Source organism: Lemur catta, chromosome 16 (genome assembly GCF_020740605.2).
Source record: "Lemur catta isolate mLemCat1 chromosome 16, mLemCat1.pri, whole genome shotgun sequence".
Taxonomy (NCBI): Eukaryota; Metazoa; Chordata; class Mammalia; order Primates; family Lemuridae; genus Lemur; species Lemur catta.
The window spans coordinates 35,899,262-36,439,734 of NC_059143.1; the positions used below are offsets into that span (position 1 = coordinate 35,899,262).

At 42.7% G+C, this 540,473-nt stretch overlaps 7 protein-coding genes, 2 long non-coding RNA genes and 5 other non-coding genes across 22 annotated transcripts; 4 read left to right on the plus strand and 10 right to left on the minus strand.

Annotated features, from left to right (window-relative positions):
- Positions 1-444: 444 nt before the first annotated feature.
- SMAD7 (SMAD family member 7) lies at positions 445-29,731 on the minus strand. Of its 3 annotated transcripts, none has more exons than XM_045527490.1 (4): positions 27,557-29,731; positions 26,202-26,255; positions 20,649-20,720; positions 445-2,522 (listed from the first exon to the last, which is right to left on the minus strand). In XM_045527490.1, exons 1-4 carry the CDS (start codon positions 28,164-28,166, stop codon positions 1,984-1,986), a joined length of 1,275 nt encoding a protein of 424 aa, XP_045383446.1. In that variant the 5' UTR covers positions 28,167-29,731; the 3' UTR covers positions 445-1,983. The 3 variants fall into 3 exon arrangements, with proteins under 3 accessions (XP_045383446.1, XP_045383445.1, XP_045383447.1); XM_045527489.1 differs by having other exon boundaries at positions 20,649-20,723; XM_045527491.1 differs by lacking the exon at positions 20,649-20,720 and having other exon boundaries at positions 27,557-28,361.
- A 10,372-nt stretch (positions 29,732-40,103) lies between these two features.
- Positions 40,104-50,254, minus strand: LOC123621785. Of its 2 annotated transcripts, XR_006729245.1 has the most exons (4): positions 49,203-50,254; positions 44,921-45,059; positions 42,155-42,248; positions 40,104-41,016 (listed from the first exon to the last, which is right to left on the minus strand). It is a non-coding gene; the product is annotated as an uncharacterized LOC123621785 (long non-coding RNA). The 2 variants fall into 2 exon arrangements; XR_006729244.1 differs by lacking the exon at positions 42,155-42,248.
- Positions 50,255-98,923: 48,669 nt separating this feature from the next.
- DYM (dymeclin) lies at positions 98,924-372,377 on the minus strand. Of its 2 annotated transcripts, none has more exons than XM_045528017.1 (17): positions 372,059-372,377; positions 349,249-349,440; positions 329,338-329,390; positions 320,967-321,060; positions 319,884-320,017; positions 307,428-307,500; positions 293,243-293,368; positions 291,537-291,679; positions 276,681-276,863; positions 273,652-273,830; positions 269,557-269,682; positions 264,114-264,227; positions 263,030-263,124; positions 192,952-193,054; positions 160,990-161,172; positions 146,421-146,534; positions 98,924-99,314 (listed from the first exon to the last, which is right to left on the minus strand). In XM_045528017.1, the coding sequence occupies exons 2-17, from the start codon at positions 349,386-349,388 to the stop codon at positions 99,165-99,167; spliced, it is 2,010 nt and encodes a 669-aa protein (XP_045383973.1). In that variant the 5' UTR covers positions 349,389-349,440; positions 372,059-372,377; the 3' UTR covers positions 98,924-99,164. The 2 variants fall into 2 exon arrangements, with proteins under 2 accessions (XP_045383973.1, XP_045383974.1); XM_045528018.1 differs by lacking the exon at positions 372,059-372,377 and adding an exon at positions 371,930-371,948.
- Positions 323,585-324,091, plus strand: LOC123621936 (60S ribosomal protein L32-like). The gene has a single exon (XM_045528019.1). It carries the CDS (start codon positions 323,634-323,636, stop codon positions 324,039-324,041), a length of 408 nt encoding a protein of 135 aa, XP_045383975.1. The 5' UTR covers positions 323,585-323,633; the 3' UTR covers positions 324,042-324,091.
- Positions 372,378-383,448: 11,071 nt separating the features above from the next.
- Positions 383,449-387,618, minus strand: C16H18orf32 (chromosome 16 C18orf32 homolog). 4 transcript variants are annotated; one of them, XM_045528023.1, is made up of 3 exons: positions 387,535-387,618; positions 384,732-384,919; positions 383,449-384,175 (listed from the first exon to the last, which is right to left on the minus strand). In XM_045528023.1, the coding sequence occupies exons 2-3, from the start codon at positions 384,894-384,896 to the stop codon at positions 384,110-384,112; spliced, it is 231 nt and encodes a 76-aa protein (XP_045383979.1). In that variant the 5' UTR covers positions 384,897-384,919; positions 387,535-387,618; the 3' UTR covers positions 383,449-384,109. The 4 variants fall into 4 exon arrangements, with proteins under 4 accessions (XP_045383979.1, XP_045383981.1, XP_045383980.1 ...); XM_045528025.1 differs by having other exon boundaries at positions 384,732-384,914; positions 387,535-387,558; XM_045528024.1 differs by lacking the exon at positions 387,535-387,618 and adding an exon at positions 387,384-387,528 and having other exon boundaries at positions 384,732-384,914.
- A 993-nt stretch (positions 387,619-388,611) lies between these two features.
- On the minus strand, positions 388,612-392,321 carry LOC123621937 (60S ribosomal protein L17). 2 transcript variants are annotated; one of them, XM_045528020.1, is made up of 7 exons: positions 392,248-392,321; positions 391,309-391,361; positions 391,185-391,225; positions 390,425-390,559; positions 390,097-390,195; positions 389,035-389,226; positions 388,612-388,693 (listed from the first exon to the last, which is right to left on the minus strand). In XM_045528020.1, the coding sequence occupies exons 2-7, from the start codon at positions 391,346-391,348 to the stop codon at positions 388,646-388,648; spliced, it is 555 nt and encodes a 184-aa protein (XP_045383976.1). In that variant the 5' UTR covers positions 391,349-391,361; positions 392,248-392,321; the 3' UTR covers positions 388,612-388,645. The 2 variants fall into 2 exon arrangements, with proteins under 2 accessions (XP_045383976.1, XP_045383977.1); XM_045528021.1 differs by lacking the exon at positions 392,248-392,321 and adding an exon at positions 391,935-391,951.
- LOC123621977 lies at positions 388,917-388,980 on the minus strand. Its single transcript, XR_006729355.1, has one exon. It is a non-coding gene; the product is annotated as a small nucleolar RNA SNORD58 (small nucleolar RNA).
- Positions 390,260-390,325, minus strand: LOC123621979. Its single transcript, XR_006729357.1, has one exon. It is a non-coding gene; the product is annotated as a small nucleolar RNA SNORD58 (small nucleolar RNA).
- On the minus strand, positions 391,049-391,113 carry LOC123621976. The gene has a single exon (XR_006729354.1). It is a non-coding gene; the product is annotated as a small nucleolar RNA SNORD58 (small nucleolar RNA).
- Positions 391,448-391,513, minus strand: LOC123621978. Its single transcript, XR_006729356.1, has one exon. It is a non-coding gene; the product is annotated as a small nucleolar RNA SNORD58 (small nucleolar RNA).
- A 16,080-nt stretch (positions 392,322-408,401) lies between the features above and the next one.
- On the minus strand, positions 408,402-408,464 carry LOC123621974. Its single transcript, XR_006729352.1, has one exon. It is a non-coding gene; the product is annotated as a U7 small nuclear RNA (small nuclear RNA).
- A 2,348-nt stretch (positions 408,465-410,812) lies between these two features.
- Positions 410,813-433,750, plus strand: LIPG (lipase G, endothelial type). Its single transcript, XM_045528027.1, has 10 exons — positions 410,813-411,182; positions 414,060-414,241; positions 415,901-416,080; positions 417,254-417,365; positions 422,999-423,220; positions 425,469-425,711; positions 426,415-426,535; positions 427,521-427,739; positions 430,396-430,500; positions 432,538-433,750. Exons 1-10 carry the CDS (start codon positions 411,086-411,088, stop codon positions 432,557-432,559), a joined length of 1,503 nt encoding a protein of 500 aa, XP_045383983.1. The 5' UTR covers positions 410,813-411,085; the 3' UTR covers positions 432,560-433,750.
- Positions 433,751-461,252: 27,502 nt separating this feature from the next.
- LOC123621941 lies at positions 461,253-463,398 on the plus strand. Its single transcript, XR_006729333.1, has 3 exons — positions 461,253-461,266; positions 462,456-462,590; positions 463,221-463,398. It is a non-coding gene; the product is annotated as an uncharacterized LOC123621941 (long non-coding RNA).
- A 4,502-nt stretch (positions 463,399-467,900) lies between these two features.
- Positions 467,901-534,035, plus strand: LOC123621720. The gene is made up of 7 exons (XM_045527623.1): positions 467,901-468,088; positions 516,517-516,633; positions 523,698-523,844; positions 524,077-524,123; positions 526,457-526,459; positions 532,811-532,952; positions 533,917-534,035. The coding sequence occupies exons 1-7, from the start codon at positions 467,908-467,910 to the stop codon at positions 534,033-534,035; spliced, it is 756 nt and encodes a 251-aa protein (XP_045383579.1). The 5' UTR covers positions 467,901-467,907.
- The last annotated feature ends 6,438 nt before the right edge of the window (positions 534,036-540,473 follow it).

Consider the following 540,473-nt stretch of genomic DNA (forward strand, 5'->3'; position numbering starts at 1 on the left):
GAGTTAGCAAGAACCAGATGGACCCAGGTTCTTAGGGCTATACTTTCCCATCTGTCCCCGAATCCAACTTCCTTCCTGATCACAATCACCCTAGATGAAATTCCCTTTCCTCAATTCTACAAGCTTTGAAGCATCACACTCAGGGCTCCTGTAGGTTGCTCCCCACTGCAAACGCAGGGCACCCGGCCAGCTACCCTAGGGTAACAGCCTAACAAGAGGCGGATGTCTGGGTGGCTACGGGTCTTTCCAAGACTCACAAAGAGCAGCTGCCTGAAGACCAGGGCTGTACTGTGTGTCTCCCTTTGGTGGCCCGCGTCCCCCTCGTCCCCAACCAAGCACTGGGCTGGGAAGACCCCAGCTCGACCGAATTCAGACGGACACTCCTCCCACGCCCCTCCAAGCCACAGAATGAAAAGGAGCTGGAGGACAACATGGAATCAAGTATACATTTTAAAAATCGTTTAATGGAACATAAACTCCTTTAGAAAAACATTCAGCTAGGTGATAACACCCATAGAAAAAAACACCAATCTTGTGTTTATCTTTTTTAATTTGGCATTTTGTTATTTGCATTTATATTAAAGCAAAGTGCATCTTTTCTTTACTTTTCTTGTTTATACACATTGCACAATACATAAATAATGATGCTTATAAAACGTCTTTATATTTACAAGTAATAATATATTTATATATAACATAAAATACATTTTTTTCTTTAATAAATCTCAGGTTTTTTTTTTTCAGGAGTCCTTTCTCTCTCAAAGTACTACAATGCTAAATTTCCAATGAGAATGCTTCTCTTGTTCATTTAAACCTTTGTAGTTAGAAAAATAGCTTATGTTAAAGTCTAAACATGCTCATTGAGCTAAGAACAGTGTCTAAGTATCATACGAGTGTATGAGTTGTAGAAGAAATGAAAGAAGAGTTAGGTGTCAGCCTAGGATGGTACCTTGGGTTATGACAGACCAAATCCTTCTTGGAGGGGAGGGGACTGCGAAGCATGTCCTTCCCAGAGGTGCCCCCGCTGCTGGTCTGACGGCAGAGCTCAACACGCAGGCTGGGGGTGCGGAAAGTGCTGAGCTGGTTTTCTAAGTACGGGAAAAACCTGATGTAACCGGGGCGGGGGAGAGGCTGAGGACCTGCAAGGATGCTGGGTGAGCAATACTGTGCCCGGGCTGCCCCGGCAGCCCTCGGGAAGCCCATCTCAGAGAGATCCAGGAGCAGATGGCCAAAAAAGAAAGATGCTACGATGGCAGGGGGTGGCAGGAGGGGAGTAAGACAAGGATGAGAACAATTGGTTCTGGTTCAGCTGCTAGCAGGCTTGCTTCTCAGAAGCCTGTGGATAGGCCCGTGTCCTCGGAGGGGGAGCGGCGGGGCGGGGGGGCTTCCCCAGGCTGGGGGCAGAGCCGTGTTTCTGGCAGCTGCTGGGACCCCTGTCGCCAGCTTGCCCAGGTACTGCCTCTGCCCCACTGAGCATGTCCAAAGGGCAAGTGAGACACAGCGTGGGACCACAAACCTCCCAGCCGGGGACATCCGTAAGAAACACAAAGAGTTCATCGTTTGTCCCATCTGTTGTTCATGCACACGCGTGCGGACACACACAGCCGTGCACACTCACTCACACACACACTCCTGACAAGTGAAATGATGACCCAAAAGTTCAGCGACTGCTCCCATTCACACATTGTGTTTGGTGCTGCTCTGATTTTTTTTGTTTCTCCTTTTCCTATGGGGTGTCCTCCCAACCATGCCTACCCGTCCCCCCCCCAAAAAAAAATCCCAACAATTCATTTCATAAGCTATTTCTCAAAGAACAAAACAAAATGGAACACAAACAAGAACGACGAGAAAAAAAAACAAAACAACAACAAAAAACGACCAAAGAGTTTGCATGAAAAGCAAGCACTCAGGAGGAAAATATTAGCAGCAAAGTAGTTTGAACGGTGGCCTGCTCGGCTCACGCTCTGTCCTCTCCCCACGTGGCTACCGGCTGTTGAAGATGACCTCCAGCCAGCACGGGCAGCTGCTGATGAACTGGCGGGTGTAGCACTGGCCCCAGCCCTTCACGAAGCTGATCTGCACGGTGAAGCCAGTCCACGGCTGCTGCATGAACTCGTGGTCGTTGGGCCGCTGCAGGCTGTACGCCTTCTCGTAGTCGAAAGCCTTGATGGAGAAACCGGGGAACACCTTGTGTACCAACAGCGTCCTGGAGTCCGGGTTGTCCAGTGTGGCGGACTTGATGAAGATGGGGTAACTGCTGCGGTTGTACACCCACACCCCGTCCACCTCCCGCGTCAGCTGGATGCCACAGCCAATCTTGCTCCGCACTTTCTGCACCAGCTGACTCTTGTTGTCCGAATTGAGCTGTCCAAGGCAAAAGCCATTCCCCTGAGGTAGATCATAGAAGATATCCAGGGAGGGCTCCTGGACACAGTAGAGCCTCCCCACTCTCGTCTTCTCCTCCCAGTATGCCACCACGCACCAGTGTGACCGATCCCCAGGCTCCAGAAGAAGTTGGGAATCTGGAAAACAAAACGGCGGACATGGTTGGAGGCGATGGAAGGGGGATGCCTGGAATCCAAATATACACCCCCAGGGACCTCGTGGCGCAACGGTAGCACATCTGACTCCAAAACACACACCCATAACCAGGCTCATCTCTCAGTGCAAGACAGGGGTGACGGTTCCTGGACTTGCTGCAGGCTGCACAGTCCTTCTACAGGGGCCTGGAAATCTTGACCCAGTGAGAGGAGAGCCCTGCCTTTCTTGAAGCATGGGACTCACCGGGGACGCACCCTCCATGCTGTCGGGAATCCACTACACCCACACCTGTGCCCACCTGGCCAAAGAAGCCCCACCCCTGCAGAGCACCAGGGGATCCTTAGTAACTTGGCTGGTCTCGGTTTTAGGGCTAGAAAAGGCCTCTGCGGTGGCCTAGATCTTTCCACTGCATGGAACCACCCCTTCCAGCTCCCTGACATCCTGATGAGAAAACCAGGACCCAGAAAGCTTGTTGTTCAGGTACCGGGTAAGGACACACCCGGTGTGCGGACTCCAGGACCACCTACTCAACAACAGTCCCTGGGTACTTGTCATCCAGCTCTCAAATTAGTGCCTTGGTCATAAGGGACCTCTATGTGGTAAAAATCAAAAGGAGGGTGGTTTGGGACAAAAACATCTATCTTCCTAATAGAAAAACAACTCTGTGTGTCAGCAGCAGCTCTGTACACAAAGGGTGAATTCATGTCCAAATGCCAAATCCCAACACGCTGATCGGTATTAGCCCAGACTACCTTAACAAAGCTCCCAGCAGCCCAGACAGAAGATTATGTGTCTCGAATGAACATGACCATCCTAGACACTTCGTTCCCCTTCTCCACCGGCACCCCCAACCCCAGGAGTGGCCCCTCTCTCCCCTCCTTCCGCAGAAGCATCTGGAGCCTGCACAGCACCCTGCCCTCCCCCGTCCCCTGCACACCCCACCCCACTTTCCTGCACTGTGGCTCTTCCTGCAGGCAGCCTGGGACATCATCGGGGTGACTCTGGTAAGGTGATTTTCCTAAACAGGGGGATCCCATGGAGGAGAGGGGAGCCCTGGCGGCTGGCATTCCGACTCCTCCTTAAGCTGGAGCCAGTGGGCAGGCCTCAGACAGGGACCATAAATCTCCCCAGCCCAGCCAGACTGCAGGAACGCTGTGGTTTGTGGCGGCAGGGTGGAGACCGGAAGTCTTATATTTGTTAACAAAAACGGGGAAAGGCGAGGGCAAGAAGAAGGGGGGAAGAGCCCCAGATCAGCCAGAGGCCTCCCCCTCCCTCTCTGCGGCCCCAGCTTCTCCCTCTGGGGGTGCTGGGGGCATGAAGGTGGGGTGAGTGTGAGAAGTATGTCGGTTTGGCCTTTGTGGTTTTGGAGCAACTGGGCTCCGAGAGTCGATAAGGATGGGCTGCACCGTCCAGGGGGCGGGGGGCTCGGGGGGCCCCGGTGTCCTGCTGTCCCCAGTGGGGTAACGGGTGCAGCCCAGCACACCAACTCATTCCACCTTCCACAGGCGTGTCAGGGCCTGGGAAGCAGTCAGCGCGCTCACTTTTTTTTCTAAGCAGCAGCCCGCCTTGGATGGAGGTGCCCGTGAATAAGTCCGTACAAATGTGCACACCTTGACCTGCCGAGGCAGCCATGAACACACCCCCTGAGCGCTGTTCCCTGCAGACAGCCCGACTGGCCTTCCCAAATGCCTGCCCAGACATCTACACAAGTTGGGGAAGCTCAGGGCTCATTCCTGTCCTTCACTGAAAGTCAACACCAGAAAACCACCCGCCCCATCTGTAAAGTCCAGCGTGTGTCGTGCGAGTGTGTGTTTGTGCGCACACGCTGGAACATATGGAAAACAAGAGAGGGACGAGGGCTCCAAGCAGAAGGTGACTCATCAGGCATTAACTTGTTTCTGCAAAGTATCCATCAACTGCTAATAAACTCGTGAGCACCGGCAATCTTTGAACTTTCCTGCGGCGGAGTTCAGCTCTGAAGGCTACGCACCAAAGACATGCGCGGGAGGAAGGACGCTCTCGCGGGCAAGTTTGCGGGGAAGGAGAAAGCCCTCTTCCGGAGGCACAAGGCATCTGCCCTTTTGGGGGCCAGGAGGGTGTTTTGAAATACAAGAAGCTCTCAACTCAGGACAGCAACCCGGCCTGGAAAGGGAGACTGGCTGGGAGGGCGGGAGGGGGGCTCGGGAGACCCTCGGCGGAGCCTCACAATGCTTTGTTTCATGCAGCCTGGCCCCTCTGAAACCTGGCACCCGCGTGCAGGGAAGAGAGGGTGCGGGTGGGGTCGGGGACTGGGATCGAGTTGCCCCCACCTCCGTGCCAGGCCTGGCAAGGGGTGGGGGCCTTGCCTGCCAGGAAGGCCCCTGGGGACAGAGGAAGCTGGGTGGGGGCCGGGCCTGAGTGGGGGGGAGCGCCAGGCAGGTTTCCCTTTCATCTGTGCAGCCCACAGGTCTCCCGGCAATTTGCTGCCAGACACCCCCTGGAAAAAGCCGCGGTGTGTGGGTGTCCCTGTGTGTGAACAGGGCCCCTGAAAGTCCACCTAGGAAGACCCCTGCCTGCTCGTCTGGCCCCTGCCGCGCCAGCACCCCTACAGGGCAGCTCCACTCCCCTCGCTCCTGCCTGGACTATTTCCGAGCACAAACACGTGCTCTCCAGAAAACCCGTGCAGCAGCGGTGAAGGCCCCTGTCACACACACCCTAGTGTTTACGTCACACCTGCAGGGGACCCAGCGTAACGTCCCACATTGCCAGTACAGAGATTCCCCGCTTTGACCTCAATTCCCCGCCATTTGGGCTCATTTCTGGGAAACATTCAGCATCATCTTCGGAGAAACACAGTTCTGTGAACTGGGCCCGCAGCCCACAAGTCTCCCCACAAAGGTCTGTGTGGATGCTTTGCTCCTAGGGGCTTCCCGGGCACGTGGTGAGGGGCCGAGAAGCTTCGGTCACTGCGAGGACTAAGGAGGCCTCTGGGGAGCCCGACTGTGGCCACGCTGGCTTATCACTACCGTGGACACTTGACCTCCAAAGGCAAAGCTCTCGGTCCCCTGTTAATTCCCCTCAAGGCTTCATAACCTTTTCCAGTACTTTCGACTTCTCCCCCACCCCAGAAAACTGTACAGGGGCTTGTTTTAAAACTGTATGTGTTCATTTTAAAGCATCCAAAAGAAAAGCTGTGTTGTAAAAAGCTCACTAATCAGATGCCTGCTCACAATTTTTTCTTTTTATTACAGTGTAGGGAATTTTTGGAGCAATACCAGAAAAATGCTGAATCTGCCTAAAATTCCTTTAAGGTGTTTTCCCCCCTCCCCTTCCCCATTTCCCTTAAAGCATAAAATCGTCCCTTTAAAGGGAAAGGGGGAGGGAGTTGAGAAGGGAGAGGATTTCTGCCTGTGTTTGCACTTGCACTGGGGAAGACCACTTAGCAAGGAGCTCCCTGCCTCCTACAAAGAGTTATTTAATTACCCTGGGCATGAATGAACAGACCCTTCTAGGAGACCAGAGGCTCATGAATGAATCTCACACCCCGGGTCTCAATGGCACAGGGTGACCAGACCTCAAGGCCACATTTTAGGTTAGCAAGGAATTTTCCTCATTTTAAGTTTTTAATTTGAAGGTGGAAGGGGGTGAGGAAGAAGAAAAATGGGTGGAGGGAGGAAAGGGCAAGTTCGGTGCCTCAGTAGTACCATTTCCCATCTCCAGCTTGTGAGGCTGAAACAGCCATTGGATGCTGAGAACATGGGCACGCACACGTGTCCACACACACAGAGGACATGCTGGTGGGGAGAGGGTCCCCAAGACTAGAACCTTGCAGGACAGGGACAAGCTTGGGAAACGAAGCCAGTATAGACAGAGCCACAGCAGCTGCGTCCATGGAATGTGCCCGACTGTCAGGGCACCAGGGGGCTGGAGTGAAAGACGGGAGAGGAGGGTCTCAGCCCACTCTCATCCCTGGCAGGCACTCGGATTAGAAAGGGACATGTCTCTGGCAAAGGCCAATGGTGCCACCGGCCTGTGAGTCCCCTGCCCAGTGGTCCGGCAGAGCAGAAGGCTGAGGATGGAGAAGGCGGGAGGAAGGGAGCCTTCCTCCCGCAGGCTCTCCATGCTAGTCAGGGCCAAACGCAGGGCGGAGATGTGCACACAGAAGGCCTGCACCCAGCAACCCCGGCACGCAAACATCACCACACCGCGCCCGCCCTTGGCAGGTCCAGGGTCCTCCCTCCTCAGGACCCAGGCGCGACCAATGGTTGCTTCATCCCGTCCTTCCCTCTGCATCAGACATCTCAAAGGTTAACAGCACCCGGCCCCTGCTCCCCACCCTGTTCTGAGTTCGATCGGCCACTTCAGGGACAAGGACTGAGATAAGGGGGCCCAGTGCCAATTCGTCCCCTCTGCTTTCACCCAAACCATGACAATCAGTGAGGACCCTCATTGGTCTCTTGCTGTCAAGAGGCAAATACCAAAAAAAATAAAGCCAACATATAAACCTTGCTGCACTGTTTTGAGTCACTTTGGGTTCTGGGGTTGGCTCTAGTCTGCCTTGCTTATAACCTCACCCAGAACCTGGAAATAGGACCCCAGGGTGCCCCTGGTTCGCAAGGAAGTACAGACAGCTCTGGGGTTTACAGGGGCCCATGCCCCACCAGCCCATGCTCCTTCCCCCAACTGATCAGAAAATGAATTCTGGTCGAACTGAGAAAGTTGGATGTTTTTTCCAAGCTTTGCAACATCTCCATTGCGGTGAGGTGGCTGGCCAGGGGTGGGGGGTGGGGTGCAGGGGGTGCCCCAGGGTCTTTTCAAAGGCCAGGGTGCTCTCTCAGGTCCCCAGGCCCAGCCTCTCAAGGGGTTCCAGCCATGCCCAGCCCAGAGGTGAGCTGACCAGCTATGGAGCCAGACACCCATTCCCATGTCACTTTAGCAGGTGACGTCAGCTCATCCCCAAATCAGGGTCTCCCAATGCCAGCCTCTTAAGGTTGCTGTGCCGATTTGATGCTGAAGTAACCGAGGCTGGGGGCCGGCTCAGGGAGAGTGCTGCACGCATGTTAGTCTCATCTCTTAGGGTCTACGCCTGGCTTCTCCAACTGCTCAGAAAACGCCCACCAATCTTCCCCTTGGCCTCCACCCCCATCCCCACAGGAGAACAGTTTGGGGTCAATGTCTACACTTAATAAGCATTTATTATAGACAGGCCCTGTTCTAAGTGGCTCATGCCAACCCCGAGGTTGCGTACTATTAGGCTCTATCTTAAAGAGGAACAAGTCACTTGCCCAAGAACAGAGCTGTGATTCAAGCCCAGAATACTGCCCGGTGTGAGTTAGAGCCATCCCCGGCCTCTAAAGCCACCAGTCCCCAGTGGCCCTCTATAAAGCCTCGAGGGGAAACCCAGTGGCCTTCTGAACACACTTTGGAGATGCTGTGCCGGCTTTCAGAGCTGAGGACAGGGCCTTGCTCCCTCGCAGCAAGAAGTGAGCAGCGAAACGGCGTCTTCGCCAGCAAGTTGTTCTGTGATCTTGGCCAAATGGCTCCCCCTCTCCAAGTCTCAGTTTGACCTGTCCATAAATAACGAGAGGGGGAGCAGGGAAAACGGCCCCACGGGCCCCCTTCCGGGCGGGCTGGTCTCTGTGATTCGCAGACGTGCCCGGTCAGTATGAAACAACACCGGTTCCATTTATTTTTACTACCTTCCAGAGAGTAAGAAAACCACTTTGAGGATCAGGGCACATTTTTGCATTTAATTTGCAACAATAAAACAAAACAAAACCAAATCAAAAGGGAAAGGAGGTTTGAGTCAGGTTTTGCTGTGTCCACCCCCAAACCAACTTATTCTTTTTTTTTTAACTTCAAAGAGTTACAGACTTTCTGTCTTATTATTCATCACCATCAGGAAGAGGTTGAGTCCCTAAGAGAGGGTCTCATCACCACCTTACTTTAACGTGCACTCAAGTTTCTCCCCACCACCCGCCCCCCAAGCTTACATAGCTGCAGATCCTGCTGGTCTAGAACACTGCCTAGTGCCTGTGTCCTTACAGACAAATTATGAGGACTGGTCAATTGCTAGAGCTAAAATGTACTCCCCTGCTCCCCAAACTGGTCCACCCCCACCTCCTAAAGCCCCCTAAATGTCCGAGTCTGAAGCCCCCAGCCCGGGGGTCCCTCTAAGAGCAGTATTTTGCCATCAGAGAGTGTAACTGAGGGTAGCACAGGGCGGCGGGGGCCGTGGGGGGGAAGCTACACAAATCAAAAGCTCCTGTCTGTCTCGCCAGCCGGCCTGACGCGGCTTCCTGTGCCCCAGCGCTCAGCCATGCAAATTATAGCATGTACCCGGCTGCCTGCAGGCACTGCCCTCTGAGGAGGCCAGCTCTGCCCAGAGGAAGGGCGGGGACTCCCAAGCCAGCCAACTCCATTCATAATATTTACAGTAAATGGGCCTCTCTGCCTGTTGTTTAGTGTGCATCCAGCCTAATTATTTCTCAGGTTTAATTTCCAGGCTCTTCCCCTCCACGATGCACCAACCAAGTTCCCAACGTCTTACCCTCCAAACAACTCAGCAGCTCTATTCTGAAAGGGGGTTCACAGACTTGCACACACGGAGCACCCAGACCTGCACGTATTATCTGCTCACCCGCCTTCTCTCTAGGAATGACCGTGGCCACCCCCTAGGGAGACCCCGCAAGAGGTGGGACAACCGTGCAACAGAAAACCCATCTGTGTCCAAGAGGGACATCTGAGTCACCCACCTACCGGCCTGCTGACTTGAAAGGCTGGAGATCCCCAAATTCCATATCTGGATTCCCAACTGGGGAGCCAGCACCGAACACTGACTCTCTCTCCCTCTCTCCCTCTCTCTCTCTCTCTCTCTCTCTCACTCACACACACACACACACACACACACACACACACACTCTCTCCAACAAAAGAACCTTCTCATAAACTACCAAAAGGTCCCTCTTTTTCTTCTTTTTATTGACCATTTGTAAGTATGTTGGCTACATATTAAAGCTTGATAAAAATCTTAATACAAACAGATGCATCATAAGCCAATTTTCCAAAAGGACAAAAACCCCAGAAGTACTTTTCCAGGTCTGGGGGCTTTATGTGTGCAAGAAATCGAGCTGTGGGCCTCGTTTCAATAAAGCCCCAGGCTACACGGACCCTCAATCCCTGAAAGGTATCACAAGACCCAAGGCAGGCCCGGCCCGGCCCCACCCCGTCCCCTGCAGGTCCAACTCAACTCCAGTTTTTCTAGAGGGTAGGAAAACTGTCCGAAGACGTGGAAAAATCCAGTGAGAAACAAAAGTCCTTTTCATGCCTCCCCTCCCCCAGCTCCCCTTGTTCCATGACAATTATGAAAACTGTTGGATGGGATGGCATTTTGAACATTTACTGCATTCTGGCCAATAAATTCCAACGCGGGATCTGATGGAAAAGCCTCCCTCCTCTGCAGCGAGCTCCCTCCCTGGCTCCCCTCCCTGTGCACTCTGGGCCCTCATTCCATCTCTCGCTTTACAACCCAATACCAGGGCCTGGCCAGGCCAGGGCAGCACTTTACTCACAGGGAAAAACAACAGTGCGCCAGCCTGGAGACAGTGTGCAGACTGGAAAAGTTAATCATTACTTCTGTCTGCCTCCGTAATCTAATCTCTCCCGCTTGGACACACACTCACTGTTCAGCCATCCCAGCCCTTTCACCCCCAAAGCACCCAGGACCTCCTAGACCTGAGCCCGCCCTCCCTCTGCTGCTCCCCCCTCCCCTCCCCAGGGCTGTGGTCACAAGGCCCTGGAGTCCAACACATACGGCCGACAGTTCCGCACTATGTGCCCCACATTTCAGAGTACTGCAGGCCTTGCATAGACCTGGGCTCCAATCTGCCTGGCATTACCGCAGCACCCCCGTGCTACCCCCCACGGCACAGGGACAGGACAGACTCTGTCCCCTCCCACTCTTCTCTCACTCCCCCTACCCTGGAACTCACTCAAGCCCACTCCAAGTGGGTAGGGCTCCCCTGCCCATGTGATCAGTCTGTGCAGACACACAAGCCCAGAAGGCCCTGCTGTTGGCAGTGCCTCAGAAAATTAAACACAGAATTACCATATGACCCAGCAATTCCACTTCTGGGTATATGCCCTGAAGAACGGAAAGCAAAGACTCCAAGAGAGAATTTGTACACCCATGTTCACAGCAGCATAAATCACAACAGCCAAAAAGGCAGCAGCAACCCAAATGTGCGTGGAGTGATGAATGAATTGACAAAATGTGACACAGCCATACAATGGAATATTATTCAGCCTTAAAAAGGAAGGAAATTCTGACGCCTGCTACAACATGGATGAACCTTGGGGACATTCTGCTAAGTGAAATAAGCCAGTCACAAAAGGGCAAATACTGTAGGAGTCCACTTGCATGAAGTACCTGGAGTAGCCAAATTTATAGGCAGAAAGTAGAACAGTGGTGGCCAGCGGAGCAGGAGGGGAGAAGTTAGTATTTAAAGGGGCAGAATCTCAGTTTGGGAAGATGAAGTTCTGGAGAGGAATGGTGGTAATAACAGCACAATGATATGAATGTGCTTAATAATCTCACAGAACTGTACACTTAAAAATTAGTAATATGGTGAACTTTATGTTATGCTTATTTTACCACAATAAAAATGAAAAGAAAAAAGAAAACAGAACAGAGAAAAGAAAAGAAAAAGAAGGCTCCAGTCTCTTAATTGCTCTGCTGCCTGCCCCCATAAACCTGCCCCCCTCAGTACAGGGTTTCTGAACTGGGGATTCCACGGGTGAGGTGGGCTTCAGCGAGGCTACAGGCCCCTGGAAATGTACACAAACTGCGGTAGATATATATTTATAGGCATTTTTTGGGGGAAAGAGTCCTCGGCTTTCACTGATTCTTGGAGGCGTCTGCAAGGCATGCAACATGAAGAACTATAAACGTTTTACTTTAGAACGGAAGAGGCCATTGGCTACCCCATACCCCCATCACCTCGCAATAGGAACCTCATTCCCATACCCCCTTCAAATCCAAGAATCAAAGATCAAGATCACAGAAGGGACTTGGCGGCCAAGTCCAAGCCCTTACTTTACAGATGAGAAAACTGAGGCCCAGAATTCAAAAATGGTGGCTCCTGCAAGGCCATGAGCTGGTGGCTGAGACCCCACCCTCAGCCGAGGGACAGGCCAGCTCCAGGGACAGAAGCCTGAAGGACGCTCGTCTTCCCAGTGTAATGTGGCATTTTGCAAACCCTGGGGTGGGGAGGTGTTCAATCTTTGCAGGCCCCACATTCCAGGGCTCTTCCCCAGGAAATACCCCCCAGTGGGCGTTCATCTTGCCCCACTGAGCTGGAGACAGGCCCATCTATATTTTTAGGAGCTGTATTGCGCACCCAGACCACAGTGAGAGCTCAAACTTTTGCTTTTCCCTCTTGGTTACTGATCAGCGAGGGAGGGGCGCGGTGCTGGCTGAGCGCGGTGACCCTCCCTTGGCCTGGGCGACTGGAAGCAGGGGACTCAAGAGATGTCAGGAAAGGACCCGGGGACCACCACTTAGTCCCCGTGAGCCACTGGGCGAGTCTGCCAGAAATTAGCAAGCACAAGAGCCACCATCAGTCCTGGTTATCTGTGTTGTCTCCTGGCTGAGAGGCAGAAACTCCCAACTTCGCAGGATGAAATTGGAGTTGAGACCAGTTCTTCCCTCCGGGCCCCAGGGATCAAACCCCAAGCAAAACCAGCTCTCCTGGCCCTTTCTTCCTGGTGGGGCTCCTCAGAGGAGCAAGAAAGTAATTAAATTAGTGAACTCCATGGGGCTGGGAGCCATCAGTTAGCCCCGGGGGAACAGACAGGGCAGGATGAGCATGAAAATGAAACACCCTGGTAATTGCATCTTAGAACCCCAGGCGGGCCAGGGGGGCTCAGAAATGGGCTTGACCTTCAGATTTAAAATTAAAATGCGAGAGTTTCATTCCCCCAGACAGTCTTCATGAGAACCAAGCCCACAGCAGTTACAAAGGGAAAGTCAAACTCCTGGGCTTTAAAAAAACACCCCACCTCCCCCTCTGGCTGTCAAGACACTAGATACTGTCATTCCAGATGTTTCCCCACCCCCTTGCTGTGGAGCCTGGCCTGGGTGGGTCACCTCTACTCAGCATTACGCCCCCAGGTACTACCAGGGTCTGCAGGGTGGATTATAACCACAGATCTGTTCTTATTGCTGTTATCTTTCCATCAACACGGAGAGGGGGGGCAGGGGGCTGGAACCAGAACCTGGGAGACTGACCTCTGTTTATCCACAAGCGTTCCTTTATCTCAACTCCCAACAGACCACACAACCAAAGCAGAAGCAAAAGCACCTCCTCCAGGTCACCTAACACCTCCGCATGCAGGGACCTGGGTCCTTCCGTCCTGTAGAAGCTTCCCCTGCCTGCCTCCAGATGGGGGCAACTGCTGTTCAAACCCACCCCCTCCGCTCCATCTGCGGACCTTCATTCCATAAAGGCCCAGGAACTACTCCTCCATGCAGCACAAAGCCTGGCACACAGTAGGTGCTTAATACTTGTATGCACTAAATGAACGAGCTGCAGGGACACACTGGCTTCTTCCAAAGCAGCTGGCCCACCCAGCTTCACAGCCGAGAGGGGAGCCTGCCTTCCAAGCCCTCTTCTGCACTCCCTACGGAGGTGGGACGGGAGAAGCCCCCGGCCCGGGCTAGGTGCCTGGGCTGGATGCCACCGAGAGGTGTTTCCAAGGCAGGCGCCGGCCCGCCAACCTCTGTGGGCACACCACCTGCCCACAGCATTCTGCTCTGGCGTCCTGCTCTGTTTGGACAAGTTACCCTCACCGAGTGTTCAACAATGCTTTTACACACCCCAGGGCCCTTGTTGTGTTATGAAAACAAAACAAAGCACGCTAAGGGAAAAAGCTGGGGGGGGGGTGGAGAGCACGCCAGCCACACACAGGTCTCTTTCTTTCTGGTCTTCACCCTGAAGATGGCTCCTTGGCAGCACGGGTCAGGGCACCGTCCCGTGTCCTGTATCATTAGAACAGTGACATCGCCAAAGAGGGGACTTGGAAGCCCAGAGATGAGTGAAGGGAAGTGGACCTTCTCCTCCACCCCACTGAGGGGCTGTGGCAAGCCCCCTTTCTGGGAGATGCTGCTGGGTAAGGGTGGGCCACGCTACCCCTTCCTCTGAGGCAAGGCACGGTCACCGGACACGGCTGGGCCAGGGGAGCTCTGCGGCCCGATTCCTCTCCACTCCTCACCAGCACCCAGAAATGGTCTCAGGGAAATTAAGGAACTCCTGGTGGGGTCTCAGGGAAATTAAGGAGACAGAGTGGCTTGAAAACAAAGGCAGCCGTGAGTTTCAAGCTGCCAAATGCCAGGCACCTGTGTTGGGGAGGGCAGCAACAGGGGTGAAAAGGCCAGGGGCATGAGTAATTCCTGCCTACCCCCTACCAAAAAAAACACAATCTTTTTTTTTTTTTTTTTTTTTTTGCAAGTTAAAACTGAGCTAATGACACTGGGTGGGGCGCAGTGTTAAGGACTACGCAGCCAAACCAAAATTAGCTTCCAGCCAAGAGCTGCTTGGCCCCACCATTTGGGGAAGGAAGCTGAAAAAGTCATGAAAGATTCTTTAGTAAACTGGGAAATAAGGCTGCAGTTAACATTTCAACTGAAGGTGACCCTGCTGGTAAAATATTTTTTTAAACAATAAAAATAACATAAAGTTCACAAACAGCCTCTTTCTTAAAGAAAAGGGCCTAAAAGTTCTCGTGGGAGTGGAAATGAAGAAAAGGGAAAAAAAAAAAGGAAAAAGAGAAAAAACAGGCTAGCTGTTTCTCAGCCACTACCTTTCATGCACAACTTTTTTCTGGAGTTCTTCTCAAAAAAGGGATGATGCAATTTCCTGTCTTGTCCCAATATTTCCTGTTAACGTACAAGGTGAAAGTTATCACCCTGTTTTAAATAACTGTCCCAAACTGCATCGAAAGTTCCTTTTCCCAGCCAGTGCCCGTCCCTGCCACAAAACAGCCCCATCTTAGAATATAAATACTGTCATTTTCTACACCTTTAAGAGCTGGCTTCAGAAAGAGCCTGATTCTCCCTATAGCAGACATTGGGAATCTACAAGGGCAGCTTCTGCAGGCACTGAGCGAGTGGCCCAGATCCCCAAGGTGACCCCCCGGGGAGACGCAGAGGGGCAGAGGGCAGCCCAGTCCCCCAGAGGAGCCAACGTGTTCGGGCAGAGTGGCCGCGATCAAGTGAATGTTGCTTTCTTGGTGTGTTAACCACTAAATTGAGAACTGTGCCTCAGCAGTTAATAATATCTTCCCGCTGAAAATAGCCCGAGAGGAAGCCTCTGTGTGACAGTAGGCAGGCGGCCAGCCCCAGAGCTGGCCATTCAATACCGGGCGAGAGAGATGGTAGGGCCAGTGGTGACCTCCCAGTGGCTGTGCTTACAGTATCCTTTCACAAAGGGGGGTGCCCGGGCCAGTCACTCGCTGTCTCTGCAGCCCTAGAACCTCAGCGCGGACGTCGCACGGACCAGGGACTCCAGCGGCCCAGGAAAGATCTGGAATCGCCCGGCTTTGGGGGCCAGCCCTTGTCCCTCCCTGGCTCACAGCCACTGGACTGGGCAGGCCAGGAGGACACAGCAGAGTGGGAACAAGCACACCCACCTCCCCCAGCAGAAGGGTGCACCTTGGAAAATGACCTGCCTCTCCCTTCTGCAACCCAGGTGGAAAAGGGAAGGTCGAAAGATCAACAAGGAGATGTGCCTGCCTGTTCAGGTAACACATGTCAGAGAGACAGGCTCCCACCCCGCTCCTGGGCCATCCATGTGCCCCCCAAGCCCCAGCAGACCTCAGGGCAGCTAGGGAAACAAGTGTCTAGCATCAGCAGGTCCCAGCACCTAACAGAAGTCTCTCCGATTCTATCCTCCACAATCCTTGTTCTTGATTAGTTACCCCCACATACCATGCATTTAATATCTACCACGAGCCACTTTTTAAAAAACCGTGATAAAATACACCCAGCATAAAACGTGTCACCAGTGACACTGAGTACATTCACAAAACTGTGCGACTGTCACCACTATCTAGTTCCAGAACATTTTCATCACCCCAAAAGGAAACTCGGTCCCACGGGTCACTTTTATAATGCCACTCACGACAGCAAAGCAAAACAGAGGAAGTGCCTAGAGAAAAAGTTTTCCCTCAAATATTTCTACGATTAAGCAAAAATCTCATTTGAAAAGAGGCAAAATCCCAAGGGATTCTAATATACAAGCAAGTCTAGGAACCAGCATCCTACATCTTTTTGTTCTTCTGCCAGGTGAAGGCACCTGCTTTGAAGGTGCTGCTCCAGGTTCAAGGCCTCGTCTGCAGGGAACAAAGACCAGTCTGGCCATCGTAACTCTGCAAGGAACGATATTATGGAACAGTAACAGCAATAGTAAAGAAGCAAAGGAAGCCAAACTTGATCATGAATCCTTTGGCATTTCCTCCCTTCTCGCTGCCCCACTGGCTCTGCACCTGCTGTGGACGTCCCACAGGTCTAGAAGTCTATCCGGCTACAGCAAGGCTCTGCTAAGAGAAGGCTCAAGTCGGGGTGGGGGGATCAACAGGCTAGACTGTAGCCAAAGGTTCTACCACCCAGACCCTGGTCTGCCCAGCTCTGCCTGGGGACAGGATGCATGAGGCACAGCCCATCTAGTCTGGCCGGCAGAGCAGCCCAAATTCGCTCCAGAGACTTTAAATGCTGTCACCCTGTATTTAACCCCTGCCTAACTGCCTCATTCTTTTTAAGACAAAAGGGGTTTTAACAGTAAGCCCTTCTCCAGGGGTGAGTGTGTGACCTCAAGCACTGTCGAAGAGGCCGGTCCGGGACTGGTCTTCACCAGGGTGTGGATGTGCACCAGGTGAGCCCGCCCTAGCCCTGAGTCATTCTCCTGGCTGGTGTTTAAGGAGATGTAGAGGTGTCCCTTGAGTTCCAGACTGTCATTTCTCACAGTGGCCTGGAGGAAGGTGCACACTCACGGTCAGGTGTGCCTGTCCATCTGACTCCCCCCAGAGCCCATGCTCACAGCAGCTTGGATGAAAGGCCAGGGAGGCTGTGAGCTCAATCCTCTCTACCCACCACCCCACGAAGGCATCAGAGACCTCAGTGAACCCCATAAGCTGCTTGTTCCCAGGCAAGGGGAGGAGACATGAGAAGCACAGCAACAGGCACCCGGGCCCAGGTTCCCAGTTCGCTATCACAATTCCAAGCCACACAATAAATAATTGTTCACATGCAGCTGAATAACTTTCCTTAAAACAGTATGGAGCAATCTTTCCTAAGCTACTTGGTTTGAGCCCCAGTTGATTGTGGAATGAGCCAGGGCCACATTTTCAGATTATATAGGTATTTTTGAAGGCTCTCCTCTGAGGCTAAGACAGATGCCAGCAGGGATAAAAGAGGAGAGAGAAACATTCTTGGAGTGGATGCTGACTCAAGGATGCTCCCATTCCCTGGACTCAAGTGAATCTTAAGACCTTAGCAAAGGAGGTGGGCACCCTTGAGGGTTGGAGGGATGGTGTCGTGTCTCTCCAATAAAGCATGACTTTGCACAGCCAAGAGATGGAGTTTCCCAGGACACGTGAACACTTCTGTCTCCACTACCTCCCACCTCCCTCCTTGAAATCCCTGGGAGCACCTCTTTTGAAGTTTAAATAACTGCGAGTGGTTGCTGGCTTCCAAGCCCTGCCCTAAACTGGGGAGGTCCGCATGGCTGAGGCCCAGCCAGCGCCAGACATGAATATATAAAGGAGGAGGCTAGAGGATGCGTCTGCAGCTGAACAGCATAGAACTCACAAGGGAGGTGCTCCTCCTTCAACCCACCCAAAGCAGGACAGCAGAAAGGTGAATTGAAAGCCCCCAAAAACTCCAGATGGAGGCTGCAAAGATGACAGCTCCTAACACATGCTTTGCATTACCAGTGATACAGGGAAAGTCCCTGGGAGAAAATCCTTTCCATTTCCACCACAGAGCTGAGCCTATAGGCTCTCCAGCCATGTCGGACCTCTCCAAGGTGGATCCTTCTGAGCCGTGACACATTCGTGTCCAAGCAGCAGCAAGGGCCTGTCCCGGAGTAGCACGCCTTTCAAAAGACACGCATACCCCAAGAGCCGAACTTAGACTGCCAAATCACAATTCAGAACCAATCCACCACTCCACCCTGCAAGTCCACAGTGTCTTGGAGAGGCTACCCTGATGTCAACCAGCCCCTGTGAGAGGGACCCCAGCCCATCCCAGAGCCCACCTGTGGGCATCCGCGTGCTCTCAGGTGTCTGCGCACGGGATTGTCTATCTGTACGTCTGCAGCAACACCCCCGCGCACACACACGCACAAGCCTGCACCCAGCAATCCATCTGTCTGGGAGAGCCAGCTGTCAGAAATGAAAGTACACTCTCCTGGAACAAAGTCACTGCCTTCTAAAAATGTCCCGTTTTCCCAGACCGAGGAAACTTGCAGGGGTGGGGTGTGTTTCACTGCAAGTCCCAAAGGACCCCCCCAACAAAGCTGCAATGCTGGAATTCCAACTTGCAGCACCTTCCTCTGTGCAGGAAAGGGAAGGGCCAGCCTTGGAGTCACCCCTGCATTTCAGGAGGGGGCGGGCCTTTGAGCACACCCCCACCCCCACCTCCAAGCCACCACATTTTCACATTTGGCTGTTTTTTCTTTCCCTTCTTCCCTTGCCAAGAGAATCAAGCCCTGGCTCCCGCTGCCGACCTTCCTCCCACCCTAAACTGAGCCCCATTCATTAAGCCCGCTCTCAGCCAGGGCAGGACAGGAAGGAAAACAGCACACAGGGCCTGTGAAAGAGACTCAGAGAGGTGATTTCAAGGGGGAGGAGGGAGAAATCCCTTGTGGGCGTTTTCACTGCTCCCCACCTTGATGCCCGGCTCCCCCCACCCCACAAAACAGGCATGCCTCCACCAGCATCCTATGCCAACCCCTCCCCCCAAGGGACTCTGCCCTCCCCCTGCACCCCCACTGGCCTCATCCTCTAGCAAGGCAGACACACCCAGGCCACCCCCCACAGCACCATCAACTTCTCAAGAAGAAGGAGGTTTGCGCTTTCTCCATTTACAAAACCCTCTGCCCTGGATTGGGGCCAATAAAATCACCTTTGGGAAGGACTCTCACTACAAAAGAGTACGACCCTAAGTTTTCTCTTCCCTCCAGACACCCCAAACCCGTGACATCAACCCAAAAGGCAGTTTCTAGAACATCTCCGCACGGTACATTATTAATACACTGCTCCAACTCCAGACGGAAAGAAGAAAGAGCTCAAACTTTGAAGCCTTGGGAATTAGTAAATCAAGAGCTAAAATTCAAAACAAATGCTCTTTCATGTGGAGGCCCCCTCGTCTTTCTTTTTGCAGTTTTGTTAGACCACGCCGTCCCTCTGGCGACATTGCAGCCTCCTCGGTAAGCTGCTGCAATTACCTGGGGGGAGGTCGTTAATGATTGTTTTACTCCTAGTTTCTTTCTAGGACTGGAGGAGCTCTGGGGAGAAAACCCACCCGTCTCAGGAGGGCTGCACTGTCACACCGCAGGGCCGGGTGCTCAGGCTGGCATCTCAGCTGGTGTCGTCATTTCCTCCAGCAGAGGAGACAGACAAGATGTTATCAATAAGACAAACCTTCTGAAAAGCCCCTTTGAAACGCTACCACTTCCCTTGCTTATTTCATGTGGTTCAGAGGGGCCAAGGGCTCCTCCCTGCACATGCAGGGTTTAAAAAATAAAACCATCTAACAACATCCTGAGTGTGTTATTTTGCTTAGACCCCTGCCTCTCCGCAGCCTTCTTTCTCCCAGCCTTAGAAAGCAGAAAGATGCAGCTCATACATTGCTGCCTTTTCTCCCTCCACGCCCACCCTCCTGCCCGAAGCCCCCTCCTCTCTCTGGGTCCTCTTTTTCCTGCTCAATTCTCATCAGAACCTTTGAGTAAACAGTACCCTCTGTCTCAGATAACAGCCAGAGTATATACTGCTCTGAAATAAAAACAAACGAAGGTCTCCCTAAAGACATTCTCAGCAAGCTCCATTCCTGGAGAGGCCAGCCTAAAGAGGAACCATCCAGAATGAACCGCACCTGAGCAGCACTTGACCAATTTGTCCAAGAGGTCACCCCACAAAGAGGGTGCACGACAAGTGTGACAGCTCCCACTAGAGCTGCTACACTGTGATCCTATGCCAATGTTCCAAAGGCAAGAAATGCCAAAAGCCCAAAACTCTGTGGGAATTTCTCCTTTTTTTCCCAGGTTGCTTTCCCTCTTGCTTCAGCCAGTTCTTCAAAAATCCAGTGATGACATGGTGGGTGGGAAAAACAGGTAGAAATGGGATGTCTTCAGAAAAAAAATGAAATGTGTCCCATGTACATTGCCAAGGAGTTTCTCTAAGTGTCACCCTCTTCTCATGTCCTCAGGGACAATGATGCTCTGGCTACCCGATGCACCTCTGCCAGTCCTGCGATCCTCCAGCACTGGGATTCCAGGCCCTCAGGCCTGCCCACTAGGAAAACCTGCCCCGCTGGGGAACAGGCACAGCACCTGCTGTCTGCAATGGTCCCGTCCCCAGACACTTGCTGCAGAATCCTGCGCTAAGCCGGACTGGGAAGCTTCTAGACCCACTCTGCAATCACATCCTATGCTTTGGGATCTGTCTCCAGCAAGTTCCCTAAAGATACAGCCATTCCTTTCAAGGTACTCCATGCACAAAGGACAAGAGCAAAATAGATTCTAAATGTACAAGTTAACGACACCAATGTCACCAAGCTGAGCCTGGAGCTGCTTGAAAATAACTCTTCACGCACAAAACCAGTCCCCAGCTGGCTCCCATTTCCCACCCATGGGACAGACCCAGTGTCATGAGGGTGTCAGGACTGCAGGATGACGGGATGAGGAGCTGACAGGCACCACAGTGTCACCATGGATGTACCCAGGTTAAGGCACATAAAAATGAGAATGAAGTCCAGAGCAGCTGCGGTGGCAGGAGGCCACCCCCATTCCTCCAGTCCCCAGTCATTTCAAGAAATCTTGGGACTGTTGGGAAAGTAAGAGAAGGCATCTTACCTGAAAGCCCCCCAGGGGCCAGATAATTTGTTCCCCCTGTTTCAGCGGAGGAAGGCACAGCATCTGGACAGTCTGCTGTGGATTCGAAAAGGGGAGGAGAAAGAAATAAATACACAAATAAAAACACCGAGATTCATCTTTAAGCACATCCTCAACAGCATGAAAGACTAACCACACATTCCAAAAGGCTGACTCGCGGCCGCGATGCTGATTATTAATGGTCTGCTCAGGCTTCAGTGCCCATCATAAGACAGACCACAGCACCTTGTCACCCGTCTGGGCTCCGGGTGGCCAGTTAATCATTAGGCAAGTCAGGCTCAATCAGACCGGCTGGAATTTCTCTCGTATTACAAGTCTTCCATTGAGGAAACCTGGTAGTTGCCAAGGTCAAAGAAGGTTCAGGTTGGACTTTCTCAACCTTGGTGGCTCTGTCTTCCCCCACCAACGGCGAAAGCCCCTTGCTTGGGTCCTGTGTCCTCTCTGCCCCATGCCCACAGGCGGGGTCTTGCTCTCATCTTTTTTAAGACAGATTCTCCCTAGTTCTTGAGAACTTTCTCAAGACTGGTGTTGGGCTGAAGGGTTCTTTTTTTCTTTCTAATTGAGGAATGACTTAAGGATAGCAAAGTATACAAGATCTCCAGTAGACTCAATGAATTTTACTCATGTACACACCTGTGTAACCATCACCAGATCAAGACAGAGAACATTCTCAGCAAGGCTCTGAGCCGGAGGGGAAATGTTCCACCTCTCCCAGGCTAGTCCAAACCCCCCATCTCTGGAAACCTTCCCGGGCAACCCCAGACCTGCAAGGCTCCCTGGCCTCAGTTCCTATAAACTCTTTCTGGCACCCAATACTTGGAGTTTCCTTTTGCTGTCTTTGCTGATCTTTTACCTTCAGATTCCATCTGCCTTAAGTAGACTGTAAGTTTCTCTTCAATGTCTCTGTCACCCTAGGTGCTCAGCACAGTGACCTCAATGTTAATGAGGATAATGACAATCCCAGCTGAGAAATAGACTCTACAACCACCCTCCAAGCAATTAAAACAAAAAATAATGTCCATGAACCACAACTAATTAGTCCCATGAAACACAAGTAAACAAGACCCTGTAAGCTTCTCATGCACCATTGCCAACGCCAAACTTCCTGAGGTCCTTGTAGAAAGCCTGGCTCAGAAAAGTCCTTCCCAGCTCTGCAGCCAACACACCAGCTTGGATCACGCAGGCGCCAGTCCTCCCGTCCCTGGCCACTAGGACCATGTCCCCAGGGTGTGCACTACCAGCTTCCAACAGGAACCACTTGGCCATGCTGGCGAAGAGGAATCCAAACCAAAGAGCAGTCCAGAGGCGAGTGGCCCATGAGAGTTCTTTAGGGGCCTACACTAACCAGAGCCCCAAATCATCTCTGGGTTGCTGCCATCAGCCCCCTTTGTCAGCCCCCTTTAATGCTGAGCTTCTCTAGTCCAGGGTCCCCCTCTCTCCCATTCTCCAGGCTAGAAGAATAACTACTCAAGATCTCTTGTAAACACGGGGGCAAGAGGGGGAGGAGTGGCGGCGACAGGCAGGGAAGAGAGAGAAGGCTGTGTGTGTAATCTCACTTTATCAGGGTAAAGTATAATTCCGAACAGGAATATACAGTTTTACAGGATACACTTAATCAAATGGAAAACAATAGGGGGAGGCAGGAAATGGAGTTACTTGTTAAATGGTGTATACCCTGCACTTTCTAAACTACTTTGATGGCCTTCACCATTTTCTAGAGACAGCCTCCCCAACCCTCTCCTCCACCCACCCCCCAACGGAAGACACCCCCCCCCCACATTAAACGTGATGACTTATCCACGGCCACTCCCCCCAGCTTTGGCTGGCAGAATCCCAGAGGCAAGGTGTGTTTCAAAGGAAAAGCCTGGCATCTCAGAGCAGAGCTGGGACCACATTCAGGGTGTCAGCCTGTCTCAGATCAAAGGTAAGTCAGCTAACACACTGGCAACCACAAGCGTTTTTATGAAATGGTGCTCTGCCCTTCTGCAGTGCCTTTGATCTCAGGAGGGATTTACAAACATTAATTAGGCCTCCCTACCACCTCTGTGAAGTAGCAAAGTATACCTGTTTGACATGCACCCAGGTAAACTGAGGCGTCATTGACTAGCTCAAGGGGCCACCCAGTGAGCTGGGCTATACCCGAGTCCCGCACCTATCCCGTGGCTCTTGCTCCCCAAGGCAGGCCGTGGAGTCCCACCTCTCCTCCCTGGCAGTGCCCAGGCTGAGACAGGCTGGCCAGGCATCCAGACTGGCCTCCAGCTACTGCCTGGCTTGCAGGCCAAAGGGGCCATCCCTCACCCACAGAAAAGCTGGGCAAAGGCAGATTTCTAAAGTCACGGGCTCACCTCTGCCTGCGTCTCCTGCTCCCCAAAGCTCAGGCTGACTGACAGTCAGAAGCTCTAGGCCATTCCTGGCTCTCATCCAGCACTAAATATTACCAAGCACTCAGTAAGTGCTAAGTTCTGTGGGAGAAAAAGACTCACTCCTTTCTCCCAGCAGCTCCAACAGAGTCTGTGAAAAATCCAAGCCTGGGGTGTCCCCCCACCCCACACCTACCACCACTAATATACCCCAAGTGTCCCAACTCTGCCTCACATAGTTCACCTGACCCAGAACTCAAAGGGACCCTGCTTACAGAAGAACACTGCACTGCCTTGGAATCCTCCAATTTTTAGGCAAGCACATCATCATGCCCATAGAATGAATGAATGAACCAATGAATGAATGAATGCATGAATGATCTAATCTAACTCTTTCATCACCTGGACTTAAAAAGAGGCCTGGAAAAGTTAAGAGGGACCAGAGTTAAAAGGCAATGGCAGGGCTAGGTCTCACGTCAAGATGCCAGACTTCCTATCTAGGCTGTGGAGGTGGGATCTGCCAGTGGGCACTGGGCCCCAGGGGTTCCCCAGTCCAAGCATGAAGAGCTCACCCAGCAACGCCCCTACCCCAGCCCAGCCATTCTTCAAACCTTTCAAACCGTCAGACAGAGAGGACACGGGAAGCAGAGCCCACCCAGCTACCCCACCAGCGTCCCCACTCCACAAACTGAGATCTAGTTTCAAACAGCAAATTCTTACTCCTTGTGGGAGGGGGAGGAGGGTGTCTTCTCACTTCTGAAAGCCACAAGTCACAACCACCTTGCCCCGAGGTTCAGTCAAGTGAACATTCCTCTTCAGATGACTCTGCTGGTTCAGGACCACACGGTTCCCAGGTGTACAAAGTCCAGGCCCTCCCAGAGGCTGCCATGGGGTGGCTTAAACCACGGCCAAATGGAGCTCCCAGCTTTTAGCCCTCAAGTTCCTCCAAAGGCTGCAGGGGTACCAGGCCCCAGCTCCATCCCATACCTTTTCCCAAGCTGGAGACTTCACAGGAGGGATTCCCTGAGTCGTGCAACTGCTTAAGATTTTAACAATTGCCAACCGTAAAACCTTATGCCTGTTCTACCTAGTAACCCAAGACCACAAATTCAACCTACAGCTTAGAAACATAATAATGTAAGCAGCAGATCTAAATTCCCAGGCCAAACATTCTCCCCTGCACAAGGTGGGGAGACCCAGGGCAGCATCCTGTCTGTATGTCTGACCTCAACACCTCTGGCCACAACCAGCCCCAGACCTGTCCCGGGCCCCTCCAGCCCAGACCTAGCTGCCCTCCCATGTGTCAGGACAATCCCCCTCACGGGGGCTTCTTCGGCTGCTACAGCTCTCATGTTCTTACACAACGGCGCCTTTATTCGTTCCTTTTTGTGTTCTGTTTTAAACAAAACGTTTTGGGTGAGTAACCAGCTGTTTGAGTTTCCGATTGGCAGGTTAATCACTTCCTATTGGCTGATCTGGAGAACGTTTCTCCCCCTTGGAAATGGCACATTCCTGTCTTTGTGGCTTCTCTGTTTACACACATTTTGCTACCTAATGTCAACACTTGCTAATGAACAAATATATCACTCCACTCACTGAAAATGAGGTCCCACCGGCAGAATGACTGCTTAAGAGATTTATCCCAGTATCTTTGCAGGAAACCCAAGGGAACACGGCCCTTCTTTTCTATGGTTTTGGAGGTTTCCAGGAATATTTATCCCTGACAGTCTTTACCCCTGGGGCCAAGGTCACCGTTCTCTCTTTAAAGGGAAACCTCCAAATTTGAAGAATACGAAAGACCAAACAAAACAGGGCAGAGGTGGCCCCTTAGAGAACTAACCTCATGAAAGACTTCTCGATTCTTTAAGTCACAAACCCAGTCAAGTTACATTCTTTGGGAAAACAGAGCTTGGTGATTCCAGTTAACATTTGTTACAAATACAGAGAGCTGGTTATCTCTCCATTAATGACCATTTATCTGGTGTTTTGTAAATCGAAAGCAAAATATCACATGCTTTGCAGGCCACTTATTAGCCGGGCACCAGACAAGCAGGAACGCCTTCCCACCTTGAGGGAGCTGGTGGAGTCCCAGGAGGGCTGGCTGCAGAGTATGGGCTTCGGTTACACGTTCATTAAAGTATTTAATTTATGACAACGCCCCAGCAAAACTTTTAATTAGCGGGGGGAAAGGCCCAACAGCCAAAACTCATGCGGCGGAAGGACCTGGATAATTCCAGGAGCTAAATGGTGCCCAACTCTTCACTTTTTCTTCTCCCAGAGCTTTGGCAAAATACAACTGTCACAAGTGTGACGTTTTTTTCAGGCACCAGTATACAGGCACAAAAACCAATGTAAGAGTTTGTGCTTTTAGCAAATAGATCTCCCACTCTAGGAAGGACTTGTCCCTTTGGCATCCCCAGGTTTGTTTTGCTGACCCTGTCCCCTGGCACTGTTGGGTCCAGATGGGCCCCTGTGCTACCGGCCAGAAGCTGAATGCAGACAACTGCAACAAGGCTGGTGCCAGTCACCAATGGGCTTCTGCCCTGGCCCCACGCCAGCCAGTGACAAAGAAACAGGCAGGCAGAGCTATGCTCAAAACTTTGATGGCTCCTACCAAGAATTCTGAGAAAACCCCAAGAGACATTTGACTTGTAGGTGACTGGGGCAGGGAGAACCCACTCTCCTTTTACTTGTTGTCTATACTTCTTGAATGTTCTAGTGTCTACTCCAAACCAACGTCTCTGCACCTTTTTAAACTGCCTTCCCGGCTGTCTGATCATCCTTTCCATTCTTCCCACCGATTCTTCTGGCACTTACAAAGTCTCCGAATTTTCCCATCAACCTGTCCTATTTGGCTCCCAAGACTAAAGCTTCCACGTGTCACAGCTGAGCCAACTTCGGTCCCGGAGTGCAAACACATGAAAAAGGAACGAAATGTAAAGCCTATCTAGGAAACGTCTTAGAAAAAAAAAAAAAAAAAGATTCAGCCACAACAACAGAAAAATTCACCAAACTTCCAGTAGAGGAAACCTACAACCAACTTGAAGCAAGCCTAGCACCTCCCCAGGCCGCTGCCTAGACATAAAAACCCGGTTTCTAAAGGCTCCGTTTCTAACTCAAGATAAGAAGGATATTTTTAAAATCATCTACTCACCAGTTGGTTTGAGAAAATCCATCGGGTATCTGGAGTAAGGAGGGGGGGGAGACTCTGGAATTAAAAAAGTAAAAGAAAATAAAGGCCCAGCCATGAGAAAGAGAGATAGAAACTTATGATAACAGAGGCATTCTTTTAGCCCAACTGTTTGTCTTAGCTGTGGGGGCTGGAGGCAGGGCCGCGAGGCGGTGATTGCCTTGATATTTAGCTGTCAGATAAACAAAAGAGGCCGCCTGGCGCCAGCCTCGGCGCTCAGCTCCTCCACGTCTGCGGCCGCTGCCGCCTCGCTCGGCGGGCCGCGCTGGAAACCACCGGCTCGGCCGGGGCCGCGCACTGCACAGTTCACGGGGCGGGGGTCCCCTTCCAGTCCCCGAGCTCCGGACCCCGCTCCCACCACCCCACCTCCTCTCCCGCGCCCGCCCCGCAGGGGTGCAATTCGCTCCCGCCCCCGCCGCGCGGGGGACACCGGGCGCCCCCTTCCAAGGCCACCCGGGAGACGCGCCCCAAGAGTGCCGGTGAACTCGGGGGACGCGCCTGGAGTGCACCCCCCCACCCCGTGCACGTAGAAGTAGAGAAAAGGGAAAGAATGTAGGAAGCTTGAGAGGATAAAAAGGAAGGAGGCTCGGGGTCCCAGCCGAGAAGCCCAGGCCCCAGTGCAGTAAGGGACAACGGCTGGGGCCCAGAGATTCTATTATAGACAGGTCTGTGCTTCTCTGTGCGGAAGAAAGAGAAAAAATACGGGGCACCCAGCTTCTCCTGGTGGTTTGTTCCTTTTCACCCTGGGGCTGGCAGAGCTGAGAGCAGATACCCAGTTCGGCCTCCCACCCTGACCCTCTCTGCCCCAAGACTCCAAAGCCGCGAGGCCAGGGCAGCATCCGAGCCACTTGTGTTCGACGTGACTCCCTTATTTACTAAAGGAGCGGAGACTTTCCAGTCTTTATAGCTCCATTCTCCCAGCCTCCCTTGGCGGGCTTGGACCGAATCCAACTCGGCCACACACCTCAACGCCTTTCCGGGTGCGGGGGAGGCGTGACCCCCACCTCTCTGCACCCCCGTACAGATCCGGAAGTAAGGGCGTCTAATATTTAACCGCACGTCTGCACGGTGTGTGCAGGAGCAGTGCCCATAGACCCCCTCGGGCAGCAGAGCAGGAAAAGCCTGGAAGGGAACCCCCAGGGAATGCCCTTAGAATCTCCCCTTGTCCCTTCTCTACTTTCGTCCCCCAGATCTCCTCCCAGGAGGGGATGTGCACTCCCCTGGAGAGGAGGCAGCACACAGCCACAGCCCGAGGGGGCTTTTCTTCCAGTGCTTGCGCGCCGTCGGGGAGGGGGGATGAGCACAGAGCAACTTCATACCTAGTTCGCAGAGTCGGCTAAGGTGATGGGGGTTGCAGCACACCAGCTCCGGGTTGATCTTCCCGTAAGATTCACAGCAACACAGCCTCTTGACTTCCGAGGAATGCCTGAGATCCGGCCACCTGAACACTTTGCACAGCAGGAGGGGGAGCGAGTAGGACGAGGGCGGCTGCGCGGGCTGCGCGCTGGCGGGCGCCCCCGGGCCCAGCCTGCAGTCCAGGCGGCCGGGCAGCAGGAGGCATGCGGTGCGCGTACCGCCGCGGGACTCCACGGCCTGGAGCAGCAGCTCCAGCTGCCGCTCCTTCAGTTTCTTGAGCACCGAGTGCGTGAGCGCCTTCAGATCCGCCTCGGCGCCCCCGGCCGCGCCGGCGCCCGCGGCTGGGGGATGGGGATGGTGGTGACCTTTGGCACCTCGGACCGCCTTGCCCAGGCAGCAGCCAGCCCTGCCCGCGCCGCCGCCACCGGCCCCATGCGCCCGGCCGTCCGTCGCCCCCTCACCCCGCAGCTCGCCTCCTCCGCCTCCCCCCGCGCCCTCCTCCTCGTCCTCGCCGCCGGGCGCACGGCTCCTCCAGAGACGCCGGACGAGCGCAGATCGTTTGGTCCTGAACATGCGGGGCGAGGAGGCGAGGAGAAAAGTCGTTTGCCGGCTAAGGAGCGAACATGACCTCCGCACACCATGAAGAAGTCGGGCGCCGAGTTGGGGCAGCAGGCGCAGGCGACAGCAGCAGCAGCAGGAGCCCGGGCAGAAGCGGCGGCGGCCCGAGGGGCGCTCCGTGGCATGCGCCAGTCTCCCGGAGGCCGGGGCGCGCGCGGGGGCCCGGGGGCGCCCGCCGGGGCTCGGGGGCCTGCGCTCCGGCTGCCCCACCCCGCGCGGCCCGCGCCCTGCGCGGCTCTCGGGCCCCGGCGCGCCCCGGAGGAACGCGGCCGCCGCTTCCCTGGGGACGGGCGAGCCGGCCCCCGTCGGCGCCTCCCCAAAAAGAAGCCCCCCCGCAGTGGCTCCCGAATGTCGGGCTCGCCAGCCTCGGCTTCCTACATGGAAGATCCGCGGGGGCAAAAAATGAAAGGCGTTCGGCTGGGCTGCTGGAGGGAGGAAAAAGCCTCTTTCCCCCTTGCTAAGCAACTTAATTTGGGGGTGGGGAAAAAGCAGGCAATTAAAAAAAAAAGCAGGCACGCGATTTATTTTTTTCCTCTATATCCTTAGTAACCGGATCTCCTCGAATTCCGTGCACACGAAGACTCGGGGGAGGGGGCTGAGTGGACTTCACCCCGCATGAGATGTCTGGCGAAATAAGGAGGCTGTCTCAAAACCTAAGAACCAAATATGCAAAGCCCCAAATGAAAAACACCTCCTCAAACCTTGGAGGTCTGGGGGCGTCCGGCTGGAGCTGGGATTTAAAAAAAGAAAATGTTTACAAAGTAAAACAAGATGTTTGAGGGGTGGAAAAACATATCCACGAGTTACATCCCCTTTTTTTCCTTGCAGAGCCCCGCTGGTCTTTCTCTCCTTTGCTTCTGCCCCCCCCAAAAAATCGTATATTTTTTTAATCCACAGAAAGCTTTGGCTAGACTGCTTCAATCCTGCGCGTCTGGGTGGTTTAGGGGAGTCTCTGGTCTTCCCTCCTCTGCTCCCGGGGGCCCAGGTCCTCGGCGGGGACTTCCTCGGGGCTGGCGGGGGCGCAGGGGCAGAAGATGCTGCGGCGACGGCTGCGCCCAGCGGGGCTGACAGCGCGGGGGAGGGCGGCGCGGCGGCGGCGGCGGCGGGCCCCTGGCGGGTCGCGCGTTCTCGCCCCCCTGGGCACAAGCTGCTGGCTAGTGTGGGGGCCGCGGGGGCCCTTTCCCCTGGCCGCGGCTGGCCGCCGGGGCTCCCCGCATGGGCTGCTCGCCCTGACCCTGCTGCGGCGGCAGAAGGCCCCGGTGTCCTCTCGCCGCCTCCTCCTCCGAGACTCTCCTCGTCGCGCCTGGGAGCCTCCTTGTCCCCCGTCCGCCCTCTCCTGGCGCTCCGGTCCTTCTGCCGCCGCCAGGGGCTAGCCGCGCCGCACTCAAGGGCTCCGGGGCCGGGCGCTCGGCGTCTCGGCGCCGGCAGGCTGGCTCTGTCTCGGGCAGCTCTCTCCCGCGCGGCGAGCGGACCGAGCACGGCGCCCGGCTGGCTCGGCTGGCGCGGCTCGGGGACAGGCTCCTCCGTGCGCCGAGCAGCAAGCGAGTGTGCCCTGGGCTCGCCGCCTCCCGCAAGGCCTCCCGCTCCCGCCCCCTTCCCTCCCCCTTCCTCCCCCTTCCCTCCCCCGCCCCCAGCCGCCGCCGCCGCCGCCGCCTCCTCCCCGCCCCGCCACCCCCCGATCCCGGCCCTCTGCTCGGCTGGTTCCACTGCGCAGTGGCGCGCCCGGCTCCGGCCTCGTCACGTGGCCGTCTAGACACCCTGTCGCTTTAAAAAAAAAAAAAGCGATTGTGTTTCGCAAACAACAGATCGGGTTTCTAAAAGCTATTTCTCCGCCCCCCCACAGCCACCGCCACCCCCTCCCAAGTCTGCAGAGGGGGTACCATTGTGGGGGAGAAAGGTGGGGAGCGGAGAAGCTCCCCGAGTCGAGTGAGACCCGGCTGGAGCAGTGGAGAAATGGGGAGAGCCGGGAGCACCGAGCCGAGCGGGCTTGGCCGCCGAGTTTGGGAGCTGAGCGAGCGGGTCAGTGGCCCGATTTAGACCCGGCGGCGCTCCGCGGCAGTGGCCATCCCGCGCGCGCTCGCCCCAGCGCTTCATTCATTCGTTTTGTTTTAAAGGCCCTGGCGGCAGATCCCTTGGCTGCGCCCGAGGGAAAGGGGAGGAGAGCGCTGTCTCCGCTTTAAAAGACATTTACACCGGACTGGACCGAGGCCCTGGGAAGTGTGCGCTGGAGGGAACAGCCGGGCCGCCGAGGGCGGGGAGGCGGCGCGAATATGACCTCAGCGGCGGCCGCGCGCTCCCTCCCGCCCTCTCCGCTCCGGGCTCCGGTTTCTAGGACTGCCTGGAGAAGTGTGTCTTGTGCATAGCTCTGGAATGCATTTGGCCGGCTGACGAGCTGCGAGGGGCAGCATCCTGGCGGGAGAAGCGGGGGAGTGAGGGTGGGGGCTCGCCTGCACGCCGCCCGCAGGTTTCCTTCCCGGCCCGGAAGACCTCTGCCACCCGCCACCCTGCCTCGCGGCGCGGGAAGGTTACCCAGCGAGCAGACCTGCCTGGGGCATTTATTTGCATGCGGGGCCTATTTCTGCGCTCTTCTGGGCCTTGTAGCTTTTCAAGGTGCTTAGGGTCAGAGAGTTTATCCCTTTACCCCAGGTGCCGGAGAACCATACCCACGTGGCAGGTTACCGCATGGAAATGAGCAAGGCATTGGTCGGGCAGGAGACCTGAACGCGGTTACAGTGTGAAAACCCATGGTACTGCGAAACGTAATGATTTAAATGTATACACAGCAATATTGACTAGGCCACTAGTTGGCATGGTGATCTCACCACCTAATATTCAGTGAAATACGATTTTTTTTAAGAAGTCATTTAGAATTGTAAGATCAGGACAGCAATGAAACTCATTGAGGATTTTAAAGAATCGTTAGAAAAGGTGAAATGCACTGTTTTCATCCCCCTAACTAAATCATATGTTCTTAAAAGGAAAAGACAAGCATGTGTCTTAGCTGCCTTTAGAGCTCAAGCTGTCTCCCCTCCAACCATTTAAAAGGTTTTTAACATACAATGGTGGATGCTTACTAAATATTTAGTACTCAACACTTAGAATTCGGTAGAACTTGGAGGGGCATTTGATCCACTGTCCCACCCCACCAAGAGTACCTTTGGTGATATCACTGGGAGAGGAGATCAGCAACACTGGTTACATGAGCACCTGTCCTGGGGGTCCTGAGGACAGTGGGATGCCAAGCTATGCAGAACCCTGTAGAACAGGGGGGAAGCTGGCATTCTGAACAGTAAGGCCACACAGGCTGCAATTGTACAAACATGAGTTTGTTATAAATTAAAACATTGCTTATCGAAAAGGGCACCAAAACCGTGTGTGTGTGTGTGTGTGTGTGTGTGTGTGTGTGTGTGTGTCAAACGTCTGAAAGAAGCAATCTGCAAAGACAACAGCCAAGAAAGCCCAGGAGGGAATGGAAAAGAGGTGATCCCATCCCCACAGGCAGGGAAAGACAGAAGAGGCAAATGAGATTTTGAGGGGTCTGGGGAATGTATAATATACTCAGAAAGAGTCCCAGACTAGAGGTCAGAAAACCTGATCCCAGGCTGGGGCTTTGCCACTCCCTGGTTAAACAACTTGTGCTAATTAATAGTGATCCTCCTGTTAAGGGAGCCCTCGGCAGGGTTTATAAGGCTTTCTGGACAAGCTTCCTGCCCTCTGGGTCCCATTCCCTCTCTCTGTTCTGAGTCTTGCTAGAAGATCTTCACTTTTTGAGAGTGGCCAGGCCAGACTACATGGTGACAGGAAGGACTTAAATACACAGAGAAAGCAAATATCATCATTCTAATTACGCATCTTGGCTAAATGGAGAATCTGAAGAATCTTTTAGAAATCTGTCCAATTGTGCTAACACTGTAATGAGAGGCCAGAGCACACTTGGGGCAGGTAGGCTTAGTGTGTGTTTCAGGAGTTGATTCTGATGTCACAGCTTCCCTGGGTGGAACATGCATATACTTGCAGAGATATGTTCCCATATCGTGTAATTGTAGGTGTTTTCATTCAGGCGTCACCCCATCTTGCCCTCCCTACAGGGCTCCCCTCCTCCATTTTGCTCCCCTAGGCAGAAGGTGGGGGGATGCTGAGGAGTAGCTCCAGTGATGGGTGCTGCTTTATAGCTCTCTGGCATCCCCTGAATCAGTTAACATCCCAACCTTCCTGACAGTCAGCCGCGCCCATCACATTCTTACTCCTTTCCTTTCCAAGAAAGAAGCCCAGCCAGAAGGCCGGTGGTGGAGGAACTCCTGGCTGGCTGGTATGCCTACAAAGGGAGTTCCTTTCTTTTCCTTCCGCGGGCCCAAGCGAGACCGACAAGCACACCGTTTCAGACTCTTCTGACCCTTAAAAAAAAAAAAAAAAGGTTTAGGAGTTCACCAAACTATTGTGAATGAGTTTGATTCTAATCATTTGCTGGCAAGGGAATATGGAATAAAATATCTCATTTGCAGTTGTTTATTTCCTGTTGTGGCTTCTATTTTCATCTTTTAGTCGCTTTGGTGATAGTAATCAAACCCTAATCATGGTGCAGCCACCAGTCACAAAGACCAAAATAACTCGCAGCAGAGTTATGACAAACAAGGATGGAGTCAGCTAAAGACATGGGTCCTTAATCACTGGCCCTTGACGCCCAGAGGACTGTGGGGGCTTGACTGACTGCCGGGGCGGGAGGAAGCCGAGGCCTGTGGTCTCTGAGCTGCTGGGGAAGCCCAGAACGAAGGAGGAAGGCGAGCAGCACAGCACAGGAAGTGGTGGGAGAAGCCAGGTGAATCCTCCTCCGTACCTGCCAAGGTGAGAGGCGGCTGTCAGAAGGGCCTGACTTGACAGACAGAAGGGCAGAACAGGGAACATCTGCAAAACTCTCAGCACCTCAAAACTCCCGTCTAGGGAAGACAGGATCCTGCCTTTCAGTTCTTTGCTCATGTTCAGTGCTTTCTGGAAGAGAAGGGCAGAGAGAGGCCCCAAAGCATACATGGGTGTGTTGGTAGGGGTGACGGCAGGGGTGAGGCAGGGATGAAGGCTTTTTTCTTGCACAAGCCAAAAGGAGAAACAATTGAAGAGGCCAGAACATTATTGGAAAATGTCAACATTTCTTGCACAATCATCTCCTGAAAAATGTGTGAGTGAGCCCTAAACCATGCTTCTCGGGCGACGGTACAAGTGGAAGCGATGGTTTATGAAAGGAAGATAGCACAAGTAAGGCCCGTGGGACAATGAGTACTTTTCTTGGCTTATCTTGGAATAACAAGAACATAAGTGAATGAAAATGCATCTAATTCACTCTCAAATAAAGATGCTATAAGCCCTGACTCATCAAATAGTCTCGTATTATAGACATGCTGTGAGCTGACCCGTAGCATTTGCGAGGTGCCTATTCAGAGCCCTCAACTAGGCACTCGGAGTTGAGGTGGGGGCAGGATGACATGAATGTTGTTTGGAGGAGACAAGAGAAACACCTAGAAAAATAAAGAGCGAGGACCACAGAGACATTCCAATATAGAGTCACATATAGATGCAGTTTCCTCCAAGGACGGGGCAGTGGATAGCTGAAGAACAGAGCTGGGAGGGGAATTTCACCGTATATAACTTTTTGTACCTTTTGAATTCTGAACCATGTGACTGTGTTACTTATTCTAAAACAAACAGATTTAAAATTTGCTTTTCTCATTTCCTGCAATTCACTGTTCTGATGTCCGTGTAGAAAAGGGCAAGTTGGTGGGGTCCCACATGGAAGTATGCTGTAGACAGCTTCTCTCTCTGTGGGGCAGTTACTACAGGAAGGCCGGTGACAACAGAGGCCGATGTCTCATCCCAGACGACTAGGGTGGAGGCTGTCTCATCATGACCCTGGCAGGAGTCAGCGAGGAAACACGCCAGTCCTAATCAAAAGTCATTCCAGATATCAGTCAGGTGCAAGTCCTAACCCAGGACAGACAGCCTAGTAAATACTGATGTCGCGGCCACAGAGGCACAGGAAGGAGCCTGCCCAATCTGAGAAAATGAGAGCTTTGCTTTTTGGAACAGAAATGTATTCACATGATCCTCAGTTCATTTAGCCAGCACTGATTCAGAGCTGATGGGGTGCCAGGCACCAGGAGAGACATCTGAGGGATATTAATGTGAATATTAAACAGCCTCTGCCTTCAAGAAGTGCACAGTCTAGGAGAGGGCTGGAAATAGGAAAACAACAAACTCTCACAAAATGTGATCAGTGCTACCCTAGCAGCAAGAACAGAGGCGCCAGCTCAGGAAAACAGAAAGTCAAGATACATATTCTGTCTGGAAGGGGCTTCAAAAGGTTTCCCAAAGGAAGAAATAATTTAGACTAGATTGGCTCAGTGGACTAGCCAGGCAGAGGTGCTTCTGGTACTAATGGTCCTATTAAAAAGGAAAAACATAAAAGAAAGGAAAGAAGTTTCATTTGCTTTGAGCTAACTCTTCAAAACCCAAGCCATGTTTACCACTTAAGAATATAACTTTATCTCTAAATGCTCCTAAGCTGCAGGAAGTCAGTGATGGAAGTGAGGTCCCTGCAATGGGTGGTCTGGGAGAATATCTCCCAGTAGGAAGTTTTCTTTGTAGAAAGAAATTGTAGGAGCAACACTAGATCATCTACAGTTACAGGGAAGTTTGTCCTCAAATAACTGGGAAAATCTCTGCAATCTCCCCAAATCAACAGCAGGCCTCACTTGTGTCAAACTGGTTCATGTCAGGAAATGATGCCAGTTTCAATACAAGTGGAAGGGAATTGCCTTCAGTGAAGTTGGCCTGTGATGTCTCAGTAATAGGGGTACTTAGATAATGCTCTCAAATGCCGACAACAAAAAAATATTATTTGCCATACAGTTTGGCCGATTCCTATAGGCACTAAAAAATTAATTTTAAAGACAGCAAAGCAAGCAAATAAGTTGTGAGCGTAACCCAGATGCAGCCCGATGAGCCCTGGTGTTAGGTCTCACTGTCCATGCTGCAGGCAGGTGCTTCATTCCAACCTCAAGCCACACTCAAATGGACTCCAAGTTCCTGGTCATATTGGGCTACCAAATTAACCTTTTCTGTTTTCTGATTTTTTTTTCCCTTCTATTTTTATCTTTCCCATTCCCCTGCCAAAAGTCATTAAAGGGTGACTTTGGTGCTGAGTTCTGCCTAGTAAGTGCTGGTTAGGATGAGACATGAGACATTCTGGTAAGGGTGAATCAGAACTGGCAGGCTGCAGAGGGGTGAAGGATGTTTTGTCTGTAGCAGGGAATTATTACAAGAGCAAACGGGTCATAGATGACCGCACATGCTGCCCCTGGCACATCCTGGGACCCACCAGAGGAGCCCAGCCCCATGAGTGATGGCCAAGGCGTTTCTTCTGGTGAGGACCTAGGAGAGCAGAAAAGACCCTCAGCCCAGTTTGGGGGTTCAGACTTTTCTGCCATTGCTAGCCTCAAGGCCTAAGGAAAGACCATTTCCTGAGTCTGTCTACCTTCCTCATTGCTAACACAGAATTAGCAATGTCTTGTGTATGCCAGACTGAAAGTGAGGCTCAAAGAACAAAGTCCTCACCATGGGGTTGCAGGGAGGGGGCCTTCACACCCTGAGAACCCAAGTACTATGTAAACCAAGTGGTATACAGATGCTAATTAGCATTATTATCATGGATTCTGAGGTCTGAGCTGCCCAAGGAGCTAATTTTGCCTAATCTTCCATGCCTAGGAAATGAACTTTTAGAGGAGGTAATTGTCCAAGTGATAGGGTAATGAAGAAGGAAGCCACTTTTTCTAGCGGCCAGGATTTTTTTTTGTTCGTGTGGGTTTTACAAGGACTGGTGAGAACTCTGTCAAAGAGATAAACCCAGCATCCGAGTGTAAAAGCCAACAAACTTGGGAAAATCTTTTTCCCTGTCAGAATAAAAGAGGGAAAGTGAGAAAATGAGAAAAGTGTTCACAGTATTACTATGAGTCATAAATATTTTCCTGTTTCCTAGAAATATCTCCCCTGGTAATTATGACAAGCAAAAGGGTGGGAAGAGGGTTCATCCTTATGGAGAAGGAGGTACCCAGTGGGCAGGATTCTGCACTGCCCAGCTTAGTCTGGGTCCCTTCTCCACCCCACAGACATTTACTTTGCACGCTTTCAAAGTGGTGGAATATGATGTTCTTCAGCATTGCCAGAGTGTGGTAGACCAATAAGAGAAAGATTGGGAGAAATGCAGGCAAGTAAGCTCGGACTAGCAGGGATTGTAAAGGTTACGTAGCCTGGAGATTCCCCATCTCCACTCCAGACACCAGAACCTGTCGTCCATGGTCAAGTTTGTACCCGGTAGTGTATTTTCACAAAAGCTAGACTATTTGGTGTTTTTAGTTTGCTTTTCATATGCTATTGATTTTTGAATAGGTAATACTTGCATAATGGTACACAATTCAAAGAATACAGGCCGGGCTTCGTAGCTCAGCCTACAATCCCAGCACTTTGGGAGGCTGAGGTGGCAGGATCACTTGAGGCCAGGAGTTCAAGACCACCCTGGGCAACATAGTGAAACCTCATCTTTACTGAATTAAAAAAAAAAATTAGTGAGGCATGGTGGTGTGCACCTACTACACTGTCCTAACTATTGGGGTGGCTGGGCATAGGAGTTTGAGGCTGCAGTGAGCTATGATCATGCCACTACACCCCAGCCTGGGTGACAGAGTGAGACCCTGTCTCTAAAAAAACAAACAAAAAGACCCAAAGAAACAGAAGGGTAGGAAGAAAGAGCTTCCTTTTGCCTGGGCTGCCAACCACCCATTCCTCTCTGAGGCAGCCACCATTCCAGCCAAAGACATGGAAAGTGACTCAAGTTAAAAAGCAGGCCTCCGCCTAGAACTCCAGTCCCCACATCCCCCTGCCTGGCTGACATCTCAAAGGCACCCTAGGCCCATCATGTCCCAAACAGGCCATCTTCCTCCCAGCCTGGCTTCTCCTGCAGAGCTCCATCCTGCAGAAAGCTCACCCCCCTCCAGCTAGTGGTCAGAGCCAGCAACCCAGGACAGCAAACCTCTCCCTCACTCCTTATGCAAATCAGTCCCCCAATCCTGTCAATGTTACCTTCAAAGTGCCTCTCAACCCATCTGCATTTATCCAGGCCCACTCACCACGGCCACCCAGGGTGTCAGCCCCCTGCATCTCTCTCTGGGACGGAGCCACACTTTGGCCTCCTTGTCTTCCTCACTTCCATTCTTGCCTCACTCCAATCCATGCAGTGCCCCTCTGCTGCCAGGCGTTGGTCTCTCTCCCTCCCTCCCTGGTCAGCTCAGTATTCTTCCTTCCGTCCCGTCCCGGGGTCCCAGCCTGAAATGCTCCTCTCTCCTCTCCTAAGCCTCCTCCAGGCTCCCAAGATTAGGTCACACCCCCCATGATTATGCACCCCCAGAGTGCCAGCTGCATCTGCTTTTTGTAGCATTTACAGCCCTTGAAATCTTATGTCTAATTTGGATTGATTCCTTGATTAACATCTGTCCCTCCCCCATCCTTCAACTGTAAACTCCCAGAGGGCAGGGACCAGTACCTCAAGCTCTGTGACTAGCTTAGAGTGGCACTCAACCGGTGTTTGCCAAGTAAATGACGGATAATGAAGGAATAAGTCATTTATTCAGAGATGATGTCCTTCCTAGTTTTAGGAATTAACGTGTCCTATCTTTTATGAAATGATGGTGGTAAGCAGTGGTGTTTATTTATGGATCTACTTAGCAAAATTAAATGTTAGCTATTGAATGGAGGGATCCTTCAATTCAAAGCTATTTAAAGCCCAAGATAGAATTTCAGAGTCGAGAGAGACCCCGGAGGACTCCAAATATGCCAATGAGGCATAAGATGCCCCAAAAGTCGAGAGGACTTGATTAAAACTCTCCCACTGGGTTCCCTCCTTTCCTCTCTCCCCTCTTCCTTTCCTGTCTGAGGGTCTCAGGAGCATTCTCTCATCTGCGGTTCTATGAAGATGGGGCGACAAATGAGACCCTGAGAGACTGAGAATTCTGCAAGCTGGTTAGTGGCACCTTCCAGTCCAGAACTCACCTAGCCCTCTGCCTACCTATTGCTACACCTGTCTACATAATGCACAGTTGGCCCACAGATCTAAAAGATAACCCAGCAAATATAGAGCTAAAAAGAAACAGAAGAAACAGTCCTGCTCCCTCTGGCAGGCCTGACATTTTCACAGAGTAGGTGCTCTGTGAATGAATGAAGGGCTGGGTGGGGAACCTGCAGCCTCAAGGCCACATGTGGCCCTCCAGACCCCCCAAGTGTGGCCCCTCAACCGAATTCAAATTTTACAGAACAAATCCTTTTAATAAAAGCCCACTCTCAAAGTACAAGGCTGAAGAGCTTTGGAAAACATTCACTAGCGTGAGGGGCTGGGGTTGGTGTGGGGTGCGGGGATGATCTGTGATCAGGAAAGGGTGGCCATGCACATTACATTTCTCACACGCACGCACGCCAGGAATCACACTGGCCCTTAACCCCAGGCAGCTGTCCCCCAGTGTCCTGCACTGGCCTGGGAGATGTAGAAGCAGAGAAGCAGTGGAGTAAATCCCACCCCAGCTAGAAAAATCCAGGTCCATGAAAATACTCAACAAACGTGTGTTCCCTTCCTTCTTTCCTGGTGACAGTGACAGATAGGGGCCCCCTGGGGGGAGTGTATTTTCATCTTCCAAGAGAATGTGATCCATTATTCCAGGACTCTTCTATCCTTTCTGCCTCCACACAGCCTTTCAACCCAACACTCAATCTCTCATGGAATATTCTTGACACTTTAAAGGATCTGGCCGGCATGTAAGCCAACGTGGCTGCATTTTTTAATTAATATTTATTGAGTGTCCCTATTAGGTGTCTGGCAGGCGCAGCGTGTTGTATGTGGCTAAAATATCTATTCCCCTTCCTCTCCAAGAATGCACATTCCTGGACAATCCAGAAACATTGACACTCCGAGTAAAGGAGCAACACACTCCAGCAGCAGCGAGAGTTGGGAGTTTGCTGGAGGACAGAGGCCCTACTCAGGGCCCAGGGATAGGAGCTCGAGTCCTGGGTCACAGACTCAAGCTCCAGCAGGTAAGGTCACTTCTCTGAGCCTGTGTCTATACAAATGTGATTGACAGTATCACTATTCCTGCCTCCTGGGGCTGGGAATGTTGTAGAAACCAAGTGAGATCATGTAAGTGATGCCCTTTGAAAAGTTTAATAAGAATGCCAGATGTTTCCTACCCAATAAAATCTTTGTTGTCTTTCTTGGTAGGCACAAAAATGGAATCAGGTTTAAAACAATGGGATCCTGGAAAGTCAAAATCTGAAAACTGCTAGTTGTGGCATGAGTGTAGATTCTGAAGTTCTGACCCAAACCGCAGACAAGCTCCTGTACCCTTTGCTACATATTAAATATGCTCATCTTCAATTATATGTGTGTATATGTGTGTTATATACACACACACACACACGTGCACACACACATTAGGAGGGAGAGGAGTCCTTTTGGGCGGGGCCCCTTTGCAATAACTTGGTGCTGCATATCTGCAAATGCAGAAACTCTATGCATGTGCAACATGAATACATTAGACTAGGAATTACCACGAGGACAGAGTTAAGGTGCACAAACTTCAGAATTTTAATTTCATACATTATTGGTGGACATGTATATTGATGTGATCTTTCTGGACGGCAGTAGACAATTTGTATCGAGAGCCGTAATAATGTCCCTGTGGATAAACAAAATGTGGCATATACATACAAGGGAATATTATTCCACCTTAAAAAAGAAAGAAATTCTGACACCTACTACAACATGGATGAACCTGGGAGACACTATGCTAAGTGTAATAAGCCAGTCACAAAAGGACAAATACTGTATTATTCCACTTATATGAGGTAGTCAAATTCATAGAACAAAAAGTAGAATAGAGGTTCCTGGGGGCTGGCCAGAAAGGGGACTGGGGAGTTATTGTTTAATGGATATAGAGTTTCAATTTTGGAAGGTGAAAGAGTTTTAGAGATAGAAAGTGGTGATGGTTGCTCCACAATATGAATGAACTTAATGCTGCTAAACTATACATTTTAAAATGGCTAAAATGGTAAATTTTATGTTATATACATTTTACCACAATTTAAATAAATGTTCCTAATCTCCAACCCAGTAATCTACTCAAAGGACTTAATCAAAGGATTATGAAGCGGACAAATATGTTTGTCTAAGGGTGTCAATTTAAGTCTTCTTTTGGAAAAACTGTGAACAACCAACCCAGGGCAAAATAATAGTGGAATGAGTAAATAGATGATAGAATATCTGTGTTAGGTTCTCAACATGGATGAAACAGAGGGGGGAAAGATATCTGTGTTAGGAAACACCATGCAACCATTAAAAAGCTTGCTTTTGAAGACTATATAACATGGCAAAATACTCGTGATAAGCAAAATTCAAAACCACCTGTCCAGAGCAATCTCGATTTTGGATACATACATACTGGTATATCTGCAAGAAATAATGATCAGAAGAAAACAAACCAGTGGTTATTTCTGGATTGTAGGGACTGTAATGCATTTTTATGTTCTTTTTCATCTGTATCCTAATGTTCTATGATGAGCATGTATTAATTACCTTTATACCGGAAAAAAATGGTAAATCAATTTTAAAAAGGCTGTCAAGCTTGCGAAAGTGTCTCCTGATCCCAGCTGGATCTGACTGTGTTCAGGAAGTGGTTAGCACCCAGGCAGGCTCCACGGCACATGCTTCCAATCAGCTCTCCTGCGGATGAATCAGATCTATGATGTACACTGGCTGTCTGTGAAGCACCCGGGGCACAACGTGAACGCTCCTGATAAATATTTATGATTAGGTGACTGTGGCCTAAACTACTTTATACTGCTTTGGGGCCTCTGCAGCAGTTTTGTTGAAACTTTCGGATATATACAGCAGTTGCATAAAGATTACATGTCAGAAGTACTAAAGAAACATAAGGTCTGATGTGTATTTCACATTTAAAGAGGATGTGGTTGACAAGTATGATTCATATGGGTTTAGTCAAAATGTCCAACACACAATCTTCATTACATGTTAAACAGAGGCATTAGAAGTTGACCAACTGGCAGGGCACGCTGGCTCACACCAAGGCGGGGGGATCGTTTGAGCTCAGGAGTTCCAGACCAGCCTGAGCAAGAGCGAGACCCCGTCTCTACTAAAAATAGAAAGAAATTAGCTGGACAACTAAAAATATATAGAAAAAATTAGCCGGGCATGGTGGCGCATGCCTGTAGTCCCAGCTACTCGGGAGGCTGAGGCAGGAGGATTGCTTGAGCCCAGGAGTTTGAGGTTGCTGTGAGCTAGGCTGACGCCAAGCCATGGCACTCTAGCCTGGGTGACAGAGTGAGACTCTGTCTCAAAAAAAAAAAAAAAAAAGAAGCTGACCAACTGATAACTCTAATTGAAGAAAAGTTCCCATTTTCAATGGCAACCAAAAAGAGAAAATACTTAGGGAAAACATTCCAAAAATGTGCATGATCTACATGAAGAAAACGTCCAGATTTTTAAAGAAGAGTCAAATACTATGTTCTTGGATAGGAAGAATCAATGTTATAAATATGTTAACCCTTCTCAAATTAATGTATAATTTAACTTGATCCCAATAGAAATGCTCATAGAATTTAAGCAAGGGATTGGTAGGGCTGAAAGATTAAGCCTCAAGTTTAAATGAAAGGTAAATGCTAGGTAAAATTTGGAAAATAGAAGTTATGAACAGAGACTAGGCCAACCGAATATTCAAAGACCCTACAAAGGAACTAAAATAGTCTCTAATTGACACATGCATAAAGAGATCCATGCAGCAGAATGGAGAGGCTAGACATTGGTTTAAACATGCATGGCTTTTTTCAAAGAACAGACTTACTGCTTTGATAATTTTCGGTGTCTATTTCCTATTTTATTCATTTCTGTTCCTTTCTTTCTTCTTTCTTTGGGCTTAATATGCTTCATTTTCCTAACTAATCAAAAACATTTATGTCATTGATTTTCAGCATTTCTTCTTTTATAATATATACATAAAATCATACATTTCTCTTTCAGTATAACTTTAGTTGTAGCCCCTAAACTTTGGTATTTTATATTTTCATTATCATTCAATTCAAAACATTCTGTTTGGCCCATGAGTTGTCTAGTGTGTTGCTTAGCTTCCAGACATCTGGGAGATTTTTCTAGCTATCTTTTTGTGTCTGAATTTCACAGTGGTCAGAGAACATACTCTGAATGGCTTCAAATATATATGGACATTAGTTTTATATAAAGATAGTGTTTCAAATCAGTTGGAAGAAAATGGATATGCAATGAGTGGCCCTGGTTGGGACCTGGGAGAAAAGAAAAGTGGTTATCCACTTCATCCATATCACAAAGGAAGTTCCAGATAGATCTAGATTTAAATGTAAAAACTAAAGCCATAAAAATATTAGAACACAGAGGAAATTCTTTTAAAATGTCAGAGTAGGGAAACTTCTCTCAACCCAGAAACCTTAAAAAATGAATAAATTTAGCCTACACAAAGTACCCAAAGCTTTGCATGGTCTAAACCCCCATGGATTTGCTCGTAGAGGTTAGATGAGAGGGCAAGTCCAGGGACGAGTGCGTGCAGAAACTACACACTGTCAGAGTTTAGGAGGGCAGATCTCAGGACACGTCATGGCCAAGAACTGGGTCCTGAATGATCCATACGACTTGTATAGATAGAGAAGAAGTAGGAAAATGTTTCACATCCTGGGAAATGGACGGAGCCAAATGTCTTGCCTGTCAGAAAGGCCTTTGGATTATCATAGCTCTGTCCTCAACTTGCTGGAAGATCTGGGATATGTGATCTGGTCCTCATGGCTTAGTCATCTCATTTAATGTGATATTTTCCAGGACCCTTATTGGATGTGTGGGTCACAAGTGATAAAAGTCTTACCCACCGACCACATTGGAGTAGCCAGGAGACTAGGTTCCATCCAGACCAAGTACCACCATTCAACTAGCCCTGTGACCTTGGATACATCACTAAACCCCACTGGGTACCATCAAAAGGGGTGTCAAGAGAGGCAGTGGTTGGAAGCACAAACCTCGGAGCCAGACTACCTAGATTCACATCTTGGCCCTGCCCCTTACTAGTGCTGTGCCTCAATATTCACATCTATAAAATAGGGGAATAAAGCACCTTCATTGTAGGATTGTTCAGAGAATTAATTAATAATTTTATCAAAATATATAAAGCACTTAGAAAAGTACCTAACACATAGTAGTGCTCTATCAGTGTTAGCTGTAAAAACAATCATTAATATTATTGTAATTAATGAAATTGACCTGTACATGGAAAAGACCCACTCTTATGCTAGGATGTAGAGGACTTCATTTAGAGTTAAAGATGGAATTTTAGATCCTGAAATAAGAGATGCTGAAAAGTCTCTTTACTCAGGAATTGTGGACACAGTTGGGAAGAACATTAGAAATAATCAATAAGAGAGGTCATTCAGCCTGTTTGAAGACTTTTCCAGGGACTGTGAATTCTCTGCTTTCAAGGAAACCTATTCTTCCCCTGCTGGACTTTCTAGTTAAAAGGCTGACTCCAAATGGAGCTGAAATTTGCCTGTGGATAACTTCCACCTCTTGATGCAGCTCCTGCATTCAGCAGCTACGTAACATGTAGTCTACCTCCACCTGCCAGCCCTTCTTGAAAACTCTTCCTACATCCTCCTTCACCTTCTCTCCTACAAACTAGACATGTCCTGTTCTAGCAGGTGATTGTCCCAGGACAGGATTCCCAGATCCCCTGCCATCATGGTCACCCTTAATGTTGAACCCTTAATTGGTCAACGTTTCTGTTAAAAGCTGGCACCCAGATTGTCATATTTGGATCTGGAATGTTCTAGCCATGAGTGAGGAAAGGGAGGGAAAGAAGTAGGAAGGAAAGAAGGAAAGAGGAAGGAAGGAAGGAAGGGAGGGAGGGAGAAATGGAAGGATGGAAAGAGTCCAGTTGACACCATAATATACAAGAACCATCATCTCCTTTGTGCTTTTCTTAATACAGTCTCAGATAATATTAACTTTTCCAAGAGGAGCTTCCAGAGCTCACTGGCTTGGGGACGCAGGGAGACCTCCTCAGATCTCCTCCCTTCCCGGGGAGATAAGGCTGTAGGACCTGCTGACTGATGCCCATCTGCCCTGCGAGCCTGCCAAAAAGAAGGTCGTACGACAGAAAAGCTGAAATCAGAAACAAGTACTCTAATCACACAAAGGAAGAAGCTTGCCAGTGACTGATGCCAAAGGTCCTATCTCTCCTGACAGAGGGAGAGCTATTGGGGTGTTCATTAGTGATGCTCAACTAATATTCTGGTTCCATTCCCAGGTGATTGGTAGAAATGCACGTTGCCACCCGCTTGGAGTCAGGGTAGCCTTGTGACTTGCTTTGGCCAATGAAATGTGAGTGGCAGAGCCAGCCCACCACCACCTTGCTCCTTTCGCCTGCCTTTGATGGTCAGGCCCACGCAGAGATGGGGCCTCCCTCAGCGGGGACGGCCAGAGCAGAGCCCTCCAGCCAACCCACGATGGACACAGAGCACAGGTGGAAAATGAACCTTTGTTGCTGCACCACTGGGGAAAAAAGGAGGTGGATACATCCACCTGTAAAACTGACCTCATCGCAGACGTCTTGGGGAACAGAAATGAAACACCATGTAGATGAAGCCACGGGAGGCCAGAGAGAGGTCCAGGCTCTGCCAGATGTGACCCTGGGAAAGTCACTTGGCCACCACAGGCCTTCAGCTTTCACATCCCTATAAGAAGAGGATTTGGTTAGATGACCTTAATGCAAGATGATATTGGGGAACCTGGGGTCCCCAGGATCTCTCTGCAGTGTTTCTCACAACTGCATGTGAATTTACAATGCTCTAAAAAATAATAATAAAAAGCTTTAAACAATAAGTTAAAATAAAAAAAGACACCCTTAAAGTTGAACCCAGTTCTCAGAGCACTGGTTTGTGAGTTTCATGGCATCATTCCTCAGGAGAGAAACTCCCCCAAAAATCTCCACGGGGTTTTCTGGGTGTGGGGCAAGTTGGCCGTATCCCTCATTCCTCTTCCCTCAGCCAGACTCAACCCCACCCATCCCCAGACCTCTGGAGAAGACACTGGCAATCTAATCTACCCCCAGCAATGGCAAACCAAGAGTTCCCATGTTACTTAAATCAGCTACAAAAATTAAATATTAAAATTATTTTTAAAATATGTCCTGATAAGTGTTCTTTCACTTTCATTTGCATTTTTGGTGCTAGAAATACAAACTCTGGTTGTTGTGTTTTAATTAAAAGAAATTGTGGGGAATAAGGAAACAAAACTCATGGTCCCCAGTGGCAGCTTGTCTGGTTTGGACTATTAGAGGACAAAACTGCAGGCAGCCCATTATCTGGAGGACGCTGGGAAACTTGCTTTGTCCCTCTGGGTCGTAGGGTCCTCTTGGCTGGACCAGACATCCCTCTGAATCTCTGAATGGCCCTTGGAGGTCGGAGTACGAGACAGAGCCACCTTCCGGCTTTGGTTCAGCCTCTCTTCCCTTGTCACCGTTACAGAACTCGTCACTAGCATTTCCCCATGTCCCCACTCTCCATGCACAAAACTCCACAGTGGAATCTGAGGAACCAGACAGACCAAGACAAGTCTAACTTAATGACAGGGCAACATTTCTGGCTGACCTACTGACATAGTACAGTAATTGGAGATCGTCTGTAACAGCAGGTAAACTGAGGCACAGACGAATAAAAGTTTGGTTGAATGTCACTAGATTGGTGCTGGTACTGCCCTTCCTTGCTGTTCCCTCCCCAAAGAAGTGCCTGTGCCCAGACCTGTAGGCTGGTTAAGGGGGTTTTACTGTTCCACAGAGTGCTCCAGTGGGAAAGCCCTAGTTGGGCAGAGAGGGGACTCTAGGGCTCTTGGTGGTCTGCCCCACCTGCTTCGTGCACTTAGGCAAACTATTTGAACTCTCTAAATTTCATTGCCTCCAAGGAGAGGAGAGAGGGGTGTTGGTTTCTCCCAGCTCTAAAGTTTAACGCTTGAAATCAACTTATTTTATACGATTTATAAACTTTTATTGACATACAAACTTATAGAAAAGTGCATGGATCATAATACAGCTTGCTAAATTTGCACAAACTGAATACACCCAGGTAACCAGCTCCCAGGTCAAAAAGCTGGACAGCACCAGCACCTAGAATCTCTCTCCCTCTGTCCTCCCAGTCACTCCCCAACAAGGGTGACCACGATTCTAACTCCTCACACCTGAGATTACTTGTGCCTGCTTTTGAGTTTTATATTAATGGGATCTCCACATTTTTTAATGCACTTTCTTTTTAAGGAACTAAGAATTTAAATTTACACAGAGAGGAATTTCAGTATGGAGCTGTTTTTGGTTTGGGAAACTGTGAGCTGCTTTAAAGTCATACTAAAGTGGACCACGAAGTGATTTAAGAACCAAATGATTTTCCTCTCCCTGATCAACTTGCCAACTCAATCTCAGCAGTTTCTCTCTCAGGGCCCCTGGAGCACCATTGCTAAACCTTCCTCTTCTTAGAACACCTAAAGTCTGTGATTCTAAGACCCAAGCAAGACCAGATTTTTTTTTAAACTTTTTCTTTTAGACTAGTTTTAGAAAGTTGCAAAACAGTTCCTATATTATTCTATATTCAATTTCCCTGGTAATGTTTGTCACAACCCAGAAACTAACATTGGAATACCACTATTAACTAAATTCCATATATTATTCCAGTTCAACTCATTTTTCCCTAACACCCTTTTTCTCTTTCAGAACCCATTTGGGATTCCACATTGCACTTAATCCTCTCGTCTGCTTAGGCTCCTCTGGGCTGTGACAGTTGCTCAGATTTTCCTTGTTTTCAATGACCTTGGCAGTTTGAGAAGTACTGGTTAGGTATTTTGTAGAATGTCCCTCAGCTGGGTTTGTCTGACCTTCTCCTTGTGGTTAGACTGGGGTTATGGGTTTGGGGAAGGAAGTCCACAGACGTGAAGACCCACTCCCATCCCATCATGTCGGAGCTGCATGCTATCAATTTATCCACTGTGACAGCACCGATGATGTTGACCTTGAGTGCTGGCTGAGGTGGTGTTTGCCAGGTTTCTCCACTGAAAAGTCACTCTCTCTCACCACCCCTTTCCAGGTCACAAGCTTCAGAAGCAAGTCACTAGGTGCAGCCCACCCACAAGGGAGGGGGAAGTAAACTGCACTTCCTTCAGGGCAGAATATTTACATAAATTCTTTGGAATCATCTGTATGGGAGATTGTGCTCCTCCATTGATTTATTTATTCAATCATTTCTTTGTATCAGCATGGATTCATTCATGGGTATTTTATACATTGGATTTAAATCCAATACGACGTTATTTATTTTTGTTCGAATTGTTCCAGCTTTGGCTCCCAGGAGCTCTTTCAGGTTGCTTCCTGTGTCCCTTTGACATACTCACATCCGTTTGATCTTTGAGCACTTCCTGGCCCGACAAGATGCTCGGTGCTCATCTGAGTGTTTCCTGCCCCAGCCCTAGAATCAGCCATTTGTTCAAAGAGTAGACTGGCCGGTTTTGACCCATCTTTTCCCATTGAGATGCAAGCAGTCCCCGTGGGGGGCGGAATAGCTCAGCCTTACTATCTGGCGCAAGCCAGTCATTTGCTAACAACTTTCAATCTAGTTCGGTGTTTTGTGGGGGTTCCCCCTGAAATGAGATTTTGGGTTGTTTCCATGGTTAACACAGCTGGGTCCTTCCCTTCATGCCTGTGGTCCCTTCTCCCAAGGGGTTTTCAGTTTGCTTGAAGCCACTTTCCTCCCTAACTTCACTTAGACTGCTATGTAGACCCGCCCCAAGTGAGTCAGTCCGAGGAGCTGGGGAATAATTCAGAGAGGCCCTGGTCCTGCAAGTCCTTTGACCTGCCAGCCTGGAAAACTGCTATATAAAGATAGGTAAGTAGCCAGCTAGGTACACACACACGCGCACACACACACACACACGCACAGCCATGTACCAAAAGCGAAAAGGCTCCAGAAAGAGGGCAATGGAGACATTCACTCTGAGTGTTACTGTTCAAAGGGGAAAAACAGGGAGGCACTTGGGCAATCCAGAAATGCAGGTCTGAGCTGGCCTGGGGTTTTAGCAAAGGAGGAGTGAGTTCTTCAGAACAGGACCAATTAAAACCTTTTAAAGTAATTGTTCCCCTGCCCTCTTTCAAAGTTGAGCACTAATTGCCTTCTTTCATTCTTCCCACCATTCCATCATCTTAAATTAAACCCCTTCCTTCTCTCCCCCACAGCTGCCTCTCGCCCATCACAGAAATGCTAATACATCTTGCTGCTGGGGGCAGGGGAAGAGGACCCTGACGTTTGTTTTTTGAAACAGAATCACTGTGGGCTCCATCCCACTCACCTCCGGCCCCCCGCAGAGCAGAGGGGGAAAGGAGCCAGACAGGTACCAGAGCACAGGACCAGGCAGTTAGGTCTCAAGGCTGCACTGCCCCGGGGTGTGCACATTACTCAGCCCCTGGGAGCCTTGGTGGTGTGGCCAGCAGGGCCTCCCTGGGACACGACCATAAACCGCGCATGGCTCCCCAAAATGTGACTCATCAAGTTTGACATCACCTGTTCACCTTCATTCTTCTCTCCCTCTACCAAAAGTCCCCTCTCAGTCCCTTTGGGGTAGGGTCTTACAAAGGCCTGAAGGTTCCCAAGTGAGGTGGCAAATCAAGTTCTCAGGGGAGGTCTCCTCACGGTGATAGCACACTCTGTAATTAATGAAACTGGCCAGACCGTGAAGGTTGCCTTGACCTTGTCTGAGGGATAAATATAACTGGAGTTAGGCAGAAAGCACACCATCCACAGATGAAAGAAAACTGCTTTCATCTTCCTTATTTTTAATCTCACCTCCATTTTGCGTCTCTATAGCATCAGAGCTTTTGAAGAAGGGGAAACCCAGCCAGTCTCTTAATCCGAGGACAGCTCGTCCAGTCGCTCCTCTCGGGGTGGGGGAGGCCTCCCGATCCTGGCGGGGAGGGCAGCGCTGAGCCCCAGTCGCTCAGCCAGTTGGTGGCAGGGCTGCGACGGCAACCTAGGCCTCCAGACGCCTCTGTGCGTCTAGGCGCTTCCCATAATGGAAGGCTTCGCTCCATTAAAAGTTATTTTAGGGATTCCACAAGCCCACCACCATCCCCCCCCAATGTGGAAAATTTATGTAAACGAATCAAAATAAAGCAACAGCTTCTTAATAAGTATGTTTGGAGTTACACTCAGGGCTGAGCCGAGCCCGAATCAAGCGAGGGAACGGGGAACTTAAAGGTTCCAGTGTTCTTCTCCATACAGCGACATTATTTTTAAGGACGTATTCCAGGCCAGCGGTCCACACCCCCATACACCCCCGCAGGCTGGTCAGGGCGCGGGCTCCGCCCGGGTGACCCCACCGTCCTCGCGGCCCCCACCCGCCGGGCACAGGGTGGCGGGCACGGCGCGGCCTCCTCGCCGCCACCCCCAGACTCTCCCCTCCCCCACCCTACGTCCCGCTCGGGGGCAGCGGGGGAGGGGCCCAGGGATGGGGACACGGGATCCCGCCATTGCCCGGGGCTGGCGGGGGGCCGCCTAGGAGACTGGGCGGCCGGGAGAGGAGGGAGGGGGTGGAAAGGAAGGGAAACGTTATCCACAGGGGGTTCAGAGGAGGCGAAGCCACCCAGGCTGCGGAGGGGGTTCTCCCCGAGAACTTCGGGGCTGGGGGTGGGAATCCGACCTACGGGGGGCGGGGAATGCTCGCAGTTCCTCTGTCATAGCTGCAAGGGACTTCCCGGGCGGGGGGGGGAAGTAGGGCTTCCGCCCCTTTCCGGGCCGCGGGGGTCCAGGCCCGAGCTGCCCGTGCGGAGTCAGACGCCGGGTGTGCGCGGTCCGTGACTCAGCCGGGTGGTGGCGGCGGCCGTGGCGACGCGAGGCCGAGGGAGGGGGCGGGCTCGCGCGGCGCGCGCCCGGGACCTGAGGGCGGGGGCGCGCGCGGCCGCCGGGGAGGGGGCGGGACGGCGGGAGCGCGCGCGCAGCGGCGGCGCCGGGTGGAGACGTGGGCCCGGCCGTGCGCAGTCTGCCCGGCGCCGCGCTCCGAGCGCCCGCGCCGCCTCCCGGGGCGCCGCGCGGGTGGTGCAGGTAGAGGCCGGGCGGGGGCAGGGGCGGGGGCCACCCCAGGGCTCAGGTTCCAGCCGCCCGGCTTGGCCCGAAGCTCCGCGCTGCCGGCGGGCGGGCGGGCCCCGGGGAGCTGGCGGAGGAGGGGCGCGGGGCGGGGCCGCGGCCGTGTCGAGCCCCCTCCCCAGAGCCCCCGCGGCGGCCGAGCTCCGGCGGCTGCGCTCTGGGCGCAGCTTAGGGGAGAGGGGGCGCCCCCGCCAGGCGCCGAGGCGTGGTGGCCCGAGCGGGGCGCGGGGACTCGGGCCGGGCGGGGCGCAGGCCGCACAGCCGCGGTGGCGGCGACGGACCTGTAAACCTTAATGACAGCAGTCTTGCCTGTCTGCGCCGCTGACTCACGCGGTGACCCGGCCTCCAGTCACCCGGCGGCCTCCCTCCCGCCCTCTGGCCTCAGTTTCCCCGGCCGCCGAACAGTGAGGCCACTGTGTCGTTATTCATTCCTGAGAGCCCATTCACACGCGGAGCACCGCCGCCTCCCCAGGGAAGGGACCGAGGCATCCAGCTTTTAATTATCCCTGGTGGGGGCGGGGAAGGCCGAGCTATGCTGGATAATTGAACACAGGGACTATTCCCAAGTCGGTTTAAGCTCTTTATTTTAAACCCTCCTTTCCACTTCATCATATTTAAATTTCACCCCTTCGTCTCCACTCTGCTGGAGCTGCTTGAAAAGCAATGAAATGACTCACCACCTCCGTTTGGCAATTTGTGTTTTCACAAATAGTGCCTGTTTAATCAATTTGCTTGCAACAAACTTGAGCACTTACTGTGGGTCGAGCCTGTGCCGTTAGCACGGAGATGCAGCTGAGCAGAAGACGGGGCCGGTTCCTGGGGGGCCCCAGCTGTTGAAGGAGACACGTTGAAGCCATCGCTCAGGGGTTCTGTCCTCATGCAGGAGTAAAAGGATCAAACTGCTGACACACAAAATGGTGGGTAGATCTCACATGCATTATGCTGAGCAAAAAGCCAGACACAAAAGAATACGTAGGGTGTGACCCCATTTATGTAAAACCCTAGAAAAGGGGAATCTAATCCTTAGTCCACCAGAAGCATTGGTGGGGTGGGGACGGTGACTGGCATGGGGTCAAGGGAATTTTGGGGGGTTGATGGAAATGTCCCATATCTTGATGGAAGTGGTATGCGGATGTGTGTGTACACTTGTCAAAACTCATCAAACACTAAACTTAAAATGGTGCATTTTATTGTTTGGAGATTATACCTCAATAAAGTTGACTGGGCCATTAGGGTGTCAGAAGTCAGGAGACTTGGAGGAGGTCTCTGAATACAAGTCTGAGTTCTCCCCTATGTAAGATGAAGAGGGTACCAGCGGATGAGGGTGCTTGGTGCTGGGAGGCAGAAGGGGATCCTGTAACCCCAACTGGAGGAGCAGTCAGGAGAGCTTCCTGGAAGAGGTGGCACTAAGTGAAGGCCCACGCCTGCCCCTCTAAGGGCTGTGACTCACCGCATGCCGAGTTCTTCCCCTCTCACCCTAAAGAGAGGCCTTGGTGTTAACCAGAGACTGGGCTTGAGTCCCAGCCTTGGGAAAGGGTGTCAGACTCAGCTGTAGTGTCCTTGTCTGTGAAATGAGAATTTCAACATAGTCTTCACAAGAGCACAGTTGAGGTGACATGGTGAGGTGGGTGCTGGAGCCAGACAGACTGCCTTCAAATCTCAGCCTCATCTCTGAACTGTTCGACCTTGGGGAAGCTGGGACTACGTATACAGACTACGGACATGCTGAGCAGTCCCTGGGACGTAGTGGGGGCTCACCAGATGGGCCAGGATGAATATGACCTTGGATATGTCTCTTGGTCCCTCCAGACCTTGAAATCTTTAACTGTCTCTGAGATGCCAGACTGGGGCGGAGATGTGTTTGCTGAGCTCCACGGAGACTCACAGCCAACCTGGGCCTTGGTTTGTGGAGGGGTGGGGCGGTGACAGGGAGCTGTCTTCAGTCAATAGATGGGTGGCCAGAGGTGCTGGCCCCGTGCCCGTCTCCTCCCAGTTGGCACTGTCCCTGGGAAGATGTAATGATCTGATTGCTGTCCTAACCTCTCCCTTCCCTGAACACAGCCTCCCTTTGGCTTCAATCAGATTTTCATTATTATTGCTATCTTCTCATTCATTTCCGTTTCCTCAAAGTAAATATATAAATACAAAACAGTCTGGCCATTCCTTGCAGAGTTAAACAGTTACCCCATGACCCAGTGCTTCCACTCCTAGGTTTATACCTAGGAGAAATGAAAACACATCCTCATCTATAACATGGGAGTCATAACAGTAATAACTTATACAAAAACTTGTACACAAATGTTCACAGCAGCATTATTCATAATAGCCAATAGGTGGTAACCACCCAAATGCCCATCCACAGATGAATGGATAAACAGAATGTGGTATATCCACACAGTGAAATATTACTCAGCTGTAAAAAGGAGTGACATGCGGATGCTTGCTACAACCTGGATGGACCCCAACATGGATGAAAAAATGCTAAGTGAAAGAAACCAGATGCAAAAAGCTACATACTGTAAGATTCCATTTCTATAACATCTAGAATAGGGAAATCTACACAGGTAGAAAGTAGATTAGTGATTGCTCAGGGCAGGGGAGAGGAAGATAGCTAAAGGGTATGGGATTTCTTGAGGTGATGAAAATGTTCTAAAATTGACTGTGGTCATGGTGGCACACGTCTGTGAATATACTAAAAAACCATTCAGTTATACAATTGAATGATATGTGAATTACATTTCAATAAAGCAATTAAACAAATACACGAGTGAATACAAATGTGGTTCTTTCCGCCTGGAGATTTATCCTACTTATGTGGCACCCACACTGTACCTGGTCCTCTCTCCGGGATGGGGACAGAGTGGTGAGTGCAGAGGCTGAGCTGTGGAGTCCTCCTGGTCTCCACCCAGCACCTGTCCAAGCCGTGGGCCACCCACAGGCCAGACTGTCCCCTTCCCGTCTGTGCCTGTGTGTGTGTGTCACAGCTTACCTGATGCCCAACACCTGCCTGGGAACCCCCATCCTTCCCTGCTCAGTACAGAGCTCACACATCAGCTCTCCATTTTGTCTCTTGGCCAGCCTCACCCAGAACACCTTGCTTCCTCTTGAGGTTTTCTGGGTTTGGCTTGTTTAGTGTTACAGGAATTATGGTGGTTTAGTTGTCTCCCTCCCCAGCTGAGCAGAGTATTCTGTCTCACACCTGGTTTATTCTTGGAGCAAACTAGGTGCTAAGTAAATGCTTGTTGGGTTGATTTGAACAACAGGTACGTGAACTAAACCAAGGTATCAAAACTTTCCATCTGAAATGTTCAACCCTGAACTCAGATGTTGTTATTATGTTTTACCAATGCCTTACTTAAGTCCCCTTTTTTAACCCAAGAAGTACCCAGTGAACCAGTTTGAATTGGAACCAAATCTACACATTTTCTAAGTGTGTTCCAGTTGAACTGGAATAAAATTAGAACGATGTTTTTCAAGCTGAAAGTTTCCCAAAGTGAAGACTTGAAAGGCCTAAATGCCCTTTGTTTTGGGGGCTCCCCTTCCTCCCCCCTTCTTGCAGGTCAGAGTCCCTCCTGGCCCTGAGGACCCTGAGAACCTCGGAGTTCTCAGCTCCCTGAACCTCGTCCTGATCGCTCTGTGAGTTACTCACAATGAGCTGCTGTGGCAGGGAAGCCAGGGAGATTAGCTCCCTTTGACAGATAGGGAACAGCCCGGTCAAGGTCGCGCAGGCGGGACTTGAGGCCAGATCTGTCCCTGCAGCCCTGGTTCTTAACCACTCTGCTGTGGCAGGAAAAACATCTGCCGAAGGAATTCCCTAAAGATGTCACCATAGAAAGGCTAATGGTTTTAGTTCTCTCTGGGATATGTGCAGAGAGTTCTTGGGGAACAGCTGCTCATGAAAAGCTATTTACTGGCCTTTTCTTTTTAATTGCACCTTCTAAATTATAAGCTTTTGGTAGAAAAGCACCTGCCACTGGTTCTGTATTCCTTGTGGCAGCCTCTGATGCTGGGCCCACATCCTGGGCCCCCTCATGGGTGGGGACAGGGGTTCTGCATTTCTAACAAGTGTCTGAAGTGATTCTGATGCTCACCGGAGTTTGAGGACCGTTGCCACACAGCACTGAGCACTCAGGAGGTAACCAGGATTTGCTGATGAAAGGAAGGAAAATCAAGGAAGGGACTGAGAGCTCCCCAGAGTATTTCACAAGATAATCTTCTGCCTGGGACACAGTAGGTGCTTAATAACTGTTGCATGTACAGTGAATGCCTATGGTAGTCTAGGCCAACAGGGCAGTGAGCAGCTTCTCTGTGCAGCCTGAGAGGACCCCATAGAGCCCTTCCAGAGTCGCTGTGCTGTCTGGAAGCCGTAGTCACTAGCCACATGTGGCTACTTAAATTAAAATGAATGAAAATTAAAGATCAAGTTCCTCAGTTGCCCTAGCTGCATTTCAAGTGCTCAGTGGCCACATGTGGCTCGTTGCCACTGTGTTGGTCAGCACAGACATAGAACATTTCCATCACTGCAGACAGATCTATTGGACGACAGCAGGTGGGTGGGTGCGGGTAGAAGGGAGAGGAGGACTGGAAAGGAGTAGAGAGAAGATGGGAAGGGACAATATAGAGAAAACAAGGGCCCAGGGACTGAGGTAGGAGAGTGAAGGGGCAATGATGGGTCACTGGTCTGTGCAGGTCACTGAGGCAGGCTCACCCAACAGGGCCCGGTTCTCTTCTCACCTCCAACAGTGGTTCAGGAGACCTGAAGAACCTGCTGGATGCAGAGCTGTGTGCAGTAAAATCTCCACCCCCAGCTCAGCAGCAAGAGAAACCTGGTACTCCAATAAAGCAGTGTTTGTCCCTTTAAGAGTCAGAGTTACATTCAGTTTTGAATATAACTCTTTCTTGAATCTATTACATGTTCCCCTGAGCAGAGGTGAATGCTTCCTTGGTGACTTGGGGCCCCGATGTGAATCCTGTTATTTCCTCGGGCTTTGACACCCCATGACTTCAGAGCACCATGAAGGTGAGTCCCTTCCACCCCATCCCTGTACCAAATACTCCCACACAGACAGTTACAACTGTGCGTAAAGCATGAGTTCAAAGGCTTACACTAAAGGCTCAACCAATAAAGAGCTTGTGTTTGAGAGCAGGGGTTTTTGACATCTATTTTGGCTGCTCAGAAGTCTTTTCTATTTGAATCCTGGTCCTGTGGGGGTATTTTAGATACCTGGATTTTTGACTAGTTGACGTGTCACTGCTCATTGTAAATACAGTTACTGAAGAGGTTAAGTCCTTACCCCCAGACACTTATTTTAAATCACCCATGACTACCCTGTTTTGGAAAGTGGGGACCAGACCCAAGACTGCCTGCAGCAGCTTCTACTCCTCCTTTTCTTCTTTTCTTTCTCCCCCAAAACACGGGCTTTGTGATTCTCCTTCTATACAAGGAGCCACCAATCCTGACTCGGAGGCCACTGGGGAGAGCTTTGGGGAACAGCTGGCTCTCCCAGAAAGGTGAACAGCTAACCCCGCCCCCCTGAGAGTTGGGCCAGGAGGATGCTCCCATCCTCCAATTCCCTGAGGAGGCCAGTCAGTTAGACACATTCTAGAATCAGCCCTCTCAAGACTATCTGCATCTTAAAATAAGAACTCGGGGTGGGGTGGGGTGGGGGGGGGACAGTGTTGAACTTAATAGAGTGACTCTCTGAGGGTGGAACATCATGCCCAGGGACTCAGAGAGCACTGTGCAAAGTGAGTTTGTAGACTGAATCAGTGGCCACTCCAGGCAGAACACAGCCCAGAGCCCGCAGCCTGGTGCTTGGCTCTTCCCTCGGAAGACAAGAACCCACCACTGTTTTCTTCCTGGACAAGTGGTGGGAGAGGGGAAGAAACACGACCCCCCACACACACACATATACACACCTGCTAGAGTGTAGCAGCCCCCTCTAGAGAGAGGGAGTGTCTGGACAATGAGTAAGAAGGGAAACAGGTCACATTCTTGAGGCCCACCTTGGGGTTAGGACTGTTCACACCCCAAGATGGCTGTCCAAACACTTTGACCTGTAACCCTGTAAAAAGTTGGGGATTTTCAGTTCCTAGGCCCCAGTGGGGGTTTCTGTGCTCTCCTGCCAGCCTCCCGTTTCTGTTGGACCACCCACCCACTCCTCGGGTGCTGCCTTACCCTTTCTTTCCTCCTGGGTTTCTGGAAAAGCCCATGGCACCAAATCCTGTACCTTCCCCTCCCGCCCCCAGATTCCCTGTCGGTGAAAGTCGGCTCTGCTTTGGCTGGGGGGGCTCAGCTCAGCTCCCCACTGCTTGTTGCTGGCCCTGAGCGTTTCTCTAGTGGTTTCCCAGCCGTCCCCCAGCAGCTTCGGCTCCTTAACACCTGGAAGACCCAGCCCCCAGCGCCCCCAACTCCAGGAGGACGCGGCTTTCCTGCCGCAGAGCCGGCAATTGGGTGAAGAAGATGTGAGGTGAAGTGTGAGAGCTCAGGGAAGGTCCTGACCCCAAATGTTATGTTTCACAAACAAGACAATCCAACAGCTTCTGGCTCTGATTGAAAATAAATCGGCCTTTCTGCAGTCCTTTTTTTCTTCCTTCAACCAAATATGCTCTCTTCTGTTTTTCCCCCTCCACACCGGAAACTCTACTTATGATTTTTAAATGGTCCTAACTAGGGAGAGGAAGTTGATTGGCCGGGGAGAGAATTCCACCCTTGGTCCATATCCCACTGGGCCCACAGTCAATAGAACGGCCCTCGGGCTCCAGGCGGCAGGAGACCGGACAAGCCACGAAGTATTTATTTTCTGTGGCTTTGCTCAGGCCTCAGCAGACAGAGTTTTTATTGAATCTGGCCCCAAAACTGCTGGGATTAGGACTTGCTTGGCTACTCAGAGAGAAATAAGTGTTCTCAGGGAAAAAAAAGTTGCCCTCTCCTGCCCTCCTCTTCTTTCCCCCCTTTCCACCCTCCCCACGTGGTTTCCTTGTTTAAAAGTTTTCCAAAATTTGCTCGTACTGAGGAAGAGAGTCATGTTTTTCTGAAAAGCCCAACACGCCCATCCCGGCCCCTCTGGACCTGTGGCTGGCGGCGGTCTCGGGAGCGCCCTGCCACCCCAAGCTGGCTTTATACCTGCTGCACCCCCAGAAGGCCTGGCCTCCCCGCAGCCTGCCAGGCCTCGAGGCCCCGAGGGCGGGCAGCAGGGTCATTGCCAGGCCCAAGGCTCGGGACCTCGGCCCAGTGAATGCAGCCTCCCTCCCGGAGCTGAGAGCGGAGAGGGGTGCTGAGAGCCTTCCCCTGGTCACAGGCCTTGTCAGGCAGGGCTGAGGTCAGGGTCCGAGACCGGGCTCCCGTGATGGGGCGCTGGGTGCTCCCGTGGGGCCCTGGGATGTAGGCTGCCGAGTGCCTCAGGGCTACTGAGCTGACCCTGAAAACGGGTTGCACCCCGAGGCTGTGGCCCGGCCCGGCCCAGGTCACAGTATCCTGAGGGGGCTTCTCATAGCCCCTCTGGGACTCCTCAGGTACTGTGCGTGGTGATGGATCCAGCCCAGGAACACCTTCTGAGGGGCATTGTATCCACTGCCACCCTGCAGCCCACAAAGGATGCCAGGCCCCCATCCAACGCACGGAGGTGCCATGGCTGGTGATACCCCAGCCCATTTGCTCTGTGATCCCCTCATTCACTTATTCACTCAACAAACAATGCAAATAAATAAAATAGCTCCAAGAAGATCAGTGTTTTGGGGTCCCAGAGGGGAGTACCTGGCTCTTACTCTCCTGGGCTCTTGCAAACTGGAGACAGGAGGCACCAGGGGCAAGCATGAGACCACCACCCAAATGCGTGTCCCTGCCCCTGCGTGGGGTGGGACTCAGACTGCGGGGGCACCAGGGGAACATTATTGGAACTGGCTGGCAGGACTGGGTTAGCTTTCAGCTGGCAGGGAGAGGGACAGCCTCTCTGGGGAGAGGGACAGCTTAGGCAGACCCACAAATGGGAGACCTCTTGGGACACAGGCTGCGGCATCCATCCAAAGACGGGTTCCATGGACAAAACCCAGCCGTGCTGGGTCTGGCAGTTTGTTCATCTGTCTCCTTGTCCTGAACTCGAAGGACTGTCTGTGTCGTGGGAGGAGGAGCTGCCTTATCACCAGGGTTTATTGTGGGGCTATTAATAATGAGCGCGCCCCCTGCGCCAGGGTGGGGGAGATAGGCTGGGGCCACCAGCCCAGTTCCTGGAGCCCCCTCCTCCTGGCCCTGCCAAATTCCTCAGAGCCCAGTGGATAAGATTAGAGGTTTCTACTTCCCAAAGGTCCTGGCCTCAAATTCTTACCCAGCGCCAGCCTCCTTTAACCAGGATGAGGGCGGAGCTGGCCTCCAAGGGCTGGGAGCTTAAGACCCCAGTGGGCGCCAGGACAGGGCCGGGGAGAAGACCCCATTCAGAGGTGACTTGATTCCTGAATCCCTGGCACCGCTCCACAGAGCCTCCTGCCTCCTTCCTACTTCCCGGCTCCACAATCCGGCTCCATCCAACCCACATCTCAACAGCCAGACCCTCCCTCTGGCCCGGTGGGGCTCAGCCTGGTGACGGGCCACCTCCCTGCCTGTCCATACCGGTTGCCTCCACTAACCCCCACACACCCTCTGCCTGTCTCGCTGCCCACCCAAGTCCGACCTGCGCCCTCACCAAGTCCAGTCTGAGCCACGAGGCTCGGCAGAGACCTGCTGCCTCGAGGCACGTGGCTTTTCGGGTGTGTGCAAGAGGGGTCTCCACGAGCCCGCTGCTGGCTCCCAGGTGGCAAAGGGCCGCGCCCGCACGCACGTCCCTCCCCGCAAGGAGCTTCCAAGAGGGAGGGCAGGGCACACAGTCCACGGTCAGTGTTTGTGGACTGGTAAATGATTCATTGTGGTGCAATTCAAATTCCATAGGAGCCCTGGATTCTACAACCGACCTGACCACCCGGCACCCTATGACCTTGTGAAAGTCACCTCCCCTCTTGGTCTGCATAATTCTGTTTTTTTTTTTTTTTTGAGACAGAGTCTCGCCCAGTCTCCCCGGGTAAAGTGCAGTGGCGTCACCATAGCTCACAGCAGCTTCAAACTCCTGGGCTCAAGTGATCCTCCTGCCTCAGCCTCCCGAGTAGCCGGGACTACAGGCACGTGCCACCATGTCTGGCTATTTTTTTCTATTTTTAGTAGAGACGGGGTCTTGCTCTTGCTCAGGGCTCAGGCTGGTCTTGAACTTCTGAGCTCAAGAGATCCTTCCTCCTCAGCCTCCCAGAGCGCTAGGATTACAGGCGTGAGCCGTGGCCCTGCCTGCATCATTCTCATTTCCTACTCCACGAGGAGATCAGGGTAGCCTATCTCTGCAGAACCTGTTATGAACGAGGCCAGGGAGAGCTCAGCAGGTCACACCAGGGTCGAGTCATCTCGGGGAGGGGTGCTGGGGCCACCCTGCCCTGAGGCTGGACAGGATTCTGATCCAGTCTGCAGACAGGACCGCTGCATTCCTCATTCCCAGCAGGAGAGCGTCCGTCTGGCCTCCCCAAGGAAGGCTGACTCGGACCCTCCGCCACCTTCTCCAGAGACCCAATCCTGCCAAGCCAAGACCTCCCACTCAGAGCAAAAGTCCAGGCTCTGAACTCAGTGACGCCAGTGGGCTGTCCTCTCTCTGAGCTCTGATCTAACCCAAGGACAGATTTAGGCCGAGGGGCCTTGGATGGTCCTCCACCTCTGTGACACTGGAGAGGGACTTTGGGTTGCAGACCACGTGCTGTGACCTTTGCCAGCACAGAGCACCTGGGCACAGCCACTCAGGAGCCCGACCCGGGCGGTTGCCTAGAGGCCTCTGGGGTGGCAGGGAGGGAGGAGCCCCAGTGGGCTAAGACGCTGGCCTGGGGCTGGGGTCGGGACAGCCCTTCCTGGAGGAGAGCAACACCCAGGGCCTTGAGGGCAGGAGGGAGAAGGAGAGAAACCCCTCGGGAAGGGTGGCCTTGTCGCACAGCCGCCTCTGCCCCTCTGGTCCCCCCTCTATTGGGGTTCTGTTGTTTCAATACCGCTGCTGTGCTCGGACCTAAAACACTCACAGAGCCCCACACCTGGGTTCTCCTCTCCATAGACCGAAGTTTTCAGCCCAGAGGGGCTGAATCTCCTGGGGAGCTTTGACAAGCACGGGTTGGGGCCCAGGACCCAGAGCAGAGGCTCAGATTTAATGGGTCTGGGGTGCAGCCCGGTTGAGACCTCTGCCTTACGGCCTAACCTGTCTCTGGGTCAAGGGCACCTTCTCCAACTCACCTCCCTCTGGCTGCCAGTACCTGAGGGCTCCTCCTCCCCCCCGGCTCATCCAGGAAGACGTTCCTGGTCTCTCGGGCAGGTGAGGGGCAGCCACCTTACCTGGCAGGCCCATAGGAAAGTGGCAGCTTCTGCTCAGGTGGGAGCGGAGGCTCACCACACCCCTGCCCCGCAGCCCCCCGCCCCCCGCTCAGGTCAGACGTGGAGGGGAGTCATAGGCCCGGTCCCCACGCCCCCCTGTCCAGCACTGGCTGGACGGTGTCCCCTACCTGGCACTATCCAGCCAACCACGTTCCTGGCAGCTGCTGGAAAGGGCCAGTTCTGTGAGCCAGGCCAGCCTGGGTGTCCCCTTCTCTCCTAAACGGCCTCACTGTGGCCTCCAGCCTCGCCTTACTGCCACCAGTGGCCACATTTCAGGCCCTCCCTGGGCGATGTCCATGCCATGGACCGTCCCCTCCTCTGGCTCCTGCCTTGGCTTCTAGAACAACCCACTCACTCCCCCGATTCTCCTCTCCATGAGCTCCTCAGTCTCCCCTGCCACTTGCCCCAAATGTAGGTCCCCTGGGAGCTGCCCTCAGCCCTGTCCTCACTCCACATTCTCCCAGCAGTGCCTTTATCCAAACCACAGCGTCACATGCTACCTGTGCCCAAGGCTCTGTCTCGTATCCCCAGTCGGGACTTCCCTTCTGAATTCCAGACCCCTGCACCCGGCTGCTTCCCGGACCTCTCCCTGGGGTGGGCAGAAGGATGTCCCGCAGACACACCTGACAGTCTGTCCACACCCCACTGGTTTTCCCCATCACAGAAGTGACAGATTCACCCAACCTTGTCCTTGGTTCCTTCCTGCCCCCTCCCTCTACTAAGCTCCCCAGTTGATCCCAGCACCCACGTCTCCACCCTCTCTCCTTTCCACCTCCCTCTGCCAGCCTAGGGCCACATCACCTGTCACCCAGACCACTGCAATCATCTCTTAACAGAATATCCCGTTCCCCCTCTCGTGCCCTTCACACCTTTCTCCTCCTGGCAACTGTTGGGAATTTTGAAACATGGCAGCCTGGATATGCTGCCTCTCTGCCTAACACCTCCCATGGCTCCTCACTGCTCTTAGGACAAAGTCCTTTTTAGGGAGGTTGACCCTTCATCCTCACCCCTTCTGCCCTCATCTCTTCCTTCCACCCCTCCATACACATTCCAGCTTTTTTGTCTCCTTAGAGTTTCCCAACATACTGGGGTTGACACCTCTGAGATGTCACACCTGCTCTAGAATGACTGTCCCCCTTTCTCCAGCGAACTCCTATCCATTCCTCAAAACCTCCCCTGGGAAGCCTTCCAGGAACCTCTCAGTCTGCGTGTGGCAGTGACTTGGAGCACGTCTTGGTGTTTGACAGCGTGGAGCACAACTTCTGCTTTGGCTTTCAAGGTGACAACTCTTGCTATTGCCAGGACCACAGGGAATTCACAGCCCTGCAGGGGACCACAGAATGCACAGTTGAGGGGAGAGAGACCGTCACACAGCCCTTGCATGAATGGAGTGTGGTGGGCAGCCTGTGCTGGTGGGAATTATCGGTGGGGACTTGTCAGACTTTTGTGGGGGCCCTGTGCCGCCTGCCAGCGCAACAATCATCTTCCACTTGTCCACCAACCATGGGCCTTTCTGCTCACCCAGCACCAACCCACACCACGCACTACCAGTGGCTTCTTGTGGTGCGTGCAGCTGACGCCCAAGGTCTACCTGCTGTCCACACCCCCCCTTCCCCCAGAGCTCGCACAGTGGCCACCAGGGCAGACCCCCGGTGACCCCCGGCGAGCTGGCTGACAGAAAGGGCCGGGGTTTCAGCCCAGGCCCAGAACAGGAGCCAGTTTTATGAATGAAGTGCCTGAAATTGAAAGCTGCCAGGATGAGGACAGAGCGGCGCCGCACACTGCTCCCTGGCCCTCCAGGGGAGAAGGTGACGGTGACAGCAGCGTCCCTGCTCTGGTTCTCCCTGGTTCTCCCAGCTTCCGCCACCCCCTGCCTGACTTGGAAGGGGTCGCCCACGTCCCCACGCCCCCATCTCTTCCCGAGCTGCCTTCTGTAAAGTGAGCTTTCTATATTTACTTAAACTTCTATTTAAAGAGGAATTCCTCATAATTACTCAGCCGCAGAGAGCTGACACTGTTTGGTTCTGTTTATTTAGTTTCTCCTAGTGATTGGCAAAATGTCCTCAGTGGCTTTCAAGAGCAGATATAGACGAATGACCTGTTGGTCATAAAATAAAGTATGATGCTCTTTTCTGTCCTCATGGGAGATGGCATGTGGAGGGGACGTGCCATCCCATCCCATCCCATAAAAATGCTGACCCCAGTCATGGCGGAGGTTGGGTTTGTGAGGCGGTTTCATAGTTTGTGAAGGGCCCTGCGTCGTTCAGACATGGATGTGTCCGTGTGTCCAGCACGTGTCCAGCTCACGCAGACATTCGCACCCACGTGCAACCTCGCGAACGGCACCGGCAGACACGCCAACAGAGGGGGGAAGCGGGAACTAATGACATCTATTTTTTCCTTCAAAAAACGTTTAATTGATACTTGGCATTTAGTCCAGCAGTGAATCTAAAATAGCAAGTTATTTATGTAGAAATCATTCCCAGGGCACTTCTCTCCCTTCTCCCTAACCCTTCACTGTCCCCCTACCCCCGTAATGACTCTGTAGAACACTCAGGGACAGCCCTGCTGTGACAAACCCAGAGGGAACAGTTATGCTGATGTTATTTGTAAAATGTGGCCAGTAGCTGGACTTAGGGATGGTGGGTGATTTGGGGATCTTCAGGGGAGACCTATTGTGCTTCGAGCTCTCCCGTTAATCCCAGGGAGTGTGAAAGCAGGCATGCTTTCAGACCACTGTGGGAGTGCGCGTGTCCTCTGCAGTCAGATTCTGACCCTTTTAGGGGTACAGGTCCTGTGCCGTGAGCCTCTGCAGTGTCCCCATATTCCCTATAGACAGGGTGGGGACCCACATGGAGCAGGTGGTGACAGCGCACGCATGTAGCTCCACTCTCTGGTCTGCCTTAACCCGGCACAGCTCAGGAAGCCAAAAGCTGCCTGTGGTTGTTGACCGAGGGTCCTCCCTGAACACCCCCTTGCTGCCGGGCCCAGAACGAGGGTGGCAGGAGAAGCCATCAGGCCTCACAGGCACGGCCTCCCTTTCGGAATCCACCACCATTTCTCAGAGCTGGTGAGCAGGCCAAAGACATCGGGGCAGACGGCTGTCCCAGCAAACCCCCCAACCAGAGAAACTGCCCCCCCATGGTGTTTGCAGCCCCTCCACCACCCACTTCCCTGGAAGGCCTGACACAGTGAATGTGTTCATAGAGAGACCCACTAACCTATCGCTAGCTGTTCAAACTCCAGCACAAATTAATAGCATCATTCAGCAACGTGTATTAAGCAGCTACTCTCTTCCAGGAGCTCGGCTCAACCGGCAGAGACAAAGCGGGTGGATCCCTGCTTTCACAGAGCTTAAGGTCTACCATAAAGGTGCCCAAACTTCAGGTGCATCGGAATCACCTGGGAGCATGTTAGCAATGCTGGGCCCCAGCCCCAGCCCCAGCGTTCAGATGTAGTAGGTGTCTGAGGTGGGACCCGAGAATCTGCTTGTCTAAAAAGTTCTCTGGGGAGGCTGATGCTGCTGGTCTAGGGGACACATTTTAAAAACCACTGGTCCAGCCAATCCCTGCAGGAACAGGACCCAGGACAGTGGCTTTTAAAAAGAAAAGACTGGGGTGCAGAAAAACAGCAGGGAGCCCGAGCGCTCAGCAGCACGTGGCCCGACAGTTGAAAAGCCTCTGGACTAGACGACTCTCCCACCCTTTCTAGGTCTCATTTCCCAGAGGACGGGTGCGTTGGTAGAAGGGAGGGGTGGCATTTCAGGAAGTGGACTTGTGGGCAAAGGCAGGGAGGCTGGCAGAGGATTCTGGAAGCCACTGGGGCAGGGGCAGGGCTGGAGAACAGGAGGCTCTGAGGCTTGTCTTAGCTGCAGCCTGCTCCTCCTGGGCACCACCCCGCCCCCTCCCCCGCAGACACTGCCGCGGCCCGGCTGGCCCGAGAAGGGCAGGCCGGGGCCAGCGAGACCTGGGAGCCTTTGCTGCCCACGACACCTACAGTTTTAGAATCTGGAGAGCAGATGCCTCTCCTTGCTAAGCAACTCATGAAACAAACAGTTTGCTTCAGGGCTTTCCTTTTTGAAGCTGACTTTGTTGTTGGGGTGGGGAGATGTGTGTATAGATAAGCTTTTCAAAGTGATGACATCACAAGAATAATAAAAATGACACTTTGTACTCTGCGTCTTTCACCTCTGAGGCACATTTTCAAAAATAATCATAGGTCAATTCTCCTTCTTACCAGCTCCAGGGGCTGGGGTGGGAGCAGGGAAGGCGCCTGCGGACAGACAGGAGGCTCTGCTGATCACCTGGGGGGGCCACAGGCGCCTCCCCTTCCAGAACCTACTTTCCCCATCTTAGAAACGGGCCGAGCTGGGTGGGCTTTAAGGAACTGATTTTAACTGGGTGTCTGACTAAAGCTTTGGTCCACTTTGCAGTGGCGTTTATTGTCTGTGAATTTGACCTGTAGAACTTTTTCTTTTGGTATGGGAAGGTGTCAAAAGCTGCTCCAGGTTTTGAGGGGCCCTGAAGCTTATCCAATTTGCCAGGGAGTCTCCTTAAGAAGAAGAATACAGAACTACTGATCAAAATTAGGTGCAAAGTCCTGGCAGGGGCCCAGGCTATGACGTGTCCCGATGCGTGGGGCTCTTAGCTGTACGCTCGATCCTCTTCCGTGTGTGGCAAAGGCCCACAGGCGTCCTGGGCAAATATCAGCTCCTGGAGTATCGGAGACTCTTGAGACTGTCACAGGCTTGTGTTGGCACTTTGCAAACCTGAGTGTCTCCCGCACCCATCCTGCCCTGGCCCATGTTTTGGCCTTGACACTGTGTTGCCAGGCAACCATCTATCCTATAGGAATTCACACTCCTTCTTCCAGGCAGACACATTTAATTTCAGGCCCAGAGTGCTTGGTGACGCGGGGTGTCAGCAGCCTGCGCCCTCACAGAAATAGCCCGAAGCACTGAGTCAAAAGTAGCTGGGGGAACTGATCCCCACATTTGATCTTAATCCACTAAAATAGCTTGGTCCTCTTCATGGGGCTGCTCCGAGAGGGTAGGTGGGAGCCTGGCTGTGCCGCGGCCTCCTCCCTCCTGCTGGGTGCCTGCCTTCCTGCGGCCATCACTGGAGACATCCGTGGTGACTCAGGGCCCTGAACATGATGTAACAGCCCTGGCTCCCGGGCGGCGGGGGGAGGGGACATGTGACAGCCTTGGAATTCCAGGCGGGACCCTTGGTGCAGGCCTGCCAGTTCTCGACCGAGGTCAGGTGCGGCTGAGAGCTGGGCTCGCCAGCCCCAGGAGTGGAGGCTGGGAGGGCGTCCTGGCCCCTCCTCGGCCCCCTAGGGACGGCACATCTGTCTCTAGAACAGCGGTTCTCAATCTCGGCTCCGTGCTCCAATCACCTGGGGTGCTTTAAAAAACACGGATTCTGATGTAACCGTGAGATTCTAATGTGCAGCCAGGGTTGGGAGCCAAGGGACTTCTGCCCAGCGTCCCCTCCCCGACCAGCTGCTGAGCTTTTCCCTTTTGGCAAGCGTCTCTGGGGCCCCAGCACCCTCTGGGTTCCGACATTCCTTTCCTGATTGAGCAGAGCTGCCTGTCCTGCCAGGAGCCAACCCTCCTCCGGCATTGGGTCTCAGCCGTGGGCCTACTGTGTGCCTTGCCCAGGGCCAGGCACGCCTGGACAGGGCCCCTCTAGGGGCGGGGGTGGGGGGGGGGAAGAGGTTAAGATGCCTCCAGAGGCCGTGGGAGGCTGGCCTGGGGCTGGGGCGGGATGAGAATAGAGGTGAGCTGGTGCTGGGCTTTGGAAGTACAATAAAGGCAGTGTGTGTATTGGTAAAAACAGAGCACTAAGCTCACAAACACTGGCTAGCCACTAAAATAAGATTTTATAATTTGTTCATTGGTCAGTTATTTTTTATTTTTAATTGTGGTAAAAAAGCACATAAAATAAAATTTACCCTCATAACCATTTTTGAGTGTGCAGTTCGGTAGGGTTAACGATATTCATGCTGTTGTGTAACATCATCTTGCAGAACAGAGCTCTGTGTCTACTAAACAACACGCCCCTTTCTCCCCTCCCCAGGCCCTGGCAGCCTCCATGCTCCTTTCTGTTTCCGTGACTTGGGCTTCTCTGGACACCTCATACAAGCAGCAGCATTCAGTATTTGTCCTGTGACTGACTTATTTCACTCCATGTCATGTCCTCAGGGTTCATCCCTGTTACAGGATTTCCTTCTTTTTAAAGGCTAAATAATATTCCAAATATTCCATTGTATGTATATACCAGACATTCTTTTTTTTGAGACAGAGTCTTGCTCTGTTGCCCGGGCTAGAGTGCTGTGACGTCGGCCTAGCTCACAGCAACCTCAAACTCCTGGGCTCAAGTGATCCTCCTGCCTCAGCCTCACGAGTAGCTGGGACTACAGGTGTGCACCACCACACCTGGCTAATTTTTCTATTTTTAGTAGAGACAGGGTCTTGCCCTTGCTCAGGCTGGTCTCAAACTCTTGACCTCAAGTGATCCTCCTGCCTGGGCCCCCCAGAGTGCTAGGATTACAGGCGTGAGCCACTGAGCCTGGCCCCATTGGTCAGTTTTTAAGAACAATATGGAGCTGGCCAATAAATGAGAGAAAAGAATCAATTCATTGCACTGCCTGAAGTGAAATTCAGACCTCAAAATTGAGATAAAACTCAAACCAGCATCACATCTAGCAATTAATTCTAACAAGTCTAAAATTATAAATTGTAGTAAATTTTTTTAAAGAGGTGTTGGCTGTTAGGGTCCTACTCCCAGGGTGTTCCCAGGACTCGCATGGAGCCACACCAGCCCCCACCATGCAGAGGAGCAAGCCCCAAGGTGAAGGGCTATGGGGAGGGATGGGGCGGGGGCAAGCTCTAGATCTTGGGTCCTAGAGGAGAGTGCTGGGGGCTTCTCGGCTGCATCTGGCCCCTTGCAATCCCCTGGGAGCCTGGCCCACCACTCAAGACTGGGGTGGGGAGGGGAGGGTGTTCAGGGCAGCCCCTCAGGCACACAGGGCTTCTTGGGCAGGGCTGGGTGACACAGCTGCCAGACACCTGTGGCCCTGCCACAGGCCTCTGCCCACTGGGAACCTTCTTCACCCTGTGCCACCGCCACCCCAGTTCCTCAGCCTGCCTAAAGTCCCACTGGCAGAACTGAACCTACCTTAGGTCCCACCCAAGCCCTCCTGCTGTCCTTTCTTCTTTGTAGGTTCACCTTCCTGAGGCCATTTGGGCCCTGCCAACTGGGCCAGCTTCAGTCGCAGTGATTTCGGGAAGTGCGAAGGTACAGGCTCCAGACAGAGTCCGAGACCTCGGCAGGTCACTTCAGCTCCCTGGGCCTCAGCTTCCACGTCTGTGGAGTGGGTGACTCCCCTGCCCTGTCTGGCTCCAGAGGCCCAGCTGCCACAGCCCTGAGCCAGCTGCCACAGGTGATCTGGGGGACCCAGGCCCTGGGTGGGGACCCAGTCCACACCTGGTAACTGTTCATGCAATAGTCAAACTCAAGGTGGGGACGAGGGTGTGGCCAGAGCCCCAGGCCTGTTCCTGAGCTGCGGTCTGCAAAGGGGCGCAGAGTCCTGGGCCCAGCCTTCCCTGTTCGCTAACTCGCTCAGCTGCCCTGGGCCTCAGCTTCCCCATCTACAAAACAGGAAAAATGACCCTTCTTTCATCTAACTCACCACTTCAAGACAGAAATTTCTTTGGCCCATTTTTAAATGTTGACTATAAAACAATCAGCCACAGTGAGTCCGCAGCCGGGCTGCCCTTCCTCGCACTTGCAGAAATCTCTGTACCCACGTCCCTGTTCACAGGTATCTGTTTTGCTGACATTTCTTTAGCTTTGTTCTGTGATTTCCTTTCCTCCCTTAATACCGTACCTTGACAGGCTTCCCACGCAGCGCAAGGGTCCCCGCTCTTTTCCACGGCGAAATGGCATGCCGGAGTTTGCAAGTGCCACGACCTAGTCACTAGTCTTTGATGGAAAAGGACCCTGGAAAAACGAAGCTCTTGAGAAACAAGAGAGGTCCTGGGATGAGGGACAAGGGAAGGTGGAGATGGCGGGGAGAGGAGACAGTGCCTTCGTCCTTTCCCTGTAATCCGGAAGACTGTGTCACGTGTGATTATCCAAATTGGCCCAGTGAATGGGCTGTGGGCTGGGTCGGGGGCAGCTGGGCATGATGGCTGGGTTGTCCAGTCCTCAGAGCCAGCCTGGAGTTTCTCCCTTGCACCCTCGGACTCTGACCTCTCTAATAAGGCCAGCCTGGGTCAGTCCCTTTGCCATGACCTGAGGTTCCTGGACTGTCTGGGCCCTGCCTGGGCAGAGCACTGGGCCTTCAGGGAGAGAGTGAGAGAACGTCCTCGGGCCAAGCTTTCACAGGTGGCATATGGGAAGCATGGGACACAATTTCATCATAGGGACTAGCTAATACACTATGTTGGCGTGAGTGAGATTGAGGTGCTTAATCTGGCTGGCTTCAGTGTCCTCACCTGTGAAGTGGGGATGACCATTCCTGCCACAGGGCCTGGTGTGAGGACTGAATGAGTTCACACCCGAGAAGGAGGAGGAGCAGTGCCTGGGACCTAGCAAGTGCTTGCATGAGTGCTGTCCTGCAGGGAGCCCACTAGATGAGAGACAAGGGGTGGGGGGCTATTTGCAAAGGTGTGGGCAGGTTAGGAGGGGCCAGGCACCACCTGCCGGGCAGGAAGGAGCAAGAGAAGGACAGCTACTGAGGCAGAGGTGAGAGCAGGGACACGGCTGCTCTGCAGGAGGGCGTGCGGGCTGAGGGGCACACAGCTCTGGCCAGGCCTGGGCGAGGGAGGGGAGAGGGGGCAGGAGCTGCGCCTCCTCCTTTGCCCTCTGATCTCCCGCTGCCTCTCCACGGCCAAAGCCAACAGGCAGTAGGAGGGCTGGAAGCCTCCCTGGCACTGCCAGGTAGACGGTAGATCAGAGGGGCAGGTGGACCATTGCAGACGCCGGTCACCATTCTTGTCATTGTCACCATCATGACACCATGCCATGAGATTCCGTCACGACAGATTTTTGGTTCTGACAAGAAAGGACCTTCAGGACATATTGAGAATAAGAAGCAAACTATAGACCCACACCCACAGTAAGACCCTTTTGTATAACAGATGACACGGCAACGCCATGTACGTTTCTACACGTCAACAGGAGGGCGCTTGGCAAGCCTTTGACACGAGTGACTCCGGGAGGAGGAGGTCCTCTCTGATGCTATATGTTTCTGCATCATCTAAATCATTGACAATTTAAATGTATTCCTAATTGCTTATTTAATGAAAAAAATATAAAACCAAAGAAAAACAAAGAAGCAGACTGCTCACTCATCTTTCAACTACCCAGAGACTTTCTTCCAAGCAGCCTCAACACGTGGGAGGGTCGGAAAACTAGATTCTGATCAACCCCCACCCCCAGCCCCTTCAGAGCCGCTCCGGGCTACAGGGCCCCCAGCTAGCTATATTTTCTCTTCCTCCAGCGTGCCCTTGGGAAGAAGGAGAATGAAGAATTTCTGCAGAAACATCTTGCAGTGGCGGAAGTGCATTCCACACACCAAGGTACCCCCGAACCTGCCTCGAGGGCAGGAAGAGGGCGGCTGGGACAGAGCCTGGCCCAGAGCTGGGGCTCCACAGATGCCTGAAGGTATGCAGGACGGGATCAGGTAGGAACCCGGAGGAATGACAGGAACCCAAATGACCCCCATGCTACTGAACCTCATGGTCGCCTCTCAGTCCTCACCTTGGTCTACCAGCAGCCGTCACTGGGGATCAGCCCCTCCTCCTCCACTCACTGGGCTCGTTTCCGGGCACAACACTCCTGGCTTTTCTGGGTGCTAACCTCAACCTCCCCCTCTTCCTGCTCCCCTCCCCGTCCTCCCCCCTCTCCCTGCCTGCTTGAGTTAGATGACCCGAGCTCAGTCCCAGGCTCCACTCTCTCCCCAGCTCCCTCACTCTCTTGGTCTCATCCAGTCCCACCTGTCTGCTGGCAATGCCCACATTCATCCCAGCCCAGACCTCTCTCCTGAACTCCAGGCTCACACTTCCAGCGGCTTCCCTGGCGTCTCCATGTGCACCTCCTCCAACGACCTTATCACGTTCAAGGTCGTAATAAGCTTCTGCCCAAACTGCTGAGCTTCTCCCCAAACTGCTGTCCCCAAAGGGTCCCCCAGCTGGGTTCATGGCAACTCTGTCCTTCTATTACTGAGGCCAAGAACCTTGCAGCCATCCTTGAGCTGTCTCTTTCTCTCATACCGCACGTCCAATTCACCAGGAAATCGCATTGCCTCTGCCTTCAAAATACGGCCAGAGTCTACCACCTCCATGACCACGGTAATCTCATCTGAAAATTTCGATTATTCACTCATGTTCCTGTGTGCACCCTTGCTCCCCTGCAGTCAACGGAGCAGCCAGGGTGTCCTTGTAAAATGCAAACCACTGAGCCTCTGCTCCAAACCCTCCACCCCTGAGGGCTCCCACCCATCTCACCCAGAGTAAAACCAAAGATCTGATAATGGTCTTTACAGCAGTTCTCAAAGGACAGTCCCCAGACCACCGGCATCTGCACCTGGGAACTTGTTAGCAATGCGCATTCTCCAGCACCACTGAATAGGAGACTCTGCGTGGGGGTGGGGGAGCAGCACCCTGTGCTTGCGGAGCCCTCCTGGCGATTCTGACCATATTTGCTCAAGTTCAAGAACTATTGATCTGTGAGGACCTACTTGGTCTGGCACCCCCACCCTCACCCCATCCATCTATTCATTGCAGCCAAACAGGCCTCTTTGCTGATGGCAAACACTGCAGAGATGTCCTCACCCTGGCCTTTGTCCCAGCCTGCCGTCCTCCTCGTCCAGTGTCTGACCACGTGCTCCTTGTCCTCCTTCAAGTCTTGGCTCACATGTCACCTCCTCAACAGGGCCTTCCTTTCCCACCGCATTTAAACTTTCCACTGTACCTTTCACTACGGCATTTCTTACCTTCTAGCATTTCATACAATCTACTTATTTATGACGTTTATTGCTGAAAGGCTAACTTCTCCCACTAGAACATCAGCTCCAGGTGGGCAGGGATCTTACCACTGTGCTCACTGATGCGTCCTGAGTGCCTGTAACGGGGCCTGGCTCAGGGAAGGCCCGCAGTAACTGTTTGTTGAATGAATGAAAGAAAGTCCACATAACCCCGAAGAGCAATAACTACCATTTCTTGAGCACATTTTATTCTGACCTTTTTTCAAACCTTAGCTCTAATTCTTTCAAAAATCTCTGCAAGGTTGCAGCACCATCTCCATTCTTATTCTTTAAAAAAAATAACTCTTACTGCTTTTGAGGACTGAACTCTGATTTTTTCCTTTTGCTCAAATTCCTTCCTAAGGAGGCCAGATGAGTCAGGCTCACAAATGGTAAAATCCCACTAAGCAGGTTTTTGTTAACCAAATATAGTGTGGTTTACTTCCCGGCCTGATTCCGGTATGGCATTAGCATCACCTAAAAGACAGAAAGCCCCCATCTTAACTCAAGCATCCCAGCAGATCCTTATCTTAACTTGAGATATTCTCCTGTCTGGACCTCCTAGAGTGCTTGCACCTTTATCTTAAATTAAGCATTTCCTTTCTGGTCTTTTAGAGAAAGCCCAACTCTCTCAGCCAATTGTCAGCCACAGAATATTCAAACCCACCTAAAGCTGTAAGCCCTCCCGCCCACCCCCACCCACGCTTTGAGATGTCGCATCTTTTTGGGCCAAACCAATGTGTAATTCCCACATATTGATTTATGACTTTACCTGTAACCCCTGTCTCCCTGAAAGGTATAAAACCAAACTGTAACCCAGCCACAGCGAGTCCACTTGCTCAACGCCTCTTGGGCGTGGCTCCGGGTCATGGTCCTCAAATTTGGCTCAGAACAAACTTCTTTCAAATATTTCAGAGTTTGGATTTTTCCGTCCACACTTTTTATCTTTTTAATTCACAGTTTTTACTGTTACACCACTAAATTTTATTCTAGCATAAGTTTATCTTTGGATCTTTTGCAATTTTATTAATATGTAATAATTATATTTATGGGTACATGTGAAATCTTGATACATGCATACAATGTAATGATCGAATCAGGGTACTTGGGGTATCCATCACCTCAAATATTTATCCTTTCTTTGTGTTGAGAACATTTCAAATCTCTTCTAGCTACTTCGAAATATACTATACATTATTGTTAACCATAGTCGCCCCGCTGTGCTATGGAACACTAGAACTCATTCCTTCTACCCAACTGTATGTTTGTGCCCATTAACCAACCTCTCTCCACGACCCTCCCCACCCTTCCCAGCCTCTGGTCACCACCGTTCGCCTCTCTACTCCCATGAACATGTCCATTTTATTGGACAGAGAACTGGACTCAGAGAGGTTAAGCATTTTGCCAAAAATTGCCTAGCAAGAGAGGTTGGTGTTTAGAGTCTTTCTGATGTTGACGCCTCTGCTCTTTCCCTGATACCAGCCAGTCACTCCCAAATCTCCTCCACCATCCCCCCCCCCAACAAAAGGCCACTGGAGCCCCCAGCAGGAGGCAACACACAGCCTTAAGCTGCAGCGTGGATAAACCCACTTCGGGGAAAAATGTACAGAAAAGGCAACCCAGGCCCCAGAGTGCTGGGCCCAGTCCATCCTGGATAACAGCATAAAGAAAGCTCCAGAATTTCTCGTTACCAGTTACTGGAGTGCTGGGCAGGGAACGCTTGGCTCCTCGGAGTCTGCTGGTGGTGAGGAGGGGGCTGGGGAGCGGGGTGGGCCGATGTGGCGGTCGGCCACCATCCAGCTTCCCCCGTCCTCACGCACATTTAGAGAATGTGCCCCTCACCCAGTCTCTCAGCAACCGCCTTCTGCAGCGGGCAGGAAACGATCCATTAATGACACGTTAGGAAACCCTCGCTGAAAATAATTACACCCTCCACGGAGCAGACGTGTCAAAACTCGCTGGGAAGATTCGTCAGTTCAGGCAGAGCCCAGAGGCCTGCCCCCTCCTCCCGCCCACTCCTCACTCAAGCTGGCATTTCTGCCACGCACAGACCTTTCCTCTCCCCTTAATGACATGGCAGAGTGGGGGCACCCACAAAATCCACATGCCATCTTTTCCCTAAACCACCCTACTCGGTGATCACAGGCTCAGGGGATGGACGCCACGTTTTCAGAACAAAGCTGGGAGGAGGTCTGAGATCAGGGCTGCCCTGGGACAGCCAGCGTAGCTATCTTTGGATCTACAGGACCTGATGTGGTGGCAGAGTTTGCAGAACCATCTGGACTTAGAGGTCAGGCAGTGACCTGGGCTCCAACCCTGCGTGACCTTGAGCCAGTCTTTTTAGTTCTCTATGTCTCAGTTTCCTCATATGTAAAACAGCAGTAACAACTTTGTAGGGTTGTGACATTTCATCGATGGGCCTTACATTGATCGTAGCACAGAATGTGGCACATCGTAGGTGCTTCACACAGGTGCTTACCACTCTCACAGGACAAACGCGACTTAATAAAGTAAAATGAGCACAACTTAGGAAGTGGTGAAGACAGGCCAGGTGTGGTGGCTCACACCCGTAATCTCAGCATTTTGGGAGGACAAGGCGGGAAGATTGCTTGAGACCAGGAGTTCAAGACCAGCCTGGGCAATATAGCAAGACCCCATCTCTACCAAAAATAAAAATATTAGCCTGGTATGCTAGTGCACACCTGTAGTCTTAGCTACTTGGGAGGCTGAGGCAGGAGGATCACTTGAGCCCAGGAGTTTGAAGCTGCAGTGAGCTATGATCATACCACTACAGTCCAGCCTGGGTGACAGAGTGAGACCATGTGTCTTAAAGAAAAAAAAAGGGAAAAAAAGCAGTGAAAAAGTTTGGAAGAGGAGAGAGGTCCTGGTGGACTGGGAGGCTGGGGCAGTTAGGAAGAGCTGGGTCTTATGGGATGGGGAGGATTTGAGAAGTTGGGGGACAGCCAGAGTCTTCCAGGGATGACTCAAGGGAGAAACAAACATTTACTGACATCCCAGAGTATCTCAGTTTGCTTGGTGTGTCCCTCATCAGAACGCAGGCTCCAGGAGTACTAGAGTCTATCCGCCTGGTTCTCTACCGAGGATGCTTGGTGGATGTTTGTTGAATGAGCACATGAGTAAACTGAGATGTGCCTGGCACGACCGATCGTACAGGGTCCCAACCCTCAAGCTGAGGAGCTGACTTTGGAGGAGTAGGAAGTGGAAGCATTTTGTTGCAGTGTGCATGTGCATAAAACACGCTTTGCTATACAGGGGAGCCTGGGAAGAGTCACTCTAAACTGTTAAGAGGAGCGATCTCTGGAGAGGTGGAGAAGGGAATGAGGATTTTTCAGCTTTTACTGTATATCCAGCCCTGTTGTTTGAATCTTTATTTTTATTTATTTATTTAAAAAATTTTTTTAGAGATGGGGGTCTCACTGTGCTGCCCAGGCTGGCCTACAACTCCTGGCATGAAGTGATCTTCCCACCTTATCCTCCCAAAGTGCTAGGATTACAGTCATGAGCCTCCAAGCCTTCCCCAGGGCTGCAGACGCACTCCCCGGCCCACCAGCGGGCCCAGGCACCCCCAGGAAGGGAAGTGAGCAGGAGCACTGAGCAGAGATTTGCTCCGTGCTTCTCCCTAGAAGCCATTCTGCTGGGAGAGGAAAGGGCAGGGCAGACCCCCACCCCAGCCCAGCGGGGCCTGTCTTTGCAACAAGGGCTCCCAGGAGCCCAGATAGGGCAGATATGCTAATAGCCTGTTCTGAAGGTGTGGGGCTGGGGCTCCAGCAGGCAGATCGACTAACTAACCGCAGCACAAGCCCAGTGGAGATGCCGGCCTCCTCTCCCGGCCTCTGGGGGGGCGCCTCCAGAAAATGGGTCAGTGGAGGGGCAGCCTCCCCAGGTCCAGGTCAGCCCTGCTCCGTAGCCACGACCGCAGCTGCCCTTCCTCTGTTAAACAATCAGATTGTTCCCCATTATAAAAGTACTAAATATTACATGCAAAAATCGCAGCCGTCACAGTGGTGAGCCACGTGAAAGTGCCACCCCGGCCTGAGGTCCGTAGGAGCTGATCAGACCCCTCCTCCCTGGTCTGGAGTCTCTTCCTCCAGCAGTTCCAAAAAACGCATCCTCATCACTCTGATGTTCAGCTGTTTTGGTGTAGCAACATAGAAGATATTTTCTAACAATGTAAAAGTCGGGCTTTTATCTGTGGCTGTGCTCCCTTTCCTGGTCCTATTGTTGTGGGGGTTTGGTTTTCTCTTTTTAAAAAGTTTTCTTATCATGAAATAGGCACACAGTGCACTAAAGACAAACGCACAGCGGAATACATGATGATAAAGGAAACGCCTGAGGCCACATTTCCAGCACCCCAGAAGCCACCCCTCGTCCCCAGGGCCCCCTCCCCCTTGAAGCAGCCGCCACCTTGACGCTGCAGTCCTCCCCGTCCTGCGTCCTGCTCACCCTCACAGTTCCCTCACTGTGCTTTGGCTTTGGCTGGTGGTCCCTTTCTGCTGTGGGTCAGTCGTCCAGTGTTTGCAAGGTTGGACTTTGGGGTCCCTGCTCCAGGGGCCCCCACCCTGTGCTGCAACGCCCTCCCTGCCCCAGGGCCCACACTTCACCCTAGGGCAGGCAGGCTGGGGGGCAACCGCAGGCGGGAATCCTTCTCGCCCTCCCCAGGCTGCTCGATGCCTCGGGCGTCAGTGTCTCCTCTGGGAAGTGCCCGCCTTCTCGCACCTTCCCACCTCCCTGCTTTCGCTGCTCCTAGTCCCGGCACCGGGTGTGCCCTTCCCTTCCCCGTGCACGGGAATCTCCAATGCCCCCATCCCGGCCAGTCCGAATGCCTGGGCGTCTGTGACTCCCTCCGTCCCATGGCGGGCTCCTCCAGAAGTTTCTCACGCTGCATTCCTACATTCTAAGAGGCTAATAAAAACCTCCGGCATTTATTGGGCCAACCATTCATGCAGGCTCTCTGTACACGTTATCAGCAACTCTTGCACCAGCCCAGAGAAGGAGATTATAGCTCTGTTTTATAGATGAGCAAATTGAGGCTCACAGAGCTGAGGTGACTTTGCCCAAGGTCACACAGAGTTGCTGAGTGACAAAGCTGGGAATCAAATCCGGGAGGGCCTTTTCCTCCAGGTGCACACAGGCCCCGAGGTGGGGGCGATGTCATGGAGGTGGGACATGGCCCCCCGCTTGCCCCCTGGTGTACTTTTAAAAGGCACAGACATTAGGGACCCACAGAAGTCACAGATGTCCCAGGCCCCGGAGCTGGTCTGGTCATGCTTGGGGAGAAGGGGTGGGCCCCGTGAGATGTATGCTCAGAAGCCCCAGAACCTTCTATGAGCCTTTTATGCCTTCTGAGCCCTCGCACAAGCCAGGCCCACGTGGGTCTCAGTATCCAGTTCTCGGCCGCTGTGGCTGTTTTCAGGGCGGCTGCCTCACCCTCCTGACCTCGAGGAACTATAAGGAAGTGGCAACCGGCTCTGGAGCCAGACAGCCCGGACTAAAGGACTGGCTCAGTCACTGTGCCCGCACCAGCCGGGGCGAGCTCCTTCTCTATGCCTCAGTTTCCTCCTCGGCAAAGATGCGATTAAAGACAGTGCTTACCACTGCTGTAAAACTGTGAGTGAAGACACTGCTGACCTCACGGGCGTCATGAGGACGAAATGAGTTTCTACATGCCCAGGGCAGCCCTTGGTACACACTGAGCCTCAATCAACGTTACCTATTCCGATTATTCCTCGCTCGGGGCTCCCGGAGGCCCCTCCCTCTCCGGGGGTGAACGCATGAAGCCCCAGGCACAGGTCCAGCCACGCTGGTGAGGGCCCTCCGCAAACCTCCCAGAAGCCAGGGCTGTGTGTCCTCCACCCACCCACAAACCACCGCTTCATGGAGCCTTGAAGTTGGGGGTTGGGGGAGGACCTTGACTTTAAATCAATGACCAAGCATCCCAAGGGCCCTGGGAGGTCCCGGTGGGTCCCAGCTCTGCCGCAGGAGGTCAGGCCATTGGGCAACGTCCAAGAGGGCAATCACCTGGGTCCCAACCCTCCCCTAGGCCTGGGCCTATCCTGAGGTTGATGCCCCCATCTGACCCAGGAGCACTGGGGGTGGTGGGGGTGAGAGGAGACTTGTGCAGGAAACTAACCTCAGCTGGGCACCCTGTGTATGCAGGACCATATGGGAGGTGCTTCACAAATATGACTTGTTTTTCACCACCCTGTGAGACAGGGGATATCAACCTCCATCTTATAGTTGTGAAAAAGCAGCTCAGAGAGCTTAAGTAACACACCCAAGGTCACAGCACTGGGATTCATACCAGTCCCGTCTGGCTCCAGAATCTGGGTTTTTCTTCTAGAACTAACTTACTGCTCTAAAGGGGGCAGTCCTGTGGATAGTCCTGAAGGATGACCAAGGTGAGACCCCCAACTCTCCCAAATAGAGGGACCGTCCCAGCTTCGCAGAAATAGACATTTCAGAGCCTTCAGAGATGGGGATTATGTTGAATCTCTAGATCAATTTGGGGAGTATTTCCATTTTAACAATAAGTCTAATGTCTTCTGATTCACAAACATGGATGTCTTTCCATTTATTTGAACCTTTTAAAATTTCCCTCAACCATGTTTTGTAGTTTTTAGAATACAAGACCTACATTTCTTTTGGTACATTTATTCCTTTTGTTATTTCACCTTTTTATGCTATTGTAAATGGAATTTTCTTAATTTCATTTCAGATGGCTTATTCCTAGTGTAGGAAGACAAAGTTGATTTTTGCATATTCATCCTGTGAACTTGCTGAACTTGATTAGTTCTAATAGTTTTTTTTTTGATGGATTCATTAGGATTCTCTCTATATAAGATCTTGCCATCTGCAAACAGAGATAGTTTTATTTCTCCCTTTCTAATCTGGATGCTGTTTATGTCTTTTCTTGCCCCATCACCCTGGCTAGAGCCTCCAGCACAACGTTCAACAGCAGCGGAGATGGCAGACATCCACCTGCTGCCTGATCTTAGGGAGGTCACATCCTTGCCCTGGAAAGTGACAAAGCAGGGATACGAACAGTCTCCCCAAAGCTGCACCTCAGCCTGTGTGTGCTGTGTCCAAGGACCTGCCAGCACCTCCCCCTGGGTCCCTTGTGCCCTGCCACCATCCAGTTCAGCTTCTCACTGCCCAGGCCACGGCAGGGGTGGGGGGCCAAGCGGGAGAGACTCCTACCCACCCAGGCATTGGTGCTCAGGGTGCAAGTTGGGGAAGCCACCCCCTGGGGTGGGGTCCTTGGGCAGGGCCCCCCCAGAGCACATAGTAACACCCCTGGCATTGAGCAGGCACCTGTGGAGGGCCCAGCCTGGCCTGGGCTCTGTGGGGGGACACTGGAGTCCCCCAGGCCTGTTGGCACCATCCCGAAAGGGAGCAGGGGCTGGTGACAGCCGGGAAGTGAGCCAGGAGTCCTGGGGCATCGGGGGAGGGGGAATCTAGCTCAGGCCCTGACAGCCTGGCTGACCTTGGACGAGCCCTTGCCCTCTGCAGACTCTGTAGTCATAGGCCACAGCTGTGAAGTGCAACCTTCACTTGAGGACGCCCAGCCAGGGACAGACCCCAACCGCTGCCCCTGCCCCCTGGCAGTCCCCTGGTCCCATGACATGAGCCCACACCTTGGCTGCAGGTGCGCGTGTGCATGTGTGAGTGTGAGTGTGAGTGAGAACATGTGTGTGCCTGCAGCAGGCCTGCGAGCCGGGGACCGAGTGAAGACAGTTGCTCTAAATATCCCCCCAGACAACCACTGCACTGCGCCCCAGCCAGCCGGGCCCCTCCAGTAATTGCTGAGTGCAAAGAGCTGGTCCCCGGGCAGAACCGGGGTGACGACCATGACTGTGCCCACATGAGGGGACATCAGGCAGGAGGGGGCCCGGCCCACCACCCTCACTGCCTGCCAGGCTACATGTGCTCACCCCCAGCCCCTCCCTGCCCCACAGACCCCCAGCAGCTCCTGGGAGGGAGTAAGTGTGCGTGACCCTGGGGTGGAGGCCTGGGGAGGAGGATGCAAGGTCCCCTCTCCTGCCTCTGCACCCCACACCCATGTCCTTCTGCCCTCACCCAGCGCTGTAGGTCACCCCAGCCCCAAAGCTGGGGTCCCCGGCGCTGGCTCGCTGAGGCTTGGTGTGGCAGTCCGACGGCTCACATAGCCCTCCCTGAGGCCCGTCCTGGGCACCTGCTCTGCGAACGCCCCGACTTCTGGGGCTCAGCTGCTCGGGGGTTGTCCTTCTTCCTTTGGGGAGCTGACAGGGGAAGCCCCAGCCCTAACTCTCCCCCACCACAAACTCAGCATGTCTGAAGCTGTCCCTTCACCCCTCCATGCCCCCATGGCCTCCTTCTTCCCATCTGGTCACCCGGAGCCAAATCCTCCCCACTTCACAGAGGTGGCCACGTGGCTCTGGAGGGGGCTGGGTGTGTGTCAGGGTTGAGCCCCTGCAGCTCCCCTGTGACCGGAGCCCAGAATGACCACTTGAGGCCACAGTTTCCCCTCTGTCAACCGTGGCTGGCCCATCTCTGGGTTGGGGTGGAGGGCAGCACAGACGAATGATACAAGATGGGTGCGGCACGTGGCACAGCGGCTGGGGCTCGGCTGGCCTGGGCTCCAGACCCCGCCGTGAGCCCTTGTGGCTCATGAGGGCCCCTCCCACCCGGGAGCGTGACCCCTCCGTACAGTAAATCAGCTACACGGCGACTTTCGCCAAGCCACACCCCAGCTCAGAACCCCCCAAGGCTGGCACCGGCACCTGTTCTGCAGCCAAGCAGCCCGCAGTGCCCTGGCTCACTCCCTCCGCCCCCCACGGGCCCCAGACGCCTGGCTTCTCTACGCAGAATAGGGGCGGGAAGGGCGGACGGGGACTGACACCCAAGAAGGAGATGCAGCGACAACAAGGAAGCTCCCACCTGCTCAATGTTCAGCTCTCCAGCTCAAGGCGCTTGCTGGGGAAACATGAGCTCAGCCGCCACGCCCCAGGGAGGGGACACGCCCTTCCCTGCCTGATGGCAGGGCCAGGGGTGGACTCGACCCATGACCTCACCGCTCCTGGCTCCAGGCAGCAGCCCTGCCCGCCCCTGGAGAATTCCATGACTCAGGTAAGAGGGGCGGGGCCCTGCCAACGTCTCAGAGCCAAGGTCATGCCACCCTGCACCCCAGCGTCTACAGAAGGTACACTCCAGGACCCCAGGGCACTGCCTGCCGCACTTGGCCCAGGCAGCAGCCTCACCAAAGGGACAAAGATGAAGCCACTAGGAGGCTAGAGGAGAGCCGTGGTGGTCCAGGAGGCTGGGGAGTTGGAAGCCTTGAGCCCCTACCTGGTTCTGCCCCTGCCTGAAGCTCAGGCAGACAGGGGCTGGGGGCTGGGAGGTGGGTTTGGGCCTGGCCTGAGGGAGTTTACCTGGCCGATGAGAGGCCAGGCGTGTGCAGAGTCCACAATCTATGCTCAGGGCAGCCAAGTATGGCTGCATGGGTTGTGCACTGCTTAACTCCAGGGGGCGCCCCACACACAGACTTAAAGTGCTGGCTGGCCACGGGCAATGTGATGGCCCCGATCATCTCTCTCACTCACACACACACACACACACACACACACACACACACACACACGCATGCACACGTGCTTGGTTCACACAGCCTCTTGAGAGTGATTTCACATCTATGTCCCGACATAGTGTTCACATTTCCTCGGCCCTGCTTAGCGACGGTGACAGCAGAATAAAGGGGTGATTGAGGCAGGGGGAATGGGCGTAGAATGGAAGAGGTGACCTGAAACTCCTTTCCTGGGCCTGCCCCATGTTCTCAAAACTCAGAATGCTCATCACAGCCCTAACTAGGACCCTCGCCTGGCCCTGGGCTCAACCGAGAGGAGCCGCCTCTTGAGTTTGCTCCGGCCAAGCTCCCTGAACCTCCCCCATCTGGACTTTGAGGCGCAGCTGAAATGTGACCTTGCACGTGGAGGTTTTGTGCCAGCCACCCGCTCCTGAGGCTGCAGTCTCTCCCTTCCCCTCCTACGGAAAACAAGCCCGAGTCTCTCTCATCTTAAAAACCCCTCTGGGTAACACGTACATCAACAAATACCCACACAGCAGGGGCTGTGAATGCATCGGGCACTGCTCTAAGTGAGTCCCCTTATAGCACAGGCGTAATCGTCACCGCAGCTTTGTATGAAGGTCAATGATTATGTCCATTTTACAGATAAGGAAACTGAGGCCCTGCGAGGGCCCACAGCCAGTATGTGCCAGAGCCGGGATTTGAACCCGGGCAGTCTATCTCCAGGGTCCATGTTCTTAATGCCCCTCTGTTATACTGACTTTGCTCTTTTGAAGTTTCCAGAACTAATTGTGGATGTAGCTTCTGCTTTGTTTGCTGGGACATTGCTTGGAGCCCTGGGCCACCATGTCCAAGTCTAACCACCCTGGGGCGGCCATGCCGTGAGGAAGCCCAGGCTGTAGGAGCGGTTCTAGCCAACGGCCCCCGCTGAGGGCCCAGACGACAGCCAGCGCGGAGGGAAGACAGCTCCGGGTCATTTTGGCCACGGCTTTGGAGTCTCGCCAGACATCATGGACAGGGACGAGCTGTCCCCTGTGCCCTGCCTGACCTCTGGCACACAGAATCCGGGAGCGTAATGAAATGGTCATTTTAAGCTGCTAAGTTTTGGGGTTGCTGTGCAGTCGGAACAACTGCCACCTGCGCTCGCCCCACCCCTGCACGGAAATAGGGGGCTCATTCCTGCCTGGACTTTCTTCACCTCCCAGCCACCACTGGGGCCTTCTTAGTAACACCCTGGCCCTTGGCTTCCACGACACCTCCCTCCCTCCTGGTCCGGCCCTCTCCCTTGCTGCCTGTGCCTCAGTTTCCCTCATGGGGTCCCCTTCTGCCCACGACCCTGGAATGTGGGTGTGCTCTAGGATCTCCCACATGAAGGGCCCTAAATCCATGTCCCCAGGGCAGACCACATCCTTAGTGCAGTGTCTTCTCCCCTCTGGCCCTGTCTCTCCTGCCGGACTTGCTGCAGCCCCCACCCTGTCCCTGTCCCTGTCCCTGTCCCCTGCTGTTCCCCAGGCGCAGCCTGAGCACCGCGGTGGACAGGCACCGAGCTGGCCCTGGGAGTGCCATGGAGGTGATGTGCCATGTGCTGATGGGGACAGCGAAGGGAGAGCCACAGTTTCGGATCCTCCTGTCCTGGCGTGCCTCTACCGTGGGAGTGTGGCTGTGTGTGCTGGGCCCAGTGGGGACCCCTGACGGCAGAGAGAAGCAAGGAGACGTAGTTAAAAGTGAAGGTGTTGAAGGTCAGACCAAAGCAGGGCAAGCTCATGGATGGCGTCCGGCATTGTGGCCTGAATCGCGTCCCCCCAAACTCCTACATTGAAGCCCTAACCCCCTGGATCTCAGAATGGGCTGTATTTGGAGATGGGGGCTTTAAAGCGGTAACGACATTAAAATGAGGTCATTACGGTGGGCCCTAATCCAATACGAGTGGTGTGCTTAAAAGAAGAGGAGACTGGGACACAGGCAAGACAGACGGAGAGGCAACCACGTGAGGACGCAGCGAGGAGGCGGAGTCTGCAAGCCCAGGAGAGAGGCCTCAGAAGGAGCCAGCGCTGCCCACACCTAGATCGGGGACCTCCACCTGCAGAACCGTGGGAGAATTAAGTGTCTGTTGTCCCAGCCGCCCAGGCTGCAGGACTCTGTCCCGGCTGCCCCAGCACACGAATACACCTGCTCCAAGGTGAGCCGGGAGAAGGGGCCCCGAGTGCCGAGGAGGAGGGTGACTTCAGAGCAGGCCTCCCACCCGCGGCCCAGATGGGAGGCTCAGGGCTGCCCACACCCCTTGCCGACTGGCTCCTGGCACAGCCACCTCCCCGTTCCTGAGGGTCCTCTACACATGTGGTGAAGCTGGGAGTGGACCTGGATGTCCTTTAAGAAACAATCCCCACCCCGCTCGCCTCCCAAGATGCTGCAGCAGCAACAGCCACCAAAGGTGCCCAGACACACGTCCATGTGCAGGCACTCACACTCACACACACGCACTCACACGCACACACACGAATATGTCATCCATTAAAATTCCAGTTTTACAAACTTGTTCTAAAATTGCCCAAAGGACATGGAAAATCGCCCTGCTTTGAAGCTGTGTGCGTTTTGGAATGGCCGCCTTGGCCGACATCTGGTTTCCTGGTCTCTAGACTGAGGGGGGAGGTTGGGTCTGGGGCCTCCTGCTCTCTGGCGGGGGTGGCGGGTTGGGGGTGTTGGCCCACCCTGGACACCCCCTGCTCTGCCAGCGCCGTTCTGGGGTGGGGCTTGACTGGGCGAGGGTCCCGTGATGGCCGAGGTGCCAGTGCAGCCAGGGGCTGGGTGGAACCGTCCCTGCGCTGCCTCCCCACACAGCCTGGCTGCCGGCCTCTGACATCCCTGCCCGACAGCCCCCTGCCAAGTGGCAGCCTCCTCCAGGCCTCAGGGTGGGCAAACCTCCCCTCCGGCCTCCGTGGCCTGCCTGAGGTCTGCAGGGTGGAACAGTGTCCCCATTTTCCAGACAGGAGACTGAGGCACAGAGAAGAGCCAGACCCTCATTGCTGACTCTGGTTCCGTGTCTTCCCTGCCCTTGGCCAGGAAGGTAGGACTCTGGGGCTGGTCCAGGATGGCTTCCTGGAGGAGACTACATTTAAACTGGGTCGACGGGGTGAGTCTTCCTCAGAGGTGGCCTGGACACCTGCTCTGCCCTGTCCCCAGGCAGCGTTTCTGCTGCTCTCTCTCCCCGCACCCAAGAGGCCTTGCAGGCCCAGGCTCTGGGTGGCGCTCGTGGGGCTAGGAGCTCCCTTCCCCTCCCTCGTCCCTGCATCTCTTCCACACATAGTCCCTCTGCAAGGCTGTCATTCAGGTGAATGATCCATGTTCCTGGCAGCCTGTGGTGACGGCTGCCACCATGAAGCCCCCTCCTGTCTCTCCAGCCCCCGCTGCCCTGGCACTTCACATCTTTTTTCTCGCGTTCCTGCAGCCCTGCGCCCAGCTACAGACGGGGCAACTGAGGCTCAGAGAGGCCCGGCGACTGGCCTGGGCACGCAGGTGCCCACTAGGTAGCCAGGTGGCTGCTCTGAGGCCACCTCCTCTCCAGGGGGGCTGGGGCAGCACCCTGCTCTCTGCCCAGCAGCAGTGGCCCTGAGGGAGCTGAGGGTGTGGGTCTCAGCTTCTGTCCTTTGGAACCCACAGTGGCCCCAGTCCTGGGCTGTGCCTCCTTGGTCCTGGGTGTGTTTGGTCACTTCTCCTGCCCCAGATGTTCCCCGGGGACCTTGCAGATGCCACCATGGTGACAGGGCTCGTCTCTGAAGCACATGGCGTGGTGCTGCCCTAGGAGTCATGGTCTAGTGGAGTTGGGCGGGGCCTGACAGGGACGCCCTGGGCCTGGGGCAAGGGCACCTACTCGGCCTGGCCTCAGGGCACTGGGGTGGGGGAGGGGAAGGGTGATGGGGCAGACCGTGTGAGCAGAGGAGTGACATGTGTGGGGGTCTTGGGGGCTGAAGATAGGCCCAGCCCTGGCCCCAGTGGGGTGAGTGAATAAACAGGACCCAGTGCTCCCTTGGGACCGCCAGCCCTAAATGCACCCACCATAAGGCTGGGAGCCCATGAGGGTGTGGGGCCCAGAGCTGGGAGCCTGGAGACCCCTCCCAGGCTAGGGGCTCCACTGTGTCATCTCTGGAAGGTTCTTGAGTCCCCAGGGCCAGGCCGGGTGGGCTCCTCAGGAGCCAGGCCGGGCTGGCTGGGTTGGGAGGTCGTGCCTTGGCAAGGACAGATGTTTCCAGTTTGAGGGCTCGGGTTGCCATAAATTGTTTGTTCCACCAAACGCTGTTTCCTATTAAGCGGACTCTGGGAGACAGAGAGGCCGCCTTTCGCCGTGCAGCTCGGGTGCATGTTTCGGGGGGCTGGGGAGGGCCCTGAAGGGCTGTGGATGTCGTGGACGCATCCATCCTCCTCGCCTCCTGGCCTCTCACAGGCTCACCTCGCCCTTGTCCTGGGGACTGTCCCTTGGCTCCTGCGTCCAACTGTAGGGTCCTAGAGCTGGGACTCAGGAGAGCTCAGGATGGGGGTGCCCACTGGCAACCCAGCTCCGGCCTTCCCCTCCGCCCCCGATCAAACTGACACGGGGGCCCCTGCCCACGCCGCCTTCCCTGTCCTTCTCCCCGAAAGCTGGTTTATACTCGGCCATTCACTCTCCTCCCCACAGCTGGGCCAACGGTTCCACATCCTGATGAGTTTGTATGACAGCGGACCCTGTCCTTGCCGTGATGGCTTAGGAACGGGCGTGGGGAACAGGCGGGGCATGGGAATGTGAGGGCCGCTGGGGAGGAGCCCCACTCCCAAGCCGTGCTTTGGACGAGATCATGCCCTGACGCAACGCCAGGAACTGTGGCAGCCCTCCTGTGACCGCAAGGGGCCCGGCCAGAGGGAGTTGAACTGCAGATGGCAGAGCCTGGGCCTTAGCCCTCGCTGGGGCTTCCGATCATGTGAGATAATACTCGCTATGACTTCACAAGGGCTTGCCATTTCTAGAAACTGTGCCAACTGCTGGCATTCTTCAACCAATCTCTCTGGAGGTCAGGCACTGTTATAGGTGTGGGATGCAGATGTGCAGAAATCAGACATAAGTCCCTGCTCTCTGAGCATTTAGTCTCCTTGCTTTAAATGTCATCTCGATTAAGATTCAAACAACAGCCTAAGGTAAGTGACAGATGCCAGTGTTCGGCTGGCCAAGCACACTTCCCCCCAGGTACTGGGCGTTCCTGACACTACAGGCTGAGTTCTAGGCTCTTCTGAAGCTGAGGTTCTGCCTGGAACCCAGCTTTCTCCAAGCAGAGCCACCTGGCTGAGTCTTGGAAGGCGGTAGTGAGCACGGGGGTGTGGGGACAGCAGGTGCACAGGCTTTAGAGCAAAGTGGTGGCACTTAGTTCCTCTCGGGCCATTGTGGACAGAGTGTAGTGACCGTCTAGCTGCGTGGATGGGTGCTGGGTGCTGGGTGGGGCAGCTGCCAAGCTGCCTGTCAGTCCTGGAGCAATGAGGCATTTCCCCCGGCTCACCTCGGAATGGGGTAGCTACCTAACGTCCAGAAATAAATCCTTTCCTACCTAAGTTAGCTGGAGTAGATTACATGCTTACTGCAAATACCATCACCTAACATGCACCACTGGCTTAGGGGAGGTGGTGGGGTGGTAGATGGTGAGATCCTCCCGCTATGGCTGTTTCTTTTTATGCAGTGGGAAAATACTCAGTCGGACTGTTGCTTCCTGTACTTAGGAAGAGCGGTCACTACCAGACATGCGGCTGGGTGCACGACAGGATGGGACTTTCTCTGGGCCTATGTTCTTTGGGGAGGGTGTGTGATGCTCTCTGTGGGGGAACAAGGCTGCATGGATGTGGGAGAGACAAAGGGAGGGGCCACCAAGCAAAATCCTCGTCCCCACATTTCCTCTCGCCCCCTCCAGCTCACCTGAGCCCACGCAGTCACCGTCTTACTAGGTTCAGCGCGGCTGGAAGTGGAGGGAAAAGTCCTAGAGAGGAAGGAGCCCCCAACTTTGCTAGTCATTTCTCTAAAGTCACTGGCTAAGCTGAGCCTGTGTGGAGCAAGGCTCCAACCCGGATTTCCATAAGCAGTGAAAACACCTCCAAAAATGAAGGCAAAATAAATGTGCATTTAGAGACACCAAAGCTGGATTTGTCACGGGCATGGTAACCGCCCTTGCCCTGGGTGCCCCTAAATCTAGTAATGAGTATAAATGACATCATTTTTTTGGCGGCCACTACACACAACTAGAACCCCTAAATATTGTCCTGTGTGAAGCTACTGAGATTCATTTTCCTAAACCCAAACTTCTGGACCCAGAGGGGTTGGATTGAACATCACAATTATTCCTGCTACTTTTTTTTGTTTGCTTGTTTTTGAGACAGGGTCTTGCTCTGTCACCCAGGCTGGAGTGCTGTGGCATCATCATAGCTCACTGCAACCTCATACTCCTGGGCTCAAGTGATCCTCCTGCCTCAGTTTCCCGAGGAGCTGGGACTACACGTGTGTGCCATGACACCTGGCTAATTTTCCTATTTTCAGTAGAGACAGGGTCTCATTCTTGCTCAGGTTGGTCTTGAACTCCTGACCTCAAGCGATCCTCCCACTTCGGCCTCCCAGAGCACTAGGATTACAGGTGTGAGCCACTGTGCCTGGCCCCTGCTACCTCTCATCTCATGAAATGCAGCTTGTGCCTCTTCGGGGCCTCTCTACTGTCTGATGTATCCAGCAGCCCTGTCAACTTCATGCCACTCATAGATATGAGGAATGTTCTTTCTATATCATCATCCAAAGCTCGATAAAAAGGTTGAGCAGGGCAAGCCTGAGACCAGAGACCAGAACCATCCCTCCAGCAACTGTCCCTCAGATCATCAGTTCTCAGCGTTTCCAGGACTGGCAAACATTTGCACTCTTAAAAATTACCGAGGATCCCTAAAAGCTTTTGTTTATGTCAATATTTATTTAAAAATTAAATCAAAACATTTAATAATATTTATTAACTCATTAAAAACAATAATAAACCCACGGCATGTTAACATAAATAACACTTTTATGAAACAACTATCTTTCAAAATAAAAAAATATTTATGAGAAGAGCGGCATAGTTTTGTATTTTTGCAAATCTCTAGTGTTCGCCTTAATAGAAGACAGCTGGATTCTCATATAGGTTTCCACTCTCAAGCTGTTGCAATATCACACACCATGCAGCTTCTGGAAAATTCCACCACTCATGAAAGAATGAAAGTGAAAAGGCAAATGACTGATGATGATGAAAGAGACTTAGAGACCCCCAGGGCCTCTGGACCCCACTTTGAGAACTGCTGCTTAGGTCGACATCCCTCCATTGTTTGAGTGCCCTAACCCCAACCCTAACCCTAACCCTAGCCCTGCCCGAAGAAGCAAACAGTCTGTTTTTAGTGACTCTGACCTGGTTCCACCCCACCTTGGTACAGGAAGATGTACAAACTGAGGCCCAGGACATTGTGGTAGCTGAGCTCTAACTGCTGGCAGGTGGGACCAGAACGTAGGCTCTGAAGTCACAGAGGATGGCCATGGACGCACATCCACCCCTGAAATGCCTTCATCAGTTTCTTTGGCAGAATGACGCCCACGGCTCACACGCTAATCTCCTTCATCTTCCCCAAGGAGTCAAGGATCCTTGAGGGCAGAGCAGGGGCTCGGCTCTGCCTGGGCTCTCCCTTCAGGGACAGGAGGCCCACTCTGTCCCCTGTGATAGCAATGTTTTCCAGCAAGCAATCCATGTTCCCAGCATCCACACAGAGCTGGGTTCTCCAATGTTCCGTGAAAACGAAGCCTGTGAGGATAGCGGTGTGGGATGGGAGTGTGACGAACTCTGGGGTTCGAGGTCGGCCTCTCGTACCTGCGGAGTGGCCCCCTCAGCCCCTTTGTCCTGTATCACATAATGCCCTCTGTCCTGTGTCACAGGCCGGGGTGGGGCCCAGAGGAGCACATGCTTGTGAGAAAACTGAAAAATGTGAACTGTGATGTCATGACGATGTCACAGCCATTACACAGTGTCTCACAGAAGAGTCCTGTTTCACAATGAAGACACTGAAGGGGGGGTAATTTGCCCAAGGCCACGTGGCCAGTTACGCCAGAGTAGGGTGAAGGAGGCACTGCCACCCTGAGTCCTGAAGGGAGGAGCTGGTCCCTCCAAGCCCAGGGTGTCTGTGACGGTTTTAGGTTTAAGTGTCCATCCTGGCACTTCTCATGACACGCAGTATCCCCGGGCCAGGTCCAGGGTGGTCCCCCTGGTCATGCTAGGTGCCAGCCCTGACATCACTGGGTTGGGAGTAGAGACTTGGTTCTTTACGGCTTGCCGATGTCTCGTGGCCTTTCTGTGGGCAGGGGCAGTTTGGCCCTTCATTTCGAAGAGACGCCACTGGGTCCCATGCATCCGTCAGTAGACGTTTCATGAAACAATGACAAATATCCAAGGGGAAAGCTTGATAATTTAGGAGAAACAACCAACACAACCTCCCAAAGGCAAAATCTTCTGTTTTATTCAGCGTTTCAGGACTATTTATGGTACTGTTCCTCCAGCAAGACCAATCTAGAATTTAGTGGGTGAGGAAACATTCAAGAGAAATTATCAACTTGTTCTGAGGTTCGCTTCTTCAAATCTATTTAAAATTTAAATTATTTATAGATTAGTGTTAACAGTTGTAATTGTAAAATCCAATAAACATACAGACATACACAAGATGAAAATGAACAGTGCCCTGGTCCATTCCCAAGCAAACACCGATGTGAACATCGATTGTGAAGAAGTGGAACTTGGCCTGTATCCGGAGCCCCTCTGTTTCCCCCAAATTAACACAGTCCTGGCTTTTGTATTCGGCATGTCCTTGGCCTTCATGGTTTTACTACCTAAGTACACATTCTGAAGCTGCAGATTTTCTCAGCCTTGTTTTCTCCATGTAAGTGAGCTCACACAGTATTATTCTTCGGCACAGTCTTGTGTTTGCAAGATTCACCTTTGTAACCGGATGCAGCTGGTTACTCATTTTTTCATTGCTGTATAGTATTACATTGTATACATATGTTGCCATTTATTTATACACTGCTGTTGATAATCATTGGGGCGTTTCCAGTTTTGAGGTATTATGAATAATTCTACTACCAACAGTCCTGAACCACATATCCGTGCATTTCCTTTGGGTGTACTCCCAGCACTGGTCTTAGGGTAGGAGTATCTGCCACTTTGGTAGATATTGCTGAACAGTTTTGCAAAGTGCTATCAATTTACATTCCTACACGTAGTACAGGAGACTTCCTGTTGCTCCACACCTCACTGACACTTGATGTTGCTGGCCTTTTTAATTTAGCCATTTTGGTGAGTGTGCAATGGTATCTCATTGTGGGTTAATTTGCATTTTCCTTGATTCGAGCACTTTTTTATGGGCTATTGGCTAACTGGAAATTTGAGAAATGCCTATGTCTTTTACCAATTTTCTTATTTTTTATCTTATTGAGTTCTTAGTTATTATATGTTTGAGCCCTTTGTGGTTCTGTGTATTACAAATGCCTCCTTTCCCCCGTGGCGTGCCTTCTCACTATCCTACGACGTCTTCTGTTCAACCGGAGTCCCTAATGTGATTGTGATCTATCAGATCTTTTCTTTACAGTAATTACCCAAAGGACAGGAAGTCTCCTATGTTTTCTCCTGGAATACTTCCGTTTAACTTTTCACATTTAGCTTTACAGTCCCCCGGGAACTGATTTTGCATATGGAGTAAAGCAGGAGTCGAGATTCATTCCCTGCACGGTGCCAGCACCATTTATTGGAAAAAAAATCCTTTCCCCACCGCTCAGCAGTGTCGCTTTTGTCAAAAACTGTCTCTATATATGTGGACATTTTAATTCTACTCCACTGATATATTTTGTCTACCCTTGTATCAGTACTAAACTGTCTTAATTAGAGTAGATCTATAGGTCCTAGACATCTAGTGATGTACGAGTTTTGTTCTTTTTCAAGATTTTCTGGGCCATTTTTGTCTTTTTCCATTTCCACGTAAAATTTGTCAAGTTTTCCCACTCTCCCCCAAAAACCTAGATTTGGACTGAGATTGCATTGGATCTATAGATCAATTCTGAGGGCACCTATAATACTAAGCCTTCCAATCCATGAATCTAATGGCCCCAGAAGGGTCCCTTATTTAAATCTTTACTTTCGCTCACTTTTATTTTTAGCTTGATCTCTGGGTATTTAATGTTTTGTAAAAATGCTATTATAAATGGTTCACTTTTAGAATTTTACTTTCTATTGTTTATGGCCAGCATAAAAAATACAAGTTTTTTTGGTCTATTACTTTGCATCAAGAAACCTTGCTAATTTTACTAGTTTATTGGCTGATTCTTCTAGATTATCTACATCATGTCCTTTGCAAATAATTACAGTTTATCTTCTTCCTACCCAATCTATTTTTTTTAAACCTTGGTCATACTAGATTAAGACCTCAGGTGCTATTTTCCCGACATACAGAAAAATTGAAAAAATTTTACAGTGTACTCTTGTATACCCCCCATCTAGCTCCTACCATGCTAGAGTTTACCAAGTTTACTATATTTGGTTTCTCATATCTATCCATTTATCAATCCATCCTCTTTGTGGTGTATTTCAAAGTAATTTTAGGTACCAGTGCACTCCCCTCCAAATACTTTGGCATGCATAGCATTACCTAGTAACATTTTGAATAGAAATAGTGATAACAGACATCCTTTTCTTGCTACTGATCTCAGAATGAAAGCTTTTGATATTTTAAGTATGATGTGTTTGCTGTAGGTTTTAAAATAATCTTTATAAGATTAAGACAGTTTCCTTTTGTTCTAGTTTGCTAAACATTTATGTCACCCAAGACTGTTGAATCAAATGTTCTTTCTGCATTTATTGAGATCACTTACTTTTCCTTTATTTTGTCAATATGAATAACCTTGATTGATTTGGGAATGATAAATCCAATTTGATCATGATGTATTTTTACACATTGTTTTTTATATATTGCTGGTTTCTATTTGCTTACATTTTGTTTAGACCGTTTGCATCTATATTCATAAAGACTGGTCTACAATTTTAATTTCTTATACTATTCTTGGCAGCTTTTTAGTATCTAAGGATGTGTTTGTTTCATAAAACAAATTTGGAGAAGTTATTCTCTGGGAGAGTTTGTATGAGATTGGTATTATCTCTGAAATATTCGTGTGTATTCACTGGTGATGCCATCTGGGCCTGTAAGTTTCCTTGTGGGGAGATTTTAAATTACGGATTCAATTTGTGCGCTAGAGGTAGAATGATTCCAATGTTCAAGATCTTTTGATGTCAGTTTTGGAGAGTTTTTTCCCCTCCAGAGGAATTTGTTCATTTTATCCAAAATCTGAAAACAGCTTTATTGAGGCATACTCGATATGTAAAAACTGCACATATGTAAACTGTACAATCTGATTAGTTTTGACATATGTATGTCAAAACATCACTGCAATTAGGATCATTTACATCTAGATTTAAGGTTTATTAGTATTCATGATGTTCTCCCAAATATTTTTAAAGTCTGCGTGATCTGGAGTGATTCACCCGTGTTCCCTTCTGATATTGACTACTCCTCGCTCCCTCCCACCTTTCTCCTTCCTCCCTTGGTCAGTCCTGTTACGAGGCTATCAATCCTCTCCGTTCCTCTAAAGAACCAGCTTTTGACTTTCTTGATTCCCTTTATCATATATTTGTGTTCTATATCAGTAATTTTGGCTTTTATTTACATTTTGGGTTTAATTTGCTGTTCTTCAAATTTTAAGGTGGTTGCTTGAATAATTGATTTTCAACCTTTCTTCTTTCCTAACATATTTATTTAAAGATATACATTTTTATACATAGATATAGTTGCATCCCACAGGTTTTTTTCCTTCATTAGCTTCAATACATAGTATTTTCATTATTACTTAGTTCAAAACATTTCAGATTTCCTTTGTGATTTCTTTTTTGACAGATGGGTTATTTAGAAATCTATTTGATTTCCAAATGTATGAAGATGATAAATTATCTTTTTGTAATTTATTTTTAGCTTAATTGCATTGTAGTCAGAGAATATATTTCATTTGAATTCTTTTGAGGTTTGATGAGACTTTTTTTATAGCCCAGCATTTTGGGGTATGTGCCATTTGTGTTTGAAAATTATGCTATTCAGAGTAGTGTTCTACATATATCCATTTGGCCAAGTTTGCTAATTGCACTACTTAAATCTTCTACAACTTGATTTTTGTATACTAGGGTTTTTTAAAAAATCAATTACCTAAATAGGGAGCATGTTAAAATCATACTCTGATTACATATTTGCCTACTTTTCCTAGTTCTATCAAAGTTTGTTTTATATATTTTCAGATTATACCATGAAGTACATATAAATTTAGAATTATTACCTCTAATTAAATTGACCCTCTTATTTCTAAAAATGTTTTATGCCCTAAAGTTTATTTTAATATTAATATATCTATACCAGTTCCCTCATGGTTACTATTTACTGGGTATATATTTCTCCACCTTTTTGTTTCAAAATTTCTAAATTCATGTTTTAAAAAGTCTCTCCTGTAAACAGCACATGGTGGTTGTTTTAAAATTAAGCCTGATAATCTTTGTCAACATTTGAGCATTAGTCCATTTACATTTAATGTAATAATGGATTTAGATCACAAGTATCTTGCTTTCTATTTGTTCCACCTGTTCTGTTTTTTCTTTTGTTTTTTCTTATCCTCTTTTGTAACTCTTAAACCTGTTCATTGAATGGACTAGTACAATCCCCCTAAGGTTGAAAGTTACTGATATCCCAATTATCAAAACATACTTAACTTATCAAAGTCTAATACTAAATGGGGTTTTTACCCTCTTCTTGGATGATATAAGGGTCTTAGGGCACTTAAAACTCCACTTAAGCCCCTCCCACTTAAATATCTTTACTTTCATGTACTTTATTTTTATATATTATTTAAAACTCCACAAGACATAATTGTTTTATGTAGTCAATATTTATGTTGATCTGCATATTTCTCATTTTAATGGCTCTTCAATCTTTCCTGAAACTTTGCCCTTATGTTTGGGGATCATTTTCCTTCTGGCTTTAAAACATCCTTTTAATTTTCCTTTAGAATAGGTGTGCTGAGTAATTCTTCTAGCTGTTTCTCTAAAAATGTCTTTATTTCTTCGTTCTTGCTATTTTCCCTGATTAGAAATTTCAGATTGGCTGTCATTTTCTTTCAGTACCATAAAAGGCAATATTTCGTTGTCTTCCATTGCTTCTGGGCAGAAGTTAGCTGCCAGTCTAATCACTGCTCCTTTGATGCCTATATCCCTGCCCTCCCCACCCGCCTCTTTCCCCAGGAAGGATTAAAATTTTTGTTGTTTTTCAACAGTTTTACTATGATATGTCTAGGTGTGGACTGTCTGTTTTTATTTATCCTGCTTGGGGTTTGTGGGAGGGCTTCTTGAATTTATGGCTTGTTAACATCGTTCATGAGTTTTGGAAACGTTCTCAGCCATTTATTCAAGTATCCCTTTCTTCTACTCTGGAGATTCCAACTATACTTAGGTCGGACATCCTCCCTGTTTCCTTCACACATTGTACCCTGTATTTCCTATTTTCTTTTTGACTTTGGCTCTGCTTCCTGCCCCTGCCTCCGATTTATGTATTGTCTTCACAATTATGTCCAATCTGCTCTTAAAGCTACCCACTGAATTATTCTTAATTCTTGTTATAGTATTTTTCAGTTCTAGAATTTCCATTTTGTCCTTTCTTTATAGTTTCTAATTCTTTGCTATGATTGTTGATTATAGATTTTATTTTTTTGAACACAGTAAGCATAGCTGTTTCAAATTCTGTGACTGATATCTGGAGCCCTTTTGGGTACTTCTATTTATTTTTTTAATCCCTTAATGCTTTTGATTCAAGAAACTGATATTGTCTGGTCTTCTCCCATACCTGGATATTTCTGATTGTAACACTGTAGAAATAACTGGAGGCCCTGGGTTACATGTGCATCCTTCGGAGAGAATTTACATTTGCTTCAGCTAGGCACCTGGGGGCACTAGTCACCGAGCTGCACCTTAATCCACGTTCAGGTACTGAGGTGACTTAGAAGTTGAGCAGTACCCAAGCAGGACAGTCAATTGACAGTAACGGAGGGCCAACCTCTGCAGCTAAGGACAACTTGGAAATCAGTCCAAAATATTTTAAAAATTTGCCTGAAGGTATCCCAGAGCCAACAGGATGGTGAAGAATTACCTGTCCAGCTGTACGGGGCAGCTTTTCCTCTGGGGGCTTTTGCTAATCCCAGAGGCTGTGTCTGAGAGCTGGCATTTCAACAGCCTTGTGAAGTCAGATTAGGGGTTGGAATACGGCCTGACCAAGGGGGTGGGGTCTGCTGGTGAATCTCCCTTGTTTTAAGTGGGGACTCTGAATAGCTACACCCTAACGAGATTTAATTTTACGCTTTAACAGAATTCTTAAAAAAGAAACATGCAGTATTTGCTGTTCATATTCATAGAAAGCATGGCTCTTCATCAGGGCACAGAAACCCTGACCTCCTTGGCCGCAGGAAGTGATGCAGGACACCGGAGTAGCCCTGAATTTGGAGTCAGGGCCCAAGGATCAGCCCCTAACATCGAATGGCAACTACTGAAACTGCAGCCTGGTGCCTAGGAGAGAACTAAGGGACGCAATAGGCTGACCCTGCAAAGTCAGCCTGTAAAGGGTCAGAAGGCACCGAAACTCTTGTTTACGGCTCACAGAGCAGGTGACTCGGGTATGCAGACGGCTGTCACACCTCATGCAAAACCCCGGCTTCCCAGAATCTGAAGGGTGATATATGCTGCCTAAAGAATGATATGTTAAGAAATTTAGTGCCTGAAAGTATCCTCTCTCTAAACATTCCTCTCGGATGCACCTTAACGAGCCCTTGAGGAAGTGGCTGAGTGTTCCAACGTGGGTCCCGTGTTCTTTCCTTTCCATCTTCTGCTTTTCTAGCGCCTGCGATCTCCCTCCAGAGAGAACTGTGTGTGCAGTGGACTTTCTGTGCTTCACCTTCGGGGACCTTCTCCTCTCTCTTTCTCTGTCTTTGTCCTTGAGCTGTGCCGTCTGCGCTGCTAAATGGTGGCAGCCCCACCAGCCCCGTTGCAAGGTTGTTGTTCACAGATCCTGTGACACCAGCCCCAGGGGTGGCTGTGGGAACCAGAGTGAGAATTCTGAAGCTTTTTTGCTAAATGCCTTGAACTCTTGATAGGGAAGGTGCTATTCAAACGACCCATTCTTTTAAAAATAGATATTGTGGCAGAACTCCTTGCGGATGAAAGGACACACTGCAATAACAGCTTCATATTGTGGGTAAAATCCGATGTTAATTTCCATCCCAACACATGATGCTTCTGCGTTGTATCATTCTACACATTTTTACTTTGTGTAAAATAGAAAAACTTCTAAGCAAAGTAATACTCAAAATCAACAGAAGCATAATTCAGGTTTAACATTTGAGTTTATTGCCATGTAATACATCTTTCACAAAAATAAGGAAGAGACTTGTGGTTGCTTTGCAGGGCTGGGGCCATGAAGCACGTGAGGAACCGGGTGGTGGGAGCCCCACGTCCAGGCCTCCTCGAGGCTGCTGCCCACTGAGCTTTCGGGCCCGTGAGCACGTCTCCTGCTGATGGTTGAGAAGCAAGGAGAGGGCAGGGGGCACCTCAGTGACACAGGAGCCTGGGGGAGAGGTTATATGAGCCCCTTCACCAAGGCTGCCTTGGAAGTCTGCCCTCTATCAAGATGACGAGGCTCTGAGAGACTGTCACAAGAGCTGACAGTCCTGCAGCCCAGTGACTGTCCCACGGCACTCAGAGGACAAGTCCATGGTCCTACCAGAAGCTCAGCTGCTTCACATAACCCTTAAATAAATTTTTTTTTTAAAGGAAAAGGAAGCAAATAAAAATGCTTTGGAAACAAATTAAAGCTGCTAATCATTTCCCCACATAGGAAATAAGTATTATATAACTGCATCCCCCTCTGGCGGAGAGGACCGCGCCTCCCCCAGCAGGACTAAGCAGATGTCATTGCCGAGCCTCACCTCTAGCCTGAAGGCCTGCGCACGCGATCTCAAGTAAACCCCAGGAGTCAGGGTCCCCAGCCACTCACCGGGACAGCAGAGACCCAGTAGAACAGGCACTGAGGGGGCAGCGGGCAAGCCGCACCTGCCTCCTGGACACAGACAGGCCCGCCATGAGTCACTCGGCCTCAGGGAACTTGTGTCTCACCCCCTGCCTAGATGAGGAGGAGCCCCGCGCACCTCAACAGCCGGCTGAAGGCGGCTCGGCCTGGCTTTCCCCGTGGGGGAACCGCACAGGGGTGCACCGAGATGTTGGCACTTTTACAGAGCTTGGGGTGACTGAGGGGGGCTCCTCCCGGGATCTCAGAAGATGGTGATGGACAAAATGGCTTGGACCTCCAGCCCAGGGACACGGGGACAGGAGGCATTGGTCCTGACACAGATGAGATGACAGCAGGTTGAAACAGGGTGCCCAGGCTCATCTGGGATTATGTGCTAAATTGAAAAGCAAATGCTTTGTTTCTTTGAAAATCAAAGTGGGCTCCTCATCTAGACGGTGAAGGGGTGACACGTCCTCAAAGGTCTGTCCCACCCAGCCCTCAGCACCCACTGCTCCGCTCAGCGCAGCCCGGGTGGCGGGTCCCCTCAGAGCAGCCCCTTCCTCCAGCTCAGGGACCAAACACACGGATCACACAGGCCCAAAGAGTTTTTAAAAAACCAAAGGGAAAAAACATGTTTTTCATCTCATGTGGACTATGGTATTAACAAATTGGTCCCCCCTTTCTCCTGCTAGTCTGATGGAAGGAAAAAGATTGCTTTCAAAATTAAGCTTTTCCTTGCCCAGTGATTACTACCGAGTAGAGTGGGTTAACTTAATTTGCACTAGACTCCAATTTAATTTCAGCTACAGCTCAGAGGCCAAATCCACAGAAAAGTTAATCTGGGCTTCATGAGAAGGGGCCATTTGTTCTTTGAGGGAGGGTGCGGCGGCTCTAAAGGTCACCGTCACACGGCCCAGGCGTAGCGCTCGTGAAACCAGGGGCCCTCCCGCAACCACATGCATGACTTCGTTTCCTCATCAATTCCTGTCTCATCACCTGTTCTCACTGATATTCCCGAATGTTCAAGGAATAGCTCTCTCTCTCACACACACTAGCCCGAAACAAAAATCTAGAACATGCCAAAAAAAAAAAAAAAAAAAAAGAAGTGTGCACTGTTGAAGTGTTACACGCCTAAGGCATCAGGATCCTGGGAAAGCTCTAGATTTTTGGTTTAAGAAATAACATTGCATATTGAATAGCAGGTTTTTACGTTTATTGTTGTGTATTTCCCCCCATTTTTGCGCTACAATCTAAGCCGAGTGATCTATTGCCAACTGGCACCGATTCTCCACAGCGTGTGAGGGAAACACGCTAGTGCAATCCCCTTTAGTAGAAGACACACCAGGCAATCGTCTGTCTACTTCTGATGCCCAGAAATACAGTGGCCGGAGGGGCCGCGTGGCCGGAGGGGCCGGGGGAGGGCGCACCGCCCTCAGTCAGCGTCCATCGTGAACAGCTGGATGTCCTGCGGGTTCCAGTACAGGCCCACTGCCGAGTTGTAGACGAGGGACCAGACGTAGGGGATAAAAAACTCCTCAGGCTGCTCCTCTTCCACGTATTTGAATTTCAATTCTGGAAATTTCTGCAATGAAAACGAGATGATCTTATAACCTCACAGTTCCACGCACAAGCAAAGCAGCAGCAGTCTGCTAGCGGTGTGGTGGTGTGCAGGATGCCACCTCCCCTCTCTGCTCACAGGGCCTGAGACTTTAGCTATCCCGCGGCTCCTAAGAAAATGTCAATTACTGTGGGAAGAGCAAATAACACCATGGGTCCCGGTCGGCTAATGACAGCCTGGCTGAGCGTGTGCCGAGGAGGGATCCAGGCAGGGGTAGAGGTGGGAGGAGGAATATCACAACTGGGGTGGCAGACAAGGCCCAGGCCAGTGTCACCCAGTGTGTGGTGCTCAGGGCTGGTTCTGCGTGAGAGACGTCGTCTTCAGGGTCAGTGTTCTGGAGATGAGGACTCTCCCCTCACAGTTCCTGAGCTTTGAACTGAAGAGGCAGCATGTGCCCCCGGGGAGTGTGGGTCTGGGGGGCGGGTGGCCTGCTCCACCATAGCTTGGCCCAGTCTCTCCCTCCTTGAGGGCAGGAGCGATGGCTTTGGCTTTGTAGCAGGGAGGTGGGGGAAAGCCTCGGGCCTGGCTCTGCGAACACGTGCAGGTGCCCTGGGCCTGCGAGCTCCCGTCCTTGGGTATGTGAGAAGGCGTGCGGTTTAGCAGCCTGAGGTGGCACTTGCGTTTTAGCACATTGCCAGGATTGGGGCTTCTGATTTTCTAATTTTACCCCTGACCTATTTATTCCAGCCAGGGCAGAGGAAGCGACTCTGCTTTCAGCACCCCGAGGAGCAGCTAGAGTCCGCCCAAGACCCCGGGGCCTCTTCCCTTGCCAAGGTGACTCTGGCAAGAGTGGCTGCAGCTTGGTGACCACTGTCCCAGGTAGGGTGGGGCACTCAGGGTCCTAAGAGGAGGGTCTGTGGAAAGTTAAGAGAGGGCTGAACAAGAGAAAGAAAGGAAGCGACACGTATCCAGACGTGTACCCACAGCCACATTTGTCACCTTTCACTCGAAGGCATGGCCCAAGAGGGCAGGGAGATTTTCATCCACACGTGTATGGATTTTTATCTGCTTTGTTAGCTGCTGTATGCCCACAGATACTGGCCAGGCACTTAACAAATGAACGAATCGATGGAACAATCAATGGAACGATCAACCATACGTTGAGGGCCAGCCGTGTCAAAGATGCACCATAGATGCTTCATGTACATCATCTTATTTAATCCTCCTGCTGCCAATCCGTTCATTCGTTCGCTGGTTCATACGTTCTATCGACTGTCTCCGCTTGGTGCCAGGCAGGCTCCGTGTGGGCAGGGCCTAGGCACAGAGGGGCGCAGCCGCCACACAGCTCCTGCTCTCACAGAGCATCAGTTCTCATGGAAGAGAGAGACAAACAGCAGCAGCAAAACCCCCCAACAAAACAGCTATGACAGGGCAGTAAGAGGGGGAAGGACAAGCTGCTCTAGAGGCCTCAAGGTGGCGGCGGCCGCAGCGGATGCAGAGGGAAGTGTGTTCCGCTGGCGGGGACGGCACGGTGCGCCCGTGTGTGCGAGGCATGAGGACCTCGTGCTGCGGGCGCAGGGGAAGGACAGGCACTGGCGAGCAGGGGCCAGACCCGTGAGCCACGTGACGGGTATGGACCCCACACTGAGGTCTGGAAGGCGGCCGCGGCATGACGAGGACGGCACTGTGCCGTGGCCACTCTCATCAGTGTGTGGAACTGGAGGGCACGTGGTGGTGGGCGGGGGAAATGGGACTGAACCAGGATGACACTAGTCGGGTGGGTTTACAAGATACAGAGGTTAGGGGAGGGGCTACACACAGAGGTACAGGAATTTTAAAGTAGCTTTCATGGTGATTAAGATTAAAAACATCTAAGTGCTGGATCCTCAGAGTTCCAGAGGATCAGTTCAGAGGAGCAGAGGTGACTGAAGAGTCTTTGCAGCAAGATGAGGTTTGAGTCACATCTTGAAAAAGTATGTAAGAAGTCCTAAAAAGGAGGGGACCCCGGTCATGGTGTAACATCAGCATCACAGACGGCGCAGCCCCCAGCCGCTGTGGCTTCAGGGGACACCAACTCCCCACTGGCCGTCTCCCAGAGAGGTGTGTACATAGTTTTGAAAAGTGACATCGGAGTTCTAGCCCCCCAATGCTTTTTCTTTAAATTCCATTCTCTTAGGCTCCATGACACTCTTCAGGGTTAGCGTGCCCTTCCTCCGCACGGCACAGAACCCGGCACACTGCTGCTCCTTTAAAAAGCACCGCAGTGATGTTGATAATCAAGAGAGGGTGGGGGACGCCGTTTGGAGAACTTTTCTCCATAATGACAGAGATGGAAGTCCTAGTCATTGGGATGGCCTCAGACTTAGACAACCTCTCACACTGACTCAGACGTGAGGGGCCGGGGTGGGGGCGCAGAGGCTGTGGTTCGAAAAGGCCAGAGTCCCCACACTGCCTCTTTGGTTGGAATAGTAACATCCCACATTGTGGTAATGTCGCCATGAAAATGCACTTCTTGTTAGAAATAAAATGACTCAAGGACGTGAAACCTTTTCTCCGTCCGGTGACACAGCTGGGGGTTTCCCATGAAGGCCTGAGGAATGGGTGACACTTACATGAGCCTGCTTTCTGGACCGAAGGAGGGTGCCATGGGAAATGAAACGAGCACATTGTACACTGCTCTCGTAAGAATTCCTTCCAACTGAATTACAGAAACTTAGGCAAGAGCTGGTAATACGTTTACAGGTTGGCACTAAGTTTACCTGTCCTCATGGCTTTGGGGAATTCTGATGACTAGTCAGAAGGAGCCATGAGTCAAAGGCTGCCCTTAAAGTTTGCAAAGGTGGATCTGGGAAAGGCACTGGGCACCCCCATGCCTATTATCCTTCCCACCACCTGGTAGAAACAGAGGTGCAAACGCCTCAAGTTTATGTCAAAACAATGATCCATCTCACCCTCTGTGAAGGCGCAGGTTATCTCTGAACACTATGGAGAACTTCCCTTTAATCTGAAAGCAAACCATCTGACCAGTAATAACCACGGCTTTCAAATGTTGGAAACACAATTTCAATGTAAGGCTATGCCCAAAGTAGCAGGAACATCCAGTTATAGTATATATAACAATCCAGTACACAAAATAGTGTAAACTTTGTCAACGGCGGACATGTACAAATTCTACCATGAAGTTCTTCTTCAAGCTGATCAATGATTGTTTCTATTGAATTTCTCCATAAAAACTTTATAATCAATTCTGAGATTACAGCTAACATTTATTTACAGCTAACATAATTGATTATCACGTAGCAAGCATAATCAAACACTTGACATATAGTGTCATTAATCTCACTCATTTAATCTTTGAAACAACTAAAAAGCACTCCAAAGGCAAACAGATAATTTGAGATTCAGCCCCATTCCCTCCCCATTCATTCAGTAAATATTTACTGAGGGCCTAAGCACTGAACTAAAAATACAGCTGTGCCTAGGACATACACGGTCCCAGCATTCAAGAGCCAAAAGTCTAGTCCCTTCAGACTCAGGCTCTTAAGAGACAAAGTTTACTATACACTGAGATTTTGAATTTAACCATCCTGCCTCCTTCACAGGGTTGTAGTGGTAAGACAGTGACAGGAGGTAAGCCACGTGAGGGGCTTGTAGAGTGCCTAACACAGAGCAAGCTCTCGATGAATGTTGGCTATTATTACCGACATTAAGATGGTAAGGAGACATAAGGTATGCTCTTATTTTATAATGTTCAGTCATCAAATCTAAAGACTAGAAATACTAGGACTGGCCTGGTCCCAAGCCCATTTCTCTCATGCATCCAAATGGACACTTCTCACTTGGCAAGTGACTCCCAATAATAGAAACATGAAAGACCTGAGCCTCCCTGCATGAAAACCAGGAATAAGTGCTGACAAATGGCTTAAAAGCAACAGGCTCATTTTCACAACCATTTTTAAAGAACAAAGCTATTTCACTAAAAGAAAGCAGGTTCTGAAGAATTGCCTTCTTTCTCTCTCTCAGAGTCAGGCTCAACTGGGAGGGAGGGAACTGGCTGGGGAGTGGTTTTTGGCTATAGTAAGGATGACAGAAGGATCACTTTTCTAATGTATTTGACATTAGGAACGTGACCTAGGAGTTTGCAACCTTCCTGTAAGATCATGCGGCACGTTCCACAACATCCAAGGTGGACCTGGGGCACGGCAGCTCCCCCCGAGCTGCACGGGGCTGGGGGGCTGTCCAGCAGCGAGGACGCTGACCTTTCTGCTTGGAGCTCACAGAGACACCCCAGTAGGGAGCTCAGGGGAAGTGACCCTGACTGGAGCTGCCCACGTACCCGGCACTTCCTGCTTGACCAGTGAACACCCCATAACAAACAACAGCAGCAACCCTCAGCTTATTGGTGTACTCCCTTCACAACACTCAGTGCGACTGGTGCTTACCCTGTTTATTAATTTGTTTACTTGTGTGCCATCTGTCTGCCCCACTGGAATACAGGCTCTAAGAAGGCATCTGGCATAGCACTGACACTTAGGAAATGACTCCACATCTCCACAAGGGTCCTGTGACATGGGTATTAACTCTATGATAGAGACAAGAAAAACAGGGCTCAAAGAATAAGAAATATGCCGAAGAGGCCCCCGCCGGTAAGTGCTGGAGCCAGAAGCTGAATGAAGCTCAGACCTTTCCGCTGGGGCCTTCCCAGAGCTGACAGGGACCCGAGTAGGCAGGTCCTTTTTAAAATGACTAAGGCTGATGTGGAAACTAGGTTTCCATTTCTTTTAAGTAATGATAATGAGCTTCAAACATTTTTTAAAATGTACCAATAAGTCATATAACTCCTGTGCCCGTGTTTCCTCACTGTGAGGTGATGTCATTGATCTGTAGGTGGCCCCAGGCTCCTGGCATGCTGGGCAATTTGGGACAAGTCATAGCATTTCTCAGGAATCAGTTTTCTCACTTGTGTAAATGAAGGACCTCTGGGCTCCTTCCAGCTCTGACCGGGTGTGGTTTTATGAGCTGACCCCAATACGGTCTACACATGTGCACTCACTGCCATGCCTCTAGGCTGTGCCGGGCTGACCTGGAGCAAGGGCTGAACCAGCTGGGCCTGGGTTCAGCTGCAACTCTGAGGTCAAGTATTTATCGATTTCTACTTGGCCGAGGCGTCGCAGTGGAGAGCGTATCTGATGCTTCCTGAGCTTTTCTGGGGGTTGACAATAGATGGTTTCAAAGGCTAAGGTTCCTAACTGCTTCAAATTAAGACAAACACAAAGCTTCTATTGAGCTGTCCTGGCCTGAGAGCTCTCAGCTAAGTGGGTTGAGGTTCCTGGCTTGGCCCTGCCTCTACTGCCTGCTTAAGGCCTGATCCCTCCCACAGACGGGGCTCTTAAGTTGCTGTGTCCCGAGTGTGCACCACTGCTCGCTGGGGAACTGAAAGAGCAAACAGAGACAGCAGCATGAACGCACTGCCATTAGTGGAGAACCACTTGAACGTGTAGACGGCACCGTGCACGCCCCAAAGCCATGGCACTGGCTCCCTCTCTCCTAGAGCCACAAGGGAATTGAGAGATTATTTCTCGGGTTGTTTGCTTGGAACTTTCCCCCAGTACTTAAGAGGTTCAGAAAGGGAGTAATGCTCTTCTTTTTCTTGCTGTTTGTGTACGTTCTCCAGGATTGGCCACACAAAGCTAACGCTTGCCAGCACAAGGTAAAGGGCTTCCTTTTTCCTGGGGTGAGCTGTTTGTAAGACCAGTGTACTGGGACACTTTAAAAGGGTGAATAGGCATAAACCACAAAAGAGGTTTGAAGATACTATTCAGTTGAACTGGGTGCACGTGACTGTAGCCTCTGCACCATTAGCTGGGCCTGGGCGCGTTTAATTTGACCTCACTCCCAAATCTACCTGTCCATCTACCTAGCTATGGGGAGAACTGACATGCTGTGAGACTTAAATAGACCTTCTTAAAACTATGTCCTCCTCTACGTTGTGTTAGAAGTCTGAAGTGCTAAGGAAAGAAAGACAAAAGGTTTAATTAAGCACTAAGGACACTGGAGACACTTTTTGTCAGGACTCAGTCCAAGAAATGTCATGGTCCGAATGTTAAATCAACAACCTAGAAAAGTCACTCTTTCCCTTGTGTTTCTTGTCGAGCCTGTGGAGAGCAATGATGCCATCCTGCGAGGCTAAGGGAAGTCCAGCTTCCTCACTTGAGAGTGTTCTCATCTCTGATGTGGCCAAAAAACCCTACTTGGGGGCCCAGGCCGTAGGCCGCTTGGGCGTTCTCCGGCCTTCCCAGCTCTGGCATTGTCAGCTCTTTTCTACTCACATCTCCCTGGGACTCCTCAGGCCCCTTTTAGGCTCCGGCCAGTGACTCTCAGGTGGATGGGCCCGGAGGATGGGGGCACTGATATGGTAGGGCAGGAATTCGTCTAGAACCGGCTGGCACAGGGCAGGGTGCTGGTCACCTCAGGCCCCAGCTGCCTGGCAGGGAGCCCCCCGCCTCTCACTCCTCTCCTTCCCAGTGACTCAGCTCAACCCGGAGAGAAAACCCATCTCTCCAGCTTGCTGCTTGCTCTCAACCCAAAGCCACTCACAACAATCCTGTTGTTTTGATTTTTGGAGCCAGAGGTAATGCTAGACTCCCAAGTGTGGCCAGAATGTTTTTATCAGCTCCAGTGAATCAACCTACCACAGTGGGACATCCGGACACTCGGCTCGGAGACAAAGCAAAGGTCTGATTTGGTGGTTGAGAGTTGGGTATAACAAGCAGACCAAACGCCTTAAAGCCTGTCTCTGCTGTCAGTCATGTGATCTGGTGAAAACCCACAGGAAGTGCAGTGAACAGATGTAGGGCAAGACGGCAATAATTTCGTTACCATAAAAGTTCAATGGAGTTTTCCCTCTCCCACCTGAAGATTATACAGATAGCGTCAGAAACTCTAGCAAGTACCTGGCATGGCTCCAGCAAGTTTAATACAATTTAAAATCAAATAGCCACATAGCACATTAAAAAAAATTTTAAGACCATATTAAGCCTCTGAACAGACAAATAGATGGGTGATCGCTGGCCATGAGGCAGCCCGGTAAGGTCAGGATTGATTAGGTTAGTTACCATAAACAGCACGTGTAGGGCTTGGGTGGGAGTCCTGCTCGGATGAAAAGAAACCCGGTTTCAAGATCCTGTCATAAGATAGCCAAAGAACCATTTACGTCCTTTTTTAAAATCCGGGGCTGGATTACAGAATTGGAGGATTATGCGCCTCCCTATCTTTCCTGCTCATGACCTATCACCGTGGAACTTTGGTCCTTCCATGACGAGTCCTTAAGCCCAGTGTAGCATCGGCTACTTTTGAGGCACTGTGCTTGCGGCTGGAGAGGAGAGAGGGGAATAACTGTTGCTCCTCGAGCAAGGTGCGTAATTAGTGGGGGGAAGAAGAGCAAGCAGGGAGTGGGACACAAGATGGAAAGGGGGCAGTGCCCCACGAGGGGCTCTCTCCCAGGCAGTTCTGGCTAATACTGGGGACAGAAGATTTTAGGTGGGCGTGAACAGCATTCTCTGGGAGAAATACAGAAACAAGAAATCTGGAAACATCTACATCATCAATTCAGCTAAATTGTTGCCTGAGCAAGACTGACGTGCAGGCTCCTCCCTGTGTAACGGAACGAGTTACAAATGTATCGAACATCATAACCAACAGAAGATCAGCGCTGGCCTAGGAATAACAACAGCGCCGAATGTGGGGTAGTCCTATTTGATGTGAATTAATTTTAAAATTAATGAAGAACTAAAGTCAAAATATAGGAAATTATAAAGTGCCACTTATCAGAAGTTACAAATTAAGAAATACAAAGCTAAAATTAAGAAGCCCTTGATGAGGGTGGCTCGGCAGACAGTCACAATACACTGCGCTTCCAGGAACACCACGGCGGGCTGTGCACAGGGACCCCCAGGGGGCTCTGGGAAGTAAGAAAGGGGGTAGTAACTACGTTAGCAGACACGGATCCTGAAAGTGCGGGCCACCTTGAGCTCAGGAAATTGTTTCACTACTTCTGAGTGTTTACAAGTGACACTAACAGCTTCTGTAACTGAGGGCAAACAAACTCTTAGAAAAACATGAAGGCTACAGTATAAAGTTGACACCATGCTGTGACGAGCTCTCTACTAAGTTACCATCATAACCTCAGCCCGAGTTTGAAGCCTACAGAGTCTGAATCTTGAGCCAATGTCACCGTTAGGCCCTTCTCGCACAGATCCAGGCTGGGGGGTTCCCAGAAAGGAGAGAAACCTTTGTCCAATTTTCAATTTCCCTCTCTTTTCTGGGGGCTGGAGGAGGAGGAAGGACAGGCCCTCCCGCTGCAGGAGGAGTGTCAGAGGGGCCTCGACAGGCGGGCAGGGTTCCGCCCTGTGGAGACAGGGCCCAGGGCAGGGAGAGAGCTGGCCCTGCACGTGGAGGGACCCTGCGAGCACAAGCTGACCGCGCTGTTCTGGGACTGGCTGGCACACGGGGCGCAGAGAGGCTGGCAGCTGGGGACGAGATTGGAAAGGTGGGCCTCGAGGAACGGCACAAGAAGTCTGTTCATCTGCAGAGCATGGAGTTGAGAGAACAGGTTGAGGACGGAGATTTATAATCTAGAAGTCATTAGCTTTGAGGTGGCCCTTGAAGTCGCCAGATGTGTCAGTTGCTCAAAAAGACTGAAGTGCATTATTGAGTCAAACTGCCTGTTCTGAGGCAACTCGATTCCCATTCAGGAGGCTAGGAGGAAGAGACTATTTTGATTCCAAGGTGGGAGATGAGGGCAAATGTAGAAACTTTACTGGCAGAACAACTTTTGCTGAAAGCTGGGCCAGAGGGGGAGTCAGGAATAATCAGAACTGCTGCCTTTCTGCAGTGGGGCTCTTCACTGGGGGCCAGACCCACATATCTGGCTGAGAGAGAGAGCCCAGAAAATAAACGCATTACTGAGATAAAATTCTAACTAGAATATAGACTCCATGAGGGCAGGAATTCCACTCCCCCTCAATGTGTGCTAGAATATTGCCAGAGACTTGATATTAATATTTGCTGAATGAATGAATAAATGACAAACAAATGAAGGGGTAAAAGTTGTTTGTGGACAAACTCAGAGTTAAAAAAAAAAAGTTTGGAATATTGGATCCTGCACAACAGGTGAGTTAGTGGAATAACTGCCCACAGTTATCTGGGACCACATGAGCCACATTCGGCCCATGGTACTTTGAGAAGTAAATGAGCTGTCTTATTGGAATTCTGGGGGCAATACTTGAATCTTCAACAGTTTAATTTACTTCTCAAACTGTCAGCTATCCTACGACTATCCTATTCTTACTTACCTAGGAAAATCCAGCTCACAGATAATGGATAACGTTGATACAGATGGTCACTGCCATATTTTATATTTTACACATATCTAATTACGGAAAATTAAGTGAACTTCTTCACATGCGCATGAGTTATAGATGGCTATGGACTGGATTGATGCATAATATGTAAACTGAGACAAGTTCCATTTTTAATAAGTCCTTTATATTTTACTCTGGTCAAGATTGCACTATGGTTAAGGCCTAACTACTAGTATCTGTGATAATCTTTCTTTACACCAATTTTTTTTCAAGACTAATTTGTGAACTATGGGAGTAGGAGACAAGGAGTTAGAGGAAGATTCTGACGCATGCTTAGACAAATTCTGGCAAAATAAGGATCTCTGCCATATCCGAGATGTTAATGTGGAAGTTTTGTGTGGAATGACAGGCAGAGACTGTGGGGACGAGGGCAGACAGAGGTGTCCCTGGCACCCGGCCAGACTGGTGTGCCCCTGAGTGAAGAAGAGTTCAGGAGATTCTATCAGGTGAGAACACAGCCTTTGCTGCAGTATGTCAAAGAGATATCTGGAAAGAGAATTCCAACTAAGACAGATATGCAGATAAGAAGTTGTCTTAAATTTCTTAAGAGTTACCTTCTTTGAACATTCTTAGGATTTAAGTTGTAAGCAAACATGATAGTTTTTCAAGGCTTCAAGGGGCATTACCCATTACTAGAAAAGTCATGCCTTGATTATTCCTTAGCAAGAAGTAAAAACTAGGCCCCGGTAATCAACATTCCCATTACATAGGAGGACTTTTTTCTCTCTGCTTATGGAAGAACAATCTACTCTAAGTGTTATGTGAAAAGTTTTGTAGTTGCTAAGCCCATAATGTTTTCTTCAATCTACTTGCAGAAAATCCTACTTAAATCCCACAATTCTGACAAGTTTTTTATAATCTACAGGAGTAAGCTCAGTCTCAGTACTCTCTAAGGCTGTATTTCCCAGTGACCCAAGCGTGGTCCAAGAGTGGCTGGGCCAGACCTGTGTCTTTCCTGCCAAGTGCGACAGTCCTGGCCTCCTGATTATTTCAACATGAGCCATCAATGAATTAAAAGCCCATAATGAGATTGTTTTCCTCTTCCCAGTTGTTAGGACTAACCAAGACAATCAGGAAATCTAGAGGGAAGGGAACGGAAGCAGACTGCTCTAAAAGATTCCTAATAATACCATTTGCTGGAAAGTAGAATTCAGTAATAAGTGAATCTACCTTAGATTCCACTCAAGAACAGTCATGTCAGGGAAGTTCCAAAATCCCGTAAATGCGAGCTATCTAGAGGACGAGATCTCCCAGCTTGAACACAGCGAGTCTAGGTCAGTAAGAAAAATCCATATTACTTTCCTGAGCCTTAATTCTAAGGAATCAGGGAATCATGGAATATTAGTACTAGAAGGGACTGAACACCCCATCCCAACAGATTCACCCGTACCCTTTAAAAAACAAGATACAAATGGGCAAATAAAAGCACAAAATCCCTAACAGTCATAAGGTACGCCAAGTTAACTAGAATTTATATTAGTGTATAAATTTACATAATATGATAAAACTTATATATAGTAAGTTTAATTCATATCATGTATAAGCTTACTTTTTCAAGAAATTGCTCTAAGTGAACAAATCTATTACTTTAGCCCCAAATTCCTTCAAACTCAGGCTTATTCTCTTTGAGAAAGCAGTTGACGCTTTCTAAACATTAAAAAAAAAAAAAAGAAAAGCTACTGATAAATAACTTGTGCTTCTATCCTCTTGAAGTCAATAAATACATTATTAGATGGATTAAAAAACTTGACTTGGGGTTATGTATCACACTGCATGATATTAGTGTGCTCTTCCGATTTGCAAAATGGCTACCAATAGTGAAACGTTCAACTGGTTGAAAGGCTTAAGACGGGAGATGGGCAATGAATGCATCAGAAAGAACTAATTCTTAGGAAGAACTAAATTTACCAAATTTTTCTCAGGGTAAATTACGAGTAAGAAGCAGCAAAGACAGAGCAACAGGAGTGGGTGGGTAGTCACTGAGATGGAGACTGAGAAAAACTTCAGCATGGTAGAGATGTGGGATTTGAGAAATAGTGCCAAGAAAGAAAACAAGAAACGGAAACCTACCCTACTATATGTTAAAATAAACCATAAAGGTAAAATAATTAAATGCTATAATAGCATAATATTCCTCTCTCTAATTTGGACCATCACAGATACATACAATTTACAATTTATATGTGCTATGTTATAATCACAGGGGAACGAACCAAAAAGATCTGTATAAAATATTTCATCTAAAGAAAACAGGACACATATTATAGTTTTAAAAAAGTGGTTGAGCCAGGCGCCATGGCTCACGCCTGTAATCCAAGCACTCTGGGAGGCTGAGGTGGGAGGATCGCTGGAGCTCAGGAGTTCGTGAGACCAGCCCGAGCGAGAGCCAGGCCTCATTTCTACTAAAAATAGAAAAAATTAGCCAGGCATGGTGGTGCACCCCTGTAGTCCCAGCTACTCAGGAGGCTGAGGCAGGAGGATCGCCTGCTCCAGGAGTTTGAGGTTGCAATGAGCTATGATAATGTCACTGCACTCTAGCCTGGGAGAGAGAATGAGACTCTGTCTCAAAAAAAAAAAAAAAGTGGTTGAGATCCAACCATTTAAAAGTTTTAACTTTGAAAATTTAAGATTGAAAAGCTTCAAAATACACCCTACTAGCTCAAAGACTGAAAGCTCATCTCTCCCTCTGTACAATACTGCACGGGGAGTATCATGGCCCCGCATTCACCGGACTTCCTCCTCCTCTCGTCGTGCTCCATCTTATGTGAGTGAACTAACCAACATACCATGTGGGAAAGATTGTGGGGTGTGGCAAGTACAAAGCAAAGTTCCTGTCCTGAGGGAGCTGAAAAATCCAGTCAGGAGACAAAGTATAAATGCACAAATTAAACTTTTAAATAGCAATCTCACTGCTAAATACCAAGAACAGTGATAAAGAGGACGAGCCACTGCAGTTTCCAGCAGGAAGAGGTCAGTACATCTATCACTGCCGGGGCAGTGGCACCAGCCCAGGAGAAGGGGTGAGCAGGTCACGCTAGGCGGGGGCAGCAAGGTGGGGAGGAACGGGGGTTCTGGGGCCGGGGGCAGAGGGTAGGCAAGGGGGGCTCCTGGTAGGTAGTGGGTGCTGGGGCAGTGAAGGAACACGGGGTCAGAGTCTGAACTGGACTTGGTTTTTCCTGGATTCTTCAGGTGTTGTGGGAGGGAGAGCAACGAAGGAGGTAAGAGAGGTAGTGCCTTTTTTTAAAGTGACTGGGGCATGGAGGTGGTGGTGATGGCAGTGATGAGCTTGTGGGGGCATCACAGCTCTCTGAACAAGCCACCCCCCCCTCGCCACACCGAAGGCACGTCAGAGAAGTGAGACCACAGACCAGTAGCGTCAGCACTGCCTGGGTAGCACTTATGAGAATGCAAAGTCTTGGGACTGAAATATTCTGTGATTCAGGGAGGCAGAAGAGAAATAATGACCAGAGATGAACAGAATGTGGATTTTGGAGGAGCCCTTACATGTGGGAGAACCACACGGTCCTTAGGAATCGGAGGACTGAGACCAGAGACTGGCAAAGGCATCCCCGCGTGCCGGAGCAGGGAAGATTTACACAGCAGCTGGCCCTGCAGGCCCCGGACCCCAGGCTGCAGCAAGCAAGGCTTCATCTGTATTTGCTGCACACCCCATGGCCCGCATCACCGCCTGAGCTCCACCTCCTGTCAGATCAGTGGCAGCATTAGATTCTGCATTATGGTGAGTCGTATAATTATTTCATCATATATTACAATGTAATAATAATAGAAATGAAGTACACAATAAACGTAATGCTACTGAATCATCCCAAGACCGCTCTCCCTAGCTGGGTCCATGGAAAAATTGTTTTCCATGAAGACAATTTTGCTCCCTGGGACCAAAAAGGTTGGGGACCGCTGATCTAGCCAACTTTCTCATGTGGCATATGGGGAAACTGAGGCCTACAGTAACAATGGTTTATTTCAGGCCCCTTGGCTAAAATGTGGCGGAGATCAAACAAGAAGTCAGTATTTTGGGCCCCTGGTGAGGCTGGCCCCACGGCACAGACAGAAAGGCTCAAGCAGTCTGCATGGGGCCTGGGAACCAAGTGAAGGTGGTCAGCAAGAAAGAATACGGAAAAAGGTGCTCCAAGATGATCTAGTAGGGCCACATTTTGCTAGGAGTTTCCTAGATCCACTAGCATGCAAACCATTTCACAAACAATTATTTTTGTTACTGCTATCTTCAAAGATTATGGTAATGGGAGACAGATTTTGAATAAAAGGTGCCAAGAGTTCTTCCTAATCCACAGTAGTGACATTCTCTTTGAAGTTCCCAACAGACTGCGTGGGGTGATCACGGCTTGTCTCAGCAGCTCCACGCCAGGCTGCAGAGCTTCCCAGAGCACAGCAGCCAAGCAGGCAGGACGCTAACACGAGAGCGCAGAGCACTTTGGGCAAATGACTTGGATTCCCTCTCTTGGACCAATCTCCCTGCCGTGAGAACGGGAAGGCCAAGACTGTGATGAGCTCAAGACCGGAAAGGCTCACACCGAGTGCTGAGCAAGCAGCCAGCGGCTGACTGTGCCGGTAACCACGGCTTCCCAGGGCCAGCCAGCGAGGGTGCTGGGGCTGGCGCTGCCATGGGGCGGAGGTGACTCCCAGCCCGGCAGCAACAGGAGCCTGGCTTGGGGAACTGAGTAACACGAGAGAGGCAGAAGGTTGAAGGAAACTTCGGGGTTTCTCAAGTCATTTCTGTCTTTCCACTTGCCACTCTCTGTGCCCGCTTCACTGAAATACAGGCTGGACCATTCGGACAACTCAGGGAGACTCAAGAGTCACCAAATGGACTCAGGGTCCTTCTTTATTTTAAGACCGTCACAGAGCAACCACATAGCCCATTAAAGAGAGGGCATATTTTTTTTGTCATTAGTGTCAGAAAAGAAAAATAATACTTCAAATTCTCTGTTTTCCACAACCAACGTGGAGAGAGCAATAAACAGGGACAGGTGACTTAATCACTGATCAAGGATGATCCAGCTCTCAGACCGATGTCACCAAAGACAGTACTCCCCGAAAGCTGACGAATGTGAAAATATTAATATTTACAAGCTGAAACAAAGACTGACTCTTCCATTTACAAAAGCCTGTTCTTTGCCATTCCTGGTTCCTGCTCTTGCCCTTCCCTGCCACCACAGGGCACAGGTTTTATGAATCTGTTTTCTTCCTCAGTGTGCCAATTTAAAACTTGGCCCACCTTATCCAAAATGGAGTCCTGAACTGGCCTCAGGGCAGCTTAGACATTTAACTGCACTGGTATAAATCCATGTAATTTGAATCTTTTCTATAATTTTCTTATGAAGAAAACATTTTCACAATTTATAACTTTATGGACAAGTAATAACACTGCAGGCAGGTTAGAAGGAAAGTATGTTCAGAGGTGGCAAAGCAGTGACACTAACCATCAAGACCAGGATGCCACCGAGAAGAAGGAATCCACCCCCTCCGAAGAGGGCTGCCCCTCGAGCCCAGGGCTGTCACCGACACCGCTCGGGTGCCGGCTCAGGCGAGGCCACAGACACGCGGGCACGGTCTCTCGCGGGCAGACCTGGGGACAATGGTCAGAAGAAGCCAGCAGGGAGCCGGGAGCCACGCTCGTTCCTGCTTTCTCCCCGCCGTGGCTCTGCATGCCGCAGCTAGGGCGCAGAGGTGGCATCATCTCAAATACTAACCGAGGGACCTGGTGGTGCCCTCGGAGCCACCATGCCCTACATCACTCCTAGTGTAAAAGCTGAAGCTGTGCCAGCACTCCATCCTGACTTCTGTCCCTTTCCTGTCCCCAGCTTGGACAGGCTGGAGGGCGTAAGAGGCAGGAAGCTGGTGCTTCATGCTGTCCATGGCAGCTGTCACACCGACCACTTATTTGAAATTTGAATAAATGTCATGATAAGGAAGCACAAACTTTTAAGACTACTATGTACCTCTCCCATCTAGGTTATAAATGCTATAACAGAGGGAAAATTCAGGATGTCTGAATTTTTAGAGCTGACTCTGACACTAATAAGGTCAGACGAGTAACGTCACCTCCTTGACACTCAGTCACCTCGTGTGTAAGCCATCACAGCTGAGGAGGCCTGCCGGGACTGGTCGCGCGCTGAAGTGATCACGCAGGGCTGGGAGCCCAGCAAGGGCTGGGCCCTAAAAGAGCCCATCTCCTGCCTTGGAAAGGTCACAGCCAAGGCAGACAGAGGGACTCTTCCCTTTCTCTATTTTGGTCTCTACCATTACTTTTTTCAAATTATCACCCTAGAAGGCAAAACATCTGTAGGCGAATCATTTGAAGACCTACAGTCATTTCCAAAACATGACAGTGGTTTAAGAGCAAGGAGTCTTTATAACACAGGCTCCAATGATCCCAAATTTACATATTTTGATAGAGAAAGATACACTGCTTATCTCTTAATTTACTTTCAGGGACAAACCATAGATAATTCGATCTGTTATACACTACAAGCATGAAAATTAAACAAAACTGGAATTTACCTTGAAAATGTTCATAAAACATTTTAAAGGATCTCTCCAAAGGAAATTCTAAATTTAAATAATCAACATACTAAACTTTAGGATTCGGATATAGGAAACAAATAATAAAACACTTTTAGAGCAAGAATATGCAGAATATACATTTTATTTTTTTAAACTAAAATGTGGTATAAATAAGAAACAAAGGGAATGTGATACACTTCCCCTAAGGAGAACTAATGTATACGCACCATGAAGGGGACGACAACATCTGAGTTCTAGAGCTTTTTAAATACTGTCTTACCTTCAAAAGCAGCAGATGAAGGAAGATAGAATGTGCTTACTTGAAGAGTAATTTACACTATACATACATCTATGGTTTCTCCATCCTAGTGAACATACAGAACACTTTCTGATGAAGAAAGCTGTTTTAAGGTAAAACTTCTGATTAAATCCCTTTTGCAAGGATCAGTGCCCTTATAGAAGAGACCACAGAGAGCTAGCTAGGCCCTTCCACCAGGTAAGGAGCAGCTAGAGGGTGCTGTCTACGAACCAGAAAGTGAGCCCTCACCAGGCACCAAATCTGCTGGTGCCTTGATTTTGGATTTTCAGCCTCCAGAACAGTGAGAAATAAATTTCTGTTGTTTATAAGCCACCTGGTCTATGGTATTTTGTTATAGCAGCTCCAATGGACTAAGACAAAAGGGGACCTGCTCACCCATGCATCCTTCCTTCCTTTTTATTAATATTTACATAAGTATGACCACTGATGCTTTAACTATACAATGCTGGATACAAAATAATGGTCTTCTTTGCCATCTGGCTGAGGGGTCTACGTCATTTAGTTGTGACTGTAACAGGACCCAACCCAATGGCGGATTCTTAGCTGTTTTCCTGGCTGTTCTGGTGCTCGGGGCCGTAGCGACGGGCCCAGCTGGCAGTGTCGTGAGAGACACAGGTGGCTGCTACACGCGGTCGAGGTGTGAGGGAGGGGCGTGTGCTGGAAGCCCCGCAAGCTGAAGTCCCACTGGAGTACTCAGTACCATCAACGCCCAACATGTCATTGTGAACATTCGCAGAAGCGGAGAGGATGGTACAGTGAACACTGAGTGCCCATCAACCAGCTACAAGTCATTAACTCATGGACACTCTTGTTCAATCTACCTCAGCCTCCCTCCTCTGAATTACCCTGGTGCCAATCCCAGACATTACATAATTCCACAGAGTCCCTCTCCCCTAAATTATGTAATGTCTGGGATTGGCACTATATTGGGATTTCCCTACTATATATTATCTAGTAGGTAAGAACTTTTTGTTCTGCTTTAAGATAACCCAATATGAGAATAAATTAAATTATAGGGTGACCCTTTGTACCACAAAAGCATTTAATAAAAATATGAAATATAGTTCCTGCCCTTAAGGATCTTAACATTTACTTGGACAGAGCTAAGACAGATGCAAATGGAAAAAAAGCCCACTAAAAAGCAATTCTCTAACGGAACCTAATGTTAGAAAGCGCAAGGCAATAATAGGCAGTTTTGATTTGAATGGATTCTAGGAGCTCCACAAACCGGCCGCACGCGACCTCTGAGCTTCACCGGCCTCCTCTCCTTCACTCCGACCATCGGCCTCTGCCAAAGGGAACTCCCCCAGGTTCTCTGTGCATTGCAGGCACACGCCCACCTCCAGGCCTTTTCTGAGACTGCTCTTTCCAGCTCAGACGTCCTTCACACCACATGCCATTTCCTACAGACCCAGCGCTGGAGCTCCTCCTCCTCCAGACCCTTGCCACTGTCCTTCCCAGGGCGCAGTCCTGCCTGCCCGTGGCACTGAGCTGTACATTTCCTGCGAGATGCCTGGCTGGGTGTGGGTCTGCAGATGGTTTCCACTTGCTACTGGGCATAAGTGACTTGAAGGCAGGCTGTGTGTGTGCCACCCACAGCTCCAGGTCAGGCGCTGCTGACTGAAGCATGGTACTGCCGGGGCTATGGTGGCTTAGGGGAGAGAGACTCTGCGGACAAGAGCAGTCAGGGCAGGCTGGCAGGCTAGTGAGTCTAGAGTGGTCCCGAAGGAGAGGGGACAGATGGGAAGGCACTCTAGACGGAGGGACTTACTCAGAAGCCTGGCCAACCAAGAAGAAGGTCTGAACCCTCTCGTACGATGACCTCTCAGAGTTGTTCCTGGTTAGTTAGGGGAGCATGAGTGAAAACGTCCATAATACAATCTGATCATTTTACTCTGAGCTTAAAAGAATCCTTGATGGCTTCCCAAGGAAACCACTGCCATAGAAGATACCAAAAAGAACAGGCAGAGCTTCTGTACCAAGGTGTTTATAATCCAATCATGGAGATAACAGATGGACAAAAATAATTATCAGCCAAGGTAGGAGGTGATAAGTATCATGTGAAATATATAAGTAAGTGTAATTTACAGAAGTCCAGGGAAGGCAGAAATTAAACTGGGGGCATCAGGAAAGGCTTCAAGGAGGAGGTGGCCGTTGGGTGGTCTGTAAACAGGCGTAGGATACAGGCATGTGGAGGAGGAGAGAGGGTGTTCCAGGCAGAGGACCTGGCAACAGAGAAGCACACAGGGCCCACGGAGCAGCCGCTGTTCGGCTGTCTGGAGAATAGTGGGTGAGGAGGGAGGCGGAAAAGCTTGCAAGGCAGGATTATGGAGACCCACTGAGTCCGAGCCCACTGTTATTCCGGGTGCAAAGGGGAGCCACTCCCTGCATGTGAGCAGAGCTGCACCCAGGACCCAAGTGTGGTTCTGAAAGACTTGGGAAGCGATGTGATCCGTCTGGAGTAGAGGCGCAGCACCCCCTAGAGGGGAGTAACTGGGGCCTGGTGCGGAGGGCACAGGTGGCCAGGGTTGAGGGCATGGATCCAAGAGATGACTGTGGGAACAGACGAGGGCTGGCCAGGGCACTGGGGTGCAGAGGCAGGGAGACTTGGCAGCTCTTCACAGCTGCCTCTCCCCAGAAAGGGAAGGAAATCAGGGCTGGGAAGCAACAGATCCAGAAATCAATCCAACAGCCTCCTCTGTCTATGGTCAAATTTCATGTTTTGAGTCCAGTGACCTTTGATACCTTTTTTTCCCCCTAGAAACAAAGGAGCAGACAAATAAAATTCTGTTTCCACCCTCCATCTGGCTCCTTTCTAATGAGTCCTTATCTTGCTGATAGGTTTGCCTCTGGGAAAGGGTCTCAGCGCTGCTGACTTCCGGGTGCCAGCAGCCCAGGCTAGATTAGGCAAGCTGCCGCGGAGGCTCCTCAGAATTATAATTCAGCCTCTATCTTCAAAAGTTAGAAAAAAGGAAAAGAGTCTGGGAGAGGTTCCGGTACACATTTCTGAAAGAAGATGTTTTACTTAATTCTGTACATTTTAATCTTTGATCATCAGCCCTGTAAATACAGAGAACAATAAGAATGGCTCAGGAACAAGGACAGACTCACTGTCACCAACGATCTACTCTCCCATCCCAGTCTAGCAAGCACACTCTGATCTAGCCCAAGCTCAGCACCTGCTGACTATGGAGCTAGTCAGTCCCCAGGCCCTGACTCTGGGATCTCCAAGCCTCACCTGCAGCTACTGATGGACTCAGTCCTCCTGTCGTAAATGTGAAGCCAGGAAACTGCCTCCCAGAGGCTTCTGGAAAAACAGCAAGCCCTTAAGATTCCAGAGACAAGACTTCAAATGGACTTCAGGTGCTTCGTGCTAATGGCACAGTTCCCAGCCCTGTCTCCCATGCACAGAACACACAGAGAATGTCATGCTATTTGTTCTCCCTCTACCCCACCCAAGATATCTGGAAAGGAACTAGGAGTCCTTGGGACACACTAGGGTTAAGGATCCCAGCTTAGAAAAACTGCCTCCAGTGAGGAGTTCAAGCTCTATACAAAGTTTTTTTAAACTCACTCCCCTTCAAAAATTTGCATTCACATTTAATTCCAGGGATGTGTCCCCACCTTCTTTCCTTTTCACCTTAAGAAATGAGGGACGGGAACGGAGGTGGGTGATAGAAAGGAGACTGTAATAGACTTGGAAAGCCACACAGGCAAACTGCCGTAATCTGAGGGTAGAAGGCAACAAAATCCCTAAGTAGGAGCTTTCTGTACCTGGAATATTCTGCCATTACCACTTTTTATTCACCTCTCATCACCCCCTTTCCTCATGTGGCAAAATCTAGATTAACTGAAATCCTACTACTAGAACTTTCACTAAAGCACACCTATTTTTAGGAAAGAAACAAATAGGAGAACACATAATCAGCAAGTTAAAAACAAGCAGACAAACAACTTCCACCCAACTCTGCACTGAGATTACTATATACTCTGCCCAATTTCCCACACCTTACACAGGCCTGGACAGGGAGAATTCACATGAGAAGGATAAGTGAAACACAGCAAGATTCTGAATTATCCACAAAAGATGAAAAAACATGTCTCTTATCCATGGCTAAAGAATTTCCCTCTTAGAAAAAGCTTGGGAAATAACTTTTATTTTATAAATAAATAAATATGCAGACAGAACTAAAGAAATATGTAAATGAAAGACACCATGTCACAGGGCTAAGAAGCTGAATGTGGTTTAGGACAGTCCCTGTCCGAGAGGAACTTCTTTAAAGGGACAGCCATAGCTGTACAGCACATGGATAATTCAAAATGTGAAGCGCTCTAATAGCTGGGCTGCCAGGTGGTGCAGAAAGGCTTTGCTGAGGAGGTGACAATTTCTAAACCTGGAGAGAAAGGGGTGAGTTTGGGCAGGGAGGGAGCACTTTAGACATAGGAAGAAAACACATTCAGAGTCATTTATGCAAAACCGATGATAACAACCATCTTTAGAAGGGAGACAGTAAAACTGGTCACTCCCCAAAGGACTAGGATTTTTATTTTTTACTTTTTATAAACTGACAGTTTATAATTTAAAAGCTTATATAGAATCTTACCATAAAACTTACGATCTAACGATACACATTATACAAAATTTAATCAGAACAACTGCCATACCTAGAAAAGTAGCATTTTTAGTCAGATTCCAGCTTGAAAATTTAAATTTTCTGATTTTAAAATGAGATGTTTCATAAACCTATTCAATAGTCAATAAAAATTAACTTCTGAGATTTCAATTATTTTAAACTACCCTTTTTATTCTATCTTCCCCAAAAGTCATTTATCACTTATAAAGAAAATGCCTTTGAAATAAATACGCAAAAATTTCTGTCAAACATGATTCTGAAAATAGATTTATTTTTGTGAAGCTCTCCAGAGCAAGCTCTAGGATTTCACATTCCCTAAAGAAATTGTTAACAGTAAGAAATTTCACATTCACTTATGGAGGGCCACTCTGAATTTTCAGCTATGATCTATTTGATTAAACCCTACTTGAAAGTTAAAAATAACACAAAACTAGCTAGACTGATGCGAGGGAATTTTTAGCCTTTGCACTTATATGTGGAGAGGCTAATACGAATTTGAAATCTCTAGCAAGGGTGTATTAAGCTCTATTAATAAATCATCTGGGACATTGTGTTCCATATATATGTGTGTGTGTGTGTGTGTACACACACACACACATATATATCATTTTTTTTTCCTTTTTAGGCTTCTAAATCTGCAATTGAAATAAATCTTGATTTAATTTTTCCCATGTATAAAATTGTAGTTTCCTTTTTACTTTCAAATACTATTTTGCAATTCAACCTCTTCGTTGCTTATTATATATCTAGTATTAATTTTTAGTCATCTCATGACTAAATGGTACCTCTTAAAAACACAGATGCTCTATCCCCAAGCTTGCTAGGCTATCAAGAAAGTCTTTTCTCAAACTTTATACTTACTTGTATTATTTAAATTAGCTATGCTCTTATTTCTGAAAGTACTAACTGTTTAAGGTATACTTAAAAGTTACTTGTTTAGCTAATTCATAGCTAGATCAGAAGGAATAACTAAAAAATATAAATTGTCTGAAAGTATTCACAGACAAGTCACAAGTCTTGGCTTGGGGTTCTTTGCACTGCACATCACTAAAATACTCAGAAGGCGTGGGCCTTTATTTTAGAGAAAGCAGGGATATAATCTATTTTCCCATTCCCACTCGCTTTAAAACTAATAACTCCACTAACTTCAAGTCTATGCATTCATTGTAAAATCCAATACACTATTCACTAAAGAAGAAATTAAAAACAGGGATTAAAAATTATCATTAGTTCTAGAATCTCAATATAACAACTATAAAACACTTTGATATATCTCTTTCTAGTTTTTTTTATGGGAGGGGACAGAGATCACATTTTAGGAGAGCAAAAATGGGTAAATCAGTCGATTTTTATATGCAAATGGAAACAGGGAAGATAATTTTACATATTTTTACCTTCATTGGAATCCCCTTAACATCTCTGTCACCTACCACTTTGTTCATTTCTTAAATAAAGAAGTCTTCATGAACTCCCCCACCCTCATTTTTAAAAACCTTTTCTATTGTGAAATATAATACACATACAGAAAAGTTCTCAAACATAAAAGTATAACAACTAATTGGTAGAAGGCAAGTACTCATGGAACCACTGCTCGGGGCTGGCCACAGAACACTTCACAGCATCCCTCGTTACCAACATCCTGCCTTTGAGCGGGATCATTCCCTTGCTCTTCCCTATCCTTCTGCCATATCTGCATTCCCTAACAGCACAGGTAAGTTTAGCTAATCTCTGAACTCTACATTAATCAAATTATACAGTATATACCCTTCTGTGTCTGGATTCCTTCATTTACCATTATGCTTGTGAGATTTAAACATGTTGGGGTTAGTTGTGACTCATTCATTTCCATTGCTATAGAATAGTCTGTTGTCTGAATATACTACGATTTGTTAATTAATTCGACTACTGAGGGACACTGGGTTGCTTCCAGGGGTTGGATGTTACGAACAATAGTGGTATGGACATTCTTATACATGTCTCCTTGTATGCCTGGGAGTGGAACAGAGTATGCATCTGTTCAACTTCAGTAGATAAGCCAAACTGTTTTCCAAAGTATCTGTACAATTTGGACTCCTTTTCACTGTTTTAAAGTTTTCAGTGACCACATCATACCTACCTTCTCTATTGCTTGTCTTATCCTGATCCTGCTCTATATCAAACCCCCACTGGATAACGTTCCAGCCTACAAGGTGGCCATCATACTTGCACACTTTGGCCCACGTGGCTTCCTGTACTTTGGTCAGATTCACACCTCCCCATCCCATCACAATGAAGAAACACGCAATGTGTGCCTATTATATGCAGGCTGGGTGCTGGGGATATAAAAAGTCAGATGACAGGTCCTTGACAAAAGGTGTTACAATTGAGTTGGAAAAAAGGACATATAGATAAGACTTATCTTACCAGAGGCAGTATACACTAAGCTGCAAATAACTGGTGCAGGTAACGAGTGCTGCGGAAATACAGCAGAGGAAGGAGTGGGGTGATGTGTGAAAATCTTGGGGAGAAGATCCGGCCCTCGCTGGCTCTCGTGGGGAAACACATGGCTGAGGTAAGCACAGGTCAAGGCTGGGGACGTGCATGCCACGTTTAGAGAGCAGGGAAGGGTGAGCATTATCCTAAAACACCTGTCCACGTCACATGCAGCAGCAGAATGGCAGAATCTGCCTCTCAAGTGGCCAAAGAGTAACTTGTAGTTAAATTATATAACATAATAAAAAAATTAAGTTTGCCAGTTAATAATATTACATTTAACCACAAATGTGCATGCACACACAATTCTGAAATACAGTTCTAAAATATATATGGAATGGAACTAGAACACTGAGCCCTTGACACCTAGTCTGAGAACATGGTCCTTTCCAAGGTCTAGATAGATCTGGAATATTGCTGTCACAGGGCACCCAGCCCTTCAAAACTGGCCCTCTTGCAAAGACATTTCATTAGTTACAAAGAAGATAGATCAGTGAGAGAGAATTTGAAGTAACACAAATATGTGGTGAACATCAAGTCAAAATTCATGGCATCATCTTTCTATACAAAGAACAGCACAGGGCCAATGACTAGTCATGGTTGGACTTTCAAGCTTTTTTGAGACTGCTTTGAAAGAGGCAGTCATAGTGCTTCTCTGCTTTGAAAGCAGAGAAGAGTCATGGGATCTTACCAACCAGAGTCAGGAAACCTGGCATTAGGGCCTGGCTCTGCCCCTACCAGCCTGTGACCCTCAGATGAGTCGATTTTCCTCATTTTCCCTATTCATAAAATAAAGGGGTTAAATAGAGTTTCTAAAATAACCAACTCTTCTCTCTCCATTCTAACAATTGACGTTGAGAGAAGGGATATTTCTCAGTCCAATTCCTTAAGAACGGAAGCAGCTCATGCCTGTCTCCTCTGTATCCTCCTTTACGCAATGTTTCCCACGGATCCCCAGGCTTACCAACGGAGAAAGGGCATGGACTGACTGACGCTGCCCCTTAGAAATGAAGGGAATGCCAGAGAATATGTTTGTTTGTTTTTTTTTTTTTTGAGACAGAGTCTCATTCTGCTGCCCAGGCTAGAGTGCCATGGCATCAGCCTAGCTCACAGCAACCTCAAACTCCTGGGCTCAAGCGATCCTCCTGCCTCAGCCTCCCGAGTAGCTGGGACTACAGGTATGTGCCACCATGCCCGGCTAATTTTTTCTATATATTTTTAGTTGTCCAGCTAATTTCTTTCTATTTTTTTAGTAGAGATGGGGTCTTGCTCTTGCTCAGGCTGGTCTCGAACTCCTGAGCTTAAACAATCCACCCGCCTCAGCCTCCCAGAGTGTTAGGGTTACAGGCATGAGCTACCACGCCTGGCTGAGAATTTGGTTTTAAAATCATTTTAACATTGTTTTTGTTGGGCTGGATGCTGCAGGTGAGAAATATAAGACAATCCAGAACAACCCCCAAAATGAACCGAGCACTCCAATACCTGGCTGCTTATTGTTAAAACTTAAAAAAAATCATGTGCAGCTCTCATATGCTGAGTGGAAATTTAAAGCAAGGAATTGCCTTCTATTTCCTCTCCAGGAGTGATTATATTCCATCTTTTTTATTCTACTGGAAAGTGGACCATTTGTGAGGTTGAGAATCATGGTCAATTCTAAACAGTTCACATGAATACACCTGCCTGGGGTTGATATGTCTTTTCATAAACACACACAGTAAAGCATCTTTTAAAAAACACAGGAATCAGGGAAAAATCTATAATACCAAGTTTTCAGTTTTTGTAAATTGAGAATAGAATGCATGCTGAGGAAACATTGGCAAAACAAAAGAAGTGTAACAGGTTGGTTGTGGAAGGAAGAGATATTCAGAGTTAGCCTGGCTCAGCCTAACTTTACAAAATACTAGTAAAATACTTACCTACCACCTAAACGAGGTGATGTGTGGGTTAAATTAGATAACTTAGTCTTGGCAAAGCTATTAAAGTGCTCATGAAAAATGGTGAATAAACTGTAAATTATTATAAATCAAATCGCATTTTAAAGTCAGCAGTTAAAAGACCTTGCTACGATTCCTTCCAAAGTAAAATAACAAGCAAACTAACCAGCTAAAGAAAAATCATTCAGCAATTTATCTGTTCTGAAAGTCCAGACTAGTGACTTGGGCCTTCTTTCGACTTAGGTCATCCACTTACTGTTCTGAAAGATGGGCTTTAATTTTCTCAAGGGTAGAGATGATATCAGCTCTATGTCCTGGGATTGCCCCAACTTTTCATCAGAGTCATGACCTCTACGGACTTGCGCCTTTTGTAGATGTCTTTTCATGAGTAGTATATGAAAGTTCTTATAAGACACTGAAAAGCAGGATTCATGTGTGTTGTTTTCTGTCCCTTCTCTTGCTAATCAGGACAAGTGGCCCTTGATTTTCACTACTGTTAATGGACTAACTTTTAGCAGTTCTTTTAAGTTGTGGCTTCTACTCTTCAGTTATGCACTTGGGAACCAGATGCTAAGCCTATTAAAATTGTGTATCAAGCACGGAGTATCAGGCTGTGAGCAAAGAGCTCAGAGCCCTCTCCCATTAATAAAGGGCATGAATAGGACTCTGAGCCATCATCCAACATGTGACTGTTCAGAATCTGCAGCCTTACTTCTTGGCTTTGTTCTAAAAAGGTAAGCTTGATAGATACATGAGAAACTAACATTGTCTAACAACTACTAAGAGCTTGCTTTCCGCTGGGGACTTGACGCGCGCACTGTTTCTTTTGATTTCCCCAACTGCTCCAGGGCATAGGCAAGGTGATGAGATAGGCCTGTCTCTGAGGTGAGAAACTGATGTACAGTGAGGGTTAAATAACTTGCCCCGGACTATACAACTAGGGTAGCCACGAATCACTCCTAAGCCCTCCAGCATCCTGCCTTCTGTGCTTTGGGCACTGCTTTCAGGGTCCATATTCTGCCCACAGCCACTCCTCATTTCATACTTGAGGAAATCAAGGTAGCTCAGAACCCTCAGACTTCGAGCAGTCTCCTTCCTTTGCCTCCCAAGCTCCCTTGCCCATTTGCATTCTTTAGTTTGCTTAGGATTCCTCACATCTGAAAAGGAACAGAGTACAGAAGCTGTTTCTTTGAATGCTGCTTTAGAAACTGTGCCCTCCTCAACAGTAAGGCTCTTTAGCTGCTAGCAGAGAACTGTGCAGGCGGGAGCTGCTCAATCAATACTAGTTGAACAAATAAATGAAAGACAAGAAAATCCCTACTGCAAATAGTAGCTTTGTAACAAGAGGAATGTTAGCCACTGGATGCTGGAGGTATTTATTCGAGGACTCAGAGGTCCAAGGACTATGGGAACACCATAAATAAATATAATAATCAAGAGCCCCCATGGTTGCTTATACCCCATTTGTCCTGATTTGAAAAACCCTCAATATTGGATTTGGTGTTTTCTCTTCAATAGAGACTGTTAACAATGAGAGGCCATATGGTGGAATGTGCAGAACATGTACAAAGGACTAAAATACTCACTGGTTTTTCATTTTCAGATCCTGTAGTTTAAGGCTGGCATACAGACTGCCACAGATGAAGGCAAATCTTTTATAGTGCCTACCTGCTATTATTTTTCAAGCCTGCAACAACAGGAAAGATGTTGAATGCACGAATTTGATAAGACTGATATTTATCTAATGGAAGAGGCTGTTAGAAACAAGAAAAAGAACTAAGTGCATTATCTGAATACTTTCATTAGTCAAATTACTCTAATGCACATTCTTAACAAAAGACCATGTATTCATTTTCAAAAATATGATCTTTTGCTATAAACATATTAAAACTGAATGGGGAAAAATAAGATCACCCTTGACAAAAAGTAACCACCCACTTCAGTCTGTGTAACATTCTGGGATACAATTGAAACCATGGACACGATGCTCTAAATGCAATTCAAGTTCATAAGAGTTTATCTTCAGTGATGAATAGAGGGAATGATTCATTCATTTACCCTTTATGGAACCCGTGTGTCTCCTTGAGGTTCAGATTGTGACAAAGACACCAGCCAGCATAGGCTAGGAGATGGCTTTGTGACCACAAGTGCTTTTTAAGCAACTAGAAGCCTTGACAGTCAAGGGTAACAGAGCTAACTGACAGTAATTCTCTAATTTACTTGGGGGCCTAAATTAATCTGGGCTAAAAGTTAAATGTAAAGAATCTCCAAAGGGGGAAAAGCATCTAAGGAATTCGGTCCTAAATATTATCAAGCGTATATGTTAACTATCATATATGTAATGGCAGGGAGAGAAAGGACAATAATGGGAAGACTACAAAGGGTCCCATTTACAGCGTCTTGTCATAGGGACTACTGAGAATTAAACACGGCTGTTTCTAGCTGCTACTGCTATCAATTAGCCAGCAACCACTTCCACAGCCATAATAACTGCCACATGCACGCTGTGTATTACCTCTGGGCCTGCTAATTCCAAACATAGGAGGCTGTAGCTATAGCCGGCACTGAGCAGACTGGCCTACAACAGAATGCCCTGCTAGTCAGATTTTGTTTTACAAAATGAAATGATTCAGTACGTCAGAATATTTTAGATAATTTAGCCTAGTTCCGTTCCTTAAGCATATGAACTAGATTATATACTTTGTAATAATTTAACCTTCACTTACCCAAACATTTTCTGTGCCATGCACCATGCTTCTCTTTATTTTTGTTCCTTCTGGTTTCACAAAGTTTAAACAATGATCTCTGGCCTAAGCTGCAAGGCTATGCTGCCAATAAGGTGATTCATGTCATGTTTAAAAGGCTTTCATTTTTTGAAATGGAAAAAATTAGGGCTGTGAAACTGACACTTCAGAGTTTAAAGGATGAAGACGTCAACATGAAATAAAGGTCCCATTCCAAAGAGGTCATCTTTTGCTATCCATCAAAGTAGCCCCCAAACCCGCTCTATGGTCTGCTCCCCACTCCACCCCCTTCTCCGTGGAGTTCCTTAAACTCACGTACTGATGGGGGTTCCCACAGACAAAGACAAGAGGTGCTGAACAACCAGAAAGAGTTAATGCTTCCTCCTGAACTCTGGAAGAAACCAGATTTCGTCAGTGAGGCTTGGCAATGTGAGAAACCCTGTAACCAATTTCATTTCCTGACAAATGAATGGTCCACAGGGGAAAGTCGGCCAGTGAGTTTCGGAACTGTTGAGAGCTCAGACTTTACTGAAAGGCTCCTTCAAGGAGCCAGGCTGTCTTTGCTTATCACGGCGGAGCCAGACAGCCCCATGCAAGCAGGAGTGCTGCCAGACGCCGTTTAGGGCCCTTGCTGTCCACAGCTGATAGGGCCTCATAAGCATGTGGTGTCCCTTTAAAAAATGACATTGCTATCCTGGGTCCCTTCCATTAGACAGGGCTTTTTACCCTGTAGGGCTGGACATAGATGCCTATCAAAATTATTTCAGAAGAGCAGGCTTAATGGTCTTCCTCATTTAAAGGTAACCCCCCTCATCCAACCAAAACCAAAATAGCCTCAGCATTCAGTTTACAGTTGGGGAAACACAATGTATAAAAACAAATACTCAGATAAATAAAAGTAAAACACAGGGAAATTATGATCAATAGGAAGTGCCTCAAAGTATTGAAACAAGTTTATCTGAAATGTAAATAGCTTCATTAATCGCAAGATCATTTACATTTTAAGCTTGAGATGAGTATCTTTATGTTTAAATAAACTAAAAGGCCATTCTCATAAATATACACCCATATATGCTGTATTTATGTTTAAAATTAAAAAAAAAATAAAGAACACTTTCATAGTAAATTCAGAATTGATCAAAGCATATACTTAAAAAATATGTTTACTGAATTCAAGTAAATTTTTGTAAAAGGTTAACTTGACATATTTAAAATATCTGATTTAGGCATGTTTAGAAAATACACAACAATTACATCCCCCTCTCAATAAAACAGTCAAATGAACACTTCAAGGCAGGAGAAGGGGAAAGTCTTAAATAATGGCTTAAGGCCCTCAATTATTTAAAAAATCCAAAAAACAAAAACCAAATCTGAAAGTAGTGAGCGTTCATGAGCTGGCATGCTCGGGCTGGCAGTAAGGGAGTCTGGAACTGATTAGCCTCACCCTTGCAAGTGCACGTCACTGCAGCTACGAGCAAACGCTGGAGGTCTGCAGGGAGGGAGAGGCTAATTTCACCCACCACTAACAACAACGCGTATAACAAGGGAAGAGGGAATGCCAATGAGCCCTTGAGCTTCCTCTTCTCTTCTCCCATGGTTTTGGAACCACCAGATGCATTCTTTCACTTCAATTTTAGATTTGTGGTGACACTGAGTGGGGTTGTCTCCAGGCCCAGGTTAGGGAGAGAAGTCTGTGCATTCACTTGTAGGGAGGCAGTACTGTACTAACATTGCTTTATTAAGGTCAAATAATTTGATAACAAAAAGGAAAGACACAAGGGAAAGGGGTTTTCTAGGTTATTTTAAACCTGTCTGAGTTGTGATTCTGATCAGTCATGTGAATTGAAAATGATAACCACTTTGACACGAAGGCTCTTTTGGTCTCCACAGCTTATGAATAAAGAGCAAAAATAAATTTCTAAATACAGTTTACTCTTTGCTTCTGCGGGTTCTGTATCCTTGGCTTCAATCAACAGTGGATTAAAAATATTTGGGGAAAAAAATGGAGGGCTGCATCGTGCTGAACATGTACATACTTTTTTTCTTGTCATTATTCCCTAAACAATACAGTATGACAACTATTTACATAGCATTTACACTGTATTAGGTATTATAAGTAACCTAGAGATGATTTAAAATATATGGAAGGATGAGTATAGGTTATATGCAAATAATACATCATTTTATATCAGGGACTTGAGCATCCATGGATTTTGGTGTCTGTGGGGGGTCCTGGAACCAAATCCCCCACAGATACAGAGGGACAATTGTACTGTGCTTACGAACCATTTCAAATTGTAATTATCTTTATATATCATAATTGTGCATGGTACTTTTAAATTCAGAAAATAAGCAAAACTGGAAATATTAAAAGGTTTAATTTAAAAACAGAGCTCTTTACCTGTGGTAGGAGAATTAGTTTGTTTCATAACATGAAAATTGAGTTATTCAAAGGATAATTGTCAGTGCTTTGTAGAACAGAGCTACAAATGACTACTGAGTTTAATGGCCAAAAGCAAATCTGAGACCTCCAATTAATCTCAAGAACCTTTTCTTGTAAATATTCTGCAAAGCGCAGGAGTTTCTTGTACAATAAATTCCAAGAGAACTAAAATGTCTTTCTGTTCTTCTGCATGTGGCTGCTTTCAGATCGTCTCAAATTCAGAAGCTAGAGAGGGGTGTTGGGAAGAGAGGAGGGCAAGGTTTTAAGAGTGACAACGTCGAGACTGCTAAGGAGAAGGCTGGACGTCAATGACTCACGGGGCTCTGATAAAAGGGGCTGCTGATAAGCCATGGGGGAGGCAGACAGGACAGGGGTCTCCTTGATGCTCATCAACCAAAAACCCAGGAGGTCAGGGACCAAGCTTCAACCTCTGCCTCCTTGCTGGATGAAGACACACAGCATGGTTTCCACAGCCACACAGTGAATGAGGACCCATGACCCTAGGGTCTGAACACTTGATCACAAGGATCTGAGGTTCCTATTATGAGGATGAGCCAGAGACATCCTTTCTTTCACTATGCTTTTCCTTTCTTCGAGGTTCTTGCCGATCAACACGAGTCCCAATACGGCCCCATCTGAGGGCCAAGTGTGCATCTCCTGGGGAGGCTGGTCAGGGGCAGACCAAACCTGAATGCTGGAGGCTTGTTTCCTGTACACCAGCGTGGGTACTCCCACTCCCACCCCATCCTTCTGCACATCTCTGTCCAGATTCTCATCCAGGGATCAGGGTCACTCAGAAACGCTTGCTTAATTAAAGTGAGCAAATATGTCCATGATGAAGCTAAGGAAATGCAGGTACAGAGGAATTCAGTGATGGAAAAACAGCGAGTCAGAGGCAGGGTGAAGAGAAAATACACATTTCTGGATCCTCACTTGGGAAAATGGCCCTGGGTGTGAGCACAACTAGAGATACAAGGTTCCATCCCCATTTTGATGGTGGGGGTCGTGGGTAATGCTATAAAATGTCAGAATTTTTCCAAAAGGAAGAATTCAAAATATTTACTACTGTGAGCCTTGGAAACAAAGAAGGGCAGTTTAAGTTTTGAGGTGGGGAGGAGGAAGGGATCAAAAGCCTGTTTACAGAGAAAAGAGTTTTATGAAGTGCTCTTTCCAGTGGAAGACATAATTATTATTTTCTGCTGGGAAACATTCGGGCTAGTTTACAGTAAAGATCTGGTATAACATGAGAAGTATTTAAATGCCATACACTTAGAAGTTTGCTAACACATACTTTCCTACTCTGAGGCTGTGGCAATGTTTATGCCCCACTTTGGAAGGGCGATGTCAGAAACGAGCTGGCAGGGGCACCCTGTTACTGTAGAAGCGGTGTGACAGTAAATTTCAAAACAGCAAAGCAAAACAGACAAACAAACAACCCAACTCACCCTTCGTCGTATTACTCAAAGTAAGTAAATATTTTCATTTTGGGGAATAATCTTTCTGTCTGTGTGTGTGTATACAGATACATAAATATAAATACGAACACAGTTGTAATCACACAAAAAATATTACGATGTTTTTAACTTTGAGTCTGGACGACACATTAAGAAAAACTGCCATGCTTTTCTACTTCTAGATGACACTATAAATTATTTCCTATTTTTGATTTATTCTCCATGCTACAGAGATTGTGCCAAAAGTAAACTACTGAAATATGTTTTGCTGAAACATAGTACTCTAATTGTTCAAGTAGTTCACGCCAATGTAACAGCGAGCACTGTGTTGTTTAGGTTTCGAGACTATGGGCCACATAAAATAATTTTTCTGGAGCCATTTTACTTTTATATAAAGAGTTATCATATAAAAATGTAATAACAGTATAAGGTGCAAAATGTTCATATCCTGAAGACACCTGGGAAGAGGTGAATTGTACATTCTGCTTTAAAACAACCCTTGAAGGTACTGCAAAAATATGGTGTCGGTTACTACCAGAATTCTCCCTGGGAGCGCCACAGAGAGGCTACGGATGCCACGGAACACACCACTGCTGTCAGCCCTGATCACTTTTTGACAGATAATATGCTCAGACAGAAGATCTTTTTCTTATTGCATGTAAAGCAGCTTGGTTTTCAGGGTCAGTATTACATAGCTTTTCTTCTCGGTTACAAGAACTAGTTCCAGGCTGTAGGAGAAGGAATGTAGAGAAAAAATGCTCTTGAGTCCCCTCAGAAGCTCAGCTTGTATTAAGTTCCTTTTTCTAAAAGCTGAACTCTTTAAACGCTCTACCCATAAATGAGCTCTTTTCTGCAGTGCCGAATGGCATATATGGTACCCTGCACAACATGGGAGCTTCACGAAAGTACTTTGCTCCTTTTTCCTCTTGGCAATGTTTTTCTGGCTTCCAATTACATTTTTGAATTGAACTCTGGCATGTGTTGAGTGAAAATTACCAAAATGTTTTCCTATTTTTTGCTTATTGAGATTATCATACAATAAAATTTACTAATTTTAAATGTTCAATTGGATAAATCTTGTTATTTGTATACAATTGTGTGACCACCACCACAATCACGACACAAATTAGGTCCCTCACTCTAGAAAGCCCCCTCTTGCTCCTCTGCACTCAATTCCCTGAGCTGTCCTCCTTGGCCCAAGGCAGCCATGGACCTGCTGTCACAGTTTTGCCTCTTTTAACATTTTATTGCTTTCTAATCCTCTCATTTAACTTTGATGATTCTAATGCTTTTAAATTTATTGAGATTTGATCTATAGCTCCAAATATGGTCTATCTTGATAAATGTGCCATGTACATTCGGAAAGATGTGAATTCTGTCTTTGCCAGGTAAAATGTTCTGTGAATATCAGTCAAGTCAAGGTAGTGCATAGTATTTTTCACATCTCCTATGAGATATAAATCTTCTCTAAAAATATAAATATGGGCATTTTGCATTTACTTAGATATTTACCATTTATGGGAAATATTCTTCATTCTTCTCTGAAATCTGAGTTTCTATTAATATCTGGTATCATTTCTGTTCAGCCTAAAGAACTCCCTTTAGCATTTTTTTTATAGTGCAAGTCTGTTGGCAACAAATTCTCTTATTTTTTTTATCTGATTATATCTTTATTTTGCTTTCACTCTTAGAATGATCTTTTCACTGGATGTAACTCTGGGTTGACGACTGTTTTCCTTTCAGTGCTTTAAATATTTTGTTTCATACTCTTTGAGACTCTGACTTCTGATGAGAAGAGATGTTAACTGGATTGTTGTTCCCCTTATACAAGGAAGCCACATACTATGTTGTACTATGATATCTTCTCTTGGTCTCTGTCATTGCCTGTCAACAATTTTGATGCTAATGTGCTTTGATATGACATTCCTTGTGCTTATTTTCCTTGGTGTTAGCATCTTGTATCTGCAAATTTCTGTCTTTTTTCCATTTGGCTCTTTTTTATTGTTTCTATTTCTTAGCCAAGACATCTCCTTTCTGCTGAAATTTTCATGCATTGAAAACCTGTATCATGCAATGAGAAAACGGAGGAAAGTCATAGTAGTCATGTCAAAATCCTTGTCTGTTAGTGCTAACATCTGGTTCATCTTGGGGTTGAACTCAATAGATTTTCTTTTATGTAGAAATGTGTTCCACTTTCTTGATTCCTTGGATGTTGGGAAATTTTGCATCATATCCTGAATAATATTAATTAAGTTGCAGAGATTCTTTTCCGAGATTGAACTGCAAACTCTGTATTTTGAGCAGCAGCTCTGGTCTCTGTTTAGATCTTTTGTCTTTAGTCAGGCTGCTTAAAGTTTGTTTTGCACATGTGTGGTTCAGGTTCAGCCAGCGATGTGGGTAAGCAGAGGTTAAGGATTCCCTTCTCTGACTCCTTCTCTTTGGGGATTTCTCCACTATTTTTGGAGTTCATGGATTCTCAGGTTCTCTTTTCTGGTTCTCTAGGCCAGAAAGGCTCTGCAGCTTATCCACACGTGCCCACCTCTGCTGCACACGCAGTGATGCTGTGACTGCAGTCAGCCCGAGGCCAAACGGATCAGAGATGGGAAGTGAGCTTGCTATTTTCCATCCTCTAACTGAACAGTGCACACTGTCCACCAGAGTCTTTCTGCATTGGTTCACTCTTCTGTATCTTCAGAGCTAGTCTCAGTTCAGAGTTCTGGTCTCTGGCTGAGCTGCTTTGAGTCTGTTTTAGTCACAGATGTGGATAGGCACAGTTTGTGGATTCCCCCTCTGCTCCTTCCCTGCTGGGATTCCTCCATGCCTTTCCAGCTTCTCTTCTGTGGTTTCCCAGGCCAGAAATACTAAGAGTTTCCCCCATGTGATCCCCTCGCCACCATGCTATGAACTACATGGACTGTACTTAGCCCCAGGTTAAAAGCCATGGAAATGGAAACTTACTTATACAGCTTCCTATCTCCTGTCCTCTCAAGGAGCATGAACTTCCTGCAGTCTGTTTGCTTCCATTCACTTGCCAGCACCTTCTGGTAGTTATGTTTTATATTATTTGTCCAGACTTTATACTTGTTTTCTGCAGGGGGGTATTGTTTAGCATAGAATCTTAGACTATGATACCTAGAAGCAGAAATTTAACTCCCAAGCTGATTTTCAACCATGCTGCATTAATTCATTCAATATTTAAAGAGTAGCTTCGGTGCAAGGCATTATTATGTTAAGACGGTATGGGGGGATGTAAACAGAGAAAACACAGCAACAAACAAAGTGAAATGAAAAGATTTAAAAAAGTATGTATGTATTCATAAACAAGGTAGCACAGGATAAAAACTACAAAATGGTAAAAAAGAACTTGGAGACATAAGAGAGGGTTTTGGCGGTACCTTTTGAAACGTGGGTAGAATTTCAAAGGAAGACAGGAAGTAGCATATCCAAAGGCACAGAGGTACAAAAAAAAAAAGGCAATGCTTTGGCAAGAGTGCATGGCTCAGTGCAGGTAAGAGTAGAGCACTTAGATGAGACTGGCATGGCCAAGAGTGTGAACAATATAAAGGTAAGGTACACCTGTATTTAGGGGGTGAAGACAGAGGAGGAATCCCCAATGTCTGTCTAGGGGCAGGTGAGGAACCCCAGAACAACTTCATGTTTCAGATGGTATTTCCAGAAGCAAGAGGTATTCAGGGTTATTCTAGGAAGCAGAAAAGGATAAAGAATGTATAGGACCACAAGGAAATACTTAAACACATCTAACAGATTAATAAAAGATAAAAAGGATGATATCCTTTTTTGAGTATGTAGAAAAACAAGAACTCTTGAACATTGTTGATGAAAGTATAAATTGGTGCAACGATTTTGGGTAGTAGTTTAACATTGAAATTGAATCTATGAATATACTACAACCCACCTTTGAGTGTACCGTTGTTCATATAGCATTGTTTTTAGTATAAAGAAACAATAGATTTTTGTACATCGATCCTTTATCCAGCAACCTTTAAATTCACTTATTGGTTCTATTAGTTGTGTTGTAGATTCCTGAAAATTTTTTACAAACAGTAATTTCATCTGCAAACACAGACAGCTTCTTCATCTTGTAATCTATATACACTTGATTTCTTTATCTTGTCTTAACACCCTGCTAGGACCCCTAGCACAATGCTGAATAGATGGGCTGAGAACAGACATCCTTGCCTTGCTCCTGACTAGAGGAAAAGGCATTCAGTCTTTTACTATTATGTATGATGTCAGCTGTAGGTTTTTTCCAGGTACCCATTATCGGGGGGGGAGTTCCCTCAAATTCCTAGTTTTATGGGAGTTTTAATCATGAATAGATGTTAGGTGTTGTCTGTGTCTACTGTGGGGGTCAGCAAACATTTTCTGTAAAGGGCCAGGTAATAAATACTTTAGGCTTTGTGAGCCATACGATCGCTGTCCACAACTACTCAACTTTGCTATTGTAGTGTGAAAGCAAACACAGACAATACATAAAAGAGTGGGTGTAGCTGTGTTCCAGTAAAACTTTATTTACAAAAACAGGTGGCACGCAGGACTTGGCCTGTGGTCTACTGAAATGATGATATGGCTTTTGTCTTCTATTCTATTAATATGGTATGTTACATTATTTGATTTTTGGATATTAAACTAATTTTAGATTTCTGAGATAAAGCTCACTTGGTCACAGTGTACAATCCTTTCTATATGTTACTGTTGTCAGTTTGTTAATATTTTGTAAAGGATTTTTGTGTGTCTGGTCACAAGAGGTACTGGTCTTTATATTTCCTGTGATGTCTTTGTGTGGTTTTGATATCAAGGTAACACTGGCCTTACTGAATGAGTTAGGAAGCACTCCTTCTTCTGGTTTCTGAAAGAGTTTGTGTAGGATTCATATTATTTCTTTTCAAAAACTATTTACCAGTGGAGACAAATGAGACTGCATTCTTCTTTATGGGAAGATTTTAATTACTAATCCATTTTTTTTTACTAGTGATTCAGATTTTGTTCTTCTTAAATCAAATTTGATAATTTTTATCTAAAAACTATCCATTTAATCTATAATGTTTAATTTGCTGGTTAAAAGCTGCTTATAATATTATGTTCTTTTATATTTCTTTTAATTTTTGCAGGGTCAATAATAATGTCTTTTCTATCATTCTTCATTGTGGTAATCTGTGTCTCCTTTTTTTTTCTTGCGCATCCTAGGTAAATGTTTATTCATTTTATTGATCTTTTCAAAGAACCAGCTTTTGGCTTTCCCAATATTATCTATTGTTTTTCTGTTTTCTATTTCATTGGTTTGTGCTCTGATCTTTATGATTTCTGCCCTTTTGCTTGTCTTGGGTTTAATTTGCTTTTCTTTTTCTAGTTTCTTAAGGTGGAAGCTTAGATTATTTATTTGATATATTTCTTTTTTTCTAATATAAGATTTAAAGCTATACATTTTCCTTTAAGCACTGCTTGAGCTGCAACTCATAAATTTTGATATGTTGTGTTTTCATTTTCATTCACTTCAAAATGTTTAATTTCTCTTGTGCCCATTAACAGTGTGTTGTTAAATTTCCAAATATTTGGGGATTTCCCAAATATATTTCTAGTGTTGATTTCTAACTTAATTCTGCTGTGGTCAGTAAATAAACATATTGGTATGATTTCATATCTTTTACATTTGAGACTTGTTTTGTGACCTAGCAAGCAGTCTATCCTAGAGAGTGTTCCATGTGCACTTCAAATGAATACAGATTCTGCCGCTACTGGGTAGAGTGCTCTACAGATGCCAGTTAGATAAGTTGGTTGATATTGTTCAAGTCTATATTCTTGCTGTCTTTCTAGCTAGCTATTCTATTATTGGGGTATTAAAATCTCCACCTATTATTTTTGAATTATCTTTTACTTCTTTTCAATTCTGTCAAGTTTTGCATCACTTATTCTGGGGAACTACTTTTTCTTTTTTTTCTTTTTTTTTTTTTTTTGTGAGACAGAGTCTCACTCTGTTGCCCCGGCTAGAGTGAGTGCCGTGGCGTCAGCCTAGCTCACAGCAACCTCAAACTCCTGGGCTTAAGCGATCCTCCTGCCTCAGCCTCCCGAGTAGCTGGGACTACAGACATGCGCCACCATGCCCGGCTAATTTTTTGCATATATATTTTTAGTTGGCCAGATAATTTATTTCTATTTTTAGTGGAGACGGGGTCTCGCTCTTGCTCAGGCTGGTCTCGAACTCCTGACCTTGAGCGATCCACCCGCCTCGGCCTCCCAGAGTGCTAGGATTACAGGCGTGAGCCACCGCGCCCAGCCTACTTTTTCTTTTTTTTTGAGACAGAGTGTCACCTTGTTGCCCTGGCTAGAGTGAGTGCCATGGTGTCAGCCTACCTCACAGCAACCTCAAACTCCTGGGCTTAAGCAATCCTACTGCCTCAGCCTCCCGAGTAGCTGGGACTACAGGCATGCGCCACCATGCCCGGCTAATTTTTTCTATATATATTTTAGTTGGCCAGATAATTTCTTTCTATTTTTAGCAGAGACGGGATCTCACTCTTGCTCAGGCTGGTCTAGAACTCCTGACCTCAAGCGATCCACCCGCCTTGGCCTCCCAGAATACTAGGATTACAGGTGTGAGCCATCGCGCCAGGCCGGGAACTACTTTTTTAGTAGCCAGAATTGGAAATAATCTGGATGTCTACCAATAATAGAATGGACAAATTGTGAACTGTTTACACAATGTAATGCTAATACATCAGTGTAAAGGAACAACCTTTGTCTAACAACACAAATGTCTCTCATAAAACGTTGAGTGAAAGAAGAAAGTTGCAAAGGAAAACAGTGCATGATTCCATTTATGAAAAGTTCAGAATTGGAAATCATATTATTTGGGAATATGCACACAGATGGTAAAATTATGAAGAAGAATAAGACTATTATCCCCAAAGTCAGGTCAGTGTTTATTCCTAGGGGTAGAGGGTATATTGGGACTTTTGGGCTGTTGTTGGCAATGTTCCATTTCTCCATCTGAAGAGTTATTACATGGATATTTACTTTGTAATTATTCTTTTAAAGTGTATCTCTATAGTTTATGTAGTCATTTGTATATATGGTCTCTCAATTTAAATAGTTTAAAAAAGAAGGGGGGGTGGCTTTATTAGTAGATGAAACCTTAACTATGTTCCAGATATGAAACATCATCAGAAACAGATTATTCCTGTGACTCAATAAACTTCTAAAATTGGGTATAAAACATGCTCTTTCCAGTATCACTGTAAGACTAGTGAGCAACAATATAATTTAACACCAAACATATCTCAAGTTTAACTTATGCCAATGATTTAATGATTCACTTCAAATGCTTTTTAAAAACTGTTTTGTATTTTAAATTTAACAGGGTAATTTCTATTTGAAAGAGTATGCAAAAAATCCATTTGATGAGCAAAGATCACTTATGGACACAACAGTCTATAATTTATCATTTTTAATGTTGGGATATTAGTATAGTGGGTATTCTTGAAGTGGGGCAAGTTGAACATGCTGGGAGTGATTTTCACAATCCAGTAACTGACACTATATTAGTCAGAGATTAGGAAATCCCCTGAAATGTTTGTCCAAATTCATATTTTAAGCTGGGCTTGGGTTAAAGATCTTATCATTCTTTTAAAGTTTTCAAAACAGATCAGGCTCCTATCAATCAGAATATGTAGTGTCTAAATACTTCCCACTGTCCTCAGAGCTCCCAGACAAGAATCTTGTAAAGAACCTGTATGTAGTCAATTATCAGGAAAACAAAAAATAGTTACATTGGCAAATTATCTCAAACTATCCCTCACTTTTAGGCACCAACAGTATTCACATTCTTCGTACAACTAGGTGAGGTTTCACAGCCTCAAGTCCTCTAAAACCAACAAATGCAGTACCTGGAAATTGTAAGTGACACAGCCAGATGCTTGCCAGCATCCTTGGTGTGATCATTTATGTGCCAGTCACCGCCCTCCTCCAACTTGTCCCAGAAATGAAAGCTATCGTAACGAAAGCAGTCTTGTTCCCCCAAATGACCAATTTTGCTGTGTGTACGACATTACATTAGTAGTTAAGATACTGGACTTTGGTTTCTTTTCAAAGTCTTAAATCCCCTTCAAAGTTTTCAGAAGCTTTTGGGCTGTGTGTTCAGGAAAGAATATCCCTTCAAAAATCATATGCACCAAAAGCAATTATTTAGTTTTCTTACTCTTTTACTTAAAAAATTCCAGTGTCTAGAACTTTGAAAAATAAAGTTCTGTTGTTTATAAGCCATCCAGTTTATGGTATTTTGTTATAGCAGACTGAAAAAACTAAGACACTGAACAATAACTATATTTCTATAAAAAATGATCACTAATTATCAAAAATTGTACTACTCTTCAATTAAATGTTTTATTTTTTCTTGACTACATTCAAGATGCAATGATAATAAAGGCTACATTTTTCTATTCTAGTATTACAAAGTAAAAACTATGCTTAATCTACTTATCCATTGCAAAGAAGACAAAAGTTGCCTATAAACTGCTTACAAATCTACCTAGCATGTGTTTAAACAGATTCATTGTAAGACATTACAATGAATATCATGGACTGTTTATCAAGAATGGCTGCCCTGAAAGTAAATATGACATTAAACCACTGCATGTTTAGTGCAACTTCAACATTATGCATGAGAAAGGGCTAACAGTCTGTTGATACTCCCTAAAACAGTAATGAATACAACTTTCGTACATTTCAAAGATTACTCAACAACTCGGAGCACAGGTATTGTCAAACCCACAGACTTATCTTGGTGTATCATGGGCGCTTTTGGTTACACAAAGTGGTATAGGCAAATGGGTTATGTGAGTTAAGAGGAAGCAAAAATTTAAGATTTGAAAGAAGGAATAGCTGAAATTTATGGCTCAAACATAAAAGGGACTAAAATCATCTTGAAGAAGCCATTTAACTTCTCTTTAGCCTCAGTTTCCTCACTTGCAAAATGGAAATCATCCTTATATCTCATAGAATTGCTAGGAAGACTAAATGAGAACACCAGCATACAAATACCTAGCAGAGCACCTGGTATAGAGCTCAATAAATGTTAACTGGATGGTAAAGCACCAGTTGCTGGGTCCCAGCCCCACAGCTTCTAACTCAGTAGGTTGGGTGGGGCCTGAGAATCTGCATTTCTAACAAGTTCCCAGGGGATGCTGATGCTGCTGGTCGGAAGATCACACTTTGAAAACTACTGATTTCATGCATTATTTTTAAAACTCTTGAGTTGCTAAATAATAGAGGATCATTAAATCAATTTAATAGGTCTGACCAGCAATAAAAAGAATAGTCAAGAATAGAATAGGAAATAGAGCCCATCACATTTAATGGGGTAAGTACTGTTTTAGTTGTATATAAATGTGTGTACTGCACCATGGGGTAAAATGTATTTTTTACTGTGGGTGGTGGTCAAAAAAGTCATTAGACCACTGGTCTAATGACTTTACTGTATCATTAATAACAAAGGCCACATTAATTCGGCAGAGGGCAGTAAGGGAGTCCGATTGTTCCCATTGGACACTAAGCTGAACTTGCCGTGGGCCTTCTCTTCCACTCATATAGGATTTCCTCTGCCTGGATTTCCCTTCCATCTCAGCCTATGCAAACCTCACCATCCCTTCAAGACAGAGAAGGTCAAGTCCAAGTTTCTCCTAAACCTTCCCCGACTAGTCTTTCTCAGTGGTGTCTCTGCTTCTTGCTCCAGAATTTAACTTCTATAGCATTTGTTTGACACATGGTACAAACCACCCTGCTTTGTCATCTTTGCAAGGGTGTGCCTTTTCTCTCCTGAAAGGTCACACATTTTTTTGAGGGCAGGGTTGACGTCTTATAAAACTTTGTGTCCCCAACAACTTCCTAGCAATGCTGTGGTCAAAGTGGGAATAAAATAGCTAGATGTAGATGGAATAAACAGTCAAACCACACTTGTAAATGCTAATGTATTACTTGTATGTTACAGGTAATACATGTGAGGATGCAAATTAGTGTCCAGGGACAGGTGAATACATGCATTATGGGAAGCAAATGTGGGGACAGCAGGAGAAGGGTGGCAGAAACTAAGGGAAGCCAATTGGCTGAGAAAGCTTAGCGGTCAGAGATCTTTCTGCCCTCCACCCAAGAACCTGGGCTGAGGTTCCTGGGATAGCATGACATGGAGAAAATCCTCACTCTTCACTGGGTAGGAGTAAGTCATTTTGATGTTTAGCACTAATGCTGTGCAGTGGACAAGAAAGGTTGAAAGGCCAGAGGGAAAATCAGTATACTGGCTGAGAGGAAAGAGAGACACAGGAATCCAGAGGCAGAGTGAAGAAATTAATTTACCCCAATACGTATTAAATGAGTTCAGTCCCTGAGCTAGGTGTGCTGGGGTACATTTTTGCGATAATGGAGGGACACACGAGATACCATGGGAATGTGGAGGAAGAACCACCCACGTGCGCCTGGGTGAAGCAGAGTGGACCTCACATACGGAGGGAGCCTGTGTTGGGACTTGAAGCATGATCCGCTCCTCTGACAGACAAGACACGAAGCTTGAAGAAAGGAGGAAGGAGGCAGGACAGCACGCACAAAGGCCAGACATGCAAGAATACTGTCCATTTGGAGATCTGCCAGCAGTCTGACATGATTGGAGCACGGGCTCCATAGGGGGAAAAGAATAAAACCAAAGCCAGGAGTTAGACCACAGAGTGCCTTGTGTGTTGGATCAGAGCAGGGTGTGCACTGAAGATACCTCTGGCAACAGGGCTAAGGATGTCCAGGGAGGAAGAATGCCGAAGTGGGGACCCCAATTAGGATAGGCTGCAAAACAAATGTGGAAAAGCAACATGGGAGAGTGGCAATGTGGAGGGAAAGGAATGACTTAAGAAGTAAGTAAAATTCATGGAACTTAGGGTCTAACAGTACTTTTGAGGTAGAGGGAGGGTGCTGGCTAGAAATACACGAGGAGCACGGGTATGGAGGGAGGCAGAACAGGAGAACTGCAGACATTCTGAGGTTGTCCCCATGGGACTCCACGGTGGGGCCCACCACGAGCAGGGGGGCAACCACTATGGCACTCAGGATCTGCTCTGGGGATAGAGAACTGAACAGAAAAATGAGAAACACTTGGGGTGGGAAAGGGGGAGAGCTGGGGAAAGTTTTTAAGCAAGTCAGTATTAAGAAGCTATGGAAAAATCTCTTCAAATTTCAGTTAGTATAATTTTCTATGTTTCTCTTTATGCAACTTAAGACAACCACGAAAGTATTCTAAATTGTGGATATAAAATGAAAGTTTTAAAAATCATTTAGTGTGACCCTGGTTCTCACTTTTAATTCCTATGATTTATCAAGTGTCTTATTTACACTGTAAGCGAAGTCATCTTCTGGTTAATTCACTTTGAAAAGCATGATCTAATTTTCAAACATTAGATATGGTAAAATTATTTGTCCTTGAAAGGCACAGATAATTCACTAAACCAAAGAAAAGTGGGAACTTTGGAAGTTTACGTAATAAAATGTGCAGTGGTGTGGCAGTGGCACAAGACACACTCGGACGGGATGGATTCTGACCCATCACCACGACAGACAAATTGCTCCATAGTAAGCGAAATGGGAGCCAGGAACAGACCCTGTTGTGGACACAGACAGTGAGAGCTTTGAGCTGTGGCTTCTAACTAGCTCCCGGAGGACATACTAACTTTATTTATTTCCTTCCAAACCCTAAAGGAGAAATAAGCAACTTAGGATTTCAGTGCCTGTTCTTTAAGCCTCTGTTTAAGCAGGAGGGTCCGGAAAAAATAATTACCTGGTATTGCTTTTCCCAGACTTCACGGAATACCAGTAAGAAGAGAATGTTTAGAATGATATTAATACTATTTACTCTGAACAGCCAAGTTGTTTAACTGTATAGACAGATTTATCCAAAGAGTATATATTCCCACACAGGATATTACACAAATATTTTAGAAGGCTATGTCAAATAATATTTGATTGAAAAATATTTTATTTGGTTGAAAGTCAATTACTATGCCATGGGCTTCCATATCTTAATGTTTATTTGCCCAAAATTGGAAGAATAATTCCTTTACAAATTTGGCTTCAGTTCTACAATGCCAGGGAAACTTCAGAAACTTCTGGCTCATCTACTTTAGCTGACATTAGCTAGCTAATTTCTCATGAGTAAGGGACACTGTGATCCTCTTAACCCACAGATAGTTGGAAAGGATTTTGAATATTTTAATGCTTAATTTATATATTTTAAAAAGAACAAATCAATAAGTATACACTATTCCATGCTTTCTTAGAGAGCTAACTAAAATAGCATTTCCAATTTGAAACCAACTCTTTTAAATCAATCTCATGCACAAAGCTATTATTACATAACCGACAATTATTTTATCAGTATGTATTAGTAAACCACCCCAAAAGACTATAATGTGCTGTCATGTGGTATAATAAAAATATTATTCAACACATAGTTTGCATTTTCAATCAACTTTAGATACCACAGTATTCTGTGAATTAAACTCTAGAGGTTTTAAGTGATTCGTTTTATTATAAACACTCAATCCAAAAAGATGATTAAAATAATTGAGGATAAGGCTTGATTATAAGGAGAAACAGCCTTTTTTTCTAGTAACATCTGTGGTAATAATATGCTGTCATTTAAACTAACTGAGGATGACTCACCATCTGTGAGTAAATGTAATTTTAGTTTCTTTTCTAGTACTGGGGGTAGTTCTTTTTTTTTTTTAACTGAATCATCCATCTTCCATCCTTTTGCAACCCAACCATAGAGTGAGATGGAAAGCTGAGGTCAGGAGTATACTTTCTTGCTATGTTTCAGAACAAAATTAACTGTCGCACTTAGGAAATTTACTCATGAACTTGGCCTCAATAGGATCTTGCTATAAATAATAGTTAACTTGCATGGGATCTCCCAAAGATCAGTTAATTTCTCTATTTAGGCATAATTCTGAAAAACAAAATTATATTTTCATTTATATGTCACTGTCTCAAATATAAAGGGCATTTTATTTTATAACAAATTAACAACATGTTAACATCCAAACACTTAGCCTGGACACTGTAATTCATTTTGCTTTCAGGTAAGTATTATAGAGAACTACAAGAATAATTTTCAATATCTGCTGTAGCCATGGAGGGTCTCTCTGGACAAGAATATTCACTAAAGGAATCAGAAAATAAAATCTGAGATTGGAATAAGTAGGAAAAAATGGGCTAAAGACACAATTAGTGAGAGATAAGCCAAAAGAAAGGAGCTAAAATTCATCACCAGGAAAGGACACAAAAGGAGAAAGTACCTGAGTATGGCAGCAGAGTGAAGCAGCATTAGCTGTCCATGGAAGAGACGAGAGGGGGAAAGAAAGGTACATAAGGTTCTCAGAAGGTGGTAGTCTCATGCCCACGGCGATTTTCATTCACTTTCATACCATTTCAGTCCCCCATTCTCATGGCAAAATCCAGACCATGTTATCACCAAGATCTGCTCCACTTCTGAAATCTTAAACCTAACACACTGCTCTCTCACCACCATCTCCATTGCTTCTACTGAGCTGGTTCTTTATTCTTGCCAAAATCGCCTTCCCCAACTCCTTTGTGGTCTCCTTTCCAGACAGCCTCCTGACAGTCTACTTTTTTCTTGACTCAGCTTAGACACCAAGATCTACCGCTTCTTAGGATCCACTCTAATCTTCGAGGATTTTTGTACTGGTTCACATGGTATAGTTTAAGTAAATTTTAAATAGTGCAAAAAAACTCCCCACAAAACCCAAAAACAAACCAACAGGCCAATGTCTTACTTTATGTAAACATGCAAATAATATGAATTCCCTACATTTAAAAAATTGTCAGGTATAGAATAACGTCAAAGCGAAAAGGCCCAATGAACTGTAATTTGTTTTTACGCTATTACCACATGGTGGTGCCACTTTGGCTAATACACAGAAACCCCTGCCACCTTTGCTTAGTACCGTGTGAATCTCACTGCTGTTTATGTACAGAGGAACTTCGGTAAGTCACTGTGATGACTAATGTGCTGTTATTTTACAGACTCTGTTATTATAACTGAAAATATTTTTATATCCGACAACAATATCTCTCAAGCATTCATTAAGCGGTGGTTCTACTGATAATGCTGAAAAACACAGCCCCCAAAACAGTAACATTGGAACAGAAGTTAGTTGTGATAAAACACCATGAAGAAGGCCAAATATCCACAAATATCCTGTGTTGTTAATTTAGGAGAAAGCACTGTAAAAAAATTAGAGCTAATGAAGCAAAAAAATTAAAAAGTCACAGTAAAGTAAAATTATGCCACAATGTTATACATTCATGCATCCCCCAAATACCCCCTTTATATCTTCTATGAGATAATTAGTCTTAAAGTATGAGTTTTATATCATGAGATTACTTCAGGAATATATCTATCATAAATGTAAATGCCTTCTTAAAATATAGTATTTCCCCTATCGTTTCCATGAAGTGCTTCTCTTTCCATTACTATATCCTAAGTGTACAGTAAATAGTGTGGCAATTATGAGCATGGACTTTGGAGCCAGACTTCCTGTGTATGAATCCCCCAGGCTCCATCACTTTCTAATAGCATGGCTTTGGGTAAGCTTCTTACCCTCTCTATACGTCAGTTTCTCATCTGAAAAATTAGGATAACACTAGCTACACCAAAAGGCTGTTGTGAAGACTGATGAGTTGATACACGTAAGACATTTAGAACCCACGTGGCACTAACACTATGTATTAGTTACTACAGTCATCATCATCATCACCACCTTCCCATTGACCCTTGATGTTACTTACAAGACTGAATATATTTCACTGGGCCAAAAAAATGACCTGTTCCTTTATTAATAGTATATAAATTACTTATAGTATATGCAGTGGTGATGTATAGGATATGCAGTGGCATGAAGATATTAGTTCTTCTTTTGATATTTTCTTTTGAAATATTGTCAGAAACCTTTCTCATTACAGTTCTGGGGAGCCTTTCTAGTGTAAGAACTGGGTAAGCATTATGATTCTGAATAGAGTCTGCTCAGACACTAACATTTACATCAAGTGACACAGCAGTTAAATGTCAACTGAATGTTTCTTTAGCCGTCTTACCTTTAGTCTGTCTTTGGGCAGCGCGACAACACCTTGCTTAATGATTTCCAGGACTCGTTCCACTGACAGCTCAGCTCCAGCTTGTAGCAACCTTGAGCTAAAGAAGGTGATCACCTGAAAAGTAAAGTGTTATTTTTTAAACAAGTAGATGTATAAAATGTATTTTCAGTAGATGCCTTTCTCACATGGTACTCAAACGATCATAATTCCGATTCTAGAGTGACCTGGCTTTGAATTCACCAGCCCCCGCAAACACACTCTTCTCTTTTGGGTTTGATGGCCGAATCAGAGCCAACTCCTGAATATTCAGGGCTGATTAATTCATTCTGTGAATTAAGTAGCCTCCTGAATTCTGCTCTTTCTTGTACTGACTTGGCATTTATATTTCCTCTAGAAAGCAGTACCCATCAGAAAGTGGGAAGAGAAAGCTAAGCCTTAAAGCCTGTCAATTTTGAGGCTTAATAGTAATAGTAGAATTCACTCTCCACCCCCCAAAAAAGGTGGAGAGGGGCTTAATAGGAAAAGAATTTGAAGTTAATGGCTAAAATGATGTTTTGGGGATTATCTATGAATTTAATTTATCCACATCACCCTTATCCCTGATCACCAGGGATAATCAACAGCAACCTCAAATTATTTTTGTTTCATGTTACAGCAAATCTAAACTAGGTAGTCAAGATATCAATACAGTAGCATTCTAGAAATAACACTGTCCCTAAATATTTGTCACTAAAAACTAACAGAATGTCATCATTTTTTAGCAAATCATGTTTAAAACCACAGTGTTAATAAATCAAGAAGACTGTAGACCCCTTTTTAATGCAAAAGAATAACATTTAGGTGTTTATAATCAGACATGCAAAAATATAAAAATTTATTGCATTTTTTAAAGTTGAACATTTCCTTTTATATGTTTTCTATATTCTAGGTAAAGTATATGAAGTTACAAACAATTCTTCGCAAACATTTTTATGCATTTCCTTTCAGAATTACTCTCCTAAATATTGTTTAAGAGTATAATAACTTTTAACCATTCTAGTGGAAAGTACACTGTGTTACATAAATGCCACTGAAATGCATTTGTTCTGCAAAGCAAAGAGACTTAGCCGGAACCAGGACCATTAACAAGCACGTGCCTCACAATTCTATGGCAATGAGGGAAAACAAAGGCAGCTGATAGCTGGTGATTCTGCTTTTGATTCCACATAAATCATAATTTATCTCCAGGTAAATTACTTCTTTATTTGCTGCCACCACCAGCTCCTTTGCAAGTTGCTTATTTTGTCCACAACCAGGTTGGTCTTTCAATATGTGCCTATGGATCTAGTTTTTCCCAAGTCAGATTTTAAGCTGCTTTGGGGATTCTGGGATTAAAATTTTGTTCACAGAGTTTAGACCCAGCAGGTATGCAAATTGATTTTTATAATGTAGGGAATAAATCTTTGAAGAAAGACACAACACAGATAAGAAAACATACGGCAATACATTAAAATCTTATTTTCAAATATGCAACAACAAAGATGCAAAATAAAAACTTTCCTTTTGTGCAAGTATTTTTGCAGGTTTTAAACTTAAACATGGTTTTTCTGAGGAAAAAATTGGTTAACCATATGAATTGCCATTTTTGTTGGTAAAAAAAATAGTTGAATATTAGCAATTTCATATGGGTCAACCTAATATCTATGCATAAAATTCTCTTTGATCAAAAAAAAATAATAAATTAAAGAATAGAAGCATATCTGTTAAAAACTCATTTTAAGAAAAAATATCAACTAAAAAGTAGGAAGATAGATCTTATAGACACCTGAGGCTTATGGAATGATTTTTTCTAGTATTTACTAAAAGCTGACATTTCATTATTGGATGATTTCTGGCTTATGGCAGTACATAATGTAGCAAGGAGTAGTTCTCAAATACGGCAGACCATCCAAAATAGCTGGGAAGCCTTGTGAGATACTGATCCCAGGAACTTGCTCCACTGGGCTCTCCTCTCCAGGTGAGTTTGACGTCAGCCAGATTCTAGACCAGAGGTCTCCAAACTTTTCTGATTGTAACTTACAAGTAAAAAAAAGTGAGGATGTAGTTGCAATGTATGTTCTATTTCTCTATAAATTATGCAATATACCATAGTCTTAATGTTTTACATATAAAATGTATAGAAAAAGAAATTTAAAAGAATGAGATAAAAACAAAATAAACTAGATTTTAAAAATACTTAAGTGATGATACAAAATACTTTCTTGATACTCATTAAAATACTATTGAAAATAATCTGGGCAGTTAGCTATTGTATGTCTTGCTAATCACAAAGGCTTCATGTTATCATCGGCAAGCCCGATATTCACTCATGGTAAGATATACTGTTCACGATGGTGGATCTAAGTCCATAATATAAACAGTCTTCCTGATACATTTTATGGATCGTGAGATCAGATTGGTTCATCATTGTTTTCACCTCGTAATGTGGCACTTGTTTTGTTCTAGGAGGAGGAGGATGTCAGCTCTGCCATTATCTTTTGTCATGTGTGTTTATATTGTTTTACTACCATCAATCTGTGGGGTAATATTTTATGAGGGTTTAATGAAATCTAGATACTATAACCAGGAACACATACACTACAATAAAGTGAATGAAAAGGTGAATGCACATCTGAAAACCCTGCAAGTGTTGAGGAACCCCACCTATCTCTTTCCTCACGATACCTGGACTACTGGAGCTGACATATAGATCCTGGAAGGTTGTAAACACCGATACTATTAGTAAAACTAAATCTATTTTATTCATTCATTCATTCTTTAGAGACAAGGTCTTGCTTGCCCAGGCTGTAGGGCAGTGGCCCGATCATAGCTCACTGCGACCTCAAACTCCTGGGCCCAAGTGATCCCTCTGTCTCAACCTCCTGAGTAACTAGGACTACAGGAGCACACCACCACATTCAGCTAATTTTTATATATTTTTTATTTGTAGAGAAAGAGTCGTGCTATGCTGCCTAGGCTGGTCTCAAACTCCTGGCTTCAAGCAACTCTCCCACCTTCGCCTCCTAAAGTGCTGGGATTACATTACAGGCATGAGCCACTGAGCCCAGCCTACTTTATTTTTGGATGAATAAATAAAGCTGTAATATTTTCTTCCTACAGACTGATGGTTGGTGCAACCTCTGGGGTATGTGTATCCATCTACTGTGGAGATCACTAATTGAGATAACAAAATGCATATATGAAAGCTAAATGGAACTCACAGTATTCATATAGGACTCAAAGACATTACAAACCAACCAAAGAGAGTACTTATATGTCACATCACCTAAGAACAGAGTAATGCAATGACAGTCCTGTTTTGTTCACTCCGTGCCTCCAGTAGCTTGCCTCTAAGCCACAAGGAATTTCCATTCTCACCAGGAGAGCTGCAGAGTAGGCATGAGGCTCGGTTTCAAAGTAAATTCTTTTTTCTCCAACTGTCTCTCATTTGTATGTTTTAAAGCTGATGTTCTAATGTTTTTGCATTCAAACTCACACTATTTTAGAGAATGATAAAACCTCCACTTCTAGAAGAGAAGTATAATTTATATATCAAAAAGGAAGGAAATGATCTTCTACTGAATGTTTATTATGGACCTGTGCTCTGCATATACTATTTATTTAATTCTCACAACAATCCTACAAGGTGATAAAAATCTCTGTCCTACAGAAGAGTTAACACAATCAGAGAGACAAGAAGCCGGACCCGGGTTCCCTGGGCAAGTGCCGGGAGCGGGACTACAACTGAGGTGGTTCCTGCTTACTTCATGTTTCCCGCAATTCTGATGTAGCAAAATGGAGCACGGGCTTAGTTTGTTAATAGGAAATATCTAAGGTAAAAGGTATAAGTTGTTTCACCAAAGATTTCCAATGGAGCCCGACTGTAACACTAGCAAAGAATGTGAAACAATTCATTTAAAGATATGAACTTCTATTTCCTGCTGCCAGGTTGGAATATGGCACACAATAGTGACTTCTGTGATGATGACTATAACTGATACGTGGCTTTTGTCAACTTGCACAGCAACCAGTAAAACTGTTAGAACAGATGAACTTTTTTCCCTCTGAAAATGTCTGCACAGGACGCAGCCAATAACAGAAAACATTTAAAGTAAAACCTTTAGCTAAAGCGAGAATGAATACTTCGTTAGTGAAACTCAAAAGCAACCTTTCAAAGGAAGGTACTTCTCCACAGTTCATGTTTTACAACTTTCTTCCATCCACCAGATTTGGCTGCAACTCATGAAATCCAAGCACAGCACATTGGCTTCCATTATGCTATTAGCTTTGAACAGCAATTGCCCAATGAATGCCATGTTCTGATTAATCAGTTGTACCCTTTGAGTAATATCAAAATCACATTTAACCACCTGTCATGAAACCAGTGAACGATCATTAGATCAGATTTATAGAGATGAGAAGCTTTTCTGGGGTAGAGGAGAGTAAAAAAGGAGCCAGTATGTGCTAGCCAGGCAAACATTCTCGTTTGCTAAGTGGCCACTCTCCCAAGAGGTAAAAGTAGAGCACTAAATTTTTTTTTTTAAGACAATGATAAACATATTTTAGAAAGTAAAATACATATGTATTTCCTCACTGATGTTTTTGGGTTTTCCTTCAAGGTTTAGTGTTGTAACCAATACATGTATGGACAACCTATTTACTAGAGGAGCTCTCCAGAGGACTTACGAGGATAATAGATGATACTATTTTCTGTCTTCATGAAAGGTGCAATGTATTAATAATTGGGGAGATAAGATACAGATCAAACATGTATAATTAAATAGATTAGACATCATGGTAGAGTAGACTATGAACTACTCAAAATCAGAAGGCATAGATTTGTATCCTGCTTCTGATACTTATTAGCAATGTGACTTACCAGACACTCAACTTCTTTTACATGTAGCATCAAGCAGTGGTTGAGAACTTAACCTGGTGTCAACTGCTTGGGTTTAAATCCCAGCTCTCCTTATAATATCTGTAAAGTAACAAAGTTGCTACATCTACTTCATAGGAACCAATAATGATAATGTGGCAACTTTGTCATTTTGCAAATGAGGGGACTAATATAAATCCAACAATAATGACAGTAGCTGACATTTTGTCAGCATTTACCACGTGCAAGGCTGCTTTGGGAAAAAACACTCCTCCAAACCGTGCTTTCCTCTCAACTCCACAACAATCAACACAGAAGAGGACTCTGTAACCAAATGTGGAGTTTCCCCCACACACCAAGCAGCAGACACCAGCTGGGTGTCCTGTAATTCATTTCCAACACTATCTACTGGAGATCGTGTCAGATCCCACAGGGTGAGGCCTCAGTCCCCAAGACATCTCCCATCCTGCCACCAGTGTCAAGATTGGGCCTGTGGAGCTTTGACTGACCCCCTTCCTCTTTGGGTTCGACTGATTTGCTGAGCAGCTCACAGAACCCAGGGAAACACTTACTTACATTTACTGATTTATTATAATGGATATTACAAAGGATTCAGATGAAAAGATGCATAGGGCAAGGCATGGGGGAAGGAGTGCTGGGCTTCCATGCTCTCCCTGGGTGCACCACCCTCCAGGAACCTCCAGAGGCTATCCAGAAGCTCACTGAACCCAGTCCTCTTGGGGTTTTATGGAGGCTTCGTTACATGGGCATGATTGACAATCTGTAGAAATGTGACTGCACAAAAGGCACATGATCCTAAACCCAGCAAGGCCTCTCTGTTCAGATTCTTCTTGGCCTGTCTGTGCAGCATCCTTCCTCCAGTGCATGGGGCAGGACTCTCTCTGGAATTGAGGGTCTTCAGACCCACAATCACATTGGCAGGTGAAAGGAGGGCCAGAGAAGGTCAGAGAGAGAGAGAGAGGATCTGTCTCCTGAGGCCTAAAGCGCCCCAACATTATAATAAGGACTATGGGAGTTATGAGCCAAGCACTGTGTACAAAAACCAATATATTTAATATATATCAAAGCACCACAAATGCACTTTGCAGATATTAACTTATTAATACTTAATGCTGTAAATTTCCCTCTGAGCTTTCACTGTGTCCCACAAATTTTGATATATTGCATTTTCATTTATGCTCACTTTAAATTTATTCTATTTCCCTTGTAACCTACTCTTTGACCCATGGGTGTACTGTTTAATTTCCAAATATTTGCAGATTTTCCAGATATCTTTCTTATTAATTTCTAATTTAATTTCATTGTGGTCAAAGAACATACTCTATATGATTTTAAGTGTTTTAAATTTGTTGGTTTGCTTTATGTCCTCAAATATGGTCTATCTCCATGAATGTTTCTTGCGTACCGATGGTGTTGGGTGGAATGTTCCATATATGTCAACTATTAATAAATCAAGGTAGTTGGTATTGTTTGGGTCTTCCACATCATTCTATTAATATATCATTACTAATTTTCTGTTTATTTGTTGCACCAATTACTGGGAAAGAAGTGTTGACTTCTCCAATTACAATTATGGATCTATTTCTTCTTGCAATTCCATTAGCTTTTGTTTCAGGTGTTTTGAAGCTGTGTTGTTATGTGTATACACACTTAGGATGGTTATGTCTTCTCGGTGAATTGATCTCTTCATCATTACATGGTGTCCCTCTTTAAGGTAATATTCCTTGTGCTGAAGTCTACTTTGTCTGCTATTAATATAGTCACCCCAACTTTCTTTCGATTAGTGCTTGCATGGTAAAACTTCTTTCATCCTTTTACTTTTAACCTATCTATGTCTTTAAAGTAGGTTTCTTATAAACAGCACATAGTTAGGCCTTGCTTTTTATCCAATCTGAAAATTTCTGTCTCTTGAGGCATTAGGATAGTTTACACTTAATTTAATTTCTGGCAAGGCTGGATTTAAATATTGCTTGTTGTTTTTTATTTGTTCCACTAATGATTTATTCTGTTTTTCCTGCCTGTCTTTGGACTGAGGATAATTTATGATTCTATTTTATCTCCATCTTTGGCTTACTACTTATATCTCTATTTCTATTTTTTTTTTTTTTAGTGGTTACCCTGGAGTTTATAGTATACATCTTCAGTTTATCACAGTTTACCTTCAAATAACATCATACTACCTCACATTGCCAAGAACTGTGAAGAGCCTGCAACTGACCTACTTGTGAGTTAACAAGTTAGGCAGTCCATAGCCTCACAGGATCCTGGAACAAGACAGAGATCTATGGGTCAGAGACACAGGACTGTTTATTAGTCATGGCAATAGCAGTGATTAGAGCATGTGCATTATTGTACTGGGTCCCCAAGCCCCAATTTTCTCAGGGTGATGTGACAAGGGCCAGATAATACCTGAACATGCAGTGGATTCTATTACAGGAACAGAACCCTAAACTTAGAGACCCCAGATCTCTCATAATGGTCAGTAAGCATGCCTGTCTTTTGCTCCAGCGCGAGCCACAAACTTCCTTTAAAAGATTATCTACAGCAAAGGGCAGTCAGTGCCTTTGCTCACAAAACGTCAGAAACATGAGACCTCTGGAACTGTCTCCCGACACACATATGTGCCAAACTCCAATTCTTCCTGCCCATCCTTTGTGCCACTGTTGACACACATCTTACTTTTACACATGTAACACCCCGCCCCCAATACATTGTTACTACTTCTGTTTTAGACAAGGAGTTGAGAACCTACAGCCTGTGGGCTAAGGCTGGCCTGTGGTCTATTTTTGTAAGTACAATTTTATTGGGACACAGCCATGCCCATGTGTTTACATATTGTGCATGGCTGCTACTGAACTACAGCAGCAGAGTTGAGTAGTTGTGACAGACTTTATTGCCCGTAAAGCCTAAAATACTTACTATCTTGCCATTTACAGTAAAAGTTTGCTGACCCCTTCTTGAGACAATTATTTTACAAAGTGAATCAACATAAGAAAAAGCCTTTTATGTTTACATTAATTTTTACCATTTCTGGAGTTCTTACTTTTTGTAGATCCAAGTTTCTGTCAGGTATGACAGTTCTTCTGCTTAACTAACTTCCTTTAACATTTCTTATGGTACACACCAGTAATAAATTCTCTCAGTTTTTGCCTAAAAATGTCTTTATTCTGTTTTCAGTTTTTAAAGACATTTTTGTGGAGTATAAACTCTGGGCTGACAAGAACTTTTTTCATTTTAGCATTATAAAGATGTCACTTCATTACCTGAGTTGCACAGGTTCTGACAAGAAGACTGTTGTTATTACCTTTGTTCCTCTGTATATAATATTTCTTTTTTCTCTGGCTACATTCAGGATTGTATTTTTTCTTTTATCTTTGTTTTTCATATGTTTAAATACAATGTGTCTTTTTAAAAAATGGGTTTATCCTGATCGAGGTTCTCTGAGCTTCCTGGATCTGTGGTTTGATGTCATTATTTTTGGAAAATTCTCAGCCATTATCTCTTTAAATATTTCTTCTGATCTGTCCTCTCTCTCTCCTCCTTCTGGGACTCCAATTATAAGTATATTGGATCATCTGACATCCTACGGCTCTTCGATGGATGCTCTGTTCTCATGTTTCACATTTTTTCTCATTGTGTTTGTTCGCATAATTTCTACTAACCTATCTTCAAGATCACAGATTTTTTTCCTTATCTATCCCCAAGCCCACTAATAACCCAGTCATGGCAATTCTTTATCTGTCATATCATGTTTATTACTTCTTGCATTCCCACTTGATTTTTCCTTACAGTTCCTATCTCCCTCTAGATTTCTCCATCTGTTTATACATGTGGTCACCTTTTCCCCTAGGTCAGAAAAACTTTTCTATAAAGGGCTAGGTAGTAAATCTTTTAAGCTCTGTGGATCACAATATAGTCTGTGACATATTGCTCTTCTTTTTTTAAGCAACCCTTTAAAAATGCAAAAAAATTTAGTTCATAGACTGTACAAGGATAAGTCGTGGGCTGGACTTGGCCTATGAGTCATACTTTGTTGACCTTCACACTAGATCTTTTAAACCTATTAATCCTAATTAAAGTCCTTGGCTGATAGTTCCAACATCTGAGTCATCACCGAGTCTGGTTATGTTGTTTCTTCACAATATGATTTTTTCCTTGCTTTTTTATCTCTCATAATGCTAGGTTAAATACTGCACATCATGTGTAGAAGCACAGAGACTGAAGTGAATTATTATTTATGCTGAAATTGGGAACACCTCTTCTTAGGTCAGGCTTAGGGTTGAACTAATTCACTCAGAAGGTGAGCTGAATTTGAGGGTTTTTTTTTGTTGTTGCTATGGCTACCCTCAGTGTACCACATCCTCTAGTGATACCTTCTGCTTAGTTAGGACCTGAAGTATCATAGATTTTTCAATGTTCATGCTTCATTTTCTGCTTTACATTATTTCTGTGTGCCTAGGTCACAAAGCAAGGTCTATATCCATGCTGTTGATCCATTCCCAGTGATAGACTGCTGTTGCCCGTTATTCTGTATTTGCTAGGCTGGTGGCAGGAAGTAGAGGGTTCTATGTTGTCCCAGACCTGCTGTCCTAAGACCTCCGACTTAAGTGGTGCTCTGAATACCTAAGTCTAGGGTATGAGGCTTTCTCAGCTTTTTCTTCCCTTTCTTCCCACGGCAGCTAAAAACTTTGTTATGTATCTGTGGTGAGTCTTGTGGTAGGACACCTCTAATGGGACTCTCTTGGAATTCTGGGGCTGGGACAGTTTCCCTTTCCCACAATATTATATAACTTCATACAATAAAATGAATGCACCCATTTTAATTGCACTGTTCAATGACCTTTGAGACATATGTATACCCTGTAACCCTCTCCCCTCATCATCTCAAAATATTTACTCCTTCTCCCTCCCGGCCAATTCCCCATCACTCCATCCTCTTCTCTCTGCCTAGAATGCTCTGCCACCAGATAGCTGCAAGGCTCACTCTCTACCTCCTTCAAGTCTTGGCCCCAAGGTACCTTCTGAGAGAGGCCTTTCCTGACCATTCTCTTTAAATTTGCACTCTCCCAGCCCCATTCCAAATAGCTCTCCTTATTCTCCTTTCTGGTTCTTGTTTTTTGGCTTAAGCACCTGGGTAGGTATTGATGCCATCTACTGAGATAAGAAATATTATGGAAGAAAAAGTTTTGTGTTTGTTTTTTGGAGAAAATCAAGAATTATGATTTAACCTTATTCAATATTTGTGGGACTGTCAAATTGGCACCTGAATGCACAAGTTTAGAGCTCAATAAGGATGGTCAGGTCTGAACTTTTAACATGAATTTTACGTTGTCCAGAGATAAAAAAGGTTCTTGCCTTTGCCATACTATTTAACTATTATAGTTCACTGCATCTGTTCTCTACTTATATTCAGTCATTTCTTGCCTTAGGCTAGTAGGAAATTTCTTTCATGTTCTCTCTTGCTTAGTGTGGTAATTCTACTTTGTCTTGCTCCTTAATTCAGCCAGATCATATCATCTTATGCTTTAGATGGGAAGGGGTATGTTCCAGCGCCAGCGCGTAATAAAAATTTGGGCACTTGAAAAACATATGTCTAACTCCTCCAGCAGAAGTTAAAAGTGCTCCAAGGTTAGTCACTTCTGTCTCAGATACTGAGTACTGCTGAATGTCTTAATGAAAAATATCAACCCTCAACTCCCTGTCAGCTAAAAATAACAGTAGATTCCTAGTCTCCTCTACCAACACTTTTCAAGGTTAACTCCATGAAAGACGAAAATAGCAAAAGCTAGCTTAAGCCAAAATTTCAGGAGTATTTAGAGGAGAGAAGGTGGTAAAGTTCTGAAAAAGGCAAAAAGTAGAGATGTTATTTATATCTTTATCACAGCATTCTTTTCAAAATATGTAAAAGGAGTTTAAAATATTTTTTAATGAATTTCCAGTGTGCCTACCACTATTTTAGATGGTAGTATTCAAGAAAAAGTTGTTGGAAAACCTGCTCATTTTGAATCTTTCTTAGGTTTGCCCAAGTGAGTGTTGAAAACATGGGATGTAGAATGAGAAGACCTGGAGTCAAGACTTGGCTGAGTAACTTATTAGCCAAGTGACCTCCAGCCAGCCATTCCCCCCTCTAGCCCTGCTCTGCCTCCCTCCCAGGGATGGTGGAAGGATCAAAGAGATAGTGTATATACAAATAATCCCCAATGATAAAGCCCTACAGAAATATATGTGATCATTATCCAAGACAAAGATTCTTAGGAAGGCATTTGTATTAATGGCACCTGAGTGACCTCTTAGCAGCTTGGTTTTCTTATTTGTAAAGTGGGATAATAATCCCAGTTTACATGGCTTAAGTACAGTTAAAGAGATAATAGACATGAGGCACTTAGCCTCATTCCCAGCAATTAGTAGGTGTGCCTAAAACTGTTCAGGCATTTCCTTATCTAGTTTTAAAAACTACATAACAGCATATAGCCAAATGTTTAGCCCGAAAATGCAGTTTTCACTGAATACAGTTGAAGTATCAATAAGTAGCCCACTCTTCTGACAATGACAGAAAAGTGAGCACTGGATATAAACCCAGTTTAACACCCTGCTTTTATTTCCACATGGTTCTATAGAGTGTGCTATGCAGTGAGGTCCTTCCTACTACAGCACCTTCACCGTGCTTTTCACTTCCACTGAGTGTCAACTGGATGTACTTTAATCCCTTTGCATGGTTCTTGCATATCCTTACAAAAAAATATGGTCTCTCAGAGACATTTTTAAGGATGTCAATAGCCTGGTTACTAAGAATGTTACTCATTTTCACCATTGATGGAATAAAGACCAGGTTGACACTGTTAGAAGTGATCTTGAAGGAGAAAGTAAACAAGAAAGCTCCAGGTTTGTGGATATGACCAGTGTTTTCAGGTAGTGAACAGGCAAACCAATGAGAACCTGCAGGAACATTTAGTGAGTGGGTATAGTTGTCAGGCACGACGATTACAGACCTGGACCTTACTTATCGTCAAACTGCCTGGGTTTGAGCCCTGGCTCTGTCTACTTTCTGAATATGTAACTGTGCAAGCTAATTAATCTTTCTAAACTGGTTTCTTTACCTGTAAGTTGAGGATTAAAATAAAATACACCTCACAGGTTTATTTTTTAATGAGGATTAAGTAAGATAATGCATATAATAAATGCTTAGTAAGCATGCAATAAAAGCTAGAGATAATGATGGTGATGAACAGAAAAGGAGTAAATAGCTTTTCATGTGGTTTAAATAATTTTTTAAAGCTAAATAGTCCACATGATATATAATAACATGATGCTCTATCACCTATTACAGCTATAACCACAGGAAAAAACCTCTGGGTTAAATCTTTTCTCAAAAACAAAATACTGGCGATCATAATGAAAGGCAGTGGACATTAATATAGTGGAACATTTATATTATAAATCTTATATAGAGCATTTTAATATTATTAAAATATTATAGAGCATTTCCCCCCACTATATTGCTCGTGTGTATTACATAGTTTAAGAAAAAGAAAAAAGAAAGGAAGGAAGAAAAAAAGAAATTGGAATCAGCTCCAGAGAATGGCAAAAGTGTGATATGGATGGGACAGAGGACTGCCACAAGGGCAGGCTAAAATGAATGGGAAAATACTATTTTAACATTACAATGCCCGCTTTTGGGTGATATTCTCAGGCTCACTTAAACATCAAGAGTTTCAAAACTATAATAGGCCACACTTGGCATCCAATTAACTTAAAACGATGAAAGGACAGGAAAATAGCCAACAGCATAGCCACAGCTTTTGTTTTCCTTGGGAATCCTTACAGTAGTGTGGGGGCTAGTCTTTGGTCCCTCAAATGACCACTCAGATGCAAAAGAATGAGACTAGTGGGGGTGGACGCAACAGACACTCTAGCTTAGAAACCAATACCCTTGTGACAGTCTCAGCTCCTAGGTCCCTGTAAAGGACATGCCTGGTTGTAAGAGTTCTCTCACTCAGAGAAGCCCAAAGCTATGGCTTCCCACTAAGTATTTATAGTTCATTCATAGTTCTCCCAGTCCAGACTCGGCTTACCAATCAAATGTCATTTTATCATATCATTTTATCATAGCAGTGTTGCTTGGTAACTCAGCTGACGTTGCACTTTCATCAGATTTCCAGGGAACAGAGCTAGAAGCAGCTTAACCTGCGGTCAATTTCTCATGTAAAAGTCTGTAGCCATCTTGGCAATACATAAATAAAAAAGGCCTAGAATCTAGAACATAACAGAATAATAAAATATTAATAAGAAAAAGATAAAATAACTCAATAAAAAAACTGGCAAAAGACTTGAATAGGCACTTCCCAAAAAAGGAAATCAAAATGGCCAAAAAATATATGAAACATGCTTGTCCTCATAAGCAATCAGGGAATTACAAATTAAAATTATGGTGAGATGCCATTACAAAACTGACAAAACTATCAAAACTAAGTGTTTATGAAGACATAAAGCAATAGGAATTCTCATACACCACTGGCTGGAGTGTAAAAGGGTAGCATCCTATGGAAAATGGTTTGGCATGACAAATGCCGGCCAGCAATTCCACTATTGGGTAAACACCCCAGAGAAAGGTACATACATGTGCTTACTTATTATTAAAATTACATATTTATGTTTGTGTGATCATTTAATTATTGAATGTCTTTGTACATGTAAGTAACACAAGGACAGGATGTTGACTCCTCAGTTTATTCATGAGCCTAGCACTGTGAATCATATAGCTCTTCCGGAAATGTTTATGGAACCAAACTGAATCAGAAAACACTGAGACAGTGATAGGAATTTAGCAAAACACATTTTTAAAAAGGACAGGAAGTAAAAGTTCACAGACCTGTGAAAAATGTTCAGCCACACTAGTAATTAAAGAAATTAAAATAAAATAATGATGAAATATCATCTTTGCTATAAAAAGACAAATATTAAAATAATTATAAAGCTCACAGCTGCAAAAGTGTAGTGAGATAGATCCTCTCATATGTTACTTGTGGAAGTGTAAGATGATATACAGATGTATAAATTGTGCATTGTTTCTGGAAAGCAATTTGGCGGTCTGTGTTCAATCTTGAAAATAAAGGTGAAAGAAAAGAAAAGAAAGAAGAAAAAGAAAGGTATTCCCAACATTAAAAACTAGTAAAATTCCAGTTTAAAAACCATACCAAAAATCCAATTTAAAAATGTGAGATGAGATTTCTAAACTGTTCATTAATTATGAATTGATATAAAACACTGGAAATAGGTGAGCAATAATGGGATAATGGTTAAATATATTTTAGGACCTCTATAATACAAGCTAGATAGAAATTAAAATGTGAGATTTTTGAAGAATTGATGATACTACAGAAAATATTGAAGATCTATGTTAAGTAAAAATGGCAGACTACAGAACTGTGTAAAATAAAGCATGACCTCGATTCTATCAAATATGTATGTGTGTGTATATATAATGGATACATACACACAGAATACAGCTGTTAAAGCAAAACAGACTACAAATACAGTTAATGTTGAAAGAAGGGACTCTTACCACTGTAGTTCTCACCAAGGTTTGTTAAGTATAACTTTCTCTGCTTTAATACTTAAAAAAGAATCATACTAAATATCTCCATTTACACTTACCAGATCAATATTTTGCATTATATCCTGAAACGAAGGATGAGTTCGAAATTGTTCAAAGAGATCTCGTTTGTAAAGCAGTGCGTACACCAAGTTCGGGTTGTGGTGAAGGGAATTTGTCAGGCAGGAATTGATGATCTCTAACATCATTCGAATCACTTCTTCGATGACATTTAGGTCTTGTGCCTTATAAAGAAAGAAAACCCCAACAGAGTCAGTGTTTTTCTCCCTTGCAACAGAATTAATCAAAATAAGAGTAATCGCTTTAAAATTATGACAATATTGGAAAGATCATGTAGAAAAGCTCTTCAAGACTATTGCTATCAAGAACCTTTATGATTAGGTTTATTAGTTACTAAAGGATTTGGGTTAAAATCTTTAGTATGGTGATAATTAGGAATTTCACATAATAAATTATAGATTCACCAATCTAGAGGGAAATTTGGAGCTTATACAGCCCCTCATTAAATAGATCCTAATTTGTATTCTCATCATCATATCCCCCTAAAGTGTTAGAATTGCACAATGTAAGTAGTGTAGGGTCATATTGACTCCAAGAAAAGTGCCTGATTCAGAAAATGACCTCACTTCTCTACACTATCATTTCAATCTTTATATTTAATGATAAATAGACTAGGGTTTTGTCACTGTTTCCTCAGAGTTAACAGTCTTTGGGAATCTGAACATAAAATACTTGTAAGACAGCAAAGCTCAAAGTAAGCAATCAGCAAACCACTTGGAAGCAAGAGCAATGGAAAGAACAAAAACAATAGGCTTTCCTTCTCTTGCTATGTTGCCCAGGCTGGTCTTGAATCCTGGCTTCAAGTGATCCTCCCACCTTGGCCTCCCCAAGTACTAGAATTACAGGCGTGAGCCACTGCACCCAAACATGATTAGTCCTTGAGAAATAAAATGAGGTTTCCTTGAAGTAGGGTATCTACATTAATTGGTTTTGCTATGTTCTAAAAACCGTAATAAGAATTTCTACATACATTATTTTATTAGTTTAATTCCGAGCAATTCAGTTATTATCTATCTAGTTAGGAAGCTTAGAATTTGATCAAAGAATCATAAAATAATATAACACACTCAGAAGTTACAGCAGACACTAAAGCCACTCCCCTTAATGCTAGAATCTCTTCTACACCATGCATACCAAATGGCCAACTAGCCTATCCAGGAACGTAGAACACTTTTGAGAGGCTCTTGGTTCTTTGCAGTTACAGAAAACTGCTATAGCTTAGCAGAAGACCATCACCTTACTCCTACTTATGGGTCTTTGGTCTACTGTCACAACCATCACCTTCTTAAATTCTCCAGCAACCACAACAGTCTCTCGGTATAACCTGGTTTAAAGCCTTCTCATCACCTTCCTCACGTTCTGCTAAATGTTGAACTAGCAGATGTTGGACTGTTTTGATCATAGATGTAATTCTGTATACATTTGTAATCCTTGCAACTAATTCATTTCTATTTTAAAGAGACAACAGTTCTCTGCTTACCACTAGTTTACCATTTAGAGAACAGTCAGAATTCCTATTGTGTATGTGGTTTCGTAGAAACCACGCTCTGTGTATTCTCCCATTCCTGTTGGAAGATGGATTGTGGCTTCAATGCATCAAGTAGATCATGGAATAATTATGTGCTAGAGGGGTAAATATGTACCAGGAGATTGAGATTTACTAAAAACAAAGTATCAAACTTTTGGTTAATTCTAATTTCCAAGGAAAACTATCCCAATAATTATAATTTCCAAGTTATCTAAATCTTCAACTTGCTACCAAGGCTAGATTCTGGTGCGGGTACCTACTATACATGGCAATAAACAAATGTAATCCTTTATGTTTCATTTTTACAAAGCATTATTAATAATGACTGCTTTGAAAAAGCAGCATAAACTTGACCAGAGGGTTTCTTGAAAACTACAAAATCATCCAAATCTCAGTATTTAAATAGACCTAAAAGGTTATCTAATCTACTCAGTATTTCAGTGTCAGAATTTCAAATGGTATTAATATTTTTTTTCACAAAGCTTAAATGAGATAACGTTTGCAAAGCCCTTAAAACAGTGTGTAATTTTTAAAAATTAATTTATAAAGCTGGTCCTTTAGGGGACAGTGTATAGAAAAACTGCCTTGCGTTTATGGAATAAAATATGATTTTATAAAAAGACATACTTTTGAAAATTAATCATGTTTCCTCTGTACTGTGTCAAAATTAGCTTTGTCAGAGATATAATCTGATGACTCAGTGACAACAGCAAAATATGTAGAGAGTACTCTGCCTTTTTCATTCATGGTATTTTCTTTCTAGTACATACAGCTTCTATAACAGGAATGAATCCCAGATCAAACACGCTTTCTCCTCAAAAAAATGGGCATACTTATTTTACTGCAGACAATTTCAATGTAAAAACAAGAAAATGATCCCATTTCCAGATGTTGCTGATAGTTTGTACATGTTGGGAATGAAAGCCCAAGAAATTCTATGTTAAGGTAGTAACTTAGTATCAAATAGACAAGTTGGCAGTTGTGGGAATATTTTACCTTGTTAACAGCACTCAGAGTTGCCTTTCATTCTATAAACTTCCTTTTCCTTTTAAGAGGGAATTTATACAGTTAAATAGTTTCAAATCATTTATTTTTAGATTCCTTAAGAGAAGCATATGTATCTTGTTTGTATTAGTTTTGGGGGGATTCCAAGAGAGTTGTCTAAATTTCCTGCATTTTCAGCAGAAAATAAAACCTTCAACAAAATTAATGGGATTTTGCCAACGGGGGGAGCAAGGGGAGGAAATGCACAGGCAAGGCCCTCTTTAAAGTTAATGCGCCAATGGCCTTCAAAGGCGATCATTTCGTGATAGACTCTTGTTATCTTTATGCAGTTAACTCACTGGCGCACACACTGAAAAACTTTGTGACCGTGTTATTTCTAGCCGGAACTGGATTTGTCCCAAAACATTGAGCTCCTGATAGAAACAAGTGGCTTTATATTACACACAAATCACAGCTGAAGAATAAATCCTGTGACCAAATGAGACAATGGGTAACATTAATGAAGTGGTGGGAGGGGGCGTTGGTGAGGAGAGAGCAGAGTTATGGCAGCACCGGTCTCGCGTGGGAATGCAAAACTGTGTGGTCTTCTGCTGCATTCCTTGGACATGGTTTGAAAGTGGCTTACAGCCTCAACTAGAAACCTGGGAAGTTGTTCTTTAAAACACTGATTCCAAGGCACTGGAGGTAGGGGCGAGGCAACGGTGGCTACCGGGGGACATGGCTAACTGCATGTGTTTTTTCGTATCTGGAAAACAGTCAGAGAACTTACAAAAAAGGAATGTTCTGACTGAAATCCAACTAAGTTGCAGCCCCCAACAATCAGAGTACCGTAGCAGGCCATTCGCACTGCACAGAACTTGGGGTGCAGAGCAGAGCTTCTCACCTTTCCCCAGGCCTCCCTGCTGGCAGAAGAGACTAAGCATATGCTGGAGGTTGGCCTTTCTGTTCTTTAAAATTTAATGTTTTACCTTAAGCATTAGTGTTCATTTTCATTCTTCTTAGGATATATTGGTGTTTTATTATAAAAAGAAGTACCTTTCCACATCCTACAAAAAGTAAAATCTGAGTAAGATAATGCTCTAGAAGATGTATCTTTTTAGTGGCTTTGAGTTTCTACTGAGTGCCTCCTCTCACCCCAATTTGAGGTCCTAGAGCCCCAGGTCAGTCCCAGCTCTGCCAATAACTAGGTGTGTGACCTCTGCTAAGTCACTTGAGTCATGGTTTTTATTAATATTTGCAAAAACAAGTGTTTGTATGAATTTTAAAAATCTCTTCCTACCCTCAAAGTCTCAGCTTCATGAAGTATTTAGAAAATACTGAATTTAGAAAGCAAATTATATGAGAGTAACCAAAAATGTAATTAACATATAAAAGTACTTAGGGTAACTTCAAATGTCAGGAAAATTCAGAATTTACTTTAGATTACCCCACCACCTTGAATAGAGTCATTGTTAGTTTTCAGAAGGGGAAAAAAATCCAAAAACCTTTGAAAGTGAAAATGTACAAGGCTAAGTTCCAAAATAATCATTTTCTAAACCAAGGAACCTACTGATTCTTCTATTTTCAATGTATGTTATTTATCTTTGATATTGTTAACACACAGAAGGGAAATAATCTCTAAACTTGTATGCCATGGATTTCACGTTGATGTCAGAGACCTATGACGTTTGATGCCCTTTTTTCATTCTTTTTTTGGGGAGAAGAGTCAGTGATACCAAGAAAGGCAGCTAAGGATCAAAAGCAGTGGTGCTATAGCCCTGAAGTAAAATAAAAAAAGGAAAAACAGAGTGGCTGTACATCAGTAGAGAGAAATTCTTGACTGAGTTCTAGTCTCCTTGATGCGGGGGAAGCATTATTAACATAAGGGACCTTGACTTCAGCTTCTGCTTAGGATGTGGAAAGTGGCAAAGAATGACTTTCTTACCCTAATGGCAAGAAAAAGCCAGATAATCTAATAAAGCATAAGTCTTCTTAAGCCCATCAGAATGTGATTTTGCAAGGCAAGTTCCTCTTCTGTGGAGAGAAGGAACACAAACACTCACCTCTGGCTGACCAGGGGAGGAAGAGGTGGTCTCCACAGAAGAGGGTAAGAAGAAAGCAGCTAAAATGTTGAGAAATTCTTAAAGGCTAAGTGTGGCCCAATCCGTCAAGTCTGGGAAGCTGAAGCCCCAGAGGCAGCAGAGTTTATACTCACTTAATAGCTGTTTTTCACGGGCCTTGACCAGGTGCTCATGAGGAAGGCTGGGTGTGGGGCAAGAGACCAAAGACGGCTCCTCCACGTGGCTCAAGCTTGCAGGAGGTGATCACCTGCTGCTGGGGGCTGGTGCCAAGACTCACCTGCTCCTCCGACCTTTCTCTCATACTGTGCAAAAGCCTTAAGCTGTGGGGGTAGCAAACCCTCTTGGCTTAGAGCACACACAAATTTCCATGGCTTTTAGGGGAGAAGTAGCAAGAACCCATCTGTCTGCCCCTGAAGAAGAGGTAGGGAATTCTCTCACCTCCAGGACACAGGCAAAGATCCCTTCCTGCTGATGGAGGGATAAAAGCAAAGAATCTCCTAGCACTGGGATCTGAGGCAGGAAGCCAGGTGGGTTCAGGATCCCATACCTGTACCAATACGATGCAGAGATCTGCTAACACTGGAGAAGGAACAGGAATGCAGAGAAAACCCCACTGCTAAGACCCAGGCACACACGGGGACTCCCCAAGATTGAGGCTGGACCAGGACGACAGAGAGACCGCTTCTCTCCAACCCCACTGCAGGGGCTGCTTAAAGCAGAGGGTAGTAAAGAAACACTGAAACAAAACAAAACGAAAAACAAAAAAACCCTCTGACACCACAGATCCCACTCTTTAAGCTTAAAGTAACAATTGTGTAATTTGAAGCCAGTGGTACACTGAAGATACAAAACCCAAATTCTGCTCAAGTCTTGACTAGAATGACTCAACTCCATATTAACAGTTTAGCAATACTTTTTATCTCGGTTTCTACTGTCCTATCACAATGTCCAACATTCAACAGGAAATATGAGACACATAAATCATATAGTCCATGAGTACAAGGGATGACTTGGTAGGCACTATGGCAGGCGCTGGGAGGGACTGATGACCCCGATGCATTTGTGCCCTCACACATGTTACCATTTAGGGGAGAGGCGCCCTGTGAAGAGTACAGGGTGCTATGGGAGTACCTGCAGTAGGGTGGAGTTGGGGGGCAGGAAGAACAGAGTAGCAGAGCCAAAGGTATAGTTCAAAACGCACAGCTTTATAGTCATTCATAATTAAACAGGTCAAATTTTAGACAGTAAACAAAATATTCCCAAAGGATGGGAGAAATAACAAAAATAAAACACTAAATGAATAAATTAGAAAATAAGATAAAACCACAACAGAATAAGTGACTAAATACATTTGTTTTTATTAAAAGCAAACAATAGACAAAATGCTAATCAGAAAAAAGAGGAAAAACAGAGACATAACTTCAGAGATAAGAAAGAGAATACAACTACAGATATGGAGGACATCTCAGTCTTCCTGCCTTGCAGGTGCTGGCTGCTCCGTGTCCTCGCACGGCCTTTCCCCTGTGAGCAGCATGCAAGTGAGCAAGCAAGCTCCGGTGTCTCTGCCTCTTATAAGGGCACCAGCCCGACTGGATCAGGGCCCCACCCTCGTTACCTCATTTCGCCTTAATTAACTCATTAAGGGCTCTATTTCGAAACACAGTCACATTGGGGGTTAGGGCTTCAACATACGAATTTGGGGGAAACACAGTTCAGTCCATAACAGCTTCACTAAGAGGAGCCTCTCATACCCTCTGATATGAAGCAAACAGTACCGCCTGTGAAGTATTCTTGACAAGAAAGAAGAATGAGAATCTATCCAAGTCTTTAGAGCTAACTTCCACTTATAGTAAGTATCAAGGACGGAGAATGAGTTAAACACCACAAGAGGAAACCAATGGACACACCAGAATGTGGAAGACACCATGGGACAAATGGTTCCATTTCTTCAATGTGATACTGGACAGAAGATAAGGATGGGGGTTGTTCTAGATCAAGAGACTCTGGAGATTAAAAAGCAAATGTGTTAGTTTTATTTGAATTCTGATTTTAACACATTGCCAATAGCCATTTTTGAGACTTCTGGAGAAATCTGAGTATGCTGTGCATTAGATTATACCTAGAAAATACTGCTACTTTCCTTAGATGTGATAATGATATGTGATTATAAAAGAAAATATTATTTTTAGAGATGCATACTGAAATATGAAAGAATAAAATTCCAGGATTTATTTTAAAATACTTCAGTAAAGGAAAAATTTAAAAAGTTCAAGGAAAGACTATATGACCAAATCTAATTGTAGAATCTAGGTAATGGGCATATGGGGGTTCATCAAACTACTTCTGTATATGTTCGAACTTTTTTCATAATAAAATATTTTTTAAATTGACAATTTAAATGAAAGGGAAAATTGACTAGGAACTATTATTTCCTCATCTTAACCTATGATCAAATAAAAAATGTAAAGAGAATAACCATGAAAAAAGGGAAAAGTCTGTCTGAGACATGCCGTAAAAAATGGGGATTGTGTTCATATGGTTTTATGAGTAAATGTCTTCAGAGAATATATAATTACTCTGCCATTTAAGCTTTTAAATCAGAAAAAAAGATAGTTTCTCATTTTGTTCTTTCTTAAACAGGGGTAACATACTATAATTTTAAAATCTGGTAAAGTTAGTTCAAAAATAAAAATAAAAACCAATGTCACTAAAATACGCAATAAAGCATATGCATGTCAAATTCAGTATTGTACTAAAAAATGCTACAATCCAAGTAGTTTCAAGAATTCTGGAAGACTGCAATATTAGCAATTCTACTGATGTACTCACAGTAAACATTCAAGGGAGAAAAAGAAGTTACGATCATCTTAATAGATTTTAAAAATGAAATAGAGAAAAGTCAACAGGCACTTCTCATTTAAAAAATTGTTTGGCAAAGTAGGAGAAAGGGGCTTCCTAACAAACAATAGAAAAATGCACAATGGATACAAATGCATAATCCACAAAAGATAAAAACATTTACACCATTTTTTTGCCATACCATTTTTTAATGAAAATAGCAAATAATTGTAATTTCCAGTGTTGTAAAGAAGACAGTAAATGGGCATTCTCAACAGAATACTGACGAAAATATCATCTGCAACTACCTTTTCAGGGATCAATTTATAAAATATACTAAGAGTCTTAAAAAAAAAAAAACTGTGAAGATTTTTTTCCCCTGTGATTCTAATGTTAGAAATTTATCCTAAAAAATAATTAAGACTGTGGCCAAGGATTTACCCTTGTGGAGGTTTACTGTATAACAAAGCATTTTTGATCATCCCTGAATTAGGTTTCTATAATGGCCATAACAAACAACCATAAATTTAGTGGCTTACGACAACACAAAATTTACAATCTCATAGTTCTACAGACATTCAGGTAGCTTTTGTTCCTTTGAGTTTCATGAGGCCAAAAGCAAGGTGTCAGCTGGGCAGGGCTCTTTTCTGGAAGTTCTGAGAGAGAATCTGTTTCCAAGTTCATTGAGGTTGTTGGCAGCATTCAGTTCCTGTGGCTGCAGAGCTGAGGTTCCTTCTCTTTTTCTGACATGATGGTCTCTCAAAAAACACTTAACTCCTAAGTTCAAGCAACCCTCTAGCTTCAGCCTCCAGAGTAGCTGAGATTACAGGCGTGTGGCACCATGCCAGGCTCCCTATATTTTTGTTGGTTATCACCAGGAGTCTCTGTGCCTGCATTCCTTATCACATTGCCCTTGCATCTTCAAACCAGTAACAGCGTGTCAGCTACCACTCAGCTTTGAATCTCCCTGAGGTCGCCTTCTGGCATTGCTCTTCTGCTTCACCTGGAGAAAGTTCTCCACTTTTAAGGGCCCATAAATTTAGATTGGGCCCACCTGGATTAACCAAGCTACTCCCTGTTTTAAAGTCCATAACCTTAGTTATATCTGCAAAGTCCCTTTTGCTGTGTCACTTACCATATTCACAGGTTCTGGGAATAGGATGTGGATACTTTTCAGAGGCCATTATTCTGCCTGGGGCAATCCCAAATGTCCAACAATACATGACTGATTAGATAAATTACAATACATCTGGACAAAGGAATACCATGAAGCTATTAAAAAGATGTATCATGCAACTAAACTTTAAAATGTATAAAAATAGGATGGATTGATGGAAGAACAGCAAGATGGATAAATTAGTGATAATGCAGGTTCAGCAAAATGTTAACTGGAGAGTCTGGGCGATAGGCATTCACTGTAACATTTTCAAACTTCTTTGTATGTTTAAAAATTTCATAATAAAATGTAGGGGAAAAAACCAATTAGCCCAATGATTTTCCAAGCTCTGCTACCTTCAGGGTTTCAGTGGTGTTCAAACTTACTGGGTGGAAATCTAGGTATCTGTGAGGATATTTCTAGGAAAGCAGTAGGAAGTAAGCTTTTGCATAAGGTTTATAAGGATACTATGTCTCAAAGAGCATTAAATGTCACTTCATTTTATTGTTCAAATAATTAGCAAATTAAAATAGATAAGCAATAGCATAGTATGCACTTTGTGAATTGTTAATGAAAAACCAAATAATTTATTATGCTTGAGGCATTTTTATTTTGAAACAAGAAGTTCCCTCTAGAATAACACATAAAACTAATGCTGTCTTGATTTAATTATTTCTAGATGGGAATAGACAAATCTACCTCACAGTTGAACAGAATTTGACAAAACAGATCCTCAGTTGATTGAAATAGACAAACAGTGAAATGAATATAAAATAACCACAGAAGGCAATGATTTCACAGACATTAACTGAGGGTCAACATCATGACATGCAGCAATGTCCTAAGCACTGAGAACAGATACCAACAATATAAAATAAGATGAAGTCCTTGTCCTTTATTTCACCTTGGAGTTATAAAATCCTGCCTAGGTTTGTAAGGCAGAAATATCTCAAAAACATTTCTTTCAAGATATGTGAAGAACTTAACTTTAAAAAAAGAAAGAAAAATCAGTTATTTTCACTTGGAAATAATATTGTAAATATATCTGAGGGTGTCACCGAAGACACCAAAACCGCTTGTCATAGATCTAATCAGGAGCAATTGCTGCGTATATTAAAGACTCCCCCATTTTATGGAAACTTGGCCAGGGTATAGAAGAGCAAATACTGTGGCACAGTAGTTTACAGCTCAGGTTCTGTGGTCAACCCGACTTGTCTCTGAATCCCTCTTCTGCTAGTTACTGCTTATGGAACCTTGGGCAAGAGTCTAAACCTTGATTTGTTTATCAGTAAATCTACTACAGAAGAGTGGAAATGAGATAATGAATATGTAAAACACTACTCCAATGCTTAACACAGGGTAGCAGCTCAAGGAATTGTTGCTCTTACTAGTAAAAACAATAGTCATAATGAATGAAAGTTCCTTATTAGATACAGATGTACTTGGAAGGTACATTAAGGCTATGAAGCACTAGGAGAAACTAACATTTTCTGACTTGGACTTTAATGTCTACTTACAGAGACGTGTTTCTCTACTATGCTGAAATCTGAATTTTAGAACATTTAAGTGCATTACAATGAAATGCTCTAAACTGTGAATGTAAGATCTTTAAGAACCTATCTGCTATTGTTATACTAAATGGTTAATCTCCTTAGGAAATATTATGTTAAAAAGTATTCCAAGTCTAATGCTGAAATACAGGCGACCCCTGATTGAAGACAGCCTGATTTGAAACTCATTGCTTTATAACCATATTCCACAATAATGACCAAAAGGCTTATTTAATGGATGGGACCAATACCTACATTTTGTCCAAATAACTGCTAATGCTCATGATTCAGTCAAGGTCAATGGCAGTGAGGGTGGCTTGTTCTGCTGCTACAATTAGAGCAAGGCATCACTGATGTTGCCATGGAAACTGCCTATTGCCCAGCAATTTACCATTCAAAAACTTTGGGAGGTAATCCTGTATTAAACTTGCAATTTATTTCCTGTGGCAGAAACTAATTTTAAAAACAGTTTGAAGGTCCTCAGAGTAATGAAGAACGCTTACTATAGCAAGAGTTACTACAACAAGATGTCTTCAGTACAAATGTCATTGGACATGTATTTCCAAAGCCTCAAAAGCATATGTGTTATACACAACCCAATTTTTAGCTGCTGTTGTTTGTGATTATATGGTTATAATATACAAGTTTTTCATTCGCATTATCAATTTTTGTGTTTTTATGATATCAAATTAGTTTGGGGATGTAACTTAATATGTGTAATATTTATAAGGGTCTGACTTAACGTAGCTCAACTCAGGATCATATTTTAGCAAGCAGTAAGTCATGAGCTGGGGGCTGCCTGACATTTTGTTAATATAGTGCCAATTTCTTTGGGAGAGACAGATAGATACCTAATTTTATTTCCCTGGGAAGAAGTTTTTAAAAACAACTATTAATATGGAAAAGATAAAATCAAAATGGAGGGAAAAAGCAAACTCTTAACACAGTATGAGGAAATCCTCCTTTTTGAGGCAAAGAAAAAGTTGTTATTAACGTAGAAATGCAGAAAAAGGTCATTGAAGGAATGTCCTCAGTCAAAATTTACTTGACAAGAAGGAATGGGATCCCCCAACACTCTTTCTTTTATTGCACTTCTTTAGTCTACTTGCATCAATTTGGGGGTAAGGAGAAGATTTTCTGAGGAAGATAACCAAACGCAAGTAAAAGCCATTTTATGGTAATGAATACACTGTAACAAGAAAACTTTCAGTACTCATGCTAGCATCAATGGCAACAAAGCTAAAGTTCACTTGGTAGCATTTCTCAAAGCACAGTGACAGTATAGGAAGTCATATAATGAAGAGGCAGCTTTTTCTACAATGCGTGAACTGTTAACTAATATTTGTGTGCAACATTCCTATTACCAGAACACTGAACCATCACAGCAGGGCCTCTGCCACGACCGAAACGACCAGAAAACTTCTCCTTCCCGTACCAACCTCATGGTGGTGCCATGAGGATTGAATGAGTTAAATAAAGCACTCAGAACAGGGCCTGGCACTTGGTAATGAGTAACAGAATGCTTTCACAGTCCTGTCCTGGTGAGACGGAAAGAACACTGGGCCAGGAGTCAGGAGACCTCAGTTCTAGACCTGACTGTCCTAAATAGTTCCTTCTGAGCTTGATCAACTCATTTAACCTCTCTGGGAATTATCTTTCTTGTTAAGTAGAAATATAATGCTTGCCTACCTTGTAAAGTTATGAGGATTGACTAATTTGAAAATGCCTTGTTATCCATAAATGCTACAGAAATGTGTAATTAACCATGTGAATTAAAACTGAAGTTTTGCCTTCGACTCTAGAAACCCTGCCGTTCTCTAGTGGTGTTTGAATATTAAGAAAGAGCAATACGGTTAGATAATTTAGCATCAGATAAAGGAAGTGGCCATAACTCTCTTTGGTCAGCTGTACGGTAAGTTTGTAAATAAGAAACAGGCAGTTTCAGTTTTTCTTTAGTTAAAGGCAAAGCATGCTTTCCCTAAGATACAAGGTGAGAGACAATGTCAGGCACCAGGTCAAGCAGGGCAGATTGTACCGGCTGCATCACTTACACATCAGTCACGGAAAGAGGGTGCAACAGAAAGTCTTTGTCATGGACATCATTCATTTAACTTTGGCAAGAACCTAAATGTGCGCAGAAGCAATCAGAGAAAAGTCTCTACCACATTTCATCCATAAAGCCAGTTATCAGCTAAAACTTTCCTGAAGCCCCCTTGGCTTTAGCAAGAAATTGCACTGTTAGGTGACAAGAACACTCATGTATCCAGAAAAAAAGGAAAATGGTAATATAAAACCAATTTTAGTAATTTAATTGCCTTCTTAAAAATACCTCACTAAGCAAAAATTTTTAGGAAGCAGTTTTTCTCCTCCTAGGTAAATGATTTATATATAAGAAACATGTTGTGACATCATTTGAACTAATTTACTGGTTATTATCCAATAGTCACTCCTAACTCTAACCCTTTGGTATGTCAAAAAGCCAAATAAAAGAATGATTATAACTTTCCTAATGGCTTCAACTTTATGTCAATTAATTTTGAGCAAACTGGATGAAGAATCAGACATGTTGAGCAAAAAGAATAAGAAAACTGAAATGCAGACAAAGACACAGAGGGGGAACTAAAAATGCATTAACTGCACAAACAAATCACAAAAAGAATAAGAAGACTGAAAGACAAAGACACAGAGGGGGGAATTTAAAATGCATTAACTGCACAAACAAAAAATCACAGTTGCAAACTCCCTTTCACAAAAGATCCCCAAACAGTTGCTGTCTGAATATTCCTTGCACCGCCTAAGAGCTTTGATAACATAGATACTGGACACCTGCCTAGCATTCTGTGCTTCACTGTAATTTACTGGCCCTGATAGGTTTGGTTCAATATAATCTAGGCAGGTGGGGAAGTTCTATTAACTCCTTCAGGTTACCAGGCTAATTGATGAAATTTAATCAATTCTCCCAATAGCTACCAATTAGCCACCACAATATTCCCAGATGAAATGTGCCATTCATGTAACAAATGCTGAATGACTGATTTTATTAAAAAGCGCCGCAGTAGGTGGAGTTTAGAGTCAAGTGGGGGAGGACTGTAAATTGTGGGAAATGCTATGAAGGGAGAGAAAAGGGAGGATAAATAAAAACAATTTAGACTGAGACTTGAATAAAGCAGCACAGGAAGTATCCCATTTAAGACTTCATATTATAATAATTTCAGGAGTTTCAGTCAAGTGTCATTAGAGATTTCCAATTAAACATGGAAGAATACCAGAAATAGGAGAAAATGCCTAATTGTGGAATGCATAATTTATTAGCAGTTTTAGCCAGTCTCTCCTGAATTACCAAAAATCAGACTATGCTTTATAGAGTGAAGGTGCTGATGAGCCCATTACTTTACAGACTAAGACCTGGAGAATAATATATTAAGCTCAGTTTTGAAGATGATTTCAAATATTATATTTATTGGACATGAAGAATGGCTTTCCTGTTCTCATTTTTGTTTTCCCTAAACTTTTGTTTTAATTTTAATCAAATGAGTATAAAGTTCAAAGCTACTGCTAGACTTACAAAAGAACAGTCCTGACTCATCCTTTCCTTTCTCCCAATATCCACTGACTCCAAGCAAATACTTTGAACCATTGTAGCTATTTCCTCCATTTGCTTTCTTATTCTGAAATGTGTGCTGTTATTCATTTTTAATTTTATAATTTTTAATTATCGATTTACTTTTAAAAATGAGGCATTCCCTCTTCTAAATTAATTTTCAAATGAGCTTGTTAAGTTTCACAGATTTACTAAACTGTGAGAATATCCACTTTTTAAACCACCATATGATGGACACAACTAAAATAAAATGGATATTCTTCTAAGCCTGTGATCCCCAATCCCTGGACTGGTACCGGTCTGTGGCCTGTTAGGAACTAGGCCGCACAGCAGAAGGTGAGCAGTGGACGAGCAGGTGAAGCTTCGTCTGTATTTACAGCTGCTCCTCATCACTCGCATCACCTCCTGAGCTCCACCTCCTGTCAGATCAGCATGGGCATTAGAGTCTCAGGAGCTCGAACCCTACTATAAACTGTGCATGCTAGGGATCTAGGTTGGCTGCTCTTTATGAAAATCTAATGCCTGATGATCTGAGGTGGAGCTGGGGCGGTGATGCTAGTGCTGGCGAGCAGCTGCAAATACAGATTATCAGAAGACAGGTTTGACTGCACAGAGACCATAATAATCAATTGCTTGCAGACTCATATCAACACCCTATCAGTGAGTGGCAAGTGACAATTAAGCTGCCATCTGGTGGCAGGCTTTACAGTGGCAAATGAGCATCTTACTTCAATTCAATTGTACAGCTGCATCTGGTGGCAGGCTTTAAGTCAGAATCTGACACTTATTTTAGTCTGTGCGTGGCCAGCCCATTATTTTATTTACCACTTCCATCCGCGCCTCTTTCCCACACTGGTTACTTGTCTCAGTCACAGTTTTGGTAACCCACAAGCTAACTGTAGCAAAAATGAATTAAAAATATGTCGCTGGAGAGCTTCTTTGAAAAGGGGGGAAGACCCAATGGATGAGACAGCAGAACATAAGACTGCCAACAAAATGAAAGCTGCATTTAAAAGAAAATACCAAGAGTTCTACCTAAATTACGAGTTCATTGCAACAGGTGATTCACATTCTCCAAGCCTGCTTTGCATAATATGCAGTGACCGGCTATCCAACAAAGCCACGAAACCTTCAAAACTGCTTTGCCACATGGAGACCAAGCAACCTCCATTAAGACAAGCCTTTGGAGTTTTTCAAAAGAAACACATGTGAACATGAAGAACAGAAGCAATTATTGAAGGCCACCACTTCATCAAATGTGTCTGCACTGAGAGCATGATTCCTAGTGGCCAACCACATGGCTAAAGCTAAGGAGTCCTTTACTATTGGTGAAGAGTTGGTCCTGCCTGCTGCTAAGGACACTTGCCGTGAGCTTTTGCGGAGGCTGCAGTTCAAAAGGTGGCACATGTTCCTCTTTTGGCTAGCACCATAACTACATGAACTGATGAAATAGCAGAGGATACTGAGGCACAGTTACTAGAGAGGATTAATGAGTCACCGTGGTACGCAATCCAGGTTGATGAGACTACTGATGTTGACAACAAAGCTAACAATGCTAGGTTTTGTGTGATATATTTTTCAGGAGGACATGTTATGTGCACTTTTATTGCCAACCAACACCACAACTGCAGAACTATCCAAGTCTTTGAATGATTACATATCAGGAAAACTGAATTGGTCATTTTGTGTCAGCATATGAACAGATGGAGTGGCTGCCATGACTGGATGGCTTTCTGGTTTCACTACTAGGGTCACGGAGGTCACTTTTGAATGTGAGTCTATGCACTGTGTCATCCACAGAGAAATGCTGGCTAGCCAAAAAATGTCACCTGAACAAAACAACATTTTGCAGGATGTGATTAAAATTATCAGCCACATTAAAGTACTTGCCCTTAACTCACGTCTGTTCGCGCAGCTCTGAGTGTTGATGGATACAGAGTACACGTCTTCTCTTATACACAGACGTGAGATGGCTTTCTAAAGGTAGATCACTGGCCTGAGTTTATGAGTTACAAGAGCCGCTCCAGAGATTTCTTTTAGAAAAACAGTCACCGCTGGCAGCACATTTCAGTGACACAGAATGGGCTGAAAAACTTGGTTACTTGTGTGACATATTCAACTGCTCAAAGAACTCAATCTGTCACTTTAGGGGAGAATGACAGCTGTGTTCAAGTCGGCAGGTAAAGTAGCTGCATTCAAAGCCAAACTGGAATTATGGGGGTGATGAGTGAACACTGGGATTTTTGACATGTTTCAGACATTAGCAGAGATTTTGAAAGAGACTGAGTCAAGGCCTTCTTTCTCCCAGCTGTTGCTTGATCACCTGTCTCAGCTTTCAAAAGAGTTTCAGCATTACTTCCCAACCACAAAAGACCTCTAAACTGGGAAGGAATGGATCCATGACCCATTTGTGAATAAGCCAGGTGAACTGACTTTGTCCGTGTTACAGGGGGATCAATTGCTTGAGACTGCAAATGACAGTGGCCTTAAAAGTATGTTTGAGACTTCAAATCTCCATATGGTCTGGATTCAAGTCAAAGTGGAATATCCTGAGATTGCCACAAAAGCACTGAAAAGCCTGCTTCCATTTCCAAGATCCTATCTTTGTGAAGCAGGGTTTTCTGCAGTGACAGCAACCAAAATGAGATTACAGAGTGGACTCGACATAAGCAACACACTTCGGGTGTCACTGTCTCCCATCACCCCCAGCTTGGGACCATCTAGTTGCAGGAAAACAAGCTCAGGGCTCCCACTGATTCTGCATTATGGCAAGTTGTATAATTATTTCATTATCTATTACAATGTAATAATAACAGAAATAAAGTGCACAATAAATGTAATGTGCTTGAATCATCCTGAAACCATACCTCCCACCACCCCCCAAGGAAAACTATCTTCCATGAAACCGGTCCCTGGTGCCAAAAAGGTTGGGGACCACAGCTCTAAGCTAAATTGTTAAAAGAAATGAAACCAAGATTTAACTGGAAATCTGAGAATAAAATCGTGCTTCAAATTTTATGATACTGCTTTGAGACAATGACAGTTAACCAAATTCCCATATATGAATGTCTGTGTGTAAAATGGAGGGAGAACAATGGTTTCCCATGCTTAGTTACTAGAGGAAAATCTGAGTCTGTGAGAGCTGGGGCGTTTTCCAGAGTGCCCTCTAAATTCAATTAGGCCTCCCCTAACTGCACCTCATGGTCATTCCCTTTGACTGACAAATTTATTTTGTAACTTGCAGAATATAACGAATCCTAGGTTGTTGGTTTTTTCCTTTTCTTATTCTCTTTTGTTTTCTCTTCTTTTCTTTCTATTTAAGAGTGTGGCATTCCCAATAGGCACAGCGGCAATCCTGCTGGCTTTCTCTCTTACTCCTGTGCTATTACGTTTAATTTGTGTGCTTTTATAACTTTGTACTTACGCCCACAGGCTTTTGAACAATGGGCACCCATTCAATAAATCCAAGAAATAAATAACTTGATGACTGCAAGTGCTTTGAACTCCACGGACAGAAGGCTCTACATAAGTAGTATAATAGTAAGGACACTAGGATAAAAGATTAAAAAGAAAAAAACAGTCAAAAGCTTGTTCAGAAGACACACACACACAGAGGTTGTCATCCTTTGTTATGCAGCATTCATTTTCCTCATTTGTACTCAGTTCTCAGAACCTCTTCCTCTGTACTTTTTGATAAGAAAATGACAAACATTTGTAAAGCAAAAACACATTTGTATGTAATTTCAAGGAGTATTTCCTTTGAACCATGGATGGGCTGATCACTGAAAGGCTTATTATATAATGAAAGAGATACTTAAATACATCCTGCAATCTCATGGAAATAATTCCAGTGCTTTGAGGAGGCCACTGGAGCTTCCTATAACCTGAGATATGGGAACACATTTTAGCTTTAGTATTTCTCACTTGGTTTATTAAGCATAAAGTATGATATAAGTTTAAAAAAATTAATCAGGATATTTAGCTACTATGAGGTTTATCATCATAGGTTGTTATTAAAGCACTGATATAAAACATGTATTTCAAACAAGCCTTATCTTGTAATATGAACTTCATATTACCAGAACTTCATAAAGTTGGGCACGCTAAAAAACAGGAACAGAGGTATGGACAGATTCTAAGGTAAGAAAGCTAAATAGGAGATTGAAAATATTAATAATTACTTTCATACCTTTTCTTTCTTAGACTTCAACTCAAAAATTATTCCCTAAAAGAATCTTCTCAGGATTAATCTAGTTTCTTGACTAAACAGAGCTCTGTTCTGCCTCAAGGTCTTTGCACATACTGATTGTAACATTCTATCTTCATTATCTTGCTAACTCTTATTCATCTGTCAGGTCTCAGCTAAATATCACTTTCTCAGAGAGCAAATCCCTGATCCCCTAAGACCCCAAATCTAAATTAGGATTCTCATGAGTCTCTTGCATTAGTCCTTGTTATTTTCCATAGCTCTATTTATAATAATTGCTAAATGTTTTCTTCCCCCTCCACTAGCTCCCTGAGGCAGGGTCCAAGTCTGTCATTTATCACCATATATACTCAACGCCTGGGGCAAAACATGACATGAATGAAATCAATAAATATGTTTTAAACATATTTATGGATGGTGCCTTCCCTGAATTTATTCTGTATTTACTATCAATGTATTTTACCCTCCTTAAAATTTAATGAATTATAGCTACCTAATTACTATTAGTAATTAGAACTGTTGTGCTTATTTTCAGATGTAGAAATTGAAATTTAAAAAGATTAAGTAATTCCCTTACTATCACATAGCCATTAAGAGACAGAACTAGGACTCAAACCTAGATATTTCCAACTCCAGAGTCTTTGTTCTTGGATGGGGAAACTGAAGATCAGGTATGTAAAGTGACTTATCAATGACTTAAGTAATAAGAATTTGAATGGTTTGCTTTTATTCTGAGAAAGAGGATGCATATTATTACTTAATGCATTGAGAATACAGATTGTCTACAATCATTTTTATCTCTGTAGTTCCCCTTTGTAATATTACTGACTTACAGGTTCCTTAAAAACAATGGCCATGTGTCCTCATAAGTTCCATAAACCTTTATATAGTGCCAAATAACGTTATGTAATAATAATGATGGTAAAAGAGAGAAATGTCATGCAGAATTACTCTACGAGGAGAAATAAAGCAATCAGTATGATGAAAAATGGAGGAAAAAAAGACACATGGACTATAGAGTTAGAAGAGATCTGACTAGCCACCACCCTGTATTTCTAGAATCAGTTTTAGAGTATTTTTGTTAGATGCAGACTTCATCTCTATTGTACTTGAACCTCTAGGGGAAAAGGCAGAGTACTTTATCTGTTTGCACCTGGTATATAAGAAGTCCTTTTTGGTGTAGGATTTTTAGGTTACTAACAAAAGAGTAGGTTAACCTGAATATCACTATTCTAGTTATTTTTAATTTACTACAATCGCCAACACAGTGCACCTTATTGTCCTCCTAAATAGGAAGATAAGGCTCTATTAATAAAATCGCAGTGAAATAAAGACATATGCTAAAATTTTAAAAGTTGAGAAAAATAGATATCATTTAATAATATAGTGTAAAAGCCCATAATCAAGTCAGAAATAGACTGTTCTCATGTTCAGATAAATTTTGTCCAGGAAGGATATATGGAAAAGACTTTGTCTTATCTTCCATCCTTGAACAATGATAATCATATTTGACTATGACTGAACTATGATCGTATCTATCATTTACTGAAAATCTACTATGATCAAGGCATTATGCCAAGAACATTACATAGATAATCACTAATATTTAATCCAATTTTGCAAAGTAGATATTAGTGTCTTCACTTTATATTAATGCATGAGAGTACAGTAACGTCTCAAAGGTCATTAATGAAATATTTACTAACCAAGATAGCATAGCTATTGAATGCTAAAACTGAGAGTTAAGTCTGTCTGACTTGCAGGATAAGCTTAGTCTATTATGCCACAGTGCTTTGGAAAGAGAATTTCTAATAGCCTTCTCAGTAACAAGCTTCGGTTTTCAACGAGAGGAGAATAAAGGACTTATCTCCCTGCCTTTCAGGTGGTGGTAGTAATGGCCACTAATATTTACACAGCACTTGTTTTATGCCAAATATTTTGCTGAATATTAATACTTTTTATGCATTATTTCACTGAATTCTCACAATTCCATGAGCTTTTTCATTGCTTCTGCTTAACAGATGAGAAAACTAAAGATTGGATGGAGGGGTTAAGGTCCAGGTCACATGAAGGTTAAATCTAGTTTTCAGATTCTAACTTTTAAAAAAGTTGTGGCAAAATACACACGAAATTTACCATCTTAACCATTTTTAAGTACACAATTCAGTAATGTTAAGTATATTCACACTGTTGTATAACCTCTAACTTTTCACTGGAAAATTTCAAATATTAAAAAAAAAGGGATAGTATAAGGAACCTCCAAGTATATATCACTCACCTTCAACAATTATCAACTCATGGCTAATCTTATTCTTTTAAACTCATCCATTTCCTCCCTCAAGTGTTATTTTGAAGCAAAATCCAGACATATCTTTCAGCTATGAATATACTGGGTAAGTATCTCCAAAAGATAAGGATTCTTCTTTTAAAAATATAAACATAATACCATTCTCACACATAAAAAAATTAATAGTAATCCCTGAAAATTATCAAATATCCAGTCAGTGCTCAATTTTCTAATTAGGTTAAAAAAATTTTAAAACCATTTGTTAGAATGAGGATCCAAATAAAGCCTTTACTGGTCTTTATTAAACTGTTTCTCTCTGTCTCTCTGGCACATTCTCTCTCTCCCCCTTTTCACTGCAATTTGTTAGTTAAATAAAGTAGGTTATTTGCCTTACGTAGTTTCCTGCAATCTGGATCTTGGTGGTGGTTAATGTTTCTCTGTTCTGGATATTTCCTGAAAATTGGTAGCTCAATCTAGAGGTTTGATCAGATTAGTGTTGTGGGTTTCCTTAAAGCAAGACTACTTCACCGATGGTGGTATGCTCTACTTCAGGAGGAACATGACGTACGGTTGTCTCTTTTTGTAAGTTTCCAGGCACTAATGCTCAATGCTTGAATTTACTCATTTATTAGGGTTTGCGAAATGGTGATACTCTAATCCTATCATTTCTTTATCAGTTATTACCTGTAACACTTCTCTAAAGAGAAACTTCCCCTTATCTACTATTTTTTTAATCTATTGTTACCATCTTATATGAAAGGCAGGATAAATTCCTGGTTCCTTTTAGTGGTAACCTGGTTGCTAGGAATGCTCAAAGCTATGTCACTGGGTTGGTCACTGTTTCCATGAGTTCAAAGGACAAAGGTAGAATGACTAGACACAGCTATAGATGTTACAAAAAACAAAAACATACAGATACTTCCTATTCAAATTCAAGATCAAAGGGTTTTTATTCAATCTTTTCTATTTTACATCCACATATGACATTCTCATGCCAAGAATCAGGTTCCCAGGGACAATGGGGAAAACAAAATTGGAATATTTCATAATTACTCATTTGCTTTATTAAACTCACATTACACACCCATGTGTCTTGAAGTAACAATACCAAGGTTTCTACACAAATATCCTTAGTAAAAACAGTTTGATTCTTCTTTGTCATTTATGTCTTTAAGGTATAGCCTACTAGGAATAAAGAGCCACTTAGATGTTCAGTTACGCCGCCAGCTAGATACGTATTTAGGTTTACTGATTTCAATTTATTTAAATTTTACAGATTACTCTTTTAAATTTTGTTTTATAATCACGTAAAATATCTATGTAGTTCTTAAGTTACATTAAAAAAGAAGAAATATTCAAAGAAGTCTAGTGTCATTCCTCCCACTTTTACCCGATTTCCTCACTATCTTTACAGGTAATTGCTTAAAAAAATTATTTTTATACTTTGTCCTTCCATTGTTTTTCAAATATAAATAGATACAAATGAATATCACTAACTTATCCTGAGGATGACTAAGTGGTGGCATATACATTTCCATATAGAGGTATTTTTTATTCATTTTCATAGCTGCATAGTGCTCTGTTGTGTGAGCATACTAAAGTTTACTCAAGCAGTTCTTAACTGATGGAGTTTTAGGTTGAAGATTAATCTGTTTGGTTTTAATACTTTCATATATATTTATATGTATCCAAATCTTTTATATAAGAAGTCTTTCCATATGTTGTATGTTTTATTTGCTTTCTTTTTATATTTTATTTTTTACTATATGTTCTGGTATTTAGGAAAGTTTCTATTTTTGTTTTAATGGTTACCTTTGTATGAATAACTTCATATAATTCTCCTAGTCCCCTTTTTGATCGTCATTTTCTACTGGCTCCCTATTATAGGTAACACTGAAATTAGGTAGTTAGCTCCTTCTCTTCCTCCCACTTCCCTCCCAGCACCTGATTTGAAGCGATATGCTAAATCGCTTTCTATATATCGAGGGTATCCTCATAGAGATGATGGAACCATAGAATGCTAAAGCCAAAGAAACCACACACAAAAATCTACTTTCAGATACATTCTAAAGGCAAGAAAATCAAGGGTCAGAATGGCAAAATAAGTTACCCAAGCTCATAGTAAATTAAAGGTAGCTCGAAAATAGAACTCAGGTCTTCTAAATCTTAGGCTGCCATTCTATCCAAAACTTTTCTGGGTCACTCCTCATTAGCATTTGTTCAAGGTGATTATAAACATGATTCAGACAGTCTCCTTTTTAGCCTCAATCCCTTGTTGGAGCTAAAATCATATGTTGAAGCCCTAACCCCCAATATGATGGTGTTTGGGAACTACTTAGGTAATGAGGGCAGAGGCCTGGTCTGATGGATTAGTGCCTGTATCAGAGACACCAGGCCACATGAGCACACACTGAGAAAGTGGTCATCTTTCTCAATGTGGGTAAGCCAGGAAGAGGGTCCTCACCAGAACTCAACTATGCTGGCACTCCCATCTTGGACTTCTGGCCTCAAGAATGATAAGGAAATAAACTTCTGCTGTTTGAGCCAGCCAGTCTATGATATTTTGTTACAGCATCGTGCGCCGACTAGTATAGGCTTGAAATATAACCCTATAGAGGATGAATCATTAATTCAATTGCTCAGCTAGCACTGTACGTTAAAGGAAAAAAGACAGGTTTCTGAGCAACACTCTTCATGACATCATGAAAATACAAATTTGAGATGATCGAAGACACTAGGAGAGAGATTACAGGTGACTCAGATGTGTGACATGCCTGCCCTACTGATTATTAAACAAACATGCTACATAATTCCATTTCTGTGATTTCAAGTACATTTAAGGATTTAAAGTTCTTAAACGTCAAATATTCAAAAATAACTGTTTTGTTATATTAACAAATAAATCAAGAAAATGGCCTCTAACAACCACCAAGGCACAAATAACTGGACTTTTTACTTCCCAAAGTATATCACTTTCCATTATCAAGATCTCCAAATTTATATCACAGAAACTCAAATAATTTATGAATATATTAAGAAACAATTTAGGGTTTAACTTTAGTGTTCACTGAATTTTCTAATAATACTTTAACTCTAGATAAAGTATGATGTTTTTCAAGTTCATTCGCTGCATTTATAAGGTGATCCTCAAATATTCCTGTAAAGATTCTTAAGAATTTTTCAGAAATCCACAAAATTTCCAGAAAAATAGGCAGAGGTAAATTCTCAAATACAATTTGTTTTCAGAAATTAAATCAACCAAGTAAAGGGTTGAATTTCCACTCACACAATGAATAAGATTACTGGTTTTGGGGGTCTTATTTGGAGAAACTAAAATAAAGTGCCATTTATAAAACATTTGCAGCTTTGACTATAATCAACTGTAATAATAAGATACCAGCTCAAAAAAATTCTTTTCATTTAAACCTCTTTTGTAATACTGCTTTTTAATAACCCTCGTAATAGCTGAATTAAAGGACCCCAACAGAAATCATTCATCCCACATAAAACAAACATTGCCTTTTCTTCTTAGCTTTGTTTTACAAGCTACATTATTTCCAGATGACGCTTGAGGGGACTATGGTTTCAAGAATTAGATGCTTAAATAGACAGCTGCTTTCTATTTGCCATGTAAATCAAGGATAAATCAAAGAAAATTCCAAATAGTGGACTTCTTTTCTTCCTATTAGGAACTACAAACTCAGGCAGAAAGGGAGAAAGAGAAGGAAAAACAATCAAGATGTGAGCAAACAGAAAATTAAAATAAGAATTTCTCAAATAATTAAAAGGAAATTTGGAAACATTTCAGGAAATGGTGTTTTTATAGTAGCTCTATACAGCAGTAGGTAAGAATTTTTTTCACTAGAATGGAAAGAGGGGAAAAAGAAACCATGATCGCTGGTTTTTATAAATCTATCACACATTACTACTGAATTTAATATGCATGGGTTATTTTTTCTGTATTCTTTAAACTTTGCTTAGAAAGTTAATCATTGCCAGACTTCAGTGCAAACACATCCTATTTCTTTTTATAAGCCAGAGAGAGGAAGGAACATAAAAGTTATTTAAGTATTTTTAATGATAATTTTTTAAAAGTCCTTAAAAAGAATATTCTACCATACTCCATAAGAAGGGACAGGACAACTTACCTCTTCAGAAATAAAGAAAAGGCAATATTCTTTCCCTCAATTGAGGTGTGCTTTTAAGAATGGAATTTTTTGGTTTTTTTAAAACAAGAGGAGAGCCCTCCAACTAAAAATTGCCCTTAGAATCATTCTCAGAACATTTTTGGAACTCTCATTACTGGCCAAGTTATAACGCAACCATGAAAATTAGTCTTATTACGGTTAAGTCAGGCCTGGTTTTTAATTAGGAAAAAAGTGGTTGGGTGGGGAGCTTATTTACTTGCTAGAGACTTTATTTGAATTTGAAAATCAGTTGTATTGGTACAGCCATTATGAAAAATAATACAAAAAATTAAAAATAGAATGACCAAATGATCCAGCAATCCCACTTCCAAATATATCCCAAAGACATGAAAGCAGTATGTTCATTTCAGCATTATTCACAATAGCCAAGATATGGAGACAACCTAAGTGCCCACTGACAAATAAATGTTTAAACAAAATATGGAATATACACAATGGAATATTATTCAGCCATAAAAAGGAGATCTTACCATTTGCAACAACATAGATGAACCTGGAGGACATTACACTAAGTGAATAACACAGACACAGAAAGGTAAATACTGTATGATCTCACTTATATGTGGAATCTAAAAAACTCAAAATCATAGAAGCAGAGTAGAATAGTGGTTGCCAGGGACTAGGGGGTGGGGGAGGGGGGGAGATGTCAGTCAAAGGATCCACACTTTCAGTTACAAGAAGAACAAGTTCTGTGGATCTAATGTACTGCATGGTGAGTTTAGTTAATAATACTGTACTATATACTTGAAATCTGCTAACAATGGATCTTAAGTGTTCTCATCACACAAAAAAAGGTAACTGTGTGAGACGATGGCTGTGTTAATTTGCTTGATTGTGGTAATCATTTCATAATGTATACGTATATCAAATTATCACGTCATACATCTGAAATATACACAATTTTTATTTGTCAATTAGACCTCAATAAACCTGGGGAAAAAAATCAATCACACTGAAGAAACTTACTGCAACCTAGTCAATGTTTGGATCTATGTAAGTTCAAAGCAGTTGTGCTAGGGATGTTCACCAACCTCATTCATAAGATTGGGCTCTAATGTGGTTTTCTACACAGTTTTTTCATTACGAAAGTAACTATAAGGATCTTGATCCAGATTTTATGATCTTCCTTGGAGAACTGGTTGATTCCAGGGCCGGAGCAGAGAAAATACTCAACTAACTGGAGCATCTTGAGGGCCTCAAAAAAACCCCGAAAAAGGTGGGAGCAAACTGAAAGGGCAGAGGACACGACACGGAAGAGCTCCCAATGGCCAAAGCTGGAACAACTTGAGCAACAGAATAATGACAGTATTGGATTATGACACGAAGAATAAAATAAGTATCCATGTGTCCACACTGGCATAAATAAATATCTGAATAAAGAAATACATTGGGAAGAAGTGACAACTATTCGTTGCAGAATGAGAAAAATAGAAAATCACTAGTAAATCAGTGACACAAGTTGTAGTCACAATCCACCGGTAGGTTCTAAAATTTGTGGGAAAATGTGTAAGCATCAGCAGGATATTGCCATAGTCTCAAAGTCTTCCCCAAATGTACACAAGAGGAAAAATAACAAGTTTACAGCAAAAAATCTTAGCATGCATCACCTTAGCAAAATGATCAAGGTAAATATCACCAGTAACATATATCAACATTGTGCATTCCCTGACATGATGAAGTGAGAAGAGCACATAACCTCTTCCTGATCCTTCCCAACAACGCATAACATCAATTTCATCATGAGAAACTACCAACTAAACCAAAATTAAGGGATATTCTACAAAATGACTAGTAGTCTTGAGAGTGTCAAGGTCACGAAAGACAAGAAAGACTAAGGAGACAGGACAATGAAATTTAATGTGAGATCCCAGGCTGGATACCAGAAAAGAACGAGGGCATTAATATTAAAATTGGTAAAATCTGAATGAGATTTGTATTACAGTTAACAGTACAGCACCAATGTTAATTTCTTAGTTTTGATAAATGCTATATGCTATGTAAGATATTAACAAATGGGAAAACTAGGTGAAGTATATATGGAAATTCTTTAAAACAACTCTGTAAGTCTAAAATTATCTTACTAAAAGAAGGAAGGGCCCGGACACAATGGCTCATGCCTGTAAACCTAGCACTCTGGGAGGCTGAGGCAGGAGGATCTCTTAAGCTCAAGAGATAGAGACCGGCCAGACGCGGTGGCTCACGCCTGTAATCCTAGCACTCTGGGAGGCCGAGGCGGGTGGATAGCTCAAGGTCAGGAGTTTGAGACCAGCCTGAGCAAGAGCGAGACCCCGTCTGTACTAAAAAAATAGAAAGAAATTATCTGGCCAACTAAAATATATATAGCAAAAATTAGCCAGGCATGGTGGTGCATGCCTGTAGTCTCAGCTACTTGGGAGGCTGAGGCAGAAGGATTGCTTAAGCCCAGGAGTTTGAGGTTGCTGTGAGCTAGGCTGACGCTACGGCACTCTAGCCTGGGCAAGAGAGCGAGACTCTGTCTCAAAAAAAAAAAAAGTAACATCTAAAAGAAGCTGTTTTCAGAGCGACAAATTTCATAGCTATTGCCCGCTGATTTTTCTAATTCTGGCTCCTTACTCTTTTTGGCCAGGGTCTTTTTGGCTTGCGCTTTTGTAGTAATATTAATAGTTACTGTTTGGAGTTAGATGGTACAGTTAGTCCTACAGAAAGATTCAAAAGCTCTTTGATAACCAGAGGGCAATATAATTTGGTTCATTATGGTTCCACCTAGAATAAACGTTAGATTCTTCTCATCTCAAATAGTTGTTATGATGATTGTTAGAAATATAATAGGAAAACAAAGCTTATATGATACTGTGATAATATTCATGACTTAAAAATCGTGGTTATGGTTTAAAATACAACCATAACTCATTTGTTATCTTTGTTTCATTTTCTATATTCAGATTCTGTTGTGTATGATCAAAGTTGTCTGAAAGGTTCATTTTTATTTTAAAAAATTGTTGAAAGATTCTCCTTTAACAATTTTCTCCTGTCCCTTTAGTCATTAAATTAAATTTTATGAAACCCTGATATAGACACAAAAGCACAGCCAGGTCAGCTAAACTTTACTTGCTTTCCTGAACACCTTTACTGGCCTCGTAGAGGCACTCTCTGTAGTGGGCATTCTCTCTCCCCACAGAGGACTTGAGAACAATTTTTGTTTTATTTCCCCTTAAGCAGCCAGGGCAGTTTCCTCATTATCTAGAACTTGGTTGAAGGTTTCAGGTTTCCCCTCAGATGTTCAGACAAACATTGTTGTACTAAAGTACTAATACTAATGTTTTTGTAACTTGCAATTTGCTTTCTATGCTGTTACTCAACTGACTTGTGAATTATACAGTATAATGAGGATAAACATTTTCTTAATAAACTCAGAAACCTCTAGGTAGACTGAAAGTACTCTATGTATTACAGGAGGAAGAAAAACGTATCTTTATTCTAAAGCACTTATTCAAAGTCTTCGCTAATACAGTTCATTCAACTTTGGTGTAGAAAGTGTACGTCAGGGAATGCACAGCTGCATTAAGACTCTGTCATTTTCCTTTTCCGTCTTTTACAAACAAGTGGTTTAAAGTATTAGTCCAGGACACAGAATTTTATGTAGCTGTTGGCAAGGACACTTAACAAGTAAAAATTCTGTGGAAGAAAGGGAGGAACATATTCATTTTCCCAGTTAATGACTAATTTAAAAGAGAATGTGGTTTCAAATGTGTAAATCACTTACACACAGTGTTTTGAGAAACGGGAATGATCAATAAAGTGTCGAGTTATCATGAAAGAAGAACATACTATACTTATTGTTAAGGTTACTCCTGTTTTCTTCAATCACCTTTCTGATCTGTGTCAGAAGGAGTGATTCGGAGTCATCACTACTACAGAATCAGTGCTAACCATCCTCTTCAATTAACTCTGACAAAAGGCACCAAAATTCGGGTTCATAAACCCATTTGAAAAATTTTGTGATTTGCAAAGTCTCATACACACAAAGGTTAAAACAAGAACTGTTAGTGACAGATTCCAAATGGAATTTTCCAAGTATTTCTAGGAAGCAGATGCTTTAAGAAATCCATTTTTACTTAGTGAAAAGTCCATGCAAGAAGAAAATAGTCAATCAGTGACTCTAAAAACTGTAAAGTTCAAAAGTAGAATTCACATGGCTGTTACAAATTCAAACTACTCTATCATTGCATAATTGTCTCTATGACTAGCAAATATATGACCTATTTCCTCAAAGAAACATCAATTTTATGGATCTCCGATTAAAGGGGAATGCCGCTAGGGCAACTTTAGGACTATACAGATTCAACACATTTTTGTGGAATAAATGGCACAGGAATAGTATATAAATCATAATTGTACAAAAATAATAAAACATTTGTAGATGAACAAAATTCAAATTCTTACTAAACATAAATCCCCATTGCTACCCTGGCCCCAGCTGAGTTTTCAAAAAACAGCTATTAGAAAGAAATATTTTTCATATCACAGTCATAGCAAGTATAGAACTAAGTGAGCTGTTATGCTAGTTTTTAAAAAAGTTTTGAATATCCAACTTAGCAGGAAAATCTTAAAAGATACTTTTTAGAATTATAAACTCAACACCTTAATGGGATAACAGATCATAACATAACACACACACACACATACAGTAAATAAAACCGAAGATAAATAGCACCAGTCACGTTGTGGCTGCATAGAGCTATCTTTGTTTATCAGAGACTGGTATCGGGGGTGGGTGCTGTTCCCACAGTCTCATATCAGCACAACCAGTTAGAAATGAAACAAACCCCAGGAAACAAGCAAAACAACTCTCCCACTGTCTGGTGTGCATCACCACTTCAAACTCAGAATTTAAAAATTCTCTAATAAAGTTTCTCAAGGCCAACCCACTGTGTTGTTGTCTGGCAATTTAGGAAGGTGCTTATTAGAACTTGATGAACTTCTCCTCTGGTTTATGGCAAAATAATTTTTAGCATCTTCATCTAAGCCACCTTCTAAAACATAAGAAATGTCACACAGATAGTGGCACTGCCCTAAAAAAATTCACAATGCATGCTCCTTCCCAGTGTTATATAATGCTCACCCCTGTGCTGCTACTATTCTATGCCATCAGCATCTTCTAGGGCCAGATGCTGTCTTAGTCCACTTTCTGCTGCTTAGAAGAGAGTATCTGAAACTGGTTAATTTATAAAGAAAAGGGATTTATTTCTTATACTTAGGGAGGCTGGGAAGTCCCAGGTAAATGAGATGCATCTGGTGAGAGCCATCCTGTTAGTGGAGACTCTGCAGTGTCCCAAGGTGGTACAGGGCATCACATGGCAACGTCCTGAGTGTGCTAACGTGCTAACTCAGGTCTCTCTGCCTCTTCTTATAAAGCCTCCAGTTTCCCTCCCATGGTAACCCATTAATCCATTAACCTACTAATCCATTATGAATGTATGAATCCACTCACAAGGGTAGAACCCTTATGATCCAATCCCTCCTTAAAGGCCCCACCTCTCAATACTGCCACAGTGGGGATTAAGTATGGATTTCTGATTCTTACTCTTGAAATGTCAAGGTGATAAAATTCCATAATTAGGGTTAAAGCAATAGTGCATGAGTTTAACAGACTGTTTTTCTTTCAAGTCAGTTAATAAATTTTTTTCTTCCATATTGAAGCATGTTGGCTCTATGGGTGAACTGAAATGTATTTCTAACATGCAAAGTTAAATTTTTATGTAGTTTTTAAATAGTTTTGTGATTAATGGGAAATTGAAAATGGTTTTTGTTAATTATTGGGATATTCCTACTGGCCCTGTGTGGCAGGTTCCAGATTATTTCTTACCCTATATATATATTCCATTTTTATTTCTGATGTGAAAAACTGATTTTTCTTTGGCACAGAGAAGTTTATTTTACTGTGCTTGCCAATAAATAGCTGGCATCAATTTATAAGTATGTAAAGTTTATCATACAGAGTTGGAGCTGGATCTCTGGGTGGCGTCATGCCAATGTTGGTAATGTTGGGAACTAGATTTCCCAGAGTCCATTCCCTTTATAGTTGTTTGTTAGAATTCACCAATTGCCTAACTTTCATGAGATTTTGAAGGCAGAAAGTGAAGGAGGCAGTAGTTGCACTTTGGAGACAGCTAGATGCACACACGTTATGCTGATAGCTGCTTCCAACTAATTTTCCTGATTCACTGGCTTGCTAACCAAGAGTATGCTCAAAACCACCACCAACTACTTGACTTTCATTTTCTCAACAGTGTAGTTTTCTACAGATGTCTCTCCAGAAACTCTACATCAAAGATCCACCTGCAGTTTGTATTTTCCTTGCAAGCCCTAACGTGTGTATCAGACAACTTATTTAGACTGTTATGGTCTGGAATATTGTCTGATGCTCTGACTGCCCTAATCTATAGATTAAACTGCTATAAGGTCTAATTTATAAACATTTATGTTCGTATATTCTTGATCCGGCATAACAGCTATGGTGAAGCCATTAAAGACAACTAAATGGGAGCTTGTTCCTCTGCCATGTTGTACAGTGACTGGCCTCATCCAGTACTTTCATGTGATTATAAGCACCCTCCTTTTATCAGGAACAATGTGAGTGTTTCCTGTAACAGATGAATGAACTGTCTTAGTTCTTTTCAATTATGTTTATGATTAAAAACAACATGTTTTTTTTTCACCAAGAAAAAAAGAAAAAAAAAAAAAAACATCAGTTCTGGAGGGGACACTCAAACCATAGCAGGTTGTAAGAAGCTCTTCATCTTTAAAGTGGATAGAACAAAGGCAACATGTTACTGCGGTTTTCTTCTGACCATGGCTGATAAGACTAGAATCGCATACTGATGACAGCACAGCAATGATATTTCTCTTTCCCAGCAACTGAGAATTAGAATTTCAAGACTCTGGTTAGCTAAGGCACTACACTCACAAGAACATGTTATAAATAGGTTGGTGGGAAGAAGGGGAAGAGCTGAGGGTTGCCATTTTAGGTCCACGTAAGCAAATAGAGAAAACTGACCAGTAGAAAGCAACAGGAGAACAAAGCAGAAGGAAAATGGAGCAGAGATCAGAAGTTAAATTGCCCCTGAAACAAGATATTCCTGAACCCAATGGCTTTTCAATGTCAGGTTCTAGTTCTCTGTGAAATCCAGGTATACTTCTTTCCCTTAAGTTCAATGAGAAATCTCTGCATCCTTCCTATAAATCCCTCCTTTTATATTTTTTTGTCATTAGTCTGAATGGGTTTCTTGACTCAGATATTAAGATTCCTAATGATTAACAATCATTGGTTTACAGTTGATTTTCTTCAAGCACTTGTTAACAATCATCTATAATTTTTTCCCTCGATTTGAGATATCACTCCTTTATTTGCATATTAGAAGTTTCTCAGGCACCAAGAGCACAGGTTTTGAAAAGAGAGGGGTATTGTTACTTATAAATTTAACAATTAAAAATTTTAATTGATGAAATAAGGTAACTACTTACATAATCTGGTAGAGGAACATCATTAGAACTCAGCGAACCTCTCAAGGACTGTGTGGCTTGTTCCAGAACTTTGTTGTGTTTTTTAGACAGCAAAGAAAACAAACTGAAAAAATAAACAAAAATCCAATTATATTAAAAGAACTAAGTGTCTCCTTTTCTAGGTCTTATATGGAATTATATAGTTCCACAGCATGTCAATTATTCTAAAATATACTTGTAAATGATTCTTTTTTCATGCCCATGTTAACAGCAGGATTAACAATACCATTTATATAACAAAAAAATGGAGTGAAGAGGATGTTTAAATTATAGGGGTTCTAAAAAATAAAAAAAAAACACGACAGTTTAAAATGCTTGAAATGTAGGAGAAATTTTCAAAAGATTACTATAGTGGAAAGAACAGTGGTGAACACCTGGGATACTCACTAACTTTATCACTAACTCACAGTGCAATCTAGTGCAAATCACTTGAGGTTATGTACCTTCTCATCTTTCAAAAAAGTGTGCTGGATTAGATTATTTCTCCAGTGTAATGAGGAGTCTATTATTCTGTATTACAGCTTTATATTCTAATGTGTCAAAAAGAATTAGTTTAAATATATGTATTATAAGATTCTGCTTCTGGCCATGATGGACTAACTGGTACTGGACTAATTCTCCTGCTGTAACCAACTAAAAACTGAAAAAAATATATGAAACAATTGTTGTATAACATCTGAAGTGCAGGATTATGATCCTTAAAAAAGGGATATATACATGAACCCATAATGGTGAGCTTCTGCCTAGTGGAACATTCTAGACTCCGGTCCAGAAAGGTTGGGCCCAAACAGTACAGAGCAGTACTGTACTAGGCTGAGAAGACAGAGGCACAAATTTAAGGCTGCTGTGGCAGCTGGAATCTACAGGGCAGAATACTAGAGAGGAGAGAAGTACAAGAAAGGAGGTCCAGAAATGCAGTGTCTTCTTGAGCATATGGGTAAATACTAAGCTGTACTGTGCAGAGCAAGACCTCACAAAGTGTGGTAGTGAACACCCATCCAGGAACTGTAAACTGAACAGAGATTTTGGAGGCCATACCTGACTGAGGGATACTAGAATTCCAACCAGCCAGTGGATAGACTGCTTAAACATGAGCACTCAGTTGAATTCTCAGAAAGGCCATGATTTAAGAATAGGGCTATTCTAATCTAGAACAGATTACTTCATTCTAGGAGGCACCCTAATAAAGTAAAACAAACAATCTTCAAAAAATAAAGCTGATTTACATTAAATGTAAATGGACTATAAACTCTCCAGTTAAATGTCAGAGATTTTCAGATTGTGTAAAAAAGCAAGACCTAACCAACTACATACTGTTTAAAAGAGACACACTTGCAAATTTAAAGACACATAAAGTCACAGTAAAAGGATACAAAAAAGACATATCATGCAAACACTAACCATAAGGAAGCTGGGATATTAATTTAAGGTAAAGTAAGCTTTAAAACATTATTACTAGAGATAAACAGGGAGATTTTATAACAATGAAAGCCAACTCACCAAGAGGATATAGTAACCCTAAATATGGCCTAATAATAGAGCTTCAAATATACATATTATAATTTATGATCCTAATATTAAATCTATTATATTTCATAAATAAAGAATTCTTCTCTGGGTTAGATGGCAACTTAAAAATAAAGGTAATTCTGGTTCCATGTACTTTCCATATAAATTTGAGGAATGACCTGTAGTATTTTTTTAATGTCAAAAACAATGCTCTAGTATTTCTTAGAGATGCTCTTCTAAATAAACTATTGATTTGACTATCAATTGAGAAAATTTCTATTATTTCAGATGGTTTAAACAGGATATTTACTGAAAACAGGGCTACTAAATATTCTTTCTAGATTAATTTTTAACTAACGTCATCAAGGGAAAAAAATTCCTTAAACACTAACTGGTAACACTAGATGTTGTACAAAGCAAATAAAACAGAAGTGATGAATATTCTCTAAATCTATACTTATAGCAGAAAGAAAAAGTAACTACATAAAGTATTTACTGAATAAGTGTGAAATTATATGATACTGGTTACATGCTAAGCATGTGTCTAAAAGAAAGATTCTTTAAAATGGAATAGTCCAGTGAAGTTTCATGAAGTGGTTAGGCCCTATATAGAGTCTTGAAAAGGAACAAAGATTTATTTGTGCAAGAGAGGACAGACAGCATTTCCAAATAGAAAGCAAAGCACAAAAGCAAAAGTAAAACAGAGAGAAAATTGAAGCAGAAGTACTACAGAAAGAAGCAGGAACAGGATTCAATCTATAAGGGTGTTTTTTTTTTTTTCAATTATTTTATTTTTAAGGGTCTTCTCTATTCAGGGTTTAGTTTTGCTTTGTTTTGTTTTTCCTTTTTAATGTTAAAAGTAAGCATACTTTCCACTAATCGTTATTCCCATGACCCATTGGTAACTAATATTAGCAGTTTATTGTTTATATAATTCCAGAAATGTTATATGCATCAAGGCACGTACATAAACACATATTGCATATATACCTCCATTTTTATTCCATGAAATAAGTTCTGTCTGTACTTTGTACTTTTTCCATGTAACAATATATTTAAAACCAAATAGGAACAAAAAAAACCTCCAATAATTCATTCATTCAACAAATACTTCAGTGCCTATTACTTGATACCTAAGCATATGGATATGTCATAATTCATTTAGTCCATTATTAATGTCATTGCAATTGTTTCTAGTTTTTTATACTATAAACAGCACCACAAATGAATATCCTTGTACACAATTTTTAGCATGCCTGAGTGAGACTATCTATAGCATAAATTCCTTTAAGTAAAACTGCCAAGTAAAAGACTAACTGAATATAATACTGAATTGCATTAGGGGTACATATTTTTAAATATGCGAATTATTTTTCAAGAGATGCAAAGAAAAAGGTAAAAAATATAATAGGATTGTGTATAAAGCATGTTTACATGGAAATGCATAAAGAAAGAAATTAGTAAGATTCTTCTAATTGGTTGCAGTATACTTTCTGGAATAAATGCAATTTCATACATTTTTTGAGAATAAAACAACTTTGGTAATTGACTCTAGCAGAGGGTATGGCAAGACTCACAGGTATAAACTGGATATACAAACAAAAGAGAAAAGTAATAAATATGCCAGAAAGAAATGAGCTTCTTGGTGTAAGAGAATGGGACAAGTGAAGCTAAATAGCATAATTTTGTTGAGTTTACACAAAATAAGAACTCAGGAGCTGCTTTATGGGTTCAGCAAACTTGGGATACTCATTCTCATATTCATTCGTTTTTATTCCGTGTGTGTGTGTGTGGGTGTGTGTCCTATTAGTGCACTTTCAGAGCACAACAGAGGCAATGCACAGTAACTTTCTTCAGCAATTTCACTAAGTTACTAAACAAGTCCTAGGAATCAGAGGAAAAAACACTTGAAATTGTTTCGTTAGGAGAAGAAAGGCTAGTTTATTTATTTTAAAAGAGAACACTAACAATCTGTTTTCTTTGCTAGTAGGAGATTAAACAAGGAAGTAAGCTTCAATTCAAACATAAGGTATTTCAGTTCAGCATAATGGAAAATTTGACTACTAAGGGCATAAAATGTTGAAATGGTATACCCCAAGAAGCTGGAGATACAGAAAATTTCTTAAAGATAGCTGGGAGAAGTAAGAACAGATAATTCAAAGTCACATTCAGTTCTCTATCATGAATGAAAAACAGAGAATTCACACTTATTCTAAGTTATTATCATACAATTTAATACGTTTTTTGCTCAGATCTTGTAAGTAGAGCTTTTACATTTTTTCAATCCTAATTTTGGCTTTCATTTAGCATTTTTAAGACAAAGTGACCAAAATTTTTATCATACATGACTTGTAAATTGCTAAGTGGAAAAAGTAAATTTGCATGCAAATTACTTAGCTTAATGCTAGTTAGAGTAAGTAATAAACACATGATGTCTGTATATAAATGGGGAAATCTGACTTTAAAAATAAGTGAAATTGATCTTCAAGTTTGCTTAATATTCACTTAGTCAGGATATATTTGCTTGGATACTTTTTTAAATTAGAAAGAGATTAGTTGTTTGTTTTTTTTATACAAGAATATTCATTAGAAATTGACTTAAGAATGAAAAACTGAAAACAACCAAAATACTAATCAAGAACAGAATGGATAAACTGTGAGATATTTATATATGAAATATTATATAGCAATTTAAAATTATCTAAAGCTATATGGTTTTTTTTGCTACATGTTTCAATATGAATAAAACTCAAAAATGATGTTGAATAAAAAATAAGCATGGATTCTTATAGAATGTGAACAAAATGATATTATTTATATATTTTAAAGCTAGAAAACAATATTACATTTTATAGATAAAACATTAATATAAAGGAACATAAAATACATATGGAAATGATAAACCCTACATTTAGGATAGCCATCATCTTCTGAGGAAGGAGAGAAGAAAATGGCACCAGGGAGGAAGAAATAGGGGATTTAGCTTTCATGTAAGTGTATGTGTGCTCACGCTCTCTGTCTCTCTCTCTCTATGTATACACATACACATACAATATGCATAAAATGTTCTTCTGGTAACACTGAATACAAACACAGGGGACTGCTATATTATAATTTTTTGTGTATGCCTGAAATATTATATACACTTTAAAAATCTGATAAAAAGAACATGCTTCCCTGAAGAAAACAGAGCCCCTGCCAACAGACAGCATTTCACAAAAGAAAGAAGCATGTAAATAGAGTAACTGTGGTCAGTCCAAACTGGAACATGCTGAGAAAATCACAAGCTGGTGAAAATGGCTGCAGTGTAGGGAGCACAGATGGTGGCAGGAGATGAGACCAGGATGAAGACAGTTTGAAGCCAGGCTGTGCAGGGCTGCTTACAGCACACATCAAAAGCCCTGGCCTTTATTCTGTACAGAGTGAGAAGCTAATGGAACATCAGTCTTACAAAGTGATGAAAGCCACATGGTTCCCTGCCCCCAAGGAACTCAAGTCTAATGGGATAAGGAAAAAAGTGTCTACAATACTGAAATCAGAGAATGCCATGGTCTGAAGAGAGTGTGGTGGGAGCACACAGGAAGGTCAGGTGCATTCCACAGAGGAAATCTATCTTGACTGTGGCCTGGAAAGTTAGGGGGTTTGCTAGTTGGAAAAGTAAAAGGGGAGGAAGAACAATTCAGAAAGGGAGAATAGTTTATAAAAAGGCATAGAGAGACTCCAGGGAAATACCCACAGCATACAAGACAAGAATGGGGAAAGCCCATGGGGGTGGGTGTGAGAGGTGGCAAGAGATGAAGCTGGCAAAACAGGTAGAGGCCAGGTTAAAAAAGGTCTTAATACCCTGCTAAAAGCTCTGCATTTCATCTTGTTAAGTCATTGAGATAGATATTAAGCCAGGCGCTGTGAGATCTGCCTGGGATGGGATGTGGAGCAAAAGCAATACCGTTTTTGGTCTGCCCTCCCAGGAGGGTACAGTCAAATCAAGAAGGATGCACCTAAATAGGCTGAAGGTGAACATGGAATGTTATGGGGACACAGGTGAGGGCTTCCCAACTGTACCTGAAGGTAGAAACAGAAATCGTTTCTGGAGATGATGCCTGAGCTGCATCTTAAGGAATAATTAGGAGTTAGCTAAGCAAATCAAGCAATGGTAAAGGTAATTTGGGCGGAGCAAAGAGCAGGAGCTAAGGCAGAGAAATAGGTACCCTGTGGGTGCAGGGATCAGCATTGCCTGCAGGTACATCAAATGTTGAGTACACAGCAGAGCAAAGTGATAAGACTGGTCAGTAGTAAGGATAGTTCATACAGCACCTCTTAGGTCTTACTTAGACTTTGGACTGCATCCTGCAAACCAGAGGTGTTCTATGACAGCAGGACTGCAATCTGAGAAAGTGACAAAGCAAAGCTGCTGTGTTTGGCATTCAGGTACGAGGTGGGAAGCAGGGGTCAATAGGAAGGATGGCTGATTACTCCTTAGCCTCTTCCCTATGCTCTCCCATCTATGGTGGCCATAGAGTTCCTGCCACAAAACTCCAGGGCTCCTAGAACCAAAGTTTGAAAACCACTGACCTAACCATAAAAATCAAATTTGTCTTAGAAAGATTCCTCTGCCCCTGGAGGGAAAGATGGACAGAGGATGGCAACAGAACCAGAGGAGAAACAGAACCTTTGACGAGGAGGCTTTATTTTATTTTATTTTATTTTGAGACAGAGTCTCACTTTGTTGCCCGGGCTAGAGTGAGTGCCATGGCGTCAGCCTAGCTCACAGCAACCTCAAACTCCTGGGCTTAAGCGATCCTACTGCCTCAGCCTCCCGGGTAGCTGGGACTACAGGCATGCGCCACCATGCCCAGCTAATTTTTTTTCTATATATATTTTTAGTTGTCCAGATAATTTATTTCTATTTTTAGTAGAGACGGGGTCTCCCTCAGGCTGGTCTCGAACTCCTGCCCTCAAGCGATCCACCCGCCTCGGCCTCCCAGAGGGCTAGGATTACAGGCATGAGCCACCGTGCCCGGCCAAGGAGGAGGCTTTACATTAAAGCAAGTGTGAGCTATTTGGAAGACAAGAGAGACAACATAGAGAGTGAAAGAAGAAAATCACGGATAACTGAGGTTTCTAACTTGGGAAACTTAGTGCCTGAACGTGCTAGGAATATAGAAGAGTTGAAGGGGAAGGAGGAAAACCCGTAGGAAGACAAAGAAATTAATAGCAGCAGTAGCAGCAGCCATGACTTGTATAGTGCTTCCTGTATACCAGGCACTGTCCATCAAAGAATCATGTAAGGTAGATACGGAAACCTAGAGGAGTTCAAGAACAACAGGTGGAGATGGTGAGAAATAATCAGAAGGGCAGTTTGGAAATACTAATCTGGTTCTCAACAGAGAGGCGAGAAGAAATTTTAGGGTTATCTCCATCAGTTGTGATCATAAAAGTGGAGGTGATCACTAAAGGATAAGAAAAGAACAGACCCAGGAAACATATCAGAGGGTTACTCTCAGGAGAAACTGAAAAGCATTAAGACAAAATGACCCACAGATACCAACGCTTGGGAATTTCCCCCAAAAACAGCCCTGTTGGAGCACCCTAAAATGAAGCAACCAGTCAACAAAGCCCAACCCAATTAAACAGAACTTCCTTCTGATCAGCTCTTCAGTGTCTCACTTTTAAATATAAATGCTTTGCCAAATATCATTAGAGAGAGCCACCAAAATGATAAACAAGCAAAAAAAAAAAAAAAAAAAAAAAGGAAAAAGGGAGCAGGGATGAGAAGGAAACTTCTAAAGTATTACAATTACACTAAGCTAATGCAGAAAGGTAAATATGTTTCAGCTATGAAACAAGAAGGAGGCCATATAAAAAGGAATATTGGAGAATAAAAAAGAATTCAGGAAACGAAAATACTAATATGGTAGCAGAAATGAAATATCCAATTGAAAGTTTGGAAAATAAATTTGAAGAACTTTCCCAGAAAGTGGAGCAAAAAAGACTAAGAGATGGAAAAACAGTAGAAAAATAACAATTAGAGAATTGGTCCACAAAGTCTAACACAGGATTTTTTAAAAGGACAAAAGGAAATAGAAGGGGAAAAGACAGGCATTAAAGAATTATTTCAAGGAAAGTTCTCAAAACTGAAAAACATGGATTTCCAGAAAGATCCCCTCCCAAGTATCCAGAAAACAAAGAAAAACTGCACATCATAGCACATGACTGGAATTTCAAAACACTGGAGACAAAAGAAGGTCCTAAAAACTCAAAGAGAAAAAAAGGGAGGGAGGCCATATTCAAACTGTCAAGAATTACTGTGGCATTAGCTACCTCAACGGCTACAAACGAGCAATGTCTTCCAAATGCAGAGAGGAATTACTCCAAACACAGAACTGCCAAATTGTTATCCTAGAATAAAGATTAAAATACAGATTTTTTTTCGACAATGGTTTAAGAAAAAGCCTGTACATAACCGACCTGACCTAACATTACTACGTAACTGCACTGGGAGAATGGGGAAGGTGCAGCTGAGTGTGGGCACGAGGGTGTGCACAGCTGCGGGGAGTTTGAGATGATGACGTCTACTTCTGAAACACTGGTCAGTTCATACAGAATGCTTTTCTACCTCACTCCACTTTTTTGGCTTCTCATGAAAAATTCTTCTATTTATCTATTCAGAGAAAGTTGAGCAGACCAGTGATTGCCAAGGACAGGATGCAGGTAGCCTTTTTCAAAGACAATTAGACCAATTCAGAAGTGAGGGACAAAGGCAGAGGGAGAAAGGGAAGGTTAACAATGGCTCTAACAAATGTAGACAAGATGTGAGGATTAAAACACCATTAGTATATAAAAAAATCAGTCTATGAAGATAGAACAAATTCATTTTATGCAACTTGTCTCTGTACTTGTAGAATATAATAAAAACAGTAACTTTTCCTCTCTTTCAAAATATGTAATCTTAATTGTTTGCTTTAATATGCTGTTTCACAGTTGTTCTTAAATTGCTATATACATGTATAATATATACATGTATTGTAAACATGTTTTGTTTTGTTTTTTCCCAATGCCAAGTTCATTTAAGGCCTTAATTGTACATGTTTGGACAGTGTTCTGCACACAACATAGTCTAAAATATGTTTGCTGCTAATAATTTGTTGTCTTCTTTTTCTCCTCTACCTTTCTTACTCCAATAAAAGAAGCTGTGAAGATGCCAGTATTCCTGGCTTACAAAATTGGAAACAAGAGGTCTTAGTTAATTTTAGTAAAAAAATCTTATTTTAAGGACCTAAAGTTAAAATAAAGGGGAGGCTAACTACATCATTATCTTTGTTAAGAACACTGACATTTATACAAAGAAGCAAGGCTAAGACAGAGTAAACTGTCCATTCACTCACATTTAATTGCCTTAATAACCATAAATATTATTTTAGATACATAATAACTAGCTTCAAATTCATTTCCATACAGGACAAGTGCTAAAATGGTGTTGATTGTACGGCATAGAAGAAACCTCAGCACCACCAGCTTGCTGAATGTTAAGTAAGGCTTATTAAAATGCAAATGTCTTATGGACAGCAGTTCAGAGCACAATGCATGGACAACAGATGTGTTCATCAGTACACTGAATACCACATGATCCATTAGAATCTGTGGCTCTATATTTCAAGACCATAAGGAAACTCAAAAATTCATCTCCTTTACAAATTCTGAAGTAAAAGCAAAAGATATAAAGAAATGTATGTATAATATCTAGTAAGCAACGATCCCATCAAAAGGGCACACCGTAAATTGCAATTGGGGAATCCAATCCTAGTGTTATAAAAATATGCAAGGTATCCTAGCAAGAACTTAAGATTATAGTTACAAAGTTCAGTATGATCTTCATGGTATTATTGCATAACCCCCAAATAACATGTAAAACCAAAAATAATTGGTCATACAACATGGTACAGTATTCAACTAAATGATGTTTCTTTAAAAAAAAAATGCTGAAACTCAGGAATTGAATTTCCTTTGGTTAAGGTAATTAAAATCCAAATAAGGAGGATGTAGAAGAAAAACTGAAAGATGACTAACAACTTTAAAAATAATGTTACACAAATTGTTACTCATAAAAATATGTTGAGAATAATGGATAATATACATGATTTGTCAATACATGATCTGGTAACTAAATTATTAATACCAAAATTACAAATGAGTGAAATAAGAGAACCTAACATTAGCTTAAAGACAATTACTTTTATTTTCCACAAAGGCATTCATGCAAATTTGTGTTTTTAACTTTAAAGTAATTCAGTGAAAAATATTTAAAAAGTAGACATAATGCAAAAAGGTTGTTTTCTTAAGCAGATTTTTTCTCAGTTTTAACTAAATTTGGTCAGAAATGCTATTTAGCAAGAATGACAAAATTAAAAATTGGTAATTTATCTCAAAAGAACTTTACTTTTAATGTCAACTTTTATACCTATTTCATGGATAATATATTTTAAAAATGTATATCCTTATATAAATTCGACTATAATGAAAGATCTTAAGTAATTTTTTACAATTAGTATGCAATCCTAAATATATCAACCTTTCTAGAGTTTTATGATATCTTCTCTGTTAAAAAAATATATTCTGTAAAGAACAGAAACAGATCTTGTAACTTGAAAGAACTTAGGTTGTCTTTTTCTGTCACCCCTTCTTAGTCCCCTGAGAAAACTGCATGCCAAGAAGATAGGAAGCCTATCCAATTAATAAAAAAAATCCTGTAGCACAATGTACCAACTTATGGCGATAACTGGGATCAAAATAACATTTAATGAGAAAATTCATTTGGAAAGTGGGATTATTTCACAGTGAGCACAGGAGAAGCCAGGATAGCAGGTTAGAAGTTATTATTATCACAGGTCATAAGGCACTTGGTAAGTGTAAGGAAATTTCTTCTCAGGGAAACCTACCAAATAAAGTATGTTTGCTATATGTCGGATTTTACAAAGACAGTCACAGGAAACATGATATTGATTATTATTTGGAAAATGCTGCAGAATACTTACACCTACATTATTTATAAGGATGATATTTTCCAGGTGTTGGACCCTTAATTTGGGGATCCCAACTGGAACTCTGGGATTTTTTTTTTTTTTTTTGCTTAGCCCTTAATCTTAACTTAGCAAATATAATTAGTTTTGGGGAAGGCCATAGGAACAGGAAGTCTTATTTGGAATTGTAAGTCTTTACTAGTAAATGCCTTTTTCAACATCTGCTAGTCTCAATACTATTAAAAAATCTTAAAAATGTAAAAACCTTATCCATTTATTTCAACTTTCTTTCTACTGTTGTATACTTATTAATTTATACTTGCTCTATACATTTTAACATATATCTTCCTTTATCTTTTGCTTGTATATTTATCCCAACTCTTTTGTAAACACAAGTTCAAGAGCATAGATGTCCATTCCTCTTTTCTTCTTCTTTCAACTCTTCTGTATACCTCCCACATATGCCAATGGTTCCAGTTTCCTTAAAAAAAAAAATCTACTGACTGATTATTGGTAGATAAAATATCCTTTGAGTTAAAGTTCAGAGATACTTTTTATAGAAACCATAAAACCAAACATATATTTACAGTAAACTTAATCAGAAGCCCACCTCGACTGTGACTCATCCTGAAATACAGAAGCAGCCCCCTTTCCACAGTCTAATACATAAACCCAAGCCACAATGACAGATTTCCATGAATGAAACAGTTATCAACACCCAAAGGAAAGCTATGGATTTAACTCCTTTGGCCTTAAGTCAAAGTCTTATTAATTTAACATAGTCTCAACAACCTCAGTTACTAGCTTCCTCTGATAAAACTTACAAATAATAAAAGCAACGAAGAAGAAGAGGGGAAAACCAGGATGTGAATAAGTGGAGATGGGGAATATTTAAGAGTAGTGTGACCAAACAGGGAGAAAGGAGTCTCAGTGTCAAAGTAGGAGCAAACCCAGAATTCCATTACAACAGCACAATGAAATCAACAACCTTGCAATACCAAGAGAAAGACTCAAATGTGTATATGGTTTCATAATTAACAAGTCACCGAGACCAGCCTGAGCAAGAGTGAGACCCCGTCTCTACTAAAAAAATAGAAAGAAATTATCTGGCCAACTAAAATATATATAGAAAAAAAATTAGCCGGGCATGGTGGCACATGCCTGTAGTCCCAGCTACCTGGGGGGCTGAGGCAGCAGGATCGCTTAAGCCCAGGAGTTTGAGGCTGCTGTGAGCTAGGCTGACGCCATGGCACTCACTCTAGCCCGGGCAACAAAGTGAGACTCTGTCCCAAAAAAAAAAAAAAAAAAAAAAGTCACTAAAGTCTACAATAGTAAGATCTCTATCCAAAATACTTTCAAAACATTTTTAAGGTAGTCTCTTGGAAAACATACTTTTGTTATCTGGAAAATATGTAGAACTCCAAAATTCCCAAGGATGCTAGATAAATGAGGTATTGCTTAAAAACGATTTTAAAGACTTGTGAGTTTAAATAGCAGGGTTTTTATAATATTAACATTATAGAGGTAGAATTCTATCAGTAGTTGTAAAAATGCCACCATTTTGAGACAAAATTATAGCTCAAATCGAGTTGAGCATAACCTGATAGGAAATGATCTCCCGATTTAAGAACTGTGGTTAATGTTTAACCACATAAACCCCCCAAATTTTCCTAAGACCCATGACACAAATTCATGCTTTGTGCTCCCTCTGCTGGCTCTATAGCCACAGTTAAGCCCACGCTTGGGAGCTTTGTTGTACAAGCCACTCCCATTACAACATACTGAAAGGCACTGATACATTACATTTGGGATCTTAAAGATATAATCCACCTCTCTCCTTTGAGAGAAAAACAAGAGAGGTGACATAAACTGACCAAGGTCACAAGGTGTTCTGAGAGATACAACAATTCTGATCTTTTGGCTCCTGATCTAGTCCTCCTTCCGTCCCATAATGATCTCAATGTCTTCATGTACAAGGATTATTACTGAACTTTACTTTGGTACAAGTTACTTAAAATCTGAAGCTTGATATCTTTGGGTCACACATAGATTTTTCACTGTACTGTAATTAGAAATCATAAGGAGATTTCACCAATACTCAGTGCAGACATGTTAGGTTCAAAGAGTATTCCTGTTTCTAATTTTCTTGGACGGTGCCCAATTCCAAAAACCTATTGTAAATTTCCTAACACAAGTAGTACTTAAAAATTCTCCTAATGCGCTTCTACCGTTTGCTTACAGATCATGTCACAATTTTTGGCTTGGAATATGTGGTCACCATACAATATAGCTTCAGGTCAGTAAAATATACAGTCATTTTGTTGATGATGATGATGAGGGTGATAGTTACTATCTATAGAATGTCTATTACACAGCAAGGATAGAATTGGTCTTTAGAGAAACCATTGTCAATAGTAATCCATAAGGCGGATGCTACTATCCCTATTTTATAGAGGAGTTAGCTGAGGGAAAGCAAATTTCCCAAGGTCTGTTTGTCATCAAAGTCTCCACTACTTCCTCTGCACTTAACTGTCTTGGTATTTTGTTCATTCTTAATCAACAGAGATAGTAACAGAGAAAGCTGCTGTCTTACTACCGGCATCATCACCCCCTCCTACTGCAAAAAAAAAAAAGCTTTAGGCAAAAGACACTTTATTCAAAGTAGAAATCTGTTTAATTTCTTTTAAAGTTTATACTGACGTGGAGAGGGGTAATGTTTTCTTACAGTAAACTACATGACCTACACCATAAATGTTAGTATTTAATTCCAATTTACTTTCGTACAATACACATATTTAATTATTTATCAAATGGTCTGCTGTGTGGAAAACCTAGCTCTAGTCTGATAACAATGCTATTTAGATAGACACAAACAGTCTGGGATTAAAGAATCTAATCTGTTCAGACAAAAAGTAAATATTTATAAAACCAGAATATACAAGTCTGTCTTTGTGGGGAAGAGACATTTGTTTCTCGATGAAAGATATAAATTGTTATCTAAATCATGGACAATTTTTATTCAAAATGAAGTTTAAATTCCTTTTGAAACCAAAAAACTATAGATACCAGTGCCTATCCTTATTCTCTGGTAGTGATTAGCCGTTATTTTCATGGAAAGGAATCATGTTACCTAAAGTATTTAAATAGGAAAATAATGTTAAAATGAACATCTTTCTCAATTATTTACCAGCAACCTATTTGGACAGTACAGATAACAAATGTTGACATTCTAGAAATGAGAAAGTAGCCTACAGTAAACCTAGCCTCATGGAATTTAGGGGTAATTGACAAATGAACGTAAGTTTTAACCTTACACATTTAAACAATGTGATAAACTTTATACTTGGGGCTCTATAGCTAGCATTATCTAATACTTATGGATATTAATGATTTTTCAACTGAAATGAAAGATAAAAATAACCTCTTTTTTGATGTTATGAAGAAAGGAATTTAGGATCATTCAGACACACTCATGTTCAAAGACCAGCTCTTCCATTTACCAGCCACGTGAATTTGGACACAAGTTTTCTGAGACTCGTTTCTTTACATGTGGTGCTGATGGTGGTGGCAGCTACTGGATAAGAGTGCTATGATGAATTGGCACCAACTGATCAACACTAAGGTGCTCACATGGTAGTAATATTCACTGGGTGTTGAAGGGCTGGGGGTGGGTAAACTCACAACTAATGGATGGGGTGAACATTGTATGCGGAAGGGCACACCTCTAATCCTGGCTTGGGTGAAGCAAAGTCATAACATGTAACCAAAATGTTTGTACCCCCATAATATCCTGAAATAAAAAAAGAGTGCTATGATTAAATTGAGAGAATTAATGTTAAAACCCTTACTAGAGAGCCTACGGAAAAAGCTACCAGTCAGTTTTAATTGATTACTGGCATTGAGGAATGTGGGCTTTGGGTTACCAGCTATTCCAACTTGTACTTGTTACATGTTAGCAAAAAATTCTAACTTTTTAAAAACACTGTGCAAACCAAACACAGCACCTCTCTGGGCTGAGTCCAGACCTCAGGCTGTTAGTACGCAGTTTCTGTTTTGGAGAATCACTGGAAATGCCACACGTCATGAAACTGAGGAAAACATCTGGAGTCAAGGCTATGTTGGAGTTAGATGGATGTTCAAAACGAAAGAGATGTGCTCTGGCAGGAAAAGTCAAGGGTGGAGGTTAAGATGATTTTATGAGAAATTCAAAGCAAAAGCATGTTTCCTTGGCATGCCATGATTGAGATAGCTCAGAACTATGTTATATGCCAATTAAAAAATCTTTGATTTTTATATAACTGTATTTCATTTTAATCCCTGATTTTCCAGTAAAGAGAATATGTTATTCCTTGTTCTATGAGACACAAACCAGTTGGTTTGTAATAGAATCCTGACACTCTGAAATACAGTTTGAGCACCCCTAATCCAAAATGCTTGGGACCAGAAGTGTTACAAATTTTGGACTTTTTTGAATTTTGGAATACCTGCATGATATCTTTGGGCTGAACATCCCAAATCCAAAAATCCAAAATCCTAAATGCTCCAATGAACATTTCCTTTGAGCATCATGTCAGCACTCAAAAAGTTCTGTTTGATTTCAGAGCATTTCAGATTTTGGATTAGTGACACCCTGTATAACATTCCTGTGTCCATGACACAGTCCAATTTATTCCACATACAGTCTTGGCTAGAAGTTTATCAATGTTATTGACCTTCTCAAGGAATGAGCTTTTGGTTTTGATTTTCTCTACTGCTTTTATGTTTTCTATATCATTGTCTTCTGCTCTTTGTCTTTCTTCTCCTTATTTTGGGCTTAATTTGTTCTTCTTTTTCTAGTTTCTTAAGGTGGAAGCTGAAGCCATAGATCTGAGACCTTTCTTCCTTTCCAATATAGGGCATTTCAGGTTATATTTCCCTCAAAACAGTCCTTTAGTGGCATCCCACAAATTTTGATACGTTTTATTTTCATTTAGTTTAAAATTCCCTTTAGATTTCTTCTTTGATCCAGAGTTATTCAGAAGTATGTTATTTAATTTCCAAATATTTGGGGATTTTCTAGAACATGATCCATTATTGATTTGTTATAATTCCATTGTGATCAGAGAACATGTTTTCGATGACATGAATCTTATGACTTGAATCTTACTGAGGACTTAACAACATAGAATGTGGTCTTTCTCAGTAAACATTTCCATGTGCAAATGTTTTGGTTGGAGCTGTTATTGGTTGGAGTGTTCTATAAATGTCAATTACATCAAGTTGGTCAACAGCATTAAGTCTTCTATATTCTTGAGCATTTCCTATCTACTTGTTCTCTGATTAAGAAAGAGATAACGAAATCTCCAACTATAATGGTAGACTGATTTGTCTATTTCTCCTTGCAATGTTATTAGTTTTTGCTTCATGTATTTTGAAGCTGTTATTCAGTGCATACACTTTTATTCTGGTAATATTTGTGCTCTGAAATCACTTTGTTATTAATACAGTCACTCCTGCTTTCTTGTGACCAGTGTCAGTGATATGGTTATGCTTAAGTCTATTGTTTTGCTCTTAATTTTCTATTTGTCTCATCTATTCTTTTTTCCTTCTTTTGAGTATTTTTATGATTCTACTTATTAAGTATAATTCTGAACAGTGGCCTGGAAAGTCTCTCAAAATAGAAAGCTACAATGCTCACAGGGCTCCCCTTAATTGTTTACCATCTCTTGGGGATTAGTTTCATTTGTTGGCTAATGCCCAGTGCCCTGAAAGCTATTGTTTAATACATTATGTTTGTTTTTGCTGTTGTTTCAGGTTGAAGGGTAAATCCAGTCTCTGTTACTCCATCTTGATTGGAAATGAATAGTAATTTTTGAACATTTATGTAAAAAAAAAAAAAAACAACCACAGAGTTTTAGAAATTTTACATAGAAACTTAAGGAATGTTGGAGAAAACCAAAGATTTTTAATCTAATATTTTTCTTTACTGGAAATGGTGACTGTACACTTTTTTCCCATCTCTGATAACCACAGTATTTTAAATTTCACCACTGATTTTTCTTTTTTTAGGTTTTTCAAATATAACACTAAATATATATTTCCTTTAATTTATATGGAAATATTATTCTTTTAATCCCACTAATTATGTGTTTTATACCATTGTATTTTATTTGCACAATTAGTCTCTTGTTGTAGATTGTAAATGCGAGTCATTGCTAGTCTTTTAAAACATATTACTCTTCATTGTGGAAATCAACATATTAGGTACTCTCTACGTTTTCAGGAAAATGTTGTGGTACCAGCAGGAAAGACAAACACCACAAAGGAGTTTTACATTTCTAGGCTCATGTCCAATGCTCCCTACTTCCTTCCACATGCTACCCACAGTGGTCTGCTTGTCGCTTCCTGAGCATTCCATTCTGCTGCTCATGTCAACCTCTCGGCCTATACTTCCTTTCCCTATACAAATCTGCCCGGAAAATTTCAACTCACCCTTCAAAATCTAGCTTAGAAAAACATTTACCACAATCTCTTGTTAACTGTATCCATGTTTTATTCCCTCACTAAAATATTAAGTTCTTGAGCACTGGGTAATTCATTTCTGCCTCCTTGATGCCTAGCACAGTGCCTGTACATTTAACAGGTTCTCAAAAAATGTTTAATTGAACTAAACTCAGAAATAATTTGGGATGCACCATGTTATGGATTGTATATATGTAACCTCCTGAAATTCATTTGTTGAAACTCTAACCCAAGTGTTGCTATAATTGGAGAAAGCAAATAATTAAGGTTAAATGAGGTCATGAGGGTGGGGCCCTGATCTGATAGGATTAGTGTCCTTATAAGAAGAGACAACAGAGAGCTCGCTCTTCATTCACACACGAAGAGGAGACCACATGAGCACACAGTGAGAAGGTGACCATCTGCAACCCAAGGGGAGGGCCCTCTCCAGAAATCAACCCTGCTGGCATGTTGATTTCGGACTTGCAGTCTCCAGAACTGTGAGAAAATAAATTTCTACTGTTTAAGCCACCCAGTCTGTGGTATTCTGTTATGGTTGCCAGACTGACTAATACAGATAGGGATGTGGTTAAGATGAGGTAATTCCTCTCTTCCCACTAAAAGGCAACTTAGGGTTCTTGAGTTTCTAGGACCAATAGTGGAAAAGCTTCTGTTGGGGGAAAAAAAAATTTGGCAGGGGGAGGGGAGGTTCCTTTTCTCCAGAGGGCTATACTTGAAATAGTGTTGTCATTTCATCCTTAGCTACAGCCACCACACGTTGGTCCAAACTAAGAAGATCAGACATTCCATAAGCCTTCTTACAAGCAAACTAATTCTAAAAGAAAGCTCAATTTCCTAAGGACTGTGTTAATGAGGTAGTAGAGAAGTGTAAATCTTTATTCCATCATAATGTTAGAGTTTAGAGTTACTCCAGTAATACAGTAGTCTTCCTTATCGACAAGCAAGACATCCTAAGACCTCTAGCAGATGCTTGAAATCACAGACACTGGCAAACCCTATATATGCTAAGTTTTTTCCACCTGATAACCAAGGCAGGTACTGAGTGACTAATGAGCAGACAGCATATACATCATGGACACACTGGACAAAGGGATGATTCACATCCCAGAGTAGATGGCACAAGATTCCATTACACTGCACAGAATGGCACCCAATTTAAAACTTATGAATTGTTTATTTCTGGAATTTTCCATTTAATATTTTTGGACTGCGGCTAACTGCAGGTAACTGAAACCACAAAAAGCAAAACTGAGGATATGGAGGGACTATTGTATATATCTCAGCACAGAAGTGTGGAGATCTATGACAGTGATTCTAAAATAATCATCACTTAGGAAATTATAAAAATAAAGCTAAAGAAGGAATAAAGAGTGCTAGAAAGAGGCTCTGGTTTTGGACGGGTGGTCAAGGAAGGCTTCGCTGAGGAGGTGACAATTAAGCAAAGATCTGAAGATGCCGGGGGTATGAGCTGTGCAGATATCTGGGGAAAGAGTGTTTAAGGAAAAAGGAACAATAAATGCAAGTGGCTCAAAACAGGGCATGTTCAGGTTGAATTATTGGTAATCTCATGAATCTCTTTAAATGATTATTAAAAGCTTAAAATACCTAAATCACATAATTATTTTTATCTGCTAAGAACCACCCCCCTCATCCCCAACAAAAGTAAGTTTCATCTTTCTTAGAACAGAAAGTTAAATGATATTCCTCAGCCATCGTTTGCAGGGACGACAGAGTCTGCTGCGTAACAGCAATTGGATTGGAAAAACACAATGCTGCTAAAAACATCTTTAAGACTTGAATGCAAATGAGAATTACTGTATTTGATAATTCAGTTATATGACTGTGAAAACCTATCTACTCGTAAGTGAGAAAGGCCTAGATAGGTAGAAGGTGTGATGTGAGCTATATTATATTCAAGCTAAAATGAAAAATAGGTTTGCAAACTTATTTAATGATGGACTTGTTGCTAGAAATAAAAGGCAGAAGGCTAGCAGCAACATCAGAAAGCTTGAAGCATTTATCTTTAAATTGAAAATAGGCTAAGCGCTAATATATAATAATATATAGTAATAATATATAATAATATATAATAATTATAATAATATAATAGCGGTCATTGCAGTAACAGAAGAAAAAACAATAGGCCCATTTGAGTGCTTAGCATGTGATAGGCATCGTGCTAAGTGTTTGTACACATTATCTCATTTAAACCTGACCTCAACCCAAAGAGGCAGGTCTCCCTACTATCCCCATCTTCCTTGCTGAAGATTACCAGCGGGTCAGTGGCAGAACTAGAACTGAAGGTTAGGCAACCTGACCCAACACCTAAGTGCTATGCACACTGCCATGAAAACATCAACATCTGTCAGTCAGCCCCAGAAATTGTTCTTCCTAGTCCTCACTGGAATCTGACACTTTCCCATTTACAGGTTTGTTTTTTTTTTTAAAAAGGAATATTATGATATTATTACTTTCAAAACTCAGTATTTAGATTTTTCCTGTCTTTGTGATCTATTAATAAATTCCAAGTTAATTATTTAATAATAATGGGATAGCCACATGTCCTCATTTGGTCAGGACAGTTCCAGTTTGTATATTTTGTCTCAGCATAAGTATTAAATAATGTCCCCATTTACTCTCTTAAAATGACCTGGTTTGGATAAATTATGGGATTGCCCACTTAATAATCACTTCATTCTTTGCTCTGCCCATTCACCGTCTTTCTTATTAAACAATGAAACTTACTGAACTGTCAGCATTCTTTCTTTTGGGGGTATAAGTTCATCACACCTCTTCTTCTAATCACAATGTTGGTTCTCAACATTTAAAGCACAACTTTTTTCTTGTCTTCAAATGGCTCCATGACTCCTTTCCAACTCTTCTGTCAGATCTCTCTCCTCCCACATCCTGTCCCATTCCCCATTCCTTTCTCCTCAACGAGTCCTTTGTCTCCCTCGCCTACTCTTGCCTATATCTTCTTTCAAGCCACCCCCCTACGCTTGGAACAAACCTTCTAATCCACCAAATATCTGTCCTCCAATCACTTCTTTAAAAGTCACTTTAGTCAGTGAAACCCACCTAAGATTACCCATCCACCCACCTGTCCTATTTATGGACTGAATCCATCAGAACCATCTTTTTGAGGCTCAAATTTGAAATGTTTTTATTGTAATTACACTACTATAAGATTCACCATATTCACTCACATCAAAAAAAATGTGAATCCTGACAAACTTTACAATTTAAAAGTAGAGCTTTCAGATATATCTATACCTATTAACCAAAAGGAATGCATCATCCACAGGGATCTTGCTAAAAATCATAAACCCAACCACTGCTTTCAGAGGACACAGAGACAAACACTCAGATGTGGATATTTGATTGTCCAAAGGGAGACCATAGTCACTGGTAGCACACAATGTAAAAAGAGTCAGCCTCAGTCTCATGGGGAAAGTAAGTGAGGTGAAGATCTGGTCTTGCCCTGCTGCCATCACCTACAACTTGCCCAATTCTGAACACCAACTCTGTGCCAGTCTGTTCACAGGGACATTAAGGGCAGTAATATGTGCTACAGAGAAAAGTTAGAAAAACAAAATGGCACATGGAAAGCCGTATCTTTTAGGCCAAAGATTATACACTCAGTGAACTAGTATGATGAGCTAATGCATCAGAAATCCCATTAGTATATTATGTTTTTCAGTGGACTTGTACATTAAACAAGACAGTTCTGGATACCACTAATTTTTAATCATGGCTAGTTTAAAACAAAAAACAATGAATTAAAATTCAAAGCTGAATAGGACATTATCATAAAGATATTTTTAAATGAGATGATATATCTAAAAATAACAGAATGAAAACTAAACTCTCCTCAAATACTTGAATAACAAATATTAATAGGCTTAGGAAATAATTTTTGTATTTATACAAACATAGGCCATCAGAAGAAATGTCATTTGATTATGTAAGAGGGAAAACCCAGCTTTTCTAAAAGCACATATCAGAGAATGCCACCTACAGAATCATAGTAAGAACCATAACATGATAATACACATAGCTTTTTATGCTAAAAAAAAAAAAAGCCCCGCATGTATTGGGAAAATGAGTTCTATGGTTTTGGTTATGGGGAGATATATCAAACGTGTTGTAAATCAATAAGGCCACTTTAGCCTCCAAAAAGACTGATCCTTTTTCATTCTTGAAGTTAAAGAGCACTACTCAAATAAGTATGTACAGTCCCCAACACATAAAAAGCAGTGATTTAAATCATGCGTCAACAAATTCTAATCCAGGAATACAAATACACCGGAGCTGAGCTAACTATAAGGCAATCATTTTAAGAGTTCATTTGGTTGTTTGGGGGTAGCATTCTCACTATAGCAGAGCAAAACCACCACCATTTTTGAGTATAAAAGGCATTTCAAATCAAAGCCAAACTTACTTGGTCTTATTTAAAGAAAAGCTGTGTATGAGGCAGGAGGTGGAGGTACTCTATACAGGGAGAGTCCTGGTTCAGACAATTTTGTTTCCTCAGGCCCACCAAAGCTAGATGGTGTAGCACGGAAAGTGTGTATTCTTAATACATCTTGCCAGTGGGTAGCGTGTGGCACACAGACGGGCAATGGAACAGGTAAACGAACCTTTAAGCTCTATCTGTTAAGTTAGAAGCTCCCCTCAAGAATATGAGCACAATGGCTGCTTCTTTTCCAGGGCAAAAGAACTTTGCTTTCACAGTTTTGATCAAAACCATTAGATAAGGTACTGTTATCACATTTTGTCCCCAAAGCAGTTTAAAGACCCATCTATATTTACTCTCTGCCGAACAATGAGCTTAGCCCAGAAATGACAAATAACAAGCATGTGGCAAACAGAGCAAAAGAGGAATAAACCCAAACAATCCAAAAGTCACAGGCTTAAGTGAGCTACACTTACAACTTTGTAACCAATGCCTCTCAGTTTATACCATGATTCTACCAGTGGATCACCTTTCAATAGAACCAAAGGTTGTTACTATATGTATACAATGTATATGTATCAATGTATACACAGATTATTATTAGTACTACATTCACAAGAGGAAGGGAGAGACTAGAAATCTAGACAGTGAGGGTGAAATAAAATTTCTCTAAATAACCATGATAACAGGAAATACCACAAGCTCCTGCAATAGTCACACCAACTGTTACGTAAAATTGGTAGCCTGGATACCTTGTGCATTTGCTGCTTAGTACCAGGCACAAAAATTAAATGACAGTGATTCTTCACTGAAGAAGGGATATTTAAAAACTAATGAAAACCGAAGCTCTTTTCCTTCCTTTAAACTACAGAATCACAACACATCATTTGGGTGCCTGCTACAGTAATACAGTGTTATGTAAGGTAAGAAAATAACAAGAATAAAATAACCACGGAGCAGATGATTGCCCTTTGTGTTTTACTTAATCCGCAAAGACGCTCTCTGACTTGGCCATTTAAGGACAGTAAGAATTCAGAGGCTATTGTACAATCAGCCAAACTATGAAAAGTATTCCCCAAACACAGTTTTCTTACTGAACACATAGAAATAAATTATCCTGCAGCTTTTTTTTTTCACCGATTTTAGATAAATTTGTTAACTTTTTTCTTTTACTTTCTAACATTTTACAGAAAAAAACACTAAATCATTGTAATTGCTCTACTTCTATTTTTTAAAGTGATTTTGGAGGTTTTGGGCTGAAGGATATTACATGAAACTTGATGGAACCACCTTATCCCAACGTAAATTGCTCTCTCTGCCCAGATCCCCAATGCCACAACCACAGCATGCTAGGATGCTAAGATTCCTACTGTCTCAAATAACGGGATGGGAACTTCCTATTGGTGTATAGTATGTGCTACTTGAAAATAAATGCACATAGGAAAATAAATTAATAGTATCAACGTGAGGTATAAGAATGAACTTAAAAGTAAACATTTAAGTCTATATAAATTACCTGTATAAAAACGTACATACAGTTGACCCTTGAACAATATGGGTTTGAACTGCGCAAGTTCACTTATATGCAGATTTTCTTCTGCCTCTGCAACCCCCTGAAACAGCAAGACCAACCCCTCCTCTTCTTCCTCAGTCTATTCAATGTGAAGACAAGGATGAAGACCTTTATGATGATCCATTTCCACTTAGTGAACAGTAAATATATTTTCTTTTATGATTTTCTTTTCTCTACCTTATTGTAAGAATACTGTATATAATATATATAATATATACAAAATATGTCAATTGACTGTTTATGTTATTCGGTAAGACTTCCCATCAACAGTTGCCAATTAGCAGGTTAAGTTTTGGGGAAGTCAAAAGTTGTCTGCAGATTTTTTTTGGGGGGGGAGTCTCCCTCTGTCTCCAGGGCTAGAGTGCAGTGGTATCATCATCATAGCTCACTGCAACCTCAAACTCCTGAGGTCAAGTGATCATCCTGCCTCAGCCTCCCTAGGAGCTGAGACTGTAGGCATGCACCATCACGCACGGCTAGTTTTTCTGTTTTTTGTAGAAATGGGGTCTTGCTCTTGCTCAGGCTGCTCTAGGACTCCTGGCCTCAAGCAATCCTCCCGCCTTGGTCTCCCAACGTGCTTAGCACTACAGGCATGACACTCTGCTCCCGGCCGTATGTGGATTTTTGACTTGGAGGTGGGGGGTTGGCATCCCTAATCTCATGTTGTTCAAGGGTCACCTGTATTTGGACGGTAACTATACTTCTAAAACTCCAGGAAAGCTTCTGCTTATTTGTTTACTTAAAGTTAGAAGAATGATGCAATTGTTAGTCACTAAGAGAAATGACAAGGAAGCTATGAGACCATTTGTCACCATTATAAATTATGTTCAGTTACTAATTGCTCTTATTTTTTCTCTTCCCAGTAGTAAGTAAAATGCAAAACTTACCCTTTGGATTACTCTGAAAATCTGCCTTAAATGCCTACTTTATGAAATCTGGTTAAAAACTACTTGAGAATACCCTGTATCTATTATTTGAGAAGAAAAATAAATTAAACCTATAACAAAAATTAAAACTAAACTTAGATATTTTAGATATGACCCTATGAAATTTTTATAAGGATCAGTAGCTTTGGAAAACAGGAGACAATGTATGTTTAGACAGCAGAAATCAGACTAAATGGTACATAAAGAATTTAGAGGACTAAGAAAGATGGTTTTGCATTTCTTCTGTGTTACTACAGTCTCTATTTCAATTTTAAATTTTAGCCAGTTTTATAAATTATTTCCAAGTAAAAATGTGAGTGGGCAGAGAATAGAAGTTGTTTAAGAATTCAGTCATAAATATCTTTTAAAGTATATAATCATCAAATAATATCAAATCTGTAGTGAGCTCCAAGATGGGTCAAAATCATTTCAAGGGCAAAGTTACTTAACGCATCGACTGCCACACTAGAAAAGAATTTTTTTCCCTTGGGGCCACTGTGTTTTATTATGAAAATAAAATAAAAACTTTGAAAACAAAACGATCCTTTCTAATTTAATGACAGATTTGTTATCTTTTTAATTCTTTTCTGTGTGTGAGTTATATGTAACTTGGAAAATAGTTCATGTGGCCCCCAAGGTGAAGAGACGTGTGAGTTACATATGCTTCACAAGCTCCTGGGCTCAAAACCAGCATGAGTGAACTACAACTCACAAGGCAGTTAACGTGTTTAATGAAGTCATACTATAAAAGGATTCTTGGAAGGCAGTATAAGGTCAAAAGTATGGCTTTTGGAGCCAGATAGTTTCAATAGTGTCTTTACCAGCTTCTCACAAGTTATTTAATCACTCTGCGCATTAGTTAGCTTACCCATAAAATAGGAATAACAAGATAATATCTTATAGAGTTGCTTTGAGGATTAAAATAAAAAATAGTTAATAACTACAAAAAAATCATTGCCCAGACACAGTGTCATGCAGTTTTTTCTCTATGTTTTCTTCTAGTAGTTTTACAGTTTCAGATCTTATGTTTAAGTCTTTAATCCATTTTGAATTGATTTTTCTATGTGGTGTGAGACACAGTCCCAATTTTATTCTTTTGCATGTGGTTATCCAGTTTTCCCAACACCATTCATTGAAAACTGTCCTTTTTCCATTGTATATTCTTGACATCTGTGTCAAAGCTCAATTGACCACAGATGCATGAGTTCTCTTCTGGGCTCTCTATTCTGTTCCACTGGCTGATGTGTCTACTTTTACACCAGTACCATGCTGTTTTAATCACTATCACTTTGCAGTATACAGCAGTTTGAAATCTGGTAGTGTGATGCCTCTAGCTTTGTTCTTTTTTTCTCATGACTGCCTTGGCTATTTGGGATTTTTTGTGGTTCCATATGAATTTTAGGATTGTTTTCCTATATCTATGACAGATGACACTGGAATATGGATAAGGACTTCATCGAAAAACAGCTGAACTCACAGAAGCAAAGAGGAGAATGGTGATTACTAGATGCTGTGGGGTGGTGGGAATAAGGAGATGATAGTCAAAGGGTATGAAGACTAACTTAGACAGGAGGATTAAGTTTGTTCTTTTTTTAAGATGCTGCACAACATGGTGAACACAGCTAATAACTGAGTTCTGTACATTTCAATAGTGTGAGAGTAACTCTCTAACGTTCTTATCACAAAAAATATTTGAGGTGATGGATATGTTAACTAATGTGATCTTTCCACGCTGTATTCAAAAATCATAGCACGACTTTTTACCCCATAAATACATACAACTATAATTTGTCAATATACAATAAAAATAAATTTTTTTAAATTAAAATTAAAAAATAGTCAATAATTGGAATAGCATCTGTTACAGAGTAAGAGCTCAATAAAGATTAGCCATTATCACCACTACTGGACAAAGAAAATATTTTGTATGTATGCTCTCTCTAATATGTAGTCTTTAAAAAAATCTATACAGTACATCTAAAGTTCATTTAAAAATTAATTTTTAATGAACTGCCTCTTATAGAGAGCTAGTTTATACAATTGTTGTGCAGAACAAGTGACCTCTTAGAACATATTTGATAAGATCAATATAAGAATGCACATGGAAAAATGCCAAAGTAACTCTTCAATTCCTGTTGCAGTTCAAATCTATAGGAAAGAGATTTTAAAATACAACAGAATCAAAATGAAAATTTAAAATCTCAAAACATGACATGTTTTAAAAATAGAAGAAGCTATCTACTGAGAATAATTCACTACGCACATGTGTGGTGAGATACATTTCACTTTATAATGCTGTGACATTCAATAAGATGAAACTTTGATCAGAGCAAGGACTCCAGAGAGACTTGGATTCTACTTCCATCTTGTGTGATCTTTGCCAAACCATTTAATTTCGTTGTATTCTCTTCTGCTTCCTCGTCTTTTATAACATAGAAATAGATCATTTGGTTGCCAATATAACTTAGACAGGATTAGAATAAATACCATTTCCATTCTGTAGCCAAACTGAAAAGGATTTACCTTCCTCATCATGAGCAAGATGATTTAGTTACTTAATGCCAGTAGGTGAAACATTAACTTCTGATTTACATCACTGTCTATTTAAATTCTGAAAGTCAAATAAATGTAAGGGCTGGCATCATGACGTGCCAAGGCATGGAGAGTGGGTGGAATCACTTTTCTCCATATATGGGAAACCCTGTATGTTTAAGTCTGTTAGACATTTAGTAACCAAGAATATTTCTATAATAAGCAGTTGTGCAAGTATGCATGTCTGAATATGTACATGAAATTCCCTGCAAATGGCAGCCCTGAGGGAAGAGCATCCAACTTGGGGAATTTTGTACCCACTCCAAATCCTCCATAAGTATAATTTAAATTGCATGAGAAATTCTAATTTGTGATTTAGAGTGTTCATATTCAGGAACTCTGGTCACACCTATATACTCAAGGGTACATCAACTGAGACCCAAGTGCCTCCTTCACCAATGATGTCTATACCTAGGAGCATTTGATGGAAAAAAAGATCTACTAACATTTTTTGGATCAAATATAAATCTCATAATTTCCTGAGAGTCTATCATTTCTTTCTTTGTTTTTATATGCCAAAATTCTCATGACATCCTTCTCACAGATTAAAAATTTTACTTAGTTAATAAGTATCTTTTGTTATATTTTAGTTATTGATTTAATCTCAAGTTCTTCCATTTTTGAATGATAAATTATACAATACAATCTGGTGATATTTTAGTGCAGATTACCATGGCAGGATAGTACAACATTTATTTTGGGTGCGGTTTTAATGTTACTGTTGGGTTTCAATAAATCTTACCAATACTCTTATAAGTAACACACTGAAAATATTTTTCTAAACATTTCCAATGAGGTATAAGTTTGGTTGTTTTTCTATGAAGTAACTTTGAATTAAAAAGGGAATAAAATAGAATTTTTAATACATACAATGATATGTTTTCTTATGTCTTACCTATATTTCTGAAACTTCACTCTGTTACTACCATTATAGCTATTAGCCTCCATAATTTATTTATGCTAAAGGAAACTTTTGTGGGGTAGAGATGGTGGTAGTAGTAAAGCTTGTTAGGATTACTCTTTTCAAATTGTTTTCCAGTGTTGTTTCTTAAAATTCAAGAAGTAAAATTTTATGTAAAATAATTTTCCTTTTCCCTCTATAAGCTTAGCTAGACCTGTAAGAGTAAATGTTATTTAGTGATTTTTTTTTCATGCTTTGATTTCTTTAATTAATGGTCATATATATTTTCCAACACTTTATTTGTATCTATATAACAAGATGTAATAAAGAGCTCAGTTCACTGTCTTCCCAAAGTCTTGTGTTACTTAAAAATTCGGTTTCTTTTTTTCCCTTTTATTTTTAGTTGACAGGTAATAATTGTACTGCTCCTGGCTAAGATAATCTCTGAAGTGGTTATTAGTAGTCTGGCCAAGTCCGCAAAAAGGTAATTTCAGTAAACCAAAACTATTCATTCTCAGCAAATATGAAGCATCTATTGTATGCCCAAGTATCATATTAAGTGCTAGGGGTCAGTGGTTAAAAAGTCTACACATGCACACATTTTCTGTCCTTGAGGAACTTACAATCTACTCAGAAAGAGAGAGAGAGAGGGAGAGAGGGGCAGGGAGAGGGATAGAGGGAGGAAGAGAGAACGTGTGTGAGAGAGGAAATATAATATTAAGTATAACAATGGATTGGGGGGTTGGGGCATAGGCAAAACCTGTCTGAAGAAGTGACAAATGTAAGAAATACAGAGTAGGAAAAAGACATGAAAGGGCATGTGAAAAGTCCTAAGATGAAAAAGAGGTGAGTAAATCCCAGAAAAGACAATTGATGTGGCTAGACAGTGTACCATCCTAAGAGCAAAGAGAAGCCACTGAAGGGTTTGAGCAAGAGACACAATCCAATTTAGAATATATGAAGAGGCTTGTTAAATCAGGAATTAGAGGTGGGGGTAGGAGAGATGGAACTGAAGGAGGAGAACCAGGTAGGAGTCTAGGTGTGAGATAAGGAGTGTCTGGGCTAGGGGTGGCTGGCAGTGGGGAAAGAGAAAAGAGGACAGAGTCAATGTATGTTTCAGATGTAGAACTGAAATGGGTACAATGAGGATAAGTGTAGGGAGTGAGGTGAAAAATGTAGATGATTCTCATGTAACAGCCATGAGCAACTTGATTGACGTAGCCACCATTTACAGAGACGGAGGAGATAAAAAGGTTTATGGAGAAAGCTCAAGAGATCACTTGGGAGAGGGGGCACGCGTGAGGTGTGAGTGGCGGTGTTAACAATAAGGCAGTTGACAGTGCAGGACCAGAGCTCAGAGTTTCAGCTGGAGTTATTGATTTAGAAAGTCTTGGCAGATGGATGGCATGTTAAGTCACAGAAATTGATGAAAATACCTAAGGTTAGAGTTCAAGTGAAAAGACAGGAGGGCCTTAGGGGCAAGCTTTAAGAAATTCTAATATTTAAAACAAAAGAGCTTAAAAAGAAATGGCAAAAGGGTGGGAAGAAGGCCAAAAGTATGTTGTCACAGAAGCTGGGAGAAGAGGGTGGGGCCAAGCTGTCCACATCAGCTGGGAGATCAAGCACAGAGGTTCTGTGCTTCTCAAGCTTTGCCCTCTCCTCTCCCCAAGAATGCACACCAACGATTCATTCCTACAGTTCTTAAGAAGAAGAAAGAAAACCCCAAACCAGCAAACATACTAAGTGAGGAAAGCGATTTTTTAAAAATCTAACTGTCTATTGTATTTTCTTACCAACCTTTCTGATCTGAATTTACTTGTCCTGTTTTGACTTAGACTGCGGTGAGCACTACAGCCGTAAATCTCGGACTGAACACCACATTACAGAAAATGGAAGCAGCTTGATGACAGGATCAAGTAGTGAATATGTAATTCAAAAGGAAACCATAATGGTTTAAGTGGGATAATACATTTCATTTCATGCCACAGAAGTGGGACAGAAATCAATAAAGCACACAGCCACAACAGAATTATTAAGACAGTATCATATGCACGAAAAATTATTACTGTGGCTTCAAATACTTATTCATTACAGATTTAGTGAGTAGCATACTACAACCAGACCATTCCAGCAATTTTTAAAAACTCTTTTGAGGAAACTCATTAGAACTTTGTCTAAGATTTAGACTGAAGATGCAGTCTTTTGAAAGCAATAAAATGGCACCAGATGTGATTTTTGTTTTTTAACCACAGTATAAAAGACATGACAAATGGGTAAAAATACTTCTAAATTTCAGAGTGCTTACAGTTTAGATATAGAAATGATTTAATGTTGTACTTAGAATTATAAACCCATTTGGTTAAAAAGAAAAGTCAAAAAAATGTAAATCTATAAAAATTCTAAAATAAACCCTGAGAGAAATTCTTGATGATCAGATTGGGGAACCCCTAAATCTACTCCCGTAAACCACTGTAGTTCTTTGCCAACTAATAAAATGATAATACATTATGTTGGCAGGGGGGAAAAAAAGAAAAGAAAAGCCAAAGACATACATGTAACTTGGGGCAATGAGAAGGAGGGCAGAGAAAAGGGAGAGGATAAGCTTATCATTTAAATTGGTACAATTTTTAAAAATCCTAAAAGAAATTTAAAATTATTTTAAAAAGACACATCATGTATAATTCACCAATGTTCTACTACTTTTATATATTATCTAGTTTTTGTATACACACATAAATTTTTATATAGTTGTTCTAGTAGTGGTATATAATTTATTATTCTTTTTTTATTTAACATTATATCAAATCTTTTCCATGTTTCTACTTATTTTTCTTTGTAATATTTTAATGCCTACATGATATTCCATTGATTTGATAGGATATAGTTTATTTGACCAAACTTTTAATTTATTCCTAAATATAACTCTTCGCTCAGGTTATATTCTTTCTTGAGGATAAATTTCAAGATATTAACATTTTAATGAATTTTGGTAGATATTTCTAGCATATTTCTTTATAGAAGCCACTATTTTTCACCATTTTTTCAAAAGTTTTTTAATTGACAAAAATTGTGTATATTTATGGTGTGCAACATGATTTGTTATATGTATACATTATGAAAATGACTAAGTCAACTGAATTAACAATCATTACCTCGCATACTTTTTTTCTGGTGAACACATTTAAAATCTACTCTTAGCAATTTTCATGTATACGATACACTGTTAACAATGGTGACCATTTTGCATGACAGATCTCTTGAATCACCATTCTTTATATTATACATATAACTTACAACTGGACAATAATCCAGGATTGGGTAGTATACCGTGTCTTTAGTATACTGAAACAAATCCCAAAATGATTGGGCAGTTTAAAAAGTCTTTACTCTTAAAAAAAAATCAACCTTTTACCAAACTGATTACACAAAACTTTTGAGTACTGGTAATAAGAATATCTCTAGCACACTGTTAAGATATAAAATATAACCACACAAATGATACATACTAAATACTTGCAATGTTGATAAGAACTAATTACATGCACAAAAGTAACAACAGAGTTCCTACTTATATGTCATACTATACCATTTCAATGTTTAAGTATTTTCTCTTGATATGGTTCTTTGATTCACCTCGACTGAAGCCTTCTTTTTGCATCTCTACTGCCACAGTGAGGTAGTCTCTGTGTTAGTCTATTATCTAAATTCAGATTCTTTCCTCTTAAATTCTTTTAAATGCATGACAAACATCAGAAGAAGCATGCTTTGACTATATCACATTCATGCTCAAAAACACTAAGTAAAATTCAAGCGTCTCCAGAAATCCATACACAGACAAAAAAATGCTAAAAAAACAAACATGAAATGGTCTGCTCTAGTGTTCAAGGCTCTTAAGAGTCTGGCCCTAGACAATATAACTAGTTACAATACTGATTAATCCCACAGATAAATCTGCTTTTGCCAAATGACCCTATTTATTGCCCCAGAATACATCACATGCTCTCCCATACGTGAACTTCTGCACTTGAGTTTTTCATATCTGCTCTGCCAATCAAACATTATCTAGCCTTCGTTCCTACTCAAATCCTACTTGTTTGAGGATGCTTCAGATCCCTGTCAGAAGAGATCTCTTTTTATATATTACTAATTTATACATTACTAATTTTATATTTAACAGTACAAGGCAATGATTTTTCCCAATGGTTTTGTCTTATCTTCCTGAGTTCACCATAAAACCCTCTTGCTGCCTGGCACAGGACTAACCACACAGTAGCCACTGTGTAAGCATTTGTTAATTTTATTACCCAGGAAAGGAACTCTCAACGGTGTGGCAGAGACTGGTAGTTGTCCCCATACCTGTCTCTTCTTCTTACCTAATACAAGAATTTTAGCAGACCACATGGGCACTCTGCTAAAAACTATTTCCAGCTTCCCAAGCAGGTATGACTAACTTTTGGCCAAAGGGATGTGTGATGCCTTTAAAATGGAAATTTACATCCTATTCTAGTCCCTTCCCACCCTCCTGCTGTTGAGAATGCAGAACTTGTGGTGTGCCATTCCAGACTTTTTGGAAGAGAGCAAGACACTGGAGGTCGTGGAGCACAAGAGAGGAGGACTCTGGGTCTTAAAAATTCTATGGGGCGGAGCTGCCACACCAGCTCAGACTTTTATTTGAGAAATAAACTTCTATCTTCTTCTTCAAGCCACTGTTATTTGGTGTGGGGTAGGGGGAGAGGTTTTTACAGCAGCTATATCTAACACTCTAGCTAAGTCAAGTTTGTCTTAACTTCAAATTTAGAGGCAAAAATTTCAATTTCTGTTCTCTTGGAGAAAGGGTTCATAATTTACACCCAAAAGGTCAGGAACCAAAGTATTAACTAGCCACGGCCTTCAGTGTTAACATGCTTAATTTTATAAGAAGAGAACATAATGTTTTGAACTGAATATGTGCTAGAAAATAATTTTTAAAGATTGATGATGCTCTTAGCCTTCTAGTGTCAGGTAGCAACAATCTGAAGCCCTGAGTTATGACAACTTAAAATAAATTGTGTTACTACAACAGAATTATCTTGATGCTGAACTTTCCCTGTTTCTCCTTGCCTTGGGTTCAAATTATAATAGAAGCTATATTTTTGACAGCAGCAAAATATACAATATACAGTCAATTAAAAGAAAATAGGTATTTTCTTACTTCATGGATTTCTCATCAAACTTATTCACACTGCACCCTGAAACCTAAGTAGAACTTAAAATTGGACATAAAAATGTAAGCAAAGCATTTGACTTCATGTAGTTACCAGCAATTAATTAAAAAATTCTCAAGTGCTCTTTCAAAATTTGTAAATTTGATTTCTAGAGAAGTCAAATCTAAGGTTGATAACTCAGAGTTGACCTCAATGCTTCTGTGGGTGAAATGGAGGAAGTACCAGATCTGACAGGCTTATAGCTTTGTGAAGTCTAAGAGAGAGGGGGAAAAAAATTAATATATAATTAAATGTACAACAAGTCTAGGGAGATTTGTGTTTTTAGGGAAAAGATCTGGGAATTCTAGATGACTCAAGGTGTGCCAGTTTTCAAAAATCAGTGCAGTGTTAGGACAAATTAAGAGTATAACTACAATTTAATTTATAATATTTTAAATTATAAAGTATAACTGAAATATTACATTCAATTCTGGATTCCAAATTTTATGATGGGTGCTGTCAAATATAGATCATCCAGGAAGATAAGAAGAAGATGGAATAAAAAAATCATCTGTTGTCAGGAATGGTTGAAGTAACCAAAGTATTTAGCCGAAGAGAAAAAAAATTAAAGAGAATCAATGACAAGTATTTTCAAAAAACCTGAATGGATCTCATCAGCAGCACAGTTTATACATTTATCTACTTCTCCCAAGCACAGAGCTGTATCCAATATATGAAAATTATTGATAGGCAGATTTAACAAACATCTTTCTAAAAATAAAACAGCAAGAACTTTACTGCCTCCTGAGATTAAGAAGCACCCAGAAGCTATCTTTCCGGTAGGTTATACAAAGAATTCTTACATTGGGAAGACGTTTGCAGGAGAATAACTGAGATTTCTATCTATAGCAGCAATTCACGTTAGACTAAGGTAAGGTTCTTTCTTAAGGAATAAGCTTGTATTTGTCTCTAGGAAACGATTTACATTTTAAACATTTTGCATAACCAAATGCTATGTGATTTTGTAAAGTGAGTCTGTGATTGTTCCATTCAAATATTTGACTTGGTTTTTCTTTCTATACAATGTAGTTGTATTGAAAGAAAATCTCCCAACTGCAGGGACTAGACTATACTTGACCATAGGTCACTGTGTATGCACGATGTTAGTCACTTGCAAATGAACACAACATGAGATACTTCCTTCTATGCAAATCACACCCCCATTCTGAGGTCTGTCCTAAATGGAACTGTGCCCAGTGTACAGTCCCAGATCCCAAGTGGTAGGGCTAGGAGTGAAAGCCAGTGGGGGTTTGAGGGGAGGGGCCTTAACTCCAGAGCCTGTGTCCCTAACCACCGCATTGTAGTAACACTGTATTTCTTTTCTGTTGTTCAGGAAAAACAGGCAGGCCTGGCAGTCTTGGAGGCCCAGAGACAGCATACCTGATACAGCAGCCCTGGAATGAAGGGAGAAAAGCTGGAAGACTGTTGGAGAACAGTCAAAATGCATTACAAAAGCTATAAAGTTTCCTCACTCACGAGGTATCCTCAACTACCTACCTAGGCTGTCCAGGACCTGACATTTCATTACAGATGCATCCTAAAAGCTGTTCAGTCTTCAGGAGGGCGTTGTATTGAAAAAAATACCCTTTAGACGCTTAAGACCTTAAAACCCTAGCTGACGGCACTCAGGAGGGAAAGGAACCCAAGTGCGTAAGGGATGTGAGGGTTCCAGGAAAGGTGCTGAAAGAGGCAACAGAAAATATGAAGGGAATTCTAAACCGACTTAGAAATTGAGTGCAGATTTAACTCTGCAGTAATCAGGTGAAAGGGGCCTCAGGAATCGCAGTGTCTTCATCTTCTTTCCCCTCTCAGTGTTTTACTTTTGTTCCTCCCTACTTTGTTTTCCCTCTCCCTCTCCTTTCATTTCCTTTTGTCTTCCCTGTTGATGTGTATTTCTCTCTCTTATGTGCTCCTGCCAGGTGAGAGGTGTGACTCCAGAGGAAACGAGACAGTGGCCTCTATCACAAATGGCAAATAGTAAAACCTGCTGCCAGCAGCATCACCGAGGGTTAACATCATGTCAGGCATGAGAGGCTGCAGGATGTGTAACAATAAATAAGAATATGGCGTTTACCCCCAGGAGGCTTACAGTGTCCACAAAACCACCGGACAGATAATATACACACACAAAGAAAATGTACAGAACAGATAAGATACACATAAAGAATAAAGAGGAACAGCATAGTGTAATGGTTATCTTTATGTGTAAACTTGACTGGGCTATATGGTGCCCAGTTGTCTGGTCAAACACTAGTCTAGTTGTTGCTGTGAAGGTATTTGCAGATGTGATTAACATTTATGGTCAGCTGCCTTTAAGGGGAGCAGTTTACCCTGTATAATGTAAGTGGGACTCATCCAATCAGTTGAAGGTCTTACAAAACTGAGGTTTCCTGGGGAAGAAGGATTCTGTCTCAAGACCACAACATAAGAATCCTGCCTGAGTTTCTATCCTGATGACCTGCCCTGTGGATTTAGGATTGCAGCATCAATGCTTACCTAAGCTCCAGCCTGCTGACCTGCCTTACAGACAACCCCTACAATCACCAGTCAATTCCCTAAAACATCTGTCTCTGTCTCTCTACATATAAATAAACTCTCCTATTGGTTTTGTGGGGCATCTTGACTGATACACTAGTAAATAAGGGTAAGTTCAATTATGCTGTCCATTTAAGAGGGTCAATGATCAGTAGCACCTCTCCCCATTCCTTGCAACCAGATAAGCTTTGTCTCCAATTACTAAGAGCATCATTCACTTACCTGATATTCACTCACTTTACATAAGTCAGTGGAAAGTCATTGGCTTTAGTTTGATAACTTTGATAAATCCTTCTATATTATATACTTAAGAGTTAATTCTATTAAAATAATTTTCACTTGCTTTTCTATCCCTGGTTTGATTTCTCAAAAGTACCTATATTGACTCAATGAAATCTCGATCAACATCCTCATGAGAGTCTATAAAATCTTTCTGCTACCAAGAAAATCTGTCAATGTATATGCCACATCATCTCCCTTTCGTAACAATCAAAGTGTTTTCACTTAGATATAATGTGTAGTCTAAAGCTTTTGTATGTTTCTTCATCTGGAAAGGTCTATTTTAATTCTAAATGTTTTCTATTTTCTTGTTAAGGTTGTCATGGAGTTTTTTCCTTCTTCATCTAAATCATCTGGCAGTGAAGATATTGCCTTAAATGATCATATCTAGCTAACAGTATAGTGCTTGTATAAGTCATCTCTTATTAAAAAAAATGTGTGTTAAAAATGTCAACTGCAAAGTACAAAGCAGTAATGTCACACTGCCCCTCCATTTTGGTGCATGATACACACTAAACAGCAGGTGCTGATGTTCTGATATTTGAGATTGATAGCTTGTCTCTTTCATACTACTCCCACCATCATTATGTTTAATCTACATTCACCCATGACACATCGAAACTTGCTGACTTTATAACTACTCTGTATGTAAATAAAATGAGTAAGAAACACAAAACTCAACAGGATAATAATTTCTGCCTTCCTATAAAATCAAACCTGCTCAACTGAATGTGCCTCTATCAGAACACGGCTGAAATCCTACAGCTAGCTCTCAGGTGTGCTCACAAGGCGTGAAAGAGAACTCAATGTTCATCTGTACTTCTTAGTAATTGTATAGGTTATTTTAAATACAAGTGAGACAGAGCACTCCAACTACCATAAATTAAGTCAAAAGGTTTCCAAATGGAACAAGGTATAGGAAAGTTCTGGCAAGTTTACAAAACTGTGTGATTGAAAGTTTTCCTCTTTCCCATGAAACATAATATAAAGCACTTAAGAGGACATTTGAAAGGAAACAAATCCCAGCTATTATTTTAAAGAATTATTTAGTATCATTTCAAATATAAATTTTCTCTTTAATCATTTAATTGACATGTGTCCCATTAAAACATGCAATTATCAATCATATACAACATGCAGCATGCAGTAAATGGACAGCAGAGGTTAATAACCTGGAAGCATAGGATCTGAGAATGTGAGAGCAAGTTAAAGACAAGAGTTCCTCTCCATTGTCACTGAGGGTCGAGAAGCAATGCTGAAGCGTAGAACAGTGAGAGTGGGGGAAACACAGTTTGTCCAACACATAAACATATCTCCGCAAGTGGCGGCAGGTATAACTGAAAGACAAAGGTAAAAGGAGAGAAACAGAAAGAGAGGAGTTTTCCTTTGAAAAAATAAATCATTCTTTATGTCCTCAAACCTTTCTCTGTATCTTCGCTAGATGGTGCCAAAGAAAAAAGAACTGTTAAAAGAGAATATAAAAGATAAAAAAGAAAATGAACAACCTGAACAAAAAAGACCTGAACTTCACCAAAAAAGATATAGATATCAAATAAGCACCTAAAGAGATGCTCAACAACATACTTCATTAGGGAAATACAGAAATCAAACTCTACTGACCCATTAGAATGGCCAAAATCCAGAACGTTGATAAAACCAAGTGCTGACGAGGATAGGCAGCAGCGGGAGCTCTCATCCATTGCTAGTGGGAATGCAAAATAGCACAGCCACTTTGGAAGACAGTTTGGCAGTTTCTTACAAAACTAAACATACTCTTACCACACAATCCAGCAATTGTGCTCCTTAGAATTTACCCAAAGGAGGTGAAAACTTATGTCCACATAAAAACCTGCACGCAGATGCTTATAGCAGCTTTAACTCATAATTTCCCAAACTTAGAAGCAACCAAGATGTCCTTCAATAGGTGAACAGATAAACTGTGGTATATCCAGACAATGGAATATTATTAAATGCTAAAAAGAAATGTGCTATCAAGGCACAGAGTGGCTGGGTACAGTGGCTCACGCCTGTAATCCGAGCACTTTGGGAGGCCAAGGCAGGAGGATCACTGGAGGCCAGGAGTTCAAGACCAGTCTGAGCAAGAGTGAGACACCGTCTCTACTAAAAATAGAAAAAATTAGCCAGACGTGGTGTTGTGTGCCTGTAGTCCCAGCTACTTGGGAGGCTGAAGCAGGAGGATTGCTTGAGCCCAAGAGTTTGAGGTTGCAGTGAGCTATGATGGTGCCACTGTACTCTAGCCAGGGTGAAAGAGTGAGACCCTGTCCCTGCAAAAATGAAAAATAAAAATAAAGAAAAGACACGACATGGAAGAACCTAAACGCATATTTCTAAGTGAAAAAATCCTATCTTCAATAGGCTATATACTCTGTGATGCAACCATATGACATTCTAGCAAAGGCAAAAGTACAATACAATAAAAAGATTAGTGATTTCCATGGGGTAGAGAGGAGCGAGGGATGAAAAGACAAAGCCCAGAGGGTCTTAGGGCTGTGAAACTACCCTGTGTGATACTATAATGGTGGATTCATACGTTTGTCAAAACTCATAAAATGCACTATACCAAGAGTGAACCCTAATGTAAACTATGGACTTTGGGTGATAATGACTTATCAGTGTAGGTTCATCAATGGTATAACAAATGCACCACTCTGGTACAGGATGTTAATAGTGAGGGAGGTTGGGTGGGCAGGGGGTATATGGGAACTCTTTGTACTTTCTGCTCAATCTTGCTGTGAACCTAAAACTGCTTTAAAAAAGAAGTCTTTAAAAGGATAAAAGATAGATTCACAGGGAGAAGAGTCTCAAAATATGAGATGAACCACATAAAATCTGCCTTGATAGAACAAAGTGATGCAGTCTTACGATGCATTCCTAGTGGACAGGCAATAAGACTACAATAATATGGAAGATGCTATGGTAGAGGCGAATACTGAAGTAGGAGTTAGAAAACCCAGCTCACCCTTTGGCATCTTTTTAACAGTGGGTATGTGATCTCTCTAAGCCTCTACGCCACAAACAGCAACAAAGAAATAAAAACTTTAAATTACTCCAAAATTTTGAAGTGATTATTACAAAAAAGTAAAAGAATAAGAGGTATGAAAAAAATTATCATAGTCAGAACAATTTCGCTGATGTCACATTTCAGGCCATTTAAAAATAACAAGTTTGAAAGAAGAAAATGCAAAATCAATCTGACAAGATGAATCAATAAAACGGTGAACATATATGAAGTGATATGCCTCGACTACTAGTCTTTGAAAACCATGTCTAGAGAACCACACCAAAAGCACATCAAATTACCAAGAGAGTGACAGGTGATTTTTAAAGTATGTTGAACTCAAAACTAAAATATTAGAAAATCTGAAATGGCAAATTTCCGTTGCCATTGAACAATCCACTCATCCATTCAACCACTAAACCAACCACAACCAATCAGCCAAGTAGTATCTACTATCTGCTGCATTGTAGGAACTGTGCTGCATGAAGATAGGACGAGGGACAAAATGCACACAACCACTCCCCTTACGGAGTTTGTACAACCTAGAGGGAAAGACAGCTATGAGAGAATAACATTACTAACAAAATAGGATAAAGTTTAAAAATCTTTTAAAGTAAGCATATACTTACGCAGATATTTCTACTGAGTCTTGGAAAGGACTAGAGGACTAAATCCACCAAGGGAAGGCAAAAACTTAAGAGAACATTAAAATTGTATTCTTTAAAAATGTGAACCACCACCACTTTAAGGAAGTGATCACAGTTAATATTGTCATCAGTAATGGAACAAGTAAATATCATGTCTCCTTATATGATCACAGCATAGCCAAAGTCTAATCCTGGAAAATCAAACCAAAATTGAGGGGCATTCTCAAAACAAACAAACAAACAAACATGTTCTGCATTCTTAAAATTTTGAAGGCCATGAAAGACAAAGACAAACCAAGGAACCGTTCCAGATTAAAGATTATGAAAGAGGACAATTAAATGTAACATATGATTCTGGTATTAGATCCCCAATTACGAAGGAGAAAATGACATTTTTTTCCTAGAAAGAAAATTAACAGGAAAAATGGCAAAATTTAAATGCCTATAGATTAGACAATAGTATTTTCATCATTAATATCCTGATTTTGATAAATGTCCTTGTTTTTAAGAAATACACACTGAAGTATCTTGTATAGTAAAGGCATATATCATGCCAATAAACTTATTCTCAAACATTTCAAAAAACGAGAGACAAACACAATGATAAAGCAAATGTGGTAAAATCTGAACATTTGGGGAATGTGAGTGATTCTTTGTATAATTATTGCAATTTTTGGTAGGTCTGTAACTTCAAGATAAAAAGGTTTTAAAAGTAAGTATTAAAACATTAAAAAACTATGTTTTAAAAATCTAAAAACAACGAAAATTGAAGTGGACTTTTTGATAAACTCAAAAATATCCATTTTAAGATTATGGGATTCAAATCTAGAGCCCTAAAATGTCATTCTGACCTCTACACTTAAAGCTTAGGACATCAGAAAAACTAGAGCGTGGGAAGTAAGCAAATGTGGTCTGGAGCTATCCCATAAAAAACAGTCACTGTAACTTAAGAGTTGCACTTTCATAAAAAATAAAATTTCCTTAGTGCTTTCTTATATGAAAACGTCCAAGATTATGCAACGTAAAGTCCCTAAATGTTACTCGATATGGTTATGCTCCACCAAAATAAAGTATAAAAATGTTCTGTCCTAGAACAACAGTCAAGTCTCTCAAAGATGGCAAAAACCACAAACAAAAGAGTGATGCTTAAAAAGGACCCCAGAGTCAAGTTATTCAATAATGTATTTCACAGTATTTTGACAAAATCATAACACATTTTCATAGTAACTGTTTACTAACTTATTTTCTTAGTTATTTATACGTTTAAAGAACCTACCATAAATGGGCGAAGGACAGAACAGAAACTTTTCAAAAGAAGACAGAATAATGGCCAGCAAACATATTTAAAAATGTGCAACATCTTTAATCATTAGGGAAATGCAAACCAAACCACAATGAGATATCACCTAACTACAGTAAGATTGGCCTTTATCAAAAAATCCCAAAGCAACAAACGCTGGTGAGGATGTGGAGAGATAGGAACACTCTTACATTGCTGGTGGGACTGCAAATTAGTGCAACCTCTGTGGAAAAGAATCTGGAGATACCTCAAAGACCTACAAGTAGAACTACCATTTGATCCAGTAATAGCACTATTAGGCATCTACCCAAAGAAACAAAAGTCATTCTATAAAAAAGACATCTGCACTCGAATGTTTATGGCAGTACAATTGACTATAGCAAGGATGTGGAAACAACCCAAGTGCCCGTCAATCCACGAGTGGATTAATAAAATATGGTATATGTATATAATGGAATACTACTCAATTATAAAAAACGATGGTGATCTAGCACCTCTTATATTTTCCTGGATAGAGCTTGAGCCCATCCTCCGAAGTGAGGTATCATAAGAATGGAAGAATAGGCACCACATGTACTCACCATCAAACTGGCACTGATTGATCAACACTAAGGTGCTCACACAGTAGTAATATTCTTTGGGGGTAGGGGGGTTGGGGGTGGGTAAACTCACAATTAATAGACGCAGTGAGCACTGTAGGGGGGAAAGGGCACGTCTCAAATCATGGTTGGGATGTGGCAAAGTTATAACATATAACCAAAATGTTTGTACCCCCATAATTTCATGAAATAAAAACAAATTTTTTAATGCATAAAAAAAAAGAACTTACAAAGAAAAATAAGATTACCAGGGGCAGGTTAAACTTCATCCAGACTATTCAGAATATTCTGTAAATCCTTTTCTAATCCCCATTTTCCTTCCTTCTCTTCTTTCCCTGCTCCCTTCCTTCCTTCCCTCCCTCCTTTCTTCCTTCCTTTCTTTGAGAAAGCTTGTTAGCAGATCTATTCATAGATTTAAAAATACCAAAAAATTAAATTAATAATAAATGTTTAGGGCCTATATAAATAAAATTACAAAAATTTAACTACTGGGCATAAAAGAAATCTTGACTAAGTGAAAAGACAGCAGCATGTTTCTGTACAGGAAGACAAAACATCATAAAGAATGCCATTATCCTTCAGATTCCAAATTTCAATAGTAATATTTGATGTTGACAACATAATTCTAACGGTGGTTCCTGAATTTTTTTAAGTGACCATTTTAAAAGTTAATAAAAGATATGGATCCCCTTAGAGAAAAATGTACCAAGTCATATACACACAAATTTTATATAAAATTTCAATATCTTCACGGAGCCACTAAAGCCCATTTATATTATCCTCATGCCTCAGATTCATGAAATGCAAGTACTAGACTCCTGTACAGAAGAAATAGGTAAAATGAGTCAAGGAGACTTTGACAAAGAAGCGTAATAAGGAAGGATTTAACTGTATGTTATTCAAATACATATATCTGACAATATGTATAACAATTAAAGTGAATGGTACAGGAAAAAGAACAGACACATGAATCAATATAATAGCATAGAAAACCCCAAACAGAATCTAGTACATAATAAAGACTACGTTTAAACTTTGGAAGGGGCTCTACATAACTGAATAAAAACATTTCACATGTCCACTGAAAGAGATGATATTAATAAACCTGTAAAGGGGCTTAGATGTGAATAAGATGATTTATTTTAGTGGACAGAACTATGAGGAGTCTTGAAAATGGGCACTGTGATCTCAGAATCACAGGGCTGGGAGGGCACAGGAGGTCATCTTGTCCAATCTTCCACCCACAGAAAAATGTCCTCCTAACTACCCCTGTGAGATGTTCACACTGCTCTTACTATACATGTTTAAGCAAAAAGGAACTCTCTAATTTGACAAACAGCCCATTCCCCAGAGAAGTAAATATAACAATTAGAAAATTTTTCTTAAAAAATTCCTAACAGCTAAACCCTGTTGTCCTAACTTCTACCCAGTAATGAAACCTGGAATTAGATACACAAAGTCTAATTTATGATTCCCTACATGGCAGCCTTTAAATACATGAAGAAACTGTGAATCTCTTAATCTTTTCTTATCTGATTGACATTAAACATCTGTTCTTTCATCTCTCAGCAGCTATGGTTTCTAGATTCTTCATCAATCTTGTTACTCTCCTTTGGATACTCTCATTGATTAATAAGCTTCTCAGCACATACCAAGGGCAGGGAAGAGTATTATCTCACTGATAGTATTTATAATTGCTGGTGCATGGTGATGACAAAAAAAAAAAAAAAACAGACCAACTTTTTGTTGGTTTTATTATAGTCTTGAAATTCTTTACACACTGAGACAATAAATCCCCTTATTGCTTGCCCAGATCCAGGGTAAACCACTCATATCATCCCACCCTTGGTACAACACTGCTCATTCTTAAAATATGGCAAAAAGAACTAAATATATTATTCTAGATCTGCCATGTTTGGGGCAGTGCTGAGAAGATTATACTCTATTAATGCTATTACATATATTCAAAAAATAAAGTTAAACCATAAAGAAAAAATTCCCTCAAATTGAAAATTAAAACAAATGAATTTAACTGTGTATCAAGCAGTGATAAACTACACAAAGAATTACTTTGAATAACTTTAAAATGTAGAATTGACTGTATATACTCAGTGGGATAGATTCTAAGAACAAATACAGACACAAAAAAATCCTAAACTTCATTTATTGACTTAGTAATATTAATATTATTGTGAAATAATTATTATACACACAGTAAAACAAAGAGAAATATTACATTAATATTCAAAGAATCAAATCAAAATTTTTGTTAAATAATAATCTTAAATTTGAGTCAGAACTAGAAGCATGAATGATCTTTTTCCTTTTCCAGAATTTATATTTTCCTAGCTTTGAACATTGAAGAGACCTAAAAGAAATTACAAACTCCTTAACAATGAACACCTACCCGATCACCTACCAACCAAACTGCAGCTTCTAAATATCATGTTCACTAAAAGAAAACAGAGCTTCTTGGAAGAATGGCTGTTTCTAGGACTGAGACAGAAAATGTACAAATGAGCCTCAGACATCCTCTTAGCCTAAAAGCAAGGAAGCAAGGAAACTATCAAAGACAAATGGGGTTTTATCAAAAGGACATTAAGAGACAACGTAAGGGCTTCCCAATGGCCACAGATGAAACACTCAGAAATCAAAAACAATAACCACTCGGCAAGTGACTGAAACACAATACAAATATAAAAATCCAGAAGTTCGCAACAAAATAAAACTAACAAATGAAAAAACAACAACCAAAACTGCATTGGTTACTACTAGAGGTAACAAAGGCATCCATCTCTAGACCTGAAAATTAAATACTGAAAAAAAAAAAATTAAGCATTACTTGTCTTTCTAACTAATCACAGTTGATCAGGAAAAATTCTTTTTTATAGAAGAATTATACCTAACAAATATGCACCTAATATTATAATTAGAAAATTGTCATTTGGTAGCCTGTTATAACTAATTCAGTTAAAGATCATTAATAGAGGAGATCATTACATGAAAGAACAATGGTGAAATCTGGAATGAAAGGATTAAGCTACCACCATCTGAACCCTCTGATCAACCTTAGTGGGTATCCTATTATCTCCAGGATAATTAGATATTATATATCTCCTGCCATGATGCAATAGAAAATATACAGCAACACTTATTAAGTATTTTTGCCAAAAAAAACTGAATCTAAATGATCTATCCTCTAAAGTTAATTTTCAGTTTACAGGAGAAATCAATGAGAGAGCACAAATTAAAGGACATGGGAAGGAGTAAACAAACAAATCCAGAATGTGGGATATTCTGTAAGACAACTAACCTCTTGATCAACTAGTCAAATATGTGAACTAAAGAGTAAAAAAAGAAAGGAAAGCAAAGGGTACTGCTCTAAATTACAGATCAGCAACTTTTTTCTTAAAGGGACAGACAGTAAATATTTACAGTCCATACTGTCTTACCTACCACTACTTAACTCTGCAATTGCTGTGAGAAAGCAGCCGTAGAATACACATAATGAATGGCCCTGGCTGTGTTCTAATAAAACTTTATTTATAAAAACCTAAGACACATGACTAATCAAATGTGGTGTGAGGATCTTGTATGGATCCTGATTTGAACTACCTGAAATAAACAGATTTTTAAAAAGATAACCAGGTACAATGTGAATGTGGGTTTGGTATCAGATGATATTAAGGAACTGTTGCTAATATTCTTGGGTGGACAAACTAATTAAATAATCAAACTGATGTCAATGGGTAACAAAGTGCTACAAGTGAAACTTAAAATAGGGGAGACTTGACCCGATCAGATAGGTAGGAGAAGGTTTTTTTATAAAAGTAATGATTTGGCCAAAATTTAAAGGATGACTAAAGGTAAGTAGGAAAATTACAAGCAGAAGGAACACAAAGGACCTGGGCTGGAAGGAAACATGTCCCCATGTGCAAGCAAAGGACAGTGTGTCAGAGGAGCAGACCTTGGGGGAAGAGAGAGAAAGGTGGACTCACAGAGGATTTGTCCTTATCCTAGGAACAACGGGAAGCCCCTGAAGTATATTAAGCAAAGGAGTTACAGGATGAGATCTGCATTTTGAAATGATCAGTCTTAGCTGCAGACCAATGAAGCAAGAGTTGATATCAGACCTGATAAAAGTCACTGCAGTACAATAGAGACTAAGGTGGTGACAAAGGAGAATGGATGGATTTAAGAGGTAGTTATTGACAAGACTTGGTAATGAAATGGATACGGCAGGTGAGAGAAAGGGAGTGTCAAAAGTGACTCCCGGGTTTCTGGTTTGCATAAAAGATTGTGTCACTCAGGCAGAAACACAGAAAGAGATCAAGGAAGGCTGGGAAAAAGCAAGACTTCCACTTTGGACATGCTGAGTTTGAGATGACTGCTAAATCCAAAAGATGACAGTAAGTATCTGACTGGACATCCAGGTCTGAGGATAGAGGATACAGCTAGCCAGATACACGTTTGTGAGTCATCTGTATACAGGGGGGAGTGGCTGTGACCATCCAGGAAAAGGGGAGACAGAGAAAAGAGAAAAGGGTTGCTATGGTCCCAATGTCTGTGTTCCCTCAAAATTCATACGTTGAAATCCTAACTCCAAACGTAGTGGCATTAAGAAGTGGGGTCTTTGGGAGGTAACTAGGATTAGACAAGGTCATGAGAGTAGAACCCTCATGTATACAATTAGAGTCTGCTTCCTCTCTCCACCATGTGAAGGAACAGAAAAAACTGCCATTTATGAACCAGGAATCACGGCCTCACTAGACACCAGATCTGCTGGTGCCCTGATTTTGAACTTCCCAGACTCCAGAACTGTGGGAAGTAAATGTCTGTTGTTTATAAGCTAGCCAGTTTATGGTATTTTGTTACAGCAGCCCAAACTAAGACATGGTGACCCTGAGAAATGCCAACATTTAATAGTGTCATAGATCACTTTATATCTAGATAGACGAAGATAAACTTTTACAGAATTTTAGAGTGGACAAAAAAAAAAAAACCATAAAGAAGATAAGGAAACCAAAAAGAGATTGTTTTGAGGAAAGAGTGGTTAACAGTGTCAAACATAACTAAGAGGAGCAAATAAGACAGAAAATGTCCACTGGATTTGGCAAAATGGAAGTCACTAGTGACCAACAGTCCTTCTTGTTCATGACATTAAAAATACCATTCATTAAAACACAACCCGAATGTAGGACTTCTGAGATATCTTTAATCCCACTGATTGGCTTATTTACATACATTAAATATGCATTAAGTTTCCAGGGGAGATTTTTACAAACCAAAAAATTCATAAAATAGCACACACATACAATTTTACACAGGATAAAACTTACATACCCAAGAAACTAAGCAGAGGAAAATCTGGGAAGAGCGTTAGGAAACTACACAACAGTGGTGGAGGCACAGCCCTTGAAGCATTTAACTCCTGGCAGCAGAAGCCATTTTTCCTGGAGCTGAATCTACTGCCAGCAACGAACACCCTGGGAATCTCTAGTATGAAGGATTAACAGACTGGCTCTAGCACTGGAAAATACATTGAAAGGAACAATCCAGTACTAGTTCAAAAGGGATGCAATGACCTAATATGTCACTGCCAGATCTAGAAAGCAATGGAAATCATAAGAATAATAATAAAGGAGCTCTTTTACAATATAACATAATATAAAAACATCTTTTCTGTCAGTTGTTTTATCTCAGTTGCTGAAGAAATTCAGACTAAGAAATCCCTAAATTTGTAGCATAAAACAATTTTTAATCGATTAAAATTTATACTGTATTTGATACTTGAAATTTAATCACATTCTCTGCCGATTTAAAAATCTTCTGATATAAATGTATCAAGAAAGATCTAAAACTTAAACATTTATAGAAACTTAAAAAATAGCCAAATATTTTAGATAACAATTTCATAATGTCTTTGTCAAATTACCTGCTTCCTGATTTTAAAGTATTTGTTAGATTCAGATATAAATTTGATAGTAACTATGGGAATAATTGAGGGACAAACTTTATTTCCAAGAATATTTTTGAGAACTTCAATTTGTCTTTGAAGACCTGATCACGGTTTATAGAATCACATTGTCCTCTTCACAGAAAACAAAGTAGTTAAAGGCATTGATTTTCATACACTACCAAAGCAAAGGGGTCAAGGCACTTGAATAATTTTTAAGTTTTGTAAATAGTAAGGGTCATATGTGCCAGGTATATAACAAAAAATAGACTAAGCAGATGGAAACTTACACGGTACTCATTAAGTATATCACTGTCCCTTGTTTTACAGATGTAATAATCTATATTTACAGGTGTGAATAAACAGATCAATTTATTACCGACATTCCTTTCTACACGGCATGTGTATAAAAAATGTCCTTTGACTCTGGACAAAGCAATTATTTAAAAAGAATGTTGTCATAGCTCTCCATGACAGACATTTGCTCTGCACATGCCCAATATGGCCATGCAGCAATGTGAAGCTGGCTTGGTTCCCAGCAATGCAGTTTGCTATATGGCTTGAAGTTGTATTTCAATGTGTTAATAGCATGTTGCTGTCTACTCTACTTGTGGCCTAATAAGCAAGGTCTACAACTCCACAAATGCAGACATTCATTCCAAATTCCCTTCTAACACTTTTTTTTTTCATGAACATAGAGTTAGGATGAAGGAAGCACTAATGGAAATTTCACGAGGAAAGTACAAAATTTACTTGAAAATAATTTCTTGATCAGATTTGTTCACAACATATATTTTGAAAGCAGCATTTCAATGTCATTATGTTCCTCCTTGTACCAGGGGAAGTGGTGGACTGACAGAGCACACATTAAAATGATTACTCCCACAGACACCAAATTGGTTCCAGTGGGAGTGGAGCTGAAGGAAAAAAAGACATAAAGCACATGCTCATTACAGAAAGAGCTATCAAAGACATACAACTTGGCCTGAGATTTCTTAAATTTACCTTTTCACATCATCTGGAGAAATTAAGATACCTGTTTTTAAAAACAGTCTTTGGGGGACATTAATGATGACTACACACTAAATTCCAAAGTATTCCTCAGTCCACACACATCTGTCTACACTGAATAATCTGGGGTATAAACACTAAGAATGTAATGGAAAGACTGAGTTCACAAACATATTCAGCACATTTTATGATCATCAAAAAGCTTGCTGACTTTTAAAGTCATTATATTTTATAAACTCCTTCTTGACAAAATGATTTATGACCATTGTAAAATTCTTCTAAAAAACCTGAGTTCTAAGTTTTCATTCTTCAACATCTATGCCACAAATATTAGATAAGTTAGATAATATGGAGCCATAAAATAATGCCAATTCTGCTGAGACCGATCAAATATTTATGTCACATCCTTTCTGTAGCAGAGCTGGAAAAATACACACAACATAAAATGCTATATAATCATAAGAGTTGGAAAGCTATTGGGTCATTAAAATATGAAGAAATAGTCATATATAGATAGAAATTATGCTAATAAGTCATCATGAGAGGACCATCTCAGAGTCATTTTTCAGTTGCACTCATATATATACACTGAAACATCCACATTCCCTTGCCCTTTTACCCACATGGGTGTGGTGGCACACACTAAACCCACATCTGTGAGCTGGCGGGCAAGGATTACCGGCGCTGTCTGTTACAGCAATGTGGTCATCAGAAATTGCAGCTCACTGGTATGGGCGGGTGGAGATGAAAAGCCTGATCCTGGTCTCACCAGCTCAACGCTCTAACCAGCCTAACCAAAGTACGAGCCTGACTGCCATAGTCACTGAGGGCCATACCAGAGCACCTTCTCCTGGGGGAGAAAGGCAGGCCACACAATCCCTTGCCTCTGGGTCTTTGCACCTGCTGCCAACTATCTGGAGATGCTCCTTGTCCTGGCATAGTCCTACTCCTCCATTCTTTAAGTGTAGCTCTTCCGACCCCCCATTGGTACAGGCACATTTTGGTGCTTTCCCTTCTGGGTTCCCACTGTGCCTCATGCTCACTACCAATATATAACTTGATAGAATGCATTTGTAATTGTCTTTATTGTCTATCTCCCACCCAATCACAAGCTCTTTGAGGGCAGATGCTGATCCTAGTACCTAGCAGAGTGCTTGGCATAAGAAAGCACAATATTTACTAAATGGAGAAAATTTACAAAAATTAATGTTTCATAGTCAGTGCTCCCCAAGTTGTCTTATTTATAGGAGTTTCTGTTCAGCACAATTACCTTTGTATTATACTGACAGTCGCAGTTTAGGCTGGGTTGAGATTCAGAGTCATAACCATAAACATAAAATTACTTCCCTCCTTAGGAATGAGCAAAGGCCTATATATCATTGGCAACAGGAACTTATGCAATAATTTCCCTTTATAGCCTTCACTGCTAATTTTTTTAAATCTTAAAAAAAAAACATGATTTTTCCACTTTGCAGAAATGCAAAAAATTCAATTATAATTATCCCTTTATTCATTCTACGGATTATTTTGGATCAAAATTAGCAATACTTGACCACCCTCTAGAACTAGGGTGCCTTATGAAAGGCTACATACCCTTTTTAAGGTGCAAGTTATAACTGCTGGATGTAGGGAATGGGCAGGATGGGTTGAAAGGGATCATGAAGCGGGGGGACAAGTTTATTGTGGATAGAAAGACACACTGAAGTACTTTTTTTGGTGACCATTTTACAGAATGAGAAAATTTGGTACAAGGAAGACCTATATTATGATGGAAGGGACATAGGTTCTAACTGATCGTACATCTAAATAAATAGTTATTAGTCCTTTACTCTCCCTTCTCATCTCTATTTTGTATGTCATCTACAAGAAAATTAACCAATAGTTATTCATCAGCTTATAATCTACTTGAAGATTCAAAATATAAACATACTAAAAGTTAAATGACAAGAAAACATAAGACATAAAAACAATTCCATACATTTATCACTTGACAAAACAGTAAGTCTATGACAATAAGAGCTTAAGAATAGGGACAGAAAAGACTACTATGGACTATAAAGAATTAAATATTGGGAGAAGAATATTACGTGGTATTATGAGGGTTGAAATGTTTGAAATATACTGTTAAGAGAAAAGATAAGCCATAGACTGGTAGAAATAAATATATTTGCAAAACCCATAGCTGTAAACGGCTTATATCCAAAATATAAAAAGAACACTCAAAACCCCAAAATAAAAAATCCAGTTCAACATAAAATGGACAAAAGATCTGAACAGACATTTCACCAAAGAAGATATACGGATGGGAAAAAGGAACATGAAAATATGCTCAACATTATTAGTCACAGGAAAATGCAAATCAAAACCCTGAGATAGCACTACATAACTATTAGAATGGCTTTTACAAAAAGACAACGCTAATTGCTGGTTGGGATGTGCAGTAACTGGAACTCTCCCTATATCACTGGCAGGAATGCAAAATGGTACAGGCACTTTGGAAAAGACTTCGGCAGTTTCTTATAAAGTTAAACATGCACCTACTATATGACCAAGAAACACTACTCCCCTAGGTATTTACCCAAGAGAAATGAAAACTGACATTCCCACAAAATCCTTTATACAAATATTTATGGCAGCTTCATAAATAATTGCCCCAAAATGAAAACACCCCACATGTCCTTCAACTGGTGAATGGATTAACTGTGGGATCCATATAACGGAATATTGCTTAGTAATAAAAAGGAATGATACACACATGGACACATCTCCAGACCCAAAAAAACTACATAGTATATGATTTCATTTTTGACAATCTGGAAAAGAAAAAACTGTACCACAAAAAGGGGTTTGGGTAGTTAGAGTTGACTACAAAGTAGCACAAGATAATCTTTAGGGAGATGAAACTTTATCTTGATTGTGCTGGTAAATACATGACTATATGTGTTTGTCAACTTAACAAACTATATACTAAAAAAGGGAAATAATATATAACAAAACAAAATTTTTAGCTATCTAAAAAATTAAAAACAATCACTACACATTAGCCTTTGCTATTCAAATATACCAACTCTATTCAATGGAAGAAGAAAATTGCGTTATAGATTTTAAGCTCAGTTCTAATATGCCCTGTTCAAGCCCAGGACATTTGCCTTTGTAAAAATCTTTAATATTAAGGCCTTTATAATCTCTGTATACTTTTTACATTTCTTTTCCAGAGAAGTATCAAAATTTCTTACTAGTCTGAAAACAGGACTACTATCAGACATCTGGGAACAAAATCAAGTGTTTCCTGCAATGACAGAAACTTGTTAACATCCTACCCAAAATGAACTACACTGAAATTAGATAAGTTATTGAGAAAAGCTTACCACACCCTAAATACCACAGTGATGGCTCATTCCACATCAACCCGTGTACTGGTCCCTAACAAACGAAAGGCTCATTAGAGAAGAATTATTTCTCGAGGTCTTAATGGAAGTCAGAGGAAATAGTCAATGAAGCACTAAATATTTAATTCAAAACACTCAGTATACTTGGTTGGTAGCCTGAGACATATGCCTTATAATTAATGAAACAAATTTTCTCCAGAAGAATCCACATTCTGTCTGCTATCAGATAAAATTCTATAGAAGACAGAGAACAAGAGAGAATAACAGAACCATGTAGAAATACTAAATAACCTATGTGTAGAAATAAAAGACAAAAAAGAATGTTTCCACATCATAAATATATTAAAAATGCAAAGTTTAAATAATCAAATGGAGCTATTATTTTAAAAATCCAATGACTTCATGAGTGACACAAAGAATGCTATTTTTCTTGCGTACAGTATCCATCCTTTAGATAGATGTAATAATTCAGAATAATACACTGCCTTTTGAGAACTTCAAGGAACCTTGAGATCAACCTCATTACTCCATTTAAAGAAGTAGTTTCTAATTTTCACCTTATTTATTCATGTATGTATGCAGATATGTATGCATGTATTTAAAGCAATAGAATCCGTTCTTCCAATGAAATCTGATCTGAAAGAAGAACATGTAAAACAGATAAAAGCAGAACACAGCTGCCCTGGGAGGAGTAAGGTGTGACTAAGGTGGGCAACACGAGAGCCCTGGCTGCTCACGTTGCCACCAGCAAAGAGGACAGGAGATCTACGGGAGAACAAAACACAATACTAAACCTGAAAACCACTGTTTTAAAGTAAAGGTTTCAAAATCACAGAATCTTGGATTGGGAGGGACCTTACTTTACTTAACTTTCCATCTATCTCTCTTAACGGTACCGCCGAAAGTATGAAGCCATTATTGGACAGCTTAAGTGCTCTTAGCTCTTTCTCAGGGTAAACACAAATGCAGGTCACAGTTGCACTTTTCTATGTGAAAGACACTGAAATATATGAACTAGCTACCACATCCCTTTTACAGTGACTAACATCATGTTCCCTTTGCAAAATGAAACAGGACAGAGCGGATCTATTTGTATCAACTCCACTGAGTTGGTGGCAGTCTAGCCCCAATTCTAATGAAATAAACAGCCGTTAAAATGCTTCATACTGTACAAGCACATCTGGAGCTGAAAAATTACCAAAATAATCTTAGTCAAACTCTAAATACAAACTGTAAGCACTAGTTAGTTTTGAAGAAGGCCACAGCAACATGATTCCTAAAATTGTATCTATATCTGATTTTACTTCGGCTAGCAGGAAAAGCAACAGAGGTTAGAAACAAGAATATTTCAGAAGTAAACATTCATTGATATAAAAATTAAAAAAAACAAGTAATTCCTTCAAATAGTCAGTTGTATACTTTCCAAAATTCTTTTTTCTTGCCAGCCTGTTGATGCTTTTTAGTTACACATGTGATTTTCCTATTCTCCTACTTTTACCTATTGAAATATTATTCATCTTTTAAGATCTTGTCTAAATGACATGTACTTTGTAAAGTCTTGTTTTATCCTAGATTAGAATTACTCACTCTCCCCACCTTCCATATTCCTATAGCACTGTGCACCACTTACCACTTTCTGTATTAATATATGAGCTGACCATACAGAAGTTCTACTGGATAGAGACTGAATTTCTTAAAGTGTTCTTTCAAATTTTCTTTGAGTAAATAAGATATTTAGGTGTTAAAGGAATTAAAGGTCCACATAATGCAACAGTGCACAGATTGATTATAAACTGTGGGGGTGTCTAGCTGAGACTCAATACAATATCTAAAAATGTACCTTTCACAGAACAGTTGGATGAAAAAAGCATTCACTGTAGCTTTATGATAGCTCATCTCATTCAAAATGCCATATGAGGAGTAACATTTTGATTCATTCAAAAATAATTACTAAGACTGACTCTGTAAAAGCAGTGTGCCATGTATACAAGAATAGAAAAATAAATCAAGACTAGATGCTCTTTCAGGTACCTAAAAGGACACTACACTCAAATGTCAAGTTACAGTGCAGATTTCTCTTCCATCTGATACTAAGGACCTTTCATTTGCCCATGAAGGTGCTGCTGGCCCCATTTCCACAATGTGGTGGTTGTGCTATTGTATTTCCCTCTAATTTCTTGGTTTCCAATGATTAGAAAAATGCATTTGGTGGGGCAGAGGCTGTTGACTGCTCCCCAGTGATCCATTTCTCCTTTCCTTCTACACTAACAGAATTTTTTAGCTGGGCTCATGGCTGCAGTGAATAAAGACTAAAATTCTTAGCTTCCACTGCTGCTAAGTATGGGCCCATGATTAAATTCTGACCTACCAGATCTAAGCTCCCCAGGCAGCTTCTTGGAACCTTCCCCAAGAGTCCCCCAGGGCCTCGTCTCATCTTTTATTTTTCTGTCTCCTCCTTTATGATATGGCTTGAACTCAGAAGCTGACTGGGACCATAAGAAGGAAGATCAGACTCTAGGGATAGTGGAGATAAGCTAAAAGGAGTTTGAGTCTCTGAGGACTTTGTGATAGGCAGAATTCCCCCCACCCAAAGATGTCCATACCCTGATGCCTAGAACTTGTGAATATGTGTAATTAAGATTGTAGACCTTAAAACAGAGAGATTATCCTAGATTATCCGGATAATGCACAATCTAATCACATCAGTCCTTATAAGTAGAGAACTTTATCTGGCTGGAGTCCAAGACATGCAACAGAAGGAGTCGTCAGAGGAATTCTAAGCATGCGAAGAAGCATTTGATATGCCATTGGGCTCTGAGATGTATGGACCCACATGGAAGGACCAGACAGAGGTTTCCAGAACCTAAAAGCAGCCCCTAGCTGAGTGCCAGTAAGGCAAGAAGGACCTACAGTCCTACAATCGCAAAGAACTGGATTCTGCCAAGAACTTAAATGAGCCTGGAGGCAGGTTCTTCCCAGAGCCCCTGCCCCAATAAGAGCCCAGCAGGCCTACAACATGGTTTCAATCTTGTGAAACCTAGAGCAGAAAAACCAGCTGAGCCAAGCCAGATTTCTGATCTACAGAACTGGGAGATATAGCCTGGGCAAGAGAGTGAGACTCTGTCTCAAAAAAAAAAAAAAAAGAACTGAGAGATAATAAATGTGTTGATTAAGCAGTTTAGTTCGTAGTAACTTGTTACAGCAGCAAATGGAAACTCATACAGACTTCCTGAAGTCTTCCTCCTCATCAGCCTTAGAAGGACTACGTTGGACTTTTAATTGTAGAGAAATAAAATTCTTTCTTCTATAAGCTACTCACGTTTTAGGTTTTTCTGCTATTCACAGTTGAAACTAAATCTGACTGATACATTTGATGAAATCCTTTCAACACATAACAGTATCATTATCAATAGCTAAAGAATAACAGGCTAAAGTGAAATACTATTTGAAGTTGTGAAGTTTTTAAAATAGATGTAGCAGTAATAGATTTTAATAAGGTCTATTTTCACTTTTTCAGTAGCAACAAAGACACTGTGTGATATTTCAGACTTAATAACATTTATTCTATGGACCAGTTTTAAGAAAATCTTTTTTAAAATGGCATAAGATTATACTGCAACCAGTGTCTGGACCAGTCAGGGTTGGTCATTATTTATGGGATACAGTAAGGACACAATCAACACACATCACCAAAACAGGTACAAATGGTATAGTAGGAAAGGAAAGTATAATTTCAAACACTATGTCACTGTAAAAGAAAAAAAAAACTTATTGCTTGAAAAAAATGCCTAAAATTTTTCAATTATCACACAATATTCACTCCAGTTCATGAGTATAAAAACATAATACTATAAAATCTTCACACTATCCATTTCTCTTCATAAGGAATCAAAGACTTCTGCAAACAAAATTTTTTTAACTAATTCAATCTTCATTTTAACATGAGACATTTAATTTCTAGATATATACGGAAAATAAAATTTGTATAAAACACCATGATTCATTTAGTTATAACTTTTTTTTTTATTCTGGAATGTTTTATTCACATTCTAGGTGTCACTTTGGACAACCTAAACATAAAACCTTCTTTTAAAACCAAGTAGAAAAGACTTCCAGTTCTCCCTTTATGTGAGGATGGTCTGTGAAATGCCTGTTAATATATAAATGAAAAAAATATATAAATAGCCATTCTTAGTAATGTTACTGATATTTCAGAACTATTTCAATTTGATCAAATATATCCTGCTTTAAGAAAACCCAATCTGTAGAAAGCAGAAATTGTTTTTGTAATTGGCAAAACTCAGGAAGAGAAATAGGCAGGGATGAATTCTAAGAGCTGATGAACATAACAATGAGAAATGAAAATAAAGACTTTAAAAAATAATAACACAAATGGGAAAACATGAACTGATTGCCCCAAAAGGCAACTCCATAGGAGCTAGGCATGCGGAACTCCCTGACTCTGAGACAGAAGATAAACACAACATGCACACTAAGTACAGTCAGATTAGTCCAAATAGTTCCCCTCTTTGTTAATGTAACTCAGCAAGGTGAACTGAGGAAGCAGATCTTGAACTTGCTCTCCCCAGAAAGACTCTGAATATGTTTCCCTGCTGCTTAATGAAACTCAAGACACACTTCAGGTTTGGGAGCAGTGCAACTAGCTCCACCTCCTCTGAAAGGAGGAACTCCCCTGCAGCCGCTCATCCAGGCATCCTCATGCTAAATTTTAGCAAGGAAATTATCCATAAGGTCTCCTGTTTGTGACCCCAGGGATCACTGTAGGGGACAGTACCAAAAAGACAAGATACAAACAAATGCTTGTGAAGGGTTTGGGGCTCATGAATGATGAATAGTAATAATCACAGTCAAGTCTGCCTTTTGTTTTTCCCTTGCTCCACATTTGGGGTGAAGGGTTGGCTAACACTTAAACGTACTAAACATCGTTCTGAATGGTTTTCCTATTTTTACTGAATTAATCCTCACAATAACCCCATAAAGCAGAGCCTTTTATTATTCACATTTTATAGATGAGGGACTGTACATATGGAAAGGTTACTTAATTTCCCAAGATCACACAGTTAGCAAGAGGTGGAGGTAGGTCTCACTCCAGTGTTCACACTGCTAACCACAATCACACACTGTCTGGTACGTACGCATAAAGATTTTCTTTCCAGATCTGTATATGTATACACATGCATATAAACAAACAAGCTAAATGCCCAAATATATGGCATTATTAATTTTAACTGGATAAATTCAATGATATTTTGAGGCCATGTTACAGAAATACATCTTTCAACAAAGATGTATTTCTATATATACTATAGAAAATGCCAGTAAAACTCCATATGTGGTATACCCTATTTTTATAAAAATATATTGCACACATATGAATAGAAAATTACCTAGAGTGTTACACACCAAGGCATTAAAGATTACCTGGAAGTGGATATTATAGTTGTCTTCAAGTTCATCTATACTTTTTGTAATAAGCCTAGGTTGCTTGTTTTTTGAGTTGTTTCTGAATAATAACTTACTCTAAAAATACTATTTATATGCCACATATTGTTATAGGTATTTGGGGTACATTAGTGAATAAAACAAAGATCACTGTCCCCTTTGGTGCTTACATGGTAAGGGACAAGAAGAGAAATATCTACAGTGAAAGTCTTGCTTTCCTCCCAACCCAGAACCACTTTTATCAGTTTCTTATGTGTCCTTCCAGAGTTTCTGCACGTAAACAAAGACAAATGCAAACATATATTGTTTTCCCTCCACACTAATCACACACTACACATTTGGTTCCATGTCTTGCTTTTTTCACACAGTAAATCTTGATGAGCCTTCCATCAGTACCTTACTCTCTTACACCTGCACACTGTCTACTGTATCAATGTACAATATTTATTTAAATAGGTCTCTATTAATGGATACTTGAGTTATAAAAAAATTCCCAAAATAAACTTGTACCTTTGTCACTTTGCACAAACGTAGGCATGACTGTTGGGTCAAAGGCTAATGTATTTGGATAAATTATCGCCACACTGTTCTTCACAGGAATTGTACCAATTTACACTCTCTGCCAATAAATTTGGAGGTGGTCTCTTTCTACGTATTCTGGCAATCAGATTTTTCTAATCTGATAGGTGAAAAATGGCATGTCAGTGAAGATTTAATTGCATTTTTCTTATTAGATTGAAAGCACACATTTTAAACTCAATGTAAGGGCTATTTCATACCCTTTTAAGTAACATTTAAAATTGTGAACTTTATGAACGCATCATCTTTAGGCAAACTGGTTACTGCTTCCAGAGTGTCTACAGGCAGCTATGAATCTGGCTTGAATTCAATTAACTATGTACTATTTCTTCACTCTTCAGAAAATGTCCAGAAAGTTAAAGCCAGGATTAGACGATGAGGACAATAACTGTGTTGCATTAGTTCCCACAAGCCTAGCACAGGGCCTGGTGCACCTTAGTGTCCAATAAAATGTTTGATGAAAAAAAATCAGCACCAAAGAGATGTTTTCCTTAGAAGTTATAGTGCAACAGCACCACCAAGGGGAGCTTTAGTTAAAGCATCCCCCTATCAAATTTCCTCCAGCCAGATAGATCCCCAAGCCACTATGAATACAAGGCAGTGTGAATGGTGTATCAATGGCACTTCCAAACAATCTTCAACAAGCTCCAGCCTCCAAATTTAATGTTGCCCCTCAGCCTCTCTTGTATATAACTTCTAGAGCTGCCATTGACACGGAGGTAACATCCAGCTAGTTATACTGCCAAAGGATAACACAGACCTACATTTTCTCAAACCAAAGATAATATCTGGTCAATCACCACCACTCGGTGGCCCGTAAGTGCAGCTGCATGAGCATGCAGAGTACAGGAACTCTGTGCACCTGCTCCTCTCCCATTCTGGCTATAAGTAAAAACACCTCTTCTAGAAAGTGGGCATTTGCTGCTCAACAAAAGAAACTGAATGCAGGCAAGAGGAGAGAACATTTATGTGAAATGTGAATTAAGCAAAGAAAAGAAAAATGCAAAGAATAGCATTTGAATGGATTCACCTTAATTTTCTATTTTGAACAGAAATTTAGATGTTTATCTTAAGCCCAGGGTTTAAGAATGAAAGTCGTCATTCATTTTCCCAGCGACACTGGTTTGTGATTTATATTGTTAACACATAATTCAATGGCCTTATGGCGGTCTTGTGGCAGCTAGTATCCAAAGATGGCCACAAAGGAACCACGCTTCCCAGCATTTATGCCTTTCCCTGGTCCTCTCCTCTTAAATCTGGACAGGTTCTGTGACCTGCTTTTGACCAATAAAATGTGGGAGAAGTGATGTTCTGGGATAGCTGAGCTAGGTCATGAATCTTACAGTTTCTGCCACTCTTGGGATGTTCTCTCTTGGAAAGCTGACTGCATTGCTGTGAGAAGGCCACGCTTCGTGGCAAGGTCACAAGAAGAACTGAGGTGTTCCAGTCAATGCCTCCACAGGCCTCCCAGCTGACAGCTAGCATCCATTGCCAGCCAGGAGATGGGGTCACACTGGACATCCAACACATTGGCTATCTGACTGCAAACACGTATAAGGCCTCAAGTGAGTAACACTCAATTGAACAATCAACCCACAGCATTGTGAGAGATCATTACAAATTGTTGTCTTAAGCCACTACATTCTGGGATGGTTTGTTACACACCCATTGATAACTGGAACAAATTTATTTTATAGCCACACCCAGGTAAGATGAGCAATGAACTAAAAAAAAATTTAGTACAGTAACATTGCCATCTTATGGCTTTTTAAGATAGAGACCCTGAGCTCTTACAGAGAACAAACATGATTTATATATTCTGTATACCCCCTTCTCTCCCAACCCCTGATGACTATATTCTCAATATTAAACGGAAGCATGAATAATACAAACATACCCAAATATTGATTATTTTGATGGAAGGAAGGAGTATAATTAATTCAGAAATAGTAGATATTTAAAAATATATACAGTGAACTTTGTAATACAGACATGCTCATATTCACCCTACCAACCTCATCCTCTGAAAGAGAGTTAGAGTGGTCGTTCTTATCCTTTATCTCAGGGCCCCTGTAGACTCTTAAAAATTTATTGAGGACCCCAAAGAACTTTTTAATATGTGGGTTATACTGACAGACATTAAAACTAAGAAAAATCTAAAATATGTATTAATTCATTTCAATTTAATAATAAATATATTACATGTTAGCATAAATAATATAGTTAATGAAAACTCTTCAGTCATTTGAAAAACATTGGTTCACTGAGTTATGCAGATCTTTCAAATGTGGATACATTTCATCATACCACCTTTTAAAAATCCACATTTATTAACATCATTGATCTTATAACACTGGTCTTTAAATTACTGGGAAGCTGTCAAACTCGTGATGTCAGGTACAAGTTTTTCAAAACTCTAATTTTTGCTTGAAAGCTCTAATTTTATTATTGGCAACCGACACTGGCAGTTGTTTTCTTTGAAGTAACAGGCTCACTTTATTCCTTTTCAAGAAAATGTCTGCCAAGATTGTCACGTGTTCTTTCATGTAAAAATGGTATTCCATCACTAAAGTGGCTAGTTCAGCTCACAACTCAATCCCACACATACTTTTCCTCAAGATAATCATTGTAGTTCAGTATGGAGTAAAAGTGCTTTACATTAACTTCTAGTTTTATCACACAAAATATTTAAAAGATGTATTCAGGGGTCATGATTCATTATAACTAATCATTTTTACTGTTTCATCAAGGGTATTTAAAAGTGAAAATGTTTTTTTTTTCCCATTGCAAACATGTGGTTGTGGAAAGCCTTAGATCACCTTTAAAGGTCCTTCAAAATCTACAACTTTATGATTTGTTTTTAAACCAAAAATATTCTGGTTTTGTCAAAGCCACTCAGAAACAAGGCTTTAAGGGTTGTGTTAATGATGCTGACATCTGAACTGGAGGGAGGTTCATTATGACACATGTACAAAGCAGAAACTAATGAAGTCATTTAGTTCTTTACTCCTTCTGAGACATATAAATACAATGCATTAGCAATTGAGATAAAACCTAGAGCCCTATCAACTAGCTACCTTAATGAAACAGCGACAGATTTTTTGCAATTGGCCATAGAAATGAATAACTAGGTAGAGACTGTTGGGAGACAATTCTCCACGGGTCTCTCATGTTTCTGCACTCTTAAAAGCAGAGGCATTAATAGGCTTGTGCTCTGGAATACCCTTTCATGGATGCTTGTAGAGTGAAGAGACAGGCCGGGCAGAGTGGCTTACGGCTGTAACCCTAGCCCTCTGGGAGGCCGAGGCGGGTGGATCGCTCAAGGTCAGGAGTTCGAGACCAGCCTGAGCGAGACCCCATCTCTACTAAAAATAGAAATAAAAATTAGCTGGACAACTAAAAATATATATAGAAAAAATTAGCCAGGCATGGTGGCGCATGCCTGTAGTCCCAGCTACTCAGGAGGCTGAGGCAAGAGGATTGCTTAAGCCCAGGAGTTTGAGGTTGCTGTGAGCTAGGCTGACGCCACGGCACTCACTCCAGCCCGGGCAACAAAGTGAGACTTTGCCTCAAAAAAAAAAAAAAAAAAAAGAGTGAAGAGCCTTGGAAGATACAGTGTCTCCCTCTACAGCAGAGGCAGTTATTAAATATATTAAAGATGCCTCCCTCCAAAGCAAAGGTTGGCAGGTTTGCTTGAAGCCTATTAAGTAAAATTCCCAAGCTTAGGGTTCCTCTCCTATAATGCAACCCGCTGCATTTGCAGGTGTCACCTGCCCCTTGTCACATTGCCCTGTGGGCATGGGAAATCACAGATGAAAATGATTCTGCTTCTACTACTGCTGTAATAATTTATAATAAAATAAAAGGACAATAACAAACTGTCCTATGTCTCTCTGACCCAGAAATCTTAAGTCACCTACCAGGATTCACAAAACTGTGACGGGCTAATTTGTTAGCTTGAAAGTAAGGTAAAAAATCTCAGATCCCTCACAGTAGTAGACAGGAATGGAGGTTTAATAATTCACAACTAAGAGGACAAAGTACAAACCAAACCTGTCACCCCCCATACTCAGCTACCTCTACAATTTGATGGTGATATTCCAACAAGCTCCGTGCAAATTATTTTATTTTTTATTTCAGAATATTACGGGGGTACAAATGTTTTGGTTACATGATTTGCTTTTGCGCAGTGAGTCAAAGTTATATGTGTGCCCATCACCAAGATAGTGCATTACACTATTAAGTGTGAATTTACCCGTCCCCTCCCTCCCCCCTCCCACCTGCCTGGTTTCCGCTGAGTTTTACTACTATATGTGCACATGGGTATTGATCAATTAGTTCCAATTTAATAGTGAGTACATGTAGTATTTGTTTTTCCATTCTTGCAATACTTCACTTAGAATGGTCCTCAGTTCCATCCAGGTTGTTACAAAAGGTATTAGTTCACCATTTTTCATGGCTGAGTAGTACTCCATGGTATACATATAACACATTTTATTAATCTACTCATGTGTTGATGGGCACTTGGGTTCATTCCACATCTTTGTGATTGTGAATTGTGTTGCAATAAATATTCGAGTGCATGTGTCTTTTTGATAAAATGATTTTTTTTTTCCTTTGGATAAATACCCAACAGTGTGACTACTAGATCAAATGGTAGGTCTACTTGTAGTTCTTTGGGGTATCTCCATGCTATTTTCCATAGAGGTTGTACTAGTCATGTAAGTTATTTTACCATTTAATTTACCATGTGGCAATTTTGTCCACAAAGGTCTTTACTTATAAGAAACAAAAAATGTGATAAATGTATGAAGTGCTGCTTTAAAGCTGACATTTTGAATGTGCCAGCAGTCTAAACTGAAATTAAACCAATTATGAAGTTTTCACATGTCCCATCAGGTCTGCCAACATACCCTGTTGTACATTACTCGCAAATCCTCTGAATACTTAGAAATTTTCAATTGGAAACTTATAAATTTTCAACTGGGAGCTGTCTAAATGTTCTCAGTGTAACTTCTTAAGAAGGGACTACTGAAAAAGCAAACCATGCCAGATTTCCCTGAAAAATTTAGCTGCCTTCAAAGTACCACTGGCTGTAGGAAGTACAGGAAGCCAGATTTTTAAGGCAAACATTCCTCCTTCCTTTCTTGGCTACTGCTACACCAAGATCAAACAAGGATCAGCACAGACCAAAGGGATGGAGAAACTGGAAACTATTTCCTAGGCATTGGGCAAGAGCAAGTTAATTCTATCTTTTAAAAAATGAAATCATATTCATTTAAGAGATTTGTATTGCAAGCCATTGCTCAGATCTACCAATCTAAAATAAAACACATCATTATAAACTTCTATCTACATAGAGATCTTCATTTTCTTTCTTTAGAAAAATATTTGGGAAATACACACAATTTGATGATCCACTGGGCAGAGAATCAGAATCTAGGAATATTAACAGAGAACAAGAAATTCTTTCTTAGAGATATTATCCAGATTTATTTTTAGATTGAAACTATTTCAAAAATGTTATAATACTATAATAGAGAAAACAGAGATGCAAAAGACTTCATGAACCATTGTTAACTCTTACAACACTCACATGAAGTAGGTATCATATCACCTTTTACAAATGGAAAACAGGTTAAATAACTTACCAAGATTTTGGGAACAGAACTGAACTATTTGTTATAACTTTTAGTATCAGATAATTCCTTCCCTAAAGAAACAATTTCCTGACTACAACGATATCAGATAATGATGTGAGGTTGAAACTGAATTAGAGTTTTAAAAAATAAAACAAACTCTTGATTAACACTTAATTTCTAGATACAACATAAGGCATTAGCCTAAAATAAAAATTTAAGAAATTTCAAATTAAACAGGACTTTGGCAGTGGTAGGCACACAGTAGAAACTCAATAAGTAGTTACTGAATTAAAAATAAAAGTTTCTTACATCTACTATCAAGGATTAGAAGAAAAATATCACCTCTTTTGCATGTTTATTTCCCAGGATTTCCATATACCATGTATTGTAAGACCTGAACACATCCATACCTAACTCAAATAGTCAGTTTAAAAACAACTAAAAAGACCTGATTGTCTTTGCTACTATAACTTTAGGTACTCTATTGCAAAGTAGTTGGGATGTGGGCTGGGGAACAGCAAATGGAATGATAACAAGGGCTTGGCTACTTTAGATTGCAGAGAACCATCTGTTTCAGATAACCCATAGGAGTTTGCGTCCACGGTCCCACGGCAGGTGAATCACTCTTAGAAGGAATATTCTGCCACTCTTGGAGTGAGCATGGGCTTTTGATCTGGACAAACCTGGGACAGCCACTTACCAGCTATGTAGAGCTAACACCCTCAACTATCCAAGCCTCCAGACTTTTACTAGCTTCATATGTAACAAAGGAAAGACAAGTGGTGAGACAGTGATATGAAAGGCATGAATTTATTATTAAATGGACCTTATTTTAAAAATAAGACAGAATTCCTAAAATATCGTAACCACAAAAAAGCCAGATATCATGTTACCATAATATTTATCTGAATATGTGTGTGTGTAATATAAATTCATCCCAACAACAAATAAGCCAATTTGCTTATTAATATTCTTCTAGGTTTTTAGTTCAATGTATTATTTGGTTCAGAAAACAATTAATCCATGAAAACTTAATTCCATGGGAATAGAAGTGAGGAAGCCCAAAGGGACAAGTTAATACTAGAATATTATTAAAAACAAATCGTCTACCTTTCTTTGACTCCACAGGCCTGAAAAGGTCTATATTTACCCAAAATAGAGGAGCTAACCGCAGAGAGTTAAATAACCAACTTGTGTTTTTTAGTCTTCAAAAAATGCTGAGTGACTCAAATATGCATCATCACATGTGCAGAGCAGGAAAAGGTGGCTCACATAAAATGCCATCTTGAGACTACATGAAAGCTGCACAGCCATAAACTTAATTAAAATCTGAAGTGTCTGAGTTCACTGCTGATAGATAACTGTGAGAAAAGGTGAAAGTATAAACCACAGATTTGAGAATTTTCAAACTCTTAAATAATTAGATTTTGCCAAAAATAACTGTATAACTCTTACAAAATAAATTGTTTCAACTAAAAACTTAATCTATGTTTTCTATTAATTTATTCTCAAAAGGTTTGAAAAACCACCTTTTATCTCCAGTGATTATTACTCTGCTTAAGCGACATGACTTGCAACGTCAGGCCAGGCCACTGTTTCATAAGTGCCTACTTGGGAGAAGTCAAGACTCTGAAGTTCAATCTATCCCACCTGCACTTCTGAGAGAAGCCAAGTAATCACAGCCAGATTTCCCAACTTTTTCCTTTTCCGGGCCTTTCTTCTCTGCTCCTGCCCCAGTAACTAGCGCCTGGACCAGAAAACGACAGCGACCTAGCTACGATGAGATGAATAGAGCCAACTGAGTTCTTCCTCTTTATAACCTGAAGAAGCAGGAAATATGCAGTAACTGTGCTGGCAGCAGCTGGGTCCAAAGTCAAAAGGTCTAGGAGCCGAGATGGGGAACCTTGTAATGAGCTAAAGAAACCACGGTAGGTTCGAGATAAAATGAACAGAATAGAGAGGTGGGAAGCTGGTTAAAAAAGAAAGACCTACAGAAAGAAGAGATGATACCAGGAACTGCCTCAACGCTTTTCTAGTTCCAGACCACACGTATCCAGATTCAGGAATGTAGCTGTGAAAAAAGCAGGCAACTGTAATGATTCAGGAAGGCTGGAGCAGCAGGTATATGTCAAATAGCAGGACAGGGCCCAGACTATGTGCTCTAAGATGAGGTTCCTCAGCCTTGACGCTGTTGACATTTTGGGGTAGATAATTCTTTGCTGTGGGTGCTGCCCTGTGCGTTGTAGGATGTTTAGCAACATCTCTGGTCTACCCACTAGATGTCAAAAGCAACCTCCTCCCCAGTGTGGCAACCAAAAGACAAACAAACAAAAAACTCCAGATATTGTTAAAATTCAGGGGCTAGTGGGGGAGGCACAAAATCACCCTAGTAGGGAGCGCAGGTTGGATTTTTAACCTGCTGGCAATGGGAAGCCATTATTGATTGTAAGCAAAGGAGGCAGTAAGATCAGATTTGTTTTTCAAATGGATGCAGCGGTGTGGAGGGGTGAAAAGGGAGGCAAAAAGACCATGCAGACTACTGACACAGTTGGGATGAAGATGATGAACAAGTGAACCAAGACAGCAAGGACAGAGACAGAAAAGACGGCATGAATGCAAGTTACAGTGGCAGAGTTATGCACAACTTCAGGGCCCAATAAGACAGAATTAGAGGGGGCGGGAGAAACGTTACAGAACTGGTTGGCAATTTAGGTGACAGTGGTGAGGCCCATTACCTAGGATACGGAACTTAAAAGAAAAAGCAAGTTTGAAAATGAGTTCATTTTAAACATAATCAAATTTGCAGTAAGGGTGGGATATTCAGGTAGTGAACCTAGTAGAGCTGGTGCTCAGCTAACTAACATATGTACAGTACAATGTGCCAAGCCCAATACAAATATTAACTCACTTAATCTTCACCTTAATCCTCTGAGAAAGCAACTACTGCCACGTCCACCTTACAGATGGGGAAACTGCTGATGGAGAAATTAAATGAGGTCTCCAAGATTCCACAGCTAGTGGTTTCGTAGTTGAGATCCCAAACCCTGGCAGTCTCGCTCCAGAATCTGTGCCCTGACCCTCAACACTGTACTGCCTGTCAGTCCAGTGAGAGAGAAAGAGAAAGATCTAGATTATGAATTTAGATTTTGGTGGTTTTCAGTATACAAATGACAGTAGGTGAAGTCATAGGCATACATGTGATCTCCCAGGGAAAACGTGTAAAGACAAAAGAAAAAAACGAGACAGAATGAGATACTAAAGAAAACTATCTGTTAAGCTAAGGGGGAAGGAGAACCAGAGGAAAGAGCCAGCAGAGGGATGCAAAAGGCTGTGAGAGAAAATCTTAAGGTCAAGAAATAAATAATAGCTTCGTAACCCACAGCAATCCCTTGCATATAATCTGCTATTTATAAGTGTTTTTAAATTGAATTAATAACCTCATAATCCCAAATAATGAACATATCAAATATCCATGCTTATAGTACATTCAAAAGACTTTATAACGTTGAGCAAAACTCAAATCATATCTGTGATTTTTCTGAGACACTAAGAGTTTGTAGGAGATACACTGTCATTAAATGTGAAAGTAGCCTAGGTACCGTAAGAAACCAATCCTTACATTTATGTTCAGCTAAGAAGGTTTTTAAAAGTTTTACTCAAATCCCATCACAGCAATGTAACATGTGACTCTGTTTTGCATTTTGTTGAAAATCACATGAAATATTGGCTCTTCTGAGTTCTGCAACAGACAGATATAAAATTGTGTAGTGTCTTCCTAAAAGAGGATTTAGGAAACATGTATGTGAAAACTGATTACTTCTCACTCGAAGGAGTTACTAGAGCATCTGGCGAATCCCGAGCTGTACTACTATAATAACCCTTCCGGGTGTCTAAACAGTTTTTGTTATGCATTCCTTATCATACTTTACAATTCTACACTCTCAATACAAACATTTAGTAGAAAATGAGTTCCCTCAAAATACAAAAAGGCTAGCCCCATTTCTAATTCAAGACAGTGTTTTCGCAGGAAATAAATCGTGATTTCCAGGCCAAAACTGAAAGCATTTTCTAAACTTTAACGTGCATACAAATCATTTGGGAATCTTGTTAAAAAGGAGGCTCTGATCCAGTGGATTTGAAGTTGGGCCTACATTCTGTATTTTTAACAAGCTCCCTCCTGGATGACATGATGTTCTTTCTGGTCCATGCTGGCTACTCAAATGTGGTCTTAGGCAAGAAGCATTAGCAGCACTTGGGAACCTGTTAGAACTGTACTTCCCTCAGTATGACAAACTGAACAGAGTAATATCATCTGCTGCCCTTAGAAATTTACCTTAAATTCTTTTCTTTAAAATCCACTTATGCTCAGGAGGCTGAGGCAGAAGGACTGTTTGAGCCTACGAGTTTGAGACCAGACTGAGCAACACACTGAGACCCCATCTCAAAAAAAATCCACTTATAACTCATTCATTCACATTTTCTTTTTTGTTGTTATTGAAGATTAGATCTTCTTTTCTCTCTATTCCTTCCATGATTCTAAACTGTGAGTCTAACACTTAAGCCCCTCCACAGTAAGACCCCAGCTGGTTCTTTCAGCCTTTTCACCTGGATTCCCTATACAGGTCCACGACATGCCAATTAAATGGGACTGGTTATTTTCTACATATAAAACATCCTCTCTTACCACCCCTCCCTTCATGTTTTGCTTTGGTTTGTCATAGTTGATGCTTTAGGAAAAGCTAGTCTCCACTGCCATCTGTCTCTGGTCACCTTGCCTAATCTCTCAATAAGATGTGATCTCACCATTCTGGGAACCAACGACTCTCCCCTACCACAGGGATTTTCTTTCATTATAATATTTACCACATTCTGCTGTATATAGGATCCTTGTATTTTATCCTTGCTACTCAATTATAAGCTACTTGAAGGCAGGAAATCTTTATTATTTATTTTGATATTCCTTGCATTGCTTAACATAGTTCTTCACTCGAGTAATGCTAAATAAAAATCTATTAAATATTACAATGAAATAAAGCACTATTCATTATTGATGATAAACTTAGTCTAAATATACCCACATCACAAATCTAAATTGTTTCTTATTTCGTCAAACATGATTAGTTTGTTCTCTATGTTTGTCACCACACATAAAAAATTAAGCACAGTGCTTTATTTGTATTTTTCCCCAACTCTCACATCTGGAAAATTTTTACTTTGTTTAATGCATTTTATCAGAACTTAAATTCTGAGCCAGTTATTTTCATACTGAACAGGTCAAATGTTCATTGATCAATTGAGGAAAATCTTGTAATGAAATCTTCATGAAACCATTGTAAAACTCTACATAAACAGAAAAACAGACTAGAAAGCAGCACAGAAATCTGTCATGCTGAAATAAAGCACAGTGACAAAAGTTAACTTTTGGAAACTAAAGGCTCTTCAGAATACCTAGGAGAGTACAAGGTACGAGAGAACTGCTATGTTTATTTTAAATCACGAAATTCGTGTTAGTCCAAAGTCAGCCAACCGAACAATCTTTCAAGTACAAACCCAAAATACAATCCAATAGAATGTATTAAGACCAGACATAAATTAAATTGTGAGTCAATGCAAAATATCCTCTACTAAATTCTGAAGATAAACAAACAGATAAAGACCATAAGTTAATTTTAAATAACTGTTAACAATGAGTCCAGGTCAATAAACATCTAACCAATGGACAGAATATGAGATCAGAGCTTAAAAGTGATAGAAAGTTGTGATCATCTATGACTGGAAAACAAAAATTAATGATCAAAACTACACTGCCCTAAAAGCAAGACTTAAAGGAGACAATATGAGTTCACTGACTTATATAACAAATTTTCTACTCAAGAGCTGTTTGGACAATATTGAGCACCCTACCAGAAGGAAAAAAAAAGTATCCCTATATGTTAAAGATCTCTGCAAATGATATTCATTCACGATTGGTTAATTAGCTTCCCTACCCTTAAAGACCATGCCTTTGGCAAATGTTGGGGAAGAGGCAATGGTTTCTGGCAGACAGAATAATGGCTCCCCCTAAAATGTCCACATTCTAACCCTATGAACTTGGGAATATGTTACCTTGCATGGCAAAAGGAACTTTGCAATATAATTCTGACCTTAAGATGAGATTATCCTGGATTATTCCGGTAGGGCCAAAGAAATCACAAGGGTCCTCAGAATGGAAGGAGGGGACCACAAGAGAAGGTCAGCATGATGAGATGTGAGGACTCAACAACCTACTGTTGCTGGCTTTGGAAACGGAGGAAGAGGCCATGAGCCAAGGAACACAGGCAGCCTCTGACAGCTAGCAAAGGCAAGGAAACAGCTTTTCCTTTACAGCCTCCAGAAAGAAATGCAGCCCCACTGACATCTTGATGTTGCCTAGTGAGACCCATGTTGGACATACAGGTAAGGTAACCAATCTATGTTGTCTTCAGCCACTATTGTGTGGTCATTTGTTATGGCAGCAATAGGAAACTAATATAAGGGTAAACTGCTAAGAAAATAATTCTCTAAAACAAATAGATAAATCCTTAAAAGTGTAATGTGATGCTCTATAAAATGCTCAAATATATTAAGATTTAGTTTGCATTATTAAAAAATATACTTGCTGCTCTGTAAAACGCTAACAACACAACACTTAAAACTACATTTTGTAAAAAAGATTAAAAGGAAATACAATTAACTTTGATCAAAAAATTGGGTTAGAAAACAGAACAGAATGAGATATGTTTAACCAAACAAGGTGATGAAAATTAAGTAGGAAAATTTGATATTCCTCATGGATAACATCTAAAAAGGAACAACCACAGTGTCCTTCTTAACAGGTCAGCCAAAAGGCAAAAATCAGTGTTTCTTTTCAAGTTCCCATTTACCTGATGATCCTCTGGGCAGCATACTGATGGAGCGAGCGGAACTGTGCCGACATGTTTGCCAACGCTGCCAAACAGTTGGTGTGAAGATACTTGTCCTGTCAGAAGACAAGTTTCAAACATACATCAAGTTTTCTCTGTATTTTAAGCAAGGCTGACTAGAAGCAAATGTAAACTCAACTGTCATTCATTTTAACAAGTTCAGGCCCACAATCCCTTTTCTCTAATTCCCAAATCCACAAAGCACTGAAAATTCAAGGTTGTTTTTTTTTTTTTACAACTTGTTTGGAAGCAACACAAAAAAATTATGATGTTACTGATGGTCTCTGTTATTCCCACCATGGTGTATATTAGAATATCTTGTGCTACAGAAATATTCACATTTAATTACAGTATGCCGCTTTGGACCCTAATTTATGCATAATATAGCATATAAACTATAATTATCTTTCTAAAATTCAAAGAATTCTCCATTCTAAAACACATCTGGCTCCTAGAGTTTCAGATAAAAAATACAGACATATATCTATATTAGCCCTACAGAAGGAAATAACTGAAAACAATTCAGTAAACTTGATTGTTTCTCTTAGCTATGAATTCTGTACATTGCTTCTCTTTGACAATAACATTTCTACTGACCAGAATTGAAATTTCTTCCCAGGTACTGTGAATAGAATCCAGTAGAATTTTTTCCTACTCTTTAAAGTATTCTCTCCCTTCTACTTTTCTTTCTCATTTGAATTCATATTTTCCTTTGCTTATATCTTGTTATACTTGGTTGTTTGCTGCTTTTAAAAGGCAAATCGGTGTTATCAGTCCAGCAAAGATATACAATAGCTTTTATCTAAATGTGCCGCATTGCTTGTTTTCTATTTCATATAAAATAATTCTGATCATACAATCCATTAAATATCAAGAACAGATATTCCATTTCACTACGACCATGAAATATAGTGATTATCTGCTCATCTGTGTTTTTCCACTGTACTTCATCAGGATTTTAGCACTGTAAATGGGGATTGCTTTAAACTCCAGTCTTAATTGTACTGTATGCAGAAAGACAGAAAAATAGCTATGAAATACTTACTCTCGTCCTTGTCATGTTGTACTGAATAGTTCTGATTACGACCAGTATCAGGAGACTCCCCAGGGAAATTTCAGTTAAAACTCGTTCTGAATACCAAGTAATATTTTTTAATATCTGTAATGGGGAAGAAAAGTTTAAGTAAAATGATTGCTTTAATGAAAAAGGAATTACTCCATGTCCACAATTTTTGATAAGCCATGGCTTTGCTCTGAAGATCAGTTAAGAAGTCCAGAGAGAGGCTAAGAGCGTGAATGAGCCCGAATCTTCCAGAAGAGACGTGCCAGTGTTCTGCTATGGCTATGCAGAGCAGGCAGCGCTGCTGCACACCCGAACTGTTTTCCAAATCAAGCTGAGACATTTTCACAGTAAATCTGTAACATGGGTATCAGAGAGAGAGAGAGACAGAGAGAGAGAAAGAAAGGAGAGGGAGAGAAAGACAGACACAAAAACTGGGTAGCACAGCAGCCAAATTAGAGTGCCACAAAGGAGGAGGTAAAATGCAAAAACAAAACAAAACAAAACAAAATAAAACAAAAATCCTAACAAAACCCAAACCAGAACTAACGAGTTCAGCTGAACACTAAAACTCCCTAATGTTTCCTTCCATTAAAGTTAGTCCTGATGTCCTTTCTCCTTGACTCCAGGAGAGTTGAGGTGCCATATTCTCCTCTATGCACAAAAAAGGAAGAGACTTCTAGGCTAATTCTTTTTTTCTTGGGGGGGGGGAGTGGATACAAGTGATTTATTTGGAAGATAACCCAGGAAGCAGGAATAAGGGCGTGGGGACAGTAAGACAGGGAAGGAGGAAAAGCCTCTGCAAAAGTGTGCCATCAAGGTCACTACCATGAACAAAGGGGACTCAAGTCCAATGAGACCTCTGGGAACCATCCTGAGTGCCTCACAAAATTGTCTACCAAAGGACCACAGGCTGGAGCACTTATCCACTGGCTTCTGACCCCCCTGGATGAGGGCTGTTCTCTGAAGCATCTTCCTTGTACTCTGCTGCACTTGCCTGGGATCCTAACAGACTCCTAGGCCTTCAGAGAAGACCCGGAGGTGAAGGCAGAAAGGAGAGGTGCCCTTTTCAGGTAAGAAGCTATCAAGAGGAGTCTGAGCTTCTATGGAATGTTCACCATAGCTGCTGCTGAAATCAGAAGTAGGTCAAGAGGATGTGATCGGGACACCAAAAGCATCTGGAATGCCTGGCTTCTCCGTTCCCTGACCTCCTCTTTTCCAATGATTCTGTCTTCCAGCCTACCTCACCTACTCTCTCCCTTGATCAGAACTTAGCCCTTGTCATTACCAACAACTGTCACTAGTAACAGCCTAAGCTTGACTTCACCCTCCAACTACTGCCTCCTATCTTTCCAGCTGGGTCCCTCTTATTGGGACTCCAACAATTCTTAGACCCTCACCTGGACATACAGTGCTTCTATCTCACCATCTTTTCACTGTTCTTCACCCTCCTGATCCAGCTTAAATCCAATGGTCAATCATCATACCCATTCCCCCGCTTATATGCTCAACTCCCTCTATCATTCTCCCTCAGCAGAACCCCAACCTTGGTTACATCCTTTTCCACACCTATTCAGTGCCTGCACCTGAGGCTGAACATGCTTTAGAATCAAACAGGTCCTGCCACTTACAAGCTGTGAAACCTTGGGCACATTACTCAACCCTGCTGAATCTTAGTTTCCTTAGCTATGCCGAGTGGTCTCAACTAAAATTCCAGACAACTAGTCTCAAGTAGGCACTTAGGCCTGCCCAGGAATCATGCATTTCCTTAGTCCCTTCACTGTCCCACCATCATAGATAACAATTTCCTATCTTCTCCTTTTCTCCTCTCTTTATAAACCTCACAACATCCTGACTATCAGCTGATGACCCGGCTTCCAACTTCCATCACGGAGACACAGCACTCGGAAGAGAATCTTCACTTCCAAGAGCCCATCTACTGGCTTGTGTCCATCCCACCGCCAGGTGTGACTGTCCATGGTCCGAGCCAAGGTAAACCTCTCCCTCTTTGTGCCCGAAGTGCCATCCTCTGTCCTTATCAAGAACATGGTTCTGGCAGATTTTCCACCTTCTATTTCCTGCATCACTGCTTTTTTCCTTCTCAACGATGGCATGTCCATCAGCCACCTCTCACTCCTCTTTTTTTCAGATGTGAAGTTTAAATGTCTCCATGAGGAGGGATTAAATTCCAGCATCGAATGTATTAATCTATGTAAAGTCCATAAAACTGTGCCAGAAATACAGAAAGCATTATATGTGTTAGCTCTTATTATGACATTTATTGAGTGCTTACACGTATAATACATTATACTACATTATCATTTACATATATTATATTTAATCCTTACAATAACTCTGTGATGTAGATGCTATTTTTATCCTAATTTAACAGTTGAAGAAATTAAAGCTTAGCAGGGTCGAGTAATGCACCCAATGTCTCCCAGCTGGTAGGAGACAGGATCTGTTTGGATCTGTCCTGTTCTAAAGCACATACTCTCAAGCACTGTGCAAGGGATTCTTAGCCATTAGTGCACAGAGAAATCACCAGCGATGCTTGGGAAAAAGGCAGATTTGGGACCTAACTCCTGCCCTATGGAATCAGAATCCTTAGAGGGCAGAGGCTGGAAATCTGTTTTTTTTAAAATACTCACCCCAGGTTATTTTGATGTGAGTGATCAACTATGTTTGAGAAACTCCTTTATATATCCTTTACTATATATACAGAAAACACATGAGAAGAATAAAGCAAACTGTTAACAGTGGATATTTTAGGAGAAAGAAGCAGTAAGGAAAATTAAATTTGTGATTTGAAAGACCAGATTGAGAAGTTCTCTACAGAAGCTATAGAGAAAAGTGGATACCTAATATCCACTTAAGAGTTCCAGAAAGAACAGACTAGAAGAAAAACAGAAATATTTGTCATGTGAGAAAATTTCTGAGAGGAAAAAAATTTCAACATTTCAAGCAGAAATACTGAAAAACAATCAAAACATTCTGGTAAGATTTATTAATTCACTGTATATGAGAAAATTCTATTGGCTTCCAGACAGAAGAAACATGTTACCACCAAAGGAAAGAGAAGCAGACTCACATTAGAGTTCTCTTCTTGAACACTATACATATGAAGGAAAATAAAACACTGTCTACAGATTTTTGAGGATTAGATTATGATTCTAGAATTCTACACCTAGAGAAACTACCACACAAGTATGTGGAAAAATAAAAGACTTAGGTACCCAAAACACAGCATGAACCATCCACGCACCATTTCTGGGGAAAAAACCACCACCACACATGTAAGCATGTAGCACCCCTCCTCAGCAACGTAATAAATCCAGAAGAATTCCAGAGAAGGAGAATATAGACTACAGACAACAACAACACACACAGGGCTAATCTATGAAATCAGAAAAATATAAGTAAGTCCAAATAATACGGCTGCACCTTCGTTCTTCTAAGACACCAATAAAATAGATATTTCTCTGGCACGTCTGACAAAAAAAATTCCAGACAATATTAGAAATTAGAAGGAGGTACAGAAACAGATAAGAATAAAAAAGTAAAGGAATACCATGTTGAATTTCTTATCCCTACATTTGAAAGTGAGAACATACACAGGTGCCTTCCCTTCACAGATGTTTACTAAGCTCAGCTCTCTGGCAGGCCCCAGGCCACCCAGCAGCCCCACTACAAATAATCCCACCCTGACCTGTCCTGCAGTGTCCACTCAGGCTGGCATATAGCAAACACCCACTACATGGTGGTTGAGTATTGCTTGTGAAATAAAAAGAAAAAAATGTACAATTAATCAAGTAGAAGAGATAACCTACATGTAAAATAATAGTAGCTGAAAAAATTCAAAGCAATGATTTTTGCCAGCTGAATTTTTATAATAGGTGAAGTGTTCAACCCTTCTGATGTATTCTATTCTGTAAGGCAGTAGTTCTCAATATGTGATCCTGGGACAAACAGAGGTCCCTGAGACATTTCTGGAGAATTCTCAAAGTCAAAACTATTTTCATGATAATACTAAGACATTATTTTCTACTCTCATTCTCTTATAAGTGGAGCTTTCCACAAGCTACGTGTCTTGATAGAATAACAAGTTGAATACAGAGGCAGACATGAGAATCTACTTGTCTTCTGTTAAGGCAATTCATTTGCAAAAATGTAAAAAAGTGCCACTCTTCTCACTAAATTGTTTGTGGAAAATACTAATTTTCATAAAAAATGTTATCGATGCTAACATGTAATGAATGGGGTTTTTATTATTACAATTATTATTATTTTATGTTGACTTACTTTCTAATGTGCCAAATGTGAAGAACTATAACCCACATAAAACAGTTCTTCGGTGTCCTCAATAATTTTTAAGCGTAAAGACCAAAAAGTTTGAGAATCACTGCTGTAAGTCTGCAAGAGAAGACTAACTGAGGATACTCATCAGGCAACTTTACCAGTGAAGGAGTCTCTGTTTTTTAAAAGGACACACACTTGAATATATTGTTTCTCCTCTCTTGGCTCCTTTACTTAGAAATAAATTATCCCAAGCCATCTTTATTTGGAATGGAGGTCATTAGTTCTTAATGTCTGCTTGTATAATGTCAATTGTACAACTGGATGGAGAAAGTGTTTTGAATAAAAGTAGTCATTTAACATTCAACAAATAGTTGAATCCAGGGGAACACGCACAGTGTGCAGGAAGGAAAGCTCATGACTTATCCTTCCATCTGAGAAAGATAACAGTATCTATATCTGAAAAATCAAGAAATAACAATACAAGCATGTTATTAAACACTGACAGAGCTGAAAGCATTTGTCTTTGGAAAGTAGGAATCAGGAATAGGGTGGACACAGGTCTGCTATTTTTCATTAAAACCTCATACTTCTATGTAAGTTTTTAAGCTATATGCATGTATTACTCTGACACAAAGAAAATGCCAAAGAAAAAGATAAAACCAGTTTGGGAATGAAACTCTCCAACAGAACCAAAATTTAAAGAGTTAAATTATGGGAAGCTCTTTAAAAAATATATATAACACAATTTTTAAATCTTCTCCCTTTTGTTCCCTATTCCTTCTCTCATCCTGTATGCAAGGAGCAAAGCTGCTTGACAACGTATGCTGCATTAAAAAGTGGAAATGAAATGTTGAAGAAAAATGAACTCAGCAGCAGCAGAAACATTTGCATCAATTACTGAGGAACCATTCTGAGAATTTGTAATAGTGACTAATTGTCAGGGGGGGAAAAAAGCACCACTTCATAAATCTGAAGAAAGACATACCATTTCTAATCCAGGTTCTCAAAGAAACATCTACTAGGACAAAAAAAAAAAAAAGACAGAAGAAATGCTAAGACTGTAGTAAATCTTATGGAGGGACATGTCTATTCTGTAACTCTAACTCTAATCCAAGTAACAGCAGCTTACCACTTCATGAATGGATCTATTGAAGCCATCATCCTCTGTAAGGATCAACAGTATTATAAGGGCCATATACACATGGTGTGAATTTCTTTCTTCAACATGATACAGAATCTCAAGAATTGGTAAAACCTAGGGAATAAAAATCATAATTTACTATTTCAATACTTTAAATCCAAATGTTTTAAACTTGTATACTATTATACCTTTTGTTTTAATATCATAGTTATATTTTTTCTATAAAAAAACATATAAACCCACTTTTGATTTAATGAGCTTTCCATATGTATAGCTAAGATACCAGTACAGAAAATCATCACTAGCTCTGTGAAGGTCTCTGAAGGTCTAACCAACCAACATAAAGGTGGGTTTTGCAGATACCATTTAGGCTCATGGTTTGTTTTGAAATTTTTAAAAAGTCACATCACTTTCCTCCAACTTAACCAAAAAAGGAGGAGCAAATAGCTGCTCACTGTATAGATATACCACATTTCATTTATCCATTTTTTTGTTGATGGGCATTTATACTGTTTCCATATTTTGGCTATTATAAACAATGCTGCTATAAATATTCATGTGCAAGTCTTTCTGCAGACATGTTTTCATTTACCGTAGGTATATACCTAGCAGTAGAATTGCTGGGTCATATGGTAACTATTTAATTGTTTCAGGAACTGTCAGATTTTTCCAAAGCAGTTGCACCATTTTACAATCCTACCAACAGTGTATGAGAGATCAGATTTCTCCACATCTCACCAATACCTATTATCTAACTTTTTGATTATAGCCATCATAGTGAGTATGAAGCGGTATCTCATTGCAGTTTTGATTTGCATTTACCTGATGACTAATGATGTCATTTTTTTTATGTGTTTATTATTAGCTATTTATATAACTTTCTTGGAGAAATGTTTATTCGGAGCTTTCACCCATTTTTTAAGTGGGTTGTCCTTTTATTATTGAGTTACTACAGTTCTTTATTCTAGATGCAGTCCTTATCAGATAAATGATTTGCAAATATTTTCTCCCATTCCGTGGGGCTGTCTTTTCACTTTCTTCATGGTGGCCTTAGAAGCACAAAATCTTTTTATTTTGATGAAGTGCAATTTATGTTTTATTCTTTTGTTGCTCATGCCTTTGTTGTTATATCTAAGAATCATTTGCCAAATCCAAGGTTGTGAAGATTTACTCCCATGTCTTCTTCTAAGTGTTTTACAGTTTTAGTTCTTTTTAGGTCTTTGATCCACTTTGAATTGATTTTGTATATCGAGTGAAGTAAAGTCCCGACTTTATTCTTTTACAAGTGGCTATACAGTTACACCAGCATCATGTATTAAAAAGACTATTCTTTCCACATTGGTCTTGGCACCCTAGCTAACAATCAGTTGACCATAGGTATGTGGGTTTATACTGGGACCCTCAATTCAATTCCATTAATCTATTATGCCTATCCTTGTGCCAGTACCAACTGTATTGATAACTGTTGCTTTGTAGTAAGTTTTGAAATCAGAAAATGTAAGTCTACCTACATTGTTCTTTATTAGGATTGCTTTGGCTACTCTGGGTCCCTTGCAACTCCATATGAATTTTAGAACCACCTTGTTGATTTCTATAAAGAAATTAGCTGGGATTCTGATTGGTATTGTGTTAAATGTACAGGTCAGTTTGGAGAGTATTGTATTATTAACAATGTTAAGTGTTGTGAGCAATGAACATGGTATGTTTTTCCATTTCTTTCAACAATGTTTTAATAGTTTTCGGAGTATAAAGAACTCCCCTTTACCCTTGTGGGTACGGTTGCTTACATTAAGAGGGCCCCTTCCCATAATGATTGATCAAAGAAGTCGGCACACAATCCATGAAGAGAATACTGGAGCCTTTCGTGAAATTTTATGGATGAATAAATGTACAATTATTCTTCTTTTTAGGCTCAGGAGTTATAAGGTGGACATATGCCCAGAGCTGCTGGTAGCCATCTCTTTCCATTTGGAGAGTGTGTGCCTGAGAATAAGGCCAAAGCTGTGGAAGCAGAGACATGGGATGGAGAAACTGAGCGTGGACAACATCGTTTAGACCCTAGAAGCAGCCATGAGTGAAGCCAAAAAAATTGCAAGTTTTTAATTTGTGCATATACATTCCTTTTTGCTTAAGCTAGGCATAAGTGGGTTTGTTACTTTCCACTAAGAGAATTATGACTATTTCAAATGTTTATCTACTTTTCTTGGGAAACACTTTGCTTGTGATAATAAAATAATAAAAATCATGTCCGTAACTGGCTTTCCTAAAAAGAATGCCCTTTTAAATCCTGTTCTTAACAGTCGGGTTACTTGGATTCTCCCCTAGACACTATTCACAAACACAAAAAGCAATTTAGGAGGCCTTGTATTGTTATTCTAATAGATGCCAATTAAAAATGCATCACAAGAAGTTATACTAGATTAATAAATAGTCTTGAGTTAAAACAAGTCAAACAGCAGTGAGTCAGACCATCAACACATGACCCTGAATAGAGGCAGGTTTGCCTCCAGCCTTACAGGGACTTACACACAATAAGGTATTCTTAGAAACACTGTAATGTGTCAAACATTACCTTCTTAATAACAAAGATTGTAGAATGAAAGAATTGTTAACAACAATAAGATCAGCACAGTAAAATTTCCTGCTGGTAATAGATTTTCTAACCATAGCCTCAACAAATATTTATTATAGAAGAAAGAAAAAAGGGCAGATGGAACATAAATTAAGAAATTATCAAAGTAGTCTACCCAAGAAAATTAAAAAATAAAACCAAAAGAAGTAAACTCCACCCACCCCCTGAAACCCAAAATAAATCCTTTCAACTTTTTGCTGGTATATATCATCAAACAGAGACAACTGCTCTCGGCATCATCTTATATACCAACAGCCCTATTATGGAACCTTCTGAAACAGGTGATGTCACAGGGTTTCTGCTTATCGCCAACATTTCCCTTAGATACGTCACAGTCAGAATTGTGTCTGTGCTTAGGCACACACCCATCAGGAAACCAGCCTTCTCTTTACAAGTTTTTACTCACATGAGCAGTATACTTTGACTCTCAATTTTGCTGTTTAATCCAATGTTCACCACATATAGCTGGTGTGGACACAGGTTCTTTCATCACATTTTTGTTCTTAGTGTCAGTTTGACGTAGAATATGCTTAATGAATTCTAATTCATGTTTCCTCACTATTTGCACAGTATTTTACACTTAACACTAAAAAAACAACAACCAGATAACTGGAGAATCCTGCCATAAACTCATAAAAACTGGTGCCAGAGGAGACATTCTGCCGTCAGCCAGCTGCTGCCTATTGCAGGAATGTTCACATTTTTATCAATGAAGGGTCCAGAGTTATCTATATACTATGTATTTGAAACAATATTAGCACCTTGGTGAGGCAGCTTACTTTTCCCCTTAAATAAACACTCATGTTTACACATTAGTTCTAAAGCAAATCAGTATTTGCTTATAGAAGCTTTTGTCTATGAGCAAAACTTTGGGAACTAATTTCACTCACATTTAAGTAATGTCTGGCAAAGGTAACTTAAAATAACTATAACACTCCAGGAACTGAGTGCAGATACCTCTAAAGTCAAAGCCTGTCAGAAAGGATGGGGCACTTGGGTAGCTCACTTGAAAAATTACCCTTCCTTTCAGCCGTTCTCATCAAGAATATGCTGCAAGTGTGACTTATTACATGAACCTAACAGGCAGGCACTCAGCAACTAGAAGGGAAGAAGAGGATATAAATTGAGAATTGCAGAGGGTGCTTCTTACAGGACTTAATCAGACTGAACTATGGGCAATGGGTGGCTGCTAAAGATCTCAAGGACAGGGAAGCTCTGTCAAGCCAGTGGGGACTCTGCTGGATTCTGCGCTGTAAGGCCATCTCAACAGGAGCTGTCTCATTCACCAAAGAAACTCAGACCCTTTGCCGTATCTGATTACATGTCCCTATCAATCTCCTGACCGTCACCATTGTGGTGAGCAAGCAAACATACTGACCCTCCTGAGAAAAGAAAAGTCTTCAAAATATTATCAAATACAAAAAGCATGGAATGTTTCATAAGATACTTACAAGATTTTCCATATCTGTGCGAGCCAACATGTATGTTCTAATATTACTGTTCTGATGGAGCAATGTATACAAGAGGAGAGTTGCTTGATCAGAGGTCTGTTGTTCACACAGAGCTGTGTACAAACTATTAAAGTTGATCTGGAAGGCGTGTGGAATTGATGACGGAAAAGGACTGCTATCTGGAATACAGAAAAATAGTACATCAGTATTTTCTGGACAATGTTTTATATAAATAATAAATATTATTAAAATAATGTGTACCACTCAATTCCCATTAATTTTATGTAAAATCACAACATTTCAGATTCAAAATTTCAATTTATAGTTTAAACTTTATTTTAAAAAGAACTAAACTAAGCCACATAGTGTGACTTTGATACTATTTTCCCATTAATATAGCTGACATAAGAAAATGAGCTTCAATAAACAGATCTATGGGCCAGGCAAACGGCCCTCTAATAGCTGCAATTTAACCAGGACACTGAGAGCTAAATGACCATCAGTCCTAGAGACATCTAGAGACAAAGGATATAGTTTCTACATAAGGCAGAAAGTCGGCTTATAAAATAGAGTCAAAAAGAAAAAACAGCCTTGAAATTAATTTCTTCCAAATGAATAAATCATGGCTGAGGCACTCACCCATGTTATTAATCCATTTATTAAGAAAATGGCCAGAACAACAACATATAATTTAGCTAGTTTTAAAATAATATCAAAATCAGTACAAGTGCCCCTCAATTTAAAATGGAGTTACATTCTGATAAACCCACCATAAATTGAAAATATCCTAAGTTGAAAATGCATCTAATACATCTAACCTACCAAATATCATAGCTTAGCCTAGCCTACCTTAAATGTGCTCAGAACATGTACAGTTCCCCTGTACAAAGCCTATTTTATAACAACATCTCATGTAATTTACTGAATATAGTACCGGGTGTATATTGCTTTCACCCCATCATGAAGTCAAAAAACTGTAAGTCAAGCCATTGTAAATCAGGGACCATCTGTGCTCAACATTAACTTCTATAATGAATAGAACATACCAAGCCTAAGACAACTACCAGGAAACTTTTATAACTTTTTTTGTTTAAAGGAAAACTTAAACCTAATTGACTACAACTGCTAAGAAACTTTTTTTGAAAAGAATAATCACTGGAATAATGAAAAGCAAAAATCACAGCCCATACTGGGAAAATTCTTGATATTCCAAAACTGACATAGCCTCTTTCCAACTGTTAAGTGGATTTGCATAGGAATTGAAGTAAGCAAGGTTAGGAAGTAACAAAGGAGATAAAGATAAGTTCAAGTGACACAAAGAAAGTCAAAATCTAATCAAATAAAACACTGGAACATGACAACACAAAGCGCTGATATTTTAATGCTTTAAAGAGCATGATGGGAACAGAAAATTACTACAAGATACACGAGTTTTCATTTTTTAATTCATCCAATTGTTATTGACTCCCTATTGCTGTGTGCTATGGCTTGAATGTTTGTGTCCCCTCCAAAATTCACGCTGAAACTTAATCTCCAATGCAATAATATTAAGATGTTGGGTCTTTAGGAGGTAATTAGGTCACGAGTCTCCTCCCCTGTGAATGGATTAAGGCCTTTATAAATGAGGCTTCACACAGCATTCAGCCCCTTTTGCCCTTCAGTCCCTTCCACCACATGAGGACACCACTAGGAGGCGCTACCTTGGAAGCGGAGACCGAGCCCTCACCAGACACCAAGCCTGCTGGCACCTTGACCTTGGACTGACTTCTCAGCCTCCAGAACTGTGAGAAATAAATTTCTGTTCTTTATAAATTAACCAGTCTCAAGTATTTTGTTACAGCAGCACAAATGGACTAAGAGACCCTGTAAATGATAATACCAGAATTGGCAATGGCACAACTAACACTATGAAATGTGTATTAGAACAGGTCTGGAAGGAACACGGCACAGGCCATCAGAAGCCTTTACAGTGTTCCTAACCCAAAACTGCACTTCTCACCCATCTTAACTATATTACTGTTAGAAACATCTAGAAAACCTAACTACAGTCATGCACCATATATAATAATGTTTCACTCAACGATGGACCACATATAAGCGGTGGTCCCATAAGATTATAATACCGTGTTTTTACCATACCTTTTCTAGGTTTAGATACATGTTTTAGATACACAAATACTTACCACTGTGTTACAACTGCCTACAGTACTCATTACAGTAACACACTGTAGAGGTTTGTAGCCCAGGAGCAATAGGATTAGGTGTATAGTAGGCTACGCCATCTCGGTTTACGTAAGTACACGCTATGACGTTCACATGACAAAATCACCTAACAACGCATTCCACAGAGCACAGCTCCATCGTTAAGCAACACATGACTATAGTAATGTGGCTTTTAAAAGTGTAACCTTTTGACAAGAGATTACTATTTCTTATGGACTATCTGCTCATGTTCCACTTTAGGTATTACCAAAACACAGCTCACAGGCAGCCCACCCCCTGTTTTCGAAACAAAGATTTACTGAAGCACAACCATGCTCACTGATTTATGAATTATCTATGGCTGCTTTCGAGCTACAAAGGCAGGGCTAGAGACCATATGTTGCCACAAAGCCACCACCCCTTCACAGAAAAGTGTTTGCTGATTTATATCTTAATTTTTAGTTCTATAAATCTCTAACTAGATTACAGACTTTAAATTAAAATTTAAAACATCCTATCATTAGGGGTTTTCCAGGATAATTTCTATCCCTAAAAGGGAGGACAAACCAATCCACATAAAGCACATGCGGGTTTGGCTACTTCTGAAAGAAATGTTTATTTAAATTGATATTAAGGACCATAGCCCTGTTCTGAGATTTATTTGACCTTCCTGAGGATATTGTGAGAAAACATGTAAGTTTTTCTCATTTTTAACCAACATGAAAATATACAAATGGACACTCATCTCCAAAACTGTAAGACAATAAACAATATGGAGTAAACAATACTCTCATTAAAAAGAACATTAGAGGAAAAATGCCACAAACCTTGTGTGTTCTTAAAGGACATGATGGCCTGCCTGTAGGGGTTTGGAGCGTCGGGAGCGTCTGTTAGGTTGGCCAGCACCAGCAGAAGCAGGAGACTCTGGTTGGCCAGAGGGGAGGAGAGCTCTGGGCGGGTGGCTGCTTTGCTGCCCACGCCGCCCAGCGTGAAGACAGTCCAGAGCCCAGCTGGAGAAGAAAACACACAGTGAGGATGCGCTACCACCAATGTGATGGATGTATTTCTCTCCAATATTCTGTTCAATACATTATGATAAGCAGTTCCAAAGTACAGAACAAGAATTCTATCTATACAACACATTTGACAAGGCCAGAAAAATCCTCCTGGATATAAAAACTGGACAAGGACTGACTCCATTTAAAACAAAACAGAGAAATAAATAGGGGTTTTTATTTTTAGGTACCCTAGATCAAACAAAAGCAAATGAAATCTAGTAGATAAATTTGTTAAAAGAATAAATGGGGCTAGGCACAATGGCTCACACCTGTAATTTCAGTACTTTGGGAAGCTGAGACAGGAGGATCACTTGAGGCCAGGAGTTGGAGACCAGCCTGGGCAACATAGCAAGACCCCATCCTTACAAAAAATAAGAAAAATTAGCCAGGAATGGGTGATGCACACCTGTAGTCCTGGCTACTCAGGAGGCTGAGGTGGGAGAATCGCCTGAATCCAGGAGTTCAAGGCTCAAAGGTGAGCTATGATCATGCTATTGTACTCTAGCCTGGGCGACAGAGCAAGATCCTGTCTCGTAAAAAATAAAAATCATGATCAAGAGACTTCGTCTGTAAAATATAAGAATTGTTCGCCATTTTAAAAGTACTAATTTTTTATCTTCATTTTAAAAAAATGGAAAAAAATATAGTCATCTCAACAGACACCACTTTTTAAAATAAACCTTAAAACCTATTTCTAACTTAAAGAAAAAATATTACAAACTAGAACAGGAAGGAAACCTCTTTAGTTTCTAAAGTCCATCTATCCAGAAAATCCATAGTGGTCAAACATTGTAAGTATTTCCATTAATATCATCAACATCAGCACTGTACTACTGGTGCTCCAAGCAAAAACATTAAAGCAAGAAAAACGACAAAAAAAAAATTAGGAAAAACTTTTCATTATTTACAAGCAATAGCTTGGTCTACTCAGAACTGCACTGTTCAATATAGCAGCTATTAGCCACTATGGTTATTAAGCATTTGCAATGTGACTACTGTAGTTCCAATTGCAAGTATAAAATATACACTGAATTTTGAACCTTAATACCAAGATAAAAATGTAAAATAGCTCACCAATATTTTATACTAATTACATATTGAAATGATAATACTTTGGATATCCTATGTAAAGTATACCATTGAAATTATTTTCATCTGTTTCTTTTTACTTTTTTAATATTACTACTAGGAAATTTAAATTACAATTATATGTATGACTTGTATTATATTTCTGTTGGACAGTGGTGCTCTCAAACATCAAAAAAAGTAAATACATAAACTGATATTCCATTACTGACACAGGATTAGAACTAATAGGTTCTGATACAGTTATTTGTCTATAAGATCAACAATAACAACAAATCAAAAGCCTTATACATGAACAGTAAATGAGAAAATATATTTAATGCCAATTATAATATTAACCAGTCCAATAAAATATTCGATTTAGTTTTATTCAGAAATAAACCTAAAATATCTAAGACCTTTATGTTGACAACTACAGAACTTAACCAAAGGCCACATGAGCTCTGAATTAATGTAAAGGCACATTTTTCCAGACAAAAGATTCCTCCCTAGAATCCATGTCCCCTTCCATTTGCTACTTTATTTTTCTATCTATACTGACTCCTATTCTCCCCTCAACACACCCTAATTAGCTTCCTAAACACCACCCCAACTAAATGATTCATGACAAAGTAACCAACAACTTCCATTTTACCAGATCCAACAGTTAATTCTATGTTCTCGCCTTGTTCTCGCTTTATTCAATCTCTCACTTATATCTGCATCAAGTTGTACAATCAAAATTTTTCCTTTACTGCACACATGTTGTAACTTAAAATGTGCATTAATTTATAGGATAAAATATGAAACCCAAGCATGTGCTAAGTGACTTCTGACAAACTCCGAGATCCTAAGGTTATGCTCTCATGTGCCTCAGCCCTTAAGGCTAAGCTTAAAGAGCACTGTAAAAGGCTCTAATGGCTTTCTCAACAATGTGTGAATCACCATGATTCTCAGAATTCAAGGTCTGTTTAACAACAAAAAAAGATTCTTCATGTAATTCACTATGTTTTTGTTGTTTCTTTTGCTCTTTAAATGTTTTATTTTGTGAAGAGTATGACAAACATAGGGAGACTGCGAAGAAAAACTGGTACCCGGAGAGGGAGAAGCACAGGGCTCTTTCTCATCCCACTCTCTTCTGCTTGCTATGAGGTTCTGATAATAACTTCTACAAATAACTTATCCTATAAAGCTAGTTTATTATACTACAGCCTTGTCTTCATCTACTATATGTTATCATCACCCAAGCGTATACTTCAGGGAATGGCTTCAACAGAGGTAGATGCAGCAGAGTTCCCATGTTGCTTCACGATGGTCAAAAGCCAGGCTCTTTTTCTCTTGTTGCTTCACTGTGTATTGTCTCCATTCCTAAGGTTGCTCGTGATCCAACACAAGAATAAACCAGCTCCAGCTGTCATATTTTCATTCAGGTCAGCAGGAAAGAGATGAGTACCTGTACTCTCTTTTAAAAAAATCCACCTGCAAGTTTGCCCATCCCACTTCTGCTTACATTCCACAGGCCAAAACATGGGCCACACCTGGTTGCAAAGAAGACTGGGAAATACAGTCTACTCTTGGTGCCCATGTAAGTCAGCTAAAATGGGGCAGGGAGCAACTAGCAGTCATTGCCACACCACATTGAAATGTCTCAAACCTTTGCAGTGTCCCAAAAATATGCCCTTCCATTTGAGATGGTGGAACAGATAGTTCACCTTCCATACCCTGTCCTTCAAGTCCTTTCTTTAACTTAGCTCAGGGGAAACAACTGTGCCCAGATAAACCAGTGAGCTTTATTAACATTATGAGAACTGTCAGAAGGACCATAACATCCTGTTGAATACGAGCAACAGGATGCCTCAAAACATGTGCTATTAATCATGGGGCCAAAAGAAGGAAAATAACTTCAGCTGCTTTACAGCAAGAATTTGCCTGCTTTCCTGAAGTGACCAAGTCAGCAACTAAAATTAATAAGTGATGGCTTAAATTTAAACTTCACTTTCTTAATTAGAACTCAAACTTTTCAAATATACAGTAATAAGCTATTTTATTTACATAATGTACCCTTAATATATCTTAATGAGAAGATAATACTTGATATTACTTAACATTTTAAACTACTAAAATATTTAATTTGCTACAATATATTTATATACATAGACAAAAACTGAAAAAGAATGAGAAAGAATAAACACAGTTGTTTTTTAATAGTGGTAGAATTATAGCTAACCTGACTTTTTAATTTTCATAATTTCTAATGCTATTTATGCAATGTTTTAAAATTTTATAAAGAGACACTCATACACTCATATATATCTTACACACATGCAGTATATAGTATGGAGAGAGAGATAGATGGTATCATGAAAACATCATTGGCTTTGAAGCCACACATGATTTTAAAGTCCAGTCCTACCATCCATCTACAAGCTGTGTGACTTCAAGAAAATTATGTCATATGTCTAAAATAAGGATCATGATACTAGCCATTTAATATCTGTTGCTTTCATTTTAAACCCCTTCCATCTATGATTTGTATCATAGGGAGCTAGAAACCTGCAAACTATACTTCCCAAACGTCTTTGTTTGCTGGCTTCAGGTTAGGCCCTGACAATGGGAGACACTGGCAGGAGACTGGAAGGGGAAAAGAATGGAGAAACCATTTTTCTTTTTGTTTCTGGTGGGATCTCTGGCAGATGAAACCATGTTTCAATGGCTTCCTGCTCAGGTAGTAAGGCTCTTATGGCAGTGGAGCCAGTGGGTTCTATTGCAATGTAACTCAGAATGATGTTCACCAAAGTATTACCTGGAATAGCAAAATATTGACAACCATCAAAATAGCTAACCATAAGTTGAAGGACAAAATAAATTTGGGTGAATTCTTATGATATACCATTAAACTTATATTTATAAAGAAATGTTAATAGCCTAGAAAATAGAAGATAATGATACATAAAGACAACAGGATTTTAAAAACTGTACTGTCATTAGCATCATGTTAGTGTTGTTACTGTAGAGCAAGACAAGGACATAAAAAATGCAGATTCAAATTCAACATCATTTAAACAACTATGAGAGTTATGTCCAAGCCCAAAAGAAAGAATATGAATCAAAAATGCAATACAGCAGTAAAAAGTATAGTTGAAGGAAATTGGCTCAACCTAAGTACAGGGTTGCAGATTTTTGCTTACACTATGAATTCTGTTTCAAAGGTGGCAACATCAGCCACAAGGAGACAAAATTTGAAAACCTGAGGGGGATGGGGAGTGGAGATTTAAAAAAAAACTTTTTAATGTGTAAATTACAGATATATGCAGTGCATAACTAAATATATAGTGTATCTGTGGTTTAAAATTTTCCACTGAGTAGCTGTAGGTCCTTCAGCTGCGTATGATGAATATAGTACTCTTTATCCATTCCCCTGTCCATGGTCATCAGACAGGCTTCCAGCTGCAGACTACCACAATGCCCCTACAAATGTTTCTGTAATATTTCCTGGTACACACACCCAAATTCCTCCAGAGAGTACACCTAAGAATTGAGCTGCTGGATTAGAGAATATGTGCATATTCAGTTTTACCAAATAATGTCCTGTTTTACCAAACAAGTCCAATGTCCAAGTTTTACCAAAGTGGCTTTCCCTAAGTAAATTCTTAGCAAACTGAGTGAGATTTCCTACTGGTGCACCAATGCCTTCTTCTGTAATTTAACTGTAACATTTATCCCCAGTTTTGTAATTGTACCTGTTTTCATATTTGAAACAGATCTAATCCATTTTCACTTAATGAAAAATAAGAGTAAAATTACATCTCCAGTCTAATAAGCAACGTGCAGCTGCACACAGAACCAGCAGGGTGAATTCAGGTATTTATAACCTGTGATTAGCCTCTGTGTATCTCTAGTGGGAATGCAAAGAATCCCAAAGCCATTAGAGCCCTTCACTCACTCTTCTGTTTGGCTAACTCTTTTTATATGTTATAATCATATTGATTAAGACTGTTTATTTCTTAAACCATTTAACATACAATTTTAAGCTCCATAAATTTAAATTCCCCTCCACAAAAACACAGAATGGTATTGCTATATTTGTAATAACATCTCTATCCATGTATACATCCCTGTTTTAATTTATCAACGTAGCTTATTTTATTAATGCATTTCAAAGTAAGTTGCAGAAATAAAGCTGATTCTGTTTTAAAGGGAAAGTTTTGAATAACTCTTAACATTGGACTTCTAAAAAATTACTTATTCATGTAAAAGGTGGTCTCAAAGCTACACCAGCTATAGTTCATGAGGGTTTTTACTACCATTCACAAATTCTGTCAGCAAGTAACCTTGGAATTTACTCCAAACACCCATGCTGAAATTAATGTAAATTAAAACAGCTGTTTAATAAAAGTTACACTCACTTGATTAGGATAGGATTTAACAGTTTTAAAGCAAATCAATTTGAACCACTTCATTTTTCAAACATTTATATTCTCAAAAAATTAGAATTCCATACTATAATTTTAATATTATTAAATTCCACAATAATTTACATTACAGAGTCTCAAAAACAGATTAAATCATTAGTCCAAATAAACAGTACTTGCAGCAAGCCTTAGAAACTTATTCCAGGATTTCATCTGAAATTGATTATCTTATTCTGTATTCTTCCTGGTAAGTACAAATGAATTCATTCCCTAACTATCTGTGGCATGAAAGAGGCCATCAATCTTCCCTTCAAATCTGTTATGAAGGAGATGAGAGCAGAGGGGTGGCATATTGACTTCTGAAGCCAATTCTGAAAACTGGTTTACAAGTGGTTATCAGCAAATTGCAAGGACAAAACATAAGTCAAAACTGTATTACTTCCAATGAATATCATTTAATAAACACCTTTTTAAAAAGGTAAAATCTGAAACAATACTTTTGTCAAGGAGCAATTAAAAGCAAAATAGCTTATATTACTACTCTGCAACTAAATACTGTCCTTTTGCATTATAGATACTATTCTAAATCCTCAATACATCCCTGCAAGGAACCACCCCAAAGAAACAGTAAGCTGAAATTAAGTATATTTTATAAGTCACAAAATGAGTTCAATCCTGAAAAAGGGAAAGAAAAAAAGTCATTCTTTCCCTTGGTATATAAAACCTACCAAATCATTCCAAATAAAAATGAAATGAGAATGTAATCTTTGTTTATAAAGCACTTTCTTTTTCTGAAAGTTCAAAGTGTTGTAATTAGAAATCAGCTATTTTCATAACTATGCCTGTTTCTGAGTGCCACATACTTTTTCTCTTACTATAGTTTTTCTTTCTCTCAATGAGTCACCCCAGAAAATGCCAAAACTGAAGAAAAAAATAACCATGATGTAAAATAAATTATAACTACTGCATACCATACCAATCATAATGAATTCAATAACTTTCTCAATAACAGCAACTGGGAGAAATATGAGTTTTAATCTGCACGTTCTACTTTATTAATTTCTCAATCATAGCATTTGCCTAAACAAATAATCACTACTTTGGCTTCATAATTTGGCTTGGACACCCACCACTGCAAGCAAAGGGAAAAAAACATTTTTGATGGCTCATTCAAATGGAAAAACCATATATCAGAAGTTATTGTGTAAAACCTCAGTACTTGTGATGGAAAGTGCAGTTTGGCAGAACACATTTAATTAGTCTTGGCTCTTTAAAATATTAAATACTCAGTTATAATTACATTACAGTTATGTCTTATAACTTAAAACACAGAAGAAATTTCAAAGTCAACCCTTCCTTGCTTCACCCCTTTTTTAAAGACATTAGAGAAAAATATATTAAAAGACAAGGTCAAAGAAGAATAGAATCAAATGAAAAACCAAATAAACCAAATAACTTATTTCTCCTCACAATGTCAAATCTTTTCATAACTATCTGAAGTCTCTATTATATATATATAAATTACATACACTGTTATATGTACATTATTATACACAATAATTTACAATATATACTAAATATCTGATATTTTCATAATTTACTTACACTAAAAATCTGAGTAAACTGCTAAATCATAAAGTCATTTTTTTCAGTATTTTTAAAATAAAAGTAATATTCTAAATATTATTATGTAATAATATCTGTTACTAATAGTGAGCATTTATGTACATACAAGGTGCCAGTCTCTTTCCTGTACATTAGTTCATTTGATCTCAGCAGCCCGACAAAAGAAAGTATTATCCTCATTTTACCATGAGGAATTTACCCAGAGGTTAAGTAAATAGCTGAAGGACACCCAGTAAACGAAAGGTCTGGAGTTCAATCCTATGTCTAGTAATACCAATATCTAGAGTCTCATACTTGTTCCTCTTCCACAATACCAAGATATCATAATGCAGAGCCAGACCTTACAAAGGTCAACAGAAGTGGGAGCTGCCAGTACCAGAAAAGGAAATAATCTGTTTCAACCACAGAATTGTGTTTTGAGGGGCTCCTTACACATTTTGGCCTGACTTTTTAAAAAAAAACAAAAAAAACTAGTGAGATTAGAATGAGTAGTCAGTGATCTACTGTGGACAAAACCCTCACCATCACCACTAAGCAGCGTTGTGATTTAAAATAATGGCTGGAGCTGGAAGGTGCCTTAGCTATCAACATACAAAAGAGACTAGCGGCCTCTCAAACGGAGAATTCCAGTGAAGAACTTTCCAACATAACCTAATATCTAATGTGGACTGAATTTTTGTGTCATCCCAAAAATTCTTATGTTGAAGCTTTAACCCTCAACATGACAGTATTAGGAGATGGGGCCTTGGGAGTTAGTTAGGATTAGATGAGGTCATGAGGGTGGAGTCCCCATGATGGAATTAGTGCCCTTATAAGAAAAGGAAAATACACCAGAGCTTCCCTTCTTTGCCATGTGAGGACACAGCAAGGTGGTGGTCATCTGCAAGCCAAAGAGAGTCCACACCAAGAACCAAATCTTCTGGCACCTTGATCTTGACTTCCCAGCCTTCAAAACTGTGATAAATAAATATCTGTTGTTCAAGCTGCCCAGTCTATGACATTTTGTTACAGCGGCCCAAGCTAAGACAGTACCTTATCACCTTACATCCTTCTCCATCACATAAAAAATCATGGTGGTAAAGGTTTTTGGTCATTTGCTTTACCAAACATCTTTAACAGGGTGGGGTGATATGCTTGCAGAGTAAAGTAAGAATTAACTATTAATTGCCTTACTGACTATACAAAAGACTACCAATACTACTGATATCTTTGATTAATTTGAAACATTTGAAATATTATAATTCAGGTTGGGTCAGCATCAAATCTTTTCTTTATTAAAATCTTTAATTAGCTAATTTTATAAACAAACTGTCAAAAAGCAAATAAAATAGGCTTTCGGATAAATTAGTAAGAAATGGTACCATAGTGATTGTTGTCAAGGCAAGTTCATTTAAGAAGGAGAAATTTCTTGCAGGAAATATCTATTTAACAATCAAATTTTCCTTTTTAACTGTCATTGGCCAAATTTTGCACCACATAAAATGAAAAGCCAGTTGGAGAAAAAGCAAAAACATGGCAGCTATATTCAATTTAATCAGTTTTTCACAATTTTTAATATAAATTTGAAAGTTTAAGCAGACCACAATGATATGAAGTTCTTAAATTTTTAAATTATCTTACATATATTTGTCCAGGATTTTCTGATCACTAGCCATTATTCTAATTAAATTTCTTCTCTTTCAAATTATTTTGATTTTAATTAACAAGCACCAGCAAGAGCTTCAGTACAGAAAGCAAAAGTAGTTATTTACATAAGGATAGATGTTATATAGTTTTAGAAGTGATTTTATATACAATATCCCACACTTATTCCTCACAATAACCCCATACAAAGGGTCTTATATTTATCAGCTTTGTAAATTAGGTAATGAGATTTTAAAAGTTGAAGAACTTTTCTAAAGTCATGCTGAGCTGTGACTACATTCCAAATCTTCTAATTCTTATTTTCAAGTTCTAAAATCTACCCTTATCCACCAGGATTTCCAGTAATGGGAGACAGGAAAAGGCAGCCGGGAGGTCCCTAGGGTATAATCCAGAGTGGAGAAATGGGGGGTGGGGAATGAATTCGTAAAAGGCTCCCCAGTACCTCCTTCCACCAGGGGGACTACTACCTCCAGTTTTGTAAAGACTCTTGTGGGTAAGTCCTAAAAGTCAGAGGAACTATAGGAATCTTCATTAACTCTCAAGTCTCCTGCCTAGAAAACCCAGGCTACTGCCCCACAGCAAATCCTTACCAGGCTTCCAGGAAATGAAATCTATTTTATATAGAACAGTCACAAAATCCCTAATTATATTCATTTTTATTATTATTTCACATGTGACATTTACAGAAACACTCTGCACTCCACATAGGAATTAGAATATGTCACTCCTTTCTCAATATGGTACCAAGGATACAACCCTAAATAAAAGCAGAAGGCCCTAAAATACTAGTTTAATGATGATCTATGTCTAAATCTATTTATTCCATGCTAGAGTACTGTACTCACTGTCAGACTAATGATTGATCCTGATAAACGGGACCTCATCAGTAACAGAGGGCAGTAAGAACAGAAACCAAGATCATACATGAGAAAGGCGTCAGTTAAACCCATTAGACCTGCTTCAAAACAATGTACTTCCTCAATAGCTAGTAGTACTGGCTCAACCACATGCCATGAAGGGCTCACGGCAGCACAGACTCAAGCACTGGAAAGGGAGCTGTACCACATCAGTGGTTCTGAAATGGACCAGCTGTATCAGAATCATCTAGAATGCTTACTGAAAACGTGTATTGCTGAGTCCTACCTCATATCTAATGAATTAGGAATTTCAAGGTCTAACTACTATGCACATGTATTTTTTAAAAGTATGTCAGGTGGTTCTGGAATTCTATGATTCACTAAAAAGTTCATTTAAAAATTCATTAAAAATACCACATTAATTAAAATGGTGGCACTCTTTTCTAAATAGTAATGGGATACATCAATTGACTTTTTCCATTTTGTTAGCATATTAGAGGAACATCTAAACTAAAAAACTATAAAGATAAAGGAAACAATTTTTCTGCAAAATACTGCAAAATTATCAATATAGGTTGGATGTATTATAGATCTTACAAAATAATGTATTAATATATAATTCATTCCAGTGAAAGAAATAAATCATACTTGACATACTTGAAAAGGGTTTTTTTAAAAAAAGAACAAAATCTATACAAGTCAATTTTCATTACTCTCATTTTAAAAACTTACTAGTAGTAATTAAAAGGTATTAATAGTTCCTCCAATTATTTATTACATTCTAATTGAACACCGTCCAAACACTCATTGTGTACTGCAATGCCAATAATAAAGGCATGTGCTCCATTATGGAGCTTCTAATAGAGTAGTTACAAAAAAAACCTAATTGAAAAAATACAACTTAAGTGAAGCACATATGATGCTATACTTAATAAGGAAATTTTAAAATACAGAAGAAAATCTCCATTTCCTTATTTTTACTGAGGTAGAAACAAATTCCTACCTCATTTGTTTTAAGGGTAGTTGAATGTTAAATTTACTGAAGTTGGTTTACTGCACTGTGATTATGTAAGAGAAATCCTCTTTTGGGAAATATACATTGAAGTATTTAGGAGTAAAGGGATATGATGTAGGTAACTTACCCTCAAGTGGTTAAAAAAAAAAATCGTGTGTGTAGAATGAGAGAGAGGGAGAAAATATAAATGACAAAACATGGGATAAAATGTTAAAAATAAACCTGGATAAAGTTACATAGAGTTTTTCATAATATTTTTATTTTTAGAACTTTTCTATATGTGTGCACTTATTTCAAAATGAAAAGCTTTGTAGAAAGTAGAAGAATAGAGATAAATGGGGGAAAAAAGAATGTTGGTCATTCTGGAAGATGGGTTATGGGTAGATGTTGGTTCATTCTTCCACCTTCTCTACTCTGTCCATCTTTGGAGTTTTCCATAATAAAACATCAGAGAAGAAAAATAAGGAGTGGATGAAATCATGTATGTAAAGTGGCTACTACAATGCCTGGCAAACAGAAGACATTCAGTAAGTGACAGATGCTATTGTTATAACTGAGTTCACATCTATCTCGAGTGTAGACAAGTATTCGCTTTTGGTATTTAATTATACACAAGTATTTACTGACAGTCCACAGATGCAGGGTGCTCTCCTGGACACTGCAGTGAACACCCATGCAAGTCAAGAAGCAGCTTACAACACTTGAGACTCAAATGATCATGACCACAAAAGGCAAATCAGCAAAAGTTCAGGAGTCAAGGAACTGAGCTCAAATACAAGCCAACATCATCTCTTTCCTATGTAATCTTAAAACAAAATAATGCAATAACTAGGAACATCTCTTCATCCATCTTATTAAGAGTAAAACCATCTATTTCAGATAGATGAGCTTGCTATGAAAATAAAGTGAGATGCTGAGGCCGGGCGTGGTGGCTCACACCTGTAATCCTAGCACTCTGGGAGGCCGAGGCGAGTGGATCGCTCAAGGTCAGGAGTTCGAGACCAGCCTGAGCAAGAGCGAGACCCCATCTCTACTAAAATTAGAAAGAAATTATCTGGCCAACTAAAAATATATATAGAAAAAATTAGCCGGGCATGGTGGCCTGTGCCTGTAGTCCCAGCTACTTGGGAGGCTGAGGCAGCAGGATCGCTTAAGCCCAGGAGTTTGAGGTTGCTGTGAGCTGGGCTGACGCCACGGCACTCACTCTAGCCTGGGCAACAGAGTGAGACTCTGTCTCAAAAAAAAAAAAAAAAAAAAAGTGAGATGCTGAAAAATTTGCTCTCTAAGCTCGTGTTACATATACATTAGCTTTCATTGTGTTGTACATAGAGCCAACATGGGGAGAATGATGTGAGTATGCAAGTAACTACAACACAAAGCGGAGTGTTAAGTGTCGCAGCAAAAGATCCCTAGAGGGGCAAAGGAAGTCTTTATGGAGAAGGCAGCACTCAAGAAAGACCTTAATGGACGCATGGGCAGAAAATCAAGTCAGAGAGAGGATGAAGTAGGACTTGAGGTTATGAAACAATCCAAGCGAAAGGCATGAAAAGGGAGAGTGTCAAGATGCAACAAAGTAATAGAATCTTTCCTAGAGTCTGGGAAACAAACAGTAGAATAACCAAAAATACATCTGTGAAAGTGAGAAGAAATCGGAGAAGGCCTTGCCTGACTCTTAGGAGTGTCCGGGCATGTGGCTCACTAGTCATCCGGACTCCAGTTCTACTGCAAGGATTCTTCTCTTCTCCTACCAGTGCCAACAAAACTTAACTGTCCAAAACTGTGAACTTTTTTAAATAAAGCACTCTGTTTCAAAGGAAATAATTTAAGCAAAACATACAAAATACATACTGCTATAAAAGGAAATGCTTGCTATATCCAGGAAAAATTCAATCCCAATAAAAATGAATATAATCCAAAAGAGTTTATAATTTACATTTGGCTTTGGAATGTAAATTTTTTCAATGAGGAACTTCCAAGTCATATTTTTCTCAAGCCAATACTAAAGTAAGAAAATTCCTTAACTACCAACCAAAAGATCATCAGAAGTGATCACACAACTTAAGTCAAATTTTGGCAGCTTGATTGACTTTCCTGGAATGTAGTTTAATTTAAAATTACATGACTATGATCATTTTTACATTTCATTTTGCCCACGGTACATAGCTGCACTTTTTATGAGGGTCCTTTTGTTGTTTTTTATAATCCTTTGAGTCACATACTGTGAAATAAGGAATCCATAATTACTCCATTTTGATTTACTTTGACATGAATAGTTTTATGAAGATTTAGGAAGAAAGCTGTGTAAAATATCCTGTGACTATACTACACTAAAAACCATAAATCTATTTTAATATGCTTTACTGAATATTAAATTTTAAAATGGTGAGAAAAAACACCATAGAAAGTTATGTGGAAATAATCTCAGAAATCATCCACCCCAATCAACCTTATCATTAGATAGACAAGGAAACTAAAAGCTAGGAAAAATTAAAGGAATTCCTTATAATATGCTGCTATCTAGTTAGGAACCGGTCTAAAATTTAAATTCATGTTTTTTGGCATCTGAAACACTAATGACACCATATTCAATACTGGGCTTCCTTTTGATATGACACATAACTGAAAGAAAAATCAAAAACTATGTACAAATCTATGTTTCCTTTAAAAAACAAAAACTGCCAAGGATTTCCATTGTTTTGAAGAAAGCAATTAGGAACTTAAACTGTCTCCCCCCAAAAAACTTCTAACCATACCGAAGTATTGGAAAATACTCAGCTTTAAATACTTATACCAGTTTAATAATCAAAAAAAGAAAACACTAACAGATTAATTAAGCCTTCCCATGGAACACAAAAAGTCATTCTTCATCCAAAATAATGAGAGCACCGGATAGGAATAACTCAAAGGAACCTACGCAGCTATGACATTCTAGGTAGCCTGCTCAGGATGAAACGAGTAAGAGATCACAAATGTGATTCCATTCATAATATTAAAAGGAGTCAAAGGAAGACAAATTTAAGACAGTGGTGTACTGATCAATTCCTTAAATCAACAGAACAAATCTACTATTTTTTTTTAAGAGGTCTTTGAATTCAAAGAAGTTCCCAAGACTCATTACCTAATAAGTTATCCCACAGTGCTGCCATTTCATAGCAAGCCGACGTCCCAGCCTGAGTGTGGAGGGCACGCCACCCCCATGATTCAGCTGTGGAATCAGCTCCACCTGAACCCTGCACTACGTGATTAAGCAGAGTGAGGAAGGAGCACTCACGCAGACCTCACAAATGCCGAAGCATCACTCTAGTTTTCGTGTCTTCTTCAGAATAAAGCAAAAGTTCCATTTATACAACCTCAAGTGACCAAGGCCCTGCACACTAACAATGGGGAGAACCAGAAGTGCTCTTGCACTTCCACTGTCATGAGGTCTGAACACTGTGAGCCAGAAATGAGGACTTACTGTGTGGTAGGGAAGGGCTTTCTTCAAGTTATGAAATCTGCACCCAATCGGAAAACTCAAGTTTGTGCCACTTCAGAGTTTATTACAAAACTCTTCAAAATGTGCTAATTTGTCACTGAAAAAAGCACTGAGTACAATAGGAAAATTACACTTAGTGATATAAAATCCTAACTAAAAAATAGCCTAAAATAACCTATAATAAAAATATTTCCTCTTATAACACAAACAGAAAAAATTTTCTCAAGGCTTAATTTTAATTTTACTGTATAGCCAGAACTCGTGTGACATGCATATTTATATGTAAACATTCTTCCTGAAAAACAGTGTTTTGTAGCTAAATAATCTATTCATTATTGCATATATTTTACATAAATCACTGCACAGAATGGAAAGATTAGTATTTTAATTACTTTTCATTTTCACATTTAGCCAGCTGCATAGATTCAATATAACTATTAATGGCAGCAGCCAAGTGAACAGAATTTACTATGCCTAATTAGACAAAATTTATGTACACCAAGGAACTGAAAAAAATCTGATAAGACTTACTTGCTACTCCTGATGCAAGTCCATAAAGTAGTCCTCCCCCATCCGACTGCTGAGAAAAAACATGGGCCCCCGGAGGAGGCGGCTTTTCTTGTCTGATAAAGTTATACAGTAAGGTTTTCACAAGTTTGCTGGTGTATGGAAGACTACACAAAAAGAAAAAAAAAAACCTCACATTAGATACAGGGGTCATCTAATTCTGCATAATGACACATAAATAATTCTGCCATTAATAATACCTATTAATATAAAAGAGTTGATAGCACAATTCAAAGAAATCTAGCATTGTCACAGAACGGCGAAGACCATGGGCTTTAAGATCAATTTTGAGGCTTATTTTGACTTTGCCTCTTACCACAACATAAGACGTTGGTCAAATCACAAACTCTTGAGTTTCAGTTACTTTATTTGTATTCTCTATAACATGGTGAGATATTATAAATTTTGGGCATACTACATTATGTGGCACCCAAAGGAACGTAGTAATACAAAATCAGTAGGAAAAGCAAGAACTAAAAAATAATAAAAGACTACACTTTTTCAGTATTAAATTATTCAATTTATTTAATTACTCAACTGGTGACAAACCAATTCCTGCAATCTAGAGTAAACTTTTACGACCCTTGAATGTACTATTGAGCTTTTTGGATATAGCTTCCAAGGTGAGTGACAAAAATCAGTAAAGAATATGTTATGGTTTAAATATTTGGCATCACAGTGATACTATAAAAACCTTACTTAGAAAATAAGAACACTAACATTTTCTATGTCTATTAAAAAGGCATTTTCAACACTTCCAGCACTGTAAGGAACAAAGTTTACAGCAAGGTGCACACAGCCCCACAATGCCAAGCACTACTTCAAACCAAGGTCATTTTAAGTGTCACTGTCAGAGAGGGTTCAGATGCAAACCTTCCAACTCCAAAGCCCAGGCCCTTTCCCTCTTATCAGTGATTTTCAAATATGTTCAAAGAACACATGTGCCACAGGTATGATATCAGGGTAGCAAGAGGGATGTGGAGATTACAAAGCTACCCAGTACCTAAGAACTTTAATCCAAGGTACTTTATTTGGATTTGCTTTACATTTAAAGTTTTGTGAAGATTATGTCAATACAAGGTAGGGTGTGTGGATGTGTATTATTTAATATTTTTCTATTCCCATCCCTGTCCCCTAGGAGATTGTAAAATTCTGCTCAGGAGCATAGCCCCACAGGCTAACACATGCCTGGCACACGGTCAGCACACAGTATTTGTAGACTCAGTGAAAGTAGGAACATCAGTGAAAAGGCTGCTGGAGTAGTCCAAACACGTGGTCATGGGACACAGATTACAGGACAGCAGTTTTAAAGACACTGGTGAGAAGGGGAAGATACAAAAATAATTTGAGTAAACAACTATGACTTGACTGCTTAGACACAGAGAACGAAGGAGAAGGAAGAAAAAGATAGAGGATTTAGTGTTCCAATTCTGCAATGCAACCACTAGAGAAGGTAGGTAACGAAGCTGGGGAACAGGAGGGACAGCGGGGATGGGCACATTGGACAGGAACGCAGGATTTGATTCCTCATGCATCAGATTTGATGTAACAATAGAATAACCAGAGGAAACATCAATGCTCAGATAAGAGGACAAGACTAGACATAGACAAGACTAGAAATACAGACTTACACAATTAAAAAACTAGACATATTTAAAATAGAAACATACCATGGACCTTGCATCAAATATTTGTGGCTGATGCTCTGTCGCAAAACTTCCTTGTGGAAGAGTTGGCAGGAAAGGAAAACCACCATTGTTGATATCGCTTCTACTGATATTTCATATGTAATATCTCTGGAGAAATGGGAAGAAAACAGGATAATGATCATTTTGCAATATTAAGATATTGTTCTTTTCTAAATAAACTGCATATGAAAAAAAGCTCAAATCTAAATATTCAACATTTTCAGGTTATTGAAAAATAACATAAAAATCAAATCAAGCAAAAAAACCAAAACTCTTTCCCAGTCATTAACTCTTTTATTTGGGTCAGGTATCCATTAATTCCCTATTTTCCATCACCTATTAAATGACAAGTCTATTTTTCTATTATACAAGTGTATAATGGAAACAGTTGCCAGCAGTGTTCTGCTTTGAAAATTCACTCTAGACCTCTATGTTCATCTCTGTTTGGTAACAATACAGAAACAAATACTCAGATTGTACAATTGAAGAGACCTCACAGTGTAGGGAAGAAAACAATGCCTTTTGGTACTAATAACCACTTTACAATCCGAACAATGGTACACGCTACAGATCTTGTGTCTGTAGGGTCCACTTTCTCAAGGCCAACTTTGCATGTTCAGCAAAATATAAACAGTAAATAAATTATTCCTGTTTTATTAAGCATATTCCTATTATGACGGACTACCCTGTCCTCCCCAGATCATTAATCCCTTTTAGGAACAAATCTTATATCAAATAAAAAGGAAAAGTTTCAACTGAGCAAAAAGCACAAACAGGAATAAATGTCATCCAGGAATTTTCAGTCACTGCAGAAATTTAAAAAGAATTATAATGCAAAACAGTAACATGTTAAAGACCAGGAAAGTAGAAACCTCAACAATACAGCAGAGAGAGCAACAGCTCCAAAAGAATATCAAAATATTTTTACACAACTGAAATATTCATGAAAAGTTCAAAGAAAAGTACTTAAACCCTGCTTCAACGAAGGCTCATTAAGCAAATTAAAGATGACTTGGTTCCAGAACTGGACAAGCTTAAATTCTACCAGATATTGTAAGGAATTATTAGTGACAGAGATATATTTGAAAAACAAAGTATACAAAACACAAGAAGAGGCCCATGCAATTAACCTTGTTGCATAACGAATAAATCTGTTCTACTCAGAAATCCAACTTTTAAAGTATTATAGAACAATTCTCTCTCCTCAAATTTCTATAATTACTGTTGAAATATTAACTACATAAAAAGCAATTCTTGTACTTGTTCCTATTCATGAACTGAATAAAAGACAAACCTGATGTTTCATGTCATGTTATGATTCATCAATGATGATTTCAGTGCTCGGAACTGAAAAAGACTGTGTGTTATAATCATTCATTCATATAGCCCGGGCCTGTCAGGAACCCATACTCTGGTCAATTGACTAAGCTTTCCAGTGGGTCAGAGTTTAAAGTCAAATACTGAAGTAACAAATACCTTGCCACAGTTAAAGCCTACCTAGGTAGGCAGACAGATGACTACCTCCAATACATTTGCAAATGTATTCAGTCACTGCATCAATAACCAATAATCACCTGCAGTTGTTTACAATTTAACAGCTTACTCTGTGTCCCAGATCCAGAAACAAATTGTTTTAATTTGTTTAAAGTAAAAACTATGACTATTAAATACTATGTCTAATAACCTTGGGGAAAGAGTGTGTGTTCAGAAGAGAGAGTTGCTCTCCTCCAAAATGAATTGAGCCAAACAGAATCACAAGTGGGAGAACAGAAAAAGTGTTAACCCTTGCATCATCCTCTCTCATGACAAAATTTCATATCATAAATGGTATTGAAGATGACTGATATTTTTAAAAAGTCAGCTTCAAAATAAGAAACCCAAATTTCAGTTCTGCCGATCTGGGGAAAAAATGATATAAACAGAAAAACCTGTGAAATAGCCATTTAAGAAATGCATTTTAAAGATACACATGAGTATAAAGCAATTATTCATCAATTGCTGCTTCCTAGTTACTATGTTCCCTCACATCTCCCAAGACTATGTGATGGCTCCAACTTCCCCTTCTGCACCCAAACCACTTGGCTAACTCATAGTCATCATTCAAGACTGTAGACTAGCTTCACCTCTTCCAGAAAACCTTCCCTGACCCACCAGGCAGGTTACTGGTGTTCCTATTGTCTATATACTTTAAACACCATTATTATGATTCTTTTTATACTCTGTAGTCTAAATCATATAAGACAATAAACATGCTGAATTAAAAAATTCAACTGATATTAGAAAATAAATGAAAAATATAATAAAGCATGGCTTAAATATTAACTTATAGAACGATAAAATATTTAAAGAAAATACAGGGGTTGGGGTTACTTCCATTTTCAGCAGTAATGGACAGGAAATTCTCAAGAACTTTCCTGATGATGCCAGCAAAAACCACTAGGGGCCAGAGGGGGGCAGAAAGGGCACTTCCTAAAAGCATTAAAGAGCTCACAAAATCTTGAAGGATTATAGGGCCAAGATTTAAGGCACTAGGAAAATCTAGAGCTCAGCCTGACATCTGGAATTGCTGTGGTCCAGGGCATGTTTACTGACCCACAAGAGGCAGCTAGAAATCTGAGTAGGGCTTTTGACAGGGTTGAGGGTCTGGGGGATAAAAGCTGGAGTCCAAGGGTTCAAGCCCTGGTAATCTATAACAATCCAGATCAAGCAGCTTCTACTTAGTAACATCACCCAAAGGCCCATGCTGGGAGGGAAACTCTGTTACCCTTTGCCTGGGCTTCAAAGTTTGCTCCAGTTATCATAATTTCCCAACACAGAAAAGTGAGAAAAATGCACTCCAAGGCAAGTATTTTTGGGTTTGTTTTTTTTTTTTTTTTGAGACAGGGTCTCACTCTGTTGTCCAGGTTTGAGTGCAGTGGCACTATCATAGCTCACTGCAGCCTCAAACTCCTGAGTTCAAGTGATCCTCCTGCCTCAGTCTCCTGAGTAGCTATGACTATAGGTGCATGCCACCATGCTCGGATAATTTTGTTTGATTTTTTGTAGAGACAAGACATATTGCCTGGGTTGGTCACAACCTCCTGGCCTCATGCTATCCTCCCACTTCGGCCTCCCAAAGTGCTGGAATTACAAGCGTGAGCCACCACGCCTGGCCATTTCTTTTTAAATAATGTAAAAGTTGCATGTATCACTTCTTCTGGTACACCCACACCTAGCTACAAGGAAACCTGAGAAATACCATCTCTACCAGGACAGCCATTGCCCAGCTGAACTCTTAATATTAAAATAGTAAAGAAGAGGATAATGAATTTGGGGGACTACTGACAATCTATGACAGATGTGTTACAATTTTAAGTAAGATGACCTCAATATGAAGTTGACATTTGAGCAAAGACTTGAAAGAAGTATGGGGGCAAGGGAAGAGTCTTCCAGGTAGAGGAACCAGCACATGCAATGGCCCTGAGGTAAGAACATCCCTAGTATATTTAAGTAACAGCACAGAGATCAGTGAGGCTAGAATAGAATGCATAAGAAGGAGAGTAGTAAGAGATAAGGTCAAAAAAGTAGTAAGAAGCCAGTTTATAGATCCTAAAGCCTAAACACTATGAAAGGTTGATAAATTCAAATTGTTCAAATTCGGTTTTAAAAATTCATCATTTCATAAACAAAAATATACTATAAGCAAATAAGTCAAAAGGCAAACTGAAAAAAATTATATACTTTAAATTCATGTCACAGGGCTAATCTAGAATGATTAGAAAATATTTTGTATTAGAAAATACAAAAAGAGTCTTAGAAACAGATACAATAGAGGCTCAGTAGAAAAATGAGCAAAGGATATGAGTAAAAAAACCCCAAATGTTAATGGCCCTAATGTCTATCAATAGGGGATTGATTAAATACATTTTGATATTGACTCACAACAGAGTATTTCTAGTTTTAAGGTAGAATGAGTAAGGATGTGGAGAAACTGAAACCCTCATACACAGCTGGTAGGAATGTAAAATGGTAAAGCCACTATAGAAAATTTGGCAGTTAACCAAACTGTTAAACAGAGTTACCAATTGCCTAGCAATTCTAACTCCTAGATACATACCCAAAAGAACTGAAAACTATGTCCACACAAAAACTTGTATATGAATGCTGCTCATCACAGCATTATTAATAATGGCCAAAAAGTAAACATGTCTATCAACTGATGAATGGATAAACAAAATGTGATACACAGATACAATGGAATACTTCTCAGCAATAAAAAGGAATGATGTACTGATAAATGCTGTTAACATGAACACATTAAGTAAAGTTAAAGAAGCCAGACACAAAAGCCACATATTGTATGATTTCATTTATATAAAATGTCCAGAATAGGCAAATCCATAAGACAGAAAGCAGATGAGAAGTTGCCAGGGCTAGAGGGAGGGACAAACGAGGAGAGACTGCCAATGAGCATGGAGTTTCTCTTTGGGGTAATGAAATGTTCTAGAATTAGACAGTGGTATTGGTTTCACAACTTTGTGAATGTACCCAAAACCACTCAATTGTATACATTGAAAGGGTGAATTTTTTGGTATTTGAAATATCTCAATAAAATCATTATTTAAAAAAGAAAAATGAGAAAACTCTCTAAATGCTTGTGTAAAATGACTGCCAAGATAGACTTAACCAGAAAAAGACCAAAGTTCAAAACAATATGTAGAATTTCCTGCGTTTTGTGTGAAAACAGGGTGAAATAAGACTATATTCATAACTGAATACACAGATGCTCCTTGACTTACGATGGGGCTACATCCCCATAAGCCCATCATAAGTTGAAAATATCACAAGTCAAAAATTCATTTAAATACATCTAACCTAACATACATTAATAGCTTAGCCTAGCCTACCTTAAACATGCTTAAACACTTACATTAGCCTACAGTTGGGCAGAATCATCTAACACAATGCCTATTTTATAATAAAATGTTGAATATCTCACATAATTTATTGACTGCTGTACAGAAAGTAAAAAACAGAATGGCTATATAGGTATACAGTTTCTACTGAATGTCTATTGCTTTCACGTCACTGTAAAGTCAAAAATCTTAACTTGAATCATTGTGAAGCTGGGGACCATCTGTATACCGGTAAAAAATTTTAAGAAGATGCATAAGAAATCAAGAATAGTGGTTAATCACGGAGGCAAAGGGGAGGACTGGAAACAAGGATGAGAAGGGAGACTGTTTATGCGTACTTTCATGTGTTGGGGTTTTGAACAATATAAATGTATCACCTATACAAAAACTAAATTAATTAAGAACTAAAAATAGATTGCCATAAATTTTAAAAACTGAACTTTTATCAATTAAAATCTGATGACATATGGAAATAAGAGCAAACAAAAATCTAAGTCACCCAAATCCATTATGGTAGGCTGTAGGAGTCACTGATTCAAAATTAGGAAAGTTGGGACCTGCTTCTGAGTTCTCTATTAACTCAGTCTGTTCAATAAATAACTTCTCTGGTCTCAGTTTTCTTATTTGTGAATAAGTACATTGGGCAAGATGATCTCTAAAGTCATTTCCCGCTATAATTTTCTATAATGCTCAAAAAAAGGAATTCAAGGAAATGTTAGATTCTTGTGAAAACAAAATTAAAAATATATTAATTGAGCTATCTTAAGTGCCAAATAATCAGGGAAAAGAGCCAGAGAGGCCAATACTTGAAAGAAACCAAAATTCTACCATGCTGAGTGCGGTGGTTTATAAAAGATGAAAAATGTTTTAAGCCAACAGATCTTTCTTGTTTTAATGTCCTTGTATAATCTTCATAAGATTTTCATTACACAATCACCAAAACAAAGTCAACTTTAAAAAGCCAAAATATTGCTTTGGCTGACATATTATCCCAAGAACTTTCCACCATCTGGTCTGGAAATGTCCTAGAACAAACTACTGTTGGAGCAAGTTATTAATTTCATGTGAAGTAAAAAAGACAGGCTCCATGACCTTGCAGTGCTCTGCTAGGGCACAGTGGAATGCTTGGATAAAGACAAAAGCCTTCATGAAATGGGTGTTAGTGTTGGCTAAGGACAAATTCAATGAATACAGATGAAAAAAACATCTTCCTTTGACTTACTATTGGATAAGAAACCTGATGGTACTGTAAATGGAACATAAGTTTAATAAAAACAACTGACAAGTTCAAAGGATTGAGACCAAACTTTCGAAATATCAATGTCATGCCAACATGGAGATTCTAAAAGTCAAATTTGAGGAAAGGCTAAAACGTGGTATCATATATTACAAATACTGTCAATAATAGTATGTTAGTATGATGGCTACTTTTAAAAGTTAACAAATCAAAGACATGATAATACTCCTCATTCATAAAAGTCTTAACACTAGAATAGAGTGCTTAGAGGTTAGGAGTTAAGAAATCTGGATTCTAGCCTCTGAACAGCCACCCATCGTTACCTTTAACAACCCCTTACTGTCAACTTCATCATATATAAAAACTAAGGGGGTGGACCACAGAAACTCAAATATCCAGTCCATGTTTTTATAGTTTATCAAAAACCAATACTATACTGTTTATGTAAAAAAATGCATCAAATGTTTAAAATACAACCAGAGATCTTGAAATAAGTGAAAGTTCAACACAAAAAAGTTTCTAAAAATATCCTTAAAAGATAAATTGACAGGCAGATTGATAAAATGGATACATAATGATGAAGCAAATATTCCAAAATTGTAATAATTATAGAATCTGTGGTGGGTATCCAACATGCAGTTATGCCAACTCAAAATGTTGTATTCATAAACATGAAATAATCAGAGAAAAAGCTCTCAGGAACTAAAAATAATTGCTAAAACTTCATCAAAAGTTAGAAATGGCTTTTAAATATATGAAGAGAGGTTCAACCTCACTTGTAATTAGAAAATGCATTATAGAATCACAATATAATTTCCATTTTTAACTTACAAAAATTTTATAAGATACAATATTGGCAAGGCTCTGTTAAAAGATTTCGGTGAAACTACAATTGGTATCTCTTTAAGGGATAAATTTTTATCATATTTATCACATCTTTATCAAAATTTAAAATGTGCACAATTAATACCAACTTTAAGATGCACATAATGGCCATATCTATATACCTTAATGAAGTGAATGTATGCACATAAATGTTCATTTGAGTATTGCTTATAACAGTACAAGATTGGAAATAAACCAAACAATTTATAAGGGACTCATTAAATTATGATATATTCAGACAACACATACATAGCTACTAAAAAAAAAAAACAAAAAACAAAAAAACAAAGAAGGCACTCTACCTAGGGGTACAGAGAAAGACTTTGTCTCCCAAAAAGAAAAACAAAAAAAGGTGAAAAAAGCAACTTAAAGAACGGTCTATATGGTATGGAACCATTATTGTATAAAAACTTTTTACATGGTATCACTGCCACTGGGAGAGGCACTAAAAGATTAGGGACTACAGGTCTAAAGTACGAAGGGGACTTTTCATTATATACCCTTTTATTTGTCTGATTTTTTTTTTCCATGCACACCTATTACCTATTCTAAAATAAATCAAATATTTTAGTACAGAAGTTTTAATAAGGTAGGTCAAAAGATAAAAATCAAACTTCCAACAAATTATGATTTTTTTAAGATGTAAAAAGTTGAGATAAGAGAGAAGTTAAATCTGCAAAGTCTAACGTCTAACTTGAACATGAACTTTAGAGATAAGAAAAAAAGAAGGAAAAAGAAATGAACAAATAACACAAAAAACTCCCCACAGCTGAAGAATATAGATTTTTTAACTGAATAAGCAATCCATAAATGAAAAAATATCACCCACACCAAAATACATCATATTTCAGAATTCTAAAGATAAAACTAAGATTCTAAAATCTTCCACAGAGGAAAAGGAGAAAAAAACCTACAAGGCAATGATAATCAGATGTCAGAATTCCCTTTAACAATACTAGTACTGTTAGAAGAAAATAAAGGAATGTCTTCAAAACTCTAAGGAATAATGATTCTCAATCAGAAATTTATACCCAGCCTACCTATTCAAATACAAATATACACATGCAAGGACTAACACTTTCTTAGAAAGCTACATGAAGATGTGCTCCATAAAAAATAAAGGAATAAACCAAAAAAGGTTTAAAAAATTATCCAAGAAATAGTGGAAGCAACTCAAGAAAATAGTGAAGCGAAATCCCAGATGACACAGCTATGTGATAGGCTTAGTAAAAAAGCAACCAGTCTAGATTGAAGCAAGGGGACTGAGGACTCTGATGATGGCAGTCCCAAGACCAGATGTAGAGCTCTTGAAAATGAGGCTAATAAAAAGGAATCAAGTACTGATCCATGCTACAACTAGGATGAGCCATGAAAAAACACTAAGTAAAAGAACCCAAACACAAAAGACCACATACAATATGACACCATTTATATGAAATGTCCAAAATAGGCAAATCCCATAGAAACACAAAGCAGAGCAGTGGTTGCCAGGGGCTGAGAATGGAGAGTTAACCACTAATGGACACAGGGTTTTTTCTTGGGGTGGTGAAAATGTTGTGGAATTATTAATAGATAGTGGTGATGGCTGCATAATTTTGTGAATATACTAAAACCAGTTAAGTGCACAATTCAAAAGCATACATTTTGTGGTATGTGAATGCTATCTCAATAAAACTTTATCTTTAAAAGTGAGGCTAAAATAAAGGGAAAAACACACACACAAAAGAAAAAAAAAAACAACTAAAAAATACCATTAAATTCCAAGAAAAAATTTTATATAATAGGTCATACTATACTTCTTGACTTTAGGGTGAACAAAATTATATATTCCCAATAATGTAAGTACTATTTAATGAATTTCAACTTTTAAGATGAACCTATAGACAAAAGACAGATTGTAAATATTGTCAACTTAATAATGTAGAAGTAACACCTATTAGAATTATTAAAAATTAAAAAAAAAACTCTGACAATACCAAGTATTAGCAAGAATGTGGAGCAACTAGAACTCTCATACCCTACTAAGGGAAATCCCAAATGGTAAGGCACTTTAGAAAATAGTTTATTAAGGTTTTTTTGGGGGGGAGGGTATTTTTAGTTATTTGTATAAATTTATGGGGTACAATATTGTTACATGGACATATTGCACAGTGGTGAAGTCAGGGCTTTTAGTGTATCCATCACCAGAATAACATACATTGTACCCATTAAATAATTTCTCATCAACCACCCTCCCACCTCCTCACCCTTCTGAGCCTCCACTGTCTACAGTTTGATAGTTCCTTCAACATACACTTATCATACAACCCAACAATCTTACTAGGCAACACTATAGGGAAAGAAAATACATTAGTGGTTGCCAGGGATTGGGAGCTGGGGAAGGGACCAACTACAAGAAGAACAAGGAAATTTGTGGGGAGGGGAGATATGATTGAATTGTTCTATATCAGATTTCAGTGCACATACACAACTGTAGGCATTTGTCAAAATGCACACAATAGAAAAGATGAATTTTGCTATAGGTAAATTATACCTTGATACAATTAACTTTAAAAATGATTTTTTAAAAAATCCTGTGCCGTCACAGTGGATTTTTGTAGTTGAAGGTGTCTCCCAAGGAATGACTTACGGATTCCTTAGCACAGTCTGATGCCCAAATAATTGACAGCTTTTAGTAATTTACTTTATTACACTCTCCCTGTGCCTAAATAGATTGGGTCTAATTTTTTTTTAGCACAATCCTGTTTCTGTATTGACTAGATGCTAAGAAATAAACAAAATGCTTTAAGCACACTGAATAGGTTGTACTACTAGTAATTTACTCAGCGAAGAAATTATTTGAGATTCTACCATGTGCCAGGCTAACCTGAATACCAGAGATGCAGCAGCAAGCATACCAAGTGCTGGCACAAGAAGAGCCCTTGTTTTCAGGGAGATTTCATTCTAATTTTATTGGAGAGATATGAGCAAAAGAGCTAATAGATAATATGAAAAGTAGTGAAAAGTGATAAGACAAAAAATAAAGCATGATCAAAGGTCACAGAATGAGAGGGGAGCTATTTTAGGGTAGTCAGAGCAGTCATTTTTAAAACACAAACCTCAGAGCAGGAAGCAGGGAGAAGGGTGGAACAGGAGCCAGGCAAGTATCTGAAGGGACAGGGACAGTGACTGCGGGAGGAGAAAGGGCAAAGGCCCTGGAAACAAAATGGGCTGGTGTATTCCACGTGAGCAAGGATACCAGTGAAGCCGAAGCAAAAGGAGTGGGGTGGAGCTTAGCACATAACATCAGATACTCCCTGTACACAATAAGTAGATTAAGTCACATTACACAAATAGATATATACTCCCTAAAAAAGGCAGTGAAGGCGAGGCGATCAATTATGGAAATCTCATCTCTATCAATCTATAACTTATGAAAAAACTAGAAAAGGTTTTCTTATATTAAATTATAATTGAAAAATCTACAAGTCTGGGCCAGGCTAAAAATTAAACAGTTCCAGTTGTTGATGAGTTCACGGGTTCATAAGGCAGAACACATAAATGGATCTCAGAGGAAGAAGTTTTATACCAGACCAGGGGCCAATAGAAAGTCCCACTCTGAGCAGACCTCACGTGGACCTGTCTAGACTGGCAGCACTAAAGAGAAGGGCTGGGGTCTATATTTGACATTGACATCATCACATACAGTTAACAATGTGATGTATCACAAACATCATAAATAACTAGCTGTACCAAAAAACAATAGCAACAAAAACAGATAAGAAGACAAGCAAATCAAGGAAAGAAATCTACCTTGAGACCTCAAAATAATTTCTATTTCATAATAAAACAGCATCACAAGCAGTCCCCAAAGTATAAGTATTGGGTCTACACAACACATCACTGCTTCTGCTGCTATGGTCCTACGGCCCGACCCAAACTCCAGCACTGGGTTGATTCACAGAAGTCACATTCAGCCCTTACAGTAACACTACAAGAACCGATACAGTGTCACAAATTCAAAACTGGGCTTCCAACTTCCAACTCTGGTCTACCTACACATGTTCTTTCTGTTACACTCAGAAACAGAAAATCAAATGCCACATGTTCTCACTTGCAAGTGGGAACTAAACAATGAGTATGCATGGACACACAAAGTGGAGTAACAGACACTACAGAATCCAAAACTGAGGTGCCTAACCCCCGGGCCAAAGAGCTCCACTATCACTACGCCCCACAGAAAAATTGTCTTCCATGAAAGTTAGGAATGGGGTGGGGGGCGTGGTTAAGGGGTGAAGTTTTGTGGCTTCGTCTGTATTTACAGCCACTCCCCATTGCTCATATCACTGTCTGAGCTCCGCCTCCCCACCACCCCCAACCCCTGGTCCATGGAAAAATTGTCTTGCATGAAACTGGTCCCTGGTGCCAAAAAGGTTGTGGGCTACTGCTCCAAAAGGTGGGAGGTGGGAAGGGAGTGAGGGGTGAAAAATTACACATTAGGTACAATGTGTACTATTTGGATGATGGGTACACTAAAAGCCCAGACTTCACCACCATGAAATATATCCACGTAACAGAACTGCACTTGTACCCTCTAAACCTATAAAAATAAATTTTAAAAAAGAAAGAAAATATATTAATGATTTAACAAAATCTCATAAGAAACATTTAAGCTAGTTTTGAATTACCCTCAAGAGCCATTAAAATTAGATTCCTCTTGTCATTCACCTGTGAATTCAGCAAAGGCTAAAGATGTTCAAGTGAAAACACCCTCTTCATATATTCATATTCTCTCTTAAAGTATAAGCTGATCCTTTATACTGCACTATGGTTAGAGTAAATGAAACACTTAAAGAGTAGTTTGGTTTCACATGGAAACCGTTACCAAGACAAACCTTCTTGCAGGCTGGAGTTCCAAGAACATTAAATCATAAGAAATTGTTTCAGCAGCTGGTTAAAGCTCAGTGTACATAATACAAGACATCTGGCTGTCTGTGCATTTTCAGTTAATTTAAAAAGGTATAAACACATTAAAACACTGAAATGTTTGATATATTACACTATCTGCCTGCTCCTTGAGAGTGTTTAAATGGCTGCCCTAGTCCTTTAGATGGCTTATTTACCATCTAAAGGTATTTACTATTTCCATCCCCCTTAAAGGCAAAAAAAAAAAAAGAATGTGCTCATTTAGGATATATACTAAATTGCTGGTATTTGGTAATGAAAAAAATAATTAGAGGTGGTGCTATTTCTAAAATTAAATCAGGAACATACGAAGCACCTCATATACCATGATAAGAAGGCAGTACCTGTTATATGTGTTCCCCCCTCCCTCATCTGACCATATGTTTAAAAAAACCTAACCATAGTGGCTTAACCAAGATAGGTATTTATTTTTCCCACGTAAGAAAAAATCCAAAGATATGGGTGAGTATACTAGTTTCGCAATGTCATCAATATCCCATGCTCCTGGGACATTATTCCTTGCATGTGGCACTCATGATAGTTTCAAGATAGCCCAAGCATTGCCTCCACATTCCAGGAAGGAAGAAGAGAAAGCAATGAACAAAAGGCTGAAGGGGGCATGCCCTGCAAGTTCATGACTTTTGCTTGCATAAACTTGACCCAAACTATGTCATGTGGCCACATGTAGCTGCCAAGGTGTCTGAAAACTAAGCTGGCCACACAGTGCCACCCCCCAAACAATATTGGAGTTCCATTAAAAAGGAAGGGGAGAAAAGGTATTGGGTGTGTAAATAGCTGCGTCTGTCACAAGAGTTCCATGTGAATGGGAAACTGTCCCCTGTGCCCTTCCCTATCAGATGACTCCTCAGTTGTCTCAGCCCTACCTTCAAGGCTGCACACCACCAGCCCAAATCACAACAGGGCTTACTGGGTCTCACTTCTAAATCTACATTAAAATTCTGGATGCTGCAGTCATGTGCAACGGACGTCAGGAGTGCATTTTGTCACAAATACCCATCTTTCCTTTTGGGGCCATAAGCAAATAGCATATTTCCAACCACATCCCCACGTAGATTGAGATTCTGCGATGATAAACCTTAAAATCTACTTCTTTATTTCAAAAATAATTCCTTTTAAATATGCATTCTCAACAGGGGATGAAAACTGGTTTTTCATGGGGAAAAAAAAAAAATCCGTAGATATTATAATGGTTGGTGGCCCTCTAAAGGCCCACAGTACATCAACAGATATTCAGTGTGTCAGGGGTATTTAAATTTCATTAGTGGGGAGAGGCAAGTATGAAAGAAATGTCTAACAAGGCTTCTCAGGGAGACAATAATTTTTTTTTTAAAAGGTTGAGAATCACTCATTAAAAATAACAAATGAGATGAGCATTTTGAATCACATAGGAGTTGCAATGAGCTGCAGTGACAGAAGCCCAGTTACAGTAGTGTAAACAAATAAGGATCTATTTTTGTCATATGAGCAGTCTGGGGTGAGGGAGGGGGATGGGTAGCTGTTGACTTTGGTTCAGCAGCTCAAATACGTCAAAGCAGAATTTTCTGTGAGTCTCATGGTTCCTGGTGCCAGGATGGCCACACAACTCCAAAGACCTTGTCCACATTCCAGACAGCAGGAAAAAGGACTGCCGAGAACGAAAAGATATGCCTCCTAGCTGAGTCAGTTTCCTTTAAAGAGCTTTACCCAGAAGTCTCATTAGAGGACCTTCTCCTACATCTTACTGACCACACCTAGCTTTAAGGAAGGCTTGAAGTGAAAATCTGGCCTCTCCAAAAGAGGCCAGAAATAAAATAAGGAAGTCAAGAAGAAAGGGGGAACAAATATGAGGTTATCAACTAGCTGTGTCTACCACATATAAAGTAAATTGAAATTGCTTCTCAAACTCTTGTTTCCAGAGATCTGTTAGACCTCTTATTACAGAGATTAATCTAATTCTGTGCCTACCATATGCTTAATAATATTGCTAAAGAGTTTATTTTCCTCTTAACAACATAACATTTTGTTTTGATGATGGATAGGCAGAGTCTAAATGTTATTAGGCAAGAGAAAGAAAACATGGATATATAATCCTTAAAAGACACACATGAAAGTACTACACCAGAACCTATAAACTCTTCAACATGATCAATTATTATCTCCAATATGTAAGGAAGATATAACAAATCCTGGCTTAGCCAGAACTTACAAGAGTGGAATATCAGTGATTAACTGCATCAAACAGCAGAGCAATTCTTCCAAAAGATCTTCTGAGTCAGCACCTGGTAAGACACATAAAAAGTTTTTTAACAAAATATACAGTAGAATGCAGTTGTTTAGAAGTCACATTTTCATTCTTATTGAGAATAAAAAGTTATCATTATATAAACTCAGACACTAACATTGACCTCTGAATAAAATCCAAGCATCTATTATGATCTTTATCTAGAATAGGAACTTTCAACACCAGCTATTAAGATAGCTTTCAAAGCCTGAAGGTACTTCAGGCTCCTATAGGCCGGTAGTTTTCAAATTTCTTATACTGCACTACATTTCTTTCAATGAAATCTCATATTAAAGACAAATATATAAAATAGATAAAAATCAACCTTCTCTAGTGGCTTTGCTTGAAGTAGGGTAAAGGACTTATACCTTCCCCCATCTATAAATATCTGACCTTACCCTTGATCTTTGTGATGGGCCTCAAGGCACCTTTTATGAAGCGCTGGGACTCCAGAGACCACAGGCTAAAACCCACTGAAGAGGCCAACCACCTCTACAGACAACGAGCCAAAAGTAAAATAGCTTTCTCAAGACACAGAATAAATAAGTGGCAACAGCAGGACACAAATTACCATTCTGATGGAAATGTTCCTCTATCCCAACTGCTATAGCTAACTAAGGGACCTCTAGACTTCCAAAGCCAATCAATGTTTTATGTGACTTCTGGTTTTGGACACTACTGACACCTACTCCTTCATGAAATTCCTTCTTCCCTCAGTTCTTATAACATCTTATTTCTAACCAACTTCTTTTCCTATTTCTTCCCAGCGTCTGCTTCCTCAGAATACCTTTCAACTACTGGTATCTGCCCCCGAGTTCTACCACTGGCTTCCTGCCTTCTCACTCTCTATGGTCTCCTTCCTTAACCACCACTTACATGCTGGTGGTTCCTAAATCTACAGTTTCCCTCTTCAACTCTCCACTGAATAGTGTATCTTTACATCCAATTGCCTACTGGCCATCTCCACACCTAGACACATCACAGTCCCTTAAACTCAACACGTTCAAAACTGAACTCATCTCTCCCAACACTCTGAATACTTATTTCTTCACTCTCCTTTTTGGTGACCAAAACCAAAACCCAGACTACTCTCTCTCTCATCCTTCTGTAACCAATCCATCTCTAGGCCCTCTAGATGGCACAACCCAACTCTCTGGTATTTCCTCTCTTCTTCATTCCCTGTCATTGTCTCAACATTGCAGTTCAGTTACACAAGTTCACTAAATTAAAACTCATCCCTGGACTCCTTTAACCCTTCCTAGTTAGCATTTGTACCCCCAATTTTACTCCTCTCCAATGCAAACTCCAGATTGCTATTAGAGGGAGCTAACTAAACTCTATCCTTTCACTCTCCTGCTTTAGATCTTTTCGGTTACCTGAAGCTGATTACCAGGTATCAGAAAAACTTCCAAGCTCCAAAGCACAGCATGCCAGACCCTTCAATACACAGGTCCTGCATCCCTTTCCACATTTATCTCCCTCCATTACTCCCTTCACAGTATGTATTCCAGCAATACCCACATCTCTGCTACATGCCACTTTACAACTCCGTAACATTTCCTCTGCCTGGATGACCCTCCAATAATAAAAACCCAATTTTTTAAAAGCCCATCTTTATCCATCTGAACCATCCTCAGTCTGTATCTCCTCCATAAAACCCAACTCTCTTGCCTCACCCTGAATAAAAATAATCTTCTATAAAGTATTTATGCCTCATGTATAAGTCTTTCATTGCATATGTTGGTTACATTATACCATCATTTTCTGTCTACATACAGGCAGACCCCTACTAGACTCTGTACTTCTTGAGGGTGATGACTCACAAGGAGCTTGCACATAATACATATTCAGTACAGTTTGCTGAACTGAACCCAAGTGTCTACAGACAAATCCAGCAGTTATTTCCAAAGCATCAAAGCACTTGGATTCTCAAATAAAAATAAGCAGTATTTTTCTAGACCATAATACCGCCTGGTATTCAGAAATTATAAAGAAATTTCTTCCTGCCTTGCCACAAATAGAACTGGCACAGCAACCCTCTGAGAGGTGAGCACAAATCTTAAAGATAATACTAAATCATATTGGACACACCAGTCAATGTTAAAAAAGGATACACAGCAAGACTCAAGTTCAACAACCACATTAAGTCTCACTCTAAGAAGCAGCGAGCTTGGCTCAACTAGTGAAGTAAATAAAAGAATAAGTAACATTTGTCTCTGAGGCTACATGATAAGAAGTAGATCTAACTAAAATCCCTCTCATTCCCAAGCCTGTCCAACATAACCAAAGTGAGTTAACAACCTATTCCAATAAGTTGATTTGTTGACACATAACACATACTAATACATGTTTGCTGAACTGTCACACTCCTTGGCTCATTCTACAGAATGTGTGTCCCAGACCCAAATAAGAAAGAACATTTAAAATCACTCACTGATTCCCTAAAGAATATTTCAGACCAAATGCCAGTTTTAAAACATATCCCTGTTCAGCCAAGCGGCCAACATAGTTTTTTAATTACAGAAGGTGAGGGAACAAGCACTCAGGAACCACAGATGGTGCATGACTGGATTATTTTTTACTTTTAGGGGTGTAAACACATCTAATTTTTAAATCTTAAAATGGTGACAAGGATTCTCTATTCAGTTCCATGTGCCATCCAAATCATGACCTCAGCCAAGTTTATAGGTGAATCAATTAAGGAGTATATTCACAGCTTTGTTATCAATATAATAAAGATAATGATAAATACATTTGATGCAAGTAAAATGTAACATTTCAAGGTCAAAGCTCTAACAAAAGACAAGAATAAGCAACATCCAGTTGAAATCTCTGAAGATTCCCATTTACTAAAAAAAAATTCCTCAGAATTCTATATTCTTGTTCCTAGGCTAATCTAGAAGTAAATAATTGTATTTTAAGAGAAGAGTGACAATTTGATTGCTTACCAGGTTGGCATTAAGTCATTCATTTTGCATTATTTTCCAAGTAGCATTTATATCACTTTAGCTTTCACATAAGGCCAAATATCTTCCTTAGTTCCAATAAAAACAAATAAACACCTACCATAACCTACAGTAACACACACATGCATTTCATAAAGAGAATCTTAAAAGTCCTTGAAATTTGTAGGTCAATGACAAAGTAAATTGAGGTTCTTTGAGCAAAGGACTTTGCAGAGATTGAGTGTGTTCATTGTATTGTGAAGTTTTATAACCTAGAGTTTCTCTCTCTCTTTAGGAAAGAACATTTCTATCTTAAGAGTTCTCTCTCAAGTGGTGGCACATATCTATGGTCCCAGGTATTCGGGATGCTGAGGTAGGAGGATCCCGAGCCCAGGAATTCAAGGCCAGCCTGGGCCACGTAGCAAGACTCTAGCTCTTAAAAAAAGACTTCTCTCTTAAAGAGTTTTAAAGTACCTCCCTAGCTGCAGATATTTAATATTTTAAGTCTTAGCTTCTGTGAGATAATATTAATAGCTAACATTTACTGAGTACTCAATGCTTGGCATTATGCTGAGTACTTCATACTCTAGCTCATATTAATTTTTTTTTTTTTTTTTTGAGGACTCCCAGGTGGTTTTCTTTTATTGGCCCTGGTCTAGGGCAGGGCTTGCAGGAGGTGTGGGATATTACCAAATGATTATCAGGTGTTTTGCAGTTTCCTGCATTCCCTTCTCCTGATTGGTACCCCCCCTTCTCCACCCCCATGAACCACCCTCCTTGCCTACACCCACCACCTACACAGTTGATCCCCACCTAACATTCCCCCCTGAGAGACATGGAGCCTAAAAATCTTTGGGGGTTAGGGATGAGGGTCCGTCTTCCTTGGCTACTTCGAGCTGAACAGGAATGATGTATTTCTCAGGCGGTGGAAGGTGTGTATAGTGACGTCAAGTGGCTCCAGGGGTATCAGTGGAGTAGGTTGTGTGGACTCTTGTCCTGGGTCAGGGTGGAATCCTTGGACCAACATAAGTTTCACATAGAACTGCTGGAATCTTCTTTTAAGAGAAGTCTCAGCCCTTCAGTTGGCTCACACTCATGCATATCTGTCATTTCAACACCTTCATGCGTTTCTGGGTCCTGCCTAGGCATTCACCAGCTTGACTCTTGGGATGTGTATGCAGCTCTTGAACCCCTTAAATTTGACTCCTACTGGTAGGGCATCCATCAACGTCCACGACCACACAGGAGGAGGATGACAGGGGTCCGCCCAAGGTTTTTTACAACTGAGTAAGTGGCTCCTTACTGGAGTTTGCAGAATATTTCCTTCCTGGGTATCGGCACCAAATGTTAGGCCTATCTTGATATTCCCCGGTTCTTGGTTCCCAGTGTCAACTACTTAAAGAGTAGTTATGGTTATGATCATCATCTTACAGATGAAGAAATCAAGGTTCAGAGAGGCTAGTTTACTAGAGTAAGGGGCAGAGCCCAGATTTGACCCCAAATCAAGACTCTCAAGGGAAAAAAGAAAAAGGAAAAAAAAACCCTACAAACTATTTTTAAAGACCTGTTTCTATACAAAGTTGGGATGGGGGGGAATGCAGTCAACCAATCCGTGTTGCACCAAACACCCTCAATACAAACTTTCTGGCAAATGAGTACTATGAGCCAGGTTAGGAGAGAGACATCTGAAGTAATACATTAGTTTATACATCGAGATGATGATACTATGCATTCATCAACACAGACTAGAAGTCCCTGACTTCTTCAATATCCAATGTACAATAATCTAAAACAATGAATAAATATAAGCTATTATTATCAGTATTACGTAGAACAAAGTCACTGAAATCCCAGCCCTATCCCTAGGGTTCCCCCACTAAAGCTCTAACCCCACTTCTCTGGTGCCTGTGAGCTTCACCAGAGGAAGGGGTAAAGACAGACAATACGATATCGAAGGTCCCTTACAGTGCTAACACTCTAAACCCAAGACTAAGCTGCAGTCTTGTTATTCATTCTGTTCAGCACCCCTTCAGTACCATGTGCTGAGATACCGCTCTTATTTTATCCTTAGGGAGAGAAGCAGAGAACAATAAAATACTATCCTAATTAAATGCCTTCCATCAGAGTCGCAGGGGAAAGTAAGAGAGGGGGAAAAGAATAATAATAAAAAAAAAGCACTCACTGACCATTGGAAAACAAAGAAGCAACCAGAAAAAAAGAAACATACGGATCACTTAATAAATCAGGTCACACGTACAAATGGAATGTTAAAAGACAGAGAGCTAATTGTTGCTGTTTTCTTTGCACTCAGAAAATCAAACTGCCAGTTTCTCAATGCTGCCCAAAACTACATTATGCCAAAAACGAGTACTAAAAAGTACTAAAAAGTACTTAATCAAACAGAGCTGTACTCCAAAAATTGGTTAACAGAGTACCTAGAAAGTTCAGAACAAAACTGACTTCCTTACAATGAAAGACACATAACTAGATTATATCTATCATAAACTTATATTCAGAAAACCATGGTAGAGTCTATGTTGTAGTCAGTTTTAATAGTGAAGCTAATGTCAAAGTTATTCTAAAATATTAAAATTCAGATTTAAACTTCTAATTAGCAAAATCAAAAATGTCTCTGTAAAGGAATTACAAAGAGGAAAAGCAAATGGACTCTTCTAAAAATAAAATTGATCTACATTTCAATGCACTACAATACTTATAAGCCTGTGTCCTGTACCATTCCAATAAAATCAGTAATAATTCTGGTTGACTGCTATTATTGTGGTCAAACAGAAATGTTTCTAATTACCCTAAAGGATAATACAGTCTACTAGGTTTGATATGTCTATTAGTGAAGTATAACATAAGAAAAGAAAGAGAAGAGAGCAAAATATTACAAAACGATAGCACATATTATATGACCAATGAACAATTCAGGAACTCCTAGAGACACTTGTTTTTCTGCAAAGACAGATTACAAGTCTTACATGTTAAATATTTTAAAGGAATAAATCCATGCTTTCTTTTTTATTGTAAGTCACATTTTTCCATCATTGGTTTATTTTTGCATTGCTTGCCCATAATTACTGAAGTTAAATTATTAAATTTTATATTAAAATGAAAATAAGCAAAGCAAAAACCACTCAACCACGCACTATAGGATTTCAGGCTTACCTCTTGAGCTACCGCCTGCCCCAGTCTCTAGAGACCAGTTCAAGCAGGTAAATGAGAGCAATGACACCTGCTGCCACAGAAGCCAAAGCACCTGAGCCACCTGGAAATGCCAACGCTAGTTTTAACAGAGAGCTTTACCACCACCAAGTTGCGCAAAATGGATACACCATGGGTTTTTAAGGTAATTCCAAAGAAAACAATGTCAAAAAGGTTTTAAGCCGGGGAAAATGGAAAGGAAATTGGTTAGAGAGGTACAATTAGCAATTTTTAAATCTACTTCCACAAATTTCTGCTTATATCATTTTTTTGGTTGTTGTTTGGATCTCTTACAAGTCGGCCGCTGTGTTCAATTGTTCGGTGTCCTTGGCTCACCATTCACCTGTCAGAGTGCAGCAAACGCCTAGTTGCATACCTGCCAAGTGGTAGTTCCCACTGGACGGTTTTGGGGTGCTTCATTAAGGGATACCCAAATGTAAGTTGTCTCTTCCTTGTTTTTTGGTTCATATTCTCTAGAAGAGTATCTATCTTCCAACAGGAAAAGGAATGGGGTGGGTAAAATGCCGGTGCCAGTATTCCAGCTGCCAAGTCAAGACACGTCACCCTTCCATGCATGGCCTGTTCACTTAGCCCTGGTCTCAGCGGACCAGCCCTCCGCTGTGCCTGAGAGCTCACTCAGGGAGGCCCTCTGGGTTCAGCCTCTACCGAAAACATATCTCTAGGAGTAAACTGGCCGGGGTTCTCCCAATTGCATGGCAGAGGAGAGAATCCCAGCATTTAACTACTGCTTCCAATCAATCTTGGTTGTCTGCCTTCAGAGACACCTGGCACTTCTGATTCCTAACCTTTCCAGGGTTCTGGAGCAAGACTTGGCTTTTTTCTGGAGTTCTCCAACTCTTAAGGCATTTAGCTTTCAGCTTTCACTGATCATTTAAGCTCATCATTACTCAATCTTCCAATTTGCAAAATGTTACTAACATTGTGTTCCCCCTTCTTCTCTTTCACCTAATAGATTCGTGACTTTTTAAAAGTGTCATTACTGATATTTTATTGGGGTTCCAGGAGAAAGCAAGGCTAAGCATGCATTGCTAAACCACTATGCCTGAGAGCAAGTCCTACAAATAATTTTTTTAAATAAATTTACCTTGAACTATTTTACACCAAGAAAATGCAGTTAAGCAAGACTTTCACTTGGCTTTGTCAAGTCCCTGGACTCTTCTCCACTCCCCATACAGCTGCACTAACAATTATCAAGCCCCTTGGGCCCACAGACCTTGCTGTCCCCAGCTCTTGGCAATGACCTGCCTCCTCCTTCCCCTCAGCACCCACAGGGCTGCCCCTCGGGCACAGGTGGTACTCTCTTTCAAAGCAAACCCACACTCCCTCTCTTCTCTTCATCCTAGCACCTCCTACTTCCCCGAACCTTCCTGTCAGCTTTTTGTTTTTCCCTTTGTTGCTTCTATCTTCAGTCTCTCAGTCTCCAAAGACTTCTTTCCTCATTTTACAAAAATAAAAAATACTTATAAAGACACTATAATTGGCTTCCACTAGCAGCAGTGTGGTGTAGTAGTTACGCCAATGAGCCCTCCTATACAAAACTTAGTTTTTGGCTAAAATAACACTTCTTAGTGCATTGATGGGCTCCAGAAAGTAAACGAAATCCCCAAAGACCCCAACACCACAACCAAAAAGAGCAACCACAAGCAAATAAGTGAACACGAATCCAGCGTAAACCACTGAGCAGTAAGCAAACTCCAAGACAGTGTAACTAACCCTGAAAACAAACGCCAACACAGGGAAGCCCACTACTGGGAGACTAAGCCTGCAGTCAGTGTCAAGGAAAGGAACCTGAACCTGAAAACCCTTAAGAGCTATTGAAGGAGGCTACAGTGGCATCAGGTGGTACAGACCCTGGCTCCCTTTAGAAGCAAATGTAAATCCTCCCTTAATTGGGGGCCTCAGGTTAATTAAGATCAAACAAATACAATCAACATCATCAAATACATAAGGAAACAAGCCATCAGAAATGTTTGCAGAAACAAACAACAGATTTAGGCCCCTAAGGACTTAAAATATTAGATTTATGAAACACGAAATGTAAAATAAATATCAGTATTACCTTGGCAAGAATGGGGCATAATACCAAGACAGAAGAAAGGAAAACTCACATTGAAGGCAAAAGGAAAATGGAAACAATTTTGTAGTACTTCATAGTTTTGCCTCGGGCTAGCTTTGTCCCCTTAGACTAACTCTCAAAGGCATGGAATAATGGAAAGCGCTATCCTCATATAATCATACAAATTCTAACAATCTGCTACCACATCATACATAGCCTATGGGAAAATGTTCAAATACAAAATCCTCACAAATTTAGATTATAAACTGAGAGCTTACTGATAGTCACATTTTACTCTCATAAAGACCGCTTCATTGAAAATGCCAGCAATATCCATGTGATCACAGCAGTATTACAATGGATTGGGATAGAGAAAAAAATGCTGTATGTAGAATAAGCCAACATACCTAAGATGCCTCAGTTGACTTTGCTCAATTGTTTGCAGATGGTCCCCTACTTTTGTAAATTTCAACCTTCAAACAACTTGTGCCACTGTATATTATCTACTCCAAAGAGTCTTTCCGCACACCGATTCAGACATTCATACATCGGCTGATAAATGGATGTTTTATCAGCTACTGCATAGTGAGGTTCCATTTTTTCCAACTCAGCAGTAATAATTTAATTGTATTGCTCTTTTATAAATTGTAAAAAGAAATTGGTGGAAAATATAAAAAGGGCTAAAGTAGAAATCTCAAACTAACAACATGTGAGACTAAGATGAAAATAATTACATATGCCAAAAACAAAGTTTTTAGCCTTAAAAAGATATTCACTGGATTCAAGCTGGTGGACCAACAGTGGGCTCCATTATAAACAAAATACAACCTTAAAGAACATGTATAAAATCCTGAATTGTTAACTCCATATAAAAGAAGGGGACAGTCTGTCAGTACACAGAAATCACCGATCATCAGACCACAGAGATGACTCTTTCAGCAAGACAGCCACCTTGATAATGTGGTCTGTGATTGAAAAAGTATTGTTTTCCCACCACTGCTACGTTAAGTTACCGAGGATGTACAACAACAAAAAGTGCTTCTCAAGCTTGGAGAAGGGCTGAGGATGCAGGGGCAAAGAGAATACTCTGGGAAGATGTTTGGCCCCAAAATAAATACATTATATCTAGCAAGTACATCAATTTACTCAATGGTGCGTAGTGAAAAATAATTTTATATTAAAAATGATATTGTGTTAAAGTATAAAATATGCATAATTTTTAGGGTACAATATAAAACAAAATGTCGGTTTGGCAAGTGTTGGTTGGACTATGCTCTTAGGCCCTGTGGGCATAAACATTCACTCCATTCTTGTGGCTAGGACTTTGTGGAAAGGTTTGCAAGTCACCAAGTAGAACTATGTTTTTGGTACTGTTGGCACCACAAACATGAAGACTAGCATTAACAAAACTAACACATGCAAGACACAATTCCAATTAAAAGCTCTGTTTAGATATCGGTATATATTTAACAAATATAGAAGGCAAATTATCATAGTAGTAAATTAAACATATTATCTCTTAAAACTAAAAATCAATGTATGAAGCACAAGTTTTGAAAATCAATGCTGAATGATAAACAGTAATTGTGAAAGATGATGGAGTGATGTGGAGATAGTTACACTAAATTAATTTGATTCTACAGAATTCTCACAAACATTCCCTCCTAGAATAAACAAAGTTCACAACATTCAAAACACCAGAATTTCTCATATACCAACCTGGTTAATTTTCATAAAATCCTTGATTAAGTCCATGATGATAACATACAGTTAGTCATATGGTATTTCAGAGAAAAGCAAAAAATCTAGCTATATTCAGAAGTAATTTAGAATGTCTTGACTTTATTATGTTCCAGTCCTTCTTAGCCAGTGAGAGAGAAAGAGAAATTGTATTTTGCCTATGACAAGTTTAGGGGGAAAAAAAGAAGAAATCCCTGTTTTTTCAGTACCACTAATCAAATGTGGAGTCAAAAAGGCCTTTTATTATTGAAATAAGTTTTGGTGAAATGACAAATGCTCAATCTCTAAAAATGCAGGAAGGTTCAATTTGCTTCCAGTGCTTTGCCTCCCTTTTCCAAGGTGACTTAATAAAAAGTAGTCTCAACAAAAGTTGGCTGCCTATCTTCCTTAGAGCATAATCTCAAAGGTACAGCAGCAATTACTCAAGGGTAGACAGTAAAGAATTCAAGGAAGGAACATCTGATCTACAATGAACTGGAGAGCTTCTTCCCCTGAGAAGATAAGGCAAACATTTTCATCCAAGGACCCAAATACTTGGGGTCTCACAGTTATAAAATGGGAAGGGGGAAAAGACACAGACACACACACACGCACACACACACACTCACACAGACTCACACTCATTCTTATCTATACTTGCCTTGGCTGTAAAAAAAAATTATTTCTGCTCATTATCATTTTATTCACCCTTTACAGGAACTTATTCTTTACTTGATAAATTATAACATGGTATAGCATTTGAAATTTAATATTTTTTTTAACAGCAAAGAGATTTTAGAATCTACATCTCTTTTCCTTCCTCTCCTCCCCTCATTAACCCAAAGTTAATGAGGTATCAATTCATACTAACTCAAACTAGGCAAAACAATGAATGATTTTCCATGGAATGGGTCTTCTAGAACAGAAGGGGCAATAAAAAATGACAGCAAGTAAAATAGCTAAAACTAATAATGATATGCTTGCTTTATTCAACAATAATATCTAAGTTAATAGCTATCACATAGTTAATACCTAATATCACATTTTAGCTATGAAATGAAGAATAAGAGCTTTAGAAGAAAAGTAGAACATATGATTCAGCTTCCCTGCAACCAGCCAACTATATCATTTGTTTGGAAAGAAACTTTAGAGTACTTAAGAAACAAACTTAATTTTGTAATTTTTAATTGCACTCTCAGAGAAGAAACTTGAATAAAAATAAACCCAACCCATATTTGCCCAGTATCGTTAGAGAAAAAGAATTTCTATGTAAATTAAACAGAAAACATAAAGCAAAAGATTGCTGATATCTTGTTCAAACACGAACTAGACTTCACTCATCTATCTTGCATATTGGGGAGAAAATGCACGTGTAAATTCCAGTATATTTCATTCAGTATACAAACTTCTTGCCAAAGAAAATAAAAAACTCTTGCCTGCTAAATGTTCTGTATACCTTGAACACAGCATTGCTATTAATATGAGAAAGTGATTTCCTTCCCTGTGATATCTGCCACTTTCAGTTTCCTCAAAACCTGCAGAGGAACTTAGTGAGATTTTGACTTTACAGAAACAAGGAAACAGCCTCCTCAGACATGAACCTACAAAATGGCTCTCAAGGTGCCCAGCCACAGAACAGTTAAAATATTAGAAGACTGTAAAATCACATTTTCAAAGTATGGGTCATGAAGGATGTCCTTCTCTAAGTTGGAAATACACTGAGAAGGAGAATGAAGAAAAAGATTATAGTAAAACAGAAATTTATATTATATTTCTCCAAAACTGTTTCATAATCTTGAAAAAGGCCATAAGGAGCCAAAAAAAGGATGAACTAACTGACTGTCCTAAGTTGTTCAATGGTAATTGCAGGAAATTCCTCTATTATCAGGTGTCTCAGAAGGGAAAAGAGATGAATACACATGGTCACTCTATCACTTTGAGTTAAAAGTACTATAAATTATTATTTTGCTATGCCATGGCTTTTGATTTGCTCAAAATGTAACATAATTCTCTAATATATTTAAATGATAATGACCAGAATTTGTGTAAGATTTTTGCCATCTAAAAATGGTTTTGTGGGTTTTTTTTTAAGACAGAGAGTCTTGCTCTGTCACTCAGGCTAGAGTACCATGGTGTGACCATAGCTCACTGCAACCTCAAACTCCTGGACTCAAGTGATCCTCCTGCCTCAGCCTCCCAAGGAACCAGGACTACAGGTGGACACCACTATGCTCAGCTAATTTTTCTATTTTTCGTAGAGACAGGATTTCACTATGTTGCCCAAACTGGTCTCAAACACTTGATCTCAAGCAACCTCCCACCTCAGTCTCCAAAAGTGCTGGGATTACAGGCATGAGCCACTTCACCTGGCCAATTTTATCTTTGTAATGTTATACATGATATATCCAGAACATCTTCAAAGGCAATACTCACTGTAACTGCCAGGAGATTTTTCTTCATATATAAAATGAAGTTGTAATTCTTCCTCTGACATCTCACTGATGAACACCTTCAGCAAACAGCAAATAATAAATAAAGCATTGTGTGTCTGCCAAATGAAGATGTGGCTAGAAAGGAAAGACCAAAATCACACAAGAATCCATATTTAATCATAAACACGATTCTTTTATTTCCAGTTCATGAATTCCTCATTTGTCAACCATTTGTCCATCCTATTTGTAATATTAGAACAATGTCCATATCTTTAATGGCTCATGATTTATTAAACTAGACCAGTGACAGCTACTACATTTTACTTCATATTTCATTCTGTACATTTTACATAGTGAGTCTACTTAATAAAAATCTTTATAGATGCCTGTAGACATGACTGCCATTATTGGTAATTGTATCACACAAAGGCGATTAAAAGAAAAAAAAGCTAAAAACTCCCCAAAATTATAGTAATAAAAAGAATATATGCAAATATGTAGCCAAAATTTTAAATGAGGCATTTCCAGCGGCAGAGTACAATACTTGGTTTTGTGTATTAATGACTATAAACTCACAAGAAAAAATTTTATTAAATATAATTTGTGTAGAAACAGGGTAATGAACAACCTTTTAAGAGACTGTCATTCAAAAATGGTTTTAAAAAATGCTTGAATGCATAAAAAGTTAACCTTCCATTGAGTCTAACATGAAAGAAATAAAGGTAAGAGACAAAGAATGAAATAATACTCAAACTAAGTCATTATTTAAACTAGGTATGATCAGCAGTGATAACAGGAGAAAATTACCTTTTTAAATAATAATTACATCACTATTAATCTTCTTTAAAGATTACACTTCTAAAGATTGTCTAAAATGCTAGAGTCAAACAGATTCTAGAATTTATAATCTCACTCCAATAACTTAGACACTAAGTTATAAGACATCTCTCTTTTACCTTTTTCCCTTAAAGAAAATTCCTTCACAGGGGTTTTCAAAAGACCAAAATTTATTTCCACCAATAAATGAAAAATAATATTCATATTATTAAATATAAAGTGAACATGATTTAATTAGACAGCTTACTTCTGACATTCTGCTGAAAGTTTTAGTTCTTTGGTTCTAGAAAGGAAGACCTTAATTAGTGCACCAAGATTTCCTGTTCGAGGATTGTTTTCAACTGCAAGAGAAGAAAAGGTTTTAAAAAGTTAAAATTAAGAACTGAAATCAAAATGAGGTTATCATAACATTTATTAAACCAAATGTCAAATTGAAATTGCTCATTGACCAACCTTATTGCCAATTTCACACCTAATTAGGCAAATAAGCAATGAGGGAAACTGCTGCTCTTGGTCTTAATTCTGAACATCAAAAAATCATTTCCTAAATGAAAATGATAGAAACAACAGAAGTAGCCATCTCATTTCAGAATCCAAAATTGTAAAGGAAAGATATAATAATTAATAGATATATTCAATTTATACTCATACTCCTTTCTCTTTAGAAAAGCAGATATTTAATAAAACTTAAGGCCAGGCATGGTAATTCATGCCTGAAATCCCAACACTTTGGGAGGCTGAGGCAAGAGGATCACTTGAGGCCAGGAGTTCAAGACTAGCCTGGGCAATATAGTGAGACCCCATCTCTACAAACTTTAAAAATTAGGTGGGTGTGGTGGTGTATGCCTGTAGTCCTAGCTACTCGGGAGACTGAGGCAGCAGGATCACATAAGCCCATGTGTTCAAGGTTGCAGTGAGCTATAATCATGCTACTATACTCCAGCCTGGGTGACAGAGTGAGACTTCATCTCTAAAAAAAAACAAATTAAATAATAAAATAAGAAAACTTGAAAACTGATCATCTGTACCCCAGGATACAGAATATAATAAAATGTAAAAGTAAAATTCTGTTCAGATCATCACAAATCATTCTAATGAAAAATAAAAAGACACATAAACAAAGCAATGTAGCTGGAGGGGAGGTTATCTGATCAGACAAAATTTTAAAGAATTTGTTTTAAAAAAAATACATACATATATATATTTTTTGAGACAAGGTCTTGCTCTGTTGCCCAGGCTAGAGTGTAGTGGCATCATCAAGGTTCACTGCAACCTCACACCCCTGGGATCAAGCAACCCTCCTACCTTAGCCTCCTGAGTAACTGGGAATATAGGCATGCACCACCACACTAGTTAAGTTTTCTAATTTTTGTAGACATGTGGTCTTGCTATGTTACTCAGACTGGTCTTGAACTCCTAGGCTAAAGCAATCCTCCCAAGGTGCTAGGATTACATCTGTGAGCCAGCATGCCTGGTCTTAAAAATTTTTTTGACCCTCTAGGACAAACCCCCAGGTTGAGCACCAATATTATTAATACTTCCATTTCACAGATTCTCACTTGCTCAAGGACACATCCTTATCTACTGGCTCAAATCCTTCACTCTAAACTGCCAGGTTATACCAACCTCTATAATCAAGAGATTGGACTTAATGAAGCCATAAAGTTCTATTAGGTTGCATAGCAAGTCACGGAAGCACAGAAGCTAAAAATTCATCAGAAGGGAGAGACTATTTTTAGTCAGAACTTTTAATTTTACTGATAATTAAAGAGGCAAAGAAATGGGCCCAAAATCAATATGTTAGTAGCAAGTGCACAGTCTTTTTCCTTCACCAATGGTTTTCAAAATTTGAGATTCCAGAGGCTTAGATACTTTTCTCTTTTGAAGTATACTTTTAACTATTTTGAAAAACAGAAATGCAAACACTCAAACATACTGGCCTGTCCTGCCAGGAGAATTCATTTTTATGCAGACTTAGAAATTAAGTACATATTTGAACTTCTTAATGTGTGTCAAAGATATTAAAAGATGGAGTTCTCCAGAGTATTTTTTTTTATCCAGGTCTCTCTATATATATTTTTAAAATTTGTACATGGGACACCTGTAATCCTAATACTCTGGGAGGCTGAGGTGGGAGGATGGCTTGAGGTGAGGAGTTTAAGACCTGCCTGAGCAAGAGTGAGACGCCATCTCTCCAAAAATAGAAAAAATTAGCTGTGTGTGGTGGCACACATCTATAGTCCCAGCTACTCAGGAGGATGAAGCAGGAGGATCACTTGGGTCTAGGAGTTTGAGGTTGCAGTGAGCTATGATGATGCCACTGTACTCTACCTGGGGTGACAGAGCAAGACTCTTGTCTGAAAAAAAAATAATTACATGGGAATAAGTACAGCATTACAGCATGCTGGCTTTTGTGCTTAATAACTGCTAACTCAGGTCTATCTGCTGGATATATGTTCCTGTCACAGCTTCAGAGTCTGCAAGTAACTGCTGAACTTTCTCATTGTGATAAAATGTTGTAGCACCCTTGCTCTTCCAAGTGTGGTTCACAGACTAGCAAGCAACAGCATTATCTGGTAGTTTGCTGGAATTCCAAAATCCCAGATATACCCAACACCCACTGAAGTTGACAGTGCTTCCCAAAGTTTAATGTGCACTTAAATTACAGGGCATTCTTGTTAAAATACAAATTCTGATTCTACATGTGCGAAGTGTGAACTGAAATTCTGCAGCTCCAACATGTCTCCCAGGTACTGCTCACTGCTGTTGGTTAGAGAACCCCACCATGGGTAGCAAGGTGCAACATTTGTTCTAAGTTAGGGAATTTTTGTCCAGCTTTTGTAATCAAGAATAGATATGTGGCTCTCTTCTTGGCGCTGCCTACGGAGGTGGCAGCCATCTCTTATTCGGCATCATGGCCGCCCTCAGACACCTCGTGAAGCCCAAGATCATCAAAAAGAGGACCAGGAAGTTTATCTGGCACCAGTCAGACCAATATGTCAAAATTAAGCGTAACTGGCAGAAACCCAGAGGTATTGACAACAGGGTTCGGAGAAGATTCAACGGCCAGATCTTGATGCCCAACATTGGTTATGGGAGCAACAAGAAAACAAAGCACATGCTGCCCAGTGGTTTCCACAAGTTCCTGGTCCACAATGTCAAGGAGCTGGAAGTGTTGCTGATGTGCAACAAATCTTACTGTGCGGAGATTGCTCATAATGTTTCCTCCAAGAACCGCAAAGCCATTGTGGAAAGAGCAGCCCAGCTGGCCATCAGAGTCACCAATCCCAATGCCAGGCTGCGCAGTGAAGAAAATGAATAGACAGTGCATGTGCACATTTTATTTGTGTTTGAATAAAACCATAAAAACTGCCAAAACAAAAAAAAGAATAGATATGCGATCAGATATTAGATATTGTTAGAGTTCCACTATTCCTCTTTCAATCTTTGGGTTTAGTTTAATGAAAGAATACCCTGAGATTTCAGGATAAACTCTTCAAAAAAAAACAGTTAACATTTGCAAGTATATCTATATGGTACTTAACATCATCTAGCTATTGTAAACCAAAACCAAATATGGAAACAAACTAAGCTGAGACTGATATAACTACAACCATCATTCAGAATCCCAACTTCAAAATCTTTGTTCATTCAATAGCCCCTTTATTACTGAATGACTTTATAAGTAGTCATTTGAATTTATAAATGGTTAGCTATTTAAAAAACAAACAAACAAAACAACTTTATGATGTTGGAAAAAGCAACCAGCCTACCAGATTAATGTAATTAAAGCTTTTTGTACCTTTTTCATTCATTCATTCATACACCCCATATTTACTGAGCTGCTCCTATGTGCCCACACTGTTTCAGGCACTTAGGAGAGACCTGTGAACGGAGCTCCCTGTCTTCACGGGGCTTATATACCAAGACAGTTTCCACACTACTCTTTTGGATGAGATGGAAATTGGAGCAATAAATTAAGAAAATTAAATACACTCAATGATTTTAAATAATACTCCACAGTAGACTCAAGATTCCAAAGTATCTCAATGGTAGGAACAAAGGAATTTAATGGGATCACATTAATCGGTACAAATATGCTACGCTGAAGCTGAATGAGCTTCAGGAGTCAGAGCAACAGAGATGATCGGGCAGGAAAGCAGAAAAGTGTAATGGGACTAGACTGCAGAATCTGGCAAGGTTCAAATACCAGCTCCACCACTGACCACCTGTATGACATTTGGCAACCTGCTTAACTTCCCCATGTTTGTTTCCTTATCTGTAAAATTGAGATAACAATAGTGGTTAAGTAATGAAAAGCTACCTTATCTGACTTCAGAGCTTGAACTTGTAGCTGTCTATGAACTAAAGTGGTTTCATAAACAATGAAATGCCCCATCTCTAGAGTAATTCAAGCAAAATCTTGGTAACACTCAGATAAAGGTGGTATTGTAAAGGGGATTTCCATTTGGGATGAGAGATTAAACTTGCTTCCAAGCCCTGAAACAAACCTTCCAATACCTCATTAAAATATCTATGAACCCTAAGATCCAATGACCAACATGCAGAAAATATAAAGGACAGAGGACAAGTTAACAATACATGGGGATACAATGAACAAAACCTACACTGAGGGAACCTCCACCACCCAGTTACTTTAATAAATGCGTGGGAGGGAGTGCTATAAAAAAAATGTTAACCATGAATTCCATATCCCCAAAAATGAAGGCAACGGGGTTTGGAGTGACAACTTTACAGTGGAGAAACTTAACAAACACTCCCTTAGCCCAGCGATCAACATCAACATTGTCAGTGATAAGTCATGTTAACAGCATGTACCCCTGATATGATGTGTTGAGAATAGCACTGCACCTCCATGGTCTTCCTCCACAACCCTATAACCCAGTGTAACCATGAAAAAAACATCAAACTCAAACTGAGGGACATTCTGGAAAATACCCTACTAGTGCTTTACAAAATTCTAAAAGTCATCAAAAATGTGGAAAATCTGAGAAAGTGTTATAGACCATAGAAGGCTAAGGAGACAAGACAAGTGAATGTCACGCTACATCCTAGCTGAGATCTGGAACAGAAAAGGAACATTAGCAAAAAGCTAGTAAAAATCTGACCAAATTGTGGACTTTAGTTAACAGTATTAAATAATATACAGGCATACCTTGTTTTATTGCACTTTGTTTTACTGCACATTGAAGATATTACATTTTTTACAAATTAAGGTTTGCAGCAACCCTGTGTTGAGCAAGCGGATAGGTGCCATTTTTCCAACAGTATGAGTTCTTCGTGTCTCTGTGTCATATTTTGGTAATTTTCACAATATTTCAAACTTTTTCATTATTATTATAAGTGTTATAATGATCTGTGATCGGTGATCTTTGATGTTGCTATTGTCACCAGCAAAAAGATAACAACTTGTTGAAGGCTCAGATAATCATTAACATTTGTTAGCAATAAAGTATTTTTTACAAATTGAAGGTTTGTGTAAATCTTACATAACTTCTATATGCAATGGGAAACCAAAATATTCGTGACTAGCTTTATTGCGACACTGACTTTATTTCAGTGATCTGGAATGGAATCTGCACTACCTCCAAGGTATGCCTGTACCAATGTTGCTTCCTTAGTTGAGATAAATGTAGCATGCGGGGGAGGAGAATCTGCAGCCATAAGGCCACATGTGGTCTTCTAGGTCCTTAAGTGCAGCTTTTTGAATGAATCCAAATTTTATAGAACAAATCATTTTATTAAAAGGGGTGCAGCAGAGAAAGATGAAGCTTTTCTTGCCTCCTTTGGTGCTTAAAAAAGAACAATCTTGAAATCAGAAGGCCGCAGGTTCCCCTCCCACACCCCGCCAGGATTACAGCATTTCTGCAAATCTACAGATATTGTAAAATTAAAACTTTGTTTTAAAAATCTCAGTAGATGGGTTTAATAGCTGATGGTACATACCAGAAGAAAAAATTAGTAAACGAAAGATAGGTTAATAGAAAATATCCTATTGACAGAGAGAAAAAAGAATGTAAAATACAAAAAAAAATGAGCCTAACAAGCATATAGGACACAATGAAAATGTTTAACAGACATGTAACAAAGGTCCCAAAAGAAGAGGAGAGACAGAATAGGCCAAAAACAACGGATAAACAGATGATGGCTGAAAATTTTCCAGTACTGATCAAAGACACCAAATCACTGATTTAAGAAGCTCTACATACCTCAAGCAGCACACAAAAAAAAAGGAAAACCTCTGCTCAGTACATCATTCTTAAACTGCTAAAAACTAAAGGACAAAGAGGAAACCTTAACAGCAGCCAGGAGAAAAAAATTCCAATCTTTTCAAAGCAACAATAGATCGACAGCTTTCTTTTCAACAAAAAAGGCCAGAAAACAACAGAACACCACCTTTAAATAAAGTATGGAAAAGAAATTAATGCCAACCTAGAATTCTATTCCCGCAGACGTATCCTTCAAAAGTGAAGGAAAAAGAAAAACATTTTTAGAGCAAAAAAACCCAAAAACCCAAGAGATTTGTTGCCAGCCAACTACCACTTTAAAAAAAAATTTTTTTAAAGGAAACTAAGCATATCCACATAGTCCTTAATGTTGACATACATTTATATTCATTGATGTGAAACGAAGTTCATGACATACTGAGTGAAAATAACATTAAATAATATCTGTATAAAATTATGTATATAAATCAATATACATAAAATACTCTGAAAACATCTTATCAGAAAAGATTAGCAGTGATTACATCTGTGTTATTTAATACAGAATGATTTTTATTTTAGCCATACCTCCATACTGTTGGAATTTTGGGCAATTAACATCTTTTTTTTTTGCTGTTCCCACAAGTATTTTTAAATATATAATATATTCCTGATATAACGTCAGGTGAAAAATATAGATTAAAATAGTTGTATGCATGGGCTCATATACATACACACACACATATATATGGTGTATAATATATATGTAAATTGATACTCATAGAATAAATAGAAGACAATATACAAGAATATTAACAATGGCTATGTTAGGGTTGTAGAATTATGAGCAATTATTGCCTTTTTAACATTTGAGTATGCTTTCCACATTACATATAATGAGTAAATATTCCAATTTTTAAAATGAAATTATTTTATCTTTTCATTTTTTTAATTGTGTCATTTTGTTATATTTTACTCATTTCTCAGCCTAAGATCAAGTGAATTATTTTACCTTTTTCTATTTTTTCTTATTTAAGTTTTTCTATTTTTATAAAAGTTTTTATAAATTTTGACAAAAAACCAAAGTCACCTTAAAAGCCATCATCATCATAATTGCAGTGATATCATTGTTACATAAAATTCCTTAATTCTCAGCATTAAACTGCCATATGGCTTTGAAAGCCAGTTCTATTTAGCACAAAATTTCTAAGCTATGGTAATTCAAGGCAACTACTACAATAACACCTCTATCATTACCAACATAATTTGTTTTTAAAAACAAAAATATTTCATCAAAGACTGTTTTGGCAAAGTAACTTATATGGGAATTATCCATATAGGTTATATGGAGCTTATCCATATAGCTTGACTTAAAAACAGAATATTGTTACCACTTACTCGGTTTACAGACACATCATCTTTAATTTTCAAAGCAACAATGCAATGTAAGTATAATTATCTGTATTTTTTTTTTTTTTTTGAGATAAAGTCTCACTCTGTCACCCAAGCTAGAGTGCACTGGCTTCATCATAGCTCACCGCAACCTCAAACTCCTGAGCTCAAGCAAACCTCCTGCCTCAGCCTCCCAGAGTGCTATGATTACAGGTGTGAGCCACACCCAGCCAATTATCTGCATTTTTTTTAAAGCATATACATTCCTTTCCAATTGCTACCATTTGAGAACAAGGCCTGAAAAAGGTAACATTTTTGTTGATATAAATGGTGAACAGATGTTACACATTATGCTGGATACTTCATGTTATCTAATTTTTTCTTTACAAAAATCCTGTAAAATAGTTGGTCTTACCCTCAATTTAGATGAGGAAACCAAGGCTGAGCTCATAAATGGCACAGCTGAAATTAAAATCATAAAATGATTCCAGATCCCATGCTCTTCACCATAACATCAAGTTGTTACGGAGAAGCTTCCTAATATATATCCCTAATGTATTTTAATGAGTAATAATTATTCTGATTAACATAGCCAATAACAGCATATATAGCCAGGGCAGTTAGCAAATCATAGGACAAACAGTCCTATATCAGCTATGAGAATTGTCCATGCAACTACAAAACTAACTTAATACTTTGATTTTTTTCAAAATTCACTAAAAGAACAAGCTGAAAGAGTGTCTATGGCTTAGCAGAGTCCATTACCACTATTATAAATATAGATAGCCAAGTATGTATGTTATTACCATTGACTGAACGGTACCTTCTAGTAGCACCAGTAAGTACCATGAATACAAATAATTATTACTATTGTTATCATCATCAAAGAAGAAGAATCACTTCATTAATTCAATTCATATTATACTTTCAAATTTTATAACAGAAAATTTGAAAAAAAAATGCCCCTACACACATACACACACACATTTCCCCCCTTACCTAAAGACCTGCAGACTGAAATGGTTGCCTCCTCCAAGAGTTTCAACTCGGTACTAGAGAGACAGAAGAAAGGTCATTAATAACTACAACACTGAAAAATACACACTAACCAGTGAAAGGAACATGAAAAATAAAAGAAAAATAATTTAGAAGAAAAACATGGTATACAGTTGTAAACAATAAAATCAACAAAATAAAGTTAAGCTTCAATTTTCAATGTAATCAGAAAATTTATTATAATTCTAAATATGCGATGCCTAAAAGAGAAGAGCTTGAGGTATCCTACCTTTCAGGCATTTGGGCAGGGAGGAGACTTAGAAAATTCAAGAAAGGCACTGCAAGGTAGACAGCACAAGGCAGGTGCCCTACATGCCCAATTCTAAAGGCAGTAGTGATTATGGTTATTTAGAAAAATGCCATTATTTCTAGGAGATGCATTATGTCTTTAATAACTTTCAAATAGTATTTTCAACAAAAAAAGGAAAAGAGAAAGGAAATAAGGAAAAAAATGAGATGATACATATATAAGCTTCAATGGTTTACAAATATATAGACAGACACAGACACGGACATTAACATGCAGAAACAGATACAGAGACAGGACAGACACAACTGACACAGAGATGGGATGCACAGACAGAGAAAGAAATAAAACTTGTAAGAGAACATGCTTCGTGCCATTGGCTTTGATAATGATTTCCTGGACATAATATCAAAGGCACAGGCATCAAAAGAAGTAATAGATATGGTGGGCTTTATCAAAATTTAAAATTTCTGTGCATCAAAGTGTACTATCAGCAGAGTGAAAAGTCAACCCATAGAATGAAAGAAAAATATTTACAAAATATATATCTGATAAGGGATTGATATCCAGAATACACTTTAAAAACTCCTACAACTCCACAACAAAAAACCCAGACAGCCCAATTTAAAAATGGACAAAAAACTTTAATAGCCATTTCTCCAAAGAGGATACAGAAATGGACAATATGCACATGAAAAGATGCTCAACATCACTAGTCATTAGAGAAATGCAAATTGAAAGCACTTCATACCCATTAGGATGGCTATTATCAAAAAAAGTGGGGGAATGCAAATCAAAACCACAGTGAAATATCATCTCATTTCAGTTACACTGGCTATTAACAAACAGACAAAAAACAACAAATGTTAGCAAAGATGTAGATAAAAGGGAACTTTTATACTGTGTTGTTGGGTGCTAGGGTTTGGATGTTTGACCCTCCCACATCTCATCTTGAAATCTGATCCCCAATGTTGGAGGTGGGACCTAATGGAAGGTGCTTGGGTCATGGGGGCAGATCTCTCATGAATAGATTAAAGCTCCTCCTACCCCCCAGGGGTATTTGAGTGAGTTCTCACTCCATTAGTTCCTGTTAGAGCTGGTTTGTAAAAAGAGCTGGCACCTCCCCACTTTCTCCCTTGCTTCCTCTCTCAGTATGTGATCTCTGCATACTGCCAGCTCCCCTCACCTTTGGCCATGAGTAGAAGCAGCCTGAGGCCCTCACCAGATACAGATAACGATGCAATGCTTCTAGTACGCCCTGAAGAACTATGAGACAGTCTCTTTTCTTTACAAATGACGCAGCCTCAGGTATTCCTTTATAGCAACACAAAACAGACTGTGACAGTGGAAATGTAAATTAGTACAGCCATTATGGACAACAGTATGGAGCTTTATGATCCACTACTGAGTATAAAGGTTAAATATCCCTTATCTGAATATGGTTGGGCATATCTTATATGCTTGGGCCCAGAAGCATTTCCAGTTTCGGATTTTTTTGGATTTTGGAATATTTGCATTATACTTGACCATCCCTAATCTAAAAATCCAAAATCTGAAATGCTTCAATGAGCACTTCCTTTGAGCATCATATCAATGCTCAAAAAGTGTTGAATTTTGGAGCATTCTGAATTTCAGATTTTCAGATTAGGAATACTCAACCTGTATATGCAAAGGAAATGAAATCAGTCTGTCGAAGAGATATCTGCACTCCCATGTTTACTGCAGCACTATTCATAATAGCCAAGATATAGAATCAACCTAAGAGTCCATCAGCAGATGAATGGATTAAAAAAAAATGTGTGAGATGTATACACAATGGAATACTATTCAGCTGTAAAAAATAATTAAATCCTGTCATTTGGGACATGAATGAACCTCGAGGACATTATGTTGAATGATATAAGCCTAACACGTAGGACAAATACTACATGATCTCACTCAGACATGGAATCTAAAGAAGTTGATCCCATAAAAGTATAGAGTAGAATAGTGGTTACCAGAGGCTGGATAGAGTGGGGAGAGGGGAGGGGAAGAATTTGGTCAACAGGTACAAAGTTTCAATTAGACAAGAGGAATAAGTTCTGGTGTTCTATTGCACAGTGACCCCAAGTAACAATAATGTATATTTCAAAATAGCTAGAAGCATTTTGAATGTTCTCACCACAAAAAAATGACAAAGATTTGAGGTGACAGATATGTTAATTATTGATTTAATCAATATACAATGTATACATGTATCAAAACATCACACTGAGTGAGGTGGCTCATGTCTGTAATCCCAGCACTTTGGGAGGCCAAAGCAGGAGGATCACTTGAGGCCAGGAGTTCGAGACCAGAGTAGGCAACATAGCCAGACCCTGTCTCTACAAAAAATGTTTAAAAAATTAGTTGGATGTGGTAGCCCACCGCCAATAGTCCTAGCTACTCAGGAGGCTGGGGCAGAGAATCCTGTGAGCCCAGGAGTTTGAGGCTACAGTGAGCTATGATTGTACCGCTGCACTCCAGACTGGGTGACAGTGAGACTCTGACTCTTAAAAAAAAAAAAAAAACTGTATCCATAAATACGTACAATTATATGTCAATTAAAAACAAAATAAAACTTAAAAAAATAAATTTTTAGGTATTAATTCCAAAATGTGTTCTCCCCCTAGTTAATAAATTAAAATAATACATTTGTTTAACCTTTTAAATATATTTCAAAACATTTTCAAATTTATCAGTGCAATTAAATGCCATGAAAACCTCTTTTAATAAGCAGGACTGTAATAAACCCTATTTTTATAGGTAAGCAAACTGAGCCTTCCAAGGAGTTTAAATAACATTCCAGGAATCAGAAGTCTGAGACGAACAAGAACCAGCTTTAGAGGCTGGTGACTTGGTTAAAAATTACATGTTTTTTTCTGCCAATACACGTAGTGTAGCAAATGTGTAGCAAATCCTCCAAATGGGCAACTCTTCTGTAGAAACCCCCTCGCCCCCAGGGTTCTGCTGTTGCTGGCGAAGTACACTTTTAAAAAGAGTGATCCATAAGCATAAAGATTTTTGACATGAAAATTTTAGAAAAACTGTAGAAGAAAATTGATTGCTTCTAGACAGTTATAGTAGACCTGTCCAATATGGTAACCACCGACCACATGTAGTTATTAACCACTTGAAATGTGGCTAGTCCAAAGTGAGATGTGCTGGGACATAAAATACATATCAGATTTCGAAGATTTAAAAAGAATGGAAAATATCTCATTATTAATTTTATATTCATGAAATTATAATATTTTGGATATATTGGGTTAAAAATATATTATTAAAATTAATTTCACCTGTTTCATTTTACCTGTTTAATGTGGCCACTAGAAAACTTTAAATTATATATGTTGGTTCACCTTACATTTCCATTGGACAGAATTGCTACACCTGTCTCCCAGCAACTGAAAACAGTACCATGTGTAAGAAATATCATACATGCACACAAAACTAAGACCTACTAACTACTTAAGGGAATATGCCTTTACCTTAAGAATCTAATATTATTAATACATGTGTATTTAAAAAGATACACATCTTTTCAAATTTGCTAAGTTCCATCTAAGATTGACATGCTATTTTTTTTGGGGGGGGGGGGGGACAATATAACCGAGAAGCGAGCCTATGGTAAAGTAGTTTATAGGTCTCTAGTACTTATCATACAAAGTATTTTTAGAATTTCTGCCAACCTCACAACGTCTCTCTGCTGTCTGTCTACTGTCTCCCCACCCTTTTTTCCATCTTCCCATCTACTTTTCAGAGGTGAGCAGAGGCAAACAGGTGGGTGCAGCATGATCCCACCCCCGGCCATAGCTGACTGGGTCAGGGTAGACATCTAACCTAAGCCAAAGTCCTGGGAAATCTGGAATGGAGATGGAAAGAAAGGACAACGGAAAGAAAGGCTATCCTCTACCCATGGAGAAGCAGAGAAACCCAGTCAGTAGGAAAGATGAATATAAGAGCTTTGCAGAAAGATGCAGACATGAACCCCAAAAAAGCTCAGGATTACTGCTGGCTTTCCAATTCTCAGGACCAGTTCCAGAATTCCAGAAGCTTAGCTGTGTTCCTGATCTTGGATTCTATGAGGCACTCCTGTCTCTTCATCACATACTCCCCTCTTTCAGACATATGCTAAGGCAAATTGATTTTTGTTAGTAACTAAATGACTCCAAATTAATAAATCGCTGTGGTCCGATACACACTAGTAGTTGGCAGGAGGTGAAAACTATGAATTACTCAGTTTATTGTTTACTCAGGCAAAAAAGCAAAGAGGTATAAAATGAAAAGGCTTATAAACAACTTTAAGAGGTTAATAGCTAGGCCACATGCATAAAAACTGTTTCACTAGTGCTTCTACCTTCTTCACTCAATGACACTCTCTTTTAAAACTAGCTGGAACCAAGAGCTTCAGTTATACACGTGTTTCAACAAATGAATTTTGGGGGGAAAAATTATATACATGTGGCTATAACCTTCGAAAGCTGCTAAATTTGTTCGCTCAATGAACACTGCCTGAGCACCTAGGACATGCTAGGCTCTATGAAAGATGCTGCCTCTGCCTCCAGGCTTCATGGAGGAATGAAGCAGCAGACAGACTATTCTGTGTAGAGGAGGCATGAAGGGCAAGACCAGCCCCGTGCCTGAGCTCACAGGAAGTGCACTCAACCTACCCTAGGAGGCATCAAGGAAGGCACCCTGGAGGAAGTAACTATTCTGTCCTGAAGGGCCAAGAGAAGTCAGGCAGGCAGACAAAAGGGACTAACATAGGCAGAGGCATGGCAGTCATGGAGAGCCATCAACACAGGAGTTCAGTCTCTCAACTTTCAACAGAAAGGTACTAGGCACTCCCAAAACAAAAACCAAAACAGGGCTCTGACTTATATTTAATACAATATTAGCTGGAAACAGGATTAATCACAACATATATTAGCGAGGGTGGTCTGGACATCACTTCTTCCAGGAAGCCTTCTTTGATCACCTAAGATGATGATCAGAGACAGAGGCTAGGCTTCTCAAGTAAGAAGCCTAGCCTCTGCCCCATATAGCACCTAATCATAAAACTGAGCATGGGGTAGTGAGACTGCCCAATGACTCGCCAGTGGCCGCCACTAGATTGTGGGCTCCTTCTTCATCACAGCATCCCAGGCTGGTTCAAAGCAGGTAGCTATTAATAACAAAAATGTACTGAATGAATAAATGCCACTGTCAGACACTTCATTACGAGAGGACAAAATTACTTCCCCTTGCTCCTCAAGGAACACTTCCCAGTTTCCAGCCCTCAAGGCAAGGTCTGCCTCTCAAGTTTAAATTTTTATTAAAACATTTTTTAAAAGACATTTGTTTTCAAATGTAAAAGAGCACATCTTTTTGAAGCCATCTGATTTCTTTGTCAGAATTATCCCACCACACTTGGAAAGCTCCCCTTTGTGTTAAGGCAGTTAGCACCTGCCATTCTGTGATTAGGCCCACCAGGCCGGGGTCCCCCTACACATGGCCACGATCTGAAACAGCACCACTGCCACCACCTCCTTTAAGGATCACCACTGTGAGGGAGAAGCATCTTCAGTGCCCAGATAATAAGCTCCATGAGAACAGGGAAAATCTCATTCCCTCATGCGTTCCCGACTATGCCTGGTACTGCAGCACAGCCAGAAGAACACTCGGCAATTAGCTACTAAATAAAAGAGTCACAGAGCTCTGTTTGTTGCAGTATGCCTACAATTTCTGCACTCTGAAGTGTTACTTATTTCTACAAAGGAAATCAGCCAGGCACACCCCTGCCAAAAGCAACACATTGATTGTTATAATAGAATTCCTTCCCTCCTGTCCCTCCATCCTCCAATTTTCTAAACTTCTTGGAACATTTTGAGAATAATCTGCTTTCCCATTTGCTTGATTTAGAGCTATAATGAGGTGGTAAGCAACTGGGGTGGCTGGTAACTGTTGCTGCCTGTTATAGGCATCTATGCACAGTACTGCTTTAGTTAAACAAATGAGCTCAGATGTTCTGGCAGCAAGCAACTAACAAATCATCATTTGCAGTAAATAAAAGTAAAATGGAACTGCAAAAATATGCCAATGTTTCCAAGACAATTACAATTAGAAACCAAATGTTTCTGAAGGCAGATCTGGGGCAATCAAAACATGCAAAAAGAGGGCAAAAAGGCAGGAGTCAAATATTCATACTCATTGAGATTAAATAAATTAGTACCACACAAACTTAAACCACTTCAAACTTAATGTATACAGAAATTCCATACCTCCAGGTCAATTTGAAAACTGTCAATAATGGAAGATTAGGAATAAATACTTAAAACTAGTATTCTCTTAAGCAAACTTGCTAAACAAATCAAACTAGATAAATAACCATATAGCACCAATGACCAAATGTGACTCTATCTGATGCAATCCTTGCAGCATTATCAGACACCTTCTCAGAGCATGGCCACACTGTCATTCTGGCAGCAACATAAACATAGAGTAGGAATCTCAGTTTTATTTCTTTTCTTGATACATAATAATGGTACATATTTACGGGGTATATGTGATATTTTGATACATGTATATAATGTGTAATGATCAAATCAGGGTAATTAAAATATTCATCACCTCAAACATTTATCATATCTTTGCATCAGTTTGGTGAAATCCCAATGAACAATAAAACCTAAGGACTGGAGAGCTATGCCCAAGAATATCTCACACACACACACACACCCCAAACCCCCTAAAGAAAATGTAAAACAGGTCTAAGAATTTTCTTACAGTTTTAAGAAACTTCATTGGTCTACACTGAAGATATTTCAGCAAGAAAAGCGGTTATTAAAATTTTCACGACTATAGGGAAGCTCTTAGCCATTACCACTGCCATTTCTGGGCTATGTTCTAAGTCTACTCGCTTCCTTACTTTGATTTCATGAAGAGAATCTCCCTAGAGAGAGAGAGAGAGAGAGAGCTGTCAGCAACCTCAACCTCACACCCTCCACATGCTTCCGCTACACAATTCCAACAATACCAATAGTACAGCCAAGTTATTTCCCAGTTACATCTCAAATAATCAATGTATTCTATGCCACCTCTGCTGGGTCTGCCAACACACATCATGCCAAAGTTAAGTTGCTGAGGAGTGTAGGTAACAGAGAAGACTGGCAAGGTAAAACAGAACAAAAGAGTGAAGAATCTTAATGCCATGTTAAGGAGTTTGGATTTTATCCTACATATAATGGGGAGTCATTAAGCACAAAATCAAAAACACACACTACACGTACAGCAGCAGCAAAGTGCTCCAGATAGTTAAATATCGGACCCTGGCTACAACCATCCTGAGATTTTTAGCAAAAAAAAAAAAAGATAATTAGAAAAACAAAAATACTAATAATGCCTCAACTAGTGCATATGATAAAGTCTAACCATGTGCTCACAACAATCACTGTATAATTAACCACTGCTGCTGCCAAGTATCAGGCCAGCAGACTTGGATAAACCACTGTCACTAAATCCAAACACAGTCAAGTACAACATTTTTAAAAATTCTAGTTTAGTTCCACTAAAATTACATACCAAATTGAAACAACACGAAGGAATTCTAACACCAAGAATACAGAATGTCTCTGCACTCACTGGATTCATAGGCCAGACACTTTCAAAACATATACACCAAGTGTACTACCTTTCAATTTAACCACCACCATCAATGAACAAACTCATGCACATAGGTCACATGGATTTCAAATCAGGTGCTCACTGCTGAAAACAATATATGTCCCCAACATAATGCAAAGAGTACAGTTTTTGAAGCTGCATATTTAAGTTCTAGCTTCCTCATTTCCTACTGGTATGACCTAACCACATTACTTTGAGAGCCTCTGATTCCTCACCTGTAAAAGGGAGGTAAGGTTGCCACCATCTCATAGGGTAGTTGTGAGGACTACGCCAATGTGTGAAGAAAAGTGCCCAGCACACAGCTCAATAAATGTGAGTGCCCTAATCCCGCAACAAAAAACTACAAGTATTAAACTGTCAAATTTGCATATATTTATTACTTAATACACTTAGAAGTAATTTACGAGCCTTTCCCAGTCTTCCCCCAATTGAGAAGGAGGGAAGTATTAATATAAAACATTGTTTAGGAATTTTGAAGTGGTTATACATTTTGAAATAGTATCAAGGCAGCTGCATCAAACAACTGTAGGTGATCTGCTTTGATTCTCTTTACATTAATGTTTTATTGGAAGTATAGCCCTAGTGAATTACAAAGGATGTCAATACTCCTTAGCTACCTAGCAAAATTTCTCAGTATTAAGTAACGTATATTTATACGATGCTTTATAGTTTACAAAGTGGTTCTGCATACAAATACATCATTTGATCCTCTCAACCATCTTGTGAAAAAGAAACAGCAGATAGCATTTCCATTCTACAGATGAGATAATGGCACTTAAAAAGAAAATACTGATAATAAGTGGCATAACAGAGACTTTTAAATCTAGGTAATTTTCATTTTTTTTTTTTTTTTTTTTTGAGACAGAGTCTCACTCTGTTGCCCTGGCTAGAGTGCAGTGGCATCATCATAGCTCACTGCAACCTCAAACTCCTGGGCTCAAGCGATCCTCCTGCCTCAGCCTCCAGAGTAGGTGGGACTACAGGCACGTGCCACCATGCCCAGCTATGCTATGAATGTCTTTACACATATGTCTTTCTATATATATTTCTGAACTTGTCCAATTATCTCCTTAACATAAAATCTAGGAGTGCAATTGCTAAGTCAATGAACACTTCTGTTTTGATGAATACTACAAATTATGTTCCAGAAAGATTTAACCAATTACCCACCAATAGTGCATAATTGTGGCTTATAATCTCCTACATATTGCTAAAGTTGCAAAATTACAAACTCAGACCTTTTGACGCCAAATCCAGCGATCTTTGTGCTCAGGTAAGTATGTGATGACAGTAAGCAAGCATAAGAAGCTTTATTACAAATACAGATTTTTCCCCTCAAAAATGGCCTACAGAGAGGAATTCATAAAGCATATGAGTCTAACTAGCAAATTATTACCATGCCACTGTAAATTTAGAATGAACTCTATTCAACACCACCTAAATTCTTTAGCTGTACCAGGCAATCAATTTTTATATTAAATAACATAGGGACAGGGCATATCAATATTGTACAGAGTTTACAACCTCTTTGGACTTAAAGTGACAACATGACAAACAGCTCTGGCCTTATCTTCAAGAATGGTCTAGTGAACAGGATGCAGAAATGTTCAGTTTTGACAGAAAAAGTAAAAATTGAGGCAAACATTAAGTAAAAATTATAGATTTTTTTCATTATAAAGATAGATTGAATTCATTGCCACTTAAGTAGAAAATGCCTCCAAATGTCATCAGCCATAATTCAGGAGGTGACAGAAAAGAAATAACCCTGGTCTTGATGGGTAGATCTACTCTCCACCACAACCTCAGGGGAGACCCCACCATTAGTTCATGAATGAAAGAATTAAAAGTCCAGAGCATGGTGCTCAAGCATGCATTCCTTCAGTAATCAACAGATACCACTGTTAGATGTCAAGCAGCTTTCCCAGCCTGACAAATAAGAAAGAACATTTGCTGGTAAGGGGGAAAAAGCTACATTCATATAAAACTTGTAGTTCAAGAATTCAATTTTCTACAACCAAAATAAATACATAACATGGGTCGTCTAATAAACCGAGTATCTTTTCCTGATAATTATCATGTATGAAAATACACAAGAGTTACCTATAATATTTTCATCAATTGGTGTAGCAGGTCAATCAGGCTACAGTTTGTAAGTAAAATACTCACAGCACACTTAAGCTGCTAACTTAACTGATGATCTGTGACCTGTATCATGGAGCCAATATGCAGCCTGAAGGAATGGTTTGTGCCCCTTTAGTGGTTTCTACCATCCAATTCCTTCTGCCTTTGACAACTCTCTTCCCTTTTGTTTCTACCAACCCATCTGTCTCTTTCTTCATCTGTCCACACTGGATTTTTAAGTAACGTAAGAAGTACCAGTGGACACTGCCAGGCCATGTGCTGGTCCTCAGTGATTAAAGAAATAAGAGGTTGACACTATACAATTCATCCATGTAACAAAAAAACCACTTGTACCCCCTAAATCTATTGAAATAAAAAAAAGAAAGAAATAAGAGGCTGAATAATATATAGTTTTTTAAAAGAAACTTACCAATTGGTTGTAGAGTAACACTGCAACCTAAAAAAAAAGTCTCACCATATTCTCAAATATAGAAGTAATTTGGTCCCCACATAAAATTAGATTTTTAAAAATTTTTATGCAATAGAAAAAAATTATTTAAAAAAAGTTAAAAATTGCAACTAAGTACACATTTAGCAGGACTTTATTGATTTGAACTCCACTAATTCAGAATTTTTAACTCTCTGGCTAAAACTGAATTGAAACTGATCTTTGTGTTATATTTTACACTAGATCTTAGCCAAAAGACCAAAAAGTGATTGTGTTATATTTTAAAGAAAGTATTTCAACAAGGGGAGATTTAGAAAAACTATTATTTTACCTTCTACAAATGTGTTTAAAGATGTTAACACATTATTGTTGACATGCAAATAAATTTGCTGAAATAGCCTGCATTTTGTATAGTCCCATATACACTATTCAAAGTTCTTTCACCTTGGTTATTTCATTTGGTTTCTTTTAAAAACCCCGAGAAGTCGACTGAAGAAATAGGAGTATCCTGAGTTTACAAGTGACAGAAATAAAGAAGCTAAGTAACATGTCCAAGGTCACAATATAAGAATAAACACATCTAACCTCTAGTTTAATATCTTTCAGTATGAATAATATTAATTTAGATACTTTTCATTAAAGCAAATCCACATATCAATGTAGAAACACTCCACCAACTGCTTGGAATTATATAGATATTAACTAAAAGAAGTTTTGTCATACATGTAAGTATTATTTGTTATAAAAATTATATCTATGTTATAATTGCAATCATGTAAAAATTATGTGAATGATAAAGAATTGGAAGAAAACAGAAATTTTTAAATGTAATAAAGAAAGACAATAGATGACTTTTTGTAACTGCTATAAAACCATAAACCATAGTTTGGTCAGGGAGCTAAAATTTTAAATTACATTTTTCTTAATTCACAGCTTTCAGTAATCTAGACTGGTTTTACTTCACTTTTAGGTACATTAGTCTGATATATGAATCTCAATTAATGAAAGATGAAAAACTTAATAGTTCAAATCTTTTAAAGAAAAGCAAATAGGCAAAAAATTGTTGGGGGTAAAGTTGTAATAGACTTCTGAACATAGATTCTACTAAACTATAAGGCTCATAAAATATACACTGAAAATGCTTAAGTCCCTTTCACTGAAAATTCTGTCATAAAATTATTTCAAAATTGACATTTTATATTAATGATGTCACTTTCAGCCCAGAACACACATATTCTGACAAATATATAATGTTTGTCAGTTTAAGGTATGACCTGAGTATATCAACGAGTAACCATTCAGAAAAGCACAGAAGCATTTCTAAAGACCTTTTCCCCCTTACCTTAGCAAAGAGAATTACAGAAATCATTCACAAAACTAACAAGAATCAGCCCATTCAGTGGTTAAACTGTGGGAAGATTAATGGTCTAAAAGGGCCTATTCATAGGAAAAAATCAAAGGATAAAAACTACATATAAATTTATTATAGCAATTTTTAATGCACTAAGCAGAACCAAAAAGGTGTTTATATTCATGTGATTCACAGACAATCCTATATGCTGTCATTCAACTGCCAAAATGAAAAGCACTATAACTATCAAAATGTCAAAATTTCAGCAACTACCATGCTAGATAATGCGGTATTTATTTTTTCAAGAAAGTAAAAGACAAAATGACTTTAAAAAATCGTATTCCAACCAACACAGTAAGAAAAGGAATCAAAGGTGCACTTGGAGTAAAACCTACTTGCTCCCATACTTTAATATGTTCAACAATACATATTTTCCTCCATTTAAACTTCTGGTTGAAGGGAATAATCCTGAGCAAATTGAAGCATCTTCCAAAATGATTTTGCATAGAAGGGTATAAATGAATGGACAGGAAATAAAGGTTTTGACTCAAGATGTAAAAACTGAACTTTTTGGGATCCCTCAATTTGAGAAAATAAGATCCCAAGAAAAGTTCAAATTATCTATTCCCTTAGTAAAATAACCTAGTACATTATTTTGGTCACCATCCAAGCAAACCTATGATGAAAGAATTAGAAAAGAATTTAGAAGACAGTTTAGTATCTATCCCAGGCCCACCTCAATGACAGTAGATTGTTTTCAACTTGAAAAGTTCTAAAATAATTGTACAGAAAAGTGTGCCAAAGAGAATAAAAATACAGAAACAGAGACAGCCATCAAAGATTCAAAGAAAAAAATAATTTTACAATCACTTAATTGTTTCTGTCAGGTAAAAACTTGTGACCTAATTCAATAAAGGTCTCTTCCTGGTTCTCAACTGAGGAAACAGATTAAGAAGCTTTGAGAAAGAATCATTCATTCAGGCAGGTCCCCTTAAATAGAGAGAAGATACACTCCACCCAAGGCAAGGTTAAAATACCAAACAGATTACTCATCAGCTTCTGTGCATTATTGTAAATAATGGCACTCAAACATAAAAGTACCTGTGATTATGACTCAAACATAAAGGTACCTGTGCTTTGAAAGTACTTGAAAATGTGAATATATAATCTGGTGATCCTTTTCTCAAAGATAACCATATAATTTAATGCTGCAGTTCTTTAGTCATTATTTCAAGCTTCGTCTGTGATTAGTCTACACTTTCAAAAGGAGACAGTGTAGCACAATGATCATCAGAATTCTTCTTCAGAGTTACACAAATAAACCTGGTTTAAATCTGGTTCTGACTAGCTGCTCACTGTGTGACTCCGGACAACCTCCCTAGGTTTCAGTTTTCTCATATATGGTAATAATAACAGACTTGAATAACAATAACAGAACTAAATGAAGAGATACACCTAAGGCAATGAACCCAGAGCCTGACACACAATAAGTGCTCAATCAATAACTGGTAAATCAATGATAAGGTTTACATTAGCAAAGCCTCTTAGCGGAATGACTTTTTTTTTTTTTTGAGACAAAGTCTCACTCTGTCACCCAGGTTAGAGTGTAGTGGCATGATCATAGCTCAATGCAATGTTGAACTCCTGGGCTCAAGCAATCCTTCCACCTGAGCCTCCCGAGCAGCTAGAACTACAGGCACATGCCAACATGCTCGACTAAATTTTTTTTTTAAGAGACAGGGTCTCATTATGTTGCCCAGCCTGGTCTCAAACTCCTAGGCTCAAGCGATCCTCCCACCTTGGCCTCCCAAACTGCTGGGATCACAGCCATGAGCCACTGTGCCCAGCCCAGAATGATACTTGTATCATTTACCTTTTATCATTTTATCATTATCTTTTATCATTTATCTTAGTAGAACTAAATTTTTTATAATGCAAGAAAAATCCCCAAAAGAAAAATCAAAGTGGTAACTGAAACCTAACAATGCTAAAGAGAAGTGGAGGCCCTTTAAAAGAATTTATGAGTGCAACAAACCAAAGTTTAAAAAACCTTATATAATATGATGTCCTACATACCTACAATGGATATTATTTAGCCTTAAGGAAGGAAATTCTGACACATCACAACATGGATGAACCTTGAAAACATTATGCTATGTGAAATAAGCCAGTCAGAAAACGACAAATACTGTATGATTCCACTTACATGAGGTACCCAGAGTAGTCAAATTCACAGAGACAGAAAGTAGAATAGAGGTTACCATGGACTGAGAGGAAAGGGGAAAGGGAAATTACTGTTTAATAGTGTTTTGTTTGGGGTGGTGAAAAGGTTCTGGAAAGGGACAGTGGGCATGGTTGTACAACATTGTAAATGTACTTAATGACACTGACTTGTACAGTTTAAAATGGTTGAAAAGGTCAATTTTATGTTATATGTATTTTACCACAATAAAAAAATTATGTAAAATCCTTCCATATTATAAGGTAGTTAGAAAATTATAGCAGACTAGGCTCTATTCCCAAATACCAACATTGAAACATGCTCATCTCTGAAATACCATGCAACATAAAAAACTTTCATATGGCCAGAAGTCCCTGCATAATTCATTTCCTTGCTCACTGTTCTGCTGCATTGGCCTTTCTGCTACTCCTCTATCTTGCAGAACTTATTCCTGCTTCAGGTTCCTTACCCTTGCTGTTCCCTCTACCTGGAACACTCTCCCCACAGGTGGCATGGCTCACTCCCCAGCTGCCTTCCCAGAGACCCTCTATCTAAAGGAGCTCCTGCTTGCATTTGCTCCCATTCTGTCACTCTCCATGACTTCGCTCTGCTTTATTTTTCTTCATTATACTTGGCACTTCCAGAAATGATCTTATATAATTACCTGTTTACTGTCCATCTCCTCCACTAACATATAAGTTGCACAAGGGCAGGCACCTTGTCTCTCATGTTTTCAGCTCTTGTAAACAGTGCTTGGCAAATAGGAGGTATTCAATAATTACTTTTGACGTAAAAATCCACATTTATTGAAAATAAAACATTAAATATGTTAATTTTTAAAAGTTACATAGCATTAATATAGTATAATCCCATTTTGTAAAAAAACATAAATACATATTTTTTAAAAGTATGAAAGACTGTATACCAAAATATTAACAATGGTTATCTCTGTGTGATGAGAAAACATGACTATTTTTCCCTTTGTTTCTGTATTTTCTGACTTTTCTACAACAAAAGATTAATTATGTAATTTTTTAAAGAAGATTATTTTGGTCAGGGGGAAAGGGGGTAAAAAAAAAGATTATTTTACCAGCAAATCAACTATAAAGAACTCACTCTACTTACATAACAGGGATATGCACAAAGACTTGGCTACAAGAAAATTCATCGTATTTTCATATACAATCATAGAAATAAGAAATAACCAAAATGTTCAATAACAGTTAAATAAAGTATGGATATTTATAAGATAGACTACTCTACAACCATTTAAAATTATGTTATAGGAAAACACTAACATAAGGGAAATGTGAGTTAAAGAAACAATGTGTAAAATGTGATAAATACATTTTTAAATGAGACAGAACAAAATGTTAACAATAGTTACTCCTGCTTATTATTTTTATCTTTTTTGCCTTCTTTGTTCTTTTCTGTATTTAAAAGTATTAAAAATGCACATGTACTACTTTAGTGCTTAGAAAAATGAGTTTTAAATGACTGCACCAAAAGCTGTCTTTTTGCCTTATATGAGCACCATCTAGTGCTCAGTATACATAATACAATTTTCATAACACTAAAGGTTTCTGAAAAGTAGCCTTTATAAAAAGTATATTGTTTAAGCACAAAGACAAATATTACTATACTCATGGTCTGGCCTAATTTTTAGAACAGCTAAACAATTAATTCAAAAGGGTCACAGGACTTTCAATGATCAGTATAAAGCAGTCATCAGGAAATTGGTTAAATTTCTACTGTTTATTTTCACTCCTCAAATATTTTAGACTCTCAAGACAGAGCCCTTGCTCTTTTTAAAACTAATAGGTATTATTCTTTGAAAGAAGAGGAAAGTCAGACACTTCACATGCATATGGTGTTTTACCATCTCTACAAATCTACATGGTAAGGATTACTATTCCCATTTTACGGTAGAAGCAACAGGCTCAACGAGATTGAGCAGTTTGCCTGAGTTCACAAAGCCAGTAAGTAGCAGAGCTGAGCTGCAAGGCAAGGTCAGTCTGGCTCCTGAATCTATGCACCTCCTACCATGCTTCCCAGCCTCCATTCTTTACACTGCACCCAAAGTCACTGCCCCAGCAAAATGATTCCCCGTGAGGAGAGTACACAAGCTGTTACTCTATTGCTTAGCACTAGTCTCAAATCTAGAACTCTGGCCGGGTACCACCGGTGGCTCACGCCTGTAATCCTAGCACTCCAAGAGGCCGAGGTGGGTGGATCATTTCAGCTCAGGAGTTCGAGACCAGCCTGAGCAAGAGCCAGACCCCGTCTCTAATAAAAAACAATAGAAAGAAATTAGCGGGACAACTAAAAATACATATGGAGAAAATTATCCGGGCATGGTGGTGCATGCCTGTAGTCCCAGCTACTTGGAAGGCTGGGGCAGGATGATCGCTTGAGCCCAAGAGTTTGAGGTTGCTGTGAGCTAGGCTGATCCCACAGCACTCTACCCTGAGGTGACAGAGTGAGCCTGTCTCAAAAAAAAAAAAAAAAAAAAAAAAAGGCAAATAAAATCATAAGGGCCACTATCCAAAACTCATCCAACTGGGTATCAAAAGGAAAAATGACAATTGGTCACACAAAAATGTGTGTGTGCCTGAGTGTTTTAATTCACCCTCAAAAGATAGAGAAATCGCCCCTCTACCTCTGGGGTCAGGGGAGAGAAGTACAGACTTATTGGTCACCATTACACCAATCTTTTCCTGAAAACTGGAAAAGAATGAAGTGTTTACCTTTATTTAGTATTATCATATAGTAAGAAATATATTTTACATGACCTAACTGATGAAGGAAAGTTCTTCTTTACAGAAGAATTCCAGTTAATAAGTGTGGAAGGAATAACCAAATTAGAAATATCACCATTTTGTAACCTCTTATGAAATAACTGATTCAGACAAAAATCAATGAACACTAAAACACACTCAAGCCTCTGATCAATCATAATAACTGGTATAAAACCACACTTTTTCAATATCCTCATGTAATACATATCTCAATAACTTGTATTTGTTTTCTACTGCTGCTATAAAAGTTACCACAAATTTAGTGGTGTAAAACAACACAAAAATTAACAAATGGGATTTGATTAAACTAAAAAGCTTCTGCACAGCTAAGGGAACAATCAAGAGAGCAAACAGACAACCTACAGAACAGGAGAAAATATTGACAAGCTACACATCTGATAAAGGGCTAACAACCAGAATTTACAAGAACTCAAGCAAATCAGCAAGAAAAAAACAAACAACCCTATTAAAAAGTGGGCAAAAGATATGAACAGAAGCTTCTCAAAAGAAGAAAGACAAATGGCCAATAAACATATGAAAAAATGCTCAATGTAACTAATCTTCAAGGAAATGTAAATTAAAACCACAAGATATCACCTTATCCCTGTCAGAATGGTAATTATGAAAAAGTCAAAAAATAACAGATGCTGGCATGGACGCAGAGAGAAAGGAACACTTATACACTATTGGTGGGACTGCAAATTAGTACAATCTCTATGGAAAACAATATGGAGAGTCCTCAGAAAAATAAAGGTAGACTTATCATTTGATTCAGCAATCCCACTACTGCATCTCTACCCAACAGAAAAGAAATCATTTTGTCAAAAAGACAGGCACACTCAAATGTTTATTGCAGTACACTTCACAACTGCAAAGATGTGGAATCAATATAAGTGCCCATCAATTCACGAGTAGATTAAGAAACTATGGTGTGTATATGTATGTGTGTGTGTGTGTGTGTGTGTGTGTGTATACACATATACCATGGAGTACTACTCAGTCATGAAAAGGAATAAAATGTCTTTTGCAGCAACTTGGATGGAACTGGAGACCATTCCATCCTAACTAAAGTATCTCAGAAATGGAAAAACAAACACCACATATACTCACTAATAATTGGGAGCTAAACCATGGGTACACACAGGCACAAAGAGATGTAAAGGTCATTGGAAACCAAGAAGTGAGGAGGGTGGGAAAACAGGTGAGGGGTAAAAACTTACCTATTGAGTACAATGAACACTATTCTGATGAAGGGCACACTAAAAGCCCCATTTTTTTTTTTTTTTTTTTTTGAGACAAGAGTCTCACTCTGTTGCCCGGGCTAGAGTGCCATGGCATCAGCCTAGCTCACAGCAACCTCAAACTCCTGGGCTCAAACAATCTTACTGCCTCAGCCTCCCAAGTAGCTGGGACTACAGGCATGCACCACCATGCCCAGCTAATTTTTTCTATATATTTTTAGTTGTCCGGCTAATTTCTTTCTACTGTTTTTTAGTAGAGACAGGGTCTGGCTCTTGCTCAGGCTGCTCATTTGAACTCCTGAGCTCAAATGATCCTCCCGCCTTGACCTCCCAGAGTGCTAGGATTATTGGTGTGAGCCACCTCGTCGACCTAAAAGCCTGTCTTAAGCATTATACAAGGTATCCATGTAACACATTTGTACCCCCTTTATATTTTGAAACAAACAAACAAACAAACAAAAAGATGTCAGCAGGGCTGCATTCCTTTCTGGAGGCTCTATGGGGAGATCTGTTTCCTCGCCTCTTCCAGCTTCTGCAAGCTGCTCACATTTCTTAACTCTTGATCCCCTTCTTCCATCTTCAAAGCCAGCAAGGGCAGGTTGAGTCCTCCTCACCTCACCTCACATCACATCACTCACGTCATATCAATCACATCACTCACATCACTCCTCTTTCTCTTCTACTTCCCTCTTTCACTTTCAAGAACCCTAGCAATTGGGCCCACCTAATAATCCAGGATAATCTCTCTATTTAAGGTCAGCTGATTAGCAACCTTAGTTCCATTTGCTACCTTAGTTCCCCTTTGCCATGTAACATATTCATAGAATCTGGGGACTAGGACATGGACATCTTTTGGGGAAACACTATTCTGCCTATCACAATAAACCTGTTAAAAAAAATAAATTTTTTTTTAAATCTCATTATTGAGTACATGGGAATTCAATATTCTAGGTACTCTATTTTGTCAATTTTTATAACAGAGTTTAAAATGAGATATCGTTTTTCACCTACCAAATTGGCAAAGGTCAAAAGTCTAAAAATGCATCAAACTGACAAAGGTGTGGGGAAACAGACTGTCTCAAACATTGCTGGTAGGAGTGTAAACTGGTACAATTCCCACAGCACACGGTTTGGCATATCTACCAAAGTTACAAATGCACATGCACTTTGACCCAGCAATTCTACTTCAAGGAATTTATACTAGATATATTTGTACACATGAGAAATTATGTATGCAGCATTATCTGTCATAACAAAAGACTGGAAACAATCTAAATGTCTATCAATAGAAAACTGATTACATATATTCTATGGATACTCTGCAGCCATTTAAAAAGAATAAGGCAGTTGCATATGTGCTACATATAGAATACATATTTCGTTTAATTATGGAAAAAAACAAGGGACAGAATAGTATGTGTAATATACTACATTCGCACTTAAACATTTTATAAAACTACATGAAATACATGCTTAAATAACCTTGTACTATATCCAGAAGGATTCGAAAGAAACTGCTACCAGTGGTTACCTCTGGAGAAGAGAGGGGCTGAGTGGGAGAAAGAGAAGAGAAAAGCTTATTATCCTTTTCATATCTTTTGGGCTTTCTACTGGTACATATATGACAGATAGAAAGACAGACAGTCACATAGAACATTAAAAAAAAATTTTTTTTTAAATCAGCATACCACAAATGTTCACATGGCCCTCTACACAAATTTTCAATCTCCAGGCAATCTCTTACCTGCTCGTTGGTGCAGGGAAAGAAAACGAGAGAAGCTGATTCCAGAACGGGTCATTCTCAGAGACACGTTCTGTTCCTGATAACTTCTTTAAGTATTCATTTTTAGGAAGATCACCGATTCTGCTGCTATTTGATCCCATCTTCAAATTTGGTAGATAACTTGTCCTTAAACCTGCATTTCCACAAGACAACCTATAAAAAAGGAAAAATATCTTCAAACTTGTTCAAAACAGTTATCATACTTTTTCTACATGTAAAAAACTATGAACTTACTAAAAGAAATCACACCTCTCTTCATTTTTAGGTATATTAGATATCAGATACAAAGTTACATGGGAGGAAATGGGGCTAAAATATGCCTTAGCCAACACAAAACACAAAAATCCGAATAGATTCAGTACTGGTATCATAGATCTTAGGACAGGCATATCTCTGTCCAAGAAAGTATCTCAAAGAAAATTCATAATAATAACTTATTAACAAATAGTCTGAAAATAAAGCTCTTTACAACTGAAACAGTGATGATAAAGAAATAGAGAGACTAGATGGCTTGAATGTGCAAAGAGGAGGAGAAAGTGGTTCAAGTAACTACCATGCACTACCTACACTTATGGAGGTAATGGGGACAGACCTTAATCACCTGCTTCAAGTGAAAGAGCTCAAGATTCCAAAGGAGTCACATTTAATGTTTCTTGCACTCTGATGTGGGGCACATACAGTATTTTTGGCATGCATCTTCTCCTAAACCATGAATATCTTTGACAATAGGAACTATCTTATTCATCTTTCCAACCCCAATGTCTAGACTAGCATGTGACAGGCATTCCTTAAACAGTATGTGGAAAGAACAAGTGAGTAAATAAATAACTAGTATCCCCACGGCTCTTCAGTATTTGTCATTCTTGGTCATTAAGGGGAAAATTAAATTTAGTTACAAATATGAATCACTGTCTTCCTTGCATCACACTTAACGTAATTCTAGATCATGTTTTATCTCAATTTGTTCAGAAAAAGTCTCTCACTGAATAATAAAATGGTGAGGAGATGAATAATAAATTGTACTATTTTAATATTCCATCACAATGAAAGGAAACTATGTGGGCTCAGTAGCCAAAGAAAGCTCAGGTCAGATGGGAATTTGTATCAGTAAGTGACTAACTCTCTTACTTATGTCCCTCCTCATCCCACAAAGGAATTAAGATTAAAGTCAAGGTCAGAATTTGGAAGTATGCCTCCCATGTTCTCTTCGGAACTGGACTGAGCTGTTTATCTGAGGGCATGAGGCTTCCCCAATGCACATGGTCAGCCAGGTCTTCTGAATATGAGTGAGAAATACATCTGGCTCCTGATCACCTGCCCGTGAACCCAAAGCCACCCACTACTTTCATCCTCCCTAGTCATGGGGGCAGGGACCCCAGTAATAGCTGACTTCAATTATACCTCCATATCAAGCCAACTAATCCTAAGGTTTAATTTCTCAAAATAGAAATTATTAAGCCAAATTAGGAAATGCTATAAAGACATATTCTGAAATACATAAATCCCTTACTTATCATACTCCATTCCAAAGCTACTTTATATTTTAAGCTATTTAAAATTAAATTTTTTAGTAGTCTTACTATGGGATACATTAGTGAAAAAAATGAATGAACCAGAGCCACAATTACCAAAATAAATACATCTCAAAAATATAATTAAACAAAATACCAAATAATATCCATGGTATGATTTCATGTATAAGATTTTAAAACATGCAAATGATATTATGGATTTATCATGTCTAGTACAAGCATTAAAACAAAGGTGGGTGTGGTGGTTCATGTCTGTAATCCCAGCATTTTGGGAGGCTGAGGCAGGAGGAGTGCTTGAAGCCAGGATTTCAAGACTAGCCTGAGCAACATAACAAGACCCCGTCTCTACAAAAAAATATAAAAATTAGCCAAGCATGGTGGCAAGCACCTGTAGTCCCAGCTACTCAGGAGGCTGAGGCAAGAAGATCACTTAAGCCCAGGAGTTTGAGGTTGCAGTGAGCTATGATCGCACTACTGCACTCCAGCTTGGGCAACAGAGCAAGACCCTGTCTCAAAAAAAAAAAAAAAAAAATTAAAAAGACTCCCTCAAATCCCAGACAACCTGAATAAATAAATAGCAAATTCTAATGATATCAGAAAGAGCAGAGAGGGGTTTCATCAGGTCAATACTTTTTTAAACAGAAAAGGGAAAGAACAGAAGGCAAGTGAGATGAAGTACAAATGGCAAATGTTTGGATTTGTTGAAATGGACACTGCGTGCATGGGCTTTTGTTATATTACTCTTTATTCCTGTTTTATATATTAATTTTTAAAAGGAAAAGAATGGTGGTTCTGCTGAAAGAGCATTTTTTAAAGAGGAGAAAAGAAGGGTTTCTCAACCTTTCAACAGCAATACTGGAAGCTAGTTGGCAGGGAAGCAATGCCTTTAAAATTTTAAGAGGAACTAATTTAACTAGAATGGTATAGCTAGCCAAACTACTAATTAAGTATGAAGGTATAATAAAGACATTTTCTGACTTGCCAAGATTCAAAACACCTCCCAAGCACCCATTTTCTGGAAGCTAGGAGAAGAGGAGGGATTCCACATGAGGGAATAAGCCAAGAAAGAGGAAGACATGGAATCAGGAAACAGGATTCAGTACAGGGCAGTGGAGAAGAGAAGTCACAGGGCAAGAGCGATGCCGCAGGCTGGGACAAGAGTCAAAACGGCTCCAGGATCTCCAGAAGGAGAGAAAACAGAACTGATAGGTCACTTAATGTGTTGGACCTTATTCTGTGGAGTGTTATAATACTATAGGAGAATCTGGAAGTCATAAATAATAGTTACATGGAAAACAAAGTAAATGATTTTTTAAAGACTATGTACTAAACAAACATTATTTAAGAAAGGTCATATAATCATAACATATGACTCAATTCAACAGTAATCAATATTTATATAATCATTATGATGTAAATACTAAAGATTTAGCCAAATATTGTGAGGTAATGATACTGAGAATATTCTAGAAAAAGAAGTGGGAATGGTGGCCTAAGAGTACTAAATCTTCACCTTCCATAATAGGTAGGGAGTCAGTAGAAAATATCTAAAAATTATTACATCAAAAAAGTAACACTAAAAGCTTTTCAGTTATAAATAAAGAGGTAAACAGTGAGAAACAACAGCTAATAGATTTGAAAGTGGCCAGCACTAAGGAAAAGGACTCTGGAGTGGAAAAAATGGCAGCACAGTTTTTATTTCAAGTCCATCATATTATTTGATTTTTAAAACCATATCCATATATGACTTTGATTAAAAACAAAGTATTTTTAAACCTTCTTCACTGTTTTATTTCTTATTCAGACTTAATTTTTTTTAAGAGATGGAGGTCTCACTATGCTGCCCATGCTGGAGGGCAAGTGGCTACTTACAGGCGTGATGGTAGCTCACTACAGCCTCAAACTTCTGACCTCAACCAATCCTCCATCCTCAGCCTCCTGAGTAGGTGGAACTACAGGTACCTGCAACTGTGCCTGGCTCCAGATTTTAACATACATAGAAAACAGAATACCATCATAACTAAAATAATGGTGACAAAAACGTGAATTATTCTTTGCTGAGGCACATAACTAGCAAGCTTAAGAAAATCTATGTCTGATAGAGTTTAACATCATAAGATACACAATTTAGGTTAGCTTCTAAAATCTAAATTTCAAATTTTCATCATTGTATAAAGTTACTAACAAGCAATAGTCAGGGCTTAGTCAGAAAAGAGGAATTAATTCAAACCCACACTAGTGGCAGACACAGATCAATAAAACAACATAGAAAATCCAGAAATGGACTTACAAAAGTATAGCCAACTGATTTTTGTCAACAGTGCAAAAGCAATTCAATAGAAGAGTGAACAGTCTTTTCAACAAGTGGTGCTACAACTGGATAGGCAAAAAATAGGCCAAAAAAAAAAAAAAAGGCACCTTGACCTAAATAAACCTTATACCTTATACAAAAATTAACTCAAAGTAGACCATAGATTTAAATGTAAAACATAAATTTATAAAACTCATAGAAGATAACATAGAAGAAAATCTTTGTGGCCTAGGATTAGGAGAATTCATGGACATGATGCAAAAGCACAATATACAAAAGAAAAGAAAGTTGATAATCTGAGCTTCATCAATTTGGTCTGTGAAAGACATTGTTAAGAGGATGAAAAGCCAAGCCACAGACTGGAAGAAAAAAAAGCCACACACACAAGAAAAAAAAAATAAGTGCATGTAAAACACTGAGAAATCTAAGCATGGTCTGCAGTTTATTATATTGTGCCAGTACCAATTTTCTGGTTTTGATACTATAGTCATATTAACAATGGAGGAAGCAAGGTGAAAGGTACATAGACTTATCTGTACTATTTTCATAAGTCTATAATTGTTTCAAAATAAAAAGTTCTTAAAAATCAACTAAAAAATTCAATCCCAAAAATCTAATCTACACATCCCAAAAAGATGCCAACAAATCATATTAACAGATACTTTCACAACCACTAACATTATTTTTACATATTAAATTACTTCATCAACTATATTATCCCATGATGAGATATTAGGATCACACATTCTAATTACTTGGTGTCTTAGAATGGCCTTTCATTTAGACTAGTTTCCTCAAATAAAGTCTTTCTTTCAAATCTTATTCAAAACTGAACTGTATTCTTCAATAAATGCAAAGTAAGTAATGTTTCTAGGTCTTTGGGGGATCCCACACTAAATTCATTAACTCTGAGGAGTACACAACAGATTTTGTCCTCTACCACCTATTAATACTTAAGGGTACTGCTATTTCCTTGTCACCAAATGCTGTAAATTCTTTTACTTGTCCAATAATGTCTGTGACCCTTGTATATGCCTCAATGAAATGTTTTTTGTAAAACAAATAAAAAGACCTTGACAATGTGTTTACAGTTTGCTATTTATCGGGGGACTCAGGCTAATCAGCAGTTAGGATTGTAGGCCTAACATTAGTGTACTGGACAGACACCTTTAAGTGTGTGGATCAAAATGGGTTAGTTGCATGAGTGTTTACTGGTATGAGCAATTTAAGTATGGGTTCTCCTGGCTCAACCATGAACTAAATTTTCCTTCTCTATGCTTCATGAAAATCAATAGTATGAAAATGACACCAGACCAAAAGAAATAAGAATCAGTACAATTTGTTCTCAATTAAGTAGACCAGTATTTTACTTTTCTCATGGTACCTTAAAAGCAATCAATTAAAACAATTTACTCCAGTGGTTTAATTAGGTACATGAACGCTGAATTTTCAAAAAACGCAAAATTTCACTTTGGAATCAACCCCTTCCCCTCCCCAGGCAAGGCAACAATGAGAAACAATATTATCACAAAGCCTACTAATAAAACTTAAGTCAGACATTTTCATTTTTGTTTTATTTTTTGAATCAGTAACATACAATGATAAAAAATGAAAAGGGTTCGAAGAATATATAGTGAAAAGTCTCCCTCCCATCCTGTCCTCTAATCACCTAGTTTCTCAACTCAGAGAAAATATTACTAGTTTCTCTGGGTATCATTTCACAGAAACTCAGTGTATATACAAACATATATTCTTCCCCTTTTTACACAAACCATAGTATATGATACATGTCTCCTTACTCTGCTATTTCCACTTACCGACATCTATTAGAAATAATTACATATCCATATATGAAGCACTTCATTCTTTTTTACAACTGTGTAACATTCCATTTTATAAGGTAATAAATCCCATATTGATAGACATTTGGATAGTTTAGTCTTTTGCTATTACAAATCATTCTCCAATAAGAGATATAAATACATATGAAATATTACTTATATCTTATACTACTACTTATATTAGTATATAAAATATTTCACACATCTATGAGTATATAGGTATAATAAATCGAGAAAAATAGAATTGCTGGGTTGAAGGGTATGTGCATTTCTAATTTTGGTAGACATTGCCTAGTTAGCTGCCTTTTAATGTTGTACCAAATTGCACTCCCACCAGCAATGCCTATTTCTCCACTCAATAGCCACCACTGTTTTATTGTATTTTTTGATCCTTGTCAACTGAGAGGTAAAAAAAAAAAAGTTTTCCAGCAAGACTTTTATTTGCATTTCTCTTACTGCAAATAAGACCATTATCTACTCATATTCTTTGCCTATTTTCTATTGACATACAGGAAATAAACTTAATTTTCAAAGCTGTTAGGATAGACCACAAAGTATTAAATCAAATAGCTGCTCAGTCCAGGGCCACTATGAAATCTTTCCCAACAATATGAATAAAGCATACAAGCTTATTAGGAGGGACTGCACAGAACTAACTAGAAAATCAAGACAGCCAATTGAGCACATAATGCAGTGCCTCCTTCCCGCATTTTTCTCACCAAACCCTAGAAATAATGTAAAAGAGATTTTTTTAAGTAGTCAGTGATTACACAGCCATGCTCAAAAATTCACAGGGACCAGAAGCTGTGAAGAATCCCCATAATACATAGAAAACAGCTGGAGATGGGCTAAAAGGGGAAACAGCATCCCAGAGCAGGTGCAAGGGCCTTCAAGGGCACCATCACAAAGAGTGTGAATAGCAACTCCAACCCAAAGGCAGAAAGGCCAGAAAAAGGCCAGAGCCCAGGGACAACTAGGACAGGCTTAGCCAGGGCACCCTGAGCAGTCACCCCTGCCCAAGCCCTCACTCCCCTAGGTAGCAACAACAGGGTGCCATCTGCTAAGAACAGAGTGAAGGCAATAGCCAAGGCAGCTGAAACACCAGGAGGAACAAGTTCAGCCACGAGAAGACAAGTAGCCACTGAAGTACTCTTGCCAGAAAGTTCCACGTGCTCCCCACAGAAAGCAAAGTAGAAAACTGGGACCCAGTGGCATCTCTTCTGCAATGATTCCTGCCAAGGATTCCAAACACACACACACACACAAACACACACACACACAAACACACACACACACACACACACACACACAAAATCACCTGCTCCCAGTTTATTTGGAACCCTCAGGACCCTTACCAATGATAACCAGAATAAAATGGAACATGCAAAGCCCGCTATTCAATGACCCCCAAGAGTCCTATTGCCTTTACCATCTCACCATGCATCTAAATTAGAGTCCCCTGGCTTTCAGCTCTTCTTTCTCTAAATCTATCAGTACCTGATCCTATTTCCTGATTTCACATGTGGCTTCCATGATACTACATTCAAATCTCTCCTAGCCCCAATCTCTGACCAGAAGGCCAGTTCTATCAATATCCCTAAAACACTTAAGATTTTTTTAAACTCAATGTATTACACTGATTATAATATAATCAGTAATTTTGTTGATAACAATGATCCTTACATAAATCTATGCTAGAAATAAGTGTGCTATTCCTGATGCTTCTAGTAGTAAATCTTTCAAAGGACCTATCTTTTTTTTTATCTTTTGAAACAAGGTCCCACCCTGTCCCCCAGGCTGCAGTAGGTGGAACAATCATAACTCACTCACTGCAGCCTCAAATACCTGGGCTCAAGCAGTCCCTCCCACTTCAGTGGCCCACCCAAGTAGCTGGGACTACAAGTGCCTGCCACCATACCCACCTAACTTTTTTTTTTTTCTGGTAGAGATGGGGTCTTACTATGTTGCCCAGGCTGGTCTTGAACTCCTGACCTCAAGCAATCCTCCCACCTCAGTCTCCCAAAGCACTGGGATTACCACACCAGCCCAAAGGACCTGTCTTTAATGTTAATACAATGTAGTCAGGAACTCAATCTTAACATGTGCAAAACTGATTCAATCATCCCTCCCAAAACCAGTTACCCCTCACAACTCCCCACTACTCCCCTAAAGCTCCCATGATATAAAAATTGCTTTGAAATGTTATTTTTCCATAGTATATATAACACATCTCCCCAGGTAGATTATCCTGAGAAGTGTGAATCAGGTTTCACATTTCTTCCTTATCCCCAATTGACCTCCAGCACACTGCTAAAGAGAAAGAAATTACTCAAAAAATACTTGCTGAAATAGGCAAGGTCCCACAGCTAATAAATAGATGAAAAGAACTTCAGCCTAAACTCTGAGTAAAATTTGCTATTAAAACAGTGAGGTATCATTTTAACCCATCAAATCAGTAAAGGTTAAAAAACCTTGATGTTGTAACAGTGTGAGGGTAATAAGGAAACAGGCACTCGCACCATTAGTGTGTGGTTATTTGGCATTATCTATCCAAAATTAACAGCACACACCCATTCTACCACCAATTTTGTTTTTAAAAACTTATCCCCCAGGTAAACTCACACAAGTTGACAAGCTCTATGCATGCAGATGTTAATCATATCATTGCTTGTAATAGCAAATACACAAAATAACCTAAATGATCATCATCTGCATATTAACTACATCGTAGAATAAGGATACAATGGAATACTGTGTAGCCATTAAAAAGAATGGGGTAAATCTTAAATATGTTAATATATAAAGATATCCTAAATATCTCATGTAAAAACAAAGACACAGAATAACTCATATACACATAAATCCTTATAGATGCCTAGGCAATTTCCGGAAGGAAACACAAGCAACGGTCTAACACTGCTTACCTCTGAAGAATGGGACGGGAATGTAGGGGAGAGACTTTTCACTGTATGTCCTTCTATACTGCTTGATCTTTAACTATAAACATGTTATAATTTAAAGTAAAAAAATAAAAATATGAAATGGATTATTTTCTCCTTATCTGCTCTCCTTCAGAAAGGATCTGAATGTGCTCCTGGCTTGTGCTATCATCTCTATGTGAGTGACCCCCAAAATTAGTTAGTCTTGACTTCTTAGTCAAAACCCAATCAAAAATCTTTACTTAATGGACATTCACTTCGATGTCTTGCTATCATCTCAAATCTTAATTAATTAACATTTGCCCCCTCACCTCCACAAAATTAGCAATGACTCCAAAAGTCACTATTTCTAACAATGTTACAGGCATTCTTGGCTTGTGTTATTTCACTCACATAACCAAATATTCTTTCCACAAATATCTATTATATACTTACTATAAACGCTACGTGTTATGATAGGTATTAAAAGTACAAAAATGAATAAGACTAGGTCTCTACTATTAATGAACTCAAAGTCTAGAAGGAAAGACAATATGTCAATAAATTATTATAAGATAATATAGTACATACTACAATGGAGTTATTTATTAATATATAGAAGAAGCTACGGAGTGGGTGCAGTGGCTCACACCTGTAATCTCAGCTACTCAGTAGGCTAAGGCAGGAGGATTGCTTGAGCCCAGGAGTTCAATTCCAGCCTGGGCAACACAGTGAGACCTCATCGCTTAAAAAATTAAATAAATAATACAAATAATTTTTTTTAAAAAGCACCTATGGAAATATAGCATATTTGAGGCAGAGGGAAAAGTATGTGCAATGGTACTTTCACTTAACCAATTAATTTACTTAGTCTATATGCCAAAACTAGTCTAAGTACTTTACAATTATTGACTCACTTAGTCCCCATAACAACCCTAAGAAGGGGATACTATTATTTCAACTTACAGATTGAGGAAACTAAGGCACACAGGGCTTAAGTAATGTGACCAAGGTCCCTGAGATAGTAAATGGCAAACCCAGGATTTGAACCCAGGCAATCCAATTCCAGAGTCCCTGGTCTTTACCTCTTTACTATGCTGACTCTCCCATCAACAAGTTCTATAAGTTCTTCTATAACATCTACAATTCTACATATTATCTTTTAAATCCATCTCTTCCTTTATACTATTCCCACTGCCTCCACACTAGACCAGGCTTCTATAATCTCATATGACTAAGTGCAACAGTATCCTGATTTCTTTCCTTCTAATCTCTCAAATTTGATTCACTTTTCACACTCCACTGAGAAATTAATCCTTATAAAATAGGAAATTCAGTCCAGCATAGCAATTAAGTCCACAGTTTCTAGTGTGACCCTGCTAAGTCTGTATAGAGTTAGTTTGTTTTGTTTTTCATAGCCACAGGCTATGGAATGTATAGAGTCAGTCTGAATCACCATTTTACCACTTATAAAACCCCATTGCAGGATGGGAGAAAACAACAGTACTTATAAGGTTTTCTGAAGATGAAGCAAGATGATGCAAGCAAAGCACTTAGTAAACGACCTGGCACAGAGTAAGCTTAGGCAAATAAAAGGTCCAATATCATTTGTTTTTAATATTAGTAAAATTACCACTTCCATCATTTAATAGCTCAAACACTTTCAATGATTCTTGATTACCTGAAAAAACAGAATATTGACATTCAAGGCCCTCCAATCTGAAAGCTCATTTTCCAACTTTATTTCCAACTACCCCCAAACCCGTGGTTGGGTCTCAAACTTAAATGTGAATAAAGAAACACCTGAGGAGTATGTGGTTAAAAATACAAATTCTTGGAAGCAAAAATTCAGAATGTCAGGGTAGGGAATGGGCATCTGCATTTTTAAAAAAACATTCACAGTGATACTGATACAAGTGGTCTGTGAAGCTCAATTTTGCAAATAAGTACCATAAAAAAGTTGGGGCAAAGTGTCTTCTCAATGTCTAGCATGCTCTGCTCCTGCCAATCACATCTGTCTTTCAGCATCACATCTGGCCCACACACCTTAAACCCTATTCACTTCCTCAGAGTGGGATCCCTGTTTTCCTCTGTAATCCTAGTGCATTCATTATCTTCACCACTCATCTGGAATTCAACTACCCTTCTGATATACTTTGCCTTGCTTTGCTGTCTGATTCTCATTTAACTTTTCAGATCAGTTATTTCCCAAGTCCATTTTACCATCATTGGCAAAAACAATACTTTGAACAAGAATTTACATGCTCAATATTGTCTATTTCATTTGTGAAATATTTGATATATACACAAAATTAAATCTCCTCTTTTATGTGTATTGCCTCACTATCTCCTGATTTAGTGTGCCTGAAATGGAAAGTAAACATTAGTGGATCTGAAAATCCTAGATAACCAAATTCTGTTCTAACATCCTTAAAATATGTAAATGACACCCTAGTGCACTTGGGCTCATCTTGAGAATCCACAAATCCTAAACTATATTCTAGAGTCATCTGCCTCCTAAAAAAAGAAAATACACATGCCCCATTTGTACTTAAGACACTTTAGGGAGAAACCTCATAGTTGAAACAGGAGACCAGAAAAATAATGGCCAATGGTCACCAGCCAAAGGACATATTAAATGCCACAGGTGCCAGGAGTCCATCAAGTAATGGAACATTCTCTGAAAAGCAACCATGTTCCAAGTGCTATATTAAGTACAGTTGGGTATTCCTCTCCAGTGAAATGAGAGCAATGAAAATAAAAAGATACAAACACATAGGTAAGAACAGGGAAGGTGTGGAAGATGAAAAGTTGACAGAGGAGTGGAACCGAACCAGCAGAGCTGAGGAAACCCCAACATAAGTGCCTGCCGCCAAAGGGGACACTAACAAGAAGGAAGGCACTTCACCCCACGGAACTCTGGGAAGGCTAAACAGAGGCACAGGGAAGACGGGGCAAGGTGCAGGGCTGAAGTCTGTGGGTCTCTCTCCCCTGGAGGAGACCATTATGTGTGCTCTCCAAGGGAACCTGTCTGGAGAGACCAGGGACTCTGATGCCAAGGTTGGGGAGGGTAATGAGGTGGAAGATGAAAACAGGAGAATGAAAATAAAGTCAATTCACCACACAGTTACATAGGAGATTGCTCAGCCTCCAAGGCAGGACACTGGAGGATTCTTGTCAAGAGAAACTGAATGTGGACCATGGAAAAGACACTGACATTTAAGATCCCCCAACCACCATTTAAAAAACTGATGGCCACCTGACAGCAATGCCCACCACTCAACAAAACCCATTTACACCAAGAGCTTCCAATCAATTTTTGGAGCTTCCAATCAATTCTTAAATAAGAATGGACAGCCAAAAATTATTAAACTTCTGAGGAAAGCCTCCCACATGAAATACAGAAACCAAAACAAACTAAAGAAAGGAATCATAGAAAACAGATGATTCTAAGAAAAAAATCTAAAAATGAAATATGCTATGCCCCCAGGCACTATTCTAAGTGTTTTACACATACTGACTCATTTAATTCTCACCACGACGTATGAGGTTGTACTTTTATTTTTCTCATTGCTTAGATCATAAGTTGGCAAATTATAGCCCAAGGGCCAAATCCACCCTGCTGCCTGAAGAATGATTTTTACACTTTTAAATGGTTTAAAAAAATCAAAAGAATATTTTGTGACATGTGGAAATCATATGAATTAAAATTTCGGTGTCCATTAAGTCTTATTAGAGCACAGCCATGCTCATTCGTTTCCATGTTGTGTATGGCTGTTTTTCTGATATATCAGCAGAGCTGAGTGGCTGCCATAGAGACCACACGTGGTGCCCTGATCCTTTTATACTAAGGGCAGCACAAATCTCAATGACACAGTTATAACTCAACAGCATTTCAAGTGTCATGCATATTGCCATACTAGGACTTTTTTAAATTACCAATGAATATCTATCATGTCAAAACAAGAAAATAAGTAGACCCTGATGTCACACTTTTAAGTCACAGTGGAGTATAGATTTTTTTATCTAATTAGATGTAAAAGCATTTTGTTTATTATGTAATAGCACCATAGCTGTGCCAGAAGAATACAATATAGGAAGCATTACCAGAGTAAGCACTCATCACGATATCCTGACGCGCCCTACCACACAGCACTTACTCTCCACTCATGAGAGCAATGATCAGGAAAAATTAGAGAATTTAAAATGAAGTATCTCTTCATAGCAGAATGTCTTCCCAAAAATTAAAAAATCAAAATGAAGACTGCAACAAAAGTAAATTTGCAAATGGCTCATTTGTTAACCAAGCAAAGAAGGGCATTTATCAATTGTAAGTTAATTAAGTTGTGTTTGATAACAGCAGCCAAAGAAATGTGTCCAGAGAAAATAAACATCTTAGTCTTTCAGTGAAAACAGCTGCTCAAAAAACAGTCTGTATGGAATAATTACAGCCATGAATATGTCCAAACAAGTTAAGAAAATACAATTTCAGTACAACCTGAAGTAGAATCTGCTAGGATGCATAATAACTGACAGTGGTAAAAATGTGTCGTGTAGCTGAAAAAAAGCTTAGCTGGACAAATTTCAATGCTCTGTGAAAATGCAAGGTGTTTAAAGCCTGTGGTTATTCATTGTATTATCAGCAAGTACTATGTAGAAAATATTTGAATCTATCATGTATTTCGAAACTGAACCATCAGAGGTACACTTCATTCCTTCTCATGAACTTAATTATCACCAACTTCATGAAATTTTTGTTCACAAATATAAACTGAACATCTTGGCCAGGTGTAGTGGCTCATGACTGTATTCCCAGCACTGTGGGAGGCCAAGGCTGGAGGAATGCTTGAAGCCAGGAGTTCAAGACCAGCCTGAGCAACATAGCAAGACCCCATCTCTATAAAAAAAATTAAAAATTAGCTGGGCATGGTGGCATGCACCTGTATAGTCCCAGCTACTCAGGAGGCTGAGGCAGTGAGCTACAAGGACACCGCTGCACTCTAGCCTGGGCAGCAGAGTCTCAAAAAAAAAAAATTAAAAAATAAAGCTGAACATCTTGACGTGTCCTATCACATAACAATACAATGGCTTAGCAATGGCAGAGTTTTACTGAAATTTTTCAAGCTCAGAATTGAGACTGAAATTTTTCTGAATGAAAAGAAATACCCCCCAACCACTATTATATTATCAAACACTGAAAGGCTGTGGAAATTAGTTTTTGCTGCAGACTTGATAGTATTTCATAATGAATTCTACCTAAAACTAAAAGGCTAACAGTGCCTACATGTAAAACCTATACAGAGGTAAAGTCATTTCAAGAACAATTGACATTGGTGAATTACAAGTAATGTCAAGCTGCTTTATGCAATTCCAATGCTGTGAAAAATTAAAACAAGATCTCCATTCCCACACAAATATGCAGGAGATATATTTTCCAAAATCAAAGTAAGAGTTTCAGCAGCATTTTTCAGACCTCAATGCAAGTACAAAAGAATATTCTACATTTCAAAAACCACTTAACTGCGCAATTAGAAGCTTCCACCTAACCCTCAATTGGAAATGATTAGTATGCACAGTAATGATTTGCTAAAAGGTAAGTATCAAGAAAAGAATCTAACAGAATTCTGTAAATGCTTCCCAAGCAAAGAATGTGCTCTATTAAAACCATATGGGCTGGGCACAGTGGCTCACATTTGTAATCTCAGCACTCAGGGAGGCCAAGGTGAAAGGATCACTTGAGGCCAGGAGTTCAAGACCAGCCTGAGCAACACAGAGACCCTGTCTCTACAAAAAAGTTAAAAATTAGCTGGGTGTGGTGGTGCACGCCTATAGTCCTAGCTACTTGGGAGGCTGAGGCGGGAGGATCTCTTGAGCCCAGGAGTTCAAGGTTACGGTGAGCTGTGATCGTGCCACTGTACTCCAACCCGGGTAATGGAGTGAGGCTCTGTCTCAAAAACAAAAACAGAAACAATACAACACCATATATTCATGGGTTGATATCAGTATTTGGCAGTACCCGAGTTAAGAAGATATTTTCGAAGATGAAATATGTAAAATCTCATTACAAATTAGCAACAGATGGACATTCATAATCAACTTTGATAACAGGGAACATTAACTTTAAATCTCAATTAAGCAAAATGTTATCCCCTCCTCTGCCCAAAATAATTTCATTCTTCTCATTAGCAAACCTTTATTGCAAAAATTGTTCTCAATCATTAGTATTGCATTTTGAATTTTATTAATAAAAACCTTGTAGAAAAATTTTCTCTCTTGTTATATAAGTACCTACATAATATCCTTCTCATTTTGACTCTTGGTCCATGAAGGCTAAAATATTTATGATCTGGTCCTTTACAATAAAATGTCTGCCAACTCCTAGCCTACATGAACAAACTAGAGCAAAGAAAGGTTAAGTAACTTGCCAAAGATTACAGAGCTAAAAAGTGGCACACCAAGTTTCAAACCCAGGCAGGATGGTATAGTACTGCTTCATGAACCAAGAAGACGATGTCATAAGAGGGAAATAATCAAACAACAAGAAAGGACATTTGAAATTAAAAATGAGATAAAAAGTTCCATAGACAGGAGAAAATATATGGTCAAGGAAACTCCCAGGCTGCAGTGAGCTATGATCACACTACTTAACTCCAGCCTGGGCAACAAAGCAAGACTCTCTCTCTAAAAAAAAAAAAAAAAAAAAAAAAAAGGAAAAAGAAAAATAAAGAAAGAAAAGAAAAAATAAATGGCAAACAAGAAGCAAGAAATTAGAAAATTAGAAGATCAATTTAGAAAATCTCAATATATTAATAATAAGAGTTCCAAAAGGGAAGTGCAAACAAAATAGAGGCATGTTAAACTGTCAAGTCAGGAACTGTGAAGAGTCTGATATTTTACCTTACTGGCAAAGCTAACAAAGACATGAGGCCTCTGGAACAGGGATAAAAAACAATGTATCACTCACTGCAATAGCAGTAGCGGTCTCCTGGGCACCAATTCCTAAGGGTCTTTCAAAGTATTTGATAAAAATTAATAATATGTTCATGGAAAAACTAAACAAACTGGGAGAGGGAGGAAGAACCAAGTAAACTCAACAGCAGTGAGCAATATTTATATAGTCACCATAATGTAAACACTGGACACTAAATTAACCAAGAATTCCTCTACACCTGTACTGGATGGGCTGGAAGAGGGGAAGGAGGAGGAAGAGCACCTCATTACCATAGCAAGCTGCCAACAGATACTATTATCTAAAATTGATAAATCACAAAATCGTAATAGCAACATAGACATATTATTTATAAACACAGAGGTAAGTATCAGAAGAAAATGCTTAGAAGAGTTTTTAAAAGGAGTTGTCTCTGGGGACCAGACTAAAAAGTGGAGATGGGTAAGAGTACTGCTGATTTTTTATAATCTGTCTTCTAGTATTACTTATCTTTTCTAACAATATACAAGTATTACTTTAAGTAGAAAAAAATAACTTTAAAATAAGTTGTAGAGAACATGCTTTTTACTATTTCACAGTCATTCATAGAAACAACTCAACGGTGCAGGGTTGAAAAACCAAAACAAGCAATACCCAAGCTATATCACATTATGGTTATATAATCACAAGGAGTCTGTCAATATTCAATAAATATTTTCTGAGTGTCCACTATGTGACCAGCACTATGCAAAGTGCCAAGGTTAAAATCGTTAAGAATGGAATTTACGTACAATCTAGTAAGAGATACAGATAAATCAATATGAAATTATAATATGGCAACTATTCGAGACTCAGGGAAAGCTTTCCAGAGGTCAGACAATAAAAGTAAAGACCCGAAGGGTAAGGAGGATTGGCCTGGTTGGACGTGGGAGTTCAGAAACTTCCAAAGCAAAGAGAACAGCATGTGTGAAGGCCTATTGTTAAGAAATAGCAGGCAAGACCCATTCAAGTAACTGAAAGCAGTTCTAACATATCTGGAGCAGGGAGAGAATCAAAGCGGAAGCCTAAGAGGCCAGAATATTGTAAGCTGTTGCTTGGCGGTTTACCCAGAGACTCACTAAAGGACATGTCTTCTTACTCTGCAGTTTAATTGTAACCACACAATTGCATACATCCCTAAGACTTCCATACCATGAACTCTACCCCTATACCTGGATGATTCCAAAATATTTATGTCTAGTCTAGAACTGTCTGGTGAGTGCCAGACCCATTTTTCTGATTGCTTGTCATCCATCACCATCTGGTGTTCCAATGGCACCTAGAACTCAATATGTCTAATACTGAAACTTAATAAATATCCTTCCTCCATTCACCTCCAGTTCCTATCTTTTTACACCATCCATTCAGATACCCAAGTCCAAAAACCTGAGGGAAGAGAAGAAATTAACTAATAGTTAATAGTATATATACTGCTAGATATATAGGAGGTATTTTCAGGCTGGTGCGGTGCCTCACATCTAATCCCAGCACTTTGCGAGGCCAATGCTGGAGGATTGCTTGAGGCCAGGAGTTTGAGATCAGCCAGGACAACAAAGCGAAACCCCCATCTCTACAAATAATTTAAAAATTGGCCAGGTATAGTGGTGTGTACCTGTAGTCCCAGCTACTTGAGAGGCTAAGGCACAAGAATCACTTGAGGCCATGATAAGCTATGATCACACCACTGTACGCCAGCCTGGGCAACAAAGCGAGATCCTGTCTCAAAAGGAAAAAAAAAAAAAAAAAGAGGTATTTTCATTTAATTCTCTAACAAACATATAAAGGAAATATTAGGCCCATTTTACAGATGAGAAAACTGAAATTCAAAAAGGTTGAGTAAAATGCCAAAGTAAATAAATGACAGAAGTAGAATTCAAACCTAGAGTTTTAGGAAGTATGTAGGTTAGTCTGGACTCCACAGACAGAGAAATTATGAAGTATGGCAGAAAAAGCTAATCACCTACCCAATCTCTAGTCCTCTCTTCCTTTTAATTAACAGAACTCTGATTTTTCTGGCTAGGCACATTCCTGTCCAGCTAAAGGATATGCTTAAGGCTCTTTATGAGTGGACAGCTACTTCTTTGTCTCTTCCTCCATCCTGCTGCCTGGAACAAGGATGTTTTAGCTAGAACTCCTGCAGCCATCCTGTACCCAGAAATCAAGGGCCACATCCCAGGGATGACAGAATAAGAAATGCAGAGAGGCTGGGTCCCTGATGACAGTGTAGCTGTCATACCAGCCTTGAATTGTCTACCTCTGGACTTCCTTCACATGAGAACAAACTAATAACATGTTTAAGCTGTTATTTTTCAGGTCTCTGTTACTCATAACCAAACCTAATCCTAAGTGACAGGAAAGGCCTTCAAAGTATTCTAAGAGAAAAGTGAAGGGATGCATGAGCTATTTTAAAGAAAGAATTGTCAAGATTCAATGACTGACTCAACCTAACAAAGAAATTTATTATCAGTCATATGACATACAAAAGATTTTTAAAAAATAATTCTTCCAATGTCCTTATTGGAGTTTTAGCCATTTTTGGTGTCCACATTTTTAAAGAATGTGATAAAAATTAGAGAACATATCAAAAAGTACTAACCAAACTTCCTTAAAGGAATGAAGAAAATAAAGCCTTTTAGTAAGTAAGACCTATAAGTTGTTCCCAACTCCACTAGTTTTTTTTTTGTCTAAAAATAAGTAATATTGGAACACATGGTGTTTAGAGAAAAAATAAAAAATAAAAAAATAGAAATAAGTAATGTGAGAATAACTTACAAACCATTTACAAGCAGAGCATTAACGCCACTAAAACTTTACCAGGGGAAATAACCTTGAAGACAGGACCAGATATTTAATAACTCCCATTGCACTTCCTGATACGTAGAACACTAAAATACACCACTGTCAGATAGCTAAGACCTTCACATCTAGAGACAGTGAAGACTTCACCAGCTAAGTAGGAAAGTGGGAACCCCCCCAGGAAGCAGGATGACAAACTACAGGGCTTCAGGAAATCCTCTCCACCTCTCAAATTAGTCTTTTCTCTCTGACCCTAGGAAAGGAAGAGCAGCAATGGCCATGTTGTCACTCTGGTTTTCAGGCCCACAGCACTCAACCATGCCCAGCCGAGTCACAGAAAGAGAACTTGAGAAGGGACTGGCTTCAAGTCAGTAACTCACTCTGCCTGAAAATTTTCTCTCACTTTCATTAAGAGTCTCCTCTTCCTGCAAAAATTCGGGGTGCTTTTATCTCCCACTGAGACAGAGAGTCCCTGCCCTCTCACCCTGGGCAAGAGAACCATCATTGCTGCAGAGTGTCCTGTGTTTTCAAGTATCAGTTTAGCATTTTAAATATATATATATATATATATGTGTGTGTGTGCATGCACACACACACACACATTCAGATTACAAATATACAATATTTTTTATCCATGAATACGAAAAAGGAGACCAAAAGGAAATACAGAAAAACTTTACAGGAAGTTATCATGCTTTTATACTTAATCATTTTTAAAGGTCTCATTTTACCAAAGCTTACACTCTAAGTGTCACAGCTATTTCCCATATATTTGTTTGTAGTCACTAAAAAGAAAAATGGAACAGTCCTCTCTAGCTCTATCCATTCCCAATATCTACAATTCTACGTGAAAGATGGCCCTCTCATTGCATGTATAGCACCAAAGGAAATCATCTACTTTCCTAAACCTCAGCAAAATATTCCAAAACACTTCGTGGTTGGCAGAAAACATAACCTCCAAAGACATCCACAACCTAATTCGTGGAACCTGTGGCTGTGTTATCTGCAAATGGGACTTTGCAAGTCTTACTAAAGACCTTGAGATGGGAAAATTATCCTGAATTATCCAAGTTGATCTGATACGATCATATGAGTCCTTAAAAGCAGAGAACTTTTCCCAGCTGTGGTCACAGACGAGACTACACAAGAATGATCAGAGAAATGCAACATTGGTGGCTTTGAAGACAGTGACTGGTGGCTCCCAAGCCAAGGAGAGTGGCAACCTCTAGGAGCTGGAAGAGGCAAGGAAACAGATGCTCCCCTAGAAACCTCCCGAGAGGAGTACAGCCTTGTTCACACACTGAGTTTAGCCCAGTGAGAAACATTTCAGATTTTTAACCTATAGAACTACAAAATAATAAATGTATATTATTTTAAGGCACTAAATTTGTAATTTGTTATAGCAGTCATAGAAAATCAATCCACACACATTAAACAATTTCTCACAATATGTGAAATTATCTAAAGGAGAAAAACATAATCAAATTGCCCAAATACTTAGAGCAATATAAGAGTTTTTTGTACACGTTGCTGTGTATTTCATTTCTATTTCTCTCCTGCCCTCACAAAATTCCATTCATTAAAAAGCCAGCCAAAGTGACAATTCTTCAAACTTTTTGTAGAATGAGCCATATTAATCAAAAAAGGGAACATTCAGAGGCCCAGCACAGTGGTGCACACCTGTAATCACAGCTCTTTGGGAGGCCAAGACAGGAGGATGGCTTAAGGCCAGGAATTTGAGACCAGCCCAGGCTGGTGAGATCTCATCTCTACAAAAAAAAACTTTTTAAAAATTAGCTGGATGCGGTGGCATGCACCTGTAGTTTCAGCTATTCAGGAGGCTGAAGAAGGAGGATCACTTAAGCCCAGCAATTCACAATTGCAGTAAGCCATGATCGCACCACTGCTCTCCAGCCTGGGCAACAGAGCAAGACCTGGTCTCCAGGGGAAAAAAAAAAAAATGGAACAGTCAAGATAGCAGTATCTAGTGGAAAAACCAGGAGACAATTATGCTATATTTTTCAGAGAGTCAGACATAACAGCGTTCACACAGTTTATTCCCCTTGTATCAAATGGATACCATATTTTTAAAAAATACAGGCGGGGTGCAGTGGCTCAAACCTATAATCCCAGCACTTTGCAAGGCCAAGGCAGGAGGATTGCTTGGGGCTAGGAATTCAAGACCAGCCTGAGTAACATAGGGAAACCCAGTCTCTACAAAATATTTTAAAAAGTACCCAGGCATGGTAGCACACTACTTGGGAGGCTGAGGCAGGAAGGATCACTTAAGCCCAGGAGTTAGAGGTTAACAGTGAGCTATAATTGTGCCACTGCACTCCAGCCTGGGAAAGTACAGATCACAAGAGCGAGACCGTGTCTCTAAAAAATAAAATAAATTTAAAAATAAAAAATACAGTAAGTCCTTCTAGATATTGATGATATTATGAGCTTACTACTATTTTTTATAAGTGTGATAATGGTATTGTGGGCATATTAAAAAGAGAGAGCAACTCAATCTTCTACAGATATATATACTAAAATATTTACAGATAAAATGTATGCCTATGATTTCCTTTAAAATAACTGGGAGTGGGGATAGGAAAGGATAGGGATATAGATGAAACTAAATTGGCATGAGTTAATAATTATTGGACCTGGGTAATGTGTCTGTGGGAGTATATTATATTATGTCACTGTTCGAACTTTTCTATATTTAAAAGATGCTAGAACAAAAAAAATCCTTGACCTATCTGTCATAACACAGACTTCGTAACAGCTGAATCTCTTTCCTATTCACATTGCTCCACCTCAATTCTCTGCCACTTAATCCACTGGCAACTGATAGCTTCATCAATTATACTTTTTTTTTTTTTTGGGACAGAGTCCTCATTCAGTGGCCCTGGGTGGAGTGCAGTGGCATCATCATAGCTAATTGCAACCTCAAACTCCTGGGCTCAAGTGGTCCTCCTGCCTCAGCCTCCCGAGTTGCTGGGACTACAGGCTCCTGCCCCGATGCCCAGCTAATTTTTGTATTTTTAGTAGAGAGAGGGTCTCACTCTTGCTCAGGATGGTCTCAAACTCTGCTCAAGCAATCCTCCCACCTCAGCCTCCCAGAGTGCTAGGATTACAGATGTGAACCATCTCGCCCAGCCAATGATTCCTTTTTAATCCCAATTCATTTTGCCCTATTTATTAACTTTATGAGCTTAAGCAAGTCACCTAACCTGTAAAAGATTGGTTCTTTATTTGCAGAATGGGAATATTCACACTTGCCCAGTCTATCTCTGAGCTGCTGAGAGGATTATCTGAAATAAAAACTGCAAAGCTAGATAATCATTCTAGAAATCCACATATTCACAAATTTCATCCTATAGATCCTCTTCTCTTCCACCTCCAGTTCTTCTCTTGAGCCCTCATCAGCCCAAGCACCTGGGTTCCTGTGGTAAGGTTACACTCCTCCCCACCGCCTCCACTCCCCAAGTTTTCATACCTTTCAGCACAGCACGCTCTCCACACACCCCTCTCCAACCTCCCCTTCTCTTTGAAGGCTCTCACTCTATCAGCCCCTCGTAGGCAGTCTATTCTGGGTACCCCCCTTGCTAACCCTATTATAATCATCCCACCTCCTCTCTACCCCTTGTCAGTACTTCGATCCAATCAGCTTTATCACCCCACTACCTTCAAAGCCCTCTACTGCCCCCAGTTCACAAACACCCACCCTTTCTTTCATCCTTCAGTTAAAACACAATTGCTCAGGCAAATCCATGGGACAGAAAGTAGATTGGCACTTGCAGGAGGTGGGGAAGGGGACAATGAGGAGTGATTGCTATGGGGTACGAGCTTCTTTTGGGGGTGGTAAAAATGTTCTGAAGTTAGATGGTGGTGACGGTTGCAAAACCCCGTGAATATACTAAAACCACTTAACTGCACTGTTGAAGGGTGAATTTTACGGTACGTGAATTATATCTCAATAAAATGTATATGTAAAAAAAGAAAAACAAACAACTATTGCTCACCCTGCCTATCACACGCCCATTTGTCAGGCCAGCGTCGCCCCATCTCCGGAAGCATCGACTTGCCCTTCGGCAACCCCCCAAGTCCCAGCACCAGACTGGACAGAGGTCCCTCCCACTCTTGATTAACACACCCCCTCGGCGCTCGCGGGGCGGGGGCTGCCAGGGCCCGCTCTCGCAGCTCAGGCCCAGCCCCGCGGGGTGGCCCAGCCCCCGCCGGTGGGAAGGGGCCCGTCTCCCCCGCGCTAGCGGAGCTCCCCTCACCTCCCGGCGCTGAGGGGGAGCGGAGAGTGTCCCCAAGCCGCTCTGACAAGCGGCGGGAAAGCTGGGCCGGGGGTGGCCCGCCGGGCTTCCAGGCAGGGCCGCGCTGCCGGGGGCGGCGCCACAGCCCACCTGTCTCAGCCGGCGGGGAGATCTGCTTCCCGCTCCACGGACGGACGGACTGACGGACGGGCGGACGGGCGGGTGGCAGAGGGGATAGGTAGAAGCCGCGGTCGCCGCCGCAGACCGGGGTGGCGCACGCCGACTCAGGCCTCCATGTTTCCACGTCTCTGCGGGTCCGGCTCCGGTTCCGGCTGCAGCTCGGCTCGGGCTTGGCTCCAGCCCCGGTCGCTCCGGTGCGGAGGCAGGGAGACCGCAACAGAAGAGGGAAGCGACCGTGAACGCGGCTAGGGAGCGAACGGCCGGGCGCGCGCCAGCCGGGCGGTCACGTGGCGCGCGACGCGCGGGTGCCTCTGGGAAATGTAGTCCCTCGGGCCTCTCTGGCTACTTCACCCTCCTAGCACCTCCTGGGCAGCCACGAAGCCACGTGGCCAAATCGCTGGCTCGATTACCCTGCACCGTTTGTTCTGGCGGCTTCCCTCTCTTAAGGGAGGCCCCTGTCAATTCCAACTGAACAATCATCCCAAAGTCAAGCAGTTTCTTGAGAGACTCGGAAGAATTGAGAAATAGGAAAATACTTTTTGATGGAAGCAGCAGCCTGCAATATTGTCAGAAAGGACAGGTCCCACAGGAAAGAGTATCAACATGGTGTAGTGCCAAAAGTATGGAATTTGAAGTCAAATGAGCTGAGATTACCAGGTTGACATCCTTGAGCAATTACTTTGCCTCTCCCCGCTAGTGTCCTTATCTAAAATATGCACATGAGAAATATGTACATGAGGATGAGTCTGCCGTACATGATTGTTGACATTACAGCAGTAATTAATAATTCACATTATATGTTGTTTTCTATTTAATGTGCACTGTTATCTTGTTTATTTCTCAAAATAAACGTATAGAACAGATATCACTGTTATTTCCATTATATAGTCATTATGGGCCAATGTACTCTTTAAAGTACTATACAAATATTATTCTTTTCCAGCATTGACTAACAATAAGTTCACTAAGCTTGCAGAATTATAACAAGAAAACATTAAAACCCAAGGTACCTAGCTAAAAAGAGATGGGCACTACTCGGCAGTCATTGTAAAAAATGCTATGGATGCATATTTATTTGAAAACATAATACATTGAGTGGAAACAGTATATATAGCATTACCCAATTTTCATAAATGAATTGTATTTGTAATACTTATGTATATGTGCCCAGGGAGAAAAAAAGACTAAAAAAATACTAACAATATTACAACTTTGGGTAATGAGATCATGTGTGACTAAAATTAGTTTTTCCCTATGTGTTTTCTACTTTTCATGCAAGGAATATGAACTACATGTATAATTTTACTTTTAAATTGTAGCAAAAAGAGAATTCAAGCATCAAAACCAAACTCAAAGCATTTTGTAATTTTGCCTAGTGTACACTTTACTGCTCCCAAATTGACCCAGCAACAGTTATGAGCATCTCTTTAGAACTGGCTTTGTAGACCAAGAAGCCAGGCAAACGTCATAAATCAGAGGTACAATTAGGAATGGTTTTTACAATCTAGGAAAGCGTAAGTCAGAGTAGCAGTCCTTCAGTAACTTTATTGTGCATGTAGTGTGTGAAGTATTATCCTTGGTCATCAACTTTCAATACTGCCTGCAGAAGTATCATGATAACTGTTACTAACTCAACTACAGGGTCTAGTTAGTGCAGAAACACCAGTAAGAAAGCCATGAAATCCTTCTAAATGAAATGGAGTATCCTGGATTGGATCCTGGAAGCAAAACAGTCAATAGTGGGAAAACTGATGAAATCCAAATGAAGTCTGGAGTTTAGATAAGGATATTGTACCAATGTTAATTTTTTAGTTTTGACAAATGTACCATAGTTATGTAAGATGTTAACATTAAAGGAAGCCAGGGGAAGGATATATGGTAACTCTCCGTATCTTGCAAGTCTTCTATAAATCTAAAATTATTCCATCTGGTAGGCAAGATAATGGGCCCCCCTACAGATGCCTACATCTTAATCCCCAGAACCTGTAAATATTTTGGGTTACATGGCAAAGGGAAACTAAGGCTGCAGATGGCATTAAGATGGCTAATTAGTTGACCTTAAAATAGGGAGATTATCCCTATCCTAGCCATTCCAATTAGGTCTGACAGGGAAGGAGACAGGAGTGGAATGGCTCCTAGCAGTTGCTTGAATATACCAGGCATGCTCCCAGCTCAGGGCTTTTTAAACACCTGCTCTTTCCTCTGCTTGAACCATTCTTTTCCTTTTTTAAATGGTTAACATTGTATTGCATGCCAGATACCAGACATCGCTGTAGGCACTGGGATGTTACAGATCAACTAAATTATTTATTACCTTTAAGGAGCTCATATTCTGGTAGGAGATGACAACAACGAAATAAACAAACATTATAATTAAAGAACTTAGACCACTGTAAAGACTTTCTTCCTTGTCTCCTCTAAGACTCTGGTCAAATGTGACATTATCAAAGAGCCTTTTCTGTTTACCCTGTATAAAATACCAATACCTCCCAACCCTCACCTCCTCTCTACCACTCCAGCACTCTCACTCTTTTTGCATCTTGATATTCCTACATGACATTTAATCACCTCCTGACACATTATATAGCTATCTGGAACGCAAGCTCCATGAGGCAGGAACTTTGTTTGGTTCATTGTCACAGCCCAAGGTTCACAGTGGGCACTTAGCAAGCATTTTTTTAATTAAATATTCAACCCTTTCATCAGGAGTTATGGGTTAAATTATGTTCCCCCCCTCAAAAAAAAAAAAGTTTCTATGTTGAAGTCCTAACCCCTAGTATCTCAGAATGTGACCTTATTTGGAGATAGGGTCTTTACAGAGGTTACCAAGTTAAAATAAGGTCACTTGGATAGCCCTCAATCCAATATGACTGGTGTCCTTATAAAAGGGGGAAAATTTTAATTTCCGTTGTGATTTCTTATTTGATCTACTAGATTTTTAAGAGTGTGTTATTTAATTTCTACAAAATGTGAATTTTCCATGGTTGTTTGAGCCTGTAATCCCAGCCACTCAGGAGGCTGAGGCCAGAGGATCGCTTGAAGCCAGGAGTTCGGGATCAGATTGGGCAGCATTGTGAGACCCTGCCTCTAAAATAAATAAGGAAATAAATAAATAAATAAATAAAATTTCTCTGCCTGTGTTCTATAAATGGAACAAGAAAGCCTGGATGACAACACATCCGTTTATAGCATGGTCTACTGAATATTTTAAGCCCACTGTTTAGACATATTGCTGAGAAAAAAATATTTGTTTCAAAATATTAGTGCTCATTGACAGTTCACCTGGTCACCCAAGAGTTCTGATGGAGATGTACAAGGAGATTAATGTTGTTTTCATGCCTGCTAACACAACATCCATTCTGTAGACCACAGATTTAAAAGTAATTTTGACTTTCAAGTCTTATTAAGAAATATATTTCTTAAGGCTATAACTGCCATGGATAGTGATTCCACTGATAGATCAGGGCAAAGTAAACGGAAAACCTTCTGGAAAATGTTTACCATTCTAGACGCCATTAAGAACATTAGTGCTTCAGGGGAAAAGGTCAAAATATCAACATCAGGCTGAGCATGGTGGCTCATGCCTATAATCCCAACTCAGAAACTTGAGGCAAAAGGATTGCTTAAGGCCAGGTGTTCAAGACCAGCCTGGGTATTTTGTTATAGCAGCCCAGAAGGACTGAGACAAGGTACTTATTTACTTTTCCCCATATTACAGCCCCAAGTAGTTAAATACACTTCCCAACATCACAAAGCTGCCAAGTTGTGATTTGCACCCAGGCAGTCTGGCTGTAGAGCCCACACTCTTACTCACTGGCAAAGGCCTTCTCAAAGCTCTTTTTGCCAACACCACCAGTCTCTGAAGACTCACACTGGACTGCCTTGGAATTAGCTTGCCTTCCCAACTAAATCGGACTGTAATACCTGGGTATACTGGTTTGCTAGGGTGCCATACCAAAGTACCACAGACTGGGTGGCTGAAACAACAGACATCTATTGTCTCATGGGCCTGCAGGCCAGAGGTCTGAAATCAAGGCATCGGCAGCTTTGGTGCCTTCCGAGGCTGTGAAGGAGACTCTGTTCCATGCTCGTGATCTCCAGTGTTGCTTGGCTTGTAGAAAGATCACCCCAAACTCTACCTTGATCTTCATATGGCCTTTTCCCTGTATGTGTTTCTGTGTCCAAATTTTCCCTTTTTATAAGGACACCAGTCATGTTAGATTAGGGCCCACCCTAGTGACCTCATTTTAACCTAATTCTATCTGCAATGACCCTGTTTCCAAATAAGCTGTGTTAAATAAAATTTACAGGGCCCATTTGTTTAGACTGAGCTCCTGCACTAGGCCCAAAAGACCAAACCCAACTGGAGTCCCTCAGGCCGGAGTTCCATGTCACCAAGCCGAAACTAAGTTGTGTATGTGACTTTCTGAGAAATCAGGAGTAACAGATGATAGCCAAATTCCCAAAAAGCCAGCTTTGGTCTGCATAAGGAAGTCCCCTCTGCTTTAACCTTTACAAAGAAAATAACTTTAGAGTGAAAAAAAAGGGGTTAAAAAAAACAACAACAACAACAAAGAAAGTAACTTTGAAACAATCTGCTTTTTTTTTCTGTCTCTGCTTTCTTTAACACTTTTCTGTCTATTAAACCAATGCTTAGCCCAATTCTGGAAGTGAAAATAAAACCCAGTTAAGGGCTGGGCATAGTGGCTCACACCTGTAATCCTAGCACTCTGGGAGGCTGAGGCGGGAGGATTGCTTGAGCTCAGGAGTTCCAGAGCAGCCTGAGCAAGAGTGAGCCTCCCGTCTCTACAAAAAATAGAAAAATTAGCCAGGCATTGTGGTGCATGCCTGTAGTCCCAGCTGCTTGGGAGGCTGAGCCAGGAGGATCACTTGAGCCCAAGAGTTTGAGGTTGCAGTGAGCTATGATGCCACCACTGCACTCTAGCCTCTAGCCAGGGCAACAGAGCAAGACTCTGTCCCCCGCCCCCCCCCAAAAAAGGATTTCTTAGAAAGGTCATTTGTTCTCCTTTCCAACTAATATCCCTGAGAAGTAACCAATATTCATATCTCAAGCAATATAGATTAATTTTGAGTACACTCATTTTTCATTGCTACATAGTATTCCAGCATATGCATATTTTGTGTATTTGGACATAAAGTGAATGGTGATTGGCTCTTGGATCCCTGGGTAAGCTGAGCCAAACAACTTGCCCCTATTATTTCATTAACCTAAAATGATATGATTCTGCAGTTTACACAATGGGACTTTTTGAAACCCACTTAAAGCATTATAACAGTTTTATTACACCAATTTATTTATCCTTCCTATTCTAGATGGACTTTTTGTGGGGGTTTGTTTTGTTTGGGCTACTATATAAACAATTATTCCAAGAATAATTGGTATACAAGTTACACTGTTTTCTCTGGGATCTAGACTCTAGGAATGGAATGGCTGAGTCATAGTGTATGTGCATGTTCAACATTACCAGATAGTGCTGACAAAGTAGTTGTGTCAGTTTGCAACGCCACCAGCAATATATGGGAACCTCCTTTACTCTTAACCCTCACCACATTTGACCTTTCATTTTAACCATTCTGGTTGCTTCTCATTATGGTTCTAATTTGCATTTTCCTGATGAAACCTGTGTTTTCATATTTATGGGACTGTCCTCTTTCCTCTTCTGTGAAATACACTATTTATTTAACTGTCTTCCTCACAGCCCCTCCATCTGAAATGATTTCTAGCCATCCAATTTGGGGTCAGAAAAGACTACACTGAGTGTCTCTTTAAATTTCAGTATTATAAATTCTCCAGAGTTTAAAATCAATGAAGCCTGGGAACATTGATAGACAGGGACCATGGGATTCAGATCCTCAGTTGGTTCCCAAGTAATTGAAAGATGAAAATCAGTAGTCAGGAAAGGGGCCAAGTGTAGCAGGCAGGTTCCACAACAGGCCTCTAGATTCCCGGCCTCTTGTGTACAACACACCTTCTCCCAGTAAAACACTAACTTAGGTGCTGCTGTGAAGGGATTTTGCAGATACTGTACAATTAAGGTCCCACATTAGTTAACCTTAAAATTGGGAGATAATCTGGACAGACCTGATTTAATCACATGAGCCCTTTTAAAGGCAGAGAATTTTCTAGCTGGTCCCAGGAGATGAGAAGATGAGAAGGCAGAGAGATGTACTCTGGATGGGCTGGAAGAAAGTGAACATTGATGTTGGCATCTGACTGTGGGGGCCATGTTCCAAGGCACGGCGAGTCCTTGCTGACTAGAAGGAAAGCAGGGACTGCCATCCTGCACCCACAAGGAAATGAATTCTGCTGACATCCAGTGAGCTTGGAAGAGGACCCTGAGCCCAGATGAGAACCACAGACCTAGCCAGCATCCTGACTTCAGCCTGGTGAAACTCTGAGCAGAGAATCCAACTATACTACACCACATCTGACCCACAAAAACTGTGAGATAATAAATTTGTGTTGTTTCAAGCCCCTAAATTTGTGGTAATTTGTTATGCAGCAATAGAAAGCCAATACACTGAGGAAGTATGAAACTTCTCCTGCTGAATTACCAGGTGAAGAACAGGACCTCTGTGTAAGGTAATTAGAAAGAACATCGGTAAGCCATAAGGACTAAATTGATGGCTGCTATGCTCATAATTTAGTTCTAACTTCCCCTACCTGACTGGCACCACTGCAGCACAAGGCTGGTTGGCAAGAGTTTATGGGTGTCAAGTACACCAGTCTGTTATCAGCTTTTGACAATGGTGCACTGTGTTTCTGTTTGAAGTGGAATTTGTGAGTAGTTGCACAGCTCAACAGTATGTTTTTAATTGTCTGCTTAACAGCCCATCATGTCAAAGAAGGCCAAGAGAATGCTGAAGGAAGAAAACAGATTTTTTAATGAGGATTGAGAATTGCAATATTATCTTGTTTCTGCTAAAGATAAGATGATTTGCTTGCTTTGTGATACTGCAATATGAACATTAAAGATATTCAATGCTCATCAGCATTATAACACTCATAAGGACCACAAATATTTTATTTTATTTTTATTTATTTATTTTTGAGGCAGAGTCCCGCTCTGTCACCCTGGCTAGAGTGCTGTGGTGTCAGCCTGGCTCACAGCAACCTGAAACTCCTGGGTTCAAGCACTCCTACTGCCTCAGCCTCCCAAGTAGCTGGGACTACAGGCATGCGCCACCATGCCCAGCTAATTTTTTCTATATATATTTTTAGTTGTCCAGCTAATTTCTTTCTATTTTTTCAGTAGAGACGGGGTCTCGCTCTTGCTCAGGCTGGTTTTGAACTCCTGAGCTCAAAGGATCCGCCCACCTCGGCCTCCCAGAGTGCTAGGATTACAGGCGTAAGCCACCGTGCCCAGACCACAAATATTTTAAATAAGAGGGAGAGGCATGAAAGATTTTATTGCAGAAATTAAAAGATGAAAAGCAAAACCAAGACAATTCTTTCAAGCAGCAATGAGACCTGGAAATAATGCCACTGAAGCCATTTATAAAGTAGCTTTATATTTGGGAAAAGAGGGAAGCCATTGAGTGATGCATTGTTGAAATTACTGTTTTTATAACTGAATACCTGAAACTGGGTAATCTATAAGAAAGGACACTTATTTCTTACTGTTATGGAGGCTGAGAAGTTCAAGGTTGAGGGACTGCATCTGGTGAGAAACTGCAGAGCCTGGAGGTGAGCATCACATGGTGAGGGGGCTGAGTGTGCTAACTCAGGTCTCTCTTCCTCTTATAAAGCCACCAGTCCACTCCCCAGATAACCCATTATTCCATTCATGAAGGCAGAGCCCTCATGACCCAGTCGCCTCTTAAAGGCTCCACCTCTCAATGCTTTCACATTGGGGATTGTTTCAACATGAGTTTTTAGGGGACAAACCTTAGCACCCATAGTCTTTGTTTCTTCGTTAAGGAGCTGTTGCCATGTCAATAAATATAGCTTTGAGGATGGAACAAGGTAGTAGCTCCCTGGGGAGGAAACTATGAGGCATCTTCCCTCCACTTCCTTTTTGCTTGTGAGCGAACCCAGAACACTTAGCCTTACAGCATTCCGCGTTAAAAGTTCTTTTCAGTCCCGTCGGTCTGCCTGATAGCTCAGCATGCCAGTGAAGAGCATATTGAGGAAGTGCTGACTCACCTGTATTTCCTAGGAAGGCAGCTCAGTAATGAAAAAGAAAATGTGACAAAGCCCAAGAGCCTTTCAGAGAGCCGTGAACAATTACCTGAGAAAATGAGCCTGACTCACCAAAAGAGACACAAAGTGTGGTTAAAATTAACTAGGCAAAAGTAAGTTATTGAAAACTAGGTAAATTAAAAAGTCGTGCTGCAAGGTCAACAAAATAAAAACTTTAAAGTAAGTTCACAAATACTTAGTCCAAACTCCCCCTCTCCATTGCTGCCTAATTATTCCCAGTAAGGTATTCCTAATAATTAAGGCATTAGTAGCTGGGATGGCTCCTTAGACAAAATAAGTTAGGCGTATGGTCTTGAAATCCTAGATTCCCACTTAACATTTAAACTCTACGATCCCATTTTCTTGACTGTATCTCAGTTTTATAAAGATTAGATATGTTCATGTGTGAAATACCCCTGCACAGTGCCAGGCACAATGTGTCTAACAAATGGTAGCTCTTACTAGAAAGGGAGCCCTGAACTATAGATTGACCGATATTGATAATTGGGGCAAGGGAATACTTCTGTGGTATAGAACAGTGGCTACCCTGCCCGTGGGTGGCTGATAAAAGCTTTCACCAGCTAGCCACTAAAATAAAAAAATATGGACAAAATAGTAAATTTTTCATAAAAATAAGATACTTTTCATGTATTGAATTTGATAGCTGGTGTGCTACAGAAAAAAAATGGGAATAAACCAAGAAAGAGGAAGATGTGGAATCTAGGAAACAAGAGATCCAACCCAGGAAGGTGGCCAAGCAAATTCCAGAAGCAAAAGTGCGTGGGGAGAAAAAGGTAGTTAGTGACTCTAGGAAACACCATTTGTATGTGAAGGGAAATGCAATGCCAGCGCACTCTCATCATCTGCAGTGAGCAGCATGACATGCTCTCATTCTATCAGTCGGTGTGGCAGCAAGCAGATGGCACTGACAGAAAGCAGTAACCCAGTGCCAGCAGTAACAGAAATAATACCACCCCCAGGCCCAAAAGGGTGAGGAGGAGGGGTTCGGGGAGACTTTAAAGGAGTGACATGGAGTTGGCTGTCTTGAGGAACAGTGACTTCTGCCTGAAGAACAGTTGGCTTGAAGAGACCCCGCAGGAAGGTGGCCAAGGGAAAAACCACCCTGCCCTCGTTTCTCCCTCCATCTCCTGCTGTGGATCCCTGTTGGTCACACTCAGCAGAACCCAGAGGCATGGGAAGCCTGCTGATGCAGTCCGTACAGCTTTCTTGGGCAGAAAAGCAGAACGAAAGGAGCAGAGATTTGGAGGGGCCAATGGAAGGCACCTGGCACACTCATAATGCTATAAACACTAATGACAAGCAGAATTTCCAGAAGAATATTCGGAGGATGTGTGGGAGAAGTAGAGTGTAAGAAAGCTGTATCAAAACCATGACAGGAAGTCAATAATGTCTAAAGTTGATAGCTCAAAAAAACCACTGTATATATGTACTATTTAGAAACAGGCCGGGCGCGGTGGCTCACGCCTGTAATCCTAGCACTCTGGGAGGCCAAGGCGGGCGGATCGCTCGAAGTCAGGAGTTCGAGACCAGCCTGAGCAAGAGCGAGACCCCGTCTCTACTAAAAATAGCAACAAATTAGCTGGCCAACTAAAATACATATAGAAAAAATTAGCCAGGCACAGTGGCGCATGCCTGTAGTCCCAGCTACTTGGGAGGCTGAGGCAGAAGGATCACTTAAGCCCAGGAGTTTGAGGTTGCTGTGAGCTAGGCTGACGCCACGGCACTCACTCTAGCCAGGGCAACAAAGTGACACTCTGTCTCAAAAAAAAAAAAAAAAAGAAAAAAGAAACAAATCCATTAAATAATTAATTAAATAATACTACTTAGAGATAAATACCAAAAGCAATAGCTCAATAGGTAAAGCCCTTGGGAACTAAGGGAGCAGGGACATTATAAACCTTGCAATATTATTTCAGTTTTCAAAAATGAAAGGCTGGGTGCAGCTGCTCATGCCTGTAATCCTAGCACTATCAGAGGCTGAGGCTGGAGGGTCACTTGAGGTCAGGAATTTGAGACCAGCCTGGGCAGCATAACAAGACCTCATCTCTACAAAAAGTAGTTCGTTGGGTGTGGTGGGATGCACCTGTAGTCCTAGCTACTCAGCAGACTGAGGTGACAGGATGCCTTGAGCCCAAGAGTTTGAGGCTGCAGTGAGCTATGATTATGCAGTGAGCTATGATTATGCTAGTGCACTCCAGCCTAAGTGACAGAGATCCTGTCTCAAAAAAATAAAATTAGAAATGATATGTATGTCTAATAAAAACAAATTAATTTTAACAAAGTTGCTCGTCAGGTGGTCAGGGGCAGTAAAAAAAAAGTTGCTAGAAGGCTATACAAGAAACTATGCGGTTACATCTGTGGGGGTGGAATAAGGGAATGAGTAGAGAAAGAACATCAACTTTTAATGTGCTCTTGCATGGTTTTACTATGAACATCTGCTGTTTTTATAATGTAGCTTTTATACCTTAAAAAACAAACCAATCAACTGAATTTAGTTGGGAATTTACATTTGAAAAATTTTGTGTAGACATATGGTCTCGCTATGTTGCCCAGGCTGGTCTTGAACTCATGGCCTCAAACAACCCTCCTACCTCAGCCCTCCCAAAGTGCTCGGATTATAGGTGTGAGCCACTGTGCACAGCTTAATTTATCTTATTCCTCAGGTGGGTTGGAGCAGAGAGGTTGGGACCTACCGATTAATAGAAATAAGGTCCAGGGTGGATCAATGACTTGACCAGACACAGAGCTTGACAGAGTCTCAGTTAGGACCCAGGACTTCATTGGGGACTCAAGAGCAAGAGTCTCTTCTAATATCTCCCTGCTTCAGAGGAATAAATATAAAGACATATCTCATCATCTTTGAATATTTATAGATCCCTACACTGAAGTAAAGAAGCCCAAGATGAAAGGCCACATAGAGGCCCTGGCCGTATGAGCGAGCCCAGACCAGTAAACTACCCAGTCAAGTCACTATTGTTGAAAACTACTAAATTTTGTAGTATCTAAATTTTGGAGATAACTTTTGTCCCACCACTATCCACATGCTATCAAAATAGTAAAATTCTGTTTTCTGATGTGGTAAAAAATTTCCCTTTTAAATATTTAAATAGACTTTAAAAGAAAAAAGAACCACAAGTTAAACTGTATGTTTAATACATCTGTAGGAATAGAAGGAACGCAACAAGGATTAGAATTTTATAATATACAGTAGATATTTATGTAAAAGAGGTTTCCTGTTTTCCTGTCTTTTCTATCTTCTCAGAGCAATAAATAGTAATTCCTACTTGCACGGACAAGCTGCTCCATCGTGTTGGACAGTAAGTGTATCTTTATGTTTCACATCATCATCATCTCCAACAACTCTACTCTTCATTTCATGGCACAGTCTCACTTAACTGTTTCACAGTAAAACTGCACTCCACTCAAATTTGAGGATCCAAGAAATGAGAGTAAACAGCAGTCCAATGCATGTGAATGAAAGACCAAAGGTTTTTAAGTACTGGTTTAGTAACTGAATGTCTACTGGCACAAACCTTCTATTTATTCATATTGTTAAAACAGCAATAATAGAAATGAAAGCTACATTAGTGAAAAAGGAACTCAAGAATGAGGTCATTAAATATAACTAACTACATTTTAAATACAGATACCATGTATTTCCTGATTAGTATCAGGTGAACATCTAACCTACCTATCCTGAATTCTGGTCTCAGTGAAAAAGGTCAGAGACAATTACAAAGAAGGTGCTTCATATTTTCAGGTCCATTTTGAAAACGAGATCCTTTGGGAAAATTGCTTTAGTCTTTCTTTTTCTCAGAGATTTCTGTTGATCCTCTTGTTGGTAATCCATTTATGTCTCCACCCTAAAATGAAAAAAGCATTTTAGGAATTATTACAATAAAAAGACTCTATTATAAGAGACATACTCTTTACAAATAGACAACAAACCAGAGTGAAAAAACTTTGCTTCCAGAAATGTGCAGGATTGCTGAATTAGTGCAAACAGTCAAAGTTTAACCTAACAAGCACCAATATCTACAGAGTTGTGTAAATATTCATTAAAAAAATAATTTTATTTTTTTAAAAAATTCTGTGATCCTTCCAATTAAATCTCTTAACAAAGTTATCAATCAGTGAAACTGGCTTGTATGTGTACCATCTCTCTCATCCATTAACTATCTACTATTGTGCTTACCAGCCAGGAAATACTGGTTATCATCTTGGCGTAAGGCAGGGAACTAATGTATTAATCACAGGCCCAGTTAAAAACCATAGTGTAAGCCAAATCTTAATTACTTAGATTGGAGACAAATTACTGAAGCTTCTGGTTCCAAAAACTTGCCTTTTCAAAATCCAAGTGTTTTACCCAAGTACCACCCCCTTTCTCCACTTTTATTCAAGGTATTTGAATGTTCTTACCTTACAGTCTACTTTGCCTTTATTTTTATCATTGGATTCCTGTATAGCTTTTCCAGGCCATATACGACTAACAAAAGGGGAAATCAGAGGGTATATGTATGGCTCTAGGAATTTTTTGTAGACCCAGAGCAGAACTGGAATGACAATACAAGGAATGCACACCATTGTCCCAGGCTTGAACTCCTAAACTGTAAAAGAAAAAAATTAGTTCATCGCAGAGTAATGAATTTACCTAGATTACAATATCTGAAAGGACTGTTTCTACAGTGAAGGAAAAACTTAAAACATATCATTCGCTAAAATCATTTGCTATCTTTGAGGTAAAAACATAATAGGTAGTAGACATGAAAATAATAGTGAAGTGCCTGTTTCCAAACCTTTCCAATCACTGCTCCCTAATTATAAATGTGATGATAAAGGAAAGACACCAACACTTGGTAGGTGCTAGGCAGTTTACATTCATCAATTCATTTAATCCTCAAAACACCCAGTGAGGTTGGGTGCCTTTGCTATCTTAAATTTGCAGATTTAAAAAATGGAGGCACGAAAACTTTAAACTTAGTATTACAGCTTATACTCTCTTTAAGTGTGGAGCAGACTTAGTTTAAGTTAACTCCCAAGTCCCAATCTTCAGGGACTGATGACATCAATTAGCCAAACCCACAAAGCTGAAGGCAAATCCACAATCTGAAAGTTACCAATACATTACTTTGGACAAAGACGGCTAGGCTGCAAATCAGCTAACCCAGCTGATGTTTCCCAGGCAACAACTCTCCCTTGATATACTTTGCTTTTATTTTTAAGGGCATAATTAAAGTTGTGCCCAGTAATAAAAATTTTATTTAACATTATCATATAAGTAAATCATCCATTTCAAAAACTTAACGCTTCTAATTTCTTTGATGATTAGAAATTATATTGGAATTTCTCAAAAATCAGCAACTTCTTGGAAAAGAATCAATACTAGTTCCATAATACATTATTAAGCCAAAAGGCCTTTTAAATTTAAAAGAAGTTTTAATTCCTTAGAGTAGGATGGAAGGCCTTAAAAAGTAAGAAACTTCAACAGTGCCTAAGGCATAATCCAGGATCTTAAAATCTCTTATTTTCAAAATATTGTAAATTAAGTAATATTTGCTGGCAAATGAGTCAGCACCATAACTACACTGAGGCAATTTTTAAGTAATTCACAATACCGGGGAACCCAATCTGAATCTGGCTTTGAAATGAATTACAAACAAGAACTATAAACAAATAAAAATGTAAATTTGTATCAAGCCAGCTGTTTTGCAAAGGATTCATAATTGGACTCTGAAACAATCCCTGGTTAAATTCCAGTAACAATTTAAGAATTCACCAAAATAATTGGTCCCAAAATTTTAAAGAACATATTCTCTGTTTAAAATAAGCCAAACGAGCACTGAGTCTTATTCAGCATTTTTCGAGGAATCATTATTTTTGACTATAGATATTTAGAATCTAATCTGAAGGGAGTTCAGAGGTGATCAGGTCTTGCACTCTCACAGCAGTTAAGCTGTCTTCAGTGGAGACCAGCTACCTGGATTTGAGACTTGCTTTCACCACTTTCTTGATAGTGTTTTTGGGAAAGGTATTTAATCAGACTGTACCTTAATTTCCTCATGTGTAAAATGAAGACAATAACAGTACCTATCTCAGAAGGATGTAGTGTGGGTTAGTTAATATGAATACAAAGATCCGAACAGTGTCCACATATATTAAGTGCTGTATAAGTATTACTATAAAAAGGGGAAAAAATCCAAAAGTTGTGACCTGTTCAAAGTTCACATAGAGGTAACTAAGTAACTAGAGTTAACCAAGACCATTATTCCCAGTTCGTTTCCTAGCTCAATGCTGTTGACTTTTCTTCTTCAACACCAACTAAACACCTTCAAGACAACAGCCAATGTTAACCACTACTAGGTTAAGTTGGTGACTGGCAATCTCTCCATCATAAAGATAATCGTTGTGTTTTCAATAAGTTCATAGACACTATGTTATAAATAAAACTCTCAAGAACAAATACTACTAATTACTTATGCCACAATTATGGCTTTTATAAAGCTTTTTATAAACCTTTTTAGCTCTCTTCAAAATGAAGCTACTTGTATTTTATCACTTAATCCTTTCTTTTCTATAAGATACTTTACTTCATACACGTGGAAATTGTTAGTTAGAAAACTCTAGAAGGTGGCTAGGAGAGATTCATTATCATTTCAGCTACCTTCTCCAAGCCAACAAATCGAGCAAAATGGATAAAAATTGTTGCTGAGGAATCTTCTTTCACTCCATCTAGTCCAGAACAATGGAATGAGGAAAGGGCTCGAGGCTCTATCCGAAACAGGGCAGCTGTCGTAGGAGAGCCGCCTCTCTAAGTAACCCAGTTCGGCGTATCATTTTAGTGGAGACACAGGGAGCGGGGACGGGTTGAGTCAAAGACAACGTAGATAAGGGCTCATGGTGAGGATCACAAAAAGGACCTGAAACCGACAATACGAGGCCAAGGAAAAGAACAAACGGATATAAAGGAAAGGAGCGGCGGAACGGAGGTACGGAGGGTGGGTGGGCGAGGCCGGTGTCCGGGAAAGGGCGAGGGGAGGCCGGTAGAGGCAAGCGTTTGGGAGCGGAGTGTACCGTGACAGCGGAGCGGGGCGTCCCCGGAGAGTGCAGGCGGGCCGCGAGGCGCCGGGCTGGAGCCTGCTGAGCAGCTGGAAGGCGCGGCGGGAGCCCCGAGGCCAGAGCCCACCCACGGCCCCTAGCGCGGGCCCACCCCAGCCCCGCTCACCCGTGATCACGAAGCACAAATGACAACGTCTGCACTTCCGGAGGGAGGGACGAGCCGCTGTCGGGCCAATGGGCGCCCGCACAGAGGCTGACAAAGGCACGCCTGCGCCAGCCCGGGGACGCACGGCACGTAGACCGACGCCCGGGAGGAGCTTCCGGCGCCGCGGGGATTCGTGTTACCCAAGCGCCCGCCTCAAAGATCAGCTCCGAGAAGAAAATCCGAGCTATGCCCTGGCCCAGAGCTTAACATTCTTAAGAATGAGGGCTGTGCCCAAGGCTCACCACCCGCAGGGAAACTCACACCGCTGGCACTATAGCTAGACTGTTCTCAGATGCAGTTGTGGTTAAGCTATTCGCTCCGTTTTAAATATCATAAATTCAACAGCAGAAACTAAAGTCAACCGTAAACATCAGTGCTGAGAAGCTACAGGCATATACAGGGTGTCCCATTAAGTCTCCAAAGAAAAAAATCGTGGTGAATATTTTGTAAAGGTACATTTAACTAGAACGGCCCCTATCACTTACGTACGGGGGCTTTGGGGACACCCCGTAGATGGAAATTGGAAAGCGCTGCAAAGATCGTGTAGAAATTGGAGCCCTCATGCACTGCAGGTGGAAACGTAAATTATGCAGCCTCTTTGATAACGCCTGGCAGTTCCCCACGTTTATTGAAACTACCATGATCTAGCAATTTCGCTGGAATATATACCAAAGAAAAATAAAAACATTTTTACACAAAGGCTCCCAGCTTTTGTTTGTAATAGTAAAAAACCAACCCCACAAAACCCTTCAGTTCACCAACTGATAAACTAACAGTCTGAGCATTGCTAATCCAAGAAACTCCAAAATCTGGAACTTTTTTCGACACTAATTGGAGCATTACAGATTAGCTGTGCTCAACTCATATTTCAATACACCGGATTATTCTGCAGTTTAAAAAGAAATTTTGTAAAGTTCCTTCTTGGGATAATGAAATGTGTTTTAATGGCAAAGTAATCTGTGCCTCTGAGAAAACCCATTTGGATCCATCTTGTGAAGACAAGTGAAACAGGTTTGCTAATAAAGACAATCAACATCCTTTTACTGTTATTTGCATTTATTTTATGTTGCATCTATTCCCGTGCCATAAGTTTTTGTTTCTTCAGTTTCTTCTGGGATATCTGGGGAAAAACAAAAATACAAAGATTAAGTGTCTTGGAAAAACCCACACTACATCTCAGAGACTTGAGTTTATGTGGAAGACTGGGCACAGGAAGCCCAGTTGTAAGGGACTGAGAACAAGGACAGAAAATAAGTACTTAAATGATAAAAGTGGAAGCTAAACTCATTTGGTAAGAAGAGAAGACATGTTTGAAATGGCTGTGTACATCTAGGTGGGGCCAGGTTGCTCAGAATAGTTTCCTTTCATGGTTATTCCAAAGGTGTCCTAAGATAGTCATCATAGCAACCACAAATCTTTCTAATACCACACACAAACAAAACCAAGCAACTACTAATTTACCTTTTTCTTCTGTGCAACCTCTTCTTCTGGTTTTGGAACAATTTGTTCCTTTTCAGTGAGAATCATCTCGATGTGGCAGGGGGAGCTCATGTATGGATTAATCCGACCATGAGCTCTATAAGTTCGGCGACGCATCTTGGGTGCTTTGTTCACCTGGATATGCTCAATGACCAGAGAATCTACATCCAAACCCTGGTAAGAGGGGAGGGAGAACAAAATCAAGTAACATCTTAAATTATCTTAACACCACAAACTACCATTGGTAAATACTAATTCCTAACCTTGTCCTAATGAATCATTTTTGGAAGGCAATCCTTCAAGACTTAAAATAGCTTATTTGTCCAAGAAGTTGTCTGCTTTCACCTTTAAGTGTCTTAAGTCACCACCAAACTCAGTGTGCTAAATCATGTTGTCTACGAGTGGGCTTCCTGAAGGTCATTAAAGAGGACTGAAGAATTAATAAGGTAGAGCCAAATTCCAAGCTTGAGTTTGGAATGAATTCTGATGATCAACAGATTATGGCAGCATGGCTTAGAAGGCAGAGGTTTGGAGCCAGACAGACATAAACTACTAATTCTGGTTCTGGCCCAGATCCTCAAATGCAAAAATAATGGCTAATACTCCAAATGGAGAAGCACTTGTTTTGTTAATTACATCATTGTTTTAAGTTATATCCGAAATGTAACATCTCTCCACTAGGAATATAGGCAATAAACCACATTAACCACTGCTAAAGCAATCATTTTCATAATTAACCATACAACCAAAAAGGCGCACAGCCCAAGAAAGGCTACAAACCCTTGAAACAAAAGGAGAAAAAAATTTTTAAAACTCTGGGGATAAGGGAACACTAAGCCTTAGGGTTAAACAGACTATAGACCATACTTCTAGGAATCTACAGACAAGCTTTGGTTCTGGGTATACTCCAAGAAGAAACGTAAATAAGAATTTTCAAGCAAGTGTTTGAAAGACATCAAGACAATCAAGGATATATATCTGAACAACAGCAACATTGATTAACCATCCAAGTTATGTATATAAGGATGTTAATGGTTTGGGTACCTTAAGTTCAGCATTACTCTCTGCATTTTTAAGCATGTGCAGCAAAAATTCAGCACTCTTTTTGGGCCACCGACCCTGTGTCCAGCCCCACTGTTTGGCCTGAAATAGAAGAGAGGTAATTATTTTCCCTGACTTAAATACATTAGACCAAAGATCAATATATTTTATTCAACATCAAGGTGTCTTTCATGGTTAATCCAAAAGTGTCCTCAGACTGTCATCGCAGCAACCAGAAAAAGTCTAATAAAGGCAGATCTTAGCCATTCTTATGGTACCAACCACTTCCCCATACAATCTGTCTTTTCAAATGGCAATTAAAAGGTCTCACCTGGGCACACCTACCAACTCCACCATTGTACCGTCGGAATGGTACACATTGTTTCTTTAGAGTGACATCTTTCAGATACTTGGTGGCTTTTCGTATATGCATACCCTTGATGGCCTGGGCAGTTTCACGAGTGTTCTAAGTATGAACAATAAAAAGTGCTGGTTAGCCATGCCAAGGTATTATTATTTAACAAGTAAACGTTAAGTTTTCAGATCTTCAAAATGCCTGTCAGTTAAAACCCCCTTTCTATTGTTTTTTAAAGAGACAAGGGTCTCACTATGTCAGCCAGGCTGGTCTTGAACTCAGCCTCAAGAGATTCTCCCACCTAACCTCCCAAAGTGCTGGGATTACAGGCGTGAGCCACTGTGCCCTTCCTATATTTGAGATGAGGTAATAAAATCTAGGAGCCAGGAAGACTTCATTTGAGGCTCAGAAAGATTAATCCTACACCTCTATTTACTCTCTAAAATGTTGAAATTTCATCATCTTGTAATTACAATTTTGTGTCCCATATTGACCTGCACAAATAAGTTCTCAAATAGTTCTCTGGTAGTTTTACTCAATTCCAAAAATCCTAAATCAAAGAGCTCATTATATTGATAGTCAGTGTCTAAATTAGAGGTAGCTGCTCAGAATTCATTAATTTTCATGGTAAATCCAAAGGTGTCCTAAGAAAGACATCACTGCAGCCAGCTTTGTGGAATGGTAAGATAATACTGAACACGTAGACTCATTTGGATCATAACTGTGATTCACACACCTTGAAGTGAACACGAAGATTTGAACCTCTTGACTTGCATGCTAGAAAATAAAAACGTTTTGGTTAATTTTGGGTATTTTATTATGCCTACTCCCAAATAGGAAATACATACTTATTCACTTACATTTTGTGGGGTTTTCTGGGTCAAGTGAATAGCGAACCATTTTCACAGATCACCTGGAATGGAGGGAGCACAGCATAATTATGTCAATAATACGTATTTATAATGACCAATGCAGTTTAAATTAAGAATGCCACCCACAGCTGCTCAGAGAGTAGTTGTTTTCATTATTAATCCAAAGGTGTCCTAAGAAATGCCATCATCGCAGCCATCCTTTCCCCCACCAAGTGCTTTCTTTCCCTTTGCACCTACGAGTACTACGACAGTGCTTACGCAAAACTCGCAGCACATCTTCAGCCCTCTCTTCCCTTTGGAAGGAAGAATACAACCTGCTTCAATCCAACCCCAGCTCCCCCACGCGTGAAACGACAACGCATTAGCAAGGCAAATTCGACTACAACCCTCTACACACGCTCCTTCCCTAGAGAAACCCGCTTTATTCACGCACTTCACAAGCGATGCAGTCTTCCCACGCGACAGACTTCCGCGCTATTACCCACGTTAAGAAGCATCGAATGTGCTGCACTTTTGTCGAAATGAGTAAAGCCTCGATCCGTTTTTACTTTATTGCCCCCGAAACTTTTTCCCGTTGCGGCCACAAACGCGCCGCGCACTCGACTACCACTCACCGCGAGACGCTGGACCTCTGGAATCGGAGTCAGCACGACCACAGGCCGCCCGTGCCCCCGCCAGAGAAGGAGCCCCGCTGTCCCCACTCCCGCCCACCGCGTCGCTCGGAGGGCCGTAGAGGCCTGCCGGCCGCGGCATGAAATCGGGCGTCCGCCACATCCCCCTACTCGAGAAAACACCGCCTCTAGCGAGGAATCAGTAGCCTTGGGAGTTCTCCTCCCGGGGACCTCGAGACCGGAGCCCTTCAGGCCACGATGGCGGCGATGAACCGACGATCGAGCGCTCGGAGCAACGACGAAGAGACACACTCACCTCAGGCCGCTTGAGAGGAAGAGGAAGAGCGGTGGCTTCTGGGAGAATTCATGAGAACTCGATCTCTCGCGAGAATTCCAGCCCAAGAAAACGAGATCTGAGGAAGGGAGGAGGGCAGAGGAGAAAGGGAGTGTGGAATACTTTTAAGAACGTCTGGAAACGACGCCTCCTTAGGGACTGTCTCAAAATTCTCTTTTTTAATCCAAAAATAAATTTATGGGTGTTAAATATCAGTCAATTAAAAAATTAAAAGCAGGCTTGTACTTCTAGGAGAGGGCCACACATTATTAGATATGAAGGAGACATTTTATTTAATCGACAACAGTCGTTAGGTTTGATTATGTGATCAGAAATCTCTGAAAGTGGTTTGTAAAGGAAAAGTTGAGAAGCTGAGAGGATGATATGTAATTATGTTAATCAGAAATGCTCAGAATGAGAATTTCACCCTATCAATTGAAGGTGAAGGTTCTGTTCAATATCCTCTTTGTTTCCCACTGCCATTTTTAGATCTTCTTCATCTGGTAGAGAAAATTCTTTGCCATTCTCTTCTGTTTCTTCTTCACCCATTTCATCTACTCCCCCACGGTCAGCGGTGGTCTCAGCACTTAGCTTTAGGTATTCTCTTCCAACGTGCCATCACCCTAAGCAGCTCAAACTCCACGTGAATGGACTCTAGACAATGCACCTGAGTGCCACAGACCTCTGTCCCAAGTCCCTCTCCTCTACTTGCCTCTGTTGCTAAATGCTGGATTGATTCCATGATCTTTCCTCAGTAATTCTCATCCCTCACATGGCTGTGACTTCCGCTGAGAACTCCCAAGTTAATGTCTCCACCCCACATCTTCCTCCTGAGCCAGACCCAAACATCAAACTACTCCCTGGACATCTTTCCTGGGAGGTCTCTAAGGGGAATATTTGAAACCTAGTATGCTCCTAAACAGAACTCTTTATCTTCTCCCCCAGATTCCTTTTTTTTTTATTATATTTTTTATTTATTTTGAAACAGAGTCTCGCTCTGTTGCCTGGGCTAGAGTGCTGGGGCATCAGCCTAGCTCACAGCAACCTCAAACTCCTGGGCTCAAGCGATCCTCCTGCCTCAGCCTCCTGAGTAGCTGGGACTATAGGCATGTGCCACCATGCCCCGCTAATTTTTTTCTATATGTATTTTAGTTGGCCAGATAATTTCTTTCTATTTTTAGTAGAGATGGGGTCTTACTCTTGCTCAGGCTGGTCTTGAACTCCTGACCTCGAGTGATCCACCCGCCTCGGCCTCCCAGAGTGCTAGGATTACAGGCGTGAGCTACCACGCCCGACCATAATGTACATTCTTGGTATACAATTTATAACTGCCTATTCTTTCTTCCTTTAAAAACCCATTTGTGAGTCTCCATCCTCCTCATTTGCCAGCAAATTAATAAAATTCCTCTTCACCTCAAAAACAAAAACAAAAAACTCACTTGTAACTGCTGCTAATTGGAGCGTATATTCAGGACAACTTGAATCTTTGCTATTGGGTTGTAGCCCTCAAGCTTGGCACAAGTAAACTCTCCACTTACATTAATTTTGCCTCAGGTTTTTCCTTTAGGACAACAAGGATGTACATAATGGCATCTGATTGTCTCATTTGTACTGATATTAAGATGGGCAAGTGAGTTCCAGACTTGGCAGTGTGATCCCTTTATTTTAAAGTTCCACATCAGCTTTTCATCTAATGGCATTAGTAGCTACTGAAGTTCATTGCCTAGATCCATTATTGCAGCAGGTGTTGAAAAACAGTGATTTTTTTCTAATTGTATTATGGTGTCAGCATTTTTTCTTTTCTAAGATAAATATTATAGAAGATACAAGCACTTTTTATTTTATTTTATTTTATTTTTTTGGAGACAGAGTCTCACTCTGTTGCCTGGGCTAGAGTGCCGTGGCATCAGCCTAGCTCACAGCAACCTCAGACTCCTGGGCTCAAGCAATTCTTCTGCCTCAGCCTCCCAAGTAGCTGGGACTACAGGCATTCACCACCATACCCGGCTAATTTTTTCTATATATATTTTTAGTTTTCCAGCTAATTTCTTTCTATTTTTAGTAGAGACAGGAGTCTCACTCTTGCTCAGGCTGGTCTCAAACTCCTGACCTTGAACTATCCTCCTGCCTTGGCCTCCCAGAGTGCTAGGATTATGTGAGCCACCGCTCCCGGCCCAATATCAGCATTTTTTATTTTGGACTTTGTAAAAAAGAATTTTTCATCTTTCAATTATTTGTTTACCTTTCAATATCTTTACACCACAGTGCGGAGAATAAGCAAAAGCAAAAAAAAAGCAAAAAAACAAAACCCACAGTGAGTAATGCACATAAGTCTTGACCCCAGGTGGGGTGTCCTGGGAAACCTACCCTTGGTGTGTCCAGATTGTCTGGGTTCCAGCAGAGCACTAGAAAAGCCACCGCAGAAATCCAGGCATGAGGTAGTAAGAGCTTGGCAAGGGTGAAGACGGTGGGAATGGAATAGCAAGTGCTGGGTGTATTTAATTTAAGTACAACCCTCCTGACACTGCACAGGGCCTATTTGGTTCTCCTTAATGGCAACCTCTGGGGCTTCACTTACTATGTAGATCTCCCGGAACAGCAGGAAACGGCAAACCCTTAGCCTTTTCAAAGTAGCCAGTTCTCCTCCATGCCCTGACAAAGACAGATGTCAAGTGGGCCCTGCAGGAGTTTGACAGTTTGTCCAAACAACTACTTTTAGTTGAGGCCATAAATTCTTAGGAAAGAGTTTGTCAGCCTGGCATAGTAAATCAATCGGCCAGTGTGAATAAATTTGACCATCTTTTTAGAAAGGAATGTCTTTGGGGACTTTCAGATGAGTGAATATTCAATGCTCTGTCTTGTAGCATTATCATCCACCTCCCCTGCCCCTTGTATAACACTCTTTAGAGGGTTGGCTCCTGGGCCTCCAGGAGAGCCGGGGAGGAAAGTCTTAATCCCTGGGCAGGAATTTACTTTGCTCAGTCTCCCATACAATGCTGCTTTGAGCTTCACTGAGAAATTGGCCTTAGTGGCCAGGAAAAGGGAATTCTTTTTGCAACAATAAGGAAAATGTAATCCTTTACTCTGAGGGCAGCAGTCCCTTTGTTTGCTTCTCTAGACGGTGTGTGGCTGCCTCTCCTTTCTGTTGCCAGGCCTGTTTTTCCCTTACCCCCCAGAGCTGGAGGAATATCTAGCATTATTTTTCTTCACTGGGCTTTCCTAAGGGATCCCATCCTGTTCGTTTTCCTGAGACATTTTAATTCCCCAAGATGCAAAGTTCGCTTTTTTTATTATAGCTCTAGTTATTATGCATAATTTTTAGGAGGTGTGAATTTTTTAAGGTCAAATTTAAAAGGATATTCTCTTTTTCATCTTGCCATTAACTGGTGTTGGGGGTGTGTATGTGATTTTCTTGGCAGGGTCCTTGTGTAATTTCATAGAGAATTGATGTCTTGCCTTTAGGCTGCTCTATAGCAGCCCTCCGACTCTCCCTCTATTTGTCAGCCCCTAGGACCCACGCAAATCTCTACCCTCCTATGTTGGGTAACAAAAGGCCCCAGAGAATATCAAGATCTTTATGACATCCAGTCTGTGCTCCCAGCCATAAGATCTTTGGCCATGTGTGTAGTTCCCATGAAGGAGAAGCTTCATTTCCAGCAAGACTCTGGCTTGCACTTAGACTTGGAGAATAGATGCCAATAAAGCATGTTGCCGATCAACTAGTCAACATATTAATACTTCCCTCCTAATTCTCCCTACAATTCATCTAAAGCAGCTAGAGCAGTTTATTCATTTCAAAATTTTAAATTACTACAAAAGCTTTATATGTGTTTTGTAGCAATTAGATATAACACATAAGCAGGGGGCAGGCGTGGTGGCTCATGCCTGTAATCCTAGCACTCTGGGGGGCCGAAGTGGGTGGATTGTTTGAGCTCAGGAGTTTGAGACCAGCCTGAGCAAGAGCAAGACCTTGTCTCTACTAAAAATAGAAATAAATTATCTGGACAACTAAAAATATATAGAAAAAATTAGCCGGGCATGGTGACACATTCCTGTAGTCCCAGCTACTCAGGCGGCTGAGGCAGAGGGATTGCTTAAGCCCAGGAGTTTGAGGTTGCTGTGAGCTACGCTGATGCCACGGCACTCTAGCCAGGATGATAGAGTGAGATACTGTCTCAAAATAAATTAATAAATAAATAAATAGAAAAACTTTTTTTCAGGGAAGATGGACTTTGATGAAAAACATTTTATACTTTGAAATAATTTCAAACTTACAGAAATGTGAGAATACAATGAATTCCAGTATACTCGTTACTTAGAGTCACCAGTTTTTAATATTTTGCCACATTTCTCATTCTCTGTATATGTACACATACATATTATGTGTGTATATTTATGTATATTCACATATTATATATGCCTAAACATATATATATATTAGTTTTATCTGAATCATTTGACAGTAAATTGGAGACATTATCCTCTTTGTGTCTAAATAGTTTACAGACATGATGGCTCACGCCTGTAATCCTAGCACTTTCAGAGGTCGAGGCAGGAGCATCACTTGAAGCCAGGAGTTTGAGACCAGCCTGAGCAACATAGTGAGGCCCTATCTTACAAAAAATTAAAAAGTTAGCTGGGTGTGGTGGTGGTGGTGCACCTGTAGTCCCAGCTACTCAGGTGGCTGAGGCAGGAGGATCACTTGAACCCAGGAGTCTGAGGTTGCTGTGAGCTATGATTGGGCAACTGCACTCCAGCCTTGGCAACAGAGCAAGACCTTACCTCAGAAAAAAAAAAAAAAAAGAAAGGAAAAAAAAAAGTTTAGTGTGTATTTCCTAAGAACAGGGTAATTCCCTTTCATAATCATAGTTAGCAAAATCAGGAAATTTAACATTTGCTGGGATACTATTATCTAATCTACAAGACCATATTTTACTTCCACCAATTATCACAATAACATCTTTCATAGAAATTTTTTTGGACCACAAGCCAAATTCAGACTCAGACTTAGTATTTAGTTGCCGTGTCTATTCTTTAGTCAGGAATGATTTGGCAGACTTTGTAAAAAGAGCTTTCTCTCATCAACTAGGGCTATTTTGTTTTACAAAATACAGTTTCTAAAACTGCCGGATAAATGTAATCTTTAAAAAATATAAATTACATTGTATAACAAACACTCCCCTCTTCCCTCCAAAGCACCTCCCAGGTTAAAATCCTTGAAAGACCTCCCTTTTCACTCAGAATAAAGTCCAGTCTCCTTATTGTGGCATGCAAAGCTGACCAGCCTTCATTTCCTGCCATTTTCCTCCCCATCGACTTTGCTCCAGCCACACAGGCTCCTTGCTGCTTCAGGGATACAATTAATGTATTTATGCCTTGATGCCTTTGCCCTTGCAGTTACCCACGGCTGACATGATTTGCAGTTTGATCATCACCTGTGGGCCCCTTCCAGGAGTCCTCAGAGCACCCCTGCCACCCAGTCTCCTGAAACTCCTCCCCTCACACATCATCTTGTTTTACTGTCCTCACAGCTTATCTCACTGAATGAAATGACCTTGTTTATTAGTTTTCTTATTAAATTTCTATTTTTACCTCCTTTTCCAAAAATAAAGCTTTGTGAGAACATAGTCCTTCTCTTTTTAATCCCCAGTGCCTAGAATAATTCCTTGTTCATAATATAGTGCTCAATAAATATTTGTTGAATCAGTGATATACACAAGGGAGAACTGTATGGAGAAAAATTTCAGGCTTGCTGTAGAGAATCCCCAGCACTAACCGCATTTCTCCATGACGACAGCTCCGGATGGGCGGTCCTCTGTGATTTCAGGTCTCACTGGGCTCTGGTAGCCTCATTTCCTCCTTTCTCCCTCTACCCAACGGGAGGTAAGCCATGCTTGTTTGTTTGATCCCTTAACTATCACTATCCCTCTGCCAGGACTCATTCATTAAGGTTTTTTTCATTTGAACCATCTGGGGTGAATTCTGTTTCTGGCTGGGATCCGAATGTTGGATAGGGTCGGGAGTGACCCCCATGCCCCAACAACGAACGAAAGTTCAGCTCCATGAGCATCATCTTATATGTGCAGTCACCCACTTGCCAGCCTCCTCTTCAACACACTAGTTCAATTTCCTTTCAACATATTAACTCCATTATATTAACATGTATTAAAGAGTTGATTGGTTCTACATACCCAGTGACAAATGCTCTTCTAAAAAAGTAAAGAGGAGTATGAGACTAGGATCAATGTGCCTTTGTAGAATTGGCAATGCAGTAAGATACAATTTGTGCCTGGATATCTGTCTTCGTGTCTAAAATTCCACCACTGACCAACTCTGTTAGAGCTGCCTCCTTCTACCTCTGGAGTTCAGGGAAAAGATAAGACGGGCCCGTGACAAAGGGGAAGAGAGGAGAATGGAACTAACATTCAGTGAGCATCTGCTGTATACTGAGTGCCATGTGTGCTTCCTCCCACGTATTCCACACAACTTTGTAAGACAGATGACACTCGCCGTCCTACTGCCAATAGGTTGGCGAGGATGCTCCGTGTAGGGCTAGGTGGGCCTGACTCTGTTTGCTCTCTTTGCATTACACCTGTCTGTCATGGTGGAGAATTCCAGAAAGGGCATACTGAAATTATGGGAAAATTTGTCTTGGATATTGCCAAGGGCTAGACGAGAAGGAAACACTAATACTATTCACAAAAACTTCATTTGAAGGACACGTTCCTGGTGTGGGGTGGCTGAGTGACACCACAGGCCACTAGATGGCACCAGTTCGGTGTCAGGAGAAGCTTTTCCCCATCATTTTGTGGGCAAAGGGTGCATGTCCTAGCTTCCCAGGGTGGCAAATGAGGGAGAGTCCCAGGAGGTGGGTACCATAGGAGTCGTCTCAGGGTCTGTTGGCCACAGTATCTCTGGAGTGGGCATTTCTGTTCTCATTATACAGGCGAGGAAAATGCAGATTAGCAAGATTAAGTAATTGGCTGAGGGCACTTGGGTATAAAGGGGTAGAGAAGGGATTCCAGACAAGGCCTGCCGTATTTGAAGCTCATAACCATTGCGTTACATTGAGGTAAACTGGGAGTGTTTTGCCAGGAGCAAAGGTGACTCAGGCGTGGGATCCACATTGACAGTCTTCTGGAACTTGGATCATCCCATGGATGAGGATGCAGAACTAAATCTAAGCAGGCATTATCAGGAATAGATTTAACTTCAAATAGAGGACTTCTGGCATTTACAGGGACCTGAATAGAATGAGCTTTCTGACTCCTGAAGTGGTCAGTTCCTTCATCACATGGGTTCAACCAGCATCCAAGGTGGGATGACCCCTACCCAGGATGCTGGCGGGGATTCCACCCCTGGATCTGCTGGATTTAGGATCTTCTCAGAAGTAGAGAGTCTGTGTTTCTTAGGGAACATTTAGGAAGGACATTGCAGAACCCATCAGTCAAGTACAGGAAATATCCTGGAGGAAGTTGAACTTCACTTTACTTGGGAATAAGGTCTGAATCCCCTCTAGAGCGGCCCCCAGAATTCTCCCCTTCTTACTGCTGTGAGTCTGCTGAGGAGTAAAGGTCAAGGTGATGGCAGCAGTTGTTCCCACGTGGAAGTGCCCTCTGAAGGCTCCAAAGAAACTTTTCTTGGAGTTTTATTGTCCTGACTGTGCAGATAAGGAGGCTGACCAACCCCTGTAGGGAAAGCGGTGGCTACTGCCCAGTATCTCTTGGCAAGTCACAGTCAATTCTTTCCTGCTCACATCAGCTGGGGTTGCAACAGCTTCCCGGCTATAATGTATCCGAGCTGGTCACCCGATGGTGGAGTCATGTCCATTTGGAGGCCCGAGACCAATGAGCTGAAGTGAACACCTCACCCCACTATTTACTGCCCCTAGAACAAATTCCTTGTCTCGCTGATAATTCCTTTGTGCGTAGCTGAAACTTTCATCAGTTCTGGGACAACGTGTGCAACTTTGCATGGATGAGAAAGCTCCATTTACTTATTTATTTATTTATTTGGTTGAATTGAATTACTATTACTTTTTCTATGAGTTTTTGATGTAAAGTCAGACAAACCCAAGTGCAAGCTTCTGTGTCGTCATGTTAATCCTGCTGAATGCATTTGGAGCTGGAGTCCTGTGGAGGGCAAGGGCCTAGAGGTCAAAGCTGTCCTTCTGAATCCGAGTTTAGCTGATGCATGCTTAATACTTTGCTGCTTGTTCATATGCTCCCGGGCAGAAAGGGAATTTGAGGGAAACGGGGAGAGAGAGAGAGAAAGAGAGAGAGAGAGAGAGAGAGAGAGAGTGTGTGTGTGTGTGTGTGTGTGTGTGTGTGTGTGTGTATGTGTGTGCGCGCGCGCGCGCGCGCGCGCGCACGCACGGCTACACATGCATGTCCTATGAAAATTGGGATTGGGCCCCCACTTTCTTGTCTTTTCTCCCACTGCACCAGCCAGCCTGGTTTGTTCACTCTCTCCCTTGTGCCTCTGGGCCTTTCTGCCTGTTGATGCTATGACCTTGTCCATTTTGCTCATTTAATGAACAGAACACCCATCAGGAATAGGGACAACTGGCTCCAGCCCTGACTTTGGCATTGACATGCTGGGGTAATACCCTTCAAAGCAACTGGCCTCTCTCAACATCCATTCCTGATGTGTGGCAGGAAATTTGTTGGCTCCAACTGAACCCACTTGAACCATGGGAAGATCTGCCTGACCCACCCCCTGCCGGGTAGCTGGAGGGATAAAGTGACATTAACAGAAGTTAAGGCAGGATTTTTTTTCATTTCTCTCTCTCTTCAGTGCCCAGGCCAGAGCTCCCCTCTGATTTGACACTTCTTTAGCCTTATACTGCTTTCCTTATTCATGATCTATTTTTATATTGTGCTCTATGGACTCTTCTTGTCCATCAGCTCTTTTTCTGCCCTTTAGAATTCTTTCAATGCCTAGTGCGCTGCCTCCATCACAACTGGATTCCGTATGTCTTTGTGGGTTGACTGCTTAATTGAAGCTGGGACACATGGAAGGAGACTTAGTCTAAAGGGACCACCCAATGCAAGGACCTTAGGTTTGAGATCATTTTATGCACTCTTTCATGGTGGAATGAAGAATGAATAACACAGTCCAAATGAATAATTCAGTGTGTCACGAGTTGGAAAGGGAGAAAACAAGAGGGTATCTATACATGTCATTTCCAATCATCTTGACTTGAATCGCCTGGTTTTATTTGGTCACACAATGAAAGCTGGGGAAACGGTCAAACTTATTATTTGGGTCTTTGAGACCAAGTAACAAGATGATTGACTCGTCTTTTCTGCTCAGCAGAATTTGCTGGCCCTGGAAGGCACAACCAATAACCGAACTGAGGCAAATGGGATCATACCCTGAGAGGAAATAGCAACGTAGCAACATCTTTATTTTTGCCTTATTAGTGTAACCTTGTTCACAAAGAAACAAGGAAGAGAAAGGACTTAGTGAGAGAGGAAGAAGGAAAGAAAGATGGTGAGGAAGGGCCAGGGGAAGCAGCAATGTTTGGGGGTATTCAGAGTGCCCACGGGAGGAATGTGAGCAGGCTCGCCCCACCTGCTCAGGAGGACCCGCCAGACTGGCCTTCTCCCAGCTCTCCCCGCAGAGTGAGGTCCTGTCTACTCCCCCACCTGAGCAGTTCTCAGACCCCACCCCTTCCCCAGCAGGCAGCCAAGTTCACCTCCCCTCTGCCTTTGCACAAGCCTGGGCTCAGAGGTTCCCTTGAACCTGCTGTGTTAGTCAGTTCTCCAGAGACACAGAACCACCAGAATGTGTATCTGTAGTGAGAGAGTTTTATTTCTAGGCATTGACGACTCCCATGATCGTGCAGGCTGGCCAATCCAAAATCTTGCAGGGTAGGCTGGCAGCCTGGAGACGCAGGGAAGAGTTGCAGTTGGAGCCCAGAGACAGTCTGGTAGCAGAAGTCCCTCATGTCCTGAGGAGGCCAACCTTTTTCCATTAAGCCTTCAACTGATTGGATGAGGCCACCCACGCTATGCGGGTCATCTGCTTTATTCAAAGTCTACTGATTTAAATGTTAATCTCATCTAAAAAATACCTTCCCAGACACAACCTAGAATAATGTTTGATTAACTGAGTGCCATAGCCCAGCCAAGTTGACATGTGAAATTAACCATTGCACCTGGGCAGGGAGGATGGCTCCACGACAGACCTAACATTGGAGGGAGGGCAGCGGCTACTGCTTCCCCCCCCTCCCCTCTTGTACCATTATTTATTTATTTATACTTGCAAACAGGAACACGGGCACATAGAAAACAATTCAAAAGGTCTAGAAAGGCATACAGTGAAAAGTGAGTCTCCCTCCCACTCCTAACCTGTTTCTTGGAAGTTCTTTCAGCAATAGTATATGAATCTGTAAGCATTTACTCTCTAAAAGCATAAAGGGTAACACTCCACACACACTTCATGTGCTTTTCTATACCTTGCTTTTTCTTTTTTACCTAGCAAAATACATTAGAGTTTTTTCTATAACAGCCTATGTTAATCTACCACATTCTTTTTAATGGCCACGTGGTATTCTGCAGTGTGTTGAAGCATTCTCCTAGTGAAGCAACACCAGGTTACCTCCAATCTGCTGCTCCTGTGAACCGTGCTGTAACGAACGCGCTTACGCATCTGTTGTGACAGCCGCCCTTTCCTCGCATACACTCATGACTTCCCGAATGCATCCTTCAGATGAGCTCAGTGATATTTTTCTGACTTATTCCCCATCCCTCCAGGTCACTCTTGCCTTCCTTAGACCTTTCTAGGCCGAGTGACTCCCTCTCCTGCAGGCTAAAGTTCTCCCTCCAGTAAGAAGTTCATCTCCCTCTGGTTTCCTGAGACTCTCCTGAACCAGACAGTGCCTGTGTGTCTTTATCCTTATCTCACCTCAATCATGGTTCTTCACATTGTTAAAGATAGCTTGTGTACTTTTCTTAGCTTATTTCAGAGGCAGCAGCATTCAAATTCAAATTTCTCCTGACACTTGGCTGTAGTCAAAGTGACCAAGGAGCATAAATTGTAGCCAGACAGGTCTCACAATCCCCTTGCCTGGTGGAGGATTTCGTTGACTGCAAATCCTGTCACCAGGCAGGCAGACATCCTCATGCCTCCCATAAATTTTTATTTATTTATTTATTTCTTAAAAATGGGGGGGGGTCCTCACTTTTGCTCAAGCTGGTCTCAAACACCTGAAGCTCAAGGGATCCTCCCGCCTCGGCCTCCCTGAGTGCTAGGATTACAGGCGTGAGCCACCACACCCGGCTCCTCTCATAAATTTTTTTAATCTTTAATTTTGAATTAATTTTTGCCTCACAGAAAAGCTGCAAAAATAGTACAATGAGCTCTGTATACCCTTCAGCAGCTTCCCCTAATGTCAACATCCTACATTACCACTGTGCAATGAACAAAACTAGAAGCTCCACATTGGTACAAAACTATTAACGAAACTACAGAACTTATTCGGATTTTAGTATTTTTAAACACCTTTTATTTTGAACTTATGTTAGGCTTCCAGAAAAGTCTTAATTTCTCTGAAAGTTTTTGTGCTTTCTACCACTTGCATGCTTTCAAAAGATAAAAGAACATGTAAATAAGCAACAGAGGAGTAATAACAGAAAAACTCAAACCTGGCCGCTGGTTTTCAGCTGTATTTTAATTATAGTTCCACGTTATCTTTTTTAGTGTGTAAATTTAATTAAATTGACATTTTAAGGCAAGACAAGTTAGCTAAATAAATGGTTTTATGTAAGATTACAGTTTATGTGATAAAATGAAATATTTTAACATTTAATACTCTTCAGCAAAACATCTCATGACTTTCAGGTGCTTTTCCATCCTAACAAGTCTGAACGCTGTTGCGCTCCATACCCTTCACCTGTTTGGAGATGTAAGCTACCAAGAGATGCAAAACGCTTGGATTCTGGACCAGGCTTTTTCAATTAGTCACTGCTGAGACTGTGGTAGACAGTCTATAATGTACTGGCATAGATTTTATGTCTTTTATTGGAATCACTCTTTTCTCTAATTTGTTTGTATTGTTATATTTTAACTATTCATTTTTTATGTATGCATATGGGGAAAAATGCAAGTTGTTTGGAAAAGCATAAAATGAAGAGTTAAAGTCTTCTTCCACCCCTTCCAACTAACTTCTAGACCACTGGTTCTCAAAAGGAAGTGCCATCTCCTGGGGACGCTTGCAAAAGGTCTGGGAGTGTTTTTGTTTTGTTTTGTTTTTTACACTAGTCAAGTGCAGTAGTGAGAAGGGGGGAAAGTAATAGAACAAGGAGTTCAATTATGGGAGTGTTTTTGATTGTTTCAACGATTGGGGGTACTACTGGAATTCGGGGAATGGGAAAGGATGTTTATCGTCTTGCAAAAAGAATAAAAAAAAAAAGAATTTACCTGCATCCAACACAATGTTTTAATCCTCATGGATGTTCATGTAAGTGAAAAATTTTGTTTACTCTCATCTGAGTCTAGAATATAGATGTCGTTAAATGGCTGTGCAGGTTGTGTACTGTCTGACATAGGGAGGCTATTCTCATCATAGAAATTGCAGATTTCAATATTTATTATGCCATTTTTTCTAGGAGATGACAGTGAAGTGTCTTGTTCTAACAAAATTAGCGATAGTATGATAGTTTTTCCAAAAAGTGGAGATAAGACATCATGAGGAAGGGAGTCCTTTTTCTAATTTGCATGAAGAAGACATACGGGATTTTTGTCTTTTTAAAAAATTTATTGTTTTCTTCTTTTTTCCTTCTTTTCTCCTCCCACTGCCCCCAACTCTTATTCTTTTTTAAAAATTTGTAAAAAATCTTTTAAAATTGAAAAACAAATTATATGTTGCAAATATTCTGTAACTTAGTTTTAAATTATCTTTGACTCTGTTGAAACTTGTTTTCACTGCAGTTTGAAAAAAAATTTTGTGTAGTCAAGTTTATTATGTTTTCCTTTTACCTTCTATGTTTGTATGCTGCTTAGAGAGCCCTTCCCCATGATATTGAAAAAGTAGAGACTTTTATATATTAAGTATGTAATCATCCTTGTTATTGGATTATCATTTTAGAGATAGGGTCTTTCTCTGTCGCCCAGGCTGGAATGCAGTGGGGCCATCACAGCTCACTGCAGCCTCCAACTCCTGGACTCAGAGGATCCTCCTGGCTCAGCCTCCCAAGTAGGTGGCAATTAAGGCAGGAGCCATCCAGTTGTTATCTGCAGCGTATGTATCTTGCTCTGTAAACCTGTATCTTTCTCTTGCTCTATAATCCTGTCTCACTCCCACTCAATAAATTTCACCTTGTGCTTGCCTTACTTTGGTGTGTCTGGTCATTCTTTGGCCAAGAGCACCCAAGAACTGAGAACACAGAACGAGAGTGCCAAACTCAACAGAGTGAGGGGAGGTGCTGCCACCCCCTGGGGCAGTCCATGAAGAGAGTTGAAGGCCGTGCTAAGGATCTTGATCTTGAAGCTGAGCTACTGATGGGATAAAGCATATTACAGGTCCTGAGCAGTTCTGCAGTGAAAAAGCCTGTTTTTGCTTGTTTAACTCAGTGTTCCCATATTTATTCCATGTACCATCTATTGACATCCCAGGGCCACACGTCAGGAAATGCTGCACTAGTTTATGCCTTTTAGAGGAATTCTTGCTGCTGATAGAAACATAAGCAGTTGGAAGCTTCAGGCCTTTTACTTTATGAGGAGAAAGCCAGCTACTTGTTATTCCAGAACTAAGGGCCGAGCAAGCAGAGGGATGCTGCTCCCTTGGTGGAGGTTTGGCATCTGCTTTCCAAACTTCATAGGCAGCAGATAACTCAGGAGGATCCAAGCACCAGCCAGGAGTTGGGACTTAAGTCTTTTTCATCCTTTAAGGTCTTCTCAAGTCTTATCCCCACCCAAGGCTCTTTCACATCAATTTGATTTATTTATACATTTTCTTGTTTACTAAACTTAGACTTTAGAGTCTGAGCAAGCTGTGCATTCAATTATCTTTTTCATTTCTTTTTGAGTTTCCTATAGCATCTAGCATAACACCAGGAATATGACAAGTGTTTAATAAATATTTGAAGGGGATATATTTGTGTTAATTCTTTTCTTTTCTTGAATTAGTGGTACAACTTTATTCTAAGTCTTCCACTAAGTCTGGTCCTCTCAGTCCTTCATCATCTCTTCTGTCTTTGAATACGGAGAGGCCATGGGAAAAGCACTGATCTTGGAATCAGGAATCCGGATTTGTGTCCCATCTCTGCCTTTTTAACAACTGTGTGACCTTGCACAAGTCGGTTCATCTGGCTGACTCTCAATTTCATTATCTGTAAAGTGAGATGGTTATGTTAAATGACTTCTAGGATTTGTTCTAGTTTTAACACTTTAGATTTACCCTGTCCAATAGCTACATGTGGATATAGAGCACTTGAAATGTGGCTAGTTTGAATGATTATGTGCTGCAAATGTAAAATACACACTGAATTTCAAAACAAGAATGTAAAATATCTCCATGATTTTTATATTGGTAACATATTGAAATGGTAATCTTTTGAACATATTAAGTAAAATATATTATTAAAATTAATTTCATGTGTTTCTTTTTACCTTTATAATGTGGCTACTAGAAAATGTAAAATTACATATGTGGTGCTATTGGCTGAATTGTGTCCCCCCCAAATTCATATACTGAACCCCTAACCCCCTCTATGATGGTATTTGGAGATGGGGCCTTTGGGAGCTCACTAGGTTTAGATGAGGTCATGAGGGTGGGGTACCATGATGGGATTAGTGCCATTACTGGAAGAGTCACCTAGAATTGCTCTCTCTGCCATGTGAGGACAGAGTGAAAAGGCAACCAGGAAGAGGGTCCTCACCAGAACCTGACCCTGCTGGCATCCTGAACTTGGACTTCTAGCCTCCAGAACTGTGAGAAAATATATTTCTGTTGTTTAAGCTGTTTAGTCTATCATATTTTGTTATGGTAGCCCAAGCTGACTAAAACATGTGGCTTGTATTTCTACTGGACAGCACTAGTCTAGATATCTGTGAACTCCTATATATCAGCCTTTTGGTACTTTGAACTTTCTATGTTGTGTCTATGAGTGGAGGGATGGCCTCCAGAACATTCTTTGGGGTGTTCAGCCCACTGTTTTTCCTCTAGTAGCTACTCAATAAGCATCTGGTGATTAAGTCATTTTCTTCATTGTAGGCAACATGAACAGTCTCTGGATAATTTATAAAAAAGAGGAACCCATTAAGAAGATATTGGGTAGCAACTGGAATCTCTACAGGGCAGAAGAACCATGCTTGGAGGGTACACTCAGGCAGACAGCAATGCCCCAAATCTCACTGCAGACTAGTCTGGTGGAGACTAGGCCACTGCTGCCCCAGCACACCAGAGCTGGCTGCCCATTGGCACAGTGGGCATGTGCTTGTAGCCTCTCTAGCTTCCAGTTCAGAGTTTGATTGACTAGGTTTGTGTGTTTATTTATTTATTTTTGAGACAAGGTCTCCCTCTGTCACCCAGGCTGGAGTACTGTGATACAATCATAGCTCACTATAACCTTGAATTCCTAGACTCAAGAAGATCCCACTTCAGCCTCCCTAGTAGCCAAGGATTATAGGTGAGTGCCACCACACCCAGCCAATTTTTTTGTAGAGATGGGGAGGGAGGATATCTCACTATGTTGCCCAGGCTAGATTTGAACTCCTGGACTCAAGCAAACCTCTGCCTTGGCCTCCCAAAGTGCTGGGATTACAGGCATAAGCCACCGCACCAGGCCTGATTGAGTTTAAATTGGAACTGTAGTTGGAAGGGAAGCTGGGAAAGCGAGTGTTTGCTTTTGCGCTTCGGTAGTAGAAAGTGGGCTCTTATCATAAGAGAGAGATTCATTCCTTTAACACAGGAAGGGTTTTTAGAGGCTGGGCTGCCAAATAAGTATGACTAGAGTTCTTTACTAGGGTAGCTGGAGACCTTGAAATTTTGACTGCAACACAACAGAAGTTTCCACTGAGACTCCTCAGCTGGAATTCCTCCACACAGGAGGCTCCTCAGATCTCCTTGTTGTTCTTCTTGGAAGTGTGAAGTAGACCAATTGATGTTATACATTTTTTTTAATTTAAATTTAAATTTTTGATGGTGTCACCAGAAAATCTGCTAGACAAATTCTAAAAGAACTGTAATTCTTATGTTACACATTCTAGTGCATGATTATAATTTCATTATGTCCTTTGAAAGTTCTCACATGACATTTTAATATAAAGACACAGGGGGGCACTCTAACCACCTAGCAATAAAACTTCAAGGGTTTCATAGCTTTGGCAGTTACAAAATGGATGTTGATTTCGTTGAACCTGTTTTTTTATTTTTCTAAGCAGGATAACCAACTTTGCAGGAATACCATACAAAGGTATCCTGCAAAATATCCTAGCTCCCCCAGCGCATCTCACCGGGACAAAGGTTCCCAAGACACACCCTCCACATTGTCCAGTTAACGTTCTAGGAACCGTGGCTGTGAGCAACTCCTCAGAACAGGCAAGTGGATTTTTTTTTTTTTTTTTTTTTTTTGAGACAGGGTCTTGCTCTGTCACCCAGGCTGGAGTTCAGTGGCATCATCATAGCTCACTTGCAACCTCAAACTCCTGGGCTCAAGCAATCAACCCTCCGGTATCATCCTCCCAAGTAGCTGGGACTACAGGTGAGTGTCAGGACACCCAGCTAACTTTGTGATTTTTTTTTTTTTTGGAGATGGGGGTCTCACTATGTTGCTCAGGCTGATCTCGAACTCCTGTCCTCAAGTGATCCTCCCACCTTGCCCTCCCAAGTGCTAAGAGCCACTAGGCTCAGCCAGGGAAGGGGATTTTTGATCACAGCTTACTCCCTGCCTCAGCCAGAGGTCAAGTGGCCAAATTAAACCTAGAGCAGAAGAGAGAGACCTGTTGTGAGACTTTCTTCAAACATGCAGCCTGTCCCCATGACTATTATCTGTAAAATGGGGATAACACCTGACTTATGTCTGTATAGTTTGCCAGTGAAGAGGAAGAGCGAGAGGAGAACAGGAGCAACATATCTGGGTGTGACATTTACCATCCCAGAGCACTGAGTTTTCTACTCAAAAATAAAGCCAGTCTGCCTCTTGATGACTGATGGCACGCAGGAGGGAGAAAGCGCGCAGCGCTGGCAGCGGGAGGAACAAATGTAACAAGGGTAGGTTGGAACCGGAATTGCTGCCTCCAGACGGGTTTCTCTACACAGGTCTCTCAAGCCCCAGCCCCGACACTAGTGAGGAAGGGGCGCGGGGCTGCTGCTGGGGTTTCCCTCGCGAGGCAGGGGCAGGACCTGTTCCCGGCGACCTCGGGGTTACTCGCGGTCAAGGGTGCCGCCTTGCAGAGCCAGCTCTCCAGGCCGGAGCGAGGCTGGATGGGGTGCGCAGCCCTGCCGCGGCGCGTCCACCTCTCCCGCGGGCGCAGCGTCCCCGCCGGCTGTGGGCGCAGCCGCCCCGCCGCTGTCGCGGGCTCAGCCCCAGCTCCCCAGCGCCAGACGCAGCCTCCTGGCCAAGGCCTCGTGCGCTCGCCGCTTTCTGCCCCGCGACCCGGATCAATGGAGGGAAGGAGAGGAGGGGGAGATGGTGGAGAAAAGGGAGAGAGAAGGCGCTTAATTCCACGCACCCCGTAGCGACTGCGCGTCGGCCGAGACTGGGCTCTGGCCACGCGTCTCAGACCCCCAAGCTCGCTGGCCGTTCCCTTTGGGGAGGGTCGCCTGTTCCCCTCGAGTCCTCCACCCCACGGTGGGAGGGCGCCCACCACGTGCCGGGCCCCGCGCTGGGAACTTTACTGCTTGAACCCTGAATCTTCCCAACATCCTTAAACGGCGGGAACTGTTATCACCCACGCAGGGGGACGGGGGGACTGCGCGGGGGGCTCGCCGGGTTTGCGGCTAGTTGCAGAGCGAGGACTACTGGCGGGTCTGTGCGACACTGAAGCGCCGGTCACAGCCTCCAGCCCCTCAGCTCCGCCGGGTTATTGTCCAGTCGCCTGACGGCACCTGTTGCTGTCCTCGCTGGGCAAGAGGGGAGGAAGAAGAGAAGGACCAAGAGGATGACCAGGTGGCTTTCCCCCAACCTCCCGGGGCGCCGAGAGCCCATTCTTGGAGCGGGAGTAGCTTTGCACCTCAGAGAGGATGACCTCCCTTCTCCAGGAATCTGGTCCCGAGGGACGCAAGGTTTTGGAGAAATGCCCTCTTGAGGATCTGGGGGTCCAGGGGAGGGCACTGGGAGGAAGCGGAGGTGGCCGGAGTCGCGGTCGCCGGCCAGCGGGCTGGGGAGGACGCGCGGCTGAGCTTGCCGGTCCACGCGGTGACTGTGCGGCGCTTCCATTCAAACTTTCGGCAGACTTGGTTCAGGCGACAGCGAAGGTGTGACCAATCAGATTCCGGAGACGGGAATAAATTATGCAAATCACCATCTGGCGATGGGTCAGATGACTCCAGTACTTTAAAAAACTACTTCGCCGGGAGCTCGCGGTGTGACAGCGGCGAGCCCTGGCTTCCAGGAGGCGCGGGGCGAGGGCAGACCTGGTTCTGGCGCAAACCCGGTCCCACCCGCCCTGCCACCGCGCGCGGCTCGGTGAAGCCAGGTTCTCACTTTCCACCTTCTCATCTGTGCAGCCCAGCACCCTCCGGCCCAGCGGGGGCTGCCCACTTCTGGCCTCACCGGCTCAGATTTCTGGAAACACCAAGAGGGGTTTTTTGTTTGTTTGTTTTTTGTTTTTTAAAATTCCTGTTCCAGGGGAGGGGGTGTGGCTGGGAAGGATGAGAAACTGTGTTCCTCTGCTCTGTTTCTGGAGCGTCTATTGTTGCTTTGCCGCGGGAAGCCCCGCACCCCTTGGTCCAGAGGGACAGCTGGAAGGTAACGTGCATTTGTTTGTATTAACCCCCCTTCCCCCCACTTCTTTTCTGTGCTGGGGCCCCCTCTGTCTTGCCGACTCTCCTTCAGTCCCTCCTCGTTTCTAGGAAATCCTCCTTCCTTTCCCACTGCGCTGTCCATTTTCTCCTCCTAATCCGCCTTGGAGTCCACTTGTTCCTTGGAGCTTCTGATGAAGGCATCCCCGAGCAAGTCATGCCAGAGCCAACAGGCAGTAAGGTGCGCTGGTTCATGCCCTCTCTCCCGCCCCCAGCCCCTTCCATTATATGGGCCATTGATCGGTGCTGTCCAGCCTCCCCGGGTGCCTGCCAGCAGCTCTGAAGCCCTGGTCCTCGTCTTTGAACCTGGAGGTTTGCAAGGCAAGAAGGTTGTTAGAAAGAGCTGTCTCCTGGTGCCCTTCCTTTTAATCTCAGCGTAGATGTTGTGAAAGTGAAGGTGGCAGGGTGGCTGGCTTTGGTTTGATTAGTACTTGAAGGGAGTGTCTATCTGATAGGCAACTTGTGCCAAGAAGCTGCCAGGCTTATTCCCCCAGGTTGCCAGCCTCTTCCTCCCAAACACTCTTTCCACCCGCAACTCCTCCTCTTCCCCTTCCTCCTCATAGTTTCTACCTTTCCTTCCTTGGGTTCTTTGTGGCAGTCTCTTCCAATGGAGGCAGCCTGTTCTGGTGTGAGAGTCAGGTCACCAGAGCGAGTACTAAGTCAGCTGGTTAAGCAGTGAAGGGCTGGGGAGTCTCTAAACCAAACCCCATCGTTTCATCTTCTACTAATCTGCTGAGGATGGGCCAGTTAATGTTGGCCCATGTCAGCTTCTGTACTGTGGGAGGGTTAACTTGAATGAATGGAAAGCCTGGCTTTGTTTAACATGTTTCCAACTCTAGTGCTAACTAGAAGCATCACCTAGGGTAAGTTGCATCTCTAATTCCTCTCCTGTAAAATGCTAAAGTTCCTTCCAACTTCTGCATTCTGTGCTTCTGAGTATTTGTGAGTCATTTCATTTATTCCAAAAGGTACTGACTGCATGCATCAATGCAATCTTAGTGCCAGGCACTCTTCTGGGAGCAGGAGTGATAGCAGTGAACAAAATGGATGACAATCCCTGCCCTCATGGAGCTTAGACTTTGGTGGTGGGAAGGCAGACAGTAAACTCATTAAAATATAAATAGTGCTCAGTGTTACGGAGAAAAAGAAAGCAGAGGAGAGAAGCTTGGCGTGCTGGTGGGGGAAGGTGGTGCCAGTTTAGTATGCGGTCAGAGAATGCCTTCCTGAGTTGACCATTGAGCAAGAAGCTGAAGGAGGTGAGAGAATGAGCCATGAGGACATCTGGGTGAAGAGCAATCATGAAGTCACAGAGGCTGAAGTGACCCAGGCCAAAAGTAGTAGGACTGAAGCTGGAGAACTGTGAAGTCAGAGCAAGCCAGATGCCAAGGGGAACCTTCTTTGTCAATATGTGGAAGGAATCTAGGAGACTCCTTTGCTCCTAGATGTCCTCATCTGGTCTCTGTGTGAGTGGCTATCTGGGTAGAATTTGGGGAGCTGTCAAACTAGTTATGTCCACAGTTTTCAAATTCCTGCTAGTGGGGGCTTCTTGTTCATTACTTTCCTGAGAGTTAACCTGAGTTCTGCTCATGTGTATTTAGCTGCATTTCCTGGAACCTTATCCCTCTTACATCTGGTGCATTTTCCCTCTCTTCCCTGCTTCAACCACCCTCTCCACCACTATGGCCTCTCTTTCCACAATTCCTGTTGCTTCTTAACTCTGGGATAAATTAAGCTCCTGGGACGGTCATTTGGTATCCTTCCCCGATGATTGCTGGGTGACAGGAGAGTCTGATACTATCCTGTCACCCAGCTTCGCAGGGTGCTGAAAGGGCACTGGATGGGGCCATTTATGACTGTCTTATTGAAATAGTGTGGTGATGACAGCACCTACTTAGTGTTAAAAGGCCATAGACCACTGGGGACATGGGCTGCACTTTGGGAGCAGGGCCACCTCCTAGGTGAGCAGTGGAGCTGGAAGGAGCGGTTTTGCTGTTCTTAGAAGTTTCTCCATGGCTTTAGTCATGTATTTAACAAACCGGATGAATGCCTGGCACATGTCCACCACCACATGGCACACTGAGGATGCCCGGGGCCTTTGGAGAAAGTGCTGGAATCAAGACAGGAACACTTGGGGAAGCCCATTGCACAGCAGGCCAACAACCTCTTCCCTCCAATTCCAAACCACCAAATCTCTCACAACGGGAAAATTTGTTTGGTAACTCATTGGGCAACAAGACCTGGCCTTACCTGATCTGAACCCATTTGGCAGCAAAACCTGACCTGAGCTGACAGGAGCTGTTAATAATCTCTATTTTTGCCCTCAAGTATAAGTGGTCACGTATTTCTCTGTGGAAATATGTATGTTTGATTCATGGGGGATGCCACTGGGAGTGGTATATACTAGATAGTGTATATTCCATGATACCTTTCCAAACTCTGAAAATTTCTGAATTCTGAAACTCTCCTGAATTCTGAAACTTGCAAGCATTTCAGGAAAAGAGTTGAGGACCCATACTCTAAGAGTGGGAACTTGAGGGAAGAAAGAACTCATTTTGATAAGAAAGAAGAAAGAAAAGCCAAAAAGAGAATTATTTATTTTAGAGTCACAGTAATTAATACCAGTGACTAATTAATACTCATTAAGTATAGATCAGCTGTCCATTTTACAATGTCTTCACATTTCTTCTGGGAGGTGAAAAAGGAGCATTTAGCTGGTATGCGTACTGAAACCCAGATAGCTTAATTTTCTCGACTGAACTAGAAGTAGACCCTAGATCTCTCACTAGTCTGCTAGATGCACCCACACTCTGTTCTTTCTCCCCAGATGAGCTAGATAAACCCAGGCATGTCCAGCCTTCAGCCAAATCCTCTGTGAGGTTTAGCCTCCGCACTGCTAAGGACCCAGAGCATGAAGGATGCTACCTCTCCCTTGGCCACAGCCAGCCCTTGGAAGACTGTGGCTTCAACATGACAGCCAAAACCTTTTTCATCATTCACGGATGGACGGTGAGCCGGGGGAGGGAGCCGCTGCAGCTTTCCACAAGATTCGGTTCCCTTTGTTTTGGTCAATTAAAAAGAATACTGGTGCTTCCAGATTCCAAACCCTCTTCCCCCCTTTCCTTGTGGGCTGCTTGTATTTCAGACAGCTGTGAAGCATGTAATGGGCATTCGCTGAGGGGGCAATCTGGACTCCAGCAGGGTGGTATTAAATGCTGGCACACAACAGGCTTTCAGAAAGTGGCTCTCCGGAGGGCAGCGGCCCAGCTCCACTGGCTCTTAAGGACCTCTCTAATTACACTTAATTACACTGGTCAACCGCTGCCTTGAGGGGGCCCATCCCGCCATGAGAGCTGAGCTGAGCTGAGCTGTGTGAGGCAACTTGACTGGCTCTAAGAATCTGTGAGGAGCCAGCTGGCCGGATTGCTGGTCGCCCTTGGCATGGTGCCCTCCTGTTTGCATAGAGATAGCCCCGTTTAAAGGCACTGGGGCTCTTTATGTGCCCTAGCTGAGCAATTCACATTGAAAGGCCCATGACAAACTGCAACAAAAAAGGGCTTCAATGCTCAGCTTCAGAAGCTTTTGACCAGCCGGGGATTCATTCATTCATATAATGACAGTCTGCAGGAAAATGGCACTATTAAGGGAGCAGATTTCTGCCTGGGCTAATTGGGAGGGGACATTCCTCCTCTTAATGATGAGAAATTCATATCTGTTACATGCTTTCTGGGTCTTTCCGACTATCATCAACGGGGTTGTGGGCAGGAGGAGGGTACGTGCCTACCTACCTAGTGTGGATGGAGAGACAATTGAGGACCTGTCCGTCCATCCTCATCCCACAGCCTGCAATTGGAATCGTGTGTTTGAAATTTTTAAGGCCCCCTGTCAAAATGCAAATACGAACTGCCTGTGACTTACAAATAGGTTGCATTCCAGAAAGTTCTTTTATAATCTGCTTGGAACTTGGAACAGCAGTTTCCCAGAGAAGCGAGATTGTAAATGGCGTTTGGGTTCCCAGGCTAGGCACAGAAAATCTATTTATTTGATAATGTACTTGTGGATAGGTTTACAACTGGACCTGGTCACCATTTGTAACTCCATTTCTGTGGGAAAGTGTGTCTTGAGTTCTAATTTGGGATTCCAGGGACAGAGTTTCCCTTCTCTGGGGTCAAGAGGGATGGCAGAGATGGGTTGTGGGAAGGGGTCATTTGTGAACTCTGCATTTGCCTAGGAGACAGCATCTCCCTGCATCTCTAAGAGAGAAGCTAATTCTCCAGGGCAACCCTCCCCAGCTGCCTTTGAAGGGTGGACCAGGCCACTTGCCTGCCTGTGACAGGGACTAACCTCAGACTAACCTCATGTCAGTATCACCACCAACACATATCTCACAGTGGCCCTGTCAGACAGTGGGGCAACAGCAGAGGACGCCAGCTGGGAACATTTTCATGGGACAAACTGGAAAGGTAAAGAAAGACACAAGCCAAACACCCATGTGGCAATTCTGCCCATGGCTGGCCCTGCTCATGTGCAGATGGTTGGTCCCTGAATAGCCAATGTGCAGGTTCTAAAATCGGCTGGGGAGAAGGTCGTGGAATGCAATTCCATAGGTATTAAGATTTCAGAAATTCGGAAAAATAATTTTAAAAATGTTTCCCGTTTTCTCTGCAGATGAGTGGCATGCTTGAGAACTGGCTGCACAAACTGGTGTCAGCCCTGCAGACAAGAGAGAAGGATGCCAATGTGGTGGTGGTTGACTGGCTCCCGCTGGCACACCAGCTTTACACAGATGCGGTCAATAACACCAGGGTGGTGGGACACAGCATTGCACGGATGCTTGACTGGCTGCAGGTAACGGGGGATGGAAGGGACTCATTTCCTTCCACCAGTGGGATCTCAGACCTGAAGCCTCCTAAGAAATAGATTGCAGATGTGTGTGTCTATGAGCTTCCAGAGTCTGATCGAAATCTTTGGCATTGAAAGGTTTACTGAATTAAGGATTGCTTGAAATACTTGAAAGCTGGGACTTTTAATTCTTCATAGATCTCTGAATTTGTTCTGTTACTTTATTTGCTGTAAGAAAATTGGCCTCATAGGTTTTACTTCCTAATCTTAGAAATAATGCCCTTAGGTTGGTTGGACAGGCTTGTAATCTTAGATACCTACTGAAGCCTGCTCTGCCCTCTGAAGCGTGGCTGTGCTAAGGGTGGGGAGGGGGTTGGTTCAAAAAATGCAGCCTAATACCTCGTTTAAAATAATTGTGGAAAACAGATCTTGAGGTCTTGAATTTACGCTTTATAGGTTAATGATTCGCCTGAGATCAGCGGGCTTGGCAGGGGGCAGGCAGAGCAGGGGTACACTGTCAAAGTGTACCTGATCCAGCCTGACCTTCCTTGCACCCATGCAATCTGACGAACTCTGGTCAGGATTCTCGAGCAGTCCCTCTGACCTCTGCCTTAATTATTTTATAGAGTATTTCATAAAGTATGGTTCCCAAGCCTTGGGGTTATCTCCTCACTCCCACTATCTGAGTGCCCTGTCGGAGGATGACGCTTCTACTCTGGGTCTCAGGCTGGCTTGTGGTGGGGAGGTGGCAGCTCCTGCGGCTGGGAGGCAGGGCAGGGCCTGGGAGGGCAGGCAGGGAGTGTTCTGCTGCAGCGGCTGTGGCTGGCACTTCAGTCTCCAAAGAGGACGGTGGCTTTGACCGCCACACCACCACCCCTCCCTATCTTAGAAAGAACAGAAAACATGTAGGGAACAGCCAGTATGCACTCTAGTCACACCCTCCAACCTGCTCCCAGTACTTGGCATTTGAAGTGCCACCAAGTCCTTCTGGCCTGCCCTTACCTGGCTGTGACCCACATGTTGCATTGCCAGCGATGCCAGCAAGGCCCTAGGGAGTCTCTGTGCCCACAGCCCTGCATTTCCTCCTCCATTGTGACTGGGTTGTTGAATTGCTGGTGACTCTGGGGGCGCAGGACCACACTCTTCATTCATCTCACACACTTTGGTGCCATCCTGCAGGAGAAGGATGATTTTTCTCTTGGAAACGTCCACTTGATCGGCTATAGCCTTGGAGCGCACGTGGCTGGATATGCCGGCAACTTCGTGAAAGGAACAGTGGGCAGAATCACAGGTAAGCTCTGCTCCAACCCTCAACAGTGGGCAATCCCCAGCTCCCTCAGCTCTGCTGCCAACCTGGGTTTTCCAAACCAGAGTGCTCCCAAATGAGGTAGCTTGAGTGAGTCATAGAGGGTTAGCTTTGGAAGGAAACTGGAGAACATCTAATCCAGAGCATTTCAAATGTTCTTTTTAGTCATAGAACCTTTGTTTCAAATTAAACTTGCACAGGGCCCCAATATATGAGACAGAGAGATAGTAGTGTTAGCCTTGCAATTTGGGCCTTCCCCTTCCTTGGAGGAATCCCAGGATCTCAGAGCATCAGGGAATGCAGTTTGAAAACCCCTGGTCTAGCCCAACAGGTGAGGAAGCAGAGAGATGAGACAACTTGCTCACGGGCAAACAGCTAATAACTCAAGAGCAGAAGCTGGATGGAGCCCTGGCCTCCAGGCTTTTGGCTGTTCACTTTGGGTCTCCACCCATGATGCTCCAGGGACTCAAGGGGAAAGAATGAAGAGTAGATTCTAGTTTCCATGTGTGCGCCTGTAGTCCCAGCTACTGGGAAGGCTGAGGCAGAAGGATTGCTTGAGCCCAGGAGTTTGAGGTTACAGTGAGCTATGATGATGCCACTGCACTCTAGCCTGCGTGACAGAGCTAGACCCTGTCTCTAAAACAAAAGAAAACCACAGAACCAACAAAAAAAAAACCCTCCAAAATTCTAGTTTGAATTCTGCCTCCATTTCTATTTCATCTACCAATAGCCTCTTACCACTGTTAAGGTGGCATATTTATTAATGATGGCTAATGATAGCTACATATTTAGAATGGGGACTTAAACTTAGTAATTAAAGAGAGCTTTCTGATATCGATACCCAGGTGGTCAATAGAAAATCAAGTTTTCCATCCTTCTTGAAAACTGCACCTTAGTTAGTTTTTTATTTATTTTTATTTAAAAAAAATTTTTTTTACAGCCTCTGTCACAGGCTGGAGTGTAGTGGCCCAATCATAGTTCACTGTAACCTCAAATTTCTGGGCTCAAGCAATCCTCCTGCCTCAGCCTCCCAAGTAGCTGAGACTACAGGTGTGTGCACTGCCATGTTCAGCTAATTTTTAAAGTTTTTTGCAGAGGCAGGTTCTTGCTATGTTGACCAGGCTTGTCTTGAATGCCTGACCTCTAGGGATCTTCCCGCCTCGGCTTCCCAAAGTGCTGGGATTACAGGTGTGAGCCAACCTCGCCCGGCCCTTAGTGAGCTGTTAACTTGAGAGTTTGGATTAAATCATTTAATGGCTATGAAAAGTGTGAAAGGTTGTCTTTCCCATTTGGGGCCCCTCAAATATGTACACAGAGCTTCCTCTATGCTAACGTTAACGGTAAATTTGTTGCCCTGCACTTTTATCCTTCTTCCACATTATTTGATTTGTATTCACTCCAGCTTCCCCCTCTCCTCTAAGATAGTCAAGGTGGTCACCTAGAAGGAAAAATTTGAACAACTCTTCCTTGTAGAGTTTTCATTTTAAAACAGGACTTAGGTGGAAGAGAGTTCTTAGCAAAAGAATGACTTTTAGTAAAGGCAGAATTTCAGGTTTCAGTGACAAGCTGGTATGATAGTTTTGTTTTGTTTTGTTTTTTGAGAGTCTCGCTCTGTTGCCCTGGGTAGAGTGCAGTGACGTCATCATAGCTCACTGCAACCTCCAACTCCTGGGCTCCTGCCTCAGCCTCCCAAGTAGCTGGGATGACAGGCACGTGACACCACGCCTGGCTAATTTTTTTCTGGTTTTGGTAGAGACGAGAGTCTCACTCTTGCTCAGGCTGGTCTCGAACTCCTGACCTCAAGCCTTGACCTCCCAGAGTGCTAGGATTGTAGGCATGAGCCACCACACCCAGCCTGGCATGGTAGATTTTTTAAAAGAACATTTGTGAGGTTTTATGGGCCCTCCTCAATCACTGTCCCTGGGCTTAAGTCTAATATGTACATGCACTCACATGAACACAGATGCATGCACATTCTTTCAGATCCAACCATTGGATTTCCCGTAGTTTGAGAGATTTATTTTGATTTCCAAGACTGGGGGGACTGAGCTGTCCAAAGTGGGCTGTGTTTGTGTGGCCAACCCTTGACTGCTCATTAACCTGCTGCTGGTGCAGAGCAGTTTGACCTGAAGCCACTGTGGGTTCTATTGTCTGAGTGCCTCTTCCTGGCCCCCGAATGACAGGCTGGATGTTTCAGATCCAGGCCAGCTGGGTTCAAACTGCAGTGCACACCAGAGCCAGGACCCGGAGTGCTGTTGGCAACAAGCACACACTGCAGATCCTGCCTTTCCCTATTTCTAAATCTGAAATGAGATGGGGCTGGTGGGGGAACTTTCCAGTTCTTTCCCTCTGCCTGTTTGAGTGGCAGCTGCCGGGAGGAGGGCTTCTCCTGTGGTGGGCAGGGGAGCCAGGCGGAATGCTAATCAGTGCTCTGCGACATCTGCGTGGAGCATGGGGCCCGAGCACAACCCCTTCCCCCTGGCCTTTCTCTGTGGAGCAGGGGGCTGGGCTCTGTCCAGTGGCCAAGCAGCAGCCTGGAGGGTATTTGGCTCACCTGACATGCCTGTCATCCCCCCTTAGTTGGCAGATTTCCCATGGGCCTGTCGACCAGGTGGTCTCGGGGTAAGAAGAAGGAGATTGCAGCTTGCATGGGGTCTTGAGGCAGTGATGCCACCGTGCAGAGGCCACCAGGCGGTCCTTAGCCTGGGGCCTGCTAAGGGGATACCTGAACCCCAGTCTTGTTTGGGCCATAGGGTATGGACTGAGGCTTTCTTGAGTTTTACTCTGTTAGGCTTCTGAGAGGAGTCTGTGATAGGGAAGAGGTCATGTATTTCTAATTGCACCTGTGTCTACTTAGTTATAAATAAATAAGCAAGCAGATTAATTCACTTAAGAAATATGAGTTGTAAAAAACCTAAAATAAGCTAGGCTAGACAATGTCATGTTCGTCATGTGTGACGAGTACTTCATGCTCTCTCTGGGCCACACGGGGCACCCCTGCACATTTCACAGAGGGGGAAACCAGGACTCAGTGATGAGTAATGGGCCTGGTATCTTGCGCCCTGTAAGTAGCAGGGCCAGGGTTCAAACCCAGGCTGTCAGAGTCCACAGCCTGCACCTACCCACGCGGCCACGCCGCCTCTCTTCTATGGGGGGAGATAAAGGAGCTGTTGAAGTACCGCAGGCTCTGCCCTGCTTAGGCCAGAATCCACAGCCCCGGAGGTTCTCCTGCTTGTGTGTGTGTGTGTGTGTGTGTGTGTGAGTGTGTGTATGTGTGTGTTTGTGTGTGCGTGTGTGTGCGTGCGCTCACCCCTGGTGCTGGACAGGGCATATTGGGGGAGTCTATGAATGGAAGAAGTGCAGGTTCTTCAGCTTCATCTTCCCTGTTTTGGAGGGGGGAGCTCTCCTTTTCATTCCTAGTTAAAAACGTATATTGTGCCACTTTCCCCTGAGTCTGTGGGCCACAGAATACGTGTCAGGGACAGTCGGAGCGGGGCAGGCTGCCTCAGTCCGGGTAGGTGAAGGCCCAGCCTGCCCGGCAGCGGGCCGTGAAGCCCCCTCAGCCGCCTGCATTCCTCCAGCACAGCCTGGTTTCCATGGCGCTGACCGTCTGGTGGGGACCTTTGTTCATACTGAGCAAAGAGCCTCTCTTGTATTGGTTGCAAAGCAGAATTTTCCTTTCTTTTCTTTTTTTTTTCCCTCCAAGGGGCATGGTGGGGAGAGGCCACTTGTGTCAGTACTGTGGTCCTTGCAGCCTCTAAAATGGCTCATTGTGGGCTATGCTGGGAGGACACTGCTTTTGTGTCATCTTTCTTTTGAGTCAGGGGCTCTGGATGAGCCCCCAAGCAGTCCGGGCTCCCCTTCTGCCTCGGTCATGCATAAATTTATCTGAACTTCTTCTGGAAACTATTTAGAGTTTCAGCCTCTACCAGCTGCCATGAGTAATGAGTTCTACAAGTTGACTGTCCACCCTAGACAATAGCTCTGCCTTTTGTTTATGCTAAAATTACCCTTTCAAGTCTCCTGATGCGCTCCCTGGTGCTATTGTGCTGGGGTCTGGTGAACATGGTTCTGCTATCTGGTGCTTCCTTTCAGTACTCTGTTCTTGGTCACATCTGCCCCCGGCCTCAGTGTTTCTAGAACAGGGTTTCTCAGCCTAGGCACTATTGACTTTTGGGGCTTTGTTGTGTGTGTGTCTATGTGTGGGGGTGTCTTGTACATTGTAGAACGTTTAGCTACATCCCTGGCCTGCCCCCACTAGATGCTAGTAGCTCCCCCCAATCCCACAGTTACAACAAACAGGTCTCTAGACAATGCTAGATGTCCCCTGTGGGGCAGAATCACTCCCGGTGGGGAGCCACTGCTCTAGAGGCCCCTCCCCTGCAGCACATCTTGCTTCTGAGCTTTCTCCAGTTTCTCCCTGTGTGTCTACGGGACAACGAGGCCTCCCCGTTGGGATGAATCTGGTTCTTGTAATCACCTGGGCTTAGTAATAGCAGCTAATATCAACAAGCACTTACTCTCTTAATATTGCACATGAACTGTATGAATTAAGGCGTTCAGGTTCCATTTTATGGATGATACTGAAGCACAGGGAAGTTTTCAACATTTGGTTCACAGACCACCTATTTTTAGGACCACCTGGGGAATCCATCTGTATTTCTGGGCTCCATGCCCCACCTACTGATCAGAGTCTCTAGGAGTCCCAGGGCCTGGGAATCTGCATTTTATGCTTTGTAAGTTCTTTTCTTTGAGTGGTTCTTTGCATACCTGTGGTTCTAAAATTAAAAGGTGGTGAGAAGTCTCTCTTGCTGTTGCAGCTACCTGCTCAGTTCCCTTCCTTACCCTCTCCCTCAGCGCATATACACACAGACAGCTAATTGCTTGTGTGTCCTTCTGGAGTTTTTTTTATAGCTACACGTGGAATCTAAATTTTTAACAAGATGCCCAGTGCTATTTGTGCAGTTTCAAATGTGAGAACCAGTGCTGCTGGCCTGCTCAATACAGGAAGTTTGGAGGCAAAAGGATTTTCTCACTGTGGCTGTAAAACAGGAATTCTGATGGGTTGGTATGTAGATTCCCGGTGCGTTGGGTGCAGCCTCCTCTCTCACCAGCCCACCCTGGGCCTAACTCATACCTAAAGGAAGGGGAAGAGTAAGTCCACATACAAATAGCTCAGTTTGGGGAGACTGAGTTCTCCTTCCAGAAGGATGTAGGCAGTTTAATTATTCTGTAAAAATGCAGCTGAATTTTGCCACTCTCAGCGGCAGAATGAATGGGAAAAATGGCTTAGTTTCAGGCAGCCAGAGTCCTTTCTAGAACTGCTCTAGTTCTAACAATCTATGATTCCTCAGAGCTGTGTGGCAGGTGAACCTTGTGGCTAGTTTACTGGGTCACCTGAGCAGTCAGGACAGGTGAAGCCTTCAGAATAAAGTGTAAGTTCTGAAACAACATTTGGAAATGGGTTCCTTAGTTTCTGCCATGCCTTCCATGTCTTGATTCACGGGGCCGGGCTCAGAAGGCATCTTCATTCTGCACACGCGGACTTCACTTTACATCATGACTCCTCGACTTGGTGCATCTGATGTAGTCCGTCGTGGGCCCTCCTTTTCTTCCAGGTTTGGATCCTGCCGGGCCCATGTTCGAAGGGGTGGACATCCACAAGAGGCTGTCCCCCGACGATGCAGACTTTGTGGACGTCCTCCACACCTACACGCGTTCCTTTGGCCTGAGCATTGGGATTCAGAGGCCTGTGGGCCACATCGACATCTACCCCAATGGGGGTGACTTCCAGCCAGGCTGTGGACTCAATGATGTCTTGGGATCAATTGCGTATGGAAGTGAGTTCCTTTTTTTTCTGCTTCATGTTTGACTCGGTATAAACCTATTTCCTTCTAAATCAGCCAGAGCCATTAGTGTTCCCAGCACTGTTCATTTCATTATTCCCACCTCCCCCCACAGAGGCCCTCTAACCCTGTGTTTAATGTTTCTCAGCATCCCACAAACTGTTAATAGCCATCCAGTGGTCCCTGCTGTGCGTTCTCTTGCTTCAAGATCACAGCTGTTATTGATTAATTTCGTTTCTTCTTTTTTGAGACAGGGTCTCATTTTGTTGCCCAGGCATGAAGGTAGTGGCATCACCATAGCTCACTGCAACCTCAAACTCCTGGGCTCAAGCAATCCTCCTGCCTCAGCCTCCCAAGTAGCTGGGGCTATAGGCGGGTGCCACCATGCCCAGCTAATTTTTCTATTTTTTATAGAGATGGGGTCTCACTCTTGCCCAGGCTGGTCTCAAACTCTTGGGCTCAAGCGCTCCTCCCCCTCAGCCTCCCAGACTACTAGGATTATAGGCATGAGCCACCTTGCCCAGCCAGATTAATTTCTTTATGACAAAGAGAATACATGCATGTTTGTTGGAAAAAAAATCAAGCAGTATGGATTTGCATAAAACGAAAAGTAAAAAGTCCCCCACTCCCACTGCCACCCTACTTCCACTCTTCAGACATAGCCAGTATGAACATTTTTGTTTATATCCTTCCAGGCTTATTTTTTTGCAAGTTTATGTGTAAGTATTTTTTTTTCAAAATTACATTGTTCTACAACTTTCATTTTTCAGTTATAATATATTATGGATATTCTTAAACATGAGAGCACATATATTTACTAACCTTATTCTTTTTATAGGCTGTATAATATTCCATAGCATGGATATACTATATTTTAATTTTTGGTAACATTTTAAAGAAGCAAAACCAAGAGGCTTTCTCTATTCACTTAAAATTTATCTTCCGAATGCCTGGGCACATTCTTAGCAGACTTGGACTGAACTGAATTCGATGCTGAAACTGACATGTAGTCCAGTGACAATCCCTTTCTGGGTTTCCCATCCTCTTACTGCCTTGGATGCTGGCAGCGTCTATATCTTGGCCCCCGTCAGCTCTCTGCACTCTGATGCGCTGCCCTCTGGATATTCCACTCTTTCACTCATTCTCCTCTCTCCCAATGTGATTAATATCCAAGTAGCCACACAGGGCTTGCATGTCCATGCAAGGGGAGTTCACTCCTGCCCCAGGCTATGGGATGATGGCATTTCTTAAGGCTGGTGCTGCCAGTGAGGCAGGGTTGGGGGTGGGTTTGCCAAATTTTTTTTAAAGGTCCCAGGAGTTACTTAAATTATTGGCTTTAGCCTCTGGTTACAAGAAATAATGATGTACGATGGGCCAGAAAATCCAAATTATACTCCTAACTTTGCAACCAACTATCTGTATGACCCTAAGCAAGTTACCTCACATCTTTGGGCCTTTGGGTGATAATCTGTAATTGAAGGGATTGGACTGGAATGAGGTTGGTAAACATCTTCTTAAAGAGTCAGCTAGTAAATATTTTAGGCTTTGTGGGCCGTATAGTCTCTGCTTTAACTACTCTAACCTGCTGTTGTAGCATAAAAGCAGTCATAGACAATATGTAAATAAATGAGTGTGACTATGTTCCAACACAACTTTATTTACAAAAACAGGTAGCCAGCCAGGCTTGGTGGCACACGCCTGTAGTCCCAGCTACTTGGGAGGCTAAGGTAGGAGGATCACTTGAGCCTAAGAGTTTGAGGCCAGCCTGGGCAACATAGTGAGACCCTATCTCTAAAAAAACAAAAACAAAACAAAAGGTAGTCAGCCTACAAGCCATATTTTGCTGAGCTCTGGATTAGGCGATGTTTAGCATTTGACCCATTTTCGACATTTTGTGACTGTACAACTGTATTAGGAGTTAGTGACTCATACTGCACAACGGGTCTGCATCACCATATTTAGCACTTATTATATGCATCCTCTTGCTCTTTATTGCTTTGTGTGTATTAGTGCTGTCTTCCCACCAAGGCAGTGAACAGTTAGGCAGCAGAATGGCCTTAAATTCTTCTATATCCCAATAGAAGCCCAGCACACCATGGGACATAAATTAAGAAACAAAACAAACAAAAATATTAACGGCAACAATAAACGGCTATCAGTGATGAGGTGTACAGGACTTACCGAGTGGTCCAACCATCGAGAAGGGCTCACCTTGCATGCTCTCTGTCTGTCCCGCCCCCAGCGATCACAGAGGTGGTGAAATGTGAGCACGAGCGGGCTGTCCACCTCTTCGTGGACTCCCTGGTAAATCAGGACAAGCCGAGCTTTGCCTTCCAGTGCACCGACTCCAACCGCTTCAAAAAGGGAATCTGTCTCAGCTGCCGGAAGAACCGTTGCAATAGCATCGGCTACAATGCCAAGAAAATGCGGAAGAAGAGGAACAGCAAAATGTACCTTAAAACTCGGGCAGGCATGCCTTTCAGAGGTAACCTTCAGTCCCCGAAGTGCCCCCCAGGAACGCCCTTGATACCTCCCTCTTAATACCACGCTGCAGAGCAGGGCCCATTCCAGCTTAGGAGATGCAGCCAGCACAGTTAACTCACATCATTGCAAATCAGATTCCACTGTGCGTGTCCTAGGAGAGCTAATCTTTAAAAAAATAAATGGCGGGGACTCCTTCTGTGATGTGACTGTCAGCCCACAATCACAATATCAATATCTTAAATTTCCATCTTGCATTTAACTTTCAAAGCTGTTTCGTATTTGTTTTCTCATTTGATTATTACAACAAATCTGAGGTAGGATGAACAGGGGAATAAAATAATATCATAACATTTTTATAACATGTTATAAATCCATAGGCTTTGTGGGTATCACGGGTATTGTGAGGCCCAAGGAGGTTAATACTTTGGTCCTTAATCCAGGGTCACGTAGCTAGAAAGTAGCTAGGCCAAGTTCCCAGAAGTCTCCCGACCCCCAAGTTTGGGGCTCCTTCTTCCATACTGCAGCAGCCTCTTATGCCATTGGACAGAACAAGACCAGAGAGGGAGGCTAGAGGCTGGGATAGACTGAAAGGACATTAATTCCTAAAAACTCAGTGTGCTGGGTGACTCGGTTTGGGTCAGGGGTGCTCTGCCATGACAAGCAAGGCTGGGCTCACAAATGTCTTTGTTCTGCTGTCTCCGCAGTTTACCATTATCAGATGAAAATCCATGTCTTCAGTTACAAGAACACGGGAGAAATCGAGCCCACCTTTTATGTCACCCTTTATGGCACTAATGCAGATTCCCAGATCCTGCCTTTGGAAATGTAAGTTGCAAGTTTCCTTTGCTGGGTTCCAGACCGAGAACAAATTGGTTTGGGAATAAGAGAGCACAAGGGAGCTTGCAAACCCGTGCAGGGTGCAGCAGAGTGTAGTCTGATGGCTTGGGGGAGGGGCTGGGTGGTCCTGCTGGCCTCTGCAGTCCTCTCTCTGGCTGTGCCTTTTCCACCAAGCCATTGACTCAGAATGTTTCCGGGAGGGAAGCTCCCAGGATGAATCAGCAGCGTGAGAAGCTGCAGATCAGCCGCTGCGTGAGCTGGACAGAAACTGCTGTTTCATCCCAGGCAACGCCTGACACCTGAGGCTTTAGGCCATCTGGAACTTCATATACGTCATCTCTGGACCTTTCCTAATGATCTGGCTGTGGGAGGGGCACATAGCAATGTGTGTGTCTTTGTGGAGTACCCACGAGGGACAAAGTGCCACATCAAGTAGTGTTGGGAATGTGAAGAAACGTCACATAACTCGCTTCTCAGGGCTCAGGGTCTAGCTGGAAGACCAGCTTTGTACAAACACTCACACTTATGCACAGATGGGGCGAGGCAGGCCATGCCAAGAGCCACCTGAGAGGGACAGGCAGGAAGCAGCTAGGAGTTCAGAGGGAGACAGATGCCCGTGGGCTTAAAGGAACAGCACACTGTTGAGTGGGGATGGGGATGGGACATCCTTATGTTTCCTCATTTCTGCTCTGTCTTGGTCCTATCTCCCCAGGAAGTAGCACACATGGGGAGATGCTCAGGACGGTTTTGATAAGAAGCTGGGGTGCTGTGGGCATAGTTATCTTTCTGGTAATGTGGAGCACAGCTGAGCTTCCACTTTTGTCCTGCTGGTGGGACGTGGAGGCCAGTGGCAGGGGAGGGACCTCATACGTGTCTCTCTCCAGTCAGTGCCGGGTGGGTGCTGTCGCCCTACTCAGTGTGGTAGTTTTCCAGACGGCAGGGGAGTGAGATCAGCTTCTCTCTCGCCTTGCAGAGTGGAGCAGATCGGGCTGAATGCCACCAACACCTTCCTGGTCTACACTGAGGAGGACTTGGGAGACCTCCTGAAGATCAAACTCACCTGGGAGGGCACATCTCAGTCTTGGTACAACCTGTGGAAGGAGCTGCGCAGCTACCTGTCTCAGCCCCACAACCCGGCGCGGGAGCTGAACATCAGGCGCATCCGGGTCAAGTCTGGGGAAACCCAGCGCAAGTGAGTGCCCTGCCCCTCTGCCCCGAGGGAAGGGCGAGCAGACTTGCACCTCCGTGGCATCCTCTCCTCTGTGAGGCGCCCACCCTGGGTCCCTCCTTAGCCAGAGCACGCAGGCAAAACCCCAAGTGACTCTCAGATCAAGGCTTCTGTCAACCGTTGCACATCTCCTGTCCTGACCGCAGGCCCTTGGCTGGGAGGGGAGGGCGAGTGGAGGCTGGAATTCAGCCCTGTTCTGTCTGCCAAGCCCGGGGTCGGTCCAGAGAAAAGGGAGCTTCTCCTGGAGAGGGCTCTTTAGGCGCACTGCCTTGTTGATCCGTTTACTGTGGGGTCCATGCAGCCAAAAGGCTTTGCTTGCTGCTTCTGTCCCGAGCAAACCGGAGTATCCCGTGCAGGGCGCCCCCAGGGGTGAGGTCTGTGGGAGGGGCTGATTTTCCCCAGTATCCTGCTTTCGGAGCGTTGTTACACCTCTCCTGCAGAGGCTCTGAGTCAAGGACGTGGGACTGGGGTCCCGACTTCAAGGAACAGAGAATCCTCTGTGCCACGCCAGCTGGCACTTTCCCCATTTCTTTTAACCCCATGCCGCCTAGCATGAAGGATCCAGACCTTTGTATCGGCCCCTAACACCGTGCCTTGACTCTCTGAGCAGGCTTCTTTCTAAACAGAAGCCAGGGAGGGCTCAACGCCAGGGAAGCCTGGGAGACCTTTGTCAAGAGAGGAGGGTTTCGTGAACCAAGTCCTTCAGCCGACCTCTGGAGAGGTCACTGCCAGCCTCGGCATGGGAGGAAGCTGCTTTGTCCCTCCTCTGGCATTTTCTCCATTGCAATTCTTCACGTCTTGTTTATATTCACCGGCTGTGGCCCAGCGTGGCTGACAGCCGAGGGAAGAGAAGTAGAGATTTGGGGCCCTTGGCAGAGTGATTTTGGTGTAGACAACTGCCAGCTGTCGGTGCCAACTTGTGATCTAGATAATTGCGTATCTTTTTACTTCTCTGGGCTCTTGTAAGTGCATAGGCCTATGGGTGTGATGGCTTAAAGACGATCCTTTTTTTTTAAATAAAATATTTCAAAGAAAATCACTACTGCTGAGACTTAACAAATGTAAACGGTTTTCCCTACTGGCTTCAGATATAAGATTTTAAAAAAGTAAAACATAACAGCTATAGTTGGAGCCCCTTAGTGCCCTCCCCTGCCCTATTCCTTTCCTTTCACACCAAATGTAACTAATATTTCAACATTCACTGACTAATGTTAGTGTGTTTCTTTCTCTCTGTTTTTATACCATTAGTACTTCTGTTTGTATCCATAAACAATGTATAGAATTGTTTTGCATGCTTCTGAATTTTACATGAGTGGACATATAATTTTACAAGTTGTTTTTTTCATTCAAACATTGTGAAATTTATCCAACATATATAGTTCTACTCTACTTGCCTTTAACTCCTGTATATAAATTACCAATGTACCTACAATAGTTTTTACCATTGTTCTGCTGAATATTTAAGTTGTTGCTACTCTTTTGTATCAACAGTTACAAATAGTGCTGAGATGAACATCCTTGTATATTTTCCTTGCACCACATGCAGGAGGACTTCTTTTCGGCATGTGTACTAAAAAGTGGAATTGCTGGGTTGTAGTATATGCATTCTCTAGCCTGCCCAGATAATATTGAATCCATCTCCAAAATGGTTAGACTAATTTTAAATCTTAGCCATAGAATAAGATTTCCTTTTTTGCTGCCTCTGCACCAACATTTGGTGGAGTATTTTGCCTTTCTGGTAGGTATAAATGGGTCCACTGCACTTCCTGATTGTGAGCAAGGGAGGTCATCTTTTTACATGTTTACAAACATATAGGTCCTAAGGTTTTTAGAGCTTCCTGAGGAAGGTTCTTAAACTGTTTTGAATGTGGCTTTTGTCCTGCTGCAGCGTCAGGTCTGGCGCCCTTACGTTTATCAGTCACGTGGTCATGCTAATCACTCACCACTGAGGCTGCATCCCTAAGTTATAGGGAAATGGTTCTTGGACCCCTGATTCTTTCTTGTGATCTTGGCTGTCCACTGGCTGAATCTGATTTTGACTTGCTGCTACTTTCGGGTTGCTCTTGTCAATCAGTTGGTGTTTCTGGAGCATTGGACTGGAGGTACCTTGAATTTCTCCATTCAAGGAGCTTATAGTCCAGCCGAGAAGTCAACCTATAGAGGAATCCACAAGCAGTTTCAAGCAGGGTATAACATTTTAAAATAAAACAAAGCATTCATTTTTAACTCCATGCTATAAGAAATAATGAACAACATTTACAAAAGACACATTTAAATAAGGCTATACTTTTTCCCCAAAGTTGAGAGGTCTAAGGGAGGGGTAGGTTAATGAGGACTCGGACAGTCAGGGAGGCTTCCAAGAGGCAATGGCCTTGAATGGCAGGTGGCCTTTTGGATAGACAGACAGAAGAAGGTAAGAAGTATGGCTGAGGCTGCATGAGGCCCAATCATGGAAGCTTAGAGTCCTTGTAGTAGCAATGGGGGTTCTGAGGGCTCTTGAGTCAGGGCATGGCACGATGAAGCTCCCCACAACCCCACTCCATTAGCCTCGGGTCCATAAGGCACAGTCTGAATTCCCTCTAGAATTTCAGCTACATCTGTGGTTTCTTTTTCATCCTAGATTGACATTTTGTGCAGAAGACCCTGAGAACACCAGCATATCCCCTGGCCAAGAGCTCTGGTTTCACAAGTGCCGGGATGGCTGGAGAATGAAAAACGAAACCAGGTAACCAGGACTTTCTCATTTTTTCCACTCAGCACATGTTGACTGATCACCTGGCATGTGCTGGGCATGGATCTGGGTGCTTGGGATGCAGCAGGACCAAAACAGATAAAGTTCCCTTCCTTTAGGAAGCTGACCTTCTGCTAGAAGGACATAGAAATATAAGTGAAATGTCATACGTAGCATGTCGGAGGGTGTTAACCTCCTTTGTGCCTCTCCCTGTAGGTGCTCATTGCACGTGGCCTCATGGCCTGAGGTCTTCTCAGTAACTAAGTCCCCAGGTTGGTGCCTGTGCCCTGCTGTCTTTGATTGGTACCTTCTCTGTAGCCACCAGGGCTGTGGGAAGGTTCCAGGGTTCCTAGCTTCCTTCTGGGCACCAGGTCAGAGTGGAGAGTGGAATGGGAGGTAAAGGAGAGGCACAAAGCATATTTCCCTTTTTTTGGCTTTCTGCAACCCAGGTTGGTTCTGCCCCTCTTTGAGCAACAGGAATGCTCACGTACGTGGATCCGAGTCAGACAGAGGGGTTGTCATGTTTCCTTGTCCCATTGCCCCATGCTGGAATCCCATTCTTCAGGCTGAGGAAGGCCCATCTCGCCCTCTGAGCCTACACACTTGCTGGAGAGCAGGGAGACTGTCTCTCCACTTATTCCTGCCCCCACCCCTTGCCCTAACCAGGGAGATAATACTGCTACTGCTGCACACGGGGCACTCAGTGTGGGCCCATCCCGCCTCCAGCGATTTGCATAATCACTCGTTTATCATCGACTCCAGGAGGCAGGTGTTGTTATCCCTGTGTACAGATGAGAACTGAGGCTCCAGGAGATTAAGTCACTCCCCCAAGGTCCCCCAGTGATGGCAGAGGGACGATGTGAAGCGGGTGGGTCTACTCTAAAGCCTGTGCTCCCAAGCACGGAGCTTCCCCTCACCCCAATGAACCACCTCACCTGGGGCTGGGTATCAATTATCCGGCAGCTGAGCTCGTGCACTGGGGTCCCCTGTGATTAACCGTCTGCCAGCCTTAAGGCCGGGCTGCACCCCAGCTGCTCTGTCTCCTGTTCAGGAGTATCGGCACGACCACAAGCACAGTGATCACAGGACTTGTGGGGACTGAGAACTGCCCGTCTAATTAAGGGACTCAGTCTAGCGTAGGCTCATGGGATTTTCTGCTATCACAGCAGTTTAAATTCTTTATGTTTGCATTTGAACTTATGCCTCTCAAAGTGTTTCTATATATACATTAACTTCATTGATCCTTAGAAGAGCCATGTAGATTGGACACACCCAGGAAGGACTGCTATTCTTATGATAAGAGATAAGATATTTTATTCTCCTTTTCTGCTCCAGAACTTCATCACTGTTGAGAACTATGGCTCCCCTTACACTACTTCTTTTAGAAAACAAATCACCCCTTCCCTTTCCCTCAAAGGAACAGAAAACCATAGGAGCCCAAGTAATAAGGTAACTATGGTTTTAAGTCATGGCAGCCCTAGACATATACGTGACACCTTCAGTATTCCCCCTCCTGACATGGGTACTGTCCACCTGTTCACCAATAGGGAGACTGAGGTTCAGAGAGGTTCAATGGCATGTTCGTGTCAGCGAGGCTAGAATCACCAGGTCTCTGGACTCTCAGTCTTGCCCCTTCCTGCCATAATCCAGCCTCTCTTGTGTTTCTAGATCGAGGCGAAGAGGACACTTTGATAATTCTTCCCACACGTGTGTGTGTGTGTGTGTGTGTGTGTGTGTCGGGGTGGGTATTGTGCTAAGTATGCAAATGCAAAGACTGTGGTGTATGCAACTAGGAGCCCAGGGACAGCTCTAGTGTGCTGTTTCTCAAAGTGAATTTGTGGCTTGCTGGGTGAGAGGGAGAAGGAAGCACTCGGGATCTTGTCCATTTATTCTGAAAGGAGAGCAGGTAAAATAGTCCACAGGTGTGTCAGAAAGCTGAGTCTTGGGGTGTGGAGAGCACGTTCCAGTACAGGCTTGCATATTTGCTGGGACGTGAGCTGACGTATGCCCCTCTCTCGTGGTTCCTTCCAGTCCCACTGTGGAGCTTCCCTGAGGACGCCCGGGGACGGTTTGCCAGCCAGGACCCCTGCCACCCAAGCACATGGAGGAAAGTTACCGCCGAGGACCCACCCGATGGCAGGACCCCTCCCCACCTTGACCCTGGAGCATCAGGAACAACTTGTCTCCTATGACGGCTGGCACTTCTGGCCGGAGGGGACTGCACTGCCGAAGCTCCTGTTGCCTCTAGGGTAGCTCTCACTGCACACCTCGGGCGATGCCTCTAGGCACCGAGTCCAGACGTGCGTGTGAGCGGCCGAGCCCGGGCCTCTTGCCCTGCACCCCGGGTGGGTTTCTCGGCTGCTGCGCGAGCCTGACTGAGCTTGGCCCATCCAGGAACGTGGGCTCCGAAGTGGCTCTGAGGGGAGGGCTGTCAGCTGCTTGGCCTGACTTGAGCCTTAGGGAGAGGTCTTTCCACTGGGGGCTGACTCATGTCAGGATGGCAGGCCTGTTACTTGTCCACCCAGAGAGGGGACAGCAGACCCGGGCTGGTGCTGAGGCCGTCGCTGTGGGGTTTCTCGTGGCTGTACTGACATTCCGTCTTGTTCTGCAAATCACTCTCTGAAGCACACATCACTGGCTTTCTTATTTTTCCTTTGTTCGTTATTTGATTGAACAAGCATTTATTGCGCACTTAAAGATTAATTAGCATGTGGCAGTAGACGCATTACTAAGAGGCATTACTAACCCCTTCCCGTTCGAGTATAAATGTGGTGAAAGGCAGGAGGGGCGTTGGCAGGGGCTACAGGATGTAAGAGTCAGGGATCCCGAGGCCATGAATAGTTTGTACCTATTTCTTCTTAGTTAACACGCGCCATTTCCCCTAAGAGTGACACGTTTGGTCACTAGCAGAATAGCAAGCAGAGTATCTTACCTGCTGGGGCCAGAATGGTGGGCAGTTGCCGGATATGGCTGCTTTGGAGCAAAATCTCTTCTATTCAGGGAGATGGAAGGTGTTCCATTTGTAATCCCTGTCTGTTTATCCAGAAACCAGCACCTGCCAGAGAGAGCTGGCTCTAAGATTTAATACAGTGCTTTTCCTTTTTGAAATACCTTGCTTTAATACCAGTGCCTTTTCTGTGTTGAACTTCTTGGAAAAACCTCCAATTCTAGGTCCTTTTTTTTTTTTAATTTCAAAATTTTGATTAAGAGGGTACAAGTGGTTTTTGGTTTTTTTTTTTACATGGATATCTCATATAATGCTTCAGTCAGGGCTTTTGGTGTGCCCATCACCAGAACAATGTTCATTGTACCCAACACCCACCCTCCCCAATTTGTGGTTTCTCATATCTAGGTCTTGATTTGAATTAATATATCTGATACCTGAGAAACGCATTTATACTTTTCAAAAGTTTGCATGTGTGTCACCTAGTTAGAGTGAGGTGAGCAGGGCAGCTATTATTATCCCTATTTTACAAAATTGAGGCTTAGGGAGTTTCAGCCACATGCCTAGAATTATATACCAAGTTGGTGGTGCAGCCAAACTGAGGGCCCAGGTTTTCTGAAGGCAAAGTCCATGGTGCAAATCATCTCTGAAACTTCATGAAGACATCTACAGCCATTTCCCACCAATATGCTCCAGATGCAAGATAAAGAAGGACTTTTTTTCAGAGCCATCCATAAAACCCTAAACTCTTTTATTAATATATAACCAGGAGACTACCTATGCCAAAGGGTTGGGCTTTTTATGGGTGAGATTTGGGAGGAAATGTGATATCCGGTGGGGGAGAAGGAGTGGTTTTCTTTCTACTTAGGTTTTTAAAGGACATTGGTTTAATCTGTATTGTGCCAAAGTTGTAACACTGTTTAATGCCAAACGTCTGAAGACAGAACCAATTGGGTCCATTTAAGGTATGTCCTCTATCCAGTTATGTGCTTCTCTTGCTCCTGTGACGCTTTCTAACCAAAGTGAAGCTTGTACAAGGTTGAGTGTCCCTTATCCCAAATGTTTGGGACCAGAATTGTTTCAGATTTCAGATATTGTCAGATTTTAGAATATTTGCATATACATAATGAGATATTTGGGGGATGGAACACCAGTCTAAACACAAAATCCATTCATGTTTCATATACACCCTAGATACATAGCCTGAAGGTCATTTTATACAATATTTTAAATAATTTCATGCATAAATCAAAGTTTATGTTAAGCACTTATGTGTGGAATTTTCCGTTTGTGGCCTCGTGTCAGTGCTCAAAAAGTTTTGGATTTTGGAGCATTTCAGACTTTGGAGTTTTGGATGAGGGACGCTCAGCCTGTGTTATTGGCCGTGTCTCCTGTTTACTTCTGACTTCTGTTTTTACTAATGGAAGCTTTGGGAATTGACTCCTCACTGTGTTGTGTATTTATATAATACATTTGGCTTGAAGCCTTAATTGTATATAATGATGCTTTTTTTAAAATGCTACTTAGAGTACTATTTATTTCTCAAATGTATATAATGTATAAAAACAAATATATGGTTAGTTTGTACTGTAAGATTAAAATTTTTTAATAGTAAAATAATAAAAAACTACAAAATCCTCAGTAGTCTGGCAACTCAATTCTTAAAATTTGGAAGAATTATAGCTGTCCAAAGCTAGGGTTTGACAAAAAATTACTTTAATATGAGATGTATTCTTTATTTAATACTCTTTATCAGAAGTGGACGACAACTCCTTTCACTAAAGAATAAGAGGAAAAATTATTTCAAGTGTAGCAGGAAGGTCTGAAGATAGATTTTAGGAAGGACAGGGAGGGTGGCTGGACATTGGGGAACATTAGTGAGGATATAGGTTTGGTTGCATGGGACCTAGACAACAGAGACTTAAACCAGAGAGAAGCTGACTTCTCTATTGTGTTAAAGTCCCAGCTGGTATGAGATTCTGGTCTATAGGCCAAGAGCAGTGCAGGCTGTTAGTTTTCACTGTGCCATCCATAGGGTGTTCTTTTCATCCTCACAGCCCAAGGTGTCCCCCATTAAGTTCCCTTCCAGCCAGTGGGAAGGTAGACAGGGGAAGGGGAGGACAGTCTCCTCTTAATGCCATGACTGAGAAGTTGCCCACAATCTACTGGCCAGAAATCAATCCTATGGTCACGTGAAAGGCTGGGAAGTATTATCAGGATGCCCATGGGCCCAGCTGAAAACTCAATGACTGTTTTTAAAAATTTATTTTTACAAATTATTTTTGGAGACAGGGTCTTTCTCTGTTGCCCAGGCTGGAGTGCAGTGGTATCATCATAGCTCACTGCAACCTGAAACTCCTGGACTCAAGTGATCCTCCCTCTTCAGTTTCCAGAGTAGCTGGGACTATAGGTGTGCACCACCATGCTTGGCTACTTTTTAAAATTTTTTTTAGAGATGGAGTCTTGCTATGTTCCTCAGGCTGGTTTGGAACTCCTGGCCTCCAGCGATCCTCCCACCTTGGCCTCCCAAAGTGCTAAGACTACAGATGTGAGCCGCTATGCCTGGCCTTATATAATATTTTTTAAATTGACATATAATAATTGTACATTCTTATGGGGTACATAGTGATGTTTTGATACATATGATGTATAGTGATCAGATCAGGGTAATTAGCATATCCATCATCTCAAACATTTATAATTTCTTTGTTTTGGGAACATTCAGTATCCTCCTTCTTGCTGTTTGAAACTATATAACATATATTACTGTTAACTGTAGTCATCCTACAGTGCTATAGCACACTAGAACTCATTCCTCTCTTCTGGCTGTAATTTTGTATGCTTTCAGAAATCTCTCCCTATCCCCTCTTCATCCTACTGATTGGAGATTGCCATGTGTTTATTAGGAATTAATTTTTATCCCTTAGAGCCAGGGTACCCTTTAAATGATTCAATTTTGTAGTCCATTTTTAGTAATCTTAAACTGATCTATCGCTATGATGAATTACATAAATTTGACTTTATTTTTAGTCTTAAATGTTAAAACATTTTAAAATGAGAAGAAAGCTTTCTGGAAGGGGGAAACTGGCTGCTCACCATCTCTGCCAAGGACATTCTGACACCAGGCTTAATAATGGCAGTAGGGATTTGGGTTAGACAGTAAGAGGTATATTCTCAGTTCATTCTGGTGTCAGAGGAAAGGTGGAAATGGTGTTTCTGGCAGATTAAAGGAAATTTTTTGAAATTGCCCAAAGGTAGAGGCACAGTCTCGGTGACTCCAGAGAGTCTTGTTTGACTTGGAGTTTCTGTCGCCAGAGTCAGGGGAACTTCCTCAGGCCTTCCTTGGACTCTCCAAACAAGGTGAAGCACCAACCTCCTTGGGAGGATGGATATCAAGTAGGCACTAGGACAATCACTGTCATCAAATGTAGTGTTTCTTAGTTGTCCCTTCTATGTTCAGAGCTGCCCTGAGCCCTCTGCCATGTGAGCTCTATGAGGGCAGAGATTTTCATCTGTCTTGTTTTCTGCCATTGTCCTGGAACCTAGAATACTAGAACATAGCTAGTATTCAATGAGTATTTCAATGACTAGCTGGCATTAGGCACAAGAAGCCAGCTGCTTAAACAGGCAGTAGGTGGCTGGGAAAAGAGCAATTAATTTGGAGCCAGAAGTCCTGGCTTATCATTCAGTATTATGTGAGCTTTGGGCTAAATATAATCTTTCTGAGTCTCCATCTGCACATTTAAGAAACAGAGACAATACCCAGCAGGGTTGTTGGAAATGTTAAATATATATGGTTAAAACAAATTAGTGTTTTGTAAACATTTTAATTGGAAAAGTGATAGTGTGAGATAAAGATAAAATAAAAGTAAAATCTTTCCTTGTATATGTGGAAATTTTATGTATGATAAAGGGAGTCTATTAATCTCTGAGGAAGGAATGGATGGTTAATAGATGATGTGGGAAAGTAGGTTCATTAAATAAGGAGAAACAAAATTACATCCCTATCTTAACCCACATACAAAGAAGAATTCCACTTGAGTAAAAGGTATAAATGTGAAAGTCATAATGCTAACGGACACTATAAAATATAAATTTGAAACCTGTATAAAAACTGAAAAAGTATAAAATGGTACAATTAGGACAATAAGAAATAGAAAATTTAAATAGATCAACAAATATTAAAGAAATTAAAGTATTAATAAAACAATTTCCTTTATCTCATGTGTTCAAAAAATCTCCCTAGTTATAGAGGCTTTTACCTCTATAAAAATTCTAGCAATATTTCAAGGGGCATATAATCCCTAGCTTACACAAGTAGTTCCAGATAATAGAATAAAAGAGAAGTCTTTCTAAATCTTCCTAACTCATTTACAAAAAAAAAAATTATAGGCCAAACTTGCTTGTGTACATAAATGTGAAAGTTCAAAATATTAGCTCCTCTTATAAGCTGAATTGTGTCCTCCTCAATTCATATGTTGAAGCCCTAAGCCCCAGTGGGTCAGAATGTGACTTTTTTTTTCTTCTGATACAAGATCTTGCTCTGTCACCCAGGCTGGAGTGCAGTGGTTTGATCATAGCTCACTGGAACCTCTAACTCCTGGGCTAAAGCAATCCTCTTGCCTCAGCCTCCCAAGTAGCTAGGACTATAGGCATGTGCTGCCATGCCTGGCTAACTTTTAAAATAAAAAAATGTATAGATTGGGGTCTCGTTATATTGCCCAGGCTGGTCTCAAACTCTTGTCCTCAAGTGATCCTCCTACCTCTGCCTCCTAAACTGCTTGGATTACAGGCATGAGCCACATTGCCCAGTCTGGAGATGGGGCCTTTAAAGAGGTATTTAAGGCTAAACGAGGTCATATGAGTGGGTCCTAATCCAATCTGGCTGGTGTCCTTATAAAAAGAGGGAATTTGGATACATAAAAGAGATACTAGGAATGTGTGGGCACAGGAAAAAAAGGCCATTTGCAAGCCAAGGAGAGAGGCCTCAGAAGAAACCAAACCTGCAGACACCTTGATCATGAATTTCTACTTTCCAGAACTGTGAGAAAATAAATTTCTCTTGCTTAAATTACCCAGTCTGTGGTATTTTGTTATGGCAGCTGTAGCAAAGTAATATATACAGCTACTGAATCCAACAAATACTATAAAACAATGTATCATGGTGTTGATTCATTCCAGATATGCAAGAATGGTTTACTATTAGGAAATCTATCAGTGTCATTCATCCAATTAATTTACTATTAAATAAAAGAGAAATATCACGTAATTATCTCAATAGATGCAGGAAAAATACTTCACAAAAAATTTTAGAACTTCTATAACTTGATAAAGTCTCTTTTCTAAAAATTTATAGGAAAATACTTAATGAAGAAATTTTAAATTAATTTTCTTTAGATTAGTAAGAAGAAAAGAATCCTTGCTATCATTTGGGTTACTTAGCATTGCACATCCTGCCAATGCAATAAGAAAAGAAAAAAGAGGCCCGGCACGGTGGCTTACGCCTGTAATCCTAGCACTCTGGGAGGCCAAGGCGGGAGGATCGTTTGAGCTCAGGAGTTCGAGACCAACTTGAGCAAGAGTGAGACCCTGTCTCTACTAAAAATAGAAAGAAATCATATGGACAGGTAAAAATATATATAGAAAAATTAGTTGGGCATGGTGGCGCATGCCTGTAGTCCCAGCTACTCGGGAGGCTGAGGCAGTTGGATTGCTTAAGCCCAGGAGTTTGAGGTTGCTGTGAGCTAGGCTAACACCATGGCACTCTAGCCTGGGCAACAGAGCAAGTCTTTGTCTCAAAAAAAAAAAAAAAAAAAGAAAGAAAATGGATAGATTTGATTACAAGAATATTAGGAAGGACCTCTATTTAATAACAATTGCATTAAAAAATAATAACCATTATTTATTGAGCACTCACTATGTACCAGGTACTGTTTTAAGAGGTCTATGTGTATTAACTTACTTGGTTTCTATAACAACCCTAAAAAGTTAAGTATTACTATAATCCCTTTTTACAAATGAGGAAATGGAGGTGCAGAGAGGTTAAGCAACTTGCCCAAGGTTACACAGCTAGTAAGTGACAGAGTCAGCATTTGTCCAGGCAGTCTGGCTCCAAATCGTGTGTGCTTAATTCTATGCTAAAGGAACCAGACAAAATTAACAGACACATGGCAGACTGGGAGAGGATATTTGTGACATATAAAACTGATGAGATGAATATCTAGTGTACAAGGCCTATCTGGAAAGTATCCAGCCATTGTAAATATAACGAGAACAGTTACCTGGCTGGATACTTTCCCAACAACCCTAGCATACAGCCAGCCTCTGCAAATCAACAAGAAGTAGACAAGATTCCAATAGAAAAATGGGAGAAAAGATATGAAAAAATGTTTAAGAAGTGTATGAATAAATACTTAAACTTATAGAAATCAAATAAATGTAAATTGCCACTTTATATCCCCAGAATGGCAAAAACTAAAGAATATCAAGTGTTAGTAAAGATGCTCAGTAATGGAACCCTTGTGCACCAGCTGGTATGTACCACCATTCTGGAGAATAATCCAACTCTCCTTAGTGAATTTAAATATACATATATATATGTGTTCCTAATGGGATACATATAAAGATATTTATACCTTTGTTACAGTGAAGTGTTGGGGCAACCTAGATGTATTAGGTTTCTATTGCTGTGTAACAAGTTATCACAAATTTATGGCTTAAGAAAACAGCCCTTTATTACCGCATGGTTTAGCTAGGTCCTCTGTTCGGGTCTCACATATGTGTAATCAAGGCATCAGCTGGGGCTGTTGTCTCATCCGACGCTCAGGATCTTTTTGCAAGCTCATTCAGGTTGTTGGCAAAATCCAGTTCCGTGTAGCTGTAGCGCCCGTGGCAGCTTTCATCTTCGCGAGGTGAGTAGGATAAGCATCTCTCTCACTCTTCACCTTCTTTTAAAGGGCTCACTTGATTAAGTCCAGCTCACCCAGGTGCTCTCTCTTTCCATTAACTCAAAGTCAGCTGATTGGTAGCCTAATCATGGCAGTGATATCCCATCATAGTCACTAGTTCTGCCCACACGTAAGGGGTGGGGATTATACAGGACACATCCGACAGAGGGTAGAAATCTTGGGGACCATCTTAGAATCTGCCTACCCCACCAGTGTCCTTCCCTGGGGGTCTGGGTGAATAAAACATGGTGGGTCCTTTCTAGGGTATATACTATAACATAGAATAGAAGCCCTGAACGAGTTGCAAATTGAATCAATCTTGAAAACTGTTAAATAAAAAAATAAAATAGGCAAAAAAATGATGTCTATAGTACAGGACAAATAACACTATATATTTTATAAGACTGTCTATCAAATGTGTTACAGCAGGTGCCCACAGTGGAAGGGAACAAAAACAAAAGCTGAGATTAAGTAGGAGGCGGAAAGTAAAAATGAAACCAGAGAGACTTTCATGATGACAGAATGCCATGAACCGAGGAGAACAGACAGTTCAATTCTCCGAAGCTGAGGTCCAAAAATAAATATAAAATAAAGTGAAATAATTAAAATAGAAACTAAATTCCTTGGCACGGCCGCTTCCTTGTTCATTCCCTGTTGTCAGTGACCTAAAATGATCCTAAGTATGAACAGAGCAGGTCCTAAGCCAGGCCATGAGAACCCTGGCCCTCTGTCTCCACAGTGTCTTTTCTCAAAGCACCAGTTTTCCACAAAAGTCTGTTGTATATGCAGGGTAGGTCGTGTGGAGGCTGCGTGCAGGTGCAGTTTGCTAGGGGGGGCCGGGAGTGCCCTGGAGAGACCTGGAGATGAGTCCCCTCCAGGAGTAGACAGAGGGGAGGACAGGCCACATAATCTGGCCAACTCTGCTCTGTCTAAAGGAATGAACCCCTTTATTAAAATAGCAGTATAAATTAGCAAAATACTACAGGTATTATAAGCAGTCTCCAATTTATAAACAAAAGTACATTTTAAAATCTGGATGTTGAGAATGTTCAAGCTTCCCCCACAGGGACAATGCTGTAAACCGTAGTTATATTCCTAGTGTTTGCTAGACCGCAGAAGGCTGTTCCATGCATTCCCGTAGCTGAAATACGGTAGTAATAGGACTCACCTGGGAAGAGGAATCTGTGGCAATGAGAAGGAAAAGAAGGAAGACTTCCAAGGCCAACTCTAGTTAAAATATTTAAGTAGGCGAAGTTTGTACGTGTCAACCTCTGACATTTCTTTCTTATGCCTCTTGCTTTCTTCACTCTACATTCTAGTAATATCATGAGTATTTCCCTGATTGCAATGGAGCTGAATGGTCAATTTTTAAATGGACACAGAAATTTCCATACAGCGGGTGGACAATCAGCCTTTTCTCAGCCTTTTCTCTGTTGCTGGCTGTCAGATCCACATTCCTTTCCTGTCCCCTCTTGTCTCCTGGTGCCTCCTTGCCAGGCCCCTCTCACATATTCTCATGTTGCTCCAGGCATTCCCCCCCCACCACCCCTCAAGTGCTCCATTTTCCAAATTGATTTGACTTCCTGCACCCTCAGCCCAAGCTCTCCTTTCTTCAGTGTAGCTCATTGCCACAAGGGACTCATTGGAAGCTTTTAACTGAACTAAGTCACGCTCCTGTGTCAGTGGCTAGTAGACCTTTAACTGGTCCAGAGTTACTTGCGTTGTTTAAAGAACATGCTTGTTAAGCCAAATTAATCTTTGATTGGCATTGAGGCAGCAGAACAGACCAAAAGGAAGGTTTCCTATTAGGGTAGAAAAATATCGGAGTAAGGCAGCCACCTTTCATACAGGCTAGCTCTGCTTGGGAATATTTCTTCTAATCAAGTCCCCCCAAATACTCCTGGTTTTCACAGTTGATTTCATTCCTTCACTCCTGAACTTACAGATCCTTTAAGTAAGCACCAGTACTTGTTTGTCCCTCCCCTTGTCTCCCCAGTGGTTTCCATGGCAGCAGCAGTTGCCATCGAGGGGTGGAGAGGGGTATCAGCACCCTCTTCTGTGACTGTGGGTTATCTATGAATTGGGGGTGACCAGTCCTAAAAAGGATTAATATATAAATAAAAGGAATAAGAGAAAAACAAATATAAATCAGTCACTTGTTTTCCTAAACTGTTATTAATACCATTCGCCCTTGACTTTCCTTGTGTCATACCAGTGCATGTAGGTGCTGCAGTGGGAAAGGGCTGTGGAAGGGTCTGGAAGCCAGGACAGGTCTGAGCAAGCCAGGGCTCAGGTCCAGAGGCCAGGTGGGGCAGCAGGGGGCAGAGTTACCTGGACCAGTGCTAATTATCTCAGCCCAAACGAATCCACGTGCTACCTAATGACAAATGCCGTTGAGTATGTTTTCATGTACTTATTTGCCATTCATATATTTTCTTTGGGGAAGTGCCTGTTCTAGTCTTTTGCCCACATTGAGAGAATACAGTTGTTTTCTTACTGAGTGTTGGGAGTTCTTTATGAATTCTGGATATAAGTACTTTATCAGATATATGATTTGCAAATGCTTTCTCCCAATTGGTTGTTTGTCATTTTATTCTCTTTACAGTGTCTTTGGAAGAGCAGAAGTTTAAAATTTTGATGAAATATAATTTATCAATTTATTATTTTATGGATGTCGCTTTTAGTATGTAAGAAATCCTTACCTAACTTAAGTTCACGAAGATTTTCTCTTATGTCTTCTGGGAGTTTCATACATTTAGGTTTTACATTTAGATCAGTGATTCATATTAAGTAAATCTTTTGTGCATGGTACAGAGTATTAATCATTAATTATGGTTTTTTTGGTATGGATATTTAATTTTTTTCAGCACTATTGGTTGAAAAGACTCTCCTTTCTCCACAGAACTGTCTTAGCACCTTTGTCAAAAATTAATTATCCAAGTGTGTGTTAGTTTATTTCTGAACTCTGTTTTGTTGTTCTATGTGTCTATTTTGATGCCAATGCCACACTGTTTTGATGACTGTAGCTTTTTAATAAGTGCTGAAATCTGGTACTGGTAGTCCTCCAACTTTAATTTTTTTCCAAAGTCGTTTTATCTAGGTCCTTTGCATTTTCACATGAATTTTAAAATCAGCTTATAAATTTCTACAAAACAAAGACTGCTGGGTTTTTGGTACATTTGCACTGCGTTTATAGATCTGTATGGCTGAGAATTGATATCTTAATGATATTTCAACTCATTTTCACCAGTTCTTGATTTGAATTGGAATACTTTTTACACTAAAGTTGGTATTTTACAGCTTGGCTTTCTGCTAATATTATTTCTTCAGGGAGTTGTGGCTCACTCTTTCTGAATATGTAAGTGTTTTTGGATAGAGAAGTTTTAAGCAATGGCCTTTTTATTTTTAAAATTAAAAATGTGAACCTTCAGGAATGTCAAGATGCCACTTTAGATGGTGTGTGGATGCCACGGGGCAGGGTCTGTCAGATGCCCCTTCGGTCCTGAGGCCTCACTCCCTCCGCTGCTGGGATTGTTGCCTGGAGAGGGCTCTCATCTGAGTCTCTCTCCAGCAATTGCCCTTAGTCATCAAAGGGCTCAAGGTCACACCCCCTCCCCAGGGGCAAAACACATCCAATGGCTTGAGACAGGAAGACTCTGCAGGGCACACTAAGTGCAGAGCTCCTGGTGGCATCAGTGGAGGCCTTTGCTGTATCACAGTTTGTCTCTTCCCCTGCCCAGTCCTGCTGCCTTCACTGGCCCCTCTCACTCCCCACCAGGTGCTGGTCCTGAGAGCTCCCTGATAAACTTCTGCATTCAAATCTCCATCTCAGATGCAGTGTTTCCCAGGGAATCCCACCTAAGACAGATGATTATTTCCTATTCAGCTTGCAAAGCATGCAAGGACTTAAAAAAATTATAGCTAAAGACTCCAAGGGCAGCCCCCCAGGCTCAGGCATGAAAGGTGGGGAAAACAGAAAGCAAGTTTATCAGCGGCTGGTGATGCTTGTTTGCTCATGTTCAAAGCCACTCTCCTCATGCTTTCCCTCCCAAACAGTGTGAACCCCCCTGACAGTGGCAGGGACCTGGATGATGAAATGGGAAGAGAAAGGGAGGGAGGGAGACCTTCTGCAGGTGGCCAAAGGAAGAGCAGCAGAGGCTCACCCCACCCCCCACCCAACAGCCATCACAGAGTGGAGGGGAGCCCGGATGAGGAAGGTGGAGACCCATTCTGTAGCTTTCCCCAATTCCTGTCCAATGGGGGCGGGACTGTGCGATGGGAAGTAGGAGGAAATGGTATCAAAACTACTATAAAATTAAACACTGTGACATTCACACATTTTTATTCACCTGTTCATTCTGACAAAACCCAGAGTGATCAGAACCAAGAGGTGGCCACACAGCATCTAATGGACGCTTTTCCTAATAGCTCTTCTTTGCCACAGACATTTGTCAACAGGTGGTCTTCCACCTTGACGTGAATCTTGTCCTCCTCTGTCCCAGGAATGCATGCCTCACAGAATCTCCCCACATTTATAAAGCTAGAACAGTGCCTTTAAAAACAGCCTTGGGCTGCCTCATATCAGCGAGCCTCACTTTCTACAACAGACACACTTGTATATTCTTGTAACTACAATTATAAAATGACTAATGACTTTCACTCATGTTCCCTCATTTGGCCTTTACAATAATCCACGGGGTGGGTAATTCTCCTGGGCAGAGGAGAAAACTGAAGTTCACAGAGGTAAGTGGCTGGTACAAGGCCTCTCAGGAAGTAGATAAACTTGGATTGAAACTCGGGTTTACAGATACTAAAACCTGTGCTTTTTCTTTCCCTTAAAAGCACTACAATAACTCAGCTTTCAGAAGACTCCTACAGAGAGTCTGCCGGTCCTCTATAAATCTGAGCGTTCACCTGTTGTGGGGGGGAGGTCACCTGCTTTCTTTGGGGGAACATCCATTTCCAGACTTTCTCATAAGAAAATGGACAGTGGAGCAATAATCTCCTGTACTCGAGGTGAGAGGGAAATTGGCAGTCACCAAGATTTCCAAACTTGCCCAACTGGCTTGCTTGCGCTACCCAGGACTATGCACATTCTTGAAGGATGGGCTAGAGATGTTTTACCAGCAGAACCACCTCGTGTGGTGACAGGGGACGTTGCCTGAGGAGAGGAGCAGATGTGGTAACAGGAGGAATCTATGAGGTGAGTCTTGGACACGCCCCAATTACCAGTTAGGCAGGCCCGGAAGGTTCCGGAAGTAACGGAGGGTCCAGCATGAAACCAGGCCCTTTGGAGACCTGTCACATTTAGTCCTCATTGTGCTGGTGTGAAGTGAGTTTTCCCTCCCTTTATTTCAAATGGGAAACTGAGGCTCTGAGAGACTGAAAGGCCAAAGGTCAGCACTATAATGGTGGTCAGGATCTGAGCCCAGTTCTCTCTGACTCCAAATCTGTTGTTTTAAATTACCGTGTTGTAGTAAATATAGAGTAAGGCAAGATAATAAATTGTATCACATACTGTCAGACCCATATTTAAAATATTTCCTCAACATTTACTTAGTGGGGTGGGGGGAAACAGACTAATGAACATCATTTGGGTGACGGGCACACACCTATAGCTGGGACTCAAGCATTACAAAAGTGATCCATGTAACCTAAAATATTTATATCCCCTTAATATTTTGAAATTAAAAAAAAAGAAAGTGAAAAGACAACCTACAGAATGGGAGAACATATTTGCATACATACATTTGATAAGGGAATTGTATCCAGAATATATAAAGAATGACTCAAAATTTTAAAAAAGCCAAATAACCCAATTGAAAAATGGGCAAAGGACATGAGTACACATTTCTCCAAGGAGATATGCAAATGACCAAAAAGCACAGGAAAAGATGCTCAGCATCATTAGTCATTAGGGAAATGGAAATCAAAACCACAATGAGATGCAACATCACACCCACTAGGATGACTGTAATGAAAAAAAGGGAAAGCAATGAGTGTTGGTGATCACTGATGTAGATTAAGATGTAGAGAAATTGGAGCCCTCACACATTGCTTGTGGGAATACAAAATGATGCAGCCGCTGTGAAAAATGGTTTATATAGATGCAAATAAATTGAAAACAGGTTCTCAAGCAAATACTTACACACTAACATTCAGAACTGCACTCTTCACAGTAGCCAAAAGGTAGGAATGACCCAAATGTCCACTGATGGATGAATGGATAAATAAAATGTGGTAAATCCATACAATGGAACATTACTCTGCCATAAAAAGGAATGAAGTACTGATACAAGTTACAGCATGGGTGAACTTTGAAAATATTACACTAAGTGGGAAATTCTGACATGAAGGTCACATACTGTATGGATTCCATTTATGTGAAATATACAGAATAGGTAAATCCATAGAGACAGAAAACAGATTGGTGGTTGCCAAGGGCTAAAGGGAGAAAGGAATGGAGAGGAACTGCTTAATGATTTGGTGTTTTCTTTCGAGTTGATGGTAGCATTTTGAAACTAGATAGAGTTGATCTTTATTCAACAGTGTGATTATACTAAGTGCCACTGGATTGTACACTTTACAATGTTTAATTTTATGTTATGTTAATTTCATCTCAATTAATAAAATGGGTTGGGACCTTCTAATGTAAATATGTTCAACATCATTAGCCATGAGGAAATGCAAATCAAAACCTCAGTGATATTATCACTTCATACCCACTAGGATGGATATGATAAAATACACAAATAATGACAAGTGCTGACAAGGATGTGGCAAAGTTGAAACTGTCATATACTGCTGATGAGAATGTAAATTGATGCAGTCACTTTGGAAAACACTCTGGCAGTTCCTTAAAAAATTAAACATAGAGTTACCATATGAACCAACAATTCTACTCCTAGCTATGTACTCAAGAGATTGAAACGGTATATCCACACAAAAACTCGTGCACGAACGTTCATAGTAGCATTATTCATAATAGCTAAAAGTGAAAACAATCCAAATGATCATTGACTGAAGAATGATTAAGCAAAATGTGGTATATCCATGCGATGGAATCACATTCACTCACAAAAAGGAATTAAGTTCTGATACATGCTATAATATGAATAAATCTTAAAAATATTATGCTAAGTGAAAAAATCCAGACACAAAAGATCATACATTGTGTGATTCCATCTGTATGGAAGAGAATCTATGTGGTGTTGGGGCCAAGGGGAAACTTCCCCATTGTTCTCTGAAGGTTCACTGAAAATCACTGACAAAAGGTACATTAATAGGAGAAAAGGCATGCAAATTTATTTGATCATAGTTTTATGTAACACGGGAGCCTTCAGAAAGAAGACCCAAAGATACAGGCGAAATTGTCCATTTTTATGCTTAGGCTCAATAAAGTATAGGCAGTTGTGTAGACATATAACTGGACCAAAGGGGCATGATCTAATGCTATTAGACTGAGTGGGGAGACCCAGCAAGGCCTCTCTGTCTACATTCTTCTTGGCCTTTCTGAGCACCATCCTTCCTTCTGGGTGTGGGGCAGGACCCTCCCTGCAATTGGGGTCTTATGACCTATAATCAAACATGATAGGCCAGATAATTCCTTTATGGCCAGTTTTTACACAGAAAGGCAGGGGGAAAGATGGTAATATCTTTAAGATTTATGGCTGGCTTTGGGGAAAAGAGGTTCTGTTTTCTATGACCTGCCTTGGGGAAGAGGGCTTCTAGTTTCTGAGACTAGCCTCAGGAAAAGATGAAGGGCCAGAGACAGGATGGCAGGAGAAGGTCAGAGAAAAACTTTTGCTTCTGAAGACTTCCTGTTGGGGTATCATTTTCTTAGTCCCCGAAATGGAAATGTCCAGAATAGGCAAATCTATAGAGACAGAAAGTTGATTAGTGGTTGCCTTGGCTGAGGGGTGGGGGTAGGGCCGTGTGGGGGGTGGGGGGGGGGGACATGAGTAATGACTGCTACATGGTATAGAATTTCTTTTTGGGTGATGAAAATGTTCTAAAATTGATTGTGATGATGGTTGTAAAACTCTGTGAATATACTAAAAACCATTGAATTGTACACTTTAAACAGCTGAGTTGTATAGTAAGGCTCAATAATTGAGCGAACAGATTCTGAAGTTCCTGGCTCTTTGCTAATGCCCAGTTAGTGAGGGGGAAGAGAGAGAATAAAAGGGTTTGGCTTACGTTCTAGGATTTGGAGCTGAGAAGGGCTTTAGCTGGTGGTCCAAAGCAATTTTGAATTATGGCTTTAATAGAACCAACAATAACTCTTGTCTATTTGCACATTTCTTCACCTGCCAGTGGGCATTACACTTGGGGTTTCACCTGAGGTCTTGGTGCTGTGAGACTGAGGGGTTGAGAGTAGGTTTCATTTGGTACTCAACATGGAAACCTGGAATAAAGAAACCAGTTGTCCCTAAGAAATGTCACCTTTTATTGTAGCATATGGCATTTAAGTTAAATAAGAAGATTTCTTCAGCAGCAAAGCTCACAAAACACTGGAGTGAATCACCTCTGTGAAGATGTGGGATCTTTCATGTAGGAGGATACATGGGAATTAGATGCAACCCAATATGAAACTGGGATTATTCAACCTTGGAAAGCCCTGCAGTCGGGAGGGTGTGATTTAGCCTGCTGAAGCATCAAGAGCAGGTCTGATCTAGTGGGTTGAACACAGTCAAATGGGTCATTTCACCCAATTTTTAAACCAGCAACTGCTACACTACTTTATTTTGTGATACTGGGCACATCACTTGCCTCTAAAAATCTGCTATAAAATTGTGAGCAAGGACTGACTTTGAAAGAAATCATGAAGCCACCTTCTGCTTTCCCAGTCGCCCCATACTTCAGTGTCAACTGTACTGGCACCCGAAACAACAATGTCACCCCAATCTGTTCCCAACTCCTGTTCCTTAGTGACTTGGCTGTCAGAGAAAGCTTCAGAAAGAGAATGGCATAGCCTAAAACATTCTGCTAAACAAATTATGCTAAGATATGTATGACTAAGAGTTATTTAATGTGTGGGATTTTAAGAGAGGAAGTCATTTACCTTACGGAACAATTTAATGAGCCTGCACCTCATTGTGGTAGGGTTTTCTTGTTTGTTTTGTTTTAGGTAGGCAGACTTTCTGGATGCCTTTCAATTGACATCACTCGAGATCAGCGCATTTCAAACTTTAATGTACTTACGCATCAAATAGGGATCTTGTTAAACTTGATTCTGGTTTAGTAGGTCTGGGGTGGGGCCTGAGATTCTGCATGGCTAACAGGCTCCCGTGGAGTGCTAACGCTGGTAGTAGGGGACTGCCCTTAGAGTGGAGGGTCTGAGTGACAACAAACCCACCTTCAGCAAGACTAATGTGCTCAAGAAAGTATGAATTGAGTCACTCTTCCTTGGAGTCCCTCTGACACTCCACGTGCAGTTAATGATTTGTTTAGGGTCTGGCGTGTCTATTAGACTGAGAGCTCTTACACAGCAGCTGCTGCGTCTCATTTATCACCATTTTCTCTTGACTTCCACCTCCTCACTTTAGCACTGTGCTTGGCACAGTGCTCACAATGCTAATCATAGTCACTGGGGGACTTGCTAAAGTGCAATTTCCTGACCTCTGCCCCCAGAGATTCTGATTCAGGAGGCCTCAAGCGGGCCCTGGACATCTTAAGTACTAACAAGCACCCTGGTGATTCTGCCGCAGGTGGTCTGGACCACACTTTGAGAAACACGGCTTGAGAGAAGCCTTCTTCAAGTATAATGTGCATACAAGCCACATGGGGCCCTTGCTAAAATGCAGCTTCTCATTCTGCATTTCTAATGAGCTCTCAGATGATGCCGGGACACTGGCCTGCATACCACAATTTGGGCAGCAAGTCTATACAGCCACGGTTCTTGCGGTGTGGTCCCTAAACAGGCATTGGCATCCCCTGGGAACTTGCTAGAAATGCAAATTACCAGCCCCATCTCAGACTTACTGAATCAAGAACTCCACAGGTGGAGCCCAGCAATATTTTAAAAAAATTATTATGGTATCTGTTTACGATGTATAACATGTATAATGTGACGCTTTGATAGGTGCAGACATTGTGAAATGATTACCACAATCAAGCTATTTCATACAACCAGCACCTCACATGGTTGTCTTTCCTGTGCATGTGAAAAGACCACTTAACATCTATCCTTAGCAACTTCCAAGTATACCACACATATTATGAACTATAGTCACCATCTGTACTATAGATATCTGGAATTTATTCCTCCTGTCTAACTGAAACTTTGTACCTTTGACCAACATCTCCCCATTTCCTCCTTCCTGCCTGCCAAGCAATCTGAACAAGCTCTCCGGGCGACTCTGATGCATGCTGGAGTTGGAGAACTCTTGCAGATGGGGATCAAGGGTGTCCACCCCCTCCCAAGGCTCCCACGCATGGAGTGGCATCCAGCAGAGTAGCCAAGGGCTATGAGCTCACAGGGCGCCACGAGCCTGGGGGACGGGGTACTGATACTGGGCAGAGAAAGTCCTTGAGGAGAGAGAGGTTTGGAGTGACATGCTGGGTGCTTCTGAGGATTAGAGAGTTCTTCAGCCCAGGATGGTGGTGCAGGGAAGGGGCAACAGGGGACTGGGGCACATTTGTGGCGGGACTGGGTTTGTGAGCCGGAGCCCCCTGTGCACTCTGCATCCCCTGGACAGCTCAGGCACCTGCCTTTTCCAGGCTGCCCCCAGGCCACATGGAAAGCTGCACACACACCCATTTATACTAAGGTGTTAGGAATGTCATGTGTTATTTCTTTTAGGGTCATTTGCATTTAAAAACCAGTATTCTGGAGAAAGCACAGTTTCTAAAGTGGAATGGAATTTTAAGCTTGGGGTTCCTGGGTAAGAAGCTGCCTGGTCTTCAAATCCCACCTCCCCAGTGACAGCCTGTGGGGCATACGAATGCGGCTGTGCCTGCGGCTTCTCCGGGTGACGCCTGCCATCCCCTCCCTGGGCTCGGGGCTGAGGCAGGCTGAGGAATTCCCCATCCGCTTGGCTGCCTGCTGGAATCTGTCACAGCCCCGTCCTCTGTGGGAGAGCGGCAGCAATTAGCATAATGAGAACAGACCCTCTTTGTCTACCTCCCAGACTGTGGGATCCAGGCCTCCCCCAGAGACATGCTAATTATGTGGAAGGGCCCCTGGGTGCCTGTTGGCACCGATCCCATCCGCGCTCCAGTGTCGCGGCTGCTGGATGCTGCAGGTGTAGGCGGAGCCGTGGCCCGGGCTGTGCGTGGATAACACGGATAACGCTCTTCTCATCCAGGAAACTGACGCTCTGGCTACTCTGCAGTATCTTCCTCCGCCAGATTTCTACGGCTCCTGCTGGTCAGAACAACTCGCTGGCTCTCGGCACTGAATATCTTTTATCATCTCACTCGAGACTTGTTTTCCTCCCCGTCTGCACTGCAGTTCCTTCACCGGGGAACTTGTTTTATGTTTAATAAATCAACCAACCAATCAATCAATACCTGTTAAAGAAACTGGTCGCCAGCCATGGTGCCAGGCGCAGTGATAGAAAGATTAATAAGGCACCAGCCGGAATGAGGCGTGTGTAGCCCAGGTGGGGGTGCAGGGGTGTGTGGCTAAGGGAACCATTATGTACCAGTGGTGGCTGGAGGAACGCATTGGGTGCCCCAGGAGCGTGGCGTGGCGGAGGGGCACAGAAATCTGCCTGGGAAGGAGTGTGGGGGGAGACTTCCTGGAGGAGGTGACATCTGAACAGAACGAAGGATGAGTGGGGGCATATTTTATAACTGTTACAAAGGAATGCACCAAATCCCACACGGGAAGGAGTTTGGGGATTTCCTGGGATGAAGTGCAGAGGTGGCTGGATCAGGGAGCACCTCTGAAAGGGACAGAAGCCAAGCGGAGAGGCAGGGCATGGCTGGGTCCTAAAAGGCTCTATCTTCCAAGCTAAAGAGTTTGGGGGCTGGCTTGAGGCGTTGGGTGACCAGTGAGAGATTTGAATGAGAGGGTAATGTGGCCACAGTTGTGTTTTGGAAAGAGGACGGCTGCAGTGTGGAGAATGGACTGTGGGGTGACGGGAAAGGGGAGACTAGGAAGGTGTCAGGACTGTTGGGGGCAAGACCAGGGCAGGGAGAGTGCAGGGAGGAAGAAGCCATGAGCAAGAGGGAGGTGGGGGTGGCAGCAGCACTGATGTGCGTGGTGGAGCCGTGGGAGTTGAGACAGCAAGAGTGGAAAGCTACGGTCTGCGGGCATGAGAAGTTCTGTTCTGGACATAGTAAGTTTCGGTGCCCATGGGAAGGACATCCACAGAGAGGCAACCTGTGTTTATGGATCTGCTTGTGGGCCTGACTCAGGGCAAGCTGGACACAGAGGTCTGGAGTGAAGCAGAGGGGACGGGAGGAGACACGCTGATGCTGGGAGTGGTATAACCACTGGTGTCTTTGAGAAGACATTTGGGAGTCCAAGCTGAATCCAAATTCCACCAAGACTGAAACTGTAGGTAGATATCTACCTCCCCAACCTTCCCTCAGCACCCCTGCTTGCCCCAGTCTGCGTTAGTGGCTGCTCTTCTCTTAGCGCTCCAGCCCTCTGAAGAGCTTTGGCAAAGCATCCACGTGGCGACCTGGGGTTGCTGGTTACCAATGTGTCTTTCCCCATCAGACTGTGGGGAGCACAGGAACTATGCCTTGTGTGACTTTGGCTTCCCTGCACTTATCCCAGTGCCTGGCATGAAGTAGGTGCCCAAAAGATGTGTCTTGAACTGGCTTGTGGGAGCAAGATGTTGGGTGAAGGCTCCCATTGCCAGACACTGCCTACCTGGGGAGACCAAAGTGGGGTGACCCGTGATTGTTCGGGATTGGAGCTACAAAGCGTATGGTGACTCTGGCGTAACCAAGAAAAATGGTGCAAGATCAAAGGGCTCCAAGGTTGCTCTGATCATCAACCCACGGCCAATGCCTTGTGAATAAATGTTCAAGTGCAAGCTCGAGCATGCCCACGGCAGGTATGCAGACCCAGAATAGCTCACTTATTTGTTCCCAGAACTAGTGTTGTGGGTGCCAAGGGTGTGCTAAGTCTTGTCCCTACTGGGCCATGAAGAGTCATAAAAGGAAAGCAGAAGTCACCAGTGTGGATTCTGTAAACGGGCACTGACCCTCACAAATAATGTCTCCCTCCTCACTGATGTCTGGAATGTGCCCACTCTCTGTAAGTGTGAGATGCAGGGGCAGGGGCACATCTTCAGTGCTGCCGTAATCTCAGTGTCCTCACCTGGGAAATCAAGGTGTCGTTCTAGCTCTAGTTGACTCTGATTCTGCTATCAGATTCTTTCTTGGGATCGGGTTTCATTGGAAGAGCCTGGAAGAATGTTAAGCAACTCAGAGGGAAGAAGGGATTCTTCGGAAGGTGAAGGGCTTAGAAAAGGGAGGTTATGGCTCTGGGAAATCAATTGCCTACCTCCTTGTCCTCAGGTCACCCGCCATCCCACTAAGGAGCCAGGCTGATACAGCCTAGGTGATCACAGGTTCATGTAAAGCCATACACAGGGGTCCAGTGGGAAGTGGCAGCTTGGACCAAACCAGTTCAGACCTGCCCTGAAAGCAACCCATTGACCAATGAGGTAGATTCAGAACTCTCTGGTTCTACCTTCTCTAGCCTCTCAAGATAGTCCCGGTTCAGGCAGACCAGAGCTGTAGGGAGGAAAGGCAGTCTCCTTGGTATCCATCCTGGTGCATCCTTCTCCCTGCTCTGCAGGGAAAGCACTGAAGAAAGCTCCGTCTGCCCTTGGCACCATGAAGATGTTAGTCCATCAAGGCCTGCTTTCGAGTCTCAGCTGGAGGATAGTGCAGAGATTCTGACAGAGCTTTGTTCTTTCTTTTTGGAGTTGGCGTTTCAAGCAGAAAAAGCAAGAGAAGAGGATGTATAGCAGCACTCTACAAAGGGCCTGTGCTTTTTAGGCATTTGCATCTCTCTCTGTGCCTAGCATTGGGCTGGGCAAACAGGTGTGCCCCCTAAAATACTAGTTGATTGACTACATTAATTATAAATTGCAAAAACAAGGGGGTTTTCACATTTCCTAAATTATATACATCGAAATCTGCCATTTCAATCTGACCGTGTGGGAAGTGCCGATGGACCGTTTGAACTGGGGAGCTTTGTGCCCTAGGTCCTTCCACTTGTGCAGCGGGATGCATTCCCAGACCACTTCCATCCTCCACCTTGGAGAGCCCAGGGATCCCAGGCCAGTGTTGTTCACCACCTGGTTCAAATCAGGCGGGGAGAGCATGTTTTGTGACTTGGTCAGAGCCTGCCCTAGGCAGTAGGTTTTTACATCTTGAAGTTGGGAAGACCTTTGCCAGATGCAGTGTTGCAGATGGGCTTGGAGAGGATGGGAAGTGAGAGCATCTTCAGAATCTGTTTATAACTTTCAGTGCAAATACTGCATTCTAAAAAGGCGAGGCAGTGTACTTTCATGGGAAAAAGCTGTGAATTAGGAATCCACCCGAGTGGTTCTGCCGCTTAAGATCCATGGACATTTCAACTAGTTTGGTCTTAGTTTTCTCACCCATAAAATGAAAACAATAATATTTGTCCTAGTTTGTTTGGAGGATCCAATGAGACAAAAATGTGAAAGAGCCTTAGGAGCTGCCACACGCTGTCCTGATGTAGCGGATGATTTTTTTGATTACAAACCAGCTGGACTCTCCCGCCCCCAGACATCTGCTAAATGTCTGCAGGCTGTGTGGGGTGCATGTGGGCGTGGGGTGCTCTCTGCTCAACTTCAGGGCCCTCCAAATGGCAGCACGGTCTGCTGCCTTGTGTCTCCTGTCCATTCTGCCCCACGCTGGAGCCAGCTGGGGTTTCTGCTGAGTAAGCAAACCCAGTGTTCCTGGGCTGTGGTCGGAGGAGCCCGGCCAGAAGGCCGTGGCTGGAGAGCGATCAGAGACTTGCCTTTATCTCTGCAACAGTTTACAGCCTTCGGAGCCATTCAGGCCTTTTATTGTTTCCCCAGTGATGACATGACTGGAATGTGGCCCATCTCTTGGGAGCACTCCTGAGGTTGAATTAATAAAGGAGGAGGCCAGGGAATCAGTGCTGGACAATGAAAGCTGCAGACTTGAGGTCGTCCAAACTCCCAGAAATTCTCTTTTGGTTGGGAGGCAGCGGAGCTGGGAAGGGTTGAAGATCTGGCATTCTCCTTTCTGATCTGGCTGCTGGGGGTGGGGTGGGGTGGGTTATATATCTCTCACCATCACCTTGTTAAAACGCTAGGGTGGATCAGGCTAGCGCCAGAGGGGGAGGGTGGCTTTCTGGGGGCCATCTCTGCGTGGTGGCTGCGCCAAAATGCCAGCATGAGGGTGGTGGAATTTAGCCAGAAAACGATCAGTTTCAGACAGAGAACAATTTGAGCAAAGATACCACAACCATGAGATTCTTGCTCTTAAAGGACCCTCAGGGAAGGATATTGAATATAGCCACATGGTTATGGTCCGTGGTGGACGGTGATGGCTGCTTTTAGGAGGGTGCCAACGTGTGTGATGGGGGTTCAGGGTACTGTTGGGAGAGTCCCAGAGGTCTGTGATGAGTGTCTGCACCAGCCCAGGGCATCTGCAGACACACACACACACACACACAAACACACACACACACACACACACACACACTTCTGCATAATCCCATCAGTCTGGGCTTTGAGAGGAGTGAGTCCTGCTGGAGTTTGAGGCAGTCCCTTTTGAGGTAGACAAGCTGCTATCTCATGGGCCTTATCCGATGCTTGCCCAGGGACGTCCACCTGCTCTGGAAAGCAGTAGCCCCGGGAACTCCGAGCCTGTCACCTCTATGATGCTTTCTACATTCTTCCCTGATTTGGAATAGCCTCTTCCCAAAGAGAAAGTCATCTCCTACATTAAAAAAAAAAAAAAAAAAAAGCAGCTCTTTTGCCTCCTGGTCACCAGACCTTCCTACGTTCTTTGCATCCTTTGTGCCATCTCTGTGCTACCATGGAAGCAGCGTCCCTCCTCCTGTCCAGCTGACCCTGACACCTGGAGTCCACATTTGATGGGATTCAACTGATCCCCTCTAATAGCCCTTCTGTCCCCTATGTCTTTAACTCCTCCCCTCTGAGCTAGCTTTTTCTTTTCTTTTTCTTTTCTGTCTTTCTTTTTTTAGATAGGGTCTTGCTCTGTCACCAGGGCTACGGTGCAGTGATATCATAGCTCACAGCAACCTCAAACTCCTGGGCTCAAGCGATCCTCCTGTCTCAGCCTCCCAGGGTGCTAGGACTACAGGTGTGAGCCATCGCACCAGGCTTTGGATAGCTTTTTCTATCTGCATTTAACATGTTCAAGTCTCCTTCATTAAAAATAAATAAAGCTCCCCCCACGCTGCCACCTTGCCTTCACATCCCCAGCATCTCCCTGTTGTTCCTGGCTTTCAACAGCTGGAAGAGCTCCTTGGAAGGTTGGCTTGTAGTTTCTGCTTTTCTAGCACATTCTTTCTCCTGATTTCCCCTTGACATTCTTCCCCTACCCCAATTACCATCTCCTAGTCTAACCTGGTAACTCATCTACTCTCGCTGCAACCTGGATTGTGCCTCCTTATTTCTGTCTCCAGAGACAGACATCTGTCTGAAGGGTTGGCTTTAAGGAGGTTTCCTTCCCATCTTTTTCTCTTTTACTATGTTCCTTTAACAGCAGTGTTCGTGTAATAACTCCTTTCTCCACGCCACTCCCCGGGCCGGAGTGTTTGGAACTTCACCCAGATCTGGCGGATGCATCCCAAACAGCTCACTCAGGTATCGATGCCGTCCGCAGTCACCTTCCCTATTTCCCACTTGTCTGCAGCCCACAACACCCCTGCTCGGGCTACTCACCTCCCCCGACTTCAGTGAGTGTGTCTCACACACACCTACACACACACACTTACACTCACACTCTTCTTGCCTGGAACGCATCCCCTGGGAATCCAGTCCTGCATCAGACTGTGCAGCCTGGGCTCCATCCTCTCTCAGAACCTCAGTTTCCCCATCCTTAAAGTAGAGGGCTTGGACCAGATGAGCTTCACTGGGGTCCCTTTCAGCACTGAGATCCCGTAACTGTGTGACTGCTGTGGTACCCCCTTATCTGCGGGTTACATGTTCCTAGATCCGCAGTGGATGCCTGACACTGCAGATGGTACAGAACCTTGTATACACTGTTTTTTTTCCTGTACAAACACACCTATGGTAAAGTTTAATTTATAAATTAGGCACAGTAAGAGATTAACAATGATTAATAATAAAATAGAACAACTATAATGATATCCCAGCATCACTGCTCTTGGGCTTTGGGTGCATTATTAAGTAAGGTAAAGGTTACTTGAACACAGCACCGATACTTGATACCGAGACAGGGATCTGATACGATCTGATGGCTACTGAGACATCCAAGCTGGTGACTCAGTGACTAATGGGCAGCAGTGTGTGCCGTGTGACGGACAAAAGGACTATTCCCGTCCCGGGAGGGGTGGAGCAGGATAGTGTGAGATTTCATCATGCTACCCAGAGTGGCATGACATTTAAAACTCCCATATTGTTTATTTCTGTAATTTTCCACTTAATATTTTCATACCCAGTTGACTGCAGGTAACTGAAATTACAGAAAGCGAAACCGTGGATCAGGGGTGTGACTGAGGTTAGAAAGCTAACGAAGGCCAAGGCCTCTGCCTTATATACGTCTCTGTGTCCCCAACAGCAGCAACACAGAAACTGCGGGACGGGGAAGTGTAGGTTTTGTTATTGCGACAGCCTGTCCCACTGCAGGGGCAAACGGTCTCCCTGCTGATGTGGGCCTAGGGTACATGTGGCTGTCCCTGTCTTCTAGGCTGTGTATTAGTTAAGGTTCTCCCAAGAAACAGAACCCACAGGACATGTATCTGCACAGAGAGATTTATTTTAAGGAAGTGGCTCGTGCGGTTGTGGCGGCTGAGAAGTCCAAAATCCGCAGGATGGGCCAGCAGGCTGGAGCCCGGGGAGAATTGCAGTTGGAGTCTGAAGGCAGAGCCCTCTTCCCCCAGGAGGTCAGGTTTTTTTCTCTTAAGGCCTTCAACTGATTGCATGACCCTCATCATGCAGGGTCACCGGCTTTACTCAAAGTGTACTGATTTAAATGTTAAACTCATCTCAGAAATATAACCTTCACAGGAACAGCTAGAATAATGTTTGACCAAATGTCCGGGTACCGTGGCCCTGCCAAGTTGACAAATAAAATTAACCATCAGAGGCTGGTTATCTTGCTCTTCTAGTTAAGTTTATTCCCCATGGCCTGCGTCTTATCTGTTCCCTCCCCTGCAGGCTGATCCCCCGAGGTCCTGTTACTGAGCACACAACGTGCCCGCACGCCTGGGCAGAAGGCGTTGTTCCAGGAGTGCACTGGAGGCCGTGCAGGAAGAATCCACTTCCGGGCATCGGTGACAACAGCAGTCAGGATCTGAGCAAAGCTCTTGACTTCAGATGATGCCAGGGACCCTGGGGTCTGCAGCCTCACGCCACAGTCAGCTCGCTCGTCTCAGTCTCTTCCTCGGCAAACATGGGGGTACTTTGTGAGACGAAATATCTGAGTGCCTGTCATCTGATAGATGTCATACAAAAGCTCCATAGGTGTCAGTTTTTTGGTTTCCTTCTTGTCCCCTCCTCCCTTCCCTACTCATTCTCAGGGAAGACAATTTCCCTTGACTGAGTGCCCATTTGAGACAAGTCATCTCCTTTGCTTTGTGGGGCAGATATTTTTCTCAGTCCACATTTCCACTTGGGTTTTGCCCTTTGGGGATCCAGTGTAAAGTTTCCTATCCAACCACCCACCTTGGAACCAGGCTTTGTTTCCATATTCTCCAGTTTCACAACCTCCTTCGCTGATTTCCGTCAGCTGTCAGTCCCACGGCGTGGGCGAGAGTGGGCACTTCCACGGCATGGATGGCCTCCTGGCCACAGTGTAAACTCATTCATCTTGGGAATTATTTTTTCTTTTCTTAAAGGCCCTGCAGTGCGTGACTCGGACCCAGGGTAGTTCCTGAGTAAGACATCAGTGGTAAATTGCAAGGGCTTTAGCACCAGCCCACCCAGAGGCTATACTCTGTCTTCTCTGCCCCTACGCTTAGCTTAAGTAGAAAAAACAAACCCAAAGAAACAAAGGCGCTGGCTCATTCTGCCCAGCTGTAGTGCCCAGGGGTGCTGGGCTAAGCCTTACTTTCTAAATCCCTTTGCAGCAGAAGGTAGAATAATTCAGGCAAATAGAAGCTCCAAAGAAAATAAGGTCTTGGTTAGTGGTCCCAGGCTTGTCTTGCATGAGCCAGTGGGGGATGGGTTTAGCAAATAATCTCTGGCAGGTGAGGTTGGTGGGCAGACATATTAAACAGGAATGAGAATAGCATTCAGATTTCCATCACCAAATATCTGTAATATTTGATTTTGTGACAATAAACAAAGTGCCGGAAGAGAGGTCCTATGGAAAGTCAGTTAATCCAGGTGAAGGTGATCCACTGCCGTGGCCCGGGGCGTGCCAGCCGGAAGTTCAGGCTGTGCGATGCTTCTCTGGGAGCAGACCTGGTCTGCCCAGTCTGTGTTCTGGTCCCAGAGACTGTCCTTAGAGGGCTGCCTGTGGCCTTGAACAAGAGCATCACCAATTTGCCTGCAACCACACTCGGATCCAGCAATTCCTTACTCAGGGTAGGGAAACAGGGCATCAGAATCCCAGGGGAGCTTATTAAACACACACACACACACACACACATTTCCCCACGCTGTGCGGTGTGTCTTGGCAGGACTGCAGTGGGCCCAAGAATCTGCAGGTCTACTGAGCTTACCGGGTGACCATGTCCGTAGCCAGGTACGGGAACCACAGCGCTAACCCAGCGCGGAGTGACCGGAGGCGGATGCATCAGCTTCCAAACTGGCCCCCTTTCTGTTCCCTCTCTGATTGCGATTCTCCACTGTTTCTTGGCTGCAACACTACATTCTGTGTGTGTGTGTGTGTGTGTGTGTGTGCACGCACGTATGTGTATGCTCAAGAGTGTGTGGTTCCCAGACCCCCCCTCCCCACCATGAACGAGACTCCCCCATAGCCCCTCCCTGCCAGTTTTGGGAATCACTGCTTTACTCATTTCCACGTCTCAGGCTGGCGTAGGAGAGGTAGTTAGTCCGCCTGCCCCGCACCCGCACCGGGGCATTTGGACTCTGCTCCTGTTGCCCGTCCTTCCCCCCAGACAAAGACGTGTGTGCGGGACGGGCAGAAGGAGCAGAGGGAGGAAGTGCACACGGGCAGTGGGGGCTTCTCTGGCCTGGACACCTGCTTTGTGGACAAACAGGTTTTCTTTTTTGTTTTTTTTTTTTGAGACATGGTCTTGCTCTGTCAACCAGGCTAGAGTGCAGTGGCGTCATCACAGCTTGCTGCAGCCTCAAACTCCTGGGCTCAAGCAATCTTCCTGCCTCAACCTCTTAAGTAGCTGGGACTACAGGTGCATGCTATCACTCCTAGCTAATTTTACTATTTTTTGTTGAGGCAGGGTCTCGATCTTGCACAGGCTGGTCTCCAACTCCTGGCCTTAAGTGATCCTCCCACCTCAGCCTCCTGTAGTGCTAGGATTGCAGGCATGAGCCACTGTGCCCTGTCTGGACTAACAGTTTTGACATAAGTAAGTGGCCATGCAATGGGTTGTGTAAAATTCCTCTGTAAAGGATGTGAGGTGTGTCACAAGTGCCAGCCACAGTAACTGCCTTCTCCTTCTGGTCTCTGCTTCTCCCTGGACAACGCACGGGTAATAAAAGGCACAGAATTGGCAAACTCCGCTCACTGTCATTGATGACAGCTGGGGCTGCTTGCACAGGTGGGCAAGGGCTCGTGTCAGGGTGATGGGCCCACCCTGTGCCTGGGCTGGCCCCAGGGAGGCTACTGTTGGAAACCAAGGTGAGGGCCTTTCTGAGCCCCGGGGATCCCCAGAAGGCCTCCCGACTCCCAGACCCCCTGGCACGCTTGCCCGCAGGCCAATCACTGCCGCCCCCCTGCCCTCAGCGTTCTCTGCTCCCAGCCCCAGAAACAAGCACAAGCCTTTTGCTTTCTGAAGGGATTCCTGCCCTCATCACAGGGAGACAGAGGTGCTCGGTGGCACAAAGGGGACATTCCAGAGCATGCAGGGGCTGCTTCCTGTGTGGCCACTGGCTCCTGACTTCCTTCTGAGATCAAACTGGGAAGTCCTGTACACAGAGCTCCTCAACAGCCCCTGCCCAGCCCCTGGCTCCTGTGTAACAAACAGTCACAGCTCACACCTCTCTTGTCTTCCCAAATCTTTCTCTCCTGTGTGGCCTTCCACCCTGCTGGCTGTTTGAGCCTCTTTCTCTCTGTTTCCCCTTTTGGATCAGTAGCGTGCATGCGGGGCCTGCCCTGCATTCGGACCTGCATTGGTTAACCCCCTGTGTTGGTCACCCGTCCTCCAATCTTGTCCCTCATCCTGGCCCCATCCTTTGGCTCCTGCTGGTCTGAGTAGGGGGAGCGGACAAGGACAGAGTCTGGCTGGGGAGGAGGGTGGAGGCACCTCCTTCCCTGACTCCTTTAGACATCCAGACTTTTGCCTTCACCCAGTAGCTCTTTGCTGTGTCCTCCAAGCACTCTCCGATTGGGACAGCTGGCTCAGGTCCCTGATGTACTCTGTTACTCTTACCCTTTACATACCATGGCCAGGACTTTGCACATTGACAGGAAACCAAAGCTTCACATGGGGGCACATTCTATCATCCCAAGTAGATCAAAGAGGGTGGGAGATATGCTCCCCAGCACTCACTGGGGCCCTGCTCGCCAGCAGAAGTCCAGCTGTTCTGGCCAAGCAGCTGCTGCTCCTGAGACACGTCCTGGCTTCCCTATGCTCCTGGGAGGCACTGGAGGCAGTTGCCAGCATGAAAGCCGTTGCGAAGAAGAGCTGGCTCTCCTGTGGGAAGGATCCTGGGCATGTAAACAAAGTATGGCTATGACCCAAAGCAGTCCATTTACTCACTCATCTGTCCTTTCATTCACCCTAGTAGACCTACTAAGTGCCAAGCTGGGTAACATGCAGCCCGCCGCCTTGCTGGAGAGAGGAGACCTGAAACAATGAGACAAGGCAAATCGGGACGTGATGACAAGCCCCAGGCGCTTGATTTGAGTCATGCACTGAGGAGGTCAGAGCACAGTGGGGGTGTCGGAGAGGGAGGTGCTCTGTGGGTAGGGGTTGTTTCCCAGCCCTGGAAGGAAGGGCACAATTTAGATGTGTAGAGGAGAACAGACAGGAGAAATAAGCAAAAATGCAGTGCTTTGCAGCGAGCAGAAGGTGTTCTGGGGCAGTGGAGGGAGCTGGAAAAAAATAAATGTCGGCTCTATGCTGCTGCCCTGGACCGCGGGCCATTCCAGTCCCGCTCTGGGAATCGCTCTGGTAACCAAGAATGCTCTGGGAGAGGGGCAGCTGCACTTGCCTCTTCCCATGCCCTACCAGCAGGCCCAGCCAGGGCCGAGGCCTCCTCCAAACCACTCTTGTCTTGCTCCCAGCCCAGAGGTAGCAAGAGAAGTTGGAACGGCAAAGCAGTTTGATTTCCAAGGCTTTCTGAGCCAGCCAGGTGGAAGGCAGCCAGGGAGGCAGCAGGTGGTGACAGCCTGCCAGACCGCCGGAGATAGCAGGCAGCTACTCAAGGGAACAATTGGGCAGAGGCAGGGGCGGTGGGTCAGGAACACGGGCCAGTGGAATTCTGAAAAAGGTCAAAGTCCAATTTGGTACAGTGCTTTATTACCAATTTAAATTTCATCTTTCCTTCCAGAGTGGCTGCCACCCTGCAGAAGAGGCCAGGGCTGCCACAGGGGAAATTTGCATTTAAGGACTCCAAGTGGTGGGCGCCCTGGCGGGGCTGCATGTCCCCTGCAGTCCAGCCGTGTTTGCCCTCGCACCTGGCAGTGACATGTTGACTATGCTCCGATTTTGCCTGTATCTGGCTGCCTGTTTGCTTGGGGAAAAACAAATAAACAAACAAACAAAAAACAACTCCTCTCACTACTTCCACTCTGGAGGAGGGTCCGAAGCATGCAGGGTGGGAGGTGGTGGGGTCTAGATGGTGCTGATCATAGGTTTTTCCTAACTGGGGCTGGAAAGAAGTGCTAAGGCATTGGCTGTGACATGGGCAGCAGGGGACTTTAAGGGGCTAAACTGGGATCTGGGAGGCGGGTGGGATGGGCCCACAGAAGGAGGCAGGAATTGGGAGTACTATGGGGGCTAGAGGGTGGATGCTACAGAATTGGTCAACCAATTTATTCCAGGCATGTGATTCAACTTGAAAGTGGGCTCTTCTTTCAGACTCTTTCCTTGGGGTGGTTGGTTCTCAATCTTTGACTTCACCTGGGGTGTTTTGGAAAATATTAATGCCTGGTTATTAGTACTTATGGCCTGGAAATTCTGACTTAGCAAATTCACAACTTTTTCTGTTAATACCACCTCCTCTGCCACCCTCACACCATCCCACAGTATAGGGACCTCCTCCTCGCCTGCATGTGCTCCGAAACTCCCTCAGGTGGGTCTTTTTGTGTCCCTGTTTCAGGTCATCAAAAGCCACATGGGGCCAGAGCTGCCGAGCTGCTGGAGGGTGTGGCTCCTTGCCAGGGGCAACACAGTGGAAGATCCAGTGACACAGGGGCATGGCGCTGGGGCAGGAAGGAGGAAGGGGATGGAACTGAAAACTGCTGTTTTGCTTAGTCCAGGCTGTGATTAGGTAACAAAAGCACAGAACATCCTCGAGCAAATAAACAGGGGGCTGTACGTCCTGTGAAGCTATCCTCCCTCACCCCATGAAGGTCAAGTGCTCTCTGTGCCATGGTGAAGTGCAAAGGGAACTGGACGGGAGGTCATGATGAGAGTGAGCCTGACACTGCTTCTCGGTGTGGCTTCCCTGCCGCCCACCCTCCTGGTCTCCCCAACCCCACACTTGTTCTTTGTGGGCTATTTGTCTGCCGAACCTTGGGCCATCGCTCTGGGTCCCTCCTGCAGCCTGAGAGCTCCTTGAACTCTGGCTAATGTCCCCACTTGGGTCTCCTGCTGCCTTCCTCCCTGCTTTTGCTCCTCCTCCTCTCCTGTTCTCTTTTTCAGTTGCTTGAGTCAGAAACTTGGGAACAAAACTTCCTGTTCTTTTCCAAATCATCACCAAACCTTGTCAGTTCTATCTCCTAAACATCTGTGGAGTGTCAAGAGCTATTTCTCACCCGAATTGCGGTGACAGCACCCTGCACTGTTCCTCTGTGCTGTATCTGCTTGGGCCCACGCCCTCTCTGTTCTCTGTCCTGCAATCGGCATGGCTTTATCAAGCTTGAAGTCTACCCGGTAACTTTCTTGCCTAAAACACCCACATCTGTCACCACTGCCCCTGGATAAGGCCCACAGTCTTTGTGTGCCCCCTTGCATCTGATGGGGGGTCATATGGTGTCCCCACCTCCAAGTTCATGTCTACCCAGAACCTCAGAATATGACCTCATTCAGCAATTATGTCTGTGCGGATATAATTAGTTAAGGACTGAGATGAGGCCAGAGTGGGCTCTAAATTAAATGACTAGTGTCCTTATAAGACGAGGAGACACACAGGGAAGCCCATGTGAAGACAGAGGCAGAGAGGGGATGGAGCTATGGGTCAAGGGACTGCCAGGATGGCTGGGAGTCCCCCAGTTCTGGAAGATGCAGGAAGGATTCTACCCTGGAGCCTTTGGAGGGAACATGGCCCTGCCAGCACCTTGATTTTGTGTCTCCCAGAACTGTGAGTGAATAAATTTCTGTTGTTTCAATGCACCTAGTTTTGGTGACTTGTTATGGCTGCCCTGGGACAATAAGACACCTTTTTGGTTTCAGCTGTAATGGGCTACCTAGACTAGACTGGGAGCCCTGCGAGGACAGGGCCATCTTGGGGACACCAGCACATCCTTCCATGCTCGGACAGGGCCTGGCCCATGGCAGAGGCTGAGCAGGGACTGGCGGAGTGACTGACTGCTGGCTCCTCTGCCGGGCGGGATTCTGTGTGGGTTTTCTTTCCAGTAATCTGTACAAGCTCCTCATACATTAGATATTATTATTATTAATTTTCTATTTAAGATATGGAAACCAAGGCCAAGGGCCTCCAGGGCTGACCTGAAGGATAAGTTAAGTCTATTTATCTAATAGTCTATTTCCAAACAGGGGTTTGGAAACTTATTTTGGGCTCTACACAGCCTGGCTGTCAAAGTTGTATTTTTCACTTGTCCGGACAAGGTTCAAAAGTCAGACTTTGCTGAGGGACATGCTGGTGACATCAAGCAGGAAACAATGGTGGTTGTCACTGGGGCAGAGCGGTGCTGAGGAAGGAGCTCTGCCCTGGGAGGCCAAAATCTAAGCAGCCGGCAGGACGGGCCAGCAGCTGTCACACACCACTCTCTGACGGCTGCGGGGAAGCTCAGCATCTTAGTCCAGGCTTCCCGGCTAGGCAGCCTGTGACCTGGAGCAAGTCCTTTTATTCTCAGCCAGTGGTCCAAGCTTTCTCACTGTCTCCAGAGCAACGGACACTGAGTTTCTAGGGCAGGTCCACATCTGTGTGTTTAAAAGTCCCCAGGAGAGTCTAGTGCTCACAAGGGTTGAGAACCAATGAAAGGGGGGACCAAGAGGCCTCGGGTGATGAGATGGGAAGGGACCCCCAGGGGATAGCAGGGATGACAGAGAAGGATGCAGAAGACACAGGCAAACTTGGCCCAGTTGTAATTATGCCCCGGGTGGAGGAGGTGGGGGGTGGGAATATCATGGTTTCTGGAAGATGACAATATTCCCAGAGACTTGCATGGGCCTCTGTGACCTGCCACGCCTCCCAAGCCCACTGTCTTCCTCCTGCTCCCCACTGTACCCAGCCCTCGCCTGGGCCCCCACGTGAGGCCTGGGCAGCTCTCACCTCCTGCTGGAGCTCCCCAGAGGCTGAGCCCCTCCTGCAGGGGTGGTATCATTTCATGTGACACCTTATACTCAGTGTCACCCACACTCTAATTGTCTCATCCAAGTGCATCTATCTCTCGTGTATGTTTTTTGCCCCAGAGAGCTGGGAGAGAGTCCTGTAAGTGCAAAGAACATGGGCTTTTGAGCAAATGATTAATCAAAGCCTCGATGTCCTAATTCATAAAAATGGAATCACAGTCTCTCCCTATAAGGGTTGTTGTGAAGATAACGTGAGGCAATGTGTATGATGCCCTTGGCATACAGTAGGCGATGGATGAATACATGTTGATTAACTGAGCCATTGGATAATAACTGCCATAACTGTAACCAACACCAGGGAGTGCTTTTTTCTCTTTTCATACAGTAAGCCTGTGGGTTCTTATTAGTCCTGCTTTGCAGATATGAAAAATGAGTTTCAGTTAAATCGGGAAGGACTCGAGGCATACACTACTCAATGTGCCCCCGGGTCTTCTCCCCCCAGACCCTCCTCTGCCGTCTCTGCTCTGTTGCTGCTGGGATGCACACGGCAGGTGTAGGGACAACAGTCGCTGTGTGGGCCAGGGCTGAGACCACAGTCTGTGGTTCAACAGCCTCCCTCCTGGGTCTTCCAACAGAACTTGGGGCGCTTGGCTGGGGTGCCCAGCTGCAGGGGAAATGGGGAAGGGCCCTGCCATGTCTGGCTGCCAGCTCTGGTCGTTTGCAAAGGTGCTGGGCCTGCTCACGTTTTGATGTTTTCTCCTGTGTTATCGGATGTGCATGCTCCTGTTTGTGTCATGGGGCAGGGCACACACTCTCTGCCCTGCCCTCTCGGTCCTGTCCATGCCTGACGTCAGAGCTGCCAGTGTGGCCATCGCGTTTTTGGTAACAGCGCAGCTCTCTTAATAAGGGGAAGGGTGAAGAGGACGAGGGTGAGGATGCAGGAGGGAGGAGGAGCAGAATGATGATGTTGGGAACTTTCTAGAATGAGGACACAGGAACTGCTTGTGCTTCTGCTGGGGCTGGCCTAAGGCCACACTGATGACAGGCGCCTGTAGGGTCCAAGTCTGAGTCAGCAGAGGTCTCCGTGGGACCCCTGTGCAGCTCCCCGGGCCCCTCCCTGCAGTCCCTGATGAGGAGCTTGTGGAGTTGCTGGGCTGCGGCGTCCAGGCTGGGGTCTGGCTTCCTGAGCCAGGGGCAGGAAGCTGAGAAATTTAGGGACGCTCTTTCCGGGTTTACTGAACTCCCTAGATTTTGGTCATAGCTGTAGAAAATGATCTCATGTGGGATTTTTTTTTCCTTTAAATTTTATTCAGCATATAAAGACTGCTCTGCCTTCCCAACACCCTGCCCCCACCCTCCTTTCTCCTCCCTATGTGACGTGATGTCTTTCTTCTATCTTGTTGTCTTACGCCTCAGGAAATGGGTCAAAAGTAGGGGAATTAGGTCAGAAACAAAGGGCGCGAGGCGTTAGCTGGGAGGATGGAGAAGGGCGAGCTTTCCCAGCGACCTTTACGACCTTTACGGCCTTTACGACAGGAATGACTGCCACGGGCCGCTCCTCTCCCTCCACTGAGGGGGCGCGGGGACAGGTGCTGGGCCAGGCTCTGCTGGAGTCTGAGAGTGGCCCTTTGTCCCTGGGGAGGGCTGCCTGCAAGCAGAGGGAGGGAGGACCCCGGCTCGGGTGTGATCCGCGTGAGGCGCAGGGCACTTTCATTTGGGGTGAGTAATAGCCTGGGTCGGGCTGGGGAGGGTGGGCGGCCAGGGCTTGCTGCCTTGCCGAGGGACGCGCTTGCTCTGGGGTGACAGGCCTTCCCGGCAATGGCAGGCAACGGGTCAATGACATAGGGCTTTTTACAAATATAAACAATCCCCCCTTTCACAAATACTCAAGCAAACTAAAGCTGGGCTTCTAATTGTCGCCCTGGCCCGGACCCAAGGCAGAGGTTTGGACTTACTCCCTGCTTGGATTAATCTGGAATAACTCCCCCTGTCCTCTCTTACCACCCAGCCCGTACTCTAGAATCTAGAGACTCGACACTATTGATATTTGGGGTCACACAACCCTTTGTCGTGGAGGGTGGCTCTGAGTGTTGTAAGACATGTGGCAGCGTCCCCAGCTTCTATCCACTGGATGCCAACAGTAGCCGCCAAGCCGAGTTGTGACAACCAGACACATCTGCAGACATTGCTAAATGTCCCCTGGGCGGGGTCAAATCACCCCCAGTTGAGAACCACTGGTGTACCGTATAGGTATTTAAAGGCTTTAATATCATGCCTCAGAGCTTCAAAGTTCACACAAGTGGCCTGATTTTGATTAAAGATCAAATTCAGGGTGAGGAAATGGCAACAGAGTCCTGCGTAATGGGGCATGATGAGACCAGTCCTGCAGGAAACTCGTTCTATGGCCTTGGGCAAGCCACTGTCCTTCTTGAGCCTTATACTTGCCGGCCAAAAATACAGCAAAATAACAGTCTTCTCAGCGTGCAGCTGTGCTCTGAAGAAAAGAGCGATACAATGGCGGTCAGAGCTGGGAGTTCTCTGGAGGAAATTTGCACTGTAGGGAGGCCATGTGATGATTTTGCTGTGCTTTCACTGGAAGTTTCTTTAAACTGCGTTGATGGTCTGTTGACTTATGGAGACTTGACAGTCAAAATCTCCGCCAAAAAAAAACCTGATTTCAAATATTCTGTTCTGTTGTTCCTATACGCCTTGGGAATCGCCCAGGAATCCCTAAATGGCATTTCTCAGTTTGTCCCTCACCTGCAGGAACAACGCAAGCAGCCTTTGCTGGAACTTGAGGGGTGCTCTGGCAGCCTTGGATGGGGTGCGCTCAGCAGTGAGCCCGGCTACGGCCCGGCTGCCGCCCCTCCTGAGAAGCTCGCAGACGGATCCCAAATGGGCAAGAGGCACATCCCAAGACCCAGAGCAGGCCCTGCTCATTGTAGACATTCCTTAATTGTAGACATTTTTGCATTAAATGAGTCATGAGTTAAAAAAATAAAATCACTTTACTATGAGCCAAGAGCTCTGGTCCCAACATTTCCTCTTCCCCTGTTTGGGCCTTGCTTTCCTTACATGAGACATGAGAGAGCTAGACTAGATGACTTCTAAGTCCACTTCCAACTTTGACATTCTTTAGTTCCTGCTATAGTTCGGATATTTGACCCCCTCCAGATCTCATGGAGAAATTGGATCCCCAGTGTTGGAGGTGGGGCTGGTGGGAGGTGTTTGGGTCATGAATGGCTTGGTGTCATCTCACTTTATTCCTTCCTGTGAGAGCTGGTTGTCTAAAAGAGCTGGCACCTCCCCCCCCTTCTCTTGCTCCTCTCTCTCTCTTTCTCCTCTTCTCTCGCCGTGTGATCTCTCCATGCTGGCTCCTTGTCACCTTCTGCCAAGAGTGGAAGCTCCCGGAAGCCCTCACTGAAGCAGATGCTCATGCCATGCTTCTTGTACAGCCTGAAGAATTGTGAGCCAAATAAACCTCTTTTCTTTATAAATTACCCAGCCTTGGGTATTCCTTTATAGCAACACAAACAGACTAAGACGGTTCTCGCTACCATCCATGATTCTTGAACAGCTTTCAACAACGTTTATTGTGGGCACACAGAAAGCAATGCAGATGGTGTCCTCCACAAGCTCACAGTCTGGGTGTGTAAACCATTGCTCATTTGGGGCCAGACTCCAGGGGTCTGAATTCTTATGAGCTGTGTTTGTAAAATGGACATAAACCTAGTCCTAGTCATAGAATGAGCAATGTTCTCATATCCATGCCTGGCCCATGATGAAATCTCAGTACACGTTAGCTGTTAGTCTTGTTACAATTCGGTGTGATCTGAGCACCATAATAAAGCTGTAAACAACATGTTGGGGAGGCCTGAGGATGAATGTCACCCAAGGCAATCCCAGAAGACTTGACCATTGCACGTCTGTGGCTTTAACAAGGGAAAGACTCAGAAACCAGGAGCCTCCAAGTAAGTCCAGTTGCCCAGCAGCCCACGTGGCCGCTCCCAAGCCAGTGGACTGTCTTGCGGAAGTGAGCAGCCTGCCTCCCCACTGTGTCCTCTCCAGAGTAGCCTGGGCTTAGGCTCTGCTGAGGTCACTCCCAACTGCGAACAGCTGCTTTAAGGGAAAGGGCAGCTGTTGTTGAAATGATAGAATTTCCTAGTATTTTAATTGTTTAGGGGAATAAATGGCCAATGACTCAGAGAAATAATATCAGCTACTGGTGCTGAGAAAGACCTGGAATTTCTGTACTAGTTTTGTGAATGCAAAGTCATTAAAGCATGATTGTCATTAAAACACCCCAGCATAGCTAAATAAAAATCAAGTCTGGAGAACTGACTGAGCTGCCCCTGGTGGCAGTGATCAGTGGTGCCCAAGAGGTGCACCAAGGACATGTCAGTCCCAGAAAAGGGGAATTGGTGCCCCAGAAGTGGTTATTAATGAATCTTAAATTTCCCTTGGCTTTTGGCTTTATTTTGGCTCCTCTGGCAGTGACATCAAATGTAACTACCAAATGCCGAGATGATGCAATGGGGAAAATTGTCTTGTCTTTTCAACAAATGGTGCTGGGACCCCTGGATATCACAGGTGAAAGAATGAAGCTAGACCTTTCTTCACAAAAACTAACTCAAAACCTATCTGTCAAAGATCTAAATGTAATAACTAAAAACTACAAGACTCTCAGAATAAAACATAGGGACAAATCTTCATGACCTGGCATTAAGCAATGGTTTCTTAGATATGACACCAAAAGTACAAGAGACCAAAAAGAAAACAAAAATAGATGAGTTGGACTTCATCAAAATTAAAAACTTTTGTGATTCAAAGGACATTATCAAGAAAGTGAAAAGATAAACCACCGCATGGGAGAAAATACTTGCACACAAAATCTTGTACACAAATACCCATGTCAGCGTTATTCATAATAGCCAAAAGTATTCATAGAAACAAACCAGATGCCCAACAGCCAGATGCCGAACAGAAGGTGGTCTATCCACACAATGGGATGCTGTTCAGCCATAAAAAAGGAGTGAAGTACTGCCAGAATCAATGACATGGATGAACCCTGAAAACATTAATCTGAGTGTAAGAAGCCAGATACAGAAGGCCCCATGTTGTATGATTGTACTTACCTGAAAAGTCCAGAATAGACAACCAAATGCACAGAGGCAGAAAGCAGATCAGAGGAAAGGCGGAGTGACTGCTGATGGGGATGGGGTTTCTTTTTGGGCTAATGAAAATTTTCTGGAACTAGATAGAGGCGATGGTTGTACAACCATGTGAATATACTAAAAATTGCTAATTGTGCACTAATGGTATGTGAGTTATATCTCAAAAAAAAGTGGCTACAAGTAACGCCTCTATCTCAGTGCTGGCCACACCTTTTCATCCCTTCCTTGGTCTTTTTCCACCTGAATTGCTACCGCAAGCTAAGTGTCTCTAGTCCGTACTTTGCAGGTGATTACTTTTTAACGTAACAGAAATTTATTTTGTCTCTGTTGCATTTCATCTTGTTATTTTAGCTCATCTTCCTATCTTTCAAAATATTATTGAACAGGTAATACCAATATGTGGAAGATTTTTGGTCTCTTCAATTATATGTCATTGATAAATTTGACGAATGTATCTTTCACGAAGACATTGATTAAAAAGCATTGAATAGGAATTGGTCACGGACAGAATGTGGTATTTTGCCTTAAGAAAATGTTTCTTGGAAATTAAAACGATCCTATGGTACAGATGTGACAATTCTGTTATCTGAAGTGATTGGGAATCTGCGTTCGTGGTTTCTGCTGAGTCTGGCTTGTGGTGTCTTATTTCCTTGCATATTGTGAATTTTAGATTATAAATTCATGTTTCTTAGGGTTTCATCTTTGAGATTTCTGTGTGGTCTCTGGAGAAAGGTGTTGCATTGAGTCCCATAGTGCTTTCAGCCAGAGATGTTAATTTCTTACCTGGGGTTAGGTGGGAGCTTAACAGATCATGCAGATAGTATAAATTTGAATCTCAAGCCTAGATAAAGGCAGGGCCCTGTTGAATTACCTGGGGAGATATGTTTTCTATCTAGAGCCCTGGACAAGCTAGATAAACTACTTCATTATCTCTCTTTGCAAGTGACAGATTTTTTTTTTCCATGTCACCTTTTCACCCAGGGTGGAAGGCTTGGAAGGTCTTGGCTGTATGCAGGAATCACCGTTCCAACGTATGCATGACCTGGGCCCAGGCCTCAGCTCCTGTCCTGTGGTGGTGCACCCAAAGCTCTTTGCTCATCAAGATTGGCAGCCCTCTCCTTCCAGTACCCATCCCCCCCCCCCTCAGGGCAGCCACAGCGTCAACTCCTACTTCTTTGGTTTCAATTTCCTTCTTTTTCTTTTTGGCTGCAGAATTTCCCTTTCTTTAGCAAAAGCTCGGTTAATACATTTGAAGGATGTTCATTATCTTTTTCCTACCATTTCTAGGTGTTTTTATAGCAGAAAGGTTTCTAAGTTTTTTAGTTTGCCACATTGCCGGAAGTCTGAGTCTCCATGGTGCAATTTCTCTCTATTAAACTGGCACAAATTTAGCGGGGCTTGTGTGAGGATGCAGGAAGTGCTCGTACGCTACTGATGGGAATCGAAATTGGTACATAAATTCCTGAGGGAATTTGGCAATCCAAAGTGTAAAAAGTTTTGAATATCTTTTGTCCCAGTAATTCCTTCCCATTTCTAGGAATTTAACCTATTGACATCATCACAGATGTGTGCAAAGTTTCAGCTACAAGGATGTTTGTCATAACGTAGCATTTCCAAACATGATAAACTGTTCAAATATTCCAGGCAAGAAAACAAAAAGGAAAAAACAAGAAGGAAGGGAAAGCACTTATATCAGGAAAGGAAAACTTTCTGAGAAATCTCCAGTACGTGAATGCTTGGGACTCTGGGGTCAGATCACTCCTCTTGGCCGTCTCTAGGTATAAGGGAAATGGGAAATCTAGAATTTTTATGTGGGCACAGCACTGAGGTTTTGTTAGTAAGGAAGAAGAGAGGAATGATACCATAATATCTATCTATATCTATGTATCTATTTGTCTACCATCTATCTACCCATTTATCATCTATTAATATCTATCGATATACATCTGAAAAGGTGCACATCAAGTTCTTATTCCTAGTGGGTAGAATTTTAAAGGTGATTTTTACTTTCTTGTTTTTGCATATTTGCTATTCTAAATTTATTTTCAGCAAAGCTGTATCATATTTATAAAAAGAAAAAATCATTTGAAAAAGTTTATAGTTGTTAAGGGTGGGATGGCAGCTGTTGGGGGTAGGACCCAAACCAGGTGTGGTGCCAGAGAATCGTGAGACGCAGAGAACCAAAATATCTCAGAGTGTGGGATTCGGAAAGTTGATGGAGACACTGCAGCTGCCGTTGTGGGGCATTCTGGCTGTTCTTGCTGAGTTATTATTTCCTAGGTTTTACATTTCGGATGGGAGGGTGTGTGTCAAGTTGTTGCCTGGTGTCCTAAGGTGCTGCCTACAACTTATTTGGAACATAGAGGGCAGGAGGTGGGACTCTGCAGCTCCTACATACAGCCCTTCTTGAGGGTCTGGTCACAGAAGGACAAATGCCACTTGCTGGGAACTTCAGAGAAGCACCATCCTTCCCCTTTCCCAGGGATAATGCTGACGATGATGACTACCATTTATTGTTTACTGTGAGTTTAGTGCATTTAGTCCTTAAAACCACTTCACATGGTGGCTATTCATTTTATAACTCAGAAAACCAAGGCTCAGACAGGTTGAGTCACTTGTTTAAGATCATACAGCCAGGACAGCAGGAAAGGGGCGACTGCAGGCTGTCTGGCTCTCGAGTCTTTGTTTGCCATCATTATGTTATTCTGTTCTATTCTATTCAACAATTCCAGTTTGCTCCAAACCGTCCCGGTTCTGGCATTTCAAGTCCCACATCCTGAGAAACTGCTCAATCATAGCAAACCTGGCTGGCTGGATGTGCCTTTGGCATTTGCAGTTCTGAGAGCACCCGGGGTCTGTACGTTCTTCACGCCTGGGTGCGCACCTGGGTGCAACAGAGGCCGGGTATTTTCCATGGTGCCCAGGGCAACAACAGGCACATAACTGGTACCAAAGGAAAAAGATCCTAGTGGAATTAATGAGTGAATAAATTCCTAATACCACCTAGAGCAACTACTTTTAGATTGCTGATTCTGAGTCAGGCACTGTTAGGTGCTGTGGGAAATAAATAAGTGAGTTTTAACTAAATAACTGCGTAATGAGAGTTAACTGAATTATACTCCAGGGTAGAGGCCTGTGCTATTTCGTGGTGTCAACAAAGATTAATTAAGGGATGTTGCATCACAGGCTTGATGGCTTTAATAACAGCAGTGGCCCCTACAGCAGTAACAGTGCTCTGCCCGGTAGGTACGGTGGTTTATATGCCTTATCCGCCACACCGTCTTGTTCCTCTCCCACCCAGCAGACAGGGGAGATAAACAGAGGAGGTGTTCCAACTCAGCTTCACGGGCAAGGAAAGTGAGTCAGAAAGGAGCCACGAGCTTATGATCTAAAGCCATGATTGCATAGTGGGGGCCCTCAGGCCACTTACAGGCCACCAGTGTATTTTGTGGTCTATATGATTTTTTTTTTAAATTGTATTGCATGACAATATTTAAAGATGAAGATTTTGCATAAAAGCCCAGATTTCTAGCTCCTCTTGACAAAGAGGAAGCTGTGACACCGCTGGGTTCTCAATCACTGTCATCACTTGGGGTGAAGACCTGGCTCTTTGGTTTTTCTCATTTCCAGGGCTGTCCTGGCCTGTGTGACCCGAGGCATGAAAACGGAGAGACCAGATGATAGAGAAAATACCTTCAGCGGAAGAAGGCACGTGGCTATGGGTAGCCTCAGTGACCACCATGTTTATCCCATGTTCCAAAGGATCTAGAACAGGTTTATGAAGACAGGCCTGCAGCAAACCCCTTTCTGCTTCAGGAATCTGAATGTTGTCCTTCACCTCCCTTTCCATGGTCACCATCCCCTCTCCCATTTAATCAGTCGAGTCACAAAACCAACTTTTGACTTTTCCCAATTAACCACTTTCTTTAGTAAAGGGCTACTCTACTCTAAAAACTGTTCAGGCCAAACGCCTGGGGGCCATCCTGGGCTCCCTCCTATCCCCCTCACACCTCCTTCTACTGCCCTAGGACTACCAGCAGCTCTTGCTCGCAGCTGCGATAGTGTCCCAATTGTTCTTCCTGGTTCCACCGTCGCCCTGCTGCCACCGTTCCCAACACTGCCACAGAGGGATCCCATTAAACACAAGTGACATCATGGTCCTCTCCTTGGCAGTTTGCCATGTCACTCAGAGTCAACCTTTGTCCCTACTGTGGCCTCTGCCACTCTCTGCCCTCCTTTTGCTCCAGCCACACTGGTCCAGCCCCCTCCTGAGGGTCTTTGAATACAGCAAGCGTCTCACTGCCTGGGGGCTTTGTACTTGCTGGTGGTTTCGGTTATACAAGGCTGCATAACAGATCATCCCAAAACTTAATGGCTTAAAGCAATAATAGTCACCTACCATCTCCCATGGCTTCTGTGGGACAGGAGTCCAGGAGCAGCTAAGTAGGGTGGTCCTGGCTCATAGTCCTTCGTGAGGTTGCAGGTTGTTGGCAGGGGCTGAGTCGTCTGCGGCTCGACTAGGTTGGGGGATCTGCTTCCAAGGGGGCTCACTCATGTGGCTGGCAAGTTCGTGCTGATGGTTGGCAAGAGCCCCAGTTCCCAGCCAGGTGGACCCCTCCATGAGCACACAGTAGGATGTCTTGAGGACACGAAGGGTGGATTCCTTCAGAGTGAAAGAGCCCGGAGAGCCAGGTGCAAGCTGTAATAGCATTTCCTTAGTCTTAAAAGTCACACACCATCACTTCTGCTACAGGGAGGTGCTACCAAGGTTGCAGATGCCAAGAGGTGGGGATCCCTGGGGGCTGCAGCCACATCGGTCCCTCTGTCTGGACGCTCTTCCCTCAGCAACTGCAAGGCAGACTCATGTTTCCTTGAGGTTCCTGCTCACATGTTCCTTATAAGAAAGGTCCTTACAGCCCGCCCCTTATATTATAAAATTACGCCCTCATGACATTCCTGTCCTGCTTTCCTTTTCTTCACAGCACCCGCCATACCTGCATTGTTGTATATTTCTTTGCTTACAGTCTGTCTCCCTCCAGTAGAATGAATTCTCAGCATTTAGACCAGCGTCTGGTGCGTAGAAGGTGCTCAGTATTTTGTAGGCGAATGCATAGCCTACATGCATTAAGTATTAATATTTATTGAATGCATAAAACCCTACTTCGTTGAATATACTTCATCACATCATATGGAGGGCACAGACTATCAACATGTTTATCACTGCATATGCTGACCTTGATTGCCTGGCTGAGGTCGTATTTGTCGGGTGTCTCCACTGCAGAGCTATTGGGTTTTCTGCTTTTCCACCCTGGATCGTTTGGAAGGAAGGCACTATGTGTGGCTCACACTTAAGAAGTGAGAGTTATGCTGCACCTCCTTACAGACGAAGTATCTTCGTAATTTATTTGGAGTTCTGCACAGGAAAGTTGTTTCTTCTCCCTCATTTTTTAGCTAGTGCAATCATTTATTTAGATCAGCATGGACTCATGGATATTTCTTTTATGCTTTGGCTTATAATCCAATCCCATTTTGTTTTGTGTACTACCTCTACATATCTTCTAGTCCTTTCCCCCATCCATTCTTTCTACTGTAGGCAGAGCGTGATTCTAAGACATAAATCTAATCATGCCAACCTTATAATGGACACCATTGTTCTCAGGATAAAGTTCAACTCCATTGCATAGTGTTAAACATCCCTCTCAACCTGGGCCCGGCCCACCCCTCCAGCCTTTTTTTTTCCCATCTCCCCGACATGGAGGCTGAGCTCTGGCCATGCTGAACTATTTTTCTTTATTTCTGTGTCTTTACAAACGTCCATACAGGACTTTCCACTGCTAAGAGACAAGCTCTTAGTCCAGTGACTATTTTTTACTATGTTTGGAGTTAAGCTATAAAAAAAAAATCCCCTGTAATATGAAAAATAAATATTTCATCTCTCCCTGGTTCCTGGCACACTGCTTCTAAATCCCTTGGAATTTCCTGGGTGATAGGAAAGTCTTTTGTTCTAATGAGGCCACTGGCGGTGGGCCCCTGGATAGCTTCAGGGTGGGCTGGTTGCCAGGAAGACCAAGGCATGATTAGAGGGTTCGAACTTTTAGCCCCACTCTGGATCTTCCGGGGGAGGGATTGGAGATTGACTTAATCACCAATGGCCAGTGATTTCATCAATCATGGCTACAGAATGAAACTTCTATAAACCCCCTAAGTGCTGGGGTTCAGAGAGCTTCCAGGCTGGTGAACACGCCGAGGTACTGGGAGCAGGGTGCACCTGCAGAGGGCGTGGAATCTGCACAGCCCTCCCCACGCCTTGCCCTGTGTGGCTCTTCCATCTGGCTGTTCCAGAGTTGTGTCCTTTATGATAAATGGGTAAATGTAATACAGCGTTTTCCTGAGTTCCGGGAGCTGTTCTAGCGAATCATCCAACCTGATTTATAGCCAGTCAGTCAGAGGCATGGTGGCAACCCGAGACTTTTGAGTGTCATCTGAAATAGGGGAAGTTTATGGGATTGAGCCTTTAACCTGGGGGTGTCTGTGCTAACTCGAGTAGTTTGTGTCAGAAGTAAATTGAATCGCAGGATACCCAGTTGATATCTGGAGACTTGGAAAATTGGCCGATGTGGGAAAAAACTCCCACACATTTGGTGTCAGAAGTATTAACAGAAAAAGCAGTTCACTCCCCTCCTGTCAATCTAGCTTGCTATGTATGGGCAAACTCCATGCTGAGTTCTAGAAATGCGTGTGTGTGTGTGTGTGTGTGTGTGTGTCTCATGAAGGCAGCAGACATGTGTACATCCTCATAGTCCCAGAACCTGGGTATGTGCTTGTATTATAGATAGATCCCCAAATATTTGCTCCTTAAATTATTAACAGAATGAATAACTAAATAAAACATGAATAAGTGTAAGGATGGGCAAATGAATGGAAGAATGAATTGGTTGTATCTTCTTATTGCCCTCAGGGTCAGAAGTGGTTTCCAAATGTTGGAATTTTGACCATTGAATTGAGCTGACCTGAATTCTGAGCCTTGGTCAGCAGTTGGCTGGGGACGGGAGTGGGACTTGGTGAGCCACAGCACATCAGTGAGGAGAGAGCATGCAGGTGCATGGAAAAGCGACTCAAGGACACACAAGCCCCAGGTATGTGCAGGAATCTTAGGGAGGGCATTGGACACTGGGAAAATGAGCTTTTCTTTGCACTTGAAGTTCAAAGAGCACCTGAAAAGGCCACACAGCCGGTCAAGCCCAGGTGCTTATTTCTGGTCCACCTCAAATACGGAATGCTTGGGGAGACTGCAGAGGGGAGGCTGCCTACATTGTCAGGATTTGAACAGGTGGAGAAGAAGGTGAGCGAGGTAGGGGAGGAGGTGGGGCACAGCCTGGGCAGGGGGCCAGGAAGGGGTTGTTCTGAGGAGTGGAGCGGGCAGTAAGTGGGGAACAGACCCCGTTATGAAGGGTGTTGAACGCCAGGGTGCAGAGCTGAAATTGTGCCTGTAGGCAGCAGAGATCTCATTTAAAACAGCAAATCAACAAAGAGCTATAGCCTTATTTTTTATTACAAAGTATTATAATAAATGCTAATTATAGAAATATTGGAAAATATAGAAAAGAATCATGAGTCAGACATCACCCAGAGAAAACAATACTTTCGATGTATTTCCCTCCAAAAACAGTCCTGCTTTGGTCACAGTCATGTGTGTCCTTGAGTCACCTCTCGGTCCAATGTCCTTCTTCTTCTGAGCTCTCCAAATCTTCCTTGTCTCTGCCCCTTCCCTGTGACCCCACAATGCCCACCCTCCTCCCTCAGAGGAGCTGAGTGTCTTGTCCTGGACAGTTTAACTGGCGATGCTGGGATTTATTATATATGAGGGGAATGTTATTGTAGCATCATACAGTGAATAAATTAAAACAAAATATTTCTGCCTTTAAAGTCCCCCAGCACGGCCTCCATTTCCATAGTTGCAGCCATCCACAGTGTTGTTCACTCCTCCTCCTCCTCCTCCTTCCACCCCACATCCTCACCCCTCCACCCTCTGCTCCAGGCAGCATCTTACACAACCCTGGATGCAGCCTTGAGGCTCCATCCATGTTAGGTGGCCTCTGAGTGGCCAGGGACAAAGTCAGGAGCGAGGGGAAACATTCAGGCCTGCAAGGACAGCCAGATTTCCATGACACCCTGTCCTTGTCATGGACGTCCTTCCACCGAAGCTCCCCCGCCCAGGATCCGAGGGCTCACCAGAGATAGCATGGAGGTCCTGTCCGGACAAGGCACATCTAGGGGCTGGCTCAATGCAGAGAAAGGAGCCACCTATCCTTTCTACCTGGCAGGGTGATCGAGGGGTCAAATGACATAATGGATAATAAAACGCCACATAGATATAAGGGATTGTTATAAAATTGTTTTTATTGGGAAATATAATCTGAGTTCTAAACAACCATTTTCAGATGAACTCTTGGAACATAATTATAGTGGACATCTGTTGTTTTTGGTCTGCCCAGTGGCCCTTTCCCCTTCTTCTGGCAACAGTACCGCCCACCCTCCTTCCTCTGGGGAAGTGCACCCACCTCCTTAACTCCAAACTTGTGACCATGGTGGGGCTGCTGTTGCATCACTCCACCTCAGGTCCCCGGGACGGGCAGTGACCCCGGCTTGGCCTATCCCAGCAGCCCCACCCCCACCCACCATCCACGATGATGGTCTGTGGGATCCAAGACCCACCGATGATGGTCCGTGTGATCTGGTCAACTGCCATTCTTCCTTGAGACTTTGCCGTTCTGAAGCACTGAGAAAGGCCCTTTCCTTCCTCTGGAGGTTGCTGAGCAGGAGTGACATGAGCTGTCTTCGTCTGTTTGGGCTGCTATAACAAAATACCTTAGACTGCCTGGCTTATGCACAACAGAAACTCACTTCCTGCAGTTCTGGAGGCCAGGAGGCCAAGACCAAGGTGCCAGCAGATTTGGTGTCTGGTGAGGGCCTGCTTCCTGGTTCACAGATCGCTATTGTTTGACTGTCCCCTCCAAAACTCATGTTGAAACAATCTCTAACGTGGCAGTGTTGAGAGGTGGGGATTTTAAGAGGTGGGTGGTGATCTATCTATGAAGTAATGGATTGATGGGGGGAGAACACTGGCTTTACGAGAAGAGGAAGAGAGACCCGAGCTAGCACGGTAACACGCTCGGCCCCTCTCCGTGTGAGGGTGCTCTGCCTCAGGACTCTTCAGAGCGTTCCCCCCAGCAAGAAGGCTCTCAACAGATGTGGCCCCTTGACCTTGACCTTCTAATCCTCCATAAATGTACAAAATGAATTCCTTTTTTTAATAAATTGCCCAGTTTCAGGTATTCTGTTATAAGCAACAGAAAACAAACTAAGATGGTGATTTTTTGCTGTGTCCTCACGTGGAGGAAGGGGCAAGAAGGTCTCTCTTGGGCCTCATTTAAGAGGGCACTAACCCCATTCATGGGGGCTCCATCCTCATGACCCGATCACTCCTAGGGCCCCACCCCCTAATGCCACCACCTTGGGGGTTAGGATTTCAACATACAAATTTGGGGGGGACACAAACGTTCAGTCCATATCATGGTTGTCAACAGTCATGTCTTGCCCTCCTCCTGCCTCCTATGCCATTTAGAGGATGCTTCTGCAGCAGGGAGGATAAGGCCAACCTGGGGGTTAGTGCTGGGAAGCAGAATCCAGAGTCGGAGAGGGCGGCTCCCCCACCCCTTCCAGCGTTAGAGCCCCTGGTCCTGGCTGTCCCCAAGACAGGCGCTGTCCCTGTGCTTTCCTGCCTTGTTTTTTCCTTCAGCTAGAGTGGACTTTTTGTCTCTTACATCTGAAAGAGTCCTGACCAATACAAGCTGACCCTTTCATAGGTGGGAGGTGCCTATCTATGAATATCCAACTATTTTATGTGAGAACATCTTACTTCTCTAAAGAGATCTGATATGTCTCATGGGAAGAACATTGGGCTTGACTCAGGGTAGTCAGCAGACGGTAAAGACACAGCTATTGAATTAAACCAACCTGAATTAGTGATCTTTACACATACCCCCTTCATCTCCCTTAATTCCATTTCAGAACATGTTGTGGTAAATAAAAAATAATACATAACAGATGCTTTGTATAGATGCTTGAATGAGCCAATGCATACATTCATAATTAAATTAAGGAAAACTTAGTGTTTGCTCACTTTTGTCTCTTCCTAGAGGCAATTCTGCTTGCTCCAAAGACTTGAGAGGCGAGGGCTGTAACACTCTGGGAAAGAGACAAGGAAAACTGGAACTTCTTTTTCTGTTCTGGGATCTTGTTTTGAAGTGTTGCTTAAAACAACTGTGTCTCATCCAGTTACTGGCAACTGTTTCTTGCAGAAGCAATTTCCAAGACAAAATCGGACTAGTTGAATGCGGAGTTTGAGGATATGTCGAGCATCCTCAGAGGAGTGTGGTTTCTGGGTGAGGTGGGGGCACCAGCTAGCAGGCAGCCCATTTTTTGAAAACTCAAAATAGAATAGCAATGCCACCACCAACATGACCTAATCTTCAGCAGGAAAATGTAGCAAGAAGCTGGAAGGGAGAGAGATTAAGAAATGCAATCGCTAAGACGACACTTGGGAATTTTAGATTGCTTCATCCTATTAGCAGAGATTAAATAAATACATTTCACTTAAAGTCATGCATTGTTAACCCAAATGTATGCTCCTGTTGAAGGTCAATACAACGTTTAATACACTTGGCATGTGAATAAGGACTCCCGTGTCGCAGAGGCTAAGGGGGCCCTTCTGCTCCCAGGATGAGGACTGGGCTTCCCAGCTTACTCCAGGTCTGAGCAAGGGGATGCTGAGCTGGCGGCAGGGGTCAGAGGGAGGAGACAAAAGCTTTGAAACGTGCACTCCTCTGAGGCTCTCAGTGCTGGCTCTGGACACATACCTGCCCGTGACCTTGTTCTTCCTTTCCTCGTCTACAAAGTGCCCTGCTTGCTTCACGGTGTTGTTTCAAGGATCAGATGAAATAGTTTATGATAATATGTTTTAAAAATCACAGGCCGGGTGTGGTGGCTCATGCCTTTGTTCTCTTTGCCTCAGTTCCCTTGACTGTGAAATGGACATAATTGTATCCATCTCAGAGGACAGTTGTGAGAATGAAGTGATTCCATTCATGTAAAGTACTTGGAATAGCATCTGGTGCATAATAAGTGCTCAATAAATAAGCTGTCATTATTTATGATCAACAGTAGGCATGCTGGCCTTGCTAATAACACGTGCTAAGATCACATGTGTCATCGTAGGCAGACACTGAGCTTTTCTGTGATAAAATGAGGTATTGTACAAGAAGCAGGTTGGTCAGTGTCAGCACTATTGACATTTTGGGCCGATAACACCGTGCTACGGGGGTCCGTCATGTGTGTTAGGGTGTTTAGCGGCACCCCTGGCCTCAACCCACTAGATGCCTGTAGCACCCCTTGCTTCCCTGTTGGGACAACCAGAAATGTCCCCAGACATTGTCAAATGCCTCGTGGGTGGTGGTGGGGAGGGAGGCAAAATTGCCGTCTGTTGAGAACTGCTAGACGAGAAGCAGAGTTCTTAGGCCAGAGATCTGCAGGTCTTGGAAGTCCCAAAGATGAGCTTTGAGAAGTCTGTGAACCCCCTGAAATTGTACGTGAACTTGTGTGATGCACACGTACGCAAGCTCATGTGCATTTTTCTCAGAAGAGCACCCCGGTTTTTAATGAGTCTCAAGGCAGTCTGTGATGAAAGAATTCTACACCACTGTTCTGAGTCCCTTCTCACTCTGACATAGACTGGTCCATGCTCTAAGGGGAAAGGGGTTTTTTAGATAAGCACCAAGTTCCTCCTGGTCACTGTGTGATGCGCTCTGTCTTTCTCTCTGAGCTTCCTGGTGACACTGCTGCCTCCAACCTGCTTTCCTCCCCCCCAGAGCCTCTCTCTTCTCTCCCGTGCTGGAAACTCCAGGGACTTTTCCCTTTTCTGGGAAGTCTGAGTCCACTCTCCAAACAGCCAGCTGCTCATCCCTGTTCTCCCTGTGGGGCCCCTGAGCTGTGAGGAGGTGGCAGGGGATGGGCGGGGGGAGCGAGAAGGGTTGTTGGGCAGACACGAGGAGAGGGGCGGGTCGTAGGACCCCTCTTTCCGAACAGCCTTGGCCCTGTGCTGGCTTTGTTCCTGTCCCTTCCTGCTGGTGTTCTGGTCCTTGTTATCTTGCGCAGAGCCAGGGAGGCCGGTAGCTTTTTGTCCAAGGTCACTCTGCTGGGGAGCTAATACTGACACTGCTGGGACCAGGCATGAACCTATTGTGTCCTGCAGCCGAAGCTTCGCTCGGCCCCAGGATCTTCACGAAACGCGAACAGACTGAACACTACTCGGAGTCTCTCATGGAGAACTTGGCTCTTAACGAAGGAAATGTGTTCCCTTTCCAAACAGAATCTGAATCTTCATTTAGACAGAATTAGGAGTCGGGAGGAAGGAAGGGAGCCCAACGCACTCCAGCGTTTTAAATAAAAGAATGGGGAGGGGCACGAGGAGAGTAACTTTATTCAAATACCATCAGCTGATCGGCAGGTGCAGGTGGTGAGACCAAAGTCCCCCACAACTAGCCCCTGCGAAGTCAAATCCCTTTCCCTTCCTTTTTACCTCCCTTGTCTGCCTTAAGGAATGGGTGAGAAAGACTGATTCCTCTGCAGTGTGCACCTAGACCTAACATATTTGTTAGGTGTCAAGACTGGATGAAGACAGGTGTAGGCTAGGAAACTATTACAGTTTGGGTATTTGCCCAAGTCACCAGCATCGTGATTCACTCTTTCCCTATAGCTCTGTCCAAGGTGACTTCCACGTCTGGGGAGGTCCTCAGGACCATGCCAGCCCTGTCATTTGTGAACCAACTGACTTATGGGGCTGATAAGAGTGCCCACCTGCTAGGATTCTTGTGAAGACTAAATGAGACGGTGCATACACACTTTGGGGCACATTTTCTGGCATGTAATAAGCACAGAATGAAAATGAGTTATTATTGTTTCTACAGGGGCTGAAGACTATAGCACTTGAGACTATATTGAGCAGACACAGCTAATGGGATTGAACCCATTTTAGAGGTAAAGAAGTTGGATAAATAGGAGAGAGTGGGTAGTAAGCTGTATATATGCTGAAATCAGACTTAGGGAAGACGGGGAGGGCACTGTTTGAAGCCCAAGACCAGAAACCAAAGCTTATGTCCCCATGCTTATGGCATCCCAGAGATCAATGCCATGCCCTTGGGTATATCAGCTGGGTCTCCTAACCTGGAATCAGAATGATAGCAGCTACCTCCTGGGGGTGGGGTGGGTGGAACATGGAGTGGCTGGGAACCCAATGACTTGAAGACCCAAGGGGAGATTTATAGAATACACATCCCCTTTTGGGTTTCCCACAACTAGCCTAGACTTGACCTGAGATTTAAGAATGAAGGAGATACTATTTTTTGTAACCAGCATAGGCTTGAAGACTAACAGAAAACATACATGGAATACTGGGATTTGTGGTGAGTGAAACATTGTATGGGACAAGAGCAGTGCTTTTGAGTGAAAGTCATGAACCAGAGGCCTCCGAGCAAAACATGAATCTTTGGGGGCTAATGAGTTCAGTTGACTTTTTAGGAAAACCACTGTGACAAAACTCTGGGAGCCCTCCGTGAAAACAGGAGTTAACTATGTGTTAGTCAGAGCTCTGTATCTCTGTATTTGTTTATGCCGACACACACACAGAGATTTATTTAGAGGAACTGGCTCACACAAATGATGAGGTTTGGTGAGTCCAAAGTCAGATGGGGTAGGCGGGCAGGCTGGAGGCTCAGGGCAGAGTTGCAGTTTGAGTCCAAAGGCAGTCTGCTGGCAGAATTCCTTCTTGCTCAGGGGAAATCAACTTTTTTCTACCAAGGCCTTCAACTGATTGGATGAGGCCCACGCACATTAGGGAAGATCACCTGCTTTGCACAAAGTCCATCAACTTAAATGTTAATCTCATCCAAAAAGCACTTTCACAAAAACATCCAGAATAATGTTTGGCAAGATATCTGGGCACCTGGCCCATCCAACTTGACACATAAAATTAACCATCACAAACTACACGGGCGAGGCTAAGACTCTGGGTTCATGGAAGAACTCTATGGCTGTACAAGGCTTGGAGACATGAGAGTAGCCTCTGATAGACTTCCAGGTGACCTCATGGTCAGCATCTCTCGCTGGGTGGGAGCTGGGAGTACGTTTCCTGAGACAGACTTGAGTCTCTTGCCTCTTGAGCATCCAAGCTCATGTTGTTTCTTCTTGACTGAGGATAGTAAAAGAAGCCTGTATTTACTCAATAAGCTGTCTGTAAAGTTTCTGTCCCTTTCTAGAGCTTGGAAGGTGCAATCCTAATGAGGTAACTAGGGCCATTTGACATCAAGGTATTTGGAGTAGATTTTCTCTGGCAATGCAACCCTTGGCAACTGTTGTACAATAATTTTGTGCTTACGTCCAGCCTAACTGTGAACAATGCAGTCAGTGTTATGAATTCATGAATAGAAGCCCTGGCACTCTAACTGCCCACTGCCCAGCTCCCAAGCATGGGAAAGGGAGCCCTTCTCTGGGGCAGACGTAGGGAACATTCTCGGCAATTCTGCTCACAAGGCTGAGGGTGGAAGCGCTGTCAATAGGTGGCAACACCATACGAACTCCTCACAGGGTTCTCATGACCTTGTAACTCCTGAAAATGGCTTGGAATGACCCACCAGTGTCGCCTGAGAGCCGGGGGCGAGGGGTGGGCACAATTTCAGAGTGGACAGATTTCTGTTTAATCAAAAAGCCCCCCCAAAAGAGTGAAAGCTGCACGTGAGAGGCACTGAGGTATTGAACATCCGATCACTTTGAGAGCCAATCACATAGCTGGGGGAACAGATTCGAGCTGATTTTTTTTTTCCCCCACAAAACAGTCATTTCAGTGAACACAGAGATTCAGCTTTGAGCTGGGCCCTTAAGTCCGAAGTTTTTCAGGCGATGAGAGGAACAACCCTTTTCCCACCAACGGCCTCCACCAAAGCAGACCAAACAGGCTTGCTCTGGCCTCGTGGGTTATAGGCCTACCCCCTGCTGCTGGGTGATCCTGTCAGGTCAGGCATTTACAGGGCAGGATTGTATTTCAAAAACCTCAAGGTGACCAAAAGACTGGGGGATTGTTGTAACAACATGCTGTGTCAAACCAGAGGGTGTGTTGTACACCCATCACGTTCCCCTCCCATTGCTTTCCTCTTGAAACCAGCATTTGCAAACCTGTGGCGTTCCACTCGGAAGGCTTTTTCACATGGAACACCAGGGAAGCAATCCCACTTCCTACACACCCTACCAGGACAAGGACTTCCTACATGCTTTGTCATATTGGCACAATTTGCAATTAGTCAACTTATTCCTTGATTATGAACATTGGTCAGACAAATTGGCTACTGGAATCTGCAAAAGAAAATAAAAGGATTAGACACTGATGATTTGTGCAAAAGAACACACTTGGCATTGGGTCCAGAGAAGGTCACAGTCTTTAAGGGTGGTGTGCTTCATTACAGGAAAATTATATATTGGTCACGAAACAAAATTGCTCTTTTGTTCTTGGGAAATAGTATAGTTTAAAGAATTTATCCAGTCCTACCTGGATTTGTTCTGGTGTGTGTGAACTTGATCCTCTGATTCTGTTCAGTTCAATGAATTGAATTGTTGAATACTTACTATTTGGAGAGGACAGTGAGAAAGAAAAGAGAATATCTTCTCTTTCCTTAAGGATTTCACAGAATTATAAGAGGAAGAGGGAGAGAAGGAGGGAAGGAAAGAAGGTAGAAATGAAGGAAGGAAGGAAGGAAGGAAGGAAGGAAGGAAAAGAATTATAAAAAGTAGCCAAGTGAAACAGACAGCGACATCACTGTCAGGTTGGGTAATGTAGTCACTTGGTGTTATAGAAGTTATTTTTTAGAGACAGAGAGAGGAAGAGAGAGAAACAGAGCCAGGGTGTGCACTCTGGGCCTAGCAAGCAGTGCAAGTGGAAAGGTGTGGGGAGGGACAATATGAATGTACTTAATATCACTGAACTGTAAAATTAAAAGTGGTTAAGATGATACATTTATGTTTTGTGTGTTTTACCACAATTAAAAAATTTAAAAACCTAAAAAATAAAATATATGTGTGAAACATACTATTTATTTGATTTGTAGACAATATGGCTCAAGGATTCGTACATTCAAGAGTAGAAGCAGGTCTGCATATGGATTTTCAGGCCCTTTGCAGGAGATCTTTGCTCCCCCACTCCTGCCCAGGGGTTGTCTCTACAGCAGCATGGTGACACGGTGGGGCTACGGACGCCTGTTCCAGGAGCGGATGCTGACATCCTGGGTCAGGTATCAGATCTGCCAGGGAGAGCATGGATCTCAGGGGAGAGGGGATGACACTGCGTATGGTGGCTTCCAAACACAAACTCCGTGCCGGACAAATGAAAGCCTAAGGAGTCTCAGAGAATTACACAGGCAGGGAAATGATGTCCAGGGCTCCAGGATGAAGACTTTTTTTTTTTTACTGGAAGGGAGGACATGGCCACAAGAGTGATATCATTTCATCCCACCTTGAAATGAGCCAAGCCCACCAAGAACCTCTTCAAAAGACTCAGCCTTGCACATGTGGAAACACAGTCTGCCACCTCGACTCCCACCCCAACAACTTGCCTTTCAAAGTCTTCAGCAAAGACCTAAACACCTGTCCCTCTTTCTAGGACCTGGTCAAGGAGAACATGAGCTCTGGAGGCCCAAGCAAAATTCTTGGTTCCATCACACGCTGTGTGCCCTTGGGCAAGTTACTCAGCCTGTCTGTGCCTCCGTTTCCTCTTCTGTAAATTAGGCCTGATAATAGTGCCTTTCTCATAGGGTTGTTTTGATGATGAATTGCAATAAAAAGTGTAAAGACCTTAGAAGGCTGTCTGGCATAGTAAGTATAGGAGAAATTTTAGCTAGTATCATGGTGACCAAGAGTGTTCAGTCTTGCACAGACTTCAAGAAAAAAAGAATGAATTGTGGCCTTGGGATGTGGCCGTTTTGCAGTTCCATTGAGGCAATAGTTCGGTGGGCTGGTGGTGGGGTAGGAACGGAAAGCCACATCGTGGAAAATGGGGGTGAGTGAACACACCTAGTTCCTTCCTGCTTCTATGTTTTCATTCATATTGACTCTTGATTAGTTACTTAATTAATGTTTCAGTTAATTCTTCTTTGAAGTTTGGGGGCTACATTAGTGCCACAGGGCACATGCACAAGTGACGTTTTGGTTTCCTTACTGATACTGTAAGATCCTTGGTTCAGCAGACTTTAGGCCTTCACAGCTACCTCCCTCCCCACCAGGAGCATCAGCAGATGCAAGTGAGAGACCCTGAGGACCAGAAACTTCATCTAGCCTCTCTTCTTGCCTCACTGGCTGGCCCCAGGGCAACCAACAGTGGCCTCTGGCTCAGCCACAAGAGCAATAAGGAGGATGTCAATCTCTTCTCTTAGTTCAGTTTGATTTGGAACTTGGAGCCTGTCTAGGAAGACAAAATGAGCCAGGGGAGGTGGCAGAGGGCAAAAGGCATTTAAATAAAGAACGAAAAGGAGAAAGAGAGAAAGACCAGGATGCTTCAGTTCCCCCCAAACAGAGCACAGGCCATTTCCACATCTTGGTGAGCTTCTCTCATAATCCCTCAAGGCTTCAGGACCATATTCCATCTGCCCTGGAGTACTGTCTGTCACCTCCAGGGACTGACAGAGCTCCTGCTGGAATGTGGCTGGGTGGGGCCACGATTACAAAGGCTTTCAGTGCCTTTTGAAAATAAAAGGGCTGATTTTTGCAAAACAAATTTAGGTGGAGAAGGGGTGGGCAAGTGGTTCTGTAGTTTTGGACATCTGGGTGGACCAGACTAGTCAAGGACCAAAGGCGAGCTGCAGCCTGACCACAGCTCCAGGAAGAGTGAGCTGAGAGGACAACCTGGGCCCTGAACTCTACCAGCTGTTGACCTAAGCAAAGACCAGACCAGCAGGACAAGTAGCAACCGGGAAGAGTGAGTATGGAGGGCATTTGTTTTAATAGCATTAACCAGGGAGTTTCCTCAACTCTGGAATTAATTTGTTTAGTCTGGGGAAGGCCTGTTTATTTTCTACTTCTTGGAACCCTTAGGGAATCCTATGGAGTCTTTGGGGTGAGCTTTTTCCAGTGACAGTGTTTGTGTTTGAGTTAGGGGATGACAATACTAGGAAGGGAAGGGATGGGCCTCAGACAACAGCAAGGCAGTGGGCAAACTCATGACTCTTTTCTCACCTGGGCTGCAGAGTGTATTGCTGTGTCCGGGTACAGCCCAGTGTGTTGGATTATAGTGCAACTACTTATCAGATCTCAGAACCACAAAATATCTGAGCTGGAAGGAAATTCAGGTGTTATCAATTCCAGTTTATGATTTCATTGCTGGGGAAACTGAAGCCCAGACAGAGGAAGGACTTTCCCAAGGTCTCACTGGTGGTTTCAAAGTGGCACTGGGGCAAGCCTTCGGATCGTTCCAAGGCCAGGTCCCAGGTCGTTCACCTGCACTTGGTATAGACACCTTCTTGTTTACTTAAACTTTGACAAACACTGTCATCAGGAGCCTTTGGATGGAAAAAGAGAGAAGAGGTAGCTGAGCATACACTGCTAGACCAGCCTTTGAGCTGTCTTAGATTCATCCTCAGACTTCATCTTACTAACAATGTTAATTTCTTTGGGGCCAGAGAGCAATAACCACTTAAAATTCAAAATCATCCTCAAGACAGTGCAATGTGCTGGCTTGTGTCTGGGTTAGTCTTGTCAGCTGTCCACTTCTGAGATGTGTACGCTTGTGTGGATGCTGACCGCATCCCAGGCAGGGGTAGCTTCATGAATCAACTGGGCAAATTCTTGGGCTGCTGACCTGCTCGGGATTTTCCTGATGTATATGGCTCTCATTTGGAATTGTCCCCCAGAGCAGACAGGCCTCCAGGCAGATAGCCTGCTGCTGACCCAGACTCCCTGCCAGAGTCCACAGAGGCTGAGCTGTGTGATCAAGGCTGACCACATAACCTTTCTGGGCCCCAGTGTTCTTCTGTGGACACTGGGGGACACTGGGTCTTATGATACTTACCATATGGACTGTTGGGAGGACCAAGTGAGAAACCAATGGAGAAACACTTTGAAGAGAGCAGTGTCAGCAAGCGGGGTGGCCTGGCAGCCCTCTGCTCGTTTCACTGTTCTGCCTACTTTGAGACGACTTAGCTGTGGGCAGAGATAAGGCCTGTCATCTCCTGCCAAGAGCCATCCTGTAAGTCAAAGGTTTGTTGTCATTCCTGAAAACTTAACAACGTGGATGAGAACTGTCCCATTGGAATCTGGGTCCCTGGGGGAGGTAGGTTAAAGGTTCTGGTCAGGGCCCACTGGCCTCTAGGGCAGGACACTGGGGCAGATTTTGTTTCTGGTCCTGGCTGGTGTTGCTCCTGCTGGGAGGCTGGTGAGCACAGAGAAGAATGTGGGTTGGGTGGGAATGATTTCAGGGACATACGAGAATAATATACCCCCAGTATGGGTCTCCTGTGTGCCTTGATACACTTTGAAAATTTTAACTTAGAAATGTGGTTCTTAACTCCCATTAAAGCTCATATCCCCTTAAAAGTGGTAACCTCAGATGCTAGTATGAGTCACATATATTTCAACTTTCGTGAGGTTGTCAGATATTTTTGGATCAAGGGTTTGATTTGGGGTTGGGGATTAGGGAGGAGGGAGGAACAGGAGAGGGAGAGGAGGGTATGCAATTCAGACCAAGGTTAGGATCATGCAGTTACAAAAGGTTAATAAGATTCTGGCATAAAATAAAGTTTGGGGATTGCCTATGACTTGAAAATGGCTATGCTCTCATGTTTCCTTTGGATCCAATAATTTTGAGTTGATTGAATTTATTTTGATATTTTGCTGTGTATCAACTAACAAGGTAATTTCCAAGGTACATTTTTATTCCTTTTGAGAAAACATCAGATTCATTTCTTTCTACTAAATGATCTGTTTATTTAGTGCACTTGTGGTATTTTTAGGAAGGGTGATGGCAAATTGATTCATAATTGTCACATATTCTGGAATAATCCCCAAATGCTCTTTCTCCTTGATATCCTTACCAGGTCTTTGCCGTTTTTCTTGTTGTGTTTCCTAGAAAGGTGCTTCATAAATAATAGATGCTCTATAATTTTTTAAGGTGATAATCATGATGATACAATGATGAAGATGACAATGCTTTAATTGGCCAACTTTTTAATTCATTCCCCTTAAACATGTTTTAGATTTCAATCTTCATGACCTACTTTGACAGCTAAAGTGCAGCAGGGGAAGGAATGGGAATCCGGATCCCTGGGCACTGGGGAATCTGGATTCCGTGCCCTTGGCTAACAGCCTGAATCCATCCCTATGACGTCTCTTGGTTCCCTCATGTGTGAAGTGAGGGAGTGGATTATAAAGCAATGGACACTGACTGTGATGCCTATAGGTGTTAGAGGTGCAGTGAATGAGTGTAGCTGGGCTAGTGTGCACTGTGGAAACCTGGAGAGGCTGTGCCTGTCTAAAGGGGTGGTGGCTACTAGGTTCCATCTATCAATGCCTTGCAAAAATAAGGACCCAATGCCACCAGGACCTCTCTCTCTTTCTCTTTCTCTCTCTCTTTATTCCCAAGAAAATTCAGAAGTCCAGATTTTTAAAAAAAATCATCTCATTTTTAAATATTGGCAACTAATTCATATATTTAAAATGAACGCCACAGGCCAAGCAAAGGTCAGACTGAGAGTTGACAGCCTGTCATCTCTGGATGGGGGGATCCAGAAAGCCCCTCTCAGTAAACAGGCTGTGGTTCTTCAGATAATGTTAACTCGTGGTAAGAAGGGAGATTCTGACTCTCTCCTTTCGCAGTCATCAAGTTAAAGGTTCAGAAGCTGCAGGGCCAGGGGACAAGGCTGAAGGGTCCATCACTGGCTGATCATCAGAGTTACCCAAGGAATCTGAAAAAGGACAGATTATTGAGTGCCTCTTTAGACTTCCCTATCGGGAATCAGTATATATCCATCCATCCATCCATTCATCCACCCATTTGCCCATCCATCATCAATATATCCATCCATCCATCTGCCCTCCAGCAGATATTTGTTTAAGCTCCCACTGTGTGTGCTGGGCACAGCTGTAGCCACCATGGTGGCCAAATCCAGGGGCAAATTCAGGCCTGGCTGTTCCCAAGTGACTGAGGGACTCTTTCAGTTGCCCATTTACCAACAAGCTGTGGACTCTGGTTCCTGTAAACTTTGATACTGACCAAGCTGACTCTGGATAAAATTTTAAAATGTGAAACAAGGGAGGTTCTGAATATTTGCATTCTGGCCGTTGGCTCAACCCCAGGAAGAGAAGCACATGCAGGGTGCAAGAGCTAAGCAATTACCGGTCCCCACCAGGAAGTCTTGGTCATGCTCGGGAGGAAGAAAGCTGTCTGCACACCGAGACTGACTGCCTGGAATTGAAGCAACAGGAGCAAAACTTTGGAAAGGCAAATAGGAAATAAACACCCTTTTGTTTCTACAGATTGTGTGGTAAGATTCAGATCAGAAACAGAGGCTTCCTATTGTTTTATCAATTAGTCATGAGGACCTTTAGTGTTCACAGTCTCTACTAAGTGAGTAAGAGACACATGAGGGAAGAAATATAAATGTAGGTCTCTGCTCTGGAGATAATTAAGATCTTATCAAAGTAGCACATTTTTATTGAGAGACCAATGCAAGCAGACTATCATCAAGTATGCAATGTGTGTGCAGACAGCAAGTGTTAGGGAGGGTCTAGAAGTCTCTGGAAACCTCCTTCTGAGTGGAGGAAACTGTTCTCCTAGTCAGTAATAATTGTTGTTTCCTTCCTTTCCTGTAAGGAGATCTGTAAGGAGTGATTCCTGGCTGCATTCTTCTCACTCTGCCTGCAGGCTCAATTAATCTTTCCCAGGTGGTTAGTTCCTAGCATCAATTTTGGAGTGCATTTTGTGGGCACATCCCTGAGGTCTATTGTGTGTGCCCATATTTCCTCTGATTATAAGGACACACGTCAGATTAGATTAGGGCCCACCCTAATGGCCTCATTTTAACTTAATCATCCTTTAAAGGCCCTATATCCAAGTACAATCACATGTAAGGTACTGGGGCTTAGGGCTTCAACATATGGCATTTGGGGAGACACAATTCGGCCTATAACAGCTACTATACTTGGAAAGCCCTAGAAAGCAATGATGAAACTAACTCAAACAATAAAAAATTCAGTAAGTTAGCCCAATATAAAATTAACATACAAAGGCCAATAGCTATCACATACACAATTAATAACCAGTTAAAGAACATAATGAGAAAAATCCCATTTACAACAGCAATAAGGAAGAATAAACTTTCGTAATCTTATCCTTGCTAGAAACATGCAAATCTACATGAGGAAATTTAAAAAACACTCTTGAAAGACTCAAAAGTAGACTTTAAGAAACAGGAAAGATAGCTCCTATTGTTGGAAAAGATGACTCAATGTTATAAAGATATCAATTATCCCTGGGTTAATTTACAAATTTAATGCAGTATCAACAAGCTATGTGTGTGTGTGTGTGTGTGTGTGTGTGCGTGCGCATGTGTGTGCACGTGTGTTCAGACAAGTTGATACTAAAATTCATATGGAAAATAAAGCATGCAAGAGTGGACAGAAAAACACTAAAAAAAGAAAAAGTATGGGGAAGGACTAGCTCCACAGAACAGGAAAACATACCATAAAGCATGGTATTGATGCATGGATATAAATACAGACTAGTAGAAGAGAGTAGAAAGTACATCAACAGACCTAAGCTCATATAGAAATTGAGTTCATAATAGAGGTAGCATTTCAAATTACTAGAGCAATATGGTCTTTTTAATATTAATAAATGGTGCTGGAACAAATGAATATCCATTTGGACAAAGATAAGATTAGATTCATACATCACACCATATGCAAGAACAAATTCCAAATGGATTAGATATCTAAATGTAGACTGTGAAACCATAAAAGTACTAGAGAAAAATGTGGTCAATTCCTTTTAACCTCAGTTAGGAGATTAACTCAGTTAATTATTGACTCAAAACTCAGAGACAATAAAGGAAAAGACGAATCAACTTGACTACATTAAAAAAAAAACTTCATGACAAAGAATCATCCTAAACAAACTCCAATAACAACTGACAAAGTTAGAGAAGATTAAAAAGTTGTGAAACAAGAAAATATTTGTAACATATACCACTAGCAGTGGGCTAATAATCCTAAGACATTAAGAACTTTTAAAAACTGAGGGATAAAGCATCAAAAACCTGATAGAAAAATGGGGGAAAGTCACAAATTGACAATTCACCAAAAAAGGACATAAAAATGTCCTTTAAATATTAAGAAATGTTAAAATTCATTTTTTTGACTGGCTGCTATGAGGTTAAAGACTAAAAGAACTATATGCAAATCAGTATTCTAGTTCATAAATTCATTTCTCACAGGCAATTCTTTGATTCTGAAATTAGTTTATGTCTATAGTAGGATTGAACAAATAAGTAAACATACTATGGATATAGATAAATGCATTAATAAATTAACAGAGGTGTTTGTGTGTGTGTGGTTGAGTCTATTTTATGTCTGCCTGTCTGCCAGGGGAACCTGGAAGGAATGACACTCCACTAGCAATGAGTACATCTAGGTGTCCAGGTCTTGGTTTCTACATACTATTCTCTAATAAAAGGAAGCGTGGTTCATTGGAGAAATGGTTGATTCCAGCTCTGGGGCAGGGAAAATACAGCATAAGCCTGGGATAGCTTATGATGCCAGAAAATAAAGAAGTGCTCCAAAAAAGGTGGTGGCATGGACACAGGATCCAACCCAGAGGAGCGCCCAATGCCAAAGGTGGGAGAAGTTGAGACACTATAAAAAAATGAAAGTATTAGATTACACAATTGTAGATTACTAGATAGAATAAAATAAATATTCATTTGTTCATACTGTTATAAGTTAATAATTAAATAAAGAAATACTGGGAAGAGGCAGCTCCTTCTTACAGAATTCCAATTAATAAATATAGAAGGAATGAGTAAAATAGAAAATTATCCTTGGGCAAACACCACACTAATAAGCAAGAACACTTGATAGATGCTAAAACCAGTAGGCAAAAGTATAATGAGAAACATGATATTTGCATAGTTTCAAAGTATCTCCCCACAAGATATTTATTACTTACTTACACAGGAAAAAATGGTAATTTTATAGTGGAGAAACTTACCACCTCAACCAAGTGGTCAGGGTTAACTAGTAACAAGACACATTGACACCATGTACTCCAATATGACGCACAGAGAAAGGTACAACATCGCTGCTACAGTGTTCTTGCCAAGATCACAAAACCTCAGTCTAATCATAAGAAAACATCACACAAACCCCAAAACTGAGAAACTGTCACAGACTAAGGGGACCAAGCAGACATGGTGACTAAATGCACTGTGAGATTGTGTATTGGATCGCAGACAGGAAAAAGGACACTAGTGGGAAAACTGGTGATATTTCACTGAGACCTATATTTTAGGTAATAGTATTGCATCAATATCAATTTTCTGCTTTTGATAATAGGAGTGTTTGTGTTATGTAAAATGTTAACATTAGGGGAAGCTGGGTGAAGAGTATATGGAAACCCTATTTTATCTTTACAACTTTTCCATTCTCAAATTACTTTCTTAAAAAAAGTTTTAAAAAATGATTCCTATGTATTTGCTGGGTCAGAGATCCAGAGTCTAATATAAACAGACTCCATTGTTTCCCGTAGGCTGCCTCCTATCATAGCTTCACTGCGGTTAACTCACAGTGATAAAATGACACACTTAATTCATTTTGTGATTATACGTCGGTATTGTATCTCTACTGACCCAATCCTAGAAGACAGAATTTAAAAACTGATCATGCATTAAAAGTTTTCATCTACCAGCAATGAATAAAACTCTAATGGAAATCAGAATAAAAACTCTGAAAGCAAAAGTAAAAGTGACTACTCTTTTAACCTCTTTAAGGATCAGCATAGAAAGAGAAATTGCTTCTGCACCCCAGGGCCTCAGTGCCTTAGAAAACCAAAAGAACTCAAGTGAGAAGTGAATCTCATCTGAGTCATTTGAATCAGCTCGGTTTCCCAAAACTTTTTGTGTACTTAACTGACCCCTGATTCCTGATATTCAACTAAAGAATTGTTCCACCCCACCCTTCCCCCAGTAAATTTACCATCCACATCACACAGGAAGTAGCTTTGTCAGAATTAGTTGGCCGTTAGTTGTGTTGGGGGTTGGGGGGGACAAGGGAAGAGGAGGAGCGTGTGGGGACAGAGAACCAAAGGACTGTGGCTGGGAGCTAGTGGTGTCTGCAGAACCACTCACAATAACGTGCCAGGGGCCCAAATCCCTCCTGCAGAAGTTCCATGTGAAGGAGGGATGGTTGTAGGGGTGTGGGAAGGAGAGCTGCTACAGCTGATCACGGGTTTCTTCGAGGGGAGCAAAAGTTTAGAGAAGCTATGAGTCTGTTTCTATGGGGCATGATCAGTGTTACATATACTTTTGCTAATGGCCCTATAGCTAGACAAACAGAGGGTGTCAATGTCCTGTCTGGGAAGGAGCCCTATGGGAAACTGACCAGGAGCCCCACTGGGCAAGATCACCACCTGCTGGACCATTCAATGAGTTCCAGCCTGAGGGGAGCCTCTGTTCTGTTCCTGAAGGCAGGTCATGGAAGCCTAGCCCCAAGTCTCTCCCAAGACAGGTCAGGTCAACCGCCTTATGCATAGACATTCTAGATCACCACCAACAGGGTTCTCTTGGCATTGGAAGGCCTGATATGTCACCTTATGGCTTTATTCCATTGGATCAGTAGTGCATGGATGATCATTACTGATCCAATGGATGATCAGTGTATGGTGGGTGATCAATCCTTTAGGGTGATTAGGCGGTTGGGTTGCCTTTCTTTCTAATGGGTCAATTTCAATGGGGGAGAGACAAGGAGTTCTCAGTCCTAGAGGACTGCACAGGGTGGGCATCCTGAGTGGACTCCGAAGGAGGTACTTGGCGCCTGCAGGAGCCAGACATCCCTGGACAGGGAGGGAGGATGCTGACCAGGACAAACTCGGCCCAGGGCTGCGGCAGGTCAGGCTTTCACCTGCCAGCAGCCCCTTCCAGAGGCAAGGCCTGTGTGGGGATTGTGGAGAGGCACGTCAGACCCAGAGTTCTGGCTTGGGCAAAGGAAGAAGATGCTATTCCAGCACAGAGGAGACCTTGAGAATCTCTAATAGGGGCAGGCAGTGGTCCAGGGCAAAGGTCAGCAAACTGCAGCCTATAGTCCTATTCTGGCTGACTGCCTGTTTTTGCAAATCAGATTTTATTGGTACTCAGCCATGTTCATTCTTTTATGTCCACTTCTGCTTTCATGCTACAATGACAGAACTGGTAGTCCATATAGCCAACAAAACCTACGATAATTATTCTCTGTCCTTTTATAGAAAAAGTTTGCCAGCCCCTGGTCTAGGGCATACTGGGTTCTGTCTGTGCTTTCTAAAAAGGTAAACTTTCTCTCAAAAGAATAAACTCCTTGATAAGGTTCCCCAAATCCTGCCTCCACTGTTTTACCAAACATCCTAGTGTCTGAGACTCCACCGCCCCCTCCAGCATCTGAAAAATCACATCACTTTTGTGAGCACTGATTCCTTCCCCCATCATAATGGGGCCAGAAACAGCCACCTCTTAGGACACTTTGTGGACGCAGCCCAAGACAGGAGTAACCAGGTATAAAAGGAATCAGCTTAATGGTGAGAATTCTGTGAAACTGCCAGTACATGTGTACTAATTTTAATCTTGAGATAAATGTGTTTTCTCCCCCAAAATGACACCTTTTGATAACAACAATAATACACTGCAGACAGGTTCTCCACGCAAATTAAGGTGCTTATTTCTGAGGGTACTCAGGGTCCCAGGCAGGAGGCAGAAGCGTTAAGAAGAAAAGGTGTGAGTTAGGGTGGAGAACGGCAGACTGGGAAGAGTTTCTGACAGCGCTGAGCTGTGTCCAAAAGGAATTAGGCTTCCAGACATTGCAAACTCACTCTAAATTTAGACCTGGAGTCTGTGATTGACAAAGATGAATCCAGCCCTATGGCAGCCATCGGGAATTTAGAATACAGACACTCAGTCTTTACAGTTTTCACAAAGACAGCATGTAAGATACACTCACTGGGCTTTGGTCCTATTCTGGGCCATTGTGAAAACCAAGTCCTACAAAGCTAGGTATTAAGTGGGATACCAGAAAGTTCTAAGGCACCACTTTCCCACTCAAGGGCCATATAACCCAGCTAAGAAACAGTCTTGTGCACATAAAAAGATAACATGGAATCAGTGTATATAATTGGGATTAAGTTCAGCTGTGAGTAACCAAGACAAGCTAGAAAGTCCAGAAGTATGCCTTCTGGGGCTGGTGAGCACCTCTGTTCCATGGAGCCCTCGGGGACTTGGGCTCCGCCTCTTAGCCCTTCACTATCTCTAGGGAGTGGCCTTCATCCTCTTGATCCTTAGCATGGCTGCATTCCAGGCAGCAGGAGAGCGGAAGAAACTAAGAAGGGGCCAAAGACATCCATCCATCACCTGTCTCTCAAAGAAGGTTTCTGATAGCTGCTAGATAATACTTTCACTTACATCCCATTGGCCCAAGCTTAGACTACACCTGGCCCCATAAGAGGCTAGGAAATACAGTCTTTATTCCAGGTGGCCACGTACCTTGTTAAAAATATCAATTACTATAAAAAAGTAGCATGCTTCTTTGTTATGAAAGGGGCTCTTTTTAATCTTTTTTTTCTTGCTGTAAATTCTGTTTTGATATTAATATTTTTTATACTAGCTGTCTTTTTGTTAGGGTTTGCATGGTACACTTTTTCCCCATCCTTCTCAACTCTTCTGTATGGATTTGTTTTAGCCAAGTGTCTTGGCCATAGCATGTGGCTGGATTTTGTTTTCATTTTTTTCAATGGTAATTCTGTCTTTAAATAGATGACTTAAATCCATTACCTTTAGTGTGAATCATTTTGTTTTTATTTTCTGTGTACTATCCTTTTTTTCTTTCCTTCTTTTTCCTGTCTGTCTATGCTCTGTGTTGAGTTGGATAAAGTTATATAGATCTCCCCATCCCCTTTTATTGCTCTACTGTTTGGAAGCCATAGGCTCTGTTTTTATTTATTTCCAATTAAAGTTTAACATCATATAAACCATAAATTTTTTCAACAAAGTCTATAGTTGTTCAGTATTTAGGATTAGCATCCTTTTACCAACCATGACAAGAACGGTAACATATTTTAATTACCCTTGAACACCTGCTATGTCGTTATTTTTCAGGGCTGTAATTGGACATTTCTTAGCACAAATCTTTTTTAGTCAATAGTTAATTAAGTTTATTGATGTATTTTTTAGGTTTTGTGTTTATAATTTTTTATAATCCATTTTCTATCTCTGAGTTTACTTTTCTTCCTACGGAAGCACATCTTTTAATAGTGCTGTGGTGAAGATCTGTGAGTACTAAATTTTCTTAGTCTTTGAATGTCCAACAAGTATTTTACTCTCACTTTAAAGAATATTTTTAAAAATTTTACTTTGAAATAATTTCAAACCTAGAGAAACGTTGTAAGAGAACTCCTATATACTCTAGCTAGATTCATCAATTTTTAACATTTTGCAACATTCACTTGTCTGTCTTTTCCATCAGAGCCTTTAATATATTAATCAGGGTTGTTTTAAGTTTCATGTCAGATGGTCCCAACATCTGTGTTATATCTGATTGTGTTGGTTCTGTTCTGTTCTGTTATTGATTGTTAGGGTTTGGCTCTGGCAGGTAGTTCTTGGCCTGGAATGTATTCCTGACCCTTCCCCAGGGGTAGGGGGGCTCTTTCTCTTCACGTACTCCAGCTCCAAAGGGTTTCACCAGCGCCCCAGCGGCTATGGTATTGTCCTTTCCCCTACAGATTAAAGCTCTTGTTCTAAAGGGGAGATTAGGGAGAGACAGCCCAGTTGGGTTTTGTGTTCCTCCTGTGGTGGCTGCTGTCCCCGTCCCCTGGGCCTGTGTGACGAGGGGAGCTTCCTCAGTACTCTCCCCAACCAAGCCTGAAAGAGGGTGCAAACTCTTCCTTAGGACCTCATACTTTCTCACCAGCCCACACTCTGTCCCTACCAGTTAGCTAAGTATTCCACCTGGATTCTTCCTGGTGTGCAGCTGTGATGGCCCCAGGTAAGCCAGTGTCCCTGTCCCATCTCTCCCCGTAGGCTCCTTAGATTTCAGGCTAGGTGGTTGCCCTACAACCTCAGCCCCTGGATGGCTTCAGTGAAAGTGGTAAACTTGCAGGTTTTCCAGCTGTTCTGTTGTAAAGGTGGGAATAATATTCTTCCCAGTTTGCTGCATCTAGAGCAGAAACTGGGAGTCAGAGCTGAGTTAATTTCAAGGAAAAGAAAAAGAAAAAGAAAAATCAGTGTTTGTGCACTGAATTGGCAACTACTTCTCTTATGGGATGCTGCCATATGGCCCTTACAATCCTGTGAGGTAAGTAGCTACTGTCCCCATTTGCAGACGAGGTTCTGAGGGGATGAGGAAGGGGCTGGGGCTCCCTTTGGGGCCTGCCTGATTGCACAGGAGCAGCTGCTTCTGCTGCCTTCTGCGGTCACCAAACGTGAGCGTGAGATTAGGGAGGAACCTGTGGGAGTCGGCTGCGTGGTCCTCTGTCCTCAGCCCATACAAAGGCGAGTCTGTAGGAGTGACAAAGGGATTTAGGGGGCAGGGGAGGACCCGGCCTGGCTTGGGTGGGCTGAGGCTTTGGCGGGTTTTCCACGTGGACGCGGTAGGAAGTGAACCTTAGGGAAAAACAGCAGTAACGGCTGGAGAGACCTGGAAAGCTTCCTTGTGAGACCTTGCTGCCCACATGGGAGGGAGCAGCGTCCTCACAGGCTTGGAATGTGGGCTCGGGACCAGGGCAGGGATGGAGTTTTTCCTAATGTCGGGGAATCCAGGCTTGGGCCTGTGTGGGGAGACTGGGGGTGGGGGATTGTGCCTGGGAAAAGCCATGGTGGTGGTGGAGATGGGGGTTGACAGCCCCGAGTTTCTGCTCGGTCAGAGCCCTCCGTCCCTCCCTTCCTCAAAGCACTCCCAGGCCCGTCACTCCAAGGCACCGCCCTCCTTTAACACACACACACACACACACACACACACACACACACACAATCCTTTTGTGACTTCGCCTTGAAATTATCCATTCTATGTTCATCTCTTCATTCATTCATTCATTTATATATCACTTTATTCATTCAATAAGTATTCATTATTGCCAAGCTCTGCACCCCGTATGACCTGATATAAAGGGGCTGGGGCTGGAGAGAGCACGCTGCTTAGTGGCCCTCAGTGCTCCGCTCCCCTCGGAAGTGACCTCAGTGAGGTCCCGAGTGTGGGAAGGAGCCAGGATCAGTTTTCCAAAACCCCTGCAGGTAAGTGACGTGCTGGTGTTACCTGGGCAGCTGGCCAGGCTCCAGGTTCCTGTTTTAGGCTCACCTTTGAGCACACCTCTCCCTACATGAAAAGCCACGGACCCTCAGTGTGCTACTGAACACGCTGCACAGTTCTCCTAGCCAGCTTCTCTTCTTCTTCCTCCTGGTGGGCCACTTTACCGCACCACTTGTCTCCAAAACGGGCCTGCCACTTCTAGGACTCCAAGCCCTCCTGCCTACCCTCTGCCCATCCAAACTACAATGCCATTCAAGGCTCAGCTTAACTGCCACCTCTTTCAGGAAGCCTTCTCTGAATCCTCCATTGAGAATTAGCCATGCTGACATCTTGGCTCTCACATCAGATGGCTTGTACCTCTCTCACACTTCACGTCCTTTGGTCTTGTGTCACTAGAGGCAGCTCCCGAGAGCGGGTTGTCACTGTTCCCCCGATTTCCAGGTTGTGCTCAGCAATGTTGAACTATGGCCAGGCCGTCTGATGTGCTAGCCTTTCCGTAGCCTCCCATTCCTCTCGAGGTCAAGTTTGAGCCTGCAGGGCTCTGCGTGATCACCCTCTCCCACGTCCTCTGTAATCCCCTGAGAGCAGGGACCAGAGCACAGCCATGTTTTGCTCCTCAGAGAGTTTCTAACACATTTCCTGGCACATAGTAAGTATATGTCCTCAATAAATACATGGCAAAATGAAAGGAAATGAAATTCTAGTTGAATAATTGATTTCCACAGGCTAAGGATAGGCTTGCTTCCTCTTCCACATGGGGGAAAAACAAACTGGCCTGATGCCCTACCTTCCTCATTCCGTATTTCTTTCAAGTGATGCAGAAAAAAAATTGTTTGAGTTATTATTTGACAAAATCTCCAGTTGATTCCCTCAACCTTAAGAGTTCTAGAGCCATCAAATCCTCTCCATCAGCAGTAGAAGGGTTGCTGGTCGTTCCCCTTTGGAAAAACAATAACAGCAACAGAAGTTTCTGCCAGTCCTTGTCTCAGACAGTCTTGTCAGAAAGTGAGAGAAAAGTCCCTACATTGTTTTTCACATTTCTTGGGAAGAAGAGTCCTTGGAGCTCAAGGGGATATTAGGGAAAGACAGAGGCCACCTTTTCCTGGCAGCGGCAGAGCTAAAACTCCAGCCTTCCCCCTGCAGACCTGGGCATGGGCCCAAGCACCACCGCCCCCTCGGGCCCCATCCGTGTCTGACTCTGTGACTTCCGCCTCTCTGCATCTGTCTGTCAGGCAGAGAAATAATACCTAGTCCTAGGCAGATAAAAGCAGCTACTGCCCGTGAAAAAGCTATATGTGCTGTACAAAATCTGAAAGTCCTTGTCACTGGACTTTAATTAAAAATTAAAAAGTGGATTTGACCCCCAGGACGGATATATTGGTTCCCCAGTAAGAACATGGCACAGTTTTCACCACGCTGAGCTGCTGCCTGAACCCAGAGTGACCCAGCCCGGGCTGGTCTTTCAGCTCTTGCCCTGCTGGGTTTCTGTCGTGTGTGCAGCCAGCTCTGCACCTCCCCATTCACCCAGCAAGCTGACTGACATTCTACCCTGAGAGAGTTCCAGCTGGTCACATCCTTCTGTCTTTCTCAGGCCCTCACAGAAACACCAACGATGGTAGAAGACAGAGGCGATGGTAGCCCGCAAGCCTTCGCTGGAGGCATTAGGACTATCGGGGGATCTTGTTCAAAAGGCAGATTCTGGGGTCCCAACTGCAGAGGTTCATGTTGGGTCAATTGTTGAGGGGGGACCAAGGCATGTGTGTGTTTAACAGCTGCTCAATTTAGGAGGGAGAAGTAGGCCCTGAACGCCAGACTGCAGCCGCTATGGAGGAGTTCTGTGCCGACGTCAAGAATGGGGTCACAAGAAGGGAGATTGAGGCTCCAGCTAAGAGACGCTTGGCCAGGATTGGGGGCAGAAGGCCAGCGTGGACCAGGCCACTTCTGTCAAGACAAGTCAGGGCTTCATCCTGGGCCCAGACCAAGGCCTCAGGGGAGTGATGGCAGTAGGCCCAGGGAAGGGGAGCTCAGAGGGCCAAACTTGGAGGCCAAGACGCTGCAGCTTGTCTCAAACAGCCGGGCAAACCAAGATGAGCTAGCTCAGTCCCTGTCCCCAGGGAGGCCTTCTAGGCCCCAGCGGCCCAGAGAAAAAGCCTTTCCTTGCAGGAGAAGTGAAGGGAGGATGGGCCTTGAAGACCCTCTGCCTCTCCCTTTCCTGGCGGGTGACGGCACAATCAGCCCTTCCCCACTGGCATTACTTGGCTCAGATCTGCGCCAGAAGGGCCACCAGTGTGTTCCCTGCAGGACCACCTTGCAGCTCTGGAAAGCCCCTAGCAATGCCTTTCTGACCCTTGACCTCCATTGTCTGATGTGTCCGGCTTCATGAGCTTCTAAAGGAAACATCTACATATTTGGGATATGATTCTATTTGATGCCAAGCTGATACACCAGGAACTTCCCAACCCCACAGAAGGTGGAAATGGTGAACTTGAAGAGGCCATGGTCACTGCATGTGACCTGCAGTCCCGGCCCGGGAAATGCAGGCTCAGCATCTGGTCCACTAGCCTTGGCCAGGGGCTGTGGCAACCTCGGTTTCCTTTATTTGTAAAGTGGTGGGGTTGGGGACAAGGCTTCGAACTTTTTTTTTTTTTTTTTCTCGTCCGTGGAAACCTTTCTTCAATGAAAAGCTGTTAGAGGAAGCAAAAACTGCGAGGAGGATCCCTTGGAGCTGCTGCTGCTTTGAAGTGGAAACTGGAACATCATGTCCCATGATCCTTCGTCAGTCTAGGCAGAAACTCTGGGGCTCTTTTGGGCCTGTTTAAAAACCCACAGATATGACCCAGCCATTGCACTCCTAGGTATTTACACAAGAGAAATGCAAACATATGTCCACGTAAACACTTGCACACAAATGTTTACTGCAGCTCTTTTGGTAACAGCTGCAAACTGGAAAACACCCAAATGTCCATCAACAGGTGAATGGACAGACAAATTGCGGTGTGTTTGTACAATGGAATACCACTCAGCAAAAACAGGAATGAAGGAACTATTGATATGTGCAACAACATGGATGAACCTCAGAGTCATGATGCTGAAGTGAAAGAACCAGGTCAAAACAAGTATATGTGATACAATTCCATTTATAGAAAATTCTAATCAACCTATAGTGACAAAAAGCAGACCAGTGGTTGCCTGGGGATGAGGGTTAGGGTGGAGGTAAGGATTACAAAGGGGTATTAGGAAATTTTAGGAGTGATGGAAAATGTTCAACACCTTGATTAAGATGCTGATTTTATAGGCATATACATATACCAAAACATATCAAATTGTACACTTTAAATATATGCAGCTTATTCTATGTTAATTATACCACAATAAAGTTGTAAAAGAAATAAAAACAGTCTCCAGATTGTTTTGTCTTGGAGAACTAGATTTAAAGCAAAAACATTCTCACCAAATTCTCACCAAAGCTAGTTCTATGATCTTGTTCTCCCCACAGAACTGCCACCAACGTTGAGCCTAGTTACTGTCCTGTTAGTGTTCAATAACAGGTTGTGTCAGTTAATGAGCCTTTCAAAAAACCCGACCCCTCCCCTCTGCCCCCAGATTTGCTCTTGTTTAATCTTCAGATCGTCTTCTTGGAGGGGCTCACTCCCGCTGAAGACAAGCGTCTTGAGGACCCGTCCCCTGGGAGCCACTTCTCCAGGAAAGGGGTCACAGCGCGGTCTGCAGACAGGGTAGGGGTGCCGGCTCACGATTTTCCAAACATTTGAATGAAATGAAAAAAAACACACCTGTGCTGCCAGGTATAAAAGAGAGAAGCAAGGTAGACATTGATTACTTCCTTCTCTGCGGAGAGCCTCTAAGTGCCTGGCAGGACTGAGAAATTTACCAGGAAAGCACTAATCATGCAACAAGTTCTTTGGTTTCATTGTTTTTGTTTTAAAAATTCTTTCTCAGTACCTGTGTGTGCCGAGTACTGTGCCAGGTGCTGGGAAACGTGCAGGAAGCTCACAGTCGAGCGGGGTCATGGTCTAATCAGAGACAAGGCCGGGCGTGAGGGGCAGTGTGGGGGTGAGGGCAGTCATGTGCTGCTTCAAGGCCACACCAAACACTTTCTAAATTCCCGTATGCTTCCAAAATATCAGGAATTAAAGAAAGGGAAGGTCCTTGAAACCTAGAATCATAAGGCAAGAAGGAAATGGGGTTTACGTTAAGTCTTGGAAAACCATGAACAAGAGGAAGAAATGATACGAAAACGCAATGATAAAGCCAGAAATAAACATAGTTAAGAGAAACAGAGTAGAGTTTAATTTGATTGGGAACAATGCTCAATATGACAATAATTATGTAAAAATTGAATAAAAAACAGAATTCCATATGTATACAGATGCTACTGGAAACGCATATAAACCATCTGCAGGGGTAGACCTCCAACGGAGAACAATGGTTATGTTGAAGGTACAGAGTAATCAAAGACTTTTGCTTTCTCTACATTGTTAGAATATTTTATAACTAACTGTACTTCTAAGAGATCTGAAAATTTTTCTTTTATTATTTACTTATTTTTCAATTTTTTTATTATGGTAAAATATATATAACATAAAAATTTACCATCTTAACCATGTTTAACTGCACAGTTCAGTGGCATTAAGTGCACTCACGTTGTCGGGCTATTATCACCACCATTCATCTCCAGAACTTCATCATCTTCCCAAACTAAAGCTCTGTACCCAATAAACAATGACTTCTCATGCTCCCCTCCCCCCAGCCCCTGGCAACCACCATTCTCGTCTCTGTCTCTAGGAATTTGGCTATTCTAGGTACCTCATATAAATGAAATCATACAATATTTGTCCTCTTGTGTCTGGCTTATTTCACTGAGCAGAATGTTTCCAGGGTTCATCTATGTGGGATAGCATGTGTCAGAATGTCCTTCTTTTTCAAGGCTGAATAGTATTCCCTTGCATTTATATTCCATATTTTGTTTATCCATGCCTCTGTCAATGGAAATTTGGGTTGTCTCTACGTTTTGGCTGTCGTGAATAACGCTACTATAAATATGTGTGTACAAATATCTGTTTGAGTTTCTGTTTTCAATTTTTTGGGGTATATGCCCAGAAATAGGATTGCTGATCATATAGTAATCTATGTTAAATTTTTTGAAGAACCACAGTACTGTTTCCCATGGTGTCTGCTGCATTTTACATTCTCCCCAGCAATACACAAAGGTCCCCAGTTCTCCACATCTTTACCAATTCGTGCTATTTTCTGGTTTTCTTTTTTTGTTTGTTTGTTTGACAGCCATCCTACTGGGTGTGATATCTCATTGTGGCTTTGATTTGCATTTCCCTAACAATCAGTGATGGTGAGCATATTGCATGTGGATCTGTGAATTTTTAAGTAATAAAAGATTTCAGCAATAAATAGGGAAAAATATAGCAGAGTACCTGGAAATCCTTCCTATATACATCTCACCTCTTTAAATGTTTCCAGTTTTCAACAAACATGATGTTTTTGCCTTTCACTGTGCAGAGTCATTCTGGAAGCTTCCCTGCTTATCTCTGAGACTGTGACCCTTCTGTGCAAGTGGTGGCCTCCAGGGCAGCTTTGGGGCTGCACTCATTCTGCCTTGGTGGCCAGATGGCAGGTGTAGGGGCCAAGGATGGGAGAAGGTGGAGAAGGAAAGCCATGTCAATTAGCAGCTTAGGAAAAGAAGTTATGGACCCCTGAGCAATGCACAGCTATTTTCCTTCTAGATGAGTTGGGAAAGCAAGTCCTAGACAGGGCTGGTCGGGTCAGCTGCTGATGGCTGGAAGGCAGCCCTGCATAAGTCAAAGGCAGTTTTCAGGTGGCGGAACCTACTTGTTTCCAAATAATGGTGAAGATACAGTCCTGGCTGGGTTCAGACTTGCTTGACTTTGGGACAGTTTCTGGAAATATCCCCAAATAGCTGTTGATGAACCCACACGGTTTAAAGAGATTTTCTAAAGGTATGTGGGTGGTTTGGTTGTCTTCACTTCATTGAGTTTCCCATTTCCAGAGTGAGCCAAGAGTTTTTTCTCCCTGCCCAGCCGTCCGCAACTCTGGTCAGCTCTGGTAATTAGGTTTCTGGTTCAGGGAGGACACGTACGTGAGATGCAGTGAAATTCAAAGTGAGCACTGAGACTTTTTGGCTAAAATTTGCTACCTCCCAGACAACAAAGCTTGAGCTGTTTCAATGATATGACTCACTCTTGATAGAACACACTTTTATGTGTTTAATCAAACTGGAAGTCGGGCTGGGTATCTCTCACCTATACCATTTCCTGTCTTACTGTTTTCATAGCCTAATGCCGCCTCCTGGGGTAGGGCCGTGTTTATTAAAGATAAACGAAATCCCTCTTAAGTTTATAATTGCAATTCAATTAAAGGATCTTGGAGAGCCGCCCTTGCAGACTTTTGCTCTGCCATCTGTTCTGCGTGGATGGTCATCCTTTCTATCTGGCAAAGGATTTATCTGCCCTTCAGGACCCTACCAAGGCCCTCCCCAGGCAACTAGAAACTCCCTCCTGTGGGTTCCCTCAGTGCCTTGAGGGCACTTAGTACACCCAGGTGGGGTCCAGTGTAGACACTTCCTCTCTCCCATCAGCCTAGAACCCTGCAAAGTGTCTGGCACATCACCTCGTGCTGCAGTTGCTGATGAGGTAGGAACCAGGCTCCCCTTGTGCACTCTGGTTTTCTTTGGCAGATATGGGGGGGATGCATGGCATTCCTGTTCCCCAGTCCTCATACAAAGTTGCTCCCACAGCCTCTTGGAGTCAGGAGGCAGAAGTGTGGGTTTTCTACTGAGAAAAGGCATGAACCTACAGTTCTAGCACTTTCCCAGAAACTTAAGCCTGACCCCAGCACTGCACCCTGCCAAGATCCTCTGGGTAACAGGGGGGCTTCCTGACCCTGGGGAAACATGCGCTTCCCGGTGCCAGGGCAAGAAATGGGCTGGGGATGGCCAAGGGCATGGCCCAGGGGCTGAGGAGCAGCAGACATGCAGGCTCCTTCTCAGTGCAGACTGTGGGGAAGAACAGAAGTCAAGGTGACAGCTATTTGTGTGATGCCGCTGGGGGCCTGCCCAGAGCTCCAGCCGGCTTTCTGTGCCTTTGCTCAGCAAGGCTTGAACTGCAGCATGCAGCCATTTTTCCAAGCTATTTCTTCTGTTACATATTCCCCCCTGTCAATATTACCCTTCCATATCTATGGGAGGAGGAGGGGTGACCACTCTGTTACACTTTCTCACAGCCATAGCTAAAAGGGAGTCCCTGAAGGTTTGTCCTGCCTTGTGGCTCAGGCTGGCTGCCTCCAGGGCACCGACAGTGCAGACTGGGGAATGCGTGAGTACCGCAGGATGGCAGTGCTATGACTTTTCTGTTTGTAAGGAGAGTTGGGAAAAAAGCCCAGAAGCAGAGAGCCTCTTCCTCTTCCTCAGTAATTTGCAAAGAAGAAACTCTGGGTCCTTTCCAGGGGGTAAAATGTTATCAGCTGGAGGCATCAGTAGACGGTTGAGCTTGGCTCTTTATCAGAGATTTCTGCCTCTGACTCACCTGCCTCCAACATTCTCAGCGTAGTAGTCACCCCCAAAGGGTGGGGCCCCACCAGGGCCACCTCTCTGTGCCATTGGCACTTTGATCTCAGGAGCTGCTAGTTGAATCAACCTGGAACCATGACATTGCATTTTCTTATTTGATGCCTGCTTTAATGGGGAAGAAAGTCTGGCAGGTAAAAGTTATGATTTCACCTGGAGGGAAAGAAAAAAGACCTAGAGCACAGACGGAACCCATGATTCACTCAGTATCTGTAATTCCATTTTACATGAATACCAAAAGTTGCCTCCCCTATATGAAATTTCATTTCAGGAAGATGTGCCTCACAATAGTGAGGCTACATACCAAAATTCCAGCATTTTCTGTGCTTGGAACCCTAGTCAGGAAACCCTGGTCTAGAGCTCTTCTAGCCGTGGCAAATGTCAGAGGGAAGAGTCTTGGGATTTGGTGCTGTCTACAGCTCCTCGGGGCAGAGCCCAGGTCTGATTTGCTGCTGTCTCCGATGCCAGGTACAGCCAGGTAGCTTCACAAGCCTGTGACCTGTGCAGCTGTACAGGGCCCCACAATCAGAAAGCCCCATGCTTGGCTTCATGCTCTGCTGTCACCATCTTGAAATTCTGAATGATTTTATCTTTTTAAAAACATTTTTGTTGTGGTAAAATATACATAACATATAATTTACTATTTTCCCCATTTTTAAGTGAACAGTTCAGTGGCATTAAGTACATTCACAATGTTGTATCGCCATCACTACCATCTACCTCCAGAACTTTTTCATCACCCCAAACAGAAATGCTGTACTGATTAATCAATAACTCCCCAGTCTCCCCTGTCCCCAGCGCTTGCTAACCTCTGTTCCACCTCTGTCTCCAGGAATTTGACTACTCTAGGAACCTTGTGTAAGTGGAATCATATGGTATTCGTCCTTTGTGTCTGCTTTACTTTACTTAACGTAATGTTTTCAAGGTTCATGCATGTTGTAGCATGAATCAGAATTAATCATTCCTTTTCAAGGCTGAATAATATTCCAGTGTACGGATAGACCACATTTAGTCTACCCATTCATCTGTCAGTGGATATCTGGGTTGCTTCCACCTTTTGGCTATTGTGAATAAGGCTGCTGTAAACATCGGTGTACACGTTGCTATTAGTTTTTAATTGTTTTAAAAATGGGGGAAACATTAAGAAGTGGAATTTGGTAGATAAAAACCACTAAAACCCAAGGCCAATGGGAAGAAAACACCAAAGAAGAACTTGGATGGTAAAAGGTAGGGAACCTCCGCTCCAGGGTACAGTTGTTTCCTGGTTGATTTTTCTTCCTTGTTCATTTGCATCACCTGTTCATCCATTATCAGTTGTCAGACATCTCGTTGATTTAATAATAGCTTTAGGGGTGGGGAGGAGAGGGGGACACACTACATTAAATATACCACTGACTGTAAGATGTATCTCAACTTCAGAAACGCTAATTGTGCACCCTCCTGTGGATAATTATTGAAGCTGGGTGATGGGTATGTGTAGACTCAGTATGCTAGTCTCTCTATTTTTAAATATGTTTGAAATTTTAATAAGAAAATAAAAAATAATTTGAAAAAATGTAAAAAGTATATCTTGGAGTGAAAGGAAGATGGTTCATTCTGCTAACATACCCTGACTTTCCTGGCTTAGTCTCTGTCCCCAGGGTTGGAGGTTTGAGACTTGGTACTGGTCCCTGGGGCCTGACAGGGGGTTGGGTGCCCCTGGGAGGCCACCAGAGCCCTGGGCGGTGGCAGGCAAGCTGCTGTGGGCTAGTCTCCTCTCTCCCCTCTGGCCCCATGCCTGTACTGAAGTGAATTCCAGTGAAATTAACACCCTGGATGGGGAAATAGAGAATAAGGGGGGGGGTCCCTAGATTCGTTCCTGGTAAACACTTCCATCTTCTGCCATCCCCAAAGGGCCAGTAGTAGCTGAGCTGCTGGGGAGAGGGGACCAGGCTATACAATGTGCCTCCTTCAGTCCTCAGCCCCTACTTCGTTGTATTAGAAATTTTCACAAAGGAGGAATATGAAACCAGATAGTAATACTCTATCAGCCTTTCATGTGGTCCCGGGACATTTGCTTGAGAAACCACACGCTGAGGGGTGAGTCACTGGGGATGGTCTTGCATTGGCTGGGAGGCTCTCCTGATCCCGTGGATGGAAACCGGTCTGGCGTCTATTGGAAGGGAACAGGTCCAAGCGCCTCGGCAGTTGCTTGGCTCAGGGGATGCTGGAGCGCGCTGTGGCCACCCCACTTCCGCTGGCCCCTGGCAGTGCACATGGCTTCTCAAAACTGTCTGGGAAGTTTGGAAGAGAGTCCTATGGGACCAACACAGTATGTGGCACAGCCAAACAAAATCTGTGTGTGAGCGTCTCCCCCGCGAAGAACAGACCACGAGGTCTGCACCTGGTTTAAATTCTCTGACTAGTCCAATCCCGGTGAGGGCAGTTCTGATGTGATTGAAAAAGGGTGAAGGCTTCTTAATCCTGCAGAAAAATCACACTTTCATAGTGGCAGCTTGTTCCTGGTTTGGATCTTAACGCTTGGGCCAGGCAGGCGGGTCAGTTCTCTGAAATCCTAGAAGGGAGGATTTACTGGTTCTCCCGTGGCAACTGTCTGGAAACCGGCTGGCCACAGTCACCAAGGGTTCCTAGCTTGTGGCTCAGTCCTGAGCCAATTCCTTCCTCCCCTCCCCCTCTGTGGCCCCCTCCCTCTGTTCCCCATGGGCACGTCATTTCCATTTTCTGGAAACATATTTGAGAACAGGAGTAAAGACGTTATCTCTATCTCTACATACGATGCATTTGGGGCAATATAAGTGTCCTAAGGGCTTAGTGAAAGGGGGGTGGAGGAGGGAGGAAAACACAATGTCCTAAAATGTCACAGCTGGGATTGTAGCCGGAATTTTTTTTTTTAAAGTCGTAACATACACCAGCCTTGGTGCTGCACTTGCATGCTTTATTTCATTTACTCCTCACCGCTAACTACCTGAGGCAGTATCGTGATTTTACAGGTGAAGACGGGTTAAGTAACTTGTCCCAGGTCACATGTGTTGTATGTGGTGGAGCTGCCATTCCAACTCAGCCCTGTCTGAGCCCACAGTCCATGTTCTGTCACTAAGCTACCCCCACTGAAAGTACTTTGGAGCACACCCTGCTTAGATCTCTCATTATCCAACCAGACTGAGGCTCTGGGCTTCTAAGGAACTTGTTCAAGGGCATGTAATTAGCTAATGAAAAAGCTGAGACTCAAAGCCAGATGTCTTGTCTCCTAGGCCAGGGTAACCTGGTTGAAAGAGCTTGGGGACTTATAACCTTAGAGGTGGGGTAACCTCAGGCAAGCTGATCATTGTCACTGAACTGCCAAGTCTCCATCTGTAGCATCAGCGTGGAGAATACCAACCTCATAGTGAGCAGTGAGGGCTGAATGCAAGAGTCTATGCAACACCTGTTGAACCTGGCACTTGTTAGGGGCTTAATAAGGCTACTTTATTATTTACTCTGGCAATGGTACCATCCTATTTCACTCACAAAGTGCCTCCTTGTTTGCTAAAATAATAAGTGAGCCTGTTTCCTTGGCTGGGCAAGGGCAGGGCTGGGTGCGAGGCACGCCCTTGTGGATCCTTCCTTGGCCCCTTGTTTGGAATAATAATCAAAACCCAAGCTTGGGGTCTGGGAACTGGGCTGAGACCCGGGCTGGAGGTGACCTACTGCGAGGAAGAGGATGGCAGTACAGCGACCAATGTCCAGGTTGCCCAGGACTGAAGGGTTTCCTGGGACGTGGACCTTTCAGCCCTCAAACTGGGACTTTTCTGGAAACGGGTGGCCACACAACATGGCAGCAATTCTGGGTCAGGGTGAATATCTTTGGGCCTCAATAGAGCAAGGAATGACTTCCAGCAGAGAATTTAGGGCATCCCAGAGGCAGTGCCTGGGGCCACCCTGAAGTGTTATTTCCTGGTGAAGGTGAAAGTCTTTGGGGCAATGAAATCTTTCCCTGGGAAAGGAGCTTGTGACCCTGAAGCTCCTCAGGGGCAGGGAAGTCGGCCCCTTGTAGACAATTAGAGCAGCAGTCCCCAACTTTTTGGCACCAGAGATAGGTTTCATGGAAGACAATTTTTCCATGGATGGGGGTTGGAGGTGGGGATGGTTTCAGGCAAATTCTCATAAGGAGCACACAACCTAGATCCCTTGAGTGTGCAGTTTACAGTAGGGTTCGAGCTCCTAGGAGAATCTAATGTCCCTGCTGATGTGACAAGAGGCAGAGCTCAGGTGGCGATGCCAGCCATGGGGAGCAGCTGCTCACCTGCTGCTCACCTCCTGCCGTGCGGCCCGGTACCTAACAGACCACTGACCAGCCCGGGGGTTGGGGACTGCTGAATTAGTGCACCACGTTCTGACGTTGAGGGGCCCAGGATGGAGGGGGTGCAGAGAGTTGGGAGAGCAATGTCTTGGAGAATGGGAGGCTGATTGGCCTCCACTGGATGTTTGGTGGGTGACTCTCTCCTTAAGTCTCTGTTCTGGGCAGATTCTGGGAAAGGAGAGGCTAGCTAGCGCCCCCTAGAGCTCAAAGGTTGGAATGTGCCCCACGGCAGAAAAGGCATCGGGCTGGGTGGCTTTGGCAAGACTTCCTCTCTTGGGCCACAGTTCCGAACTGTAAAATGCCTAAATGACTCTTAAGAACCCGTCTAGCAGACACAGTGGGTGAGACAAAGCAAAGACAGTGACATTACTTTCTCTTTGACCTCTACAAGAACTGCCCATTCCATTAAAAAAAAAAAAAAAAAAGCAAATGGCTCATGATCACAGATGAACTCTTTGTCAATCCGTGCCAGGCAGCAATTCTGGGCAGGAAAGAGCCAGTCTCACGCTGCCATCTCTCAGCCTCAGTGAGCACAACTTCTGTCTGCTTCCCCAGCAGTTTGGCAGGAGTTCGGGAGTCCAGCTCTCAGCCCTGGCTGGTATGGTCTTCTGTTCCCAAGTGTCTTTTTAACACGTCTGAGCCTGTGTCCTCGCTTGTTAAAGGCTGGGGGAGGGGAGCATTCCTATTTCAATTCTCTTGGAGGGTGTTATAAGAATCAAATTTGAAAGGGCTTTGAAAAGGATAAATTTCCACTCATACTTAAAGGATTATTATTTACTTAATTCCTTGAAAGAAAATCACAGTGGGAACCTTCTCAGGCCCTGGAGGGCTGAGTTTTCTGGGGATAATTTCAACATTATCCAGTGGAACTTCCACACCTGGCCTAGCTGGCAGGTAAACCCTGGTCCCAGAGGCAGGTGTGTTCACCTGGGTCTCACTGTTATGCAAACGGGCCAAACACGGCCTCAGTGTGTTGGCCTAAAGTGTTTCCATCTTGTTCACTTGTTCACAGCAGGCTAGGCCATTAGCCCAAAGTCAGCGGTGCCAACCTCAAATTCTCACACGTACGATTGCTTTACATAAAGTCCAAGTAACCATGTAGATGGTCCTCGACTTAACGATGATTCGACTTACTGTTTTTCTACTTTATGACGCTGCGAAAACCACACACATTCAGTGTGCTCCTCAACTTATCATGGGGTTACGTCCATCTAAACCCATCCCATATTTGTAACTTATGAGGGGCTTATCTAGATGTGACCCCATCGTAAGTGGAGCAGGATTTGCATTTGTAGCCACCTGGAGCCTATCTATTTTGCATACTCCTTGAAACTGCACCCACCGTCTGCTAACCAGGAGACGACAAACCCTGTAGCTGTGAAAGACCCTGTATTGCTCCTGCCCTTTGGAGCTCTCTGACCTGGGGGCGCCCCACCTTGCTGCTGAGTGACACTACCTGGACACATAGGCCCCCTTTCCAGTTTCCTCTCTGTCCCCAGGGAGTTCCCTTCCCTATGTCCCTTCTGGTGGGGGTCTTGCCCGATGTCTCTGCGAAGGCTCTTGCTGGGAGGGACTTCTGCCCAATAAAGCTTGTGTGTTACTGCCCCCATGGTCCCATCTCTTCTTTGATCAGCCCTGAAATTCTCGAATTTACCACACTTCCTTGGCCTGCTCCAGGGTCAAAAAACCTTGGACACTTTCCCAGTGGCTCAGTGTAGGTGCTGTACAAGCATCAGTGAAACCTCCTTCATCTGGAAGTTTTCCAGCCTAAGCCTTTGCTCCTCAGCGTCTGGGGCCTTCGGGACGGGCAGCAGCTCCTGGGAAACCCAAACTTAAAACAAGTACACCAGGCTCCAGGCTCTCAGTGACACCTACAGCCAGACACATGTGGCTGGAGATGGGGATGGCCAGAGGGGTACCAGGGCTGTGCCTGGGGTAGGGACCAGGACAGACAGGCCTCCACCGTGCTGTTGCTGGAAGGGTGGAGCTTGGCAGGTAATTTACCCAAGAGAGATCACAGAGGAGGGGGGTTGGAGCTGGAGGGGCCCATGGACAGCTTCATTCTGGAGACAAGAAGTCAGGGAAGTGGCAGGAATTGACTTGTGCAGTTAACATGCTAATCACGGGCAGAGCTGGGGTGTCAACCCCAATACCCTGCTTACACTTGCATGGGCGTATTTGTACTGGAGAGCGACTCACGTGATTTGCCATGAGAACAGTACTTGCCGCCTGGCTGTTACCTTTATCTCACAGCCGTGAAATCAGAGCATCTCATTGTCCTGCCGCAAAGATTGGCTCAGGGTGGAAAGTATTTCAGCAGAGCTGGTGATGATTGACACCATTTTTGCCGGACTTGCTGGCAGTCAGGTGCATTTTTTTTTTTTTTTTTTTTTAGCTCTGCACAAACCTGGACAGTGTGGGACAAGACCTGCCACGGATCCCATGCCCCACGTAAAGACAGAGAATGATGACAGCCTGGAGAACAAAGGCAGGAGATGGAGGCTGAATCCTGGTAACATCGTCTGAGCTCCCAGGTCAAGCTTCGCCTGAAGTTCTCCTGGGACATTTTAGTCATGAGAGACCCATTTTTACATAACAAATTTGAGTCTGATTTTCCCTCATTTGCATCATGCACTGGGGAGCCAAGTCTGCCATTCCCCTGTCGTGGTTTTCTGCCCTTGGTCTTTGGCAGTGGCTCCTTTGACCATCATACTCATGCAGACGCACCCCCCCACCAGCACTCTCCTGTAATGGTCCCGAAGTTCAGTCAGTTTAACATTGATTGAACTTCTACTGTATTCCAAGCCCTGTGTTATGCTGTGGGAGAGACACAAAGATGATTAGGACACAGCTCCTGCTTTCAAGGAATTTATAGACTCCAAACATGTTATTAAATGAAACATGACACGCAGGGGTGTGTGTACTCATGGAGCCCATGCAAGGCCCAGAGGTATAGAGCTCAGTGCAGGGCAGGGAGGGGAGCTACCAGGGCTGAGGGCACCAGAGCAGGGTTATGAGTGATAAAATGAGAGCGAGGTTGGAGGCAAGCCACTCTTGAGTGGTGACCGCTTTTCCCCTCAGCTGGTCTTGCTTTAAGTGACTGTGGTTCTCCGGCGTCCCTCCCCCCGGGCGAGTTCTTGCCTATGCATGACGGCTCCTGTGGAGAAGTTGGATCAGTTCCTCAGGGGCTGAGCCCAGGCCGTTTGGCAGGATGGGCCGCTCTGGGCTTTCTAGCTTGGAGAAGAGATGAGTATTTTTAAATGTATATTTTGGGGGCTTCAATATTTGTGTTCATATACTCGAGGATTCCTATATAGAGAATAAGACAATATTACATTTACTTTGTGAGGGCTCAGAAGACTGAGATAGGCCCAGATGTGGGCAGAGTTCGTTAGACCCTATATAGAAGACCCTGGCTTGGCTGTCCAGCCTGGTGTCCTGCTGTCCTGCCGTTCCTGCCCCACCCAGCCCAGCAGCCCTTGCTGCCTGGGCGTTAATTGAATTTGCTGGCTGTTGCCAGTACATACCAACCTCCACATCTCTACAGTGCTGCTCCCTCCTCCAGGAAGGCCTCCTTGTCACCATCATGGTGACTTCTCATCCTCACACCTCACCTAGAGTGCTACCTCTTCTAGAACCTTCTGCTTGGAGACTCATGCATTCTTCCTCTTACTTTCCCACAATCCTTCAAACACAATCTGTGGAGGGAAGAGGGAAAGGAGGTGATACCTAAAGACAGGAAAGTGAGAAATGGAGAAAATAGGAGGCTCTGCAGGGCCAAACCCAGAGATGCTCAGTTAGACAGAACAGTCCTTCTCTCTGCCATCAGTCAGCAGTGGTCAGCTCTAGTGCCTACTGAGGGTTCTATTTAAAATGGCATCATTTGTGCCTTGAGATGCTGTCAAGGCCCTTCTGGAAGGACCTAGCACAAGTGGGCAACCCCTGGTCAACCACCCAAACCATTCATGAGCCACCTGCTACCCCAACATCATAGATGTAGATTGTGTTGTTGTTGGCAGAGGGGATATCTCCCCTCTGAATTGTAAGTTCTTTGGGATGGGGACTGTGTATTTTCATCTTTTTGTCCTCAATGCCTAGCACAGTATCTAGCTTATAGCTTATACCAAGCATTCAATAAATGTATGTTGAATGAGTCATTGAATTAGTAAATGCAGGAATGAATGAATGAACCCTTCACATGGATGTGGACTAATTAAAAAAAGAAATTTAAAACAAAAACAAAAACAGAAACACCCTGGGTTCTGATCAGTATAACTATGAGCAGGTGACCTGTCCTTTAGAAGCCTTATCTTTCTCACCTGAAAGACGAGGATAGTGGACACTTGAGTTCAGGCTCCAAAATGTTGATTCTAAGAGCACTGAACTTTCTTACACAATGACAAGTTACCCCAAATAAAATGTGCTGCCTCCTGAAATGCTCTTTTAGTCTGGCGACTTCCTGTTGGAATCCTGCACAGGGTGGAGGACCATGCACTCTCCCAGTACCCCCCTTTTAAAAAAATTTTTATTTATTTATTTATTTAGAGACAGATTCTCGCTCTATCACTTGGGCTAGAGTGCAGTAGTGTCAGCCTAGCTCACAGCAACCTCAAACTCCTGTGCTCAAGTGATCCTCCTGCCTCAGCCTCCCAAGTAGGTGCAACTATAGGTGTACACCACCATGCTTGGCTAATTTTTCTGTTTTTAGTAAAGATAGGGTCTCACTCTTGCTCAGGCTGGTCTCAAACTCCTGACCTCAAGCAATCCTTCTGCCTCAGCCTCCCAGAGTGCTAGGATTACAGGCATGAACCACCATGCCCAGCCTTATGTGGATTTTTAATATATATATTTTTTTCTTTCTGGATTATTTATCCCTACCGCCTAGTCCCTTATTTGAGCAAGAATCTTTTCTTTTCTTTCTTTTTTTTTTTTTTTGAGGAAGAAAGTTTTACGCATGCAACTTAGCCAAAGCAGAGTAAGTTCTCTGCCACATGGTGCCTTCCTGCCCCCACTGCCCAGCACATCCCAGGATCCAGATGTGTGGGTGGTTTGAGGCACATAATGAGCACTTGAGTGTCTTGGGCTGGGGGCTGCAGGGGTGGAGGTTTCCTCAGCTTTTCATTCTGTTTTCTTGGAAATAATTGAGGTTATTCAAACTCAAATGTCTGGATGGAAATTTTAATGAAGAACAAAAATGAGAATTTACTTTAGAAAATCAGTTTTTTAGAAAATCAGTTTCTCCTCACTATGAGGAGAAGACTAGAAAGATAAAAAAAAAAAACCCAAAACAAAAAACAGTAAGCCCTGAGTTTTCTTAGGAGAAGGTGACAACTGATATTCCACAGTCCTTTCTTCTGCTCAGGGGCTGGAAAGCCCACAGTCCAGGCAGGCGGGACTGTGGGTAGGAACTCGGGTGACCCAGGCCAACGAGGAGCATCACTGTATCCTCTGGCTTTTAAAAGAAGGCAGAGGCGAGATTTTTATGCCAAATCTCTCAATGCATAAATATGAGTAACTGATGGAAATATGCAAAAGATGTTGTAGGAACCAAATAAACTGCAGCAGGAGAGATCATCTTGTTGAATCTATCCTTTTGGGGATAGAAATCCGAGGTCCAGAGGAAGAAATGACTTGCCAGGATGATGACAAAGCTTGGACCAGAGTCTAGACCTGCCGGCTATGTTGTGGTTTTATTAATTGACAATGACCAATGGGTCTTTCAAATAACCAAAAATATTGAGTTAGGTTAATTCTTCTCTCCTCCCTCCCTCTCTCTTTTTTCTCCTTTCTTCTCTCCTTTTTTTTCAATTATTTATGCATTCATGTATATCTCCTTTTTATTATTTTCTAGACAATTTTAATTTTGAATTCCTTTGATGCAGGAGTTGTTTAGGAGAGCGTTTCTTAATTTTAAGTAGTGCAGACTTTTTAAGGTATGCTTTTATGATGTATTTTTAATTGTATTGGCTTCTGCTCTGGAAATTTGGCTTGTACATCTCCACTTTTTTGTATTTTATAGATTTTCCTTGGAGCCAAATATGGTATCGATTTTTAGAAAGATTCCAAGGACAAAATCAAATGTTTATTTTTCGTTGGTAAAACATGGAATTCTATATATGTACTAAATCTGCCTGTTGATTGCAATGTTCACATTCTGTATGTCATTTGTTTTTGTTTTACTAGATCTTCCAAATTCAGAAATAGGCATATTAAAATATTTCACTGCATTGTATGTGGGTGTGTGCACACACTTTAAATCAAATCCTTCCTATATTTTTAGAAGTTTTTGTTTTGTGTATCTCACAAATATATTATTTGGAATATCAAAAGTTATGGGTGTTATATTTTCAAAATATGCCTTTTACCATACGATAATGTCTCTCATAACTCCCCTGAATGCTTTTGACTTTAAATTCTACGTTGCCTGATGTTGGTATAGCTTTCTACTCCTGCTTTCTTTTTGAGCTTATCTGCTTGGTATCTTTTTGTCCATCCCTTTCTTTTCTTTGCGTATGTAACTATCTTAATATAAACTACACATAATACTTATTAAAAATTTTAAGAAATATAGAAAAATGTGAAGATGAAAGCAACAAATTACTAAAATTCTGCTACCTAAAAATAAGTGATGATGACATTTAGTTGACTTCTTTCCAGATATCTCTTTATGCATAGAAAGATAGAAGGATCTAGAGAAAGACAGAGACAGAGGCAGAGAGAAAGAGACACTGAAACAGATGAAAATTGTTGTATAATGATGGTGTCCTACTATATGTAACATTTTTGAAAATAAGTACCACCTTTAATTTTAAATGTATTTAACAGGAACAAAAGCTTAGGTCAAACTGTCCTTCAGATAATTGCTCTTCTTTACGAGGGAAATAAATTCCAAGAAGATGGCACTAAATTTAAGGGAATTTAGGAAGTTGGAATCACTGTAGGTTTTTTAAAAATGTGAGTTTCCATATACATGGGATCAATTGATTATATGGAGTTAAAGATAAAAGATTAACACTTAGCTACATCCTCCATCCTGCCCTCTTCTTCCTTCCAGTTTTGGTGCTTATATTATTTTAACTTTGTCAGAGTTTACAACATTTCATTCTGCATTCTGAAACCATAATTATCTCGGGTGTTTGATAGCATTCCTATATCTAGGCAGGGACCTAGGCCTATTTCTATGGCTTTAGAGTAACGCACTCTTTATTTTCATTCAACCTTTAGTTAAATTCCGTATCAAGTAGATTTTTCAAAAGGGCATAGATGTTGTATTTTCTGAGTCCTTTCATGTCTGAAAAAGTGAGCTCTTGCCTTTATCCTTAAGCTCTAACTTGGCTGGATAGAATCCACTTGGATCATAGTCTCTTTTCCTTTTAGACATTTTCTCCTTTGTTCTGGCACTGATTGCTGCTGGAAAGACATCTGAAACCTACCTTATTTTTCTCCTTGTAAGTGAATTTTTTTGTCCTGAGTGTAAAAGAAATTTTTTTTCTAAGTTTAATGGTTTATCCAGAAGTGTCTGAAGGTTTACTGTAATAGATTTTTCCTAATAAATGGTATGTATTTTCAATCTTGCCAATTCAGTCTTTATTCTAATACTTACATGAGTTCACTATTGTTAAAGTAAATTCGAATGGAAACCAAGCCCAAAGAATCCCTGAGCAGACAAAAGTAGCTAGGCCTCATAAGTGACCTCAACCTTGTTTAATCTGCAAACATCAGGGAAACTTGGGCCCTTTCTATAAATGCTTATGTTAGAAACAAAATTTAACCTCAGCCAATCATAAGCAGCCAACTAACTTATATAACTAGAGACTTTCCAATGGGATAGATTAAATAAGGCAATTTTATAAATGCAACCTATCAAATCATTTCTTTATTTTGCTTCATAGTCACCCTATCAGCATTTGCCTCTGACGCTTTGTCCTAAGAACACTAAACACTTTTCAGTCTTGTGTTCCCCAATTCATGAGTTGCTTCTGACTCAAATAAACTCTTTAAAATTTCATTGTGCCTCAGATTTTTCCTTCACACTATTCAAATATAGATTTCTCATCCATTTGGGATTTATTCTGGTACAGGGTATTAGGGATGGGCCCAATGTTATCTTTTTCCTAATGATGACCCAGGTGTCATTTGAGCAGTTTGAGTTTCAGGTGCAGATGAAGCACGGGGCGGGGGCGGCGCTCAGTTCAGGGCCACTCTGATATCGGGGCTGGAGAGGGGTCAGGGACCAAGGGACAGGTCTGAGGGCCGTAGTAGGGATGTCTAAACAAGGAGACACACAAGCTTGCCAAGGAGGAACATGCCATGCCAACATGAGCAGGGCCAAGATCCAAACCTGGGGAAGCCTGTACCTTTAGGGAGTGCAAGGAATGAAACAAGATGGAGGGGGATGGGAGGGGTAGGAAAAAACGGAGCAGTGTTAACAAAGCCAAGGCAGGAGGATTTCAAAAAGGAGAGGGGATCGACGGGGCCCAGTGCTCCCTGGAGATGGAAGAGGATGAAGCCAGAACCGACCACTAGGTTGGGTCTCGAGAGCTTGGCCTCTGTGGACGGTGAGGGGTGGAGGTTGCGAAGGGCAAAGAAATGAGCAGAGCGGGTACGAGTGAGACGGCTCTTCCCAGGATGGGTGGAAGGAGAGGCGGGGAGGCAGCTGTCCGAGACTCAGCAGGAGAGAGGGGGTTCACTTTAGGCAGAGGGGGGCTTTTGCAGGTTAGTAGACTCGTGAAAGGGGTCAGGGTGGGGACAGGTGAGGGATAAAGGAAAGAAAAGTACAGTGATGGAAAGGTAGGTGGTGGGAAGAGGGATCACGAGGCACAGTGCAAGGGACAGGGCCTCTGCGTGACCATCTTAGGAGAAGAGACCATCACTGCCTCATGGCAGCCCAACCAAGGGGCGGGCAGGAGAAAGGGGGAGCAGCACCAGGGACCGAAACAGGGCCAAGTTCTGATTTCCATCTTCCCTGTCTGCTTCTCTGCAGATGGGCTCCAAGGCGGCTCTCGCACATGACAGGGAGTGTGGCTGCAGTCCCCGCGGCCTCCGCCTGGCTGACAGGCAGTGCGGTGAGGTGGTGAGAGCGCTGTTTCTCCAGACAGACGGCTGGGGCCGGAATCCTGGCTCTGCCCTTTGGGCAGATGACTTAACCTTTCTGACCTCAGATTCCTTATCTGTCAAATGGGGCAATCACAGAATCTACTAGACTGCTACATAAATTAAAGAAGATGAGGCAACAGCGTTGGCGTTTAGTAGCGTTGGTCGTGGTAATTGCTGTGTTAAAGCTGCTATTATCATTGCCATCTTTGAGATCATTGTTATTACAGAGCTGAGCCTCTCTCCTTGGTTCCAACTTGAAAACCTTCAGGGAAGACTCTGACGGCCCCGATGGGGGTCAAGTGCTCGCTCCTGTGGTCAGGGGGTTCGGCCCCCACTGGAACCACGTGGTGGGTGGGCTGGTGAGTGAGGGGAAGGAAGACTGAGGAGGACTAACTGTCCACTTCCGGGAGTGAAGTCAGCCCGGGGCGGAGAAAGCGGCTGTTCTGCAGCCTTCACTGCCGGATCCTCCTGTTTTGACAGGCGCTCGTGTGCATCGTGCCACACGCCCAACTCCAGCGAGTCCCATGTGCGGTGCTCCTCAAGGCGGGGTCTGGTGTCTGCTGAGTGTGTCGCACATTGTCTCTGATGCCCCAGCTGTTACCGGAAGTCCGTGGTCCTCTGAGAGAGGTGAGCTGGGCATGGGGTGACCTTGAAGCTGCTTCACCTGTGAAAGTGACACAGTGGAGAGGTCCATGTCACGCCAGCGCATCTCTGAGGGGAAATTCTGGCACAGTCTAACAGCGATTGCGCCACCTGTCCCCGGGCGAGGCCCATCTGCGCATGCTCCCTGACTCAGGGCACGCCCACTTTCCTTTCCCGCCAGGCTGTGCGTGATTCTGCGTCTCGGGCTCGCCTGCAGGTGTCAGCTGGGTAACCGCCGAGAGCAAACGCTGCCCTCCCATCCAGGTGGGGGGTCGGAGACCCAGAGTGGGGAGATGGGCTGTCTAATGTCACTCAGAATGTCGGGAGCTGCACAGGCGTGGCTTAGACGCCTGAGTGGCTCACGGGGTGGTGGGGAGACAGGTCCGTGGTCGCCGTGGTAAATGCTACGAGGGGACGGGAGTCAGCCTGTGACCGAACAGAAGAGGGAGGTATTTGTTTTGCCCCAGGAAAGGGCCAGTTGGAAAGGAGGGAAGTGCTGGAAAGAGTGGGTAAGGCCTTGACGTTTGACAAGGACTTTGTCGTGTTGTGGACTCCACTGCGTCCTCTCCAGTGTCATAGGTTGAAGTCCTAACCTCCGTCCCCTCAGGATGTGACTGTACTTGGAGACAGGGTGTGAGGTTGTGGTGTAATAAGAAATGTATCAGCTCCTGGCCAGAGCTCCTAAAACCCTTATAAAGTCCTAAGTGATACAGGTGAAAGTGTTTTTGTAATACTTGGTTTTCATCCCTGGCTCCTAAAATAGCTCCACAGTGATAAAGGTGAAAGGAGTAGCTTTTTAAGATTCATAACAAGCCTCTTTCAAACACACCTGGTTTTTGTTGATGAGGTGACTTCTGGAAAGCCCCTGGATAGCTCCAGGATGGGGACTGGTCATCTCTAATCGCCATGTGATTAGAAAGTTGAATCTTTCAGCCCCAGCCCCACCTCTGGGGAGGCGGAAGGGGCTGGAGGTTGAATCAATCACTAATGGCCAATGATTTAATAGTCGGTCTAGTGAGGAAGCCTCTATTAAAAACCCACAAGGACAGGGTGTGGCGAGCTTCCTGGTTGCTGAAATACATGCAGGTGCCTGGAGGGTGGCCGCTGGGAGAGGATGTGGGAGCTCCGTGTCCTTCCCACATGCCTTGCCCCATGCTTCTCTGCATCTGGGTGTTCATCTGTATCCTTTGTAATAGCCTTCATAATAAACTGGTAAATGTAAGAAAGGATTTCCTTGAATTCTGTAAGCTGTCCTCGCAAATTAATCAAACCCAAGGAAGAGGTCGTAGGGACCCTCCCTGACTTACAGCCAATCAGACAGAAGTATCGGTGACAACATAGGACTTGTGACTGGTGTCTGAAGTGGGAGGCAGTCTTGTGGGACTGAGCCCTCAACTTGTGGGATCTGACTCTTTCCAGGTAGATAGTGTGAGAATCACGTTAAGTGATGGCCCGTTCAGCTGGTGTCTGCTGGAGAACTGGTTGTTGATGGGGAGAAATCCCCACACGTTTTGGTTGACCAGAAATGAGGAGTGGGGTGTTGACTGTGTAAAAGAAGAGAAAGAGTTTGTTTTTCGCATACACTTGTTTTGAAATTTAGTATCATGGTAAGTTTATTCTAAATCTTGTGAAAGGATAAATACACAGTAATAGGCAAGTCCATTGAAAGAAAGAAAATATTTTCTCCCAGTCTTTAGCTTGTCTTTTCAGCTCTTAAAGGGTCTTTTGCAGAGCAAAAGTCCTTAATTTTGATGAAGTCCAGTTGGTCAGTATTTTCTTTCATGGGTCATGCTTTTGGTATCAAGGCTGAGAACTCTTTGCCTAGTTCTATATTCTGAAGATTTCCTCCTAAGCTTTTTTCCTAAAAGAATAATTCTCGTACTTGTTAGAGGATGCCCCAAAGTCCTCTTTAAAGCAACATTCTTAAGCTCAGCTTTGACTCCTCCTGGCCATGCTCTTCCCTGGTAGAACAGTGCTTTACACTTCTGAAGGTGCATTTCCATCCACTGGTGCATTCTCCCCCAATAACTCTGTGATGTAGACAGATAACAGCTGGAGAAATAGCGAGGTTATGTGACTTACCCAGGGCCATTCAAGGGGTCCATGGCAGAGCCAGGAAAGCGGTAGGCAGAATCTTGGGTGCTTCACTGAATGCCTGATCTCTGGAAACCTGGGAGCCGACAATGCAGAAAAAGAGGTGAAGGCCCCAAGGCTGACTTCACTGATGTTGGAGTTGTGTCTTGGACTGTTTCTGGTCATCAGTTGCCTTAGAAGAGTCAGTGTCAGCTAGGTTTGGAACCCTGGCGGGTTCAGGGACCATTCAGTGGAGCTGGATGTTTAGAGAGGAATAAAATCATTTCAAGGACTCACCCTGCCCAGAGACAGGATCCCAGCCATGCCTAAGAACAGCATGGACAGCCCAGCTGGTGGATATGGACTCTGATTTCTCTAAGTCCAGGAAACTAAAACACCTGTACCACTCACTCCCTGGCTAATCAATATTGTGCGCCTGTGAAGGTCCTGTCTTTGTTGTATCTGCTATTTAACTCATCTCCTTTTGTGTAAGCTTCATGTCTCTGTCCTCTTTGTCCCACTAGAGGGTAAGCACATGCCTCCTCCAGAGTGAGCTGAGTAAATACTTGTTCAGTTCCACTCACCTGCAGGCTGGAGGTCTCCAGGCTGGGGATGGCTTTGGTTGAAGCTGGTGCTCCTGTTCCTGGAAGGAGTCTGGCCAAGGCTGTTGATGTTTTACAGGCCAGGGAGGTCTCGTGTTTCCCCAACTGCAGGGAAGAAGGCCTCCCTCATGCACAAACAACATAAACTACCTTTGAAGCCGATGCTGGAAATGCTCCATGCTACCTAGGTGGCCCTTGGCAAAAGACTTTATAACATGGCAATGAGGTCAGAGGTTTGGCTTATCCCTGCCTGTGTTGATGCTGATGTCTAATAGTCCAGCTTAAGAGTCAGTTAGCCAGGGGTCAGGTCTTGCTTAATGCAATGCCTAGCACATGGTGAGAGCCTGTATTTCCTATAACTCTAACGTCCCTAAGTCAGAGTAGGTGGTCTGTAAGTGTTGGTTGATATCAGATGTGGATGGATATCTAAGCTCGGTGAAGATTTTAAAACGATTATAAAATATTTAAGACATACAAAAAGTATAAAGAATAATGTAAATAAACATCTGTGAACCCGCTGTCCAGCCCATGAAGTAAAGCATTACAAATGCAATTAAAACCCTGGCCTGCTCCTCCTCTACTGCCATTCCCCTCACTTCCTGTCTCCCGCCCAGAAGGGAACTGCTGTAATTAATTTGGTCTGTATCATTCCCATGCAACTCTTTATGTTTTGCTACATCTGTGAGTATTCCTAAATTTCATTTACACACAAAAATTATCTGTGTTGACCCATGTAGCTCCAGTTTATTCATTCATGCTGTATAATGGAATTTTATTATATGACAGTATCATATTTGTCTGTTCTTTGGTTGACAGGCATTTAGGCTGTTTTCCAGGTTTTTTTGTGTGTTTGTGTTTTTGCTGTTATAAACAATGCTGCAGTGAATACCCTTGCAGACATTGCCTTGTGCACACCTGGAGAGTGAGGGTATGTACCTAAGAGTGATGGGCTGGATTGTAGAATACTCGCATCTGCAACAGTTCCCTTTACTTTCCTTAGCAGTGCATTGGTGTCAGCATTTCTCAACATACTTGACAACATGAAGTCTAGTCAGACTTGAAAATGTTTGTCAATAGTATGAAGTGTTGTCCTATTGTGTTTTAAGTCGCATTTACCTGATTACCAGTCAGGCTGAATATCTTTTCATAGCTTTATTCTGGACTTTTCTATGATTTGCCTATTCACATATTTGACACATTTTTTTCCTCTGGGGTTGTTTGTCTTTTGCTTATTTACTTTTAAGGAGTTCTTTATATATTAAGGATACTAAGCTCCGTAAGTTCTATGCATTACAGATTCTCTTCCCGATCTGTAGCTTTTCTCCTCATTTAAAAGATTCAATTTTAATTCAATTCATTTTCACTTATGATTTGTGCTGTTTGTGTTTTATTTCAGCAATCCTTTCCCCTCCAAGTTCAGGAAGATAGTCTTCTATACATATATATAATTTTTTTTCTTTTGAGACAGAGTCTTGCTCTTTAGCCCAGGCTAGAGTGCAGTGGCATCATCATAACTCACAGCAACCTCAAACTCCTGGGCTCAAGTGATTCTCCTGCCTCAGCCTTCCAAGTAGCTGGGACTACAGGCACGTGCCACTACACCCAGCTGTTTTTCTATTTATAGTAGAGATGGGGTCTCTCTCTGCTCAGGCTGGTCTCAAGCTCCTGAGCTCAAGCGATTCTACCATCTCAGCCTCCCAGAATGCTAGGATTACAGGCATGAGCCACGGTGCTCGGCCTGGTAGTCTTCTATATTTTATTCTAAAGTTTGTTTTTGACATTGGGGTCTCTAATCTACCGGGATTGAGTTATGTGAATGGTATGGGTTGGCAACTTGATTTTTTTCCCTGCATGGATGAATGACTTTTCCAGCACCACATCATCCCTGCTGATTGGCAATGCCACCTCTGTCAGGCTTACCTGGTGGACAGGTCTGTCACTGAGCTGATGTCACACTGTCAAATCACAATAGCTTTTAAGTTATTCTTGAAGTACAATAGGGCAAGTCTCTTCTTTCTTTCTTTTTTTTTTTAAATCGCTATGTGTGTGTGTTTTTTCTTCTCCTATCTTACAAGTCTTCAAAATTCTCTTGGCTTTTCTTGGCTCTTTGCTCTACATATAGATTTTAGAGATAGCATATCAAGTGAGGATTTTTATTAACATGAAATTCAAAAATTAATTTAGGTAGAACTGACATCTTTATAATATTGAATCATCATTCATGAGCTTGGCATTTCTATTTACTTAATTTCTTCAATATTAAGTTTCATACTTTTTTCCATTGATGCTTTATACAGCTTCAGTTAGATTTATTTGTTCCTTATATTTTTGTTGCTTTATAAAAAGTATCCCTTTCCCCAGCAGTCTTTTTTATTGAGGTATAATTACATGTGATAACATGTACAGACTTTAGGTGTATGGTCTGATGAGTTTTGATGCGTGGATGTACCTGTGTAGCAGCCACCACCCCTCACAAAATGTAGACACTTCCACTCACTCCTGTCCTTTCCTAGTCAATTTCCTCCTGCCCCAGAGACAATCACTGTTCTGATTTCCATCAAAAGATACCTTTAAAATAGGAGTTTAACTGTTTGTGGTTGTTCAATATGTATTTTTCTATGGAGTCCTTCATCTTACTCTTTCATTCCTGTGAAAGTCCGCATTTCCCCCTGCACATGCTCGTGTGTGTTACTATTTCCAGTGAGTTTCAGACCCGTTCCTGACAGCATCTTAGGAAGGGGCGTGGGCAGCAGAAGGGCTGTGTGGATCCCTGGCAGAGGACTAAATGCACTATTGTGGCAGAAGCCCAAGGAGGTTTTCTGTAGCTTTCTGATACTTAGAAAATAAGTGACTTATAACTATCAGTAAACTCGCTTCACTGCAGTTAAAGATCTCAGAGGAAGACAGGAATGTGGTGTTATCATCCCCAGGTGAGGCTTATCTAGATGGAGCCACGGACTCAGACATCTGGACAGAATGATGCTCAGGGCAGATGAGCGTGCTTGTGGGTGGACGTGTGGTCACCAAACATGTGTGGGTCACAGCCTGTGCTCTGTGGGCTGCAAGAAGAGGGGCAACCTGTGGGCACTTGAGCCTGAGCTTCAGTTTCATCATCTGCAGCGTAAACGGAGAGCATCTCATTCCAGATCTGGTTCGTGTGTACCTGCACCTTTCCCCTTTCATCTCGTTCAATCCTCAAAGCACTTCTGTGGGGTAGGCATTCTCCCCGTTGTACAGATGGTGATGCTAAGGCTCATGAAGCTTAAGCAACCAAGGTAAGCAACCTGCCCACTCACCCTCTGGGATTGCTCTAGAGATCCAGTGAGATAACAGATGGGAAAGTGCCCTGAGCGCAAAGCAGAGTTTGCACAACTGCGGAGGAGAGCTGTCCCAGTAAGTTGTATAGCACCTGCCAACGCTTGCTGGCTCCCAGCAAATACATAAGAAGAAAGGAAAATACTTGCTAAGGAGATGTGCTGGTTCTTGTCCCCATAGTAGTCATCATCATTGTCACCATTGTCATCCTTGCTACCTGTATTGATTGTCTGTTGTGTGCCAGGCGTTGTGCTAGGCCTTAAGCATGTGTTAGTTTCATTGGGAGACTGAAGTGCTCTGACCTTGGCCTCCAAGGCCACTACCGTCTTCCTTTCTGAGCCCTTCACTTCTTTGGCATTTCCTGGGGATGATTACCAACGCCTGTCCTCATCACTGGGCTTGACTTAAAATCCACATCTTCCTTCCTTTCCCCCTAGTCCAAGTTATTTCTGGATTTTACAAGGATGGGATAATATCTCTAAGAGCACGTTGGGCCTCCTTGCTCTGCCTTTTATTTTATGATTTTTAATCTGGTGAAACAGGGTTAAAAATAGGGTGACTATACAACCTGGGTTGCCTGGGACAGGCCCACCTTACGCCTGTCATCCTGTCATAATTATTAATAGTTCCTCTTCCACTTTCAAAAGTATCCCCGCTTGAACAATAAACTATGTGGTCACCCTGGCTAAAAAGATTATCAAAGCTACTTAGGCCTGGTGTGGTGGCCCACACCTGCAATCCTAGCACTCTGGGAGGCTGAGGTGGGAGGATTGCTTGAGGTCAGGAATTCAAGACCAGCCTGAACAAGAGTGAGACCCCGTCTCTACTAAAAATAGAAAAATTAGCTGGGTATCATGGTGTGCACCTGTAGTCCCAGCTGCTTGGGAGGCTGAGGAAGGAGGATTGCCTGGGCTCAGGAGTTTGAGGTTGCAGTGAGCTATGATGACGCCACTATACTCTAGCCTGGGTGACAGAGTAAGACTTTGTCTCAGGAAAAAAAAAAAAAAAAAAAAAAGCTGCCTGGAAGGAGGAAAGAAGTCAGCCAGGAGCAGCCTGAGGGGAAGGAGGTTTGTCCTAACCTTGGCCTTGGTCTGGCAAATGGACCAGTGCTAATGTCTGTGGGCCTCCTGTTCTTTTTAGAAAGAGCTGCCCCTCTATTTTGGGTCCTACCCCAGTCACCTCCCAGAACCCCTGTGCCCCTGCTACCTGCCTGGTCTCTTGTCAGGGATTCACTCTGACCCTCTCACCCCTCTGACTTTGAATCCCTTGCAGCCCGTGTGTGGACACAGGCAGGTGGAAAGACCACACCAGCTCCTGGAAACAACGTCCTCCTTTCTGAGCCTTTTGTCTCTTTGGCATTTTCTGGGGATCATTTTCTCCTCCATCTTGTCTCTCTTCTGCCCTGAATTGCTGCAAAGATGAAATAGTTTGGGGACCAAACCAAGCCAGGGTGAGTGTAAATGCCGAATATGTAGCTCTGGATGATGGAGGGAAGTGAAGATAAATAAATGTGAGAGCCAGAGGCAGACCTGGGGATCCTCTAGGGGCCCATTGCAGATGAGAAGCTGAGGTCCAGAGAGGTCACAGCCCGTCCAAGGTCCCTCTATTGAGGGTCCACTGTGGGCACAGGCGCTGAGTGGTGATGAAGACATGCACTTCTGCCCTTGTGAGGCTGACGTTCCTGTGATGGGGAGAGGCTGTGTCAAGTGGAAACAAACTGAGACGAAGGATGACACTCAGGAAAGTGCCGCAGAGACCGTTCAGATGGCGTGATGCCACAGAGCCGTGGGTGGCAGGCGGGGGAGTCAAGGACAGTGTCTCTGTGAAGATGAGAAGACAGGGAGGTGGGGAGGGCTGGGCAGGACAGCAGCTGGCTGGGCCCAGCAGGAGGAGCCAGGTGTGTTTGGTGAAGGGCTGAGGGCCCAGGTGGGGCAGGGCTGGCACCTGCTAGAGCAGGCAGAGCGGGTTAAGCCACTGCAGCGTTGTAAGCAGGGTTGACTTGACCTGGCCGCTGTGTTGACAGCGACTCCAGGGTGGCAAGAAAGAAAGCCAAGAGACCATTTGGGAGGCTGTTGCAGTGTCCAGGCGGTTTGGACCAGGTGGCAGTGGCTGGGAGAGAAGGGGTCTGGCCAAGGGGACTTGCAGGTGACGGCCAGAATCCAGCCAGGGCCCTGCGTCTTTGCCTTGCAAATTCACCTTCCTGAGCAAAGCCAGGCACACAAGCACACCCAGCCGTATGTTCCTCAGCAGCATTTGCCTTAATCACAGCACAGAGATACCATAAGGGCCAAATAAAGAATGCATGTGAAGGCATCCTGCAAACTGCCCCATGCGAGGCATTTTCTCACTACTCGGGCAGGGTGGCCTCTAGCCAGTACTTTCACAGCTTCCCCAGTTCCATTAACATTAGCTCAGAATCTCCCAGGGAATCATTTAGCTCTTGATGGTTCAGAGCCTGGCTTTACCCTTTCTTCTACTAGTTGGGGGTGGGTTTCCAGAAGGTAATCTGCCCACAAGTTGTAAACAAGTCCAACTCCGGGGGAGAAGTGGGGGAGGGGGGATTGGGCTGAACTCACCCCAACCTTGGGACCTGAGGCTATGAAGTCTTAGGAGGCTTGAGCCATCCTCACAACGCCTCCTTCTGGAACTATACGTGGTTGGTGTTCATATTCTTTGTTGGGGCAGAACTAATTATGTTGGTAACACTCTAAGCAGTGTTTCTCAAAGTGAGTTCCCTTGAGGTACTCAGTAATAAAAGGCCTGTTCCCTGGTCACCTCTCTTTGGGGATCTGCCATATCTGCATACTACCTCATCCTCTTAACATTGACCAGTGAGCGATTAGCCTTTTAAAAACACTGAGAAGGCCTGTCATTTAGAAACCTATATATTAATAACTTTCTTTAACTTAGTACATTCAACTTACTTCACCATGAAACCCCAGCCTTTATTTCACCCCTCAGAGCTGCTGCGGGGACAGGGTATGTCTGTGGAGGGAGTGTGGGTCACATGCCTGTGGGGGATTTGACAACAGCACAGCTTATTCAGGATCAGACGGGGAAATCCAGGCCTTGGGTCTCAGCGAGCATGTGACCAACCCCTGGTGTAAGGAGCTTACAGTCAGGCAGAGCTGGGAAGTGTAGGGGGAACCCTACAACCGTAGGGGGCTGCCTCTGGCTGCAGGATGTCTCCTAGGGAGTGGTCGATAGTCCCTCCAGGATGGGGGCAGGGATGAAGGGTGGTTGGGATCCCTGTGCCAGGTGCAAGGTGTGGTGGCAATAGCAGCTTTGTGTCAGCCTGGCTGCCTGTTCAAGCCTCCTCCACCACGGATGGGCTCTGTGAGGCTGGGCCGTGGCCTTCCGCCCTCTGTCATGTGTTCCTGATCTGAAAAGGGGGTGAGAGCAACAGTCCTGCCTCATGTGGTTGTGGGGAGCTTTGAAGAAGGCCTGGCAGAGCAAGCTTTCAATACACAGCATCCAATGTGATTTTTATGCAGGTCCTTTTCCTTTCTCGTTCACATTTAAAGCTACGTCCTCCTCAGGTGCCTCCCTGGGAAATTGGAGTCAGCCCGCCGGGGTGGCAGAGGGAGGCCTTGGAGCTGTAAAGTAACTTGAGAAACGAGTGCACTATGTGGTCGGAAACACGTGCAGGGCCAGGGCTTACCCCAGCTTGTCCCAAACTGTGCCTGCTGCCCTCGCTAGACTTCAAGCTGGTCACATTCTTTTCCCTCCAAGGTGCTGCCTGGGGGGTGGGGTGGGGGACGGAGCTGCCCCCTCCCTATGGGCTGGCAGAGCCCTCAGCCCAGCGTTGCCAGCCTCTGGCACAGGGCAAAGCTGCCAGGCGGACTCCACACAACACACACACACACACACACACACACACACACACACACACACACACACACACTCTCTCTCTCTCTCTCTCTCTCTCTCTCTCTCTCTCTCTGTCTCTCTCTCTCTCTCTCACACACACACACACACACACTCTCTCTCTCTCTCTCTCTCTCTCTCTCTCTCTCTCTCTCACACTCCCCCTCCCCCCCGGGGCCCTTCCCCGTCCTGTGGCTCAGTGACCCATGGAGAAGGATGGCCTTCTCATGTGGCATCTGGCAGCCAGGCCAGCCCTGAGCCGAGGCAGGAGGAGCCGAAGGGGCCCAAAGGCCCTGTTGACCAGAATGTTCTCATCTAAGTGCCCAGAATTCTCCTATTAGAATGAATCTTTGAATGAAGGTTGTTGGGCCTCCAAGCAAGGCCCCGACATGCAAATTGTACCCAGGACCGGGTAGAGGTTTTGCACATGATCACTACGGCTTTTGGGGCCCAGGCATCTGCTGCTCCGGGGACAGCAGCAGGAGGCTGGGTGAGGGTGTGGGGATGCTTCCTGGGGTCCCACTCTGCTTGCCATGTCCTGTCTGCCCAGCTCCCCCGTTCTCTTCAGCTCCCTCTGCGCCTCTTCCCTTCTCCTCTCTGCTTCTCTTCCAGAACCTCAGGGCCCATAATTTCCTTTCCTTGTTCTGTCTTCACAGAGCACAGATCTTCTACCTAACACCCCCCTCAGCCCCAGAGGATGGCCTTGTAATACTAAGAAGGCAAATGTCTCTTCTGTCCAGAGCCCTAGAGTGGGGTGGGGGCTGCTATTGAGAGGCTGGTTCAGGAACCCGGAAGCTGAGAGTGTGACCTGCTCTGGGTTAGTGACCATGAAGAATAGAGAAACCCATGTAAGTCCAGGTTTGCCCAGGCCTGACAGAAACAGGCTGACTTCTCTGGGAAGAGCAAAAGGATCAGGCAAGCGTGGACCCTGTTAACATTCTCGATGTCTCAGGTGTTCGGGGTTAGAATGCTCGGGAGGAGGATCTTGGGAAGTTTTAGGGGTGGGGTCTGTAGATTCCTTTTATGAACCACTGGGCTCTACTTCAGATTATGTGGATTAGCTGTAAAAAGCCTCCTGGGAGGTCAGCAGGTGAGCTTTGGGAATTTACAAAACAGTTGAGGAAAGAGACAAAATACCACCCCCATGTGGGGCTTGACCTCAGGCAGAGCATCCAGCCTCAGGGTCCTACAGGGAGACCACCTGCCTCCACCCTGCATCCCGTACCTGCTTTCTGGTCCAGGTCAGCTGGTGATGGGCGCCATGATCTCGGGCAGACCATCTCCCCTCTGGGTGTCGGTGTCGTCAGCTGTGAGGTGGGGTTGGGCCTGCAGGCAGCAAAGGGCGTCTCTAACAGCCCCACCTTGCCAATAGCAGCCTCTGCGTCTAAGCACAGTTTATTTTTTCTTCCTTTAGAACTAGCTGAACTCATAGGAATGCTACTGCTGATGCCCTTCTCCCCATTTTCATTTGATATTTAAAGGTGCCACTGAGTGTGTAGGAAATGAGGCCCGGCAGGATGCTCAGGGCTTAAGTGTCGGATCCAGGTGGAGGGAGAGCCCTGGCTTGAGCAGAGCTGGCTCCATGGGGCTGGGTCCACTGAGGGCACTGGGCCTCCCATCACCGGTCTGTGCGTCATCTCGTGTTCCTCCCATGGCAGGTACGCAGCCAGCAGGGGCAAATCATGCAGCGAGGCGCTACGCTGTCCACACATCTGCAGATGGGCAGATGGGGGGCACCAACCTGCAGACATGGGGGGCAGTGGGGAGGGGCTCACCCGGAGTGAGTGTGCAGGAGGGGCTGGCAGAGGAGCCTGCGTGTTGGGGGCAGCATCCCAGCCAGGGGATGAGCGTTGTGACCTTGGGCATCTGGGGGCACTCTACTCCTTTGAGGCCCATCTCAGAGCTCACGTCCTCTACGCAAACTGCTTCACAAGCAAAATTAGCAAAAAATCCAAGAAAATCCCACGACCTTCCCCATTTCTCAGCTTGACCTGACCTCTCCCTTCTCTGACTCACGTAGCCCAGCCAGGTAGCATATGATTCTCTACCACCTTGCATTTAATTGTGTCAGGGCTTTTCCATGGGTCTCCAAATAGGATGTGGGCCTTTCAGGGAGGGGAACTTTGTGGCCCAGACCTGTGTGGGAGGCAAAGGAGCGCCTTTGGGAATACAGGGGTTGTGTCTGTGGACTCGATGATTATGCGTCCTGCAGTCTGCTCCACCCGCCACACGTGCCCCTCCATGCGGCCCCATCGGCTGACTTCTGTGTGCCCCTCTAGCTGCTCAGTGGTTCTCAGTACGTGTCCATGGAAGCAATGCCCTTTCTCTGTCCCATCTGCTCAGCTACTTCTCACCTCTGCTGGCCTCTTGTTGGACATTGAAGACAGAGGAATTTCCTTTCTTGCATTTATTCCTTTCTTTCATCTATAATCTTTCTTAACATGATTCCGTCTGCTCCCTGCCTACATTGCTACCCGCTGCCTGTGAGAAGGACATTGATAGTCCTAGAAGACCTGAGGGGCTTCCAACGGGTCAGATACATTCAGGGGCAGTTCGAATTTCCAGTACATTTTATTGCTTTCTGGCACGTTATAAAATTAGAGCCACCTTTTACATACAAATTCTCCAATGCTCCTTCTTTTAATATCTCTGAAATTGGCATGCATCTTACTTAACGTAAGTCAGACTATTCCAGAGAGGATTGCAGTCACTTCTGTTGGACAACTGGGGACCACTTTAAATTCTTTTAACAGTTTTACTGAGGTATAATTAATATATAAAAAATTGTACATATTTAATGTATACAATTTGATGAATTTGGACACATGTAAACACCCATGAAACCACCACCACAATCAAGGTAATAAATATATCTACCACCTCCAAAAGTTTCCTCGTGCCCTCTCCTAATTTTTTAAAATTATTTTATCAAATAATTTATTAATTTTCTTTATTATTTTTTAGAGATGGGGTCTTGCTATGTTGCCAAGGCTGGACCCAAACTCCTGAGCTCAAGCGATCCTCCTGCCTCAGCCTGCCAAGCAGCTCGGACCTCAGGTGTGTGCCACCCCGCCCAGCTTGTACCACCCCGTCTGTTTTAGAAATGTGATAAGAACACTTGAGATCTACCTTCTTAAAATTTTTAACTACACAATTACAGTGTTGGTAACTATATACATATTTTTTTTTTTTTTTTTTTGAGACAGAGTCTCACTTTGTTGCCCAGGCTAGAGTGAGTGCCGTGGCATCAGCCTAGCTCACAGCAACCTCAAACTCCTGGGCTTAAGGGATCCTACTGCCTCAGCCTCCCGAGTAGCTGGGACTACAGGCATGCGCCACCATGCCCGGCTAATTTTTTCTATATATATTTTTAGTTGGCCAGATAATTTATTTCTATTTTCAGTAGAGATGGGGTCTTGCTCAGGCTGGTCTCGAACTCCTGACCTCGAGCGATCCACCTGCCTCGGCCTCCCAGAGGGCTAGGATTACAGGCGTGAGCCACCGCGCCCGGCCTATATTTTTAAACATAGTTAGAAAGTAGTGTACTACAGCTTAAAGCAATTTTTCTCTTTACACTAAGAAAAGTGTAAACATTTCTGGTATTATGAATATTTTTGTTTTCACCTTGTACTATTGCTTGGTGAAAACAACTTGCTTAAGTTGCTTTGTACCCACGTAAAGAGGACTTTCTCCTATTTGTTCTAAAACTGCCTATTAGAATGTTCGAAAAGGCTAAACACAACCATATCCCTCATGATGGGGTCTTGTCTCACTCTGCCATTGTCTTCTCAGGTGGAGCTCCTGTTTTCCCCACTTAACATGTGTAGTGAGAACAGTCTGGAGGGCTCAGACCCTGCTGGAGCTCACTTCTATGACAGAGACACAGAAGCACATGGAAGAGAACTTCCCCAACTGGCAGACTGCCTCCTCTCAGGCTGGGCCGATCCGTGTCGTCTCAGGGCCCTGAGCTGCATACGGGGACTGGAAAGCAGCCTGTATGACCCGATGCAGACAGTCAGGAGACAGCAGGCTGGGGTGCTGTCAGTTCTCCCTGCAAGAGGCAAGCCTAGAGCCCTGGGTGATGGTCTGACGAGGGTCCTGGCATCAGGCTCATGGTCAGACAAGGTACAAACCTACAGGCTGGCCTGGGATGTGATTCCATCTCATCTGCACTGTGGGCCTCAGCTCCTGGGGATGTTGTAACCTAGAAATGTAGTGTGAGGAGTAACTGTGTGTGAGTGAATCGCCTGCATAGCTTGCTCTTGGTATCATTATGTCCCCTCATTCTATAATTTCTGATTTTATCTCGTCTTGTATTACTCAAAAGGCTCCCAAGGAACTGCATGTTCAAAGCCCAAGTCTAGATTTTATTAATACTTCTCCTGTCAGTGTGCCTTGTTTCTACAGCAGTTCCGGTTTCTGGAACGTGTCTGCATGTTGGCTGTGCTGAGACTGCACCAATGTTTGGTTTTGGAGGACCCTGTCTCATTGCTTCTTTTGCTCTGATTTATTGGAACAGGGTGGAATTGCGGGGAGGGTAGATGTTGCAGACGTAGACTTGTCTTCCATGCTGGCTATGTTCCTGGAAAGTTTTACATCCATCAATGCCTGTTTCTTTGCTGAGGATTTCATACAGTCTGCAGCAGGGATTCTGTCCCTGGAGGCGGGCAGCTATGGGGAAGGAAGGCGAGGGTGCAGGACACACATCTCCCCACTTGTCCTTGCTCTGTCACGTGTTCTAGCTGTTCCCCACGTCCCTCAGACCTCACGGGCAGTCACAGCTCCCAGTCAGCTGATGACCACGGAAGTGAAGAGGGGCAGACAAGCAGCTCCCTGGAGCCCCTGCTCTGTTGCAGGTGAACAGCTGGGGGCAGCTGTGGACTCCCAAGCACATACAGCGTCCAGGGAGAGCAAGAGGAGCCATAGAGGTCCTGGGCTCCAGGAGCATATGATGGCAGAGGTGTGGGGAGTGCCATCATTGTTACCCACCTTCTCTGCTACTCTAGACTGTGTCCCCAGCCTGTCTCCCTGTGCCCTCAGCTGGTAGGGGTAGGGGAGGGGGCTGTCCTAGCTTGTCCCAGTGCTCAGCACCTTGGGGAGGGCCATGTCCATCACTAGCTCAGAGGCTGGACCACGCGGGACTCCCTAGCTCCAGGGGCTTTGTGTCTCTCGCATTTTCACTGGCCAGGGGGCATTAGGGCACAGGCCAGGAGATGGGACCTTGCTGCCCTAGGTTTCTTTACTGCTGGCTCCTTCTCTCTCTCCCTCAGTTCCTAGGAAGTGAGAAGGACCCAGGGGTAGGCCAGTTTTGCTGAGATGCTTGGAGAAGGGACCCAGTCAGCATGAGCCTGGGGCACCACCTAGGGGAAGAGGTGTCCCTGGGCTCACTGCTGGTCCAAGTAGACTCACCAGGTTTATGAAAATCCAGGACTCACATTAAAAAAAAATAAAATGGCGAGAATAGGAAATAAGAGTTATTGTTCACTTTATAAAAACTATTTCTCATTTACAAAGGCATTCCTTTAAAACATATGCTCCCATCCTACATTTTAAGTTATTTGACTTATTAAGTAACTTATGAGCCTTTTCCCCCCATGAAGGTGAAGGAAATGGTACTTATTGTGTAAAGTGAGCAAAAGATGGGGTCATTCCGCCAAAGGGCAACATAGATATACTTGGTTTTAGAAATTCCTCTTATTATCATTTAGATTTTTCTTAAGTCATAAACATGAAAACCTAGAGGTGTTAACAGAAGAAAACACTGATCTTCATTCCTTATTTGTATTCATCTAGGATGGAAGCCACTTATTCTTGATCAAGTCCCATCTATAGGCCACTAAGTCTCAGATCTATATCTGTATCCCAAACTCTCTCCCAAACTCCAGACTCCTTCACCCAAGTGCCTGCTCAGCCTCTATGCTTTGATGTCTGGTCTTGAACTCCTGGCCTCAAGCGATACTCCCACACCAGCCTTTCAAAGTGCTGGGATTATAGCTGTGAGCCACCACACCTGACCCTACTGCTTGGATGTCTGAACTGCACTACTGATCTTCCACCAAAGCCTGCTCTGCCTGCACCTTTCTCTGTCTCAGTGGTGAAGAGAAAAAGCCCAAGAGTCATCCCTGACTCCTCTCTCTGCCAACTCACAGCCAATCAACGCATCAGAAAATTTCCAGGCTATGTTAAAATATACCCAGAATCCGACAACTTCTTTGCACCCTCATTGTGGACTCTTTTATCAAGAAATCCCTAAAATAAGTGGATAAAAGAACCTGAATAAATTATAAGATAAACTATATTTATAGATAAGAAGATTCAGGATTATAAAGATGTCAATTTCCCTAATAAATCCATAACCTACAAATTCAATTTCATCTCAGTTAAAATGCCTAATGGATGTTTTATGAAGTTAACAAGTATAGGCAATAGGGACTTGCCCTATCAGATATCCAGTCTTGGGACAGACAAATGAAGTAATGGAAGTGTGAGGATTTTCAAGGGAGAAAATAAAGGATGAAATATGGACTCTAAGCTGAGAAGAAAGGAGTCTTATACATACAATGGAATATTATTCAGCCTTAAAAAAAATCTTCACACATGCTACAATATAACAAGGATGAACATTATGGTAAGAGAAATGAACCAGTTGCAAAAGGACAAATACTTTTGATGCCACTCATGGTATGAAGTACCTAGAGTAGTCACATTGACAGACACAAGTAGAACGGTGGTTGCCAGGGGTTGGGGGAAGGGAGGA

What these genes read in the sequence shown, in the direction of transcription:
- LOC123621936 (XM_045528019.1), top strand. Translation starts at nt 323,634, where the DNA reads ATGGCCGCCCTCAGACACCTCGTGAAGCCCAAGATCATCAAAAAGAGG.
- LIPG (XM_045528027.1), top strand. Translation starts at nt 411,086, where the DNA reads ATGAGAAACTGTGTTCCTCTGCTCTGTTTCTGGAGCGTCTATTGTTGC. An exon ending in GGATGCTTGACTGGCTGCAG is followed by an intron (nt 416,081 to 417,253) that starts GTAACGGGGGAT and finishes GCCATCCTGCAG; the next exon opens with GAGAAGGATGATTTTTCTCT. An exon ending in GGCAGGCATGCCTTTCAGAG is followed by an intron (nt 425,712 to 426,414) that starts GTAACCTTCAGT and finishes CTGTCTCCGCAG; the next exon opens with TTTACCATTATCAGATGAAA.
- DYM (XM_045528017.1), bottom strand. Translation starts at nt 349,388, where the DNA reads ATGGGATCAAATAGCAGCAGAATCGGTGATCTTCCTAAAAATGAATAC. An exon ending in CTTTCAGCAGAATGTCAGAA is followed by an intron (nt 320,018 to 320,966) that starts GTAAGCTGTCTA and finishes TTTCCTTTCTAG; the next exon opens with CCACATCTTCATTTGGCAGA. An exon ending in TGCCCAAAGACAGACTAAAG is followed by an intron (nt 99,315 to 146,420) that starts GTAAGACGGCTA and finishes TTTTCATTGCAG; the next exon opens with AAATTTCCAGAATTGAAATT.
- C16H18orf32 (XM_045528023.1), bottom strand. Translation starts at nt 384,896, where the DNA reads ATGGTGTGCATTCCTTGTATTGTCATTCCAGTTCTGCTCTGGGTCTAC. An exon ending in AAGGCAAAGTAGACTGTAAG is followed by an intron (nt 384,176 to 384,731) that starts GTAAGAACATTC and finishes TTTTCATTTTAG; the next exon opens with GGTGGAGACATAAATGGATT.
- SMAD7 (XM_045527489.1), bottom strand. Translation starts at nt 28,166, where the DNA reads ATGTTCAGGACCAAACGATCTGCGCTCGTCCGGCGTCTCTGGAGGAGC. An exon ending in GGATTTTCTCAAACCAACTG is followed by an intron (nt 20,724 to 26,201) that starts GTGAGTAGATGA and finishes TCGAATCCACAG; the next exon opens with CAGACTGTCCAGATGCTGTG. An exon ending in GGCCCCTGGGGGGCTTTCAG is followed by an intron (nt 2,523 to 20,648) that starts GTAAGATGCCTT and finishes TTTGTTTTCCAG; the next exon opens with ATTCCCAACTTCTTCTGGAG.
- LOC123621937 (XM_045528020.1), bottom strand. Translation starts at nt 391,348, where the DNA reads ATGGTTCGCTATTCACTTGACCCAGAAAACCCCACAAAAT. An exon ending in AGAGTAATGCTGAACTTAAG is followed by an intron (nt 389,227 to 390,096) that starts GTACCCAAACCA and finishes CCCTCTTACCAG; the next exon opens with GGTTTGGATGTAGATTCTCT. An exon ending in AGGTTGCACAGAAGAAAAAG is followed by an intron (nt 388,694 to 389,034) that starts GTAAATTAGTAG and finishes GTTTTTCCCCAG; the next exon opens with ATATCCCAGAAGAAACTGAA.
- LOC123621720 (XM_045527623.1), top strand. Translation starts at nt 467,908, where the DNA reads ATGACTGCCACGGGCCGCTCCTCTCCCTCCACTGAGGGGGCGCGGGGA. An exon ending in GAGATGGAGGCTGAATCCTG is followed by an intron (nt 516,634 to 523,697) that starts GTAACATCGTCT and finishes CTGTTTTGACAG; the next exon opens with GCGCTCGTGTGCATCGTGCC. An exon ending in TCCGTGGTCCTCTGAGAGAG is followed by an intron (nt 523,845 to 524,076) that starts GTGAGCTGGGCA and finishes GCTCGCCTGCAG; the next exon opens with GTGTCAGCTGGGTAACCGCC.